At 51.7% G+C, this 451499-nt stretch overlaps 22 protein-coding genes, 3 long non-coding RNA genes and 4 other non-coding genes across 75 annotated transcripts; 13 read left to right on the top strand and 16 right to left on the bottom strand.

Moving 5' to 3' along the window:
• Window positions 1–23029: 23029 nt before the first annotated feature.
• Window positions 23030–25273, bottom strand: LOC136022491 (uncharacterized). 2 transcript variants are annotated; one of them, XR_010616186.1, is made up of 4 exons: window positions 25188–25273; window positions 24999–25088; window positions 23950–24135; window positions 23030–23527 (listed from the first exon to the last, which is right to left on the bottom strand). It is a non-coding gene; the product is annotated as an uncharacterized LOC136022491 (long non-coding RNA). The 2 variants fall into 2 exon arrangements; XR_010616185.1 differs by having other exon boundaries at window positions 24999–25232.
• Window positions 25274–36798: 11525 nt separating this feature from the next.
• LOC136022286 (uncharacterized) lies at window positions 36799–40633 on the bottom strand. Of its 2 annotated transcripts, none has more exons than XM_065695372.1 (4): window positions 40345–40633; window positions 38899–38985; window positions 37646–37786; window positions 36799–37534 (listed from the first exon to the last, which is right to left on the bottom strand). In XM_065695372.1, exons 1-4 carry the CDS (start codon window positions 40613–40615, stop codon window positions 37356–37358), a joined length of 678 nt encoding a protein of 225 aa, XP_065551444.1. In that variant the 5' UTR covers window positions 40616–40633; the 3' UTR covers window positions 36799–37355. The 2 variants fall into 2 exon arrangements, with proteins under 2 accessions (XP_065551444.1, XP_065551445.1); XM_065695373.1 differs by having other exon boundaries at window positions 38899–39648; window positions 40345–40432.
• A 345-nt stretch (window positions 40634–40978) lies between these two features.
• Window positions 40979–41106, top strand: LOC136022611 (U6atac minor spliceosomal RNA). Its single transcript, XR_010616225.1, has one exon. It is a non-coding gene; the product is annotated as a U6atac minor spliceosomal RNA (small nuclear RNA).
• A 1416-nt stretch (window positions 41107–42522) lies between these two features.
• On the bottom strand, window positions 42523–54646 carry WDR5 (WD repeat domain 5). Of its 2 annotated transcripts, none has more exons than XM_065695559.1 (14): window positions 54449–54646; window positions 52736–52919; window positions 51807–51915; window positions 50562–50635; window positions 49570–49659; window positions 48815–48904; window positions 47559–47642; window positions 46925–46980; window positions 46740–46786; window positions 45887–45962; window positions 45425–45458; window positions 44993–45067; window positions 44477–44564; window positions 42523–43585 (listed from the first exon to the last, which is right to left on the bottom strand). In XM_065695559.1, exons 2-14 carry the CDS (start codon window positions 52814–52816, stop codon window positions 43485–43487), a joined length of 1005 nt encoding a protein of 334 aa, XP_065551631.1. In that variant the 5' UTR covers window positions 52817–52919; window positions 54449–54646; the 3' UTR covers window positions 42523–43484. The 2 variants fall into 2 exon arrangements, with proteins under 2 accessions (XP_065551631.1, XP_065551632.1); XM_065695560.1 differs by lacking the exon at window positions 54449–54646 and adding an exon at window positions 53532–53612.
• Window positions 54647–55096: 450 nt separating this feature from the next.
• BRD3 (bromodomain containing 3) lies at window positions 55097–89891 on the top strand. Of its 9 annotated transcripts, none has more exons than XM_065696132.1 (13): window positions 55097–55166; window positions 56392–56531; window positions 70794–71110; window positions 72388–72525; window positions 73490–73637; window positions 75680–75894; window positions 77493–77864; window positions 80003–80131; window positions 80523–80714; window positions 81508–81743; window positions 82259–82551; window positions 84357–84485; window positions 84850–89891. In XM_065696132.1, the coding sequence occupies exons 3-13, from the start codon at window positions 70910–70912 to the stop codon at window positions 84963–84965; spliced, it is 2169 nt and encodes a 722-aa protein (XP_065552204.1). In that variant the 5' UTR covers window positions 55097–55166; window positions 56392–56531; window positions 70794–70909; the 3' UTR covers window positions 84966–89891. The 9 variants fall into 9 exon arrangements, 4 of the variants coding, with proteins under 4 accessions (XP_065552204.1, XP_065552202.1, XP_065552205.1 ...); XR_010616214.1 differs by lacking the exons at window positions 55097–55166; window positions 56392–56531 and adding an exon at window positions 61335–61542 and having other exon boundaries at window positions 84850–88253; window positions 88388–89891; XR_010616215.1 differs by lacking the exons at window positions 55097–55166; window positions 56392–56531 and adding an exon at window positions 61335–61542 and having other exon boundaries at window positions 84850–88257; window positions 88388–89891.
• A 1228-nt stretch (window positions 89892–91119) lies between these two features.
• BRD3OS (BRD3 opposite strand) lies at window positions 91120–94294 on the bottom strand. Its single transcript, XM_065696163.1, has 2 exons — window positions 94237–94294; window positions 91120–93895 (listed from the first exon to the last, which is right to left on the bottom strand). The coding sequence occupies exon 2, from the start codon at window positions 93574–93576 to the stop codon at window positions 93307–93309; it is 270 nt and encodes an 89-aa protein (XP_065552235.1). The 5' UTR covers window positions 93577–93895; window positions 94237–94294; the 3' UTR covers window positions 91120–93306.
• Window positions 94295–99088: 4794 nt separating this feature from the next.
• Window positions 99089–203130, top strand: VAV2 (vav guanine nucleotide exchange factor 2). Of its 3 annotated transcripts, XM_065696128.1 has the most exons (28): window positions 99089–99583; window positions 124341–124457; window positions 159915–159973; window positions 170247–170315; window positions 178633–178735; window positions 179590–179688; window positions 180937–181005; window positions 181632–181732; window positions 184565–184664; window positions 185898–185993; window positions 186501–186569; window positions 189063–189149; window positions 190358–190443; window positions 190694–190826; window positions 191964–192073; window positions 192605–192706; window positions 192810–192898; window positions 193160–193176; window positions 193392–193413; window positions 194522–194649; window positions 194844–194918; window positions 195458–195510; window positions 196243–196359; window positions 196463–196550; window positions 196641–196764; window positions 197523–197609; window positions 199653–199807; window positions 200409–203130. In XM_065696128.1, the coding sequence occupies exons 1-28, from the start codon at window positions 99380–99382 to the stop codon at window positions 200454–200456; spliced, it is 2607 nt and encodes an 868-aa protein (XP_065552200.1). In that variant the 5' UTR covers window positions 99089–99379; the 3' UTR covers window positions 200457–203130. The 3 variants fall into 3 exon arrangements, with proteins under 3 accessions (XP_065552200.1, XP_065552199.1, XP_065552198.1); XM_065696126.1 differs by lacking the exon at window positions 197523–197609 and having other exon boundaries at window positions 99092–99583; XM_065696127.1 differs by lacking the exons at window positions 197523–197609; window positions 199653–199807; window positions 200409–203130 and adding an exon at window positions 198409–199243 and having other exon boundaries at window positions 99090–99583.
• Window positions 203131–205229: 2099 nt separating this feature from the next.
• Window positions 205230–226305, top strand: SARDH (sarcosine dehydrogenase). Of its 6 annotated transcripts, none has more exons than XM_065696114.1 (23): window positions 205230–205443; window positions 205684–205825; window positions 205910–206015; window positions 206621–206936; window positions 207786–207964; window positions 208346–208525; window positions 209112–209235; window positions 209384–209484; window positions 210811–210915; window positions 211335–211464; window positions 212295–212381; window positions 212507–212597; window positions 214272–214413; window positions 215690–215773; window positions 216242–216355; window positions 216884–217022; window positions 217561–217674; window positions 219089–219236; window positions 219578–219671; window positions 223397–223559; window positions 223868–224036; window positions 224418–224553; window positions 225761–226305. In XM_065696114.1, the coding sequence occupies exons 1-23, from the start codon at window positions 205245–205247 to the stop codon at window positions 225884–225886; spliced, it is 3189 nt and encodes a 1062-aa protein (XP_065552186.1). In that variant the 5' UTR covers window positions 205230–205244; the 3' UTR covers window positions 225887–226305. The 6 variants fall into 6 exon arrangements, with proteins under 6 accessions (XP_065552186.1, XP_065552185.1, XP_065552187.1 ...); XM_065696113.1 differs by having other exon boundaries at window positions 205907–206015; XM_065696116.1 differs by having other exon boundaries at window positions 205387–205443; window positions 205806–205825; window positions 205907–206015.
• Window positions 226306–227706: 1401 nt separating this feature from the next.
• Window positions 227707–241618, bottom strand: DBH (dopamine beta-hydroxylase). Its single transcript, XM_065696142.1, has 12 exons — window positions 241192–241618; window positions 238937–239083; window positions 237417–237674; window positions 236018–236194; window positions 235517–235619; window positions 233949–234115; window positions 233215–233358; window positions 233071–233109; window positions 232142–232201; window positions 231488–231615; window positions 230775–230934; window positions 227707–228441 (listed from the first exon to the last, which is right to left on the bottom strand). The coding sequence occupies exons 1-12, from the start codon at window positions 241570–241572 to the stop codon at window positions 228307–228309; spliced, it is 1899 nt and encodes a 632-aa protein (XP_065552214.1). The 5' UTR covers window positions 241573–241618; the 3' UTR covers window positions 227707–228306.
• Window positions 241619–242793: 1175 nt separating this feature from the next.
• Window positions 242794–248502, bottom strand: LOC136022606 (uncharacterized). The gene is made up of 2 exons (XR_010616220.1): window positions 245154–248502; window positions 242794–242957 (listed from the first exon to the last, which is right to left on the bottom strand). It is a non-coding gene; the product is annotated as an uncharacterized LOC136022606 (long non-coding RNA).
• A 1490-nt stretch (window positions 248503–249992) lies between these two features.
• FAM163B (family with sequence similarity 163 member B) lies at window positions 249993–269028 on the top strand. The gene is made up of 3 exons (XM_065696162.1): window positions 249993–250197; window positions 268163–268278; window positions 268409–269028. Exons 2-3 carry the CDS (start codon window positions 268186–268188, stop codon window positions 268796–268798), a joined length of 483 nt encoding a protein of 160 aa, XP_065552234.1. The 5' UTR covers window positions 249993–250197; window positions 268163–268185; the 3' UTR covers window positions 268799–269028.
• Window positions 269029–271588: 2560 nt separating this feature from the next.
• ADAMTSL2 (ADAMTS like 2) lies at window positions 271589–297516 on the bottom strand. 6 transcript variants are annotated; one of them, XM_065696121.1, is made up of 19 exons: window positions 297178–297516; window positions 295667–295778; window positions 294603–294745; window positions 293894–293969; window positions 293384–293486; window positions 291585–291730; window positions 291364–291487; window positions 290370–290450; window positions 289198–289373; window positions 288003–288264; window positions 286876–287254; window positions 282073–282176; window positions 280191–280317; window positions 277772–277985; window positions 276146–276301; window positions 274958–275128; window positions 274655–274831; window positions 273673–273817; window positions 271589–272443 (listed from the first exon to the last, which is right to left on the bottom strand). In XM_065696121.1, exons 2-19 carry the CDS (start codon window positions 295775–295777, stop codon window positions 272325–272327), a joined length of 2814 nt encoding a protein of 937 aa, XP_065552193.1. In that variant the 5' UTR covers window position 295778; window positions 297178–297516; the 3' UTR covers window positions 271589–272324. The 6 variants fall into 6 exon arrangements, with proteins under 6 accessions (XP_065552193.1, XP_065552192.1, XP_065552194.1 ...); XM_065696120.1 differs by having other exon boundaries at window positions 287925–288264; window positions 297178–297515; XM_065696122.1 differs by lacking the exons at window positions 280191–280317; window positions 282073–282176 and having other exon boundaries at window positions 287925–288264; window positions 297178–297515.
• An 8007-nt stretch (window positions 297517–305523) lies between these two features.
• On the top strand, window positions 305524–313168 carry MYMK (myomaker, myoblast fusion factor). Its single transcript, XM_065696155.1, has 5 exons — window positions 305524–305708; window positions 308339–308453; window positions 310827–310975; window positions 311887–312003; window positions 312998–313168. Exons 1-5 carry the CDS (start codon window positions 305574–305576, stop codon window positions 313142–313144), a joined length of 663 nt encoding a protein of 220 aa, XP_065552227.1. The 5' UTR covers window positions 305524–305573; the 3' UTR covers window positions 313145–313168.
• Window positions 313169–334105: 20937 nt separating this feature from the next.
• On the top strand, window positions 334106–338955 carry SLC2A6 (solute carrier family 2 member 6). Its single transcript, XM_065696143.1, has 10 exons — window positions 334106–334299; window positions 334852–335014; window positions 335102–335308; window positions 335815–335914; window positions 336454–336665; window positions 336815–336967; window positions 337301–337409; window positions 337652–337825; window positions 338120–338265; window positions 338348–338955. The coding sequence occupies exons 1-10, from the start codon at window positions 334199–334201 to the stop codon at window positions 338501–338503; spliced, it is 1521 nt and encodes a 506-aa protein (XP_065552215.1). The 5' UTR covers window positions 334106–334198; the 3' UTR covers window positions 338504–338955.
• A 1390-nt stretch (window positions 338956–340345) lies between these two features.
• CACFD1 (calcium channel flower domain containing 1) lies at window positions 340346–349280 on the bottom strand. 4 transcript variants are annotated; one of them, XM_065696158.1, is made up of 5 exons: window positions 349090–349280; window positions 345254–345326; window positions 344788–344913; window positions 344537–344644; window positions 340346–344074 (listed from the first exon to the last, which is right to left on the bottom strand). In XM_065696158.1, exons 1-5 carry the CDS (start codon window positions 349211–349213, stop codon window positions 343981–343983), a joined length of 525 nt encoding a protein of 174 aa, XP_065552230.1. In that variant the 5' UTR covers window positions 349214–349280; the 3' UTR covers window positions 340346–343980. The 4 variants fall into 4 exon arrangements, with proteins under 4 accessions (XP_065552230.1, XP_065552232.1, XP_065552229.1 ...); XM_065696160.1 differs by lacking the exon at window positions 349090–349280 and adding an exon at window positions 347515–348599; XM_065696157.1 differs by lacking the exon at window positions 349090–349280 and adding an exon at window positions 345458–347507.
• A 1405-nt stretch (window positions 349281–350685) lies between these two features.
• Window positions 350686–371078, bottom strand: ADAMTS13 (ADAM metallopeptidase with thrombospondin type 1 motif 13). Of its 11 annotated transcripts, none has more exons than XM_065696101.1 (30): window positions 370818–371078; window positions 370473–370539; window positions 369361–369644; window positions 369024–369165; window positions 368527–368666; window positions 367711–367794; window positions 367507–367631; window positions 366607–366753; window positions 366148–366282; window positions 365447–365597; window positions 364710–364814; window positions 364107–364258; window positions 363928–363991; window positions 363266–363392; window positions 362902–363050; window positions 361488–361608; window positions 360805–360885; window positions 360357–360538; window positions 359792–359927; window positions 358043–358172; window positions 357218–357407; window positions 356392–356509; window positions 355930–356059; window positions 354349–354553; window positions 353575–353875; window positions 353327–353419; window positions 353078–353224; window positions 352442–352618; window positions 351926–352110; window positions 350686–351646 (listed from the first exon to the last, which is right to left on the bottom strand). In XM_065696101.1, exons 1-30 carry the CDS (start codon window positions 370890–370892, stop codon window positions 351488–351490), a joined length of 4302 nt encoding a protein of 1433 aa, XP_065552173.1. In that variant the 5' UTR covers window positions 370893–371078; the 3' UTR covers window positions 350686–351487. The 11 variants fall into 11 exon arrangements, with proteins under 11 accessions (XP_065552173.1, XP_065552175.1, XP_065552174.1 ...); XM_065696103.1 differs by having other exon boundaries at window positions 356392–356506; XM_065696102.1 differs by having other exon boundaries at window positions 368527–368663.
• Window positions 363567–363920, bottom strand: LOC136022607 (uncharacterized). The gene is made up of 2 exons (XR_010616221.1): window positions 363774–363920; window positions 363567–363689 (listed from the first exon to the last, which is right to left on the bottom strand). It is a non-coding gene; the product is annotated as an uncharacterized LOC136022607 (long non-coding RNA).
• A 28-nt stretch (window positions 371079–371106) lies between the features above and the next one.
• REXO4 (REX4 homolog, 3'-5' exonuclease) lies at window positions 371107–376069 on the top strand. 2 transcript variants are annotated; one of them, XM_065696144.1, is made up of 8 exons: window positions 371107–371303; window positions 371547–371902; window positions 372192–372347; window positions 372539–372732; window positions 373172–373260; window positions 373847–373927; window positions 374643–374717; window positions 375277–376069. In XM_065696144.1, the coding sequence occupies exons 1-8, from the start codon at window positions 371151–371153 to the stop codon at window positions 375376–375378; spliced, it is 1206 nt and encodes a 401-aa protein (XP_065552216.1). In that variant the 5' UTR covers window positions 371107–371150; the 3' UTR covers window positions 375379–376069. The 2 variants fall into 2 exon arrangements, with proteins under 2 accessions (XP_065552216.1, XP_065552217.1); XM_065696145.1 differs by lacking the exon at window positions 371107–371303 and adding an exon at window positions 371359–371433.
• Window positions 375685–389579, bottom strand: STKLD1 (serine/threonine kinase like domain containing 1). 7 transcript variants are annotated; one of them, XM_065696134.1, is made up of 19 exons: window positions 389450–389579; window positions 389035–389130; window positions 388510–388557; window positions 387138–387212; window positions 386331–386435; window positions 386051–386121; window positions 385710–385825; window positions 385131–385243; window positions 384873–385033; window positions 384289–384419; window positions 383577–383660; window positions 382285–382401; window positions 381597–381731; window positions 380542–380670; window positions 379393–379521; window positions 378383–378511; window positions 377712–377849; window positions 377310–377389; window positions 375685–375979 (listed from the first exon to the last, which is right to left on the bottom strand). In XM_065696134.1, the coding sequence occupies exons 1-19, from the start codon at window positions 389471–389473 to the stop codon at window positions 375932–375934; spliced, it is 1929 nt and encodes a 642-aa protein (XP_065552206.1). In that variant the 5' UTR covers window positions 389474–389579; the 3' UTR covers window positions 375685–375931. The 7 variants fall into 7 exon arrangements, with proteins under 7 accessions (XP_065552206.1, XP_065552208.1, XP_065552212.1 ...); XM_065696136.1 differs by having other exon boundaries at window positions 380542–380667; XM_065696140.1 differs by having other exon boundaries at window positions 384289–384392.
• Window positions 389580–389624: 45 nt separating this feature from the next.
• SURF4 (surfeit 4) lies at window positions 389625–402979 on the top strand. 2 transcript variants are annotated; one of them, XM_065696149.1, is made up of 6 exons: window positions 389638–389848; window positions 396706–396892; window positions 398014–398090; window positions 398694–398737; window positions 399711–399897; window positions 400147–402979. In XM_065696149.1, the coding sequence occupies exons 1-6, from the start codon at window positions 389801–389803 to the stop codon at window positions 400411–400413; spliced, it is 810 nt and encodes a 269-aa protein (XP_065552221.1). In that variant the 5' UTR covers window positions 389638–389800; the 3' UTR covers window positions 400414–402979. The 2 variants fall into 2 exon arrangements, with proteins under 2 accessions (XP_065552222.1, XP_065552221.1); XM_065696150.1 differs by lacking the exon at window positions 396706–396892 and having other exon boundaries at window positions 389625–389848.
• Window positions 402980–403228: 249 nt separating this feature from the next.
• On the bottom strand, window positions 403229–406132 carry SURF2 (surfeit 2). Its single transcript, XM_065696152.1, has 6 exons — window positions 405996–406132; window positions 405681–405835; window positions 405359–405462; window positions 404754–404945; window positions 404018–404181; window positions 403229–403325 (listed from the first exon to the last, which is right to left on the bottom strand). Exons 1-6 carry the CDS (start codon window positions 406086–406088, stop codon window positions 403242–403244), a joined length of 792 nt encoding a protein of 263 aa, XP_065552224.1. The 5' UTR covers window positions 406089–406132; the 3' UTR covers window positions 403229–403241.
• Window positions 406133–406134: 2 nt separating this feature from the next.
• Window positions 406135–411300, top strand: LOC136022594 (surfeit locus protein 1). Its single transcript, XM_065696147.1, has 9 exons — window positions 406135–406286; window positions 407074–407155; window positions 407267–407394; window positions 407763–407845; window positions 408629–408820; window positions 409120–409192; window positions 409575–409737; window positions 410481–410562; window positions 410803–411300. The coding sequence occupies exons 1-9, from the start codon at window positions 406218–406220 to the stop codon at window positions 410867–410869; spliced, it is 939 nt and encodes a 312-aa protein (XP_065552219.1). The 5' UTR covers window positions 406135–406217; the 3' UTR covers window positions 410870–411300.
• A 703-nt stretch (window positions 411301–412003) lies between these two features.
• On the bottom strand, window positions 412004–416278 carry RPL7A (ribosomal protein L7a). The gene is made up of 8 exons (XM_065696151.1): window positions 416198–416278; window positions 415537–415657; window positions 414946–415095; window positions 413969–414109; window positions 413581–413660; window positions 413114–413244; window positions 412660–412729; window positions 412004–412160 (listed from the first exon to the last, which is right to left on the bottom strand). Exons 1-8 carry the CDS (start codon window positions 416198–416200, stop codon window positions 412056–412058), a joined length of 801 nt encoding a protein of 266 aa, XP_065552223.1. The 5' UTR covers window positions 416201–416278; the 3' UTR covers window positions 412004–412055.
• LOC136022608 (small nucleolar RNA SNORD36) lies at window positions 413321–413393 on the bottom strand. Its single transcript, XR_010616222.1, has one exon. It is a non-coding gene; the product is annotated as a small nucleolar RNA SNORD36 (small nucleolar RNA).
• LOC136022612 (small nucleolar RNA SNORD36) lies at window positions 413822–413898 on the bottom strand. Its single transcript, XR_010616226.1, has one exon. It is a non-coding gene; the product is annotated as a small nucleolar RNA SNORD36 (small nucleolar RNA).
• Window positions 415166–415238, bottom strand: LOC136022613 (small nucleolar RNA SNORD24). Its single transcript, XR_010616227.1, has one exon. It is a non-coding gene; the product is annotated as a small nucleolar RNA SNORD24 (small nucleolar RNA).
• On the top strand, window positions 416276–421791 carry MED22 (mediator complex subunit 22). Its single transcript, XM_065696156.1, has 4 exons — window positions 416276–416436; window positions 416647–416727; window positions 417030–417238; window positions 421259–421791. Exons 1-4 carry the CDS (start codon window positions 416314–416316, stop codon window positions 421455–421457), a joined length of 612 nt encoding a protein of 203 aa, XP_065552228.1. The 5' UTR covers window positions 416276–416313; the 3' UTR covers window positions 421458–421791.
• A 739-nt stretch (window positions 421792–422530) lies between these two features.
• Window positions 422531–425253, top strand: SURF6 (surfeit 6). The gene is made up of 4 exons (XM_065696148.1): window positions 422531–422715; window positions 423134–423349; window positions 423922–424013; window positions 424461–425253. The coding sequence occupies exons 1-4, from the start codon at window positions 422604–422606 to the stop codon at window positions 425127–425129; spliced, it is 1089 nt and encodes a 362-aa protein (XP_065552220.1). The 5' UTR covers window positions 422531–422603; the 3' UTR covers window positions 425130–425253.
• CCDC180 (coiled-coil domain containing 180) lies at window positions 425248–451052 on the top strand. Of its 3 annotated transcripts, none has more exons than XM_065696099.1 (36): window positions 425248–425936; window positions 426778–426860; window positions 427419–427528; window positions 427625–427753; window positions 427920–428030; window positions 429006–429101; window positions 429362–429525; window positions 429612–429731; window positions 430398–430477; window positions 431126–431214; window positions 431709–431831; window positions 432454–432627; window positions 433155–433270; window positions 434084–434210; window positions 434409–434448; window positions 434547–434776; window positions 435372–435589; window positions 436063–436238; window positions 437357–437537; window positions 438013–438159; window positions 438431–438575; window positions 438781–438897; window positions 439299–439397; window positions 439751–439864; window positions 440532–440731; window positions 441442–441503; window positions 442010–442139; window positions 443222–443296; window positions 444212–444278; window positions 444590–444740; window positions 445162–445322; window positions 446087–446224; window positions 447259–447370; window positions 447622–447727; window positions 449227–449365; window positions 449801–451052. In XM_065696099.1, the coding sequence occupies exons 1-36, from the start codon at window positions 425830–425832 to the stop codon at window positions 449930–449932; spliced, it is 4569 nt and encodes a 1522-aa protein (XP_065552171.1). In that variant the 5' UTR covers window positions 425248–425829; the 3' UTR covers window positions 449933–451052. The 3 variants fall into 3 exon arrangements, with proteins under 3 accessions (XP_065552171.1, XP_065552170.1, XP_065552172.1); XM_065696098.1 differs by having other exon boundaries at window positions 442007–442139; XM_065696100.1 differs by lacking the exon at window positions 429006–429101 and having other exon boundaries at window positions 442007–442139.
• Window positions 451053–451499: the final 447 nt, after the last annotated feature.

The raw sequence follows: 451499 nt of genomic DNA, 5'->3' as shown, positions 1-451499 counted from the left end.
CTCCTGCCAGAAACCTAAATCCACCACCAAGACTGCAGGTTCTGGGGCTCTGTGTGCTCAGCAGCAGCAGCAGCAGCCATCGCCGGGGCCGTTTCCAAAGTGTATTCCATCAGCAGTAATGGGTCTTTCCTCATAAGCTGTGTTTTCATAGTAAATCTTCAGTCTTACATTGCGTTACAGAGTTCAGCTGCCGCTAATCCTTAAAAACAATTCATTTCCAACTGCAAAGTGCAATAAAGAAAGGATAATCACTATTAATATTAGTTATTGTTATTGATTTCAGCTTTAAGGAATTGATTTTCAGTCCTGGCTGCATTTATGAGTCTCTTTGCTGAAGATGCATATCCAGGGCCCACCACTGTTTTTAGATCCTTGTCCCAGCTCCTGCTGCAGACCCTGGGGGAAAAAGATGGGGGAGGCAGAAGAGGGAAGATCCTGCGGGTGACGAAGGGCACCTCACCCCTCTCCTGCAGGGGATGCTCGCCTCCCCAGGGCACTGCTGAGCGCCGGGGCTGAGCCCACCCTGACTGCACTGGGCCAAGCAGCGACCTTCCTGCAGCAGCCACGCGCGCTCTCCTGCACCCCAAAGTACCGCAGCTTCCCGCACGTGTGCACACAGAGGAGAAGATGGAGATTAAAAGGGAAAGTATCACAGCTGGGTGCCAGTGAGCCCCTACGACAGCAGAGCGTGTTCCCAGTCCTTCATGTGCTGCCAGTTCAGCTCCAGCCTTGGCTAACAACGCTTGTTTGCTTGTTAAATGTAACACCGGCCCTGGCAACCTGTGGCTGCCCCATCCCTGGCAGTGCTCAAGGCCAGGTTGGACACAGGGGCTTGGAGCAAGCTGCTCCAGTGGAAGGGGTCCCTGCCCGGGGCAGGGGTTGGAGCCGGACGAGCTTTAAGGTCCCTTCAACCCAACCCAGGCCGGGATTCTACAAACGAAGTGTTCCTGGTGCAGGGGAGCTGCAGGCTCATCCCCTGTGCATTCGCAGCATCCCTGTGCCATGTGAACATCCCAGACGGAGGTGCGGGGATGCCGAGCACTGCTCTGGGAGCAGGGGCACAGGGGGGGATGTTTTGTCATTTGTGGTCTAAGCAGACGCTGGGGGAGGGATGCTGAGAGGAAAAGAGAGAAGGGTTTCACTTCCCTGTTTCTAGGGCAAAAGGGGTTGGGTGTTTTGACTCAACTTCTTGCTTCAAAAGCCGGTAGAGTTTTTGTTCAATGCTGAGAACCTCAAAAGCAGAAGGAAGGGGGCTGGGGGTTTAAACCAGCAAAAGGTTTCAGTGGGCTTGCAATGAAAATGTTTTCAGTGTATTGCTTGGGGAGACGGTTTGGAAACGTTTTCAGTTCCAGTCAACCTGCAGCAAACTCCCCCCAGCTGTTTGGAGACGACAGCATCTAAACCCCCCCCATACACAGCTCTGATTTCCCTGAGCTTCGAAAGGTCTCCCTCTAGGTCTGTTATCTACAGTTTGGTGAGGATATGGGAATGAGACTGGGATCGAGAACCTCAGCCAGGATGGGGAAAGAATTAAACAAGTGTTTAACCAAGATCCTTATTTTACAGGGTTTTTATTTATATGCTAGTTTGGATGCAATGGTCTTGAATATTGCTCCACGCTATTACTGTGCTATAAATCCATTGAGCAAAGCACAGCGAGGCATCATAATGTAATATATTTTTATAGTGCCATAAAGTAATTATGCACCAGACAACAAAATCCTACAGAAGTGACATATTTTATGCTTAAATTATAATTGCATTGCAAGTGTCTCTTCCATCCAGTGTTTATAGAGCGCACACAACTGCTGTCAGTCAGCAGTGAACAAAGAGCATCTCCCATTGGGAGCGGGGCTAGGCCAGGAGATGCAGTAGGAAATATCCCCCGAGTCCCGGTGTTTTCAGGCCGTTTCTGACAATCTGCAGCCTCTCAGTAGCTGTTTCTTGGATGGTTTCTCCTGCTGACTGGTTGAGCCCATACATACAGTCCCACCTAGGAAAAGCAATGCAATATAATGTGTCCCAAGAACTGGGGAGGGTGTTTCCCTTTGGTTCAGCCCTCCTGGACATGAGGAATGGGCGAATTACCCAATTCAACATCTGCACCCCTGCAGCCTCAGCTCCAAGGAGATACAACCGCCTCCCTCAACAGCCACCTCCAGCCATCTTCTTCCAGTAACATTTTCCTATGAATCTTGCAATGTTCCGGGGACTATTTCAGTCCAGAAGAGAAAATAACACCCGGAAAGTTGCATTTGGAGCCAAGGGTGCCTGTTCTTTGGTGGGAAGAGCCTGGAGCCATGGAAGCCTCTTTGAAGCTGGAGGGACGGCAGCCCACAGGGGAGGTCTACTCTCCAATGGGATGCAGTGGTTTTTCTTAGTGGATGGTCTCTGGTTTGGGTTAAAGCTGGCCGAGACGCTCAGGGCAGCGATGCAGAGGGGAGTGGTTGATCCAGGGAAGCTGCAGGAGCGGGACAGGCAACGAGGCAGGGATGGTCCCCTGGTTGTCCTCATGCCAGGAGGCCCCTGCGGGAGCCGGCCAGAGGGTGAGCAAGCGGCAGCTCCGCGGTGAGGATGTGCGGGAGCAAATCCAACCTCGGGAGGGCTCGGCATGTGCGGAGCAGCCGTTCCTGGCGGGGATAACGGCTCGAGTCTGCAAGGAAATGGCTTCTGCGGTTTCAGCCTGGCTTTCCTGGAAGGTGCCCAGCTCCCACCTCGCAGCTCGTGGCTCTTCCTGCGTGACTCATGCAGGCTCCGAGGGTGGGTGCTCGCCACCCTTCACCAGTTCACATCTTCCACGTCAACCACAATGGGCAAGGCAGCTGGGGCAGGGGCAGGGGCAGGAGGGAGGATGGGGCTCCAGGGCTGCCGAGCCGGGCTCTGCTCCCTGCATGACACCGGGCCTGCAGAAGCTCCTTTGCTGCTGTGTGCCTCAGTTTCCCCATCCAGGTGGGAGCTGTGCATGAAGGGAAGGAGCACAGGATCAGGCCTGAGACATTAACACTGTGCAAATACTGCCACTCTCAGGAACGGTGTGAAGATACATGAAGTCCCCTTCCAAAGGCAAGAAAACCTACAAAACCCAAGTTATAAATGAGGGTACTTGAAACAAGGTTTTCTGGAGGCTGTGCTCTCTCTATTTCTGTCTCTACCCAACACTCCATCTATCTATCTATCTATCTATCTATCTATCTATCTATCTATCTATCTATCCATCTACCTACCTACCCGTCCACCCACCCACCTCCTGGTTGTGAAATGGCTGCACTCTTCCAGAGCTGACAACCCTTAGAACAAATCCATACAATGACAGTTGGTGTTTTGCTAGAGAAAGGTCACTTAAGCTATTTGTATGACAGAGCCAAAGCCAACTCAATATCCTTCCTGTCTTGACATCCTTTTTCAGTCTAAGCCCTTTCTGGAAGCACACAGAGGAAAAGCACAGAACAATCACTAGAGATACCTGCCTTTACTTCCCCTCCTGTGCCACATCCTTCAGTGTCCCCCCAACCAGGGCTTACACTTGCTGGACTCCATGCTGAAAGAAGAAGAAATGGCTCCTAAATCGTATCTGCACAAGGCTGGGCCAAACAGGGAGCCCCTGCGCTCCATCAGCATCCTTGTGCCTACTCTGGCTCCAAGCTCTTCTGGGGAACTGGGGCTAAGGGCAAGAGCAGTGATGCTGCAGGCTCTGCTGGAGGAGGCAGGAGGAGGAGAGGGCAGGGGTTAAATTCAGGCCTTGGAGAGCCAAACTATTCCAAACATAAGGCGGATGTGGCACTTCCCAGACTCATATAAATCAGAGACACATGCTCCTCCAGTATGGCAGCACATGTGCGTTGTTTGTTTGGAGGACCCACACTGCCTTCTTTTTCCTCTTTCAACTCAATCAAGACTGAAAAGCGTTCTCTCCAGCCCTATATTGCATTATAATGTGGGGTCTGTCCCCCAGGGCTGATAGCACAAAAGCTACCTTCAGTGTTCTGACCAAAGAACTCTGCGGTGCCCTTGTGAAATGAGCTCCAGATCCCCACCAGCCCTGGAGCTTTCTGTCCCTCTGAACCCTGCCAGGAGCAGCCCAACATCAGGAAATGATCCAAGGGGCTGTTCCCTATTAACTGCACTCCAGTCATTGCCCACAGCCTGACCATGTCTTCCTGCACCCCATCCTGAGCCATGGCGATGCTGGATGCGGCACTGGGCATGACGGAGGTGCCTGGGCACGGTGAGGGGCAGCAGGAAGGGACGTGCCAAGCTCCGTGCCTTGGGCTGTTTGCACCAGCCCAGGTCTGCACTGCCCAGGGGTAAAGTCTGGGGCTGCTCTGGCAAGGGGCAAAGGGCACCCGGGGGCTTCCAGCAGCCAAAGCAGGACAGACGCCCAGGGAGGACAGACACGACCGGGGCACAAAGGGGGCTTCGTGCCCTGGCTATGGGCAGCTCCCTGAACAGCTCCGTGGGGCAGCCGTGCCCGGGGCTGCACCAGCCTCCCTCCTGGGTGTCTGCTCCAGGTATTTTGCCAGCAGTCTCTGCCCTGGCTTCACACCATGGTGCAGACCACAGCAAGCCCTAAGTGGGATCTGGGTCCTGGGAAGGTCCTTTCTGCCGTTCCTCCTTCCATCTCTACTGCGAGTTTCGCATTGGTGAGACAGGAAAAGAGCACTGCAGGCAGTGCACTTCTGCAGGGTTTTAGTCTGCTCAGCTGGTTGTAGTCACTTGGCCTCCAAACCTCCAGCACTACAGCAGCACTCCAGGCATGCAGGAATGTGTCAGGAGGACAACATCTGCTGCATCACCCTGGAAGGATGTGTTTCTGACTGGCATCTACAGCAGGACAAGGGCAGAGAGTGAGGATGGGGCCAGCTCTGCTCTGAAGTGGCCTTGTGTCACCCAGGAGAGGCTGTGCCGTGCTGCTGTCCCCACTGGCAGAGCCATCAGCCAGATGTGACTTGTCCACTGATGTGTAAGTGCTTATGCTCAAGCTTTCTTGGTTTTCCTTCCCTCTGGGTGTTCCCAGGCAAGCGGAGCCGATGGTGGGGATGGAAGAGGCAGTTGAGATGCTGGGGATGAACCTGCTGCCTCCTGCACCTGAGTCCTGGGTTCCGTGACTGATTCACCCTGATCTCTGCTATGGGAGCCTGTGACACTGGAGGATGCGGGGATGCTGGGCCACCCAGCGAGGTTGGTACCCAGCAACAGACAAGCGTCTTTCTCCAGTGGAAGTAGAAGGGCACCAAGACAGAAAATGGACCTGGATCCTGCAGCTGATTTCTACCAGGCCCAAAGGGGCAAAGGAAGAGGGAACTGGGCAGCTTCAAGGTGATGGGTGCCAGAAGGCTCCCACTGGACATGTATGGGTAGCAAAAGCTGCTGCAGAGAAGATGCAAAAAGACTTTGCAGCCCTGCCTAGCCTGCTTTCCCTGCTGGATTCAGAGGGAGGGTTTGCTCCCTGTTGGACTCAGGATGACACAAAAGGACCCCCCCGGAGCAACCTCCACTGCATTTCTTGGCTGCGGCGCCCGTGCCCATCCCACAGCTGAAGCCGGGGTTTGGAGCCGCTGGGGCTTGCCCAGCTCAGGGTGGGGGGTTTGAACCCACTCAAAGCATCGGGCTTGGGAGCAGCCGAGGATGGAGGGGGCTGGGGGAGGCAAGAACAGCAAAACACAAACAGCGCCCGGGGGGAAGGAGGGGGCCTCTGCTCCCGTCCCAGGTGCGGCTGCAGGAGGAGGAGGAGGAGGAGGAATGCTTTCCCACCGGGCCCCGGGCCAGGAATGCGCCCACAGCCTGAGCCCGCTGCTACCGTCACCCCACGAGCACCATCCTGCTCCATCCCGGCCGGCTCAGCGCTGCCGCACATCGCAGTGATCCCATCCCAGTGGCTTGAGATGCAGCAGCTTTAGAAGGGGAGAAGCATCGAGGTGAAAGAGGGAGCAGGGTCCCCCCCTGCATCCCCAACCCCCCCGCCCAGCAGTGAAAGCAGCGTCCGACCACGCACCAGAAAACCTGGCAGCAGCATTCCCAACGCTTCCCTCCCACTCCAGACAAACCAGCCTTTATCTCCGGCTAAGTGGGCAAGAGGCGCCTCTTCCGACCATGGCTGTGCCGCAGCATGAGCCGTGCCACGGGCAGGCCCTACAATGGCTCTTTGTGATGGGTGCAGGGGAAGCTGCGAGCCTGGGGAGGCAGAACTGGTTTGGCTTTCAGGCTGAGCAAAGGCCAAAACCCTCCCAGGAGCAGCAATCTTGGGATCTGAGCGTAGGAAAACCCCAGCTCCAGCTGAGCCCCTGGTCTGGATGTGAGGACACAGGAAAAGAGCTGCTCTGAGGGTGCTCCAGACCTCTTGATCCGAAGTCCTGCCAGCGCGGCCATTCGGCTTCCTGCGGGAGCACAAGAACATGCTGTGGGGAAAGACCAACTTCTGCTTAATTTGGAGCAGGAAAAGATCACACTCCTTTAGATGGCTTGGAAGCACATTGATCTGACTGTCATGGTCCTAGGCTGTCGTGCTGTGTCAAAGCAAGATGTTTAGATAAGACTGAAGCAAAGGAAATGCTGACTTTCCCTTCAGGAGAAGAACTTCCAGGATTGGGATTTGCATCCTGGCCTGGGATGACTGCACTGCCTCAGCCTTTGCCATGGGACAGGGACGTTTTCTTCTCTTCTCCAAGCCCTTGTCCTCAAGTCCTAACTCCTGGGGTTCTGGATTTAGCCTTCCCAGAGGGGGCAGGTTTATTTATATCCAGGGATCCAGGAGCACTGTAATTATAATTGAAATGCCCATAGCATCAGGAATCCAGAGAGAGGAGAGGCTGCAGATGAGCACCAAATACTTCAGGAGCCTCGAGGAAATGAGGAGATCTGGCACACGTATTTGGAGCGCCGTGGATCAGCCATGAACACCCTCATTAGTGCTGCTCTGCGTCACACCACCACGATACCAAACCAGAGCTCCCACGGGGAGGCTGCACAGGAGCACCCAAAGGCAGAGCCATCTCCACCCGCTGCTGCCAAAGGCTTTTCCTCCTGTCGGGGCAGCAGCATGGAGCTCGGCAGCCTGAGCTGGCAGGCGCAGCCCGGCTCCGGCTGCCGTTTCCTCTGCAGGGCAGTGTGTGTGGTACCCGCTGCTGTCAGGCTCGCCCAGGAGCAGACGCCTGTGCTGAGGCTGTGCTGTGCGGGAGGCTCCGTGTCCCTCTGTGCGGCGGTGACGAAGCAGGATGTGCGCAGCCATGGCCAGGGCTGGCTCAGGTCAGTGCCAGGCTCCCAGCACCTCGTGATGGAAACCCACAGCAGAGCCCTTCCAGAACAGCCCCGCCTGGGTCAGCATCAGCCCCAAGCTGGGATCCCCCAACCACCCACATCAATACCCATGAAAAAAGGTCCCTCGTCCTCATCTTCCTGGCACGGGCCTGGTCACTGCGATGGCCTCAGGCGTCACTGGTGAAGTGGGATATCTGTTTGCTCTTCCTGACCCTCTCACAGCCCAGAAATGAGATCCAGCTTCAGTCATGGCCCCAGGGCAAAGGTCTGGTCGCAAGACCCAGTGGTCTTCTCAATCCCATGTTCAGATACATGCCCCAATGTGCACTAAATGGTCATGAAGGGCTTAGAGATACTCGGACAGAAACAATGCCCTGGCAATGCCAAGAGCCAGCTTCATGCTGGAATCAGCAGAACCTGCTCCTGTGTGGCTCCTGCCAGGAGAGCGAGCATCCCATCTGCAGAGCCAGGGCCAAGCTGGCCCAAGCCAGGCAGCTCCAGCCCTGTTTTGATCAGAGCAGCAAGGAGGGTTCACATTAAAGCAGAAGATTTCGAAGTGAATAAACGCAGACAAAAGAACGTGCCGCAGGAGCAGCCCGCTGCCCGGGCAGGTGGAATCCGCCCAGGGGGGCAAGGAGCCAAAATGGGGAGAGTTTTATGGTCACTGCTTTAGAAACGGAGGATCCTGGTGATCCTGGTGAAAGCAACCCGGGGTTGTGCGTGTGCTGCTTCCCGTCACAGCAGAAAATACCATGCAGCAAACGAGGGGTTTATTTTAAACCTCACCTCAGCACAGTCATGCTCCTGGTTTATGCCATTGCAGAGACAGCCCTGCTCTTGGAAATGGGTCTGGAGAAGCTTTTCCAGGCACCCAGGAGGATCAGGTCCCCCCACAGGCACGAGCCCTCTCTTTCCAGGGGCAAAGTGCAGCCATGGGGCTGGGGCTGGGCACTGGCTCTGGGATTTGGTTGTGAACTCTACGCATGACTTGTACATGGGGCTCATTCCCTGCTCCCTGCCTGGCTCCTACCTGGCAATGAACGGGATCCATGCACACAGAGACTGCTCAGTCCTCCTCTGGCAGCTTTCCCAATGCAGAGAAAAGGATAAAAAAGGAGAAAACATTCTTTTTAAAGCTGTCTGAAGGGAAGGAGCTGTGCTGAGCTCAGGTTAGACACAGGCTCCAGCCTCCTCCCGCCCCCAGAATCAGCAGAAGGCTCCCACTTTGGTGCTCGGTACAGATGGAGAATTACCCTGCCACGCAAATGCATTCATTCCAGAGACCTCCTTTCACTGCTCCAGACAGCTCCAAGGCTGCCTGCATGGATCTGATGTTGCCTGGATCACAAACCTACCCAGTCAGAGTAAGTCTGTCAGTCCCTGCCCATCCACCCCAGCCCCTCCGGAAGCGCTGTGCCCTCAGGATGCACACCCTGGGATAGGACATGGGCAGGGCCTTTCTCGCTGCACCATTCAGGTGACCCTTTGCAACTACAAGAAGTCAACGTCGATGCTCAAGGCCTTGGAGCTCTACAGATTCACAAGTGCCGGTGCAGAGGCAGATGCTATTTCAAGCTCGGCTACTGTTGGCCCAAGAACTGCAGCTGAATGTTTGGATTTTGATTCAGGCACTCTTGCAACCACCAGTTAAACTTTAAGCAATGTACAGAAATCCTGTTGGCTTCCATGAGACCAAGGGACACATCTGAAGCGAAGCGTGGGGTAAAAGCAGCCTTTCCAAAGGAGGCTAAATGAGTCAACCATTCAGCTAACTGCCATGGAGCAGGATGTGGGCACCTGCCCGAATCCCGACGGGTTTCCACAAAACAGGATGTGAAGATAACGTTGCTTCACCTGGATGAACAACTTGAGGAGGTTTCTGCCCAGCTTGGCCCAGTGTCTTTCCCAAATCATCATGTTTTCCATTAAAGGAGCCATTCAGGAAACGAATGACTGAGCCTTCACAAGCGTTGAAGCCATGTAAATAAGGACGGGTGCCCAGCGGTGCCAGTCGCTCTGTGTCGATGGCCCATCCTGACAGTGATGGAGTGGCTCCTGAGCCCAGGGTGACATCAGGAGAGCCTCGTGATTGTGCTGAGCGCTTCAGAAGTTGAGCTCTCTTTGCTCAAAGCCGTCATTGTCTTGAAAATGAAGTTATGGAGAATCCACCGAGGAAAGCGGTGGGAGCAAACTCCTGCAGCAGGCGAGCCCTGCCAGAGCCGCTGGGCTTGGACCCGCAGAGCCAGCTTCCAGCCTGGCCTGGGAGAGCAGACTCTTTGCTGCTTGATGCCAAGGGAAAATGTTGCCAGCTGCCAGCATTTAAACCAGCAACGCTGCTTCTGAGCACGGAATCAGGCAGGCAAGACTTTGCCATGGGGAGACAGAAGGGGAGGAAGCAGGGCATGGGCTGGGTACAGAAACCCAGCTGTGGCACAGAGCTAGAATATGACAGGGGTGAAGCCAGATGCTACCAAGCAATTGGGACTGTTCGCTTCATGTTACTGCCATCCTTTACCCATTCCTTGTGCTAGGAAAGGGGCAGGAGCTTTTAAATCTGTGCTAATGCTGCTGCTGTGAGTGCCTGATACTGCTCCTGGTCTGACAGCCTGGAGCAGCCTGACCCGTGGTGTGACCGCACACCCCGCGCTCTGCCCTCAATACCTGCCTGCCGCACCGGGGACACGGCTCGGTCTCACCTCGGCCCTGGGGTGAGCTCTGGCTGAGCTACACTGACAGGGAGCACGTCACATCACGGGGTCCGTCGGCATTGATTGCGCCCACATCACACCCTCGCCCTCTCTCTGCCTTCTCCCCGCTCCCCTCGGCACTTGCAGGAGCAGCAGGATGAAGCAGGCGCTGGCAGCCTGCAAGACGTTTCTCTCTGAGCCAGGCAGAAGTGACTTTGATTTTCCATTCTGTTCCCGCAGACTGCGCTTGGGCAGACTCAGAGCGTGAGTGGGTACAGCTAATGGTGAATGTACCAAAAGAGTTGGGAGCTATAGAGTCGTACGTACATATATCAAATGCCTGACTCAAACGAACATCCCGTGTCTGCTCTTTATAAAAACAAGAATGTATACATAGGAAAATGTTAACATCAGGATGTTTCCTACAAAGAGAAAGTTTCATAGCGGTTGGGTTTCGTGGGCGAACGTTGCCTTCATTTCAAAACCTGCCCACAAATGTTTTCTGTCTTAAACACATCAAAAACTTCCCAGCAGAAAGTGACAGAGCGTATCTCTGCAGTCAGAAATGCAATTGCATCACAGGGAGACATATCCAGGCTAGCTTTAAGCTAATTAACTTCAATCCCAATAACAGCACTGCTCCAACAAAGCTCTAAGAGACCCAGGGCATGTAACCTGGTAGGTTCATGATGCCATGCCACAGAGGCTGGGGCCAGGTCCTCGGCTCGTACATGCCAGAGGAAGCACCATTAAATGTAGAGCAACCCCAGCTCCCACCAGGACCTGAGCCCTGGGTGTCAGCCCTTCCGACCTGAGCCCCGTGGTTACAGCAGCAGCTTAGAGCTGCGAGTGCTGGGCTGCAGCCCGGGGCAGGTCGTGGGGTTGCTGTTTGCATCCGCAGCCCCTTTAGCCATCCGCTCTCGTGCTGTGTTATCGCTCTGGCATTCCAGAGCTCTGAGCCCTGGCCTCAAGCAGCCGGAGGAATTTGCTCCCGAAGCACTAATTCCTCCTTGCTCCCCAGAGGAAGCCCATGGGACGGCTCCCGTTGTGCAATGAGGATGGGTTGGTCTCCTGCCAGTCTCCAGATCCGGCCTCTGGCCTTGGTCCCCACAGCTCATCCAGCTCTGCAGCGTGAGCGGGGTGATGGGACCGTCATGGTCCAGCCGTGGAGGCACTGGGACACACTCAGGGTGGAGGAGGCTCAACCTCCTTGCTGCAGGGGTCTGCTGCTGCTTCTGCTGCAGCCACTGCTGGTGGGGATAGGACTGTGGGGCTGGTGGATCCTCCTGGAGAGCTCCAAAGGAGCCAGCCAGCTTTTCCGGAGGCTTTCTGTTGACAGGAGCGTTGTGCTGACAAAACAGCCCGTTTTCCCCAGCCTAACCTCCTCCTTATCAGCCATTTGTCGCAGGAGTGTTGGCTGACACGGGATCGTGGCAGACGCGGGTTATTAAGTTGTTGACAGAAAGCTCATCCACTCTGCGCAGTTATCATCACGGGGAGCATCCACCACGCAGCCTGCTCCTGACAGCCGCTCTCATCAGGCAGATGCCATGTGTCGGAGCCTCCTTGAGACACACACCCCCATTTTCTCTCTTAATGTATTTAAATGTGTTTCCCAGCAGTGGACCAGTTGATTAGTCCTGCAGAGCGATTTATGAGGGGACACGGTGGAAAACAGGCCTGGAAACTCGTCTTACCTGCCCCTCCAGATGGGCGCCTCTCTGCTGGGGAATAGGTACGGAGGTAGGAGGGGGATATGTTTGCGTGAGTGCTGGTGTGACTGCTGCCCTAATGAACAGAGAGAGGAAGGAGGAGCACTGGACCATGCCTTCATGGATGGGGAAAACCCATCAGGACAGACCTTTGCTTGTCAAGACCCCCATCACTTTACTGATTTTGGTATAAGGCTGCACCAAGTGGATGAAAGCCACCCCGGAGGCTGGGATCAGAAAGCTAAAGCATCCTTTGGTGCCTTTTTCCTGAGCCCACTACATTTGCCGCCTCCTGCTCAATGATACCAGGTTTAGTGGACAGGCTTGGACACCTCAACAGCCTAACCTGTCAGAGCAGGGTAGGAAGGAAGGAGGTGGGAAGGACAGAAACGAGCAGGGCAGGAGGAGGATGTTGGTGCAATGTCCTTGTTCCTACTCCTCTCCCCACTGCTCTGCTGTGCAGGCAGCTCCTCAGCTGATCACAAGGAAGCAGCAAGAACACCCCGAGCCCACGCTGCAGCTCTGGAAAACTCCAGGTTTCGCTTTGATGTTTGCCTGAGAGATGAAAAGTTTTAATCAAAGCCAAGAGCACGTAAACCAGCACCCTCTGAAGTACTTGGGCACCCTCTGAAGTAATTGGGCACCCCGGCCTTCTGAGGCGAGTGCGAGTGGGAGCGTTATTGCGGCACAGGGAGTAGAGCGAGTGCAAGCTTTCATCTGACTGCTCGGGCGATGCAGGCTCCAGCACACACATACGAGACCCACCACAAAGTGCCCCGGCCTCTCGCCTGCCTGGGTCCTGCTGCTCTGCTCTTGCCCTGTACTGGCTACATCAGCGCTGCCCGGGGCTGCCAGGGCGTGAGGAGGATCCAGGGGCTCAGGTGATGGTGTGGGGACACTGGAGCACTGCAGTGTTCGTGTCACGTTGGCTCCCAGCACCTCCCACCATGTGCAGTGACACACAACAGCGCGTGCTGCTGGGGCGGGGAGGGTTCTGCCACTGAAAAGGTGCTTTTTCCCGGTCTGCAGAAGCCGATTAACAACTAGAGAGGAAGGAGCATCACATCAAATAGATTTGCAGGCTCTTTTCTAGCCCATCGGGTCTGCAGAGAGCGAGGGAGCTGCTTCTCCTGTGAGCTGGCGGGGGGCAGGATCGTCTTTAAGAATGAAGCGGACATGAGACAAGATGTTCTTGCTCAATGCTGTAAACAACCCTAAAGTGTTTTGAAAGACTCTGTCAATATAAATTACTGACAAACAAGAGGCTGGAATTGCAAAAGAGGAGCCCAGCTGGAGCAGGCTGCGCGCAGAGTGCCTCGCTGCCGTCCGCTCAGACACGCGGAGAGCTGGCACCGCTCTCCTCTGCCCTCACACATTCCTCTCTATTCTTCCCCTCTCACATGGAGGAGATGCACCAAGTGCTCTGTGCGAGATGAGTGCATTAAAGCATCCTCCAGTCCCAGCTCCGGCGGCCTCGTGAGCAGAGGGAATTTACCAGCAGGGCTCTTTGCACAGCCTTTTCCAGCTGCCGGTGTTCCAGGGCAATTCCTGCATGGAAGCATCCCCCGACGTGTGGGTCTGCAGGGTTGGCTCAGCGGTGTCTGGGTCCCTGCTCCATCCCCACAGGCAGCTCATCCCCATCCCCTCAGGGCAGCAGATCACGAAGCTCTCTGCAGTGCAGCTGCTGGGGTGCAGTGGTAGGAGCAGGGTGCTCACACACATCAGTCATGCCTTGGGACAGGTTGGGGCCAAAAATCCCTGGGTTTGGGTGTGTTGACCCTCTCCCAAGGAGATCCATAGAAAAAAAGCCCTTTCAGAGGCTATTGGTGTGGTGAGCTCCCAGCCCAGCACCAGCATCAGCCCTGGTCCCATCAGGGCTCTGGGGGTAAATCCCAGCAGGATTTTAGTTATACCGACAGGAGTTTCATTGTCAACACTTCTCTGGATCTGAGCTTGGATAGTAACAAAGGCTCCAAAGCCACTGCAGCCCCTCAAAGTGTCTGCACCTCCGATGTTTTAACCTAATGAGTATAATGATTACAATGGATGAAACAAATGAAACCCAGAAGCTTCAGCATCCAAAGGCTTCTACCAGTTCCCGATACCACCCATGAGTGGCACGAATCAGGGCTCTGCACTTTTCCTTCTCTGTTTCGAGCACAGATGTCTGAGGACATCCAGGAGGAGCTCTGCCTGGTGCAGAGCCATGGTGGGCACGTGGTGATGGTTTAAAGCCCACTGCAGGTGGGCCCCAAGCTCATTGGAGCAGCTTCACCCTCACTGCAGCTCAGCAGGGCCGGGCGGCAGCGAGCCCGGCACAGAGATAATGTTTTCCTTAGGTATTAGTATGAAATCAGAGCAGGAGGATCCTCAGAGAAAGTTCTGATGGGGAATAATGAGAGTTTCAGGTGGGCTTTTACAATTTAACTAGAACCTGAGAAAATAACGAATTCCAACAACCCTCGCTATGATTAAAGGGTCTCAGTGCTACCCCCCGGAGAGGCACCAGCAGGAAATGCTCTTCAGAAGGATTTAGTGGTTATCTCTGTTTCTGCTTACAACAGGGGAGGCTCCAGGAGAGCCAGCCTGGAGCTCACCGATCCCTGAGGAAGAGCTTACAAACCCTCCTGCTTCAGGCGCAGCATGGACGGGGTGCAGTGGATGGCTCCATGGCAGGGCTGCCCATGGACCAGGGCTCCTGCAGGGCTTTGGGACACAGCCTGAGCCAGCCCAGGGTGCAAACAAGGACTGAAGAGAAGGTCTCCATGTGCACATCACTGCTGCTCATTCAGCTCTGCTGCCCCTTGGGGCTAAGAACACATCACTGAGACATGAAGGGGATCCCAGGGCAGAGCTGGGGTGACCCGGGGATTGAGGACTGGGGGGCAAAGGGGCAACAGAAAGAAACCCCCTTCACTTGCACTGTGGTGCCATCCATGCGCATGGATGCATTGGGCGCAGGGCATTGCCCTGCAGCCGGCCCATGAGGAGCGCTTCGGCTGCTGCCTCTCCCATCCTGCGGGAGCATGAGACGATGGAGGGCTCGCAGGAGCAGAACTAACAAGCCAACAAATCAGGGCGCTGCCATCTCCTCCGCCCCTCTCTGTCTGCTTCAATAACAGGCGGTGGGGGAGGCTCCCGGAGCTGCTGAATGGCTCCATAACCAGGAGCCAAAAACATTCAAAACCACACGTCTAAATTAATTCATCCCAAAGCATCCGCAGACAGCAAAGAGGGGGGGTGGCGAGGGAGGGGGTGGAGGAGAAGGAACAGAAGAAGGAGACACGACTTGGCCTCTCTTCAAGCCCTTTCTAAAAATGCTGAAAGAGTTTGGCAATCCTAATAAAAGCCCTGTGCAGCAGTTGCCCTCATTTCTCCAAGCAACATCGCTGAGACGCAGGCGACAGGACGGCTGTGGCATGTAAAATCAGGGCTGAAGGGGATGAGGAAAGGGTCTGGAGGTGCTGGATGTCAAAATGATGGTGTCAGGATGAAGGGACAGAGCTGGGGTGATGACTCCTGGCCCTGGTCCTCTGCAGCTCACTCCAGGTTTTTGGTCCGTAAGCTGCTCTCCACACACAAGTGCCAGCCCAGCGCCCAGACCATCTTGAGAGCAGAGATGGATGTTAACATCGTCTAAAGGATGTGCACGATGTGAGGCTCTGCAGGGATGAAACTCGGCAGAGCTGCAGCGAGAGGCCCGAGGACAAAGGGAGCGTTGGCATTCCCAGCAAGGCAGCAGCAGGAATGCCAACCACGGAGAATGTTCTCCCGTCCAACAGTGTGAGACCCGCAAGGGAAAAACACCTGAGGTGATGCCAGCTCAGTCCTCCTGGGGCGAGGGCTGGGATTTCAGGCCCAACACCTTATGTATCAGGTTTCCAACACGAAACACCATGTTAATAATGGAGTTCAGAAGCCTCCGCTCCTGGAGGTGCAATCTCAGGTGCTGGCTGCTTTTCCCAGCTCTTGAACGCTGGCATTTCTAGGGCTGTGGTAGACCAGGTACATGCTAGGTTTGAAAGGCCAGCACTGATGATAGCAACACAACATTTAAGGACAGCAGCCCATCAAACCACCGGAACAACGGAGGTCAAAACCGTTTTTGAGTCATCCCATCGAGTCTTAACAGGGCTATATATAAATAATTGTACAGGCTAAAGCTAACGACTGAATGCAAACACTCCCAGTGCTGCAGAACTTGGTGACATTCAGCCAAAAGGTCAGTTTTCTCACGATGGTATTTGCATTCACCATCTACATACATTAGAAGGAAAGCAAAGGAACTGAAAGAGGCAGATGAATGGCCTGGAAATGCTGACAGGTCTCTGGGCTGAATAGGGCCTTGCATTTACTTTCATCCCTTTAACTACTAAAGCTGAGCAACAAAGAACCTCCCGGGGTGTTGAGTCTTTTAATTCCTCTGACCAAGAGCCCCTCAGGGTGAGGACAATGCTCCTCTGGGGCCAGGATCCCCAGTACAGCAGCTGGGACATTGAGGCTGCTATGTAAGACAATGTCCCACTCTCCTGTGGGGCCAGGCTGAAGGGGGCTGGGCTTGCTCACCTTAGGGCAGCTCCAGTGCCTAAAGGGGCTGCAGGAAACCTGGAGAGGGGCTTGGGACAAGGGCCTGTAGGGACAGGCCAAGGGGAATGGCTTGAACCTGCCCGAGGGGAGACTGAGCTGAGCTCTTAGGCAGAAGCTCTTCCCTGTGAGGGTGCTGAGGCGCTGGCACAGGGTGCCCAGAGAAGCTGTGGCTGCCCCATCCCTGGCAGTGCTCAAGGCCAGGTTGGACACAGGGGCTTGGAGCACGCTGCTCCAGTGGAAGGGGTCCCTGCCCGGGGCAGGGGTTGGAGCTGGAGGAGCTTTAAGGTCCCTTCCAGCCCAAACCAGGCTGGGATTCTGGGATTCAATGAAGATGCTGAGGTTTTTGTAGGGACCAGTAGAGAAGGGACTGCTCTATCAGGGCTGCTTTAACTCAAGAGAGGGAAGTTTGGAAGAAGACAAGTGTGAGCTCAAGCTCCGTGAGGGTGTGCAGCACTTTGGGGATGCCCTCATCTCAGTTAAAGATTGCAAAGGGAACTCACAGCCTTCAGGCAGGGGTCCATTGGACCCCATACAACCCCAGGCCAGCCCTCTCCAGCCAGGAAAGGGGAGAAACCAGGCTTTTCTGCCTTCAGAGCTGATGTTTGTTATCTGGGCAGTGAAGAGGTGTTAGGAAATCTCTCTGACTCAGTCTTAAAACTTGCTCAATCAAAATGTCCACTGCAGTGTAGTGCTGCATCCTCCTCTGAGCCCTGCCCCTGCTGCACAGAGAGCACACAGCTCCAAAAGCTTAACCCCAGCTAATTGTAGATGGAGTGTCCTATTAGTCTGCAAGCTTGCATCAGTTAAACCTTGTTTCTCTGGGATATGGGACACAGGAGACACATGTACTGCTGAAGGTAGGCTCAGCCAGAGCATTTCTGAAGCCTGGGGCTTGCTGTATCAAATCATAGCATCATAGAATCATTTAGGTTGGAAAAGACCTTTAAGATCATCGAGTCCGACCGTATTTCTGTAGCTGTGTAACATTTCACTTCATAGCAGTGTAATGCAGTTAAAAAGAACTTAAAGGAAAAACACTGCTGTCCTTAATGCAGTTTCTGCTGATGTCCGAGGCATCTCAGACAGCAGAATGCATCTTTTTAAAGGCTGCAGTGTGCACAAACCTGGTGAACCATGCCCTCAAGGTCTGGTGAAGGATTGAAGCTGGATAACCCTCCTCCTTGCTCCCCACAGCAGGCTGGGCTTCTTGCACGGACTGTTCATGAATGTGAAAGCCCAGTTAGGATTTTGACCCCTACAGATAAATGGCTGAGAAGAAAGCAAAGACCCTCCAGGGCAGCCAGACCTGGAACGGGGCTGGGCTATAGTAAAGGAGACTGATGGTGCGGTCCAGCTTGCTCCTCTCACAGGTACCAGAGGCTCTGAAGCGTCTCCTAATGCATCTTTACGAGAGTGCACGCACAGGGAAGACATCCTGCCCTGGCTTGGGGATGTGTTTGCTCAAAACCCTTGGCCATTAGTAAAGTCTCAGAATAGGAAATGCCTTCAACAAGATTTAGGGGGAAACTGCAGGTTTTTGCTGATCTTATCAGAGGGGAAACAGGAATCAGGCTTTTGGGAAGGGATCCTTCCCAGCCCCAAGGGCTGCCAAGCCAGCCCGTGCTGCACCGAGCGCAGGATGCAGGATGGACGCTGCGGTCAGAAATGGAGCAGGGGTGACCCCTTCTCCCACAGCTCCTCCGGGAGGAGCCGCCCTCTGCCCAGGGTGGCAGATGGAGGGGGATGAAGGGTGGTATTTGGCAGGTTACAAGTGGCAAAGTCCCACGAGTCCCCTTTAAGAGGCTGAGGACCGCCTGTGGATCCAGCCCGTGTCTGGGTTTGTGCTGTCTGAAAATCAATACCGTAAATGCTGGGCTGCTGGAGGGCGTTGTGACACGCTGAGGATGTGGCTGGAGTGTTTTTAAGTTCCTCCTCTGGCAAGAGCTCTGCAAGTGCAAATGGAAATGGCTATTAACCTTTCCCTGGGTTAGTACACACTAGTTCAGCACCCAGGGCGTTCAAGGTAAGCTCAAGGGTCTCGTCTGTAAGGCAATAAAACACAGTCGAAGGCCATGTTCAGATGGATTTGTTTCACTCAAATAGAAAGGAAAAGCAGAAAGAAGAAACCACGAGCATCCCTATGGAACGGGTGAGGGGATGGGGGAACCAAAACAGCATCCAGACAGGGAGCTGAGATTTTACCTCTGCTGTCCTGAGCATCCCTCCCGGTGCTGGTGCTGCTCCAGTGCTGTGGCAGGGACTGCACCCACTGCCACTGCATCACCTGCGGGGCACGCAGCTGACTGCCAGCCACGCTCTAGCAAATGGCTCTGCCATGGGGAAGTGCTATTGACTGAGTAAGAGTGCAGGGAAATGGCCCCGTGTCTGCCAAGGTAACCTCCTTTTTCTAAATGGTTAATCCCAACATTAGAGCTAGTGTGTTAAAGGAGGTTTAGGGCAATTTAATAGCTCATAAAACTTTATGGTCCCAGTTGAAATTGGAGTGATAACTCTGGAGTGTAAAGCTATACTTTGCTAAATGTCTCCCTTAGATTTTTTTTTGTTCTATTTTATTATTGGAAACTTAACATCTGCTACAGCAAACTAAAAGGCACAATTTTCGCTGCTGAGAGACGTGAGCATTCTGCTTCTCTTCATTCTGTTTGTATGTTTATTGCTTAAAACTTTGGCGTCGATATTATCCTTGATTATTAAGATTTCAATCACTTCAAGGAAGGGAGAGGTAAAATGAGCCAAAACGGACCCATGCTCAATTTAACCTGGGAGCAGAATAGAAACCAAGAGGATGATGAATGGTAGAATTCAATATTGCGCGGAGTCTTTTTAAATTGCAATTAATGATATGGGGCCTTGGCCAAATTTTGGCTGTAACAGTGCTATGTAAAGCAACATGCAAATCATCACGAGAAGGGAAACGGGGAGGATGTGAAGGTGTTTGACCTCTAACAGTCCCTGCCTTGGTAGGAGGTGCAGTCGTGCCTCAGTTTACCCAGAGGTCAAGTGCTGGTGACTCGTCCCAAACAGAGACCTGAAAGGCTCATCCCAAAGGTTAAGTGTTGCTGCTGCATGGGGCAGTAAAGCTGGTCCTGGTCAATACCTACATCTTTGGCAGAACATGCTCTTTGTGAGTCCCAGCATGGGGGATTCTCTACAATGCCCAAAGTATTCTTTGTTTCCTCCAACAAGTACGTATTTGCTGTTCTTTCCCAATCCTTTTCAGCATAAATCTCAGTTCACACTACCAGGCCACATATTTAAGGGGAAAAATATGTTTCCAAAAGAGCCGTATGAGAAATGAGCCGGTGACTGATGAAGGCAGAACAGGCAGAGCGTGGGCAGCGACTCACACGGGGAATGAAATGAAAATGCAAGCGAACTGCAGCAAAGGTGCTCAGCAGGGAGAGGGTCAGCAAAGGCCGGCACAGGCTCCTGCACCGCTCATCTGTGCTCCCTGGGGCATAGCAAAGGGGTTTAGGATACATTCAGAGGTTCTTGTGTAGAAGCCAGTTTGTCCAGGTCAGAGAACCAAAGCAGGGCTGACGGGAGCCCAGCAGCCTGGTTTAAGCCTGGCTCTTGGTGCCCCTCGCTCAGCACATCACCCAGTGCTCCATGACCCAGAGTCACCGGTGAGGACCGGGTGCTCCTGTAACAACACTGGGCTAAACTGTTCTTGGCAGGGCTTAATTGGGCTGGACTGGGCTAAAGTGGGCTGGACTGGTCTGAATTGGGCCAAAGTAGGCTTAACTGGGGTAAACGAGGCTGGGCTGGGCTACACTGGACTAAACTGGACTGGACAAGGCTAAACTGTGCTGAACTGGGCTAAACTGGGCTGGAGGGTGCTGAAGTGGGCCAAAGTAGGCTTAACTGGGGTAAACAAGCCTGGGCAGGGCTATACTGGGCTAAATTTGTCTGGACTGGTCTAAATGGACTGTCCTTAAGTGGGCTAAACTGAGCTGGACAGAGCTGGGCTGGACTGGGCTGAGCTGGGCTAATCTGTGCTAAACTGAGCTGGGCTGAGCTGGACTGAGCTAATCTGGGCTAAATTGGGCTAAACTGTTCTTGGCTGGGCTTGGTTGGGCTGGACTGGGCTAAACTGGGCTGGACTGGTCTGAATTGGGCCAAACTAGGCTTAACTGGTCTGAAGTGGGCCAAACTAGGCTTAACTGGGCTAAATGAGGCTGGGCTGGGCTATACTGGGCTGAACAAGCCTAAACTGTGCTGAACTGGGCTAAATTGGGCTGGGCTGAAAAAGGCTACACTGGGCTAGACTGGTCTGAGCAGGGCTAAACTGGGCTGAACTAGGCCAAACTGGGCTAAACTGGGCTGAACTGGTCTAAACGGGGCTGAACTAGTCTAAACTCGGCAGGACTGGGTTAAACTGGCTGAATTGGCTAAACTTGGCTGGGCTAAGATGGACTGGGCTGAGCTAAAATAGGGTGGGTTAGTCTGGGAAGGGCTAAACTGGGATGGACTGAATCCTGTTAAGATGGGCTGAACTGGGCTAAACTAGGCTGAACTGGGCTGGACAGATCCGCGCTTGTGTAAATGGGGCTGGACTGGGATGAATTGGAGTAAATTTGGCTGGGCTGGGCTGAAGTGGGCTAAACTGGACTGAATTGGGCTTAACAGTGCTAAATTAGTCTGGACAGGTTTGAATTGGGCTAAAAAGGGCTAGGCTGGGCCAAACTAGGCCAAACTGGGCAGAACTGGGCTGGGCTAAATTGGTCTGAACAGGGCTAAACTGGCCTGAATTGGGCTAAAGTGGGTTGGGCTGGGCTAAACTGGAATGGACTGTGCTGAAGTTGGCTTCACTGGGCTAAAGTGGGCTAAACAGGCTGGGGTGAGCTGGAATGGGCTGGACAGGGCTAAACTGGGCTGGGCTGAACTGGGGTAAAGGGTCTGAACTGATATAAGCTGGACTGGACTGGTGTGTACTGGGCTAAACTGGGCTGGACTAAGGTAAACTGTCCTGGGCTGAACTGGGCTAAACTGGGCTGGACTAAGATAAACTGGTCCAAGCTGTGCTGGGTTGGGCTAAACTGGACTTAATTGGGCTAAACTGGGCTTAAGTGGGCTGAACTGGTCTAAACTGGGCTGGACTAATCTAAACTGGTCCAAGCTGTGCTGGGTTGGGCTAAACTGGACTTAATTGGGCTAAACCGGGCTTAAGTGGGCTGAACTGGTCTAAACTGGGCTGGACTAAGATAAACTGGTCCAAGCTGTGCTGGGTTGGGCTAAACTGGACTTAATTGGGCTAAACCGGGCTTAAGTGGGCTGAACTGGTCTAAACTGGGCTGGACTAATCTAAACTGGTCCAAGCTGTGCTGGGTTGGGCTAAACTGGACTTAATTGGGCTAAACCGGGCTTAAGTGGGCTGAACTGGTCTAAACTGGGCTGGACTAAGCTAAACTGGTCCAAGCTGTGCTGGGTTGGGCTAAACTGGGCTAAAACGGACTTAATTGGGCTGAACCAGGCTTAAGTGGGCTGAAGTGGGCTAAACTGCACCAAACTGGGCTAAACTGGTCTGAACTGGGCTAAACGGTGCTGTGCTTGGCTGGGCTAAACCGGGTTTTCCCAGATGGCAGGAGAATATTCTCTGAAACTCAGCTTTGCCAGAACAGAATTCCCTTGTTCAGCAATTCCAAAATTAAAGACCCCCATCATCCAAAGCCTGAATTCCATTAAACACAAAATCCTCTCCCGGGAATGCTGCTGCAATGGTTGTGGGACCCGCTGAGAGGAGCGCCCGGCTCTGATGGGTGCGGGTTCACAGCACCCAGGGCACGGGCTCCTTTGGCCGTTGGAGACCGGGACACTGCGCGGCCGGGGGGAGCACGAGTGCCTCCGGCCGGAACATGGGAAGGGGGGCACGGCTCCCGCTGCACGCCGGGACAGCCCCCCCGCCTCGCCGCGACTCCCCCCTCCCGCTGCCGGGCTGCCCCAGAGCCCCTCGGTGCCCCGGTTCCTCGGTTCTCCCCCGTGCCGAGCCGAGCCGAGCCGTGCGGCAAACCTGTCCCTGCCCGTGCAGGGGGGTTGGAACCAGCTGCCCTTAAGGTCCTTTCCAGCCCTGACTGTTCTGTGATTCTAAGCAGCTCCCCCCGCACACCAGTGCTGCCCCAAAGAGCCCGCACTGGGATTTCATGTATTTAATTGCCGCTTGGAGCACAACGGGCCCGTTTTGGCAGGACCTGGCAGGAGCAGGGATGCTGTGCACAGGCTTGAAAGGGCCCGGTCCTCCCTGCCAAGCCCCAGCTCCGGTACGCCCCCGGGCGGGCCGGACGCGGTGCGGGGCTGGGCTCAGTGCGGGACCTGCGAGCCGGAGACCCCCGCGGCTCCTCCGCTTCCCCGGACAAGCTTTCCCAGGCAGGTGATGCAGGCACACAAGGCCCGTTCCGGGTCATTCCCCCCCCAGTTTCCCCCCTGCTCCCTGGGCACGGGCAGCTCTGCTGGTGCTTCCCAGCTACCCGTGGTTCAGCAAATCCGCGGCAGCAGCTGAAGGGTTAAAGAGCCTCTTGTTAAGTTGCCTCCAGGGGTCCCTCCCCAAGCTTCAGTCCTGGCCTCTGCTGAAAGATTTCCGCCTTCCACGAGATGTCATTTAGGCCATTAGGGGATCTTTTGCAGGGAATGATGCCTATCCCTTACATGTGGTCTCCTTAATTAGTAATTAGGATAATGCAATATTGGAAAAGCAAGGCGCAAATTTAATTAGTTGTGTTTTATTAGAGTAACTAAGGAGAAGGTCCCCAGACTGCGCTGCAGGGAGGAGATCGATACTGAACATCTATTTTCACTAGAAAACAATTGCAGCTGATGGGTGCTTGTGGAGCCTGGTGTGCCATGATGGATCCCTGCCCACCAAAGGGAGCGAAGCACCCAGCCTGGCAAAGAAGTGATTGGTATCTCCAGGGTATCTGTGTATTCTCAGTGGGCATTCCAGAGCAGCTAACAGGAGCTGACACATAGCTATAGGGAAATGGCTTCCATTGCTCAATTAACTAATTATCCTTTAAGCTGCTCTGACTCAAATGGGAATGATGGCAGCAGAGCTTGGCTTTTGCATCTATGTTTTGGTTTGGGGAGCTGGGGGGTCTGTTCTGCAAGCAAACCCCTTCCCTCTGCTGTCCTTCTGTCCCCCAGTGTGCACAGGGCACCAACACCGACCCATGCAGCCACGTGTGCACCCCTGCACCGCGTCACCCATGTACCTGCTGTGCTCCATCCACACCAGGGCTCCCCGCACACCTCGCCGGGCCTTGGCCTCCCTGCCTGGGTGAAGTAACACGTTTGTTTGCTCTGCAAGCCCTTCTCATGGAGACACCGGGAGAGACGTTTCCTCCTTGGCAGGGCCGGTGCACACAAACCTGCCTTTGTTTATGTGCTTTCTTCTCACTGCGAAAACCTCCCATCTGGGCACACGTACCCCACGTTGTATCCGTGCCAACGAGTCAATAAGCGCCGTATCTTTGCATGACTTAATAAAGCCACCAGACAGTTTCCAGTCTGCCTTTTCCCACCTCCTCCTCTGTTCCATAATTGCTAGCCAGCCTTCCTGTGTCTCATCAAGGACCGAGAGCAGGGCCCTGCTGTGCTAGGGCCTGTGCAAGTGCACAGCAAGATAAAGGGGCTGCGTGCAGGCACTTGTAGCTCAGGTAGGAAGATAAAGGCTGGAAGAAAAGGGTTATTCTTACCTAGCTTAGGTGAGGGAGAAACAGCATGGTTGCTCAGCAGGGCTCAGAGCAGTGATGGCCACTGCTCCGAGGGTGCCAGGCCAGTGCAGTGGCACAGGCACAGCGAGGGCTGGCAGCACGATGCTGAGCCATGCAAGAGATGAGATTCAAACCACGAGGGGCTGAGCAGTGATGAAGCTTCAAAACCTAGGAACACAAATTGCAAAGATAAAAGGTGACTTCACACCCACTTCTCACCCTGGATGCTTGCACCAGCCCAGCCCAGTTACCACCGGTCCCTGCCAAAGAGGGGCTGCAGCGACTCGAAGGGAGCCAGGCTGTGAACCTGAGGCATGGATTTAATGCTCTCTGGTGCGATTTCGTACATAGAGATCAGTCAGGCCTTGATAAGATCATAGCAGCAGGACAGGAGGAAATTGCAGTCTTGCCCAATGCTTGATCTTACGCTGCTGAACTTGCTGTATCTGGGACATTATAGTCCAGCCTTAATAGCATCGTATTAAGCTGAGACAACGCAGCCCCGTGACCTTGCGATGCTTGATAGCCAAACGGGCTATTTTAATGAAAAATTGGGACTTAAGTAAATGGGCGCCCATCAGCAGAGGCTGTTAACGGGATCTCACTCCCAGCACAGACCAGGCCAGGGGAGGGGGGACCAAGGAAAGGGAACTGGGATGTAATAGCCACAATCATCCCTCGGCGAATTACCTGCCTCCTCTGATTGTGCTCCATGAGGCTTGGGAGAGGCAATCCCAATAAGACCACCATCAATAGGACCCCGGGGCTGGACCAGGGGCTGCTGGGCTCTGCCCTCAGTGTGTGCCTGAATTCCTCCCCCTCCAGAGCTGAACAAGCTTCTGCTGCATCACTTGGATGCTTTAAGGATTACCCACCGCAAGCAGGGACCAGGGTGGACACCCCATCCAGGCACACGCACCGGCTTCCTCCCCCACCAAAGTGAAGCTGTAAATATTGATGGCCACCTCTTCCAGGGCTTTTTAATGCCTTCTGATACTTAGGAACTATTAAGCACACCCATCATTACCAACCTGCGGAGTAAATGCGTCCTAATGGGCCGGGGAGCTGCGCTGGCCTCAACAAATCATTTCTAATGAATAGCACCTGGCACATCCATCACCCTTAAATGCCAAAGCAAATCCATCTGTGTTAGTGCTGAAAAGAGCCAGGCAGAGCTCCCCTCCCTCTGCTCCCAAGGTAGGGGAGGGTTTGGCTTGTACCACGTAAGAGTGACTGTTTCCAATCTCTCCCCATTCCTGCAGCCAGGAGCTTCGCGGCGCGTTTCTCAATAGGCAGCTGCTCCTGCACACAATGGCCAGAGGTCCCTGGCAGCGGCATGAAAGGGTTTAAATAGAAACCAGCGCCGCAGCCTCACACACTCACACACTCACACACACACAATGCTTCCCTGACCCGCTCCCGACCTCAGCCTCCAACCTGGGGTTCACAGCCCCAGCCTTGAACCCAGCTCTGGTTTTTCATGTTTGGCCTCTCTATTTCCTGAGGTCAGGCAGCCCACCGCTCCATTAGCATGAAGCAACTCCGGGCTCATTTGCCAAAACTGACATCCTGGGAAAGTCCTGATGAATTTATGAATTAGAAGCTACGGATGCCAGGAAGGGAATTAAGGACTTATTTATTTATATGTTTTTCTAATTGTTATTTGCAGGAAATCAGCTGGGATGCTGCTGTTTGCTTTTGCAGAAAAGCACCCTCAGCCTTGACCGCGGCGATCGCTGTGTCAGCAGCAGTTCTCTTTTAAAGAGGAAAAAACACATTTTTAGAGGCCTTCTGGGGCTTTTTTGGTTGTTGTTTTGTTGTGTTCCAGAGGAAGGGCCGGAGGACGGGGGCTGGATGTGCGGGAGGACGGGGGCTGCAGGGACAGCATCCCCACGGGGTGAGGTGCTCCCACCTTGAGGAACGCAGAGATTGCAATACCGAAGCAAAGAGGTAGAATTTATATCCCATAAATCACATGTCAAGTGCCTTCAAGGAGAGGTCATTAAACAGATGTATAAGGCAAGAGGCAAAGCCCATCCATTTCGGAAGAGGCTCTCAGTGTCAGCAGCTCTCCAGAAGCCTCGAGAGGCAGGGATCCAACCAGCGCAGCAGCAGCGTTCCCAATAGTCTTATTTGTTTCCTCCTCTGTTTATTTGATTGCATTCTCTTTATCGGAATAACTTCCCAGGCTTTCCCCTGTCTGAGCCGCGCGGGGTGGGGGATGCGGGACGGGGGAGCGGAGGGCAGCACATCAAACAGCTCGGGAGGCACGGAGGGATGGAGTGATGAATGGAGGCCGCCCTGTGATTAATAATCAAACCAAGGGCTTTTACTGGGTGTCATGTGGAAAATGTGGCTTTGGAAACATTTGTCTTCATCCCACAAACAACAAGTGGTGTTTCTCCCCCTTTCTTTGTTCCACAGCCCCCTTTCCTCCCTCCCTCTCCCTCTTCTGGCTTTTCTTGCCCAGATTCACTGATTAAGATCTTTTCCATCCTTTACCTGCTCCAAGTGGCTCCTGTTCTGGTTTGATTTATGCTTTGCTTATCTCAGGCTTCAGTGGAAAAATAATGACCAGATAATAAAGAGCATTAAGTAGCTTTTCAAATGACACAGCCTGTGCTACACAGGGCCGGGTCTGCAGCAGGGAAGCACCAGAGCAAGGGGGATAACGGAGAGACCCCGCTCCCATCGCAGTGTGGTCCAGCAGCCCCTCGCTGCGGGAAGCTGGGGGCATTTTCCAGGGGATGCCTCAGCCCCTCCGGACAGGCCGAGGGTCACAGACTCACTCGGCAGATGGGTGCTGGGATTTTCGCAGGGATTCTGGCTGGTATTGCCGCGACCGTGGGTCCCTCCAGGTGCCCACAGTCCAGGACACCAGCTTCTCCCAAGCAGCATCACCATGATTCCCACCTCCTTGTTCATCTCCTGGACAATCCCTGCCAGTGAAAGAGGAGACCTCCAGCTCCATCCTTCAGCTAACCCAGAGTGCCCAAACCCTGCTGCTTCCTGCAGCCTCCAGTCCTGCTTCTCCCAATGGACCTGCACAGGCTGGAGATGCACAGGGCATCACCCACAGCAGCACAGGTCACACCTGATTTAGGGCTGGGACCTGGAGGTTTCCCGGCTTTACTCCCTGCTGTCTGCAGGGACACACGGCTTCACCGTTCCAGCTTTCCCCAGCCCCTGCACCAGGCTCACCTGGTTAAGGAATTGCCATTAACGCTAGGGTAGGAAGGACCCATTGTTTACTGTGCGATCAGGGAAGAGGGAACGCTTCTGTTGCCAACGAACTATTTTTAATGGTAATGCCGATCCAGCATGGCCAGCGAGGGAGCTGCCGGGCGGGAGCAGCAGCATCCGCAGGACAGGCCGGATGGCAGACTGCAGCCAGAAACCTCACAGGGACAAACCCTGCTCATGGTCCCGCACCCAGCGCGGTGACACCGGCAGCAGCCCCGGACCCCAGTGCACATCATCCCGGAGGATGGGCTGCTCAGCTCGGTTTGAACGGGAGGAGAGGCACGACCCGGGGCAGGACTTGCAGAGCGGTTACTGCAGGGGCGGGGAGGCAGAGGTCCCTTCTGGCTTTAGATGAGCCTAAAAGATGGGCGCCTGAGGGCTGGCTCCTGGCTCCTTCCAGGGAGAAAGGGCTTGCCGGGAAGGGGAGGGACGGCTCCTGCTTCACTCCGCTCGCTGGCAGGGCCCCAGCAGTTTTACACCTCTGGCTGCAGCATCCCCGCACCGCGTGCTCTATAAATACGTGTGCATGACAGCCTGGCACCGCGCGGTCCTGATGTCAGCGGGAAGTTACCTAGCAACCACGGAAAATGTTTGGGAGGCTCTGGCTCCCCGGCGCAGGCCGGAGCGCTTGTGCCGAGCGCAATCCGCGGCGCTGCCGAGGCAGCCGCGATGAGCTCATTTTCCTCATCATTATTTTATGTGAATTGGGCTTTTAGCACTAAAGAGACCACAAAGATTTAATTCAAAACTGTGATTGCTTTATGTTTCCAGGGTATCATTAACACGGCATCTACGCAAATAACCATGGTAACAAACTGGTAATTAGTACATATATGGCACTTATTATTAATACAGAAACAGGACAAGTCCCAAATCAGCGCAGATTACAGTACATTATTACCATAGTAATTACCTGCAGTAACACACACAAATTGAGCTAAATGGCCAATTGAACCAGAGTGAATGGCTTTTTATTCCAGTCCCTAAATAATGTGCATTCTTGGCTGAGTAGTTCAAGGTAAATAAAACTGTTTAAAATTTATTGCCAACTTTTCTTTTTCCTTTGGCAGGGAAGGGCTGGGAATGGCAGGAGGCAAGAACTTTTTTTGCTGTGCACACAGTGTAATTATTGTACAGACTCAGCCGTTCCCGACGCCCATCCAAAGACAAAGAGGGTGAAAGTTATTAGTTTCCGTTTTATTAGGGGGGTTATTGCTGTAATTTCAGCCATGAAGTAATGTCCAACGTATCTAAAAGAGCCGATGCCAAATAACGAAGGGTCCAGACTCAGTCTTTTGGTTTCTGGGTTGGGGTTTTTTTGAGAGAAAGGCAATATCTGCATTGGAGGAGGCTGGAAAAAGGAACTTTTTAAAATGATATATTCATTAAAATAATGGAAAACCAGGAGTTTGGCTTAACCCTTCCGCTGTGGTTTGAGGCATCAGTGTAAGGTTTGAGTCCATGCACCCCAAAGTCAAACCCCAGAAGTCAAATGCCCTGATTGGAGCCGGTGGTGCTGGATGAAAAACGAGCAAGCTCCAAATTGCTCCTTTTTCTCCCCATTTTGCTGGTGCCCCGCGCCTGTCACAGCCCGGAAGGGCTGGAAAGCAGCAGCTCCTTCCAGGGCGCTGAAAGATGCTGAAGGCCCAGGGCCAGGGAGCAGGGGCAGAGCCGGGGGAGCCCAATGGTGCTGCTGGGGGAGCCCTTGCAAGGTGAAAGCCATCGACCACCCCCCGTCGACTAACCCTTCTGAACGGGAATAACACGGAGAGAGAAGCTGCCAGAAGAAATCCCTGCCTGGCCTCTGAGGCTGCAGGAGCGAGCGCTGGGGCTGTGCTCGGGGTGCACACGCATGTGCAAGGCATGTGCAAGGAGTGCATATACATGTGCAAGGCGTGCTCCGCGCACCAGGCAGCAGTCCCGCAGGTGCACGCATCAGCACCTCTTGGGTTTCTTTTCATTTTCCACTTTTGCTTCTTGAAAAGACTCTCCCGGCCCCTCGGATGATGATGAGGATGATGATGGTGATGATGATGAGGATGATGATGGTGATGAGGATGATGATGGTGATGAGGATGATGATGGTGATGAGGATGATGGTATTACCATTCACTCCTCACCTGGTTCTCTCCCACAGGAGGTTTTTCTCTGTGTAGAGCTCCTGGTGCAGCTCTCAGGGTACAGAGGTGGCCCCAGGCCCAGCAGAGGAGGTGTCTCCCATCTCCCAGCACCAGCAAGCAAGAACACAATTGAAATTGCAGTCATTAATGGATTCCGCCCCCCCGCCCCTTTCCTTCTCTTCCCTCCAGACATCACCACTCACCACCAGGAACCCAGACAGCTCCATGCCTTGAGCTGACTGTGCAGAACAGCACAGGACTGGACGTTCATGTTTAGTGATGGAGACAGGCCCTGCACGAGGGCTTTGGCAGCCATGGGGAGCATCTGACACCCAGAGCTGTGTGGGGGAAAAAGGGGAGAACCTTCCCCCCCAGAATCCTGCCTTTTACACGTGCCCGCTGCCAGGCACACTGGGAACCATTGTTCCTTTATCAGGTCCATCTCGTTGTGCTTCGCCTTCCTCAGTTCATAAGAAAATTATTACTTTAGCAGGCGAGCACTTAATTAAGTTTCACTGCATTTGCTTTGGCTCTCACAGCGTGGAAAACCTCCTCCCCCCCCCCGAACGGGGGCTCTGATAAAGCCAAAGTGCCCGCAACTGAGCTCCGGGCAAGCCCCTCCCTGCTCCCCATGCGGGTCCCTTTCCCCTTCCCAATCCAAGCCCCAGCAGCGCCGTGGCCCTGCTCAGCACATGGGAGATGCAGCAGAACTCCTCATCCTCACCCTCACATGGTGCCTCCTGCCCACTCCTCCCTCTGCCCTGACTCACAAACTTGCCACTTCAAATTAACACCCATTATGGCTTATTTCCATCACGCTCTTCCCACGCGCCCGCGGCAGAGCATTACCTGGGTTCAGAACAGGGGCTGAGCCTTGGTTTCATGCTGAGTTTATCCCAGTTTTGTTTCCTGAGGGGTTCACCCGCATCCGAGCTTAAAGGATCATTTTGGAGGGTGGGAGTGCAGCAGGGTGCCCCCGAGGAGCTCTGCTCCTGGATTTAATCCAGTCCATCAGTCCTAAGGAACACAAGGCTGTGCCAGCAGCCATGAGCAGCTCATCCCCGTGAAGGGACTGTGAGGTGCTATGGGGGACGGCTCCTCCTGTGCTGCCCTCTTGGGGTTTCGTTTTCTCTACAGCACTTGGAGAAAAACCCCAAACCAGGACGGGTTTGGTGTCCCCAGCTCCAGCCCGGCTCTGCTGCTGATCCATCACCAGGAGCTGGGACCTTCCCCAGCCCAAGCCCAGGCTCAGGTGCCCCCAGAGAAGCACAATGGCCAGACCTGCCCTAAGGACAGCCTGGGAACCACCATCCCCATCCCCAACCCCCTGTGCCACGGCTGCTGCCTTCCTGCAGCCCCTTCCCAGCTCCAGAGGCCAAACCAGGCACCGCAGGATGCTCGGGAGTACAGGGCTGTGCACAGGTCGGTGCCCCCCGCACCAGCACCCATCCATGTACCCATCCCACCGACCTGGGCTGCAGCATCCCCCTTTGCCTTAAAACCCCCTGAAGGACCCTTCTGTTTGCTCCCTCCCCGCCCGCTCCTGTCCCTGTTTTGTTTTGCAGCAGGCGCTGCTGTTGCCATGCTGCCTCCTTTTGTTGCTATGGATTAATCGTGTTTTTCACTTCTTTTTATGTATGTCCTGAGAACGCGATTGCTTCATCTGCCCGGCAGCGCTGCGGGCCCCACAGCATCTCCCATCCCAGCGCTCACCTCAGCGCAACCCCGCTCCGGGCTGCCCTCGGGGGAAATACCTGGGGGCCGGTGTTGGCCCCAGCCAGCAGCCGGGTGCGCGCAGGGGACGCGCAGCTCCTGCAGCCTGAGCACGGGGCTGGTTTGCACCTAACCCAACCCAGCAGCTCTGAAGCCACCACCAGCGCAGTGGTTACCGAGCCTGGGCGGAGGGGTGGGCTCCAGCGGCCCTCCGTGGAGCCAGAGCCCGCACGGCTGAGGGCTGGCGTGAAGCGCGTTCTCATGTTCCTGTAGCGGGCAGCAGGATTCTGCCTCCAGCTTTTTCCGTCCCTGGAAAATCCTGGTCACTGGCAAGGAGTCCCCAGGGAGCATCTGAGCTGCCTTTTGTCTCCAGCACGTAACATGGGGACGGGGATGAGGGTGTCGGGAAGAGAACAGGAACAAAGTGTTTTCCAGTGATTTTCGGAGGTTGGTTTGAGTCAGAAGACTCAGCACAGGGAGGGCTGAGTTCATGAGGCCTTGTGCTCAGGTCCCACAGACCCGAGGGCTGGTCCATCGTTGCAGCGTTCAGCATCACTGCTCTGAGCAGCCCTGGCCACCCTGCTCCATCACTTGCCACCGGCCACTCCAAGAGCAGGACTGGCCTAAAGAAACCAGCACCAATTAGTGGTTTCATCGTGTTGCACAACTGTGAAAGCAGGAGCGGGGATCAGGAGGGATCCACTGCACACCATGGTACAGCCAGCTTTATCATGTTACAGCAAGCCCTTTATTGTTCCGTGTGTCCGTCCTCCTTACATGAAACGGGAAAATAATCTGCCCTTTTCCAATCCATTATTGAAATCTTCAGGGAATTGACTTTGTCCTGTTATTAGTTTTGCGTTTGGCTCAACCACAGTGGCCACCGAGCCCAAGCACGCTGATGAATGTGGATGTAGGGATCGGTCTCTCCCCTTCTGCAATTAATCTTGCCTCCGTCCTATCGGCTCACCTAATGAGCAATACTAAGGCAAATATCCCCCAGAGCCATGGGCCCGGGTGCACACATCAAAGGGGAGCCGGTGACATCGTGGAGATCACAGAAAACATCAAGTGTGTGCGTCTGGGGGCAGAAAACAGCTTCTCACCCATCCACAGCTGGCGGGGCTTTTAATCACCCAAGGGCCGAGGAACATTCCGACCATAACATCCCGCAGGCTCCCGCCACCAGACAACGCGGCTTTGATTAGCGCAGGAATGTGTCCTTCATGCACTGGAGGTTTCCCACTTGTCCGAGGGTGCCAGGGAATGGAGCCGCCGTGCTCTGCTCTAACCAGGCTGCCCATCGGCACCGCGCGGCTCGTCCCGCTCTGCCTTGCTCACCTCTGCCACCACCAGCGCCCTGTGTCTGCACAAACCAGGCTTGGGTTTTGCTCCATGCAGATAAATCTGGTTTCTCCAATCCCAAAGCTATTGCCACATCTTCCTCACCGCCCTGTGTGTATGAGCACATCATAAACGTGTGATCCTGCGTAACACAGAGGCTTTGGGGCTCTATGCGAGGTTTTCTTGTGCCCTGCTTAAAAGCAGCACTGGGGGAAGGTGATGCTGAGCCATTGCTCCACCAAGTAGCAATTCCCCTGTGTTGTTCCCTCTCCATCATTCCCCCCAAGCAGGTACTGGCACTGGGGTCTGGCGGAGCTCTGGGCTCTGCAGCTCTGCAAAGGGCTCCCTGCTGTCACCAGGCTGGGACGAGCCTGAAGGGGCCAGGAGAGGTGAGACCCCAGAGGTTTGTTCTATTGATTAACCCAGGAGGGGATGAGAGCCTTGAGGTGAATGGGGCCGCGGTCAGGTTTGGGTTGCAGGCTCTTGGGTTTGGGGGGTTTGGTTTTCGCCCTGCCTGGGGGCTGCATCACTTCCCTAATGCTCCTGCCTGCGTCGCTCTTTCAGCCCCGCAGTTGACGCTTGCACCAGAGAGCCCTCCTCCTGCCAGCCCAAGGCAAGACTTGACGTTACCGCCGCTGACAGCTCCCGCTCCTCCGGCGCGTTCCTGCCCCTTCCTCAAAGGAGCGAGAAAACACCGAAGGTTCCCAAGCCCGAGCGCCGCACACGGCCCCGCGCCGGGAGGACGCTCGGGGCGGGGGGGTCCCTGCGGCCGCCGCTCGGGGGGCGCTCGCGGTGTCCGGGGGATCCCCTCCGCCCGGGGGGACGAGGAGAATTCCCCGGGGAATTCTCTTCGGGGGCCTTTGGGGGACGCGCAGCCGGAAGCGGCGCCGCTGGAAACCGCTGCGAGACGCTGAAACAACAGAGTCTGCAGAAAGGCTTCAGGGTGTGCTGCTGGGCTGGATAAACCAGACCGCCGGGAGGGGGGTCACGGGATCCACTGGAGAGCCCCACGGAACACATCCATGGGGCCGGCTGATCTGTGCTGGGGGTGCGGAGCATGGAGGGGACACACGGGGATGAGCTGCGGGATGCACGTGGTGCCCAGCACGGAGGAGAACCTGCTTGAGCGGCTCCATCCTGGCTGGTGCTGAGCAGGGTGATGCTGGTCGGGTGCTGTGGGGCAGAGCCTCCCCCTCCACCGTTTGCTCTTCCGCCAGTGGCTCAGTGGTGCTGGGCGAGCTCCGGGCTGTATGTAGGTCAGGCTCCAGCACTGCCATGAGGCTATTAAACCCAACGAGCATCCCTGCTTCTCGCTCCATTCAATCCCCGATGCCCAGCCCTTGGCAGAGGGCAGCCCTGGCCCTCATCCTAGGGAAGAGCAGCATTTCTATGGGTCTCTGGGCTCATTTGTGAGCGGCTCCCAGAGCGCTGAGGATGCTGTGCCCTGCGCGTCCCCCGGGCAACGCGCTCCCTGTGCGTCCGGGCATGCGGAGAGCTCTGTGCTGGGAGGGGAATGGGCAGCATGACCCAGTTCATGGTCTGTGTCAATGAGGCTGGCACCGCTCCTGCTCTGCTTTGTGAAGCCGATGGGGCTGAAGCAGCCGCCCGGGCAGGGGGTGTCCCCACCAGCCCCACGGCAGCATCACGGGTGTCCCACACATGCTGCTCCTCTGCTTGACCCTCCACAGGAGGGGGGCAGACGAGAGACATCCTAAATCCCACCCTCGGAACCTCTGGACAACGTCCGCTTCCGGAGCCGGGATTGCACAGCGCGCCCGGTGCTGAGTGTGGGGGAGCTGCTTGCTGGTCCTCACTGCCTCTCTGCAGGAGCTGCACAAGGACGTGCCCAGTTCTAACCCCACGTTGTTCCTGGGTAAACGCGGCCCTTTCCCAGCCTGCAGAGTGTCTGAGCCCAGGGAGAGAAACCAGCACAGGGTGCCCGAGCTGTGGCTGCCCCATCCCTGGCAGTGCTCAAGGCCAGGTTGGACACAGGGGCTTGGAGCAAGCTGCTGCAGTGGAAGGGGTCCCTGCCCGGGGCAGGGGTTGGAGCTGGGCTTTAAGGCCCTTTCCAACCCAAACCAGGCTGCTCCATGCAGAGGCTGAAGGGGGATCAGCACCCCCCATCTTCCTGTCGTTGATTCCCCGGGTGTGAGCAGCACTTGTGGCCCGGGTGCTGGCGCCGGCGCGGTGGGCGCGGGGCTGTGCAGCCGGCGGCGCTCGGGCACGCAGGGCGCGGAGCGCGTCTTTGTGGGGGAAGAAAATGGTTCTGCCGCTCGCGAGGGAACGGCTGAGTAAAGGCACGCAAATAACCCCAGAACTGGGTGCGGGAGCGGGGCCAGCTCTGCCTCCTGGGGACCCCGAGGCGTCCCCACCTCCTGCCCTTGCGGACGTTTTGGGGTGTTGCCCCTCTTTGGGGGTGCAGCCACACGAGGTGAGATGCTCTCCGGCAAGAAGAAGGATCTGCGCCTCGCAGCAGCGTTTCTGAGCCCGCGTTGTTCCCCCTCCTGGGTCTGGGCAGGATGTCAGAGCCTGCTCCGAGCTGGAAATGTTTTCAGAGGAGCACTCGTTGGAGACTGCAACAACGGCAACGCTGCGGCTCCCGAGCCTGTCAGGAAAGGGCTTTTAACACAGGGCAGAGAGGGGCGGGGGGTGTTACTTGTGGCTGGTTTCCCCCCCAGAAAACACAGCGCTTGGGAGCCAGCAGCGCGGTGGCTCCGGGTCCGAGCGCCCGGAGGATGCCAGGGAGCAGCTCCGGTAAATGTCAGCTCCTGCGGTTCTGGGCTCGGGGCTCGTTTTAACGCCGTGGGTGGGACTCGCGGTGCCCACATGAAGCTGGGACCGTTTCGGTCTCCGGGGCTTACCCTGAACATCCACACGAATGCTCTGCAAAGTCTCTTTGCTAAAGGAGCAGGAGATCTGATGCTGCAGAGATTTTAACCCCGTGTCCCAGCAAGGAGCCTGGGCGGTGAGTGTGTCCTATCTGATAAAGGGTAATCAGTTCCCCTTCAGGCACCCTTCAATCCTCATCTTCATCGGCCTCCCACACATATCGCTGCCTCTATACATACTTACGCACACGCAAACCGGTGCAAACACTGCTCTCTGTGGTCTTCTCTTAACACAAGACCAACAGGCAAAGAAAAGGGTGCAGAACAACACAATGGGCCCCCCCACCAGAGCCCCTGCAAACAGCCCCCAGCCAGCATCACTTGGAAAGCAGCAGCACCCAGCACCAGTTTGTGCTGGTGTGGGGATGGGCTCCCAGCACAGCCCTCTGGGTCTCCTCTCCCTGCTCCGTGTCTGAAGCCTCCTCAGCAATTTATCCCAGTCGCTGTTTGTTCAGGCGATGTGGATTTAGCTCTCCAGCCTCATGTGCAGTGTGTGTATAGGGAAAGATAGATTGCCGCTACTTTCCAGTATAAATCACATTCCTTACAACACTCCAAAGTAGCATTTTCAACCTCAGGGTGCTAATAGGATCCAGCAGGAGAAAGAAATGTCAGCTAAGTAGCAGGCGCTGTTTGGAGAGTGCAATGGAGCTGATCCACAGCCGCGGGGCAAAAGGAGCAATCCCAGGGCAAAGGTTAAAGAGTTCAGGAGCACTTCAGCCTCCTTAATTGCAACAGGCCCTTACGCAGCGAGAGATGGATGATCCCGGCCGGGAGAGGGGGCAGAGCAGGGCCAGCAGCATCACCCGCGTGGCTGGAACCGCAGCGAGGGGACCACGGCAAGGGGAGTGATGAGGGGACTGTGATGGAGGTGACTGATGGAGGGCACTGCAGCAGCTCCGCACCCCTCGCTTGTGCCCAGGCTGCTGCTGCATGGCGAGCTGGCCCATGCCACACCAGCACCCCCAGCCACCAGCTCTGCCCCCAGACTGGGAGCCCGTCCCCATCCCCAGGCACAAAATGGGGATGTTTGTGGAGCGTGCTGATGCTGTGGGGGTTTTGCTGCCGGAGCTCAGCACTCACCGGGGCGGATGAATAACCTGTAGTGAGAATAACTGCGGCTGCCAAGGAAATGTTTCTTGCTCCCCTGAAAACCCTCAGGCGGGTCTAAGGGGAGCGGGGGGGATTGGCTCGTGTCGCTGTTCTTGTCGTTTCCACAGGATTTGTTTGCTGAGCTCCTTTTATTTTGAATCTTCAGAGTCTGAACTTGTTTTGTACCAGCCCCAAGGAGCTTCTGCTGAGGAGGTGCCTCAGATAATATTTTTGGTAGAGTTTGCCTTGTTTTCTGACACGCACCTGATAAATGTCATCAAAAGCTGATGTTTTGCACAGAAAAGGTCTTTGGTGGTTTTTTTTTTTTTAACTAAAGGAAAAAAACCCAATTTAGAATAAAAATATTTCCTCCGTTTCTCGCCACTGAGGTTTATGCCGTTTCCCTGGTGATAAAAGCACAAGCCTGGCTCTTCAGACATATGCATTTAATTCCCAGCTCTACCACAAACCCCCGCGATGACCTTGAACGAGCCGCTCGGCTCCGATGCGTGCGGGGGGAGATTTCTCTGTTAAATCTCCCTTTGGCCCCTTTGCTTGGGATAACGGCTGGTACAAACGTTCACTGCACACGGGCTGGTCCCCAGCCCATCGCCCACGCACCCCTGCAGGGACCCCCCTGCAGGGGCTGAGCCATGAGGGTGCTCCAGCCCTGCACGCCGAGGCTCCCCAGGGCAGCTCAGGATGGGAAGAGCTGCGCTTGACCTCTCTCCCAGCACCCCATGGGACATGGGCAGAACCCCCCTAGTGCGGGCATCCCCAGCCGCCCGAGCATGGATAAATGTCCCCCATCCTTGCCAGGACACCACCACGGCACCACCGAAACCTTGGCAGGGCACAGCACTCGGCACCGTGCACTGAGCTGAGGGGAGACGGAGGCGTCCTGCCCCCACCCTGCCTGGGTGCCCCCATCCTGCCCGGGTGCCCCCATCCTGCCCAAGTTCCCCAAGGGCTCCCCGCACCCCGGGGCTCAGGACAGGAGCAGGGCAGCGAGGACACAGGGCAGCAGGAGGCCGGCGAGGCCGGGGGCCGCGGGGGAGCCGTTGCAGAGGTCGGTGTCGCAGCAGTGGATGCGCACCCCCGGCAGCTCCTGCTGCTGGCAGTGGCGGGACGTGGCGCAGCCGCTGGTCAGCGGGGTGCCCAGGACCACTGCAAGGCAAGCACAGAGCGGGGCGTCAGGGGCCCACCCAGCCCTGCCCCGGGCCCGTGGCTCCGGGATGCGGTCCCGGCTGGGCCGGGCAGCCCCTGCGCCGCACTCACCGCTCTCCGTCTTAATGCAGAAGCGGTGCTTGAAGCCCTGGTGGGAGTGGGAGCAGGTGATGACCTCCGGGTGGGAGCACCCCTTGTCCACGTTCTTGGTGCCAACGACGATGTTGCAGCCATAGCACTGGAGCCCGGACACTGAGCAAGAAGCACAGCAAACGCAACTGTGTTTTTCCAGGGGGGAAAATACTTGAGCTCCTTCCCAGCTGCTCTCCAACGGCGGCTTCGCAGCGCTCTCTGCCTTGCCGAGTCGCATTAAGCACCGAGCGCAGCCCGGAGCCGCCGGCGCTTGCTTACCCACAGGGCCCCAAAATGGTGAAAGCATCTCCCACTAGAGGTCAGTGCGAAATCAGGGATTAGCGGGGATCGGGGCTGGGATCAAATGGTGCGAACAAGGGCGCTTTGAAACAGGGTTTGCAAAGAGGCTGCAGAACCTCCCAGCCACCAACACCACCGAGCCGGGCTTGGCTGTGCTCGGAAACAGCTTCTGCCCCTTTCACCCGACCCCTCCAGTTCCAGCTGCTCCAGAGGGATGGTTCATGGCTGTGGTTTGGGCTCCCCCCTGAACAAGGTCCTGCTTTTATCGCAGGGTCTGCCAGGGAGGGAAAACAACTCCGAAAGCAAAGGGAGATCCTTGTTTGGAGCAGCCACAGCCCAGTGGTTGGTGACCCCGGGGCAGGGATGTTGGTGTCCCCAGAGCTCTGCACGCTTGTACTGGCGGCAGCTCAGCCCTTTCCTTCAGGTCAGCCCCAGTGTCCGAGAACTGCTTGGCCTGGACCAGAATGGGGATGAAGCCATTCCTCAGCTTGCTTTAAATAAAAAAGCCCTCGAAGGTGATTCATTTACATCGTGCACGGGGTTTAGGGCAAACACAGAACCCGGCCTCGCAGCAACAAAAATCAGGCTGCATGCACTACTGCCCTTACCTGTCCCTGCTCTGGATGTGACCCTGAGCACTTCTCGGCCCAGCCTCGTCTGGTCCTATGGGGTTTTGGGGACGTGGGTGAGCAGGATGGGGAAGGGGAGCCCAGGGGGTCCTTGTCCCATGCCTTTGTTTTGTACAAGACATTATGGAATTCACTCCGTCCTAAACCCACCAACACACACCACACACAGCTACATTGCTGGGGCAGGAATGTCCCTAAATGCATCCCGAGGATAAATCACACCTCAACAACCAACCAGGGGTTCGGGAGGATGCAAACAGCCGTAACTCCAAAGCACGGGGTACCCACCACAGCAGCACTTACCCTCAGGGAGCACAAACACCACGGTCAGCAGAGAGAGGATCCCACAGGCACCTCCGGGCATGTGTCCTGTAAGCATGGGCTCGGTTCCTGGAGTTCCAGCAGGGCTTGGGATGAGCACGGTGCCTGGGGAGCGGTGATGTCCCCTCTGCCTGGTCACACGCTGCTTCCTTCACCCACAAACCCCACAAGGAGGCAGGGAGATGCCGCCGGGATGCGGCTGCTCCCACCCCGTGCCCGGTCTTGCTGCGTCAAAGCTCAATTTCTCCCTTTTCCCCTGGATAAATTCCCCGATTCTTTCGGTCCGTGCTCAGACGTGAGCACGTATGTGCTCCCCTCCGTTATTTCTGTCCTATTTCCTCTGCCCATGATCACTTCCCATTAATACTACTGTGCAGCAGCTCTTGGAGAGAAATTCTCCCTAATCAAGATTTAGCTTTAAATCCACTTGGAAATCCTCTAATTCAGTTGGATTAGGCAGCAGGGGTTCCGGGAGATGCATGGCTTTACTGGCTTTTTCCCCTCCTCTGTTTCCTCCCGGAGCTGCCGCATCTCCAGGCACGGACCCACCGGCTCCCGTGGCACACTGAGCTGCTTGAAGAGGGCAGCAGTAATTTTATTAAAGAGAAGCAGTCAACTAATTCCGCATCCAAGGCTTGAGGTCCTCTGACAAAGCACAGCCCCGGGGACGGCCCTGGCGTTAAAGGGAGAACCTGGAGGGCACGCCAGTGGCCGTGAAAGTCACACAGGCATCTGCATACATGAAAACAGCGCCTTAACGAAGCACCGAGCCGCGATGGCCCCAACCCTGGGGTCAGGACTGACCCACAGCCACGCCGGGCACCCAGAGCCCTGTTGGCTCCTGTGCTGCCATCCCCACAGGCAAAGCCCCAGCTCTCCTGGAGCTAATGGGACTTGGAGGGATAATGCTGACTAATAGGAGAGCGCACCCGAATGCACGGGATTAAAAATTAAAGTGACAAAATAAGCTGCTTATGTGGCGCATCCAGCGACCGCCTTCCAGCAGCACCGCATCCCGGCCCCGGCCCCACGCAGCCCAACGTGCTCGTTGAGGCTTCACCGGGAGGCAGCACAGCCTCGTCCGTGCCCCGAGCAGAGCCCAAGGAACGCGGCTCATCGATTCCCGTCCTCAGCCCACCCGCGGCCCCTCGCTGGCCCCGAGACAACGCGATTATAACCGGTGGTAGCCCAGCAACGCGCGAGAGCCCCGGGCACAGGGGATAAACCGCGGGGGACGGGACTGGCTTTGAGGCCGCAGAAGTCACAGCCCCCAGCGAGGAGGGGAAAGCAAGTTTTAACCCCGTAACGAGCTCAGCGGCTCCCGACCGAAGCACACGCGCGCCCCGGCGTCACTCCCCTGGGCAGCAGAAGGCAAGGAGCCTTAGGAGAGGGGAAGCACCAACCCAGCCCCTTCCGCCACGTGCACACCTGAACCGGGGGCGTTCGCGACGCGTCCCGGAGGCAGTGACGAGCCCGGCGGCGCCGGAAGCCCGACAGGAATCGGCCCTCCTGCCCTGGGACAACGCGGTCCGCAGTGCGCGAGCACCCGCGCTCCCCGGAAACCGCCGGGACGCCCGGAGCGCGGCCGAGCCCCGCTCCGGAGCTCAGCCCCGCGCCCGGCAGCGCCAGCCCCGGCCCCGGCCCCAGCCCCGCGCCGGATGCGGGCCTCGAACCGGGGTCTCCGCCGTCCGGCCGCCATTAGCGAGGCGGAACCAGAAGTGCCCCGCGCCTGCCAGCGCGCCCGCTGATTGGGCTGAGTGCGCGGCGGGCGGGGCTCGGCGCCAACAACGGGCAGCGGCCGAAGCGGATCCACCCTCTGCGCTCTTATTGGCTGAGAGAGATGCATACATTAAGAGAGCACGATGAAAGCGCTCATCTGTGCTTTTTGAGGCATTTTTTAGGGTTTTTATGCTTATTCGGGGACCTAGAGTAAAAACTGTATAACGGGATCAGAAACAGATGTAAACTGAGGAAGAAGAAAACACGGTGCCGTCCCTCACACAATCCTTTATGGCGGAGGGCTGCTGCAGGTTTAAATAGCTTTGGGTGCAGCTTCAACTCTGTGTTGTATGAAAGGAGAGAAGGTTAGCACTCCCCTTGATAAGGATGGAAGAGGCCCTTGTGGCCTATACAACACGCATACGGTTAAGGCACTGCCACCTACTTCGTGGCATCTAACCATGTTTTTTCCATGGGAGAACCCCTAAAGAAACCAGCTCCTTCCACTGATGAGCCCACCGGGCCTCTCCTTTTCCCTCAGCCCGAGGAGGGAAAAGACTCGCTTTCCTCAGCAGCAGCTCCAGCCCCTGCCACCCTGCACCCAACACAAGCAAAGCTACAACCCTCCTAAGGGTGCAGACCCAGCCGCCCATGGCAGGAGCCTTGGTTTCAGCCCTGTGCTTTATAAGATCAGCCAATCCTGGCCCCAACCCACCACTGACACACGAAGCCAGGTGTAATCATGGCTAAGCACCATTCACAGGTGCCAGCAGTACTCCCAGGTGGGATGCTGGGGACTTAACCACAACCTTCACATGCAGCTTTCCAGCCGATCCTTTACATTTGGGCTCTCCAGTCTGGGAGACAAAACATATCCTTGTTCGAGAAACTGCTTGGAGAAACCTGGTCTGGCAGAAGGTGCCTGTGGCAGGGCCTTGGCAAAGCCCCTCAGACACAGTTACAGGGAAGCACAAAACAGATTTGAACCTATGTAAAAATGCTTTGCTGGAGTCAGATACCAGCTTCTCCACACCAGTAAAGCAGCAGCGCCACATCTGCAATCACACAGCTGCATCAGCCCGAGAGAAAAACTGGAGTGGGGAAGAGTCACGAGGAAAAAGATGATTCCAGCAGTGACGCTCGCCAAGGCTGGAGACATGTCCGTCCCTAGGGGTAATGGAAAACCTCAAAGGACAGCGATATCATTACTGGCCCTTTTCACACCAGCTCAATGTGAACTCTATTTTTATACATGTAAAAGCAAAGCCATACATCATGGCTTGCAGTTGATCACCGTCTCCAAGGGTAAAGCAAGGCAGCCCCAGAGCAAGCACCAGAGAGATTTGTACTGCAATTGATTTGCAGCCATCAAGCACACGAGGTCGATGCCAAAACCATGGATTTTTGCTGCCCCAGGAACGCGACATCCCCTTCCAGCAGAACCCTCTGCCTGCGATACAAGCTGTGTCCAACACAGCCAGTTCCTGGATCGTCACCCATTGCCCACACTGATTCCCTTCCCCTTAGCCAACGGGCTCCGTGAGGGTTCATACCAACACTGCGCCTGCCAAGGACAGCTCCTATTGAACCCTTTTGCTTTCTTCTTAGGACAAGAAAGACAGCTTAGGAAAGACAGCTGTCCTTCTTAGGACAGCTCCTATTGAACCCTTTTGCTTTCTTCAGAATTTCTTCAGAAATTCTGACCCAAGTTATGCTCCTGTTTTCTGTCTCCACAGCAGACATCAAACACCACGATGCTGCTGCTCCTTTCTTCCTGTTCCCCTCCTCACTCAATGGAGCTGCTAAGAAGTACTTCCCCTTACAGGCGTTTCTAAGGGAGGCTTCTTCGCTCACAGACATGTCACATTAGTACTCTTACCACCAGCATACACAGAAAATCCCACCTTTTTATTATGGCATATGGCATTTTTCTGGATGTGTAAATACCACACGGGTATGACAAAAAGGGAAAGAAATACCAACGCTGAAACAGATACAGAGTCATGCCATTATCAATACAGCTTCATACGATGGATTTTCAAGATACAAAAGTCTGGGTTGGGGTTTTTTTTTAATTCTTTACATTGAAGTAACTTTACAGTGTTCTGTGAGCTTTAGAACCAGAAGAGGAAACTTAAAATATGCTGAGAACAACTACAAGCAGGAATCATTTTAATGGTTAACAGAACTGTAACTCTGCTCTAGAACAGCATCTATTAAACACACGTAACAAGAGGTAAGCAACTATACAGAAGGGAAGAGGAGATTTCACCACAGGAGTCAAGTCAGGGGCAGAAAGAGGGGGGTCTGGAACTGCATGGTTTTATTTGGTCACAAAGTTTGATCTGAGTGTTTAAAATGAAGCACCCTTAAAGATGCAGTATTTCTATGTAAAACAGGACAGAAACTTCCCAAGAGACTAGAACCTACATTCTGGAAAGGAAAATAAGAAATCGGACATTAAAAAACCCTCCACACATCTCTAGGCTTTGACTTCACTTACTGTGAGAGAGGCGATGGCAGCGCTCCCACGCGGCAGCAGCGCCCAGAGGCACCACCACAGCCATACAGTATCTTTGGGGTGTCCAATACAGGGCGATGTCAGGGTGATCCAGGGCTGCCAAGGACCAGGCAGGGGAAGGAGAACTGCATCTTGTGTGTGTTTTCCACCGCGTTGCCCGGTTCTAGCAAAGAGCTAAGACGTGTTCTTTGGGCCAAGACTAACAGAAACCGCTTTATCAAACACTCTTCGGGTTTCCTGCCAAACTGCATTTAATATTCTCATGTGGGCTTTTAGTATTCTTTCTTTAAAAGCATTTCTCCTGACAGTCTCAGTGATCCCGCAGCATTTAACAGTCACTCTTCCACAGTTTAATTGTTTTGTCGTTTTCTAGCGCCGCCGAGGCAATGATGTTTTCTGTCGGGTGACAAGCTGTTGAGATTACAACATCTAAACAAGGAGAAGAGACACAAATATCACTGTCTGCAGCAGGGAGAGCTGGTGCATAGCAGACATTTCTGAAACCACACCTGCAAACAGCATTGCCGAGTTCCTGGTTCTTTAGAGCACAGTTACAAATGCAATACTTGTAAATATCTGACAACTGCTGCTTCTGTCAGAGGAAATACTTGCCAAAAAGCATAGATAGTCATGGCTGGAAAGTGTTTGATGGATTTCACAGCGTGAGAACTCTCTGGATTCTGGTTCTCGCCTACTTCACAGCCAGCACTCTTAGCATGTTACGTCAGATAGCTAACAAAAACCCAGGTCAGTTTTTTTCCTGTCCATGGAAGATATTCCCACCATCCCATCCAATGCTTAGGCAGCACTGCAGAGCCCTGCCCCAGCCCACTGCTGCCACTGGCCCCACTCAGAGACCAAATCGATGATCCTTCAGACTGAAACTTCCACCAGATAACACCTCAAAACGTGCTCAGCTCTGCCCCCAAGAACACGCAGATGTAGCTATTTACAAACAGCAGGAGCACATCAGTCCTTATCCTTTCAAGAGCTGCAACTTTGGAAGGTGTTAACAGGCAAATCAAAGTCACTAATATTACAAGTCACTTAAATACCCTGCCAGCTCTGAACTCAAGGAAATCTCTTTTGTAAGCTGGTGTCAAAGTTCTCACAGTGAAAGAATAAACACTTGTGATGCCCATAAAAAACCCTTCATAAAAAGGAGCAAACTCCTTGGGCCCAATTAAGCTTCAGCCAGTCAAGAATTTATGGGTTTGACAGTCAAAAGCTAAACATCAGAGAGAAAATGCTCAAGGTGAGCTCTCATTACAAGTGACATGAGGGATATTCCATCAATAAAACCAAAATCCTCTTCCACACCTGTGTGTCCTTGTAATTTCTGTACAATCTCTTTTGTCTGAAGGTTCCAGATATAAACCAGGTTGTCTTCTGAGCCGGACACGATCCACTGGAGAGGGAGAGAAAACACAGTCATTTTCATCTCTCTTCTCATCTTGATCTGCTATTATTCAGTCAGCATTTCACTGCCACCATGTGAAAAGGAACTTCCAACACTACGTGACTGCTCCATGTGGTTCATTCTCTCAGCACCCCCGTCCAGCGCACAAAAGCAGCAGAAAGCTTTGTTCTGCGTGTGCTAGAGCAAGAGGTGCTAAGGTGGTTGGTTCAGTGTTAGGACTAAACCTGCTCCATCACCTCAATGTATGAGCCTATCATCCAGTGGCTCACTGCTAGGACACCCTCTTCCCCGCTGCACTACAGCCCCTGTGAACCAGCACCCACCAAAGGTTTCCACTTCCCAAATTCCTGTTTCAGCTCCAGAGAAAAGCAGTAAGAACTGCACATTGGCAAAGAGCCTCTCCCATAACCACTGACCTTCCCACCAGTGACGGAGAAATTAGCAAATATGCAGTACTTCTCGTTCTTGTGTCCTGTGTAGGTCTTCAGGCACTGGAAGTGAAGAGCCACAGGACATTAGCACAGCTGGGAGGTAGTTTTCTAGTCAAGGACAAACTGTTCTGGCAGAAAAGACTAATACATCTGCTTGTGCTTCCCAGCCTGCCGACTTATCTAGAGGATGCAGGGGGCACCTCTGCCCTACAACACTGAACAGTTGTCAACGGGGGGTGGAAGCCCTAAATTTGTCACATTAGCACAGAGAGAGAGCAGCAGCAACTTATTGCTCATGAAAAAAATACAGAAATAAAGCATTACTTCATGTCTCAGTTAAGCAAAAAAGCACATATGAAACCCAGATTCTCATATAAGCTTAGGGAATTCTATATAGTGAGAGAAGATTGGTTTTACCTTTCCTTTGCTGTAGTCCCAAAGTTTAAGAGTGCTGGAAAACAAGAGAAAACCAAAGATTTTAGTTCTTGGGGTTTGGATTTTCCTCCCATCTGACAATTTCCCAGCAGGAGCAGCAGCAGTTCCACCACAGCAGAGTTCGAGCAGTCTTTTACAGGTTTTATTTTCTGACTCTCAGTGTTACAAAAGAATCATATGATCAACGCAAGGAAAAGCTGAGGTTCTGAAAGGTACAAGGAGGAATGAATGGGTGTTGCAGTCACTAAGTAGTGCCGAGACAACCCACGTCCTGCCTGTGCCATTAGCAGAGCTCAACACTTCACCAGCTGTTCATGTTTGACAGTACATATGGACTTGTATACCATTACTACAATAGCTAAAGAGCAGCAAACTAAAGGTTTACCTGCCACTGAAACACCTCAAAGCCTGTGGGGTTTTTCTGTTTGGTTTTTAAGTACTTACTTGTCCAAGGTTGCAGCTAATATGTATTTGCCATTAGGTGAGAATTTCACAAAAGACACTGGAGGGTTATCATCATCTACAGTGAAAACAAAAGCAACATTAGCTAGCGCACGACTGTACTGTCTCATACAGAACTTCCTCTGACAATGATGTGTTAACTGTCTCACTGACGCAAGCTTTCAGCTTTGCTGACCCCTGCTATTTCAAGAAAAAGAGGTGTAGGAAAGGTGATTCTTTTCATTCATCTAAGAAAAGGGTATTAAGCACTTTCCTCATATTTTAAATACCCCTTTGTAACTGATCTTTCCTTCCCTGCATTAGCAGGTACCAGAGCAAGACCTTTAAAAATCACTGTATTAGAACACACACCACTGATCTGCAGTGCCATTTAACTCGTTTATATAATGCTCTGCAAGACTATGAAGGACTAGGCAACACATGCCCAACTGGTGGTTTCCTTTCATCAGCCATGCTCACAAGACACCTTCATGCACCTCACAACAGTCACAGCCTGTGTCCATCACATCCAACAGCACAGACAACTTTGTGTGGCAGTCTGGAACTGCTGCATGGCAAGCTCTGCACAGCTGAATGATAGAAAGCTTTGGAAAACTTCTATAATTCTATTCTATGATTTATTCACCTATACTACACAACACACCAACTCAAGTTTCAGTTCATGCAAGAGGCTAGTTCCTCTTATTGCAACAGACTGGAAGAAAACAGTATACTATCACAGCAGTAGGAAGACAGTTAAATAGAGCTCAAGGAAGCCACTGTTCACAGCAATGATGCAGAATATTTATGTCACAACACCAAAAATAGAGCACAAACAAGAAATACTCCTACTCACCAATCAGTGTTTTCAAGCACTGGCCTGATGCTGTATCCCAGATTCGACTATTAAAAACACAGTAGAACCATTACTATTGAAGTTTCTGTTCTGATTTTAACATTACAAATACAAGCTCTTTTTAAGAGTCCTTTTTTAAATGCAAAAGGTTTGAACAGTGCCACAGGCAGGAACTAAGCACTTACCAGAGCCCATCATAGCTACTTGACACTATCAGGGATCCATCACGATTAAAATGCACCTGTAATATTACAGAAGGGGAAAAACAGCTTTACCGATGTACATAAAAAGTCAAATGTTTAAGCTGCACTTTAAGTTGCCTTGTATTACTGACTCTGCAGTTCACGTGGACAGAAGGAGAAAGTCTACACAACATACAAAACACAGGCCTGAGTTTAGATGGGCAATATGATCAAATCAGACTCTTTCCCCCCGGTTTGTCTGGCACAATTACAAAGAGGGGTGGATGTTAACTACAGCTGTTTATCCAAGCATTAGGGACTGGAATATGTTTCCTCAGAAGCTAAGGAGAACACATGAACACAGATATGCTCTGATCAGACAGCACTAGGTGTGAACAACACAAAAGCAACAGATGTACAGGTCGTTCTCTGAACCTCAAGTGACCACAAATGTATGCCCCAGCTAGGCTCAGGCACGACTGGCACACCACTATTCCCTGCTCCCCACATTAACACCCAGGACCAAGATCTGTACCAGTCTTACAGAAAACACTGCTCACTCCATTCTCATTGACCGCCAGCTCTCTGCTGAGGAACATAAGCATGTTAGTGCCTTCACTTATCAGAAGATACTTACAGCTGAAACTGGGTCAGAATGAGCAGGTAACGTCTTGAGGCACTTCCCTGTTTTCACATCCCATATCCTCACACTTTCGTCAAACTGAAGATTGAAGAAATGCACAAGGTGGTTTAATGATGCACCTACCTGAGGTATGCGAGATGTTATAGCTTGACTACATGCATGTGCCCTCCTCCAGCTACACTGAGCTGCATCAGAAAGCCTCGGAACCAAGCAGGGCAAAAATAACAGACTGGCACATAGTTTCCTGCACTCTCCCTCTCTGAGCAGGGAACCTGCATCTTGGGGATGGGTTAAAGACATGACTGCGTCCCCAAGCAGACAGCAGTGGCACTGCAGAGCTCAGCTGACTACAAGCTGTGTTTGTGAAGAAAGAATTGAAATGGTAAGGGCTTGTGACTGGTACCCCAGGTCCAAGCCTGGTAATGTGCTACCGTAACTAACATCATTTCATAAGGCCAGCAGCCATTCTAAGACTGTGTCATGTTTGTCCCCTTTCCCTCATTATCAGGCCCTGAAGGTCCTTTGAACCAAGCAGACAAATCAAACGGATTGCTTCGTCCCATCCCTATCAGCATCGAGATTATTCCCCTCCTCACCAGCCCTGAAGGTCCCGGGCATGCAGCCAGCACAGTGATGGCCACCACCCCATCCCAGGACAAGCTGCAGCAGCACACAGAGTGCTGACTGCAGAATCGAGCAGGGACCCTGGCCTACAACTGTTCTGGACAGTGAGACCATGACCCTACAGCAGCCAGGGACACCCCCACCACCACCTGCTGCCTCCAAGGACTGAGTGACTCACATTCTTTTATACTGTTTTCATGTCTAGATTGTGACTGTTATCACAGAATAGGGTTGCTATCACAGAATAGGGTTAGGGTTGGAAAGGACCTTAAGATCATCTAGTTCTATCAATACAGCCAACCAGTTATTAAGATCTGACCTGATCTGCATAGGGCCCAGATGACTGAAGTCATACTTCAGGGTAAGTCAGAATCCAGGTGATTAGAAATTGTAAGTTGCATTATAAGTTCTGTATTATGCCAGCTGTGTGTACTGCATTGATCCCGCTTGTAGAACCCTGTGCCACTCTCATCAGAAACTTCCTGTGCTATACTAATCATACCCTCTGATTTAATGCCATTAGCATTCTGCCACGGATCCCTAAAAGAACCTGTGTGTCCCCCGAGTGAGGGGTAACTGGGGGGTGCAACACTTGCTTGGCACAAAGGGACAAAAGGATCACTTACTGATCCAGACACGATGAGGTTTGACTGAGGGTTGAAGTTGCAGCAGAAAACATAGTTACTGTGCCCTTTCAACGTCTTCAAGCACTTACCCTGAAATAAGATTTAGCAGAGTTAAATATCTTTCAGAGCCAAAAATGCATTCAGATAAGCTGCATTAACATTAACCACTGTGCAGCACACAAAGAAACCAGCTCTAACCCAAGACCTAGATGGGCAGAGGATCAGCTACAGCAAAACAGGAAAGAAAAAACACCCATATTTTTAGAGACTGCAGGCAAGCTGCAAACCCTTTGGGCAACTCAGGAGAACCAAGCAGTTAACACACCTAGTCAAAATACAAGCAAGTTATCAAGTTCTCATTGTCACTGCAGATAAGGAAGAGGGAAAGAAGCAAAACCAAGTGAGGCTACGATAAGAAATTAGAGAGAGGTTTCAGCTGAGATGCTGCTTTCAGAAACAAAGCCTGCGGTTGCATTGGGACCATGAGGCTTAAGTGCTCTCAGAAGGTGAACAGATTCTTCCTGATACCCATAAGCAGCCCCCCCTTTCCAAAAGGAACAACATATCTCGCTCTTCCTCACGGCCCAGGCAACCAGCAGCTCGTTACAAGCTGGAAAGATTGAGTGTCACCCAAACAGGAGGTAGTGCTTAACACTTGACCTTCTCTCATCATAACACATCAAGGCTGTCTCCCAGAACATGAGTGAAGACGCCAGTGCTGGGGAGAAGGAAGATAAGCAGTAATTTGTCCTTACCGAGCTTACATCCCATATTTTGAGCGTTTTATCATCAGAGGCAGACACAAGAAGGTTGGAATCTGATGACCAAGCAACATCGGAGATCCCCTGAAACACAGAAAAACAATTCTGAGCTCTGCTTGTTCACTGACACAGGGAAATGGAAGAGAGACTGCATGTGCTCTGCACAGCTGAATCTTGAAAGAAAATTCAGCACTGAGTTCAGAATTCATTAATCTGACCAGGTTAAGAGCTCCTTGCTGGACACTTGCTCATTTTAAGGTGAGCCATGTACTCCAAAAATACCAATGGCTTGTTCACACAGCTTTACTGTGGCCAACAAAGCCCTTTCCTGGCACTCATAAAGAGTTTGCTATCTAACTAAACTGAAGAAGTGGCTTCTCTTCATGCCAGACCACTTGCTCTTTATCATCTGAGTCCCTAAACGTTGGAGAAGAACAAATTACACCGGCTTTCCTTGAAGTGAATCTTCGTTTTTGCTTACGAAGCTTCAGCATGTAAGAAACTTCAGAAAACAAAGCCATGGGGCTGGGAGTTGTGTTTCTTTAGAACTTTGCAGAATGAGTAAGTGTTGTGTTTATGTAGGCAAACCCACAAGAAAAATTCAATCTCCTTAAAAGGCAAACCATTCTCTCCAGACACAAAGGGAAGATGGAACAGGACACACTGTTACAGTCTAAAGGGGTTTCACCCAAGCATGCACTGCCCCATGCCCGAGGCTGGTGTCCTCAAAAGGCAGGGACACAAGAACAGCAAGGGAACGTGCAGACAGGGACCCCACCAGCAGCCTGCACTTCACCTACACTTCCAGCCTGCCCTGGCTTACTTCAGCAATTCCAGGCTGTCACACAGGCCTGCATAAACAAAGTAGCACAAAACAAGACCGAAGAACAAGCCTTCCACACTTATCAAACTAAGCCAGAATGGAAACTTCCAGGTGAGGAAAAGTAAATTCGTATTCAAGCGCCCAGTAACCTCCTCGTACTCACCAGTTTATGGCCAGATATTGTCTTTTCAAACTTGCCATCATATGCTCCCCAGATTTTAATGAGTTTGTCAGCAGCTGGAAAAGAACACACCAGGTAAGAGATTACCCATGGTGGCCCTTCCAACTGGGAAGAGACATCTTAACTACACGTCTGCAAGCACTGGGCAGTCCTCCCTCCCCAGCAGACCTAAGTGTAGAAGGTGATAGGCAGCTTGTAAAGAACAGCTCCATACACACCACACTGCAGCAGCTGAGATTACATAAACTGCCTGGAATGCACAGAGTCTCCAGCAGCTTCAGTTCCTCTGATGACAATTTGGGTTTCTACTCTTGTTTTAGACTGCCAGCAGTAACAGCAGTGCTGGGCCATAGGAATCCTGAAACACTTCTGCCCAAAGCAAACAAACATAACACCACAAGCTGGGCTGAGTTAATGCCTGCAAAACCCCAAATGTTAACTTGCAAAACACACCAGAGAAAAAGGTTGATATTTGCCAGAGGTAGAGGCTGGAAAATCTGAGTGGGGAGAAGGGGGGCGGTCATGGAGACACTTGAACATTAAAGTGATTTCTCCATGGTAACTGCACTGGACTTATTAAGGCCATCTGCAGTGAAACCAACGACCCAAGTCATTCCCATGTCCAGCAGCCGCTCGAGTGGTCCCACCAGATTGCTCAAGTGGTCCTCACCAACACATTCAGCAATGTTCTTTTCAACTGCCCTTTCCTTATACACAGATCCTCTCTGGATCAGAGAGTCACGCAAACAGGTTTTCCAAGGAAAGCTGTCAAGCAATGTTGATCACAAAAAAACCCTTTAGGAAACACCAAAGCTGATGACAGGAAGAGGACTTGATCCACCACTGAAGAGAACAAGAACTGCAACACTATTTATAATATCCTGCACGTTTCACTGGGTTAATCAAAGGCTGTGACTTACTGACCAGCGCAGGCAGCCAGGACAGAGGTACGTGGCCAGCCTCTGTGCCACGCTGTGTAGCTGAAAAGCTGAGTGGGTCAGGGCTCTCCAATTTGCAACACACAGAAGGTCCAGTGTTCAAAGCCACAGAACATAAAAAGCTTAAAGAGATTATCTCAGAGACTGACAGCTTTGATATTGCTCCTTTGAAGAAAAACCATGACACTGCATCCCTCCTCCACCTGATGGAGGTAACACTGCAGACAGGCAGCTCTCCAAAGCCCATGTTGGCATGTTTTAGACGAGACAAGAAGGAAGCAGTACTTACAGGAGCTGGCAAGCCACTCTCCATTAGGGCTAAACTTCACTGATGAGACTGCCTTGGTGTGTCCTGCTAATGTGAACTTCAGAGCATAGTTTGGTTTTACTGGTGCAGGCTGTAAGAAAAATACATATGAGCAAGTTGAATAAATTCCAAATCTAGTACCCCACTGGGTCAGCTCACAGTGACAGACTGCATGGATGCTCACTCCAACAGAGATGCCAGCATTTACAACTGTGTCATGTCTCCCCCCTGCCTCCAAATTCAAATAACACCAAAACATCCTTGCTGTCTGGGGCCAGCAGTGCCTCCCTGTTGCATGCACAACAACTTGCCCTTGATAGGAATTTCAGCCAAGCCAGTAACAAACAGGGGAGAATAATGCAACAGCCCAGCCATAAAGTGCTTGGTAGATCAAAATACTCCTCTTGCTATTGATCTGTGTACTGCTTTTAAGTGTTTGCAGTTTTCATCCTTACCATGAATTAAATCACAGGCCAATTCCTCCAGACTCCTAAAATCCCCTTTTTTTTCCCTTTTCACCCTTTGCAAAGGCTTCATGGTTAAACAACAACATCTCCTTTGAGCATCTGCAGGCTTCAAAGAATCTGCATAATTCCCCACTTTGCAGCTAGCTCACAGATTCCCTGATTCTCCAGTCACCTCCAGGCATTCCAAGGATACAATCAACCTCTCTTTTTAAGGCTCCAAGTGATCAGGAGGACTTTGTTTGCAACCCCCGCCCAGCCCTGCGGAACAGGCTGCGCTCCATCGCCCTTCCCACGAGACCCTCAGCACGTTTCCAGCTCAGACAACAGCAGAGCCTGGCAGAGATCTTCATCTACGAGAGAACTCGACCAACGCTGGTTCGGCTGCTGAATATGCAGGTGCTGCCATGTGTATTTACACGGATACTGCTGGAGCCCCGCACACACCTTGCTCTGATTGGTTGAGGACGAAGGAGTAGATTGTGTTTTGGTGGATTCTGCATCTGGCTTCTTTTCTTCTGTTGCCATGGTTCTGAAGCTGGCAAATGAGACTTGTGCTTGAAGAGGAGAATGAATGTGCTGCTTCAAAAGGCAGCTCTTGCCACAGACAGAACGGCTCTGAAATGCAAACCTAGAAGAAAAACAGAATATTCTCATTAGCTGTCAAAGAGATTCTCAGCAGCCAGAAAAATGAGAGTATCTAACTGCAGGAAACCAGGATGAAAAAACATAATCTAGATCCTGTTAGGAACACAGCAGGATTGCAGGCCTTCAGACCTACCAAATGTGCAAGACCCAAGCCCAAATCACAGCCTTTTATTGCAAAGCTGTTAGGTGTGGCAGTTTTCACAGCATGGTCCCCAAAACACTTCTAACAAGCATTTAGCACACAGTAAATACAAAGGTTTGTGCAAAAGATGGAAGGAACAGCCCAAGGCCTTTTTTTCATGTTTGTTAAGGTTCAGAATAAAAGATTGACATGGATACAAAACCAGCAGTGGCATTTCCAAAGCTTACGATTCTTTTCACCTCAGAATACGTGTATTTCAGTCTCAAATTTCCCTCTTAAAAGGCCTGGATATCAAGCCATGGCTTGGCTGTCAAACCCTGCCCTTCTCCACCCAAGACTTCTCATACTGAAGCAGCCTCATGCTCACCCCACCAGATCCACAATGTGCAACAAACCCTCACGGTGCTGTGCCCATGTTCAGCAATGGGGGCTGGTGCTGCAGAGGGAACAAACCTCCACTGCAGCTCAGGAACAGGACAGCCTCCAGCTCAAGCTGTCAGGATCTGTCTTCAAAGCGTGCTCGTGATACCCCACCACTGCTGCCCTTCTTTGTGCTGGCAGCAGCAGATTTTGGAGCACTTGCCGCTTCAGCACATACTGGCATTGTAAGCATCTCCCTCCTGGAAGGGAATCCCAGCCTGGTTTGGGCTGGAAGGGACCTTAAAGCTCCTCCAGCTCCAACCCCTGCCCCGGGCAGGGACCCCTTCCACTGGAGCAGCTTGCTCCAAGCCCCTGTGTCCAACCTGGCCTTGAGCACTGCCAGGGATGGGGCAGCCACAGCTTCTCTGGGCACCCTGTGCCAGCGCCTCAGCACCCTCACAGGGAAGAGCTTCTGCCTAAGAGCTCAGCTCAGTCTCCCCTCAGGCAGGTTCAAGCCATTCCCCTTGGCCTGTCCCTACAGGCCCTTGTCCCAAGCCCCTCTCCAGGTTCCCTGCAGCCCCTTCAGGCACTGGAGCTGCTCTCAGGTCTCCCCTTCAGGAGCCTTCTCTTCCCCAGGCTGCCCCAGCCCAGCTCTCCCAGCCTGGCCCCACCGCAGAGCCGCTCCAGCGCTCGCAGCAGCTCCGTGGCCTGCCCGGGCCTGGCTCCAGCAGTGACCGGGCTCACAGAGCGCGGCCCCCGCAGCGCGAACCGGGAGCCCGAGGCACGGGACGCAGCGGGCCCCGGCGCTGCCCCCGCACACGCAGGGCCCCGCGCGGCCGAGCCGGGGGGGGGGTGGGGGGGCCCTGCCCGAACTTCGGGCCCCGCTCCCGCACCCCCCCCCCCGCACCCCGCACACGCGCGCGCCGGGAGCCGGGAAAGGCGGGAGCGCGGCGGCGCGAGGCCGCCCGAGGGGAGCGGCGGTGCCGGAGCGGGCGCGGGCCGGGCCTTACCGGAGAGCGGGCACCGAGCGGGGGCGGCCGGGGCGGGGCCGCCGCCTCCTCCGCGGCGAGGAGGAGCGCGGCCGCGGGAGGGGACGGGGGGCGCGGCAGCGGCTCCAGGGCCCGCGGGCGGGGGAATGCGGGACGGCGCCTGCGCCGTGCGGGCCGCAGGCTGCACAATGCCGCTCTCCCGGGAGGGCTACGGCGCGGCCCGAGGGACACAAAGCAGCGCTTGCGCGCGCGGGAGCGGTCTAAGGGGCGCAGGCCCCGCCCCGCCCTCAGTTTCCCCTCCGCTCGGGGCTGAGCGGCTCCGGGGCTGCTCCGGGCCGCAGCCGGGCTCCTCCCCCCGCCCCCGCCGCGCTGGTGAGGCCCCGCCCCGCCCCGCCCCGCCCCGCCCCGCCCCGCCCCGCCCCGCCCCGCCCCGCTGCCCCGGCTGCGGGTGGCGCTGTGGCGAGCGGGCCAGCGGCTGGCCCGGCCGTGGTGAGGGGAGGGCCTCATCCGGCCTGCGGGGCGGAGCGGCACCGCTGAGCACGGCAGCCCGGTACCGGCAGCCCGGTACCGTAGAGCACGGCAGCCCGGTGCCGCAGAGCACGGCAGCCCGGTGCAGCAGAACACGGGCAGCCCGGCACCGCAGAGCACGGCAGCCCGGTGCCGGCAGCCCGGTACCGCAGAGCACGGCAGCCCGGTGCCGCAGAGCACGGCAGCCCGGTGCAGGGCCCTCGTGTGTCAGGTACACGATCACTCTGCACACCGTGTCAGCTGGGCGCTGCGCTGCTGTGCTTCACATTGCACCGGGCCCGGCCGCAGCAGGGCTGGGCGTCAGGCCCAGGCCAGGCCCGGTGGGAGGGTGGCCCAGAACCAGCGGTACAAACCGTTGTGGAAAGCCCAAGGCTAAGGCAGTAACACACTAACTGCACGAGGCTGATGTGTGTGCCATTTAGCACCGTGTCTGCCTGGGTGAGCGTGTGTGCGAGGCACTGTAGTGTACACGGGCCCTGGCTCAGAGAAGTGTTTGATTCAGTAAGGCCGAGCGGGTGTTAACGTTAAGCATGTGTTGGAGCCCTGTGCTGGAGAGCACTGCTGTTTTCCGAACCGCAGCCCAGCGCCGCACAGGACACGGGGCAGTCTGCTTGCAGGAGGGAGGGAGGAAAAGGAGACACGTGTCATGTGCTACCCCTCTGGCACAGGAGGATCTTGGGGCTCCAGTGGCGGTTGAGAGAGAGAAAAAGGAAGAAACCCGCCCTGTGGTACAGTGAAACCCTTCTGCAGCCTGAAATGTGCAGTGCAGGTGCGGAGAGTTAACACTGCAGTCTGAACCCGGGGAGCTGAAACACAGGGACAAAAGCTGCACTGGGCAGCATTAGGAAACAAACCCAGTTCCTGCTGCTGGTCCCTCTGCTGGGTTTTGGCTCAGTTTTCACTCTTAAATCCTGAACAACCCCTTAGCTCTGAGTTCCTGCATTTTAATTTTTGTAGCAAGCTGAAAGTGTGGTACACTGCACTTGGTGCAGTGCTCGGGCACACTCTAGACTGGGGTTCTGACAGCACAACATTTAACTTGTTGGTTATGAGTCATCTGTGAGGGTCTTTCTTGCTCCCCCCGCACTGCTGCCGCAGCTGGGATCAGCAGGATGTGGTGTCTGTCCAGATTCCCTCCCTGGAAAAGCATGGGGCTTGGCAGGCTTCTCCCTCACAAAATCTTTCATTCCGTTTGGTTCAAAATAGCCTGAACTGGTGACCTGCCAAAATACACTGTGAACGACACCTGTCTGAGGGGGTTTGAGGAAAGCAGCTTCCCGTAATGATGAAAGGGAAAGAAAAGGCTGTGAGTGGCTCAGATGACATGGAATGAGTGCTCTCAGTACTGCTGGGGTCCCTTTGGGTGGCTTTCAGGGTGTCAGGAACAGAGCTGAGGCCATGGGTCCTGCTGTGACTAATGTACGATTTTGTCACAGGTTCCACCGGGGCCCAGCCCTGCAGATACGATCCAGAGGACATCCATGTTTGTAGAAAAGCTCCCATGAACTTCAGCACATGCTGGACCTGCCTTTTAGACCTGACTGCTGCAGACAAGCTGGTGCTTACATTTGCAGTGGTGAGTAATAAGGCACTAAGCTTACAAGCTCTGTAAACCCACGTTTACGTTCCGGCGCAATTGGCAGGCTCAGGACGTTTATGTGCTTGGGCCTCTCAGCAGCCAGGGAAGTGGGAACAGACTCACGGTGTGTTACACACTGCTCAAGGAACAGAGGGAGCAAGAGCGCATGAGAGACCAGCTGCATCTTTTGGACTTTTAAAGAGCAGCTACTCCCTGACATGGAGCTCTTTCTGTGTGGTTGCTAATACACTGCTCTGATTTGTTCTAAATCCCTGATACATCACATACATATGTTTCTTCTGGGATTTAAAAACAAACACTAAACCTTTTCCAGGCTGATATTTCTACGTCCCCCAGTACAGCAGGAACCCTGCTTGCATCACTGCCAACATTTGTTCATTTAAAACTAGGAAATCCTACCCCAGTGGAGCGCAGGTAGGATTTGATTCATTCTGCCCTGGGAGGGATGTGTACAAAACAGCCTGGGCACAAACGGCCTCTGGAGGTTGAAGAGCTTCATTCAAAGCAAGATTATTGAACACTGCTTGTATCGAGCTCCATGTTAGTAAAGACCTGCTAAGAAACAGTCCATGTTTTTGAAGAGAAGGTAGGACTTGACACAGGACTAAAGTCCAGTGATGTGCTGTAGTGCGCCATCCAAAGCAGATTCCCTCCCAATGGAATTTACAGCCAATACGTATATAAAGACTGCGGATTTGAGAGCCCCAGCCTGAATCACACACAGCCTGACTGCCAGACGTGATGACAGCCTCTCCCCACCACTTCAGCTGGAGCAGCAGGTTCTCAGCACTTCTGTGGATCGGGAGCTTCATTCTTGGCTGGTGCAAATGGTTGCAACTCCAGTGAGCAGCCAGTTCAACGTGATTAACTCATACCCCTGAGATAGCTTGAGTAAAATCTGAATATATTTATTACTCCTTGTAATTTAGAAATGACAATGTTTGAAAGTGTTGCTATTTGGTCACAGCATCTCTTTAGCATTCTCTGCAGTCTTTGTAAGAGGGCAGGAGGAAAAGTAAGAAAACACACAGGAATCCATTAGGGCTGTACCCAGCTGAAATCTAGTGTGTTCTGTTAGTTTAAACTGCCAGCTCAGTAGCACACACTAGTCACAAGCTTGCTTACCTGTGCAAACCACTGTTAGCAGCAGGTGCTGGGTCTCTGCATGATACTCACTGTGTAACAAAACCATTTAGATACAGCTAATGTCCAGAAAAACATACTTACTGTGGCCAAAGATATGTGGCCATATTAGTTGGGCAGTTTCTCTTTACTACTCAGATTCTGTGGTCTTGTCCCTCTCTCTCACAATAGCTTAGGCCTTTGCTCTGCTTCCTCCCATACATATCTTAGTCTGCTGTATTCCATCCTCCAGTTCCTCCAAGTAATGCTTCTTGCTACATCCCCATAAAAGGCACTTGTGTATTTGCAGATGAACACTTACGAGATCCTTCAGGTCTTGGATAGCTTGGTTCTTTCCTGTCTTCCCATCAATTACCATAGTGCTGCACCTCTGGGGGCTTGTAGACATCCTGGCTCCTGAATTCCCTGTTTGGGGGCTCTGCTAACCCTTTTCCAGATTAAGAGTGAACACTGAAGAGACAAAGGTCTCACAGGCACTGACAGAGTCACTGATAGATGAGTGGCCTCACCAGCTCTTGTGTCCAGGCTCTCCAACCTACAGAGTACGAGTCAGAGGAGCCGGGTCCCAGTTCTGGCTCTGCCTGTGGTTCTCTGCATCATCGTATTCCCTCTCGGCTTCCTCAGCTGAAAAACAGGAATCATAATATTTCCTTAACCACAAAAGCTGTTGGAGGATTGCTGCATTGTTGTGAATTCCACAGATGAAAGGTACTACAGAAGAACAAACGGCAATTATTGTTTCAAACCCCTGCCCTGGGCCTGTCATCCTCAACTCACTGAATAACACTGACTCAATCGAGGAAATCCTGCCACCACAGTGAAGAAAATTATTAGTAAAGATGACTCTCTGTTGCAATAAGAGCATTTATCCGCTTGTGTTCAACTCCCTTCTGTCTGCCACTGGATGATCGGAGTCGTATAATCCCAGACACAGACTACACACTCTTAAGCAGTCTTCTATTTGGGCACTATTATTTCTTTATCCCAAACATGCTGTTACTGAATAAATTCTCTTCTTGTTATGTGCAATGACATCCACTCTGTTACAGGCTCTCCTGTGAGTCTGCTCATATGTGAGGTCTCTTGGAGCCCACACAAACAGTCAGAATGGCCAAATTCACCTGCGTGAAAGTGCACGGGGCTCACATCAGCCTTCTGCATGCATAGAGACATATGGGGTGTCTGCTGTGTGCCTTGTGGAGGTGGAGGACAGGGTGCACTGCTGACCTGGCATTCATCCCCCTTCAGCAGCCTGCTCCACTTGTAATCCCCAAGTCCAAATCCTCCTTCCAGCAGGGAGCTGTGGTTTGGATGGTGAAACAGGCACTGAAAGGTGAGGAAGAGAATCAGAAGCTTACAGGTAGTACCTCTAGCACTGCTCAGAGACACCAGGCTCCAGGTCAGCTCCCAACAGTCCCCTGGTGTTGATGTGTGTTAAACACTATTGGGTGCAGTCGTGAGGCACTGAGTGTACCCAGTTCTCACAAAACTCACTGGCCCCAGAGACACAGGTATCTCCCTCTTCTGTTCCCATAACTCTGTTTTCAAAAGACTCAGGTCCCACCCTGACACCAAGAGCAGAGAAGCAGAAAGTGTCGGTGTTTAACAGCCCTAAAAACCACTATTTGGCACAGATAAGGCTTTTTCTTGTCAAAGCCTATGGACAAAGCTTCCTAGAAGGACGTATGTACCAGTGTGAATGAAGGGTTAAAAGTAGTGCATTGGCAAAGAATAAACACACTCAGGTGTTAGTTAACAAGGTACTAACTGGGTAACTGGAGGTTCAACATAAGAGGCCACAGAGGCTAATTAAAGAGCTTTGGGTGAATGGAGGAAGCTCCTCTGAGCTTGGGGAAGAAGAAGAGGTAAAAAGCTGTTGCTGTGGTCTTGTGTTTTATGGAAAAGCTAGCACTGATGTATTTCCAGAGCAGGCAAACTGGTGTATCTTGTGTGTAAAACTAACATGACAAAAGAATTTCTGGTTTAAAGATTGCACCTGCCCTTTCCTCAGCCTCAGTGCTTTGAATTAAGCTTGAATCTTTCTGGTTTGACTTCACTGTACCTCCTCTGGAGCTTACTCAAACTGAGCCAGGCTGTGCCTGTTTGGCTGAGCCATTATCCAAACTCACTGCCTTGCATAAAGAAGGCTTTGAGGATCCTTAGAAGATTTTTGCTTTCCTATTCCCTTGGAGGATGCAGCTGGGCTCTTCAGGTGTAGGCTTGCAGATCTGCAGGTAGGTGTATTACTGGTGTGCTGAAAGTTGATAGTAGTGAAATCTCTGGGTGTAGTTTCCCATGTGAATTGTTTTGCCTGCTCAGCCTACTGTATCATGGATGTTACAATTTGGGTTGAAGCTATCTTACACTCACCCAGGTGAGACAAGGAAGAGTGAGGTGTAGCTGGAGACTGCTTTTGGGTTGCAGTTTTGATGCACGTGCCATTGCCAGGTTGCGTTTGGATTTGCAGTGGGACTGTTGAATGGTCAAGTCGAAAAGGTCAGTTTGAGGAGGAGCCCAGGTCACGCACTGACCGGGGGTGTGAGTGCACCCACCTTCAGTGCTGTCTGACAAAGCATATTCTAGCGTGAGCAGGTTCCTGGATTTCAACATGCCTTGAAGCTGGTGTAAAAAAACACTTTTCTTGGGTTTGTTTCTGGCATGTGCACAACCTCAGCTTCATCCTGAGGCAGCCACAAACCTGGTGCAGTGGGGTCTTCTTGAGCATGTCCTGCCTGTGCAGGTCCTGGTGTCTGTATCACACCTCCTGAGAACTTCAGTCCTGTTGGTCACGTTTTAGACAGCTGGAAATAAGGTCTTCTAATAAAACTGCCTTCACCTTATGGCTACACTGAACTGACCTACTGGCATCACAGTGTGGCAGCCTCTGCGGCATCTGTGTCCACAGCCACATCCCAAAACTGCTCCTTACTTCACGGTGGTGCTCAAATGCACTCAAATGGACTCATTTATGTTTCTAATTTTTGTTTCTTCCTTTCTGTGCTGCAGTAATTAAATTGTGTTTTGGATTGCATCAGTTTTGAGCTGCTTTATAAACTTCTGTTTGCATTGTGGATTCGCTGCAGGACACCGGCTGGGTTTGAATGTGCCTGAAGTGCTGTAGGAGAGCTCGTGTTTGTTGATGCTTCCGTGTGTGTACAATTCCTGGTCTGTTACTGTATACATAGGATCAATTGTTGTTGTAAGCCGTTGACAGGAGTGTGAAGCGCACTGACCAGCGCAGGCTACACCCGGTTCTTCATGGACTTTATTTTCGCACTTACTACTCGCGCTGGTGACGCTCTGTTTTTATTGCGGCTCGTAGTAGTTGTTGTGTAATAACCGTGAGCGCGCACCGCCCGGCGCAAACCGCGACCGAACTTCACGATAGAAGCGAGCAGAGCGGGCTGCGCTCTGCCCCTCGGTGCCCCGCACCCCGCCGGGGCTCGGGGTCCCGCACGCTCCCGGCTGCGCTTTGACCGGCTCTCGTCCTGCCCCGAGCCGGGGGGCAGCCGGGGCTCCCCGGCGCCGTGCGCGGGGTCTCACGGCGCGGTCCCCCGGGGCCGGGCCCGGCGGCTCCCCCTCCGCCCGGGGCATCCCCCCTCCCGGTTGTGTCCCCGCCGGCGGAGGGGGGGAGCGGGGCCCTGCGGCTGCTGGGGGTTGTAGTGCCGGGGCCCGCGGGCGCCGCTGCCCCGGCCGGGCCGGGACTACCGCGCCCACACGGCCTTGCGGCCGGCGCATGGGCTCTGGGGCGCTGTAGCGCATCTATTATACTGCCTGGCGAGGATAAAAAGAAGAGCAACTGGAGGGACTATAAGGCAAACGTTGCTGGAGCTGCCGGGGCAAAGTAATCTATTTAATCTTTCCCTTTATTTGTTAGATGCTTGGGTGTGCGCCGCTAGCGCTGGGCCATGGTTTGTGGAGGGAGGGGGGCGGGAAAGCAGCGGGACGAAAGCAAAACCCACTTGGGAAAGGCCAATGCTGATTTTCTTTAATTTCTCCCTCCCCCCCTTCTCTCTTCTTCTGCTCGTTCCTGTTGCGGGAGCCCCGCGCCGCTCCCCGCCGCCCCGCAGCCTTTGTGCGCCGCGACAATGCAACAAAGCGCGGCGGGGCTGGCTGCAGCCTGGCCATTGATTTCCTCCCGGCCCCGCCGCTCCTGCCCACCCTTTTCTTCTTCTTCTGCCGCTTCTTCCCCATCTCCTGCCCCCCCTCCCCTGCTCGCCGAGCGCCCGCAGCCGCCGGGCCGGGCTCCCCCCGCAGCCCCGCGCCCCGCGAGCGGCGGCTCCTTCCTTCTTTCCTATTCTCTGTGTGTGTTTTGCTTCTTCCCCCTCTGTCGCTCGCCTTCCCTCGCCCGCTCTCTCTGCCCGCCATCTTTTGAAGGGGAAAATAGGGGCGAGGGAAAGGAGAGCTGCGGGCGCCCTTAAAAACAAGGAAACAAGAAAGGGAAAAGAGGGGGGAAGCGGAAAGAAGGGGGGGGAGAAAAGCGGGCGGGACCCGGCGGCAGCAGCTCCCCGCTGCCGCGGTGCGCGGTCCCGGCGCCGGGGGCTCCGGCGGCGGCTCCCTGCCGGGCGCGGGGCGCGGAGCGGGGCTCGGCGGCGGCTCCGGCCATTTCCCTTCGGTGGCCGGTGAGCGCGGCCGGGCGTGCGCGGTGTTGTGCGTGCGGAGCGGTGCGGGGCTGCGCGCCTGGAGCGCACCCAACTTCGGGAAATGCGCGGAACCAGGGGCTCGCTGCCTCAGCTGGGTGCGCGTTAGAGGCGTCAAAGGGACCGCAGGTCACGGATTTATATATAGAAGTGTCGCGCTATAAATAATGGTACCGATAATAAAATGTAAAACTTCCAAACTCGTCGTGCTTTCCTCAGTGCGCGCTCGGGCTCCGCTCTCCCCGACGCTGGGCACGGTGTTACCTGCAGCCCGCTTGGTTTCGCTTTCAAACAAAGCTGTAGAGTGTTCGGGTCGCGGAGCTGCGCGGGGTCAGTGCGCGGGGCGCTGCTGCGGGATGTGCTTCCTACAGAACCGGCTTTTGACAGCGTGGAGCGGGCGTTCTGTGCGGTTCGGGCTCGGTGACAGCTCTGCGGTGTGGATGTACCTCTGTGCTGATGCCTTCGGGAGTCAAAAGTTACTAAAATAAACTTCTTTGGATAAACAAATACAATGGCTTCACTAATACTTCGAACTTAAATATATATGTTTACATCTGTCTCTAAGTGCCCGATGCTGGTAAATCTGAGCAGAGCACACCTGCTGTCCCTTGCTGGGGGAACAGAAAAGTGTTTATCTAAATATGCTGGTCAGTGTTTCCAACCTGCTCAGTGTATGTGAGTGTGCTCAGGAGTCGTCTCTAAACTGAACTGGAAGTTTAGGTTTAAAGCTTATGCTCTTGAACTGACATAGTGATAACTCTGATAGTGGAGAGGAGTTGGTGACTGTGGAGGGGTTAGGATTGCAGAACAGGTACACATCAGTCAACACAAACAGAAGCCCCCAACACTGCCTTTAAGCACACCCTGATGTGTGCTGTGCCCCGTCGCAGGTGTGGGCTGCTGCTGTTAGCACAGGAGTTTGGGGTGCTTTTAATGCTACCCCGGGAGGCTTCTGCTGAAACAGGAACTCCTGACCTCGAATTCTTCCTTTTTGGAAAGAATAAATGCTAAAATTGTGCATTCCTTAGGCCCCCACTGGTTAAAAATACTCATGCCTGGATTTGGTGTTTTGAGTAATGAGAGGTTGGGCAGAGGATAAAAGTCTTATTCAACAGCATTAGCTTGTTTGCAGTATTGTCTTTCTCTACCCATGTAGTGCTCCGCACTCGGACAGTACCTGCTGCAGTGAAGGTGTTTCACTGACCTGTGCATGCAGGGTTTAAATGAAGAAGGAACGCATGTGCGGTGTGAAGTGTCTGAGGTGTGTTCTCAAAACTGACTTTGGAGCATTAGTTCCATTGCCTTCAAATACAAACTAGGCTCTGTTGCTTCTGGAATTAAACCTTCTGTCATTTTAAGCACTGAGGGGCTGTCAAAAACTCTTGGTTCTTGTCAGTTTAAAAATACTCTGGAGAAAAGCATAGTGCGGAGTCTGATGTTGCAGGTCAGTAAGCGGCTCCTTGCTGCTTCCAAAGAGGCTCCTTCTGTCACTCTGCTGTGTAGCTGTTGTTTCTCTGCACTGCTGCAACTGCTCTGGGTGCAATGGCTTAAATCACAGTTCTTAATAATCTTGCTAAATGGCTCTTTCCTGATTTAAGAACCGTGTGTTGAGAACTTTATCCTTCAGTCATCTCCTAACCTGGTGGGTTGTCTGACAGCGGTTCTTGGTGCCCACAAACCATGTCTGCAGGCTGGGACCCAGCCTGGCAGCCCGGAGGGTGTCCCTGCCTGGGCTGAGGCAGTCGCACAGGTAGAGCAGCCTGTCCCGCTGCGGGGGGGGCACATCTCTAACTGGGATAAGTTCTGTTCAGTATTTACTGCTTCACCTGGGGCATTGTGCAGTGGGCATCCACCAGACCCCTGCTGCACTCTGAGAGCCTCACTCCTCCTCCCTGGAGTAATTTAGGAGCCTGACCGTTCTTGTTGACAGCACAAACAGCTCGGAGCCCGATCCCTGGGCAGCAGGCAGTGCTGTGGTGAGCTCTCGCCTTTCAAAGGCTTAATTACTTTTACAAAATATATTACTCTGTCAGCTTTGAGCTATCGAGTGCTCTCAGCGCAGAGCTGCACCTTGCTGAATAAATGAACAAGAATCCTTTTGCATCTCGGTGTTGGTGATTGTTTCACTTTAATCCTGGTTGCTCCTTGTTTGCTAATTTGCAGAATTCATTAATCTGCAGTGGGTTTCCCATGGCGTGTTTGAGGGTTTTGTTCTGGGTGTTGCTTTTGTTGTTTTGTTTGAAGTTGCCACATTACCCTCCAGTAACAGCCCAGAACATCACTGTAAGGGGTAGAGCTGTGGGAATTGGGAAGGAGCCCTTGTGCGCTGTGCTGTTCAGTGAGTTGTCGGGACACTCGGGATGTGTGTGTGCATCCCGAGCCTTTCATTGCACAGTGTCTTACTGTGACATTGGTGTGGTTTTGTCAAGCATTGGTGCTTGCTGGAGGTGAACAACTTTTTGGAGCACACTCTTTAACCCACTTGTTGCTGAAGCCAACATTGGGAGGGTTTAAATTCTGGGAGCCTTTGCATGGGCAAGTTGCAGTGCTGTAGCTGTGAACTTGGGGCATGATGTAAACCAGTGTCAGCTCGTCTGTTCCTCCTCCACTTGTAATGCTTTCTGTCCTAAAACCAAGCTGTTCTTTTTCAGAATAGTAACTTTAATCGTTTAAATATGTAAAAATTAAATAGGAGAAGGTGTTGCAGCACAAGTGTGCAAGGGGGGTGCTGATGGAGGACAGCAGTTTCTGTAATGAATCACTGGTGGCTCTGCTCTGTTGAGTGGAATGCTGCTTTTAAGCTAACGTATGGATCTGTGTCTGGTTTTTGAAGTCTGTCTTTTCTGTCCATGTGTTTGAGATGCTGCCCCTGAAGTAACATCTGTAGCACTTGTAAACGGTATTAATAATGCTGATACGTGCCTGTGCAGCAGGGCAGGTGATGTGAGGGGGTTAGCAGTGCAGGCTATTAGGTCACAGAGCAGGAGACAATCCTTTAAGTAGGTAATACATAGGGATTGGATGCTGTTTGCGGGGCTGTGTTTTATGCTTTGGTGCCTGTTTTCATGAAGAGGGGGTAATCTTCCTGTTACACGTAGCCTTTTAGATTCAGTTGAAAGTGGAATTGGGCTGTACCTAAGCTCCTTCCCTACCAGGTGTCAAAGACCTTGGGGTGCTATGGTTTATCTTTCAGGAAGTGCTGCAGTCTGGGCAGAGGGGTAAAGCAGGTTTAGCTTTGCTGTTTCTTCAGATGGCAAATAGCGTTGTACCTGGTAAACAACAGGTGAGGTTGTTCAGAAACCCAGGTTATGGTGTTCGGCCACCTTGTCAGTTCTGCTGTTCTGCAGCTGCCCTTGTGGGTAATTCTTTGCAGGTAGAGCAGGAGCTTGGCCATGCTCTGCCAGCGGGGAAATGCTCGAGCTCCTCTGCTTCTGCTTTTGGTTTTTCTTCACAGTGCTTTCTGTCCAGTAATTTCTTTTGGAAATCAGAGTGCAGAAAAAGAGTAATGGCAAAGCCCGTTGTGGAAAGACTGTGTCATTTGTTCACTATATACATGCAGAACCAAACTGAGTGAGTTTGAGTGTTTTTCTTGCACTGTAAAAGTGCACAGAGCACCATATGCTGATTAAAAAGGGGAAGGGCAGACTCTTTTCCAGAACACAAATGTTTGACTGTGCAGATCACATCCTTTAGAAAGCAGAAAAAGGGCCGTGCGAGGGTGTAGACGTACAATGATCCCATCGGGAGCGCTGGAGCCTGTGCGGGTGTTGCCATGCTCTGCTCAATGGGTGTACCTGGCTGCTGCTCGTGTGCACGTATCCTCTGAAACCTGGGTCCGAGCCAGGGAATGGGGGTTGGTTTGGGATTGGTTCTGGTTTGCTGTAAATAATTGAACTGACACAAGGTTTGCTGACCTGAAACCGGCAGGAGCCGTTCCGGGAGTCCCAGGATGGAGCAGCAGCAGCGTCACTTGGTGTGCAAGTCGTGCTTTGGAGAAGCTGGGCTGGGAAGTAGTAGACAAACAGAGGAACTGGGGGACAGAGCCTGGAGGGAGGTGGGTTCCGGTACTGACCCGAGCTGTGGTTTTTAGCTTTTCTTTTTATGACCATTCCATCTTGCCAACTTGGCCCTCTTTCCTGCCCTGGCATGGAGGACGCCAGTAAAGCGTGACTGCGGTTTAAGCCCAAGTGAGCAAATGGATCTGTAGTTCTGATTGGTCTTGAAGTACAGATTTGAATGCACAGGCAAGGGAGAGCAGAAGTAGAACAGCAGATCCTGTCCGTCTGGGAAGTTTAAAGTGATAATAATGCCAGAAACACTGGGAGGTGGAATAACAAAGGCAGCATCCAGCAGACAGCACTTCTTCCAGGGCCGAGTCTCCAAACTGGCCAGTCTGAAGAAGTTGTGACGGAGTCTGTGGTCTCTTCCTTTGCCCATCAGCAAGGTTTGAATTTGGGATCACCAATTTCCAACCCCCCCCCACACACACCTTGGCCAACTCCCATGTAAACATGGAGATCCCTTTCCTTGACTAGGCTGTGATTTCTTTCTATGGTGGTTTAGGAATGTGATGGAAGAGCTCAGGCTCTCCGTGCTCTTGCACATCTTCTGCTTGTACAATGGAACTTCTCAAGCTAGGACCACGTTCTGCAGCAATCCTGCAGTGAGGGATGTCCATTCAGAGCTGGGCAGCAGTGACTAGATCAGCATCATAGCCATTGTCACTGCAGCAGTGGGATTGTTCTGAACACTCTCCAGCTGCAGATGTCCAGCACTTGATCTCATTTTCTCTCTTCCATACAGACAGCCAGATAAAGGGTTGACCCAGGTAGAGGGACCAGAAAGTGTAAAGAGCTTGAGTTTTTTCTGGCTTTTCCTAAACCTTCCTTAGAAAGAGGTTTATCTGCATTGATCAATTGGTGGTATCTTGTAGGTGATAGTCTGCGGATCCCTCTGTGCTGAGGTGCTGAGCCACAGACTGTGCAGCTCATCAAGAAGGGAAGGTTGCCCAGCACTCTGCAGGATGGGGTTTGAAGTGGTTACTGAGTCACAGAGGACTGAGCTGTGTCTGTGTCGTGGTTTATACCTTACTTCCCATGTGCCTTCAGCCATGTTCCTGACTCCCCTTGGTCCCCTGCTCCCCATCCTGCTCCTGACAATTTGGGACCTTTTATGTATAGTGTGTGGCCATGTGCCAGCACCTTCCCAGGGCTTCCTTTCTGCCTGATGCCCAAGGCTGCAGGGCTTCTGCACAGGGGTGTTTGGGCACTGCAGTAACCCCTGCAAGTGCTAGATATTGCCAAATAAACAAGCAGAGTGTGTTGCAGTGCACTAGATAAGGGAGCGCATGCTCTGAGGCAGGTTCACCTTCTCTGCCATCTCTGGCTGCTCTCTGGCTTCGCCTGATTGTGAGGTGCTGTGGGCTCAGCCAGCTGGGTCACGTGAGGTAACTTCAGTGCATCTCCACCTTTCCCCTCTAGGAAGAAATGGCACGAGCAGCCTCTGCCCAGGCATGTGCTTATCCCAGACACCTTCCTTTCTGGGCCAAATCTCTGCCAAGAAATGATGGCTCAAAGAGCCCAACAGTTCTTTGCCTCCCCCATTGCCATAACGTTGTGACTCTTGTGAGAGGGAGGTCCCTACCCATTCCCTCCATGTGGTTTGCCTCCCCCAGGTGTTGATGTCCAAGTCAGCAGCTGCTCAATGTGCTCTGAAACCTGCTCGTAGATGCTTATTTCCACTGCTACAGCTGAGCGTGTGCTCCCTACAGGTCACCCAGTTAATTTCCGTGGTACTTCTGGAGCCTTTTTGCAGTGCTGTTCACTTCACTTCTGAAATCTCAGCCCAGTCCTTGCTGCAGAGTCAGGTCTCAAAGCTGAGACTCCTCCAGTCAGGGCCCCAGCACAGCGTAAAGCTCTTCCACCGCTCACACTTCCCTCTTCCTGCAGCCTTGTTAACAAAACTGCAATGTAACGGCTGTTACGGTCAAGATTGAGTGGCTTTTAGGTACCCATGAGTTTGAAGGCATGATGTGAGACATCTTAAAGCAGCACAATTCATAGGGAGCCCTGAGTGTCTGTCAGAACTGAAGGCCCTTGAAATTACCAGTTACTGCTGGCTGATCCTGCTGTTTAGGAACCCACAGGCTCCTTCCTGAGGAAGCACCTCCTGGAAGAGCCAAGGAGAGATGGAGGGTGGGAAGCCCATCTGCATAATCTGATGAGCATTAAACTAACCAAGGCAAAAGCCAAGGAACTGACTTAATCTTCTGTGATCTTTTCCCCTCCCTCACGCAGAGGTAAGTTAAGGACACATCTCCCAGGCTCAGGATGTTACTGGGGCTGTGCTCAAAATAACATGTATGAAGAGCAAATCTGTGTGAAACCAACAATTTGGTAGGCAACAAGGGCAGAGCTGCAGTGTGCCACATGGGTACTCACAAGCCAAATTCCCACTTGCTGCAGTGAAGTCAAGTGCAAGTGCTTCATCCCCAAGGCTTGAGGTGGTGACACAGTGCATACAGTGTGTGCATACAGGGCGGTACTGGCTGACAGAGCAACTCATCTGTCCTCAAGTCGTGGTCTCAAACCACAGATCCCTTGAGTCTGAAGAGCTGGCACGGAGCTGGTAGGTAGTGAGAGCTGCCTGAGGTTCAGTCCCTGTCTGGGGCTGTGGAGGGGAAGGAAGGCAGAGCAGGAGGACCTCCTGCGAGGAGCCTGTGCAGGGAGCAGCGCGTGATGCAGCAGTGGGAAGGTGCCTGCTCCAGCCCCACTGGGTCCTGCCTGGCTGCTGGCTCCATCCTGCTGCCACCAAGTGCTGCTCTGTGCGGCTCAGGGCTCACCACCGTGGTGTGAAGCGTGAGTTATGAGCACCAGCTCTGTGAGGTAGGAACAAGGTCTTGCTTTGTGTCTGCAGTGCCAAGTACCAAGGGGCTGTGGTCTCTGCACAGCCCCCATGCGCTACTGTAATGTAAATAATAATGTGGAGATAAAGCTGAGGTCAAGGAACATCTCTTGAACTTGATAATTTTCCCTGATGGGAAGATTTATGTTGCTGTTTCTGGGCTGGAGTTGTGCCAGGCTCTGGTCAGTGTCCAAGTAACTGTACAGTAATACCATACCAATGGGAGCGGAGTAGTTGGGCTCATGTGCTGACTCGAAGCTTGCTACCTTCTGATTCTGCAGTCAGCACGACCCCAGCCTGCCCTGCAGGAGCAGCCCCAGGCTGGGAGCTGCCGTTGAGTGCTGCCAAAGGAAGCACAGCCCGTGGGTGAGCAGCAGCTCCCTGGCACAGCGCACGGCTCCCGGCGCTCCGGAGCTGCCTTGAGGATTGTCTCCAGCGCTGCAGCCAGGTCCTCCCGCCAGCACAGGGAGTTACCTGCGTGCTCGCCCCGCGCCAAGTGTCTGCCCTGACTGACCCCTGTGAGCAGCTCAAGGAAGGAAAACCCCAGATCCTTGCAGGCTCACTGGGTTCTCGAGGCCTCGTTTGGCTGAGGGATTCAGCAGACCCCGCAGCTCTGCTGGATTCCACGCTCAGGGTGCAGGTTAGCGCAGACGGGCAGACTGACGCTCCAGAGAAGCAAGATTTATTTGGGAGTTTGGGTTTTGCTTTTAATTATCCTCCCAGACAGGGTTGATTAAGAAGGGGCAGAAAGGCACAGTCGGAAAGCGGTGTACACTCATCATGTGGGACAGCAAAAGGCTGTACTTGAAACTGTGTTATCAAAACCGCACATGTGCAAGTGATGCATGAGCCAGGGCTCGCTTCGGCAGCCTTCGTTCAGGCTTGTTCAGTACCTGTTCGGTGATGTCCTGGTTCGCAGCTGGGCTCTGTTATAGTTCAAATAATTACTGAGACCAGTGCTACTCCTGTAGATGAAGTGCTTAGCCTAGAACTGTGTGTTTGGATTCTCCCTGCAGTTACAGGCAGTATGTGTAAGCTGCCTGGGTTTGTGTGCGAGTCCACTCAAGTGCCGTGTTGGATGTGACAGGCAGTCGGGATGTCAGGTGGTTGTGCCTCTTGCTTTCCTCATGTCATGCGTCAGGGCTCCCAACTCGGAGACAATGCAGTGAGCTTTACATGGAGTTGCAAGCTGTGGGTTTGCTAGCTTGGATCAGCACATTCATGGGTGTTTGCATTACATTCTAACTGTATTCCTTAACCGTATTCTTCTGCTGCCTCATGTGTTTTCTTTGCACAAAGATGCTCTCTGAGCCAAATAACTGATCCTGTGAAGCTTACTAGTTCTCTGCAGGCTTTGAATTTGGAAATTGCTGCTCTGCTGTGTCTTGGGTCTTGAGCTGTGCCCATCATCAGTATGGTGTGTTACAGGGAACAAAGCAGATGGAGTAAAGAGCCTGAGTTCAAATGCTGTCAACAGCAGAAGTGTCTTAACATGCCTATTTCTAGTGAGTATCCGTACTTACACATTGTCCTCTTCTCTCGCTTGGTCTAGGTTGTATGGTTGGACCCTGGAAATGGGATGTCAGTCCCATTCAGGGAGCATAAAGGAAGAAGGAAGGTTTCCCGGTTGCTGTGGCTGTGACAGCGCGTGAGAGCCAGCGCAGGAAGATGTCTGCGGTCACGGCAGCGGTCCCGGCTCCGCAGGGCCCTGTCAACCCGCCGCCTCCGGAGGTCACTAATCCCAACAAGCCAGGCAGGAAGACCAACCAACTGCAATATATGCAAAACGTGGTGGTGAAGACCTTGTGGAAGCATCAGTTTGCTTGGCCTTTCTACCAACCTGTTGATGCAATTAAATTGAATTTGCCGGTACGTATCTGTCACCTCCTGCTTGGCATCCTGCTCTTGGACAGCTTTCTGCTGGGGAGAGCAGTCTTCTGGTTAGGTTGGATTTGGGCATCACTGAAATGCTCTAAGATTCACTGAATTAGAAGCTCTTTCAGAGCTGAAGAGGTGCAGGTCTCTGAAGGAGAAAACTGCTTCACTTAAATACAGGCACCAGCACCCCTGTGCACCCTCCTGTCAGCTCAGCCCAGCACCCACTGCACACTCACTCTGGCTGCTTAGACTGAAAGGGTTTTGTGGGATTCGGGGAGCGTGTTCTGGGATGTAAGGTCAGGAGAGCTCCAGTTACAAGTTATAATCCCAATGTATGGACTGGACCAGGAGTCTTTTTGACCTGTGTGATGCTGTTGCTGGGTGCTATTTAAAGTGCTAACCAAAAGAGTAAAACACTTCACGCTTGTAGAGCACTTCTCTAAGTCTGTGCTCATTTGTGTCTTCTCTTTTTGGAGTTAGTTTCTCAGTGAGGCATTTTGAGGTGGTTTTAGGGAAGGTTACCAGGAAACAGAGGGGAGTCAGTTGGAAGAACAGTTTTCCATGCGTGACCTGAGTATGCACCAGCCCAGCAGCCGGCAGGTTCACCTCTCCTGCCCTGGCATGCCTTGCCTGGAAATACCAGTGCCTCAAATCACTCTTGAGGGCTGGGCTCAGCGGCCGGTGGCTGTACGTGTGCTGCCTCTCTCTAGCATGAGAAAATGACAGAGCACAGCCTGGGTCACCTCAGGCCAATCACAGCATCTGTGTGTACTTGAGACCAGCCCAGAGAGAAACTGGGTTAACACGTGGAAGCCTTTTAAGTGCTAAAATGCCCTTAAACGAGAGACTGAAACTTAGCACAGTCTGAAGTGACACCATCCACCTCCTAAGGGCGGTCACAGCACAAACAGCTCCCAGGCAGAGCTGCTCAGGGTCTGTATTTTCCTCATGTGTTACTCCTAGTGCCTCCTCCGGCCAGCTGTCCTTCTTAAAGGCAGGTAACAACCAGGTAGCCATTTGTGTGTGTGCTTGAGCATGTACTAGGGGAGACTGGTGCTTCGTAGTCAAGTTCATAATAATGATAGCTTAAAAAGCTACAAGTTAGGAAACAAATGAAAGCAGAGGTGATATTTACAGCTTGCGCAAAACCTTGGGGATGTGTTTTTGGGGAGGAGGGATGAGGAGGAACCTGGGGCTGTAGAGGGAGGCGTGAGCAACACTCCGTGTAGCAGGAGATATAAATAGCATAATTCCTGCTTCTCCAACAGGATTATCACAAGATCATAAAAAACCCCATGGACATGGGGACGATCAAGAAGCGCCTGGAACACAACTACTACTGGAGTGCCAGTGAATGTATGCAGGATTTCAACACCATGTTTACAAACTGTTACATTTACAACAAGGTAAAGAGCCCAGACAAGCCTTTAACTGGGGCACTGCCTGGAAAAGACCCACCTACGATTGTTGGAGTGTGGGTTTTGAGCAGGGCCAGCTCTGCTGTGCATTTTCAAGGGTTTGAAATACCACTAATTGTAAGCACATTACTTGAATGCACAAAGCTGTCTTTGTGCTGTGGCTTTCTTCCCCCAGACCAGTTAAAAGGGCAAACGTGCCTTTTAGTTCTAGGTAGGTTTCTGTTCTGGGGTTATGTAGCAAGTGTTTACTGATTGTATGTTCAGTTAGGAGCTCCTTAAGATGAGCTATGGTTTATGCAGTGCTTTGCAGATGCTCTGCAATGTCAGTGCTATGTGTTACACTGGCTGTCTACCAGTAACTAGTATCTTAGCAGCAGAGAGCAGTTCAGGAAGTGTAACTCTCTTCTCTGCCTATGTCTTGTCTGTACTTGTGCACCTTCAGATGGGTTGCTATTTGGGGTTTGGCTTGCTTGCTGTTTTGTTAGGGTGTTAAAAGCCGCTGCTCTTTGTGTTTGTATTTTCTGCAGTGGTTTGTCATCGCTGACCTATGCTGAGAACAAGCTGAAATAAACATATTCATTAGCTTGAGCCACAGAGTGAGTGTTCACACTGCTGTCCTGGCCTTGCTGGCAGCAGGGGGGACAGCTCATCTGTTCCAGTTTGCAGCCCCACGCTGTGGCACAGGATGCTGGTTGCCTGGCTCCTGCAAGTCCTGATAACTCTCTGGATGCAGCGTTCTTAGAGGCTGTAATTAACTGCATGCTAGGCCAGAATAGAAGAGCACGAGGGCAGCATGCAAGGAGGCAGAGGAGCAGGTCTCTTTATTGTCATAGCTGGGATAACATCATTTATTTGAAGGGCAGTTCCTTGGGGATTTCAAAGCCTGATCTTGAACCTCAGTGCTTCTCCTAAGTGGATGATACAGCATGGGCTTGTGTTCTTCTTTCTGCAGCCCACAGATGACATCGTCCTCATGGCCCAAGCCCTGGAGAAGATCTTCCTGCAGAAAGTTGCTCAGATGCCTCAGGAGGAGGTTGAGTTGTTACCCCCAGTCCCTAAAGGCAAAGGTCGCAAGCCATCAGCGGGCACACAGGGTGCAGGTACTGACCCAGTGCAGTGACATTGACCCTTACAAGCCTGTTGCTGAGGCCTGAGCCACCTTCCAGCTGCCTGGTTTGCAGGTGGGGAAGGGGCATGGAAGGAGCACGTGATCTGATGGTTAAAGCAGTGGTTTACCCAGTCTTCCAGGGCTTGATGTCTTAAAGCCACTCTGCATTTGTCATACAAACACCTTCCCGTCTGTCACCTACCCATCTACACAGAGCTTGTATGCAAAGAATAAACCGAGGCAAGAAGAGGCAAGGTAGTTAAACATGCTGGTCTGCCATAAGTGACAGACTGTGATGTGTATACCTGTATAGACCTGGGTTTATACAGCTCACCCCAGGTCCTGGGAGAAGCCTGACACAGCAGAAAGTCGTACTCCAATCTTGCTCATCCCTGAACCTCGTGTAATGTATTTCTTTTGTGCGCATGATTGCAACATCATAGAATCAAGTTTGATCAGCAGAAGGGAGGGATTTATTAATCCACTGCAAAAGACTGTAGACCATTGCATATCAGTAGGAACTAAGTTTAGTTCAGCTTACCTGGAATTGATTTTAAATGGATTTGGGACTAAACTGTCTGTAAGCACAATAAAACCATTCATACAGGAGTTCGAGTGGGCTGAATTAAACTGTTGTAACTTCTTTTCTGTAAACAAGGTCTGATTGTTGCTCTGGGAAAGTCGAATGTTCGTCTTTACTTTCCCACATCTCAGGTGCCAAACGGAGCTACAACTTCATCCAAGCTCAGAGAAATTTGTCTTTTCAGCATCCGTTGTTAAAAGCTGCTGTAAAACCGTAGAGGAGTATTGCTACTTTGGTTATTAGTTATTACATTTGTCCCCTTTAACTTTACACTAGTGGGCAGTTCTTCAACAGTGCGAGTCTGTCCTCGGTTCAGCAGTAGCAGTTGTTTTTCTCCATCTTAGTAGCTGTTGCACTGCTGTGTTTTTGATCTGCAGCCTGAGAACAGTGCTGATAAAACCGATGTTTTCAGTTCTTTCTAAGTGATGTTTACTTTGACCAAGGACTTTCTGAGTCTCATGCGCTGCCAGGGAGGAGGGGGAGTCGGGAGGAAGCAGAGACAGGACACCTGACACAAACTAGCCAAAGGGGTATTCCATCCCACAGCACGTCATGCCCACTATATAAACTGGGGGCAGTTACCCGGAAGGCCCAGATCGCTGCTCGGGTCGGGCTGGGTGTCGGTCAGTGCGTGGTGAGGAGTTGTATTCTCTTCCCTCGTTATTTCCCTTATCATCATTATTGGTGGTAGCAGTAGTGGTTTTGTGTTATACCTTAGTTACTGTTCTTATCTCAACCCCTGGGAGTTGTGTTCTTTTGATTCTCCTCCCCATCCCTCTGGGAGCGGGGGGGGGAGGAAGAAGGGGGGGAGCGAGCGAACGGCTGCGTGGTTCTGAGTTACCGGCTGGACTTAAACCACGACAAAGTCTAAGGTAAGAGACTTGCCTCACTATCGGGAGGCTTAAGCTCTACTCTCAGCTCTGTTTCTTTGGTTGTATAACTTGTGGCAAATCTGAAGTGGTTTGGCCTTTTGGGTATTTAGGTGGTAATAGGGGAGTGGCTGTTGCCATTTGTCATGTACAGTAAAAACGGCCCCACTCTGAGGCCTGTGTGGGACAGCAGCTGTCCAGAACAGCCATCTCCCTATGGAGTGGGGCTCTCCTTGAGCTCCTGCTGTTCTGCTGAGAGCCGTGAGAGGAATGAAGATTGTCCCAGGGCAGCACACACCCCGTGTGCAAAGCTTGAAGTATTTTGCTTGCATGTGGCTGGCCTAAAGCTCATGGTATGAGGACCTGGGTCAGTGATTTCTTATGTTCTTGTTGACCCCTGGGTAACAGCATCAAGCAAATTGCACAGTGTCCTTTGTGCTCTTCTGGTGACCCTGGCTGGGAGTGTTTTGCCAAGCCTGTTACTGAACAGTCCAGTGGGACCAGGTTCACTTTGTCCTGATGCCTTGCCGGCACTTGTGCCCATCGGTGTGTTGCAGTGTCTTTTCCCTTTGTTGTTGAAAGGAGCTCCGCAAGCTGTGGCCATGTCCTCCGTGTCCCCGCCGGCCCCGTTCCAGAACGTTCCTCCAGCTGCATCTCAGATGCCCGTCATTGCTGCCACCCCTGTGCCAACCATCACCGCTAACGTCCCGCCTGTCACTGCCCCTCCTGCTGCTGCCCCCCCTCCGCCTGCTGCTCCGATAATGCCCGTGGTGCCCCCGACGCCACCAGTGGTCAAGGTAAATGCAGAACTCGACCGCTTTCCCTTCCGAAGGCAATGGCTGCTGAAGCAGGGCTTTATCTCCATCCCCTCGCTGCTGGTGCGTGTGATCCTCCACACTTGAGTCCTTGCCTCCCCAGCCATCATTGTCCCTTTGGGGTGTGCTCAGACAAGTGCTGGCTCTCGAGTCTGAGAGGACTGGGAGAGGTTTGGCCAGTTCTACCTCACCCAGCTGGGGTTATGTTAAGCTGTTGTTGCTCCAGCTCGGTTACAGTCTCTCATCTGACCATAGCCTTGGCCAGGGCTGATGGTCCATGAACCACAGGCACTTAGGAGCTCCCCTTTTTGGCACCATGTAGCCCAAAGCATCTCTTCCCAGTGTAACTGAGGCCCTGATTTTACCAGGACTATTCCTTTAGGGTCTGCAGCTCCAGCACTAGGACTGTTCCTCTCTGCCATAAACCAGTTCAAGATGAGCCTGTCACTCCAGTTGGAGGAGACTGATGTTGCCTGCAGGTTTTGGGTGCATTAGTTCTGTCTTCCTTACTGAGTAATCTTCTGGGAGTTGTTATTGGTGGTTTGCTATTTACTGTGTTAATTTATGGGTAAAGGAGAATGTTGCTCTAAATAATTGGAATTTTCCTTGCAAGCTGTGTATTCCTTTAAGAAGATGAAAACATAGCTCAGAGAAAGCTGGGGTTTTCTAAACTGGGGGATTAACTGCAGCACTACTGGTGTTCTCTAATGTGGGGTTGCATGGACCAGGAGAGCCACAGAATTATTTTGCTCATTTAACCTTTTTGTTTAGGAATTACTAGGGAAATTTAAGTGGGATCTTGCAGCTAAGCTGTACTTCCTGAAGCCTGTCTCATGCTTCAGTTTCTGTCCAAATAACTTGCTTCTGAGAATCAGTTTAATTTTAAAACTCAAGATTGAACCCAGGAGTTCACCAGATACACAAAACTAATCTTGCTGGGACTTACTTTAGATTTCCCTCAGCAACTTTTTCTCCCTTTCTCTCTCCAGAGAAATAAATCCTTCCTAGGAGCACAAGGGGGAGCTGACTGCACAGTCACAGCCTGAATTCCTGTGAATTTGCTTAGGGCAAGATCATTAAATTCTTCTCTTGCCCATAACAAGCAGTGTACCTTAGCACAGCTACTGCATGCGGGGGTGTGAGGGCTCACGGGTCTTTGGTGATTAATATGCTTTGATTCAGAACTTAGAGCCTGATTCTGCTACTGGGGACTTAGACATGTGCTAAAGTTTCTGACACTTACTAAGTCCCGATGCATCAGCTGAGCTGCAGTAATAGACTGGGCGCAAGCCTTTCCCTTGGCAAACAGGAGGTAAGAGTCCTGGGTTTGAATCTCAGCAATACATAGAGCTGACACGTTTTGCATCGTGTTTGGGGTTGGATTAGAGACGTGCAAATGGCTGGTTACTGTGGCTCAGGTGGTGTGTGTCGTAGTCACTGATGTGTGTTGAAGCCCCCGGTCCCATCTATCCCACTGCAGTCACGGTACACTGTTGGAGGGCAGGCAGGTCTTAGATGAGGATGAGCTGGCACAGCCAGAGCTGGACCCACCTCATGCCATGTGTCCGTGTCTCTTTCAGAAGAAGGGCGTGAAGCGGAAAGCAGACACGACCACCCCCACCACCTCGGCCATCACTGCCAGCCGGAGCGAGTCGCCCACAGCCCTTGCAGACCCCAAGCAGGCCAAGATCATCGCGCGCCGGGAGAGCGGTGGCCGGCCCATCAAGCCACCAAAGAAGGACCTTGAGGATGGGGAAGTGCCCCAGCACGCTGGGAAGAAGGGCAAACTCTCTGAGCACCTCAAGTACTGTGACAGCATCCTCAAGGAGATGCTCTCAAAGAAGCACGCAGCCTACGCATGGCCCTTTTACAAGCCTGTCGATGCGGAGGCCTTGGAGTTACATGACTATCATGATATTATCAAACACCCCATGGATCTCAGTACTGTTAAAGTACGTCCACATTTACCACCTCTTTTGCAGGGTGTCACAGCCCTCTGATTGCAGAGGACTGGCTGCTTCTGGGGGAGGGGGAAGGGACATCTTTTTTCTGCCCTGCAAAGCAGACCATATGATGGCATCTCCTCTTTGTGGATAGCCCAGCTGCTTAAACATGTGTCTTTGGGATTGTGTTGCACCCTGAGAAGAAGAGGTGCTGTGTTTCATAGGATTCGATTGATAGTATCCCATTTCCAGAAGCTGCTGCTGCCTGCTTGTTGGCATGTGTGGTCCAGATAGGCTTACACTGAGCAATTCCAACCACAATGTGATGATCACCTGGTACTTGGGGAGGGGAGGAGATAATGTGATGCTTGTGTGGTTCACGCTTGGCTCTTCAAGAGCCTAGCTTAGCGTGGCCCAATACTCAGGGTGTTTTTCCCAGTAGACTGGGAGGTTTTCTGGATCCCTCCTAAATACCCATGGAGCAAAGCCTTGTTTTTGTAGTTCCCATCTTCTGCTTGTGAGCCATTGGAATTGGTGTTGGTGGAGGTGAGACTCTTCCACATGCAGGAGGCGAAGGTATTGCTGCTGGCTTTGGCTAGCGTGCCAGGAGTGTTCTGCTGCCAGCGGAGCCAATGCCCAGGTGACAAAAGGGCAGCTGTGCTTGTGATTCCTTTCATGTTCCTTGGCAAATCCTACATAGAACCTGGAGTGTGTCATGTGCTGATGTACTGCTGCCATTTAGCCATGATGCTGTGCGTGTTCTTACTACAACTGTGATAACTTTAAGAGTATTTTAGTTGCATTATTTAGTGGTGAGAGAATAGCTGTCATAGTCTTTGCACTGAGGATTAGGCCAAGAGTTACCAGTGTCTTGAGTTCTAATTCCTGTTCTCATGCTGTGATCCTGGGCAAGTTTCCCCACAGTTCTGTGCTGTAGTTTTCCCAGTCATAAAATAGAGATGATACTTAACCTACCTCACAGGGCTGTTGTGAGGACAGATATCTGGAGGGCACTAAGTACTACTTATTGTTGGGGTTTGTACAGAAAAGACAATTTCTGAGCTGGCAAAAGCATTGTAAGCAAGCTGGGGAGGAGCTGAGGCCATTTTCCTCCTGAGCTCCTGGTGCAGAATGTGCAGAATCCTTGACTTGCAATGTAGCTTTGTTAAAAGCCTGCAGCAGTTTCCTGGCAGGAGAAGAGGGCAACACAAAGGGTGAGTTTTGCTGCAGGCAAGAAGAGGGAGCCTCAAATACAGTGCTAAAAGCAGGAGAAAGGGCTAGGCTGAATATGGTAGTCTGCGAAGCTGGAGCACTGGTCCCTGGCTCTAATCTTCTGCTGATAGAGGAAGGTTCCAGTGTTTTCTTGGGTAAGTTTTTCTATTTTTCTCTTGCTCTTGAGCGTGGATGAGGAAGGGAGAAGCTCCCCTCAGTTTTGGTACCATAGTGCGCTCAGCATCCTGCTCATTTTGGCTGTGCAGTACTGAAGGCCTGTTAATCCTTGTACATTGCTTTAATTGATGCTGTCAAGGTCTCGCTTTACTTTGGTGTTACTGCTCTTCACCAGCTCGGAGGTCCATCCGCATGGCTTGGATCAGAGGCTGATGGATAACTTCGACTGGTGAGGAGGCCGCCTTCCTGCTCAGAGCAGGGGCACTTAACTCTGATCTGCTCCCTTCCAGGGCTCGCCACCTTCTCAGCTGTTCCCTTTCCATAGCAGTAATTGGTGCTAAGGTTCTACACCTGGTAGTAATAAAGGCATAAAATCACTGAAGGAATGCTCTCTAAACCCCAGTCATTCAGTCCCAAACTGCAAGAGGAATGGGCAAAAGTGAGAGCTGAAAAATACGAGGAAGGAAGAAGGTGCAAATATCTATCTGCTGATGTTTATCCTCGCTACACTGGGAAGTAACATTACGAATGGGCTCCTAAAGGGTGAAGTCTATATCCATTCTTTATCAGCTGGACTTTAAAATCAAGAGTAGCTCTTGCAGTTCAACTGTAAATGCCAACTACTGTTTTCTTAGACAAGTTATTTCTGAGGGTGTTCTGAGCTGTTTCCAAGGTGCACATGTCCTCTGTGCAGTTGTTATAAATGCCTTTTGCTTATGGCTTTTTCTCCCCTTTCCCTTTGGCTTGTTTGTTTGCAGAAAAAGATGGACAGTCGGGAATACCAGGATGCACAAGGGTTTGCAGCAGACATTCGATTAATGTTCTCTAATTGTTACAAGTACAACCCTCCAGACCACGAGGTGGTAGCGATGGCCAGGAAGCTCCAGGTAAAGGTGTTGGTAAATGCATCCTCCAGAGTACATTTAATTCAGTTGCAAGGTATGGATTCAGAGATCCAAGTGTGGATCTGCCCTTAGCACCATAAAGGGTTGGTGATTCCTCCAGCCCTTGGAAAGAGCCATGTTCTCTGCTGCAGAGCTGTTGTGCTCTTCACATGACATTGCCCAACACCATGTTCTGCTCCTAAATTGTCATAATTGCTGCTGTATAAAGTAATGAGGGAATTTTCCTGGGCTTACAGGAGCCATCTGTACATTATTATTGTACAGCAGCTTGTATTGGGCAGTAAGACCCTGACTCTGGTGTGTTTAAAAGGCCAGAGAGGGAGGTCTCTGTGGCTGAGGCTCCTTTTGTCACCAGTTTTCCCCCTTTTTGTAGGACGTCTTCGAGATGAGGTTCGCAAAAATGCCCGATGAGCCTGCAGAGGCCCCCCCTCCGCCTCCCCCGGCAGCACCAGTGGTGAGCAAAAGCACAGAGAGCAGCCACAGCAGCGAGGAGAGCTCTTCCGACTCGGACAGCTCGGACTCAGAGGAGGAACGAGCGACGCGGCTGGCGGAGCTGCAGGAGCAGGTACTGCGGTGGCTGGGCTGGTGTCTGTGCAGCACCAAGGCCATAGCAGGGGGAAGGGGTTAACTGTGCTGCAGCAGAGCACTCTCCCCTGCTGGCAGCCAAAGGGGAAAGGCTCAGCAGTGAGGTAAGTGCATGGTTGATGTGGGGCTTCTGTTCTGTGAGAGCCATTCTCAGCACTGATTCTCTGTGCTTCCTTCTGGGATCCGAAGTGTGAATGAAGGAGTGCACAATACTTGGGATTTAGGAAAAACAGAGAAACCCGTTTTGTATGAGAGCTCAGGCATAAGGAAATCCAATCACAAGCTTCCTGTGGGTATTGTCCCCTGTACCCGGGCTGTAGAAATGAGCTGTTCTGGCGGTTGTGGTTGCAAATACTTAAGGCACCGCCTTTCTTATTACGCAGATACACAGTCCCAGATGCTGCAGTGTTTATGTGTGCTCCCGTAACACAACAGAGCATTAATAAAATAGCTTATCTGGTGTCTCAAAGCAATCTAGTAGGAAAGCCAGGAAGTGAAGCAGGATTCCAGAGGCCAAGTTGTCAGCACTCTAGATGGAGCTATTAAGCTTAATTTTCGTTTGCCCCTATAAACCAAGAATGACGTGTTCATTTGAGTTAGCTTTGTGCACTTGCTCTGCATTCCTAAGAGGCTTTCAAATAGAGCAAAGCCTCCTGAGTTCAGCCACTAGACTGCTCCATCACTGACTTTGGGCTGTACTTACATGAAGGGATGTGGAGGCATCGGTTACCTTGCTGTGAAGTCTGATTGCCTTTGTCACTGCTCTCCTCCAGCTGAAGGCTGTCCATGAGCAGCTGGCTGCATTGTCACAGGCACCAGTGAACAAACCAAAGAAAAAGAAAGAGAAGAAGGAGAAAGAAAAGAAAAAGAAAGATAAAGAGAAGGAAAAAGAAAAGCACAAAGTGAAAGCTGAGGAGGAGAAGAAACCCAAGGTGGCTCAGCCACCAAAGCAAGCCCAACAGAAGAAGGCCCCAGCTAAGAAAGCGAACAGCACAACCACAGCTGGCAGGTAAGTGCCTGCCTTCCACAAGCTGTCCTGAGGGGAACGCCAGGAGCCTCCAGCCCAGTTCCCCTGCTCCTGCTGAGCTCCTGGGGAAGCTCACTTGTCATGGCAGTTAATTTGCTGTTGAATAGTGTCCCCATTCCCAGGCAACCCCAGGGAGTCTTAAAGTTAGAGCTGGCAGTGGAACCCTCATACTTGCACTGTCCTGCTCTCAGTCCCCTCTGATCACTCTAGGATAAGGTTTTGCTTTTTGCCTTTTGCCCAGCCAACGAGAACGTGCCACTTCATGGCTGCCCTGCTGCTACATGGGTTTGTTGTTCATCACAGGGCTCAAGTGTAATGGGGTAGAACAGCTGATCCTGGATTTGTGAACTTCTTCAGAAGTTGTGCTGCTGCTCAAGCTGTCTGGCTGGCAGCTCCAAGCCAAGAGCACTGGGGTGTTTGTCATTAGGAGGGCAGAAAAAAATCAGTTTATTGCTTCTGTATACCCATGAATGTTTCCATGCTTGCCACCCCCTCAGGCAGCCCAAGAAAGGAGGCAAACAGGCATCTGCAACCTACGATTCAGACGAAGAGGAGGAAGGTCTGCCCATGACCTATGATGAGAAACGACAGCTCAGCTTGGACATCAACCGTCTGCCTGGGGAGAAGCTGGGCAGGGTGGTGCACATCATCCAGTCCCGGGAGCCTTCCCTCAGAGACTCCAATCCCGACGAGATAGAAATAGATTTTGAGACATTGAAGCCCACAACTTTACGGGAGCTGGAGCGATATGTGAAGTCTTGTTTACAGAAAAAACAGAGGAAACCATTTTGTAAGTTACCTCCGGGGGCACTTTTCCTCCACCAGCTCTTGGGCTCAGCTCTGGAGACAGGGCATATGCGTTGGGATGCTGTTATCCAGCTGTTGGGTGTGAGCTGACAGGGGTTTGGAGATCTTTTCTCCCAAGAGAAGTACAGAAACTTTCTATTCCTTCCATTCTTTTTTCCCATGGAGTCATGCTGTGGAGACCTGGAGGACTGTTGTGTTCCTCTACAAGACCTGTAATGGGTTTATTACTTACCTAGAATCTAGAAGGTACTATACAGGTTTCAGTCTCATTCTGTTAGGTGTAATGTGCAGACATCTGCAAGGATCAATTTCTCATCCTGAATAGTTCAGCATCTAATTAGGAAGGAAACAAAAAGCATGGTTGGGATCCAAAACACAAGGGAAAAAAAGGCTTGCACAGAGTTACATGGGAAACCTCTGGATTCTGGGTTTAGGTGAGTTGTGTGCTCACCCCAAAACTGTTCTTCCTGCGTGGCCTGATCACAGTATTACCCTCAGTCTCTATCAGATCAGAATTAATGTCAGTGTGCTGCCAAGTGTCCAGTTTGGTGTGGGACAGACCTTTCTCTGTGCCTCATCCACAGAGTGAGTTGTGGTGGCCCCCTGGGAGATTAGCTCCAGCTGAATAGCAATAGGATCACTCACCTGAAGTGGTTCTGGCCCTGTCCATCTGCTTGTTGCTTAAGAAGGAGTTGTCCTGTTAAGAGTATAACACTATAACTACTCACAGCTCTTGCAGAGCACCTCCATTTCTTTATTGCAGGATTTTCAGGTAGGCTTCAGCAAAGCTCAGGCTTTGACCCTTCTTTTTGCTTTTCAATACACTGCTTTTTGTTTTCCTCCTGAGTTGGACTAGCTGGAGAAGAGAGCTTCTAGAGGGGATAGGAACAAGAAGCATCCTTTTGTTTTGGAACCAAAGAATAGAGTGATGCAGATAACTGAGACGTCTGCTCCTCTGCACACGCTGGGCTGGTGTTCCTGGCCCCAGCGAGTTCCTCTGCTGTCTGTCACCATGGTTGGAGTCTGGGGATGCACCCTCTTAGGACTCTGCTTTCCAGGGTTTTTTTTTTTTATCATTGCTTTAGAGCAGCACACAGAAATGTAGGTATTTCCTTGCTGCATCAGGCAAGTTATCTGATCCCTGTCTTGTGCTTCTGACACTGCCCAAAGCTTGTGTTCAGTTACTCCTTCTTTGGAGAAATGTTTGTTCTGCTCAGACATTTGGGTATTGCTGGTACTTCTCACCATTGCCATCCCGAGTGGTGCAGCTGCATTCCTGTTCTCTACCAGCCTTTGCCTCCATTGGTTTTTGTCCTTTTTGTTTTACATCTAAAGTAACACACATCACAGTAGATTCTTGCATGAAGTATCTTAAGTTATAATGGGAAGTGCTTAACTTCTGACAACCTTTAATGGGACACTTTATTTTACAGGGCAGAAAACCCATGTAACAATTCTGTAATTACAAATGTGTAACTATTGACCATTTAACTGGCTGGTAAGTAACCTGGAGCTACAAGGTTATTACATGGGTATTTATATCTTCTAAAATACTTTTTGGAAGATCCCTCTTAGAAAATGCATGTTACAGGATGATGGTGCTTGGATGATCTAGACAACCTCAGTTGTCCTCTGTCTGGGATGTGTAGCTGCAGTGTGGTCACTTGATCTTTAACAGTGTCACTACAAAGTGGCTGCACAGATTTAGATGCCCTGTAAAATAGTGGTGTCCAATCTTTTTCACCTGCAACCACGCAATTTCAGAGCTTGTGCATTCTTCCTCCCCAGCTGCAGGTGGGAAAAAGCAAGCAGCAAAGTCAAAAGAAGAGTTAGCTCAGGAAAAGAAGAAAGAACTAGAAAAACGGTTACAGGATGTCAGTGGGCAGCTAAACAACAACAAGAAGCCTGCAAAGAAAGGTAAAGGCTCTGGCTTTACTGTGCTACCAATGCCTGAACACTTGTGTATGTAATAGACTTCCTCACTGAGGCAGAACTGCTGCTGCCTTGCAGCCTGGGGCTTCTCTCTGTGGCAGTTACTCAGCTGGTCAGTGAGTAACTGCTGGGCACTGAGCGGTTGTGCGGGGGCTGCTTTTGTCCCTGTCCAGGGGGTAGCTCCCTACTGGTAAATGTAAGGCCTCTTGGAGGCAAATTCATCCTCCAGAAGGGAGAAGGCTGTGGGCACAGATCCACAGGCAAAATGAAGTTGTGAACAAAGCCATGGAGGGCGAGGGCTCTATTTCAGCTCCATGCAGGTAACCTCACCTCTGCCTTCCCTCCACAGAGAAATCTGGCTCAGCTCCCCTGGGAGGCCCTTCCCGGCTCAGCAGCAGCAGCTCCTCCGAGTCTGGGAGTAGCAGCTCCAGCGGCTCCAGCTCAGACAGCAGTGATTCGGAATGAGTTACGGACACTTACACCCAGCACCCAAAATGGACATCACCTTCACCGATGCTCTGCAGTGTTCCTTTCCTTAATATACTGCTCTTGCTCCACGGTGGTCAGGTTTTTTTTGTCCCCTCTCTCTTTCTCTGACTTTATTTTTTAATTCAGTGTTATAAAAGGAATCTTCCATTTTTGGGGGGGGCACTCTTAATAGGTCAAAGGTCTTTCCGTGTGTGTGTGTGTGACCAGACTTCATGACAAATAGTTCCCTTTGCATAAAGTCTCTGAAATACATTTTAACTGACGAAGGTTGGTTGAAGTGGAAGAAGCCTGAACTCTCAGGAGGAGATGACTAGAAAGTTCTGTGAGGCTTGCAGCCCCCCTCCTGCCCCTGCCCTCTCCCTACAATGTTCTTTCTTGAGGAGCTGCTGGGCTCACACAAGGGAAAAACAGAACCTCTTTTCCTAAAGAGATCTCTGTACAATGGTACTGTATCTGGGAGGCGTTAGCTTTTCAACTAGGTGGTGTATTTGTTACTAGCACTAGTATTCTTAATCTTGCAGTCTCCAGTGTGATGAGAATGTCAGATTCTATCATCTTTTTACATAAAAACAAAAAGAAACAAAAAAGTCATGTACTCCGGGTTGCTAACATGCTCTTGGGGTTTTCTTAATCTTGGTAGAGACATAGGCACCTCTTCAGGAAGGTATTTAAGCATGAACTTTAAGCACACGAGCAATACAAGTAGTTGCATTTTTTTGGTTTTTTCCACTTGAGGTTTTCCTTTTTCTTGGGGATGTGTTGGGAAGGCGGGAGCAAGGGACGCTCCGGGTTCTTGGAAATGTTATTTTTCACATGCAATAGATGATTTCCAGGAAACGGGCATTCTCTAGGAAAGGGTTCATGTAATTGAAAACAGCTTTTGGCTGACAGTCTTCAGCTGGACCTCGGGGTGATTCCTGCAGTGACCACAGAGTCATGTGCTTGTTACCAGACACAGGCTCAAGAATTGTCTCCATGACAAGCACCTCAGTCTGCGCTTAAAATAAAGGAGCACTTGAGCTCCAGCTGAGGCTGAGCTGGCAGGGAACTGGAGAGGGACATGGTGTGTGCTGGGGCTTGGGGGCTTTGTTCCTCTCCTTGTTTCAGTAGCAAGCTCCGAGGAGGGAACGCTGCGTGTGTTGTGCAGGGCGCAGGTTTCAGGCACTGAAATGCTTACCTCAAGGAAAAGTAAAAAGAGGGGAGGAAGGAAAAAAGAAGAGACATCAGCAATTTTTTGAGTTCTGGCCCGCACTGCTGCAATACAGCCAGTTTTCACTGTCCCTAATTTCATGTATATACAAGTCTTTTATTTATTGAACCATTGGTTGTTTAAAGTGAAATAAATAACAAAAGCAAAGCTGCAGAAGGGCAAACATCGGATGTGATTGGAACCAGATTTAAAAACAAGCAACCAGCAATAAAGCACATAAACATCTGAGGCTTCATGCAAATACATGGGACTTGATACTCACAGGTGCTATGGGCCAGCCTGTGTCTGGTGCTGTCATGTTTGTGTGTCTGGGTTTTGGTTTGTTCAATCTCTTCTTTCTCTTTTTACCCCCCTTTTTGCTGTTTTGTACAGATTTTGGAGCCATACAGGTAGATACAGTTTCTTGATGCGGAGTGCTGTTGTTTTCCCAGTAATGTTCAAGGAATCTTTTCCTTGCTCTTGTTTTATTTTTAATTTCTATTTGTAGAACAGTGGGTTTTTTCTCTTGTAATCCAGCCTTAGGAAAGCACCAGTCCTATAACTGTAATAACTCGTAATGTGAGGGGCAGGAACTTCTTATGAATTCTGAACTTTTTATTGTAAAGACAAAGTGTACAGAGTTCAACAACGTTATGCCTTTCCTTCTCCCAGCACCAGCCCCAACACTGCCTCTCTGCTGCTGGGGTCACAGCCTGTGGCTTGCCAGAGGCCCTGGGGTGCAGAATGCACCAGCTTGTATTTTACATATAGGTGAGTGGGCCTGGAGGCCCCCCAACCCCAGCCCAGGCTTCCCAATGCACCCACAGCCCAGAGATGCTGTGCTGGGATGTGTGGTGTCTGGGTGATGGCCCTTTGCTGGGAAGCGCAGGACCAGACTGTTACTAGCACTGCATGATTTGCACTTCTAACAGCATCCATATCAGCTGCCAGTCACTTACTGCCCATCGGTTGAGGTTTCATTAGCTGGACACTTCACTGTCTTTACCAGTGTCTGTCAGATCAGTGTTCCAGGGTGCTCAGTGTGTGTCTGGCACAGCTGATGTGCCTCTGTCTGTGTCTGACCCATGTCCTGGCAATAACATGTTTGCTGTAGAAAAGAATCCCTGTGTTTTGGCTTGGGCTGAGCGAGAAGCTGTGTTGCTGTGAGGTACCGAGCTCCTCCTGTGAGTCTCTGGCCACCTTTGACTTGTTTTGCAGTCTCCAGGGTGCTTGGCCTGGTAGTAGGAGTCTCTTGAGTCTTTGCAGATGATTTCCCATAGCATTTGTAGTTGGATGAAGGAGGGAATTCTGATTCTTACTGAAATGAATGTTTTTTTCTTTGCCGTTAACAATGGAGTTATTTAGTTCCTGTATTTTAAATTCTGCCCTCAAAAAATCTTCCCCATACCAGATCCTTAGTAATATATCGTCAGGATTTCCTCTGAGGAAACGTACTATCCACCTAATGAAGAGCTTGGGGGTTTTAATGGGTTGGGTTTCATCTGTGTTTCTCCTATTGTCTGAGACTTGCATTAGCAAAACCAACTAGTGTTTTAATTAAGATAATTGCAGCCACTTCAGTACCATGGCAACTTGGATAAACAAGCTCCCAGCTTTCCCTGCTTGAAACCTTTCCTTGAGCGCAGTGCCTGGAGCCGTGCTGCTGCTGTGCTGTGGTGGTCACTTCCGTGGGGAGAACAAAGCCCAGCCGGTGCTGAAGGCAGCACCAGCAGCAATCACCAGCATCACCACCACGCAAAGCCCAAGGACTGGCTCTGCAGAGTGCCACCATCGCTGCTCCAAACTGACTGCACCAGGGACCCATCTTCCTCTGTCCCACCACAATCCGTGAGAAGGTTGGAGCCAAAGGGTTGGGGACCAAGCACAAAGTGATGGAAAGGGCCCCGCAGCGCTGGAGGAGGATCCCATTGTACTTGGCAAACCTGCCCTAGCTTGGGGCTTTGCAAGGAGAACAAGCAATGAGAGCCACTGAGGAGCATGAAGAACAACCTGCGCATCTCAGAAACCTGCTGCAGCTTGAGCTTCCAGTTGGTGGGAAACTGCATGTTTTCATGGCAAGTAAGGTGTTCCTACGGGACGGCAATTCACAGGAGAAATCCATGTTGCCATGACCTTCATTTCAGGAAAGAAGTTGGTGACTCCCCATTTCCAAATGTTCTTACACTCTTTATTTTCGTGTTGTTTGTAGTGCTGGTTCTCTCCTGCCATGTCAGTAGTGGTGCCTCTTGTACCTGCAGAGCAGAGTGTCTCCAGGAAAGAAGAGCTGTTTTCAGTCCATAGTAAGTAGCAGCTGCCCTTAATGAGTTGGAAATTGAAACCATAGAGCATTTATTTAACTGAGCTTGTGTTGCATGACCTGGCAGTGCAGGTGTCAGAGAACTTTAAAATGATCAAACATAAAATGTTTGAAAATAACAGGGTTTTTTTAAAACTTAATAAAGAAAATTGAATTTTTTTATGGTAGAATTTTGCTTGAAGGAGCAAAGTTTAACTTTGTTTTCCAGGGGAAGCTCCACTGAAATTAGTCTGATTTCAGGTATATGCATACACACAAGTAGTTTATTGAAACCTTTTTTTCTGAGAAACTCCAGTTCTGACCAGGCCTGTTATGAACCAGCATCCCTGCACCTTGAAAGCTCTGTAGACTCCATCTGATTACAAGCTCAGCCTGTTTCTCGCTGTTCATCAGCCGCGGGCTCAGGAGGGCAGTGGGAGCTACTCAAGGGATCTGTTGGGTACAGCAGCTTCCTGCGAACCAAATGTCTGTACAAAAGCATTTCCTTTTGTATCGATGTGATTTTAAACTTTCCTACCGACAGGGTTTGTAACTGTGGAGCCGACACTTCAGGACTGTGTAACCTGTGTGTGTGATAGCTGCACGCGTACCCGAGTGAGTCTGCGTGTACATGTACACATTAGTTCCCCTGTGAGGTCTCTTTCCATGTTCTCCATGTGGTAGAAGCAGACTGCAGCCACCTAACCTAGCTCTTCTCTGTTTTGGGGACTTTCGGACCAGTTTTTAGGTTTTTCCTTGTTTTGAAAGGAATGATGTTTTTTACAGTTGGGGTTGGAACCGGGGGAAGGGATCGGGCATGACACAAACCCCACAACCTTTGTTGTAATCCTGGGTTTTAAAGAGACCTGCTCTCGCACGGAGCTGTTCACTGGGGCTGACTGGGTAGGCTCTGTGCTGCTGGGGATGGGTTCATCCCATTGCAGCATCCTCTTGCTTGTGAACAACCAGACGCTTTTTTAAGAACTGGTATTTGCAGCTCTTTGTAACTGTCATTTTTAGAACTAACCAAACCACCAGCACGGGATTGGCACAGGCACTGGGAACTCCCCTGGTCCTGACAGAACCAACGCAGGCAGATCTGTTGGTGTATTTTTTGGGTTTTGTTTTTTTAATATTTAAAAGAATGTTACTTTTCTGTATGATGTGCATGCGAGTTTACCGTAACTCTTTTTCTTAAGCCTTTTTAGTGCCATTTCTAGTATATTCCTGTAAATGTCAGTTACTGAGGAGAAATGAGTCAATGTAAGTAGTTTTAGCTTGTTCATTGCAAATTGCTGGCCTCAAACAACGACAGAGTTTAAAAGGCAGAGTTAGAAAGTAATCTGTGATGTTACTGGTGATCACGGACCCTGGTCCTGGGCATTCGGTTTCTTTTCATAATAAAAGGAGAAATTGTTTTGTGTGTGCAGTTTGATCCTGCGTTTTCCCCTCTCCTCTCCCTTTCCCTTTCCTTGTCTCCTTGTGCTTGCTTCAGCTGCAAACCTGTAGGGCTTTGCTGGAGCAATCAGTGGCATTGCCAGGAGACAGACAGGAGTATAGGAAGAGCCCAAGTGCTGTGAGCCTTGAACTCATGTGGAGTAATTCTTAGGTCCAGCTGTCGGTGCAGTGGCACACAAGTGCTCTAAGTCTACCTTTGTGCTGGTGAGGGGCACACTCTGCTGCTTTAATGCGCCAGGAGAGCCAAGGAAGGACTTTTCCTACAGATTATGTGGAATTGCATCTCGGTGATGGAAGTTCAGCTGAGAAGGAGGAGATGGAAATCCTAACCCAGGTTTATGTCCCAGCGCTGGCAACAGCACCAGCTCCTCCAGCCAGGGCTGGTCAGTGAGCCCAGGGTGATGGGGATGTGGAGGGCACCTCTGGGACAGGGGCACCCAGAGGTGCTGCTCACAGGCATGGCCCAGTCTTGACATTGCTGTGTGGTGGCCAAGTTCTGTTTTGGTCACTTGGGAGGATTCAGGTTGGGTTTGCTGTTGGGTTTCTTTGCATGCCTAATGGTTTATTTAGAAGGTAAGGGTTACAACAGCCAAGTTTACCCGGGGTTAATCTTTCTCTAACCCTGTTCCTGCTCACTGCACTTAAAAGTCACAATTTAAGGTTTTGGCAAACGTTTTGCTTTGCTGTTTGCGTAGCTGTGTTGCGTGGTGGTGTATTAGTGATACCGCACAGGCCACGTTTGTTCAACCTGTCCTCACAGTCACCGTTGCCCCACAGGAGGATGTTTTCTTTGGTATTTACTAGCGAATTGGTGCTAGGTGCATCGGTGGCTCTTGCTACAGCCTTGGAGGAGGTTGAGGACAAGCACAACTTACCCGAGGTTCAGCTCACACTGATGGCAATGGAGATCATTCATTGTGTGACGCTCAGATGTGTCTTTGTCTGGGTCAGGCCCAATGCACCGTGGAGGCTTGGCCAGGCTCTTGGGCTTGAGAACCTGGAGCAGGCTTCTCTGCATGGGCTGCACTTCACGGGTGACTGGAGCGGGAGGGGACCCCCAGCCCCACCTGTACCTGAGGCAGCTCCCGGCTGGGAGCTGCTGCTCTGCTGCCTTTCCCTCTGTGGGTTGTGCCCCTCAGCGTGCCCAAGTGCTGAGCACCCAGGAGAGAACCGGCCACGCGTGATGCTGCATTCAAATCACTTTAATGCTCTCTACCAAAGAGGCTACAACAGTGTTTAAACAAGTGCATCAACACAACAGCACTGCTCACAGCAGCCACTCCACAAACCTGCTGTGACTAATGAGGACACGGATGTGGAAATGAAACGGTCACATTCACAGCGTGAGGGCGAGCAAATCCTATTGCCTGCACTGTCCCATCCAGCCCCAGTCCTGGAGGAACTTATGCACATACCTAGGATTTTCTTGGGTATTCCAGTTAACACTCTTCAAATAACTGAATCTTGGTTTACCAGCTACGTTAACAAAAAGAGCCGGATTAGATCCAAAGTAATCAACTTAATCAATTAAACAGAAAAACAAGTTGTGGGCTTTTTTCTATGAGAAAAGTAAAGGAAATGACTTTGGGCTGTGCTGTTCCTGAGGTTCCAGGGTGCTCCCGCACTGCTGAACCCCCCTCTCCTGCACTCAGGGTCCCTTCACCCACAGCTCCGCGGGGCTCACTCCAGCCCATGGGTGTCAATGGCACCAGGCACTGCTCCACAGAACACCCAGCACCAGGGCCCTGCAGCTCTCCCCATCCCGCTGCTTCCGTGAGCCCCATTGAAAGGGTTTTCCCTGGCTGGAAAATTCCCCAAAGCACTTCCAGCCAGTCGGTGCTGGCGGGATCATGAGGGCTGTGAGAGCACGTGGAGCTCTGGTTTTACGAGCACACGTGTGAGGTACCAACACATGCATAAACAGTGCTCAGAACCCCAAAAGAGCTGCCTCTGGTTTGCAGTGCATCCACGTGCTGTGGGTCAGGGCCGAGCACACCAAACCTCCACCACCTCATGTTGGAACAGGTGAGTTCTGCTCAGCAGCCCCACACGTGCATTGCAGAGATTCTTCTTCCCCTAATAAAAATAAATAAATAAATAAAGTGCTCAAACAAAATGCAGAAGAGGTTTTAGGTAAATGGAACAATGCCTGTGCGCAGCCGCAGGCAGGAAATGACCCAGACTGAAGCCAACCTCCAATACCGATCTGCCTGAAGTGAAGCCTGGGCCCAGTTGCTGCTGGGCTGGGACACGGGGCTATGGGAGGGCGTAAAGGGAGGCTGTGATTAGCCCAGCGTTACCCTTCAGTGCTGAGCCCTGGTGCAGTCAGCGCCGCTCTGGTCTCAATGAGATGTGGGCGCTGGGGTGCGTTTCTCGGTGTGATCTTGCCTTGAGCAAGCTGGGGATTGGGCTCTAAGGGAGGCAGCCTGGAAGCAGTGCTCTTCCCCCAGTGCAGTTGTGCTTTTCCCTCCCGCGCTGCTCCAGCTGACGCGATTTAAACCGACCAAACCTACTGCAGCCCCCGTCAGAACTGAGCCCCCTGAGCCGCTGCGTGCACCAATGCTCAGGGCAGCTGCCGCGGCTGCGCCTGGGGCAGGAGCCCCCGTGTGCCCCTCGCAGCAGATGGGTGCGTTTACAGCCACTTTGTCCCTGCTGCCTCCGGGACCTGTCCCTCCCTCCCAGGTGCCCGCTCGGCGGCTGGTGCCGATCAGGGGCTGGGGAGCTGCGGGAAGGGAGCAGCCCCAGAGTCCTGTCTGACCCCCGGCTGTGCTCCCAGGGAGGGCCCTTTGGATGAGACCGCAGCACAGCTTTTCCTGACGGAGTTCTGGAGGCTCAGATGAAGCTCTCGGCACGTCTTCTCCCTCCTCCCCTCAGTAAATCACCTCGTTCCTGGCTGTATGAGACCACTTCGAGGCTGTGGCTACAGGGAGGCAGCGCACACTGAGCAAGTGATGGCCACGTGGCTGTGCGGATCAACCTTCCTATAATCCTGGCCTCGGTGGAAGCGGATCCGCGCCCGCCTCTCCCGCCAGCCCCTGCAGAGCCCTGGCAATCCGTATGGACCAGCGCTGGAAGTGCTGGCTGGGGACGGCTCCCAGATGACCGCGGGTGCTCCTCACTGTACCCAAGCCACTTACGCCCAGCACATGGTCCAACACGAACCGCGCCAAGATGCCAGGCAGCAGACACGGGCTCGTGAGCTCTGGTTGAGGCCGGGGCTGTTACACGCACCTCCCGACGTGCAGAACGATGCTACAACAGCGACAACAAACACAAACCTCACGCAGTTCCTGGCCTGGGCCCTGTGTCTGCCCTGCGGGTGCTGCAGCCCCATCCCTCCGGGCCGAGCCCAGCCTGGCCGCTCTCCAGAGCGGTCACATAATAGCGCAGAACTTGGACTGCCCCGTGTCCCTGGGCACATCCAGCTTGTTCTTGTCCCGCACCAGGATGGCTTCGTTGCCGTACTGGGAGTACCACATGCTCCGGCTCCGGCTCAGGTACGTGTTGGGGGGTGCCGACTCCAGCTTCTGCTGCTGCTGCTGCCAGATGAGCATGGAGGTGTCCCGGTACCGCAGCCGGGCATAGCCCTCGGACAAGGCTTTCTCCGGCAGCGGCACCCTCCCGTTCATCACCGTGTCAGTCATCTGCTCGGGGACGGCTCCGGAGGGGACAGGTCCCGCCCGGCAGCTCCGGAATACAGCCCGCTGGGTCGGCCGGGGCCACTGCTGCTGCTTCGGGCTCAAGGGGAAGCATCCCCAGGAGCCGCCGGTCGGCGCCGGCGCGGCTCAGGAGACAGAGCAGGGATGCACAAGGGGCGGCCCGGCCCGGCTTAAAGCACGGGGCAGAGCTTCAGAACGCTGCTCCCCGGCGACGCTGCCCGTGGGTCACCTGGCGAAGGGACCGCACGCACGCGAGCCGCTTGGTGTGGGTCTAGGAAGCACCGCGACGGGCCCAGCGGCGGCTCTGCAGGGGAGGGCGCGGGGCCGCGCACGGGGCCGGGCCCCGCGGCTCCGGGTCAGTTCCGCTGCACCGGCGAGCGGAGCCCGGGCCCGCAGGACGGAGCTAAAGGTCAGAGCCGAGAGGTCACGGGCGCCCAGGCCCGGGGAGCCGCGGCCCCACGGGCGGGGGCTTCGCAGGGACGCGGGAGGCGAGGCCGCCCCCGCCCCGCCGCGGAACCGGCCCGGGCCCCCCCGCGCCCCCCGACGGCACCGCCCGGGGGCTCCCGCCGGGGTCACCCCGGGTTCCGGCAGCGGGGCCCTGCCCCGCCCCCCCCCGGCACCACCGCCCCCCCCGCCCGTGCTCACCGCGTCCGCGCGGCCCGGCCCGGCGCAGCCACCGCGGAGGCGCGGCCCGAGCGCATCACGGCGGGAGGAGCCTGCGCGGGGCGGGGCGGGAATGGGGCACCCCGAGGGGGTGCGGCTGCCGCGGGTGCCGCCGCTGCCCCATCGCTGCCCCATCACTGCCCCATCGCTGCCCATCGCTGCCCCATCGCTGCCCATCGCTGCCCCATCGCTGCCCCATCGCTGCCCCATCGCTGCCCATCGCTGCCCCATCGCTGCCCCATCGCTGCCCCATCGCTGCCCATCGCTGCCCCATCGCTGCCCATCGCTGCCCATTGCTGCCCCATCGCTGCCCCATCGCTGCCCATTGCTGCCCCATCGCTGCCCCATCGCTGCCCACTGCTGCCCATCGCTGCCCATTGCTGCCCCATCGCTGCCCCATCGCTGCCCATCGCTGCCCCATCGCTGCCCCATCGCTGCCCATCGCTGCCCCATCGCTGCCCATCGCTGCCCCATCGCTGCCCCATCGCTGCCCATCGCTGCCCCATCGCTGCCCATCGCTGCCCCATCGCTGCCCCATCGCTGCCCATCACTGCCCCATCGCTGCCCCATCGCTGCCCATCGCTGCCCCATCGCTGCCCATCGCTGCCCCATCGCTGCCCCATCGCTGCCCATCGCTGCCCCATCGCTGCCCATCGCTGCCCCATCGCTGCCCCATCGCTGCCCATCGCTGCCCATCGCTGCCCCATCGCTGCCCCATCGCTGCCCATTGCTGCCCCATCGCTGCCCCATCGCTGCCCCATCGCTGCCCCATCGCTGCCCATCGCTGCCCCATCGCTGCCCCATCGCTGCCCATCGCTGCCCCATCGCTGCCCCATTGCTGCCCCATTTCTGCCCATCGCTGCCCCATCGCTGCCCCATCGCTGCCCATCGCTGCCCCATCGCTGCCCCATCGCTGCCCCATCGCTGCCCATCGCTGCCCCATCGCTGCCCCATCGCTGCCCATCGCTGCCCCATCGCTGCCCATCGCTGCCCCATCGCTGCCCCATCGCTGCCCATCGCTGCCCATCACTGCCCATTGCTGCCCCATCGCTGCCCCATCTCCTGGCGGGTCCCTGGAGCAGCAGCCGCTTGTGCTGCAGGGTGCGCGGTTCCTTTGGTCCCCTTCACTTATGTGGCTCTGTGACCACCCCTGCGCAGGGTGATGGGGGTAGGAACACCCTGATGTGAGCTGATACCTGCGCACGACCATCCTGCATGGAAAGGAGCGGGATGGAGCAGCATCTCCGGTACCCCATGAGCCATCGCTCTGGTGCAGGTCCTGGGCCCAGCTGCCATAGAATCATACAATGGTTTGGGCTGGAAAGGACCTTAAGATCATCGAGTTCCAACCCCCTGTCACGGGCTGGGACACCTTCCACTAGAGCAGGCTGCTCAAGGCCATGGTACAGGGTGTTCACAACTTCCTTGGGCAGCCTGTCCCTTCCAGGCACGGTGAGAAACGGGTTTGGAGAGAGCTGTGGGGCTTATTCTTTTTCAGATGGTGCTAAATTTAAGCCCTCAATCGTCTTATCTCCTGTTAGCACAGCACCATCTAATCTCTTGTGAAGGGGCTGATGCACCCATTGCGCCAGAGCTGCTTGAGGTGCTGGTGCTGTCCCACTTGGCCTTCAAGGACACAACCACGATGCAGGGATCCTCTTCCATCGGATAGAAGGCAAACCACGATTCCCTCCCCAGGAGACCCAGACCAAACACGAAGAAGAGGGAAGAAAGCAAAAGGAAGTAAACCTGAGCACGCTGTCGAAGCACTGACTCTCAAGGGCCCCGCCGCTGCCGCCCCATCGCATCCCAGCAGCGCCAGGTGCCGGCCGCACCTTGTGGGAGCTGCAGAACGAAAAGCAAAATCGTTTGGTGGATCCCGACTTCGTTTCCTGGCTCTGGTGAGGCTCTGGCTGCGATGTGAGCGGCTCTGTCGCCATCAGACTCTGGGCACAACAGGAGCAGGCAGCGCATGGGGATGTTGCCAAGATAAGGCCGAGAATGGCAAACCTCTGACAGGCAACAGCCCCCTCTGAGCATCCATCGAGCCCTTTGCTGCGAGCCCCTGCGGCATCGGCAGCGGGACCCTTCTCACAGAGGCCCTGGAAGCAGCAGCAGTGGATCGAGGTGAACCCCAGCGCTGCCCGGCCAATGGTTAGTTCCTCTCCCTCCTCCAAGGAAACCCTGTGTCTGTCTGCTTTGCTTGGGCCTTGCTCTGCTGTAAGATGTGGCAGCGTGTGGGGCTGGGCTGGGTGAAGGTCCCCTCATCTGCTCCTTAGGGCTGTCAAATGCTTTGGGTGGGTTTGGTTTTGACGGGGAAGATGCCGAGGTGCAGGCTGGCGGAGGTGTCCCAGCAGCAGAATGAAGGTGCTGGTGTTTGTGTTGAGCACGCGGGGCCATGCCAACCCCGTGGGGGCCTTTTTCCAATGGAGCTGCGCTCTCAGGCCCTGCCTTTATCCAGGTTAAAACAGGGCGGCAGCAGCGCTGCACCGGTACCAGCACAGAGCCCAGTGCATGCCTCATGCACTGCGCCGTGCCAGGGTGATTTCCCTGCTCCCTCTGAGCCTGGGGCAGGCGAGAAGCCGTGAGCTCTCCTGGCAGGAGCACAGGGCTCTTAGGGGAGGGTCCTTGCAGTGCCTGCTCCAGGGCTCGAGCTGCCTGGGCAGGCAGGCTGCGGGCTCACAGCCGCGGATGGACCAGAGCGAGAACCATTGCGCGCACCGGGTGCCTGCGCGCAGCTGATGGTGAGCACCCCGCAGTGCGTCCCTCGCTGCTGCGGCGAGCTGCGACCTGCACAGGCCTCCTAAAATAGCCTCTGAAAGGAGATCAGGGCCCAAGGGTGATGGAGATGCACGAAGCTGCTGCTGGTGGCAGGGGCTGGGGCAGGATCTGCTCTGAGTCCCGGCTGGGCTGAGCAGGGGCTGGGGCACGCTTGGTCTAACCCAGGAGGTGGCAATGGCAACACACAGACCCTGGCACCGGGCCACGGGGGTTCTGAGCTCCGGCCCTTGTATATGAGGGGTGCTTTCACACGGCTGCTCCCCGGAGTGATGCCAACACAACAGAAAATACCTGTTACTGTGAAAGCTGCCCATGTGCTGTGGTTGCTTTGTGGGGTACAATCACCTCGCACGTGTTTGTGCGCGGAAGTTTTCCTTCTTTCCCTTCCTCCCCTTCTTTCCTTCCTTCCCTTCCCAGTTTTCCCTGTTCCACACTGACTGCGAAGGAGAAGCTGTGCCCTGGGTCTCCAGCAGAGGGTACTGCAGCCCCTGCCTGCGCGGCAGCAGCCTCAGCCCCGCTGTCCGTCATTCCCCGGCTTTCCCTGCCTGTCCGTCGTTCCCCGCGTGGCATTCCCAGCAGTGCCAAGGGCAGCGCCAGCTCCAGGGCGTTTGTGTGCGCTGTGGCTCGCGGGGCAGCGCCGCGTGTGCCGGGCACAGGCTCCCCTCTTTGTGCCGCTTTTCGGTTGTTTGCCCCCTTCCTGCCCTCGGCCCCGCTTCTGCCCCGGCTTTGTGGTTGCTGCAGGGGAGGTGAGATCCCGACTCCCTTCAACACCTCCCGCAGCGGCCGCCTTCGCCCCTGCACCGACTGCTCCTTCCAGGGGCCAAGGGCTGCTCATGGGGCAGCAGAAAGGCCAGGCTGCAGCCGGCAGCTCAGTTACATGCATTCAATCATCTCCTCTTGTCCCTGCCTGCGGACCTGACCCCTCAGGGCAGATTAGTGGAGGGTCACCCAGTTCCCCCGGGCAGCCCCGTGGGTGCTGCTGGAGACCCGGTGGGGACCTGAGGTAAAAGATGTGTGAAGAACTCAAAGATTGAGAAACTTGTTCTGGGAAATCGAATCGCATCCATGGGATACCAAGAACCGGGGCCTGAAGTCCCCCCAGAGTGCACCCGGGGCAGGGGGGTTCTGGTTGTGAGACTGGGGTGTATGGATCTGCTCCTTCTTGGGTCATCCTGCCCCTGGGCATCACATGCACCCGACCGAGGCAGGCTGAGCACATCAGGCTAAAAGGGTCTCGCTCAAACTAACCAGCCTGCGGAGCTGTGCTTGGAATGTTGAACAATTGTTTCTTGTTCTTTGGAGGGATCCTCCTTCCTATGCTGAAACCGAAGGCTCGTGCCAGCAGAGTCGCTCTTTCTTCTTCATCTCCACTTGGCTCCATTTGGAAGAGATTAGCGCAGCGTTTGCTTGACACCCAGGTTAAGAGCTTCCCTTCGTCCCAGCCTCGGCTTCCGGTTTTGCTGATCTGGGAAGCCGGGCTGGAAATTAATCGGCAAACTCTGGGGAGAGGATCTGGGAAGCGGATCTGCAGAGGGGCTGTGCTGCGCGGCCCTCCTGCGGATGGAAATCACCAGTGAGAACCTGAGATCTTTCGGGCGTTTGCTGCTCAGTTCATGGCCGAGAGTTGAGGCCGTTACCAAACTCCCCGCAGCCACTCGGGGCAGTTGTCTTCATGCTTAGAACTCGAGGAATCCGAGCGCGTGTTTGGGTTAAACCTCTCCCTGCAGCGTTTGCAGCCCGAACACGGGGGGGCACTGGGACCGCGCGCCCAGACAAAGCGCGTCCGGTGCGTGCGGGCAGCGGGGTCCCGGCAGCGGCTCCCTTGGGCGGGGAGCGGCGGCGGGAGGGAGCGAGGGGGCACGGAAAGGGGGAAAGGGGGAAAGGGGGGAAATCCCCCCTGGGAGGAGAGCGAGGGCGGCGGGAGCCCCCCCCCCGCCCGGGGCCGGGCTCCCGCAGACAAAGGGGCGGCGGGGCCGGGCGGCTCCTCCCGCCTGCCCGGGGGGGGGGGGGGCAGCGCCGCCGTGCCCGGGGACCCCGCTTTGTTCCAAGGGACGCGGCGCGCGTAGAGCCGGGGGCGGAGGGGCCGCGCGGGGGCAGGGGCTGCCCTCGGCCGGAAAGCTCCGCGCCGCCCCTCTCCCTCCTCCTCCTCCTCCTCCTCTTCCTCCTCCTCCTCCGCAGAGCCCCGGCGCGGAGCGGTGCTTCCTCGGGCGGCGGGCGGCGATGGAGCGGGGCGGTAGCGCGGTGCCGCGGAGCAGAGCAGCCGCCCGCTGCCCCTGAGCGGCGGCCGGAGGAGGAGGAGGAGGAGGAGGAGGAGGAAGGCCGGGGCGCGAGCACGGCGGCGGCCATGGAGGAGTGGCGGCAGTGCGGCCGCTGGCTCATCGACTGCAAAGTTTTGCCCCCCAACCACCGGGTGGTCTGGCCATCGGCCGTGGTCTTCGACCTGGCGCAGGCGCTGCGGGACGGGGTCCTGCTCTGCCAGCTGCTGCACAACCTCTCCCCCGGCTCCATCGACCTCAAGGACATCAACTTCAGGCCCCAGATGTCCCAGGTAGGGGGGAGCGGGGCCCCCAGAGCGCGCCCTGCTCCGGGCGAGGTTTTGCTCCTTGCAGAACTTGGTGAGAGGGGGAATGGGAGCGGGTTTTGGGGGTGCGCGGGACGCCGGCTGCTCCGGGCCCCCCCTGCCCCCCGGGCTCCCCTGGCCGTGCCGGGAGAGGGGGGGAGCCCCCCCCCCGGGGCAGGGGGAACCATCCCCGTTCCGTGCGCAGTCATCGCGGAACAAAAGCAAATACTAGGGCGAAGAGGAGGGGATGACGGGGATGGCTCGGGGCGGGCTAGCGGGGCAGCCGCTGGGCTTTGGGGTGCTGGAGCAGCGCGCGGTGCTGCCTCGAGGCCAGGACTTTGGCCGGGAAGATTAAAAGCAGAATAAGCAAATAAAAAATCTACACCACGACCGAGAAAGAAAATAAAGACCCCCCCCCCCCCCCGACCCCCGCTAACGGGGGTGCTCTGCACCCCGACCCCAGCCCGGCCACGCGGTGCCGGTCTTGCTCCCGTCCTGCCCGCCCGGGCTGGGGCTCCGGTGCCACATCTGCCGTGGGGTAACCGGTAACCCCGGCCCCCGTTCAGCGGCTCGGGCCCCGCTCCCTGCACCGCAGACGGCTTCCAGCCCTTGGGAGCTCCGGGGCTCCCTCCCTGGAGGTGTTCCCCGGTGCCGTTGTTTCGGTGGGAGCGGGCCTGAGCGAACGGGAGAAGACAGGACCGAAGCCCGTTTCGGGTCGTTCGGGGTTTAAGTGCTCGGCTCTTGTTTTTGCAAGGCGAGCGGCGCGGCATTTGCATGGGAATCGGGAAGTGAAATCAATCAGAAACAACTGCAGTGGGGTGCTGTGTCCCCCCTGCCCGCGGCCCCTGATGTGACGGGTGGATGTCAGCTGCTGGCTTTTGGTTTTGAACAGCCACAGGCGTTATTGGTAAAAGCGAAGGGAAATTTCCTGCTAGCAAGGGCATGCGAGACTCCCTTTAACTTTACTAAAGCATTGGGAGATGAATAATGTATATCGTGAACACGAGCTCTGGAGCTGCGCTGTGGCAGCCCCTGCTTCCCCGGCCGGCGCCTTCCCCTTCTCCTGGAGTTGTGTTCCAGGGTGATGGTGGTGTGCAGGTTGGGCCTCCTTGTGCAGCCAGACAGGGCCCTGGGCGCTGCTGCAGGCCGGGACACCCAGTCCTGGGGACCGGGACGTGGGGCTGTGCTTTGGGATTCTGAACGTGGGGATGAGGCTGCTCGTGAGCCAAAGACCCCGATCCTGCATGGCACCAGCGAGCGAAGCCTCAGCCCCGTGGTGAACCCAGCCTGTGGGAGCTGCTGGTGCAGAGTAAATAACAGCACAGCCCCAGAGGCTCTTCCCCGGGTGGAACAATGCCCTGAGATTTCCTCTTGGCTTTCCAGGCTATAAACTGATCAAGCTGTCTTCCGTACAGAGCGATGCTTCCAAATATAAACTGTTGTGCTGGAGCTGGAGGTGTGCGGGGACTGGGGCGTTCCTAGAATGTGCTGGGAATGGCACTGCGCTGCTTTTTTTAGTTGTAAGGAAATACCGTGATCCTCCAAACCTAATTCTGGCTCAGTATTTCCCTGCGGGGAATGCAGAAGGGGTTGAAATGTGGTGCCTGTGATCTAGGGAAGATCCCAGGGGTGATTTGGAGCACGAGGCTCCTGCTGCCCTTGCGCAGGCAAGGGATGCTTGTTGGAGCTGAGTTTGCAGCCCAGCTGCCCTGAATGAAATCACTTTCTACTCACCCCACCTGGGTGCTCCCAGCTTTAGGAGCATTCAGGTGTCGATGGTCAGGACCCCGTGGTTAGAGCGGGCCAGCACAACCTGGGTGAAGCTGAGCTCCGGGATGTGCAAAGCCATTGTCTGATATGTTATGGATGCTTGGCCTCAGCCTGGATGGGACCCAAGTCAGTCTACATTCGAGTTGTTCTACTTGCTCTTATGTGTTTGGTGTTTCTCTGGCTATTCCTGGATTTGGGAATCCGGCTTCTCCCCTGGGGTAGCTAAAGACTGGAGGCATCTTGCCGCTCTTCACCTTGGTGCCTCTGCTGCTCTGGCAGCTTGGGAGCTGTGGGAAGGGCCTGTGAATGGTTTGGTCTCTCCAGGCCAAATTCCAGCAGAAGAGTGTAGGAACCCATCTTTGTCACAGAGCTGTGATGTGTTCAGAAGGGATGTGCAAGACAGAATGCGCCTGGAAACTTCTGAGGTTGTGCCTGATGATAAAGGCACATTCTGCCTGGCTGGGCTGCTCACAGCTCTGCTTGCTGCAGACATTACTGGGGTTTCAGTAATCAGTCAAAATGCCAGGGGGCAAGACACTTGTGCTCGACTTGCAACACCCAGCACTGTTCTGTCATCCACCTTTCTCAGTGAATTAAATGGGGTTGTGCAGGTGTGTAATGAGGAACAGATTTTTGCCTGAGGTGAGCATCATTTCAAAGGCCAGGGGTGAAATCACATCTCTGCAAAGAAATGCTCTAAGATCCAGACACTGAGGTGTGTGTGCTTGTGTGGTTTTAATCCCCTTCCGTGCTGCTTTGTTCTTGCAGCCGGGGAAGGTGTGAGGAAGGTGAGCTGAAGGGAGCTGCACTGGGGGGCTGGAGCATTGGCTCCTGCTCCTGCCATGGGGGAGGCTGCAGGGATGCGCGCTCTGTGCTGCGGAGCGCTGAACCCGTGTCCCGTCCTCCTAAAGCCTTCCCGTGCCCGCTCAGCAGGGAGCCCAGGCTGGCCACACAGCGGGGGTTTATTTATTTGTGCTTATACAAATAAGTAAAGGAGTAAAATCACCTCCGTGGGTCGCAGTTTCGAGTTTGCTTTGCTTTCCTGCTCAGTTTCAAAACGCTGGGTCTGGCGCTCGGCGGAGCCTGGCAGGATGAGGATGGGGTGACCCGAAGCTACCGAACCTCCACAGAGACTAACAAAATCACCAGGAAAAACGTCCTAAAGCTCGGTTCTCTTCTGGCCTCGCGTGCCCTGTGATGAGCCTGGCGCAGGACTTCATTTCTGCTGATCGCTTTGGCTGGAGGGGCTGTTTCTGGAGGGGTGGGATGAGTGCGTTTGCCCTCCGTACTGATTGAGCCTTGTGTCTGTTCCGGTGGTCGGAGCTCGGGGGTGCAGTTCAAGCTGTGTTCCCTGTGCAGAATTTCTCCTCATGTCTGTGCGGAGCTGCCTTGAGAATCCCGCTTCCCCCCCTGTTCCCCAGTATCGAGCTCTAAATCCCAGCGCCGTGGTGCAGCCGCTCTGGCATCCCAAGCTGCATTTACAAGATGGAGATCTCCCAGCTTTGGATTTTCATCGATAATGAGGTTTCGGTTTTAATTTTGTTAACTCTCTGGTCAAATACAGATCAAGTGACTCCTCAGTGGTGTTTCAGCATGATGAGGCATAAAAAGTAAGCGCAGCAGAGCCCTGCGGGTGTGGGTGAGGTTGGTGCTCGGTGTGCGAGTTTTGCTCTGGGGATTGTTGTTATTTTTCAAGTTCTTTTGCATTTGCCTTGGATAAAATCGATCCCTCCTGGCACTGACGTGTGCAGGGAAGTGCAGCCCTGCGATGGGGGCTTCCTGCTTGAGCAGACACCTCGTGGGTGCCGGACACCTTTGCAGGCGGGGCTCACCTCTGAAGAGGAATTACCTCTGACGATGGGAGCCTCTGTGCCCCATCTTCCCACTGCCCCTGTCCTGGCTGCCTGGGCACGCTGTTGTGGTGTTACCTGCCATGGCATTGACATTCCCCCTTACACAGAAGCTCTTCCCTGTGAGGGTGCTGAGGCGCTGGCACAGGGTGCCCAGAGAAGCTGTGGCTCCCCCATCCCTGGCAGTGCTCAAGGCCAGGTTGGACACAGGGGCTTGGAGCAAGCTGCTCCAGTGGAAGGGGTCCCTGCCCGTGGCAGGGGTTGGAGCTGGATGAGCTTTAAGGTCCCTTCCACCCAAACCAGTCTGGGACTCTGGGATTCTATAATGGGACAAGTGGAAATTGTTTTCTATAGCAAAGCAGCTGCACCTTTCTAGGGCTTGGTCACAGGATTTGTTGTGGTAGGAAGACTGCTGTTGGTACTACATCACATTCACCCTTCTTTTAAGGTTAGCCTGGACACTGCTAAGTATCTTCTTTTTTTCCTGCTTCTGAATCTTCTGGATACTTGAAATGAAGCAGCCGTGTATGTAATGTGTGTATCTGTGTGTGCAGACTCTGAGTTAGCAGTAATGGGCAGCTCATTAAGGATTCTTATTTTGAAGCATATTGACATCTCCCTAGAGATAATCCATCTCGGTCTGCAGCGCCTGGAGGTTTTACTGGAGCTCTCGAGACTGCTGAGACACAGCAGATGTAATTGGTGTGATGACTTGGCTGCCCACTGCTCTGTTCTGCTCTTATTAAGGAGCCAAGCAGACAACTGACTGCCTGGGATTGATGGGTGTCCCACCTGCACCAGGCTGAGCTGCTCAGGGAGCCTGGAGAAGGGTCTGGAGGATGGCACTAATTTGATACCAGAGTCCTGTTTATCAATGATGAAGGTGCTTATCATCATGCCCCATCCCTGGCAGTGTTCAAGGCCAGGCTGGATGGGGCTTGGAGCAACCTGCTCTAGTGGAAGGTGTCCTTGCCTGTGGCAGGGGGCTGTAACTGGGTGAGGTTTAAGGTCTCTTCCAACCCAAACCAGTCTGGGATTCCAGGATTCATTTGTTGTCACAAGAGGGTGGTTGTGGCAACTGCTTCCCTAAGCTGCGGGGAGATGAAGGCACGTTGGCCTGTTTGGTATCAGTAATTGTTCACGAGGCTTTGGGATTTTTGACATGCCACTTAAAGGCTTTATAGCTACAGTGCTTGTAATTACTTCCATATGTCATGATAGCAGCTAAATAAGATTCTGTCTTCTCGGGGTAGTGGGTTGTGTGAGCAGGGTCTGTGCAGATACTCTCTGATTTACCCTGCTCAGGTTCTCTGGCTTTTTATTTACTCTCTGCCTCTTGAAATTGGGTTCTGTTCCAAAACAGGCTATAAAAAATGGCCTCATTACATATCCCTGTTTACTGTGTCTCAGTGACTTCCCGTTTGGATGTGCTGAGCTTTACAAAGGGAAAAAAGGTGCTCTGTCTTGTGAGCCCCTTGCAAATAGGAGCTGGTTGCAGGCTTCCTTCCCAGCCCCCTTCCTGCCTCCTGCATGTCAAAGAGCGCCCTAAAACCTGGTGTGAGCTGGAGGCAGTACCGTCTTTTTAGCTGTTTGGCGAAGGTGCAAGTTATAACTGAACCTGCAGCTCCTATGTGTTCTGTTGGGCAGGAGACAGCGGAAGGTGTCGGATGGATCCTGCTGGCTCTGCCAAGAAGCATGAAAAGCAGTGAGAACTTTTTTTCTTTCCCCCTGGAATGATTGATGGGCATTAAATACCTGCATTAAAAACCTACCGGGAACACTCTTGGATGAATAGGTGCCTTTAAAACACAAAGCCAAAAAGCCAGGCAATTTGTTTGCTTTTCAAGTTGGGACCAGTCTTGGAAGCTGCCTTCTATCTCAGCAGCATGTTGATGAGCTGTAAGCAATGCTCAGCTTGTCCCTCCTTCGTGGTGGCCATCCCTGTGCTGGGTGAGGACCTGGGGCTGCAGGAATTGAGGCTGGATGAAGCAGGATGGGAGCTGGGGCTGTGGTTACATCGCGGGGGGGGTGTGTGTTGAAAATCCCCACCTCGCCTCTGCCCATCACCCTGAGTCGCTGCCCATCACCCTGAGTCGTGGCTCTGGGTGTGGGAGCCCCTGGCCAGGCCCCTGGGCTTTTTGCTCTCTCCAGCTCATGTGGAGCCAGAAGGAGCCCGGGTTTGGCCCCAACCAAGTTGCTCCACGCTGACCTCAGGGCAAATTTTTTGGTCGGCTTCTTTGTCCCCTCTTAAAGAGACAGACCTCTTCTGCAGCTTTGTGCCTTCTCCCCTTGACTCCCCCTCTCACCCATGTCCCAGCAGCCCAGGCTGGGCCGGGAGCACCAGGGTCCCATTGATTCAGGGGGGGTTCAGTGAGCTTGGCAGCACCTCTGGGCGTGAAGATTCTCTGATTTTCAAAGCTTGGATCCCCTTCCACAGCAGCTTTTTGTTCTTCTGTCCCTTTCTCCCCTCCCTCACGCTGCCCTTGACATCAGCTTGGACTCTGAGATCCTAGAAGGGTCCTGGGGCTGCTCTCCCAGCAGCCAGCGCAGCTTTTTGAGTCTCCCATCCCACCCAAAGACTTGCTGGTGCCCCCTCAGGGCGACCTGCTCTTGTGCTAACGCAGTGTCCATCCGCCTGCCCAGCTGCCCCTGCAGCATCCCCGATCCGGGGGCTCACAGTGCTGCTTCCATGAGCACTGGCCCCAGGCAAAGCCTGGTCCTGTCCCTGCCCTGAGTCACCCCCAGCTCTGCTGTCAGTGTTAGCCCCGGGGCTCTGATCCGGGGGTATCAGCCCCAGGGCTCTGCTCTTGCCACGTCCCGGGCTGGCTCATCCTGGGGTGACTCGTTTGTCGCCGCTCAGCAGCCTCCTGGGTTCCAGGGCCCCCCCACGATGTGTCCTGCTTGTTTGGAGCTGTGCCCTCCGATGTCCCTTTTGGAGGGGAAGAGCCTTCTTCAGGGCAGCTGTTAATTACAGCCTGCTTTTGACAGCCTCAGGCTCCGTGTCAGTGATGCAGCTTCTCCCACTGTTGTATCTCCCCTTCAGGAAGGAGCCTGGAAAAAGCTCTGTTTCTAATAAAGCAGAGCCTTTCCCCACCCATTCTGTTTGTTTTGGTGGCAGCTCAGGGCTCCACCATGGTACCACTCAATGAGCCACCCCTCGCCCTCCATGCTCGTGCTGGTGGTGAGGCAGGGCTGGGGTCTCCTGCCTGGTGCTGCCTGGTGCAGGGGCTGTGTATGGCAGAACTGCGCTGCTCGAGCTCTTCTCCCCGGGTCTCCTACACCTCGAGCTTATCAGTGACCTTGTGCCTGCGGAGCCTGCTCCCAGGACAGGGGTGTTCGGTTGTGCTGCTGCTCCTGGGGGATCTGACCTGGATCCTGCTCTGGAGTACCTCAGCCTTGCTGAGTCCAGTCCATGTTAATGCTAAGGCTTAGCTGAGGTGCCCTGACCTGAAAGGTTTCCGCAGGGACACATCTATCACAGGTAATTGGATCATCCGAGTCCTCTCCTGGTGTCAGAGGGCGTTCTCGCTCTAGTAACAGGCAGAAGGACTCCACTGTAGAAGGAGATTGGAAAACATGCGGGTGCAGATGGGTCAGGCTGCTGAGCTGTGCGGGGGCTCAAAGCCCTCTTGCTCTGTAACCCCCCCGTTTTCCTCCGCAGAAGTCCCTGAAGAGCAGCAGTTTGTTGGCCATCAAACTCAGCCTGCCTGACAGCTCCCGCAGAACGTGCTTTGGAGCAGCTCCCCTTTTAGGAGCCCTTTCCTTCTGAAGTGCCCAACGCAGCTGTTGTCACCCGGTTGTTGTAACCGGGGTGTGGGGGGCTGCAGCCCTTCCCGTCCCGCACGCAGGGCAGAGGATGCTGCTGCCCATTGTCTCGCTTCCGCCCTCGCCGGTGCTGGGGGAGCTCGAGGTGATGTGAAATCTGTTCTTGTTTCGTAACCCGAGGGCCTGCCCCGTCTGGACAGCAGGGATGGGGCCGGAAGGTCCTCCTTTGCCTCCTTGGAAAGACACCAGCCTGAGTCATATCCTGACTTGCTCTGCTCGTTCGGCTCCTCGCTGGTGTGATCCAGTGAACTCCCTGTCACAGGCTCTGCAGCTTTGCCCGTGGTAGAGACCCAGATCTAAATCAACTTTTGTTTGCAGTGATGCTGCTTGACATCTCAGGCTTGGATGTGCCAGGCTTGCGGGACCTGGGGAGCATTCCCATCCTGTGGGGTGCCCTGTGCACCCTGGTCAGGAGCAGCCTCGGCTCCATGCTCTGCCCCAGGCCGTGCTGATGGGGTGAGCCTGGTTTGGTGCAGGGAGATGCTGCCCTTGGATGGGATGAGAGCAGGGTTGAACATGGGAGGGATTTGCCCTCTGGGGCTTGCATCCCCTGCTTGCAGTGAGCTCCGGGCCATGCCCAGCTCCATCTGGGCAGCTGCTGGCTCTTGCCTGCACTGGAGCCACAGCTCTGCCCACAGGGGTTGGGTTTGACAGACGGGGAGGTTGGAAGGTGCCCATAAAGGAAACTTGCTCTTTCTCTTCAAGCATACACTTTGAAACTGATGGAGGGGAGGAGTAAATTGGCTCTTTTGTAGCAATCGTATCTTTTGTTGTGTTTTATAGTGGTTTAGAGCTAAACGGAACATCTGGTATTTGAAAGGGGCTGAGGAGGGAACAGAGGAGGGTTGTGGATCAAGAAGGGGAGGAGCGGGAGGAGTGATCTGTGTTTACTGCTGCGAACACAGAGCTGTCTGTGAGAGCCGCGAACGCAGGGGCATGACGGAAGTGTTGGGCTGCGTGGAAAACCCACGTCCGCCTGCGCTGGGAGCATCCCGGCAGCGCAGCATCCAATGGAGCCGGTGCAGCATGAGAGCTGTGGGTGGGAAAGCCCTGTGGCAGCGCCTGGCACGGGACCCACCAGTGTGTCCTTGCTGAGGGTGCGTCCCCCGGGCTGCTCTGAGGGAGATGCCTGTGTAAGCTGATGCTGCTTTCTAGGAGAGGCTGTTTGGCTCCTTTGGGTTTTTCAGGCATTTGGAATGTTCACAGCTGAGCTGGGAGCATCCACGTTCCTGCAGGGATACGGGTTTTCCTTAAAGCAGAGCCCTGCCACTGAGAGGTTGGGCTCATGTCTGTGGCAGAACTGGAGTGGGAGGTACAGCTGTATGTGTGCGATGGGAGGTACGTATAAATAAAATGATACGTTTTGAGGGCGTTAAAGACTGCAAATCCCAGGCTGAATGGCCTGTCCCCAGGCCAGGAAACGTGTGCAGCGCCAGGGCAGACGTGTGAGTGCATCCAGAGCCTTTGTGTGCATCGAGAGGCAGGATCTTCCAGGGGAGCCCTGGTGAGCCCCGCGAGCGCAGGCAGCCTGCTGGCGCTGGGCTCCCTCGCGTGGGTGGCTTTTGCCGTGCGAAGCTGCAGGAGGAGCAGTGCGGGTCTTGCACTGGGGTTTGCTGACGGCCCCAGGGAGGTGTCCCTGCGCCTCCTGCCCCCCGCATCCCTGTCCCTGCTCACCCAGCACCTCGCAGCGGGGGTCGTCTCCTGCTTGTGGCACCAGCTGGGGTGCAGGGGAACGCGTTACTGGAGTGCAAAGAGTTTTATGTGAAACCACATTTTTTTACGGGCCTTCTAAAATACCTTAAGAATAACTAGAGCTGGGGTCTGGCTGGATGGGACCCTGCCCTCTGCCCATTCATGTCACAGCGGTGAGGGCTGGGTGCTGGGTTTGGTCTCCACGCGCTGGAAGTTCTCTAACGTGGCAGTTTATTCTCTAGCTCTAACCTTTCTCATGCATCAGCTCAGTTTTGCTTTCTCCAGTGCTGGGGGTGCGATGTTTGTGCCGGTGGAGCAAGGACTGGCTCTGAGATACAGCAAACTTGGTCAGATATCCTGAGCTATTGACAGCAAAACCTGCTCCTTGCACCGTGACCCGTGAGCGGGAGGTGAGGAGCAGCGATGCAGACCCGATGCAGCACACACGGCCATGCAGAGGGTTTGCTCATCCCTTGCCCAAAGGTGTTACCGCCTTTGGTGTGTTGGGGTTGCACGTCCCCAGGCTTTACCCATGTGGAGGGATGCCTCCGCGCTTGTTTTTCTTAGGAGTGACAAAGGTTAGAGGTAAATTTCTCTTGTATTGATGGCTCAGTTATCTCAGGAGGGATAATGAGAAAGCTTTAATGAAACTACAGTATCTGCTGGAGAGCGGGGTTTTAGCCAGGTTGTCACAAAAAGCTCTTTCTAATTAGAGATTTAATTCCAGATTTTTGTCACACCCCCCTTCCCTCTTAATTATATTTGCCAACGTGTTGAACGGCCTTCCTGTCAGAAAAGAGCAATTTATGCAAAGGTCATAAATAGATTCTGGCATTAATTACTCCAGGAGCCACACTGGGCTGCACTAGAGAAATCCACTCCACCGGGAATGCTAAACCTCTCGCAGCTGGGTTTATCTTGTGCGTGTTTGCACACCCACCCCAGCAGAGACGGAACCCCTCAAAAACGGGGTAAAAAAGGTTATTGCGTCCGCATTTGTGCCTGAGGTTTTGAAAGCGGCTGATTTCCCGGAGCCTTTGGAGCAAGCCTGTAAATTGCATCCCACCCTTGGACTCTCCATCTCTGTCCTGCGGTGTCTGGGGGTACTTCTATCTATTGCCAGTGTGTCAGTTCCCCGTGTCCCATCCCCGGTCGCAGTTGGTGCTGTGCCGGAGGAGCAGCTTCTCCGGCTGCAGGAGGGCAGAGCCGGTGCTCCCACAGTGCTGAGCGCCTCCCGCACCAGGTTAATGGGGTTTGTAACCTCTGGGTTTTGGAGCGGCTCGAACATCTGTTCCGAGCGATAATAAAGCAGCGCTGAGGAATTAGCATACAGCTGCTGGGGTGGAGACTGGCTCTGCGGAAGAATAAATGAGTCAACTGATGGAGGATGGAGCCTCGTTGCATTTTCATAGTTCCTGGTGGTTTTGGCAGCGTGGGCAAAATCTGTTCCTTTGCAGCGGGGAAGGATGGTGCTGGGATACGGGACTCTGATGGACATTTAAGACTCGAGCATCCTTTGTTTTATTGTTTCAGCCTTCACCGAAAGCCAAGAGTCCCTCTGCCCGCTTTGGGTTCTCTTTGAATGTTTCTCTGGCATGGTTCAACCTGCCAGATGAGTCCTATTGCCTGGGTGGAGCTGGGCTCGCTGTGGGGCTGATTATTTACTGTCTGCTGGAAGTAGCTCTGCTTTCCTGGATGGGGGATGCTCCAAGTGCAGGATCCAGAGCCAAGCTCCTCATGGTGGGCTCTTATGAGGTGGCTTGGCCATGGTTTTTCAGGCTGCCACTTCTGTGCAGGCCATGATTTGCCTTTTCTCTCAGGCTGAAGTAAAGAGGGCGAGAGCCTCCAGCGAGGGGTCCCTGTGAGCCCAGTGGCAATGTGGTACCCAAACTGGCTGTGATGCCTCAGCCGCTCTGCCATCTCAGCCAGATGCCTACAGCACACCTGGGTTGTTCATTAAGGTGTTTGTGTTGTAACCCAGCTCTTGCTGTGGTCATCAGGGGCTGCAGCTCTGTGCTGGGGTGCATCCCGCACTGGTTCCTTTCCATCCCTCGTCAGTCCCAGGGTCAGGATCCCGCTGTGTCCCAGCCGGGTGGCTCGCCTGCAGCTTGGAGCTGCCGGCAGGGATCAGCAGTGCGGGGAAGTGTTTCTGTGACGTTTCTCTGGTGTTTTTCTGGAAGACCCAGCTCCTGGCATCCTGTGGGGTGAGAAGTTGATTTTTCCTTGAGGGAAGTCAGAGGAGCAGGTGTGGAAGCTGTTGCTTTCAGTACCGTGGGGAGATGCATAAACCCATGGCTGAAGCACTCTCTGATGCCTCATAGACTTGAAAGCGAATTTAAAATACCCAAGTTTTAAAATTGATAAAGCAGGAGGATTCCTGAGGAGCGGGTGGTGATGTCCTGAGTCTGCCTCCTTGTACAGTGATGCAAAAGTAAAACTGAACCCAGCCCACATTCGGCATTGGGCTCCACCAGCAAAGGCTGACTCAGTCAATAGCATTATCTTTTAATGCGTGGAGGAGAATGGTGCTGAGCAGTGTTAAACATCTGTTTCAACTGGGTGTAAATAAAAGGAGTGAGAGGAAAACTTCAGGAGGTGCAAAGCAGCCTCGTAATTCCATGGGGCAGGGAGGAGCTGGACAAGGAGGAGGCCGTGTTCATGGGTTAAACCTGCTGAGCCGGAGCAGAGGGAAGGACTTGTCTCTCCCCTGTAGCCACCAGTTTTTGCCTGTTCTGATCCTGGGGAGGCGAATCCAAGTCCTTTTTCACCGAGCACTGCTCTCGTGCACACGTGGAAGGAGGAACTGCTCAAATCCCCTTTCCGAGTGATTCTTTTCCTATGATTTGGAGTTTTTTGGGAAACTACTTTCTAATAACAGTGCCATGGTGTGAAGATCCTGTGTGATAAAGACAAGGCATCAGGTGGTGTTATCACTCCATAGGAACCTGTTATTTCCCCCAGCAGGACTGTCAGGAGCTGTGTGGAGCAGGAGCAGCTGCTCCTGACAGAGCTCAGGAGGAAACCGGAGACAAAAAGGGGTATTTAACTTGTCTCTGTGCTCAGGGTAACTTAATAACTGCTTGGTTTTGTCTTTGTCACATTAGCAGCCAGCCTTTGTCATGTGTTTGAGTGCTGAAGAATAACCGTGGAGCTTCTCCTCCCTCCACCCACTTGGTGCTTTACTCAAATGGAACAAACGCCGTTTGGCACATTCGGCCATCCCACCCGCAGCCCCTGCACAGAGCCAAATGTGTTCTGGCTCCTTTCTTTGGGGTTTAACGTTTTCAGTGTCCATGAGGCTGAAGATCCATTTCCCATTGGCCCTCCTGGGCTCTTGGACATCCTCACTCTGGGACATGGCAGGGTGATGAGGGCTGATGAAGCTGATGTGCCGCTGGGTCCACGTCCCTGAGCTCTGAGCTCCCTGCCGGGTGTTTTGGCATCGTCGTTTCTGCTGTTCTTTGGGGGAAAACTTTGCAGAACTTTTCTCTGGGTGGCTTAAAAAAGGATAATGAGAATCTTGCATGCGGGACTGAGGTGTTGCCAACACAGCCCTGGGGTTAAGGCAACCATTAAACAAAGGGACAGCTCTGTTACTGCTGTGGGTCTGTGTGTGCTGTGGGCTGCTCCTAGACCTAGTTCTGTAGGAATCTCCTTTAGCAGTGGACAAGAGCATGTGTGTGTGTGTGTGTACATCCCTGGGTGCCCAGGGCCAGGCACCCCAAGGGGTCAGCTCTGTGTGGGGTCTGGGTCTGTCCTGAGCTGGTAGCACACGGGTTGTTTTACGCAGTGATTTGGGGTCTGTGCGTGTGAATGTCTCGGGGGAGCTGCCGCGGGCTGACGTGGGGTGGTCTGCACGTGGGTTTGAGTCAAGTTACAAACCCAAGGTGGACGGGCTTTGTTACTCATCCAGCAGGAAGGGAGGCTGCGCGCTGCCTTGGCTTTCTCATCCCGCTGGGATGCGAGCCCCTTGCCAGATGTCCGTCAGATGGATGTCGGTCCCTCCTTGAGTCCTGGCCAGGGAGCGCTCTCTGTGCTGGAGCATGGTCCAGAAAATGTCTCAGTCTGTTTCTTGAATGCAACCAGAAGCGATGGGTCGTGATGACTTTACATGCAATGTTATTTATGCTCCTTCCCCAAGAGACACTCCGCAGCTGGAAGCCTTTCCTCTGCGGAGCCTGAGGAAGCACTGTTGTGAGTAAGAGCTTTTTGCATTGAAAGCTACACCTTAGAGAGAGATGTTTTATTTCCCTTGGTGTTTATGGCCCTGTAAAATACTGTGTAGCCTTTTCTTTTCCATCTTTGTACAGTCTTGATTGCATTATGCAGAGGAGCAATTTATTCCTAACAGCGCAGCCTGTTATGTGCCACAGCCGCTTTTACAGGAGCCAGACCTGTCTTTGTATTTGCTGTATGACATTTAAAAAGTATCACGCTGGCTTCTAAACAAATGTTTTTAATAACTTCTACTTCGGGCTGCCCAGAACTGAGTGTGCGTCGGTCTGAGAAAAACCGCTGGGCTCGTTCTTGCGCCTTAATTCTGTGCTTAAATATTCTCCATCCGTCTTACCCTGAGTATGCGTTGTTGCAGGCAGTTGCTGAGAAAAGAATTAATTCAAAGCAGAAGAAAGATCATTAAGTAAAAATTACCCTCAGTATGGTGGCACTTAGGACAGGGTTGTTGCCAAAATCGGGGAAATGAAGAGCCTGTGTTTAGCTGCGCGTTGACACTGTCTTAACCATGTCAATAAAGTAACTTTAGTGTGCGGGTCAGTGAGCGTTTTCAGGGCTGCTGCATATCTGCATGTATTGATCCTCTGCGTTAGAAGCTCCGAGTGTTGTCCTTTCGTGTCCAGATCATTTTCAGCCCACTAAAGTGGAGCGGGCGGCTTTGGGAGGGGAGATGCAGCTGAGCCCAGGAAGGACTCAAATGCTGCTTCCCGGCCCCTGCAAACCCCTCCTGCTGAAACACAGCATTAGTGGTCCAGCCCAGCTCTGAGGTCCCTGGGGCCTTATCTCCATGCTCAACTCGTACCAAATTAATTAGACCAGCACAGCAAAAGCAACGCAACCTTCCCTAAAGCTCCCTGCTCTGCAAAGGCAATTACACAGAGTTTATTTTAGATACTCCAATTAGGAGAGCAAGCTTTGCTCATACACACTGGCTGGTGGAACTGTTCCTGTCTGGCTTGTAAATACATCACCATGTTCTTTTGAAAGGGAGGTGCAAGTCCAAGGAAAAGACCCGTGTTTGAGCAGAGCCGTGTTATTGCAGGGGCGGAGAGAGGCAGAGTCACCTCCTGGGCTTTTCTTGTTGTCTACGGCGAGAAATTCCCGTTTGGTTTTCTCTCTTGGGTGAGTGTAAACAGGGATAAACTGTGGAATCACAGGATGGGGAAAAATGCTTAATTGACATCCTAAAGATAAAACATAGGCTTTACTATTAAAAAACCCCAACTAATAGAACAGCATCACAGTAATGCCAATGGCCTCCCCATCCTTCCCCTGATCGAAGTTCATTCTGACTTTTATCTCGCGCATACATTAGATGAGATGGGTAACCTTCAGGTTTCCTGTCTTGGCCTCCCAAGCTTTGTGATACTTACAGTTACTGTTCAGTTAATTAATTTCCTTGCAGCGTGGAAAGGGAGAGGAACCGATACCCTGAATGCAAATCGCAGGAGGCAGCGCGAGCGCTTTAGGTGGTAAGAAAAATGTGTGTTCATGTCTGTGTTCCTGATACACAGAAATGGACTCAGAGCTGGTATGAGAACACCAAGCGGGATTTTGGGACCGACTCTGAAGCCTGTTGAGGACTCATGGGGGGCTTCTTCTGATTCCTAGGAAGTTCTGAGCACATGGTTGTGAGCCCATCACTCTAACTCTTGTTTGAGCAGTTTCCTGTGCATTGCACACGTGTTACATTCCCTCATGGTAGGCTGTTACCTTGCAGACAGTGCTACTCCTGCTCCTGCTTTTGCCCCTGGGTTCCAGCTTCATTTTCTGCAGAAGAAATGTGGAGCTGGAAATCCTGATGAGCCTCAGTTGGACCATGAGAGAAAACAAAAGCCCTCGCTGTTCTCCGGCTCACAGTGTCTGTTCACAGCCTTGCTTCTTCCCAACACTGAAATGCAACAGAGCAGTCCTTATTTAAAACTGAGGAGGGGAAGAAGCCCCGAGCGACTCAGGGTCTGTTCTCTGTCCCCCGCACAAGGAGCCTCCGTACGCTGGCTGGTAGGTCCTGTGATCCATGTGAGTTTTCCTTTGCGTAAAGGGGTTTGTGGTGCAGGTCTGTCTTGCCTACCTCTTTCCACCCGCCTGCTCTTTCCATGGTGGGAGCTTGTGCATGGAGGAGCGATGCAGGGATGGCCCAGAAGCATCCCATGACCCTGTTGCAATTGGAGGTGAAAAAGGCTCTGAGCTGCTCCAAGACCACTCCATCCCTGCAGCGAGGAGCTGGTGTCTGCACAGAGCCCCAGCATGCCAGCATGAGGCTGAGGAGCACCCAGGGACCTGTTAAAAGCACTTTGTGGGCTTAATGTTGCAAAATGCGGCTTGATCTTGTATGCAGGTCTGCATTGGTTGTCTGTGATGTGAAAGTAGTGTTCTGTTTTAATTGGCTCTTCAGGAAGAAGCTGGGGGGAATCTTTCAGCATCATTACCTGGTGCCATTAAGCAGAGTTTTGGGAGGGTTTGTTCCCTGCTCCTCATAGTGCCACCCCAGCCCCTGCAGTGGCGTTTTGGAGCTGTTTTTCACTGAACCCATTGTCAGGCACTGCCCTGATTTTCAGCAGAGCTTTGTGAGTAGATGGCACCTTGGGCAGCAGCCCGGGAGGGTGTGATGGTGTCAGTGTGTGTCAGCAACCATGAGCAGACCATTTCCGTCTTCTGATGCCAGCACCAGCTTACAGCTTCAGGTCCTTCAGCACTGGTCTGGAAGCTGAACTATCATCTCCAGATGTGTCTGGGGCACAAGACTGCGCGAATCTCAGAACAAGAGGCTTGTGCAATTCTTCTAGGCCATTATCTCCCCCGTGGCCAGTTTAAAAGGTGACAGCCACAGCAAATGCAGAGTTACAAGGTTTTCCGTGGCTGGGTTTTTGCTTTGCAGTGATGCTTTCCCTTGGTGCTGCTTCCGTGCAGTGGGATGAATATGTCAGGAGGTTTCTTGGTTCAGCAATTCTGCTTCCTGGCAGGTGACCTGGCGCTTCCTGAAGTGAGGAAAATAGCACATTTTCCAAGAATAGCTGCAATTTCTGAGGCTTTCTGAAAGTGAAGTGAGTCTAATTGGAAGCGGGTCACCCAAAATCATGACTATGTAGGAAAATTGCTGGATGAATAATGCAGTAGCATCCACAGAAGCTTTTGCCAGAGAAGTCTGGGGTGCTGGGAGCTGACATGCAATTGATGTGATGGCAGAGCTGTTGGAGTAAGATTTCTTGGGATGTTTTAAAACAGAAAAGCGCATGGTGCCTGCAGTGAGACTGGAATGAGGATGTGCCTTGAATGGCACCTGCCTGCGGCACAGTCATCTCGGTGATGGTCTGGAGTCAGCGGGTATTTAGAGCTGGGCTCGTATGGGACTCCTGTAAAACTGATGTAAAGGAATTGAACTTAATGTTGGGCTGTTGTTCAGCCCTGTGTTGGGGCAGCTTTGCGAAGCGGTGTTGGATTCAGCTGTGGCAGGCACCTCCCGCAGATCCCACCCCGGGGTTGCTTCCAAAGTCTCGGAGCTTCTCTTCAGTGTTTATGCAGGGCGGCCTGGTTTTAAAGAGGCACAAATAGGCTCTGTGAGTTTCTGGAACCAGCCCGGGTTGCGGGCCCGGAGCCCCCCCGGCTCTGGCCCAGTGCTTGACGTGACAAGGCTGGGTTCCTGACCGGCTGCTTGTTCCCATCCCGCAGGCGCACCGCGGCCGTTCTCATCTCTGGCCCGTTCGTCGCGGTCCCGTTCCCTGCGCCAGCCTGAGGAGCAGGAGAACAGAGAGTGCTCGGAAAGCCCCTGTGAGCGTGTCGTTGCAGTGTAACACTAGATACGGTTACACAATTACTCATTTTCTTTAACAGCAGCTGAATTCTGTGTTGCGATTTGATTGTCATGGTTCACATCAAGTCCTGTCGTAGTGCTTTGGCTCGCCCCGAATGTTTTGCATGCTCTTTGCTGAGAACTCGGTGTGTGGGAAGGTGTCTCGTTTCTTGATCTGCTGGAATCATAATTCCTTTTTTACGTATCCCATCTTTCACCTGTGGCTGTGCTTCGTGAGTGAAGTGTGAGCCCTGGTGAGCAAACGGGAGTTTAGGACTTCCCGTCCACAGTAAAAGCCAAGGCACGGCTTTTTGCTTTTTCCTCCCCCTCCCCTTTCTCAGCCAAGCTCTGCTGCCGGAGCTGCTGCTCCGGGGAGAGGGGGAAAGGCCTGGATTTAATGAAAGTGGAAGGGGACTCTCCATTAAGGGTGCCAGACGTGGGCAGATTGAGCAGTTCCCATGCTTTACGTGGTCTCAGACCTTGTTGCTTATCAAAGCCAAGCCTGGACTTGGTCCGCGTACCGTGGAGGCAGCCCAGATCAGGTGCAGGAGTCAGAGGCTCTAACCCTGACTCTGGGGGAAAGTCGCACAGAAACCCCTTTGCTGTGTCTGCCTGTGGTGCTGATGGCCCTCAGAAGGTCCAGCTCCGTTACTCCTCCGGAGCTCCATGCTGGCAACTGGTGGCTTTCCCCATAGCTCAGGCTGCAAACAGCCTCTGCTCCTGCCCTGCTGTCCCTGTCCTGGCAGCCACGTGGTGCTGGTGCAGGCCAGGACCTGCAGAGGCGGCTGCTGCTGTGCTTGCTGTGGTCAGTGTTGATGCTTTCGGTGCCTGGAGGAGCAGGCACCTTCGTTATTCCTGGGAATGGCTCTGCAGGTGTCTTTGTCTGAGTCATCCTAAGCGGTAAATCTCTGAAGCCGGGGCAGCAGCCTGGTGCGATGCAGGGAACTTGAGGAGGGTTTCCTAAAGCCGCAGCGGTGAGGATTTTGGTGACATAAACCTCAGACCTGCGGCTGGGGTTGGGACCGGTGCTGAACCTGTTGGACCTGCTGGATCCTGGGCTGCCCAGACCTTTGGTGCGGGAGCAGAGACCTTCAGACCCCGTCTGAGAATCTCTGATACAGCGCTCCAGGGCAATCAGAGCACTTCCCTTGATGCCTCCCAGAGCCCTGCAGACGTGGGAGGGCTCCACAGAGGAGGGAAGCGCTGCCCTGGGCTGCAGCTCCGCATTTGCTTTGGGAAACTGCAGCTTCCTTCCGCTCATTTAAAGCCCCTGTGCGCCACGGGATGACCCTTGGATGGACGGAGAGATGGACCTTAACAAGCCCTAATGGACCTCCCGTGCCGTGCTGCCCGGGAGGGCTCGGCAGGGGTTTTAAGCTTTGGGAATGTCATCGCTGCTGTTGGGAGTTTGCCTCAGAGGACGCGAGCGTCTGGGCTCTGCTGTCATTTCTTTCCTCTCCTCCTTGTTTTGCCAGAGGAGTGTATGGAATGGAGGAAATGAGCCTGGCTGTCCTCGGGGGAAGCTGGGTGGTCAGCAGAGCTTTCCTAAGGTAAAACAGGGCATGTTCTGCAGTGCTGGGCTTGGGCTGTGCATTACTGCAGCAGCCCTGGGGATGCTGCTGCTGCCCCAGTACGGGGTCCTCCTGCGAGCAGAGAAAGCACCGGGAGCAGCTGTGTCCTGTGCAGCTTCAGGATGTGCTCCCGTGTGTCACTGAGCTGTTCTGCGCCTGTCACTGACTGGCTTTAATCGTTTGAACCTGTGCCCTGTCTCTTGCTCTTCCCACGTCCTCCTCACGTCTGACACCTCGGAGGTGCTTGCCTCTGGTCCTTGCCTTGTTCCAACGCTTCCTGTCTTGTGTGAAGTCCAGGAGCTCTGGTTAATGTTTGTGCCCGCTCTGACCTGAGCACTGCTGAGAGCTGTTCTGGGGCTGAGCCTTCTTTCTCCAGAGTAACCTGTGAAATTCAAACTCCCTCGGGTTTGAATTGTGTTTATAAGTCTATGTGCGTTCCGGCTTCCAGTTCATGAGGTTAACATTGTTATCTGAGAGACCTCTTTGCTTTGAGAGAGTGAAGAGCAGTTCCTGTAGGGTACCTGGGAGTCTGTGTCTGCTTGAGCCCGGTGAGAGTGATGATGGGGATCAAGGATGCTGCCTGGCTCAGTGTTGTGCCTCTGTTGAGCAGGAGAAGCTCCTGGTGAGCTTTGCAGCTCCTCTGAGCGCTGCCAATGCTTCTCGTAGGGAAGTGCCTTTGCTCACTGCAGGTTTGCTTTGCCTCAGTCCTTCCAGTGAGGAGCAATGGGCATTTGCTAAAATAAATGGTTGTTCTCCCTCAGGTACTCTCCAAAGGCTAAATCCTTGCTTGTGCGTGGGTATGAGGAGATGGAAAAGCTGTGGGGAGGTCAGTGCTCATCAGCATTTCAGGCTCATTAATCCATCTCACCAAGTGGAATTCACCCAGCCCGTGAGCTCTCTGCAGTGGGAATGTCTTTGAAATGGGGGGAAATAATAGCACTAAATTGTTTGAGAAATAATTTCAGTCTCTGCTTCTCAATAGATAAATCTGCTGTCCAAACCCCTGGAATTTAATCTGTCCATCTAAAGTAATGGGTGAGCTGCGACTTGAATCCAAATGTGAAGGGGAAGGCAGGGTTTCTGTGGAGATGTTCTGTATCATTTCTGCGGCTGCTCCTCTGCACGGGGACAATGGGGCGAAACACGAGGAGCAACAAAGCCACGCCAGATGTGGTGCTGCTGGTGGAGGGGGGTAAAAGCTCTGCTTGTGCTTTCGACTCTTATTACTGCTCCCAAAACACCCTGATGTGGAAGCGAGTGAGATTGGGCAGAGCCATTGGAGAGATTGGATAAAGGTCATGATCTGCACGGTTTTAAATGCAGCTGTTGGCTGCAGCCCTGTGATTCCTGCTGCATATTTGGATGCTCTTGGACTTTCCACCTGCTCTTGACTTTGGGGCAAATAAAGGGAGTTTCGATGCCCCTTTGCAGTGTCAGAGTAGCTCAGGGAAGCTTGCTGTGACTTGGGGAAGCATCCTTTGGCTTTCTGAGAGGTTTGCCCCGTTTCCCATTGACTGTTGCAGATGATGTGTTTTCTCAATGAGACCCTCCCTTCCCGCTGCAGAAGCTGTGATAAGCAGATGTTCACAGCTCCCGGCTGGGACTTACTTTGCGCCTGGTGCTTTCAGGCCGCGCCGGCAGCGAGATAAGAGGAAATCTGACATCACGGTCAGGAAGCACTAAAGAAAGTCCCTTTCGTCATTGGCAGCGGGCTGTCGGGGCGGGCAGCGCTGCAGCATTCCTCACATGCTGCAGGACCCATTCCAAGCCCATGCCTTTGGCTGCGGCTCAGCACGTGGCTCAGTGCTGCCCAGGGCTATTGTGTGCGGTCCCTCTCAGCTCAGGCCAACGCTGCCTCCCCCAAAAGCCCTTTCTGAAAAGCTGTGAGCCACCGGGTGATCCGGAATCCTCTGCCTGCCCCATTCTCAGGCTGCCCAGAGAAGCTGTGGCTGCCCCATCCCTGGCAGTGCTCAAGGCCAGGTTGGACACAGGGGCTTGGAGCAAGCTGCTCCAGTGGAAGGGGTCCCTGCCCGTGGCAGGGGTTGGAGCTGGAGGAGCTTTAAGGTCCCTTAACCCAAACCAGGCTGGGGTTCTGTGTTTTGATTTTTCTTTTTCCTACATTTTCTCATATTTTTAAATGTCTCTTGGAGACTCTCAAACCTCACAGCTCTCTCCCTTGTGCCATCCCAATTGCAGGGACCAGGGACTGCTCCGATGCTCACACGAGCATCCTCCAGATCCCACCTCGGGCAGTTTGGTTGCTGAGCAAATGCTGCTGCATTTACCGGCTTTTTGTCCACCCCTTTGCCATCTCAGGGGCTGGAGCACCTCGCCTGTGAAAACAGGCTGAGGAAGTTGGGGCTGTTCAGCCTGGAGGAGAGGAGGCTGCGTGGAGACCTCAGAACAGCTTCCAGTACCTGAAGGGGGGCTATAGGGATGCTGGGGAGGGACTCTTCATCAGGGACTGTAGTGACAGGACAAGGGATAACGGGTTAAAACTGAAACAGGGGAAGTTTAGATTGGATCTAAGGAGGAAATTCTTTCCTGTGAGGGTGGTGAGGCACTGGAATGGGTTGCCCAGGGAGGTTGCGAGTGCTCCATCCCTGGCAGTGTTCAAGGCCAGGTTGGAGGAAGCCTTGGGTGGGATGGTTTAGTGTGAGGTGTCCCTGCCCATGGCAGGGGGTTGGAACTGGATGATCTTGAGGTCCTTTCCAACCCTAGCTGTTCTGCGATTCTATGATCTCCCTCGAGCGAACAGCTGTGCTGGGAGCAGGAAGGTGTGCGCCCTTTGCAGGTCATTCACTTGATGGTGTTACACGGTGTTTAAAAACAAGCAAAGCTGCTCTGAAACTCATCGTGTGCAGGTGCCGGGGCCCTTCTGCCGGCAGCAGGAGCCGGGCTGTGGCCACTGCCTCTGTAGTGTTGGCTTCTCATAACCCTCAGAGGCTCAGGGCAGAACTGACCACGGGCTCCTGTCATCTGTCAGCATGCTTCAAGGTGTTTTGTTTTAGTGGATGAGTTTCTTGCTGCCTGTGGTACAGTCCCATCTCTGACCCCATTGCCTCTTTACTCTGGCTTTAGGAATTCCCTCTCCAATGCACTTGGATGCACTTCGTAGTGCCTGGGGAGCTCTGCCGGTGCCAAGGTCTTGTGCCATGGCTGCTTTCAGAGCCTGCCCAGTGGTACAGTGGGGGATGCTGGTGTCTGTGGGAGATGCTGTGGTCTCTGGGGTCTGCATCCAGAACTGAGCATCCCTGTTGTTGGTGGTGTCTGTCCCTAGAAGTGATGGCTGGTTGATACTGGGGTTGTTTTGGGTGCAGAGGAGGGCGATGGTGGAACTCAGGGTGTGCAGTGCTTGGGCTCCCACTGGCCCTTGCACCAAAGAAGATTGCAGGACTCGGGTCTCACTTGCAGCATATAAATGACACTATTGATTTTGGGCCTGGCAGGTGGTGAATGAGGCCCATGGAGAACATTGATTTCTCTCTCTCCCTTTCTCCTGTGGAGTGTTTGCTTGTCCAGAGGTGTGATTGACTGGTAAATGAAATGGCCTCGGCGCAGCTTATTTTCAGTTGTAGCTAATTTTAACATGGGGCCATTGAGTATCACAGTTAAGCCAACAGTTCATGACCTTCCATCACCAGCAAACCAACCTCGAAACACCTGTGAGCAAAAGCACATGGAGGTATTTGCAGATGGGCAAGAAAGAAATAGCCCAGGAGCAAACTGTGCCACAGACACGCACACGTGGGTCGTACCCACCCTGACGTCTTGTGCATGAGAAGTGGAGCTAGAACCCAACCTGTGGCCATCATCACGTGGTGGCTTTTCCTGTGGGCAATGTGGTGGCCTGGCTCTGCTGCCAGCTCCTTGCTGGTGGAGCAGGACCATGGTGCTGCTGCCTTGGTTTACTGGGGTTTGCATTAGGCCTTTTCAGCAGCTCTGTAAATAGATCAGTGGCTTCTGCATTGGTGCTTGTCCCCTGCCTGCACTTGGCCGTGGTGGACCTGGGGCTTCCGTTGCAAGCAAGGTGTTTGCTTGCTTGGACGTGGGATCTCCGCCATCATTCAGGACCGAGGCAGGGTGAGCTCTGACCTGTGCAGCACTTGATCCACAACCGCACGGTGCGGAGGGTTCAGGCTTCCACACCAGTGGGTGCCTTTCCTTGGCTGAATGTGACCGCTGTGAACGTCCATCCTCCTGAGCGGGTCAGCCCTCATGGGGCGAGCAGGAGGTGGGCAGGGAATGCTGCAGAGACTGGGGAGCGCTGCGAAGGGTGCAGCATCTTGCTGTGTGTAATTGTGGCTGTAGCCGATGTCATTAGCTTTTGAAACTAGGGGCTTAAAGGGATTTAAAATAAGCATGTGCTAGAAATGGGAATCAATGAGGCTGCAGCGCCACGGAGAACGCCCCTGCCGCAAGCCCCGGGTGTGAATTCTTGCAGAGACCAAATGAAGCTATGAAATAACCCGTATCGGTGCGAGCTGTGAAGCGATTGCAAACTAACCGCTCAGTCTCGACAGATGATGTTTACTGCAGTGTTTATGCGAGGTGGAGGAGTGCCCTAGAAAACCAGAACTGGTTCCAGTTTCTGTTTCTGGCACTTGCTTGTCTAAGGAGAAGGCTCTTGTGATGGGAACATCCTGTGCGAGCCGTCAGCCTTCCTGTGCTGTCACTCCGCGGCTCTGTGCAGAGGGGGCTGGCATGGGTGAGAAAAGTGAAAGATTGTGTAGGTGGATGAGCGTGTTGTTAATGAGGTGGTTTTGCTCATCCATCGCCACAAACCTCACATATAATCCCAAACACAGCGATGAGGATGAGCTGCATCGCTGTCAGGTCTGTGAAGATGCGGTGATCCCAAAGACTCTGCTTTGATTCTCTTAATTAAAAGAAAATTAAACTATTTTACTTTATTAAGCTAATAATAATTAAGTCTGCTTAAGTTATTTGACGTTTGTGTTTTTGCGTGGTGCTGGTTTGGTGACAACTTGGGGAGCAGAGGCAGCACCATGGAACCCATGAAACCGCATGGATCAAACCCACCCAATGGCAGCTTGAGTCTTGCGCCTGTTCATCACGGGAGGATGAATTCACCCCTTGCATGGGTTGATTTACTTACAACTCTAACATGTTTATTATGTATTTGTGAGGAATTTGCTGAAAAAAAGGAGTCATTGAAAAGCACAGCAATAAATTGGAGGGGTTTTGTGGAATAGCACGAGGATGCAGAAAGAAGTGCATTAAATTGGCTTGCTCAGCAGAGTCAGTCCATCCTGATGAAGGTGATGCAGCTGCAGAAATGAAGCAGGTTTTTATTCTCCCCTCAGTCCCTTGCAGGCATCACTGCTGGAGCGAGACTGTCTGCAGTGCCCAGACTTCAAAATCCTCACTAACAAATGGCCAATTATTGCATTAGTCAAAGACAGGATTTTCTTGACAGAGAAACATGATGTTGCTCTGCCCATTGACCGAGCAGAACAACGGAGCGTGGTCCCTGAGCAGGGAGATTTCTGCCTCTTCAAATGGGTGAAGATTAGAGATGAGCAAAGCTTTGTGGAGACAGTCCTGGGGATTGCCCTGCTCTTGGGAATGAGATCTGAGTTGGGGCAGGTGTAATGTGTCCCTTCTATAGGGAAGCAAATGGGATCATCCTGGAGATGGTTAGAAGTTCAACACTGGGTTTCTGTACAACATCAGCTGTAATTTATGTTTGGCTCCGACCTTGAAAGGGAAACTCCTGCCTTGAGTTTTCCAGCCCTTCTGCAGCGTTATCTTCTGTGAGACTTGTTTTCCAAGAGGAGGTTTGCTTGGTGCCCAGCTGAGGACACAGGAGTGCTCACAGGCACCGCGAGCCTGACATCTCCAGTGACAGCAGATGAGCTAGTGCCGGGCTCTGCAGTGCGGGTTTCTAAGTGCCTGATCACTTGTCTCGTGTGTGAATTTAGCACAGTAAATCTCAGTTAAGATGTGTGCCTGCCTTGCTCACCTTTCCCCCTCTCTTTTGTTTCCTGCAGTTTCTCTGTTTGAAGAACATCCGAACCTTCCTCAAAGTGTGTCATGACAAATTTGGGTTAAGAAACAGTGATCTGTTTGATCCCTTCGACCTCTTCGACGTACGGGATTTTGGAAAGGTAAGGGTGACTCCTGGGGGTAATGGTTCTGGCACCAGGGGTTCTTTGGGCTTATGCTGCAGGCTTTGGATGAATATATGAATGTTTTGTGGGTTTCTGAGCAGCTTCTGTGCCCTTAACCCATTCACTGGGCAGCTCTTTCCCTGTGCTTGGGGTATTTGCTTATGTAGGGGATGGTGCTGCTGCGTTCTTGGTTAGCGAAGGGAGATGAAGCCCTCAATCTTTCTGCTGTAGATTGCAAAGCAATCTAAAAAGCTCTGGAGTATATGAGGAAATGTCTTTTTTCGAGGGAATCAGAGTATCTGTGCGTTCATAAGAGCTGTTGGAGGAGGAGGTAGCCCTGGGGGCTGCTGCTGCTGTGGGGTTGGAACACCAGGTCCTCCCCACAGCTCCGGCTGCCCCACTGAGTGCCTGGGGCAGAGCCACACCACCTCCTTGCCTGTGAGCTCCCCGTGGGGACGCTGCTGTCAAACCAGTGTTAAGCATCGTCCCAGCCTGGGGTTGAGCCACGTCTGTGCCGTGTGTCACCTGCACGGGAGAGGAGAGAGCAGGGTTTGTGTTTGCTGTAAGGGCTGGTTGGCGCCAAGAGCTGAACCAGCCCCAGCTGAGAGGGAGGAAAACCCTTCCTGATTTTGACAAGTGGCTGCTTGCCCATACCCCGGCTTTTGACACCAACAGCATCGAAGCTGTGCTGTTACTCTGATGGGTACTGCGCTCAGGGAAGCTATTGCGCAGGGCAATCGCTATATTCTTCAATGGAAAAAGTGTTAAAAGATTTATTAAAGCTCTCCATTGTTTTACCTATTTCCAGCTACCAGGCATAAACTGCTGGAAGGCAACTTCTCTTCTGATTATCCAGAGAGTAGAATTGCACTGCTGATGGGGATATATTGTTTGATATTTATTGCCTAATTTATTTCTGGACCATTATCTGGAATGTGCAATTGCAGGGGCTTGTTTTATGAGTTTTTGTGATTTATGAAATACAAGGCGGCTTTTGTTGTTCTGGGAATGTGAATGCACAGAAGGAACCTTTTGGGCTGGGGAAAGAACTGCTGCTAATTAAAATGCTGCTTTATTGTCACATTGTTTCTTGCTTTGTGCTGTTTCAAATTGCCTAAGATGCCTGTTAATAGAGTTAAACACTGCTGGAACGTGTCAGCTGAACACAGTTTGGTTTCCTTTTGGTCTGGTTGGGGACCAGCTATTCTCTCCTCCTTATGGTCTGTGGCTTGGGGAGGGGGGAGGATTTGCCATTCCCTCTTTCCTTGTGGCAGTTTAGGGTTTTAGGAGACTTTGGAAAGAAACTTGTCATAAACTTCCAAGAAATCCAAATGTGCTTTATTGTCTGGATCTTGCTTATTTTCACGTGCATTGTCATCCTCAGGCAGCCTTCTGAGCTGTGGGAGGCGCAGATTCTGTGCACAAAATCCTCGCTGATCTTTTCCCCGTGCAGCTTTTTATCAGCTCACTGGAGGTATCAGCTGTTCAAGGCTGCACCACCCTAAATCCCTCTGGAAGCCTGTCAAAACATCCCCATTGTCTTTGCCACCTTTCATTCCCACATTGTCCTCAGATCTGTGTTCAACAGTGGCAAAGCAAATAAACAGGGAAAAATCTGCTGTCGACCAAAGCGCCTTTCCTTTCTGAGTCACAGTGAGAGCGAAAGGAGTCCCTAATCCACGTTCCCACTGGACAAGCACAGAGTTCACACACACGAACTTCTTCCTGGAGCCATTCATCCCTTGGATCAACAGGGCTTTTCGGTTACAAGGCGCTTAGGCTGTGTGGGATACTTTTCTAAAGACAGCATAGTACCAGTTGACCACTGAATTACATAGAAACCTTGGTGGGGCCGTGTTGGGTGTTTCCTTTCTGGATGCCCCTGAAGTGGTTACTTTCCTTCCCCAAAGCAGAAGGCCAGCGAGGCGGTGGCTGCTGTGGTAGCATCTGGGTTTGCTGCAGTGGGATTACCCAGTAGACAGGCAGGGGCTCGCATTTCTGTGGTGCCAGCCTGTATGTACAGGGCTTGTGCTGTGGAGTCTGCAGGGTCCTTCGGGGTTTCTTCATGTAAGAAAAATGTTGGTGCTTTAAAAGAGGAAGAAAAATCAGATCCGAGCCTCGCCGTGGCCGGCTGCTCTTCCGAGAGGGTTTTCCACAGCTCCTTTTGGCTTCTGAGCCAGCACTTCGGCAAGGAGCAGCTGCTGTGGGACCTAGGGAGCCTCCTCTGGAGGAGCAAGTGTGGCCGGGGGGGCTGCTCGAGTCCAGGAACATGAGGATTTTGTCCCTGGTTTTGCCAGTTCCTTGAGTTTTAAGCTTGGGAGGTGACTTCTTCCTTCCTGCCGCCAGGATCACAGCTGGTGAAAGGGGATCCTGAGCCATCTGGGCTTCTCCGGCCGAAATCCCTGTGGAGCTGAAAAGCTCCATCTCTGCCTCCGTGGGATGTTGGGTAATTGGCAAGTGCGGGCTTCTCCCAGAGAGATGCGTCATGTTCCTGGTAATCCTGGTGCCGCGTTTCCCAGTGCCTCGAGGGAGCCGAGAGGCCACTTCAGATTGCTCACGGCCGCTTTTCTCCCCAATGTCCCGTTGCTCAGCAGTGCCCCTGTGACCAGAGGCATGCTGTGTTTCACGACAGAGGCTTCCAAAAGTGACCTGAGATGCTGACCACCCTATCTCTAGTTGTGCCCCTTTGACACCTTGGAAGACTGTATTGTCATATTGATTAGTGCAAGTTGGCTCTTAATTGTTATTTTTTGTATCTTATCCCTTTAAAATGGCCCAAAAGGCACTGTGTGTAATCACTGCTGGCATCTGCACGAGTGTTCCTCTGTGGCCGTGTCTCGCTGCAGGGCGCAGAAGCAGCGCAGTGTCCGTGCTGCACAGGAGAGAGCCCCTGTTGGCATCACCTTGTCCCTCATTAGGCTCTGGGCTGGCAGAGGGAGCACTGCGGTGCTGGGCTCCGGCTCCCCGGTTCAGCCTGCCTCAGAAGAAGGTGGTGCTCGTGCCCCGCGTGCTGTTTTACTTCATGCACATTTAAGAGCCGTCGTGGTGTAAAGTGTAACTCCTGTTGGACTTGCTAATTTATTGGCACCAACCATAATGAGATAAAATGTACATAAATATGGATTAAACTCTTCATCACTCTGTTAGTCAGCGTGGTGGTAGCGGGGTTCATTAGAGGCAGTTACTCGTTTTCAATTACTTGCAGTAATGTACTTTTTTGAGATATATCGTTCAAATATTCATAAAGCGATGGAGCCCTGTGTCGGCTCCACTGCTCCCTGCGCACGTGTCAGCTCCTGCTCCTCCCTGTGCTCCCGACGGGTTTCATTGTCCTGAGCTTCTTTTGAAGTTCCTGTGCTATTTGGAAAAGCTTTTTTGTGAGGTTGGGGCCTTTCCTGCCCTGACCCATGATACCAAGTGATGCTGTGGCTGCAGCAAGAGCTGCTGTGGTGGTGGGAAAGGGTGGGGATGTGCTGGTACCATTGGAGTTGAAGCGCTGAGTCCTCTCTGTAAAGCATTTGTGTCTTCAGAACGGTCTTCGGTGTAACGGCATCCCCGTCCACCTGGGGGTGGGAGGGTGGTGGGGGAGCATGAAGGGACTCGGCTGCATCATCCCCTGACCCCCTCCCAACGCACACAGCACCCGCTTGCCAGAGAGCCAGAAAATTGGTTTCTGCTCGGTTTGAGGCAGGAGGGTGGGGAGCGTTGTCAGAATTATTCAAGGATTAAGAACTGAGCCGTGGGGGTTTGTGTTTCTGTTTCTCTGCTGAGGACTCCCCTCCCTCCCGCAACTCTGACCTCATGTACACATCAACGTCCTTGCAGCAGTGTTTTAAAGGGTGCTTTGTTAACAGAGTTTGGGCATGTGAAGGGAGAAGCGGGGAGGATAACATGGAATAGTGCGGGTAGCTGAAAATTGCAAGGCTTTCAGATCAGCTGCCTTTAGGTGCTGCACCAAAGCAAGCCCAGTGCCTGCCCTCCTGCAGTGCCCTGCTGGTGCTGGGACCAGTCCTCCTCCTCCCATTCCTGACTTCAGGGTTTTTTTTCCTGACATCTTGTAGCCAAGAACAAGCTAAAAGCAGAGGTTTTCCTGAGTGCATGAAGTGATGGGTCTGGAGGGGAGAGCAGCGCTGGGCAGTGCTGCGCAGCTCTGCAGTGCTGGGATGGGGCTGTGGCTCTGCCTTTGCCTCCTGCTTGTTCACAGATCCCAGGGGACCGGGCGGTCGGACGTTCCCCCCTGGTTGTGTCCCTCCGTGCCAGTGACTCAGATGCTGCTACGTGGTGGTTGGATGCTTGTCCAGGAGATGCTATCGCTGTTTCTAACTGCTGTGTAGCTGCACCGTGCGTGTCTGCAGGTGGGGAGGAGAATTCTCCAAAAGGGTGTGTTTTGTTTTATTCTTTCTCTAACTCCCTGGAGAGCAGTGCAGTAACTGCAGAGAGGATCCTGGGTGTGACTGGAGAGGCCAGGGACATGCTCACCGCCTGCCCTGGCAGCCTGTGGCTGCCCCATCCCTGGCAGTGCTCAAGGCCAGGTTGGACACAGGGGCTTGGAGCAAGCTGCTCCAGTGGAAGGGGTCCCTGCCCGGGGCAGGGGCTGGAGCTGGAGGAGCTTTAAGGTCCCTTCATCCCGAACCGGGCTGGTTCTGTGCTTGTTTTCCCAAGAAGCTGAAGGTTCATGCGCAACTTCGCTGCTGCCCACAGGGTTTTGCCTCGAGCCCTGCCTGAGGGAGCAGCCCCAGCTCCAGGAACTGTATGGGAGCATGGGAAGCAGCCCGTGGGTGCCTGTGCAGGGCCGTCACCCTGCCAGCTGATGATAACTCCCCGGCTGCCTGCAGGAGCTGCGGGTGGTGTTTGGCCCTTCTGTGCTGACTGCTGTTCGCTGGTTGGCGTTGGGTCAGCCGGTGTTTGTCCACCCGGGTTTTAAATGGCTTTGCTGGAATTTTACTGGAGACTTGGATGTTGGGATGGATGCTTCAAATGGCAAAAGCAGGTGGGAACATCATGGGTTGGGTTTATCCCCGTGCCTTGCCATCTTGAGGGATCATTTGAGCTTGGGGGCTGCTTGTCTCACACTTTTAAGTGTTCTGAGCTCTGTATTGCCTGTGACACACCAGTGATGCAGGTTGACCTTTGGTGGTGCTGTCGGACATGGGGTGATGCAGGGACCCTGCTCCCATTCTCCTGCTCCCGGCACCGTGAGCACATCAACTGGGGTTCGTGCAGTGTTGGCCACTGCAGTGTGCCCAGCAGATGCTTTCAGTCGGGATGCTAAAATCATCTACAGGAAACCCTGACTCTGAACTTCCCCAAAACACAAGGCACATGTATTAGAGTTCTGTGGCAAGTGAAGCGAGGACCAGACAGAGCTTTCTGCTGTGTGGGACTGTTACCAGGGTGGTGTTTGCCATGAGGATGTGGTAGGTGCTACCACACCTCTAGTAATGTGTGTTTTTAGGCTCCATGTCTTGGAAATTCCTCCCTGCTGCAATCTGAATATTGCCCTGAAAGGGTCTGGTGGGCTGTGAGTCTCCCCAGCTGCCTGTCACAGTTAACGTCAACAGGGGCACGCTAATGTGCTTTGTGGTCTTCAGGGAGCTGGCAACAACACCACAGCCTTAAACCATGCATAGGCAACAAGCTGCTGCTCACTGCAGCTTGGCTCTCAGCGTGTCCTAAAGCAAACCCCTCTGAGGAACACCCGGGTTCATGAGCACTGGTGGGTGGCTGGGAGCCCCGGTGTCACCTCCTGCCGCAGTGAGGGGGTCCCGCTGGGCTCCCACCGCACTGTGGGAGCAGCAGAGGCTTCTCCTGCTTGTGCTGGGGCTGATGAGGACCTGCATTGAAAGCAGGCACCCGCGGCTGACCGAGGTCTCCGCTTACCAGGGCTGGGTTCTCTCCAGGAAGTGCCCGCTGGCACCGGACCTGCGCCTGTGGCTCCCCTCGGGGCTTTGCCAGGGGCTGCTCCAGGGAGTCCTGGCCTGGGCTCGGTGAGGACCTGCAAGAGGGATGCTGCGCTGGGAGCCGCGCTGGTGCAGAGCGGGGAGGGAGGAGCTGCGGGGTCCTTGGCACATGCACGTGGGACTGCGAGGCTGGGACCTGGTGTCCAGCAGAGCCGATGGGAAGGCCGTGTCCCAGCACGGGGCTCCTGGGCTGGGGCAGGAGCCAGGCACTGGCGCCGGTGGCTCTCTGGTATTCACCGCAGCACCAGTTTGAGCTGTGCTGGAGCAAATTCTCCCTGCTTTTCCCCTTCCTCTCTTCCTGCTTTCCTCTGGCCTGTTTACAGCTGAGCAGCTTCTCGGTGGAGCTGCAAGAGCCAGGAGTGTTCCTTCTGGGAAGCTTGGCATTTTGTTTCCTCCTTGGCTGCTCTCCCCAGTATTTTTCCAAGGGGTCGCATCAGGGGGTTTTATGTTTCAGGTCAAACAAGTGTGGGCAGGATCTCTCATAACTTCCATCGCCTGGATGGGGGAGTTCTGCAGTTGAGCCTTAAACAGCAATGGAAGTGTTGTAATGGGTGAGGAATCCGAGGTATTGATCAGGACGGGATAAATGGTACCCTTAATGTGCATGAAATTGATCATTCTGTACCTTCCTGATTTGTCTGAGCTCTTCTTCCAGTAATTTTAGACAAGATCTGGGAGAAAAGGATTCTTTTTCCCTTGGAAAGCTAAACCACTTGCTGGTCCGTGTCTCCAGAAAGGGGAGGGGGCAGAAGCCAGCCAGGCTGCTCGGGGTGACCCAACAGGTTTTGGCTATCTTTGGAAAGAGCGTGGTTTCCTTTGCTGTGTTGTTGGGCATTGAAGGCTTGGTGATGCACCGAGCATCCTCATGGCTGGAAAATGCCACAGGCGGAGTCAGTCTTTGCGTGTCGTGGTGCCCAGTTAGCACATCTGCCATCACTCGAGCTTAACCATTCAGGATGCATGTGCTTTGGGACGGGAAGGAAGAACCTCCCAGGCAGTATTGCTTAAGGAAGTGTGGGAATAAAAGGAATCTCTTATTTCATGACAAACTCTTCTATTTCTTTGTTAAAACCTTCAGATTTCTCAGCTTCTTGGAACTGCAGCATCTGCTGATGAGAGCATCCCAAGGCCAAACGCTTTGGTTATAAGTGATCATTAACGTTTCTTGAAACAGATTAGCACAGGGGAGTAACCACGGTTTAGCAGAACAGGCAAGAGTGAAACTGTTGGTCTGAAGGTGCTGGCACAGCTGAGCTCTGCCCGCCCCAGTGCTCGGGGTCATGCTTGAAAGGCTTCCAGACCCAGCATTTCTGTTCCTTTCTTCCAGCTCTTGCTCCTTCCCTGGCCCCAGGCCTGGCCGGGTGGGAGATGGGGTGGCTGGGGCTGTGCAGTGGTGGGACGGCAGCGCTTGCCCTCCGTGCTTTGCTGCTGCAGGTCACAAGCCTCAGGGGTGATGCTGCGGCTGGTTTGTTTGGTTCATTTGCACTCTCAGCATTAATGGTGTGTGTGTAAGTGAGACATTCTCCTCCTCGACATCGTTCTCTTCCCACTAATTGCATATTAAAGCATAATCATGGTAGCAAGAAAGCAGCCTTAATGCATCCTGGGTAAAGCTAATGATGTGGACACGCTGAACTCCGCGGCATTTGTCAGGGTTTCCTATTCCCAGCCTCTTGTTTGTGATTTTTAGGAACTTTTGAGCCAGCGTGCTTGCTGTCATTCCTAGCGATGAGTAAGGCTTGTGTGGGAGAGGAGGGTGGGCTCTGATGGAGGCTTCTCCCTGGCTAACAGATGGTGGGGATTTCACAGCCTGTGCCTTTAGCTCTGATAAAGGTGGTCAGTACTTGAGGGCAAATGGAAAGATTCTTCCCCATGCACAGACCTTCTGTGTCGGTGCTGTGAGTGTGCACTGAGATAAATCAGAGCTGGGGATCCCAGGAGGATTTTGGGGGTGACAGCGAGGGTGTTTCCATGGGGCCCTGCTCTCCTCTGGGCATGTGCAAATGACAGAGCAACTGGAGGCTGTGCTGTGATTTAAAAGAAGTGCCTGGAGAGCTGGGTGAGCAGCAAGTCTGGAGCATCACTCTCTGCTTCCCAGCGACGTGCCTGAGCCCCTTGGGCTGCAGCAGCTTCCTGATGGGAAACAGAAACTTGGATTTCAGAGCCAGAGGACTGGGAAGATTGCTGGAAAATGGGATGTCTTTCTTCGATGCTGCAATAGTGCTTCAGTCCCTGTGTGCAGCCGTTCATCAAAAGGACCTCTGTGCTCCGGGATCAGAGCTGAGATCACAGCTCATTGCAGATGTGAATTGCAGTGGCTGAATCCCACTTCCAGCAGATGTGAATAACCATTGTACAGCATCGGTCTGTCTTGAACCCGCACACCCATCCTGCTCCCAGCCTGCCCTTGAAGGAGCTGCTTTTGCACATAGATTTTACTCTAGCAAGGAAAGCTCTGGCTCCTGGGAGTAACACAGCGGAGCTGCCTGCGAGGGCTCTGCGTGTGGGTACACCAGCGTGGGGGACAGCTCATAGAGCCCACCAGGTCCCAGAGCGGCTGCTCCAGGGAGGTGTTAGGGATGGACCCGCCAGCATGCGGGTTGGTTTGGTCTTGTTTTTCAGCTGGGATGCTTCATCCCCTTGTAGTGGGTACTGGACAGGAAGCTAATTTTGGGCATCTTCATCTAATGCAGCAGTTTGGGGTGTTCTGATTTCTGTGGACTTAGATGACAGCCCCTCTGTGGGAATCTGGTTTTTGGGTCTGAGGGCTCAATGGGCTTAGACTTTTATGATGTCTTAGATCATGCACAGGGATTTACCAGTCACTGGCAGAGTCTGGAGCAGAGCTTGAACTGAATGTATTGCCCTGGAAGCAAAAAACCCCTGTTGACCTTGCTGGTATTTTTGAGGGAAGGAAGGAAGTTGGGTCAGGGTCATTGGTCTGTGTTTAATCTAAATATGAAATTGAATTTCACGTGTGCATAGAAAAAGCCACAGTTGGGAAGTGGATAAACTTTTGGGCTGACTCCAGCCTGCAGGGAGCCATGTGAAGGACTCTTGCCTTGAGGCCTCACTTGACTCCGGTGTTTGCTCAGCCCGTTCCCTGCATCAGCCAAGTCCCCGCTTGCTGCCGCCCGCCCTCACCTCGCCTGGTCTCATAATATTGTTCCAGTCACTGGAGTGTGAAGAATTGACTCTTAAAGTGCCTCCTGGCAAATTCCATTTGTGCATTGATGAAATCTCCCCTCGCTGCCGGCTGGCCATTAGCGTCCGGCCCGTCCTTGGATCACAACTTCTCCACCACCCCTCCTGGGCACCCTGGGACACGCTGGTTCTGTTGGTTGGAGATGGAAGGGGGAGCACAAGGAGGGCTCTGAGGCTTGACCCAGGTCCTCCGGGTCCCGCTGGTCTGTTTTCACAGAGCTGCTTCTCCTGATGAGGTTCCAGAGTGGGTTTTTGGGGGTGCACCGGGACAGCCCGGGCTGGCTGCGGTGCAGGGCTTGGGGAACAGGGGCTCTGCTGGTCCTCAGGGAAGGGCTTGGGGGATGAGGCTTTTGGGGAGGCCGAGCTCTGAACCCCCTTGGAGCAGGGATGTTTGTGGTGCTCTTTGCCTGCGTGTGGTCACTCCCTTGTGCCCCCCAATGCCTGTCCCTTGAGGGAAGAGCCACCAGCTCTGCCCAGACCTTCTGCTCCCTGGCTGTGTGCAGGGACTTGCAGCAGGCTCTTGTGCCTGTGCAGTCATCTGTTGATGTTGCAGAGAATCCAAGGGGTATGGATTACGTTGTTTCGTTTGAAAACAGCAGTACCGCAGGAGTGTTTCCAGAGGCTTCTCTTCAAGTGAGCAGGGGGCACTTCAGTGGTGCTCTGGGGTTTTCTGCATTTGTGAGGGGCTGAAACCTTGAAAAGTCAACCTGACATCTCAGTTAACAAGCAAGTGCAGGGCCCCTGGGGCTGAGGCTTTAAGGAAGATGCCAGGGAGCAAGTTTTCTCTATAAACATTAGGGACTGGGCAGCTTTTGACCATCTCCTGATCCCAGAGCACTTGCTGTAGGTGCTCACAGCAGGGGGGATTCCAAACACAAGGGAAGGTTCAGAAAACCTGTCCTGGGCCAGGCTAAGGAGGCTGCCCAGGGACACAGCCGGGATGGGCGGTCTGTGGCCAGGGATGCTCAGCTTTGGCCTTCTCGTTTTCGCAGTGACAGGGACCTTCAAAGCGCCGGGAAGGGGCAGTGCTGGGAGCCCTGGCAGCGGATGAACGGAGCTGCATCGCAGGGCTGGTGGGTGCTGTTGCTGGGCAAAGTGTTCTGACAGTGGGGTTTTGCTGTGCCAGTCCTGGGAGCTCTTGGGTCCTGTGAGGTCGCACCACGAGCTGCAACAGGCGCTTCTGTTTGCACCGTGTGTTACAGGAGTGAGTAACAGCAGAAAACACTGAGCTTCGGGCGCTCTGCTCTTCCCAGGTGCTTCTCTGGCTCTGTCTTGCCACAGAAAGGCTTGTAAAGAGGCAGCAATCGATGAGAATGAGTCGCAGCAAGTTCCTGTCTGTGTAAGCGGTCTGAAGGACAAGCAGATCTGGAGAGTTTTGTGGTTTGGCTTCATCCTATTTCTAGCTCCATTAACTCCATTTTTACTCTATTCTCTTCTGAAACATAAATGAGTAAATGCCATAACTAGGGCACACTTAAGGAAAAATGAAGCATGACTATAAATATGAGTGACCCAACTGAAAGAAAGGTCAGATAAGAGACATTACCCAGTACAGCTTGTTAAGGGTATCAGGGTGTAACTTGGTGTACTGGTTTACCCACGTGTTCAGGAAAGGGGACCCATGGAGAGAGATAAGAGGTGCAAGATATGGAGAGGGGAACTTTCCTGTCCCGAGTGTTCACATTCTGGGCAGTGCAGGACGTGAAGTGGAGGAGGGATTTGATACCAGTGATTACCTGTGGTGTGCTTGGAATTCCGTAAAGGAAACGTTCCCTGTGCTGGGACTCGGGCAGGAGCGGCCCGGCGGCTCCCTGTGGCGCAGCCCTCGTGGCGCTCCTGTTCGGACAGGGCAGGGCTGTTCGCTTTGCTGCTCCTTGGCGTGTGCCGAGCAGACCCGCACCGCAGCGTGCGCAGAGCGGCTCCGTGCGCTTTGGAGCCTGGCCCGGACCCTGCGGCTCAGGGGCTGGGGGCAGGAGCCTGCCCGGTGCTGGCGGGTCCTGGCTGGGGCACGAGTGTGGGGAAGGAGAAGGCCCAGCGCCGTAAGCAGCTCCGGGCCGCTCCTGCTGCGCGGCCGGGAGGGGCTTCCCGCGGGGGCGCTGCCCCAGGCTCTGCTGCGGGTGCTGCCCGCAGCCCTGCGCTGTTTCTGCCTGTCTTTGCCTCTGCTCCCGCACGTTTCCCGGCCCGAGGCTCTCCAGGTTATTCATGCAAGTACAGGAACGCATCCCAGTGCTGTCTGTGGGGCAGATCCCTCTGTAGGGCAGGAAACAAGTGGATGGGGATTTACCTTGGAGGTTAACGGGGCTCTTCTCGTTTTGCTTGTCCTGCCGTGAAAGGCAGTTCCCTGAACCCGAGCTGCTGCTCCACAGTTCTGCACCGTCTGGGGGAGGCGCAGGAACAAACCTGTTCAAGTTCTCCTTTGTGTTTTTGAGGGGCAGTGCTAATTCCCCCGGTGCCCAGGCTTATTTTGCTTCCCCAGTGCCGGTGTTTGAACAGTTTCCTTTCTTCCTTCCCTTGCTCAGGGTGCGGTTTCAGAGCGCTCTCTTCTCCAGGAGGTTTAACCACGTGAAGCCAACAGGGGCTGAACTTCAAAGTGCAGCATGTGAATAAATATTACCCTGGCTTGAGGCTACTATTTATTCTTTTTCTTCTGAAACAAAACAAACTCGTACGTGCCTTCTGCAGACCTGGACTTGATTGTTCTCTTTTTTAACCTCTGTGGCAATGGCAGCACTGTATTTGCACCACTTTGTTCAGATGATGGCTTTCTCTGCCTCTGCCGAGTGTGGGTATGTTTGAATATTGGGGGAAAATACTGTAGCCCAGGCCCAAGTGCTCTGCTTCTGCCTGCCTGGCATCCATGGGTCACCAAGGGGCCAGTCCCGGCTGTGTTGGGAACCCAGACCTGCGCCTTGCAGGATCAGGAGGGTGTTTGCTTCAATGGCTGGGAGCTGAGCATGGGTTTCACCAGGACTGGGTATTTTGCTGTGGGATTTGCTCCCTGTAAGTGCTTACAATCAGCAAGTCCTTGTGTCCCAGGTGCCCAACAGAAGGCATCGGTGTGGGTCCAGACAGCCCATTTTCGTAGGGCTTGACTTGCAGAAGGTGTCGAGTGCTTTTCCACTGCAGACCCATGCAGGCGAGCAACAGGCGCTGCTGTGGTGTCCCTGTCCCATTTGTGTCCTGCCGTCTGGTTCGCCTCTGCTCCGCAGCTCCTCACGGGGAAAGCCTTCATGCACAGGGAATAATACAATGAAAGGATGCCGTCAGATGTTTTATGTATGAGGAGGCGCGGGCTGTCAATAATCCTCTATGTTTTTTAATGCGAACTCTCTCTGCGTTCCTGCTGGTGGCTGATGACACCAATTAATTTTATTGTTTGGAAATAACCCTCTGTGGTGTGTGATTTGCACGGCCTGCGCCTTACGCTTTCTAATGATTTCTCTATTAATTTCACTGCTGCCAATAAGCCGGAGATGCCTTTCAAGTGGAAAGGGAAACATGACCTAGTACCATGGATAAAATATTAGTAAGAGCAAATTAAATCCCGTTAGCAGTGTTGGGACCCCGGCCGCTAAAGGCACATGTGAGCAGAGTGCTGCGCGTGCTGTGTGTGGATGCACAAGGGTGTGGAGCTGGAACTTTATGAACAGCTTTAAAATTGATGTAGAATCGGCATTTTTGTCCCCTCCTTCTCCAGCTGATTGTTCCCCGGTCAAAACAGAGTTGACCCCAGTAAGTTAGATTCCTATGCCTCCCTGCCCGCTGGGAATGCCGCAGCCGGGCTGGCCTTGCTGTAGCAGTGCTCGTGCTTTGCTTCCATCCCTACTTCTTGGTCTGAAGATGGACCTGGTGATTGCTTGTCTGCAGTGCTGCTTTGCTACCCTGATGTCTGCCTTTGTCACCCTGTGTGAGGAGCTCGCTCTGCGCCCTGGGCCAGGGGTGATGCGCAGGTGGGTGCTGCCATTTACTGTCATGATTTTCAGCATCGCCAGCCTTGTGGGTGTCCTCAAGCCTTGCTGTCCGTCCAGCCTGCACCCATCCAGCAGGAGCCCCACAGGCAAGGTATATGTGCAAGATTTCCAGTGTAAACTCGTTAATGACTTGGGTACTTGTCACTGCAAATCCATCACAGCTCCTGAGAGCTAGCAAAGGTCTTTGTGGGGCTGGGAGAGGAGCTGTGGTGTATGGGAGTCACCGCCCAGGCAGGGTGAGGAATAGAGCCTCTTAGTAGTGGCATTACAGAATGTTCAGATAAACCCCAGTCAGCTGCTGCTGCGCACCCACAAACCCATGAGGAACCTCATGGAGAGCAGCTTCACCCCCAGCGAGCTTCACCGGCTGCTCTCAACCTGTCCCTGCACTGGGGGAATGAAACCAGGTTAAAGTCATGATGAGGTCGCTTGAAGTTGTCCTTCTTCAGCCTTTGGAAGGATTCAGCTCTCGTGGTGTGGCTGTCGGCACGCTCGCGGCTGGCGCTGACTCTTCATCCGCTTCCTTCCGAGAGGGAAAACTGTTCCTGTAATGCAAGAAAATATCCCCACATCAATAGTGTGGGAGTGAAGCAAGAAGGGAGGGGAAAAGAAAACAAATCAATGCAGGTTGTGACCAAAATATTTGTGTGAAGATTTATATAAACATGCAAATATTTATTGCGTTAATGTTTCAGTTGCTGTGCTGTGACGTTTTGTGGTTCCTGCATAGAGATCTGGGCTGAAGAGTTGGCAACTGGGGATGTGGACTCCTGGGGCTGAAAGTTCAGTCAGAGATGGGTGTGTGCAGGGAGGGAAGTGCCCAAAACCCCCCCCCAAGCCCCCCAGTGTGCCCAGTGCCCACCTCTGCAGTTGCATCTCCACTGCCAGAGCGAGCTGGGGTATCTTTCCCTCCGTTGCTGTGCTGTGAAGGGAGCATGCCAGCTCTGGTTCATAATTCATGGTTTCCCAGCCTGATGCTGCTGGGAGAACAAGGGGGACATTGAAAGCAGCGGCTGCAGAGGAAGCCGAGCCCTGTCCATGCCCCTGCCCCTGCCCAGGCAGCCCCTCCAGGGAAAACTGCGTCAGACACGGACTGGGGTAAATCCTATTCTAGCACCCGGGTGACAATCTTCCCCATGATGCCTTCTTTCCTTTTCTCTCCCTTATGGGCTCTAATCTTCCAGTGTTATAAGAAGTGAGGGGTAATGGAGCTATTGGCATTTTTAAATATGTATGAACTCAGGAAAGCCAGGGAAATGAGGAGCGACGACCGCAGAAAACAGATGCGAGCTGGTCTCACAGCCGTGGCATTTAACATGCGTGGGGTATTTTTCCTGGTGTCTTAAGTCATTATTCATAGGCAAGGCATGATGTTTCTGTTCTTCTCCCATATAGATTACTATTATTTTTAAGGAGGCGGCTGTATCTGGGCCGCAGCTGTGACGGCCACAGAAAGCTGATCGTGCAGTTCTACCTCTGGCTTGCTGGGGTTTGCTGCTGGCCAAGAAAGATGTTTTCTGCTTCTTGTTGGGGTCAATCTGGGTGGTGACTCAGTCGAATGGGCTCCGTGGGACGCAGGGATGTTTGTGACAGACCTGCACAGATGTATTTTCTGCACGTATGTATTTGCTGTGATGGTCAGGTTCAGCTTCTGGGAGTCGAATGGGTCTGTCCCATCCCTTCATCACCTTTGCCTGGTGGGGCTTTTGCCAAGAAGTGGGGCAGATGCTCCTGATTGCTTCTATTTGCACTTTGATTTGCTGGTAAATGACTCTGGGTTATTCCCAAATTCTGCCATAAACAGCAGATGTGTGGGTTATATTTGCCAGGGACCGGCCCCCTGCATGGACTGCCTCATGCACTCCCAAGAGAGCGAAGCATCTTGCTCACTGTCATAACAGTGCTGGCAGCCAGCGGGTCACATCAGGGCAGAATGGCACCGGCAGCTTGGGGCTGCTCATCTTATGTATTGGTCTATTTATTTATCTGTTTCCCCAAGCAAGCTGTTAACTGAAAACACTCCTAAATTTGGCTGAAGTGCAGCCGATCGTTTTGTCCAAAAAGTGCATTTAGGAGAAGATGGATTTCCTTGTTTTCACAACCTGCTTTTCCTTCAGTGGAAATCGTACCTAACCTGTGGTTAAGGGTTTTCTGAGAGCTGGAACTGCACAGAGGGGAGCAGTGAGAGCCAACCTGGCCGGGGTCACCCTCTCCTTCCCTGGTCTGCCTGTCCCATGGAGCATCCCGGCTGCTCCATAAGGGCTAAACCCCATTGCCTGCAAGACGCCTGTCAGCACAGTGCATCTGACATGAATTTGTCACCACAGTGCATTGAATTAATTTCTCCTGGGGAAGGGAAGCTAGTGAGGGCAGGAGCTTGGGAAAAGAGGAAAATGGGCAGGGATGTGATGGGGTTTGCTGTGAGGGAAGGCAGGATTTGCTGTCAGGGAAGGCTCCCCTTACCCGGAATGTAATGATTTGATGTTCCACCAGCAATGTTGCTGCTGCCCATTTGCGACTGTGCCTGTTGTGGGAACAGGGCTGGCTCTCAACCTGACATTGGATTTACTTGGGTTCTTTGGGCTGTGGCCCATAGCAGACATGGTGGTGATGGGCTTTCATGACCCTGGCTGGGCAGGGATCGATACGGCTCAGTATGGGGTTTCTCTGTGGTTTGTGCTTTTCCAGGAAGACCTGGGGAGAAAAGATGCCATTTAAAGAAAATTACTGCATTGTCTATCAACTGAAAACAAAAGTCTTTTGTGCTGTCAATCATCTGGAGGCTTTATCTTGTCAGTCGCAAGGAGACTGTCTCCTTTTCACTTGACTTTGCATAGACCTGGTTTCTCCTTCATTCAGACAAGCGAGTGTCGGCACAGTAGTTTTTTAATAAAAACATTATAGAAATAAATGTTAATATTTTATCAGTATTTAAACCAGACAGGAAATCGTAATGCAAGTTAATGTGTGTCCTCCCGCCCCACAGCTGAACCTCGGTGATGTATCAGGCTGTCACTTAGCGCTGCAGAGGGAAGCGTCCTCCCCTCCGTACACACACGGGTGTGTTACACGCATCCCTCATGCCTGTGCTGGGATGTTACATGCGTGCTATAGAGCATCACTGTGTGCTCAGGGGTATCGTTCTGCTCGAGCTGGAGGCCTGGTTTAGCTCCAGCAGTTTGCGTCAGTGCTGCGGGAGCCATCAACCCCTCCGTGCTCCTCCAGAGCGATGCGGGGTGCCCTGGGGCGCAGTGAGGCTCCTCTCCACTCCTGTCAGGAGCAGCCCTGCAGAGCAGTGGGGTTGCTGCTCTAAAGGGCTGCATAGGGCTGGTGCTCCAGGTGCCGCGTGGCTGGGTGCGTGCCGGGACCGTGGCCTTGGCTCCCTCGTGGGCTCACTGGGCAAAGGCCTTTTCCTGCCTGCAGCTCTCTCAGGGCACGGCGCGGTGTCAGGAACTGCTGCCATTGTTCTCTGCAGCCGCACTTTTCTCTTTGCAGATGGCTAAATATATAAAGCTGTTGGATATATGAAGCAGTCATATGGAGTTTCCATCTCTCTCTCGGCCCCTCTTTGAGCAGGACACCTAAATATTGCTTTTACTCAGTGCCAAGGCTTTTATGGTGAGGTTTCGTGACTTAGGTGCCTTTGGTTGATGGTTCTTTGCCAAGCCAAGGTGAAATACTTGGCAAACAGGGACCTCTCTTTGTAGCTGGGAAGCACGAATCAACCCTGTTGAGCTTTTAGCTGCAAACTTTGTTCTGCAGCCCGGTTTGGTTTCTGCTGCCCCGACCCTGGGTGCTGTGTTTCCAAAGCAGGAGGGTGAGCACAGGAAGCTCCATCCCCATTGCCTGTGGTAGGAGATGATGAACTTGTGTGTTGCAAGGGCTGCCTCCGGGCTGTGCAGTGTCTCTGGAGAGGGACCAGTGCTGGCGATAACCCACCTCTGTCACTGTGCGTCTGTTTCAGGAAGCCTCTCCCATTCCCAGAGTCTCCGAATTCTCTGCACATCAGTGTTTTATAAATCCCGGGCACCCATCCCCAGGGGTGAGCTGGGGCTGGGAGAGCCGAGATGTGAGGACCCAGAGTGGCTCAGGGTGCCCTGGCTCCTCCATCGCCTCAGTCAGCATCCCCCTCCCTGCCATGGGCACGTCTGCTGCAGGCAGGGACAGATGGGATCCGGCCTTGCCTTTCGTTTCGCTGAATGCAGATCCATCTTAGCCAGGCTTTTCTTAATGGAAGACAAATATGAGTCGCTCCAGTTTTTTCTACATTGGTCTTTTTTGTTTCTTTTCCTTCTGAACCGTAACAAAAGCTTTAGTGCACTGGGACCAGTAATTAGCTTCGCTCTTGTTTTCTGAGTAACTCACCTCTGAAGCACATGTGTGCTGGGAGGCTCCTGGGCGCATATGGGAGAACGGCCTCAGGGCTGAATTAGCATTTCTGCTACATAAATTCAGATTTCTTTTATACATCGAGTGATTTCAATGGTTGGAGGACCACTCTTTATCAGGGGTTGTTTGGGTGCTCGCCCAGGGAGAGGAGCTAGCTGCTGACCCTGCTGACATCCCTCACCTTTCATCCTCGAGCATCCTAAAGCTTCATGTGAACAGTGGATCCCTGCCAAGGAAGTAACCAGAGGGCAGGGGCTGCTCCGGCTCTGCTCAAATGATGCTCGAGGACCAGGAGAGATGCCCTGAGAAGCATGTGAGCTCCCTCAGGTCTGATGAACAAAGAGTCTTGCCTCTCCCCATGGAGTTTAGCCTTCAGGATCAGAAGAGCAGATGGCATGGAAAGCATCTTGCTCCACCACAGCCAGGTCTGCAGCAGAGCTGACAGAACACAGGAACTCATGCGTGATGGGTGCACGCTCATCCTGGGTGGTTTTCGGGTTTTTCCAAGACCTCCTCTCTTGCTCAGTACAAAACCTGGACCTGGGTTGCACCCATCTCCTGCCTCTTCCCAAAGCGAAGGTGGTGGTGAAAGGGATCTTCAAACTCTGACTTGCACAACTGCAGCTGGAGGAGAGTTATCCCTCAGGAAATGACAGTTTGCAATTTGCTCATTGACCCCATGGTGTGCTAATGAGTTGCGTTACGGGTTTGTGTGGCTCTTTGCAGCTCTTCTGTCCATGTAAAAGCCCTTCCTTGCACAGGGCTGGCAATTGTCCCCTCCTGCCTTAGTGAGATCTCTGGGTGGTCTCATCACCTGTGCAGGGGCACAGCTCACCCTCCTCCAGCAGTGATTATCTATTATGATTATTATTATCGTCATTATTTATTATTATTGTTATTATGGAGGAGCAGTCACTAATGAGAAGAGGACTCAGCATCCTCCCTGGCTTTGGAGGAGGGAGCTAAAGCAAACAAAAGGCACAAAGTCAGCTCCTTGCTCAGCCCCTTGGTCTCCTCCACCTCGTCACTAGGATTTGGGGTAGTCACTTTAATCTGCAGTTGGGTTTCTTGGCACTATGAGGATTTTCAGTGACTGTCATTTTCCGTGTTCCTTTCAGGCTGGTTGTTTCAGAACTCATTACCCTTGGCATTTATTTACGGAGGCCGGGAGCAGCTTGCACCGGGGGCACACACTGGAATTTGATTTACAGCGATGGTGTGTGATCTAGAAAATGTCAATTTGTTTCTCTCGAGTCTATAAATTAGTTTTGATTCCAATGAGGTTTTATACTGTACTTATAAATCAGTTCCCAAGGAGCTGCGTGAGTGTGGGAAATTGAAGTAGTCGAGCAGCAGCCCTGTACCGTGGTGTTGCTGATGCAGCTTTATTGTGGTGCTGCTCTTCTGCCTATGGATGCAGGGCTGGGCGAGCGCTGGTGCCAGGGGTTTGTGTGGGATGCACTTGGGCAAGGGGCTTTCGGCTGGGGAGAAGAACCAGCTGCTAAAATGCAATTGTATCCTTAGTACAGGGATTCAGACATGAACAGGACGAAGCTTTTAGGAAGATAAGGGTCTGCAATGGCTTGATTTAAGGAAACAAGCCCCACGCTGGGGTGTTTGGAGATGAGTGGTGCTTCAGCGGTAGAGCAGAACTCAGGATTTGCCTCAGGCTGTGAAGCCACCGATGCTTTTGGAAATTTGGGGTTGTTTGGACCTGCAGCCGCAGCACTGGGAGCGGTCGCATGGTGTGAGCAGCTGATGCTGTGAGTGCTGCTGGGCACTCTCTGGGGCCACTGATGTGCAGAAGTGCTAGAGGGAGGTTTGGAAGTGAGGAAGCGCACCTTTCAGCTGCGGTTTCAGAGGGTTTGATTTGATGCTGTGGAGATGGATGCAGAAATCTCCATGGGCAAACCTTGTCGTAGCTCCTCGCTGCGCGCCTGCTGGGTGCTATTGATTGCAAATGGAGAAGCGGCTGCCAGTGCGTGCAGAAACACTAGGTACTAGAAGGGAAACTTCCCCTTCATCTCCTGCGCTGTGCTGGGAGCCGGGTTGTACCATTCTGGTGATCCTTTAGCTGTTTGGTTCCCCTGCCCAGATGTTGGGTCGGAGCTTAAGGAAGCGTAGGCAGATGGGTGCGCGTCGTGTGGACACGCAGGATCTGCGCCAGGCTGCTGCTGGCGTAAACCGAGTCATTTTTCCCCATGGCCCATCTAAAGGAGCGATGGTTTGAGGTTGTGGCTGAAGCTCTGCGAGGTGGCTGTTGCCCCGTGCCGCGGGGGGTGGTGGCAGGACCCTGTGTCCCCTCGAAGGAAGGGCACGTTTCCAGGCTGCCTCTGCTCTGGCCGGGGCTGGCGCGGCCTCGCACCGCCTGAGCAGCAGGAATTCGCTTTATCTCCTTGGCAGCGGATGAAAAGCCCCGGCCACAGGATGTGTTTGTGCACATTTTGCTGGGGAAGCAAGGGGAGGAGGGAGCCCCGCCATGCTCGGCCTCCTCAAGTGTATTTTCCATGCAATTTTTTCACTCCCAAAGAGTTAAACGGGGTTTGATTCCTCCCTTTCTTCCGTGATGCCCTTGGAGATTTATTCAGCTGTCTCCAACAATAACACCTCCAGGTTCCTCTCCGCGGTGCAAGGCTCAAGTGGTTGGCACAGTGGTGGAGGTTGCATTGCCAAAAGCAAGTGCTCTTCAGTCTCTGCTACCCGCTACCCCACGGACCCGATGGTGCAGTGAATTAACTCGCTCATGTTTTCCCGGTGGGAATCTGGATGAGGGTGCAGGAGAAAATCCCTTTACCAGGCTGCGTCCTGTCCTTGGGCTTTTCTTCCCTCTTTGCCTGGCCCGAGCTGCCCGCTTCAGTGCGGCACGGCCGTGGTTACACTCGCGGCAGAGCCCGCGGTGCCTCGCACCATCCCATGAGCGCTCGGTGGAGTAAATATTACTTCAACACAGGGCTCTGTGTATCAGCCCCACTCCCCTTTGTACAGAGCTGCTCTGTGCCGTGGCTCCCTGCTTTTATACCTGCTGTTTGCTGTAAATACAGCTCAGTTTTTCTTGGCTGTCCTGGGCATGGCTCAGCTCCCTCCCTGCCTTGGGGCTCCCGGCACCATCCACCCATTCCTCCTCTTGGCCAAATTGATCAATGTCTTTGACCGTGAGTTTTTCCATCTGGAGAACGGCACTGGGAGTTCACAGGGGTTTTGTGGGGATTCGTTAATGGCTGTGGCGTGTTTGGAGGGGAGAAGTACCAGGAGCAACAGTGCTGGCTGTGCGGGACCGGGCAGGGACCTGCTGCTGTGCAGAGTGCTCCCAAAGATGTGATTTCCTTCTAGCCCAGAGCAGAGCAGCTCGCTCTGGGCTGGCAGAGGCTGATTTCTGCCTTTGCGAGGGATGCCCACAAAGGTGGGTTTGCTCCTATGGAGGAGCACAGGCGCTCACCCGGCTCTGTGCTGGGGCTCTTCTGCAGCTGTACGCACCTCGCTGTGTGCTCCGGGGCTGCAGAGCCCCACGGCTGCCGCGGCAGCCCGGGTGATGTTCGTACACGTTCCCCATTGCCATGCTCTGCTCCGTCTGTGCTGTTTGCTTCCGTGCTGCATCTTCCCGCTGCCAAGGCCTGAGCTGGGCTGGGAACTTCGTGCTGAGCCCAGCTACTTCTGAGACAGGTAAATCCGCTCTCATTTAGGTCCTATTGTCCGTGTTAAGTGCGGATGGCCCAGCCCTGCAGAGCTGCCTCTATCCTGACACCGTTTTGCTTAGGCCAGTATCCAGGAGGAGGCTATTTATTCCTCTGTTTAAATTTATGTACAGTATAAACCATTGTATCTCAAGCTGTTTATGAAGCAGAGAGCTGCTTCCTCTTCTCATTTCTCATTTTTAATCAATGGTTTCTGCTTACTCACCAAGAGCAAAGCCACAGAGGAATAATTTCTTTTCCTTTTGTCCCTTATTATATTCAACAGCCCAGGTACGGGTATCAAAACCCACCTGGTTGCACATAAAAGCAGTGATTCCCCTGCAGCCTTTGAAGCCATCAGCTGCACCGTTAGTGGGGCAGAGCACAGTGATGGGGCAGCATCAAGGTGTGTTGGTGTTCGTGGCTCTGGTGAGGCTCCGGTGCTGCCTGGCACCCGGCTGCACCAGGGCTGGCACTCAGCAGCCTCAGGTTTGCTTTGGAGTTGAGCTCAGCCCAGCGCTGTGCTGGCAGCAGCAGGACAAGAGGACCGGGATGTGTAAGAGCCCTTTCTGCATCCAGCAGGTGCCATTGCGGGTCCAGTGTCCTCTGACAGGGGGTGAGGCTCACAGGCTGACCTTGTGGAAGCATTGCTCTTATTGCACCGTGGCAGAGAGCAGTCCGAGCAGTGGGAGCGAGGCTGTCAGGACCTGACACAGGGGACAGAGGAGGGTGGCAGCGGCTTTTTGAGCCCGGCGGGTCACTCCTGTTGCTGTGCAGCAAAGGTTCTGCTGGCAGTGCTTCACCGTTGTGGCCAAGAGCTTTTTGCACACTGAGCCTGAAAGCGCAGCTTGCTCTGACCTTGGCGGGTGCTGGTTCACTGGGGGGAATTAAGGTAATTTTGACTGTACCAAATTGATGGTGGGAGGCACCAATCCCTTGCAGTCCCGGCAGGGATGGGGAGATGCGTGCTGGGCAGTGCTCCTGCCTGGAATCACGGTGCTTCCGAGCTTATCCTGCAGCACCCACTGCGCGATGGGTAAATGCAGACTGGAGTGGATCCACTGATAATGCCAGGGCAGAGCAAAGCACCCCAAAACCAGCACTCCAACCCCTGTGCTGCACTGCTGGGTGTGGGAAGCCTGGCTTCAGGGAGGTGGTGTCCATGTATCGGCCTCTGCTCCAGGTTGCTGGTGGTGCAAGCCCTGTGTTTCCTCAAGCCCTGCTCCTTACTGTGTGTCACCTCTTTCGGGGCAGGATGTCCCTTGCGAGCCATGGCTTCTCTGTCTGCCCGGTGTCCAGCACAGCTCCCTGTGGCACAGCACACTTTTGCTTATGGCTTTGAGCTTTCCTATCCAGTGCAAACCCCTCCCTTTGGCATTGGTCATTTGGGGTCACTGCTTTCATAGGGAGGATGTTGGAGGGAAGGATGCGATTCTGCTGCGTTTGCTGGCAAAGTTTCCTGTTGAGTGGAGTTTTTCTTCCTTTGAGCATCCAGGGGCTCAGCCTGTTTCCTGCTCCACAGTCTGGGGGGACCCGGTGCCACGTGGATGTCCCCAGCTGCCCGTGAGCAGCGAAACCGGCTCCACCAGTTAGGATGAATGTTTGACTTAGTCTGGTCTTATTTGGGTTTAATTCATAAGCTGTTCAGGGATGATGAAATCAGCGTATGATTTTCTGCTGTGGCAGTTGTGAATAAGAACAATTCCCATCTCTTCACTCCCTGCGAAAGGAAGAGAAAGTGTCTAATAATAGCTGCGTGAGGAAAGCTGCGCACAATAAAGACATTATGAAAAATATTACACTCACCCATATTGATTTTTGCTTTGTTTGCTGGCTCGTTCCTTTATTACCCTGGCAGAGCCACGAGCAATGTCATCGCAGGCTCTGCTAATGAGCAGCCATCAGATGCTGTCAGTTTGGCTTCAAAATTCCCTTCCACAGTCATCTGAAAACTTGCTTTGCGATGTCTGTCCAGAGCTGTGATGGTTTCTGGGCATTCTGGTCCAGCACAGCGGGACACGGGCTGAGGAGGAGCTGGTCCGGACTCATGGGTGAGCTGTGGCACAGGGACTGTGGGGACAAGGCTGTTCCGGGGCAGCCCGCACTGTCCTCCACACTGTGCCTGTGGCAGGAGGGTGGCTGAGCCCTGTTAAAGGGGATTAAACAGAATCCTTCCCCAGGCTGTGCAGGTCGTCTTTATCCAGTGGCCTTTCCCAAAGCGATTGCTTCCCCCCCATCCCAGGTAAGGAGATGTTTGCAAGCACTTCATTTATTTTAAATCGACCGCACTTCCCAGTAGCAAGGGCTGGCGCTGGCCCCAGGGGCTCTGGGGGGAAGAGATTTGGGCTGTCATGGGGAGGGATGTGCACAGGGTTTGAATACCATTAATTAGAGTTTTGCAGCCCCTTTTCTGTGCCAGGGCAGCAACTCCCTTCGTTAGCAAAGAGATGAACGCTGCCTTCAGACAGCACAGCGCGTCCCTTAAACCTCCCTGCTCCTTGCTGGAGAGCACGTTCTCAGCTGGGGCTGGATTTACATCACCATCATGTATTATTCATCCGAAATAATACATATTCCAACTCTGCAATTGTTCAGGGCAAGGCACAGTCATTTTAAGGGTGTCTCCAACTTATAAATCTTACGGCTCAAAGCATTAACAGATCGTGTGTGCTTGTGGCTGGGGGTACACAAGTAACTGTTCTTCTTAGCAGAGAACATGGGACGCACCCAAAATTAAATGTTCCTCAAACAGCACAGCATTTCACCGCAGTGAAGCTGCTCCGGTGATCAGTGCCTGTCTCTACTTTTAACAGGAGAGAGAAGTGATTTGTTCACGTTGCACCAGTTCTGCTGTAAATATATCTGCTGAAGAGCTGAGAGCCAAACAAGTGAGAGCTTACAGTTAGAGGGTATCTCGTTAGACTTGAGGTCAAGCCACTTGCCTGAAGTGCTGGCTATGCCCAAGTTACAGTCATTAACTAACTGCAGCTTTCCTCATTTCTTAGTGGGATTGTTTCTGACTGGGGGGGGCAGAGGAAGAGAAAAGAAATCAACCTGCCAAAGCCACTGCATTTAATAAAAAATTAAATTCAAGGGTTTAGGAGGAAAGCCGGTGGGTTGGGGACCTTTTCAAGAGGACGAGTGTCAGTTTGTTATAATAATGGATATTGAATTGTTTGTTTAAAAGCCATGCTTTTTGCCACCATGAAATCTTTGTATTCCTAGTAATGTTGCACTTACCCCTAGGTCTAAATCACAGCCTGGAAAGCCCTGTTCTTTCACTGAGTAAATAAGATTTAGCTCCTACGTGCTATGTACCTGTTTCTATGGAAACCAGATTTTAGTGCCAAGCGAGCGGCTTGGATTTTTGCTGCTTGGATCCGGCACCGGCTGCACATGGGCCTGAGTGAGGGCAGCAGCAAACCCCCCTCAGTGTTGGGGGGCTCTGGCAGGCCAGCCCCTATGTAAGGAGGTGCAGCTTGTCGGTGTGATGCTGAACTTGTCAGATCTCCTAAAGGTTGATGACAATGTTCTTTTTTGGCTGAAATGAGCAGCTCTCCGGAGGGGAAGAGGAGGCGCTTTGGGCCCCTGCACAGGGGCGCACAGAGCTGGTGCTCTGTTCAACAACATGTGTGGGATGTGGAGGGGGGAGCTGGGGGAGGCTGCTCCGTGGGATGGATGGGATCCCAGGCGGCATGGACAGGCAAGTGGTGCTCACCTCGGGGCTCCTGTTCAAGTGCAGCTTTAGGAGTGCAGAGTGAGCCAAAAGACTTCCCTTTTGTATTGCAAAAATTATTAAAGCATAATTATGTTCTTAGACTTGGATAATGAAACATCTTCCTCTGCGGGCCTTAGGGCCAAATAGCTGCATTTTTAAAGTTATTTTTAACAGTGCAGTTTTTCACACGTCACAGCTCCTGTTCTCTTCGTATTCAAAGTAGAAAAAGCTGAAGTGTGATGCGATTGTCACTATTAAAATCTCCATCCTGTTTCTGCCACCTTTGGGATTAGATAATGCAGCATGTCTAAGGGTCTGCCTGGGGACAGGGCTGTGGGTAGAAACCATCAGGTGGTTAAACCCGGAATGTCTTTGGCTGTAGCGAAGACCATATCACATCATTGTTTAATGTTTTAGTTGAAACTTAGGGTGGAGGTTGATGTTGTCTTACTCGGTAGCTGGACAGCCCATGGTGCTGGTGCTGGTTGTGGTCTTCCGAAGCCCATTAGGTTATTTCTATAATCCTTTCCATTTCATTCTCACTGCTTTCCAGGCGTTTGTCCTCTCTCTTCTTTGCTGTGGGGATTTGTGTGATGGTTGGAGCAGCTCCTCTGCTTGTGCCGTGTTTGAGAAATCAGAGTTCTCTGTGGTGGAAAGGGGCCGTGGCAGCGCAGCGCGAGCTCGGTGGGTGCACAAACACCACATCAATTTACAGCGCCTCGGTCTGTGCTTGCGCACCAAGACCTTGATGGTAACGAGGGTGATTAATGCACAGCAGTGATGGGTCTGGAGCGGGCCCAAGGTTTAGCGGGAAGGACCGAGGCCTGGGAAGAGTCGTTACTGGCAGCGCTTCCGTGCTGAAAAGCATCAGCTATGGTGTGGGAGCCTCAGCCCGGTGCTCACAGGGAGGAGGATGCTTCCTCGCTGCGTGGTGGGACAGGGCAGTTCCTGCCCTCAGCTAGGAGGGCAGCCGATCGGAAGATGTGAAAGACCTTTCTCCTGGGTGGCGTAGGTGGAAGCTTCTTCCGAGCTGCCGCATTCCCGTTTGGGGGTTTCTGTGGTAAAAGGCATCCTGCCCTTCACCCCGTGTGCCAGCCAGCTCTGTCGGAGGCACACATGGAGCAGAGGTGCCCCTGTGCTGGCCGTGGAGCCCCACTTTTCATCCCCTTCCCTTTAGGCTTTTTCATTTGCGTCATCCATGTGCCTACCCCTTGTCTCTCTGAATGAGCCACCCTGGAGTCCAGTGACCCTCCCAGTGAAAGAGCTCTCAGCCTGTGCCCAGTCCAGACCTTGGTGCTCACTGTGTGGTTAATGACCTGGGCAGAAACCAAGGCCTGGATCCAGAGGTTTTCTCTTATTTCTGTCTCAGGCCATCTTAGTGGAGAAAAAAATCTTCCCTTTCTATCCACCTATTCCTTATTGGAACTGCCAAAGAGTTGTCTTCAGTGACTCTCTAGTGAAAGGATGTCTGCCAAAGTGAGCCCCAGAGAGCTGAGCTGCTTTACAGGGAGATGTTTGGACTTGTTTCTGTGCCAGCTTTTTAGTACAGTTTAATATAGTTCTGGTCCCTCCTTCGGCATAGTTGTTCCCCATCAGGGCGTACCGTTTCCACTCGGATGTCTTACCACCAGGCTTCTTTACATTGGGTTTGGGCTTGAGGAGAACGGCATACGGAGCAGCAGAGAGCTCAGTGCAAATTCAGGTGACGAGCAGGCGGAGCCGCCCCAGCTGCGCGCTCACAGCTTGCGCTCAGTTATTTATTCCCAATGTTGCTTATTTTCCCCTCGTGCTGGGGTGAGGCGCCCGTCCCAGCCCGCTCGCGCGGCCGGTGCTGCGCCGGAGCTCACGCTGCGGTTCTTGAACAGATCAGTCCCCTGGCACTCGCTTTTGCTCATTGCTGACCACTCGGGCCACTGGAATCCCATTGACAGCCAGCGAGGGACAGTTCGCTTCGACGTTTCTCTTGCGTACTTTCAGAGCAGGGAGCACGCATACACAGACACCCGTTGTCTAACGGGCTCTTCCCTTCCCTTGCTCAGACATGGGATTCTGCTCCCGTAAAGCCACACGTGCGGATGTTAAGTTGATAAATAAGTCAAGCGTCATTATCCAGGCACCCTGCACAATGTGTTTCAGAAGTGTGTAGTGTGGAATCCAACGCAGTGCGCGTGGATAAGCGCTTTTGTGGAGATTGTACTCCTAAGGGGAATGCCATTTTGACAAGAATGTATTTTCCCTCTTTCCTCTCGCAGCCTGTCTTGCTCTGTCTGGATGCTTTGGTGGAAGCCTCGTGTAAGTACGGTTCATTTTGATGTGGAATTATTCAAACCTTTCAGATCCATCCCTGTGGACCGGTTCGCTCTGCGGGCTGATGAAGTGATACCGGTGCAGCTCAGTGCAGAGGACCTGACGTGAAATGAAAGGTTTTCTTTTGCGAGGGTTGGTCTGAGCTGGTTATCTTTTGGTGGTGCTATCAAATGCTCTTTTCTGCAGTCCAGGCACATCATCTACATCTGGGCAAAACATGTCATGGAAAAGAAATGCGTTGAACAAAGAACATCCTTTAAAGCAGATGGGGAAAAGTCATTAAAACTCAATTTTCAGGGGCATTTTGGGGTGTTTTTGTCTAAAAATGGAAAATGTTTTGTTTGAATGTTTGTGGATTTAAATGAAAAACTGCCTTTTTAATTTCTTCATTGGATAAACCCAACATTCCTGGTGGGATCCGTCGCAGCACAAAGCTGTCTCCTCTTTTCGCTGCCCCACTCCTGAGTTTTCTGCAGCCTGGATTTTCATGGCGCTGGGCTTGTGGCCATGTCTGAGCCCCACTGAGACCCTGAGCAGGGTCTCGCTCTGACCTGGGTGGTTTCTGAGTTTCGTGCTATGTGCGATGCCATGTGCAGTGCAACCTCAGCTGCTTTCCTTCTTAGCTGTGGTGAAGTCAGTAAGACTTCAGCCTCCAGGTTAAATGTGCTCTCGGTGCCCCTACTCCATAAGGAAATGTCAAGAGAGCTGGCTAAGAGCAAATATTAGTTTCCTGTTCCATTCCTTACTACAAGTAAATACTTGTCAGGCAGTTCCAGGAGCTTCGCTGGGCAGAAAACAGCCCATTTTATTGCAGTCTATCTGTTCTGGACAGGAGCTCCAGGGAGGAGTTTCCTGTGAAGCTCTGCTCCTCGCCTGCTTGTACCTAACAACAGCGGTTATTTCTGTAATGGTTGCTCTGAGCTCATCTTCAGATTTGCATGAGTGGCCTTCGGGATGCAGTTCTAGGTGTCAGCTTTTATTTATGATGCTGTCCAGAGCTCTGCGGCCCTGCCTTTCGGGGGCCAGTCATTCCTGTTCCTTTCCTGCTGGCTTTTCCCCCATTTTAGCCCATTGGTAAATGCCCACTGTGGGGCCGGGGCCTCGCCATTCCCTCATTGTCAGGGGCTCACATCCATCTCTGCAGAATGGATGACCTCTGTCAGGGACGTACGGCCGCAACCTGAGCCCTTGGCACGGGCTGCGCTGAAGGGAGCCTCTGAACGCAGAGATTGAGCCCTTTATCTTTCCCTCCCCCTGCAACCCACAGTGACCACAGTGCCACCCGGCTGCTCTTTGCCCCTGATGTCTGGCTAAAGGGCTGGAAGAAAGAGCGCAGAGTGGCTGGATCCCTTTCTGTGGATGCATGTGTGCTCATGGGTGTGTGTTTTTGGCATCTCTTTCCTGTGCCGGGGATGGAGCTCGCTCTTTCCAGCCAGCGCGATTTTAGCGCTGCACGTTGGAATTCCTCGAAGCTCCCGGTTTCTGTGTGTTCCGCACTTGCTCAATCTGTTCCTATTAATTTTTAAACACATTTTAGCAGCAGATAAGCTGCTGGTGACGCTTTTGGCGTCACACGGTATCCGTGAGGAGCTGATGTTACTCCCATCACCGCACACTGAATGGGGTTGTGCCGGGGCATCGGGACCGTGTTCCCTTGGGTTGTGAATGCTCTGCAAGGTGCTTCCCGTCCTGCTCCAGTGGAGCCAGGGCTCCCCTTTGCTTTTCCTGCTGTTTGAAACCACCCTGGTACGTGCTGCAGGTCCTGAGAGTGAAGCTGAGCTCATGGTGGAGCATCCAGCTGGGAAATCTGAATGAGCATCTTCGACAAAGCTATTTACGTTCCTTAAATCATTGACTGAAAGGCTCATGCCTGACTCTTGTCATTTTTTTCTTGGAGGCAGCCAAGACCTGGCCTACGATATTTTTTTGTATTGTACTTTTTCACAGCTCTATGGATTTGTTAGGTCTGGAGGGACCCTTAGGTCATCTTGTCTCACCCTCTGTACCGTAGTGACCGCTGAAACCCATCCAGCTTCCCTTCTGCCCTGTAAGCTGTGAGCTGCGACCTTGCGCACCCCGCGAAGGGGGCCGGTGTTTGGGTATCTTTCACTGCAGTTCCTTCACGCACCGGTTCGCAGCGTGCTGTGAGTGATGCGTGTTTCAGTCACCCACACAGCAGTAAATGTGCTGTCTGCAGAGGCAGAGCAGACACTAAATTTAACATAGTCAAATCAAAGCACTGTGTGGGTATATTTATCCACCGTTACTGTGTGTGAGGAAGGGAGGTAGTTTCTGGCTGTCGGAGTCTCTGGAAGCTGCTTTGTGGATTGCTTCTCCATCAGCGCCAGGCTCCTTTCTGCAGGTGTAAAGAGATTAATTGGCATAACGGAATTAAGCCTCGGAAAAAACGTGGCTGTGAGCGTCAGAGGTCGTGCTCTGATGGCACAGCCGGTGCCATCCCCTGGGGAGTACAGGAACCGGTCTGGGAGGGGGCTCTGCGTGCCAAGTCTTGTTTGAAAGTCTCTGCTGAGGCTTCAAGTCAGTCAGGGCTTTGGGGAAGTCGGTGCTCGCTATTTTGGGAGCCATCCTTTGAGTAACAAAGCGGCAGGAGCTGAGGGTGTTTCTGCAGTCAAAATATTAGCGGTGGAAACCCCTTTTTTCCTTGTGAAATGTGACGTAGCTGCTTTCCGTGTCTGCAGGGCGGCCCAGAGGTGACCACGACCTGCGCGCGGCTCGAGCCAGGGTCAGGCAGCAGAGGGCTTGGACACATCCCTCCAATTTAGGTGTGCAAGAGAGGGAGATCGAGGGTGGAAACAGGCAGGCACCTGTGTGTGTGTGAGGGATTTCTCCTTGGCTGGGGAGCATCTAAAGCTTCAGCCAGAGCAACCTGCACTTGCAAAGTGTCCCTAAGCCTCTTTGTGGTCTCCATATGCTTTTCTCTGACCGCCCGGCTCCGTTTCAGGGCACAGTGGAAATGGGGACTTAAAGGTATGGCAAAATCTGGAGTATTTTTTGCTTACATCCAAGGCCTTGATCAAAAAGGATTAAACTTAATACGGACTTAAGCCAGTTTCTGGGAAGCAGGTCTGGAGAGCCGTGTTGTGCAGCCGACGAGCTCTCTGTTCCATCTGTTTCGACAAATCCCATCAATACGGGGGAAGGGGGCTCCTCTCCTGCAGCCTCCTGCACTTCTGCAGTCCCCTTGGCTGGAATCCCCGCGGTTCCCAGAGGCAGAGGTGACTGTGCTCGCCTGGCTTGCAGCTTTCTGATTGCAAGCCCCATCCAAAGAAAAGCTCAGGTGTGAGGACTGCTCACGGGGCCACCACGTGCTGTTGGTGTGCTGAGGGCAGAGCCTGTGCCTGCCCCATCTGCAGTCACAAATCGCATGTGCCGCCCGGTCTGGAGGCCTGGGGGTTTCTTTTGCTCTTCATGGGTTTAGGGGCAAACCAGGACACTGCTCCATGTAGTTTCAGGCTCTGAAACCACCTTCGCCCTCCACCCCCCTGAAGTGTGTGTGCAGAGATGGCAGCTCGAGGCCTCTGCCCACTGTTATTGGTGCTGTGCAGAGCTCCTGATGAGAAGCAGGTATTAGTCTGGGCTTGGGTAGTTTGTTTTTTCAAGCAGGCAGTGAGTTTGTTTGAGAGTTTTGTAGATGCAGGCAGATGCCATCAGCAATAAACAGCGCTGGAGGAAACAGCAGAGCAGTAACCTTAATCGTTTGCTTTTTGTTTTGCTGTAGTTTATTTTCCATTGTGTAATTCCTAAAGGAAAGTGCTCCTGGTAAGGGAGAAGAAAAGTGCTGGGTTTCCGGAGGTGCTGGTGTTGGGGATGGTTTTGTTTGGTTTATCCCATCTCTTCCCTCAGCCAGGATTCTTGCAGGGACCGGTGAATGGGAGGAGAACCAGGTCCAGACTTGATTCTCTCCCCTTTTTCTTTCTTTTTGCCATGTGGAGCAGAGCTTGGTGCCTTTTTAAATCAGAGTCTCCACAAGACCTCTGCAGCTCAGCCCCTAAAATCAGAGGCGAGGCCCTTGTGCTCTGTGTCTGGTTCTGCTGGTTCCCAGCACGGATCCCATCTCATGCCCAGATGGTGGCTGGATTTAGCTCGTGTCTGAACATACAAGGCAAGCTGGAAGGTCGGGAATGCGAAGGGCATCCCTCACCTTTCACAGTGAAACCACTCAAAATTTCCCACTAATCCTTTGCAGGTCGACTGTAGAGCAAATCTGGCTGCGCATCGCCTGCACTGCTGCCTTTATAGCTCTGTTTGTGGCATCTTACTGTCAGCAGGATGTTATTTATAGCTTTCAGGGTAATGTTTTCAAGCTGAATGCAGTTTTCTTGGAGGAAATTGCATTGAGAAATGGGCGAAGAAGTAATAACAGCAATAATCTGCATTAAGCCCCCGTTGTTTAAGCCCGCAGCCCTCCTCCTCTCGGTAGACAAATGCCCAGATAAAGGTAGCTTTCCCAAGCAGCACGTTCCAGGGGCTTTGCCAGCCCTCTCGCCTGCCAGTGCTGAGTGGGTGCTCCCCCAGGACATTGCTGCATGAGGATGGGGCCGGGAGAGCCCGCGGTGCTCCCCACTGAGTGACCTGGCGCTCACCCATGAGGTGGTTTCAGTCCTTGAAGCCTTTGCGAGTGTTGGTTCAAGGGACGGGCACATCTGGAAGCTCTTACTCCCGGGGTGCTCCAGGAGCACTTCCAGGATGCAGCAGCTTCGGTTCTACTGGATTCCCAGGTAGCTTTGAGAGCGGAAGCCCAAAGACCTGCGCTGATGAAATGATCAGCACAGACCTGAAGAGAACTGGTGCCCCACAGCAAGAAATCTTTTTTCTTTGGTTATGCCGTCCGCCTTGGGAATCAGACTCCGCGTTTCCAGGTGGCCCTAGGAGAAAGGGGAGGAGTAAATAACCGGTGAGCTTCAACTCCACTCGGTGTCCTGCCTGCGTTCATGGTGTTAATGTGTCCTTGTACTGCAGCAGGAACGAAAAGCCTCGGATGAGATCAGGAACCCCCGGTGCCAGCGGCTGCGGGCGGGTGCGAAACGATGCAGGGAGCCGGGAGTGGCAGGAAATGGGATTGGGTTTCTGTGCAAATAAGAGGCTGCTTTGCAGGGAAAAGGAGACACAGTTTAGCAAACACGCAAGGATTGACTTACTTTTAAGAATGTGCTTTAATCCTGTTGAAATTGAGAGGATTACTTCTCCTTGAATGCATGCTTAAGAACTTCCCTGGCTGGGGCTGGAGCTGGAAGAGGAGCTGGGGTTGCACTTGGCTTTTCTTGCTCTTGGCTACTGCCTTAGCGGGAGGAGTTGTTGGAAGAACGCTCCCTGATGCCGGGACAGTTGCTGTCCAGCCGTGCTTTCGGAGATGCCAAGCTCAGGGAGGCTCCTTGTATCCAAGCCTCAAAATGGGTCACTTTGCTCTTGCACCTGAGCACTGCTCTGGGAGCTGGAGCATAGGGAAGCAAGTAGGGAAGAGCATCGGTGTGTGCTGCCTCGTCGCTGGAACCAGGTCCAAGGCTTTGATGTACTGGGATGTTCAGTGCTTGGGGCTCTTCATGCAAGAACAAAGCAGCAGCAGCTGGCATGGGGAGCAGAGTGCTTTTCTCTCAGACTTCCCTGGAAGTCAAAACCTGCGGTATAACCGTCTGATTCATAAACTGATTTTTTACTTCAGAAGTCTAATAATAGATCGCAGAAGAGCCTCAGTCAGTCAGCCTAGGACTTCCCTGGGACTGCTTTAAGCCCTGTGGGAGCAGGAGCAGGGGTGCCAGCGGCTCTCCAGCCTCTGCACCCTGTTTGGGCTCAGCCTGTGCAGGTACCGCTCGTGGGCAGCAATGCTCCGCAACGCTCCGTGCCATGGCTCTGCCTTGACAAGCCCTGGAGCCTTCATTGGGTGCTTATGAACTGAGTCCCAGCTCCTCTCCCTGACTGGGGAGAATTTTAGTGGTGGGAGACTGCAGCACAGAGGTTTAATAACGTGCCTGGAGCGGTGTTTAAAGTTGCTGACAGTCCGGGGGGTGAGACCTGATTTCTTCGACTCCTGGCTCTGTTTTAACTTGCTTTTTCCTGTTGCTGTTCCTGTCATTTCTAAAGGCAAAGCCAACCTTGTTTGAAAACGCAGACTGAAACAACGGTGTGGCCCTCAGCACCAGGAGGGATGTGGTTTGCAGGTAGGGCTTCCTCAGCCCCTTTGGGTTGCTCATTGAAACATGACATAACAGAAGCCACATCTTTGCTTGATGCTCTTCAAAGCCAGGGCACACGAGAGACAGTCTCACATGAGAGATGGGGTGTGAGAAGGACTCAGAGAGCCAGGTTTGCTTAACACCTCCCATGGAGGTGGCAGCGTCACTGGGAGCTTTGCGCCAGGAGAGCTGCTTTTTTGTTAGATTGCAGTAAAATGAACTTCACTGCGTTTCCATTTGTGGCTCTGAATTCCTGCTTGGGAGGGCTTCCTGTTCCTCCTCTAGCTGCACAGTAATTATGGTCTGTGATCAGTGACTCCAGGGCATCCCTGTAAGACCAGGCGTGCCTGGGTGATGGTCTGGTAGCTCTCCAAAACATGCTCATGACAGCAGTAGCAAAAGTAATGCTTTGTCTAATTAAAGAAATCCTTCATCCCCATCCTCTGCTAAGCACGCAGTATCAGAGGCAACATCTCAAAGATGTGGAAGAATGCTTTGGTGAAGCCCTCTTGCAAGAAGCATTGCACAGGGGCTATAGAGCATCCCAGGTGCAAGGAAAATTCCCTCTTGCACTGAAGCTCCTTTCTGTGCTGAACTCCCCTTAGAGACATCTTATACCAGGGGGAAACTTGGCCAAGTTTTGACATTCAGTCTCCTGTGCCGTGTTGAATAATTCAGCATCTCTGTTCTCCGTGTGAAAGTCAACCCCAAATACCAACCTGTGGCAGTTCCTTTGTTGCTGCCCCAGCAGCAGCTGGAGCTCACGGTAAAGGAGCAGGAAAATTAGAGTGAGGAAGGTCGGGAGAGGCGGAGAAGACGGGGTTTGGCCCAGGAGCTGCTGCAGCGGGAGCTGCTCAGTCCCGAGGAGCTGTGTGTGTCCATTCCTCAAACAAGCCTGTGCTTGTGTGGCTCTGGCAGTGGGAAGGATTTGCATGAGGATCCCTGGTGCAGCTCTGATGCTCTGGGGTAATAACGTGGGATGGAGAAAAGCTTCAAGTACCAGCGGCCGCCCCAGGGATGAAGTCGGGCCCTGGGGGCTCCTGCTCCCCTGGGTGCTGCATGCGGAGGTGCTTCAGCGTCCCCCAGCATGGGCCCCTAAAGAAGGCAGTGCTGATGGGTGCCGCTGGGCTGGGCTGGGCTGGGTGCAGGGCAGCCCCAGGCAGCAGCACCCCCCATGGTGCTCAGGTGCCTGGAGGAGGGCTGGGCCCTGGGCAGCCCAGGCCGCTCCGGAAGCCCTTTATCCGTGTCCTGGATCCAGACATCTCTGTTTGTGCCAGTGGGTGGGAAACCAGTCCACAAAGAATAGGTTTGGTTTTGCAGTGTAGCTTTGCAATGATGAATTTGTGCAAGAGCAGAACAGGTCTGTGGGGCGCTGAACCCATTCCTTGTGGTTGAGAACTGAAAAATCATCATTGGAAATTCTGTGAAGCAATTAAAGCTTCCACCAGGAACTGGAGCTTTCAGGGAGAGGCGGTGTCTTGCAGTTCCTGCTTGAGATGCTGATGGAAATACTTTGTTGTGGATCCACTTCTGGCTGCTCTGCACCAGGGAAGGGCGACGGTCGGTGCTCACCTCTGACAAGCTGATGATGTATCTGTACTGAAACGCAAGAAGTCAAAACCCTTCATGCCTGGCACGTGGCCTCAATCAGGTCATTTTGTGTGGGAGAGACGAAAGGAGCTATAAACCTTTTGTAATAAAACACAGACGTAAGAGGGGTTTTCAGTGGTTCTCTGTGTCGCATAAAACCTGCTGGAGCGGGTCTGGATGTGTTGTGTGAGTGGTGGGAAAGGTTTCCTCGGATAGCGCTGTCGAATGGGTAGTTTTGTAAACCAAGGGTTAAATGTTTTTTAGGCTCATTAATAGAACCAGAAGCAGTGTTTGCGCTCAGTGGCCCCCAAGCCCTGGTGGCATTGTCCTGTGACACCGGTGGGGCACTGGGGCTCACCCATTTCAGTGGGTGCTCAGGCTGTGGTACCTCGAGTTCCCACCAAACCTTCCTCTGTCATCAGTAAGCACATCAGCATCTTTTTCTCTCTCCAGGTGATCTCTGCAGTGTCCAGACTCTCCTTCCACAGTATTGCTCAAACCAAAGGAATTAGGTAAGATCCTTTCCAACCTGATGCTTTAAATGGTGTTTTTGTCTCTTGCTATCCGTATTTCTAGTAGTTAATCACATCAGCCTCTTTAGAAGCTACATATATTCGGGTTAAACAGACATTAAGGATGCCTTTGGGGTGTAACTGAGTACATGCAAAAGCACCTTGCAGGCTGCTCAGGGATAGCTTACAAAGAAAGTAAGTGTCACGAGTTTGTGTGATGTGCCTGCTGGGGGGCAGCAGGTGGGTTTAGTGGGGTCCCGGGAACGCCAGCAGCACCCTTCGCCCTGCCCATGGAGCTCTGGTGTCACCCCACTGTCCCCGCCTTATTCAGGTGGCCTTTCTGTCGCTGGCTACTGGGAAATGTCTTCCTGGCCTTGACAAAGACACATCGGTGCTGTGCGGGCAGAGGGGGGTAAGGAGTGACCCAGCCCCGGTGCCCCAGGTGGGCTGCCCGGCTGTGGGGCTGCTCCTGCTCTGGTCGTGGAAGGAGCAGTGGGGAAGGAATTGAAACCAGCAGACAGCCCTGTTAAGCAGAGCTGTTACCGTGGTCTTTGTTCAATTCCCTGCAAGATCGGTTTGCGATGGGTTTTCTTGTTACTGTGTGTTTCCATTATTAATCTGGCACCATCTCATTACGACCACAGACACAACTGGGACGAGTTCTCAGCCTCAGGTACCTTTCCTCCTTTTCTGGGGGGTTGTTTCTTTTCCTCAGCTGTAGAACACATTCGCTTTGCCCTGCGGAACGTGTCTGGCTGTTGTGGCAGGGTGTTTCGTGGCACTGGTCTCCGGCTGTGTCCCAGGGTCAGCACAGCCGCAGCCACGCTGTGGGGATGCTGTGGATGGGCCCCCCTCACATCTCGCCCTGCTGCCCGTGCCCACCACCCCGCGCCGCCATTTCCACTGTCTGAACTTGTTTTCACTGCCTGAACTGCACTGATATTGCTGGAGGGAAACAGCTTTTCACGTGTAAAACAAACTCGGAGCCTTCCCATCTGTTAAACACAGATCTGACAGATCCCACCAGGACCTGGGGGGGAGATCCGGGGGTTAAGGTTTGAGGAATAAAGGCGTGCTGTAAGTTAAGGACTATTTATTATTAAGGGTAGCCCCGAGCGATGCAGTGATTATTATTTTAAGAGAAAGGAACATCCAAGGCTCTGGGAGGCGGGGGGCGAGGGGGAACCCACACACAGGCTGCAGTGCCTCTGCCAGGGCTGGGTTTAAGCCTCAGGGCATCACTGGAAGAGGCTCTGCTGTGTCAGCCTTGGCAGAGCCCTTCCGGACGGGGTGTCCTGGTGTCCAGCAGAGGGTGAAGGAGCAGGCTGTGCCCTAGGAAGGCTTTGGCTGAATCCCTGTTGCTTCTGCTGAGGTCTCCTGCTGTCAGGGCTGGCCGTAGTTGGGATGCAGGGCAGGGAGGCTTTGCTGTCCTTGTGGTTATGTGGCTTTTGCTTCTTCATTTTACAATCAGCATGTACAGTTCCCACTAAAATCCCTTATCTTGGAAGCCTTTGGCACCGTAATTACCCAAGAATAGCACAGAGCTTAGTGGGTCTTTGCTTCTAACCCTGTTTTCCTGCGCATTAACCCAGCTCCTCCCCGCAGCCAGCACTGCAAGAACAGGAAACGCTGCTGCTCCTTTAGCTGGAAAATCCCCTCCGGGTGTGCCCGCTCCCATCACCACTGCCCCTGAGCACGCAGAGCCCTCACCTTGTCCATCCCTGCCTGTTCTTCTCTCTTGATTAGGTGATTTCTTGCCACGCCACCAGAAAAGCCTCAAAGACAGAAACTGATCTCAGATGAGTTAATCTAATCTGTGGGAACCAGCAGCAGCTCCGGCTCCCCGAAGGGGCTGCTGACATCGGCCACCACTGCCTCTCAGCTCACTGAGGTCCCCACTGATGCTGCGGGTCCCTGACCTTCCCTCCCGCTATGGGCACGCTGCCATTGAAATAAATGGAAATGGCTCGTTGGCTTAGGCATGGTGCTCAGGACCATGGTAAATGGAGCGCAGCAGGGATGGCGCGTGAACGTGCCTCTGCTCCATCCCCTATTTTGAGGTCTAAGAATCAGGATCACGCAAATTGAGAATGAAATAAATCCCTGAGCCTATTACTTGCCCTTAAATAAATTTCATGGCAGGTAAAGTAGAAAAACAGGAATCAATCTTGTATGGTATTCAGTGACGGAAAAAAATACCCTTTCTGGCTTAATGATTCCTGGATACGTGAACCTTGTCAGAGAAGCCCTGTTTCACAGAGCAAATCAGGTAGCTATCAGGATAGCTGTGGTGAGATGACAGAGTGTTTCTTCCAAGAAGCAAGGTACAAGCAGCAAAACATGGCAGGAAACGATCTCTGATGCGATGCTGTGTTTGCAGCACGCTGCTGAGGCTGTGCTTGATCCGGTGCAGTTGTTGCAGCTCCTCTGTCCTCCCCTGCTCTGTTCTAGGCGTGATGCAGGTTTCAGCAGTTGCAGGCATCAGTGTCCTGCTGCAGCGCGGGACATCGCTGGCTCTCCCCGAGCAGGGAATGGTCCCTTATGGTAGCAAAACACGTTTCTCTCTTGCACAAGGCTGTGTGAAGAGCACAGACGGCGTTTCCCGCTAACCGAAGCAGCGTGTAGTTGCCAGGACCACCACCACCACCACACTGGGTTATTTTTGGGTAGTGCCCCATGTAACAGACCCTTGGTGTTAGGAGGCTTATTGGTGCCTCCTAGAAAAAGACACGTTTTTGTCTCTTCAAGGCACTTGGAAGAAAGTTGGTTCTGTGCGCACAGGCACGCAGAAGGGAAGGTGATGCACGGAAGGGAAGAGGTGTGGAAGGGAGAGCAGGATCTTTGTTCTGCCTCAGGTGCCCTACGTGGCCCTGGGCAAATCCCTTGGTTTTGGGCGTGTGTCTCAGAAATGGGGAGGGGAGAAAAGCCTTTGTTCACCTGGCTTGTGGGACTGGAGACCTGCTGCAACTTGGGCACAGGCAGCCTTGGCAGCACTGCCCTTGATCTTGTTTGGGAGCACGGGTCCTGCAGGAATGTGCTAATTCTCTTTTCCTGGAGTTTTCGTTGTTGTCTCACAGGGCTGCTCTGTGTGGGGACAAAGAAAAGATCCTCCTTGTGTAGCGCTGCCCATTGCTTCAGGAGAGGGGGATATGTTTAATTGCTGTTGCTTCTCATCCTTTCCTGCTCTGTCTGGAGGACTGAGCGCTCCCAGGGAGAAGTTACCACCGTGTTCCTTGCCCGTCGTGGCTGTCACTGAATGAGAGCCTTTATTTTACAGCCAGGACACGGGCAGCTCCCACCACAGACCCCGCTCGTGTGCTGCTAAGCCCTTACCCTGCTCCTCGTGGGGCACTAAATGCTCCACGGTGGTGGGAGGATTTTGTAGCAGGCAGGAGCAGCGGGGTCTCACTGGGGTATTGTGCAAAGGCTCTCCCGTGCTCTGGAGCGCGAGTTCTCGCTCTTTCCAGGTTCTCTCCAGTGAACTCTCTCTCTGGAGCACAATGGGGCTTCTTGTTGCGGGGCCCAGTAAACCGGGATTTGTTTTTCCTTTAGGCTTTCTTTCCCCCCTTTCCACTTCCCTGCTGCAGCCCTGCCTGTTCCTGCTGCCCATGGCACGTCCCGGTGTCCGCTGGGCTCCGGCCGTTGTCCACCTTGTGCTTGTGAGCTCTGTGTGCTCAGTGTGAGCTGTGAGTGGGGGTACACGTGTGTTTTCATCTCCCCAAGATAGCTGTTTTTCCTGGAAGCCAAGTTTTGCAAGAGAGGCAGGAGGTTAAGGAATATTGGCTCGTGCTGCCTGCATGCATTTTTAATGTGTGCACAGTGAAACCATCTGAAAACGGGAAGGAGCTGGAGTGTTCAAAGGCCTTTCGTTGAGGCCCTTAATCTGAGTAAATCCTTTCTATATGAAGTGAACCTCTCAGTGACTTCAGAAGGCCCCGCAGTTAATAAAAGAGATGTAAAAGCATTTGCAAACGGGGAGCTGGGGTGAGCGCTGTTTGTCACAGGGAGGTTTCCGTCTCTGGGAGCAGTGGCCACGCTTTGGTTGGGCGGTGGAGGGAAGGAGAAGGTGCTGGTTGTGTTTTCTGCATCCTGGGAACCAAGGCAGGATGCCCTTGGGTCTGTGGCTGGCTGAGCGTCTTGGCAGAGCAAGTGACATTAGTTTCCCCTCAGGGCAAATGCAGTGAGCATAGCACACTGCCCTGAGCAGAGGCTTACCTGGCATTCAAACAGATACAGAAATACAAGCCAAGATGCTGGTTCTTGGGTGCTATGGGAGTTACGGGACCTCTTCTCCTGTGAGATTGGTTTTATGAGGACTGTTTTACTCATTGCCAATATGTTCTCTGTAATTGTACCCTGCCCATTGGTTTTTTACTGCCATGGTATATTCATTGTGCGTGCTTTTAGCATTGCTCTAAAATGTGTGGAGAAGGCTGTGGAAGGAATCCGTGCCTGGAAACACCTATGGTTGCTGTGCAGAGCTCTCCTGTGCTCCAGGGAGTCGGGAACTGGGACCAGTCCTGGGACTGAGCGGCACGGATCCATGGAGGTCCAGCCACAGACCTCGTGAGCCAGGGGCTGAGTGGAGATGGTTTCTAGCGACATGGACAAACCTCCTTCAGGAGTGACCGTAGGGACTCCTCCCTTGTCACTGAGCAGGATCCTTGGCGAAAAGCAGTTCCTTTTCAGCTAAAAACGTTTTTAACACATTTATTTTGGCAAGTATGTATCCTCACAGGCTTGCTCCTCAGAGGGCCTGAAAAATATCATTGACATGTTTTCCTGCGCGGCTGCTTTGTAGGCTTGGGGGATGCTGAGGTCACCCCGTAAGCATCTGCTAATAAAAGCAAAGGCAGTTTCTCTCGCCCCCTCCTCACCAGCCGCTTTGCATATTGAAGATAAAGTTCCAGTGTGCTCAGCTTTGCTCCACAGTCACGCGTGGGGCTCGCTGGGTTTTGGGGTGTGCCTGCCTCGTGGCTGCTCATCCGCTTCCTTTGCTGAGCAGGGGCAGTGCATGGGCTGACACCAGGGGTGCTGGAAAGGTCTCTCTGAAATGCAGCTCTTGTCCCAAATGAGGGTAAAGGGCTTGAGGCTCGGCTGGTCCCAAACTGGGGTCTCCAGGACAGGGGGACAGGGAACACATGGGCTGTGCCTGGCGAGAGGCACACTCGGATGCTCTGGGACAAACCACGTCCCTTTGCACCACTCCGGAGAGCAGGAAGTGCAGTCTTCTATTCCCTACGGACCACAGAAGGTGCTGCTCAGCAGAGGTGTTCAGATCTGGTTTGCGTTGCACAGTAGGGACCCCTCTTGGCCAGGACACACTGGTGCTGGTTTCGTGCAGAGAGCAGTGTGGGTGCTGCTCTGGAAGCCACAGGGATGGGTGTTTAGGTAGTTACCTGTTTTCATTGGCATGTTTCTTTGGACTGCAGGGGCTCGGGTACAGCAGAGAAACTGCTCCTCGGCCTGCTGAAAGATTTCCTTGTGCTGCTCTGCCACAAGTTAAAACTGGGGGTTTCAAGGCTTTTGTTTTAGCAGCATTTTCCAAAGTGAGGCAGTCGCAGAGCCCTGTGGGGATGTTGCTAAAGTTCATGGGGAGCATCCCAGCTCTGTCCATCCCGGCTGTGAGTTATCCCTGTGCTCCCCAGTGAGCAGTGCCGCCTGCCCAGAGTCTTCTTTAACCTGGGTCAAGTTGTTTCCTAGTGACTGGTTGTGCTGTTACCCCAGAGGGTTTGGGGTTGGGATTTTTCCCGCTTTCTTCTTGAGAAAGTTGTTTCTGGATTCCCCTTTTGGTTTTACCCATCTGTTATCATCAACGTGGAGCTGAAGTGTGGAGAAAATCATTCCGCTTTCTTGAGCAAAGCACAGGGACATGAGGATTCTTTAAAGATGCGATAATGTGGTGAAACATAAATTTATACGAGCTGTTATTTTCTTGTCTCGTAGTCTCCAGAAATGCTCTGTTCAGATTCGAGCTAAAGATAAAGCAGGGCATGCTGCTAACCCTTGGGCACTGCAGTGCACTGTGCTGAGCGCTGCGAGTACTCCCCTGCAGAATCATCATCTCTGCTATCTGATGATGCAGCTTGCTGCTTCCCCACTGAATTTCCATCAGAATTAATCTTGTGAGAATTTTTGCAAGTTCCAGACCACAAATAAAAGCAAATCATAATTTTTCAGAGGACTTGTCTAAAATTTGGCACAGCATGAGGCGCTCCTTTCCAGAGATGAGTAATGTAACACAATAGTATGATCTTAATTAAATTCAGCAGCTTTTGGTGTGCTCCAATGTGTCTTGTTCTGCAGGGAAAGAATTGATTCCAATCTGCTTTATAAAAATGGCTCTTGGGCATTAATCTCCTGGTTTTCATCCATCTTGCAGCACTTGAACCAAAATTGTTCCCTGACTCTGTTCCCACTTCACAGATGGGAATCAAAACTCAGAGGTCGAGAGTGGGACTGGAGAAGCAGCTCCAGGTCACCTCTTTGCTTGTCCCTGGTCAGCTCGATCAGTAGCAGTCCCCTCCTGCTACATCAGTAAATTAAAGGCTGCTTTAATCTGCCTGATCCCACCAAAGCTGCTGCTGAACGAGCGCGCTTTCAGCCGAGTGTAAGCATCTGGCAGAACCCCCATGGTTTTCTTTGGACAGCTCCTGAGGGTACCGCAGTGTTCCCCGGTAATCGCGGCCTGTAGATGCCATGCTATGGAAACATTTATCTGCCAGATCCTGAGCCAGGAAGACTTGGTGCAGCCCCGTCCATCCCAGCAGAGCTTCGGAAGCTCCTTTGCACCAGCCTGAGGCTCTGGTCCTTTCCATCGCAGAAGGGGCAGCAGATGGGAGCAGCTCATGTTTCCTGGGTCTCATGGTCTCTGCCTGCTTTTTAAAGCACTCAGATGTGATTGCTGGGCTTAGGACCGTAGCAGGAGATGATTCTGCTGGTGTTAGAGGCTGGAGTCCTGCTCCCGGTAGGGGTTGAACCGAATCCTTCACCCTTCTGCGGTGTTTGCACAAGTCATGAAAGCCTGCTCACAGATCTGCCTGACAGAGCATCTCCACTGCCAGCAGCCCCTGGTAGGAGCAGCTCCATGGGATGGGGGCCAGCAAGTGGGACATTCCCACCCTGCCTGCTTCTCGCCAGCCTTTCTGTTCCCAGGGCTGGTGTTTGACCCCAGGAAATCAGCATGAAGACAGGGAAAAGAGAAAATAAATGATGCCAGATCCTCCCTGCTCGGTCTCGTATTGGATTTGAGGCTAAGATGCTGCTGTACAGTTACCAGACTGAAGCTGACCCACCCCTGACCCTCTGTGTTCTCCGTGACGGTACCGCAGAGGTGAAGAGCTGCCTTCAGTTGCTAGGACAAGGCACCCAGATGCTGAAATATGTTCATAAATTAGTAAGTCTTCCTGCTGCTGCTGTTGAAGTGCAGCCTACCTGGCTCTTGCCATTAAATAATTCAGAGGAGAGTGCATCCAGGCTGTGCATCACACAGTGCCTTCACCCGCACGGAGGGTCATGGGGCTGGCTGATGAGGATACGGCATGGGCAACTCAAGTGACCACCAAGAGCAAGGCAGGGGTTCTGCATTAGGTGCCAGTGGAATAGTGATTGATCATCCCTGTGTGCTGTACCGTGGCTGTGGACTGCTCCTGCCTTTCCTTGTCAGGGCGTGTTGCATTGCAGGGCACTGTGTGCTGCGTGTGTGCACGTCTCCAGCACACAGAGTAGCCTAAATGTTTTGTGAGATCAAGGGGGTGCTTTGCATCGTGTGTCGAGAGTGATCGTCTGCTCTAAGTCGTGTCCTCAAGAGGAGAAGCTCGCTCTAAACTCCAGAACAAATTACTTGGGCTTTTCTTCTCTTCTAGGCACTAGCACAAACACATCAGATCGACCCTGCTTTCGTTCTCCTCTTTGATCTCTGGGAGCGATGCTGCTGGATGCTGTGGGGTTTGTCTGCTCTGGGAGGTTTATTATCTCTGAGAGCCTCTTCCGGGGGTGTTTGATGTTTCTGGGGCTTTCGCTCTTCCTCATGAGTGGGATCAGGCTTCTGCAGAGCCGCTGGTGCTGCAGGCAGCGGGGGGAGGCATGAGCACAGCACACCCCGGCTTTCTCCAAACACCATCCTTCAGCTCCAGGTTTTAGATGGTCCATTTGGTAACCCTCTCCTTGGGTGACTTCCCTTCTAATTGCATTCTGTGCATCCTTATTTAGCCATTAGCTGCTATTGCAGAGATACAGGTTATTAATTCCTCCCCTGCCCTGACTTTCACTCCGGTGCTTTCCTGATGGTCAAGGTGAAGCTGGGGGCTGATGGAGCTGCTGTCCCCATGAAACTCATTAGAAAGTATTTTTCTCTCTTTGCTGTCTCCCTGTCTGACTTGGGAAGGTTTATCACAGGAACTGATTACACCTCAAGCCCAGATTTATGGTTGGAAATATGTGCTTGTGATTTTAATATTCTTTGTGGCTCTTTCTGGCACGGTGAGCAAAGAGAAGGAAATAGAGATTAAGAGCAGAAGGTGCATGTAAAAGAAAGGAGGTCGTGCCTGGCGTTGGGTTGTGTCTTTCGTTCTTTTAGCAAGTGCTGTTCCAGCAGCGGTCGCCCCCGCTGCCTCCTGTCTCACCGGAGAAATGCTGGGGCTGAGCTCCGAGGCTGGTTCCAGTGATGGGGTCTGGCACTGCAGGAAAAGCTGGTGGCGTTTTTGTCTGTGCCTCACATGGCTCTTGCGTTTGTCACTGATCCCCAGGGACAGAAGGGGAGGGGAAGCACAGGTTTGGTAGCAGTCCTGGGTGCCTCCAGCCTCTCACTGCACCTTTGTGCTTTGCAGCTTCTCTCCAGAGTGGGCATCCCCCCAGCCACAAATGCATGGGCAGCTTTGTGCCAGATTTGGGGTGTTGGAACAATTGTCCAATGGCACTGGCCTTGCCATGAGACTGTGAGAGCCAGCACAGCCCCATCTGCTCTTCGACCCATCGCTGTCCTCCCCCTGCGTTGGTGCGTTGCACGTGGGCATAGTTCAAGGCTCCATGGGCAGCCGGGATAGCTGCTGCAGCATGAAATCACCTTGCCCTGGGGCTGGGGTCACTTTTCCCTCCTGGGCTCACCACCTGGTTGTGGTTTTAACTCACTGCAGGTTTGGGCACTATTTCAAACACTTGGTCTGAAGCTGCTCCTTAAAGGAAGGGTGAAGTAAAGCCGAGGGGGGCAGGCAGATTCATACTGGGGACAGGATCCAAAAGTAGCACATTTGGGGGTAGCCAGGCCGTGGGTTGAATCCTTCAGGAGAGGCAACGTGTTGTGGAACAGGGAGGGTGGAGGGAAGAGGAGGAAGTTGCTCTTGGGGCAGTTAAAAGTTCGCGCATCCAGGTTTGCTCCCCATGGCATCGGCATCCCAGGGACACCTCTCTGCCTCAGGCTGCAGCCGCATTCCCTGGCTCCAGCTGGAGTGGGGCTCGCCCGACCGCAGGAGCCCGGCACAGCCGCAAGGTGCATCCAGCCCTGCAGAGCCGCAGCCCGCGTGGCCCCGCGCCAGCAATAATAGTTTGGGTTTAATTAAAGCACTATTTTTCATCTCCTTCATACATTATTTGGTTATTACTTCGGAACGAGCCAAGGAATTCTTGTATTCCCCTCACTCCCTCCCTTTCTCTTTAATGTGCTTTCTCCCCCCTTCCTTTTGCCCTTTTGGTCTCTTTTCCCTCATCCCCCACATTTTAACTTTTTTTGGCTATCATTAAGTTGTTAGGACAAGGAAGCCCAGGGTTTGTTCAGGACTCATTCATCCTGGTGGGACTGGCTGCTGGCAGGGGTGGGAGACGCTGGTGGGAAGCAGCTCAGAGTGCCCTGGCTGGGCAGGCAGGAGCTCGCAGGTAGAGCGGCTCCGTCACAGGGGACAGGAGGGTGCTTCCCTTGCTCAGCCAGTCCAGCAGAGACTTGGATGAGATTTGTGCAGAGTCCTTTGTGCAGCCCCAGCACAATGGGAGCGGCAGCTCAGACCCGGCTCTCTGAGGTGCTGTTAAATGGTGCAGTGCTCAGCTGGTGCCCTGCAGTGAACCAGCCTCTCCTGGCTTTTTGTCCTCCCGTGCCAGCGCTGCCCACCGAGAGCAGTGGGGATGGGCCTGTCCTGGCTAATGCCTCCATAGGAAAAAATGTATTTGTAAGGAATGTTTTGTTCCAAAACGCCCTCTGCCCAGCGGGGTCCTTGGGCTGGGGCTGTGGGGACCGGCTGCATGGGGACACACCAATAACGCTGTTGTTTCTCTCCTTCCCCAGACCCTTCCCCTCGGAGGAGACCACGGAAAACGATGACGATGTGTATCGGAGCTTGGAGGAGCTGGCAGAGTAAGTGGCCTCACCTTGTCATGGGGGGACATGGAAAGGGAAAAGTTCCATTGTGGATCCAGCAAAGTGGGATGAAAGGTGCCAGCGCGGCTGGGAGAGCCGTGTCGGCTGCCTTGATCACCATACCAGGCGATGTTGTGCTCTCGCAGTAGTCCGTCTATTCCCATGCAGAGCCCTGGGAGGCATCACTTGTAATAGGGTTGAGTGTGGGGGGGGCTCATTAGGAGACTTGGGTTGCTGAGCGCATGGGGAGCTCCTCTGCCTGCTAAACCCATTGTCCGCTGCAAGACCCCGGGCTGGGATCCATCCTCCGGGCTGGCTGAAGCCGAGCTCCTCGCTGGGTCCAGGAGGGTACCCATTGCTGGCTCAGTGCTGGACCCCCCCATGGCATTCTGGGGCTGTGCAGGTGCTGGCACAAGGGTCTGCATCCCCTGCGCGTGATTTCAGACCACGCCAGCCGGAATCACAGGGGACACAGACCAGCGATTGTCCCGCCTGTCCCTGGTGCTTGGGGGGCTGTGGGGCGATGCTGCTGCGGTTTCTGTGTCTGTTTGTCTGGGTCTCGGTGTTCTGCTGCCCGTGGTGATGATATACCAGGCTTTCAAAAGCAGCCTTGAACTACAGCAATACACGGTGAAACGCAGGCGCTATTGGCGTTCGATGGCAGCTTTCCCACCAGCCAGCGTTTTACTCACAAGGTGCACTGTGTTTCATCTGGAGGGAAGGTCTGCCTGGGTGGATGTGTGGCTTTATACAGTTAAATATTATTGTTCCACAACATAAATAATAAGGCTCCTTAATCCAATGAGTTCCTTATGGCTTCAGTTATTGCAAATGTAAATCATAAATTACCAGGCGAGGGAAGGGAGTACCCTGGAAGCCCCCTCCCCGTCTGCTCCGGCAGCTACACTTTAATAACATTTTAACTCATAAAGGGATCCTTTCAAGAACATTTTTCTCTCCCTCTCGTAAAGTTCTCAAAATCCCTTTAATATTGGGTTTTAAATTCCCGATTCTCACACGTGGATGTGCTTTTAGTTGGAGAAGGGTTTGCGTGTGAACTCGCGCCCAGCACTGCTGGCTCCTGCAGGGGGTCCAGGTGAAGCTTCCCAGACTGTTCCTTGGACCTTTGCTTGTGGCTGTGAGTTGGTTCCTCTCTGAGGGGGTCTGGGATGTCCAAGTCCTGCACTTGGATGGCTTCAAGGTTTATTCCTTATCGATCGCTCTGCTTTGTCCCACCTTGTCTCCAGTTTCTAACTTTCTCTTTCCCCCCATTCTTTGCAAAATCCTCTCCTTTACATCTGCAGTAAGGAGCCCTGGGGGAAGGCTCCTGTAAATCATGGGGGTGTTGCAGTAATTCCTTCATCCAAGTCTGTGCTCCTGGTGCAGCCAGGTTGTGCATGGAAAAGCAGGCCATGGAGCGGAAACGTGGTTCACCCCTAAGTGTAGAAACCTCGAGAGCCCCTTGGCACAAGTGCTGGCATCCCACTGCCTGCAGACCCACCAGCAAGAGTCCCCCTTTCTCCTTTGACAAGGAGCATCTCTCTGTGCTTGACAAGGAAAGTTTCACTGGAAGCTTGCTGGTCACAATGGTGCGTGCTGGGCACCGCTGCTGGGCGCTGGCAGACGTGGGACCACATCAGAAAAGCTCTTTCTTCGCTGCTGCCAATCTCCAAACGGCTGAACAAAGGCATCATTCACGAGCTAGGCATGATTCAGTCCATCCAGCATCTTTGCATTTAATATTGCTGATGAGCCAGCAGCCTTGGGAAGATCCAAGTGCACCCAAAATGCCTCATTGGAGGCAAGGAAGTGATTTTCACAAGAAGCAGTGAAGCTCCGCAGTGCATGAAAGGAAGTGACCGACCTGGACGCAGCAGTCCTCCTTGTGGAGGAGAGACCCCTCCAGCTCTGGGTGTTTGTTCCACGCTAACGTGGTGCATCAGTGCAGCTGAGTGATTGCTCTTTTCCTCTGGATCATTTCCACAGGATGAATGGTTCTGTTCATAAAACCACTGTAAAAGGTGCTGCTGCGAGTGCCCAGCCTTCTGTCCCTTGTGGGCCGAGGAGGGATGATCCCAGAGGACTCGGCACCTCCAGGAGAGATGAGCGTCCCAAAGGGAGCTCTCTCTGGGCGTTGTGCTGCTGGGATAAGCTCAGGTTGAATATTGAGCTGGCTCTAACAAGGCATTTTGGGGGCTGGCAAAAGCGGGTGTTTTGGAGAGCATCAGAACTCCTCATTCCAACCCCAGCCGGAGCGCTCTGCTGTTCACCGCCAGTGTCACAGGGGTTACACCGGGCTGCGTGCAGCTCCGGGCGCTGGGTCAGCCGCCCGCCGGCCGGGGCACAGAGCTGCCTAGAAGCAGCTGTTCATTAAAAACCCCAGCGAAGCCCCAGCGCAGAAGCCAGGAGGGCAGCTGGTGCCGGGGGGGGCTCGGCACAGGGGTGTCAGCGGAGCTCGGCAGTTCTCTGTTTCCATGTCCCCAGCGTGCTGGCCCCTCGGTTTGCTGCGCGGGCAGATGGCAGGGCCGGGGCAGATGGCAGGGCCGGGGCAGGTGGCAGGGCCGGGGCAGGTGGCAGGGCCGGGGCAGATGGCAGGGCTGGGGCAGGTGGCAGGGCCGGGGCAGATGGCAGGGCTGGGGCAGGTGGCAGGGCTGGGGCAGATGGCAGGGCTGGGGCAGGTGGCAGGGCCGGGGCAGATGGCAGGGCTGGGGCAGGTGGCAGGGCCGGGGCAGATGGCAGGGCTGGGGCAGGTGGCAAGGGCGGCCTCTGCGAGCGGAGCCTCCTCCATGCTGGGGGAGCGGGAAGGGGCCGTGTCCCCTCCGCTGCCTGCTCTGTCCCAGCGAGCCCTGACCCCAGCGCAGCAGCCGGGCCGGGGCAGCTGGTGGGAGCTGGCCCCTGCAGTCAGTGACCCTGGTGCTTGTGCTGGGGATGCTGCCGCAGGTCTGCAGCAATGGGAGCTGCTGCTTCCCACGTGGCTGCTGAGCATCCTCCCCACCGACCGCTTGCCATCTCTGGTGGCTGTTTCAGCTGCCCCAAACCACTCTGGTGCTCCTGAAGTTACACCTCACCTGTAAGTTAGATTTGCTCTGCTGCCACTTAATCTTTCTCCAGTTATTTTCTCTCATTAAGCTGGTGAGAGCCTTTGATTCTGGTCCTCTTCACAGCACCGGAATGTCTTCTATCAGGAACCTTCTGCAGTTCATGGCACTGTCCCTCTGTGCTGGCACAAAGGCCAGCAGGTTCGGTGGGTTACACCCACCACGTGGGGTGGGTTTTGGGTTGTTTGGTAGCTGTTTGAGGCGTTCAGGCAGGTCGAATTGCTATGAATAGTTTGACATGAAAATTTGCACGATTTCTATCTTTTTTTTTATCCCTTTGGAAGGGAGTTGGTTTGAGGGGAGAAGTTGTGGTGTTGTAAAAAGGGCAAAGGCAGTTTTGAACAGAAACTCCCCACCAAACACTGCACTGGAGCCAAGAGCTTCATCCCACAGGTCGGTGTTCCCAGGTCTTGTTCTGAGCTGCATCTCACTGGAGATTTGTCCCCAGTGGAAGCACTGGGGATAGTGAGGTGTTCCCAGACCTTTCACCATAGAGAAGGGGAGTTGCAGGAGGTCTGCCCGGCCTCAGTTCCTCAAGCGATGCAGCTCAGTGGGGCACAGACTCTGCCACCAACCTGTCTTCTGCCACGAGCTTCCTGCTGAAGGTTCTCCTTTCACTGCTGTCACCAGCGCTGCCTCCTTGCGTCTTCCAAGACAGCGATGTGCTCAGCAGAATCTCTCTAGCGCGTTAGAGAAGTACTGAGTAGAGGAGCCAAGGTGAGATAAGTTACCCTCCACTTTCCTCCTGATTTTTGTAGTGTTGGGAAAGCCGTACTTGCCAGCCAGTTAAATGAATGGCTCTGTGGGACTCAGCACTCGAGCCTTTGCACTTGTAAATGTGTCTTTTCTTCTTTGCCACCAGTAAAGGTTTTTATATGTGCTGCTACTGCCATTGCTGGGATCATGCTAGCTGATGTGACCGGGTGAGGCTCATTCTTGGGATTATAATGTTCCACTTTGAATGGGGAACGTAAGACCTCAGTAAAATAGATGGCAAAAGGCTTCTCCTGCTGTTTCCAGACACGTGTCTCCATCCAAGTACAATCTGGCTAATTAAAACCCTGCAAGATCTCGAGTCCAAGGGCTGCACACCTTGCACTCCCTCGCCCTGAAGCGCAAGCCTGCCAGATGTGCTGCAGATACAGGACTCTGCTTGTCCCTGTCTGACAGGGACCCTGAATGAGCGGTTGGTTGGATGAACTCTGTTTATAGCTGTAGGTGCAGAGTAAGAATGAGCAAGTGGAGGATTACTGGGGTGAACTGGAGCCTGGCAGCTGTCCTGGGGAACCTGCACGTTCCTTTCCAGCCCGGACCTGGCAGGGCTCTGAGGGCTTCTGGCTCCGAACCTCAGCCACAGGGCTGGAAATCTGCAGTTGTGTTTGGGTTGTCTTATTTTAGCTCCTCTCCCTCCTCCTCCTCTGACCTCTGCTCGTGGTGGTTCTGGTGGTTCAGAGCGAGAGCAGTGGTGTGCTGGGTTTGCCCTGAGGCCTCGCTTGGGCTCATCCTCGAATTCTGGAGCCTGGTACAAACTCATCAAATTCCCAGAACAGCTTTAATGGATTAAGAGGTTCTCCAGTGGCCCTCAAGACCCTCAGAGCTTCCCTGCTTAGCTTCCTCATCCATGCTGGTTCGCAGCAGTGGGAGCAGTGCCTTCACCCAGGGCAGTGAGGTTCTTCCTCAAACCAACTCAATTTTGGCTTCCTATCTGGGGGAATGGCACCGGGAGGTACTGGGATCATGGAGGGACCCTGCCCTTCCCCAGCTCCCTCTTTCTGTATCCCTGTTTGTCCCTCACTCTGAGGCAGCAGCTTGGCACCAGTCCCTCTGCTAAGGGAGCTGCTCCTTGGCATGGCTGCTGCCTGCTTGGGCATGTACTGAGCAGGCATGGCCAGGGAGGAGGAGCTCAGCCAAAAGCGTTGGTTTTGCCTGAAATTGCCTCAGGTATGAAAAGCTTTCCTGGCAAGGCAAGATGCTGTCAGCCTGAAGCTGGCTACATCCATCCCAATAGCAGTAATTGCAAATGCTGGCATGAATTCTGAAGGGTGGGTAAAATCCCTTCCTAAACCCAGAGCTGTCGATGTATCTCCTAATCCAGGCAGTAGATCGTAGGCTCTGATACCCATGGGTAACTCGCAGGCTCTGCTGCTTTTATTGGAGGAGTAAATTGCTTTTCTTTGTGAAGAACAAGGTGAAGAGATGGCTTTCCTTGCTCAAGTTGTTCAGTCTAGGCGTGACATGCTTGGGATGTTGAATTTATTGCCTCCCACAGCAGGGGTCTGTGCTGAACATGGAAAATACCTGCCTTGCTCTCCTTTCCTGTACGGCATTTAACACTGGTGTGTTCTTAGGTTGTCACTGGCTAAAATCATCCCAATGCCTGTTCTCTTTTAATGATGGGGAGGGGTGTGTGTATTTTCAACCGTGGCAGACAAAGTACAGAGACTGACGCAGATCAACATGAGCAAAGCAGCAGCATCAGCCGCTGTGCACACCAGGAGAGGCTCATCTGCACATTTTACTGCTCTCCATAAAAGCAGCACCTCCGGTGTTCCTCAGAGGTGTGCTGGGCACGGGTTTAATAAATAAGGGTCTGCTGGACAAAGGTGGTGTTGTTCTACTAGCACCATGGCTATCGGGTTTGAGCATCTCTGGTGCCTCTCCCCTAAGCTCTGAAGTGGAGGTGTCTTTCTAGATGGCCCTGGAACCAAGGGGGTTGTTCCTAATTTTTGCCTGGTGCCAGAAATTGGAGATGGGAAGTGCTTGTACCTGGTGTGGATGGGCAGAAGTGATGAAACAGTGGGGCTGAGCCCCTTCGATAGAGCAATGAAAGTGGCGAAGTGCTGTCAGGATGTGGCTCCACGTGGTGGGTGCAGTATCTGTCATACGGCTCTTGGCAGCTCTGCGGGCAAATCTGCTCTTGTCTCTTGGTGGGCATTCCTGCCCCTTTCCTGGTGGCCCAGAGGAGCTCTGGGTAGGGCCAGGCTGGGGGTGGTCCATGGGACCCTGTCCTTCTCCAGGCAGCCTGAGGTTTAGCAAAACCCTGCCAGCATTTCACGCTGCCTGCTGGGTTCCTCACAGTGATGTCCTGGTCTGTGCCCAGCCACGGACCAGAGCTGGTGGCTCCTTGGTGATGGAGGAGAGGAGGCCCCTCTGCAGCACCAGGCTGGGGTCTGAGGATTGGACGTGGCACCTGGTTGTGCTTGTGTGGGGAGAGGATGCTCAGGATGCAGGGCTCCGGGGTCATCTCAAGATGCTCTGTTCTGCTTTGCGCATGGCCCATGCCAGCCATTGAGCGGCATTAGGGCTCAGCTCCAGCAGCAGCATCCCACAGCTCTCCCCGCAGTCATGTCACACCAGCCGGTCTCCTGCCCGCAACATCAACCCAACCATACGTTCCCTGATGGCCCTCGGGCCCCAGGAGTGATGCATGGAGAGACAGGCAGCAATCCGAGAGGTGCGGGCGGGATCATTCATCAGGATCTGGGAGTTACTCAGTCTGGGTGAGGAGTGAGAGAATATAAATATTGGTACAGATAATGCAGGTGACGGCGACACTTGGAAGGGGAAGATGTATCACCAGCTATTAGTAGGCATTATTACAGCAGCTGCGATGCATCATTCAGGGAGAATGGGATGGATACATCATGCCACTGTATTTATTTAAAATCTCCAAATTTTTATTAAATAAATCTGTTTATAAAAATAGAAAGAACTGTATTTAGAAAGAAATAAAGCCCAGTTTTGCAAGCAGATGTACTCTGCTGCTCTGTGCTATGTCGTATAGAGATGCCGAGTGTTACAGTTTGAGTGCAGTTCTACACGTAAATATATTTGTCTGTAATTAATACCCATGTTGAATGAGACAGCTCATAAAACACCGAGCTCTGTTTGATATTCCAGCGTTTCATGCTGTGCTGATCCCATGGGGCTGACTTCAGTGGGAGCCGTTAGCAATCAACACCTGTGGATCTGAGAGCTAAAATTACTGCTCTTAATTGCTATTTACTATGGGTTGAATTTTCAGAAGTGTTCTAAGACTTGGGAGTCCCTGGCAGGGCTGCGAAAGCTCAGATGGCAGCTCAGTACCTCACAGCATCAGCTTTAAACACAAATCGAGCTCTAGTGAAGCCTTTCAAGCAGGTGCTTGCAGGGGCATCTCCAAAGTGATGTGGCTGATTTTGAGCGCGTGACTTTTGCTGCTTAATTTATCTTTGTTGTAAGGACTATCACTGGCCTCTGCTCAGAACTGGGGCTGAGCATCACCACGCTGAGCATCACCACGCTGAGCACCAGCCAAGCTCACCTTACGGTGACCAGGAGAGTGTTCCCCTCCTCTGGGTAACATCATTGCAGGGATTGTGCTTTATGATACTCGGTGTATCCCCAGAGAAGCTGGATCTGGAGCTTTTAAACCTGGCCTGGAGGGAAGTGGGGCTGTGACTGGTCCGGGTGTAGCTGTGGGTCCTGCACAGCCTTGTCACGCTCCCCCTCAGCGAGGCAGGGCTGGGATGCTTCTACCTGTGCGTGGAGTCATCAGGTGATTATTTAGTGATTACTGCTTTGAATGGACATGGGCTCCTTCACCAGTGTGCAGCCCCCACTGGGGGAAGGGAGCGAAGTTTTTTGCATGAAGGAGGTCTTTTTTGTTAGAAGGAAGCATGATCAGACCAAGAATGAGGCAGCGCTTTAATGTGCCAACATCCAACCCACTGAAGTGTATTCTCTAAGTGTAATGTAGGTAAAGCCACTGGCACAGCAGCTGCTCCCTGTCCTGAAGAGGAGGCAGGAGATGAGCAGGAGGCTGTGGGCAGCTCCGGGGGCTGGTGGATCTGGCCCTGGTGGCTGCAGCAGCTCGATGGTCCTGCTGGGTGCTCTATGGGACGAGCACAAACTCTGCAGGAGCAGAGCTGGAGGATGATGCTGGAGCAGCATCGCCACATGCTCGGCGTGGGGCTCAGAGCAGTGTCCTGGCTGCCGCCCCTGCCCGTGCCTTTCTCCTTTGCCATCCTCCGGTGAGCAGGAAGAGATGGGCAGTGGGTACTGATCTGGGAAAACAGAGTCTCCTGATGCAGAGGCTGTGGGCTGAGCACATCAGCGCTGTGGGCTCTTTTGTATTGTTGCGATTGTCCTCCTTGTGCCAGGGCAGCCTCTGGTTGGCCTGGGGCAGAGGCAGTGACCCTGGCAGTACGGGCAAATCACTCCCCTTCTCGTTGCAGTGAACATGACCTGGGGGAGGATATTTACGACTGCGTCCCCTGCGAGGATGAAGGCGATGATATCTATGAAGATATCATCAGAGTGGAAGTTCAGCAGCCCATGGTAACAATTTATCTGCATTTTCAAAGCTGCACCTTGATGGGAGGGGAAGTGGGAGGGTTCAATTAAATAAATAACCATCCACCCATGACAAGTGATGCTGCAGGGGAGTGGATGCTCTGAATCCTGAAACTGAGCTCCCTCGCAAGCAGTAAAAGTGAGCTCAGGTGGGATGGGACCAGCCCAGAAGGGCTTCTATGAGGGGCACCAGGGGCCGGCCGGTGTCCCACAGCCGGGCAGTGCAGGGCTCGGGTCAGTGACTGGCAGTTTACCCCTGTCCCCTCCTCAGTGTTGTCCGTTATCCTGCACAGTGCTGCACAGCGATGGAGCCGATGGCTCCGACTCCCTTCCTCCCCTTCCCTGAGCAAGAAAGTCTGTTTTAAATAGAAGCACCCCCATGTCTGGCCCAGTGTTGGGATTGTAAGGATTTGTTGCAGTTACGTGTGTGTCATGCTAATTCAGTTCTTGTATTTCTGCATGCTTCAGATCAGATACATGCAGGTAAGATGCATTGATTGAAATACTGGTTTCCATCCAGCACATAGGTCTGAACTAGGGGTTGTCAGGGGGTGTACAGAGGGTCCCCGTTCCTGCACAAGAGCATTGAAACCCCACTGCCGAATCATGTTGGGTGTGTTGAAATGTATTGGATAGTACAGACAGGATCCTTCCTATTTTTTCTGGATAAAAATGGTTTTCTCTAATGTAAAGCAGTAACAGAGCTCTGCTGACTTCCCAGTTTGCTGGGAAGACTTATGAGTTTGCTCTCACTGAAGGCTGACTGGAGCTCTGTGCTGCATGAGAAGGTGGCTGGACCACTCTTGAGATCATGATGTGTTGGTTTTCCTTTTTCCTAGAAAATGGGAATGACAGAAGATGACAAAAGAAATTGCTGTTTGCTAGAAATCCAAGAAACTGAGGCCAAATACTACAAAACACTTGAAGATATAGAAAAGGTAAGAACTGAGGCATCTCCTCTGCGCCATCACCTTCCCATCATCGCTGGGTCTCACATTAATCTTGCTGTACTGGTTGTCGCAGTGAGAGCTGGCAGATACTGGGGCAGGATCGATGTGTTCACATGTAAAACTGGAGAGGAAGGAGATCCAGAAAACCCATCCTGAGGGGCACAAGTGCGCAGCCCGTAACTGCAGGAGCCAACCAGTGTTTCTCAGAAGTGCTGATTTCTCACTGGAACCAATTGGATTAAAAGTAGCATTTTTGCTGCTTAAATTCACAGGGGTTTATGGGGTTTCATAAATTATTGTTATGTCTCTCAAATCAAAGTAAGAGCGAGCACCTCAGCACGGCAGCGGGGTGGTGGGCATGGCTGGAGCCTGGGGTGGTTTTTGCTCTGAGGAAAGCAGCAGGAATGAAGAACAATAGTGCAAATCCAGCGCCATTTCCAATCGCCCCAAGACGCTTTTGGTTCCTCCCCTTTTGCAATTATTTGCCTCTGTCTGCTGCAAGTTCCTGTGAAAAATGATAGAATGTGAGGGAAGCCGGCACGATGGAATGGCATTTCCCGTTTTCCATGAGAACGTCCCAATGTACGTGTCATTCACATAAGTAACCCTTGTTCCTCGGAAACAGCCAGAGCCCTCCTGGTTCACCCCAAAGGAAGAGTTAAATTACAGTTTTCATATCCATTCGAGAAGTTCGTAAAGGCCTAGTGGGTTCTGATGGTGGGCTATGGGTAGAGGGTCCTGTCTCTGGTTCGTCGCATGAGGGATGGTTTTGTAGTTACAAGTCATGGGGACGTTTCTGTTAATATGTATTTGTTCAGAAAGGCATTTCCAAAGCAATCACATTGTCGGTGCCTTCCCAAGGGCAGAATTCTGGTGAGATAATCAAAGAGCTGAACTATTCCTGACGGCAGTGAGGGAAGGGTCTGTGTGTGTGCGGTCCCCTCCCGGGTCAGTGGGACAGCGGCTGTGCCCACCCATGGGTGGGGGTCCTGTACCTCCCCATGCCTGGAAGTGCCGCGGGGAGCTCAGGGGGCTCCTGGCCCTGATGGGGTCCCTGGCACAGCCTGGGCTGGACAAGCACGTGGTCGTTCGTCTGCCTTTGCAAGTGCTCAAATTGGGTAAAACCCGGCTTCTCCCTGCCAGGTGACTGCAGCCGGTAAAGCAGTACCTTTGCACAACCCCCCCTTGTTCTCGCCTCTCCAGTATTTCAGTCCCTTTTCCATTTACCTCTTGCAGAACTATATGAACCCACTGCGGCTGGTACTGACTCCCCAAGACATGGAAGCTATCTTTATCAATTTGGAGGTAACGGCACAGGCATTGTGGCTTAAATCTGTGCTCCTTTCACGGCAGCTCAGACCTTTTCCTGCTTAAGAGGAGGTGGACAGATTTCATGTGAGATTTGTGCATTCACCTGTAGAGGTTCAATCCTCCCTGTGCTGCGGAGCTTGAACAGTTTAGGAGATATTCTTTAACACTCAATTTTAGAGTTGGGGATTATATGAACTCATGTAAGAAAACAATTTTATACGGGGAATGTTCCAGGGCTGGGGCTGTGCATTTCAGCTGTTCTTAGTGGTGGTTGGGGCACACTGGGATGAAGGGATTTATTTCCATGCTGGGGGCTTGGTCAGAGCCTGCCCATCTCCTCTGCTGCCTCCAGGCCTGCAAAAGGGACTTTAATACACATGGAAATCCGGGGGCATTTATCACTGACTAACCTCCTGGTGGAATTACACCCTTGTACTCCCGGCCATCTAGGGCTGCATCTCACTAGAACAACTTACTCTAAAAACAGCTAAGAAAAGGGAAAAAGGAAAAAAAGAAGAGGAAATGCCTGTCTGATTAGGCAGTGAACGTGTGCTTCTTCAGGCTGTTTGTGCCCACTCGCTTTGGATGTGTTTAAAGTATTGATTGTTTCTTTGTTTTAGGACCTAATTAAAGTGCACTTCAGTTTCCTGAGAGCCATCGATGTCTCTATGATGTCTGGAGGAAGCAGCCTGGCAAAAGTGTTTCTGGAATTCAAAGAGAGGTAAAGGAGCCCTGGTCTCCAGGCAGCTCCAGTTTTAACAGAGCTGGGATAATAACTGCAGGGCGCGTCTCTGAGCTTCGGGCAGAAATGCAGGTCACAGCAGACCAGGCTTGTGTCCTCCACAGCTGAATGCTCTCGAGTGGCTGGAACATCGCTTGGTGCTGACACTTCAGCAGCCAAATCCAGCCACAAACACGTCAGGTTGGGACTTCTCTCTGACCACCCTGGCTGATGCATGGGGCTCCTGTGGGTGCTTGTTCCTGCACGCCTGTGTCCATGCCTGAACGTTGCTGGGCTCAAAGCATCCCGCATGAGACTGGCTCGTTGCAGGCTGAGCACAGAATGTGTTTATAGGGATGTAATGATGAGAACATCATGGGTACGGTGAGCTGGAATGGAGTAAAACCTCACTTGTCTCCATGGGTTTAGCATAGTCTCCTCCCGCAAGCAGCAGTGGGGCTTTGAGGGGCTGTGGTGTGGTGGGATGAGTCCTTGCTCTGGTGAGATCAGAGTGATGGCTCATGCCCAAACACTGTGGGTTTGGCACCACTCTTGTCGTGCACCTATAGCATGATGTGTAAACGTAGAAGTTGCTTTCGCAAACATAATAGATTCTGTGTTTTGGCAGCTGAAGGCAGGAGTACCCCAGAACGCGAAGATAAGGTTAATAAAAGCCTTTAATATCCTTAATAGTAATCAAAGGCCTGAATCATCATGGATTCTTGCCAGGGTGTTATTTCACTGTGATTAAACCAGTGTCTAGACACAGAAATGCCATTCAGAAGTCAATAACTGCAGAAATACCATCTGCATTAATAACACACCGTAAGGTCAGATATTCCATCATTCCCAGAGACAGCCCCTTGTTAAAAAGGAAATGTTCTCTGAGTTAAACTAAAAGAAAAAAGAAAAAAAACTCCAAAGAAGAATGCAAATAATGTAAAATTTGGGGTCAAAGCCACCAAAACCGGGCTCTTGGGCATGAAGAGTTCAGAGCAACCTGATCTAAATAGGCAGGGTCTTCTCCTATGTCAGGAAAGTCCTTGATCCCACATTACAGTGGGGAAATGGGGGTGCAGGAGGAGGAGGTGAGCTCCCCTGGGGAGACAGCATTGCCCCACCAAGAAGGGAACGTGGGCCTCCGGAGTGCCCACTTGGTTCCTGTATGCAGGACCTTCCCCCATCAAATGTATCTGTGACAAATAGCTCTCGCTTCCCTACGCACCCTCAGAGACATCCCGGCACAATGATGTATTGCTCCTCTGCTTTGCAGGTTGGGTTTCGGTGGGGTTTTTTGCAGGGAATAGTTTATAAATCTCTTTCTCTGAAAGCCAGAGGCTTGAATTTGTGCTCCTGAAGCCTCTTTGAAATTCTCTGAGTGCTGGCAAGGTAGATACGATTGTGCATGTTCAGAAGTTGTCAGGGGGAAGAGGCAGAAGAGTAATCTGTATTGGCTGCTGCTTCGCCGGGGACTGCGGCTCCCATAAATCTCCCCATTCAGTTCCCTGCCAGGGTCTGAGAGTCCCGTGTTTATGGAGCGACACCGGGTCAGGTGCTCCCAGATTGTCTCCACCGAGAGACGAGGCCCTAAAATAATGGATGAGTTGCAGCGTGTAATGGAATATATGTGTCTTATCAGCAGCAATGCAGTTAACAGCAAGGAAGGGGGGAAAACCCAAACCTGTCATGCAGGATTAATGAGAGAAGTGGAGGAAAATGGGGGAATCCACAGTAAAACTGCTCTGGTTTTGTCAGTGTTTAGATTTATGGCTCTGGGTGTCCGTACAGAGCCTCACTGTGTTTCCAAAGGCTGTGACAATCTTCTTCCGTATTACCCAGTCACTTGATCTCTAGGTCCCTGCGGCCCATCCTGCAAGGGATGTGCCCTTGGGTTTTAAGGGGATCTGAAGCCTCTCGTTCTCTGAAGAGGTGCAGTAATCATCCATTGTCCATCCGGGGCACGTCTCATGGATCAGGAGTTTCTTGCCGCCTTCTTCCCTACTTGGTGAAATTACCCTGAAACCCTTGGGGAGAGGGACACTCATCAGCCATGGTGGTGCCGATCGCTTTCTGTGCTGTGGGCAGCTGTGACTCGGGAAATGACGGCTCTTGGGGAGATGAATGTATGGGCTTGAGCGAGATCATTCGGAAATGCTCTCGGGAAATGGGTTTTTGTCTTTGTTCGATGCTGCAGCACGTCCCGGCTCTGCCTTCGCGAGTCGTGGTGCTAATACAGCACAGCCGGAACGCCGGAGCAGGGGTTGTGGCAGTGGTGGAGTCGTGAGAACAAGCTGACTGGCAGCCGAGGTTGGGCTGCAGGGTTCAGCACCCACCCCTGCTGCTCTAGACCCTCGCTGGGGTGGGAGAGGCAAGCACTGGTGGCGATGCAGCTTGGGCATGGGTCGGCCCCAGCTCTTTGTTTGCATATTAGAGCTGTCATACCTGGGGTGCAGGTACTGCTTTGTAACTGCTCTAGGGAAGGTCTTTCATTGTGGAGATGGGGTTCCACTGGTTCTTGTGGTGCTCTGAGAAGAAGTGGTTAAATACATCGCACTGGGGAGTGGAGGGATGAGGCATCGAACCTCCAAAAACGGGCTCCTCTGGCCACTCGTGCGAGCTGAATCACCCCCACGGGCTGCAGCCCTGGAAACTTCAAACGATTTTAATGTTAAAAAGCCATGCAGTAAAAAAGTGTTAATACTTTGCTAAGCAGTTATATGGGAATAGCTGTTTGCCTTGTCCTTTCGCTGTGTGTAAGCATATATATCTTTTATAACAGGTTATAACTGCCAGCAAGTGTTTCCGATTAACTCGGTGATTTCCCCTCTCCAGGCTGCTGATTTACGGCAGGTACTGCAGCCACATGGAGTACGCCCAGAACACACTCAACCACCTCCTGGCCAACAGGGAGGACGTCAGGCAGAAGGTGGAGGTGAGTGGCAGTGGGTGAGGGCTGCCCACCCCAGGACTTGCTGGAGAGCAGTGTATTGGGAATGGTTTAGCCAGAGAGGGGAGGGATGTGGGATGAGCCTGTGCTGCCCAGAGAGGGAGCGAAGCTGGGGGTTGTCTCGTCCTGATCCCCTGCTTGCCCCTCATCTGCCCACCAGACACGCTCCCTGTCCTTATCCCCGAATTTATCCGGGTTAAACCAATCCAGGTGACTGCTGGAGAGGGACTGGCTGTGGACGAGTTCCTCTTTTGAGTCATGCGGGGAGACCCAAAGGTACTGAGTGTCGCCAGCCAGGAGCTGTGTGGCTTCCCAAGGTCACACACGGTGTCAGGGACAGTCCCCATGTCCCCAAGCGAACACCCAGGGTGCTCCCGGTCCTCCTACCCAATGTAAAGGCTTAGTGTAAATAGGGTCTGATCCAGATATTCAGTAAATCAAAGGAGCCCCAGAAGGGATGTTTTGTTTGAGCTGCTGTTTTTACCCAGCTTTAATTCCTGCCTTGGTCTTGATGCTAATCTGAGTTTGCTGGGCTGTCTGTACATGTTATGTTGCTTTCTGCAAACGCTCTTTGATTTTGCTGTGCAGAAGCAGCAGCCCAGCTCAGGGCTAAAACTGGGTTTAATCATTTTTTAAAGCCTGTTCTCTGGATCTCACATCACGCCAGTGGTTGTAGCACCCACTTGCTCCTGGGCTTCTCCTTCCCCTCCCTCATCTTCTGGGGGTACACAGGGGTTCTCAGCCATTGTAGCCAAGTCACTTATCTAAATGGGTCTGGGTGAAGGGACCAGTCACAAAACTTCCTGCAATCACATTTGCTCATCTCAATGACTTGATGCTTATCAGCGAAGCCACAGCGACCGTCTGTGCTTGCTGCCAGTGCCTCGCAAAGGAAACACATTAGTTCAGCCCATCCAAGAGGTGAGTTCAGCTAAGGCACCTCCTCTGACATTTCCCGAGGTCTGAGAGCATCCGTGGGCTCCCCTCATGAGCAGTCTCTCATTAAGCTGGAGTAGCTCTGTTCAGTGGGAACGTCTGCATTTTAGAGTCCAGCCCCTGTGTTCTGTTCCCTGATAACCCCTCTGTGTGCACACAGGGACCATAAGCCGTGGGCTGGGTAACAGAAGCAAAACAGCCACAGGGCATGGGGTGGGGGGGGTTCATGGGGACCTGTTTCCCCCAGCTGCCTCACTGCTGAGGTATTGATTTCTTTCATAGGAATGCACACTAAAGGTCCAGGATGGGAAGTTTAAATTGCAAGATCTGCTGGTGGTTCCAATGCAAAGAGTTTTGAAATACCATCTCCTGTTAAAAGTAAGTGTTTCGGCGTCAGTGCTGCTCTCCAGCTGCCATCCTCTGCTCTGGCATCGTTCAGCTTTTACAGTGGAGAGTGAATCGTTGCCAAATGCAGAATGGGTTGTTGGGTTTTTTCCCCCTTCAAATGAAATAATTACTAGAGCTACTTAACATGACATAATATTTGTGCCGTCTCCTAAAGTATGGTGACCTAGCCTAATTCTGCACTTGTTAGCTACGAGAGGCAGTTAATGAATATAAAATAAGCTTGCATATAATCTGATTATGTGTGAAATTCCTCCCGTCAGCTCTGTGTAACAGCTCTCCCGAGCACCAGCCGCTTGGCATGTTCGCTGTGCTCTGGCCACAGCTGCCTGCCTGGCATCCCACTGCCACCCCTGGCGTTTCACTGCCACCCCAGCATCCCTGCCACCCCCCAGCGGCTCATGGGCACAGGCAGCCTGTGGCATTTCCAGCACTTCAAAACTCTTTCTATCCACTTTTATACTCACTGTATTTTTGCAGGAGCTGCTCAGCCATTCATCAGACCGGCCGGAGAAGCAGCAGCTGAAGGAGGCTCTTGAGGCAATGCAGGTACAGGAGGGTGAGAGCAGAGAGTGGGGGTCTCGAGGTACAGCAGAGCATGGGACCCCCCTGCTTCTGCACAACAGAGCCTGAGATGGAAAGCCCAGCCAGCAGCCTGGGGGCGGGCAGCATCTCCTCCTCCTGGCCGTGATTGCCATTTGATGCGATTGCAGCAGATCTGTAGTCAGCTCTGTTATCTTCCTCCTTCAGCAGCTGGGGACGCTGGTATTTGTTGACAAGTTAAGACTTTTCACTAATTGCTATTGTGTGTAAAGGGGCTGTGCCAGATTCTTGTTTTTGCTGGGAGGGATCTGGAGGAAGTCCAGATGGATCAGCAAGTCAGGGGGATTGCAGCAATGGAGCCTGTGCCTGTGTGGAGCACGGGCCGTGCGCTGTCAGCCAGCGCTGCTGGAGAACCCTTTCATCCAGGTTTATTCTTCTTTTTTTATTAAGGGAAGTTGCTCTTTCCACGGACGGAAACTGCGCCAAATTCTGCTTTGTTTGAGGGTTTGTTTTCTTGAGCTTTTTAGCCAAAACCCCCAAGGCTGCAGGGAAACCACCAGCAGCAACAAGGAAAATCATCCAAATGTTTTCTGACTCGGGGGCATCCCCCCTGCACGGCGGGGTCAGCACAGCCCGAGGCTGATCCATCGCTCCGGGTTCTCTCTCTGGAGCGCATCGCAGGGTCCGTCCCCGGCTCGCTCCATGCTCCCGGGTCACTGTTTTCTCAGGTTGTGTAAGGACACCGCTTCTCCTCACACTTACATAAGCTGGGTGACCTTTCCAGCCATCCCCCCCGCGCCGGGAGCCCACAGCCCATATGTAGGTCACTTTACAGTTCAGGTTGTTGGAAGGACGCTGCGTTCGCAGCCGCTGCCGCCCCGCACATCGCCATGGCCTCGGACACGCAGCCTGGTGGCAGTTAAACCCCGCTGCTGGCTCATGGCACAGCACCACCGATGCGCTGCTGATCAATAACCTCGATCCACACCGGCTGCACTGCAGACAGTGGGTTCCACAGGAGGCTGCCTGGAGCCAGCAGTGAGGTTTCTCTTTCCTCACCCCATGGCAGAGCTGGTGCCGTTTGGGCTGCTCTGTGCTTGGCGGGCCATAGGGAGCTGTGCAGTTTGGTTCCAATTGATCTGCAAACCGAGGCTTAGCTTACAAGTAATGTTCTTCTTCAGGAACCCAGAACTTCTGTCTGCCGTGCTGGCAGGCGCAGGCGCTGCTGCGTCTGGGCGAGAGCCGAGCAGGGGGTGATTGGAATTACCTTTCCCAAAGGGATTCACCCAGCTTTTGCTTTGCCTCAGTGGTTGTTTGCACAAGGCATGGGCAGGGTTTGCACCAAAAACCTGCATGTGGGGATGTCTGGTGCAGGTACCAGCCCTCCACATGAGTACACAGAACCGAGCCCATGTGGTGGTCAGGGCGCTGTGGGTTCCTGGCTTGATCCCATAGTCCAGGCTTGCACGTTGCTGTTTGAAGTCGTGGTTGATCCTGGGGTTGTTCCCCCTTGGTGTAGGAGATGGCCTGTTCAGCAGGAGGGAGTGGAGCTCAGTGCTCCAGCATGATGGAGGATGCTGCTTCATAAGCCTTTGGTTTTGACATGCTTCATAACCATCCCTGCTGCTGGCGCGGGGGGTACGCTGTGATGTTATAGGTATTGTCACGTAGATTTGAGATTATCACCTGTGATTAACTCTTCTCACGCTGGGAAGCTGAGGAAGGTCTGACCCGGAGGGGATCTCTTAAAAACACTTGTGCTCAGATTTAATCCAAGTTGACAAGAGCCATTGTTGAGGACAAGGGGGCAGGGAGCAGATAAGAAGCAAACAGCCACAGAAAATGTGCTCTGAAGGGGTAAGAAGTTGTTTTTGTGGAGGAGATGAGGTTCCTGCTCTTTGAGGGGTTAAAATCTGGGTAAGCAGGGATTATTTCAGGGCAGAACAAGCTCCATGAACTGTCTCCTAGTTTACAACGCTGCCTCTGTGTGATGGGAGGTGTTGGAGTCCTGGAGGTGCTGGAGCTGGGGATGCTCCCACAGGGTATCCCGGTACGAGCCGGGGCAGAGCCAGGTCAAGTGCTGTTCACAGCTAACGTGCAGTCAGGTGTCCAGAGCGGTTGTTTCATAGACACGGGTGTTTTGGCAGCAGAGACGCTCCCAGCTTTTGTATCCAGGGGGATGATGAGGATTACGGTGATGGGAGCTGGGAGCTGGGAGGGAAGGGAAGGATGCTCGCTCGTCCCTCGCCCCCTACAAGCCGTGGGTCGGGTTTGCTGCGCTGGGTTTGGGCATTGCCCTCTTCTGGGACAGGATAAAAACTGCAGCTCCTGCCTGAGCAGCGTGGGCACAACCAGCCCGTGCCCAGCGTGTCCCGTCTGCAGCTGGAATCCTGCTCCCACTCCTGCAGCACGGCTTTGGGAGCCGGATCCTGTGTGTTCCACTTTGGTGAGGTGCTCTCCATCTGGAAGGTTAAAACCAATATCCACTTTGCTTTTAAGGACTTGGCCATGTACATAAATGAAGTAAAGAGAGACAAAGAGACGCTAAAGAAAATAAGTGAATTTCAGAGCTCTATAGAAAATCTGGTAAGTTGGAAACCCTCTTGCACCCAACAGTAATTTTATTACTATTAGCATGCTTTTGCTATGCACTTACTGCTGAATCTGATGAGCTACCCAAGTACCGGGTATTTTAAGGAGAATCTTGTCCTCCAGACTCCAGAGGTGTCAGGCACTTGGTCCCATTCCTGTGCATCATCTGACCCTGTGCAACCCATCACTTGCTTCAGCCCTGAGCAAGCCCTTTAACGTAGCACCCAGTGTAGAGCTCCGAGCTTACGAGCTTGCTCCCACACCGGGGAGGTGGGACCTGCTCAGCCACGGGCGCAGCAGCTCCACTGTCGCACTTGATGCTGGGATCATGCAAAGTGGGCGCTGGCACCTGAGGTGCTTCACACCCTGCCCCGGGGCTCCACAGAGGGGTGCTGGGTTTGGGGGCTTTGAGCTTTGACTTCATTTGGAAACAGGGAACTTTTGATTGGTGGTTATTTAACAGACAGACAAAATCCTTAATTTTCAAGAGGAACCTGCAAAAATTCCCCAGTGGGATACAGGCTGCTGCGGCTCACAGGCTGCGATTGAAGCAGTCATGATAACCCTGATCTGTGCGAACAGACACCATGCTCCATACAACAGGAATGTACTGGGGACATGAAGCAGCCCCTTCTGCTCCTTGCAGCAGCCCCTGGGCAGGTTGGACATCAGGAGATGGGGTGTCAGCAAAACCCCCACACATCCTGCTCCCCGTTTCCTTTTGCTGCCCCAGGCAGGACGTTGCAGAGCGGTTGGTGGTGTGTGCGCGGAGCCCACACGGCCGGACCCTGCGGTAACTGCAGTACACACGCAGCTGGGTGCGGGAGCTGCTTTCCTGGGCAGTGTGATGCTTCACGGTGTCTGTGTTTTCCTGTAAGAACTGTGCAAGGGGACTGAGTCCTGTGGCTCCATGGCCGGGCTGCACCGAGCTTTCTGGATGCCAAACCTTGCAGAAGAGCTTTGACTGCTGAGCCTTGCCCTGGGGTGCTGGTGCTGGAGCTCCAGGGACCTCCCATGGTCCTGTTCCCATGCACAGGCTCCCCTTGGTGAGAGCGGTGCTGTTCCCAGGCGCTTCAGCAGCAGGAGGAGGGGCTGGTGGGGGTGCCCCAGCACCCCGTGCCCTCGGGCAGGTTTGGGTTTGCACCCTTCCAAGGCATCGTCTCGGCTGGCTGTGGGTCTCAGCCCTGCTTTGCTTTCTGCAGCAAGTGAAGCTGGAGGAGTTCGGGAGGCCAAAGATCGATGGCGAGCTGAAGGTCCGCTCCATAGTCAACCACACCAAGCAGGACAGGTGAGTGACAGCAGCGCCCGGTTTTTCCAACCTCGATGTGCCTTCGTCCGGCCGATCCCCCTGTGCTCATGTATTCAGTGACTGCCTGGAGCTGCCCTGGCAGAAGCCACCATCAGTGTGAAACTGCAGCAGGGCTGAGCACTGAGCTGCGCTGGCTGGGGAGCTCTGCAGAGCTTTCCAAGCACCTCTCCTTGAGTGAGAACTTCAGGGAGGTGTTTGAGTTGCTGCTTTATCTGCTTGCTTTGGGCAGGTATTTATTTTTATTTGATAAAGTGGTGATCGTCTGCAAAAGGAAAGGATACAACTATGAGCTGAAAGAAATTATTGAGCTGCTCTTCCACAAGATGACTGATGACCCCATGAATAACAAGGACATTAAGAAGGTAGGTGGACCAGGAATTAGCTCTGCTGGAGAGCATTTTGGAGCTGTTTCAGCCATGCTTGGGTACTACATTCCCATTTGCCTTTTAAAATGGAAACAGAGCTTGCAAAAAAGCTGGAAAATAAATTCTCAGCTTTCAGGGCAGCCTTACAGAGCATTGGGAAATGTTTATTAATGTGGGGCTGGGCTTGATCCTTGACCTCCATCCTTGCGAAACAGCCCTGAAGAGGCTGGGATGGTTGAGTCCCACAGGAGGCTGCTCCCTGCTTCCTGGCCTTCCAGCAGCGATGGTCCAGCAGGGAGCAACCCGCAGATGGGATGGAGAGGAGGCAGGGCAGGGAGGGAAGGTCCGTCCCATCCGGATGCTCTCTCTCCCATGAGTCGCGGGGTTGAAGGGGCCTGGAAAGGCAGCGTGAGCATTGCCAACCAGGCTGCCAAAATCAGCACTGGGAGCGTGGTTGCCACTGGAGGAGCATCATTTTGCCAGTGGTTTGAGGCTTAGTCTGCAGCCATGAAGGAAAGCCTCCCAGCTCTTGGCTTAGCAGTGCCCCATTGGCTTAATCCACTTACATGCGATGGGAAGAGGTGTGGTACAGATGGGCTAAATAACATTTGGATAAGAACAGCCAATTTTGCGACTTGGATGCTAAAGAAATGCTGCTAGCTTTGTTTTAATGACATGTATTTCCACTTTGCTTTCCTATGCTTTCTAGTCTCATGGAAAAATGGTAAGCAAAGCACACAACCTTCTCTTGTGTTTTCCTGTGCAGTGGTATAAGTAGACAGGCAGAGCATATGTGCAGTGGGCAGGTCAGATCTGCCTCCTGGGCTGTCGGTTGCTGTCAGGGAGAGAGATGATGGCTGGGGAGGATCCACTGGAGCAGAAAAATCTGGGTTTGCTCATCTGCCACCATAAAATCCAATTTAGCCCTAGTGCACAGTGCAAAGCATCGTTAGCTGTGATGTGTTAGGGAAACAGAGCATTTCTTCTCCCTTCCCCACTGTTACCTGTGCAAAGGTTCAGCAGCCCATCAGAAGCAGGGACAGGCACTGGGAGCAGTTGTTTAATGCATGAATAGAAGTGTGGTGCATTTTGCTGCTCAGGTGTGGGAGCCCAGCGGTCTCTTTTCTCTCGCAGTGGTCATACGGCTTCTACCTAATCCACCTCCAGGGGAAGCAGGGCTTCCAGTTCTTCTGCAAGACGGAGGAAATGAAGAGGAAGTGGATGGAGCAGTTTGAAATGGCAATGTGAGCATGAGTGGCTGCTCTAGCTAAGCATGGAAGAACAGTGTCTTGGACCAGCAGGTCACTGGAGATGCAGGTCCAGCAGCAAAGCTGGTGATGGGGAAGCTCATGTGAGCTCCCTGGATTGTTCCCTGTACAAAGAGAGCTCAGGTCCAGCATGAAACCATTTATCCTGAGGGTCTGCACCAAAGCGTGTGGGGGCATCTCTGAAATGAGCCCTTGCCATAGTGTCAGGCCATGTGAGAAGCCGAGGCTGGAGGAAAGCAGGAGGAGGAGCACAGGGAGGCTGCTGCTGGGGGGGACCCGTCCTGAGCAGGGATGGGGCTGGGTCATGGCAAATCCATGAGTGCTGTCCCGGGGAAGGCTGATGGGCACAATCCTCTCCCGCCACGGTCGAGCCCTTTCACACTTGATTTCACCTCTGCCCCTGTGCTTTCCAAACTTGGACTGAAATGCAAACAGAGCTGCTGTGGCAGGTCTTGGGTGCAGCATTGCTGGGGCAAGAGGTCAGTAACCCCTGGTCCTTTCATTTAGGTCCAATATAAAGCCAGAGAAAGCCAATGCAAACCACCATAACTTCCAGATGTACACATTCGAGAAGACCACCAACTGCAAAGCCTGCAGGATGTTCCTGAGGTGAGCAGCATCCTGCAGCTTGTCTGCATCTGCATTAAAACACTGACAGAAAATCCCAAAGCCGAGGCTGAATGAGGGCTTTCTGGCTTCTTGTGTTGCACAGAGGAACCTTCTACCAGGGCTATCTTTGCCCCAGGTGTGGAGCAGGTGCTCATAAGGAGTGCTTGGAGATAATTCCTCCCTGCAAAATCGGTGAGTGATTGCCCTTTTGGGGAGGTTTTGGGTGCAGGGAGGAAGAAACAAAATCACAGAACTTTGTGCAATGTCCCTGTCCAGCTCCAGCCCCTCCCTTGGTCTTGCCCACCCCATGCAGGGCGATGCCTCTGCTTTGTGCTTCCTCCATCATGTTCAAGCACTGACACTGGTTTGTTGATACCCACAACATCAAGAGAAACAGATAATGGGGTTTGCTGCCTATTATGTTCACCACTTATTTCCCCATTTCTCTTGCAGGTTCTTCAGCAGACCAGGTACGTTGCTGGTTGCCCTTTTCCCACTTCCCACTGCGCTGGGCACAGCCTGTATCCCTGCCCAGTCCCAGTGCAGGCAGCTTTTGGGAAAAGCCAGGGAGATACCAGGGAGGTTTCAGGAGAGGGTTTCTCATCCCAGGGGCTTTGGGTGGGTGCTTATGGAGAGAGCTGATGCAGCTGTGTCCTCATGGAGACTTTTTCCTCTCTCTTTGCAGGATTCACTGGGTGCTGGACCTGGTAAGGGCTTTACTGTACTGCAGGAGGGAGGTAGAGACGGTGTGGACCGTGGCCGCGGGCATCCCTAACATCGGGCACGTGGGAGGGGAAAGCTTCTTCCAAAACCAGAAAGGAGCTTGAGGTGCTGCAGGAGGGCCCTGCGCAAAGACGCGGCTCCTCCCGGGGCTCAGCCCCCGGTGCTCCTGGGTTGTGCCCCTGCCCTGCGCTGCTGTGCAAGCAAAGCCTCTGCTCCTCCCGCAGTGACCGAGGAGAGCTGGCGCAGTGCCCTCTGTCAGGTCTCCCTCCAAAGCAGACCGGCCCGTCCTGGCAGGGGACTTGTTGATGGTGGGGAGCATCTTCCCGGCGTGTCCGGTGCGCTGTGGGGATGCGCAGCTCCGGGCACTGCCCGCAGCGGGGCCGTTAATCCTGATGGTTACTGCAGTGCTTTTTGATTTTCCTTTGCCTGAAGCTATCCTGGCCAGTGCTGGGCCTGCCCTGCCCATGTCCTGGCGTGGAGGAGAGGGAACAGTCTGTTTCTGTGCTTTCAAGCCAAGCCTGGCAGAGAGAAACCTGAATCAAATCGGGGGCTAAACCAAAAGCAAGCAGAGGGAGCAGGGCAGGGAGAGGCCGCGGCGGGGAAGCGTTTTGCAGACAAACACTGTTTGAGTGCAGCTGGGGAGCTCGCTCCGTGTGCGGTTGCTCCCGGGACGACTGGACTTTGGCTGCGAGCTGCAGGGGCGGCTGCGTCCCGGGTCCAACCATTCAGTGGGAGCCGAGTGTTGGCTGGTCCCGTCTGCAGGCGCCGAACCCGCGGGCTTGGGGCCAGCCAGCATTGCCCAACGAGAGCCGCTCCTCCACGGCGGGTTCAGTCCTGGGCCTGGTTCTGTCCTTCGTGGGTTTACTTTTGCTGGGGGAGCTCAGTCTGAGCTCAGTGTAACTGCAGGAGCAAAGACCTCGAGCTGGGCACTGTTCCTCTCTGCTTTCACACTTTCTGCCCCGAATCCTGCCCCGTGGTGCTGGCAGATTTGTGGTTCAGAGGGTAAGGGGCAGCACCCCTCAGGAGCCGTGGTTTTGAGTTGTTTCTCACTGACAAGGGCTGGGTGATGAGACCGTTCTGCTTCTCTCCCAGGTCCTAAAATAGTGGCGGTGCAGAACTACCACGGGACCCCCGCCCCCCAGGGGAAACCCGTGCTGACGTTTCAGGTTGGGGACGTGATCGAGCTGCTGAGGGGGGACCCCGACGCGCCCTGGTGGGAGGTGAGAGCCATCCCCTTTGCGAGTTCCCAGCAGTTTGGAACCAGTGACCTGCGCATTGTCCCGGAGCGCAGGGATGTGCCGGGGTTCAGAGCCGGGGCTGCTGCGAGGCACCTCGGAGCCTGTCCCCATCACTGCATGGCAAAGCCATTGCTCCTGCTTGCACACCCCAGTCTGATGCCCACTTGGCTTTGCAGGGGCGGCTGCTGCAGACGAAGAAGTCGGGATATTTCCCCAGCTCGTCAGTAAAGCCGTGCCCCGTTGATGCCCGGGTGAGTGCCGAGGGGGAGATGGAGCCGGGAGCACCAGGGGCTGTCATGGGAGGTGCTGCTCTGGTGATGCCTGTCATTCCTCTCAGCCTTCTGCTTGAGAGCTTGGTCTTTCCATTGGGCTTTTACCGGGGCCAAACTAGCAAGGGATGGATCCATCATCCCATGGTTGCAAATGCCTGGTCAGGTTGGTCTCAGCGTCGTTCCCAAGGCTGGGGTTGGAGTGACCAGATCCAGGCTCCATTCCTCCCCTTTGGGACTGTCTCAGAGAGTACTCGAGATCAGTCACATACAGGAAACCTGCACTGGTTTCATCGCTGTGTTCTGTATTGCTGTCAGCCGTTCCCCACTTAAGAAATGCTCATGTAAATGAAAAATGCAGCATGCTCACCACAGCTCAGCTGCAACACTGCCCTCCGCTGCTGAAGCCAGTAACGCAGAAGCTTGGCAGATGAAAACCCTCCCATGGCGAGGAGCATCTCGAACATGAGCCACAGCCTGGTGAGGCTCCGGCTCGTCAGTCATCAGTGTTCTCTTCACAGCCTCCCAACAGCCGGCCGCCCTCGCGTGAGATCGACTACACGGCATACCCATGGTGAGTGGCCCAGCCTGCGCTGGGCAGCGTGCGGACACGAGCTCCTCTGGCCATAAACGTGCATTGACCTCGCGTTTTAATGGTCCCTTTGTCGGGAATCCACTCTGACAACGAGTTAGGAATGCGGGCCAGCCTTGCTTCGCATTCCACACCGGGCAGCTGCTGCAGGGGCATTTGGGTGTTGAAACCTGGCGAGGCCTCGGCCATCAGTGGGGATTTCTTCCCCGCTGGCGAGGGGCAGAGGCAGAAGGAGAGGCGCTGGTTTCTCTTCCCTCTTCCGGTGTTTTCTGTGCCCAGAAAAACATCTGGGGAGGAAAGAAGCAATTCCTGCCTTGGCGGGAGAGGCTGCACTTGGCTTCCCTGCTTCTCCTTCCCTCCAGCTCCAGCCAGGTTTGCAGATTCAGGAGTCTGAATCATCCCCGTTCTCCAGCTCTTGCTAAGGCCTCATTTACCTGGGGACTGATTCCCAATCAGTGGGATTTTCTAGGTGTAAGCTCCAGGGGAAGAGGTTGCGCTCTGTGTCACTCGCCCTCCCTGTTCAGTGCCTGAGCTGCTCACTGTATATCTCGGGGCACTTTCTTCTCCTGAAGTTTTGGATGAGACCTGTTTCTCTCTTTGCCTTCTCAACCTTCCTGGCCTTAAAAACCCATGCATCTTTTTATGTCAAATATGCCTCTTAGAGATGTGTTAATTTTTAGTTCATTAAATGCATTAGTTACGCTCTGGGCTCAGGTTTGCAGGGAACATGGAGCGGCAGCAGACGGACAACCTGCTCAAGTCCCACGTCAGCGGCACCTACCTGATCCGGGAGCGGCCGGCTGAGGCCGAGCGCTTTGCCATCAGCATTAAGTGAGGAATACTTCATTGAGTTACTCGGTCTTGCTCGTGGAGGGTGAGATGGGGCTGGGGCATGCAGCTGTGTTTTCTTGAGTGCCTTTGCTGCCATTCGCAGGTTCAACGAGGAGGTGAAGCACATCAAGGTGGTGGAGAAGGACAACTGGATTCACATCACGGAAGCTAAGAAGTTTGAAAGCTTGCTGGTAGGCTGCTGTAGCCTCTTTAGCATGCGCACGGTCCCTGCAAGTCGTTCAGAGGGCTGACAGACAGCATGTGCCTCTCACCCTTCCCAGGAGCTGGTCGAGTACTACCAGAGCCATTCACTGAAGGAGAGCTTCAAGCAGCTGGACACGACGCTGAAATACCCCTATAAATCCCGGGAGCGCTCTACCTCCAGGACCTTCACCCGCTCTCCAGGTAAAACCCTCAGCAAGGGGGGAGCGCTGTCTGACAAAGGGATTTGCAGCTTTGCTGGGGGGCTTGAGCCCCCCGGTTTGCAGCCAAGTCTCCTGCTCGGCTGGTGGCACTTCCAGGCCGGGTCTCAGGGCAGGTGGTGGGGCCGGGAGGGTCTGGCCGAGCTGGGGCTGCCTGGCTCTGCTGCTCCAAGCCGAGCAGGGGCGCGATGCTCTGACAGCGGCATGTGGAGCGTCCTACCTGCCCATGTAAGCTTTTGTGCACGTGTTCCAGTGTGACTTGTGATGGTTTGAATCCCAGTAGGACTCCTTTAATGGAGATGATGGGAGCAATGGAAAGTCTGTGAGAAAGAAAAAAAAAACCAAAAAAACAGAAGAACTGGAAAGCAAAATGTGCATCAGTGCAAAATGTTCCGTTTGTCTGAAAGCCTGAGTGCAGGAATAGCTGCTCTGTGGGGAAATGCATTTAAAAAACCTTTCTCCGTGGTTATTGTAAAAAGAAAACCAAGGACAGATGGTTTTTAAAGTTGTTTAAATATCCATTCACATAAATACAACCCCAGGATGACTTCTGAGCCCCAAACTGGCCATGGGGCTGTGGCCGGACCAGCTGCTGCTGCCCGAGCTCCCCGCGCAGGTCCTGCATGCTCTGCACCATGTTCCTCCGTTGGCTTTTAAAGCATTGTGCACTATAATACCATTTTAAATTTCCTTTTTAATGCGTGTTCTGCCTCTTTCTGTTTCTCTTTAACCTCGTTGCAGCCTCCTGCGCTTCCTACAACTTTTCTTTTCTCAGTCCTCAGGGCCTCAACTTTTCTTCTCAGAGCTCCTCCAGTCCCTTCTGGTCAGGTACCGGTGCCTCTCCCCGCCGGAGAGACCCTGCCGCCCTCCCCAGGCTGCAGCAGCCCCAGCTTGAAAGCCATCGCCAGCGGGACCTGTGGGTCCCTGCTGTCTCTCCATCACCCACAGGCAGTTCAGGGGGCCCCTGTGCTGCCCTGGGGCACAGCCTGGAAATAAGTTAATTAACCATGACTTGGCTGGAAGCAAAATGCTGGCCCCTCTCTCTAGAATCCAGGCAGGGAGAAGATGGAGTTATTGCTGTTTGAGAAAGGGGGCTAAATTAACAAAAACATGAACCTAACACACTGGGATCTCATGATGTACTTCAAGCTCGACCTGCTTATCCCATGTGTTTCACGAAACGAGCATTGGCATCACAACATCTTCCAGACCATTTTCCTTGCTGTACAAGGAAAACATCCCAGTGTCCGGCAGCTCTTGAGCTCTGGTGTCTGAGGCTGCTCAGGAGCCCCTTGCTGAGGACATGGGGGGGAGCCTGCCCTGTGAATGTGCTCTGAGGTCAGGCTCCCTGCAGAGAGCGCAGTGGTGCTCTGGCCTTTGAACCCCATTGATTACATGTGTTGCAGACTGGTGACAATCCTCCCTGTTTGGCAGGATCAGAGCAAAATCGTGCCAGTTCATTTCCTCCCATCTAAGCTTTTACTTTTCAGTTTTTTCTTAAGCCTGGACAGGGAAAACCATTGGCAAAGCCACGTGTGCTTTCTTTGGTGCAGTGTTGGGAAGAGTGCTGAGCTTTTCAAGGTTCTGGAGCATAATTCTGGGAATTTGTGATCTTTCCACTGCATAGAAGGTGTTGCAGAAAGTCCCTTCTGCAGCAGTGGCCTCTGAGCAAGCTCCTGATGAAAGAGTTCAAAGCTGCCATGGTGCTCGCTCCGTTCTCCGGGCTGCCTGGTGAGGACAGACGAGCCCCCCAGTGATTGCACGTGTGTCTGGACCATCTCCATCGCCATCCTCATCTCCTTCCATCCCAAGAGCTGAAAACCTGGGCAAAGCTTTTCCTCAGACTTAGTTCAACCTTGGTTTGCAAACGTTCAAAGTGGAAATTAATCCTCAAATGAATTCTCAAAGGCCCCAGCACAAAAGGGGGGAAAGGGGGGTTGCATCGAGGCACCGCATCCGCTCGGGGGGGCTTTTGCAAACCTCAGAGGTGCATTTTTCTCTTCCTCTGCCCACCCCATCTCTCCCAGCATCACCCTCCAACCCTCCTTCCCCTGCCCGGACACTGGGGCAGGGATGCTGACCATTGTCTCTGACCTTCCCCTCTCGCTGCTGCTTCTTCTTGTGCCTTCCCCCAGTATTCCCTGCCCAAAGTGATGGAGATCCATGGTGCTGGGCCGTGCCAGTGCTGGCAGAGGCTGGTTCCTGGGGTCCCTCATGGGGACACGCTCCTCATCACAGTGGGGTCAGCGTCAGGGTTTGCAGGGGGCTTTTGTGCCTTTTGGTTTGAAATAGGACCAAGTTTCCAAGGGCCTTGGCAGGGACCAGGAGCGGGGACGATGCCAGGTTAGCAGCTTGTTCCTTTTCATGGCAAAACCTACAGGTTTTGCTCAGCATCTCCTGGAGAATCCAATCCCAGCAACTCAGTTTTTTAAATAAAAGTTGGTTTGTGAAATCCTTGACAAGGTTGTCCCATCAGCTGCTTGTGGAACAGGATTTTCCCATTTCATTGTTAATGATTGCATATTGCTATGGAATCTTTTCCCACTTCCTCACAAAAGCACCCCTCACCACAGCAATCCCCACCAAACCCCTCCTGGACTCTCCTGATCAGCAGAAAGGGGCTCCCCAAGCCCACAGAGCTGTTTAAAGTCCAGCAGGAATCCACTCTAACCCCAACTGCCCCAGTCAGCGTGGGACTGGGTAATTTGGATGAGGCCGGCCCGACCATCCGGGCTGCTCCAGGTCGTGGCGCTGCAATGGGAGCCATTGCCATGGTGGAAAACCCAGGTTGAACCTCACGGAGCTTTCCCTAGGCTTTGGCTGGTCCCGCGTGCGGGGCAGCTCCCAGCTCCCTCTGTTTGTCCCCCGCAGTGTTCACCCCACGCGTCATAGGGACGGCAGTGGCACGGTACAACTTCGCAGCGCGGGACATGCGGGAGCTGTCGCTGCGGGAGGGTGACGTGGTGAAGATCTACAGCAGGATCGGCGGGGACCAGGGATGGTGGAAGGGGGAAACCAATGGAAGAGTGAGTGCATCCAGACCGTGTCCTGTCCCGTTCCTGCCGTGCATGGTCCTCCCCATTCTCAGCCTGCCCAGCCAGACTGTGGGACACCAGAGGGCAGGGGGACGTGTCCCATTCCCTCTTGCTCTTTCCCAGCTCAGGTGACAGTGGGCTGTCATCTCAGGAGAGCCACCACGGTCCTGCCCAGTGACACACATGGAGGTGGACAGGAGCAGGCAGGTGACATCCGAGTCTGCACTTCCTTGAACCTTCATGCAGTGGCTCTGCTGGTGAAGGGCTCAGCATCCTAGGGAAACAGCAGGAGATGGCTTGACCTGGTGTCCCTCGGGGTTTGCAGCCCTGGGGACAGATTCTTCATGCCCTGATCCCTTATGTGTTGCAGAGAAGCCATGTGCCCAGGCAATGTATAGTTGTTACCTCTGTCCCAGATTAGGGTAATGGCTGCACCGTCATCACCACCGTGCATCGGGATGTGGGCGCATCCAGCACTGCGCTAATGGCTCCCTGGGAACAGCACGTGGTGGCAGGGGAATAGTCCCAGCAGCAGGACAGGAGGTCCCTCGGGCTCCCCAGGCCCCTGCTCACCTCTCCGCTTCCCCGGCAGGTTGGCTGGTTTCCCTCCACGTACGTGGAAGAGGAGGGCGTGCAGTGACTGCGGGATGTCGGATGGATGTCGCCAGCGCCTGGAGTGAGCTGCTGCAGCCCGTGCACACTTGTCCCAGTGCCGTGGCTCCCATGGGACACGGCTGGATGCCTCCCGGGACTGCTCCCGCAGACTTTAGCTGTTCCTCTGTACAGTGTGCGCGGCCACCGGCCCCGCTCCTCCTACGTGTATAGAAGATTGATGGTCTGTTGGATAACATTGGAGTAGCAGCTGCTGAAGAGTACCGGGAAAGCCGTGCTCCCCTGCATGGACAGAGCTGAGAGACTCTGTGCAGTGCCCACCAGAGGATGGGGTCCAAACCCTTGTCAGTAAAGGTGTTTAAATGCCACCATGGTGATGGTGGTGGGAGAGTGAGGTTGAAAGTTTGCACCTGGGCTGGTGCCTGGTTGCACCAAGGTGGGAATTTGGGGGTTTCCATGGTGAGGGAGCAGCTCAGCCCTGAGGAGGCGATGTGGACCCACACATACTCTGCTTGGGGGGCTCCCCGCTCGGGGTTTCAGCAGCACTGTGTTGCTGCCGGGCAAGGGGCAGAGCGGGGACACCCTGCCCGGGAGCAGGGAAGGGCTGTTGCTTGTGTCAGAAGGATGCCACCCATGCAACCAGGAACGCGTTCTGACCATCAGATGTAGGCTGGAAATGGATGTCGAGGTCAGACAGGAGAGGGAAGAGCCGCTTTGACACCCCCAGCCTGTTTTTGTTACAACTACCATCGGTCCCACCAGCCTTGCTGCGGGCAGTGGGGACAGCCAGGGGTGCAAACTGTCCCACTGGTGAGCAGGAGGTCTCGGCACATTGCAGACTGAAGATCTGCTCTGGCGCACAGGGTTTTGAGGACCACCAGGTACACACACAGGAGTGGACGGGAGTGTGCGTCCATGGGTCTGTCCATCACTTGTTCCCAGCTTGGTTCTGCTGTGGGCAGGCCCCCCCTGAGCCAGGCTGGTTCTTGTTGGAGCTGTGACGTGTCCCACCTTGCTGAGCTCAGAGGGACAAACCCACTTGATAAGGGCTAAGGGATCAACTGATTGCTCTCGCAGAGTTGTGAAAGCATCTCTTCTTCTCCAGCTGCGTGCAGTTTGGGGGGCTGTGAGCATTGCTTCTCCCTTCCACAGGCTGTTACTGCTGCTGCTGTCAATTAGAGGTCCCTCTATCTTGGCATTGCTGCTCTGTCCTGAGCACTGTCCATCCGAGCCTGTTCTTTCCAAAGTGCAGCTCCCAGGGTTGGTAGGCAGAGCTGCCGGGTGGAAATCCCAGCCATCCTCTTCTGTCGGGAACTGGTTTTGTCTCCAGCTCCAGAACTTACTTCCAAAATGCAAATATGAACAAATATGTCTGTAGGAGTGTGACAGGGAACAACTTTTTTCTATCCAGTGTCTGAGCCCCAGGGATGTCTTCCAGCCTCTCTGGGTGGCATTTTGAGCTGGTGGTTCCATGCCCTGATGCTGTTCCCTGTCACTAATGGTGGTCCTGCCATAGGGCAGCTCTTGGCACCACACTGGTTCAGGTCTGGGAGATGCCAGTGTTGGGTGGGTGAATGGTCCTGATGCCCTCAGTCCCTGGCATGGTGGGTACCATGGCTGCATCCAAAGCCTTGCCACAAATGGAGCAGCAAGGGATAATAAATGGAAGAGTCTGGGGCTCTCGAGGTAGAGATAGTAACTTGGAAATTAAGTGTTGTTGCTCAGTGACAAGCCCAGAGCAGCACCAGTTTGGTGCCCATTCACCCTGGAGCCCCGTGTGTGCCCCAGTTCTGGGTGCTGCAGGGCCTGGCTGGGGCAGATGCACGCTAGGGTCTTGCTCTGTGAGGTGATGGGGATGCAGATGGGACTCGGGGCTTCCCCAAGCTGCTGTTTGGTGTTAACCTCTCCCAGCTCAGCTTGGGGTGCACTCAGGAGGAGCAGCCAGGTGGGAGCTGGCGATGCCCTGCTCCTCCTGTGCAAAGCAAAGGGCCCTTCTCCATTCTTGTAGCTGTGCTGAAGCCAAGGGTGTATTTAAGTTGGATGGGATGCACGCACACACACACAAGACAAATGATGGCTCGTGTTATGCCTCAGATCCTTAAGCCTTACACAGCCCTCCTGTTCAACGTGGCCGGTTCTGTAAGGGCATCCCCCTGGACGAGCACATGCCCCATCAGGGGGACCTTGGAGCCCCAGAGGGGTCCCCAACCTCAGCCGCTGCCCGTGCTCCCCTCCCAGCCCCTTCCCTATGGAGAGCTCCCTCCAGTGTTTACTGTTGTAAGAAACTTGTTAAAAAGGTTGTTTTGTTTGTAAGTAATTATTCAGCCGTTTGCCACAATATATATCTGTGAATAAGAAAGGGAAATGGTTTTTTATGATGGCGAGAAAATTGTATATATTTTAGTTCATCGCAGGTCATTCAAAATCGCAATGGGATACGTTGGAAAATAATATGTAAATTCCTTGGGTCTTTGCACTGCACTAAGTGGGGTAGGGTGGAGGGGATTTAAAGATAAAACCGTTTGTTTATGGAATAGTTTATAGCTGGGAATTTGGACATCATTTGGAATAGCTTGTAATGCTGGAATAGAAACTTTAGCTGCTACTTAGAAACCCTTTTGCATGTGGTTTTTCCAGACCTTTTTTAGTTACCATACATCAAGTAAATTCCACAACGAAAAAATAAAGTGTAATTTTGCTGATAGGGCTTTTCCCAGCCATGGCTTTTACCGTGCTGGAGCCTCGGGCTCGCGGGGGGGTTCTTGTCACTGAAGCCCGCATGGCCGTGCCGGAGCCGAAGGCACAGCGTGGCCGGTCTATGGGAGATGTGTGCTCCGGGGATGGATCCTGCTGCGAACCGTAAGTGTTTGTACCCTGAAGCCTGTCGGGTTCCCTTCGTCCCTGGGACAGCTGCCTGGTACAGTTGTCCCAGGCTCCTGCTGGCAGTGTTCCGGGGGCTCCTCTCCCTCCTGAGCTGAACCCACTGCGGGGGGAGAGGAGCATTTTCCATGGCTTTCAGTCACTCCCAAGTCTCCTATTCCAGAATCTCCCCAGCCCTGCACAAAACATCGTTTCCAGAGCAGGGAAAGAAATTGCACTTCTAAAATGGCTGAGGCTGTGCTGGAGGTTTCACCCCAGAGCAGCGCACGAGGTGCTGCTGTGAGCTGTCAGGTCGTTTCATTATCCGTGTGCATTTTTCCTGCTCTTGGAGTGCCCAGAGCTTGGTCTTTCTTGGTTCAGCTTTCACGGGGTCAGCTGGAAGGTGCTGTAGCAATGAGCTGAGGTGTACTCAGAGAAGCAGGACATGAGCTGGGCACCAGCTTTTGGATGATGATTTGGAAAGATGCTGCTCAGCCAGTTAGCCTTGGTCAAGGTGATGACCCTTGCCCGGATAAACGCTGTTCAGTCTGAGGGGAGCTCCCCAACATGCACCATGTGTGAAACACCAGGGTTTGGTACCTGGGTGCTCTCCTTGGGTGGTGATCATTGGGTCCTGCATGGGTCGGGATCATCATCAGGCACCCATGGCACCGCAGCTGCAGCACTGGAGCCTGGAACCGACCGACGGCTGCAGAAGCAGGTAAATGCAGTGACCTGCTTCCATGCAGGGTCCTGCTCTGGGGCATCCCTGCCACCACAGGGCCTGGCTGCTGGCAGCGGGTGACGTGTAACCCTGAGGGGGTGCTTGCAGCCTGGGCCGGTGGCTGCCTCCACAGCCGGCTTTGCTGGCTCCATGCCTGAGCCTCCCTGTGGGGCTGCACCAGTGCCGGGTCTGATGCCTCGTGGATAAATGGGACATTTATTCATGGAGCACAGCCACAGCCAGGCGCCGGAGCAGCGCTCCCAGGGGTGTTAACGGGAGGATGGCTCTCCAGCCTCAGGCAGCACAGCTGGCTCCAGCCGCGCGCAGCCCCTGCCCCAAGAGGGGATGCGCCAGGCACGGGTTTCTTTCTCTACTCTGTTATCCCCAGCAATGGCAGCTGCTGACATAACCTCCCCATCAGCTGGGCTCACCGGGCTCTGCCCTGCTCTGAGCAAACTGGTAACGCTTTCCCAAGCAGAAATGCAGACTGTGGTGCAGGGCTTAGTGCGATGGGACACTGATGGCTCAAGCCTGAGGCTGGTCCCATGGTGATGAGCATGCCTGGCTGGCGCGTTCCTGCATTACCCATAACACTTTCTGTGACCTGGAAAACTGCAGCTGGCGCATACAGACCACTGTGCTCCTTCATTTCGGAATTAAGCTAAGAATTATAGTGCAAAGACTGAACTGGGGTAGGTTCCCTCTACATCGGTCTGACCATCAAGGACAATAACGACCTTGTTCGTGCTCTGGAGCTGCACCAGTGCCCCAGGGACCACAGTCGGTACCGCTTTCTGCAGTGTCTGTCCTAATTTTGGGGCTGCTGAATGCCTGCTCAGGCTTGTACTGTTTTAGGTCTGTTTTGACCCAAAGGTCATATTTATAATTAGTGCATGCTGATGAAATGGTTCTGGCCTGCCAAACAGAAACACCCCCCTGCAAACAGGAGGTTAGATTTGTTTGCATCTCTGTGGTTTATTTTGTGCAGTTAGTGCATGGAGAAGTCTGGAAGTACTGGGGCTCTTGCTTTAAAACTTAGACACTGATTTTATCTTTGGGAGGAAGAGAAATGCTGCTGGAGATAAAGGCTAACGCTGGCACAAGGAACCCCTCCACTGCTGCTCAAACCCTTCCCAAGCTGGGGGGATCTGGATGCAGGCTGGGTATCCCAGAACAGGGGCTCGCGGTTGTGGGGAGCAGTGAGGGCCGTTCTCGGGGGCGCGGTGCTGTTGAATGCTGGGATTCCCCCAAGCACCATCCCTTGGCTGCCGGGGGCTCCCCGGGCCAGGGGCCCTCGATGCTGCTGGGACCCGGTGCTCAGCCCCCGCCCCTCAACTGCCGGCTCCACCCCGGCCCCTGCATCCCGAGACACCAGAGTCCTCCGGAGCCGCGTTTGCAGCGTGTCCTGCCCGAACAGGCCCTGATTCCAGGGGTGAGTCCTGGGCTGGAGGAACAACAGACCTGCAGGCTGGGAGGGCTAAATGAAACGTTTGTTTTCCTGCCCACCCTAAATTACATGGTTTTGGTGTTCCCACCCTCACGTTGAGCTCCCGGGGCTGCCTCAGCAAATGTGTGAATTGAGTTTAGTTCTGCTCTGACAACATAGCTGTTGGGAACGCCGTCAGAGGGTCAGATGGTGCTTTTCTTGCCGTGTTTGCTTTCTGGCATCCAGCTGACGGGTCCCACTGGCCCTGGCAGGGCTGTTTGTTCCCTGCTGGGCACGGAGCCGGGCAGAAAAGTGCTGGTTTCTGCCCTGTTTTGAATTTCTCTCTGACTTCATCCTTTGTTGAGAAGCAGCAGAGCCACAAGAAAGGGTAAGAGGAACGTAAGCCCCGGCTTCCCGGCCGCCTGGGCTGGCTCTGCTCGCCTCCGGTGCTGGTTAATGTTTCTTGCAGCAGGGGCCGAAGGGGCAGCTGCGCACGGAAGAGGAGGAGGAGAGCATCGGAGGAAGGCAGAAGCAGGGGCGCCGAAGCAGGGAGAGCCGGCCCGGAGCGCGCCTCGCTGGTGAGTGGGGTGGTGGGAAGAGCCGCGGGGTGTCCGAGCGGCCGCTGCGGTGTCGCGGGAGCTCCAAGCTGGAGCTCACAGCTCCACACGGACAGCGGCGGGTTCGGAGGCCGCCTGCAGCGAGCAGCGTCTCGGTGGGGCGAGCTCAGGGGGCCCCCGCGCATGGTCTGAGCGAGAGGGCTGGTGCTGGGCTGTGAGATCCCCTCTGCACCCCGAGAGAAACCCCGAGGCACGTCCGCGGGGACTGGGGTGCCTGCGGGCAGGATCCGACCCCGTCCCCCGCCAGCAGCTTGTTGCACCGCCCTCGTTTGACGGGGACCACAATGTGCGTTCGCTGTGGTCACACAGCTCCTGAATGCAGGGGGGGAAGAAGCAGCTCCTGCAGGCGTGAGCGAGCGCGGGCGTTGCCGTGCCCTGAGCATTTCCCAGTCCCTTTTTAAGTGGGGCCCCTCTGCAGGGTGTTTGGAGCTGCCCACGTGTGCCACCGGGATCCCGTTTCCCTGCTGGAGCGGGGTCCCGGGGCCGAGCCCCGGGGTTCGCTCCGTGGCTGGGAGCTGCTGGGCCCCTGGCGCAGCCCCAGCGGTGCCACCGAGGTGTCTTTGCAGGACATGCGGTGCCTGAGCGGTGCCTGGCGGGCGGCCGCCCCCCGCCTGCCCGCCCCGTGGAGGAGCCCCCGCTGCCGCGGCAGCGCCGCCGGTCCCGCCGCCAGGAAGAGCGTCCCGTACGAGAAGACGCTGCGGGAGGCCGGCTCCGGGAGCGGGGAGCCCAGCCGGCCCCCGCCGCGCTCCGCCGAGGTGGTGGTGGTCGGGGGGGGCAGCCTGGGCTGTCAGACCACCTACCACCTGGCCAAGCAGGGTGTCACCAGCGTGGTGCTGCTGGAGCGGGACCGCCTGACCTCGGGCACCACCTGGCACACGGCCGGTGAGGTGGGGGGCACGGCGGGGTTCAGCGGGCACGGGGATGCTTCGGGATGTGCACGGAGTGTGTCTGTGGCACGGGGTGGCTCTGGAGGTGCGGGAGGAGCTTTCACTGGGGTGAATTTCAGGGTTTCTGGGTTTTCATTTGACGCAATTTTTTCTTCAGAAAACGTCTCTTTTCCCTGAAGTTTTTTATGGCCGTAGGGAAAAGGAAAAAGGTCATTCCCAGGCGTTCTTTAATTCAACAAGCCAATTGGCTTTTGGAGGTTTTGTCCTTTTGGGGGTCGTCTGCTCCATAAAACCCTTTTTTCCCATTAATTTAATCCCAGACCGGTTTGGGTTGGTTTGGGTTGGAAGAGACCTTTAAACTCATCCAGCTCCAACCCCTGCCCCGGGCAGGGACCCCTTCCACTGGAGCAGCTTGCTCCAAGCCCCTGTGTCCAACCTGGCCTTGAGCACTGCCAGGGATGGGGCAGCCACAGCTGCTCTGGGCACCCTGTGCCAGCGCCTCAGCACCCTCACAGGGAAGAGCTTCTGCCTAAGAGCTCAGCTCAGTCTCCCCTCAGGCAGGTTCAAGCCATTCCCCTTGGCCTGTCCCTACAGGCCCTTGTCCCAAGCCCCTCTCCGGGTTTCCTGGAGCCCCTTCAGGCACCGGAGCTGCCCTGAGGTCTCCCTGAGCCTCCTCCCGCGGCATAGATCAATGATGTGCAGCGCTCCGACGTCGCCACGAGGTGGAGCGAGAGCCCCGTCAGGGCGAGCGGTTCCCCGGGGGGGGGGGGGGGGTCGTCCCTTCGCATCCCGCCGGGTGACGGAGGTGTCGGGGCCGCGGTCCCGCCCGTGTCCGTGTCCCCAGGTCTGCTGTGGCAGCTGCGCCCCAGCGACGTAGAAGTGGAGCTGCTGGCGCACACGCGGGACGTGGTCAGCCGGGAGCTGCCGGCGGAGACGGGGCTGCACACGGGCTGGGTGCAGAACGGGGGCCTCTTCATCGCCTCCAACAAACAGCGCCTTGATGAGTACAAGAGGCTCATGTCGGTAGGGAGTAGCCCCTCGGTGTGTCCCCCAGCCGGGTGGGGTCCTGGGCCAGCCTCCTGGCTCTGTGAGGCTGCTTGAAAGAAGCGAAATGCTGGCAAATAGGCAAAATTAAATCCAGCCGTGGATTTTTACCCCTTCAGATAGTGGCAGCATCATTTCTCCAGCTGCGCAGTCAGCTTGCATTGAATGCGGGACCATATTCCCTGAAATCTGTGCAGGCCATCCCATGTTGGATTTAGGGCTTCCCTCGGGCAGCAACTGTCTCGTCTGGGAGATAAACACATCCTAGGGAGTCTCTTCCTCCGGCAGCAAGGGACGAGCAAAGGTTGTGGCTTTGTGTGGCTGCCTGCTTGAGCTCCTGGTTTTCTGTCCGGTTGGCAGCTGGGGAAGGTGTACGGAGTTGAGTCCTACGTCCTGACCCCATCGCAGACCAAGGACCTGTACCCGCTGATGAACATCGAGGACCTGTACGGCACGCTCTATGTCCCCAAGGATGGCACCATGGATCCCGCTGGTACCTGCTCGACTCTTGCCAGAGCAGCAGCTGCCAGAGGCGCTACGGTAGTTCCTAATTAGCAATTGATGCCTGTTGACCCTAGGAGGAGATGTTATCCTCTGCCTTCCCCATCTCCCTCTTTCCCACTGGAGCAGAGCTGCTCCTGCTGCATCAGGTCTTTGCCCAAGATGGGTGTTGTCCTGTGCGGCTTTGGTGGCTGTTTGGGTCACAGTGGCAAAGCTGGCAGGAACTGTAAGATCCAGGGGAAATATAGGATGAAAAGAACCTTTAGGAGCAAGGTGAGGCAGTGCCCAGGGCAGGCTCCTTTAGAGAGCAGAGGTTTTAGGGTCAGGTAGCGCAATCTACTCCTTAAGGCAGGGACTGCCAGCCTGTCCTTGGTGTGTCGCTTTGCTCATGCGGAGGTAAATAAACAGCACCCTCTGCAAGTGCTGGGGCACAGAGCAGCGGTTTAAGTCTGCAGCTGGGGAGCGGTATGTTGGTCAGCACTAACAGCAATAGCTGTTGGAAAGGGCCTTCGCCAGACCACTGCTCAGATTCACCTTTCCAGCCCTGGGGGCTGGGTGTCAGGTGAGCTGTGTCCTGCAGCCCTTGCGATGCTGCCGCGACTCTGCTGCCCTTCCTCTGCCCCAGATCATCGAGAACTGCCCGGTCACCGGCATCCAGGTCAGAGCTGACGATTTCGGGGTGAGGAGGGTGCACGCGGTGGAGACGGCGCACGGCACCATCCAGACCCCCTGCGTGGTGAACTGCGCAGGTACGGGGCGCTCAGCGGGGGGGACGGGGACTGCAGGGCAGGGGGGGCTCTGCGTCCAGGGGTTCTGCCCCAGGCCCTGTTCCCCCGGCTGTGACCCGCAGCTCCCACGGGGAGCCCAGGGGTGCTCAGCACCGGCTGCTCCCTGCAGGGGTCTGGGCACCAGCGCTGGGCCGGCTGGCGGGGGTGCACGTGCCGCTGGTGGGGATGCATCACGCCTACGTGGTGACCGAGCGCATCGAGGGCATTCAGGTGAGTCCCACACACTGCAGGTGCCTGCTGTGCTCCGGGGCACAGCGCTGGCTGCTGCCCCTTGCATGCAGTGGGGCCAGGCGGGGATGACCCCCAGGGATCCCAAAACCTGTGGACACCCCCTGAAGTCCTGCCTGCAGCACAGGTTGGGCTCTGGCCCCAGGGGAGTGCACACCCAGCAGCTTCTGCTCCTAGCAGGACCATTGCGCTGCCCTTAGGAGAGTCACGTTTAGTATTTAACAGCGTTATGATGAGCAGGATAATTGCCTCTTTTCTTTTTCAATCTCAGTAGAATTGTTCTCAGGTCCCTGGTGTGTTTGCTATCTGATGGCAGCATTCATAAAGATGCCAAACCCTCTCTGAATGAGCCACAGTCCCTGGCACGCAGAGGTGAAATTCTCTGTGCATTTCGAAGCTGTCCCAAGAAGTCTGTTGCTGTTCTTTGGCTATGAAGAATTGTTCATGAGCCAAAGGATGCTTCATTCACTCAGGCACCAGGGCTTTAAGGGTGACGTTCAGTTCCCATCCTGCTGCCACAGCCTGTGTCTGACTTTTCTGTCCAAGATGCCTCATTGTACAAAGTGATGGTGCCCATGGTGACATTTGCACCCAGTCGCTTCCTGTGACAGACATGGTGAGAAGGACTTTGCAGAGAAGAGGCTGCATATTGCAGACCCCAGCACCTCCTGCTCAATCCACTTAGTCCCATTTGTCAACATGACTCACAGCAGGCCTTACACCAGTACTTCCACACTATCCGAGTGCTTCTCTATCCATTATTCACAAGAACAAATCCCTGATTCTTTGCGCACTGCTGCCCTCGTGTTTGCTGCTGCAGCCTCTGCAGAGCTGGGGGCAGAGCAGTGATGCTTCCCCGCTGGGATCAACCAAAGGGGCTCCCGCTCCCCCTGAGCATTCCCAGTGCTGTGGGTGCCATGGAGGAGCAGCTGCTGCCCTGTGCCGGGACTGCATCACAGTTCCTGCCTGCAGTGCTGTGGTTCAGCAGCTTCTGACGAGGCAGGATTTGTGCAAGACCTGGCTTGAGCTCGGGTGCCTGGGTAAGCCGCTTTGCCCGTGGCTTGGCCGGGTTTTGACCTGGGTGCCTTCTTCCTGGGACAATGCGGGCATCCAGATATCAGGACTGAGGGAACCTCCGCAGAGCCACCGCTGCTCCCATCCTTGGCATGTCATGGCCACAGGTCCGGACCCTCTGCCCCAGCCCCCAGCGCGTCCCGCTCAGCCCCACTGGGTGCAGTGGGTGATGCTGTGGTCTCCCTGCGGCTCTCGGCCCCTCTCACCCCTCTGCTCCCCCTCCCTGTTTCTCAGAACATGCCGAACGTTCGCGATCACGACGCCTCGGTCTATCTCCGTCTCCAAGGCGATGCCCTGTCTGTGGGTGGATATGAGTCAAACCCCATCTTCTGGGAGGAGGTGAGCGGTGCCGGGAGGTTTTCCGGGGGAGCGAGGCAGGTTTCCAGGGAACCCACCTCGGAGAGTGTGCGCAGGCGTGCGTGCCTCAGCCCCGGCGCCTGCGGTGCCAGGCGTGGGAGAGCATCTCCCTTTTGGGTCTGTGGTGGCAGAGATACGAGATGCAGAGGCAACAGGGACGAGATGCAAAGGCTGGGCTGGGGAGATGTAGAGGCCACTGTTTGGTCCCTGCCCTGCTGCATCATCCCTTATCCCTAACCTTAACCTTTGGCTTGTCCGGGCTGTTCACAAAACCCCAAAGAAACCAGAGCCTGCAAAGCAGCCTCGATTTCCTACAGTCTCCAAGGCTGGCAGAGACAAGAGGCTCTTAGGCCATCAGCTGTGCGCTAGTTTGTGTCCTGACTCCTGTTTCCCATCTTCAGGTATCTGAAAAATTTGCTTTTGGCCTCTTTGACCTGGACTGGGATGTTTTCATGAAACACATTGAAGGTGCCATCAACAGGGTTCCAGTGCTGGAGAAAACGGGCATTAAATCCACTGTCTGTGGGCCAGGTAATGGAGCTGCAGTGGCGTCAGGGTGGCTGCATTGCTCCAAGGATCCTGCTGGAGGCAAAGGGGGAACTTCATAACCTGGGGAGAAGACAACTGAACACAGAGAAAGTGCCTGTGGCCTGGCTGCAATGGTGTCATCTCCAAGGGGTGGCATCAAGATGGGAACATTCTTTCCACTCTGCTCTTGCCTTCTGAGCACAGCAGTCCTGGGAAACTGCTGGGCATTGCTGGGAGGGAGGTGCCTTCCCTCCGTCCTTTCACATGGATGGATGAACCCCTGTAAAACAGGGAGGAGGATTGCACACCTCTTCCCTGTCCCTCCTGGCTGGGATTTGCATAGGGATCATGGTTGAAAACCCTGTAGGGAGCAGCAGCTGCAGCATGAGACGTAGTTAGTGCAGGGGCCTTGGGCAGCATCTGCAGCCATCTCTCAGCTGAATAAAGTAGCTCAGATTCATGGAACTTCCCAGCAGAAATCAGTGAAGGTGACAGACAGTCATCATCATGAAATACAGCCCAGCTGCTGACAAGGCAACAAACAGGTCGGTGCAGCCCCCTTCACTGGGGAGCTGGGAGGTATAAAGAGGCTGCTTCAGCCACTGCAGTACCTCACGCACTTCTAGCTGGGGCTTCATTCTGCTGCACAGGTTTTTAGTCTTAACCCTGTCATCAAGGTGCTCTCCTCACAGTGCTGGTGTGCAGTGAGTGGGGGGCATGGCTACCCTGAGCGCTCGCCTTGCAGGGACAGGTGATGCAGTGCTGCAGGGGAGCTGCTGTTTGTTTGGGTGTCCCCAGAGCGCCTGTCCTGACACATCCCCTCTGTCTTGCAGAGTCGTTCACAGCTGACCACAAGCCGCTCATGGGGGAAGCCCCAGAAGTCCGAGGGTTCTTCCTTGGCTGTGGCTTCAACAGCGCTGGTGAGAGAGAGTTTGAGGGATCGCACTTCGGGCATCCCTGTGGGCATCATATTCCTGGCAGAGCCTGGTACCCGCAGCTGAGTTTGGCCTCCTGGCCTCAGCTTGGTCCTTGCTTCTTCCCCCAGGGATGATGCTGGGAGGTGGCTGCGGGCGGGAGCTGGCTCACTGGATCATCCATGGGCGGCCGGAGAAGGACATGTACGGCTACGACATCAGGCAGGTCACCCCAGCTGCCCCAGGTCCCACGTGCTCCATCGCTCATGTCCCTCGTCCTTGGGCGGTCCTTGGGGATGGGTGTCGAGGCTGGATGCTGGCGTTAGGAGTGGGTGTCTGGGCAGCATCTGTGCTGCAGCCTGTGTCCTCCGAGGAGCTGGAATCAATTATGCTCAATGGCTTTAATGAATTTACACGTGGGGTTTATCTCATTTGCCTCATTCCGCTTCTATGCAAACAGCTTCCATCAGACATGAGGAGATTGCAGTGATGGGAAAGGACAGGGTAATTACATTGGGGTTTTGTTGTCGTTCAATTAGCACGGTGCCTAATCCTCTAAGTTAATAATCGGGGGTGATGATTTCAACAGGAGAAAGATTAGCTCCCCCCCCGCCCAGCACAACAGAGCTTTGGCTGTACAGATGTTGGCTCTGTAATTGCTTTTGACTTGCTTGATTATACTTGATTGGGTTTGGGCTTTCTTACAGGGCTGCTAGAGACAGCAACCACCTTGTCAGGGACAAAGCCTTTAAAATCATATTGCCTGCGTGGCAAAGCTGGTAAACACCCCATTGACTCGGACTGGGAGGAGAGGGGAGTCAGTGCTGGAGCCCACTGAAATCAGCAGGAGATGCCAGCCCTTGTGTCTGGATTAGCCAAGCATCCCCATATCCCATCTGCCCCATCATCAGGCTGGTGTCAGTCCCGGTTTTCCTTTTGGTGACGATTACTAAGCTCCTCTTTAAATAACTCCCTTTTCTGCACATTTAAATATTTATCCTCTCAAAACACCCGCTTGTAAATATTTCATCTGGCAGCTGCTGCTCCTCTTGTCGCTGTCAGCAGCTCAGCTCATCGGGGAAGGGGCTGGGGCTGACGGGGCAGATGGGATCCGGGGATGCTCTGGTCATGGCTTTGGAAGCATCACTCATGCTGCCACAGCGCTCTCCTTGGTGCCTCTGCTCTGCACCCAAGCAGAGGGGGAGGCTGAAAGTGCTGTTTTAAAAGGTCCTAGAGATGACTTCTGTCTCGCCTTGGCCAGCTCCAGCCTCCCTTTCTCCAGCCCTGGGAAAGGTGCCACTGGTGCCTGGGGCTGCTCTCCATGAGTTATAGGTTTCTGGTAATAACAGCCTGAGTGTGTGCTGAGCTGGCACATTCTTTCAGGGAGCTTTTCTGTTTGAAAGATGAAAATATGTCAAAACAGATTTAAAATGCTTTGGGTTTTATTTATATTTCAACCTGAGGAGAATTGGATGAAAAACGTAAGGAAAGTCCAAGGCTCTTTCTCTGGTCAGGGCTGGGTTTAAACCTGGCTCTGTGTGAGCTGCTCTCTGGGGCCAGCCCCATGCTGAAGTGGAGCAGAGCTAACATCAGGTTTCCTCCTTTCTTGTTTCCCATGCCCCGGCAGGGCTGGTTTCTGCTCCCGATTGCTCTGGGGTTGATGTGCCTGGAGCAGGGCTGGGGAGCCCAGTGGGGCCCGGGCCCGAGGGGCAGCGCTGCGGCATGGCCGGCACCAAGCCCCCGCGGTTCCTCTGCTCTCCCAGCCATGACCAGGGCTCAGGAACTGCTGCTTTACACCGCAGCAGCTCCGTCCACATCCGGGCCTGGCCAAGAGGGCCATGCTGAGGAGGCAGCCTGCGAGCTGCTGGGCTCATCCGGACCTCTCCCTGCCTCCAGGAGGTTTCACCACTCCCTCACCAACAACAACCGCTGGATCCGGGAGCGGAGCCACGAGTCCTATGCCAAGAACTACTCCATCGTCTTCCCCCATGACGAGCCGCTGGCGGGGCGCAACGTGAGAAAGGACCCACTGCACGAGGTAGGACACGGACCCCAACCCGGGCTGCTGTGCAAGCAGTGATGGGAGACCCTGCAGTATAAAAGAGGCGGCCAGGAGAGGCTGCAGCCGTATCGCTGGGGCTTATTCCATTCACTGCCTGCCTGGCGTGAGGGCTGTGGGGTGCTGGGTGCTCCCCACTCCGTGCGGAGCCAGGCTGGGCCATGAGGAGGGCTGCGGGAAGCGGGGAGCAGCTGTGCCTCTGCGGGGACCCTTTGCTGGCACCCCTGAGTCTGGGCTGGTTTTGCTCCCTGGAGCTGCCAGCCAGGGCTGGCTCCTGCTCTGGCTCCTCCGGCCGCTTCCTGGCACTCGCCTCTGTAGGTGAACGCTTTCGAGATGCAGCACTTGAGATAAAACCTCCGGTTTCCAGTGTTCTCCTGCACGGGCAGTGCTGCAGCTGCGCAGTCCAGAGCCCCCCAAGCACCCAGCACTCCCGAGGTGCTCGGGGTGGCCCGGGGCTGGTGCCTTGTCCCACATCCCCTGGCAAGGAACAGCCACTTTCCTCAAGCCCATTCCTGCTTGTCGCCAGTTCACACCACACTGCTCCCCTCGTGATGGAGAGCAGAGGCTCCAGCGGTAGAGCAGACGTCCCTCCTGCCAGCCCCCGGTGTTTGCTTGACAGCTCAGTTGTTTTCTGACACTGAGGATGCAATTTATTTCATAATAGCCTGTCTAATAAGCGATGCCCATTTGACTGACAGCCTGGTATTTATACATGCAGCTCCAGAACATGTGCTGTGTTTTATAAATAGGCACTGAATCACTTCTGAAACGTCCAACAAAATCTATTCTTTTCTGAACAGAGGCACCAAACAAAAATATCTTAATGGATCCCTAATTAATTGCATGCAGAGAGATTTTCCTGAGGGCACAGAGGAGGGGTGAGAAGGTTGATGTATAAATCTTCAGTGTTACTGTATAATTACTCTTGTAAACGTTGGGGAGAGTCTTCCGCTCTGGATTTAGCATCTCGGTCAGTAATGCCTGCACCGTGCCCTCTGGTTTGCTGCACGGCTGAGCCCGATCCTGGCTGTCGAGGCAAACACTTTCCTGGGGACAAAAACCCCAGGCAATTCGCAGGCAGTTTGGGTTTGCCACTGTTTTGAAAGGCAAACTGCAGAGCCGATTGTGGCTGCTGATAGCCAAAGCCAAGGGGTCTCCAGTCAGGTGTTGGGGAGGGCAGCCCGGGCCGCTCAGAGAGCAGGGGTAAGGCTTCTTTTAACCGTTTGTTCCCATTTCTCTGGCTTTGCTTTTGCAGGAGCTGCTGCGGCAGGGCTGCGTTTTCCAGGAGCGACATGGATGGGAGAGGCCTGGCTGGTTCAGCCCCGGGGGCGCAGCCCCGGTGAGCACAGCGTGCAGTTCAGGGTGCTCATGGCACACGTTTTTGGGGGTATTTGTGGCCTGTGTTCAACCTGGAGGGTGCTGGCTGTTCATGGCATGTGTGCGCAGGGTGTGTGATACGCTGCCAGCAGTGCCGTGTCCCCAGAACGGGTCCAGAAAAGCTCTTGGGCTTTAATTCAGTGTAACAGCAGTGAGAGGGAGATCCGTGTGTGCACAGTGTGTGTGTCCGCCTGTTCCTCCGCAACAGGCAGCATCCGCCTGCAGCACCCACAGAGGACAGGCACTGATCCCACTTCTATGTATTGAGAAGAGTAGTGGGCAGGGATGCCGGGGAGGGGACCCTTCGTCTTGGGCAGGTGCAGCATGGGGCCCATTCCTCTCCTGGCATAGGGTGCATGTGATCTGAGCAGCCCCTTGGCTTCAGCCTCACATCATCTTCCTCACTGCCCCCATCCTTCCTTTCCCCCAGGTCCTGGATTACGACTACTACGGCGCGTACGGCCGGGAGCGCCATAAGGACTACACCTACAACCGGCTGCTGGGGGACGAGTACACCTTCGACTTCCCCCCCCACCATGACATTGTAAGTGCAGTGAGGAAGGCCCCTACAGCCAAAACCGCTGGGCGCATCTGGAGCCGGGGTTTAGGGGCAGCAGAACCCCTGCCCCAGCGCTGCCTCAGGGGGAGCTGGTGAGGCTCAGGGGGAGGGAAGCGGCAAGCTTTGCCCAAAACGGGGGAAAATGTTCCAAAAAGATTGAGAGAATCGCATGGCCTCTGCTTGGAAACTTCAGCGGAGAGGCCATGGGAATTCCACTGCTGCTTTCTTAACAAATTACAGCTAGCTCTGGGGAGAAAACCCTATGTGATAAAGTTTAACTTATTGCTGATAACTGTCACTGTGTAAGTGAGGTAAGGAGTGGGATCTTTGCATACAGGATGGCCTCTCTGGCTTGCTCCATTTAAAACCTGGTTTTCCAGGCGTGTTTTGGAGCTGCACAGCCTTTGAAGGCACTGGGCGAGTGCCTGGTCTTAACGTGCATCTTTTAATGTGCATCTCCTCTCGTGGAGTGAGGACGTGGCTCAGCTGCAGCAGCGTTTGCTCTAACTGCAGATCAAGACCGAATGCTTAACGTGCAGAACCGCCCTGGCGCTCTTCGACATGTCTTACTTCGGGAAATTCTACCTCGTTGGTCCTGAAGCAACAAAAGCGGCAAACTGGCTGTTCACTGCTGATGTGAGCAAAGCACCAGGTACGGGCTCTGCCCCGGGAGGTCACATCCTCCCCCAAACCAACCCAGACGGGCTTTTCTTCCAAATGCTGTATTGCAGAGGGCATGGAAGCGTGTGGAAGCGACTGCTTTCCCCGCGTTCACCAGAGGTGGGATTCTGCTCTCATTTACACAGGGGCAACGTGCTCTGAGCCGGGGGGTGAAGGGTGGGGGGTGTCTGTCCCTCTGGCTCCAGCTGTGGCTCACAGCTGGAGATGTGGTGCATGGAGTAAATCAAGTACAACCCTCCGCAGCTGTGGTTTGCACAGGGAGAAGCTGTCCCCATCTCTGGGGCTGGGCAGCAGCTTATGGCGTTTCTAAGGATGTAGCTTCAGCTCCTCATGCAAGCCCCAGGGGGAAAGGGCATCGCTCTTCTCCCCCTCCTGGTGCTGGGACATTCAGGGTCGGTCAGGGCACACCCATGAGTGGCAGCCGATGTCAGGATGAGCACAACCCTTCCTCTCCCCGTGGCTCTGTTCCGGGGCTGGCTGATGGCGGCGGTGCCGGTCTCTTCGCGCAGGCTCTACCGTGTACACCTGCATGCTGAACCAGCGCGGCGGCGTGGAGAGCGACCTGACCGTCAGCCGCATCAGCCCCGGGGCCCCGGCCTCGCCCCTGGCCCCCGCCTTCGAAGGTAAAAGCCCTGAGCAGGGGGATGCTGGCTGCCGGTGTGTGTCTGCACCGCTGTGGGGTCGCTGCCTGGCGTTACGCGCCTGCAGCTTGGCTCCCAGCCTTCCACAGAGACCTCTCCAGTCCCAGCAGCCACGGTGGCAGGCTTGGTCCAGCATCAGCTCCATCCCTGCCACTCTTGGGGTGATCACATTTACCTAATGGCAGCCGCCTGCTTCTCCCACCTCTGCCTCTTGGTCCCTGTAACCAGATTATCCCCCTTGCCCCCAGGGCCCTGCTCTGCTCATCGGTGTTATTGGGTTTGTCCAGCCCTGGCTGGCAGCTCTGACCTCTCCCCATGTCCTTATCAGCTGCAATAAAGAGGAATTGAAGCAGAGCAGAGCAGCCAGCCCAGAGGGCAGAAATGGCATTAGGCAGCAGCAGCAGAGGAGGAGGGTGTTGAGCTCGGCTGCAGCAGCCACAAGAGCGGTTCTCACTCGGGTGGCTGCAGAGCCCTGTCCCCATGCACTGGCACCTTCTGATTTGCTGCTTGGAAGGGTCCAGCCCAGCAGCGGGTGCAGCCCCAGGGCTGGGGCGGTGCAGGGGTGACCTCAGTGTCTTCACCCTGGGGCGGTCGGGTACTGGTGAGCAATTCCCTCCCCGTGAGAGAATCCCGCATTGCTCTTGTCTGGGCGCCGGCGGGGCAGAGGGTGGTGGAAGCGGATGGCAGAGCTGCAGGTCTGTCGGGCGATGGAGGAGTTTAATTGCAGCAAAGTCTATTTTTCCAATTACAGTGGGTGGCGGCACTTGCTGTCGTTGTGACAGGCTATCAGAGAGAAATTCTGTAGTGGCAGGAGAGACAGAGGGAAGATTGATTCCATAGTAATCAGCTCTCAGACTCCATCCCTGGGGATTTTTCCACCCAGGATTACTGATGAGATGAAAGTCCTCATACACAGAGCAGCCCCTGCACTGGTTATGGCCCCATCGCTGCTGCCCTCCCTGCTCCCACAGGCATTTCCCAGCTCCCTCCACGCTTTGGCTTCCACTCTGTACTGGGACAAAAGAACGGATGCTTTTGCTGTTGGTTTCAAGGGACAAAGAATTTTTTCTCTTCCCGTGCTGCTCACGCGCGCAGAGGCACCTCCAGGGCTCAGACAGCATCTTTCACCTTTTCTTCTTCCAGGTTTTAATGGCCACTTGCTTTTCACTGTGCTGAGTCCCACAAAAGGCAGCATGGACGTTAGCAGAGCCCAAAGCCCTCTGCCCCAGCACTATTTAACGCCCCTTTCATGGCAGTCCCCTGGGCTGTGCAAGTGAGAGGGGCTCAGGGATGCGGCTCAGCCTCTGGAGAGCAAAACCAGCCCTGAGCTGAGCTGGGCATCACCTCCAGCCCCACGTTCTCGAGCCTGAAAGGCTGCCGGGGGGGTGTCTTCCAGGGGACGGCTACTACCTGGCTATCGGCGGGGCTGTGGCTCAGCACAACTGGTCGCACATCACTGCTGTGCTGCAGGACATGAAGCTGCAGTGCAAGCTCCTCGACTGCTCAGAGGAGCTGGGCATGATGAGCATCCAGGGCCCCCTGAGGTGAGGAGTGTTGTGGGACCTTCCTTGTACCCTGACCGTGGAGAGTGGGAGGGATGGATGGAAGGATGCAGGGATAGATGGAGGGATGTCTCAGATGGAGGTTCCTGTGTCAGGCAGGGGTGGGTGTGATGCAGGCGATGCTCTGACTGGAGCAGCACTCCATTTGCTGGGGAATTGGCATTTCTTTTGAGGCTCTTGCAGCATGATGTCACCCACGTCAGCTCTGCTCTGGGGGGAGACCTTTGTCTTGCCAACAAGACAAGAAAGCACATTTAGTGACAGCCCTCACAGTGGGCTGGGAGCTGCGTCCGTCACCGCGGCTGTTTGCTGTTTCCCCACAGCCGCGTTGTCCTCCAGGAAGTGCTGGACACCGACCTCAGCAACGAGGCTTTTCCCTTCTCCACGCACAAGCTCGTCACGGCCGCAGGGTGCACGGTAGGATGGGGATGGCCCTTGAGCTGCCCAGGAGCTCTGTTCACTGGTGCCTACCGCCAGCCTGAGCATCCTGCTGGGGAGCTGCTGCCTCCACGGGGCTCAGTGGGCAGCCAGCAGGTTTTGTTGGGTTTTTTGGTTGGAAAAGGCCAAAAGCCATGGTGGGAGCAGGGTTTTCCCCCAGTTACCTGCCTGGTGCCTCCTGCTCCCCCAGCCACCCCGTGGTGTCAGAGCCCAGGCTCAGCTTGGGGAAGGGACGTGGTGACGTACGGCTTTGCGGTGATGTTGGAGGGACAAGAGACGCCTCTCACAGACCAGGGGTCAGCTCTGGTGATAGAGAAATTTCTCTGACACTCTAGAAACTTTCTTCATAAAAGCACAGGGGCGATGTGAAGTGAAGCACGTCAAGTACTGGCAGCGAGGGCTGGGCAGCCTGTGGAGCTGCTGTATTTGATCACAGGAGAAGTCTGACAGCCTTAAGCTTCCTGTGCAAGCACAGATCATCCTGCATTTGCCCAGACTTCAGGCTCACGTCAGTGGTTATGCAAGAAAAGCACAGAAATGCTAATGCTACACGCTGACACCTCGGGCTAAGCTCCTCGGAGCCGGAGCAAGAGGATGGAAGCTCTTTGGGGTGATGGTGGAAAGCAGCACCGCTGTCAGCTCGTGAGCCTGGGAAGAGTCAAGGAAGGGGGTGATGCTGCTCGCTCCTGTCCCTCTACCAAGGTTTCGTGATTTGTGAGTAGGAGCCCAGTGAGGGTTTAGAGTGGTTTAACTGAGATACTTTTGCCCAAGTCACATTAATCCTCCAAACCATCCCCATCAGTGCGCCCTGTGCTCCAGGTGCCAAAACCCCACAGTGTGACCAGAGTCACCCAATCCACTGCTGCAGGTTGTCGCATTGCATTTCAGCCTCCACCAGTGAGCTGTAACCCTCCCCACGTCCTCCCCATCATGCCTGTGGCAAGCTGGTAACATCCCATAATAACCTCCCGCTTCCCTGGGAAAGGTGCATTAAGTGTTCCCTTTTCCGGAGTTTGATCAGTTTATTTGCATTTCACTTGAAGTTTATACAACATAATCCAGCTGGAACTCGCTGTAGACATCTTGTGGGTGCTTTGGAATGTAAATGCCCCGATTCAGGAGAGCAGCCCGAGGGGTGTGTGAGGGCTCTGGACGCCGGGGTCCCTGCCTGCTGCTGGGCCACCCTTCGGGAGCAGCCCCCGCAGCACGGTGAGCCCAGGAGAATCCACCCCACGCCGACACCAGAGGGTTCTCAGGACAGTGAGCTGGCGCCTTCCTGACGTTACTGCTTTCCGGAGGCATTAAACTGAGCCCAGCATCTTTAAAAAGTTATCACTGAGATTTTCATGCATTAACTCAGTAGTGGAACAAAATCAGCTGGAGTGAAAGGAGAGCTCCAGCAGGGCTAATGACTCTGGAAATTACCGACTGGTTTGTGAGTTTATATATAGCGACTCTCATTGTATTGAGCAGCAGCGAAAGGTCTCCCTTTGAATTTCACTGCTGGATACAGGGTGAAGTTCAGGTTTTCATTTTCTAGATACTTAAAATGCTTTTGAATTGCTGCTCAAAAGCCCAGGAATTGATGCTATTGCATAGCTCGGCTTGAAATCTAACAGAAAAACCTGTTCCCAGGGGAACTCAGCGGGAGGCCGGCAGGAGCCACTGAGCCCAGCCCTCAACATCCCCCTTGGCCTTTGTGGTGGGATGCGCATTCCTGCCTGGAGTGCACACAGGGGGCACCCCGGCCCAGCCTGGCAAAGTTAATCATTGGCACCCCAGTTTTCCCAAGGATTCCCGTTTTGTCTGGAGCCCTGCTGCGCCTTGCCGTTCCCAATGGGATGCTCGGAGCAGAGTGGGTTGAGGCAGCTTCTCCCAGGAGTAACTTGCTCCTGAAAGTGAAGTGCACTTCAGGCAGAGCCCTGGCTGTGCGCCGCAGGCAGGGTCAGTGAGCCAGGGAGGAGCCTGTCAATCCCAGAGCATCTCCCACCGGGATGAGGATGGCAGCTGGCTGCAGCGGCTTCAGCGCTGGCTGCTCCCTAATCCGATGACACCTCTGTGTGGAGTGAAAAGCTTCTCCCCGCCCCTTGTGCCTGTGCACCTCGCAAAGCGATTGCCAGCCTTTGTGCGTGCTGTGGGGACCGAAGGGTGGCTCACAGCTTGTAAGGAGGCCCAGAGTAAATTCCCCATCCCTGTGGCGTTCCTTCCTCCTCTCCACTTCCACTGTAAAGGTTGAGGCGTCTTAAAACCTGCCCTAAATTCTGCTTGAGGACGTTATTTCTGCAGCACTGGTAAAGCCTGTGGGTGCTGGAGAAGGCAAGGATGGGTTTGGGTTGTCAGCCAGTGCCTGTGGCCAGCCTCACAACAGAGAACCTGGGCAGCCCTTTGGTACTTCCCGTGCCTGTCACTGCCTGTTGTTGTTTGTACCTGGGGTTAGAGAGCAGAGGTGACACCAGCTCCGGGCTGCAGTAAGAGCTCAGCAAAGGGCAAGATGCAGGCTCTGTCCTGGAGACACCCGGAGCCAGTGTGGGCTGGACAGAACCAGCCTGGAAGTCTATTCCCAGATGGAAACTGCTTTGGTAGGTCTGCAGATCACAGTCTAGTGTGAAGCTTGAGTTACTCTCTCTCCCAAAGTGAGGTATGCATTTGCAGTTGATGTGCATCCGAAGGGATGATCCACAGGGGTGGAGAAATCCAAAGGAATGCAGCAGAGGGAAACACAGCTCAGATTCAAAGGCTATCTCCAGGGAAGGTGCCTGAGCTGGGGCGGCCCCAGCTGGCCTGGAAAGCTTTGGAAATGCAGAGTGTTTCAGTAGGGACAACAGGAGGGTGCAGTCAAGCGTGGTGAGAAGGCGGATGAGCACAGGCAGGGCAATCTGAGCATGGCCCAGAGGTCTGCAGGCAGGCAGGCAGGCAGGCAGACATGTCTCCCTGGACGAGGCTTCCCCCGAGAAGCACCAAGTCCCCTGTTCTGATCTGCTCATTCCTCTTCAGAGCTCCCTGCTTGTTTGGAGCTGATTTGGCAGCAGAGAAACAACACTTTGGGACACAGCCTCCACTGGGGGACCCTGAGCATCCCCCCAGCGTGAGTGGTGCGCAGTGGGAGTGCAGGGCCTTTGGGTGTTCTGCTCTGAGAACACCACCCCAAGTGGGGTCATCCCCAGAGGACAGCAGCCATGAAGTACCCCACAGCAGGACAGTCCTGCTGGGGATTGGCTTCCCCCTCTGATGGGCTGATCTGGGGAGATGCAGGGCTGGGGGTGCACACAGGCTTTCTTCTGGTGTTGATGGATCAGTAGAGGGAGACAAAACCTGGCTGGAGCTGGAGCATCACAACTAATCCCAATCTGGGTGGAGATGGAGCATCACAGCTAATCCCAGCCCAGGTGGAAATAGAGCACCACAGCTAACCCCAGCCCTCTGGCTCTGGCAGCCCTGGGATCAGTAGCTGGAGGATGCTGAACACAGCCACCTCCACCCGCAGGCCATCCCTGCTGGTTACTGGGAAGAGTTGGGTTTGAGGTGCCAAGTTCAGGCAGTCAGAGATGAGAAACTCAGGGAGAGCAGGGAAAGGCCATCCCGCAGAGCAGGGTGCTCCTGGACAAGCCAGTGTTCCTCTGCGGTGGCAGCATGTGGCTTGGCAGCCTCTCCGTGCTGCACAGCCCGGCTCCATTGCAGCAGCGTTGACCTCTTGCCCTTCGCAGGTCCGTGCCATGAGGCTGTCGTTCGTCGGGGAGCTGGGCTGGGAGCTGCACGTGCCCCGGGCAGACTGCGTGAAGGTTTACCAGGCGGTGATGCAGGCGGGTGCCCGGCATGGCATTGCCAACGCCGGCTACAGGGCCATCGACAGCCTCAGCATCGAGAAAGGTTTCTTGGTTTCCTTGCAGCAGCACTCACTGCTTTGCCTCTGGCCGGGGACCAGATGGGCTTTTCCCAGCTTCAAGGATGGGTTGGTGTGAGACCAGAGCTCTGGTAGCTACTGGCAGGGATGCTGCTGGTCCCAGAGCTGCTTGCTGAGACTTCACCAGTATGGGCTCCTCTTGAGGGTGCTTTGTCCAAGGCCAAGTGAATTGAGGGCCACAGGGATGTCCAAGAGGCAGGGTCTCTGATGCTGCTCACCCTGGGCTTGCTGCCATGGCAAGGAGAGGCTGTGGACCCATGCTTGCTCTCTGCAGGGTACAGGCACTGGCATGCAGACCTGCGCCCTGACGATACCCCGCTGGAAGCAGGCTTAGCCTTCACCTGCAAGCTCAAGTCCAGCATCCCCTTCCTGGGCCGGGAGGCTGTGGAGGCTCAGAAAGCCAATGGCATCTTCCGCCGGCTTGTCTGCTTCACCACCGAGGAGTGAGTACCGCTGGGTGCCCCAGGATGAGCACCTTCAGCTGTCCCCGTTCACCCTGCGCCCGGGCACACACGTGGAGCTCCGCTGCAGGCTGGCTCAGCTGCTTTCCACGCTCTAATTCTGTCTCTAATTTAAATCCCACCGCAAATTCCCTGCCGGATGTTTAATGGGAGCTGGAAGCAGTGTGACAGGGAGTGGGTTTATCTTGTTTCACCCACATCAACAGGAGGTTTTGCAAGTCGGGCTGGGATCAGCACAGGGAGGTTCATGAACCTGCGAGCATTGGGAGCCCTGGCACACGGGGTCCGGACTCCCCAGATCCCTCTGCCCCATGGGGTCCCGACGTGGGGTCTGCTGACGGCAGCTCTGTGCTCTCCTTGCAGGAAGGTGCCGATGTTTGGCCTGGAGGCGGTCTGGCGGAACGGGGAGGTGGTCGGCCACATCCGGCGGGCGGACTTTGGGTTTGCCATTGACAGAACCATCGCCTACGGCTACATCCGTGACCCGGCGGGGGGCCCGGTGAGTGCAGACCCCAGGAGGACGTAGCACTGGTTTGGATTTGAGGCCACCTGCACAAGCCCATCGGATGCCAAGCAATGCTGCGGCTCGGTGGCAGGGTCGGTCTCCAGCTCAAGTGCTGCTCAGTTAATTGTAGCCAAGTAACTGCAGAGGTGAATTAACTTAGGCCATACAGAGCAGTGGCCAATAGGCGCGCAGCAGGCTCTTAATTAACCCTGGCTCTCCTGGCTAGTAAATCAGATGCCGTCACTGAGCAGCATGCTGCACGCAGAGGCCAGGGAACTCGTGTGGGGACAGAAGGCTGCGTATGACGTCCCCGGAGACCCTTCCTGTTGCAGACCAAGAGCAGTGCATGTGCTTGTGCTTTCATCCTGTTGCCTTGGTTTTCAATCTGGCATCGCTGGAAGATCCCCAAGTCAAGTGGTTTTGTGTTCCAGTTGCCCCCTCAGACCCTGAAGGGATCTTTTCTCCTTATGGTGAATGTTGTGACCTAAATGTTCCTTCCCTTTCCCACTCTCACTCTCCCGGCCATACCCACCTCCCCCTCCTTGCAGCCCCCAGCACGGCTGCTCAGCACCTTGCCGTGCTGCTTGTAGGCCCATTAGTATCCTTCCCAAGGATGTGGCCCTTCAGTGACCAGGTGTGATCTCCCTGGCTCTGGGGACAGGGCTCCATGATGGGACGTGTCTGCAGCATCGGGGTAGAGGGTCACAGGAGCACAAGAGGTACAGGGGGTGAAGCAGGGAGGAGGGAAACAAACATTCTGTGAGGATGAAGTGCTGGCAGTTTCCAGCACTGGGTGACCCCATGGGCTCAGCTCTCACCCGTCACATCAAGTGGTGACATCCTGGCTGCCACCACAGCCCCTCCTGCAGCCAGGGCTGTGTGGGGTGTAAGGGTGGCCCCTCTGGCAGTGAGCTCCCGCAGCCTGGCTCTAAGTGCGCTTTGTACCAGGTGCCAATGAGCAAATACACAGAAAACCCCAAAACAGCTTCTTGAAAAACAAACTAGTGCATTGGTTTTAATTGGTTTTAGCTGAGTGCTTTTAACAACCCATTTCCCTCCTCCTTGTGCGCCCTCCTGGGGCAGCAGAGCTGGGTTTCTGTGGGAGCTGGCGCAGTGGTGGAGCCGGGATGCTGCCGGGGACGGGTGCCCACGGGGGTCTCACGGCGCCTCTTGGGGTGTTCTCCATGGCTCGGCCTTGCAGGTCTCACTGGATTTCGTGCGGAGCGGCAGCTACGAGCTGGAGCGGATGGGGGTGCCCTACCCTGCACAGGCACACACCAGGTCCCCGTTCGACCCGGACAACCAGCGAGTGAAGGGCATCTACTGAGCGCAGGGCCGGCGAGCGGGGCTGCGGCTGCCGTGGGAGAGGAAGGTGCCATTGGAAGCTGCCAGCTGAATTCCCGGCCCCTGTTGCCCCGGGTGGGTACAGCGTCTGCTGGGAGAGCCGGGGAATCGCCTGCAGCAAACTCATCAACCAAAATTAGGTCAAATGATGGGGAGGATGAGGAAGAGATGCCAAAAAGTCCTAAGATGATGTTGCTCTGTTTCCTAAATGAAGCAGTACCACTAAAGCAATAATTCTTTTCCTTGGGTTAAGTGGCCTGAAAACAATGTTTTGCTCGACTGCAGCTGAAGTGGTTTCAATTTTTGACTTTGCTGGAAACTCTTTCCCTCAAAATGTAGTTTCACGCTGTCTGGAAATGGATTTTTTAAGCTAACTGCTGTTAATACAGCTGTAGCCTCCAACGCTGTCGTCCCGCTGGTCCCATCCTGCCTCAGTCCCTGCTCCAGAAGTGTCACCTGCCCTGGCTGCGCCCGGGGGACCCGGAGCTGGGATGGGAGCACTCGGGGGTTGTGGAGGGCAGGGGCAGGAGGCCCAGCACGCTCACACGGTGGGTGCTGCGCCTGCTGCAGGGGTGCTCCGCACTGTGAGGCTGCTGGCTTTACCCGGGGGGTTCCAGGCGTGTTTTTCCCATCTCCACAAGCAGAGGTTTGTCTCCATCCCGGTCACAGCTGCAGCTTCAGGTCCTGCTCTGGCAAAATGCTCCATTGTGGCTCCAAAGCTCAGGATGAGTTTAAGCACCAAGCTCTGCCGCTTCCAGTGGTAATCAGGACCTTCAGGAAGGAGCCTGGGGTGTGGAACATGCCGTGCCCGCCTCGGTTTTGGTGGTCGTGCCCCAGCACTGTCTTGGCGTGCGCTGGCTGTGCTGGAGGGTCCATCTGCAGCTCTGAACGATGCCCTCCTGTGGGAGCAAAGGCGGGTCCTGTTACTCAGCTGTGGGGATGGGGCCGTGTTGGTGCCCGGGAGCCGCTGGGTTTGGGATGAGCAGAGCGCAGTGATGCTGTGCAGCCCTTGGACTGGGGAGAGGCTCTGGTGCTGTGCCCCAGAGAGTGAAAGGCAGTCCGAGGGCAAGTGCTGTTGGAATCTGGGTCCTTGGGCTCTGCTGAAGCTTTTACCTACCTGAAGCAATAATCAGGCTGCATGCTTTTCACTTTATTTCCCTTGACTGGGTTTGCTTGGTTTATAGCCTCTTTAGAGCTGATTTCAGTCTCTCAGCTTCATGCAACAAGCGCCATGGGCGAGAGCTGGAACTCTCAAATGCTTTGGTTTTACTGGGAACTTTGAAAAACGACTTTGAGGTGAATTCTTCTCTGAACAGGAGGTGATTGCACCCCCTGATCCTGCCCTGGGGAGAGCAGAGGAGGTGGCCCCTGTCCTGACCGTTTGTCCTGGGTATAAATGAGGGACCGAGCACACTGCCTCCCTGCCCGGGGTCCACTGCGTGCCTGCCAGGACCAGGGTTTGCTTCAGGTTTTCGCCCATGTTCTGAGCCAAGATCTCCTTTATCCCAAGGTGGCCGGGAGGGGAGGGCTCGGCTGCTGCCTGCCCTGGATCACCACGTCCCAGTGCAGCAAGGAGCAGGCGCCCAGCCAGGACCAGCGGGCTCCGTGCAGCACCAGTGGCCTTTCCTCAGCTTCTCCCAAGCATTTTCCCCTTCGAGCTCAACAGCAAAGCGCAATTTCTAATTTATTTTTTTACAGTTGCGTGTTTAATGGGGTCCTGCAGAAAGGTTTGTCACCCCCCCCCCCCCGCTGTGCCCCTCCTCCCCATCCCTCCTCCTCCCTAACCCCGCCACAGAGGTGTCATTTGTTCCCAGCCATTGGCATCTGGTGGCATCAAGACAAATAATCCCCAGCGTGGGGGAGCGGGAGGAGAAGCGTGGCGGGGAGCTTGGTCCCTGCAGCGGGGGGGCGAGCGCCGGGGGTTGTCACAGCATCCCCCCCTCCATCCTCCTGCCCCTGCTCCAGGTGCCAGTGTGGGAGGGTGCCCCTGGAGCCACCCTGGGCTAGACGGGGCCGTGAGGCGCTGGGAAGGCCTGCGTGCTGCTCCCACACAGCTCTGTGCTCTGTGCCTCAGTTTCTCTGCAGGAAAACAAGCTTCTCCCTGCTCCCCAGGGCCGTGCTTGGTTCGGCACAATAGCAAACCTCCACGTTATTATTCTGGGGGTGGAAAGCAGCATTACTCAGAGCCAGGATTGCTAATAACACACTAAATATAGCGCCTTCCATCTCCAGAGTACATTCTGAACTCGAGCTCATGAGCCCTAACCCCCTCCCGAGGCAGGGGCCAGGGCAGCAGGCAGCACTCCTGTGTGGGCAGGGATCCGGGAGAGCAGCAGGACAACGTTCCCGTGGATGCTTCTGCCTGGAGGCGCTTCCCGTGGAATGGAAGGAGCAGACCTCGCGTCAGTCCCTCCCGAGCTCGCCCAGGTCCAGCGGGATGGGGGCCGCAGGCCGAGGTGCCGGGGAGGGCGGGCAGTGCGGGACCGGCTCCCGCAGCCTCTCGGTGACGATGGGAAGCGGCTGCTTCTCCCACTCGCCCTGCAAGAGAGTTCAGCGCCATGAGAGCGAGCCGGGGCTCTGGTGCTTGGAGTCCGTATTTCTCCCTGTGTGTAAAAACGATCTTTGACACTTCAAGGGTTCCTCACCCAAACCGGGATGTTTTCTTATGAGATGTTACTGATTTATCCGTATTGTAGAAGCACCTACACCTCCCCTTAGCAGGTCAGGCGTCTGCAGTGCACCACGTTGTGCGAACCCACCACGCTTGGGGAGCTTGCACCCCAGGAAGCGTTACCCACCAAATCAGATGGAGGCAACTCAAGCCACGGAGTGGCACCGAGCCTCGGCTCAGCCCTGAAGAGCGCTGTCTCCCAGGTGCCGGCAGGAAGGCTGCTTGAAGGTGACACTTGCACCATGCATGCTCATGGGCAGCCACTGAAGAGCAGGAGGATGCAGCAGCCTGGCAAGGTGCCGCAGGGTTGTCCCAGCCATCAGGGCTCAAGGTGACCACAGCTGGGACAAATGCCCTGCTCTGTGTGTGCATGGGGGCATCTTGCCCTGGCGATGCTCCCCGCAAGGAGCAATCTGCCAGGCTCAGACAGTGCCAAGAGCTGAGCACCCGGGCAGGATCCATCCCAGATGTTGTGTGTTGGTGCAGGTTGGTGGCTGGTCGAGGGGCTGGGAGGGCGCCGCGGGCTCAGGCTGCGCTCTGGTTCGGTGATGCCACGGTTTGGCTTTGCCGCAGTGTGAGCAGGAGGGGGGGTTCCGCATGGGGAGTGAGAGCCATGAGTCACAGCAAGAGGGAAGCTGCATTTGTGTTCAGACGAAATGTCTCGTTTCATGGCAAGTGAAACGGGCAAACCCTTGGAAAGGTGGAGGGTGGTGGGCTCATGGGGGTGACCGGAGAGGGGACATCACTGCAGGGGACCATGGGCTGGAGAAACAACTGTTTTCCTGCACCCTTTTTGCTTAAAAGAGCAGTTGATGGTGTTCAGGGTGCGCCTGCTGCAGTTCTGGGCCCCAGCCTGAGCCTGCCATCTGCCCTGCCAATGCATCCAAACCCTGTGCTCACCCCTTGCCGGCCCTTGGGGTAGGTCAGAGGCATTTAGAGTGTCTTTATAGTTGCTTTCAGTGCTTTTGAGTGGGAATTTGAATGTAGAGAGTACGGAGAGTTCACTGCAAGCCCTTGTAGGTGCAGGAGACTTGGGGACAGCAAAGTCCCTGCAGCCACTCACAAGCGTTACCCTGAGGTTTTGCTCAGTAATTAACAGCACTCAATCCTTCCAGAAATCTCCTCAGATTTGGGATCGCTGAACTGCGAAAACACGAGCTTAATTAGAGCTGGTGCTTTTCTCTTGGCAGAAGCAGTGTGGAATAAATGAGATGTCTTAAACTGGGGCTGGCTCTGAACACACCGGCAGAGCAGGAGGGGCAGCTCGGCTCCTTCGCCCTCGCTGCGATGCTCCTGACCCAATTTGTGTTGGCATCAGCTCTGCTCCTTACAAGGCGCTTCCCAGCCACCCCCCCTCAGCCTCTGAAGTCAGGAGACGTGTCTGGGCCATAATTAAGAGGCTTAACTCATAATTCTGCTGCTGCACGAAACTTCTGCACCTTGTCTTTCCCTGCAGCAGAGCTCTGCATGGCCAAGAGGTGCCTGGTCTCCAGCACCTGGGTTCTGGGAAAGGGTTCCAAGGAACTGGAAAGGTTTCTGCCCCTTCAAATCAGACTTTGCCAAAGGGGATTTATCGGGGCAGAAAGCTGATGATCTGACACAATCTGCACCTCATCCTCCAGTGCTGCGGTGGATAGCACTGGCTGCAGAAATAGCATATCACGTAAGTTCATTACACCGATGAATGGTGTTGAGAGCTGACGGTGATAGTGACCAGCAGTGGTTTAAAATGCTCACCACCATCACTGTCATGGCCTGGTGGGCCTGGTTTTCATTTAAAGATCCCACAGCCCTTTATCCTTCAGGTTCTGCATGGTCGCTGCGTTCGGAGGCTGCACAGACGCTGTGAGTAATGTGCTCGCTCTGCTGGGACCCGATGTGCTTTGCCAGAACCCTAAAACCCACCTCGCGCTTCTCCTTGGTTCTGGAGCCAGCCCTGCTGAAACGCTCAGCAGCCTCCAAACCGCCGCAGGCAAGGGCAGCTCTGACTGAGCCTGGCTGGGCACAGCCATGGTGGCTCCGGCCAGGTTCTTCTAAGCACCAGTGCCGGGCTCGCTGTCCCGCTGCCGCCAGTGTTCCCTGAGCAGCTCCAGCTCCCTGCCCTGAGCCGCTGGGATCAGCCTTGTCCTGAGCTTTTAAAAGCTGCCTTTTGCCTGGGCTGGGAGTTGCTCTGTGGGACTGGCTGTAACACTGTACATACCGGGAACCGGACAGCAGAGGATTTGTTGCAGTGCATTGAGATCGGAGCGAAGCTGTAGAGGGATTTCAGCACATCCCTGTTGAACGTGTTCCAGGGGACGGAGTAAAACTGCTGTGGGACAGAGACCTGCGGACACGTGCACACCTCCTCATCGTTAAACCTGAAGGTAGGAGAAATGAGACGCTGAGAGGCAGCAGCGCTGTCCCCTGTCAGCACTGGATGTGTCAAGTTCTCCCTGCTTAAAGCTCAGCCTGGAACAGCTCCAAAGTTGGTGCTGGGAGCAAGGAGAGCCCAGCACAGCCGGCAGCTCCATGGGGAGATCTGGGACTGCCTGTGGGCAGGACACCCAGTGCGAGGGCAGCATCTCGCACCTCGCACTGTGGGTGAGTGAGCTGCAGCCTGCTCTCCTGGCAGGGATGCTTGGAGTCTGCCTTGGGTTACAACAAGTACTTGGCACGCGCTGACACTTGCTGGGAAGTCTCTTCCTGGGAATGCTCTCCCTTCCTGGCTGTTCTCCCCTTAAATCCCTGCGTTTGGCTGCCCGTGCTGGGGCTGGGGAGGGCAGGGCTGTGCCCCAGCTCCTGAGCCTGCACTGCCCGAGTGCCCCCCATGCTCACTGTGCACCCAGCGCCTCAGAGCCTGTGCTGAGCTTTTTCCCAGTGTCACAAGCCAAGGGTGCTGCCGTGTCCATCTCCCCTGAGCGCAGCCGGTACCTGTTGACGAGGTTGAAGTACCGGTGCAGGTAGCCCGGATCCACAGCACTTTTGCAGAGCTCCAGCTGGGTCCGGGGGTAGTAGTGCACGTAGTTCACACACATCTCCTCCAGGATGCCGAACCCTCCCTGTGCACAAACACCAGGGTCCGGCTCTGCCCTGCTGGGGCACAGAGCTCACATCCATGTACACACACACCTATAGATGCATCCCTTCGTGTGCAGGGTGGGCAGTGCTCTGCTCATCTGCCTTTTATGCAAGGACAGACTTTGAGGCTAGATTGTGTGTTTTACAGTAAAATGCAGATTTCCTATAATCCCTCTGCTATATTTAGCTTTGTGTCTGTTAATGGTACCTCTGACAGGCGCTTATTTCACTGGCTATGTAAGAAAATAACATGAACTGTCAAAAAATGCCACTTCTCTTTAATTACAATTAATCCCCAGTGGAAGAGCGTGTGATGGGAATTAGTGACACATGCTGCTTCTCAAGTAGCTCCTTGGCATCCTGCTGCAGGCAGCAGAGCGCTGTGGGCTCACTCCTTTACCACCCTCCCCCTGGGTTCTGGCTGTGATTCAGCCTGGGCTCACGCGGGTCCCGTTTGGTGGGTGTCCCCAGCCCTGGGGTGCAGCACAGGCCAGACCCTGCACTCACCACAGTGGCTCGGCTCCGGTCCTCCGTGTTGTATGTGCAGGTCGTGATGAGCTCGTCACCCTGCGGGGTTCGGAGACACGTGTGGGTGTCAGAGCGCGGCGTTTCCTGTCTCTGATCAGGGGATCAGGGAGCTCGGAGCACGGCAGCTCTCTGCTCCCTGCAGCGGAGCAGCCCCGGGGCAGCCTGCTCCCTCCAGCGCCGCTGCAGTGCCGCGGGAGCGCCGGCTGCATCCCCCAGGAGATTCCCTTGGGCAGCATCCCGGGGATGGCTCCCACTTTCCTCGCATTTTAAGAGTCTTTGCGGGGCTGAAGCACCAAAGCCGTTTGCTTCAGCAGTATTTTGAACTGCCAAACCTGCACCCTACTTGATGGCACAACTGCCTCCATGGCACAGTGCTGGAGCCCGCAGGGACACCCTGGGGCACAGCCTGGGTATGGTTTCAATGGGTGCTGTGGCTTTTGAGCAGGTCTTGGAGCACAATGGCTCCTGTAGGTACCCTTCACGCTGCAGCCAGCTCCTTTCTCACCCACACAGCCCCGGGGCATGCCCAGCCTCTGTTTTACCACCCTTTCCCACCACATTTTCTGCCAAAGCTCTTCTTCCACAGGGAAGGAGATGGCACCTCCAGTGCATGCATGGGTTGCCCTCACACCCTGAGGAGCCTCCCTCTGCTAGAGGCAGCCCACCTAAATGAGGTGCTTCATTTAGCTCCCAGCACTGCTCGTTTGCCCACACATCGGTTTTGTGCCATATGAGATGGGCCCCAGTGTCCCCAGGGCATCCACACAGGGGTGGGAGATGTGACTGGGGGCACAGGGATCCTGTCCTCCAGCAGCGCCCCGGGAAGGGGATGAGGTGATGTGAAGGGGGGCTTGGGCTGCGGGGTCATGGGAAGCCCTTTGCACTGTCTGGGTTTTGGAGCTACTTACTGGAAAAACGGGAACCACCTCCTTCAGCATGCGGATATCCTGGAGGGAAGGAAGGGGCTGCGTCAGGGCAAGGCGGTGGCTCTGTGCACAGGGCACCCACGGGTGATGCCCAGTGGGACCCCCCCACCCCTGCAGACCCCATACCTGGAAGTGGGGGCTGTAGTGATCGTCTGAGTTCACGACCTGCCTCTCCCTCCCGTCCCGCAACAGCACCGTCACCACTTTTCTTCCTGCCAGGTGAGTGTGGAGCTGGGAGGCGAAGATGCGGATGCCGGCAGCAGGCAGAGCCTGTGGGAAAGACGCCTCAAGCCCCTGTCCCTGACCCCATCCCTCACCCATCTCCGCTCCGGAGCATCCCCTTGTTGTGTGCTCGTGACCGGCCACCCCCACACTGGCTCCCACTCGGGGGTTTGGGATGGCACAAATGATCCCTTTTGGGTAGGCCCTACAAAAATGACCTACTAAAGCTTCCCTGAGAGGAAGGAAAGCGCTTTGAAACCGTCTTTGAGAGAGCTCTTGGTGAGCTCCTTGGAAGCAGATGCCAATGTTCCCATCACCATGGGGGAAAGCACCACTGGGGCACAGCCAGCTTGGCAGTAAGTTTTATGGGAATGGTACCCTGGGGAGTGGAGCAGATGGCTCCCCAGGAGAGCTGCTTTGAGGGGGCTCAGCGCATCCCAACCAGCTGCTCACTGTTTGTTCTACATGGCAGATTTTTCTTTCCAGTGCTACCTCAGAGTAAGGGGCTCAGGGACTTGAAAACTGGGAATAGGGAGCCCAGAGCTTTGTGCCGTATCCCTGCCACCTGGGACCTGGGAAAAGGCATTTGCCACCTCTCTTCTCCAAGGCAGAGCAGGGCAGAGAGGGTGGGGACTCACCAGCTGGGTGCACTTGTCGGTGCAATAGCCTGTGAGGACGAAGGCGTCCTCGCCCGGGGGAATGGCCATCACCGGCGTGTAGACCAAGCCCAGCTCCATGATGCCGGCATCGTGGCGGCGCAGGGTGGCCGTGTAATAGAGGCGGATCCCTGAGGAGTCGCGGCGACCTGCAGGTGAGAGGACGAGGCTGCTGGCGGAGATGGGCACCGGCCTCTCGCGCAGCTCCTCCGTGAGTGCAGTTTTATGTCCTAGGTATTTTCAAGCAAGTCTCTATTGAGTGGCCCCAGGCACGTGCCTGGTCCCCTGGAAAGGTCACCAACCCGAGACTGAATTTCTCCCAAGAGAGTAAGGTAAGGAGGGCCTTTGGAGAGCCCGGGGCAGAAGGGCAGATCACAGCATGCTTTGGAGAACTCCCTCAGAAATATGGCTCATTGCATCTTCTTAACTGATGCATCCAAAAAGCTAAGGCCATGCTGCTATTTACTGGGGGCCTGGCAGGAGGGGGCATCCCTGTGGAGCAAGTACTCCTTGCATTTGGAAAGCTTCTGGTCCCCCCTGCATTTGGGTTTGCTCCATTTAACCTCTCCTCAGGAGCTGGTGGGAGCTGGAGAAGACCCTGTGCCCATGATGTGCCTTGGCAGATGTGGACCGTGGGGAGGGTGGAGGCAGCAGCGAGCTCTGCTGAGATGCAAAGCCAGGCTCTGGCTCCCATTTGCTACCCAGCTTTGTGAACAAAGGGAAAGAACAGGATCAGTGGGTCAGGAGGGGCCAGACCAGCTCTGAACTCCCTGTCTCTGGGCTGGAGCCACCCAGGGATAAGAATAACTGGGGAAACACTATTGGTCAACATGCAAAAGCAGAATAATTATGAAAGATGCGAGCTCTGTATTTATAGAAGTGTTTCTTCTTGAGTTGCTGAATGTGCTGTGATTGATCTACAGTACATATGCTCTGGTCTCCTAAAAATACACTTGGGTAGTTAAGAAGCGACTTGGGTTTATGTTAATGAAGAAACTGAGTTGTTTGTAATCCTTTTTTTTTTCCCCAAATGTGTCTCCTGACGATGCTATGAAGCAGGAGCACCAGCGAAACAACATCTCTGCTCCCCCATCCCAGGCAGGCTGCTGCTGTCTCTCTGGTGACTGGCTCTGAGCTCAGCCCCCCCCACCCCCCCGCCTTGCACAGACCCTGGAGGGGCACCCTGTGAGGCTCAGCTCGGCACTGGTGTTTCTTTGGATCGCAGCCCTTCAGGAGCACCGTGCAGGGCAGGTTTCTGCCCCTGGGGATCAGCCAGGCTCCCTTCCCCAAGCATCCCTCCAGCTGCTAGGCAGGCAGGAGGATGCAGGCAACCTGCATTGAGAATGGCTTTGCTGAGACCCCAAAGGCAGCAGCTTGGTGGGGATCTAATACATTCCTCCTGCTAGGACTGGTCTGGGCTATCAGGTCTCCAGAAAGTTGGCTATCATTTTGGCCAGGTTTCTCCTGTGTGGAATGTGGAGCCTCCCCAGCAGGGCGGCATTCCCTGGCTTTACCTTCCACTCACCGGGCATCACCCATCGCACACTCACCTTTAAATATCAGGGGATTGTGGTAGTGAACCTCAAGGCGCAAGTATCTGGAGGAGCCTGGGCCACCAAAGGCAATACCTGCTTCTTCGGGGTAGTAGAAAGGCTGGAAGCAGAGGGAGGGTGTTGGGAGATGTGGGATGGCTTTCCTGGGGAAAGGGCTGAAAAGGGAAATGTCTGTGCATAATCCTGACCCCCACTGTGGGCTGAGGGACATTACTTTTGCTCTTGGTTGTGCTTGCAGAGCTGGCCTTGCTTCCAAAGGCTTCACGCGTGCCAACATGCACATGCAATGGCATAGCTACTGAGCAGGGGCATCACACCGACCTGTGGCGGGTGGGCTGGGGTGAGGTGGAAACTCGGACACATCCATGGGGAGGATGGGGAGATCAGGCAGGGCTGCCCCCAAAGGGGCAACCAGCATGGGGCAACCCCAAGCTGAAGCAGGAAGGGTGGGGAGGCAGCAGGAATGCACCCATGGTGCTGGTCCCGTCTCGCACCCACCTGCGCTCCCATGGCCCATGCCGCAAGCACGTGCCTGCAGTAGTTGAGCCGTTCAGGCTTCATCTTGGAGTCACAGGGCCCGTTGTAGTGGGGGAAGCTGTCGTACTCGGCAGCACACTGGAAGACTTCCATGTGGTGGACCAAGGCCTCGTTGCCCGCCGTGATCACTGGCTCATACTGCAAAGCAGCACCCAAGGAGGATGCATTAAGACCATTTGCTAGAGCCCATCCCCGGTGGCTGCTGCCTGTGCAGGCTCCACCAGAAGCCCAAGGCAGGGATGCTGCTGCCCATTACTGAATGGGGACAATTTCTGTTGTGAGATGGGGAGGGAAGGTTGTGCTGGGCATGAGCCACCAATGGCCAAGAGCTCTTGACTGGGTCTGGGATCACCCCAGAGTCCACCACAACCCATAGAGACACATCGCATCCGTTCTCCAGTGACAGATGCACCTGATCAGCAGATCTTCGTCTGCTTTGTGATGGCCGAGTCCTTTGCCAGTTTTCGGAGCTGGGGTGACCCTGGGGACATTGCAGTGTCCTGCAGAGGGTCCTCGCCCCCTTGCAGTACCTGTGCCTGCAGCTGCTGGGGTTTGATTATAGCCAGCAGCTGCCTGGGGCACAGAGGGGGATTTGGGGTAGAAAGAGACTTCAAACAAGCCCAGGGAAGGGCTCTGGCTAAAAGCACCAGCTGCAGGCATGGTCTGCAGCAGCGGGAAGGGAGCAGGAGTTACGCACTTTTTACTTACACACAGATGATTCATTTCACACCATCTGTTGCAGAGAAAATCCTCCTCCCCAGTTTTCCTTTGCAGCATCGTCTCTACCCTGTAAATGGCTACGCACTCGCTTCGGTCAGGTTCTCCCTCTCCTACTGTGTGCTTTGGCCCTGGGTGAACAAGGGCACCCCCAAGCCTGGACAGGGTGACCAATGCTATCGATGCTCTGCCAGCAGCCTGAGATGGACCTCAGACCAAACTCACCCTGCCCTTCCCTGGGCCCAGGCTGCCTGCGTGGCTCCCTGTGTGCCACGATCCTGCCTGCATGGGTCCCTGTGTGCCATGGTCCTGCTATGAGTCTGCCCTGACAGCTACAGCTCTGCCTCCTGCAGGGATCAGCTTTGTAAGGGAGCTGTGTTGAGCCTGCTCTGGTACTTGCTCACTGTGCTGGGTGAAAAGTCACCAACCTGTCACCCATTCTGGGTTCTCTAGGAGATGTAAGGATGCTATTGGTTGATGGGATGGCTCTGGGAAATGGTTTGATACCGTGCTGGGAACACGTCTGGGTCTGAAAGCTTCCCTGTGAAAGGGTGGGGAAGGGGGGAACTTCGCAGTGTAGCTGAATGTGAACACGGTGGCTGATCTGGACCAGGGAAGGCAACCCCCTTCTCCTGCCTCTTACCATGATAATGTGGTGCTTGGGGAAGCCATGTGGGAGCTCTGCCATGTAACACCAGTAGGTTGTCTCCTGGCTGGGAATGACAATGTCAGGGGCTGTTATCTCCATGGTCTTCATGTCACTGGGCAGCTTGGGGATGGTGATGTTGGGCTTTAGCAGCTGCACCCTCTGCAGTCCCCTGTGGATGGCAGAGATGTTGATGGCTTGGAGGGAATGGACCGGTTTCTCCAGGATCCCATAGATGAGGTGCACGGTGCCATCCTGAGGAGAGAGCAAAGTGTACCAGGCAGTTTTCCATGCAGGCTCATGAACTGCATGGACTATCAGCACGAGCACTGGTGTCAAGAATCCAGGAATGTGCCTCTTGATGCATTTTGACACATGACCGCAGCAGTTCACTTTGCTGTCCTAAGACTGTAGATTACAGGGCATTCCTTTGGCTGACATGATCACAGAGGGTTTCCTACCAGCTGGGAGAGTCTGAAGTTTCCCTTGGGTGGCATCAGTAAAGGGAACATCTCCTTTCTGCTCCGTCAGAGCCCCTGAGCTGGAGGCTGGGACAGCCACGCCAGGGCTCATCCCACCTGGCAGCCCCAGCCTCGCCCCCAGGCAGTGACCAGGGGAGGAACAGCAGAAACAAAACTTCCCCCTCAAACCCTCCCTTTCTCCAGCTTCTGTTGGGGGTCCCACGAGAAGCTCTGCTGAAAGCCTACTGCAAGCAAGGAAGTTGCTGCTGGATCTGGTGAGCTCTGGACAGGAGATCAGAAAGAAAGGAAAAAGAGCACAACTTTTCCTTAAAGGACCAGAAAGCAGAGACCTGCAAGTCTTTTCCCAGTTCACACAGCAGGTTTTTCCCTTCCAGGCTCTCTGTTTTGGCAGGCGGTAGACGTTTCTCACCACACGACAAGCTTCTGAAAACCAGCAACAGAAAGTTGAGGGTGCTCTGTGCCCACGCTGGCTTTAAAATATCCTGCCCACCAAAGGCTTTTGTCTGCAATGAGCCTTGCACCGATTCCTGCCTGCACCTGGGTCCATGGCTGAGACCCTGAAGCTCTTAGACATCTCCGCTGGGAAGGTTTTTCCATATCCCATCTCACAGGTGAGTGGTGAATGCAGACCCCGAGCCACACACAAGTGCACAGCAGCAGCTCTGCTTACCTCCAGCTCCTGCCATACCCCTCTTTGCCTCCCATTGAACACCACCAACACCTTTTTGTAACACTCCAAACAGTTGGCTTCAGACTGCAAACCAGAGTGATGCAGGAGGGTATTTATATAGACCTAACACATGCTTAACAGGAGGGGTTGATGCAAATGAGCTAAAATCTACACTTTATAGAGGTTTATAAGGGGTTGTAAATAGATCCTGCCAAACATTACTCATGTCCCAGGACTGACATCTGTAGCATGCTTCCCTTCTGCCCGAGACAGCACAAACACCTGATGCTGTCCCCGAAACAAAGCACTGGTCAGGTACAACCATGCAGGTTGGGTTCCGAGCTCTGCCCAGGGTGTTGCCGTACCTCTATGAGATAGTCCTTGGGGTCACAGGTGCTGAAGGCTCTTCTGAAGAGGAGGTAGAGCCCCTCAGGAGCCCTCCAGGCCCCGAGGAGCTGGTAGTCCTGCTGCGAGTCCATGTGGAGCCGCCCCTGGGCATCACTCCAGGCATCCTGTGGGAAGAAGAGCACGCGCTCAGTGGGAACCAGGCGCTGACCACCGGCGGCACGGCACCGTGAGTCCTCCTGCTCCCCCTCCGCGTCCCAGGGTGAAGGGAGCCTGTGTTCCGGTTGCCCCCAGCCCTGGTCCAGCAGCCCATGGCCCCTGCCCTGTGAAAGAGGTGACCCAGCAGTGACAGCCTGCAGAAAGCCCTTCCCAAGTTAAGATGCACCTGGGGGAAAGCCCTGGGGGACACGGGGAGGTGTTACACTGGTCTGTGCCAGGGTTTGAGTGTCCTTGGCTGGGAAGGGACCTGCAGGGTTGATGTGCTCTGCGAGACCCCTGCCACGAAGTGCTCTCAGTTCAAACTCAGGCCCCTGCTGGGCTGCAGTGTCACCCTAGCAACTGCCACCTCAAAATCCTTCATTAGTTGTGGCCAGACGCTCCCGGCAGCCCAGCATGGCCTCCCCAGAACTGCTCGCTGGTGCCGATGGTGACAGCCTCAAGGAGAAGCAGAGCAGTAGGTTACTCCTGTGCTCACGGATTTGAAGGTTTGGAATATGAAATCATGCAATAATTTGGATTTGGACACTGCTGTTGTTCCATTCTTTTGCATCACTCATTGATATCTCTGGTTTACACAGAGAAAGCACCTAGGAAGTACCTCACTGTATGTACGCAAGTGGGACCGGTTCTCTTATCTTGGGGAAAAAGCAGAAGAAAAAAAGAATAAAGCATCTTGGCTCCATTTCAGCCAGAAGTGTAGAGTGATATTTCGAGAACATATTGTCCTTAGAGGGGGAGAGTGAAATCAGCTACATGAAGCTAGCATGACATTTGTCTTCAGAGGAATATGGTGTGCAAATTGATCTCATAGTCCAGGGGTGGTTAAGCAAATTCAGATCTTTTTAAAAGCTGACATACTTGTCCAGAAGAAAGGCTGTTTGGAGAGAGAAAACCAGGACTGGAAAGACTTACAGACACCTCCTTGCAGGCTGCTGATACTGTTCACCAACCTAAAGAGAAAGCCCAAATGCTGCCCATTGCTTAATGCAGTGGTGTTTGTTGTTCAATGAGCACATGAAAGAAGATTAAAAATTATCCTTTACATTTTTTTAACATGATTCTGTGAAATACTGTAGTGTTTGAGCCACCACACATCCAGAATGCTGGTAATTAGGAAAACAGTACAGATAATAAGCCCTTCTTTTCATCCTTTCATTATGCTGCAGCTCACACTGCGGCTGATGGTGAAAGAATGTGTTTTATGGTTAATTTGAAGTAAGCAGAGAGGTAAAATTTAACTCACTGGAAAGCCTTACATGCGGAAAAATGTGAACTGCTTTCTGCAGCCAGGCGAGGTTGCAATGAATCCTTATGTGGTGCTCTGGGGACAGGGAGCTGCTGGAGAGCAGGGGTTGAGCCTGCCACTGCCACCCCAGTGGGAAGACAAAGCAAACGCAACCCTGGACAAGCCACCAGTGCCAGGGAGGACGGGGGCTGCAGCAGCACTGTCACATCGAACAGCAAAATGAGCCGTGTGTCCCCAGGCTGCACCAGGCGTTTGCATGGTGCCCAGAGGTGTTTGCACGTGGGGTTCCTGGTAACGCTGCTGCAGGCACTGGAGCGGTTTTCCATGTCCTGCCCATCCCTGCGGCTGTGGCAGGAGCAGTCTCTGACTGGTGACTCCTGCACTGGCTCGGTGTCACTAATGGGAGCTGTGGTTAGCTTTTACTGTGACTGACTACAGCCCACGAGCGAACCAGGGTGTTGATGGACCCTGTGTGCCTGTGTGAGCTGGTCTGCACAGCCACCGGTGGCTCTTCGACCTAAGCACAGCAAAGACACCCAGGCTCTGGCTCCGCTCTGCCTTGCTGACGTGTTGCTGTATTTATTCTTTCTCCTCAGATTTAAGATCCTATGCCAAGCCCATAGTGCAGACCTTACCTGTGGGTCCCTCTGGCATAGAAACATCCAGCCCCTTCGGGACCCCTTCCACCCAAGCAGCAGCAGTGGTCCAGCATGTGCCGTGCCCTGGACCAGCCCTGCTTCCCAACCACAAGCCAGATTCACCTGCAGGGAGGCAGCCCCAAAGCAGTTGTGCAAACACACAGCGACTCACCCCAAAGTAGGAGTTGTGCCCATCGCTCCAGAGCACGGCCAGGTCCGCGTTCTCAAACTCGCCCCTGTCCGACATTCCGAAGAGGAGCCCGAACTGCAGGTCCCTGACTAGGAGCTGGAAATGCACGGCTTGCGTGGGATAGCTGACATTCCAGGAGAGCTCCAGCAGCCCCTGGGGATCCAGGGGCACCTTGTAGGGAAAATCACTGCCACGGGGTGCCGAGCCCTGCAGGGCCACCACCAAGATGACCAGGAACACCGCGATCATGGTGAAGTACATGGATGCCACTTCCCGCAGCTTGAAGCTGGGACAGGAGCAGGGCTTGCTCCCGGAGGTCTGCATGCTGGGCAGGACGGCACCCGCGAGCCCGGCTTTGCCCATTTATGTGCTGGCCCTCCTGGGCAAGCCGGGTAAGTGAGAGACCTTAATTGCATTTGGTTGTTGGGAAATTGGACTGTTCTATTGACCCCCCACCTCCTGGCCAAACAGTTGTCATTTGCTGCTTCCCCTTAATTGGCTCTAATTGCACATGGACATTATCAATAGCAATTGAATTTGACTGGGCTGATGTTATTCACTCTTAAATCTTCCTTAGTGGCTGGAAAGGGCTGTTTACTCGCAGGCTGCTCTCGCTGAGCCCTGCGTGGACATCTCTGCCCTGCCTGTGCTGCCTCCTGCCCAGCTCCGCAGCCGGCCCTGCCTGCGCTCTGCAGGGCGAGAGCTCTGGGATAGCCCCAGGAGCATCCCAGCCACAGATCCCAGCCTGGGATCACTTATCTCTGGAAAGGTGGAGGGGAGGGGAGTCAGACCCCACCACAATACCCCATGGGGCTGTATTGCCTCCGGAGGGCTCCTCAGGGACTCAGTTTGCTTTCCCAGCTGGAAACATGACAGTTTTGGTTAGTAACTGTCGCTGGCACTGAGTTCTGCCCCACTCAGCCTCCTGCCCCGGCAGCTCCCGGCTGCTCCTCTCCCGTCTCCTCACCACAGGGCTTTGCCGTGCTCAGATTTCACCCCTCAGAGCACCTGGGAGAAACAAGGGCTCAGCAGTGTTGCGCCGGGCAGCTCCTTAGGGTGTGCTTCTCCTCTCAGATTACTCTAGGATGGGACAAGGAGAGAGTATCTGCCCTGCGCTGATTACTTAGACAATTATCCCACGATGTTGAGTGTCTCAGGAACAGGAAGGCAAATGGGAGATGCTGCAGGCTTTGAGATTCGCTCTTCTGCTTTCTAACGATGTAATTAGCAAAAGGAACCCTGATCGCACGCAGGACCTTGTCTGAGCTCCCAGGCATCAAGCAATATTGACAGTGTTTGGAATATTTTCCCTGCAGAGCTAAGTGCCAGAGAAAACACCCATTTCCCTCAAACTCCCCTCAAGGTCCAACCTACCTGCACCTTCGGAGAGGTTAAATATCTGTTATTGCTTTGCTTCTGCAGCAGATGGGGCTTGGGCAGTTTAAAGGCACCTTTTGTCTCTCCCCCTTCCCCCTTCTCGTTTGTTTAAGGGCTGATGTATTCTCTTTTGGTTATTGGCCTTTCTACGCTAATTGGAATGGCAGTGAAGTGCCTCTAGCTCCTTGATGCACACACTCGCCTTGCTTTAGTCTCTGAGTTTGTGGTCTTGTTTTATTAATGCCGCTCACGTGACAAGTGATGCTCTCGGATGCCTTCTATGCGGAGTCCCCTCCAGTCCCCTCTGCGTCTTGGGTTTCACTTGTGGTCCTTGCAGCAATGTCACGGGGGCAGATCCACGTTTCCCAGCCCTGTGCAATGAGGGGAAATAGATCCAGCTCAGTGCCCGGGTGTTTTAATGAATCATCAGTGAGTGCATCTCCATGTTAATTTCGATGAGGTTTTACTGTCCTAAGACACAACCATTACTCAGGAATGCAGCAATTGATCCGGAGTGTCTCTCCTTGTCAAGTGACCCACTGGGAAGAGGTTTTGGTCTGTCATTAGCTTTATCAGGCAAAAGGCCAAAGCAGAGAGAACTGGGAGCTGCACTCTCCCCGGTGAGCACGTCCCTCACTCCATTCACTGCCCCACGGGTGCAGTGACCCCAGCACACAGCCCAGCCCCACACCAGCCCTCATGCTGCTGTGTCACCTCTAAGAGCCCATGTCCGGGTAGCGCAATGCGCAGGAGGTCATTAGAGCTGCTGGGAAGGCTCCTGGGACCACGTTCACAACTGAACCCGCTGTGCCCTGGGCTCGCAGCGAGGAGCTGGGTCTGCACCTCTGCTCGTCTCCTGAGCGAGGAGGCAGCGTCCCCCTCTCTTCCTGAGGCTCCGGGGCTCATCCCTGGACGTGCTGTGCTCCAGGATCCTGGTGTGAAGGTGTCAGATGGAGGTGCCTTGTCCTGCAGCCGTGCCTGCTCAGGCAGGCGTCCGCCTGAGCTACAAACCCCCGAGAACAGATTTTTGCCTTGTCGCATTCTGACCTCCAAGCACGGATTCACCCACTTCGCTCTTGGCTTTGTTTCCTTGTTGTAAAGGGAAAGAAGCTGAGCTGCCAGCATGGCAGGAAGGCAAGTGATCCTCACTGGGTGATGGGGGGGGGCCTTTGTTAATGTGTTCTGCCTCCGTCTATTAGAGATGGAAGCCCAGGGTGCTGGCATGGGTGAGTGGAGCTCCTGTGCGTTCCTGTACAGAAGGGATTTGCAGCGGAACAGCATAACATGGGCAGGTCAGCTTGAAAACAGCTGAACTTTGCAGATAAGCAGTGGGAATTTATTTAAAGAGAAAAAAATTATGTATATCTCTGTCCCCCCTTCAGTTTCTCCCCAGTCAGTGCCCACAGATCTGGGTGTGGAGCAAGGATCCGGCTTTCCACTCATTGCTCCTAGTGTTTAAGACTTCAATGAGATGTAGACATGCCAGTTCCCTGACGCTGGCTGCCCAGGGCTGGTGCAGAGCTGCATCCCACTGCTGGGGCAGCACCGGGGAGGCTGTGGGATGGGAGACATGGGTCCGGCCCCTCTCCTTTTCCCTAGCTAATCCAGCATGGCTGGAGGTAGCACAGGAGCATCCTGTGCTGGAGACAGACTCAGATGTCCTGCACAACCCTAGAGCCTGCCAAAAACCCCACAGAAAAGAGCTAAAGGTGCAGTAATGCACAAGGAATACCTGGCACATGCTGCGAGCCCTGGGGAAGGGCTGTTTCTAGTGGGCAGTGGTCACTGAGTCCTCAGGCACATGAACCCCAGCACCGGTGCTAACCCCCTTCGTGTGTTGCTGGCCCCATGCTCTGCAGAGCTGCACATCCAGACGCTCCTGGTGACGTGCTGAAACTGCCGTGGCCTTTCGCTGCCACAGGACCCTGGGTGCAAAGCCAGCCCTAAAAGGAGATGAGTCGTGGTTTCCAGAGCCCAGGAGCAGCAGTGCCTGGTGTATGCACAGGGAGCTCGGGAAGCAGCTGCCTCCCTCAGCAGGAGGTGAAGGCTGCCTGCCTGGAACAGACACTGACTTACAGGTAAGTGGGTTTAAACACAGCTGACGCACCAAATTAGAGATTGAAGCAGGCAGCACCCCTCTGAGCTATAATCCATTGCCTTGCTAACATAAATGGAAATTCAATTTGGGTGAGGGCAGGGAGGGAAGGAAGGGAAGGGATGCTGCCGTCTGCCATGCAGCTCTCCTGCCCCAGGGCTCTGCTGTTCGAAGCCCTCGTCCGCAGCCAGCCAGCGCCAGGATCGAATCTGCCTCAGCACTGATGATGTTAGGCAGTGTCTGGCTCAGGCTGGACCTGACATGATGTGAGGAGGGGGAAGAGAGGGCTGGCTTGTAGAGGAGATGCTCACGTGGACAGGCAGTTGTGCAGAGCCCCCTGCCCTGATGAGTGCTCTGTGCAATTTCCCTGGCCAGATCCACCCTTCATCCCAGAGCTGTAGAGGCTGGACCAGCCCCGTGGCTCACAGGAATTGTTTGATAACATCCCAGGGGCAGGAGAATTGTTCATTACCCTTTTAAAAGGATCACTTTTGCTGAGTCTTGTTCCCATCAGAAATCAGAAGCGGTCTGCAGGCTGCTCTTTGGCTTCTTTGTGCACCAAGAGGGTGAAAACCTGACTTTCCATTTGCCCAACAGAGGCACGGGCAAATATTTAATGTCTCTGTGTCACCTGCACCTTGGGCCACAGTGCAAATGGTTGGGGTGGCTGTGCCTAGCACCTTGTCATGGTGAGCTGGGGATGGAAGAGCAGGAGAAAGGCCAAAGTTATTGATAGGAGAGCACCATTGCCAGGCCGCTTGCACTGGGCTGCTCACACAGCTCAGCAGCCCAGAGAAACTCCCTCCCTGGTGCTGCCGAAGCTGAGCCACCTAATGCAATGTAGTCGCCTGTGCATGCTATATTAGGGTTACCATGGATATGGTGCCACAAACACAGGGCTGTGGCTTTGTTATATAAACAGGAGAGGTTGCCACAAATACCCGAAATATCTGAGAAGGACAGGAAGAGACAGCACCGCTCCCCGGTGTGTTTGTGAAGGGGTGTCTGATCCAGCGGAGAGCGCCGGTGGGAGAGATCTGCCTTAGCTGGAGCAGTGGAGCACAGCGGAGCGGTGGTCTGGGACTCAACAGCCCTGGGGACTCCTCCAGTCTCTAGCAGGGTCTGTCTGAAACGCTCCATGTCCTGCCCTGCCCATCTTGAGCGCTGGATCCCGCAGCACACACTGAGAAGTGCAGCGTTCTGCATGCTCAAGTTCGTCCCAGCTGAGCAGATCTTGGCCCTACCCCATTGCTGCCATATGCAAAGAGATCCTGATGCCCACAGCCGCTGGGGTCCAGGACTGGGAATGGTGGTACAGACCTACAGTCATCAGCTCTCCCAAAACTGGCCATATGTGACCCTGCTCAGCCAGACCATCCAACTGATCCTGTACCATTTCAGGTATAGAAAGTCCCTTGTACAGTTCAAGGAATCATGAAATTTGAAGAAAAAGCTGCTCTAGGAATGGAGGTGGGATGTAAGGGAAATAGAGACATCAGAGTGGCTAAAATTGTATTGTACTCCCACTCCCCTGCCAATAAAACCACCATAAATAAAGTGGCTTTGCAATAACCATCTCCACGCACTGTAACACAGATCCACATGTCCCTGCAGAAGATGCTCCAAGCAGGATAAACTCGAGTCATGTTCTGCAAGAGGGGCATGACAAGCTTGCTCCAGTCCTATTATGGCAATGACTCTTCTCTTCCCAGCAGGTGCTACCCCCAAGCTCCCAGTCTCCATGAGTAGCTTCCTCCTCCCATCCTCCATGCTCACCAGCGGGTGACATTCCCAGCCCACGTCTGTTTCAGTTCCTCCCTGGCCTTCCAGACGCCCTTCTCCATGGATGACCATCTATCGCTTGTTTTCTCTCCTATTGCTCTCCCTGTGAGTCCAAGCAGACATCTTCCCATGCTTTGCTATCTGACATGTGGTGGAGAATACCAAGCTCAGTAAGGAAAGATCCGCTGTGTCACTTAAACCCACACCAAATCCATTTCTCACTCTTCAGATGCCGGGCAGCCTGCTTTGCCCTCCCACATGACCTGCTGTCCCTCATTTTGCAGGACCCCTCTTGCTTTTGTGGAAGTGACCTCTTGTGTCCCCAGAGCCATGGGGAAGAGTTCTTCAATTTGGTAGGAAACAACAGCAGAAGGAGCTGGAACGCGCTGCGGGCATGGGTCCAGGGCAGGGCTGGCTGCCATGTGAGTGCTCAGCGGGTGGGTTGGTGCTGAGTCCTTCTGCATAGGGCTCTGCTCTTTGATGACAGCCTTTCTTGTTGCTTTTCCTCGAGCCATTGCTTTCTGGCAGTAAGCTGCTTCCTGAAGATTACACAGCAAGCCAGGATCAGCATCAAGAGGAGCTGATCCAGGAGGAGACATGGGGCCAAAAGAGCCTGAGGAGTTTGAAGATGCAGCTTTATCAGCTTAGCAAAAGGGTTGATGCAGTGAATGACAAAGGCTGCAGGCTCTGCAAGCTTGAAGTTTGTAATAGACAAGTAAAGCAGAAGGTCGAATAAAGGGTCAAAATAGTGGATAAATGCGATTTCCTTCGGAAAACTCAACATGACTTCCTTACAGGGAGTGCTTGCTCTGCAAGTCTCCTGACAGCCTTAAAGGGACCAATAAGCTGAGGGGGAAAGTGTTTCCAGGAGATGCAGTCTCTTTGGCTCTCCCAGACTGTCACAGAAGGCTCTGCATGCCCCCACCATGGCCCAGATGCCCATGGAAGGATTCTTCCCCCAGCTCCTCCCGAGCCGCTTCAGTCCGGCAGTCCCCTGGAGTTCCTGCCTTTGCGGTGAGGACTTAGTAAAGGGGCCTGAGGGAGTCTGTGATGAGCATCCTTAAACTCCCCCCTGCCTCTCTAAGCCCTCCCTGAGCGCTCCACAGGATCACATTCTGGTTGTCACGTCCGACGCAGAGGCTTGAGCTGACGGGATGTGCCGGGGGAGCCATTCCCCAGTGCAGCCTCGGGGCACCTCTGCCCACGCTGAGGTGGGGCTGGTGCCAGCCGGCAGACTGGGCGCGCGGTGCCAGTCGTGGGCCGCGGTGTGAACGCTGTGAGCGTGGAGCACGCTGGCTTGTGGCACTGGGCGATCCGTCTGTTCGGGTTAAAGCCCTTCCTCAAGAAGCAGGCTCTCCCTGTGGCTGATTTGTTCATTCTTTCAAGCAGATACATCCCTTGCCACTCTGAAGTTGTTGCCTTCAAGGACAGAAATCTCAGAGCAGCACTTGGCAGCCCTGGCCCCAGGGCACCTTCAGCTCCGAACCAGCCTGAAGCGGAGCAGCAAGCCACAGGGACCCGTGAGTGCGGGAGGGACATGGAGCAAGGTCACGGTAACTGATCTTCACAGAACTGCTCTTGGAGTAAGTAGAGCGCATGCCAGAGTCCAGAAAACAAGCCCTATGCTTGTACCAGGCAGCCCAAGCATTCGCAAAGTCCTTGTTCTAACGTTGTTTTTCCTTGCTTCTGTCCTGGGCTCAGATGAGTGCAGAATTGCTTTGACATCCTCACTGGGACGCGAGGAGGCTGTTTATTGCAGTGCATGAGCCTAGGCATAGGAACTGGAATGAATGGCCCAAGCAAAGAACCTCCATCGGTCATATTTCTGAGCAGAGATACAGTGATAAATTGCCAGACAATGACATTTGACCCATAGAAGTAATAAAAAGCTAAAACTGTTTTTTTCCTGGCATAGTTTTGCAATATCTTTTTCACATAGTCCAAGCAACCTTGAAGGAAACTGAACTGGAGCCATGACGTAGCCAGCTCAGTACTAACTGGTGCAGTCTGTAACAATTAAACAATAATAGTCTTAAGTAGACTCTCTAAAGATAAACTGCATTTTGCCCCCTTGCTTTCATTTCTTGTCATTAGGCTGCATGACTTGCCTTTCAGATCTCTGCACAGGCATTTGAACTGCATGCAAAGTGTGCTGAAATTACTGGCAGTAATTAGTTTATTTAGGGAGCAATTAATTAAATGCAACTGTTTCCCTCGCTATAGATTAAAAGAGTGCTATAAGCGATACTATCTTAAAAAGAGCAGATGTGCTATAAAAGGACCAAAGACTAATTATTCTCATCAGTCAACAAGGACAGAACAAGTATCGATGGGCTAAAACTGCCAAAGAGAAAAATTAAGTTAGCTCATAGGGATAACTCTGGGACAGGAAGTGCGAGTCAGGGAACAAACACTGCGGGACAAGAGTCATGCGTCCCCACAGCCAGAGGCACTCCAGGCTGGACATGCTTGTCCTCCCTGTGCCGTCACTGGAGGGCTGGCCAGGGCAGCGGCCTGCAGAAGGGTCCCTGTGGCCCGAGGAGGTTGATGTCTTGCAGATGACGTGGGTGACAGCAGCCAAGGCTGATGGCAGCGTGTGCAATTGGCCCTACAGAAACCCCAAGCGTCCCCCATGCCCGGGGAGCGAAGACACTGCTTTGCTCAGGGCGGCTGCTGTGCTCAGGGATGCAGCGAGAGAGCTGGGGCAGGTTTTGCTTCCCTGTCACAGCAGCCTGAGGACGGGGACAACTTCCCTGCATGGCTGGGGCAGGCTGTTCGGTGCCAGTGCCTCTGCAGGTTTCCAACTTGCTAAGGGGTGACGCCAGCTCCAGCTGCCGGGGTTGGTCCCAAGTTCTGCAGTTACCAAGCACTGGCTTTTTCAGCTCTGGGACGTGACCCAAAGGACTCGTGTCTTGTGAATCACCACTGCGAGTGCCCAGCATGCCCTGTACAGTAACGGTGACTTCGGAGGAAGCTGTGGATGAGTGCTTCTGCGGTAGCTGAGGTTGCGCTGGAACAGACACAGGTTTGGGAAGAGGAGATCTCAGTGGTGGTTTGTACTGAAACCAGAGAGCAAGACCCTCAACACAGCTCCCGAGAAACGTGTACGGGACAAAGTCACAGCGCACGTAAAGCGTCCCACGACGCTTGTGGGGCTAAACGGGGAATGCTGTGGGGTTTTCCTTGGTTTTCTCCTATTTTTTCCCCGTGGGAGGTGGGGTGGTTTCCCTGTGCTGGGGATGAAAGCTCCCTCGGCCAAACGGAGGTGTTCGCAGCTCTGTGGGGGGGAATCCCCCGGTTCCATGAAGTGCTCCCCAGCCCCACGGGGGTGACCCGGCTCCACGGGGGGGTCACCCGGCTCCTCTCCGCTCTTCCCCCCGCGGTGACCCCGCGGTCGGGCTCGCATCCCGGCATCCCTGGTGGGGGTGCGGGGCTCGCGGGGGCCGCTCCGCGCCTGCCGCCGTCATTGGCGGCCCCGGCGGCGCTGGGGCGCGGGGCGGGGAGGGGGGAGCTCCCCCGCGGAGCCGCGGCTGCGGGCCCGGCCATGTGCCGAGCGCAGCTGCTGCCGGCTCCGCTCCGCGCCGCAGCCCGGCCGCGTCCGCGCCGCGCGGGTTCGTGTCCGTAATTTCCTAATCGCTTCCGACTGTTTCTGGCTGGCGCTGGCGCTCTCCGGGGAGAGGCTTCGGGAGCCGCGGTCCTCACCTGCGAGATCCGGCACAATTCCCCCGCTGAAGGTAAGCGAGGGAGAAAGGGCAGCGGCGCGGGGGCTCCGGCACCGCGCAGGCACAGGCGCCGCCGGTCCCCGGGCTCCTTGCTCCCGGCTCTCGCCGCACCGGGGTCCTTTGCGGCGCTTCTGCCCTGTTTACCTCTCTCCCACCACCCCTCGGCGCATCCCGAGCCGCCGCTCGGCAGCGGCGGGAGGGCTGCTCCGCGGGAACCGGCGGAACCCGCGGGGATGCCGGCGAGGGGGAAAGCAGGGACAGCCCCGGCTGCGAGAGCTGGGGCTGGGAAGGGATTTGGAGCGGGGTCAGAGCGAGCAGGGGATGGAGAACTGCACAGCATCTGCTCCCCGACAGCCGGTCTCAGGGAGACTGGGCAATTCCCCCTGCCTTAGACAAGGATGAAAAATACCAGGGTGCTCCAGCCTTGGTTTTCCCTCGTCCTACAGCATCTTCAGTTTCCAAGCCATGCCTACGAAGGAGGTCATGAAAGCCTCTCTCACGGATGGGGTAGGAAAGCTGTCCCCATCCCCTGGCTTGCCTGAGTTACATCCTTCTCTGCCCCAGGGACGGCTTATCCTTTGCACCGCCAGCATGGGGCTGAAAGCGAACATTCTTGATAGCCTGTTTGGGCATCTCACCATTTGTTTCTGTCTTGTGTCCTGGCTCCAAAGGACATTGGAACCCCCCATTCCATCCAGAGGGGTTTGTAGAGACCATCCCAGCCCCAGGTTAGGCATCAAACCACCCAGCTCTCTCACACACAGTGAAGCAGTGGTAATGGAGAGGACTCCAGGTTGAATGTGAGGAAGGCAACAGCACAATTATCTGTGGGCTGGGTTTTATCACTATTTCATTAATGCAGCAGCTGTCCAGGTCTGTGCTTTCCAAGGCTCATGGATGTTGTTCAGGACACTGAAGGTAGTCTGCGGGCTCGGGGGGAGGCTGTGGGGGGGAGAGAGAAATCCCCCAGGGAAGATGGCTTTTCATTTCCTCGTATCGCCTGGTTTCAGACAGGATTATTTATATTTGACATAACAGATCACCAAACCTGGAAGGCAGTGGGGGTGTGCTCATACTCATTAAGGTAGACAGTTTTCTGACAGAATAAATTAAAGGTAAGAGAAGACTGCACTTTGAGGTTCAACAGATTGTCTCCTAGCCTAAAATGAGCAGTGAAATCAGCATAAGACCTAGGAGGTAAAATCATGAGCTTCAGTCTTTCGTGACGGATGTCTGTCATTTTAGGAACCCTGGTGGATATCCCAGTGTTTAGAGTGCAGACAGTGCTCCTGGGTGACCTCGACTGAGCAAACAAACCCAATGTGATGGGGTTTTGGTCACTGGGTTTGTCTTCACCGAGTAAGCATCGAAATTGCAATACCCCTAAGGGAAAACAGTTTGCACAAATTGTGTGCGACCCTGTGGGTGCCTGAGCTGCCCCCCACACCTGTATTTAGGCTCCTGCCTCTTGCAATAGTGTGTGAACAATGGAAGGTTGTTTGCAGTCTTTCGAGGTTGGTTTTTGTCTTGTCTGAACTGAGCAGGAAGATGTGTTATGGCTGTCAGGTGGTGAAACGAGACTTCAAACACCTTAAAGACTGTGCAGCTGTAATTAGAAGTGAGCCGTGAGCCTCCTTCCTCTGCGTGTCAGGATTTCTGTGCAGGATGATGACAGGAATGGTGCTGGTGCTCAGTAGATACAAAATCCCCTGCAAAGTGACTGATGTTGATTTATCATCCCTCGGTACATTGGTTCTCGCTTAGGAAGGATAGGGGGATGTGAGGTTAAAGGAAGGAAATAGCAGTAAAAATACAGCTAGCTCTTAAATACCTGTGCCTACCTGAGCACGAGTTGCAGGACGTTGCCAGCCCCATGGTTACTGGATGGCTCTCCACTGTGTTTCAGTCTGTTTTCCAGCAAAGCCTGGATCCTTCTCTCACGTCTCCTGATCCTTTTCCGTTGCAACTGCAGCAGTCCCTAACCCCTCATGTAGGTGACACGAGTCAAGACTGAAGGTTTGGTCTCATGGGCTTTGCAATCTAAGGAGACCATGTTCAGAAGTGACCAAGTGACAGCAGACCCTTTTGCTGTCAGTGGCATGTTGACCCAACTTTATCTAAAGGCATTCCCATGTCTAAAGCTGATTGACACCCACAGACCCTGCAGCCGTACCTGAACACTCCCTTAGAAGCCTTTCAAAGTTCTTCTGGGCACCAGATTCAAAGAGACAAAGGAGTTTAATTCCCTCAAGCATTTAATGCAGCGCAGAGAGCTCAGCTGCATTCTCGCAGGCTGAAGAAGTCTGTGCCCCGATCTTTGGGCACATCAGGGGACATCCTCAGTGCCCAGTACATGGGTCAGTGAGGGTTTTGCCTAACTCAGACCTTTCCATGTGGCTGTGCAGTGTCTGGCTGCATTAGTGCTGGTGTAAGAAATGGAGATGACTTGGTACCTTCTTGCTCGCTGTGTTCTTGTACCTGGCTGTCATGTTGTCATGGATATGGATAAGGACGTGGCCAGTGAAGAGGTGCTTGTTGCTGGCAGGCCTCCTGCAGCCACAGCTTGTGATGCAGCTTATAACATCGAAGAAGTGCAGGGAAGGGATGGGCAGAGGTGGCAGGTGTTGGGGCTGAGCTTGCCACTTGTTCTCATTCTAATTTACACTTCTTCCCATGACGTTGTCTCCTTCTGTCCTTGTGATCTGATTTATTACAGTAGGCAGAGTTTGTTCACCCTTGGCCTGAGAAAAAGGCACATCTCCTAGCCCCACAGATTGCAGAGGGATGACAAATAGATTGGGTGATGGATTCTGACCCTCTTCAGACCTTTCAGATCTCAGCTGAGGCCAACCTGGACAAGGCTGGGACCTCAGGAACCTGTGATTCCCACGAGAACAGCCCTGAACGGAGGTCAGCTGGAAAGGCTGAAGAATAAAATTGAGAGTCATAATAACATTTTGAACCTCCTTGGACACTTCTGTCCCTGGAAAGCTTAATAACAGCCATGACCCATTAACAGCAGTTCAGGACACCAGAGGGAGGCCCTGGCTCCCATGGACCGTGCGGTTCTCAAGATGCCTGTGTCAGAGGCAGCTCAAAAGGGGGGACAGGAGCCGAGCTGCTTTAGGCCGAAGTCACACACCAGCGATTGTGCCCTGTCCTACGTGGCCCAGAGTGCAGATTTCTCAGTGCGGTTGGAGGGCAGTGGTGTGAGCTGCAGCCTGGGACGCTGCTGCTGGGCATCTCCCTGGTGCTCTTCTGGGCAGGCCACAGAGTGGAGACAAGCGATGAGCCAGGGGCTGGAGCAGTTCTGTTCACCCACTTCGGGCAGAGATTTATCGTGCCCATTGAAATAAGCACCTGTGTTGGGTCAGAGCTGGTGTTTGTCTTCATGCAGAATAAATGGCACTGAGACATCTTCCCCCAGTCTGCCTGGCCATGAGGCAGCTCAGCCTCTCCTCTGTGCCTCCAGTGCTTCTCTCCCCACCGCTGACCTGCAGGACATGTGCCACAGGCAGCAGCTCTCACTCAGCACAGCAGCAGGGGAGCTCTGCCCGATGCAGTGCAGGAGCCGCTGGAGGGGCTGAGGTGGAGGCACAGGCAGCTCTGCCACCCTGGGACCATCTCTGAGCTTTGGTCAAAGAGACAGAAACTTGTCACATTCTCCCTACAACACCATCTGACATCAGCCAAGCAATTTGCCTGTGGTGTGTTTCCAGAAATAGTCAGGCCTATGGTAGACACGGTTGACATCTGGATGCATTACTGTTGCATTCAGAAACATGCAGTAAACAAGACAGGGTCTATTGTTTAAAGGTCATTTCAAAAGACTCCTGGCAAGTTGTCTGGCTGTGCAATGGGTAAAGCCTTAATGGCACTGTGCTAATTGCCTTTTTCTAAAGGATGTTTTAGAGGAAAGCTAGCAGAAACCTAAAAGCAAGTCTCAGCCCACCCTTGCCAGGCCAGCGACCTGATCCAACCTGAAAACAGGAGGAGATTTTCTTTTTACTTCAGTACTGGGCGGATGAAGCCAGGGAAATGTGTGCCTGGCTGTGGGGAGCACAGGCGGGGGACGTAGAGGGGACCACCAGCAGTTCAAAAGTGAAAACCAGCCTGAGATCAGCATAATAGGGCAGCAGGGCTCACATCAGCAGGGAGGGCGAGAGAAGGAGTCCTCCCTAGGGCTCTGAAAAGAAAAGGAGTATGAGCAATGGATAGAGCAGGTGGTGCTGAGCACCTGAGCAGAGGGCGGGCAGCTCTGCAGGGAGAGGGAGGCTGCAGCACTCGAGGCCGCTGTAGGCGACACTCTGCAGCCCACACCTTTATTCATCGTGGCCCAGCCCAGCCAGCAGCCCCTTTACACACGAGGGAAAGGAGGGCAAGTGAATTTTCGTCAGAAGCTGAGTGCCAGCATCATCCCCTTCCCTCGCTCAGGTGCCGGATGCTGCTCACACGTGGCAGGAGGGAAGTGACGTGACTTCGCTGTCACTCACACTGGCTTTGCATCTGCACCCACTCCTGGCAGAATGAGCTCCCAGCTCTTACTTCGGCCCCAGGCAAACACAGTCGGTTCTCACCACTGGGTTCATGCCCTCAGAGGGCCATGATGGGGAGGAAAGCGAGTCACTGGTTTTGTCTGCTTGAGGTGGGGGAGATCAGAGGGTGCCCGTGGAGTCCTGGAGCCAACCGGAGCGCTCTGCCCGCAACAGGACTGGCTCCAGCTCTCCTGTGCCTCACCCAGTGCTGCCGTGAGGCTGTGTCAGCGCTGCGGAGCGCCCCGGCAGTAGGTGCCAGCTCAGGGATGCTCAGGGGTGTTCAGCAGGGCTCAGGGATGCTCAGGACATGCACAGCCCAGCCTGCCTTCTCCCTCCTGTTCGTTTGCCAGTGCTCCTGCCCTGCCCTCCCGTGGGTCAGCCACTGCTCCTGTTTTGCAGCACAGTCCTCTTCTTCCTTCCTTTGCGAGATACCCATTACAGAAAGCGTAGGTGCTGCAATAACCAGCGGAAGCTGCAGCCTGCAGAATCGGCTTGGGTGAAAAAGCTTGCAGGTCTTTTTTTTTCAAATTGCTGCCAAACTCCAGCTTAGGCTTCTCAAGGCTGCCCTGGTTGGCCTCTCTTGGGCAGGGGATAAAGGAGATGATCTTCTTGTGGGGCAGGGGATGAAGTCCTCCATGCTGCCAGCTTTAGGTATGGCTTTGAGGCCACACTGTGGTTTTTCTCCTGGTACAAGTTCATCAAAGGGTCTGAGCGGCAGAAGCTCATAAGCTTATTATATTGGGGGCATTGCAAGCAGTGGGCATGCCCCACAGCTGGGATTTCCTCCCTTTCTGCTGGAGGGAGCTCTTAGCAAACTGGGAGAAGTCCTTTGAGGTTTCACTTTTTCCTGTGTGGAGCAGTCCCTTGTCCCTCAGCTGCCTGGAAACCTAGGCTGGACCATGTGAACAAAAGTGGCCTTGTGTAGCACTGCCTGTTCTGCCCATACCTGCGGAGCTGGCATCAGTCAAAGCCAGGCTGTCTCTTTACTCACAGAGAGGTTTGGGCTGTTTGAGATCAAAGGGGAAAGCACACCAGCATTAGTGACGGGAAAGCGGCTGCCTGGGGGAAGGTGAATACCCGGGTTGCGGGGTGATCCAGCTGCTTGGAAACCCTCTGGGGACCACTGCAGCCTCCTGATGGATCCAGAAGTCATTGTCCCCCCGACCTCTCTCCAGCTCAGGTCACTTCAATTGAAGTGGATCAAAATGTTTTGAGGTTCAGACTCGCAAACCGGCCCCAGTCACAACAGGGAGATGTCAGACTTTGCTGCAAAAGCTGGTGCATGGGCTCCACGGATGCCGGTGCTTTGTGGTGAAGCAGGAATGTGCCGGGAGACAGGGAGTTCACAGGCAAGTGTCAGATGAGTCCCCAGCAGCTGTGTTACAGCCTGCAAGTCACAGCACTGCTAAATCATCCCCCCGTGTTTCCTGTGAGAACTTGCCTACAAAGAGCTTTGCTCATTGTTATTCCCAATATTCCACCTTCTTTTCTCCAGATTGTTTGTTCTTTTCCCTAGAAATCAGTTCAGTATTTCTGAGGTGATGGGCAGGGACAGTGCAAACCCATTGCCGAGCTGCTGCCCTGGAACCTGCGTTCGCTTCCCCATTTAAGCAGTGATATTGCTTGGGCTTTACCATGCAGTTTACATCTGTATTCTCTTTGCTTTTGGTGTGGATTTGTTTTAAGACCTGTTGTGGATCGTCTTGCTTGAGCTCTGGCAAACCATTAAGTCTCTCCTTTATGAGTTGCCTGCCCCCATAGCTGGATTACAGCCTGTGCAGTGCTGGGAGGTTCTCCCTGACGGGCCTGCCTGCATTACCCTGCAGGCATCAGGGCTTGTTCTTCCTGCTGGTTTCCCACCCTGGAATGAACAGAACCACACCATGCAGGTTGTCACTCTTTAGCTGCACAATGTACGTGAGTTACATAGTGAGACATGGTGCCTTTTGTGTCAATTTGAGTTAAACTCCCGCCTGGGAAGAAAATGCAGTGTGGAGGCTGCCAGAGGCTTGCTTTTGAGCAAGGGCCACAGTGCCCCAGCCGAGGAAATGCACAGCCTTGTTGTTAGGGATCTCTCTGTCTCCTCTGCGAGCCAGTGCAAGCAGGGATTTACAGGGATGCAATTCATAAGGCTCTCATGTGGAAGGAAAAGGAGGTGTCTTGGTTTGATTGGTGTTGCCTGCTGGGTAGCTAAGCCCTGGGAAGATTAGTGGTGGGATCTGGGGAAAATAGCCGTGCTGTGAGAGTGGGAGCGGAGTTGGGAGGGAAGGATAATACATGTTGATATGGGTTTGCTATTAGGAGAATTCTGTGGTTTTATTGTTATATTACACAAAGGAGGGGCTGGGATAGTAATTCTGGATCATGAGTGGGATGCTCTGACTGTGCTGCGCAGGGTAAGTTTGGTGGTATCCCTCCAGCCAGGGCTCGATGTGATATCCCATGGGCAGGAGTCACCCCTGAAAGACAAGCATAATATGTGTGCAATTAATATTAGACAGTCCCAGCTTGCTGCTTGTGATCCACAGCAGTACGGCTTTACTGTCTTCTCAAGAGTTATTCCTGATTCTCACAGGAGCTCGTGGGAGCAGATTCAGCCCACAGAAAGTGGGGTTTTCTTGGTTGCACATATTTTCCCTTGTGTTTCTGCCATCACATCTTTGTTTTTGTTGTATTTTTAAACAAAACAGCATAGGTTATAGAAAACACAAGACTGTGATACCAGTTTCTGAGAAACCAAGCACTGATCTTACTTGCTTTCTGGGTACCTTTGTAAATCATGTGTTATGTTGTTGAATGTTAGGATTGACAGACAAAAGGTTGGTCTTTAAAACACTGTCTGACTTGATTGGTGGTGAATATAAAGCATGAATTTTGCTGGGCTGTGGCAGTGCTGTTGACCTTAGAGGATTAGAGTTGCCCAGGCTCAGAGATGCTGGCATGTTCTTGCTATAGCCAGGGCTTGGATCTTGCTCAAAAAGGGAATACTTCCGAACATGAACACAGATGAGAACACTTGCAGGAACCTGAAAAGACGTGCTTTGTTTGGTAGGAATGCTGACATTGCCTGTAACCTGCACATCACAACCTAGTGCAGTTTCACCATATCCTAATTCAACCCACCAGAAGCACCCCGTGCTCGCAGCAGGAGCTGCCAGGCCCTTTGCTGTCAGGCCCAGGAGCAGAGGCAGCCAGGCTGCAGGGTGTTTTATTAAACAGGCCAGTGCTTTAGGCAGCAGTGAATATATTCCCAGTTCCCAGAGGAGACCTGTGGTCTCTCCAACCTTGAGAGGCGCATCTCCTGCAGGCAGAGCTCTAGCACAAGTCGGGCACCTGGTTTTTGATGGGCTCTGGTCTGCCAAAGGGCACTCGCAGGCTCAGGGCACATTTGCAGGTCTGGGTAAGACTAAAACTTCAGGTTTCTGTATGGTTTGCCATTGAGGTGGGCTGTTAACAAAGCGCTCCTTGTGGCGCTACAGCATCAGCATCTGATGTCTGGGGGTGATGTCCAGAGAGCTCAGAACATCAGCATAGGTTCAGTGAAAGGTTTTGATGCTTTGGTTATGAGCTCCCAGTTCATCACAACTACAGGGTTAGCTCTGTGGCAAAAAGCAGTATTTAACAGTACAACATACCCAATTCCCAGTGCGTTCAAGCAAGCACATCCAGGAAAAGTGAGCTCACAGTGCAAGTAGAGAATGGTGAAATTCAGCTGGGATTCATAGGGTGGAGCGGGGAAGTGCTGGTGTGTGAGTCTCCTCTTGCTTTCCAGGACAGATGGAGCCATTTCTGCATGACCGGGGGTTTAGTGATTTGATATTGCTGGCTGCAGGGAGCACATCGCATCCCACTGCAAGAAGAGTTGCTCTTGGTTCCCTGCTCTGTCCACGCTCCAGCAAGGCCAAGGAAGGGCTCAGATGCTCAGGGGTGATTCACACACTGGTCTGAGGCTTGGCTTTCAAAGAGGAGACACTTGATGTTTTCTAGTCCTATGAGTGCTGCAAGTCAGGCATCATTTAAGCAAGGAAGGCAGAAACTGCAGCCTGCTGGGGAAGCTGCAGGCACTGATCTGCCGCCGACACAAGGAGCTGGGGAGAGCAGAGCCTGACATGTCTGGCAGTGGTGGGAGCTCCTGCCGCCAGTCCTGGTGCCACTGGGTGCCAGTGGGAGCACTGCTCTGCCTCCTGGGGCTGGCAAGAAGGGAGCGTGCGGGAGCAAGAGCCACCGCATCGCTCCCAAGGGCCTCTCGCACAGGAAGGAGTCATTTCAAAGACAGGGCTTGCATCGTCCTGGTGCCGATGCTGGGCAGGAAGACCCATTATGTGTGTTTTGATTTCTGAGAGATGCTGCCCTGGGAACAGTCAAGATTTCAAACATCTGATCCCAGCAGCTCTGTTAAACCCAAGTGCTTTTGAGTAGAACAACTTGTGTGGTGTTTCTGATTCTTTATTAGCCTTACGATGGTCTTCAGCTGAGCAGTATAAATTACTCTTTGTTTTCTTCTTTTTTGCACATCATTTTGTTGTTGTAGGTTTGTTTTTTTCCTCCTAGTTTGATCTTTCATTCTCTCATCTCCCAGGAGAAGCTGTAACAGAATTAAGGTGCAGAAAAAGGATAATTTACTGGAACTGGCTCAGTGTAAGTTGCTAAGATTCTGAAAATTACCCTCCCAGACAGTCTGTACAAATTCCCCTGATGCAGCAATGATAAATCCTTCCTAAAAAGGATAACATAAGGAGATTTTACTGCCTGCAGGGAAACTCCTGGTCACAAGCAATGAGGAAGCCCTTTGCTTTCTTGTTCATGACCAGAGTGGTTTGCAAATGCATGTGTCCTTCTGCGTGAGTCGCGGTGCTGGCCTAAGTGTGTGTTTTTTGTACGAGGCATGGATAAGAAGCAAGGCAAACCCCAGGTCCCCAGGTCCTATGGGCAGTGACTCCATTGGCAGCAGCACAGGTTCACTGCTTGTGCTGGCTCCTGTCTCTCTGAAGTCCAACCCTGGGAGCATCATGTGGGCAGTAGTTTAAATGAAGTGATTTTGGCCCCTGACCACATCAAGGGGCATGCAGGTGTGCGCCTCACTCACTGTGCAGACAAGGGGGGGCTGTGAGGGCTCCTTCCCTCCTTTCCTGCAAATGCAGCCCGTGCCCCATCCAAGCGATGGGGCAGGCAGGGCAGGGAGCACAGCACTAGTGGCAGTCTCACATCCTGGTCCTTAACATTTAGCTGTTATTTCTAGAATCACTGAGCTTTCTCTCTCCTCACTTCTTTATTCATGCACCATGCTGCCTTGTATGGCTGAAGTGGGAAAAACACTCTGCTTGCTTCTCATTACATGGGTTGAACCTGAGTCTTTGCCAGAGGGATGTAAAGCTGTAGCTATGGAAACTATGGAAGCTCCCTTCCCCTTTTTGTGATGTTTTTTCTTGAGGCAGCATCATGCATCCCCGCTGGTGCCGGCTGGAGCTGCTGGTGCTGGGTGGTTGTGGAGGCAGCTCTCAGGAGTCACCCGGTTCACACAGGGTGCAGGGACTCTGTCACGAGGGCAGAGGAGCTCATGAGGAATAGGCAGGTTGCATGGAGAGGCAGAGCCCCAGGGCAGCTCAGGAAACAGCACGTGTCAGAGGGGTGCTGGTCCCCCTCCTGCACCTTAGTGTGGTGGGATGGAAGGAGGTCCCTGGAGCTGTCGGGTTGCTGCACTTCATGAGCATCAAGGAGATGGTGCTCCCATCTCAGGAAATCCTGAGCAATGAGAGTGAGTTGTGCAGCTGCAAGGATTTCAATCTGCTGAAGCTCTTCTCATCCTGAGGAGCTGTGTTTATACCTCTTGGAAATGCAGAGCTGCTGGATTTACTGCTTACTCCCAGCCCCTGGCTGATGGATCATCTGCATCTCAAGACATCTACAGGAACCACCAGGTCAGATCTGGGACTCATCCTTCCCAGCCTCTGATGTAAGGGGTGGAGGAAGAGTGGAACTGACCCCAGCTCGCTGCTTATCTGGTGCTGGCCTGATATCTGATAAATTTCAAGCAACGGCGCTTCAAAAGCAGAGCCTTAACCAGCCCAGGGCTCGGTATCCCTGTCTGTAAAATGGGCATTGGCATGGCAATGCTTTCCCTCTTGGCGGGGTATTGCTTCGTTTGCCAGAGCCAGAGGGGAGCTGGGGCCCGAGGCCCAGGGCTGAGCTGGGCTTTAGCTGAGATACTGCACAAAGGCTGGTGCACAGCGGGCTGCTGCTCCTGGTGCTGTGCAGGCTGCTGCGCGGCTTTGTGGCTGCCTGGGCCAGAGGCTAAAAGGCACGGACACAAGCTTCGAAGCACGTAGTGTTTCTAATAGCACAGGACCGAATCCCAGCGGGGCTGGCTCAGTCCGTCCCCCGCAGGCCAGTCGCTGCAGTGTCTCCCGTAGGAATGGGGCTCCGTGCAGGCGCTGCTGCATGGCCGGAGCCTGCAGATCTTGAGCTAAAGCAGCCGCTGCTGGGGAGGCCACCAAGAGGGCGGCCGCGTCTGTTGCTTTGCGTGGCCATCAGAGGGTACCCGGAGCCTGCACAGTGTCCCTGGCCCCTGAGACTTGTCCCAGGACCACAGTGATCGGGAGTGCCAGACTCACCGCAGCGGGGGCCGGGAGGCAGCTCCAGTGCCCAGCCAGGGCTGGAATCTGCCAGGAGCTCCGCTGGTGACTCTGGATCTCTCCTCATCCTCGTGCCCCACCAGCCGGGGCTGAGCCGTGACACCCTGCCCTCCAGGTGTCTGCTGAGAGACGGGACAGCAGGAAAGCTGCTGTGAGCTGCTGGGGTAAGGCACCAGGTGCCTCAGGGCTCCTCTGGCTGTGCTGGGCTCCTGGGGCAGCAGCGGCTGGTTTTCAGCCTGAAGAGTTTTTAAAATCCAGGTGAATGGAGCAATTTTGGAAAGAGTTGCTCTTTCAGGAGAACAAATTCCTTTTTTCCGCCTTCAGTGCATCGTTTCAGCAGCATTTTGTAACAGTTAAGGCTTTTTGATCTTTCTGTGGGCGCTTCAGCAGACGGTGCCTTGCTGGGGGCTGTGCTGAGCTCTCCCGAGGGATGCTGATGGAGAGGGAGTGATGCCTGCTTGGTGAATTGGGCAGGAAAATGTACTGATCAGGAGTCAGAGTTGTTGTTAGCTCTCAGTAAGCTAACCCCAGCTTTTCAGGTTGGCCAGGGGACATTTCCAGTCCCTGGGATGGGCTGATGGGTGCTCCCCATGCTGACTTATTTCCCACTCTGCAGTGATTGCAGTAGCTTATCTCAAGCTGCTAATACCAAACCCTGCTCTCTCTGATGCTGCGATCTCAGGCTGGCTAACCCGTAATTCAGAAGGTGATTAAGTGATGCAGAGCCTTTCTTTTTTCTTTTCTGGGTTGTTTTGTTTTATTTTGAAGGAGTTTAGGCCGCTTATGTGTGTTTGGGATTATGGCCTGCTTGCCAGCTAATGGATGGAAATAATTCCTGGTACTTAAGCAGAATGTGAAGCAGAAAGGTGGGACTGGGGAGGTTAAAACCGTCTGGTGTGGTTTGACAGCAACTCTCAAATCCTGACAGCCCCTGCGGCAGTTCACTGTGTGCGGGTTCGACCTGAGGTGAGTCCATCACATCTGGAGCAGCTCCTTCCTTGTGCCTGGGTTTAGGGCTTACCCCTCCTGGGCAGATGACAGTGCAGGCTGGTGTTTGGTGATGTACTGCTGGGCAGCACCAAATCACTAGCATCCCTGTTGATGCTTTTTAGGATGTAACTGTATGGTTTTACAGCGAGTCAGAAGAGCAGAGCAGGGTGAGCATACTCTGCCTTATTCCAGGTGATGCGGAACTGTCCACCGACACCTCCTCTAGTACCTCTGCGGCAAGATAGCAGCACCTTCAGGTGGCCCCAGGGGCACTGGAAGGGGAAGCACTGTCCGGGTAAATGAGCATTTTCCCCATCCCTCCCCAGCAGCACTGCTGCACTCTGTTCAGCATCTGAAGTCATTGAAATTCACGCCCGCAGTTGTGCCTGAGAAGCCTCAATGCCACTTTGATGAGCTGTGCAAATATTATTTTTCATTAGGCATGATTTGGTTGTATTAAATGACATTATTGCCTCGTCACTGCAGAGCACAGACACCCTCTCGCGTGCTGCTGGGGCCAGCATCCTCTAGATTGATGCTCTTTGAAAGCAGCCTGCTCAAGTGTGCTCACTAAGAGCTAATCTCTGCTTCAAAAACTAATAATGGCAATTGGTGGGAGGGGATCCTTAATTGTCCCAAGAAACTTCTGCTTTTTTTAAGCTTCAGGAAAACCCAAACCTGCGAGTGGCAGTGGCTGTGTGATGTATCTCCCGAATAGCCTGGGCCTCCTTTGCTGGGTTTCATTGCTGATGAACTGCTCTGGCAGTGCCACCACTGGCAGGGACACCTGCAGGGGTATGTGCGCGGTGTGTCCTCACCAGCTGGAAGGGGCTGATACAACTTACCAGAAAAGCAGTGGCTTGCCTAGGAGGTTTTGGGCTGCCGTGTGATATTTAACTGAACAGTTTGGATTATAAAATTATGTGTTTTAATGATATATAATAATTATATCGGATGATAATAACAGACAAATGGAGCAGGTCACTGTGACATTTGAGCATTCGCATTCCCCATTGCAGCCCAGGCATCACACTGCTCTGAGAGCACAGGGCAGCTTTCTGGCTGTAAGGGCTGAGCTGAGAATGGGCAGAGGAGTAGTTTCTGGCTGGAGTTTATCATGGGATGTGATTGATGCAAATACAGGGGTTACAGCCCTGTATCAGCCTGATGTGCGTCTTGCACTGGTCTGATGTACCTGCAGGCTTAACTCTCACTGCCAGGGCTCTAACCCCAGCACGAGGGCTCGCTGAGCCAGTGCCCAGAGAGAGCCCAGCTCTCGGCACCTTTCCCTGGTCCCCAGCACAGCCTCCCCAAGCTCCTGCCTGGAGGCGGCCAGGATCCTGTTCTGCAGAGCTCAGCAGTACGCTAGCAATGTCCTGTCTGCTGAATAATTTATCAGGCAGTGTGTACAGATTGCCTTTGAAATGTGCTGCTCCTGCTCTGGACATCAGCAGGAGCAAACACCTATTTTCTGGGTAGGGAAAGCCCCTACTGAGTGCAGGAGCTGTCTGGAAAGGACCAGTGTCCAAAAAGAGATGGGACGAGCACAGGCCCGGTGAGTACAGATAGGACAGAGCTGCTGGGATCCCCAAGGCATGTTCAGCACCCAGGAGGCCCAGTCTCCTATGGATGAACTTAGGAAATTGTGAGTAGCCTTCCCCAAACAGGGCACAGCAGGGAGGGAAGGGCAGTATGTCCATAGGATGCTCAAAAGAAACTTGGAGTACAGAGTGCCTGGAGATACAGCAGGTTCCACACAGGAAGTACTTGTGCTGAGATGGGGAAGGATTGATGAGACAGGTCTCATCTTGTCCTTGTCTTGAGGGGTGATAAGACGCTCTTGTTGAAGTGATGGGTCCGCAGGCACAGAGCCTCCCCTGCCCTTCCCCAGCCCCCCCATCAGTCCTGGCTGTTCAATTCCCTGCTGTTTACAGAGCATCAGCCCCCAGGCCAGGAGTGCTGCTGTCAGGAGGAAGAGGGAGAAAGCAAACAAAAGTGATGCAGGCCTTCTGCTCCAAGTGGTTCTCATATGGAAAGCCACCTCCCGTGCCTGCGTTTCTGGCAGCTGCCCTCTCTGCTGGCTCCAGCAGTGCGATGTCTTCGCTGGCACGCAGCCGATGGCGCCTAGCACCAGCTCTCATTCATTGACTGGGTAAGATTACAGGAACAGGGTAAATGCAGAAATAAGGCTGCATTTGCCACCAAACTGGTTTTGGATCCTAGTTTGTTTGCTTCTTTCCTACCTCCCAAGCTGCTGGCTGCTGGTGGGAAGGGGCTTTTCCTTCACACTGGTGCTCTCTTGGGTTTACCCTTGGGCAGAGCTGTGGCACTTCTGTGGTGGCACCAGAGGGGAAACAGGGAAGTGTGAGCCAGGCTCACACAGAAACTTTGCAGCATCAAGTGCTCACATCCAGCCTGCTCTGCCCTTGCCAGCTTATTATAGTGTGTTTTCTTGTCACTCTGTGCTGCCTGCACCCAGCTCTAGGCAGAAAGCTGCAGCAGCAGCTTGGGGAAGTGGCATCTCAGACATCGAGCATCACTCGTGTGCTCTCCCATTTCCCCGGCTTTTTGCTGAACTTTCTTCTGAAGTGGGACTTGGTCAAAAGTGTTGACATCATGAGTCATCGTGCATGGATGAGCTGGGAAATGGCCACATTGCCCACCAAGGGCAAGACCCACAGGGGTCGTGACTTTGGATGATTTCTCATCCCCCTTTTCCTCTCTGCATTATCAAGTGCTGTCCTGTGCCGTCCCATTCTCTGTTGCTCCTGAGAAGCTTTCTCCAGCCCCCTGGGTTGGGTTGTAGCATGTTAGGAAGGTCCAACAGTCCCTCATAGCCATGCCCAAGTGAAGGGGAGAGCGGAAACTAATGCAGTCCTGGCTCCTAGTGAACAGTGAATGTCTTCAGCCATGCAGGGACATGCAGGGAATGTCAGCAAGGAAAAAGGCTGCCAGTCTGGGACTGGAGCTGGTGTGAGCTCTGCTTGCGTCTCCTCCAGGCTGCAAGGAATAGGAAAGCCCATTTTCTTGCCCTCTGGGGTGTCCCAGCCCCTGCAGGGCAGCAGGGATGGTGCTGCTGTAGCTGCAGCAGTAGAAGCCCTGGCAAAAGCAGGCAGGTGATACAAGGGTTGTGTCTAAAGCCAAACAGCTCACCCAGGAGCAACCTGAAGCAGCCGTGCACTGGTGTTGGACCTGTCCTTTGTGCACTGGGAAATTAAAGCAGGCTGGGGTGCTGGGGAAGGAGGAAGCGTTGCACCCAAGCTCCTGTGTGCCCCGGCCAGTGCAGCAGCTCCCGGTAACCCCAAGAAGCACCATCCTGTCACCCTGCAGCGCTGGGACCACTTTCCTACAGCAAAGGGTTCCGGGGCTGGCAGCAATCAGCCTGTGCGGAGTTAACATCCCCCCACAGCCCCTTCCCTGCCGTCTGGCAGTGATGGAGAATGTGCTGGGGGCTGGATTCGGATGGGGCAGACGGGCTGGGGGCGTTCACTCATCTTCGGTAGCAGGAGGGCTCCTAATGTTACTGAGGGGGAGGAAGAAGCCAACCGGCCGTCTGGTGGGACCGCATCTCTCAGTGCCTGCATTCCTCATACCAGGGCTCCTGCATACTTTCTCCAAGACCACAGCGGATCTGCAAAGCACTTCCTTCTACCAGGATATTTATTACCAAATATATGAATCTGGGAGCCTGTGGAGCGTGAAATTAGGAACAAATGTAAAAAGGAGGTCTAGACAGGAATTGTTCTGCTTATGGGCCTCCACATGCTCTGCTTTCCTCGCCCTTTGCATGCTGAAGAGTTTAATGCTTCCAGGTACACAGCATTAATCAGACAAGTATGTTATGAGGGGATAAAAGAGCAAAATGCCTTGCTCTGTATGGAGCAGCGGCTGCGGTGCCACGTCCCCTGGCTGCAGCTGGACAGAAACAGGGAGCACTGGCTCTGCGCAGCCCTTGCTTGTCCCCCGGGCGAGGGAGCCGGGGCACGAGGTGCTGGGCAGTGATGGAGCGCACAAGAGACTGCAAGCCTGAGTTTGGCCTCCCCAGGGCCAGGTCCTGCGCCTGCCCTGCACTGCCCTGCCCTGGGCTCCGTGGCCACACTGTGATTGCGAACGGGAGCAGCCCACGGACGGGCATTTCCAGCTGGCTCTGCTGGGCCGGTGCATGTGCCCACAGTACCCGAGGGCTGCAGCCTTCATCCCTCTTTGAACAGGAATCAAAGTTTCCAAACAGGCAGTGCCCTGCTTTACAAACCCCCTGACTGCATTCCCCCCATGAGCCACCTCAGAGCATTTTGCCTGAGGAATGGGGCAGGATTTGGCCAGCACTTGCCCTGTGGCTGTGCTGCTCAAAGGCATTCAGACATCCTCATAAATTACCTTCCCTCCTGCAGCGCTGCTCAGCAGCAACATAAAATGTGATACTGCTTTATCCATTCAGCACTTGCCCAACTTTAGCAGGACATTAAGCGCCTGAAAATATGCCACAGATTTATTTTCTTTGGAAGCGAGTTAAATCTTTGACAGATACGGTTGCTTTTCCTCGGGTGCTGAGGTAATTTGGGTCTGGGATGACTGTTTTTTGTTTTAACCCGATAGCATGAGCTGGAGGCCAGCTTTGCTAAAGCACTTGTAGGGTAGGTGGTCAGGTTATGATTTTTCTCCTAATTTGTTGCTTCTCCTGCTCCCAGCCCAATGTTTGTGGCACCGAAGTGCTGCCAGAGCTTTAGCTGTGGAGGGATGCTGGTGTTAGTGCTGCTGTGTGCATCGCTGCAGGTGTGTGCAGGCAGGTCTCCCCAGCGGCTCCCCAAGCACCCTTCCTGTAGCAAAGAGCTTGGTCTTATTCTGTGTGGAGGGAAGGAAATTCAAGTTCTACGAGTCCTTGGGACAGGGATGCTCAGAGCAAGACCTGTGCTGGCACTGCAGGGCTCATGCACAGCGTCTGCCCTCTGGGGGAGACCAGCAGTGTCAGAAGCAGGGACCTTCCACCACTACCACTCTGTCAGCATGTGGATTCCTCTAAGGGACACTCCAAGGAGAGAAGGGTGCCGGTGGTACCCTAAAACACAAATATGGGGTGAGCTGAACCATAGTGTCTCGGTGATGCCCAGCACACTGTGTCCCAGATGCACATTTTGCTGTGGTGGGGTTGAACAGCTTGCCTGGGGCTGTCAGAAACATCATCCCGAGGTGTCCCACAGCCCCCCCAACACCGTGGCTTGGCCATGCTGAAGGCGAGGAGCTTGGTGCCTCCTGCAGCCAGCAGACACATCCCGGGAGGGGAGAGGCCTGTCCCTGCTGTCATTAAAGGCTCACTTAGCAGCTCCAGTTATTCCAAATTAAAATACCACATTGTTTTCATGGGGAAAATGGATTATAGGCTCAGAGAAAAATGTGTACAGCTCAGAAATCCTTACAGCAAAGCTTCTCCCATTGCTGAAGCTCACTGCCACCAGGCAGGAGCCGAGGGGGTGCCCTGTGTGCTGCTGGTGCTGGACTGAAGGTTTTATTTCCCCTGAGTCCTGCATGCGGAATAGCCTGATGTGACCCCAGACCTTCCGCTCACTCAATTCCTCACCCACTACATGAACCGGTTTTTATCCCCCTGCACCCCTAAGGTGGCATTTAGTGGGGATGGGGACTCCCTGATGGCTTTCACAGGCGCCCAGTGCCAGGATCTGACTTGATCCTGTCCATCACCTCCCACAGAGCCCTCCTGGTGGCCCTGAGCTGAGGGTTTGGGGAGCTGCATCCCAGTGCATCGCCCAGTGCCGGGCTCACCCTAACACACACACACACACACCCCCGCGCTCACTTTTGCAGGCTGTTAATGGAGAAGAGTGCGGATGACAGCCGGGACCGTGGTCATCACAGGTGGAATATTAGCGACTGTCATTTTGCTTTGCATCATCGCTGTTCTCTGCTACTGTAGGCTCCAGGTAAGGCTGGGGGACATATCCCCAGGGCTGCGGTGCTCCGGGGCTGGCACGCAGGGTCGTGCCCCGCAGTGGCCGGGTGGGAGGTTGGGGCGCAGCTGAGCCGCAGCCTCACGGGGCTGTCCCGTTTCAGTACTACTGCTGCAAGAAGGATGAGTCCGAGGAGGATGAGGAGGAGCCCGACTTCGCCGTGCACTCCCACATGCCGCCGCTCCACTGCAACCGCAACATAGTGCTGACCAACGGCCCTTCCCTCTACGCCTCATCCCCCTTCAGCAAGAAGCCGGCTCCGAGCCTCCCCGGCTGCCCCGGCTGCGGCCCCTACGAGCCCCCCACCTTCCTGCTGCAGGAGCCCCCCGAGGAGCTGCACAACGGCGGTGACCGCGTGAGCTACACATCTGTGAGCCAGGAGGACCTGGAGCTGCCGGTGAGCGTGGCCAACCTGCAGGCGCTCAACCCCAACCGGCTCTCGGCCATGCGTGAGGCCTTCTCCCGCAGCCGCAGCATCAGCACGGATGTGTGAGGAGCTGCTGCCTGCCGGCCCACAGCAGCACAGCCCCATCGCCACAGCAGCACAGCCCCATCGCCACAGCAGCACAGCCCCATCGCCACAGCAGCACAGCCCCATCGCCACAGCAGCACAGCCCCATCGCCACAGCAGCACAGCCCCATCGCCACAGCAGCACAGCCCCATCGCCACAGCAGCACAGCGCCCATCGCCACAGCAGCACAGCCCCATCGCCACAGCAGCACAGCGCCCATCGCCACAGCAGCACAGCCCCGTCGCCACAGCAGCACAGCGCCCATCGCCACAGCAGCACAGCCCCGTCGCCACAGCAGCACAGCCCCATCGCCACAGCAGCACAGCCCCATCGCCACAGCAGCACAGCCCCATCGCCACAGCAGCACAGCCCCGTCGCCACAGCAGCACAGCCCCATCGCCACAGCAGCACAGCCCCATCGCCACAGCAGCAGAGCAATTCATGGGAGAGTTTTGAAAAAGAAAGAAAATGGGAAAGAATTACTGTGTTTCTGCACTGTGTAGGCAGAGCCATGCTAAATGGTGGTACGGAAGGGTAGCAAGAAACCAAACCCAGTAGGGGAGCACGGGGAAGGACCATTGCAGCTGGGACACAAGGTTCTTTAGTGCTGTGTTGCATCTTTTTTCCTTTTATAAAGAGGATTTTGATATCGTGCATCCTTTAATAAACGCTCCCCCTCGCTGTTTGGCTGGCGTGCCAAGCGCTCACCAGCACGCGATGGGACACGCGGCTGGCTGCAAAATGGCTCATGCTGCGACTCAGCAGGCGCCTGCTGCCGGGCCGTGGGGACACTCTGCAGCCGACAGCGCGTGGCTCTAGTGCACATACACACTTATACACACACACATACACACCCCCCCCACATCCCATTGCAAAGCAGGGATCCTACTGCCCACTCCCCTGCCTCCCCTCCTGCACTGCTCCATAGTGCAGTCCTGCGTGTGTGTGTGCACAGCCCTGCCCCATGCCCAGCTCATCTCACACTCACGCTGGTTGTGGATTCCCAGGTGTGAGTTGCAGTCCCCTCAGGGTTATGATGGCCACTGGGAGCACAGCACTGCCCCTGGAGCCCCTGGGGCAGCCCCACGGCTCCCCAGTGAAGCTGGGCTGGGGAGGGTAGTTTGCAAACCCACTGCGTTACCTGGATATGGGAATAGCACATGGTGCAATTTCGGATGCAGGAATACACCCACAGCTGGCCTCTCCGAATAATCAGCATCCCTGCTCCAAATAATGAATCCCACATGTGACTTGTGACTGAGCTCTGAGCAAGCAAGACCATGACCATGTATGTGCCCACTCTCCTGCATGCACAAGTTTATATGCATTTGTAGGGTTTTTTTTAAACAAAAAAAGCCATGACACTTTCTGTCCATCCAGGAATGTGTTAAAACACTTCCAATTCAGGCAAAGACCCTATTTTGAATCTTTCCCCCAGCCCCTCCCCACGGCTGGGCAGCCCTGCCCAGAGCCACCAGAGAGGAGCCATGTCCCCTGCACTGATTGTGCAGTGTGGGGATGCTCCTGCTCTGGCTCCTCCTGTCTGCCTGGATTCCCCACTCCAGCCTCATGCCGCTGCCTGTTTGTCTGACCGACCACCCTCTTTCTCCTGGATCGTGCATTGTTCAGGTTAAAAGCACCGCGCTGGACCTGGGGATGGTGGTGGAGACCGGACTGGATGCAAAAGGACACTGACGGCCTCGGCTGTGCTCTGCACCAGCTCCTTTTTAATGATGCGATGGGAAGGAGAAGCTGCAGCTTCAGCCCCATCAGCTCCCGCGCCCCGTACGCACCCAGCTGGACCTTTTAACCACGAGGGTTTTTAATTCCACAGCCAATCTTTTGAAGTACGGGTCAGTCTTTGCAGATGAGCATCTTTGACTTTCTCGGGGGGGGGGTCTGTTGGGGGTGGGAGGGGGCTGGGTTTGGTTTCATATGTGTTTGATATTCCGGGCTTGGTCTGTGCAGTGCCACCTCTGGGAGCACGAAGCCTCTGCTCTGGGGGTTGGTGCTGCTGGGCCCTGCTCCTGTGTACAGTGCTCACCGGGTTTCCATGCATCGAGCCCTCCTCTTGGCCTTTCTCGTGACTGTACTTCCCTCACCAGCCTTCCTTCCTTCTTTCCTTCCTTGCTTTCTTCCTTTGTTCCTTGCTTATTTTCTCTGTAGCTTGGAAACTGAGCAGAGGGTTGGTTGGCTTTCACTAACCTTTACCTGGTGATCTGTTGTACAGGGAATCGGGGGGGGTGGGGGGGAGAGAAGAAAAAAAAAGGGAATAAATGACTTTGTCCTGGGATTTGGGGCTGCCCTTTCTGTCCCTGCATCTTCAAATATGGGGGGCTATTGGCAAAGCTTCCACATAGGCGCAGGCATTTCCCTGATGGAGGTAACCACAGTGCACACACTGGTACAGGGGATGCTGAAGAGACTCCAGCTCGGCCTCGAGTCACCCCTGCAGACACACAGGGCAAGGAAAGGCTTTTCCTTGCCGACACAGCATCAGGCCTCTTTATTTGCGGACTCCTGAGAAGCCTCAGGGTCGCAGCTCCTAAAGCTGCACACATAACCCCAGAGAGCCCCTAACCCAGAGCAATGGTCCCATAGTTGCCCACTGCTGGGACCTTTCCTTGCATCCCTGTCCAAACAGCCATGATTCTCCTGACTTAGACTATTCGGGACTATGAATGAGCAAGTTCATAGCCCAAACTCCAGTGTTCCCAAGTACACAAGGCAAACACCCACTACAAACTGGAGAATAAAACAAGATACCACCATAAATATGACAACTTTATTAAAATATACATATGAGTACAAATTAATGATTATATGGATAAAGTTCACTGTCTGTAAACAAATATATTAAAAAAGAGCACGTCTTTTTTGTGATATAAAGTGCAGTTATGTTTCCATATTATATACAATATGTCAGCATTATGGGGAGGGTTGGAAGGACTATGGAACTAACATTTGATTATAAGATAAAATTCTCTGAAAAAGTATACACCTACATATTACAGAAGAAGGGCTTGGGCTGGAGCTTATTTAGCAAACAACAATCAGCTTCCACCACATTAATGCAGCTAACGAGAGTGCAGGGCTCACGATAAATTAGGAGAGAGGCACTGACCCACTTGGTGAAGGGAAACTTGGACGCCACAGAGTTCACCCCTTCCCCTTGTCAACCCCAAACTTGCACAGAGGAAAGAAATCAAAGGATAAGACCTTGCGAAACACGTGCATGTGTCTGCAGTTCGGGGGAATCAAATATACACGACTTTATGTACAGCTCTGATAAAGGGGGGTACCAATGTACAGAGGTAACAGCTTTGCAACCAAACCATGCCAGCACCGGTCCTTACACAGGAGAGGGACAAGGAGAGTAGTTCTGCATCAATGGGAAAGACAAATAGTCCAAAAGCCTCCTCGACACCAGCCTGTGGGGTGTGTTCTGCTTACTGAACGGAACAGGGAGCCCTTGCTGGGGGAAGCGCAGCCCGGTGCTGCCGGGCACTAGGAGTGGGGTGTGCGGCAGGAGCGGCAGCAGGCTTTGCTGTAGTACCAGTGGCTGCAGAGGTTGACTTTGATGGCCAAAGCACAGTTGGTTCCCGCCTGGTCCTGGCAGCTGTCGTCTGGGGGACAGAAGGCAAAAGGCACCGATATGGAAGAGAAAATAGACCATTGTGAGCTCATGAGCACAATTCCCTCCTCTACACAGCCTGCCCTAAGCACCAGGGGCTGTGTAAGGAGTCATCCTGGCCGTGACTGCCACCTCCCTGCCCTGGTATCTGGCAGAGCATCAACTGAAAGACACCATGGAGCTTGTCCATAAATGCCATTGTCAACCTACGCAAAGGCAGGAGAAGGCTGACCCACCCCACTACGCCTAGCCTGGCTTGGGGAGCCTCATTTCGTCCCAGCCCTGAGGCTAAAGCTCTCCCCTGTGCAACAGAGCTGCCCAGGCATTGCTGGAGCCACCAAGGCAGCCTGGCAGGGAGCTGCCTCAAGCCAAGGACCTGGCAGGGCATGGGGTAACCCCAACGTACTTGCACCTTCTGCACCAAAGAGGCAATTTGAGAAAGGGAATGGTAATCCAGCTGTATCACAGCAGGGGTTAGGGGTGAGCGAGCTGCTGGAGACAGGGAGGAGGCCAGAGACTGCTTCAACACTCTCCCACCTCCCTTCAGAGCAATATTTTGCTTCAAATCCATAGGATTTATGGTTATATATATATTGCTTAAAGTCCATAGGATGCATGAAACATGAAGGCAGCTTGCTACACAGGGGCCACAAGGCACCTCACAGGCACCATGCCATATCCCTGACCCCATGAAGCGGACAGCACCCAGGAGGGCCAGAGCCAAGCCCAAAGCTAACCCCAAACCTCTCTCCCATTTTCATGCTTTTCTCCCAAACCATCCTTATTCCTGAATCCTATTAAAGGATTAGAACCGTGTGTTCACTAAACATCACAGGGAGTTTGAGCCAGCAGACGACTCACATAATGAAATAGTTACAAATCCTGCAGGACATTTGAAGACCAAAAATCGTTAAAATTACAGCACAGATGAAAGTTCCCAGACATTAGCTGGAATCACACAGAAACAGCACTGAGTCAGTGCTCCAAAGCTCCCATTTATCCTAAGGCCATCTCATGCTTCTTTTGAACTCTCCCCTTCATTTAACAAAGTTACCTCCAGAAAGAGCCAGTGCACAGTGCCCCATTGCTTGGGCACAGAGCGAGAGGCCCCGGGATGATGATCAAATTGGTGGTCAGTAGGAGCTGATGCTGGCCAATGCTGCTTAGGGGGAAATCAGTGGAAATCGAGGCTGGGGGTGCTCTGCTGGCAGTGGGGCTCACCTGGGGGCTCCGTGGGGCAGGGCTGCAGATCACAGGTCTGCTTGCCCACTGGCTTCACCAGCGGGTCACAGCCCCGGACGATGTCCTTCCCTTGGTAGCACTTCACATCCCGCATCCTCACACCGATGCCACAGGTTTTTGTGCACTGGAGAAAAGAGAAAGGGGCTGAGGCAAGGCCTCAGGACTGTGCGGACCTGTGCTAAGCCAGAACCTGCTAAACGAGTGTGCTCGCAGGAGATGTCAGGGCAGGGAGCTGAACTCTTCCCTTGGCTGAAAGCTATGTCTCAGTCCAGCGCCACTGGCCCCTCGCTCCATCTTTGCTGCCTGCAGCACCTTCTCCCTAGGGATACATGAATGTGCTCCCATCCCCTGGCACTGCAACCTTCTCTCCTCCCGCTGCTCTTTGCAAACAGACACGAATGAGCTGGCCCAGTCCATACACTGCTCCGTGGCACCAGGGTGGCTGCAAACACCTCCAGATCCCCCTCCGGCACCCTGTGTTTGCAGAGCTGCGCCTGGGCTGGTGCCCACTGCCCCTCGGGCACCCAAGTTTGCTTTGGGTGATCACAGGCTGCAATGATGGTTTGCGAGACTAAACAAAACACGATGCCCAGAGCCTCAGAAAGAGGAAGGCTACATTAGAGAGGGCTTGCGGGGACCCAGCTACAGCCCTTCACAGCAAGTAAAAAGCCAGAGCTGACCCTAAACACCTCCTCTCATTCCTCTTCTGCTGGAGCACAGCCAATCACAATTGCACCAGAGCTGCCAGTGCAGCAGAAGCATCCCCCTGGGTGCTCCCCTGAGGGCTGTGCTCTGCAGAGATTCGCTGAGCTGCTTCGGGTATTTGCAGGCAGTGTGACCCTAGGTATGAGGGGATGGGGCACCACGCACTCTGAGCAAGTGCACCTTGAAGAAGGAGCATTTCTCCCCCACCTCCCTCCCCCAGATGCCCTGAGCTGCCCTCTGCTCTCTCCCAACTCACCTCCGACCAGGGGGTCGTGTACCACTTAAAGCACGGCCGCTCGAAGCATGTCGTCTCCTCCACAGGCTTTTTGGCCACATCGCAGTCAGCGGTGCTGCGGGTCTTGATCTTGCCATTGATGATCTCCAGGCAGAGCACGATCCTCTTCTTCACACCCCGGCCGCACGTGGTGTTGCACTGTCAGACGCAAGCAGGGCCTGCTGAAACCTGTGCCCCGGACCCACCGCAGGGCATCCCCCCTCTATCACCCCCCAGAACCAAGCCCCTGCTCCAGCCACCCCAGCCCGGGAGCGCTGCACTTACCCGCTCCCAGTCCTGTGCCAGCCAGTGTGAGGGGCAGTTCTTGTCCCCGCAGGGGTGGATGGCCAGCGGCTTTGTCTCCAGGTTGCACTGCGACTCCGGCACCACGCGCCCATCGCTGGTCTTGCAGTACACGTGCCGGATCATCCTGCCCTGCCCGCAGCCGCCGCTGCACTGAAACCACACCAGGCATGGCGGCACTCAGCAGCGGCAGTGAAGCTCCATCCCCATCCCCACAACAGGGCAGAGATGCGTCCACAAGGTTCAGCCACATTCCCATCCCCACCTTCCCGAAATCATGGGGGCATTATTTGGGTTCAATTTAAAATAGCTGCAGGGAAGCACAGCACATCCTTTCCCGGGCAGCCCCACCACAGTCAGCATACCCCACGGTCCCATCGTGCCCGTGATGAGTGAAACTCAGCACCTCCCAGGCCAGGCAGGCAGGGAAACCATGAGCAGAGAACCCCGAGGGGGTCTCAGAGAGGTCAAGGCAAGTGGCTACAAATATCCCCCTGCACTGCACCGGGGCAGGCAGTGCCAGGCTGAGCACCGGTGGAGGCCACGGGAGCCCCATGGTGTTCCACAGCGCTGCCGCTGCCATAGAAACTGCTTATTTTTAGCTGACACTAATGCATCAAAACCTGGGTAAAAATAGCTTGGGATGGAGGGGGTCTCTGTAGCAGAACTGTGCAGGCAGGGAAAAGAGCAGGAGGGAGAAAAAAAAAACAGGAAAAGGCTCATTTTCTGGGCATGGAGCATCAGCATTGTCATGGTACGCTGTGCAGCAGAGACAAGAGGACTTTGACACCCACTGAGGTCCTCAGACAGGTCTTCTGCGGTTTAACACCTCCTGCACCCTGTCCCCCACAAGGGATGAGCTCCAGGAGGACCTACTGGGAAGTGGTGGGACCCACGGGGGTGCTGGATCACCCCCAGTGCCATGGGCAGAGCCGAGGCGGTCAGTCAGGGTGACAGCGCTGGTGGGCAAGTCCTGGTAGGGGTGACATGGGCACCAGAAGAACCAAACTGGAATTACTTGGAGACCGGCTGTGGGTGCAGGCTGCCTGCAGGCTCATCACAGCTGGAGCTGCCAGGGATAACGAGCCCAACCCAAACCTCCCAGCACCAGAGACACAAGCAAGCGTGCACACGGGGCCAGTGGCAGTGATGGCCACCCCGGGGTCTCACCGGTCCCCAGTCGGAGACGGTCCACTGCCGGTCGCAGGGCGGCCCCGTGCAGTTCTTCTCAGCCAGGGGCCGGGTGCTGGCATCGCACAGCTTCTCGTCCTCCGAGCAGCGGATGTCCCGCGTCACCACGCTCCGCTCCCCGCACCGCGCCGAGCACTGCCAGGAGGGAACGGGACGGCATCAGCAGGGCCCCACCACGGCAGGGACCGGGAGCCACTGCGTGGGTTTGGGCTTTGTTTGTGGTTTTACGTTGTGAACATGCATTCTAAAAGCACGCGCTGACAACTCTCGGTAACTGTCCCTAGCAAAGTCACCCCTCTTCCCCCAAACCCCTCGGCAGCTTCAGCTCAAGGTGCAGGAGGGCTGCACCCTGCCCAAGGCACCAAAACCACCTGGTCAGAGCTAGAAGATTTCAGCTGTCACTCACAGCCAGGGTGAGCTCTCCCCTAGCTCCTGCCCAGAGCAGCCCGCTCCTTCCCCCCTCTGTGGAGAGTGTTTTCCCCAGACTGCACAACCGAGGTTTTTGTGCTGCGGATGAATCTGGCTCCGCGCAGCCCAGTGACATTATTTAGAACTGGATTTGAGTTACTACAGTCTCACATACACACATTTGCTTCGTGCATAACATAAAGCAGGGAAGTGTCACAGCGCAGCGCGCAGACACGCCGCTCGATATGTTAATCCTCAGGTCCTGGAAATATGCTGGCTTTTTTTTTTAATGCCTATTTCCCCAGCCAATTTGGCACCCGGCTTCAGATGGGATCCAAATGAGATTAGCTTTGCTGCTGGCGAAGTACAAACTGCTCCAGGACTGTCTCGAGTGCTCACTCCCTGACACTGGCTGGAGGAGAACACAGATTTCTGCAGAACACTGGTTCCTGCTCACAAAGCCCGGGGCACAGCTACACCCGCTGCACTCGCTGTGAGCCACGCTGCACTCCCCTCCCTGCACCATGGGCCGTGGCAGTCAGGGGCTTGCTCCCAGGTCACCCCGGCTTGGAGACCGGCCCCAGCTCCCCAGGGAAGAGGCATGGATTCGGTTGTTTCCATTGGTTTACATTGCAAGTGACATGCCAGAGCACTGACCGCGCCTGGAGATGAACGCAGGGACACAAACCCTTTCACGGGCTTTCCCAAGCGAAACAACAAGCTGAAACAGGAGCAGTGCTGCACCGCCCCAAACCAGCTTCCAACTGTTCAGGGATCTGCTTAAGGCACAGTAGGAAAAGGTTCAATTCTCCACAAGCCACAGGGAAATGGCAGGCGAGGAAGGGAAGTTTATAGGAACCTAATTCACGTGTGAGGTGGGATCTCCCCTGGTCAAAGAGGCTGCCAAGGAAGTAGAGATGGGAGGACTTGAGCAGCGGGCTCCTGCCCTGTCTCAGTGGGCAATGCTAGTACCTCATATGCAGTCAGAGGCCTCACGAGTGGCCTCCTCCCGCTGGAGAGGACTCAGGGCTTCATTTTAGGGAAAAAGATTTCCTGATGCACATTGGTCCACGGCAGCCAGCGTCCTGAGGGGCAGAGCCTCCGCTGGCCACCGAGGAGCCCAAATCAGGAAAGGAGCGGAGCAGCGCAGGCACGTGCTCAGCCCAGCGCTGCCAGGCCAGCCCCGCACGGACCTACCTCGGACCACTCGGACATCTCCCACTGCGGCCCGCAGGCCGGGTTCCTGCAGACCTTGCGCTCATCCGGCCGCGCGATGTCAGCGGACTCGCAGAGGTCGCTGTAGACGGAGCTGTCGAATCCCGGAGAGATCATCTTCCAGCAGCGGACGATGCGGAACTGGTATCCCTCCCCGCAAGTGCGGGAGCACTCGCTCCAGCTGCTCGTCTCCCACCTGTGGGGGCAAGAAAGGCTGGACCACAGCCAGAGCATCCCACGGGAAGCCCTGCCTGCTCCCGGCTGGAGGGAGATAGCTGCAGTAGCAATGAGCTGTAGTCAGGCTGCCAGTGTGCAAGAGGTTTTCCCATGGGATGGGATCTGTTATCATAGAAATATCTCAGAATCCCAGCCTGGTTTGGCTTGACGGGACCTTGAAGCTCCTCCCGCTCCAAGCCCCTGCCACAGGCAGGGACCCCTTCCACTGGAGCAGCTTGCTCCAAGCCCCTGTGTCCAACCTGGCCTTGAGCACTGCCAGGGATGGAAGTGTTTGTTGGTGGTTTCACCCAGCAGACCTGAGCTCACGCTCATAGGGGCGGATGCTAAAACCAGAGAGGAAGGAGACAGCAGCACAGTGGGGCACGGACTGGTACCCTCGCTGCCCGGTGCCTGTTACCGCAGGCTGCACGCTCCCCAGCCGAAACCCTGTGTGTGCAGCACGTTTCTTTGCCATACTTATGGCCCATGTTTGCCCTTTCCTTTTCGCCTGATCCGCTGAAATACAATGAGGATACGACCATCTATCACCTTGAAAATCCCAGCAATAATGTCACACAAAGCTGTCTGAGCCCTGGTTGGAGAGAAATTCATGCACCACCGTCAGTCTAATTCTGCTAATGTCATGATGCAATGGGCTGCAAGAGCTGAGATCTGCTCTGAGACGCTATCAGCCCCGTACTGTCCCCTGCCACAACTGTCCTGATGTTACAAGAGGGAAACAGCTTGTAAACCAAGGGGAAAGACATAAAAAGTCAAGATTTTTACAGTACAGTAACATTACAGCAATTCTCAATTAAAGAATAGGCTGAAGATGTAAAAATTTAACTGGCTCAGAATTCACAGCCCCTCTGGACTCGGGGCCACCGCTGCTGCCACCGAGCAGGACAGACACGTCCCCACTGCACGCACAGGGCTCTGGGCACAAGCAGCAGCCACAAGGAGATGTCACACATTTAGAGGTGCCACCTAAATTCAGAAGGGAGATGAAACCAAAGCCCATCCAGATGAGGCAAAAGTCTCCCAGGTCGTTCTGCTGGGAAAGCACTGGCAGGCTGTGAAGCAGCCCGCCTGCCCAATGAATGTGCTTCACTGCCGCGGCTGCTCCCGGCAGCTCCTCGCTTTACCCACCACCAAGCTGCCATCACCAGTGATCACAGAGCAGCTCTTCCCTCTTACAGTGCAAGCCCATGGAGCAGAAACAGCACAACCATAAGGAGCAGCCTTATAAAACACCAGTGGGATAATCCAAGCATGAAAAGAGCCCTAATGCTTGTGCTAGAAAATTACAGAGTTAATGCAAGTGGAGGTTAAGGTCCTCATGGTGTCTACAGGGCTGCCAGCAGCTGCACCATCCACCTCCTAACACTTTTCTTGCCTCAGTGGCAGCCTGCCCTGGCTTTCAGCAAGATCATAACTCCTAAGGGCATGTGCTTTCCTTTCCACTCCTCCCTCACAATTACCTGAGGCAAAAGTGAGCCCTCTCCAGGTGCCATGCCTGGTCCCTGGAATCACTGTAGTCTTGCTTTGCAGTGTTCACAAGTGACACCATTTCAGGGCATGCACCAGGCAGCTTTACTTCTCCCCGTGCCCTGAACAGTCTGACACCACCGCAGTCATCCTTGATTCAGCAGACATTGGTCTGTCCTATGTACAGTTGCAGATGCTGCGAACCTCCCAACAAGCACAGCCCATGTTACAGACCAGCAGCAGGGCTGCTTTTCAGGTAAAGAGCCACATCAGCAGGGAAACATTCTGCAGGACTTCCAGCAAAGGTTCTCCTCTGCACCAGCTCTTGCCCTGATACAAGCAAACCTCAGCGATGTTTAGGATGCTGAAAGGCACAGTTTGCAAGCCCAGCCCCTCCACCCAATGCGCACACGTGCTCCTCCAGGCACTGACCAGGCAGGATGCTGCCCAGTGTTAGAAGCCAAACTTGCTGGGAATCCACGTGCAAACTCTGCCAGGACTTATGGAAGTTTTAATCCGGCAGCTTGAGCTAAAGCACTCAGGATGGAAGCAGCCCGGGGGGAGCCCAGGCAGATGCAGTGGGGTGCTAGAGGCCATCCCTGCTGCCCCACCACCAAAGCCACACCGACCCCCTCCCAAATACATCCATGGCAGAGGAAACACAGAGCCCCCCAGGAGCGCCCTGTTGAGGCGGTACCTTGGCTGGCACTCTCTCCCAGCACAGAACTCATGGATGGGCTCGGGACGGGTCATGGCATCACAGTATGTATCATCCACTTCGATCCCATCATAGCGAACACACATCGCATATGTGGACATCACTCCTAGTTTCAAAGAGAATACACACACACAACAGAGGACGCTTGGTGATTCTGACATCCAAACTTTTTTTTTCTTTTCTTTTTCTTTTGAGCTGCATTTTCCAAAACTTCCTCCCATCAGCAAGCCAGGCTTTCCGGCCAGTGGGATGGATAATGCTGGGAGGGGAGGACCGCTACGGTCACCCAGCCAACATGGGCAGTGCGGTTGAGCTTGGCCGCTTCTGCAGGCAGGCACGGCCGCCCCTGCCAGGGCTTGCCACCAAGATCAATACATGACTAACTCGGTTTTATAGGGAACACTCGGGGCAACGCGTCTGCTGGGCAGCTCCCACCCTGCCGGGCTCCAGGGTGGAGGAGATAGCAAGCACTCCCCAGCCCGCTCCATGCACCTGCTCTCTATGTGCAGTACACCCCGCTTGCACCAGGGTGCTCCCCAGGGGCACCCAGCACTGTGGGCCAGGACAGGGCTCTGCAAGGAGGCACCTCCTGCTCCCCCAGAAGGCAGCCAGTGTCGTCAGACCAAGACCTTTTCCCCCGCAGCCTGCCGTGCCAGAGTAAATGTTGTGAAGTCCATTCTGGGACCTGGCTGGGGACCAGGAGGCTGCTCTGGCTACAGGTAAGAATTGCAGCTCTCGGGAACATCTGGTTTACATGAAACTAAAAAAAGATCTACAGCTCTTGACATGGTATTGCTTCTCTGTGATATGTCATTAAGAAAGGGCAATGAGAAAGAAGAAATTTAAGTAAAACCTCTCTCTGCTAGCTGCAAAACCAGGGCGGCCTGGCCTGGACAAGGGGGAAATTTGTTCAGAGGGGATCAAAGAAGTCAAAAATGTCGCAGACACGTGGCTGATGGGATCCTGGGGACGGTTTGGAAAGCTCCTGCTGCCGGCACACTGGGGGCATGCGTCTGTCTGCTGGGCAAGAATAAAGGCTTGAAAAATAAAACCCTTACAATTGTTCTTTTAAGAGATGTCCTTCAATTGCAACCCCCTCTCTCCCACTTTTTCCTACTTTCCAGTTCCAGGAGCACAGCAAATCCGGATTATTTCAGGGACTGCGCCACTGGGGAGCAGTGCATGACCCCCACATTTGCTTCATCACAAGTGGGGGGCTTAGCAAGGGGTAAAGGAGGAGAGAGATAAGGTGGCTTGAAGGTTTCAGGGGCAAAAAGGGGGAATTTATGCAAAAAGAATACGGGCCCAGATCTGACATCCTGGCGTCTACACGGCTGTTCCAGATTTATACCCTCGCAGCCGAGACCAGGCTCCAGGGTAGGAGGAGTGGGAGAAATGAAACAAAAATCAAAAAGCCAAACACTAGTTTGTGTCCTGACAGAGCTGAACAGTCTTCAGAACTTCACCATGCGCGGAAGCAGCGGAGGGTTTCAAACCCTGCTGAAGGTTCAAAAAGGGGAGGAAATAAAAAACTGAGGTAACACGATGGGACTCAGCAGGGGTTTGGGGATCCTGCTGAGCCCCAGGGCATCCCCGCCGGGCTGGGAAGTGAAGACAGCACTGGGAGCCCACCCAGGGGAGGGTGTTGTGCAGGGTGATGGACAAGCCAGGCACCAGCACCCGGCCCCCGCAGTCTTTGCACCCAGGCGGAGCAGATTTGGGGTTATGCCAAACCAGCTCCAGAGACTGCGAGATCCCCTACACAGCACCAGATCCTTCCCATCCCTAACAGACAGAAAAGTGACTCACACACCAGGTGATTTCAGCAGTTGTGCAGAATTTGGCTGCTTCTTATAACTACCTGTGGTGCATGTAGAGCTGCAGGGTTCATGGGAGGAAAGCTTCCACCTGTACATGTCAGCAGCACTCACACCTTGGCCCTTTCTTAACAACTTCAATCTGTTTCTAGCGATAAGCAAACAAAAGAAAAACAAAACAAAACAAAACAAAACAAGGCATTTACAAGGCGAGCGGTAATAGGCCACATCAGACACACACATCTGCCAGCAGCTGCAGTCCGGTCGGGTTCGGGTTTGGGAGGGGATTTACTGTGTTTGGCGGTTGGGTTCGGTTTTTCTGAGTTTTGGGGGTTTGTTTGTTTGTTTGAATTGGTTTGGTTTGGTTCACAACATACCTGTCCTGAGCCCCAAGTAGAATCCCCAGCCCGGTTAGAGGCAGAGCTTCCACTGTCTAGAAATAGAGAGAATGGGATAAAAATACCCACAAGTAGAAACAGTTCAGAATTTAACAAAGTTTGCATTTTCTGCTCAAATACACCTGGCCCTGGGCATACAGTGACTAAAGGTGCAGTATCTCCTCCCCTGCGGCTGTGGGGCCGGGCATGCCTGCTGCTGCTCAAATCTCAGCAGCTCACTCCTTCTGAAAACCAACATGTGGCACAGGAGTTTCTAAGCTTGCTTCTCAAAGCACACTTTGCTTTTAAACACCAAGGCATGCCATTTGCCTACCCACTGCTTTTGCCAGTCTTGTTTTGGTTTGGTTTATTTTGGGTAGGCAATTTGCATCTCTCATGTCCATGCTGCGCTCAAACACATAACGCCATTGAGAAAGGAGTAACAGAGTCAGCCGGGTGTACGAAAAAGCATTTGTCAAACCAAGAATAACAGCTTATCCCAGTTCAGTGCATCCTACGTGCTGTGAGGTTTAACGCACCAGGGATACTGCACCTTTACAAAAGGAGGCTTCAATTCTGTTCTCATACCTTTGTTCAAACCCTTGAGATGGCTACACTGAAATAGCGTACAAGGTTGTATCCTGACATCCAGTTGTCTCTGGCCTGGCAAGATATGCAGCTTGTAAGATTTCTAGGCAGCAGAAGCTCTGAAATTGCCTTATTTAATTGTTCGTAAGAAAACGTTCAGGTCCAGTCTATCAAATCAACCTTTAAAAGGACACTGTGGAGAATCCAGACGTTTCCTTTCAGACCCACCCGCCTTTCACCACCAGCACTGAGCCTCCAGAAGGATTAAAAACAACAATCTCATTTTCCCCTGTTGATTTTGTCTCTGTCGGTTTGGCAAATGGTTGCTTCCTGCTTTTAAAACGGAACCGAAATGAATATGATTCTTCTTTGTGGAAAAATAACGACTTCAGCTCACTATAAATAGTGTTTTATCTTCCCAAACCAGCTCTGCCTGGGGACCCACATCAGCCCCTGCTCCCAGCTCAGCCCCATGTGCTGCCTCCTGCCACCCAGCCAGGAGAGGGCTCACAAGATGACAGTTTTCAGTAAGATCCATCAAAACACAACAGCTGCTTTTTATACTTCAATTTGCTCAGAAAAAGCAGTATTACCTAGATCCTCCAGTCTAGGGCCACCAATTCCTTGTGGCTGGGACTCTCTCTCCCTTCAAAGGAGAAAATAATCTTCAAAATAAGATTTATGCCATAGCTGAGTACAGAAGATCTGTAACAGCATCCCTTTAATGTATGTGATGCTAACTAAAGAACTGCTTCCATGGATAATGAGGCTGTAGGGACAAGTTCTTTCCAGATAACTCAGACATTTGGTCACAGGGCAGTGTGTCGATCACTTATCACTTCAAGCAAAGACAAAACTGTCATTTTGTTCTCCTCTAAATGCTACAGCAGTACACTGTCCCACAAAGCTGCTGGGCTTTTTGCTTTTCTTTCTCCTCTTTATTATAAGCTTTATGATGAAGACAAGTGTTTTCTTCCCTGCCTGCACTTGGCTTCTGCTTTTCAAGCACGCAACAGCACCAGAAGTCATCACCATCCCATGACCCTAGCTGTGGTCTGGGCTGCAGAAGAAGACTCTTTTCAAGTGCACGTAAACACCACAGGGCAGCAGCCAGAGCCCCTGGGCTCACAGTTCTGGGCTTTATTTCAGTTTTTATTTTGAAGCAAAGGAGGAAACTCTTGGCTCCTGCTGTAGGATCAGCCCTGGCTGCACACTGTACCAGCAGCACGGGGTAAAGGACAAAGGGTACCCAGATCTGCCCTGGAATGCCATGGAAAGGGTTTAACTGCTCCAGGAGAGGAAAAACAGCACTGCATCCCTACCACAGCACAAGAGCCACCCACCTGCCATTGCCCAGGGAGGTTTGTTCCCAAAGAGGAATTATCCCACACTGGTGCAACGTGCTCCTACACTCCATCCACACTAAGAATTACAATTGTTTGCCAAGAAGATGCCCACCTCTAATCAACACTACCCCACATGGATGGGCTGGTTGGATACAGCATGTAAAGAGATGATCTTCCTGTACATCTTCACTGACATGAAATGAAAGTGAGCAAAAAGCCACCACCCATCCCAAGCTGAGCCTGGGAAGAATTTAGGAGATCTCAAGTCCATGCTCCTGCCCAGACCTAGGCTGACCCCAGTAACAGACTAGGTCCCACAAGGCCTTGCACAGTCCAGTCTTGCTGAGCTCTAAGGATGGGGATCCTCCACCCAGGGCAAAATGTTTGCCCTTTTGCCCCATCACCATTCCCTTCAGCACGGCTTCCGGCCATCCCTGAAGCTCCCCCCTCCTCCTGGAGGAACAATCCCCAACACTCTTCATCTGCCTCCAGCATCCTGCCCCAGACATGCCAAACCCAAACCTGCCTCCTATCGGCAGCAGGGGCTTTATGCTGCTGTGCCAGCTGCCAGCCCCAGCTGGGCCTGGACACAGCATTCTGGCTAGCGCAAAGCATCTTTGTACGTTAATGTTTATATCTGGAAAGTTCATATTTTATTCTAGAGAGAGTGGTGGGAGGAGGAAGTGCTGTAGAACAAAATCTAGGGAAGAACTGGGGCGGGGGTTGGAGAAGAGAGCAGTGCTGGGTATCATGCCTGAAGGGTTTTAACCCCCTGCGCCATGTCTTCAACAGATGGGCAGCCAGGGGTAGTGCAGGAGGTTTTTAGCACCACAAAAAACTACTAGAACCTCTGACAGTCTTTTGTGACTGCTCTTTAACAGCCAAGCTGCTCTGACACTTGGAGCACGTAAAGGTTACTGTATTCCTAGGAGGAGGAGGAAGGCACTAGCCCCATTTAACAGCTACTGGGAGAGAGGTTTGGGGTACAGGGGGCCAGTCGAGAAAGCATGCTGCTGAGCTCCAAGGGGCAGGGGACCTCCTCCCTCACCCCATTGCAGAGGAAAGCAGCAAGGTGACAGCACTGCCCTTATGTGTCAGAGGGTTAATGCAATGCTTGCATTGGCAGCTGAAGGCAAGGTTTCCACACCAAGCCACAAGATGAGATGACAGACTCAAGCCTTTGGCAATGGTTTAATGTGCTTACACTTAAGAAGCTTCTTGATACATTTGCCTACATGGACATTTTCTTTAGCATAAGTGCCTTTAGCATAATCTAGTATAAGCTCTGGGTAGATACAGCTAACTACAACTTGAGAGCACCTGCTCAGGGCTTTACACTTTATCTTCTAGAGCTCAGCATAACAACCCAGGTTTCATTGGTGGTGACTGGGAGACAGAAGAGGCAAGGCAGCATAGCCAGGAGGAGAGCCACAGGGGAGGAGTGGGTGCCATGGGGGTGCACAGTGGGACCCAAACCCACAGCTGTGGGTCTGTGACCTGGGTGACTCCCAAGGCCTCAGTGGCAGCTCAAGCTCTCTGGGGAGTGCACTAATACTTACCTACACACAGAGCATTAATGCTATGCTGCAGCAATGGTCCCACCTCAGCCCTGTGTGCCTACACTGGGGATGAGCTCCCACGGGCTGGGACTAAAATCTGGTCCCCAGACAGCATCAAGGCACCTTCGTAAGATGCTAGACACAGACTGGACAAGCAGTAACCTGAGACTCCTTTTCACCCAACCCATCCCTGCCTGGACAAACTCTGCTACTACAGCTAGATTAATTCTTTATTGCTTCCCACTGCATTTCATAACGTTACTAGTCCAAACCAGCTGTTAAAATGAATGCCAAGTGACAATCCTAGTATCAGTCAATGAACTGCCACTGGAGAGCTTTTGATAGTCTTGTCAAAGCCATGACTAATGGCACTGCTTCTGCTTCTGTCACAGCAGCAAACCTGGGCTAGTTCTGCAGGCCCTACCAAGGAGCTCCTCGTGTCCCACTCTGCCTCTCCAGCAGCAGGTTAAACAGGCAGGGTCATGCCTGGGACCGTGTTCCTGCCAACACAACTGAGGAGAATGAGTGGCAGTCAACAGGATGGGTAAAAAGGGGCCAAGACCATCTTCTGCTGCATCAGAACTCAGAAGGAAGGGCCTGGGGAATCAGAGCAGCACATCAAGAGAGGCAAAAGGCAGAGGCTTCCTTGTAGTCATGGTTCTGATAACAAGCTATGACAGGCAGACAGCAATGCATAAGCTGACAGCCATCAGCATGGACTTGCCAACATACCCACTAAGGAGTGCAGCAAGTATTCCTCTTGTTTAATGCTCTCTTGACTTTCTGCTCCCAAACCCCTGGCCCTTCCTTCCAAATTAATCACCAACCGAAAGTATTCACACACAACATTCTACCCCCACTTACCTTTGGCTTCCAAAGCAGACAGAAAGCACGCAGTCGGGTCTGCAGTGAGTATAGGGCTGAGGCAAGAACAGCAATAAATAGGATTTACTGGAATTAAAGGACATATCTCCTACCTTGCTTTGTGAGTTCTGTTCCCTTGAGGGCTGCTCATGGTGACAGTGGCATTTGAAAACGGTGTCTCTGCAGAGGTGTTGACAGTTTTGCCATTGCTCAGTTCCATGTAAGTGCTGTTAATGGTGTAGGTCACACCACCAGTGTCCTCATAGTCAACATAAAGGCTGTCAATTTGTGACCCCACAGAGTTTATTGGGTCTCCCTGGGCAAAAATGCTGTTCACGGTCATGTTGAGCATCAGCTCCTTAGAGTCCGAGGTCTTGTCCTGCAGCTTGTCTGTGATGGCATTCTCCAAAATGAATTCCCTGGAGGTGAACCTGGGGTCGAAGTCTCTGTCGCCATGGTCTGTCTGGTAAGTAGAGCTGGTTACGTTTGAATCTAGATTGGAGCCAACAGGGGGAAAACAACAGTGACAACCACAAAATGCATTCAGGCTGGGAGGCGAAAGCAGCCTGGAGCAGCAGGGACATGGCAGAGCCTGAGCAGCCCAGGGGGACAGAGGCAGGAGCTGGATTCCTGGGGAGGAGAAAACTGATGGCATTGTGCCCCTTTGAGAAGGGGGTGCAGCTCCGTGGGTCTTATCCTGCTATCACATGGCCAGAAAAGAGCTCAGCACCTGCCAGCACTGCCCCAAGCAACAGCAGAGGTCAGAAAGGAAGATGCCATTCTGGCCCCAGAGCCCACGCAGCCATGCTGGGAAAGCGCTCAAGGCAGTTTGGTGGTGGGGTGCCCAAGGGACTGGAGCAGGAAGGAGGCTGCTGGGGACAGCAGATGTGACAGGGAGCTTTGTGCACCCAGGGTTCCCCCCTGTCCTTGGCATGAGGCAAAGCACAGCAGGGCAGCAGCGGGGAGACCTGACCCATGGCCGCCCCCCACCCACCAGAAACCAGAACCTGAAGGGCAAAGAGGATTTATGAGCAGAGATGTTCTAAAGAACTTCCCAAGGTTTCCAAAAAATGAACCAGCAGAATCACCAGAGGCAGAAACCGAGCATTTCTCAACAAGAGCTCCAAGAAACGCAACACTGAGGCCCAAGTCTCCTCCTTACCTTGGGATTGTTTGCCCTTCAGTTTTGGCTCACAGTCAATTGATTCTGCTCTTTCATAGACCTCATTGGTTTCCTGACCTTTGCTCAAGTTCAAATCTTCCTCCATGTCCTGACTTCCAAACACCTGGTTCTCCAAGTCTATCCTTTCCCTGGAGATTTTCCCAAAATAGGTTGCATTGTGCTGGATAAAACCCAATGGCACATCTCCATCGAACTCTCTGCTTTCCTCGCTGTCTGACTCAGAGAAGGTGTAGTAGATGGGCTGCAGATTTGAGTGTGGCTTCCTCAGGAGGGTGTATTCAAATGTGATGGATGGATTCTTGCCATTTTGATTCCAGACCTAGCAAACAAATGATTAGCGGATGCAGTGAGTATATGGCATGCAAAGCTTGTGATTCATCTTGGACTTGACAGTTGGTGAGAATCTACTTTGCTTTTCCAATCTGCTTTCCATCATATTTTTGCCAAGAAAGGCTGGACCAGACAACCCTTGGGGTCCCCTCCCAACCTGGTATTCTAGGCCTCTGTGATTCATGCTGCCAGCTTCTCACAGCTGGAGCCCAGCACCATTTTCCAAGAGTTATTTGGCAGCACTGCCTCAGGGATTAGCCCCAGCACGGGGATCAGGAGCCACAGGTCACGCTTCCTCCTCTGAGCAGAGAGCCACTTGAGAAGTCACTGACCATCACCTGCAAACGCATTTCTGTGGCTATTGGGGATGGGGACTCGCAGATGATGCACTAACAACCTCGTACTGGTTTTACGCTTTATAAGCACCCAAGCATCTCTCCTTTCCTGTTCCAGGGGAGCCTGGAGCTACATGGAGATGGCGCTGCCCGGAAGAAAATTAAGTGACTTTTCTTTGTATGCCTGACTTTAGATGGGCTGCTTTCAACAGAGCTGGGGCTTAAGTTTTGTGCATTAGTCTAAGCTGTCTGGCCCCATTTCTTATTTTTACTTTTCCTGCCAGGTAACTTGGATAAAAATGCCAAGGAAGAGAAATCCTCCAGCTGTGCCTGAGGCATCTTCACACTGCAGAGAGGGGAGTTACCAAGCCCACATTCATTACTCACAGCCCTGCCTGCATCCAAGAGCACTGATGCAAATAAAATAAGAACCAGGCACAGTCCTCACTCCCACTCCCCTCCTCAAGCTGCCCAGGGAGCTGTGAATCCATGGCAGGAGTCTGCCCCATGCCCACCCCTTTCCCAATCCAAAGATTTTCCCTTCCCCATCACCCTCAGCATTGCGAACTTGAAAAGTCAAAGCTCACCATTATATTTAACCCTTGATTTGTCGGTCCTTGCGCAACAATATATTCTATGCCAGTCTCATAAACATCCATGGGCCTGCGGTACTTAAACACTGTGCCTGCAATGTTGAAGTTCTTCGGACTGTCAACTTTGTAGTTCCCATTGAAGAAATAGTACCCAGCTTCATCAGCCACAGCTTCCAACAAGAGAGGAAAAAGAAAATAAATCAGTGCCATCACAAGGCAAGAGGAATGCAATAGTGCCACTTGTTCACTCACAGGATAAAAAACAGAGTGTCACAGTAATAAAACAAGTGTTTCTCCCATATTACAATGCATTTGTCACTTATTTCCAACACATACCATGTGATTATATGCCCTGCATCCGAGCCATGCATCCCCCTACATTGCAAGCTCCTGAGTATATGGCTTACACTAGCCCGTGGCTCCTCTCACCCTTTTGGCACTAGCACAGCATGAACATTGAATAATCACAGCTCTGCAGACAGCAAGACTGTCAGATGGCCAACAGCAGGAGCTGCCTCCTTGGGAGCACTGAGCCGATGCCACCAGACCCAGCAGTGACCCAAGAGAGATCATCCACAACTAGCCCAGGGACTGTACTACATCCTCATGCTCCATTCAAGTCTCCCTCTCCCTGTACATGGCCACATGAGGCTGCAGAGCACAATGGCTTCTGCCAAGCGAGCAACTGTGCTTCTCCTGGGCAGCTCCAGATTTTCCCCACACTCCTGAGCAGCTCCACCATCTCCATTGCGAGGTGGATGTTGCGGCCACCAACACTTCAGAAAGGCAACACACAGGTCGCATCTCTGTGGTGCTGTTGTCATGTGGCCATTGCACATTCCCCAAGCAGAAGATCAAGATCACAAGAGAGGTGAAGTCACTTGGCACCAGCGATCCAGCACCAGTGTGTTTGTCACACCACACTGAAGTAGCAATAATATTGGCCAACAGTTTCTGCATTAAAGCAACCAGAGTGGTGATACATACAGACCAGGTGCTCAGGCTAAAGGAAGGAGAAATGCACTGGCTTAGACAACGTGCTTGTGATTTACACCGACATGGATTTAGCTCATGTCTGTAATAAAACTACATTCTGCCTCACATTGGAAAAAGCATTAGCTAGTATAGGCACACATGCTAGGGAAGTACCAAGAGGTTATACACACCCAGAACATCTGCAGACTTTTTCCGCTCTACTATCTGGATATCCCTTGCTCCAGCAGGAATGTGCGTTACCAGAGAATAGCCTATGGGAAACTACAGATTAATGAAAGGAACTTTGTAACAGATACTCTGAACAACACACTCTGAAGTCAATACTGCAACTATCGAGCACATGGGCCTTCATCTACAATTATTTTTGTTAAGTGGTGGATTAAAAAATTAGTATTGATAATTTAGGCTGCAAACAGAACCTCAGCAATAGCAGAGAAGTGTGTGAACTACATGTCCTGGCTTACAGTGGAAAAACACAAGCAAGGAAGGGACAGGACGCAATCCTTACATGCACGGGTATCACATTTATCTAAACTGCTGCAAGGATCTATACCTGAAGACTGCTTTGTTGCTAGTGAAGCAGTCCTGTGGTTCAGTATTGAAGGCTGCGCTAGCCAGTCTGCCCAAAACCCCAGCAAGAGATTACAACTCCAAGGCCCCTTAGCACTAGGTAAGTGATGGGACAAGTCCTCCTAAGGCCACTGAAGTTTCTACAGCTGGCTCCATCTTCCCTCCGAGAGCACTGATCATTATTCCCAAGTCAGACTGCAGTATTTAGGACAAGCAGGTTCTGTTGCTTACATCTCACTAATTTTGGAAATCCTGGTCTTTCAAAACATCCCTGCTTCCTGTTAGGGCAAGTTATTTCTTTCTAGTCTTACTGGGTCATGAGAAAGACTAAAATAGGCACCAGCCTCTTGCATAACCCTTTTCACCATTCAGCATCAGAGACCTCAGGCTTCTACAAGCACCAAGCAGAGTTACTGGTTTTCTTCAAGGAAGGCTTTCCCTGCCCAAATTACAAGTGGCATTAACACACGTAGAACACGTGGGAAGAGCTGAAGCAGGCAGTTGGCAAGAGCTGGAAGCAATTTACAAAGAGATAAGTTGATTTTAAAAAATAGCCCTGATTCAAATAAAGCAAAAGGTCCCCAACAGCCTTACCCAGATGAGCATTTCCTTTCCGGTAACTGCCGGTGACGTGAGTGCAGCTGCTCCCATCTCCTTGGCAAACTCCACATTTATCCAAGGTGTGGGTGGAAAAGAGAATGCCATCGCATCCAATCGGCTACAACCGCACAGAGCATTGAGGGTCAGGCAAATGTTGCACCCATTGTAGCTTTCTGAATGCTACTAACAATATTTTTGCTATAATGTTTAACAACCTCACATTTTCCAGACACGCAAACCCCTCGGAAATCAGTGTATTTGCAGGATGTTCCATCCCGAGCCTGAACCATTAACTGTCTCTGACCATCCACAGTGGTGCAATGGAGGTCACAGGGCTTGCTAGAAATGTGAACATAGTCATCTAAGGGGAAAGGATATAAAGATACATTCAAAACAAGAGAAACACAAAAACGTTCATCCTACCAATGTCAGTGAATCGCTGCCAAACTAAACAGCAGCAGCAAAGCTACACAGCAGCCAGCAATCAGAAGCCACCATCTCTTGTGTTCCATGCTGGACACGAGATAGCACTTCTGACAGTGTGGCAGCCCACTGCTGCAAGCCTCTGCACAGCCAGGCAGTCCTCCTGAGCAGATGCCCCTCCTGATGCTAGAGGTACCACTAACATCAGCCCAGGGAGGCACTGAAGCATCAGCTGCCACTGTTCTGTGCAAGGACTTGCAGCAGTGATATATGTACACATCACACAAAAGCATATGCATGCTCACATATCAGCATCTAATAAACAAGTTAAATTAACATAAACATTTAAATACATATACAAGTAAGACTATAGTCAAACCCGTAACAGCTTAAAACATAAGAACTTTTCCATAAACATTCACCCAAGCTGGACTTCAGTCACCCTTTGCTTTCTGCAGGCAACTGGCTGGCTGCATCCATTGGCAATATCCACAGGAAGCAAATGACATTCATATATGCATCGGAAGCCCAGCACTAAGTGTTGAACTCCAGCTAGTGAGCAGCATATACCCACTGGCCTGCAGGCCCAAGCAAGACAGCATCAGTGTCAAAACCTTATTCTGCAAATCCCCCAGGAGCCACGTGAACGCCTGCTAAAACACAAAACAATTCACTGTAACTGGTCTGGTGAATCATCTCAAAGAGCAAGTGTGTTTAAAGAAACTGTCACCTTGCCACAGGAAAGGGACAGAGCAGCCAAGTAGCTATAGCTAACCAGGCTGCCACGAGCCAAGTCCTACCACGCTGACCCTGCCAAAAACGGCTGGCGAGACAGGGGCTTGTTTCACATAGAAGGAGGCAACAAGGAATTTAACGAAGCATAATTTTGTTCTTAGGTATCTACAGAAACCCCCAAAATAAGCAAGTCACATTAGATCCCATCTCTATTTTAGACACCCAAATAGCACTGCTAATCTGAAGAACCAGCACTTGGGAGCTGCCTCCTTGGGAGTGGGACCCAGGGCTCCCAACACCTCTAAAAATTGGCCCTAATTTTTTTAGTGCTCAACTTAGATGGGAGTTTTGTGCCTAAAAATTAAACAGGGATCTCATTCTGACCCCCAAGAGCTTTCTGCAGCTCTGTGCTGCTCACCCGGGTGACCAAGCCAACTGACTGCATCTCAGTGACATCTGGCAGAGCACATGAAGGGTGTGGAGTGAGTAAGTGCCACCAAAACACAACACAGCCAGCAATGGCCCCAGTTCTAAGGGCACTCGTTGGGGTGAGCCAGACTCTCCCTGCCAGCGCAGCCCATCACCCCACACTCCCACATCCTCCTTCAGCCTTTCAGCTCTCTGGTCCTCAAGGGATGTGACCTACACAGGCTACAGCCACAAATTCATGTTGCCATTTTATTTTTAAGCTACGCTGCAGCTGCAAAATGCGCCTTTGAGCTTGGGAGACAGTTGATTGTGTCTCTGAAAAATCACTTTAAAACAGCAGAGGAGGAGCCTTCCTGCAGGCTATAGCATCATAACTATCAAAATATTTGGCTAAGCATTATGAAACACACAAAGAATGTCTTGTTACCAGGATATAAAGGTTTCCATTGATATGTTCTGCCATTATACACATGGGAGTTAAATGATGAACACTGCTCCTCTCGAAAGCTCCTTCCGTTTGCAGGGCACTCCTAGAATGGGATACGTTAATATCCTGATGAAAACAAAGTGCGGGAAAGGTTTCTGGCACATCTTAACTGGCTGCAAGGAGTGTTTCCATTGCCTGCTCCATCCAGAGCCACATCATCCTCCTCCTCCTCCTGCAGGGACAGCCAGGGGAAGCCCTCATGGGAGATCATACAAGAGCCACCTACTGGGTTTTATGGCCCCCCATGCCCACAAAAGGCCCAAAGCCCTGACACAGTGGTGACAGGCACCAAAGAACAGAAGTCCAGTTGCTTGGAGAGGCAACATGGTGACTGCTACAGGATAAATGGCGTCCCCTCTCTGAGGGGCCCAGAAATGCCATTGCACAAAGCAAGCATAACTTTCCACATTCTGTATTGAGTGTTCCCAGTGAGAAAAAGGATATCCTTACTTGTACTTTGCAGAGCTGGTATCTTTTGGATGTTCCAGTGCAGGTTTTATTAGCCAGCCCACTCACTGACTTTCTTCTGAATAAAGAAATGGCAGTTAGAACGGGATCAGAAACCCTTCTTTCCCCTCATTTGAATATACCTGTCCCTGCTTCTGCAAGATCAGTCTCCAGGCAGCAGAACCACCCAGGGATCTTTTACAATTCCACAGAAGTTGATAGAAAAGGTCTCTTTGGCTTTGTTACCTGCAGCATCCACTATTCATATTACAGTATCCTAGGAGGGATCATGGGGATGATGGCGAGGGGACAAGATTTGCAAAGTGCCTTCTGGCAACCACACAGCCCAGAGAGGGCAGAGCCACACACAGAGCAGCCAGAATCAGCAGGTCCCCAGTCAGCTCTGCACCAGTGTCCTCACTGTTGTACCCAGAAGCCTTGGGAGCGGGCTTATTCCACATCTGCTGCCCACCTGCACTAATCCCCACATGAGAAGCTTCAGGGCCAGCACAGGAATAGCTCAGCTGGCCCTTCTGGCAGGAATGCCCAGAGCACAGCACCCTCACAGCAGGGTGCTCAGGGCCATGCCTTCTGCATGAGCAGCATTTGCCAGACAGCACCTTCTCACCAGTGCTCATCTACCGAGCAACGACCTCCGGGATGAAGCTACCCCGAGCAAACTGCAGCCCCCACCCCGCAGCTGGGGCCGTACCTCTGCCGCAGGCAGTGCCGCTCCTGGGACTTGACGCCCCCCCCACAGGTCCTGGTGCACGCCGTCCACTTGGTCCACTCGCCCCACCAGTACGCGGTGACGTCTGCCCCTTCCTCCAGGCTGTTGGAGGTCTGCGCCAGGTCCTGCTTGGAGCATCAGGAAGGTGGCGAGAGCAGCAGCAGTCAGCACCCGCACCACTTGGGTGGAATGAGGGCATCCCCCGTCCAGCCCACCCTGAGCAACCGGGCATTTCCCTCTGCATCTGAGGTCAAGTTTGAGATTTCCGTCTTGCAAGGAACCCTGCATTCTTCCAATTGTGTTTTCATTACAAATTGGAATGAAATGGCAATATTTGGGATTCCTCAGGAAAGGAAATGTTTATTGTTTCTCTCAGTTGGCAAAACCAAGCTCACAAACAACCCTGAACCCTCCAAGTCTTTCGGTGCTCCCTAACTCTTGCTCCACAGCAAATTCAGGGAGCTGAAGAGCCACTTGCAGCCAAAACCTTCACTGAAAGCTTCAGCAAACCCTTCAAATCCACTCTGGAGCAGGAGACCATGCCAGTGGATGCTAGCAGGCCAAAGAAGCCCCTGTGCTCTCTTCGCAAGGACAGGTTCACCACTTCAGGAAGGTCCTTGACACCCCCCTCCCTCAGCCACTGTGGGCAGCAGCATCACCACGCAGAGGGGAAGGAGCTGCTCCACCAGCAGTGCCACCACCACACGCCTGCACTCAACAAGGTGTTGGCATCCCCTTGCCAGGGCACAGAACCTCTGGGGGAGTCCCAGCTATTCCTTACTGTGGGAGGAGGGACCGAAGAAGCAGTGCTCATCCAAGAGGGAGCATGGCCTTACAGAGCCCTAGAAATGGCCTATGCATGCTCTTAGCTACAGAAGGTACAACTTAGGTTAAGCCGACACCAAAGAGCTAAGCCAAGTCATACATCCTCCCACATGCTGGAGACCTGATGCACGCACAAACCAGCCCTGCAGGTCCTGGGGGTTACCCATCCCAGACACACCATTTTAAAACCCAGAGACCTCCCAGCAAGGCAATGTGCTTACCTGAGCTATCACAAAGGCAACGTTGCCCACAAAGAGAAGGGCCAGAGCGCCTTTCAGCTGGGATCGCGTGCTGAGGGAGATGCTGCTCCACCTCCACTTAGATATCTTCATCCTGGAAAGCAACCAACCACCACACTAAGCAGAGCTCTCATCCAGCCCCAGAGCCTGTCAAGAGCAGGAGAGTTACACAGCACACATCCTCTTCAGCATTCCCAGTCAGCTAAATGACACCCCCGCACTGGCTGCAGGGGCTTGATCCTGAAGTTATATTTAATCAGTAGAAGCATTAACACGGTACAAAGTCCAAATCCCACCTCAGCTGCCATCTTCCAAACCACAACTTCACACTGGTTCCCAGTGGCTGCACCTGATCCCACCAGTGTGAGCTGGAGCTCTAAGCATGTCTTAAGAAGGGAGCACGTCTTAGAAGCAAGTACTGCATAAGAGGCAGCAAGTACCAAGATGTGTCCCTGGATCTATAGCAGCAGTGCATCTTAATATCCCATTTACAGACCTGTTCCTACAACAGCAAGATGAAAGACTTCCTAAACAAATACACTCAATTAACAGCCGATGTTTTTCCTTTTTTCATTTGTTCACTCCAATTCCTATCTATTCCCAGGGAAGAAGCCTGTTCTTCTAGAAGAGAAACCACCTGCAATTAAAGAGCAGAAATGAAGTATCCCAAGTGCCAGCCTTTCATCTCTTTCTCCATCTGCCTCATGAAAGAGTAACCCAGAATAGCATTTTCTGAAATAAAACTCAGCTCAAAGCCACAGTATGTTTTATTGCAAACCTCACTGCAAGAGCCAGAAAGGAGCAGGTTTCAGGAAATCAAGCTTCCAGGCAATCAAAGCAGCTCATGTCTGCAAGTCAAAAATAAAAGCGCTCTCCCCTAAACTTATTCCCCTTGAAAAGTCACTAGGCAGAATCTTTGGGAAGTAGGGAGGTGCAAGAGGTGCTGCAGACCTGCAAACGTAAAGAGCTTCTTTCCTAGCCCTTTTTCTTCTCGTAAGGGCTTTCATGGCAGCTTGGAAAAGCAGATTGCCGGCGATGCCAGCACGGCTGTGGTACAGCGCTTACAGACATCGCCAGAGGGCCGCCAGGTCCCACCTCGCCTTCGCGGCCGCCCTGGGAAGGGGGTCCAGCACAGAACCACAGAACCGGCGAGGCTGGAAAAGCCCTTCGCATGCGAGACGCCCTTCCAAGCGGCGGATGCACTGATTGATGGGAGCGCGGCGCGCTTGGCCGGGGATCCCGGGACAGGTGGCTGCGACTTGCCTCACACTTGGTTCTCATTAAGGCTCCCAGACACGTCTGACTCGGAGCCAGCAACGGAGCTCGCTCCCAGCTTATCCTCGGCCGGTGAGCGCTGCGTGCTTGAATGCGAGAACTGAGGGAGGGGGAGGGCTGTGGCCGGCGGCATCGCGGGGCAGGGGCAGCCCCGCCGCAGGCTGCCGACGGGCCGGGCGGGCGATGCGGGGAGCCGGGGCGGGCGGCGCGGGCCGTACCTGGAGGCGGCGGGGCCGAGCGGGGCGATGCTCCGGGGCCGGGCGGTGCTGGCGGTGGATCGGAGCAGCGGCGGCGGCGGCCCCAGCCGCTCCCTCTCCGACTTCAAAGGGCAGCCAGAAGCGCCGGGGCTTCCAGCGAGGAGGAGCCGCCGCAGTGGCTCCCCCCAGCCCGCGCCGGCCGCTCTTATAGCGGCAGCCGGGGCGGGGGGGAGCGGGCGGAATTCACACCTCTCGGCCCGGGATGCCCCCACCCCGGTTAACCCCTCGCCTCCCCCGGCGCCGGCCCGCGGCCGCCAGCCGGTTTCCTGCGGCGAGGCCGGGGGGCAGAGACGGGGGCAGCCCGCACCAGCCCGCACGCATGCGTCCGCCGCACCCGGGAGATGCGCTGCCCCCAGGCGGGGGGACGGTTCCTGCAGCCCCCAGCCCCGGCGGAGCGAGGGGCGCGGAGCGCTGCGGGCTCCGCTGCTGGAGCGCGGGAGGGCTGCGCTGGGGCTGCCGGGGTTTCAGTTGCGCTTTCTGCTGAGTAATAAACCAGGTTCCCCGCGCTCTGCTCTTGATGTCATTTGCTCAGGCTCGGCGTCAGGCATGCGGCTTCAGACAGCTTCCTGGCACGTAGGAGGACGGTGGTCGTCAGAAAACGGGCTTGGTGCTCGTCAAGAGCCTTTTGGATGAGAACAGTCCCCTGGCTCAGTGGCAGACGTGTACATGTTGTGTCTGATCTACGTGTGTGTCGGAGAGAAATGCCTATGCATGAGGAAGGACACACACAGTTCATAACCTATATATGACATATGTGGGCCGTTCTCTGCAGTCTTGACATGTAAAACGTGGTTAATGAGACACCTCACCCATGTGGTGACCACCCTCCCGTGCACTCCTTGGCACATCCCCCCTGCACACACGGCAGTGTCATTCCAGCAGCTTTGAGCAGCCCACCTGAACTATTTCCTTTATTGCTTCAGCTCAAGCCTCTCTCCTTCCCCTCTAGACCTGCTCCACGTAGGGCAAAACCAGTGCTCCCAGCACCCCGGCACTGGTTCTGCCCCCAAGGTGGTCGCTGCAGCCGATTGTGGTTATTGCTACTGGCTGCGCCCAGCCCTTGGTGGCAACGTTCAACCTCTTCACCATCTGCCATGGGCCAGTCGCTCCCATCTGCAGGGCCTCGGGGTAAGCTCCCACCCCACCACGGGGCACAGAGCCCTGCACAGCTCCCAGCGCCTGGTGCACCGCTGCGGGTCCGTGGTGGTGTTCGTTCGGAACCAGGGCTGCTGCGTGAAGCTGAGCAGAGAATCCATCCCAGAAAAGTTATGGGAAATGAAGTCTCCTTTTCTGTTTGGCTAAATGTCTGCCAGCCTGTTCTAATTTACCCAGCCAGGTTGATTTGCAACTTTCAGTTTTCCATTGGTTGGCTGTGACCAGGACACTGGGAAAATTTAGCACTTGAGTTCACCCAACTTCTGCGTTTCAAAATATCCCAGCCTGAGACACGCAGGAGAAAACCCTTTCCGTTTTGGAACGGCCAGGAGGGAAAAGTCTGAACACGAGAGGTTTTAGAAGCATCAAAATATTTCACATTGAAAAAGCCAGAGCAGCCCCAGCAGCCCCCCACTCTCCCCCCAGGGCCCCCCAAGGCCGGGGGGTTGGCAGGAGCTTGCACCCCAGCAGACCCCATCCCAGGGTGGCCCTGTCCTGCCGCAGGGATTCCCCAGGGCTGGGGAGCTCCGGGGCTGGGGGGGCTGTCCCTGTGGCAGCAGGCGAGACGCGGTCGGTCGGTCTCTGCCTTTACCAAAGTTCACCAAAGCCAAAGGATTTTTTGAGTTTTTTTATGAAGCAGTTGAGATGACTCAGCGGTTTCTGACGCAATCCCTGTTTCATCGGAAAATTCCTAACCAGCTCCTAGTGGCAACTGATTGCTCCCATAAATCACGCAGTGTTATCCCTGGCTGCAGCAGAGCAGCATACGCAGCCTCAGCCCATCCTCATGAAATCAGCAGGAGCGATGCCATTGCCTCAGTGGGAGCAGAAACATCCCCAAAAACAAAAGGCACCAGAGAGCAGCTCAAAAACACGAGCCTCTGTCCAGCTCCATGTTGGCCAAACCCCACGGCTCCAGCGTGGGGCTGGACCGGTCCCTGCTCCCAACACCCCGAAACCCCCGGGGCCAGGGCTGTCCCCAAAGCCCCACTGCTGCTGCCAGAGCTGCCGGCAGGTTCGGCATCAATCACTGGCGGCCGGGCTCAGACAACAGTGGTTTTTATCTCCCAGTTTTTGGCATAAGCGTCAGAAATTATTTGCAGATGTTATTTACTGCTCTTGGGATTGGAATAAATCGAGACAAGATGCACCTGCATGGACAGAGAGGCTTTCCCACCGAGGGCTCGGATCAGACTTTCCCAGGGAAATTCAGGATTCAGGCGAGGGTCCCTGAGCCAGACCTGCTCCCACGTCCCGCGCTCTGGCCAGGCAGCCCAGCGCGCCCAGCGCTGTGCATTCACCTCCCAGCACCTCCCAGGGTGGCTCAGAGCCCCCTGCGCAATGCCCGGCCCCACAGCGGCGTGGGGCTGGTGGGCTCCTGCCCCCAGGGACGCACAGCAGCCGTGCAGCAGTCAGCTGCCAGGCTTTCCATCCCAAACCAGTGCCGTGCACCATTTAGAGAGCAAATAAAAGCAGAGACAGACACTCAAAATAACCTCCTCCAGCCGGGGGAATGTCGCCGGCAACTGGCTGCTGGTTTGGCCAGAGAAGTGCCTGCAGAGGAAAGGAGTTTCCTTGGCTGACATGAGTTCAGCAAAGGACTGGGCTGGGCACTGTTGCCGCTCAGCAGGAGCCAGGGCTGCTCTCTGTGCTCTGCAGGATCGGGCCCTCTCTCCTCTCGGGAGGGGCGAGGGGACCCCTTTGCTGTGGGCGAGGGGCGTCCATCCTTGACCTGGGAAAGAGACTGATGTTGAGCTCTGATCCACAGGACGGTGACTGTCTCACTGTGCTCCCCATCATGGGACATCTTCGCCATCCTGACCCAAGCAGCAGCCTCTGACCCACCAGAGCTGACGCCCAGCACCACCAAGCCCCAGGAGTGTCCCTGGAGCAGGTCCTGCTCTCAGTGACCCATGGGCTCGGGTGTTCCAGCACTGCTTTCCCAGCAAAATCAGCCCTTTCCTGGCTTGGGCCTGGTGCTGGCACGGCAGAGAGAATGGCTCTGCTGTAGCCAGCCCCACTGAAACACCCGCTCAAGTCCAGGCGAGCCACGCTGGAGCAGGAGCAGGAGCGTGGTCTGGAGCCTGTTGGCCCAGGACCCCCCAGCAGCTTTGCCTTTGCTCAGGGCCAGAGAACTAACTGCTTTTCTTCTTCTGGAAGACTTCTGACAGAAACGACCCGTTTGTTCGACACTTCTGCACAGCCACGGGCACTGTTTCCAGGCGAGCCCGGTGCTTCTTGGGCAAATTCAAGCCACACATGGAGCAGACGAGGTCCCTGCATGGCCAGAACATTGCCGGGGGGGTGGAAATGTGGCAGAGCTGAAAAAAAAAGCCCTGGCAGCCAGCCCTACCTTCTTCTTGAGAGCTGTGGCTGTGGCCTACGGCTGCATAACTGAGACAGGCAAGAGGAGACCAAAACCAGTGTCCTGTAGAGACAGTCCAGTCCCTTGCAGAGTGACCTGCGGCGCAGTGTTGGGCAAGCACTTCGTCTCTGCGTGCCTGCCTGGAATGTGGATGGGATGATTTATGTCTGCCAGCGTGAGAGCTGCTTCCACGGAGACTTGCAAAATGTTGAGTCTAAACCGACAAAGCCAAAGCCCCCAGACTGCTCTTGCCACCAGGCTCCTGCTCAAAAACATCTCTGGGCAGTTTGAAAGCCCCAAGTGAGCACAGTATCCCCAGGTATGGTCCCAACTGTAGAGTTTCAATGGCTTTAAAAGCCCCTTTTTTTTCTGTGCAAACTTGAATTTTACCTGTCCCCAAGGAGTCAGCATCCCTGCAAGAACTTGGAGGAGCTTCAGACGAGCCGAGCTTGGGTCACAGTTTTAGCTATACAAAGATTAAAAACCCCAAAAGTACAAAGCCTTTTCTTGTAATGGAATGAGTCTTGCAGGGAAGCTGTGCTGAGGGACATCAGCTATGCGGCATTGCCAACCACAGGCATTCAAAAGTCATGAGTCAGACTCCCCAAAAACCCAAGACCTGTTTTGTTCTCTTCTGGGTTTTGAGCCTGGAAGCATCACAGCTTCAAGCTTTTCTCTTCAGAAAATGACGTTTTTGAACACTGGGGTGGGAGCTCTGAGACCCTCACATCATCCCTGCGCTCCAGGAGTTGTGCCTGTAAAAAGCCCATTAAACACCATGAAACGGGCAATAAACCCCGGTGCTGCCTCCTGGGATTAGGCCACCCAGGACACAGCAATGGGTAGAAGCAGTGACGAGAAAAGACATGTTGTTACCGTTAGTGGTGACATGCTTGTTCTGGGCCATGACAGGGCAGAGGAGAAGGGGATGGTGGAAAAAAAAAAGCCCTAAGGAAAAAAAAAAGCGGGGATACCTGCGAGGAATATGCGGGATAGGTTTATTCAACAGCAAAAGGGGAAATTTTAAGGGCAAATACTCAGTAAAGCTGCTAAAATGGGGCCAGGCCTTATGGAGCATAGATATCTTAAGTGGCAATTTATTCCACTAATAAAAAAAGAAGGATGCAGGTGCTTTGGCAGGGCTGCGATCGGGCCTGGTGAGCGCTGTGGCAGATCAGAACTGAGTGTGCAGCGCGAGGGGCTCAGGCACAGCTGGTGGCTCTGCCTTTGCTGGGCTCTTTTTCCCGGGTGTTCGGATCCCAGCTATCCGGAAGGCGCTACCCGCAGCGGTGACCTGTGCAACAGCTCTGGCCACAGGCTGCAGGGGGTGGTGAGAAGTGTTTTGCCCAGGTGCTGCAGCCATGCCTCCTCCAGCTGGGCAGGGAAGGGATTGTGCCCATGGGCTGCTTCACACTTGTACCAGGTTCTTTCACACCAGGAGGTTTCCTGATCAAATTCCCAGGGCAGAGCAGCAAGAAGACAAACAGCCTCTGCCAGCTGGATGGTGCGGTGCTCATTACATTGCCCAGGGCTCCTCGGGGTTGACTGTGCTGCTCCAGGGCCATGGCTCTTGCACATCATCCTGGCCAGGCCATCATCCAGCTTTTCACCACCGTTCCTAAGACCAGAGTGTACAAGTCACAGTGTTGTGGAGATGAAAAGTTGGACTCTGAAGTAACGGAAGTGGTTAACAATGCTCTGCAGTAAGCACTGAGCTGGCGCAGCCATCCGTGCGTACCTGCTCACATTGAACTTGTATTGCAGCACCACAAGTTGCAGCCCGTATAGAAGCTGCAACCTTGACCCTTCATTTTAGTGCCATTATCACCATTATTTCAAACCTGTCAGTAACTGGGGGCACACAATGGAGCAGGTTTCAATTCTGATGCAGTCAACACCCCACTCAAATGAAAGATCATCCTATGCTTAGCCCAAGAAGAATATACTCTCAGTACTCACAATAGGCACAGACTCCTCATCCTCTGTTCCAATATATACTACTTTCAAACTATCACCTTAATATTAAAAATAAAGCAAAGCTATCTATGTCTCTCTCTTTGCTGCAATGTCTGAGTTGAAAGGGTAGGCATGCTTACAGAAAATCACAGTTAATGTTACCCTGGAAGGATCCAGGACAGCATACCAGAACCTGGTTTTGGCACCTGGGAACAAGTTTTCAGCCATATGTATCACCGTTGCTGCATGCACTCTGGTCCACACAAAATTAGCCCTGTGGAATGTAGGTGTAAGATTTGCTTTCCAGAAGTACTTAAATGCACGAGCTAAAATTTGCTCTTTCTACGTTTCCTACCTGTTTAGGAGAGTGGGAGCAAAGTCCCGGCCCTTTGTTCCTGGGCTCCTCCCTGGGAAGGTCTGCAAAGCCCACGTCTCCCACTGCCGCTCATTCGCAGCCTGAACAAAGACCCTTTAAGCAGCAGCTCCCAACAGGAGCTCGCCACCTGCCTGCCCCTTGCCTTGCACTTCACTTTGGGGTCTCTCTTTTAACAATGGCTGGAACACGTGTGCAAAGCGGTGGGATTTTTTCCCCTCAGTGCCTGCAGCACTGGCTGCAAACCAAACACCAGCGCCGGGTGTGCAGCTGGGGGAGAAGAGAGAAAAAACAAACCCCACACAACCTGCGGAAAGTTTGCTCGCTCCTGACAGCTCCAACACTCCTGCTCGGGGGAGCGCTCGCCATAGTTGATGCTGCGTTCAGCAGTCAGCTGGGATTTCCTTTCCAATGGGCTCCAGCTGGATTCTGGGCACAGGATGGGGATGAGGGGAATGCATTTAACAGCGGCGTGATCGTGTTCTCACCTCGTGCCTTTCGGCTCATGGCACAACCACCAGCCTTGCAAGGCCTTGCAGGTAGGTGGCTTGTCGCACCACCGCACAGCTTCGTAAATGGTCCCACAAGGGTGTGGGTGGCTCCTTCGCACCCAGATAGAATCATAGAATCATAGAATAGTTAGGGTTGGAAAGGACCTCAAGACCATCCAGTTCCAACCCCCCTGCCATGGGCAGGGACACCTCACACTAAACCATCCCACATGCGGAAGCCTGTGCTCAACAGCAGGTTCTGAGCTGTGTCCTCACCTCTCTGACACCAGCCTCACGGCCACAGAAGCAAGGTGGATGTGTTTTCCCTAGCCAGGAACCCAGAGCAGTTCATGCAACCAGCCAGCCCCACCAGGACAAGCACTGCTGTGCCATGGCCCCAGCACCTTCCTTGGTCCGAGTAGCTCATGCAAGAATAACAGGGAATAAAGGATACGTCTGAGAATGTGGCACAGGAAAGGAACAGGTACTTTGGGGCACACTGGCTCTCGGTTCTGATTTCCGCCCAGGGCTGGATGCCTGGGGAGAAGCAGGTATTCATGTGCTGGCCTGCAGGGATTAATTTGCACAGTAAACAGGGACACCAGTTTTTCACTATTTATTGGTAGAAAGGTGAAATTTTGCAGGGGTTTGTGATAAGTTTATGCCTTGTCCATGCAGGAGGGCAGCCGGAGACATGGTGCGGGCAGCATCCCACAGAAGGATCCCTGCAGCCAGACAGGGAATGTGGATGATTCCTGCAGTATCAGCTAAAAACAGGAGCCATAGCCACTCATCTCTGCTGAGCCCCGAGCAAGGCTCTCAGCACAGCCCTCTCAGGTCAGTGTTTTAATGCTGTCATGCCGTTCTCACTGCACACACAACACCCCATTGCTCCCCCTCCCGGAGCCCTTTCCAACCTGGCGTGGTTTAAAGAGCATTCTTTGCTGTGTGCATCCTTTTTCCCAGCGAGCCCATCCTGTCGGCCTCAGGAATGGTGGCTCATACCACAGCTCGCACCCTCCCCCCAAATCCACAGCCACGAGGGCGGTTGCTCAAGTGCAGCATTCCTGGTCCCTGCGTCCTGGGAACAGCTGTACCGAAGAGATGCCGAGAATCCATGCGAGGCTCCAAGGAAAAGATATTAACAGGGGAGCAGCAGTGGTATCATAAAAAGTCATAACAAAAGAGAGAAGCCACTGAATGGATTAACAGCCCCAGCGCTGGTTGGCTTTTGGTCTCCTTCCCTCCAGCTTTTCTGCTCAAATTCCTCCAGCCCAGAGAAGCTCAGCCACCGAATCTCAGACAGAGAAACTTCACTGCGCTTAACTCCACCAAGTGCACAGGAGGTCACATAGGCAAGTAGCTGGTGTTATAGACCCTGCATCAACGGGCTCCCCATGCCTGTGCTCTGCTAGAGCAGGCCCACCTGCTCCAGGTATGTCCTTGTGAGGAAATAAAAGGCAGATTTGGAGCTTGGTGTGTGTTTCTCAGGTACGGCAGAGGTAGCAGGACACATCCCAGTGTTTCAGAATTGCCTGGTACCTACCATGTACCAGTTCTTCCTTACTTCATGCCAGCGTGGCACAGAGGATGCTTTTTCTCTGCAGGGCTGCTCCAGTGGCACTGACCCAGGCTCAGCACAGGGGCAGTAGGATGCAGATGTGGGGTGTCCCCATGGGGAGCAAGCAAACCCTCAGTCCTCACCCACCCTGCACCAGCTCTGACGCTCAGCACAAGGCGCGCAAGGATGACATTCCCCCGGCTCCTTTAGGAGCACTGGTGCAATACTGGGGGCACAGAGCATCTGCTGCAGGAGCTGCCGGCTGTGCCAGGAATGTCGCTGCTGGGGAGAGCCGGGAGCAGAGGGGCGGCCGCAGCGGCAGCTGCTGCCTGCCCGAGCCCTCCCGCACCCAGGACATTTAAACTTTAAAGCACGCTCCACACGGCTCTTCCCTGCACTGCCCCTGTCCAGCGCGCAGAGATCGGGTCCCGGGAGCCGGCAGCGCACAAGGCACCCATGGGCTCACTGGTGGCCAAGCTCCTTCTGCCCACCATCAGCACCTTGGTCTTCCTCCCCACCATCAGCATCGCAGCCAAGCGGCGCTTCCACATGGAAGCCATGGTCTACTTCTTCACCATGTTCTTCGTGGCGGTAAGAGGCACTCAAACCCTCCATGCGTGTTGCACCCCCCCAAGATGCCCCCGGCACTGGTCTCCATGGGGAGGGGTACCTGGATCTCAGCCAACAGCAGCAAGCGTGACCCCCAGAATATCCATTTTCGGTTATTTCCCACCGTGTGCAGTGCTGACACTAACTCTTCAGTTTAGGATGTCCTAAGGGGTGGCCTTACATAGATTTAATGGTGGTTTATGGTTGTGAGGTTAGGGAGAGAGTCTGGGTGCAAAGAGACTTGATTGATTTACAGTGTTTTGGAGCTGGTTTTTCTCTTTGTTTTACAACTGGTCAGTGGCCATGCTGAATTTGGGGTTTAAATTGTATCCAGAGTCTCTTTCTGTGCTTCTGTCGGTTTAGCCAAAAGCACGTAGTCGAATTATGGATTTTGCAATTGCTGACTGGTGGTGGGAGCAATGCTGGAGTCAGGGGAGTTTCTGCTCTGTGAAAGGAAAGACTAAAACTTGCTGAGCTATCAAGAAAGATTATTGTTAACCCTCCACCCCAGCAGAGCAGTTAGGGGCCATGTGCTTCACCAGGCTCGGGATCACCCTCCTTCCTCGCCTGGGAATAATGAGTGGAGAAAGTCAGTTGTCTTATACAAAGTAATTCATATTCCTGCTCTTGGAAGTGAGCTGCCCTGCAGTCTGTGTTCCTGCTAAGTGCCTCTGCACACACACGGGCTGAGCACCTAAAGCAGCATCCCAGTAGGAAAAATCTCCTATTTAACCCCCTGGCAGTGCTCTGCTAAAGAATATGAAGGAAATAGCCCAGCAACCCAACCAATACTGCATTTAGCTCTTTTCCCCACCTGTCTCAAGGCATCTCCATGAGGGCTGTCACATCCCTTGCACAGGGACAAAGAAACTGAGGCAGGGATTAGATAAAGGACCTTCCTGGTGTGAAAAACTCTTCCACATTAGCAGGGCTCTGAGCAAGGCCAGTCTTTTAGTCCTAAGGATCCACCATTTAATCCTGCAATTAAAACACAATGCAGGTGGGGAAATTCTGCCAGTTCCATCAAAACTACAGGACTAGTTAATAAAACCGTCCCATCTGACCCCCCCAGCTCCCCAGGGAAGGCAGACATCTACGATTTCATTTGCACTGGTTTTGTGTCTGCTTCACCTCTTCAAGAAGTCAGTAGGAAAATTGGCATGGGTTTCAATGGGAGGTGGAATAGATCCTCAGCAAAGGGCCTGAAGAGGTAGAATATCTGTGTGTGGGGAAGGGAAGGAAGTATAGGGAAGGGAAGGGAGAGGAGGGAAAGGGAGGTGAGGGGAGGGAAGGGAAGGGAGCGGACAGTATGGTCGGGGGTGGAGGGTAGGAAGGGCAGCAGCTGCTGCTGTTGCCTTTCTTGTAGCATCCCAGTCCTCCTCCCCCAGGAGACCTCATCAGAGCAGTGAAAGCAGATGTCCATAGCAGACAAGTGCTGCGATGCCAGCCAGAAACACGCTCTTTGTCTTCTACCGTTTCTTCCCTGTCTCCAGACTCCCCGAGCCCAATCTCAGACAGAGAAAAGAGTTACAGCTGTGGTGCAATCTTTTCTAGAAACTGCAGCGAGCCAAAGGATTTGCAGCTATTCCCATTATAAATAATATCAGCATCCCTGCTGGGCCATGGCAGCGGGGATTGTTCCAAGGGCATCCTGCCAAGCAGTGAAGGGACTTCTTCAGAAACAGCAGAACACACTGGGGCTACCACTCGCAGACCTGCAGGGCTGAATGCTCAGAGGAAAAGGCGAGCGCCAGGCAAACACTGGGAGCATTCCTCTGGTTGCACTGGAAAATTTCTCTTGGCTCGGTTTGCATTTGTGTTGCATGACAATGGACTTTTTGCAAATAACCCGATCAGTGAGCTAATGGGCAGCAGCCAGGGGCTTTTGAGAGACTACACTAATGGGTGAATTCCCCACTCAGACTCTGGCCATGCAAACCCCATCTCGCTGGCCAGTGACCTGGCATCCACACACATTTCATCAAGACACTCATTTTGAATTGTTTTACAAGAACCTTTTGCAATTAGAACCACAACCCCAGAGTCCTCCTTCTGCTGGAGAGGACATCCCTGCGCTGCCTGGGGCTTGGCTCGATGCAGCTTGGTCACAGAACCATAGGATCATAGAATCACTGAACCCTTTATGTTGGAAAAGACCTTTGAAGTCACTCAAGATGATCTGCTCCATAACTTTCCCCTCCACCGAGGTCAGGCTGACAGCCTGTCGCTCCCCAGATCCTACTTCCAGCTCTTCTTTATAGGTGGGCATCCCATTTGCTAACTTCCAGTCAACTGGGGCCTCCCCAGGCCATTAGATTGCAAATTCTGGCACAGATCTAGAGGCCAGCAAAAGCTCATCCACAAATAACGTAGACTAAGGGAGAAGAATTCTCATTCTCAGGAAATGTGTGACATTATCTCTCAAATGTATTCATTACTGCGCATCAGTAACCCTAGAGTATTTGAGACTGCATTGCTGTGGCTGGCCATCCTCTCAAGAGCCATGCAGAGGCTGTTTCAGACCAGTTGGTAAGAGCTTTTACCTCACTGCTCAGTGGGTAAACAACTAGTTTGCTAATCCTTGATTCTTCTTTTTCTTTTCTTTACCCTAGATTTACCATGCATGTGATGGCCCCGGCTTATCAGTGCTGTGCTTCATGCGCTACGATATCCTGGAGTACTTCAGCATCTATGGGACAGCTCTGTCCATCTGGGTGTCCCTCATGGGTGAGCACTGGTCTCTCATCGTTCCACCGGTGTTTGCAGGCTGGGCAAGATTGGTCAGCATCACTGGTGGGATGGTTAGTGGGTTCAGCCCCCAGAAACCCTAATGCCTTTGAGCTCCCATCTGCAAGACTTAGCTCTGAGACTGTCTTTTATGGCAGTCAGCCCATGCTATGGTTTAATCCATTTTTATATCACTTATGACTTGGAAAGCTGTTGCACTCAGTGGGGTCCAGGCATACACGAAAACTGTCCTGAGTGGTGGCTGGGGAAGTTTCTCTCTTGGATAAACAGAGCTGTGGCACCCGCATTTGTGTTAGTCGGGTGCTCCCCTGCCCTCACCAGCTCTTCTGCATGTCCTTACAACAGTAGAATTCTGTATTTCAAATTGGCAAGTCACACATGAAGCCTTGTGCTTTAGCTCGAAGCAGGACAGTACTATGCGATGACTTGGTCTGAAACCTCATCTGTCAGAGAATCTCCCATTTCTCCTTTTTCCCCATGCTGAGCCCATCAGCTTGTCCTGTCCTGACTTGGGTGACATTAAGACATGCAGAATCTACCATTTCTCTTGGTAACATGCAAATCAAAGTAGTTTAGTCAAAACAAATATATCTTCCTAGTCTATCAAAGGCCTAGTCTGGGTTGATGGGAAATACTAGATCTGCTTAGAAAAAACAGAAATGTATTTCACTTCCTTTTTATTAAAATTCCTGACCCTTGCCCTATTCCTCAGTTTTCCTTTTCCCACATTCCCTTCCCTCTTTTTTCTCATTTTGTCCCTCATTTGCCACTGAGACAAGGTATAACACATTTTAAAAAGGAAAAAAGTGCACTACTAAAGAAGGATGAAAAATTCAAACCGATTATTTGAAGGTCATGAGTATTTCTGACAGGAGAAGAGAGCAGGGTAAGGGGAAAGATGCAGAGCACTCAACAACAAAGGCTTTGCTCAATAGAGCTAGACCTTCTCCAGCAGCTGCACACCCAGTTCCCGCTCCAGCCAGACAGGGTCCCCAGCCCTCCCAGTGCTGAACTGGGGTCACCACACTGATGTGCAGCCCCAAACCACCCCCAAGACTCTCCCCTCTTCTCCTCTTGATTCCAGGAATGGTGCAGGACCTGCAGCCAGGATGGGGGGCTCCTGCAGCCCCTGTATCCAGCATGAGCCACGGGGCAGCATCCCCTCCACTGGCCACAGACCCATCCCTCCTCCCTTCACTGCCAAGCAGTGCAGAGAGCATTAGCCCCCTTCTAGGATATGCAACAGGACAACTCTTACATGCAAGGAGAACTGAGTGGGGAAAATATTAACCTTAGAAATGGCTCTGTTCCCCCAGCTGCAAGTCCCAGGGTGGGCTCCCAAACTGTCCATGGCACTCCAGTGTTCTCTCTGCTCAGCTAGAAAAGGCAATGAGGAAAACTATCTCTGAAGTGTCAGGGTAGGTCAGAGCTGATCCAGACACTTTGGCTCCTTGCAGCACAATTCAATTTGATTGCTTCATTACTGCATTCAAAAACCTTGCAAAAAATACAAATCCTGGACTCCAGTGTTTAAAATATTGACCCGCAGGGAAACAACAGAAATTAAAATACGGACATTATCCCTTAGCCAAACTCCCTATAAAACCATGATCCAAGGACATGGAAGGTGTGGTGACTGAAGCCCATGGAAGCCTCTTGCTGTGGCTTGTAAAGCCCAACTGCACATGTGTGGACGCAGACCCTTGGGCACGCTTCCCGGAATGCAAATCCAGGACAGCCATAACACAGCTGTGCGAGCTGGAAAAGCATGGAGCCCACTGGGATCCATTACTTTTATCAGTTATTACCCCATTCTGTGCTAAACAAAAGCCTCTAATAATTCACTCGCACTGGTGACTTCCAGCTCGGAACCTCAGGCAGGTGCTGGCGGGGCCGGGCAGCCCAGTCCCATCACTCAGTGAGCACCGTCCTACCACAGCAGTGTGGTGGAAGCTGCTTAGGGCTGAGCCAGCAGCTTTGAGAGGGCTGGAGATGCAGGACGAATCCAAGAGCTGATGGAGAGCTCACTGGGTGCAAATGTGTTTGCAATCACCTCTGACTTCTGGGTTGAGGCAGGGAAGGGGAAAGGTAGGAAATCTCCTTTAGCTCCCACACACAACACTGAATGTAAGACCCCTAAAATGAGCTCCTAGACCCACCACTCAGATGTCTCAGGGTGGTTTGCTTTGCCCCGTGTGCCTCGGTTTCCCCATCAGGGAGGCAAAAGAAGGGCAAACCAGACCTGGATGCTGAGGGTCCCCAGAGCAGGCAGGACAGAGCCCAGTAAGGCTTTAGGGGAGCAGCCAAGGATGAGTGGGTGAGCTGATACTCCCTGTGCTCGGTGCCATGCAGCCCTGGCAGAGTTTGATGAACCGAAGAGATCGACCTTCGTCATGTTTGGTGTCCTCACCATCGCCGTGAGGATCTACCACGACCGCTGGGGCTACGGCGTCTACTCAGGACCCATCGGCACGGCCGTCCTGGTGATAACCGTGAAATGGGTATGTAGGGAAGGGCTCAGGCCATCACAGTCATTAAACAGCACTTCTTCAACCTGAGCAGAAAGCAGGCAGACAGCAAGCAGCCCCTCTGGTAAACGCCATTCGATCGGTCTGAGCAATCTGCCACATCTCCTGTCCCTGCGTTTCTAATCAGCAGGAACACATTTATGGAGTTTTTACAGCTACTCAGAGGCAGAGGGGTCTGGTAAACTGCCCCGGAGCCAGTGGAGGATGTGCATAAAACACAGTGATAAAGTGGGAAGGAATCTGCCTGTAGCCTGCCTGCACAGGGCTGGGACAGCGGGGCACTGCGCTGCAGCCTGTGCCCTGCGCACAGCAGATTCTGCAGACCCAGGTGGGAGCACACTGGTGGAGCCACTGGGAGCAGAGGACAAGAAGGATCCAGTGATGGGATAAAAACCACAGGAAGATGCTGCCAAGCATCACAGAAATACAGTGCTGCAAGTCTCAGCTTTCTGCGTCACTAAGCCCTGTCCAACTGCTCAGCCAGCAGCTAAAAGCACATGGCCATGATGAGGAGGGGATGGGCAAGGAGGGGACCAAGGCAGGAGACTACCCTGCATCCCCCAGCTGGCAGATACTGCGCTGGAACCCACTCTCCCAGAGACTGGGTTTGTGAGGGCACACACTCCCTGGGCTGGTTTTGGGACTCAATATTAAGAAAAGAACATTACAATCACGAATGAGGCAGGATGACCCATTGCAACACACGGGTCCTCCTGCACATCACAGGCAGAGGTGCTTCCCTTGTGCAGGCAGACCTCACAGCCAAGGGAAGCTGCTCTGTGGGTCTTGCCTGGTTTTATTTCAGCATTCATGGGATCTTTCACATGCAGAGCAGCAGCTAAATCTGGGTCAATACCCTTGATGTGCTCTCTCTTTCCTTCCAGCTACAAAAGATGAAAGAGAAGAAAGGGCTCTATCCAGACAAGAGCATCTACACCCAGCAGATCGGCCCTGGCTTCTGTTTTGGGGCATTAGCACTGATGCTGAGGTTCTTCTTTGAGGTACCTGTTTGCACACTCAAACTGACTTTACAAGGTGTAAAGGACATTACCAAGATAGGAGACCTATCCCCTTTGCATGCAGGGCTGCCTCTAGCCTTGGGCAAAACCCAGCTTAGGTGTGGGTCTCCAGGGTTAGCAGCAGGGATGAGAGTCCCTCCTTTCTTGCCCCCATCCCAACCCCTGGCCCATTAATTGTGGTGTGGGCAAGGGCAGACATGCAGCAACTGAGATGCAGGGTGATGCTCCCTCTTCCCTCCTGTTAAGTGAGTCACAAGGACATGGACCATGCTTTCTTTATCCATATGTAGTCCTCAAAACAGCTATCAAACACGAGTGGTGTTTTTTGGACACTAGGCATGGGTGACTTAAGGACAGCGCGCAGAGCCACGGCAGGGCTGGATACTGCCCAGGCATGGCCGGATCGAAAGCTGGCTCACACCAAAGAGGAAACGATCCCAGGGGCACTCGGTCCGTGTTTACAAGCTCTTGCTCCTGCCGCTGGCCAGGCGCCCGCCCGGCACGGAAGGGTTTGTCCATGCCGTGGGGACGGCGATAGCCCCCGACACGGCTCCGGTCCCGCCTGAGCGCAGCCCCGCCAGAGCGGCCGCGCCGTGCGTCGGGAGCCACCGTGCACAGCCCCGCAGCATCCCCGGGGGCACTGTTCAAAGCATTCGGTAATTGCACGCTCTAGCAGAACATAAAACCGTCACTTACAGAAGCCGCCTCCCCCCGCGCCGCAGCCTCACCGCGCAGCCTGTGCGGGGTAATGAAACACTTCATTCAACGGCTGGGAAACGTGCAAATTAGAATGTGCTAAATCCACTTTGCTGTTTTGTTTTAAAGGCTGCACATCCTTGCTTCTCTGACAGAGACAGAGGCAGAAGGCTCAGGAATTTGTTTTTATTCCTTTCCTTTCAGCTACTTGTAGAATCCTGATGTTTTGCACCTAACGCAAACACCCCGGCAGGTCTCACTAACGCTCTCCCCATTGTAGGAGTGGGATTACACCTACGTGCACAGCTTCTACCACTGCTCCCTGGCCATGGCCTTCGTGCTGCTGCTGCCTAAGGAGAACAAAAAGGCTGGGACCGGTGGGACCCCTGCCAGGCTCGACTGCTCCACACTCTGCTGCTGTGTCTGAGGTGCCCAGCCAAGCAGGGCACCGGCTCTTCTGCTCCTGAGGCCACGGAGGGGCACAGCCAAATGCCCACTGCATTTTCCTCTGGGACATGGGCATCTTTTCCCACCAGATCTGTGCACGCCCTGGGATTTTCTTCTCTGGAAAGTCTCCACCTTTCCACAATCAGCCCTAGCAGATGGTGGACTTCCAGATGGCCACACACCCATACTTCTCCCTGCTGGAGAAGCACTTGTCCGGGCTGGTGACCTTGTCCCTGTCCCAGGAGACCCAGGCATTCCCAGGCTGTCACCGCCCAGGCTGTCCCTTGCGCTGGCCCAGGAGGACCTGAATTGTCCCCTTGGTGCAGGCCTGCCCACCCCGAGTGCTCAAGGTTTCGTTTGCAATGCCCACTTAACAGAACCTGTATTTTTGTGAGATGTTTAATGTTTTATTTATGCGTTCTCTTGATGTAAATAATACAAACTAACAAAGACCGCAAGTGTGTGATGCCAGCATTTCTTAAGCAGCACAAGACCCTTCCCAGCTTAGCTCCGCACAGTCTGACGCTGATGCCAGCCCCAGTACAGAGCTCAGGGCATGCACACCCCCTCCCCTGCCCACAGCCCGGCGGGTGCTGCAGCACTGGGCACGCTGCGCTCGCAGCCTGGCCCGGCTGCAGGTGCCTCCTTAGCATGGGAAGTGCACGGAAAATAGAAGCAGAGAAAAGAAGCTCCTGCTGGGGGTGGGAGGGGGAAGGAGCTGTGAGCCTATAACATCTCCTCTAACAGACTATTTACTATAGCAGAAGTGTATGATTTATTTAGACTGCCTGGGAAAAATGCCAAGACTGTATGTCATGGACAATTAGAGCAGTATTGATATACAGTGATGTCCACAGAAAGCCCACATTAAGCCTGGGTTCCTCTGGAAGAGAAATCCATCCCAGTCATTCATCAGAGCAACTTCCTGCGACAGGGCAACAGCCAAAACCAAATGGGCTTCCAACAAAAATATAAATGAATTATGAACCCTGAGCATCCAAGAGCCACTGGCAGGCGGTGGCACAGCTGATGCAGCTGCATGCAGAGGCAGTGCTAGCAAAGGGTTTTCAAAGGGCTCACCAACACCTAAACCAGCACAGCACATGGGGTCTTTTTCAGCATCCAGCCCTGAGGATGTTTTGCAAAATGTGCTTTCCCACTGTTTGCACACGGCTGCAAAACCTTCCCATGAGAGGACAGCTCAGGGCATCCCCACAACATGGTCCCAAGTGCTGCAACTCCTGATTCAGAGCCAAGCACAAGCAGCACCTCAGCAGCATGTGCGGGAGCTGGTCCAAGGGTGCGCAGCCGCTTCCTGCAGCCAGGGCCACACTGAGCACCCCAAGCGCGTGTTTGGGTGCAAACACTCAGCGCTGACCCTCCCCAGGACCCAGACCAGCCATGCCCACAGCCTCCATCCCCCTGCACAGCCATAGCCACTCACGGCAGCCACGGGACAGGGGCACCCTCACCTCCCAGCTCATTTGGTGGCTGTTGGGTCCTTCCCGGGCTGCGGGGACATGCACAGCCCTGCAGCAAGCCATGGGCAGCGTGGGCATGGGGAGAGCCTTGTGCGGGTGAAGCGCTGAGAGGAGAGGCACTGGGTAACTGCAACACTTTACCGTGGCCGAGCAGGAGGGAAAACAGTTTGTCAAACCCCATGCAAACAAGGAGGACACGTCAGCTGAGGCCCAGCTGAGTAAATGAAAGGTCCTGCGCCCACCTGCCATGTATTCAGGTGTTACACCATAAAAACCACCCCAAGAGTATATTGCACACAGCAAAATCACAGCCAAGGTTGCCTTTTCCCCCTCTTGCTGCCACTGCCCCAGGGCACTGCTCTGACTGTGCACACTGTCCATCCCTTTGCACCCTGTGCAGCAGGATCAGCACCACCCCTGGGGCCAAAGTGCAGCCAGGCACCTCTGCAGGGTCCCGGCCGGTGGCAGCGCCAGCACCCAGCGGTGCACAGCCGGAATTCGCTATCACCCGGGCAGGATATCCCCTGCAATACAAATGCAGGGAAATATTCTAAACATTTTCAGCAACTTAGACAAAACAGTCTTACAACCTTTTAGCGCTGCAGAGAGCTTTGCCTGTAGGAGCTCTTGAGCCCCTGCCAAAAATTCTTGCTGTTTTCATAAGAGTAGGTGTTTTTGTCTAAGGTGCAGTCTGAGTGCTGTGACCTTTGTCATGTCTGCTACTGAAATTTCCTGCTTCTCTGTTATTCTCTTCTTTGGTAAGATGATATGAAACCCAAAACTTTTATTGCCCCTTTTAAAGTGTCTTTATAGCTCCCCGTCTACTTCATATACTGTCTTATTCTCAAATGCTGGGATATTACTTACGGGATCTGGGCTTGATGCTGCAAAAGGCATTTGGGTTTCATGAAGCTCAAACCGCCTGCATTTTTTTAAGATCAGTCGAAGGGGGGAAGAAAAAAGTAAAGCAAAAAGGAAAGAAGGAATGAGAGGGGAGGGACTGGGCTTTCCGCTCCGGAGTCATCAGCATCTGCTGCCAGCGCAGCGGCAGAGAGCAGCGCCAAGGGCGGGCAGGAGCTGCCAGCATCCCCCTTGCTCTGCAGTGCCTCCCCAGGCACAAAACCCCATTTGCTCTGTGCCTGGGCGAGCATGGGGTGCCTGCTGTCCCCGTGGGGATGGCACTGCTCAGCTTCTCTTCCCGCACCTCCATCCCCTGGTAGCTCTGCCCAAGAGCCCGCAGCTCGGATGAGGCCGAACACGGCAGCAAGGGCCGAATCTGGTGTGCAGTGGCCGCAGGACGGGACATCTGTCCCGGAGCTGGCACTGGGAGAGGCCGGTCCTGTCCGGGGAATCCAAGCCCCCCATCAGCCTCCGTGTCGGAACAGACCGCGTGGAGGACGCGTGTTCCAAGGCAAGGGCTGAAGCCGGGCGCCAGTGCCAAGGCTCTGTGCCCCCATCCCCCTCCATCACAGGGCCACCCGGGACCCCACTCACCTCCGCACGCTCCCCAGGGTCCCCAGAAGGGCGGGGGAGATGGGGGGAGACAGGGCAGATGACCCAGCCTGCGGAGGGGTGGGAGCTGGACTGCAGCGACGGTGGAAGTGTCTCCTCCAGGGACACACGTCCCCCCGTGCTCACCTACAGCAGGGCCAGGACACGAAGGGAATTAGGACCTACTCTTGCCCAAGGGGAGGCTTCCAGAGATGTCTAGTCAGGCTTGGTGCCAGCTAATCTTCCAGGCAAACTGTATCCAGATCCCTTTGGCTGCAGAAAGTGAAAATCTAGCCAGACCAAAACATAAAAGCCTGGTTTCTGCTGCCAGCTCTACGGGGCACTCCAGAAAACGTCTTATCACCATGTGATTTTGAAAGACTGCTTCAGGTTTTGTTCCAGACGCTGCTCTTCCCTCCTCACCCTCTCACCACCGTTCCTCCATGCATGTTCAGGTTGTGAGCCAGCCCAGCCAGGTTAACTCACAGACCCTGGGGCCAAGGTTTTCCTTCTAATCATTTTTATGCCCTTTAGGCCACTTCAGAAAGTCCTGCTGCTCCATCCTGAGGCACATGCAGCTCATTGAGAGCAGCGATGGACAACCTGAGGAGATGCATCCCCCAGGACTAACAGAGACGTCCTGCCTGCTCCCTGGCAGGGAAAGGAACCTGATTCTGCTGGAAATTTGAGTGGTGATCTCTTGTGCAGGGAGGAGCAAGAGCAATGTGGGGATCCTCAGGGAGAGGCCTTACACTGGGGTCCTCCATCACCCTCTGGTTCTGATAGGCAGGAGGTGTCTATGCCCTGTAACAAGGATAAAACGGGCCTGCAGGGGCAAAGGGGAGCCACTACCAATGTCCTAAACAGACCAAAGACATTGGTGCATAGCACAGATGTACTGTGAGACACCAGTCCCATTGTCAGCCTGGAAAAAAGGGGAGATGGAGCAACTGAAGCCCCTATCCGGGACCACTTCGTATCTCTCAGCTTTGCTCCAACTATCGCAGCCCCAACACACGTCTTTTTTGGGCGCTCAGAGAAGGTATCCTGCACTTCAGAGGAGGCAGGGGGCACCCGGGAGGAGCAGGGGGGGATTTCCCATGGCTGGCGCTGTTGCGCGGTAACCACCTTCGGCAGCAGCACAGGATGGAGACAGAGCAGAGGCAACAAAGCGATCAGAGTGGTTCCTCCTGTGTGGGTGCAAGGCAGCCCAACCCGGCACCAACAAGAGAAACCACCACGGGCGCACCAGGGTCTGGCTTAAAGCGATGCCCCGCGGCCCCCCGACGGCTCCCTCCTCCGCCTCCCGCTCAGCCTTTCAGCAAGGCTCCCACCAGAGCCTCCTTCCCCGCCCCGGGCGCTCCCGAGGCGCGCAGCCGGGCTGAGCCCCTGCCGGTGCCCGCTCCCCGCAGCCGCGGGCGACGGCCTCGCCGCCGGCGCTGAGCATCTGGGCTCCAGCGGGGCCGCGCTCGCAGCTGCAGCCCCGCGCCGGGGCCAGGGTCGTGTCTCCATCCGCCCCCCTCCTCCGGCGGAGCCGTCCCCGCGAGCCGGGTCCAAGGGGTTTGGTTTAGGCCGGTCTCCCAGAAACTCTGTCATCACGCGGTGCATCACGCACGCTCCCGGATCCACATTACACAGAGGATGGCCCCGGTCCAGCGCCTCTTAAAGTCGGTGGAAAAACCCTCCCTTGCTACGATGGGAGCTGTCTCGGGCCGTGTATCCGACAGATACCACGGAGCGGGAGAAGTTGTTGTAATCTGGGAATATCTTGTGGCCCTGGAGCTTCTTCTGGAGTGGGACAGGGCAGCGTGTCTGCAGAGCGGGTGCTGCTGAAACCAGCTCCCAACCCTGCAGCAGCCTTTCACTGAGCATTTAAGGAACCACTGTTACCTGATCCATGTGCTCCGAGTGCAAGGGAACCGCTCAGGTTTCCAACTGCACACATCATCTGATGCTCATAAAACAAGCTGATGTGTCTGGGAAGGCCAAAGAAACATTATTTCAGTGGGGAAATAATACTTTAAAAAACACTCTCATGAACAGACAGAGCTGGTGGCTGCTCTCCCCTGCCTAGCGGTGGTTTTTCAGCAAAGCTAATGTTCTCTGATAAAACTCACAATCTCCTTATAAAGGCAGGATCTGCTTTGCCTGTAAAAGGGAAACTTTGGGGAAATTTTACATGCCTCTCTCTTCTCTATGTCTTTATTTGCATTTTCATTTTCACAGTAGTTGAGCTAATCTGAATGGAGCAGGAGCGAGGGTCCAGGTTATAACCAAAGTATCGGGTAGCACCTTCACATCTGGAAGGGATTTTGACACAAGTTCTCCCAGACTGTTACAGACAGTTTAAAAGTAAAATCTGATAAATAGCAAATGTTTAACAAGTCAATAGGAAGCTGCATTCACTAGAACATGTGGCTATAACCCGTCTAGTGCTGCCGCATTGCCAAGGCTCTTTAAACACATACACACACATACCTGCAGCACGTGGTGAGGGTTTGCCGTGCCTCTGCCTGGTCCTGGTCTCAGTTACAGAGGGAAGGATTAAAGACAGATGTGTCTTGGTATGTCCAGACATGTCCAACAGCCCTCTTCAAAGCCTGAGCCTCCCTGCTTTGGTGGTAAGGGGTTTGCTTCTCCTTCCCAACCTAAACTGCTTCCCTTTCATCTTCTTTGTGCCCCCAGCCGCATGTTCAAGGTGGGAAGACACTAGGAAGAGCTGAATAACTCAGGAAAGCGCCGCAGAGCTCATCCCCACAAGCCCACCGGTGCACAGGGTACCACTGCCCCTGTCACAGGGTCTGTGAGGGTTGCACTGGCCGTGAGGACCTGCTCGGGTCACTGCATGGAAGTCAGAGTATGCGAAGTCTCATCCCAATTCTGCATAGCCTGGGGTCCATCAGGGCTGCGACCCATGAGCATCTGCACCTTTGGACATGGTCTGCCAGCCCCAAGAGCCTCAACCCCAGGCAGAGGCCGCTGCTGCCCTGGCAATGCCTTCCCTCTAAGGTGCCGCCACAAGCAAAACATCCCAACACAAAAGCTCTTGCACTGTCGCAACTCGGCCTGGTCTGGGGAGGCTTCAGACCAACAAACAGCAACTACCCAAAATGTGGAAAGAGGCATGAAAATAGAGAGAATTATGCAAGGAGAATTATGGAAAACCACCAGAAACCCTCTGGGATGCCTGCCTATATTTAAAAATGATGTGTCCAGCCAAGTCCCACTCATTTGGAGCTGGGTTCATGTTTTGGATTAGTTTTAAGGCAGTTCCTGAAGCATCTCACTCAAGCAAGAGAGAATTTTTGCCTCTTAGGCCAAAGTGACCTTCTAAAAAATCTCACTTGCCGTTTTTCAGCCTCTCACTCATCTAAAGCCCTCGTCACCAGCTAGATGTGGGCACTGGTACTTACCAGCCCCACAGCCATGGAGCATCCCGGGGCAGGGCTGGGGCTGGAAATGAGGATGGGGGACCTGGAGAGGCATTTCTCTGTGAGTATGAACCCTCCCTCCCCTTCTCCTGGGAGCATCACTCAGCCAAGTACTGAGAGCAGAAGTCACCCCTCCTGGATACCTGAGCCTCTCCAGGCACCACACCATGGGCTGCTTGAAAGTTTTCCACAGAAAGTCAGATCTATCTTTAATTTTGCAACCAAAATACTGTGTGGATGCGTGCACGTGCTCTCCAGACCGGTGCCTTTGAGAAAGGGAAAAGTCAATTACAAATATTGCCCCCAAAACTGTGCCTGCTCCATTGCACATCAGTTTGCTGCTCAACTCTTTGCTCAGAGCCACCCTAGAAGGAGCCACCTTAAGAGATGCCCCAGTTGCTCAGCGTCTGTGGGGAGGATGAGTTCAAGCTCTCAGCCACAACAGTGGCAGAGGCTTTGGCCAGAAACATGAGAGTGGTCACCCCCAGCCCCACCACCCAGCCCACCTCACCCCGACATCCGCAGCATCCCAATCACCCTGGAATCCAAAGCATGTCGTCCATGGCAAGGCCCTCAGATGCTTCCCATTTAGTTTGCAAAATGCTCAGCCACTGACTCACGCAGTGCCTGGTTGCTGCAGGCCCTTCAGCTGCCCTCACCTCAGCACCATGGCAGGATCGTGCCCACCGCCATGGGGGTGTTTGGCAAAACAAAGGGATCTTTTGATCCTTCCTTTGCAGCTCTCTCAGCATACTCAGGGTGTCAGGCAGCTGGGAGCTGCTCGGGATGCTTGAGCTTGTGGGAGTGTAACAGGTAGGGCCAAATAATTTCCTTCCCTCTCACCTCATGCCCTAAATATCCAGGGGCGATACCAAGCGATAGCAGTGACCAGAAATTGTCCCCCTTTAGCTGGAAAAGAAATAAATCACAAGATCTCACTGCTCGACAGCTCCAAAGGTGCCAGACGCAGCATGAGATGCTGCTGCATCCTTCCTGCAGTGGCTTTGGTACATTAGCATCCAACCCCTGGGGAACGAAGACACACAGAGACAGCCACAAAAAGGAGACAGATATTTGGGGTTTCAGCTAAGCAATTTTCTTCCAAACAGCAAGAAAAGTTGAGCTTGGATTTGGCTGGATTTGGCAGATGAAGTTTTTGGGCAGCTCCATGGTTTTATTTAAACTAGTTTGACCAGCCATCCCATAGCCTCATCCCACGAGGGGAACGCAGAGACTCAAGGTGCCTCTTGTGCAATAGATGCTGCTCTCTACCCAGGCAGATCTGGGATAGTGCTCAGAGTCTTGCTCCATCTCTGTCCAGGCTAAAGGAAAGACCACACACAAACGATTTCAAGATGCCAGCAGCTGTGCACAAAGCATTTGGTTTACATTAATTATGTCTGGACAAAAAGAAAAAAGGGGTGAGGGGGATAAGGAGAGCAAGCCGCGACGACAGGAGGGATGGAGGGAGGCTTCTGCCTCGTCCTGATAAGATCTGCTCAGATCCAAGTGCAGATTGCAGCACATGCTGCATGTCTTAACACCTCCTGCCCTGAACGGCTTCTGCCACCCAGAGCAGCGCGGTCCCGCAGACGCCAGCGAGCACAAGGCACAAAGGCAGCCTCTAACACTCTGGAAGACCGCAGCGGGACCCTTTCCTCCAGGCTTTGCTGCCCACTCTGCTTCCCAATTTCTCCTTTTCTGAGCAGAAATGGTCCCAAGAAAGACTGGGAAAAGTAAAGCAAATGCTGCTGCTGCTGCAGGGGGAGAGATGCTGGTGGGTACCAGGAAGGGAAGAAGCAGAGTGTGAGTAAATAAAATGGGAAGGAGGCAAAGAGTAGGCAGAGCCATTAGAAACTCAAAAATGCCCTTTGTTTCCCAGTGAAGCCCACCACTGTCTGCTCTGTGGATCTCCACAAAGCAAAGCCCCACCACGGCAGGTCCACGATGCCACATCAAGTGTGGTTCCCACCTTGGACCATGCACAGGGCTACACCAGCATAACCCCACTAGCCCAGCTCAGGGTCACCAGCATGCAGAGAGGGAGACATCCAGCCCCGAGCCCCCATGAGCAAATACCATCCTGCAGAGGCTGGGGTGAGTGACTACAATAAGCTGCCTATGAGCTGCTATGCACCCGTAGCAGCTGCACTGCTTCTATGTCCTGCACATCTCCTGCATGCTGCTCATCTCCCCGGGCCTCTCCCAGGCTCTGCATGCCCATGAGCACTCTAGCAGCCTCTGACCAAGGGCTCTGCTTCACCAGGAGATGCAAAAGTCCTGAACACTTTCCTGTCTCCCAGAGGCCACTGAGCAGCAGCCCAGCCACGTCCTACTCCAAAACAGGCAATGGGTACTGCCAGGTTTCGGGCTCACCAGGCGGTGAGGGTCGTGCCACCACATCTCCTGTAGCCGGCTGGAACCCTGCAGCAGTGGCTGCACCCTCCCAGCCCAGCCACAACCGGCCCCTCCCTGGGCAGCCTCGCTCCATCTTCAGCTGCAGCAGCACCGTCTCCACTCGGCAGCTCAGGGGGCCCAGCCTGCACACGCCAGAAGCTGGACTGACCCATGTCAGAGGTGATTAATTTATCAGGCTTTTGGCACCCACCACTCCCCGCCAGAAAAACAATATCCCAGATTCCAGGCCCTCCCACCCGGCAGATGTGTCTGCAGCGAGGGCAACCATTCCAGCCCGTCTCACAGAAGCTGCCACAGGGATGGGACACCCGGGAGCAAAACCCAGGAGCTTCGTGCCAGGGACCCAGCCTCTTGCCCTGCTGGGGTGCCCATGCTGATGAGCCACCAAGAACCAGGATGGAGCGGGGGCCAGGATGCCACCCCACTGAGCCCTCAGATCTCGGGGAGGAGCAGCACTGCACTGTCTTGGTGCTCAGCACCATGGAGCTGCTGGGCATCAGCGAGCATGTCTGAGTTTTAGCCAAGCAGGCACTGATTACAACCTAATTAATTGTCATTTGTATCATCAGGGAAACACACCAGGCCTTTAAGTGACAGATTGACAAAGTTACCATCATAACAGAGGGGACCAGAGGGTACGGATGGGGTGCAGCATCACTGCCAATGCTAGCTGAGCCCTGCAGCTCACCCTCCTTGCCTCCATCAGCGGTTTAAAGCAAGAAACCAAACGGGCAGTGCTATCATTCAGAGGCCACCGAGCACTTGGACATGGAGGAGAGATTTTTCTTCCTCTCCCCATGCCCCGCAGACTCCCCCCAGAATTTGGAGGAGGGTTGGGAGCCCATCAAAGCATGCGACCACTCATCATCCCCTCTGCCTCCAAGCACGGGAAGAGCTGCTGCCTGGCTGAGGGCTGAGCTCACCCTGACGTCAGGGTGAGGGGTGGAGGTTGGACATAGGCAAACAGCCTCTCATTTATCCCAAAAGGTCACAAACGCCTTGGAAGAGACCGGAGCTGGATCCCCACGGTCCGGAGGAGGCCAGCGTCTCCTCGAAGGAGAGGTTTCACAATTCATCTCATTTGCTCGCTGTAGCATTTTCATCACGGTAGTTCAACTTATGCAATTACATAAAAAACATCTAATGAAATCTCGGTGACACAAAACATGAACGTTTATATTGGCCTCCCCGTGCCGCAGAGTTGATCTTGGCTGGGGCGTCCAGACAGACATTCTGCATTCTTCAGAGATTAAGCACTGAAACACTCTGGAGAAACCCAGCTGCCCGCTCCCCCTGCAGCCGCGCTGCTAATTCCAACCACATGCTCGCCGGCCAGGAAGGGGAACACGGACCTTATGCACACACACGGGTACCCCGCACACCGCTGCCCGCATCCCCCTCGCCATGAGTCCTCATGGGTCTCCATAACTGGAACACATGCACAGCGAGTCTGGTGGATACAGCAGTAGTTATAAACAAGGTACTGCATCAAGGAAAGAGGAATGATGGGCAACCTCCAGCTGGGCCTGAAACCCCCAACCCCAACCCTGTGGTGGCAATGCCACTACTGCCCACGTTGCACATCGCTGGGTTGTCAGCCTGTGAGAATTCAGCCCCCAGACAAAAGCAGTGAGCCAAGGAGGCTCTGGGCAATGAAACCCGCATCCTGGCTTGCTTCCCACCTCTCCTCTTTTAAAAAATCCTTCTGTCTCTCATTAAAAATCAAGCTGATCTTTAAAAAAAGGAAAAGGAAAGGGAGGACGAGGCATGGAAGGAAGGGACTTTGTCCTCAATAGTGCACAAGGAGCCATGTAAGGAACCACAGTGATTTCAGAGGTGCGGATGGGATGGGGATGAGGGCAGAGGACACCCCATCCGATGCTGCCCACATCACCTATCATGCATGAGCGTGCCCCGAGCTGCCCAGACCTGCACCCAGGTACCCCTGGGTGATGCTGCTTGTGGGTGGCTGCAGCTCTGACTAGCACATTCCATCACACAGTCCTGCTCCCTCCGCGCCATGCCCGTGTTTTAAGACCCAGGGCAGTGACTCCACTGCAGAGCCCTATCCTAAGTACCCACTGCAGCTTAAGAAATGCAGCTCATCCTGCAAAAGCATCCATGGACAACCAGGCTGTCTGGAAGGGCACCCGTCACACCAGGCACCATCCTGCTGGCACCACCAAAGCAAAAATCACTGCAGCAGTGTTTGCATCACCCTGGCATGTGGCTGGCTGCAAACCCTGCACAAGGCCTCACTGCCATTGCCGGGTGAAGAGGGGCAAATCCTGGCTGTTGCTGCTCACACAACCAGCAGTTTCTCCAAACACAGCTCGGTTCAGGGATGGGGAGCTCCTGGGGCCAGACGCAGCCACCAGGCTCCTGCCCCGTGCTGCTGGCTGCAGCTGGAGCTCTTGAAAAGGCCCAGATTGCCCCTGCTGCAAGGACAGGGGGGCTGAAGTGCGAAACGTGCCACCCCTGTCCCCCGCCAGCGCACTTGGTTTAAGGGCAGAACATTTCTGATATACTACAAACCGTCAGCAAAACAAGATGTTAGGGCTGTAACTGCTGCTGGCACCGATCCTGCTGGGGCGTGGGAGGGATCCAGCAATAACAAAGAGGGGTCAGCGAGCAGCAACCCCTCTTCTGGGCTGCAGCTGGGCTTCAGCCCTGCAGGCACACAATCAGCTGCCCGCAAGGGATGTCTGCACCCACTCGGGCTTTATCACCTTGTGCGGGGGAAGAAGGAAAGGCAGGAGGGGGAGAGAGAGAAGGGGAGAGAGGAAAAATAGCCCCTATTGCACTTCCATCAAGGAAGCATCCAGCTGTCCAAAAACTTAATGTCATATTTTAGCAAGAAAAACAGCTGTTGTGGTACTTTAAGGCCCAGCATATTTTGGCCAGGGCTGCATGTTGTGGATATTGGCTGAGTCAAGGTTAGCTGTTAAAAGGCAGAAATTCTAGACCCGTATGAAGAAACATCGTGTTCCTTTATATTCAGATAATATTTACTCCCAGGCCTGTTTTGATTAGTTTTTGTCTCCCTCCTGGAGGGGTCCTGGCCCCAGGACTGTGACTGCCCTTGGCATCACCACTCCACAGGCAGGGCACGGCTGCCTGGGGGCACTGGAAGCAATGGGAAAAGCACGTGAGGCTTCGCCTGCACTTGAATTTGATGCCTGCGCTCTGGTTTTCAGCACGGCTTTGAGCACAGGCAGGGGCAGCGCCCGCTGCCTGGGGGGAGGCGACGGGTCCATCCCAGCAGCGCAGGACTAAGGGGGGCTGATCGCTTCCCCACAGTGCCCCAGGCGGGAAGGGGGCCCACGAGGCACCCGCTTGTCTCATGACACAGCACCCACAAAATGGCCTTTTGCTGTTCAGACTGGACGCTTATCCCCAAGGAATAAAGATGCCAACTCATCTGTGCCATCAGCCCCACACCCTGGCACAGTATGGGCAGCTCTACCCTGGCTAAGGTACCAGCGCACCTACAAAACTCCCAGTGTTAACCACACAGAAACCAGGTGCAGTTTTCACACAGTGTTTTGCAGCGTTACCTTTGCTTTGTTACAGCAGATCCGTGCTCTTCAAGTCATGGCCCATCTAAACGCCCGCATGTAAAGCCTGTCCCCAGACCAGCTGAGCCTGCACTCGGGACGTCTCGTCCCCTCCGAAAGGTCTTTGTGTGATGGCTGCTGCCAGCTCCCACCTGCGCTGCGCCCCGGGGGCAAACGGAGCTCATGGGGAGAGAAAGGGCAGAAACCCCAGCAGTGGCCGCAGCAGCGCTGGGCCCCAGCCTGCGCCCAGCCGTGTCCCCGGGCTGGATGCGACGCAGCTTCGCGCGGAGCTGGTTTGCGGAGCAGGACAGGAGCAGAAACCATTGCTCTGCGCTCGGCCGTGCCCATGCTCCGGAGTGCCCAGCGCTGGTGCCACCTTCAGGGCCCATCACGGAGCCTCCCCAGGCCCCGCGCAGGTCTCCGGGCTCAGACACCTGGGGGGGGGGAAAGGGAAAAAGGCGGGGAGGGGGGAAGAAAAAGTCCAAGGTGGAACCACAATGTTTATAAAATGGGTCACTGAATTATACATAAAAATATTTTCCTTGAGGATGCAATTACTTCCTGGACTTGTTATTCCACAGATGCTCAAGTTCGCCTCGAGCAACTCCAATAAATGCTTTACAGTCTGCTAGATCAACAGTAGCAGCGCTGGAGCGGATTGAGCAGCGCTGTTTCAAATTTGTCAGAAAACCACACAGTGTTTTCTTGCGCACGTTTCAGAAACCCAAACAGAACGATTCCCAGCCGTCGTGCTCCCTTTCCTTACGCTTTTAATGGGTTTCGCATGAGCTGCTCCAGGCGCAGGCAGAGCCCCAGGGCTCAGGACACCCAGGGAAGTGCTCCCCAAAGGGCAGGTAGCCCCTGGGAGGGGACAGGAGCCGAGCAGGGGGAGCAGCTCCCACCCATGGACCCTGCTCCCTCTCACTCCCAGCTCGTCCCGAGCCATCCTCCCTGCGGGCCGGGACTGCTTGGGCTGGGGCACACGCGGCTCCTGGGGCCCGGAGGAGCTGCAGCAAAGCTGAGAGAAGGGGCAGGAGCCGAGCAGTGCCTGGATGGTTCCCAGCGTGGGCACAGGCTGGCTCCAGCTCTTCCCCCGGACACCTCTTCAGGTTCTTTCCCTCCTCTCCAGTCACCAATGCTCACAAAACCCAGAGAAACTCAAGGCCATAGAGATGCCCAAAGAGGTTTTTTTAAACACGGACGGGGCTTGGCCCAAAGGCCCCTGAATAAACTCCTGGTCCACCTGGTGCATCCTGAGCTTCAAAACCCTCAAAGCTTCTTTCGCTACAGACCAACTGAAAGCATTTCGTGTCCATTTCAGTGACCTTGAATGGGAAAGCAATCAGGGCTGAGGCGTTGGGGGACACCCCGGGATCACGGAGCAGAGGGCTGTTATGCCAAATTCAGGTCTCTGCTTTCACTCCAAATTTCATCCGTGAGATCCTCTGTCAGCAGATAAACAGGTTAAAAGGTGCCTGCAAAAAAAATGGGCTTAAAAAAAGCTCCTTATTCTCCAGCTTTGAGGACACAGTTGCCTCCCATTCCCCTTATGTGGGAATCCCAGCTTATCTTTGCCTTTTTGTAGGCCACTGCAGCAATTCTGCTCCTCTCCTGCTCTTCTTTGCCAGCAGCTGGAGATTGATGGCAGCTGGAAACCACCCTGCCCATGGTGCTGCAGCTGAGACACAGCCTTTTCCCCATCCCTTACCCCATAGGGAGTCAGCAATGGCTGGCTTGTGGCAGACAATGCACAGCATAGAAGTCCCAAGGAACCAGCAAAGGCAGCCCAAAGGTTGCAGTCCCCAAACTCCCGGCAAGGAAAAACATTCATAAGCAATCCCCACCCCACCACCAGTGGAAGATGCTTTGAGAAAGGGAAGCTGCAGTGTTTCCCCCTGCCCTGGCAGGATGGGATGCCCCGTGCATCCTTGCATCCCACCCTCTCAGGATGGGGACAGGGACAAGTCCCGCACACATGGCTGCATGACCAGCACAGTGCTGCCCACCTTGGAGGTTAAACCAAGGGCCCTGCTGGGAACGCACTGGCGTTTTTATTTGGAATTAGCACATCTCGATTTTTAATTCAACCACCCCGAAAGGAAACACAAAATAAAACGAGCAGCAGAGGTGGGGAGGGAGGCGGCAGCACCGGCCTGAATTAGCCACAGGAAAATGGGAACATTCCTGCACTGGCTCCCGACCCGTGGACAGAACAAGTCTGGAGGTGGCAATGCAGGCACTGGCAAACACACTCGTCCATGGGTCCCGATGCCACAGCAGAGCACAACCCCAGGGAAACTGCTGTGGGGAAGAGCGTGAGCCCCACACCCTGCTCCTGGGCAAGACCTCCAAGTACTTCCAAATGCAATGAGCATTTTTCTCCCCAAGGCAAAGCAGCTGAGAAACACCAGGCAGAAGGTGACCATACTCTGTGGGGTTTCACTGTGGCTGGGTGCCAGCCAGCCCCAGGTCCCCACGCCAGCAGTGCCCAGAATGGAGAGGTCAGATCCTGCCTCCAGATGTGGGAGTCACTGCGATGTGGGGAGCACACACCCGCACCCCGTGCCAGCCCTTACTACAAACAAGCATCAACTCGGTTGTCCCCCAACTCCTGGGGTCCCACAGGCTCATTGCAGACCCCAGCACCCCCCTGCAGGCCCCCAGCAGCCCTCACAGCACCCACCCAAACTGCAGCCCAGACTGTCTGTAGCTCCAGTGCAGTCCATAGGGCTGGCCTGTGCCCCGCTACCCGCAGGCTGCCCCAGCCCTCCTGATTTTGCCATTTGCGGGCGCAGGAGGCAGCGTGCCGCGCTCGAGCGGCTCCAATCTGGTCCTCATTAGGAGGGCAGACAGCCCAGCGAGCAAGTCTGGGCCCTAATCTCCTTTCCAGTTGGTGTCCGTCAGCAGATGTACAACAAGTGGTGGGATATGTGAGCGGGCATGCGCGTGCGACAGAGCCAGCCGGGGGGGATAAATGCCTCGGCTTGGGCCAAGGCTCTGCTGGTCGCTCACAGTGCACCGGCGAGGCGGCCAGCACCGCTCTGCTCGGCCAGCACAATGCCTTGCTTTACCAAGGTCTTTCTTGGAAGAAGCAGTGATGAAGTTAACAGCCTGCGAGCCACAATTGGCTCACATTGAATCAAGGAAATTATGCTTTGTTTTGCCCTTTGAAAAAATAAAAATCATATTAAACAGGAAAAAAACCTCAGAGAACCAGGGAAGGAGCAGGAGCAGCTCTCAGGAATCTGTGTCCCGGGCATAAAGAAATCCGGTCCTTGCCACCAAAGAAACAGCAGCTTCACTTCAAAATACCCCGCAGAAACACCCACGGGCAAGAGAAGGGGGAGTCAAAAGACCCCAAGCTGGGGCACCACAAGAGGCGCCGCCCCCAGGCCCATCCCTGCACTCACGGACGCGCTAAAACCAAAAAGAATCTTCAAAAAATTGTTACTGAAAGCTCATTTATTCATTTTGCCGCTTCTCAACCAACCCAGGGTGGCAAAAACCTTGTTGGTGCCTGTCCTGGCACAGTGCCTTAACACGCCCCTGGACACAGGGAACACTTCGGGTAGGAAACATCCCCCTGCTTGTTCTTTAAATTCCTTTCAGCCCCCGTCTTCATCCTGGGGGCGATGGCAGCACCGGCCTCCCAGGGCTGCAGATCACCCAAGTCATCCCTAAGAGGGGCAAAGTCAAGCCCAGGGAGCTCCCGCAGCCAGGCTGGGCTCGGTTGTCTGCTCACCCATCCCACATGCAACCGGTGCTGCGGCTCCACAGCACCTGACCCCTTCCCAGCTCAGCACGGGGAGCCACCAGGGCTTGTCCGCACTGGAGGCGGCCACATCCCAGCTCATCCTACTGGATTTTGTGGAAAACCAGGGCTGGCCTGTCCAAAAGCACAGCATCCATGGGCGTGCTCAGCCCCTGCTCTCGTGCTGCATCACTGCACAGGTGACTCTGCACGAAGTTCAATCGCATCACTGAGCGAGGCATGACACGGATCCATGGGGTACAAGGACCACCAGCGGACCCGCTCGGAGCTCCGCTGGCTGCATCCCTCCCTCTCTCAGGAGCCACCACAGCCCTGGGGAAATCGAGGCTCCAGAAGAGCATGGCCCTGCACTGCCCTGGCACTTCTCATACACCGCCCCAGGCCAGCAACCACCCGAAAGCTGCAACAGCAAATGCAGCAAGGGACAAAGCCACCACATTGCACAGGAAGGGCTGGAAACCTGCAATCTGCCTGTTGCATCCACAGCCTCAGTTTCACTTTTGCCTGTGGGCACTGGAAGTTGCCAGCTGCAAGATTTCACGTGACCCAAAATAAAAGAGGAAAACCCACCCCTGCTGTGGTAAATCCGAAGCTGAAGATCACACCCACATCTTCCAGCTTATCTGGGTTAGCCAGATCAGAAAAGGAACACCGAAACCCCTCGCTCTAAGCATGGGGGGGTGAACAAGTGTTTCATTTGCATGGCAAACGGGAAACCCCCCAAGTTCAACCCCTTTCCAAGTTAAAAGGAACAAAAAATTGCCTCAATGGGAAATTCTAATTTTGCTTGAAATGTCGTTTCCAAACGGTACATGAGAAATCACGCTCCGACCCAACGCTGCTGACAGGCAAATGCTTATCCCCACAGAATTTCCACATAAACCCATCCCTTTTGCCGGTAGGTCTGGACACCAGAAGCAGAGGGGGAAGGCAGCAGAGGGGAGCCAGGAGGCACAAGGACAGGCAGCCCTGCCTGACAGGTCAGAGCCCCAGGCAGCTGCGAGCCCCTCAAAGACGGCTGCAAACACGGCGGGGCTCCGTGGGGCTCCTTTGGAGGGAAGGTGCAGGCTTTCCCAACACATTCACAGCGAGTATCAAGTACTTTTTAAAACTACTTTTACCGTTTTTTCCAGTACATGAAACCAACACAAGCCTCTGCTCCCAAGCCCCGCAGCACTTCATCATTCAGGGCCGCCCTCTCACCTGGGTCAGAGCGGATCCTGTCTGACATACATTTCTCAGCCTATTAGGCAGAGTTATTCTTTTGCTCTGTGTTTTGGTACTTACAAAGCCATTACCATCTCTTCCATGCATATCCATCATCAGGCCTTCAAACTCCAGAAAGTCCAAAAAGCTATTTTCCACTCACCATGCAGCCTGCCAGGCTCTGTTCTTCTACTCTGTGTCCCTTCATCCATCGAAAGACATTTCAGCAAGTCCCGAGTCCAACAAAATAAACAGATGGCAGCCTGAAAAGGTGGTGATGTTCTTCTGCGAGGGGGAGCGGGGCAAGGGATGCAGCAGGGAAGAGCCGACTTCTGCCTGGCTGGGGAAGCTGAGCTGAAGTGGGGGTGCCGCTGCCCACCGGGGGCCGGGCTGCGAGGGCCCATTTCACAGAGCTGTGGGGGTGCTCCCACCCTGGTGCCAGCGCACCAAGCACCCACCCTCCGGGCACATGCCCCCAGCACCCTGCAGCCAGCAGCCTCCCCACACACAGCTCTGGAAACCCGGCACATGCTGCTCACCCACGTTCTGCATGGGGATGGTTCCCACCGCACCTCTGCACGGCCCCAGTGCTCCCCGCAAGGACCACACGCTCCCCAAAGCCACCCACAGGCCAGCACTCACGAAAACGCCCACTCTGCTGCGGCGACCAGGACATGGGTGATGCAACCGCCCCAGCCAAGGGCAAACCAGCTGCAGCGCTGCCCTGAGCCCAGTGCAGGCCCTGGACATCATTGCATCCTGGCCCAGCAATCACCAGTTCAGACTTACAGGGAAGATGTATGAAAGGATGTGGCCAGATGAGCGATAGAGACGAATTGCCTTGAGGAATGACCGATTTCTCACTTACAAGAGGAATAGAGATTTATTTATGAATTTAGTTGGTTAAGTTGCCAAGAGGCTTTGATGCACTTTATTTCCTTGCATTTGTTCATGATCTATTGCACAGCTGCCAGAGAGGGAGGAAGGTCCTATTGAGCTGGAGCAATGCATCACTGTGGCTGAGGCAGCCAACAGCTCTCAGCAAAACCAGACTGCCCTTTAGTTGGCCACAGGTTGGTTTGTTGCTTTCCCGAAACGGGCACCCCATTCCTCCCAGCTCCCTCTCGAGGGCCTAGAACCCTGCCACTTGCTGCCGAGGTGGGGAATGGGCAGGAGCCTCTTCCCTGTGCCTATGGCCAAGCACAGCCCACCAGAGGCTCTGCTGATGTGGAGTCTTCTTTCACCTTACCCAGCCTTTGTGTGTTTTGGTAGGACCTACAGCAAGTAAGGAGAGTCCCCAGGGAGATACAGAGGAGGGGCAGGTTGGTGGATGCTTTATTCCTTCCTGAGACTGCACTAGAAAGAAACCACAGAGGGCAGAAAGAGGATGTGAACCCCTAAAGCGAGTGCTGGAACACTGGGTGCCCTGAGGGACCCCACTTCTGAGGGCCCCCCATCCCTTCAGGGGACACTGTTCCCTGCACACAGGGAAGGCTCCCCTGTGCTTCCCACATTACAGGTGCTTGGAGGCTTGTCAACAAGAACAAAGTAATTTCCTGCTTCAAGTCATCGACAAATCTACACAGGAACCAGATAACCGGCGCGACTCAGGATGATCCGGCTCAGCCCTCCTCTCCAACACACTTTTCCCCCCAGGTATAATGGGGGGGAAGTTTGGGTTGAGGGCTCATCTCTGCCTCATGTCCAAGGGACTCCAGGTTTGGGAGAGATGCACACCCTTCCATGAGGTCAGCAAGAAGGGAACACAGCAGCCACAGGCACCCTTAGCGATATCTCCCTGCTCTCTCCCGAAAGCCTCCCACAAAGAGGGCTATGGAGGGAAAAAACTTGGTGATTGAACTATCACGTAAACACAGCAAAACCAGCCAACGCACATTTACAGGCTTGACTCCTCAGTAAATAGCTGCTTTGAAGCATGAGAACTAAATCAGAGGCAGGCAATAGCCCCTTTGGGGCAGGAGGCCGCACTCGGGGCTCCTACCCTGTTGCATGCAGATAGCCATTTCAAAGTCGTCTGCTCTGAGCTGTCCTCTCCCTGTCCACGTCCCAGCCTGCACAGTCAGTCAGCACTCTGCACCGCCGATCCCCTGCACCCCATCAGTACACATCACTGCTCCCTGCTGCAGCTTTTGCCTCTGCAGACAGGAAGCTCCCAGGCCTTATCTCTGAGAGAGGCAAACATCCATCGGATACACAGGCAACAGAACAACACACCCAGAAGCCTTTCTATAACTCAGCCCGAAGCACACCAGACCAGCGATTCAGGTTTCACACCTTTGCTCTAAGCAATTCGCCCCCAGGACATACAAACCTCTGCAAGAAGCATGAGCCCAGAGCTGGCCTGACCCTGCACCGGGCAGCACCCTCAGCGCCACCAGAGTCCCAAAAAGCAACAGCCAAGCAGCTCCACAATGGAGAAGGCCAGAGATAACAAAACAGCAAGCCCAGAACTTCCCCCTTGCTTAGAGCAAAAACAAGGCTCAGAAAGGAAAATAAGGGCAACCCTTACCTTGCAGCAGCCACAGCTCCAGAAACCACATTTCCAAGTAAGCACCACCATGCCCAGCACCTGCGGCTTTTTATCAGCCAGAGCAGCCCCAGCAGCTCCGTCCTGCAGCCCTCCACCCCCCACACCCCCTGCTGCACCACTCTGCTTTTGGGCTCCTTGCAGTGAAATCACAGCCCCAAGCGCCTGAGTCAGCAGCAAATCCCCACCATCGATCAGACACTAAATGTAGCACTTGGTGGTTGCAGAAGAGGAACCAGACTGCTTGCAGGGAAGAGATCCCGGCTGACACCAAAGCATCACTGGACTCCCATGCAGGCTTGGGGGTGCAGAAACCCTGCACATGGTGCCAAAAGCACCAGGGACTAAGATGAATGATGGAAATAAGAGGAGCACTACAGTAAAGGCATCTTTTGCTAATTTAAGTGCAACCCCAGTAGGTGCATTCCCCCTTCCTACAGGGTGAGTTTAGACCTTGCAGCCCCCTGGAACCTGCAGATGCCCCAGCACAAAGCTGTCTGCAGAGCCCTACAGGGTTGGGGAATTAGGGTGAGGGGGCAAAGGCACTGGTGGGCAGCCCAGGGCTGCCAGGAGAGATGCCACTCTCCCTTTTTCCATCTTCATCAGCACTCTTCATCCCATTCACCTGCTCCCTCCATGTTCACCTCCCTCTCATTTCCTCTCCTTCCTTTTCCTCATCTCTGGTCTGTGTTGAAAACCTTTCCCCAGGCTCAGAGAGATGCAATTTACCCTCGTAAAAAGAAGCAGTGTTTGGTCAGTCTAACTGCTAGTGATTCCCCTAGGGCAGAGAAGTGGCCTCAGCAAAGGAAATGGTCCTGCGAGGACTGTCCCTCTAAGTGCCACTGCAGCAATGGGCATTTGTGTCGATGTGAACCGGCAGGAACAGGCGCTGGCTGGGAGCGAGGTGCAGGCTGCAGGGCACCATCACTCTCCCGTGGCTCGCTGTCGAGTGGGGTTCCGGCCCCCCCGCTTTCCTCCCCAGCAGCAGCCCACGAGGGTGCGAGCCCACGAGGCAGGGATTTCTGCGATTAGGCAACGCCGCCTCTGCCCTGGCGCCTGCTGCTGCTTCTTCCTCCCCACCCGCAGCCCCGCGCACCCACACGGTGACAGGCACCGGGCACGGCACTGCCATGGAGCCGAGCGCACTCGAGCCCCTCATCCGAAGGACGGGCTCCTCGTACTGGACCTTTCCCGAGAACGCTGGCAGGAGAATCGACAGGGAATACCTGCAGTAAGGGCCGGGCTGGGCCGTGGGGCTGCCTGCGGGGTGGGCTGTGCCCCCCATCCCGAGAGCACTGGGCTGGGGGGAGCTGGTGGAAAAGCTGCTTCATGCTGCTGTTATTGATGAGTTGCCTTGAGATAGGGTCTCATCCTGCCTGGGGTGTGCAGTGCTGGATGAGCCTGTCTGAGAGCTGTGGCTGCGCGTGCTTTTGGGCCATCCGACTCTCATGGGGACTTGTTCCCGATGGGGGTCTTGAAAAGAGCCCCCTCCCTGCTGCACTGGGACGAGCCGGCTGCTGCCTGGCTCCAGCTTCTGCTTTTCTCGGTCTACTGAACCCTCTGAAAGCTGCCTGGTGCAGAGCAGAACATCGGCAGTGCGCAGGGTACGGGCTCTTGCTCCCCACTCGCAGGAGCCCCCAGCCTGGTGCTGCGCAGGACCATTTCCCAGGAAACCACACGGGTGTCACGAGAGTCTCGGCCAAGGCTGGGGAAGCTGCAAGGCAGAGTTAAACTCTGGTGGGTGCGATAAGGGCACCCGTCCTTCCTGCTGTCCCTCCCTCAGGAGCCTCCACAACAAGCGTCTCTACCTGGCTGTGTTTGCCGCTGTTCTGGGGAACTTCAGCTTCGGCTTTGCCCTGGTTTACCCCTCACCTGTCATCCCTGCCCTGGAGGCTCACCCCAGCCCCGCGCTGAGGCTGGACCAGAACACAGCATCCTGGTTCGGGGTAAGGAGTGGGGCTGTCCCTGCTACGGAGGGAGGCAAAGCCGGGGGAGCCCAGACCCACCGGGCCCCCTCTCTGTGTTCCCCGCAGTCAGTGTTCATGCTGGGGGCGGCGGCAGGGGGGCTCAGCACCATGCTCCTCAACGACCGCCTGGGCCGCAAACTGAGCATCATGTTCTCGGCACTGCCCTCCGCCGCGGGGTACGCGCTGATGGCGGCCGCCCAGGGAACCGGGATGCTGCTGCTGGGCCGCGTGCTCACAGGCTACGCCGGCGGCGTGACGTCCGCCTCCATCCCGGTAACGTGCCACCGGAGGGAGCTTGCCGGGGGGGCACGGCAGGAGGCGGGGCTGCAGCTGAGCCGGGGACATCCCGCTGCCTCCTGAAGGCAGGAGCAGATGCGCTGGGAAGTCCCAAGCTGCTGGACTTTCTTTGCCTGCAGAAGAGGGAAGGCAAGTCCTCAGCTCCTCCTAGCAGCGGTTCCCTCAGCATCTACCAAACGTTGAGCTGATGTCCCACGCAGAGGGGAAGGCGAGCGTTGAGCAACCCTGCGGCACGACTTCCCAGTAAAGGGAGTCCGAGCGTGCTGCTGGAGCGCTTCTCCCATGCTGGGAGAGGGAGGAAACTGGCGGTGCCTGCAAGGCTCCTGGTGCTGGACGGGCCAGGTTCCCACCCCTAGAGGCCAGCTTCCAGCAATTTGGGTTCCCCTCGGCCGCAGTGGACCACTGCGAGGTGACGGAGTTCAGGCTTTGGTGGCGACAGCCATGTTTTGGAGCTCTGTTAAGCGGGTGTTGTCCTGCTCCAGGTGTACATCTCGGAGATCTCCCATCCCGGGGTCAGAGGCACGCTGGGCGCTTGTCCTCAGATGATGGCAGTGCTGGGCTCCCTCGTCCTGTATGCGCTGGGCAAGTATCTCAGTGTTCAGAGGGCAGGAAACCCTCCATGGGACCTTGGGGGAGGGGAGTTCAGTTTAAACTTTGCCAGCAAGTTGATTAATTCCTTTCTCTCACAGCCACCAACCCAGGTGCGCAAAGGGGGCCTGGACAGGATCACCCCTGTGTGACTTGCACTGGGGGGGGGTGTGTGTGTGCCCAGAGGGACAAACCCATAACCTGCATGGACCCGTGGCCATTACCACACCTACAGACCCAGGTCCTGCCAAGGTTTTGCCTGGGCTGAAAAGCAGCGTAGGATGAACTGTGTGTACACCTCCTGCGAGCATGTGCCCTGGTTGCTGCAGGATCTTGCTGGATATCTAAGATTCAGGGAGCTTGCTGGAATTTCCCTGTATCGTCAGCTGAAAATGCTTCTTTTCTAGGAGAAAAATATGTGCAATAACCCAATGTTTTCCCCCGCTGGATTAATTAAATTGTGGGATTGCCTAGGTGGAGGCACCAGGACACCCTTCCCCATGTGCCTTCTCCTGACTGTGCTGCTCCGGCAGGGCTGGTGCTGGACTGGCGCTCGCTGGCTGTCACTGGGGAGGTGCCCGTGCTTGCGATGAGCGTCCTGCTCTGCTTCATGCCCAACTCGCCCCGGTTCCTGCTCTCCCAGGGGAAGGAGGATGAGGCGTTGGGGTCGCTGTGCTGGCTGCGGGGCAAGGACACGGACTACACACGGGAGTATGAGCAAATCAAGGACAGCGTGAGGAAGCAGGTGAGGATGTTCACCTCCAGCATGGGGGGGATGTTACCTGGAAGCCACACAATCCAACCTCCTTTAAGCAAGTCCTGAGCCATCTTCTGGGAGCCACGGTGGTGCCCAGAGGGAGTCACACTTTGGTTTCCTGGCTTTGTCCCTTCCAGAGCCAGCGTGTTTCCTGTGCTGAGATCAAGGACCCCTTCCTTTACAAGCCCATCCTGATCGCAGGGGGGATGAGGTTCCTGCAGCAGCTCTCGGGTGTCACTTGCATCCTTGTGTACCTGCAGTCAATATTCAAGAAGACTTCCGTCATTCTGGTGAGCCCTGGGGCTGGGCTCGTGCTCCCACTGCCCTGACTTCAGCGCCAGCTGCCCAATGCTCCAAGTCCCCTGCAGCCCCACAACCCCAACTTTGGAGCATTTTTTAAAGCACTTGGTTAGCAGCAGTAGCCAGTGAGGATGCGTGAGGCTGGGGAGCTGGACTGGCCCCACTGCTTCCCCACTCTTCTCTGAGCTTCAGATTTTCTGGTCTCTTACTATAGGAGAACAGCTTTGACAAAGTCATCACCCAGAGTCAAGGCAACACATGTAGGAACCTGCTCTTTCCCCAGCTCCCCCACCTCAGCTTCCCCACTTCTTTTGCCATTGCAGAAACCAGAGTATGATGCAGCTCTTGTTGGCTTGGTACGTCTGTTCTCAGTGGCAATCGCTGCTGTGTCAATGGATAAAGCTGGGAGGAAGATTCTTCTTTTTGTATCAGGTACGTCTCGTGTACTGTTGTGCAAGAGAAGCTCTTACTGAAGGACTTGCAGGAGCTCTGCAAACATGCAGGAGTGGAAACTCCTCCTATGCTCAGCCATACAAAACTGGGGCAGGGAGTGGGGAGGTCTCTTTCCTTTGGTGGTGACTCAGCTCCTAAGCAGAGGCGTTCCCAGATCAGTCATTGGCATAGAGGGGATCACTCACCCATCAGTCCCACTGTGCTGTTGCATCTCTCCACAGCTGGTGTCATGTTGGTCTCAAACCTGACCATGGGGCTGTACATCCACTTTGTGCCAGCTTCTCAGAATGGCACCATTGCCAACAAGACCCTCATGAGCTCTGCCAACCCTTTTGCTGAGCCGACAAACTACATCACCCTCATCCCCCTTCTGGCAACCATGTTCTTCATAATGGGTAGGTACAGAGAGTGAGAGAGCCTAGGACTCACAGGCTGAGTGCCAGGCTGGTGGGACTCCTCTTACCCAGTCAGGGTGATATGGAGCAAAGAGATTGGGCTCGGAGATGGAAGGGAGGCAGTTATCCCTGGAAGACCAAGAGAGACAGCATCTGAAGTCAGAGGGCTGACAGAGCATGAATGGGCAGGAATAAAGACTGATGGGCCCCAGGGCAGGATTGCACAAGGCTCTTCAGCACCCCTCAGCAGGCTTCAAATCTTCAACAACCTCCCTTTACCCCTCCTCCCTGCAGGTTATGCCATGGGCTGGGGCCCCATTACTTGGCTGCTCATGTCGGAGATCCTCCCTCTGAAAGCCCGTGGGGTGGCCTCAGGCCTCTGTGTTGTCGTGAGCTGGTTGACAGCCTTTGCCCTGACCCAGTCCTTCCTCTTGGCCGTGGTGGGTATTGCCCTGAGAGGGGGTTCTGCAGCCCCTCCTGACACCTTATGCACCAGCTCACATCTTCTGTCCCACTTTCTAGAACACCTTTGGCCTCGAGGTGCCATTCCTGTTCTTCGCTGTCATCTGTGCCGGGAACATCTTATTCACAGGCTGCTGCGTTCCAGAAACCAAAGGCAGGTCCCTGGAACAGATCGAGGCCTTCTTCAGGACTGGCCGGAGGTCGTTCATGAGGTAGGAACTGCCATGTGCCAACTGTGCCAAGCTACCAGTCCAGTCCACATGCTCAAGGGCGGCAAAGAAAACTGTTACACTGATGGAGGTAGAGGCTGGAGCTTTCCGTGAAGGCAATAGGAGAAGAATGGGCAGCAATGATCATCTCGCTTTGGATGTAGAAGTTGCCAGCTGGAACTTTACCTTCTCTTCCTATTATTCAACACTACCTGTTGCACTCTGGGCAACAGGTCAACCCAAGGTATGGGACCAGGTAACCAGCACCGGGCTAGAGATAAAGATGTCCTGGGAAATCAAACGTGTGCTGTGGACAAAAAAACCGCGGAAGTGCTTTGTGCAGCAGCCACCAAAGCAGCCCGAGAGCCCGAGGGTTTGGCTGGAACACAGTTAGCAGCTGTAGCTGTTCTGGCAAAAGTTCATCATGTAGCTGCAAGAATAAAATGGTTTTGCCTCCAACTGTGCGATGTTGCCTTGATTTGCAAAGAAGGGAGCTGCAGGTGGGTGGGATGGGAGAGGCAGATGAGGACTGTGACAAGGGAACCACAACAGCCTGCAGCTTCCCAGATGACTCTCTTGTACTTAAGGACTGTGGAAGAGGCAGAGACAGATATTTTGTATTAAAAGCTGCCACGTTTTATTGCTCTAAAAACACGCATTACACTAGGAGCCTAAAAACAAGACCAAATACAGTTCACAAAGAAAGATCCAAGACAAAACAAAGAACAGGAACAGACACACATTCAGCTGTAGTGCAAGTGATTCACTGTAGGAAAGACATGGTGGGTTCGGACAATACTTTGTACTGGGGTGGGTGCTTCCCACCACAGGGTTTTACTCATCCATAAAGAAAGGTGAATGTGCCTCCATCACAGTTGTGTGTGAAGCCTCCACCTCTATCACTTTAAGATTTCAACTGCATAGTTAGTAGCAAATTGTCTTAACCCTTTTTCCTGTGTGTCCTGCAGGACTAAGGACATAATAATTTATTTAGAGCCTAACCCCAGGTAAAACACAGCTGCAGGAGGTGGTTATGGAAGGAACAAATGGCCTTGGTGAATATCACATACAACTTCTCCCAAAAGGGCAGAACAAAGGCTGAACTAGGAGATGATTTGCCCAAGCATTTGTCCAACCTCCTGAAATGCACTTGGCACCCAGAGAGTTGGTGGAGATGCTTGTGTCCTCCCACTCCCAGAACATTCAGCCCACTGTGTCAAGGAAGCACAGGGTAACAGCATGTATTTGACCCAGATCTCAAGATATACTAGCTACTATTTAGAAGCCCTACAGCAGATGACAGAAATCCCTGAAGATATGCTTTATCAGAGCATTGATTTAAAGCAGCCTAGGAGAGAGGAACAGATGGGCCAACATCAAACCCACAAAGAAAATTCAGCATTAGACCCAACCTTTGCTGCTGAGACCGGTTTCCAGAAAGTTCAGTCCTGGCTGGAATATGTTTCTAACCATGGTCTGGTTATGAGAGGTCTGAAGAGCCTCTGCTTTCCACTGACCTTCTGAAGATCAGGATCTATGGTAGCCCTGTGCTGAAGTGTCCTCTTGCTCACACTGCTATGGACCAGGTCTTGATATCTTCACTTCAATGAAACCCTTCCCTGAAGACAGTGGATGTTTTTTTCCCTAAGTTAAAAAAATGACAAAGATTAATTGAGCTTCCCAGGGCTTGGCCTAAGGAGGAAGTGCCCAAATATGAAATGAGGTTGGACTCTTCATGTTCTGTGAGAACCTCATCGGAGAAGTATTTTCTGAGTGACTCCTTTCTTCAGTATAGAAAGTCTGAGCAGTTTTGCTACGGTTTTTAGGGTCTGAGAAATCACAGTGGCTCTTTCCAGAGGTAGAATAGTCTTTTTATTCACTGCACACACAGAGAATCAATTTGTGTTACAAAATCAGCTCCTGCCCAGAGCAGTGAGGTCCTGGTACGCAGCAGAAGGTGAGCTTCTACTCTTCAGGCCCAACAGACAGCCCCAGGGAATAGTGGAGTTAACATGCACGAGTGCTGTCAACTTCATGACTGAATGGGACATGGAAGAGTTGCAGCTGTATAAATGTACCCGGGTAAGAAGTGCACAGCTCATGGTGAACGGTGTAACAGTCCACTGCCAAGTGCACATGTGCTGCCAGTGTCTTTCCACACTTGGTATCAACAACTCACTATGGTCAATGCATCACCCGCTCTTGAGTTCTCAAGTAACAAAACTTCTGCCCCATCATACCCCAGAGGCCTTTCCAAGACTTGGCAAGCAGAAACTCTTCCATAGAGACCCTGTGGACTAGCCACCCATTAGCCTGGATGCCATCAGCAAGGATTGGGTTGAGCCTGTAAAATCTATCTCTAGAGCAGGCTTTTAACTTCATTTATCCTTACACAGCTCCAAGCACCCCAATGGTGCCTCTAAACAAAATTAATAACCACCATGCACTGTGAATAGGCATATAACTACTGCGATGCTACTACTCTAAAGGTCCTTTCTATCTCCACAAAAAATGTGCTGTCCACACAGAGGTCAGACGATCCACTAACTGTCACAACAACTCTTCAGTTCTCAAAAGCCCTCCAAGTGACCTGGAGCAGCACCTGCCTGCAACAGGGACTGCTGCTGGTCTGCCGCATGAGGACAATCAGATGAAGCCAGCAAGGGTCCTACAAACTCTGCTGTTCATCGCAACAGATGGAGACGAGGCTGCAAATGTTTCTCTATCACCTCTGCTTTGCTTTTCACCTCCTGTCACTAAAGCTACTGTGGAACTACTCACAGAGCAAAGCAGTCACTACCAAAGACATGCTCTTAGCTACATGCATCAGTATGCAACATTCCTCTACTAAGCACTACTTAAGTCCCCAAACCCCCCTGATGTAACAGCAGATGTCCTGTTTGCTAGGCAGGACTCAGCACTCAAACCAGCCGGTAAAGGTTCTGCACAGGGACACCTCTGGCTCCAAGAGCAGGGAGGCTGCTACCACTAAGGTACCCCATGGGCTGCCGTGTATTCCCCCTGCAGCACCCCACTGCTGCAGGCAGCATGACCCAGGCAGGAGGCTGTGTTCCCTGACAGTGTATATGTATTGCGTGCAGCAGCAGGGATCAGCCCAGAACTTGGGGCTCTGAAATGGCACAGCTTTCATTGAAACAAGCTGCATCTACCCTAGCGGTGCCTACTCTGCATCCCAGACAAGCTGGTGCCAGAACTATGGTTCAGAGGCTGGCGGGAAAGGGGCTTAGCACAAAGTGGTTACCCAGCATCCAGCCGCAGGGGTCCACATGTGTAAATAAACCCAAGCCATGTTCCTGACTGGTGTAAATCCTCACACCTCCCTGAACTCCAAGGAAGTAACAAGAGCTATCATTAGCTGGCAGCTTAGCCCGGCAATCTCCAGGGACAGCTTTGCTCCCGCTGCAATGCACAGGCTACTTCCATACTCAGCCACCTCTCCAGGCCCTGCCGGGGATGTGCCAGTGTCCCCCTGATGTGAACACACACCATACCTAGAGGAAGGACATGTAATATGGATACTTTTCAACACGACACTGCTCTGAAGCTGCAGAGTGGTTGGTGGACAGACCCATCCAACAGACAGCAGTCAGCCTCCAATAGCATTTCCTTGATCACAGCACAACCCCACTGCTATCCCAGGGATTCCAATGGGACCACAGAGTACTCGTGGCAGAGGGAGCTCTGCTCCCAGGGCAGAGGATGAAGAACAGGCTGCAGTCTCCACCGCCACTGCTCACCATAGCTGCTACCTGCCACGGCTGTCAAGCGAGAATCAACCTCCAGCCCAGCAGTTACTGCCCAGTGTTCCTCCCTTCTCTCTCCCAGGAGAGGGGGAAACCAAACTCTGTCAAGCCAGTGGCCCAGAAGCAAACAAAGGGGCCAAAAGACAACACACTTTTCAGAAATGTGAGAAATGCTCCGAAGGCTGAAATAGGATTCTACAGTTACAGCATCCCAGCCACAGCCCTGGCTCAGAGGGTTCAGAGATCCCCCGCAGCGGGATGAGACAGTCCTTTGAAGGACAGGAAACAGAGCACTCCTTCCTCCCAGGTCCAAAGAAAATGAACCTCAGCAAAATACTTAAATAAACAGAACTAAATTATTCCCCCTTTTCCTAATTACAACAAAAAGCAATCACGTGAAAAAAAAAAAACCCTGCACAGAAGAAACCGTAACAAGAAGAGGGGGATCTGAGCTTTGTGAGCAGTTTGTTCTGCATGTTACAAAGCAAACAGAAAACAGGATGTGAAAAGCACTGATGGAGCCTGGAATAAAGAAGCAAGACATCCCAGCTATCTAAACTGAAATGGTGCAGACTTTGTGCTTGCAAAGGAAGGGTATGCTACCTTCCCATACAAAACCAGCACATGATTGATACAGAAAGAACATGAGCCCAAAGCAAAGACAATACCAAACAGAAGCAAAAAGCAGGTCCCTTGTGGGGAAGGATGGGTCACAGGAGCAGGAGAAGAGAGTGAGAGATAATGGAGCAGAGTCCCAGGCTCACAAGAGAAGGATGCTCCTTAACACCGACAGAAAACCCCTCTTGGCTCAAGCAGTCATACCCTTTCCCAGCTGAGGTAAAACAAACCTTATTTACCTTCTTCCACAGGAAAAGAGTGAAGCTTAAGAAAAGCACCCTTATTAAGACAAAGTAATTAATTGGTGTAATTCAAGTAAATTGCAATATGTGCCTGCAACTCTACGTAGAGGAAGCAGGGACTGCACTTTGTAGGTACCAGGATCTGCCCTAGCAACTCTGGCAGCTCCTCTGCAGAGATGGTTCTGGTCTTTGCATGGTTTTTTGCTGAATGTCCTTTCCCATGCCTGCCCTAACTGGACCATACTCAGTGGAAGAAGACCAAGCTTAAGCATCACCGTGCATTGCCAAACCCTGGGTTCATGTGTTATACCTGGGAAGGGCCACACCAGCGAGTGCATGCAGTGGCAGGTCACCCCTGCCATGAGGCCAGCAGCTCCCTGACTTCCATGAGACCAGTGCAGGCAAGGAGTTGGTATGTCAGCTCTGTCCCTCCCCACCCCATGCAGAGAGCAGCTTCAAAAGGAGCTCTGCATCTTCCGCTTGCTTGTAGGCATCACTCCAAAGAAAGGCTACCTGTTCAAGCTGGTAACAGCACTCAAAAGCCAACGCCTCTGCAGAAAAGAAGAAACACCACCACCACCACCACCACCCCAAAAGACAAACAACAAACCACAAAAACCTAAAGAATAGGGGACTGTGAGATATCTGGCTGAGGAGGAGAAAGGGGCCAACACACTGAAGTCTAGATGCTGGTATGAGAAGAGGGCACAGCTTGCCCCAGCCCCTGAGATTTCCAGTCACTGCAGTGTCCAGGAAAATCATTGTGTAGCAGAGAGGGGAGTGGACAGAGGAAAAGGCAGTGGATTTCCACAGCTTCACCATCTCAGTGTCCAGGAGAGGTAACCCTGAGCTCATGTGCTTCAGAGACCCTGTCCCTCCAGGGTCCCTGTGAGCTTCTCTTCATCCATCTGCTTCTGCTGCTGGTGGATCCGAGCGTAGGAAATAGCATCTCCCCTGCAGAGAGAAGGAACAGTGGGTCTCTGTGCTCCAGGTGCCCACCACGTACACAGGTGCACAGGTACAGCACCCACCAGGCAGGTCTCACAACTGGAGCCTGGATCTCTCTGTGCTGAGGGATGCTGGGAGTGAAATGAGACTTGCTGGCCCTCTCCAATCCCACCAAAGTGGGTCACTGCCCCCAGAGCTGGGCCCATCCACCCAACCGCTGCACAAAGACAGCTGGGACCCACAGGGCAAGCCAGACTGAGCTTCCAAGGAAAGGTTCAGAGCTTCAGCAAACCCTAGGGCCTTCCTCGCCAGGCCTTGGAGATGATGGCAGGGAAATGTTCTCTGGCACCATTTACACCTGAAAGCATGGTTAGTACAAGAGGAAAGCATAGCCTTAGCAAGGCAGATGGGGTGAGGGCTGGAGGTCCACCTTCCCCTCCCCTCCACAAGCAGACAGTGCTCTCTTACTTCTTGCCGAGCGCCGACAGGCCATAAAGCACCCCAGTGGCAAACGCAATAGCATTTCCAAAGAGCGTGGTGAGTGTCAGGCTGAGCATGACAGGGAACACAGCCATCCTGCAAGACAGAGCAGCCCTCAAAGCCAGGCTCCACACCCCGCAGGATGTAGGGATGCTCATGCATTCTGGCATCCCATAGGCATCCCAAGGTGGTTCCCGGGATGACTTCAGCACCACAACGCACCCCAGGAGCATCCTCACCCGCAGTAGAAAGCAGCTTTCTGCCAGGGCCGCAGCTTGTCTGCCCTTGCAGAGACGGCGTTTGCAAACTCGATAAACTGGCAGCAGAAGGGGGCTTCACACAGGAACAGGATGAAGGCGTTGAGCCTCCAGACAGAGCAAACCAGAGTTAATCCTGCCCACATGGCCCAGAAGAGGGTCAACAGTGCCCCCACCCCCAAAGACCAGCCACTGCCAGCAGAAGGGAATGGCAGGGCTGGACTGCTCTGCGCTCTCCCCACACTTTGATAATTCCCAAACCGTTCAGCCCCAGACATACTCTGGATAAGGGTATCCCAGTGTTTACCTAAAAAGGGGTAAAGAAAGCAAAAGAACTCATGCCCACTGCCCCAGCAGACACCTCTGCCCCAGCAGACACCTCTGCCCCTTGCTCCATTAACGAACCAACCTCCGCCCCGGTGGAAAAGAAAAAAGCAACTCTGCTCACATCATCCACACGCCAGCCGCGATGTTCAGTGGGTTGATGGTGACACAGTTCCAGAGACCAGCGAAGGCACAGGCTGGAAAGCAAAGCGGTTTCAGTGACTAAAAAGACCAACCCTGTGTGCCCACGGGGACAGCGAGGCCAGAGCCAGCAGGCAGGGCTGGCTGCTCCTCCCAGCTTTGCCCACCCCAGACCTTGCAAACACACCAGCGTGATGCTGCTCTCCTGCATCTGGGCATGTTTTGCAAAGCAGGCGCTGCTCAGAAGAGCCCTTGCCTTGGCTGGCACCTCCAGGCACTGTACAGACCAGCACAGCAGGCTGGGTGAAAAAGTCTGATGGCCTGAACAGGAGCCCAGGATGCAGGGGAGAGGTTTTCATCCTGGCTTCTCCAGCCAGGTATCCTTTTGCTTCAAGTGCTGGATCTTTTAGCACAACACTTGCACAACTTTTTCACTTGCGGAGAACAGAGCATTCGCTTTTGCATGGAGTCACATACACAGCACCTTGGGTTTTATTTGCTGAGGAATTACTGCTTTGTGCTGGAAAGAACCAGTAGGTCCCAGCAGGCACCCATCTTCAAGCAGCACAGGGGAAGTTCAGCAAAAACATGACTTGCAGCACCAAGGCACAAAGACAATAAATACAGCAGAGGTGAACCCAGCCTCTGCCACACGCTGCCACTGCTGCACAACTCCACTAGAGATGGGCAGAAAAGAGCCAAGTTTGTGTCCACTAATATAAATGGAAGTGGATAAAGCAGAGCCCAAAGTATACCCCACACTCCCGGCTCTGTCATGCAAGTTGAGGAGCGAGGCAGCAGGGCCCGTGCCAAAGCTGCTCGTTCCTTCCTGCCTCATGAAACTTGCAGAGCATCCCCAGCACTCGATACGCCTGTTCCCTGCTCTGACAACAGCAGGTCCTGCTGCTCACCGGGAACCCAGCCTGGGCAGGAGGCAGCAGCGCATGGCTGGGGCCACAGTGACCACCCTGCGCAACTCCAGCTACATTCCATAACCCTTAAATGCTGCTTGCAGACCATCAGCAGCACAATGGAGAGCAGCAGAGGCTATCTAAAGAATGAGACCAGCCTGGGTTTGGGTATTTCAGATGGCTGCTTCTGTTTTGCTAAGGGGATCCCTGAGCAGAGCTGCTGTGGGCAGTCCTGCCCCTCAAAAGCCTGGCTCAAGTTTGCAAGGTTTCTTTTCAGCAGTCACTGCTGAATCCTCAAAGTTCCCTTAACATAGATAAGTTCCTTATTTATCAGACTGGAAAACAGAACCACAGGGCTGCGACAGGAGCGATCTAAGGTCACCCCACAGGTAAGTGATCTCCTGGTTTTAGGAAGCAACCAGACAAAGGTATTTTTAAACAGCGGCCAACAGCCGCTGGTAACGGTTTGGTGACCTTTGGCCTTTTCTGTGGAGCAGTGAGTCCCACAGCAGCCTTGCACATCTTTGTCCCACCAGGACGGGGTTGGCTCCTGCCTCAGTAGCCAAAAGGGGATGGAGCTGCCAAGCCAGAGACAAAGCCTCGCAATGGATTTCAAATCCAGATAACTCTCAATGGCACGTAAGCTACAGGAGACAGACAGTTCTGCCATTTGTTCGGCTGCTGACCCATCTCAAATCCCTGAGGAAGCACAGATAACTGGGAGCTAAAATAGAGAAAGAAGAATGCTACCCCCCCCTCACACAAAGGCTCTATTCATTTCAAGCAGCTGGTCACTGTCCTCATCACAATCCTATTTTTGCTCCTAGAGCATTTCACAAAAGCCACAGACTCTCCTTGTCCTATTACAAACAGGAACACAAGGGACTTCGCCAAGGTCTCCAAGCCAGCATGTGCAAGAGCCAAGAACAGATCCTGAACCTTGTTTGTCTTGCTCCTGCTCTGGCCCTTGGACCCTTCTGGCTTAAGCAAGTTGTGTGCTGCAGGTGTTTGCATGTGGTAGACATCTCCCAGTCTCAACTCTGCTAGCAAAGTTTCTCTTCCTTTCTATAGGGAATTTTTCCTTCTGTAATAAATAATCCAGCCCTGGAGCAGGACCATGATCCAGTTGCTTAAAACCCTTCTAAATGGGTTCTGTTCTTTCATAGCAAGCTCTGAAAACAGCAGCAAACACCAGCCTTGCTGTTTTATTAGTCACCCTTTTTCCAAACCGTCCACCTTCAATGAGGTGAGGCTGGACAAGGAGCGTTTTGAAGAGAGTCATTACTTGCACAGGGGGTTGGAGGGTTGTCTCTTTCCAAAGTTCCCCATTTACCTGCTTGTAAGAGGAAATAATGCTGCCTCATTCTGTGCCTGACAAACCTCATGAAGGGAGACTGTCAGGGCTAAAGTGCAAACTGTCTGTCTGCCCAGATCATCAGTACTCCTATTGAGAGCCTGGCTCTTCTTTGACTCTACCAATGTCTTGCTAAAGCTGAACCCAGGACACCTAACCATGCAAAACCCTTAGCTTCCCTTTAAAAGCAAATCACGAGTTCTCAGGGATGTGAACAAAAGGTTGGGAAAACAATCCAAGTATAATCCAGCTGCTTTGAAACATGCAGACCGAGAAAAAAAGCCTTCAAAGACTGACACTTGTAAGGCACTTGTGTGCTGCTCCAGCACGAGGCGGGCAACGCCACCAACGCGACCCGACGGCATCCTCCATCCACACGCATTCCCTCAGCTCTGCATGGGCCAGAGACACCCAGAAAGCGCCGAGGCCGCGGCTGAAGCCCCAGGCCGTTGCACTAAACCCGCGCTGGGCCCTGCACTCCAGACGTGTCCCAGCTGGGCTCCTGGCCGCCAGCCGGGGCCGCGAGTGCGGGCCCCCGGCAGGGCACGGCAGGGCCGGCGCGTCCCACCCCGCAAGAGCAGCCCTACCAAATCCTTCCACACCTCCGGGATTTCAGCACCTCAGACATGAAACAGCGAGAGCAGCGCGAGCTTCCCCAGCCTCGCGCAAGGGCTGGACCAAGCCTGCCCAACTCCCCGGCAGGCTACCGGGTCCAGTGCAAAACTGCCCAGGGCTTGCGCAGTCAAGTCCTGAGGCAAGAGGCAGGGGCAGGGAAGAAGGGGGATCAGGCAAAACTCTATGGCTAAGGGAATAAATCAGGGCTGTCTGCGCTGGCTGGGAAACATTCTCAAAGTCGTAGACCTGAAGCAGAAGAAATTCTCCATCCTGCGCTCTGCAGGAGATCAGACTAAGTGGTCATAACAGTCCCTCCTGCTTTTAAGAGCCATTAATCTCTCCCCAGAACGCAGCAAACCAGCGCTACAGGACAGGCTGATCTCTGGCAAAGCCGCAAAGACTCTTTCCCTGGGAAAGTTTTTTTCAGCAGGTAATTCCAAGCGCAGCCAACTCACTTCACTGTCTGCTGTCTCCCTTCTTCTCTGTGTCCAACATTAAGCCCCTTAAAAACACACAACACAAACCAAGTCCATTTTTCACCGTCAAAAAAGCAAACACAGCCGGGCCATCAGCAACCTACAGCAGGAGCAGCAGGAGCCACGCTCCGACATTCCGGGCAGGAAAGCAAGCCGCAGGAACACGCACGCACCCACCAGCCGCACGGAACGAACCCAGTTCAGGGGCCGCTCCCCCAGCCCTGCCCGGCTCTGCCTGCGCAGAGCGCCAGGGCTCGGCTGCTGCTCCCGCCGGGGCCCGCGCAGGCCCTGGCGGGTCCGCAGCTCCCCGGACACCCGTGCCAGGGCCCGGGCTCCGCCGCCCCGGCGCGCACGAACCCAGCCCAGCCCCGCAGAGCCCCGCGGGCGCGGACACAACCCCGTGACCCCAGAAGGCCGCCTCACGGCGCAAGCGTGACCCTCGCCCGGGGCCGGGGATACTTACAGAGGCCCCCGGCGACCCCCGCCATCCTGCAGAGCCACCTGTACCACCAGGTCATGCCGTCGGCGGCGCAGGGAGCCCCTGCCTCAGCGGCTGCTGCCGGCACCCGCTCCTCCGGAGCGCTCATCGCACCCCGCGCCCGGCGGGTCAGGGGCAGCCCTCCCCGACCCCGCAGCGCAGGACGCCCCCCCCCGGGCCCTCTCCAGCCAGCCCCTAGCGCCAGCCCCTGCCCCGCTGCGCCTCTCCCCGCGCCCCCGTGCAGGGCCTGGCCCCGCGGCCCCCCGGGGCTGACAATGGAGGGTCTCTGCCTGCAGCAGCGATGCCAGCGGCCCGGGAGCTGCCTCCACGTCCGCTGCGTGTTGCATTGTGGGTCCCCCCCTCCAGCAGGCAGGGCCCTGATGTCACTTCATTGTAAAGGCTTGTGGGCAGAGCCCGTCGTGTGCGTGCTCATCCGCGGCCACGGACCCACAGCAGGGCCTGGGCCCCACTTTGTCCTGGGTCCCACCTGGACGCTGTTATCCAGGCCCGTAGCACCTCCGCAGGAGGAAGGGAAACATTCTGCCCTGAAGACAAGAGGTTAACATTCCCCTCAATCTGAAGGGAATCAGACTTTATCCCTAGAAAATGGGAGTAGTACTCGGCAAGCAAGAGATGTCCCAGTAGGCAACCTGTTGGTATCCAAACACACAGTGCAGGAAAACAGCCTGAATTCTCCTAAATTATAAAAACAGCTGCATTTTTTGCAAATGAATGTTGGACATACAGCCAGTAACCAGAGCCCACCTCTGCAGAGCAGGGATTCTGCAGAACTGATCTGGAACAATAAATAGCAATGAGACTTGGGATCCCGAGCAGAGATGGAAGACAGATCCCATCTGCTAAAAGGTTACAAAAAAAGGATTAAGAAAAGGATGTATTTTCATTAACATCTCCTGTTAGGCAGGAAATGAAGGCCCAGTGCCTGCATCACCCACGCACGGCAGCGGGATAGCTGATATATCCAGCTCCTCAAGGATCTCGCTTCAAGAATCTAGCTGTTCCAGGGAACAGAATGTAAAATCTGGAGGCTGGCAAGCAAAAAACTCCAGGCGTAACCAGCAAAAACACAACTATTAACAAGACAGAAGAAAGGTTTTGCAGTTGTAAAAAGATGTCAGAGAATTCAACGGAAAGCAGGCAGACGCAGTGTTAGAACTGCCCAGGCAGAATCATTTACTGCATCCAGCACAAAGAACAAGGGCAGATGTGTCCATCAGGCCTGAGGTGATGAAAATACCCTTTAAGCTGTGTACTGTGGTTTTGAGGAGGGTGAGAGATTTGGACCAAAGCATGGTCCACTGTTCAAGAACATTAAATAAGATCAACCTAAAAATGTACTTAAATCAAATGAGTATTTGTCACTACTCTAAAATACTTCTTCCTGCTACAACTTGTATCACACAGTCTCAACCATCTCTCATTGCACAGTTCCTGTGAGATGAAGATACAAGCAGATTTTACTATATAGTATACTATACGTATACTATATACTATATGCATAGTATACCGTAGCACAGCTACTGTCCTTACCCGAGTAATGTTTTGGCACCAAACCCATCATTAAGAGACAGAATTCTTTTATTTTCCCATTGAAATGTACTGGTATCACTATCAGATACATAGTAGTAGAACCACAGAAGTGGTGGCTGGGGAGCGACCACTGATTGTCATTTAGTCCTCCCATACAAAGCCAACTGTCAGCAGGGCCTGACCAGGTCAGCAGCGTCTGAACCACGTCTTGCCAACTCCTGAAAACTTTTCAGCTTTCAGAGTGACCTGTCCTAGTGCTGTGCTCCCCCCTCCTGGGCAAAGAAACTCTCTTGCCTTCACATGGCTCTAGTCTTCTTGCGCTAGCAGTTCATCCTCACACACATCTCTGCCTTTATAACATTCCTGAATTTCAAGAGGTCTCAATTTTAAGGGGCATTTAAATTGCAGGAGAGTGAACTTCACAACTAAACCATAATCACAGCTACTTGTATAGAGGTTTGTAATGGGACACTAAGCCACCACGAAATTAAATTACTATCCTAAAAGGTCACAGCATGTTACAGAAGCAGGACCCCAAGACTTCAGTGTCCAAGTCACTGACTGCAGACATGTAAACTCCACTAATACCAACAAATATGGACAGAAAATCCATATGAGGACTAGTTGCTAAATATTTGGTAGTTACATGTCCTTTGCATAAGCTTTGTAATTATTAACCGAGATCCCAAAGGAGCCAGAAGGTATTATTGTTCTTAATTAATGGGGAAGCAGTTGCAAAAAGATTAAAAGATTCATGTGACCTCAAACAGTGAACAGGCAGCAGCGACTAACTGGACCATGGCCTTTCCCAGTGCAGTGGCCCTGGACCCTTTTATTTTGGCTCAATAGCATAATATTCAGCCCAGAAATTGATTTGATGATCCCTAACATTTTCATGGAATTCAATTTCAGCTTGGCTTCCTGCTGATTGCCAGAAGAACTGTTGTTTCCCATGGAACACCATCGTCTTCATGGTGCTAACATCACGGACCTGCATAAATGAAGACCAAACCATTATAGCAGCAGCCTACAAGTGAAGTACCAAAAAAATACTGGAGGGCTTGCAAACTGGTCACTCAGGAGGAAAAGCTGCCCTAAACAAAGGTTAGAAGAAATACTGCAGACATCAGTAACATTCACATTTATGTGTGTGTAAGAGATCAGTCTGACACTTTAGGATTTATGATTGAACTTCGCATCTGGATGGAAAACTCTATTGAGGACATGGATCCATTCAAATCACATCATCCCCTTTAGGCTTCTGACTCACCAAGATGTAATTAAAATGTGTTTGGTTGCTCTCATTGCCCAGGTCAACGTATAGGGCGCGGATAGCTATGCGATGCTGAGGAGCCATGTTGATGAAGGTCCGACACACGACTTCTTGCCTTTGATCAGGCAATTGCACAGGATTCAGTATCTCACCTTGGGGACCAAACAGTTGCTTATCACAGTCTGAGAGAGGGAAAGGGAGCAGAGAATAAAATTTAGAGGAGTTACCAGCATCTCCAAGAAAGAAATACTTTAAATTAAACACGGGCAGAAAAGTTTCTCTATGGATTTTTATCTGGGAACCTCCAAGCACCAGCAAACACCTGCAGGGAGCTTGCTTTTAAAATGGAGGGGTAGTCCACAATATTAATTCCAACACTCCTTAAGAAGGGGCTTATTAGCTGCTAAAAATGAAGCATGGGTTCCACAGATTTCCATAAGCAACCATGATCTGTGGAACTCTATGGGCTTTGTTGTGGGTGCCTTAGCAGCAGCAAGGCTTTCAGTAAGGTACCTTGGTAATATTTTTTAGTTGCAGTTCTGCTGTTGTACTGAAGAATGACCCCGTTTCCTGGCAGCAAAACACGCTGTTTCACGATCAGTGTATTCGTTCTGGAATTTATCAGTGATAAAGTAAGCTTCCTGCAGCCCGTCCGCCACATCATTCGCCCAGAGAACAGCACTACCTCACCTGAAATGGATGAGCACAGGGACTAGAAATGCTTTTCCTTTAAGCAAAAGGTCACAACCTGTCTTATATAGGTCTGGAACCAAGGACTTTCTGCATCTTGTCCGTATCTTATCAACACTTGTCATTAAAACAGTCCAGTTAACTAATTAACTGTACTGATTCCAGCAAGAGGGTATATTGCAGAGACAGTTTATAACAGGCCAAAAGCAAGTAGCTTCTTTAACCCCATAAACTCCTTTCATCTCATATCCATCAAGACGACAGGCAAGAAACCAGTACACATGGGGAGGACAGGCAACATCTTCACTTAGTCCCATTTGCCAATGACTTGGTGGGACAGAAAAGCTTGTAAAATGGTTTCAGAGATTATACAGGCTCCAAGGCAGCAAAAGCACATGAGCAGAAGAGGTGCAGGTTTCCCAAAGGACCAGGCTAGTCCCCAGCACGCCCAGGCAGTACCTGCACTGCAGTTGAGGGAGCTCTCCAAGACGTGTACTGTTATCTCCTCTGTAAGAGGACGTCCAATGGCCACAGTGCAGTCACTGCTCTCTACACCCGTCATGTTGATGATCCCACTGGCATTAAGAAAGAGCTTTCCACAGACACCTATACGGCAGAAACAGATGAGAAACACATCCAGAAGAAAATACAGCTGCTGAAAAAGAGCCATCATTCCCTTCAAGCTGCAATGAACAGACAAGTGCACACCTTCTGGGTAAAGCACAGGAAGAGTCAGCTGGTGCCCCAAGGAGTCCCATGTCAGAAGAGTTTTGGGAAGCCCATGGGAGGAAGTCATTGCTCCTAGCTCAGATAACACAGACAGCTTATGGCATGCTGGAAGGAACAGCATGTTGCTCCTTCTAGGTAGAATTTCCTCCCACTCTCCTGTCCCTGTACGGCAGTAGGGTCACCACAACCTGGCTGCATGCAGCAAGCACCTATCTCTACCTCCTCACCTCCATGGGTCTTAGTTTGTTCCCGTGGCACAGCAGATGGAAGAAGGTCCAGGTCCTTGTATCTTGCCTCCTTGGCAGCCACAGCTGTGGTCAGATGTGTGGCTGGTGTCACTGTCTGTAGTTGTGCTCCATGGGACCCAGTCTCCACCACCGGCTCAGGACAGGGCCCTGTGGAACAGCCACGTACCACAATGGCCTTGGGGAAGTGCCTGCAGAAGATGGGCTTCACGTGCTTATGGGTTCGCAGGTTGAGGCAGAAATCCTGCCGTGTCTGAATGCCATTCCCACATGAAGTTGAACACTGCAAAGGAAGAAGCCCACAGGCCTTTATAAATGTGTTTCAGTTGGTATTTATACATAAATGCATTTATTGGCTCAGGCACGACTGGGGGGGAGTGGGGAAGGAAGCTGATCACTGATGCTGTTTTGTCTCTTGCTCTTTCAGTGCCCTAGTTTCATCAGCTGTAAGATGGTCCACCTCCCAGGGGATTTTCCAAACTAGATCTTTGAATTGCAGAACCACTTCCTAAAAAGTCTGAAAATACCTGCATTCCAGAAGAAAACATACCAAGGACCGTTTTCAAACTGCAGCCAAAACCTTATCTGAGAAAGGTGGGAAGCAGACCCTACAACTGCTAAACACGGGGCCAGTGGAAAGGATGGAAAACATCCCTAGAAACAGTTTAGCATTTGTTTGGGAAGTAAGTATACGAGGCAGAAGTGGTATTTGTCCCCTGCACGCTTTAGGGAAGTGAACTGAACAGGAGCCCATACCTCTGACCACTCACTGAAGCTCCATTCATACGAGCACATTCGGATGACACAGGGGACGCTGGCAAGAGGCTTCTCTGCCACAGGACACAAACGCTCCTCCAGCAAAACCTCCTTGCCCTGGTCAATCTGCACACAGGTGACCAGCTGAACAGCTAAGCCAAGCCCACAGCTGGAGGAACAGGGCCCAGCTGGGGTTACCTTCCATCTGACAGAGGACACGGAGGGTGAGTTAGTGATGAATTCCCCATCTTCTACTGTCTCTTGCTGTAGAAAATGCACTGCAACCCCCTCCTCCTTCCCTCTTTTGCTCCTCAGCAGCTTTCTTCACCCCCCCATCCCAGACACTCTGCTGTCTATGAAGGCAGCCTCCGAAACATGGCTGGGCAGCCCAGAGCAGGTTTGGAGCTGGACCCAGATGGAGGGCGCTCACATTTTGCAAGAAGCCCATGGACTCAAAATACACATCGAGTCTTATTCTCTGTCCATTACAGTCTTCCCCAGGGTGACATACACAGGCTTAACTGCAAAAACAACCTTATCTCTGTCCAAAACACACACTACTGAGCAGTCAGATCAGAAACCAACCCAGGGTATTTCACTCTGGGAGTGGCATCCTGTATTGCACATAAAAATTAGCTCAGATGCCAGTGGTTTTCCAGTTCCACAGCAGAGGGGCTGAGCAAGCTCTGCCCCATTTGTCAACCCTGAGTCATAGCCTAGATCACAATATACATAATCAAAGACAACCACTTCTCTCCATTTCATGCCCTTGTGGCTCATGTGGCCATTTTGACTTTGAAGGACACAGCTCCAAATTACATGGCTCCTGCTCCTCTGGGCAAGGCAAACCATCACCCTGGGTGTCTACCAAAATCTTTTCTGCCTTCTCCCCAGTCTCTCTTACATGGTAGAGGACTTAGTGCATCAGATCTTACACAGCATGAGCCCATTTTGTAACGCCATCTGGGAATAACGCAGCCATCAGTGATACCTCCAGCTGCCACCCATCTTCACCGGTTTTAAAATCCAACTAGCTTATGGAAGTAAAACTTGAACTCTGTTAACACACACATACACACTGGTTCGTGTCTGAGAGATCAGCAGTCACCCCACTGACTGCAGTTTGCAATACCACACATCCTGAGGAAAGTGCAAACAATTTCCTTCGATTCTCAAAGCAGTGATTCCAGATTCTTCAAACATCTAATCCTAGCTATTTTCCTTGATGCTATGTAGAAACTACAGCTGGCGAATGTGTCAAACCACCACCTTTTGCAGTTATGGATTAGTTCCTACTTCCCTAGGGTAATAAGGGATCAAGAGGTTTTCAGCTTTAACCCAGACTCAAACTCCAAAGATTTCACTTGGTTCTGCCTGAGAATGTACCAGCCCACAAAAGACTATCAGTTGCTGAGTTTGGTTCAGTGTTACTGTTTCTGCAGCTGGCTGTGCTTTCAAAGCAGGGGGAGAGGAAGATAACATCCTCAGAGTAGTTTAACTCTTCCTTTACTGTGTATCTGGAGATACAGAGAGGAAGGAATGTCCTCTCACTGGTCTGTTATCCCCTGGTAACTGTTTTACCTGGGTGGGCAGGGACTGAGATCACAGACTTCCATCCTGCTTTCCGGCTTTGGCACTGGATGACAGTTTTCTTCTTTGGTTTCTTCTTTGGTGTCGAAAGCTACACACACATACTGTAGTCGAGTCCTACCTAGAACGGGAAGTGATCTTACTGCATGGTATGCATGCAAGGGTTGCATCTGCATGTACAAAACAAGCACACTCTGCCCAAGCTCCAGGCATGCTTACTGCACTCATCCCCCCCAACTTTGAAGCACAGCAGCAGCCAGCCAGCCCCCTTAAACTATTCCCTGTTTGAGCCAGCCCCCCTTGCCTCTTCCAGACTGAAAAAAAACCCAAACTGTAAGTTACATATGCTCTTAAAACTGTAGAGGAGAAAAGACCAGGTCCCTGAGGTTCCTAGGCATTGAGCTCATGACTACAGGTAACTAACATTTCCCTGCAGCACTGAAAAGATCTCACCTCTACCGCAGGAGACGGAACACTCTCCAGCTAGAGGGCTCCAGACATACACAGTCTGATTTTCCAGTTGGATATGCCCAAGTGACTCCAAAGTTTGAAGTAAGTGTGCATCTTCCTCCTCAAAACAAAGCAAAAGGACCCAGACTGACACTGGCACCTGCCTTCCACACCAGTCCTGATCTAACAAAGCTGGAAGATACCTCCAGATCAAGCCTACAACATATTTCCTATCACTGAAGAAAGAGGAACATTTAAGCACTTTCTCAATTTCTGCAGAACATATAAGGATCAGCAATAGCTAAGGACATCCAACAGCCACGACCCCTCCTAACTCACACTACCTGAAGAGAGACACCTGAGACTGGAGAGGCCTAAAGCAGTATCTTCCCCATCTGTAAATGCAATCCCAGCAGTGGCTCCCCAGTATGGACTTGGACCAGTGATCCTGTAGTGAGAAGCCCTCTTTCTTCCCTGCTAGCAATCCTCCCTACCATGTCAGAACCTGTTTGCCAATGAGGTATTTCCTAGTTGACCAGGGGTTGTTTCTGTTTCTGGTTTTGCTGGACTCTGAGAAGAAAAATGAAGAAGGAACAGCTGACTTAAACAAACCGCCAGTATGAACTGATGAGTTCAGAAGCATAAATTAAGAGGGACAGATATGTCTAGAGTGACAGGATGAACCTTAACTAGGCAGACCAACCTTGGTTTAAACCACCCTCCCAGACTCCAGTAGTAAGGTGGTGGCTCTTAACTGGTAGCCTCCTGTGGATCACAAATGCAAAGCTACCAGTGAGACTCCTGAAATAAGCCAAGCCAGTAAACTCACTTTGTCCCAGCCTAAAGGGCAGACATTAACCACACACGGCACAATGGAGAGGGGTTTTTCTTCTGCTGGGCACAAGCTGTCATCCACAACAGTTTCCAATCCACCACGAAACTGAACACAGGTCAGATTTTGCTGGGCAACTCCAGTTCCACAGGCAGCAGAGCATTCACCTATCTGAGACATCTTCCACCTAAATGGGAAGTAATTGTATCACCTGATTTCTCTTCTGATCATGAAGGTTTATTACTCTCGCCGCTGATTACAGAAGTGGCCCATACAGAGTATTGAGCTTCTCTATTTCAACAGCCTTGCCCAGATGTGACTGAGAAGACAACTACTAGAAATTTAAGTCCTTGCACTAACAGCTCTCTAGGACTAAAAGCACCTAAATAGAGTTCACAGTGTAATCACTTTATGTTAAAAACTAAAATGTGTGAGATTAGTGTCTGGGCAGGTGTGGCTCTCAGTCCTCTTTCCAGTCTAAAGGACACAAAACTCACCTGCAGGGTAAGATCAAATCTTTGTTGGCATGAACTTGGAAAGGATGTGAGCAAACATCAAAGCATTTTCATTAGCAGATTACTGTAAAATATTGGAAGGACAATCTCCCCTTGATTCAGCTGACATCTCCTCATGGAACCAGGAGAGGCAAAGTGGTTTGGGATCTGCTACACCATTATAACTGGGAAGAAATTACTTCATACTTCTTTTTTTTTTTTTTTTTTTAACACCTTGCACAATGCAAATGAGACTGCAGGGCCTGGGTTAGTGGGCACTGAAAGGACAAGCTAAGGAGGAATTTAGCTGAGCTTCCAAGACACCAACCTGTATAGGCATGGCTCCATGGCACAGGGCTTGTGCTCTGGAAGGGGCCGCATGAGCTCCAGACACCACTGCTCCTCTGTGATTTCATTCTTTGTCTGGTCAAAGCACACATGATCCACAGGCTGCATCCCTTGGACACAAAAGGAAAAGGAAAGGAAGTTATAAACAAATTGAACAGTTTACCCCCTTATGCTAGGGAGATGCAGTAATTTCACTTTACTCAAATCATCTGTACAAAAATGGTGTATTTGGGAATACACTTTCCATAAACACACAAACCCCTGCTTTCTGACAGAACTTTTTCTCAAGACTTTCCAAAATGAACACCCAAAAGATGAGAAGTTTGATGGATAATCTGCTGCCAAAACAGAAACGTTGCTCTAAACTGGCCATTTGCAAGAACATCAATCCCAATTTCATCCAAGTAACTTCCAATGATCTTGAAGTCTGACTGATGAGGGGCAGCTTGCTGACAATAAGCTCTAGCAGTCAGCCATCTGTAAATGACATTCTGTAGAACTAATCATGTAATATCATTCAGAGCTGTGCCAATGTCCTCAGTAATCAATAGCCAAACCTAGACTAGAAGTACTGCAAGAAAAGCTGCCGACTTGCAGTGCCTGTGGCATGCAAGAAACAATATTCATAAACTACAGGTATAGACAAGATTTCTAACAAAATTGAAGCTAAGAGGTAAAGCAAGTGAAAATCCAAATTCAAATTACAAGCAGAGCTGGAAAGAGTGAATGAGCTAACCACTCAGAGACAGGCATTCCTGAACCTCAGAAAGCATGACCCTAAGATGCAATGCCAAAAATCAATCAGCAGTGTTATCTTTTCGCTACCCTCATTTTCAAGTAATGTCACTTTCAGCTCCCAGGATGCAATTTCAGCTTGAATTCTCAACTTTGTGTTATTTTAAGTCCCAGCTTTCTCATTTTTTTGTTTGTGACTGCATTAACTTGGAGGCCCTAAAGCGTTTTGAGTTCTTTACTTCAAGGCTTCAGCAATCAGTTCAACCGGGAAATGTGCCGGAGAAAAGCTCTCCAGATATAACTAGCCCTATAGGTTGACTTCCAGAAGTATTCATTACTGTATTTTCTTAATCTTTATCATAAAAGTCCTGAGAGGCTTGCCAGTGTCACATGCATTAGCTGATAAACAAGACATCAGACCATCTACCAGAGTGATCTGTTACAATCTGTGTTACGATTTCTTCAGGGAGACAGAAAGGATTAGCCATGGCACACAAACAGAATTCTAAGAAGGAAGTTTCATAATTAGCTCTGAGGCTTTAGGTAGATACTAGATACCACTCTGGTCTCAGGCTCTTGATGTTCAGCCAACTTCAAACTACAGCCTCCAAAAGCTTTGAAAAATCTGAGAAAATTATTTAGTCTCTGAATAAAAAGTTTGGTTAAAACCTATTTAAAAACCTTCATCCTGATCAAACATTTGCACTATCGTTTTGATGATTCAGCTCATTTGCTGATTTGCTAATTCAATTCAAAAGCTGCACCACTCTTTTCTTTGGTTCAGTTTAACACTGGCAACCACAGCCCACTTTCAACAATTTGCTTTTAAATTCAGTTTAGTTGTTTAATAAGTTCTAACCAAGTATCTATTGCTGATGCCACATTTCTTTCAGAGCCCAGGAAAGCCCACGGAGTAAAGGTCTTGGCTTATTGGTAGGCACCCAACAAGCAGCCCGCCCACATCTCTGTACAAAATAGAGTACTGCTGCCTCACCTTCCCCACAGGTTACTGAACATGGACCCTGCTGAGGAATCCATATATACATCAGATTCTCTCTTGGGACAAAGTAGCTGAAGGTGATGTCTGGGTTGGTGGCATTGCCATATTCCTTTCCATACCTTCGATAGACCTGGTGAAGAAAAAGTTCATGGTCAATGCACAAATCAACTCAGACTCGTTTCTTCAGATGGAGATAACAGAAGCTAATCCCCCTTTTTTCCATCCAACCCTGAGCCTCCACGCTATGACTCTCAGTTCTCGTCAGAAGCAGTCAGAGCCTCACCCTGTGATTTCTGTGCACAGGGCACAGACTACACCAAGCAAGATGTTTAACTCAGTGTCCTTTTCCTCACACCTCCATCCCCCAGACCTGCAGAAAGCCAGCAGGCAGACAACCCTCAACTTTTCCCAAGAGCAACACCATCACTCCTAGTGAACAGCATCTCCACTGGCCTTAGACACCTAGAACCTACTAAATCTGGATTCTACACTGCAGCAGAGCTACAAAACCGCACTCAGTTCTGACTGGCCCCTTTCCAACACTGCAATTTTAACTTACCTGTATCTCGATATCTTCCTGTATTGGACCGTCCACATGGACTTCCTCCAGACTTGGCAGGTTGTCCTTAGTGAGAAAAACTTTGTATTTGATCTGGTTATCCTCCAGAACTGATGGATAGGTGACATTCAGTGAGATTTTGCCTTTGCCAGCAACCACATACTCTCCTTTAACCTTCACAGCTAGAATAGCAAAAGCAGCAGTGAAGAGATATGATACGATCACCAGGATCCCCACGTGCTGGCAGCTACAGACTGCCCATTTGTTAGAAACCAGTTGGATCCAAGTGGGGCATCCCAAAGAGCAGGGCTTCTATCATTTCCCACTGGAGAACATCCCACAAACAAACTGCATCATCCAGAATTTTCCTCCCAGATTCAATTTTCTTGGTTTTCAAGCTTGTTTTAGTCCTGCCTGCAGATCCTCTTTTCTTTTTCATTCAACTCACCCAAATGTGTAAAGAGGGGTCTCCGATTGGTAACACGGACCAAGGTGGTATTATACGGCAGAGACAGAAATGTAACATACTCTGGAAGGATGGAGAGGAAAAAGATACAGTCACCTTCCATTACTGTACCTTTGTTAAGAAGGCTGGGGATTACAGATCAATCCCTTTTCACCTTACTGGCACATTATCCATTGGAGAACAAGCCTTACAGGCAGCAACAAAGCTGAACTGCAGACAGGGGTTATGTAGCTAAATTCACAGCGATGGCAAATCCAGCAAATTCTGTATCCTGTTCTCATCTTTATTTTGTTCTTTTTATGTTCTCGGCTGATATCTGTATGTCATATTGCAAGGGCCAGATCACTTCCCAAATGAACGTTTAACATCTCAGGAAGCACCTGACACAGCCCCCAGCTCCCAGTAATTTGCTGGACTTCCCAAATGGCTACAGTTCTGATCCATGTCCGGAAAAAGTCACACTGCCTACACAACAGCTCCCTGCTACAGATCTTAGCTGCCTTCTCTGTTGACTACCCAAACTCCACCACCATATACTCCACAAAATAACATCAAGCAGAAGCAGGAACAAGAAGTCACAAAGATTAGGAACACTGAATATGCATGCAAATATGCAGCATATAAACAGCACCATAATTCTGAGCTTGTGAGTGAGGACTACACACCTTTAGCTTTTCCTTCTGTGTAAGATCCACTCACTTCAGTGCAAGTGGTATTATCACCCCCACAGACCTTGCAAGAGTCCATTGTCTTTCCAGAGTCCATCTTGCCATCACACCCAAATGCCTGAGCAAAGAGGACAGTCTGTCAAGACTTGCCTATTCTGAGAAGAAAACAAGTGAATTAAAGCAACGTTGCCTGAACTCCTGAAACTGCCTAACTGCCTTTTTCATTTGTAATTCAAATTCAGGATGACAACATAGACAAAGATGCATTTATACCTAGATCTATCACTGGACAGCAGTACACAAAGCCAGGGATTGGAAAGTCTTAGCTGACAGCATATCAAGTCTCATAATTGTGTGACATTTTCTTTCCCATAAGAAGCAGCTCAGAAGGATTTCTCCTGTGAGCTAGAACAAAGACTCTGCACTCCCTCTCTCTTCTTTAGCTCCCCGAAACCCAAATCCAAATCTAGCTCACATCCTTCAGCCTGGCCTTCAATCCCATGGAGCTCAGAAAAGAGATTCTATCCCCATTCCAACGAACAAGCCTGATTTACACAAAGCTACAGCAAAATCTCAGCAGGCTTAGCAGCAAAATATGTGCAGCTGCTGAATTTATGCTAGAGGCACTGATCCCAGGCTTTGGATGCTGCCATAACATACGCATTTATCACCATTACAAATAGAACAGCAGAAATCAGACCACATAATGCCTACACCCTCTGCTGTTCACTAGGTGGAACTGCATTGCAAAACATTGGGAGCACCAGGATCATGATAAAAACCTAGGAGTTTAGAAGTGTACTCTGGGAATGTAAACAAACGCCAAAAAACATGTAATTGGGTCAGCACTGAGCAGTTACTAAACTGCAGCCAGCACAGGGGAGTTATATTCAAGTTTATCATGAAAGAATGCCTTTCCTCACAGCAAATCCAGAAAGAAGTTCTACTTCAGTTTTGATTAGTGATACTGCAACAATCACTTCGTCAACTTGTGATTCTCAGGTTGTACTCCTCACTTTGGCTCTGACACAGTACATTCAAATCATGGAACTTCCCTCCAACAGAGTCAACATTTTATAAGGATATTTATACCACACAAACTGAACAGCCAATTCGGTCTCCTCAACCAGCGCATAAACCAATTGCCTCTTGGCTTAGGAAAGAACAGCCTTATGTAGTTATTGCATAAATTAGAAGAATGTCTTATCTAGAGGTCATTGGCATTGGATGCATAGACAGAGTAGTAGATTTCCAACCCTAACCATTCTATGATTTGCTGGACTCCATCCACTAAGCTTAGAACAAAACTCTTTGTTGTTTGGGGGACAGTTTTTTCCCGTTCTCCTAGTAAACTGCCTCCTTTGGTGCCGATTACATGCCAGAGGTTCACCTGGATTCCCCAGGCACTTACTCTGCAGCTTCCCATTACGCACAGATTGAAAGCCCAGTGGTCCTTGGAGTCATCCTGCTCACATCTGGTTCCATCTATGAAACTGTCTCCACGGCTTACCATGAATTCGTTCCCAACAGCCCTGCACATGTGTTTGCATAACATGTCCCCTGGAGGAGGCAGACAGAAGAAGGAGTTTCTCATTCAGAAGGGCAGGCGGCTGACCATCAAGCAACAGGAAGAAGACAAAACCATCTGACAGGAAGAGTACCCAGTTTTCATGCGAAAACTAAATCGGTGAAATGGCCTTCTGACTTCAAAGTACACACAGCTTCACGAGCACTCCGCTTCACAAAGGAGCCACATTTTTTCTGTCTTTCCTTACCTTTGGCAAAGCCAACAGCAGAAGTCCAGGCATAAAAGGATGGTGCTTCTACAGCGAGATACAGTGGCTTTAAATTTGTTGCCGCACACTGTTCAGCCATAAAGTCTTGCTGGGTCATCAAACAGGCCTACATCCCAGACAGAACGGTACAGGTCACAGCAGAAAGTTACTGAGCACAGAATCCCAAGCAGCATTTTACCCACTAGCTAAAGGTGGAAAGAAGTGTAAGTAAAACACCAGAACAACTGCAAATAAAGACAACCACTTTAAAGGGAGGGTGTGGGATATGCAGAGAACTGTCTTTGGAAGCTGGCATCTATTTATTTTTCATAAATGGCAAAGATAAGAAAGACAGGAACAATGTAAGAATGTCCCTCTGAAGAAAACTGTCACGTGCGTCACTATTTTCCCAGTGTCTGTCCTGCTATGAGGGTACAGAGAAAATGTTTCATTACACACAAACAGTGCTATTAAATAATACTATCTTCAGGCACAGTGGAACAAATACCTCTCCTGTTGTCAGATGGATGGAGGCTGTATGACAGACCTTTAGTCCTCTTCCCAGAGCAGTCAGCTGTGAGAAGTAGTCCCAAACCATGCAGCTCTCAAACAGTTAAATGGAATTAAGAAAAACTCTCGGAAGATGTGATGAGCTCCATTACCTGAGTATTGCACATCTCCACTTGAATGCTGGCACCATGGCATTCCTGCCCTCCAAAAGCAGGCCTGGAAATAAATGGAAGAACTTCTCAACAGAGGCAGGTTTGTCCCAAGCAAAAACGATCTCAGACCCTAGGGTCCTGAATTAGCCAAAAGGCACTGCAAACTCCCCATCTCTGACCTGGGGTTGTTACAGAACCGTTGCCTTATCGCAACTCCACCTCCACAGCTGCGGGAGCAGGAGGACAAGGGGCTCCAGCCAGACCACTGCCCATGGACTACAGCCGTAGGGTTCAGTTCTTCCAGCGAGCTGCACTGTCCCTTGGAGCACCACTAAGGCCAAGAATACACAAAACTGGCAGCAGCACCATAGTGAACCCAGCAGGGCTGGGATCTCAAGGGTGGCACATCATCTGGCAGGCCAGACTAAAAGAGAATCCCAAAATGAAAGAGGCACCTTCTCACAAGAGGCTAGAGGAATCCCATTCCTAATTATGGTCTAACAAGAGGTTGGGGCTAAAACAAAGAGCTGACAAGTCATTTCAAGTAGAAAGCAAAGCCTTGGAGGACAATTCAGTTACCAGGCTACAGAACTGTAAAACAACTCCAGAGCTACCAGGTGGAATCACCATGATCAGCCGGTACCAGTTTATGACTGGCGTGTCTGGCCTTAGCTACTGCCCAGAGTGCAGTGAGTGCAATGCACCTTCCAGCCACCAAAAACGTCTTGCTGTCTGGGGAGCTCCATAGCATCACAGCCACTTCTGATCAACAGCCTCCTTACCTTATTGATTCCACACTCCGTACCATCCAAGAGAGGCACAAGAAGCCGAGTACAGCTGGATTTGTCTGCTGGTTGTACGTGGCATGAGAGAACTTCACATATGTCCTGATGTGACAAGAAAATCAGCAAGTTCAGGAAGACATCAACACAACAGTCCCAAAAGCTGCTCCATTTAAATGCTGCATGTCCTGGGTGTTTGCTTTCCCCACAGCTACCCAGCAATGCAAGCAAGTTCCCACATTTCTCCTGCTATTGGGCAAAAGTTGTGGGCATGACAAGACCATCACTGCCAGCTGTAATGCTGAAGCAATTGAAGTTTCACCCACCTTAGTGCTTCCTCATTAACAAGACATGCCCAGATGGCAGCTATGACCATGCTGCATCTCCCAGACATGGAGACTAGAGTAAAGGAAGGAAGCTGAAAAAATCCAGCACACGCGAGCTCCCTAAGACAGGGCCCTGGGTAGGTGCGCCGATCACCAGCCCAGCCAGGCCCCTTTTTGGACAGAAGGCTCTGGGTACTGTGCAGACTTTAAAGGAGACTTATATGGACAAAGGAGGTGATGGAGAGAAGTATTTTAAAAGCCTTTGAAGGTTCGTTCTTTGCCAAGAAACCTGTGGCAGGAAAGCATCTTCCATCCTTTATAACAAAAATGTCCCCAGCTCCCTTTTCCCAGATCTTAGCTCCAGATCATTTCCCTGCTGCCCCTAGCAACACAGACAAACTTTCTACCTACAACATTGCTGTCAGCAAAGGTGCATGCTGTGGCAACAGTCCCAAAGGCTATTTTACATTGCTCATCTGCTCCATAGTACAAGCCAGGCTTCCATCCAGGGATGCTGCCGTCCGTGTCCGGCAGGTCATTTAAGCAGTTTGTTTGGCCTGTACTGATAGAAATATAACAAATGTCACTTTCCCAGCTGTGGGCAGCAAGGACAATGACATGTTTGCAAACTTGTGCTGAGCTTCATTCTGGGAGTTGGCTGTTGCTTTGCCAGACAACACATGCTTCCTGTGGGCTGTGATGGATTTAGTTGCAGCAGCTGCCTGGAGATGCTCACAGTTCCCTGCTGCTGAAGTTATAACAGAAACCCATTCCTACCCTTCATGCAGCCAGCTCGCAGCCCATAATGCTTCTTTCAACCAAACGCTCTCACATTTGAAATAAAACTTCCAGGCTGAGCTAGCGTCTGAGAGTCCAACACAGCCCAGGCATGTTAGTGACTAACCAAAATAATTTCCATCTACTTGAAGCAGAAACCAGGTTTAACCCCAGCGACAGACACAAGTGCTAAGAAACAAACAAACCCCCAGCTTTTCAACGTTCTTCATTTTCCAAGTGTTTTATTTTGTCCCTCGACTCCCCCTGCTCTCTCCCAAGATCCCAGACCAGGAACCGCTCCCAGGTGGGCACACAGAACTCGACCATTCCCTTACCTGACAAGGGCCAGGAACTCTTCTCGACTGCACTGAGACCAGGAGAGGTCGATGCTGTTGTGGTTTCCTGCTGAACCCATGATGTAACCGCTGCTGCTGCATGGATTCCCCTCACCATCGTGGGGGATTCCAAGACTGTAACAGAAGCAGCACAGTGCCCTGAGAAGAAGCCCAAGGGCTGAGCTCCCTTACAGCCTCTCTTCTCTAAGCAAGGACAGAGCTCCCTCTGCAGCCTTTCCTTCTACTGTCATCACAAAGGTTTTTTCTCCTCTGCAGCTTTCAATTGTCACAGAGCATGCAGGAATGCAAGAAATGCAAGGAATTCTTTCCGAAAGTTTTGAATACTCTGGGAAGTCCCCTGTAATGCCAAGAGATCTTCCTTCTTCAGAATCCCTTAAATTGGGGAATGTTTTTACTTCAACAAAACACACTGCACTGCTCTGGGGCTTTCCTACTGACCTGTGCCCAATCTCATGGGCTATAGTGACTCCAAGGTCAAAGCCAGTGTCCTGGGTAATAACACAACTCCAGGAGGAGGAGCAGACTCCACCTAACTGAGTCACTCCACGCAGCTCCTTGTTCCCATCAGGTAACTCCAAGTCAAACCTAAAGTAAGGAAGACGGATACAAAGGAAAGAGCAAAGAACCGCTGCAGCTACTGAAGTCAGGTCTCGACACTCAGCTGAATTTATTTGGACTTTCCTGATCTAACTTTGCCAGCCAGCTAACATTTCTTTTGATGCATGGAGCTCCCAGTGGCAAGATGGTAGCAGCGTGCCAGATGGTCCCACAAGTGCACACTGTTCACATTTGTGGTGATTCTACATTAAAAAATCCTGACATCCCTGACAAGCAGAACAGACTGAAATGACCTAATCCCATTTGCAAAAGACAGAGCAGTGTCATCATCCCTTTGAAGAAAGAGCATCAAAACAAAGCCATTACACTCAAGAGAAGTTTGCCTTCAACAAATTTAGCTGAGGCAATTTACAGCAAAGTGCCTGAAAGTCAGACAAAATGTCCGAATCAGAGTAGCACTAGGAATCTTCTATGGAAAAACTTCCAGTCACTGTTTGACTTTCCTGCATGCAAAAAGCTGCAGTGAGTTTGGCTCTGCTGCTCAAGTCTGGCTGGTCAGCGCTTGGGGAATATTCCAGTTCCTTCAGAAACTGAAGAAACAGCATCTCTGTCTAACTGCATTACACTAAGGGTGGGAGAATCAATCCCAAACAGGACATTTCCAAAGGTTCTGTGATGGCCAGCTGCGGAAGAGCCGGTGCAAATCACTGTCATTTGCTAAGGGCTGGATGCCACCAGCCCTGTTTCGAGTCCCCTCCCAGGGCAGGGGAGCTTTGTTACCTGGTGACGTAGAGGACAAGGTCAGCATGCTGGGGGTCAGAGTCATTCTGGGGGTTGACCTTCTTGCTCCACTCACAAACGCTGATCAGCGAGGAGGTGATATTTGTTGTGATGTTTACCTCTGCCTAGAGTGAAGGCACATGTTTGCACATTTCATTATGTGCAGCTTTTAGCAACCACTTGAGCACAGTCCTCCCTACTTACCTCTGGCTCTCTCAAAACAAGCATTTGTATAAGATGAACCCTGAAACGAGCTCCCAGTGAGGCATCTCTCAGCAGCTCTGCCCCCTGATAAGAGACAGAAAGGATTCAATAAAGGGGGCAGCTCGATGACTCCCACTACCTGTTCCCAATGACAGGTTGCATTCACTACAAAGGTAACACACCAGGTAACTATAAGGGGCAACTATAAAATCATCAGGAAGTACAACATTCAAATATGCACTATAAATGTAAAGAAATCTGTTAACAGATGGGAACTGCTGTTAGATTTGTCAGACACTCTGAAGCAGAGAGAAGAATCTCCATGGAAAAGAGTTTCATAGGGTGAGTGAATGCTAAAGACTTTTTTGCAATACACACAAACAAAATGCACAAAAGATTAAGACATTTAGAGAAATTCTGTAATAGAAATAAAATGCTGAAATGTGAAATACACGATTAATTCAGTGGATCTGGTTCAATTTCAGTGAAAGCATCAGGGACTGGATCAAGGCTCTGGTGATAAAATTTGCTATTTTACAACAATATTAGTAATGAAATCAAGGACTACGTTTTCTATGTGGGTTTCAAGGCTACAACCCCGACGCTTCTAACATTCACTTTTACTCAAGCAGCTCCTTGTACAAGGGAAAGTTTGCCATGCAGTGCCAAGGGGAGCAGAGAGGAACTCCCGGCACCTGAGCAGTGCTCTGTACTAGGAGCACATAACCACCAATACCTCTGAAAGTGCACTCAAAGAGGTCTACCTGCTTGTGAGCTCTCACCCTGGGACAGCAATCCAAACAGAAATGTACTCACAATGTTTAGGTTGGCAAGAATATACCGCTCCGTGTCCTCTTTGTGGTACAAGTAAACATCCGGACCTGCTATGACCATCAGCTCCAGATGTTTGACAGTTCCCTCAGCCCTCTTCTGCAGGCGAGAGGGAAACCACCCTGCTGAACAGTACAAAGGGACACAGGGAGTTTAAAATGCAAGACAACATAAAAGGTGCTGCAGATCCATTCCCTTTTCCTGAAAGACTAAAATAACCAAGCTGGGAGACCACTCCTCCAGTTGCCTGCTCAGGTTTCCCACCTCTGTTGATTTCTTTCACCTGCTAGCAAACTTCTACTATCAGAGTAACAAATACCTAAATGGAAACACACCAGTTACACCTCTGTGAGGTAAGAAACATATTCAAGTATACTGTTTGTAGACACCATTTTTAACTCAGAACTCATGCAAGCAACCCCACTACCAGGAGACAGCTTTTCCAAGCAGAACAAGCAAGGCTTCCTTTCCATGTGCATTACCTCTTGCTGTATTTGCCTCTCTTGCAGCACTTCTGAAGACAATGTGAGGTTTGGAGAAGCCAAGGTCCTTTAGCAGGGCCACATCTTTGCTTCTGACAGGCCTGATATGAATCTTTTCCTCATCTGCAATGACAACTCCTTGCTAAAGGAGATGAAATTCCATCTGAGTTATTCCAAAGCCATTTACTACCAGTGGAGAACCATGTGCCATATCCTTCCTGTTTCTCCTTCATAATGCTTAGATTTATGAAATGGATAGTTCACACGTTTGGGGCATCAAGCTGCAAAGCTACAAGGGCTGTAAAAGCTTGCAAGAGGAAGTTCAGTGCATACTCACCAGCTGCCCTTCACAGTAAGTGACTCTACACTTCATCCCAGGGGGTTGCAGTAGATTTCCACCTGCAAAGCAGTTGCCTGGGAATCGCTTCAGTAAGCTAAAGGAAGAGTTCACCACCTGATTGCTCACAAAGGAAGAGGAATGGAGGGCATGGTCCTCCAGAAATTCAAAGGCATAGAGCTCTCCCCAGGCCTCAATGGAGCAATGCTGAATGCAACAGGACTTCAGCCCAATCTGCCCTTGTTTACAAGGGCAAGTTGGCTCAGCAACAACAAACTCAGGTACTGAAAGAAATGAAACAAGACCAGAACAAAGGGAAAGGTTATGAGAAAAAACAATACAAAACAAATGTAATGATCTATCTCCGTAAGAAAAAAATACTCCCCAAATGACAGCCGTGGCCTTTTGGGCTCATCGTGTCAATAACCAAAGAACTTCTACACTTTCATGTATTCAAAAGTGAAGTTAATCTGACTGGGAACAGACAAGCTCTGGAACGGCTCCTGATTTATCAGTGCTCTTGCTCTCTCGATAAGGAGAGCAGCTCATTTAACAAAGGCTGAGATGCTTTTATGTCCTCACATGTTAAGTATTAGTGAGTGAGAATTACCATAGTTCAGACAGAGACACAGTGAGATGAACATGGGCTGAACTCACAAGCAGACAATCCCCTTTCCTTTAAGGATTTGAGAGTTCAAAATGTATCTTTATTCTGAACTATCGTCAATCCAAAGCCAGAGTACTAGTTTCTCCATGTGCTAGTTGGTTGGGTTTTTTAAAACAAACAAGTGCATTTAAAGCTATTTTTAGTCCTCCCATTCAGAAGACCTGGATCTGTTCATCTCGTAGAAAAATACCAATAGAGAGGACGAGAACTGCAGCAGAAACATGCACAAAGTTTTACCGTATCTCCTCCAGCAGACTTTAAATACTGACCCAGTTCTTCAACCGCTTTCACACTGAAACAGGAATCGCCTGAGTGACAAGGCTCAGAAGTGCTAAATGCTTGTCGGATCACAGTTCCTTAATGAGTGCTCTTAGTGTTATCATAGAGGATTAGAAACGAACCGACAGATGTGTTCTAAAATCAAGAAGGAAGGAGCCCCGCATACCATCGGACGCAGAGCTGGTTCCAAAGTACGAGAAAACATCTTCTGCGTCCAAAGCGCCGAGAAATTTCTGCAAGAACAACAATTTATTGGGTTTCGAAGTAACTGGACACGAGACTGCCGTTAACTGAACCCAGCCTGGAAAGCACACAGCGAGCGACTCAACGAGCACGGACGCCAAGTGCTCGGGGCTCTATTTCGCGCGAAGCACGGGCCGCACGACGCCCATGCAGAGGAAGCAGCCCCCCCTGCTCCGTTACCGACTCTGGCGGCTTCTGGCTCAGACCGCGTCGCGGTTTCTGTTTTGCCCAGAGACACAAGCGGGTCCCTGCACACGGCCGGACTCACCTCTCGGGCCGGCGCGGGCCAACAGAGCCCCCAGGGCAGCAGCAGGAGCGCCCGCAGGGCCCAGCCGCCGCTCATGCCGGAGGAGCCGCGCGCGGCGCCGGCCCGGGCCGGAGGGGCTGAGCTCGGCCCCGCGGCGTCACGTGGGGCGGGAGGGCAGAGCGCAGGGCGCGGGCGAACAGGGCCAGGGCCGGGGCCGGGCACAAGGGGCGCCCGCGGGGCTCGGGCCCGCGCCGCCGGGGCTGTGCGCAGCCGCTCCACGCCGGCCGCGGGCACCGGGCGCACGCGCGGGGCAGGCCTCGCAGCCCGGCGTTGGCGGCCGGGCCGGTGCCGCCCATGGCGAACCGGGCCCGCGGGGGCAGCGGCAGGAGCAGGGCCCGGCGGGGCCGCGGGGCAGCGCAGGCGCGGGCAGGCACGGACGCGGCGGTGGCGGCGGGGCCGCCCCGCAGCCCCCGGGAGTTCTCCTCCAACTGGAAGGCGCTGCAGGAGGTGAGGGGCCGGGGGGGGGGGAGGCCCCGGGGCCGCGCTGCCAGCGCCTGAGCGCGCTTCCGCCGCGTGCCTGGTGGGGGGGGCGGCGTGAGCGGGGGCCGGCGGAGCGGAGTGGCAGGAGCCGGTCGAGGTTGGACCGGGGGCCCTTGGGGCCCCTTCCCGCCCGGGAGCGATGGCGGGGGCGGAAGCAGCGGGGCCGGTACTTCTGTTTCGGGGTTATTTTGTTCTGTTCTGTCGTTGTAGCTACTGAGGCGAAAGGCAAAGAGCTCCGGGGCCCTCGCTGCGTGTCAGGCATACACCGAAAAGACACAGCCGCTCACAGCAGGAAACAGCCAAGAAGCCCCGGTTACCCATGGCAACGGGAATGCGGTAAAGGTCAGATCCTCAAGTAAAATGGACAGTGGTTCTGGTAAATACAGTTCTCCTTCGGCTAAGGCAAAACCCAAGGGGGTTGCAGTGGTTAAGAATATGAATGGAACCAGAAGCAATCGAAAAGACTGCAAAGATAAAACAAACAATGGTGATGTTTCAAAGGAGAAAGATGATATAAAACATAAGAGGAGGAAAGCTGAAGAACACGCGGAGCAGCAAGTCAGAGAGTGAGTACTTCAGGCATCGTACGTTTACGTGAACATTTATTTTGGGAGGTGTACGTAAGGAGCAGAGGAGTACACTCAAACCAGCTGCACACAAAGACCAAGCTTTGTGGCAGCATGCCTCTTATTTCTCCCTACCCTGCAAGTACAGCAAGGAACGTGCATAGGTGCCAGTACTTAACTAGTTGTCTCAGAGCCAATTTCTTGATTTTAAAATAAATGCTTTTTCTACACTATAAAGATGAAAGAGTGCTTTAAAACTGCCAAATGCAATTAAATCTGTACTTACCAGGGCTGAAATCTGGTTTGACGACGTCGATCCAAAGGATATCGAAGCAGCAATAGGATGTGAAGCAGCAAAAATTGCACGAAGAAATCTGGGGCTTGAAGCAGGTCAATGCAGTCAGTCTGTGAAGCAGGTGCTGGTTAAGGAAGATGCTTTTGAAGGGTGAGTGGCATTCCCCAGGAAGGATAGCAGCAGAGCCATTGGGAGCATCTTCTTGTAAGCGTGATTATCGGGTGCACAGCATAAGCTGACAAAATGCTGAGTTTCCTGCTCCTGTCCACACAGGAGCCTCACGAATGCTGCTCTGTGGGCCCTGTGACACAGGCATCACTGAGCTGCTGTTTATCTTTTAGGCTGACACGAGCTGTGGCCATGGACTGCGAGATGGTGGGAGCAGGACCCAAGGGAGAGGACAGTATCGTGGCTCGCGTGTCCATCGTCAACCAGTTTGGAAAGTGTGTTTATGACAAGTATGTCAAGCCTACGGAAGAGGTGACCGATTACAGAACTGCTGTCAGCGGCATCCGCCCACAGAATATAAATACAGGTAGAGTGTTATTTTCCCCAGAAAAGGTTTGTTAAGGAGGGAAAATTTAACAGGCTGTCACAGAAGCATTGGTGGCTGAGCCTGGAAAAGTTTTAGACTTATGTTGGGAAATGGAATACAAACTGCAGCCTGAATGCCAAGAAAAGATGTGGGAAGAAGTACTTTTTACAGAGTGGTCACTAATGCCCTGGCAGAAATGTACATGTGGGTAATGATATGGGAAAAATAGGAAGTTTATTTATGTCTAGTGCTATGCTCTTTATGGAATTCTCTGTGCTGTTCTAACAAGGAGAGGATTTAGTGTGCTGTGCCAATTTGTGTAACTACAGTCCCAAGGATACAATTGCTTTCACAGAAAAGAGACAGCTTTTTAGTTTTATAACTTACTCATCTGTCTCCTGCATCTAACAGAAAGTGTTTCCTTTTGTGGTATTTTTAGGTGAAGACTTTAAAACAGTTCAGAAGGAGGTCGCTGACATCTTGAACGGAAGGATTTTAGTTGGCCATGCTTTGCAGAATGATCTAAAGGTACACGGCTGCACATCTTGTATTTTTAGGAAAAGGCTGCAATAATTTTTAGATTAATTTTCTAGTACAACATTCTGGATCAGATGAACACACCTGAACTTCTAGAAACTACAGCTTTATTACTGCTATCTTGGTTTCTTGTCATTTCATACTGCAACAGTTACAGCCCTAGTCACTTGTCCATTAGGGTTCTTCAGCTTTCAAACTGCTTGATGGTGCTGCTAGCACTTCTCTGCCTACTAAAGAGGCAGAAAAGCAGCAGAATGATGAAAAATCTGCATGCTTTGCTTAGTACCCAAAACTTAGCAGTCTGGTTGGTGTCACCAGAGACAGGTACCTTACATCATGCTGTACCAGCACTGCTGAGGTAGTCTCTACAGGTGGTCCCTTCAGATTAATTTCTGTTTCTCATACTAAGTAGAACTGTGGTTCTTTGAATCCAGCCAGGGTCTGGATGATCTGGGTCTTGTCCATTCACGGTTTTGAACCCTCTCATATAATGGATGGAATGAAGCAGCAGGAAGCTGTACGTTCAGCTCTGTTAAAGTTTCATGCAGCAGCACACTGTAAATGTAATTTCTTCTAGGTCCTGTTTCTTGATCATCCTCAGAAGAAGATACGTGACACACAAAGATACAAACCTTTCAGACAAAGAGTCGGAATCAAGGTGAGAGACTGAAGGGGAGATGCCGCTCAACTCAGTTAACTGACTCACGAGCTGCCATCTTCCAGTGCTAGCTCACCCCTGCACTTGCCTCTGCCTGACGCCATTTCTTCTTTCCTACCTGAAACAGAGATGCCTGCTTTTTGTCAATTGAAATACTAATCTAGTTGTATCCTTTCTTAGTGTTTGCAATACATCAATAAGTAACTTTGGTTCAGTACAAACATTACGAGTAATACCTGTGCATAAAACTCAGTGACTTTCCCATTCTTTAGCACTTGCATGGTCTTCATAATGCTTTTCTGGATAGCAAAATAAAATGGTCGAGTTCTACTTACAGTAAGGCTTATGCCATCTTCTTAATGGTACCATTTCCATAAGGATATTAAAACCAAAAGGCTTCAAGTTGCTGTTTCAGCTGTAGGAGTAAAGTGTCAGGTTATGGGGAAATACTTCAATTTTCACAGCCACATACTCGGGTTTCCTTTTTCACAACAAAGCACCCCAAACATAGATCCAAGGGTTACAGCAATACACAACATCCTCTCAGTAGCATACACATAAATCTCAATTCATTATTTGTGACAGGTCACCAGTAGAAGCTGAGAGGTGCCATATTTTGAGGCTTATGCAAATGAGTATTTTTATATACATACACACACATCTCTATATGCATTTTAAGTAGTGCAGGACATGATTCTGTCTTTTCTGTCTCCAGAATGGGAGGCCATCACTGAAGCTGCTCTGTGAGAAACTGCTAAATGTTCAAGTGCAGACATCGGAGCACTGCTCGGTACGTAACTCCTCTTAACATACATTTTTGGGTAGATCAAGAAGGTACTACACATTAGCTCTAGGATCTGGGTTCAGTACAGAATACTGTGGGTTCATTCTAGCCTCTCGGTCAAAGTTAACAAGCTATGCTTAGACACCGGCATGCAGCAGAACTGTCATCTAGCTTGTTTAGCACTACAAGTCTCATGCCACTTGGATTATTATCTTCATAAACTGCCTTTGCACAAGTCAACCATATTTTGTGTAAATGTTATTAATTCTTGTTATTTTAAGATCCCCAGGGGAAAAAAGCAATTCCCAAGTATTGACTTGCTTCCCTTGAAAGCAGAATTCTGCACAGTTGTACTGCGGCAGGTTGGATAAAATAGCGAGAGCCTACTACTGAATCACAGCCATGACTTCCTTTCTTTCAGTGGGCAGGAAGGCATAAGAAAAGAATAGACTGAAACAGGAGTTTCATCATTAAAATGATGAGTTAGCTGCTTATTAATAATAATGTTCCTAACCCATATCAGCTATGTTTTATTAAGCCTCCTGTTTGTTCTGTTCCTTTTTAGGTTCAGGATGCACAAGCAGCAATGAGACTGTACACCTTAGAGAAAAAGAAATGGGAAGCTGCCATTAAGAACAAGTCTAACAACAAAAATTGTAAAACTTGAATGATTCTACCCCTGTGTTTTTATCTGCAGCTTTTGCTGGTTTCGTGTCACTTTCCACAGCAAATTTAGAAATAACTCGGAACTGACGGCAGCAACTTCAAAAACAAAAAAATCAAGAGACAGTACTTCCTAACCTGCTATGTTAATGCTGTCAGCCAAGACTACTGCTGGCACCCCCTTTCTGATGCCTACCGCTGTGTTTCAACAATAGCTGTAACCAGTACCTGCATTTGTGAAGTACTTCATGAGTGAAATCTCTGAATAAGTTGAAGTATTTTAAACTACAACAGATGAAACTGTCATTGCTTTGCTGAAATTCCCAAGACCAGAGTCTTTATTTAAAATACCTCACAGTCTACAAAGTAGCGTGAATTCTTAATTATTGCTGCTAGTCTCATAGCTGTGGTACTTAAATCAACAAGATCTGTAACTGTTTATGTATTATTAATAGCCTTATTTTAATCCTTCTGGTGAGAAAAATCTGTAAAGATCTCTGTGGAGCTTTTGTCTCTGCTGAAGAAGCACAAGTCTTGTTCTTATGCAAAAATTTCTTTCACTTCTGCAGTCTCGAAAGTGTTGCATCCACAAGGGTCATTATCTCCTGGAGAGGAATGAGAGTTGCCTAGGATTACCTTGTTGCTTCACTTATTTTTATACTCATTAATAAAAAGTGTTAACATAGGTCTTTAAAGTGGCTGCTGTTTTAAACATGTGGGGTCCAACTCTACAAAATCCAAAGCAACTGTAATTACCAGAGTGAAGACTAATGCTATGATTTAAATTATCTAAATGGATACTGGAAGGTAACAAGGAATGGGCTTCAGAGATTTAGCAGTTGCATCTCACACACTGTACTGCCAGAACAAGAGTGTTGTGGCCTTGTCTGTCTTTGCTGTCACCAGAGGACGTGGGGAGCAACAAGTGAGGTTTACAGCAGAGGAGGGAACCTGCTTGCTTCCGTGATTTTTCCCCCCCTACACTAACAGCTGCAGTGTTCATTAAAGTGGTGCAGACAATGCCTGCAGGAGACAGCAGAGAACCAGTTTGTGTGTAACTGGCTAATTATGAAGCAGGCTAAATGCATAACCAAAAAGTGCAAAGTTATAAGACTAGCCAGTTTCACTGGCTCGATGAACAAACATCCAGTTTCTGCTTTCCTGACAGCAAGCCATAGCAAGGGAAGTGTTAGTGTAACATTAAATAGCTTGAATAACTTTGCTGTTTCTGGTGTGTTCCACTTTCAGCCGAGATAATGTTCTTCCTAGTATCTGGTGCAGTGCTGTGCTAGACTGAGAATGATGCTGATAACACACCAATGGTTCAGTTCTTGCTCAGTAGCACTTACCCTGATCAGGGACTTTTCAGTCTCATGCTCTGCCAGTGAGGAGGGGCACAAGAAGCCGGGAGGGAGCAGAGACAGGACACCCGACCTGAACTAGCCAAAGGGGTATTCCATACCCCAGCATCTCCCATCCCATCCAGGGGGCAGCAGCTGTGTGGTACTTAGTTACAGGCTGTGGTTAAACCACAGCATGCAATTTCAACAGTTACACGAAATTTCAAATAGTCATACTGAAAAAAGCAAGTTAAATCTTCAGGCAAACAGTCAGAAGGTATTTTGGGGTTGGTTTGTTTTTAAGGATGCTACTTGCAAAACAAAAGCAATTGGCTGTAATATACTTACGCTTTATTCCTGTAAGCTTTCCTGATTTAGTATGAAGAATGTAGTAAAGCAATGCAGTATAGCATAAAGAAAACCTCCAACTACTTGTTTTCAGTAGTTAGATATATTCATACAAATGTACCCTTCACCCCATTACACCTATCTCTAAAATTCTGCACTATGGAATTCCAGCTACTTGAAAATTACAAAATCCATAACCAGAAATAATATACTAAGCATCCACTCTATCTCCATGACTTCTACATACCATGCTAGATGGAAACTGGCATTTTATTTCGAACAGTAGTTCTTCCATTTTCTGGGACAGCATATCCAGCACAATATCCTCTGTAATGTAGATGAACAGGGTCATTTATGGCTGCTAGCACAACTGCCAATAGTTTCAGTAGGAACTAAAGAACAGCAGAGAGAGGACAGATCTACACAGAGAAGGCGACAGAAGTTGCAACATTACAGCAGAGTGGCATTTATTATTCAAGAGCAAGGGGGATGAACTTCCAGTTGGAATTCATCCTCTCTCTTAGATACAGAGCAAGTCTTTCCTGTGAGCAACAAAGATGTCCCTCAGCAGCTGCTGCTCCGGGCTTTTTTACTGCCTTTTGGGGGGTAGGGAACAGGAAGAGACATGACAAACACCACCCCATCTCACCATACTGAATCATCTCATTAATCAGTATACAGATATTTTCGACTGCTTCCGGATCATTGAAGTGAAGGCAGTAGGCATCTTTGATCAGGTTTATTCCACTGCCTTTTGAATCCATTATAAGTCTCAAAGCTGCTGTTTCTGAAAGGGAGACAAACACTGCTGGCCTACTCGGTAGCAGCAGGCTGCATCGCCTGCTTTCCAGTCCCCCTGTTCCAGCTAGCACATGTGTGATATTTTTCCAGAAAGTCATGCCCTTTATTTTCAGTCTTCCTAAAAGCTATTCTGAAGCATATTTGGGAACAAGTAGCAGACCACATAGGCAGCTGACACCATCATGCAATGGCAAAGTGGTATTTTAGCATTTACTGTTTTCATATTCATTCAGTTCTACCATTTTATACAGTTGAAGCAATTTCATCTTAAGTAAAAAAACACTCAAGTTACTAATAGACCAGCTTGTGCTGATCCTATACTCATACGTGCATGCTGGGTCCATGGGAAGAAAAAAAATCCCCCCCCCCCCCGTTTCACTATTTCCTCTTCTAGCCCTGCAAGAAAAGGTTAACTCAGGACAGCAGCTGTCAGTCCCAATCCCACCATGAACTCTTGATCTGTATGAAACATCCACTTTGAGCTAATGTGCCATTAGTAAAAGAATTGCTGAACACTACCAGATAGCCTTAGAAGGCTTGCTAGTGCCAGGCAGGCATTCTTCACCAGCACTGGTCTTCCTGGGTTCATCCTGAGCGCATCCAGCAGAAGTGCTGTTGTGGGCTCATACTCGTTTTCAGTTAAGCAACCTGAGGAACAAAGACAAACACACAAACCCCCAAAACTTCAACAGGCCAAAAGCCTTTACACTGATCAGCATTTCAGCTTCTGCCTCCTTTTTCTGAAGTGATTTTTTTAATACGCAATAAAAGTTACAAAGAAAGCATGTGAAAGCCTGTACTGCAGTAAAAAAAAAGGTCTTTCCATGAGTTCATCCAGAGGTGTAGGAGAAACTTCTGATACATCGTCTATATCAAGATTCCCTTTCATTATCCAAGCCAAAAGGAGTAAGGAGAGTCCTGAACAGTCAGCCTGTTCTGCTGGTGAGTACCAGAAACAAGATCGCTTAGGGTGTTTTACTTGGCTCTTCCTCGTGGAAAAATGGCATAAGCACAGGGCAGTATATCCTGCATGAGGAAGAAATAAGACAGTAGTGCTGAAGGATGCATTCCTTAGTGCACATGATCATGAAGGATGCATTTTATTGGTTTTTTTACCTGAAACATTATTCCAAATTTACAAAGCAAATGGCATAAAAAGAAGTCTCCCAGCCCATGCTGCACAACATTAACGCTGTCAAAGGCGTAACACAAATGGGATCCTTGGTCTTAAGAGACAGGCCAGAGACCGCTCTGTACAACATGGGTTGTGGTAGCTGCCCATCACTACAGTAACCACTAGCAGCATCAGTTACACGATTGCTACAGCTCATCAAAAATAACTTCATCAGGGAGCGTCAGAGAGCGAGCTCAGGGAAGACTGGTTAGGAGAGGATGCAAGTTCCTAACTCTGCTGCCACCTGCAGAGCCTGCTGGGGTCAAGCAGCCTGTATGTCAAAGATCACCGCTGACAAACAGGCAAGTTTGGCACACCAGCCTTTTCTAGGAACGAGGAGACTGAGAAAACACACCTTGGAGTGACAATGCCCATAGAGCTGAGCAAGCAGACTCTGCAATGGCTCCATTCTGGATGTGCTCTTGAAGGACCTCAAAGACAACAGGGACAGCACTTGCCAGCAATGCTCGGTCTATGTTAGCCTCTGAATTACCAGAACAAAAAGGAAAAGCACATGTCAAATTATATCAGTAAAATCTTAATGCATGATGGTATTGGAGTAATGAGACATTATCTTAGGATGGACAACAGCAGAGGTAAGGCATATAAAGATGTATAAAAACCAAATCAAATTTTAGAGGACTAATAAACAGTAATGTTGATTGCAGAAAGCTGAACTTCTCCAGCAACTAGTTTTCTTTGCCATTGAAATTCTACATGGGGATCACAGCAAGAAATCGCCAAAAATAGCCATCTTTCTGACAGAATATGGTCTGCAGGATGGATATTTGGCTAGTCACATGAATCAAATGGGTGGTTTGCTGCACTGAGGGAATCCTGTGCTTTCAGCCTTCCTGAATGAGTAGAACCCCACACACCCATAAAAACGCATGTCACAGGAACAAATCCCCTAAAATACTCCCAGTGTGCTCTCATAAGAAGGGGTCAGTTCAAGCAATGACTTGTGGCTCTTCAGCTCTGTGGGGTGATGCTGGTTTAGTTCTGAGGCAATGGGAAGAGTACACTTGCCACCTTGCTAAGCACATTTCTTTTGGAAAAGCAAGTCTCTAGGAGATGTTCAACTCAACATTTAGCCCAGTGCTGCCAAGATAAGCGTGACGCAAAGCAATAAGATGTTATTAATTCCGAATGCTAGTCACAAGATAGCTAATCTGATATGCTGTTTGCACTGCACAGAGCAAAACTGTGTGTACCTTGCCATTTCTGATAGCCTGTTCATAAGCTGTATCTTGGCCCAAACAGTAAAAATTTGACTTTGACACCTTATCACAAAAAAACTTGCTAAAAAGTCTGAATTAGTATTTCATTTTCTCTCATTTAACTCTGGATCACCTGAAGTTATTCTAGTAGTGCTGAGGAGACATCTCTCTAGAATGGGAGAAAGGAATAAAATCCAGTCCCAGCAACAGTAATGTCTGAATTCAGGTACAATACCTGCTGCCTATCGTCAGCCTAGGCACAACACTTGCTGTGTTCTACTCACCACTCACAGCCAAGCTCCAGAGAACCCCACAGCAAGGGAGGCAGATGTTTTCATTATGAATAAAATTTCTTAAAATTGACAGAAGGTCTGGAATTACTCCAAGTTCCCACAGATTCCCTGCAATTACTTCTGGGGAAAAAAAAGGAAAAAAAAAAAACAACAGGAAAATAAATTCTATAGAATCTGGTTATTTTTGTCCCACTCACTGTCCTCACAACAGAGAGCACTCACTGTATTTAAACAGTGATAACAAACCAGCAACATGATACCATCGACCAGACAAAAAGCAAGAGAACAGACCAAAGGTCTTTAACAAGATGCACTTAAGCACAGTGCTCAGCACAAGTGACCCTTTCAAATGGATGTTTGGCCATTTTTTTCCTTGTAGATCTCAAATTTACAGAGCAGAAAAGGACTCCGAGGGTATAAACTGCTATTTTTCAAGTGTTTGCAATTTAGCAATTCAAGTTGCCTCAGCTTTAGAATTCAGGAACACTCTAGAAGCAGTTGAGTCTTAGGTAAGTTTACTTGTACATGACACTTTTTATGTTTTGTTTTGTGGTTTTTTTTTTAAATAAGATTAACCTCTTGCTGCTAAATTCTTCTGTAAGCATTTAGAAAAGCAGTCTCTGATGACTGTTGAACTGACACTCAAGACAGGTAAAACATACTGTAAGTATTTAACAGCTAAAATCTCAGGAGAAAAACAAGGAACAATTAGGCAGAAGGGTTTCAATTCACCATGGCACAGTCAAAAATAGAATCCAGGTTCTATGACCCCATTCTCCCAAGCACTACTATATGCACAGTCTGTCCTGGTTTCCAAAACAAGATGAAACACAGAACTGCATGTATTAGAGTGTTCCTGTAAGTACCTGAAGCCTCAGCAGTGTATTTTGTACTTTCTAGAGTGTTATCTTACCAATATTACCACTATCAAACCAATACCTACAGACATCCACATCTCTCAGTGATTTCACAAGTTCTGTATTATATCTTAGATTACAAAAGCAGAAACACAAGAATATTCCCCAAAAATGAACCAGGTCACCCACCGTTGGCTGAAAGCATCATCAATAACGTGTAGACCAATGAAAGTAACTCTTCACTTTCAGAGTGTTTTCTCACTGTGTCTAACAGAGAGCTGATCGAATTCTCATCCAGGACCATCATCACATCCAGTTCTAGAGCTGTCAGAAGTAAACATTTGAAGAGAACAAAGCCTGAGCCCCCTGCTGTCAGTGCAAGTAAAACATTCAGTTAACAGCGTTTCTTAACATAACATATCCCAAAGTTAATTTCTATTTTTCTTTTTCTGAAACACAAGTCTTACTATTTTCAAGCTTGTATCATTATCAGGTGTTATTCAGGTAAATTGCCCAGAAAGTGACAGCAGGGACTACACAAGAGACCAAACCACAGTTTTATGGCATGAAATTCAAACACCAGGACACTGAGAGTCTCTTATTTACACACTCTAGTAACACTCCACATAACATGAAAAGAAACTTGGTAGCCTAAGATCAGTAACCTGCATTTAAAATTAACATTAACATAGAAATCATGTATGCCAGTCCTGAATCAAGTCCATGAGAATCCACAATCTTACAGCTAATTTCTCTGTTACTTTTCATTTATCACCTAAATTCATTACTGAACCCATTTAAAACCTTATATGCTACATCTAACTTACAAGATACAGGCTGTATTACTCAGCATAAGTTGGAAGTCTTATAACTGTACCTGGATTAAGAATTTCAAGCAATAAACTGCAACCGTCTACTTGTAACTTGAGAGAATCTACATGAGTCTTCATGGCAAAAGTGATCAATTCTGTGACCATTAGCAGATAGGGAAAAGCTGTGGGGAAGAGTTGAGACAACATTCAGTTTCAGAGCTTCAAACACTAAGTGGATATCTATACTCCCAAACACAACAGTTCCAGTTTCAAGTAAATTTAAGTCCCTTTTTTTACATGAAGGCACTGTAATACCGCAGAAGAACAAAATCCGAGAGAACAAAATGCTAGTACAGGTGGAACAGCACAGAGCGAATTTTGTAATCTCCATGGGAAATGTCTCTTTAACAGAGGCAGCTCCAAGGCTATGTAAACTAAATGCAGCCAGCATGTTGTTGGTAAGTCACACTGGCCTGGTTCACTGCTCATGTAGTGAGCTGTGGGGTAGAATACTGTGCATGAGCCCAAGCCCATGCTTTCCAGAATCTGTGGCTAAAAGTATTTCACTAGGTCTCCTAGTTCTAGGAAGACACCGAACTTTTGGAACAGCTAATACAACTATTCACTGTATCCACAAATACATGATAAAGTGTTGAATTAAAAGTGGACTACATTTTGAGCACCTTCAAAGATGTGAGCAGTCATGGTAAGTCACAGAGCAGAAGTGACAAACAAGCCAATCAGGTGTGTGCACAGCCTTGTATTTGCTGTCAACAGGATTGAATGAGAATCACAAAGATCCGTTTGTTTGGTTATTTATAACCAAACCCTGCTGTACTACTGAGTAAAGATTTCTTCAGTAACAGAATTGAAGACATGGGTAACTCAAAAAAAGTAAATCACTTTTTCCCTATCGATTAGATACGAACTCCTCTGTGTTTAAACCTGATAAGCTAATGCTAGCATTGAAATGCTATCAAATGACAGCACATTAAATAACTGAGGTAACATGGTGCTTTGAAAATACTAACCTTGATCTGAAAGAGTAATCTGAAAAATGTACAGATGCCAGAAGAAAGTATAGTCTTCACTCACACTGCTTTGTTAAACACACAGGAATTGGACACGTGTAGCTTTCTTTTGCTCTATCACTCTTTTAGCCCTAGGCATTACCCTCAAGTTGCCCAACACTGATATGAATTCTCTTCCTTAAATGTCTGTTTGCCAATTCAATGAGTTGCCAATTAAAATATCACTAAGGTTTTTTTCAGTGCCTATTTTTCTCACAAGGTGAAGAACTTCTCCTGTGCAACAAAAGCAGTTACAAAACAAGTTCATTAATAAAATAGTGACTTACCACTTTTATCTCTTATGAAGCTGGCGAGGTGCTGAATGGCTTTCACCTGTACTAATTCTATATGCCAGAAAGCCTGCATGATTTCTACATAAACCAAGAGAATTCCTTTAACCATTAGATACAAACACTTAGAGAAAGCACCCAAATTTTCTTTATTTTGTGCAAGATGTGAATTCATATAAATGAAAAAAAAACGTAATTTGTTATTGTTGAAGAAAAGAAAAGCTTTTCCCCTAATTCAAACACTTAAATACTGCAAAATGTTACGATCCACCTGCATAATCTGTGAATTTGGCATTATACACTTTGGGGACCTGTTAGAATATTAAATCAGAGCAGGAATGGGGGGTCTAAATGCATTATTCCAATAGCCTCTTCAGATTAAGAAAATAACTTCCTTATTTAGAAGGAATGGAGCAGATTCTTTGTTGGCACAATTTGGCAAACATTGTTAGAATGCAGACAAAGTAAGTGGGCCTCACCGGTTTTCTGAGGAATGATCTGACTCCATTTACTGGTGCAGTAGGTATGGCTGGTAATCTCACAAGGTTATAGAAAGCTTGTGTAAAATCCTTCCTCCAAATAGCATCCCACTTTTTTTCAAGTAAAATTAATGTCCAACAATTAATTTTCAGATAAAACACATGCTGACTGGAAAACACACAGGTTTAATTCCTATGAAAATCACTATCAGTTTCATTTTCCTTATTACCTAGGACATTTTCAATTCCTCCCTCAAGGAGCACATCTACAATTTTGGGAGGCAAAGATGTTTTCAGTTTTACCGAAGGTGCACCAGCAACAATCAGGTAGTCCCTAATAAACGGAACATCAGTGAGATCTCTAGATTTACAAGAGACAAAAGCAGAACCAGTAAGTTAGAAATGGTAAGTTACAAAGAAAATCTGTAGGCTTTGTTTCATTTTGATATAAAAACTTAGTATTTCTCTCAAGACTAGATTATTTTTGACAGAACTTAACCAATTTACTACAAAACAGCTAAAGAAAGCATTTACACTAAGCAAGCCATGCTTAGGCTTCAAGTTAATGGCTTGTAAAACTGTGTACAACATGATTTTATGAAATAACTCTATCAGAATGCCCACTTCTGAACAATCACCAAGCCACTGACTTTTCTGATAACTCAGTTTGTCATGGCAGTATGATCAGCACCCTTGACTCGAGTTCTTTCAAACAGCAGCTAACATTCTCATCTTTGTGAAGGCAGGTGAGGCTTAGGACCAAAAAAACCCAACAAACTCCCACCCAAATGAAAGGCAAGAATCCAGAACTCACTCTGCTGTGGGTCTCATGCTGGGCTGAATCTGTAGCATCATAAATAAAACCGGAAATAAAGTCAAAGAGCTGTTATCTCCATTCTGCATTATTGTCTGAACTCCCTCAAGACGGCTTGTATCCTGTCTAATACCCTGCAGTAACGAAGTTATCTCTTCTGCCTGTGAAGAGTGTGGTATCAGAAGAGCTTTCACACACTTGCTTACAGATATCCTAGTAGGCTCATGTTTTAATCTACAATGAAGCATTATTACATACATTCAGAATAAAGCAGGTCATCATGTCAAGTAGAATACAACCTAGAGACCAGATGTCAGATTTCTCAGTAAAAATAAAATCAAATGTCTCTGGAGCCATCCAAGACTTGCTATCTGTTGAAACACAAGTTACGCAGTAATGTTGCTAACATTGTACTATATACAGTTTCTGTTTGCACATGCATGAACTGCAGACAATTGTTTCATGTAAAAAAATAATTCAGGTATATTCTGCAGAGATTAGACACTTTTTACTGGTGATACATCACAAGAGACTAAAACACTGTAACTACTAAGCAATTTTCTAAGATGTTACTGCATATGTGCCAAGCTAAAAAGGATTCAAACCATGTTTTGCAAAGGTCTGAGACTCAGACATACCAATAACTTTCAGTTGTGAACAGGCAACTGCAGGCAACTGCTGTGAGTATCCTATTCACACTTTAGAAGACAAATAGTGTAATGGAGAAAAGGAGGAGGGAAGATTAGTTCTTCTTTGGCCAATTTTTCTCAGGGCTAAAGAATATCCACCCTAACCAAATCTTTTAAAGTAAAAAAAAAGAGTAAAACAAATAACTACTTTCTTCCACTCTTATTTTCCATTTCATCTCATCTGTCATAAGTGTTTCTGTACTGAAGTCGCTAAGCATGAAGGATGCTTCACCAGTCACAAGTATGTTTGACGGCTTGAGATTTCTGCAACACAAAGATTTTCTGTCAGCGTGTAAAACTGGAGTCTAATGATACACAACTACATGTTCCCTGTATCTTTACACATCTGGATATGAAGACCAGAATTTCTAGCTCCTACTCCCCCTTTTGGAATAGTAAAAGTCACTGCCTCTGAGCAGCTGTGCTGAACCAACAGTCATCACAAAGAGCAGTGACCTATCAGACACAGAGAACAAGATTTCTACTCACCTGTGGAAAATATTTTGTTTGTGTATATAAAACAACGCATCCACCATCTGTCCCAGGAACTTCAGAATCACCTATTGAGGGGAATATGCATGAAAGCATAAAAAATAGGATAACTTACAGATACCTTTTGGTAGACAGCTTCTAAAGCAGCCTTCAGCATAAAACACTGTGCTTTGAAGGTTTTAGGGAGGACTTTGAGAAAGAGGGAATAGAAAGGGAGAAATATAAAAGCAATGAAACTCTTGTCAGTTCAACCAGATGCTTTTTCTGTGCTTTTTACCATGTCTGTTATTTTTTCCAACTTCTGCCTTTTTTCCTTGATGACAGATGAAAGATCTCCTTGGCCCGAGTGCTGCATTACCAGATAAAGGAACAGACATGACATCTGTAAAAAACATCACACCAATTTTGTCCAATTGTTTGCATGGAATCCCATATACAGTAAGAAAGATAAAACCAAGCACTTGGCCAGACTGGTGAGTGTGCTGCTCACCAATACCAAGGGGTGTTCCGAGATGAGTAATCTCTCGCAGAGAAGACAATATTTACTCTTTTATTAAAAATATACCATGTGTGTTGTTTTGGGGGATTTTGGGGGGTGTTTTGTTTTTTGTTTATTAGCTTTTTAATGCAAAAAAAAAAAAAAAAAAAAAGAAAATCATCAAGCATCTTATCCGAAGCCATGTGGGACAATTCAAGCCAAATACACATCCATAAAATCTATACAAAGTTTGCCTGAGCACTCAATAAATTCTGCAAGTAAATGAGTCAGGGCTTTCAGCTTCCCATAGTCTCCTATAAAAGGGTCTTCATGCAGGCATGAAAATCAGTAAGGCACACTGGCTCGTATCAGAAACTGAGGCAGCGTGCAGTACTGCATGTGAGCGACTCCAATCTGTGTATCTGCACAGCTTTTCAGCATGTCTACTCAGGAGTTAAAGCAGGCTCATTTCAGATCAAATAACCTCTTATTTATTCTTTTTTTATAGCATCTCACACCAACAACCCTAGATTTAAACCTGCAAAAATGCAGACATGCTTACAATGTTAATCCTGTGTTCCAGTGTAACCAATCCTTCATTCTCACCTTATTATCCCAAGTCACAAACGATTCCTTGTAAGTACAGATGTTTGAGTGATGAAGTTTTAGCAAATTCATTGCCTGCACAGAATAAAAAAAAAATAAAAATTACAGAGAGAGCTTTCTATAGCTACACAGTCCTTCCCATTAACAGGACCTTAAACAATATCCTAAGCCAGTTCCTGACTTGTTTGCGTCGCATGCCTACTTAAATTCTTTCAGTGTGCAAGCTCTGTTATCTATTTGCATCTGCCAGTGCCAAGTTAAGGAAAATATTTCATTAAGATTCTACTCAATATAATGCTGCAACAGCCTTGTGTGATTCAAGGATATAAACTGATCCTTAGGGAGATGATATGTGAACCACCCTCCCTTCTTCAGTTCCTAAACCTGAAAACACATATTAGAATATGAAAGCCAAGATTCTTTTTCTAGCACAGCCTTTATTTCCAGTAACCCCTATGCAAGATTGACACTGGTGAGATGCTTATCTACCTCCTTGAAGCTGTTTTCACTGTAAGGATTCTAACAATTACCAATTACTTCAGCAAGTTTGCTGATGATGTGAAAGGTAAGAATTCACCTTACTCTCCTATAGTTGTGTTTGTGGCTGTGCAGACACAACAGAAGAACTCTAAAAGCCATGCTCCCAGCTGGCATAACTGTATTTATTTCAATAGACACATACACCAACAGAAAAAATTGGACCAAAATATCAGTAATGCCTTTGTACATAAAGAGATCACCTCTTGAGCAAGATGAAGCATCTGTACAGATGTGTATTCTCACTCATTTATAACCGCAGATGTCATGCATGCTGGACATTGTGAGACTAATCCATCATCTGCTACTGCACATGTTTTAAAATACCAAAATCTGTTTCAATAATAATATTTCTAGTGTTGCTTCTTACTCAAGGCATTGAAACAAGTTTAAAAAAAAAATATAACAAAAGAAGAAAACCAGTTAAATCATTCACATCAAAAAATGTCCAGCTCTCAGAAAAGAACACATCATGAAGCATATTAACTAGAAATTGAGTTATTAGTAAAACCATAAACAGACCAAGATTATCCTTAAACTTAAAGGCCAAATCAATGAGCTTTGCTCTTTGTCTTCAGCACAAAACAAATACAAACTTTGAAAAAGGACTATCCTCTTAGAACAGCTGTCCATTTGAATCTACATATTCAAACAGAAGAGAATTAATACAAAATACTGACCTAAGCCCAAGCAGAGAGCAGGGAGAACACCCCTCAGGTAGTCCTACCTGATTTACATCTTGACTATTTACTTAGTTAACCCTTACAGATAAAAGACTTTGGTCTGTTAAAGTCTTTGGTCTTTCCAATAAAGTACTAAAGAAAAATTGCACTGCTACCTCCTTCAAGGCCTCATTTGCTTGCTTTTCTTTAATGCACTGCACCTGCAACAAACAAAAGACAAGGATGAGATTATAACATAGAGACAGGCACACTTTAAGCCTGAGCAATCTTGTCAAGAGTACTAGAACTGCAAGTTTTGCATGAATTGGCATAAATTTTCAGTGAGAGCTCCAGTCTCTAATGTTTAGGGCAGTCTCCTTGGGAGATGGCCAGAAACAGTTTCAAATGAGTCCAGAACAGTTTTACCCAGTCCTTTCTTGTACTGCCAAAGTAGCAGCAAGCTAACGTGAAAACACACCAGGTGGACGCAAACAGGCTGCTCCCCTTTCCCACTTCTAACCTCAATGTTCTAGTAAACTGATCTGAACCAGTCAATTTCCAAAACAGCAGCACAGTAAGATGTAAGCCTACTCTTACCCAGGGGTCCAGCAACCTGCGTGTCTGTTACTATCAGAGGGGCCACAGAGATTAGCAAATGTGCCAACGGACTCCCGTTTTCCTAGCGACCACCTTCTCACCTGCTTTATTATGTATTTCTTCTCCACACCCTTTTCCATTTTCAATTCAGCTACCAGCATCGTGCCCAGTGCCCCAGGCTGGAGCCGCTCCAGCACCTGCGGGGCACAGGAAACACTCGTGCACTTGGTCAGTTACAAGCCGTGAAACAACCAAAGCAAAAAGTCCCTTCACGACGCTTTCCCAGCAGGCACCCTTCGTGCACCACCCTGGCAGGGTGACAGGCTCCCGCATCCGCATCCCATCCTCGGGCGGCACACAGGCTTCCCCTTCCCTCTGCAAGGCAAAGCAGACAAGCGTACCCACACCTCTGCCCCTAGGCCACAGGCCGCTCTCCAGGGCCACCTCCTCCCCCAGGGCCCCCCACCGCCCCCTTCTTGACGGACGAGGCCTGGCCCCGCAGGCAGCACCTCGTACTTCTCCATGGCGGGACCGGGGCATGCGGGGCAGGCTGCTGCTGGGGGAGGCCCCCCGCGACACAACCGCCCGGCCGACAAAGCACCCCCAACGGCGCTGCCCTCCGCGCGGGGCTGCCCCTTTAAGGCGTGGCGCGGGGAGGTGGAGGGGCGGGGCAGCCCCACCCTCCCCTGGCCACGCCCCTCCCCTCTTGCGCCGGCGCTGCCTCCCGCGCGGCGCCTTTAAGGGCTGGCCTACGTGGCAGCGCAGCGATCGGTGCGCGGCCCGGGGCTCCTCCGCCACGCTCCGCCCGCCGCCGTCTCCGAGAGCCGGGCCCAGGCGCGCAGAGCCGTCGCCCCCCCGCCCGCCGCCATGGGCCAGAACGACATCATGAGCACCGCCGAGGATTTCGCGGACCAGGTGCGCGCCCGCCCGCCTGCCTCCCTCCTCCGCTGGCTGGGCGGCCTTTGTGTGCTGGGCCGCTTCCTGGGGCACTGGGGCTGGCGGGGAGGGGAGGCCGCCGGCCCGGGGACTCAGCTGGGCCGCGGGAGGGCAGCCGCAATGGCGGCGTCCCGGAGCGGGGTCGCCACCTTGGGGCCTGCGGGCTCTCTCGGTCACGTCGCCCCGAGGGAAGGCTGGGGCCCGGCTTCCCGCCGGAGAGGGAGTGGCCGGTGCAGGCCCGGCGCCTGGGTCCCTGTGGGGGTGCCGGCCCCTGTGCTCATGCGGGCCTTGCGACTGCTCCTCGGGCTGTGCACGGCGAAGCGGGCAAGTTCCCCTTGGGAACTGGGCTCCTTCCTGGGAGCGGAAGGAGAGCAGGGTCCGAGCCGCTCTTGTCCTGGGGCAGCCGTCCCGGCTGGCAAATGGGGCTTAAAGGGGTGTGGGAAATGAGGGCGAGGTGATGAGGACAGGAAAGTGTAAATCTGAGCCCCGACGGGTACCTGAAAACCCAGACCGGAAGATGTTTGCCAGCACTCCGGTGCTGTGCTTGGATAAAAGGGGTAAAACGAGAGCAAGCCAGTTGGTGCTGCCTGGTAATTCTCTTTGTATCTATTTCAGTGAAGGTTCTTACAGATTTCTCTGTTAAATAGACTTTTCTTATCTCTTATATGTAAGAGTAGAAACATTTTGAGCATAAGTAGTTGATCTGCTGGTGATGCTTTTAGAAAGATCTTCACTGTCATTGTGATTCATCTAATTGAAAATGAGAGGCAGCATCTTATCATATTTAACAGGTTCTCTGGAAAACCTGATTCTGCCTGGTTCTACAGCTCTGACTATTGAAGTTGTGTGGTGCAACATAACATGTCACAGCTCTGAGGGGCTGTGCTGCCTCTGTGTCTTTAACCGAGTTTCACTGGGAAAACCTGTTCCATGCTTCCTCCCCACCCCCAGATGGAAGTTTCAGAGACAGAGCTTCGTATGTTGCATGGAGTATCCATTTTAGAGGGTGTCTGCATCATTTTGGTCATCCTCTGTTTACCTTCTCCTCTCACTCCCTTTACAGAAGTAAACTATCACTATTGTGTTCAAACTACTTGCCAAAATTTAGGACTCTTGTCCTGACCTTTTCATAAGGCTTCTCTATTTACTCCTGTGTGACTATTTCTAGATGTCCTTAACACCCCTTTATTCATACTAATGAAAGCTCTTTTATCCAGCTAAAATGCTGTTTGCTTCCTCCTGAAATGAGTTTTAAATGGCACATTATTTGTGCTTGGCCTCATCCTACATAAAGATGAGTTTTTAGCTGCAGAATTCGGAGTGTTTGCCTACAGTTACCCATCAGGTGATAAAACATTTTTTTTATGCTTTCCAAGTAACTAGCCCCTTTGATAATTCTGCCTTCAGATAGCTGCCTAGTAGCTCAATCGTGTGCTTTCCGTATGTGTATTATGCTAAAACTCAGTATCACACCAGTGTAGGAGTGATTTACTAAGTGATAACCTTTGGTATATATTGCAAAGTTAACACTTGGCTTATGGAAACTGTTAGTTCATATTAGATTAAAAAAAATACTTGGAATATTTGGACTGCAATTGTGTTGAAGCTCTTCTTGATGGAGGTGGAGGTAGTCGAGCTGGACAGTGTCTATTCTGGGAGCTCAGGGCATTCTCAGTGTATCCTGGATTTCTCCATTGCCTGTACCTAGTGTTCAAGAATAACGAGTCTTAAATTTCTGTAATATAAAAGACCTGTGGCAAAAAGTTAACAGCTACTTCCATGGTTTATCAGCATGTCCTGAATGTCTCTTACAAGTGCAATAATAATCCATTCCTTAAATTGAAACACTAAAGCTTAACTTTTCTCAGATACTGTAATTCCTATTTGAATTAGCAAATTATGCCCTAAATGCCAAGATATTCAGTAGTAACAAGTAATCCAAAGCTGAGCTAGTGCAGTGAAGACACGGTTTTACAAGGCAGCTAGGCTTTTCTGACAGCTAGCTGTCAGGGAAAGGTGCTGTCCTGCTTCTCCCATGGATGTGGCCCCCTTTTCTCTCACACCAGTACTTTTCTGTCACTGGACTGGAGAGCTGAACTGGCAGGGAAGAAAGAGATCATTTTTTCTTTTGGTTCGATTGTATCATTGTTTAGATAAGTGAGCACCAGTGCTTGTGGTGGGATCACTTGTGATGAGAACTAGCTGTGAGCTTAGCTTGGCTAAAGCATGAGTTTGTAGCCCACAGGTGCACAGTATGGCTGGTGACCTGTGCTCTGAGCTGTTGGTGGTTTCCAAGGCCTGCAGCAGAGGCCTTGCTTGGGGCTGGGCCTGTTGAATTCAGGGAAGGCAACTTGTTAGATACTGGGGAGGGTGGGCAAAGCTATTAAAGGCTCTTGAAACCTGGGTGAGCCACAGTGCAAGGAAATCACAATCTTGGTTCAAAATGATGCCCAACTACAGGCTTCGTGGTCTGATTTCTTTTTCAGCACTACAGCACGAGCCCAGTCTTAATTTCTGAGTATTTAAATTATTCGATTAATAAGCCCTTTTTTAGTGATTCCTGTTTAAAATATTGCATGCTAAGCATTTCAGTGCAGTTGCCGTGTACTGCTGACATTATTGTACTGAAAAATAGCTGTATCTGGGCCCTGTGCTGATTGTTTAGGGTTCGAGAGCTGGTTGTCTCTCCTCTGTAATCCTTGTAAGAGGGAGCAGATCTCAGGAACTTTTTCTAGTGTCTGTACTAATCTTTAGGAATGTGGGTGCCTGGTATTTCTGCTGTTACAAAAAAAATATGGACAGAAGTGCAAGGAGACTATAGAGTCACTGCTGCAATGAAAGGGCTGCAAGGGGCACCCAGACTCTGGGGGTTTCATTTAGTTTTCCAAAATAAATGCTGATGCATGTTGTTCAGCTAAAGCCAACATCTCTGTATCCTATTTTGCAGAACATGGAAGGGAGAATAAAACATTTAATGTTAGTCTGAACTTTTCTGTGTTTTATATTAAAAAATGAATTTGGAAATGTTCTCTGTAACTTAGTGATGTCAGTACATCAATCCTTTAGCATTATAAGCCACATACCCGGTTCTGGTTAGGCTAGAAAATAATCTCCCTATGAAGAATGATAGCAAATTCCAATATACAGAAAAATCGTATTTTAACATTTGATTACTAAATAGCTTTTTGAAAAATGGAATTGGTATAAGGCACATTTTAGGAGTGAAAAGCATTATTACAAGAAATCGTCCTGCAATTAAAAATTTAAGATTTATGACAATGTTCTAGTGTGTCACTAGATTCCTGCCTTTTGAAGTAAGTAGGAAAGCCTCTGTTTCTAGCTTTCCCAAGGAACTTGCATATATTGATCAACTCGGCGTGGTGGGTGCTGTTGTCCTTCTGGTGCTTAGGTGGGAGTTCTTTCAGTGGATGTACACAGGTTGGTGAAAGAAGTTATTTGTTCTTTTTTCTCTGCCAGAGGATTGAGCATCCTGTTCTATGAAGGATCACAGGCTGCTGGAAGTATCTGTCCTCCTGGAACAAAGGAAACCCTTAAATGAATGTCATTTAGATATTTGCAATATGCCTTTATGGGAAGCTCTAAGCTAATAATGCTGTGCAGCACATGAGGGCTTTCTGGGTACATCAGCAGGCTGCTCTGCTCATCACCATGATGAGCACTTCCCTGATGTAAGAACACACACCTCCTAGCTATATACTGGTCTTAAAGTACCTGTAGTTATGCTATGGTATATGCACTTTGAACAGCACAGACTAGAGTTTTAACAAATTTGATACTGCTGGAGGTAGAGTATAGTTTAGAAAGTATCATAAAGAGTCAAAACAGAATGATTTTATTACCTCTGTTTGCACAGGGCCTTTTCATTGTTTTGAATATTTTTAAGCCTCCTTTTGAAAAATCCTGGATCCTCTTGTGCATCTCTGCTTGTTGAGAGGAACATTGAACTCTCTGCCCCTCTGAGCTGTTAGAGGGGAAAGTGGCAAGGCAGACCCCTCTAGTGTATGCTAGTGACTTGGCTGCCAACATAGAACCAGCTGGTCTTCAAAATAGTTCTGCTTCAGCGTGTTGTTGTCTCTTCTGTATTGTCTCTTGGAAGGAGGCAGTGTGTGCTAAGAACAGGTGATGCAAAACCCACAGTGGAATAAGCTATCCTATTACTTGATGTCATGAGTTTAACACTGCAACCTCCATCAATGTCAACAGTTTTGCTTTGGTTTACAGGTATTGTGCTTAGTGGTGTGCATGCTTCATGTCCCACATCTTAGCTGGATGTTTATCAACTGCAGTTAACCACATTTCACATACATGCTGCTTTTATCTGTGTGAATTTTAAAGGAAGTAGGAAGTGGTCTAAAGTTACAGCATTTGAGCCACAGTGATGTGCAGAGCAGAAAAACGGGGTGTCTGGTACTATTAGTTCAGTCCCACTTCTGGAGATCTCCTGTTTTTTAGAAGTTATCCTGTCCTTAGTTAAACTACTTGGGTGATTTATACCCAAACCCTCTAATTGCAGAATCACTTGGTGTTTGTTGTGTTCTCTTCCTTTAGTCATCACATAACTGTTCTCTTGCTTTCTCTCTGGATGTCCATGGCTAGTTGTTATTTTAGCCTTGTTTTTTTTTTTTTGTTCATACGGTCTGTTTCTGAAGCCGATTTACTTCAGGCTTGCTGTGGTACAGGGGCCATCAACTTGTGTGTAGCTAAGTAAATGCAGCTACATGGGTTATGGGTGTCCAGCGATGATAAGGCTGCTCCTTTACACTTGGAGAACAGGTAAATGTTAAATGCCTTCTTGCTTCCTTCACCTGGATTGTTGGCAGTTACCCTTTCAGGAAAGGGGGAGATCAGCTTACATGACCCATTTCAAAATAACAAAGATGAGGCCTGGAGGCAGATATCCTCTTTTAAGGTTTCTGCTTTGTTCTGCCTCTCCACAGCAGGTCTCTTTCCTTACAGATGCCTTCCACTTTCATTTATTTATTTTTTTTTTCCTAGACCAAAGTTGCTTGTTCTGGGTCTTGACACAGCAGAGTTACTGCACAAACCACTTCTGGGTTTGTACTGGTTCCAAAATAACTTTGTCCTTAGTATTCCATAGCAAGTTTCCCCAAATGCACAGTGAAATCCAGGAGAGAAGCAAGCTGTAAGCCAAGCTGTGCATCTCATGCAGTGACAAAGATCACAAATTTTCTTCTGACTCATTCATCCAACTGTTGACATGGCTTAAAAAAGCCTGAAGTGGCAGCCCTGAATCAGAGTACAGCTGCACTTAAAACGTACTCCGTTGACTTGACTCTTGACCCTTAGACTCTGGCTACATGCAGTACAACTGCTGTAGTTTGTTCCCATAGTCACTGTTTAATTAAGTGTGATTGGTGGGGTTTTTTTCTTGTGATAATTTTTAGTTAAACAGTAAGCAAAGCTTGACATTTGCATAAGCTTTAGAGCAGCCTTTGGTAATTACTAGTTACTTTGGCAAGGATAAACTTTCAGCAGTGGCTTTAGTCTCCTTGCTCCATGCTCCCATATATACTGAAAGCATGCAGCACTGCCAGAGCTGTAAAGATTTTGCCCAGGAAGAAACCAGTCAGCTCTCTTGTCTAACCTGAGGTCCATGGGGATACTGAATTACAAAAGAAAAGGCTTGTGTGCCTTCTCAGTCCATTCTTCATAGCACAGTTCAGTGCTGTCTAGAAGATGCCTATACACACATGGGTTCCCTCACCCCTTTTCATGCTTGAAGTATTCCAATATTGTATAAACAACATGATTCGATGTGCCTTACAACACATGGAACTTCATGTGGGGTAATGGGGTTTTGTTAAACAGCAGTTCCTCCTTATCCTAGTGTGGGCCTCCCTGCGGATTCTGGAAGCTAGATCTACATGAAGCCTCCTGGCATGGGCATTTACTTTCATGAGTATTAACCTGCTCAAACTGCTTCTGTCATCTGGAGGCAAAAACCTGCTGTTTAATCTTGTAGTTAGTTTTAGATTATGTTCACATTTGTTTCTTACTAGATTTCACTTGCTCAGACAGGAGTATAGGCTGGCTCCAGATACATCCTCTGAGAGATGTGGCTAAGCTGAACCTGTGTGTGGAAGAGGCCAGCCAGGTGCTGGCTTGCACCAAGTGACAATGCAAATCCAAGTGCTGTTTCTTAATGGATGTAGAAACTGTATACTTCGAGGAGAGAGGGTGCAGTTACATGCAATGGCCACACTGATCTGGTTGCTGCTGCTGGTACACAAGTGCGCATGCTTTGCACCGTTGCTTTTCTGAGCTGCTAGGAAGAACTGGCTTGGCAGAAAGCTTATTAATGTTTTTCAGTTTGTACCAAGTGGGTCTCCTGTCAGCCTGACTCCCCCAGTCGGTTTGTTACAAGGTGTTGAGTGCCTGATCATGTAGGACTGTCCTTTCAGCTCCTGGCTGGCTGATAGTTGAAATGTAACAGGAAACCCTGAGACAGAAGCTAAAACCAGGGTCAGCTTTTGGCTAGTAAGAGCTTCATCAAGCACAGTTCCACTTATGTAGGAAGGTGTTGCTGGATTCTGGTTTTCTCCAGGTCCTTGTCCCAAATGTTCTTGGGGTGGCATGTGACAACAGGTTTCCCCCTGCTGCTTCCAGCTGTTCTCAAACTGAAGTGGAGAAGAATTTCATTAAATCAAGTCCCAAGTATGTGTTTCTTTCCAGATGTTGATGATTTAAGTGCATGAGAACTGCCGACCTCAGAGTCTGCAGAGTGCATGGATCTGTTATGGCTTGAGTATCATCTTGCCTTGGTCCCCTGCTAACAATGCTGTCTGCCCGTGCAGTTCCTGAGGGTGACGAAGCAATACCTGCCCCACGTGGCCCACCTGTGCCTGATCAGCACTTTCCTGGAGGATGGCATCCGCATGTGGTTCCAGTGGAGCGAACAGAGGGATTACATTGATGGCACATGGAACTGTGGCTATTTCCTGGCCTCCATCTTTGTGTTCATAAATCTCTTTGGACAGCTAAGTAAGTGGCTCTAAGGCTGTTAAGGTGGATGCCAGAGCACTCCGGTGTGTCTGCCACCCTGGCTTGTGTAACCAGTGTGAATCATGTAAGCATGGGATGCTTCACTGACTTCTTAATAGCCACTGAAAGCTTAGAACTGATAGTACCACATGGGCTGAATGAAAAGAACTCAATTGACCTGTTTCAGTCTTTCCTGGAAGTGATCTTGGAGAATTTCTTCTGACACTACCTCTGAGTCAGATGCCAAGAATCCATTAGGACAATCTGTTTTCAATTCTGTACGTGCCTCTCTAAACACATACACCCCCTGAATTTTCTAAATTAAATACTCTTATTTCTTAAACAGGGCAGTGTTAAGACTTTCCTGGTGTCCTGATTGAAGGGGTATTAATCTCAGTGGCAGTCTTGTCCTGCAGGTGGTGTGCTTAAGCCTGAGGGGGACTTGTGTTGGAGATTTTTCAAAGCCCAGGATTAAAAATAAGCCCGGAAGCAGAGCTCCTGTTGAGCGTGCTGGTGGGCCTGGAGAAACGGAGAGAAGTCAGATCCTTTGCTGTTCATGTTGTGTCCCTTGATTGCTCTGGCAATTTCTTGTCTCGTGTTTGGGTTTAAATTATTTTAACCTCGTATTTTTGTGTAACAAATCAGCTTAATTGAATGCAGTTACCAGTCCTCATGTCAAAGTAGCAAAGGCTGTCAGTGCTTTGTGATAAAGACTTGAGGAAGGCTATAAATCAAAAGCTTTAAAGGAAGACGTACAGCATGTTTGCCCTAACACCTCTTTCACCAAAAAATAAAATCCATAGTTAGTTGAGTTCCTTTTTAATTTCTTGTAATGCTTCAACACCAATGGCTGCTGTACAGTGCTGTGTTGGGGGCTGCATTCAGCATGTGCTTACCCTTTGTAAAATAGAAGATGCTTCCGGATTTAGAATACATTTTAAAATGCGCTAAGACTTCTAGGTTCTCAAACTGATTTGTGCCAGTAAAATTTCCTGCTTGATGTTCTTTGTGGCTCAGTGGAAAGCGACCAGTGTCTGCTCAGATCAGAACAAGTTAGCATTCCTGCAGCATCTTTTCCTGTGCAAGCCAGAATGTAACTGTGTTCAATTTCCCCAACTCAGGCGGCTGCATCCTGGTGCTGAGTAGGAACTTTGTGCAATATGCCTGCTTTGGACTGTTTGGAATTATAGCATTACAGGTAGGAGGCTTGTCTTCAGCCCTTCTAAATTTTATCTTTCAAATCTTGCTTTGCCCCAGTACTACCAACGTGTTTAAATACAACTCGCAGCTCTGGAATTCTTCTCCACCCTGGCCTAATGCCAGTCCTCAATGGCACAGAACTGTTTTGCTGCTTCTGATGTGCCCAATAGATCCTGAGCTGTAATTCAGTTGGCTGGAGACATTGATTCAATACTTGACCAATTTAGCAGAAGTAACTTGCACTTTACCTGTATGTCAGTAAAGTGCCAGATGTGGAACTTGCAGTTGCTTTGGCCTTCAGCACACAGCTATTATAAAAGATCCTAGCTAGTAGTAGCATCCTTTCTATTGAAAACCAGTGAATTGGGGTGCAGGGGGTGTGGGGGGTGTGCGGCTACAGCACAAGTCAGTCGTGGCTTCTGTTCCCTGGTTTACACTGGCTGACTGGACCACAGATGTAACCTACCTTGTTTCCTTCAGTGTAACATACTTGTAACTGACTTCTGCTATGGATAGCACAGGCTTGAGACTGTAACATAAATTCATAATGTCAGTGCAGTTTATATGGTGTTTTAACCTGGCTTTTTTTCCCTTTGCCTAGACTATTGCATACAGCATTCTATGGGACCTGAAGTTCTTGATGAGGTATGCCTACTTCTTAGAGTTTATCAGAACAGAATCAAAACTGTCCTCTGTCCCTGACAGAGCAAATGATCTCTGTACATGGTGTTTACTAGAAATACACCACTAGAAGTATTTTCAAATTGTGCATTTATGTTAAACAAGAAATGTCAGCACTTAAAAAATCAGTAGAGTCTGTGTTAAGCCATAGAGCACTATTGTAGAAGGCAAAAGACTAATCCTAGCCCTCTAGGATCTAAGTGCTTCTGCAACTAACCTTCTTGCTGAGCACTCGCAAGCAGCTGTCTAGACTGGATCAGTGAGCTGCTGTTATTTCCTAAATGGCTAAAATAGCAACTGTGCTTATGCATGACTGAAGCCATTTTCTGGGATAGCTAAAGCATATAGATGCTAGAATGGTTTCTGGGATTTTAAAGCTCTAGCACCTTCTTGAAGTATAAGACAAGGCCTTTAAACATGAGCTTTCTTGCCAATCCTGAGTAATGGCTGACTGTTGCCTTTTCACCCCTCTCCTTTGAGAATGGGGGTAGGGGGCAGCACAAGAACTATACTCTGGGCTTACTACAACCCGTAAGCTGTGTACCTGGGTAATTTTTAGCAGGACTGCTATTCTGTTTTCTCAAAGCAGCCTCTGAACTACTTTGGCATATGTGATTAAACCTGAGGTCCAGAATAACTTCAATACAACTAAAGTCATGCTATGACAGATGCTAAGCAATTGTGCCTGAGCTGAGGGCGCTGGACTTCCCTGGCAGGCTTTACGTGTCTGCACAGGCTTGGGGAAATCCTTGGGTGCAATACTGCTGTGTCATCTGTGAAGCCTAATGCAGGCACAGTGCATGGGAGGAGTAGGTCACTCCTCCCCAGCATGCAGATTCTTACTGAGTTTAAATTGTCAAATAAAACTTTAAGTCACTAGAGTAGTGCAAAGTATAAACTGCCTTTGGGTTTTCTTTTTCCCCCTGTCTTCCTGTAGGAACCTGGCCCTTGGGGGAGGTTTGCTGCTGCTGTTGGCCGAGTCACGCTCAGAGGGGAAAAGCATGTTTGCTGGTGTCCCCACCATGCGGGAAAGCTCCCCAAAGCAGTACATGCAGCTGGGGGGCCGTGTGCTGCTGGTCCTCATGTTCATGACACTGCTACATTTTGATATGAACTTCTTTTCTGTAAGTATCCGAGTATAAAAGTATGAGTTAAGGAACTAGAATATAGTACCAACTCCCTGATCAGCTGCAGCACCTGCTCAGTGCTTATGATTTAAGTCTATTTTTTAGTAGAATTAATATGTAGAGAAAGTTACTAGATCATCTGTGGCACAACAGCCTGTTCTGTTGAACTTGTCCATGCTCTGTTCTGATGCTTGTCTGTCTATTTAAGAGCCATATGTAAGCTTGTGGGGTTTTCTTTGTTTGCAGATTCTGCAGAACATTGTGGGCACAGCCCTGATTATCTTGGTGGCAATTGGCTTCAAGACTAAGCTGGCTGCCTTGACTCTAGTCATCTGGCTGTTTGGCATCAATATCTACTTCAATGCCTTCTGGACCGTCCCACCCTACAAGCCCATGCATGACTTCCTCAAATACGATTTCTTCCAGACCATGTCTGTCATTGGAGGCCTCCTCCTTGTGGTTGCACTGGGTCCTGGTGGAGTCTCCATGGATGAGAAGAAAAAAGAGTGGTAACAGGAATAGCAACACTTCTTGGGACATAACATATTAAGTCCAGAACTGATTCTTTATGGATTCAACAAAAACTGCCAGCATTTTACACGTACATGCCCCCTTCTTATTAAAGGCACAGATAATTTGATTTACAGTGGCACCAGTAATGTAATAGACAAAATCCTATTTCTTCAAGAAAAGTTGCCTAGGCTTATTCTAACTTCCTAGATTTGGAACTAACCCAAGGAACCTGCATTTTGCTGATGCTTCAGTGAGTTGCAGTAGAACAGTAGTTTGCTGTCTTTAATGTCAGCAGTGTTTTGAAATTTGAAGTACTGTGAGCAGATACGGCTGTATCATTGTGTACTGTTGGGTTCTAGCTATAACTAAAAAAGTGGCTCCCGTTTCTCACCTTCATTAAAACTGTCTTGTGCATGAGGAGTTCCCTTGCTGATCATAGCATTTCTTATCAATGTGGAAAGCAGCATCAAGAAAAAACACTGTTATTCTGCTGCGTAGAGGCCTGTAATTCCATTTCGTTTAACAGGGGAAGTATTTCCTACCCCCAGATGGAAGGCAAAAGGAAAAACCCTGAAAGTAGTTGTAGCCCCTCTAGGTAAGAAAAGGGAGGGGGTCTTCTAACATGTCCCTGTTCCCCTCTCAAGAGGAACAAGGGATAATCCTTTATTGCTAATCAGGAGTCCTGTTTTGCTAATCAGTTCAAGGAGCGGAGGGGGCGATACTCCTGAAGAGACAGAATGTCACATTCTGTGAAAACTGTGTGCCAAAAGAACTGTATTCAGCATTCTTTCCCCAAAGTTTCCTCCTGCATTCCCAAGAAGGGAGCCAAGTTGTGCTGCAGGTTCCATAACAGAAGCTCCTTTCTGCTATTAACCAGCTTCCATCCACGTATGCCCCAAATTCCTATCTGAATTGTAGGTTATTGGTAAAAGTGTCTTGAAAACTGCAGAACTCCCCCTTTTCGCTGCACTCGGTAGGGGTGAGATGGGAGCAGTCTATCTTTTCATCTGTAGGGTTTGCTTCTCTGGCTCACTTCTGTCAGTCCTGGCTGCACCAGTCCCTGTGACAGCAAGGGTCCAGTCAAGGACAGCCCTTTCTCTGCTCCATGGTGGCTCATCCCAAGCTGTGCAGGGAGGACACCCCACATCAGCTCTGTGCTGCCAGAGCCCCAATTCTCGGCTCTGAATCCAACGGTTATAGCTGAAGAATGCAAATTCAAACCCATGCAGCGAATAAGCAGGTGGGGATATAACTTGTGTGTTCAGAGGGAGGAACTCCTCAGTACAGTGTGGGGGGAAGGCCCCATTTCCACCTTTCAGTGCCACAATCACTGTGCCATGAACATGCTTAGTGCTGCTCAGAGGAGGCATTTTGTCCTCTGCCAGTCAGCTAGGTAAGCCTGTTTCACTAGATCATGAAAGAGTTCTAGAAAGCATGAGCCCTACCAACTTGCTAATATTACATTGATACCTTGCACTGTTGTCTCCCGTGAGAAAGCTGCTCAACTGTTTGTTCAAGGAGTAATTCAGCTGAATGTCTCCAGCAGGAGCTATTTACCAGGGTCTCCTGGTAAGGGCACTAACCTGGACAGTTCAGCTTAATGGTTGCTTTTTAGGAGAGAAAACTAGTCTGAAAGAACTGATGCCAAATAGAAGAGCACTGATGAATGCTAAACCAATGATTTCATCATCTTGAAGGGAGAATGGCCAGTGTAGTAGTAAGATGTGCTGCTGCTGAAGGAATCAGTTGGGGGGTGGGTGGGAGGGGAAGCCAGCAGTTATGGTTGGGTCATATAGAAAGTTTTCTTCTTGAAAGGTTTTGCAAGAGAAGTTTTTTTACCTCAAGTGTTCACTGTGCCCATCTCTTCATAGCAAAACTAGTCTTTCCAGTTACAGATAAGCAGCACGGGTGCTTTTGCTCAGTTTCACTGCAGCTCTTGTAATGGTTTTAGACTACATCAAGGCAGCCAATCTCAGATACTTTAACTGCCAGTGGTGTTCATAGTATTTATAAATGGAACGATAGAAACTACTCCTGTAAGTAGCCCTTAAGTTGGCTTTCTCAACTTGTGTCCTGTCTAAGGAGCTGGATGACAACCTGGTCTGAAATGCTGACTGACCAGTTTCCTCTGTGAAAATTGAGTCCCTATTCTGGCAGAAGACCCCAGGAAAGGAACTGATATTGTCCCTTGCAGCAGAAATATTTTGGTACTAAAGGGGCATGGTCAGGAGGAGGGCATTAAAGGTATTTCCAGGCAGCACAATATGCAGAGTTACTGTGAGTCCTGATGCAGAAGATTCTGGTTTCCTACCTATGCTGCTGTATTTGTGCATCTCCCAAAAATCCCATGACCTCTCCCCATGGCTGAGAAGCTCTCACAAGCAGGATATCAGCTGTCAATTGGCTCTGCAAAGTGTTCTGGAATTCATTCTGAATATATTTTTGCTTTCTATGTGGAAAAAAAAAGTATAAATTCTCATTTTTATGCTGTATTTTGTACCTTAGTTGTGTTTGAAAATGTTTTGATTTTTGGAAACAATCAAAATAAAACAATGGCATCTTTGTATCCACCTGGCGTGTGTGAGTGGTGACGCTCCCCAGGCAGGCCGCTGGTTACTGCTCCTGTGCCACCTATTGACAATCCTCTTCATGAGGAAGAGTCCCCTGCTCTGGGCTGCCTGCATGTGGCAGTGCTTCTCCCTGGGGGCAGCCTGAAGCTCTTAAATACCAATTGATTCTACCCCACTGCTCCCCTCCTCAGCTCTAACAGGTAACAGCACCCACTGGAATTGTTACACAACAGGCTTCAGACCACTGTAGTTATCAGTTTATTTGCCATTCACTGCTTTCTTCAAGTTCTTGGGTTTTCGATGATGACTCTTGAATTTCTTCTTTAAAGGGCCTGACTGTTTCTGTAGAGAAAAATAAGTTAATCAGCTGATTTCCAAACCCCCAAGACAGCTGAAACAGAAACCGAGTGCTTTCCTTCACCAAGTGACAGAGCAGAAAAGATCTTTCCCTGCCCGTACCCTGCAAGTTTGCATCCCTTCCTCTGACAGATCTCTGGTTTCATTAGATACACTGTGTAGCGATGAACCCAAATTTCCCCCAGCCTCAACTCTCTGGTTTGACATAAATGATCTAGCCCCTTCCTCGGGGTCTGCCTTGGAGAGTTAAGGGTTTGTCCACCTTTGTGTAGGGAATATCTGTCTCCTTCCCAATCTGAGAAAGAATTCTTGCAAGGCAAGACCTGGCCAGATCCTCAAGAGGCAGAAAAAGGGCTTAGAAGGACCCTGTGCCTTCAAAGGGTTTGTGTTCGTGTGTGTGAGGGACATGCTTCAGTCTCCCTCTTAGGCCAGTGTGCAGCAGGATCCTGTCAATGGCCTCTTTGTACAGGCAGGAACAATGCTAGTGACCACAGACAGGGTAAATTGCTGGTGGCAGCTCACAACTCAGGACACAGCCAGGGGCTGGCACATGGGGAAAAGCCATTCTGAGTAGCTCTGCACCTTCTGCTGGTTCTCAGACAGGAACAGATCAAACACGTACGGGATGGGATCCCAGCTCAAGGCTCCCCTACTGCTGCATGCGGCGCAACTCCCACCTTTCCCCGTTTGTTGCTGGCTCTGCTGGCATCTGTTTTTCCACCATCCTCTCTGTTCATGTCACCATTCTGCTTGGTCCCATCATCCTCGCTGTCTGTTGCAAAGTCATCACTGCCCTCTGTGGTTTGTGGAGCCGTTGGGCTTTTTCTTGGGAAGAGTGCAGCTAAAATACAAATACTTAGCATCAGCCCCCTGTGACACAGGCTTCCCCCCGACTTCACTCTGAGACATCTTGAAAAGCAATTTCCAAAGCTGCTTCCAGTCGCTGAGCTCGTATGTGTCACCGCTGAAATTCCTGGGAAATAAACACGCTGGTTTATGAGGAGTGTGCTGCGCTCTCACGCGCCCCACTCCGGGGACTGCTCAGCACAGGCCGTTCTGGGGCGTCATCCCTGTCCCTCCCACAGCCCGGCAACACCCACAGGTGTAAGCAGCACGCCCTGACCAGCTTCTGTGAGACTCAAGGATTTGTTAGGAAATGAGGAAAGCAGAGATAGCTAAAGCAGTAAATCCCAGCGGATCCTGGATACCTCCCCTAACACCTTATGTGATCCAGCTCTGGTTATTACTTAGTGGTAACTGCAGTTTCTCATCTGGTGGTGGTAAGCTTTACTGAAACCCAAGAACTCCATGCCTCTGGCATGTGAGCAACGAAGAACAGTATAAAGAAGCTGGGAGAAAATCCCTTCAAAAAACTCCCTTCAGGACACAGATGATAGTGATGTTCTCACTCACATGGGTACAGGTCACTCATGCTGTCATCTGTCTCCTCTCCATCCTCATCGCTGGACTGTGGCTCCCAGAATTCCTCTTTTCTGTAAGGCTGCCTGCTCCTGTTCATTTGGTCATCAGAGTGCTGCATCCGCCGCTGCTTCTGTCGCAGGCACGTCGGGATGTACTCCACTCCTTCCTTCTGGCACTCCTCATCTAAGAGAGCAGCTCTGAGGAAGGCCACCCTACCACCTCAGGCCTTTTCATTCCCACCTCCTAGCTTGTGCTAAATGCATCTCAAAAGTAAGTCAACCTCCAACTCTAATATACATTCATGTAACCTACAGCGATGCTAAGGACCATAAAAGAGGGGAAAGACGTTTACACTGAGCCTGTGCTGGAGGAGTGAACTGCCCTCTCCAGTAAGGATGTTCCATGGTATTTGCTAGAGGCCAATTGCTTCCTACATCTGGGATCTTCCTCCATAGCTGAGGAGCACACACAGCAACAGCAGCGCACTACTGTCAACCTAAAGAAAACTGACCGACTCCCTTCACGTACATCTGCTGGAATCTCAGAAGTTCAGAGAAAAAACCTCCTCTGCTTGTATCTTTAGAAAAGCCACTTACATGTTTTTAGGGCCTTCTGGTAGCGCCTCCCCTGGACATGAGCCAGCACTTGCTCTGGGTACTTGTTGATGTGCCTTAGAGTCAGCTTGCAGAACAGCTGGTGTCTGACAAAGGCAGAAACAAAGAGCCAGCAACAGTTTAAGTTTGCTACTGCATAGTAACTTTTCACTTACAAGGACTGCGCTCACAGCTGATAAACATTTTATAAAGCCTTTTCCAGTCTCCCAAACCCCACAGACTCAAGAACCTTTGTAAAACTCTACCGCTGCATGTCTGACACGGAACAAAGCGTTAAGCCTGCCACACGGGGAAGAATACGTACAGGTTCTTTGTGCTGGGCACTATATGGGGCTCAAACATGCTGTAGTCGAACTCCCCGGCTGTCTTTACCAGCCGCTGATACTTCTTGCCGTTAGTGTAAGCCTGCAGGTCCGAGAGCCGGCACAGCATCTCGTGTCCCGTCAGCCTGCACCGCACCTGAAGGACACGTCTGGTCAAGGAAGCGCGGGGGGATGCCGAGAGCTGGGGCGCCCCCCGCCCCCACACCGGGACAAAGCCCCCGGGCCCGCCGCCCCCCCGGCCCGCTCCAGGGACGCGGCCCCGGCCTCCCCGTGCAAACCCCTCCGAGCAGCCGCACCCGGCCCGGCGGCACGAGGCAGAGCAGCGGATGCTGCCGCAGGAAGCGCCGCTCCGCCTCGGGCACCGCAGGCGCCGCCGCACGCTCCGCCATGCCGGAGCAGCGCTCCCGACTTCCGGTGCCGGAACCATAGAGAGGGGCGGTCAGAGCGGAGCCTGCGCGCGCTGGGGCCTTCGGGGCCGGAGGCTCGGGGGCGCCGCGGGGAGCGGTGGCGGTGTTGCCATGGCGACGGGGAGGCTGCTGCTGCTGCTGCGCGCGGGGCCGCGGGTGCTGCGGGAGCGCCGAGGGCGGGTGAGGGCCGGGGCCTGGGCCGGGGGGAGCGGGGTTGGGGCGGGGAGAGCGGGGATGAGGCCGGGGGGAGCCGGAGCAGGGCAGGGCAGGGCCGGGCGAGGCCCGAGGGGAGCGGGGCCTGGGGCTGGGCCGGGGGGAGCGGGAGCAGGGCCGGGCCGGGGGAAGCGGGGCTGGGCCGGGCGAGGCCCGAGGGGAGCGGGGCCGGGCCGAGCCGGATGAGGCCCCCGTCTCGTCCGTGCCCCGTCCCCTGCGGTGCTCGGCGCTACAGCAGCGCGCGGCAGAGCTCGCCCGGCCGCTGCCCTGCCGTTGCCGAGGTCTGGCTGCGGCGGTCGGTGCCCCCCTCGGCTGGAGAGGGCCCCGGTTTCACCGCGCGGAACCGGCGGCAGGAGGGCTGCAAATGTGCCCCTGTCCGCTGCGGCGGGGCCGGAGGGCAGGGGCCGCGCGGGCCGTTACTGCAAAGCCGAGTTAGGCCGGTGCGGATGTGTGCCGGCGGCGGGGGGGAGGGGAGCGCTCCTGTGCTGTGCTGTGGGGGCTCCGTCGTGCTGTGCTGTGGCCGGCTCCATCGTGCTGTGCTGTGGTCGGCTCTATCAATGCAATTTGATTTATATAAATAAGCATATTTTATTACAACCTCACCAATAGTGTTTCGCAGGCAGGCAGTTGCTCAGGTGAAACTTAAATCCACAGGTAAACAAAATTTCATGCCCCATTGAGCAAATAATAGATATAAATTCTACAAAGCAGAGACATAACAAAGGATCTTTCTTGTCTTTCATATTTCACGTAGATATCACACTGCTTGATCAGAAGAACCTTTTTTGGATATCCCCTAACTAAAGCAGGTTCTGGTCTGGTCCAGCAGACTAAAGGTAAGGTATGGGTTTCTGTTCTGTTTCAGCCTCACACCAAGAGGTGACATTTCTTGCAGGAATTTGGCATCTCTTCTGTACAAATCCTGATCCTCATTCTCTTTTCCTCAGGTGTTTTTTTGAGGTTCTGCAGACCACAAAGTTCTACAACAGCTGCTGATGCGCCTGGAGAAGATACCTTACTCAAATGGGGTCTTCTCCTGGTCCCTCTGACCACATTCTGTCTCGGCACATGGCAGGTACCAATAAATATTCAGATTTTCAAGAGACAAGCACTGCAGGGCTGTCAGCTTGTTCCATCTCTGGCTGTTTAATCTAGTTCAAATCTTGTAGGGGAAAGATTTGCTGTTAATTTAAATTTCTGTTATCCAAGTGTCCATTTGAACATCTTTAAAGTAGAAATAGAAATTCTTATTTTTTACACTTTTACGTCAGTGTAAATATTTCCTCAAATTCAAGTCAGTAGCCTCTATTTTCATATCTCCGATTCCCCTGCTTTAGGCAAAGTCTCACAAGAAATTTGTGGCAAAGGTTTTCAGGCTGACTGGGGTTACTGCACTGCTCTGTTCCAGCCTGAGGAGTTACTTTTCTGTTTGTGTACTTTCAGGTTCAGCGACGAAAGTGGAAACTAGATTTGATTGCACAACTGGCATCAAGAATTACATCAGAGCCCATCCCTCTGACATTAGAGTATGGAAGCTGTCACTGTCTGCAGAGCACTGACAGTGTGCTGGGGATAGTAGAAGTGGTCTCTGCACTAATGAGCTTATTCTAAATTAAACTGCATTAAAATGAAGGAATCCAACGGGAATCGGGATGTGTGAGCAAATTAGAAAGATATCCTGTTACTTATTTATAGTAAAAGAATAAGTGAATGCTTCCCTGTGGGATACTGCAAATGCAAGTAAAAAGCATGAATGTCTGTTCAGGAGAACATGGTACGTATTTTGTACCGTATGTAACCCTCCTGGAGAAGGAGGGCTTGGTAGTTGGTATCTGTGATGTCCCAAGGGAATTATTCCTGCCACAGGAAGTCTTGGATAGCTGGCCCTGTCCCAAGCATGGGGCAGTTGTGTCAGATATGAGAGAAATTCTTAAGGTCACTTGAGCATATGGCACAACTGCAAAAGAGTTGAGTTGTTCTGTGTCATGGTCTCAGACAGGAGAGCAATGCTCCCTGTTGGCTGGACATATGTGCAGTGTATCCACCTGCTGATCAGCTGCATGTGGGTTACAGGTACCATGGAAAAGGACTGCGTTCTGCTTGCTCATGAGCACCTCTATTTGATCCACTGGGACAGTAATAAATGTTAAGTCAGATGGCTATTCCATGAGGTGTTTGTCTTTTGTTTCTATTTGTCAGCTGTCTCTAGAGTGAACTATTCGGGAAAAGGAGAATCCCACAGTAAAATCCCCTAATTTGATTTGACTGTCGCAGCCATGATTTTATTTTCATCATCTTTTTCCATGCAGCCCCATGGAATTGAAGGAGTTGGAGTACAGACCCGTAAAGGTCCGGGGCCATTTTGACCACTCCAAGGAGCTCTATATTTTGCCACGGTCACTTGTGGAACCTGAGCAAGAAGCCAAAGCAGCCACGCGGCTCATGTCCCACCCGGAGAATGGCGCAAATGTCGTTACTCCTTTCTACTGCACAGACCTGGGGTAAGTTAGTGGAAGTCTTGGTTCATGAGAGCAACCAGTTTCTGTTGTGACAAGCTGAATCGTAGGGGCTGGGTTTATAGAAATAGCTCCCTCTCCCTTAAACAGCATCTCTCAGTCTGTTTGGTCACTAAGGCTTGATTTGAAATCGTATTTAAATTCCCCTATAATGTGCACTCAGATGACAAAAACGTGGCACTAAACATACGGGTTCCTTCTTTCTTTCATACTTTGTTCTAGGCAGCAGCAGCAGGAATGAATTTCCTTCCACTCATGAGCCGTATTTCTTTATGTAATTCTAGGGTCACAATTTTAGTCAACCGAGGATTTGTGCCCAGAAAGAAATTGAAACCGGAGACCAGGCTGAAGGGACAGGTAAGAGGGACACAGGGACCAGGCCTGTTACTCTCTGCACCCTGGTTACACAGGGGCACTACAGAAAAATCAAGGAAGGCAGCAGCCACTTTCAGTGTCATTGGGGTTTACTTATGGTGGTCATTGTGCTTTTCAAAGAAGGCAGACCTCTTCTTCCCACCTTTGTGTTATGTAAATGTGTTTTACAAACACTTCTACAGACAAAAGGAGCTTGATCTGCTTTTTTTCCCTGCTGTGTTACAGCAGGGCATCACTGCAGGGCACAACTACTTTATAACCAGACCCTGCGAGTGCCAGGACTTGGTATGCTAGAAAATGAAATAAATCTTGCAAGATTCCTTTTTTTTTCTTTTTTTTTTTCCCTTTGCATTCCACATTTCAGATTGAAGATGAAATTGATCTCACTGGGGTGGTGAGATTATCAGAAACCCGAAAACCTTTTGTGCCTGAAAACAACATTGAGAAAAACCGCTGGCACTACCGGGACCTGCAGGCTATGGCAGAGGTGACGGGTGCTGAGCCCATCTTTCTCGACGCTGACTTCAGTAAGTCCCAGGAAAACCCAACCACGCATCCAGTCTCCATCAGTCTCACTCCCTTTCTGCTGTTATTTCCCCTAAACACTTGGAAAGGTGGACTCATGGAATGATTTAGGTTGGAAAAGACCTTTAAAATCAAGCCCAGCAAGGTACTGCATTTTTGTCTGTGTACTCTGCTAGGTCTGCTATTTTTAAGGTTTTAGAGGCCTACAAAAAAACTTGGAGACTTTTTACAAGGGCAGGTAGTGACAGAACAAGGGGAATGGCTTTAACCTGACAGACAGGAGACTGAGATGAGCTCTTAGGCAGAAGCTCTTTCCTGTGAGGGTGCTGAGGCGCTGGCACAGGGTGCCCAGAGAAGCTGTGGCTGCCCCATCCCTGGCAGTGTTCAAGGCCAGGTTGGACACAGGGGCTTGGAGCAACCTGCTCTAGTGGAAGGTGTCCCTATCCATGGCAGGGGGCTGGAACTGGATGAGCTCCAAGGTCTTTTCCAACACAAACCATTCTACGCTGGGCAGCCAGCACTGGGGAATGGCAGCATGCTCAGCAGAGGTGCAGGTGGTGGTCAATGCTTTGAGCACAACCAGCCCCTTGCCGCCTACCCTACAGCTCTGGCTTTGCTGCTGATTTGGGAATACCATAACCTGAGGAAGAGGATCAGTGTCCATCTAACTTAATGCCTTCACATCCTGCAGCAAGGAGAGTCCTGCATGGTGCAGATACAGGTTTAACTCCTATTGTACTTGCAGGAAGCACAGTTCCTGGAGGGCCCATTGGAGGCCAGACACGAGTGAGCCTGAGAAACGAGCACATGCAGTACATCATCACCTGGTAAGTTACCCAGGCAGCATGGGGCTCACCTTCCACAAGTTTCTTTTGCATGTAAAGCTCTGCCTGGCATTCTGGCTCCTGCATCAGTGCAACCACATGAGCTCTTAAGCTGTAATAGTCTGAAGGCTTAACCTAAGTAACATCCTCAAGGTGATTTGAAATAATGATGTGTTTTGCACTGCAGCAGACTTAGGAAGGTCCAGCTCATCTGGAAAAGGTAAATGCAGTTTTCTTTCATAGGTATGGCTTATGTGCTGCAACTGCATTCCTGTGGTACAGAAAATTTGTACAGAAGATACCTCTATGAGGTGAAGAGCAAGTCTCTTCTGTACTGCAGTCAAGAGCAGACTTTTTTGGAAGACAGCAGCCCGATCAGTCCTGAGGAACTGCAGCACACAGTTTTAGGGCAACGTGCAGTGAAGGTACACAGCTATCAAGCTGCAAATAGACTCTTAAGTAACAGATGCAGACTCCAAGCTCCTACCAGCATTATTTAACTGCAGCTTGGAAGCACTGAACTTGAAATTTTAAGTGTCAGTTGAGACTTCCAGGGAAGCTGGCTTACTCATTAACCTTAAGGATACGTTTCTTTTGTGGCTGGTGGTAAGCTACAACATTTTAACATCTCCACAGCTCTACCTTCCAAAAGATGGAAAGGTTTCTTCACACTGAGTAGTCATTCCTGAAGTCAAGAGTGGTTCATAACAGTTGCATCAGAATAAACAAAGATGGATTTCATGTGCTTGCCTTGTGACTTCCATTGGATGCAAGATGCACAGTGACCAACAGCTATTGTAGATGCTCAAATCAAGGTGAGTGAGGCAGCCTGGTGCTTTGCAAAAGCATGCTGAGGGCTGCTGAAAACAAGAAGCAGCTTCCACACCTATAGCCTTGTAAAACATGGCAGCCTCCCACAATACCAAGAGACCAAGTCAGCAGCAAGCTGACACAAGCAAGAGCACAAGGTGGTCTAGATTTCCCCCTGCTTTCAGCCTGACTTCCCTGGCCATTCCTGCTGTGGCAGAGGCATGAGACACCTCCCCATACGAGGTGTCTATCTGGTTAGTCTGCTAAAATGAAGTATCACCCTTTATCACCCATAGTGTAACCCAGTCGTAAGTACTAATGGAGATGTCCTGGAGCAATTTTCAATTGAGACACACTTGCATATGCAAACTAGGCTTAAAGCCAGAAGCAGCCCAGCACATTCAACTGTATGGTCACAGAATACATGCAGCAAAGCTGCTGTAAATGAACTGTGTGTTAACACGAATCATTACAGAGGACTAGTAGTTAAGAGCAGTTGTTCCAAGTACCTGCTCCATACTGCTGTTTGTGTGGCCCTATGCAATCATTTGATGAAGACAAACAGAGGTAAGGCAAAGCCACTGTGCTATTACCCACTGCCTGGAGCACTGCCATTAACAGAGGCCACCAAAACTGAGTGTTTATTCTTTTTATGTACAGAAAACCTGTAGCCATCCAGTACATCTTTAACCCAGCTTAGTAGCCAGTTCTTTAGCCTTTGCTTTTTCAAGCTTAGCAATGCGAGCCACCGATTTTGGACCCAAGACGTTACCACCCCAGTGACGCCGGATCTGCAAAGAAGCAAGAACAAGTTAGGTACCTCATACCACCTCTTACTGCACCATTCAGTCAACCTGCTCAATTCCACTCCTTTTTCCACAAATGGAAGAGCTCCCTCAACTAGGAAGTCTTATACATTTCAGTGAACTGAATTTCTGGGCAGCACAGAGATACTAGAGTTTAAAAGTCTTTCCCGAGAATGGTGCTGGATTCAGCCATCCTGTAATTTCTGGACTTGGGATGGAGTCAAGCCCAGCAGAAGCTGCTGCCCTCACTACAATCCTAGCCCTGTGATAGCTCTGTTGACTTCTAACTTGGTGACAGTATTCATGTTTACCCTGCTCTGAGGCAAAGAATCTGCACACATCATAAGCAAATCTTGGTACAACACACCAAACAGGCTTTAAGTTGATGTCACTGTGTCTGAAATAATCTGCATTTCACTAGGAAGCTTTTAGGATGTTAACAGTGTAAGACGAAAGAGAAGGCTAGCAGCACAGAGAATCTTACCTCATCATATCTGTCATTGTAATTGGTCTTGACAGCCTCCACCAGCTTTGCAAGGGCTCCCTTGTCCTCCCTGTTGGTGACAATTTTAATTCCTTTAGAGCCTCAATTTAATATTTTCCATAAATCATTTGCCTCAGCATTTAAAGCTCATAGTAGCAGTGTGGTTTTTCAGGTTAAGCATCATCTGCAAAGGTTTAACCACTCCACCTAGCAATACTTCAGGAATCTGCACTAACCATTCATTTTGGTAAACCAAAATAATCTGTATTTTCAAGGTCCAGTAATGTTCTTCAGACAACAGCACATATGTATTAGATGTTACAGAGGTAACAGTTTAGGTTTACTATTTCATACTAGACAGACACAAGTTTGCTATCCGCTTGCCCTACAGCCTGTGCCTACGGACAGTCTGCTTTCAACCACAAAGAATCACTTCAGATCACAGAACACTTACGGGTTAACTTGGGTGAAAGCAATAGAGGTACACGTTTTCCTGTGGACCAGTCGCCCCAGTCTAGCTTTGCCCTTGATGATGCAGTATGGCACTCCCATCTTGCGACACAGGGCTGGCAAGAAGACCACCAGCTAAAAAGAAAAGGAGCATGCTGTAGAACTGAAGAAGAACATCTGCCTGTCCTTTGGATCAGCCTGGGCTGTGGCAATTGCTCAGGGTTAAAAAGCTCGTTTTGCTCTTCACTATTAATTCAGGTGAAGAAATTCACACATCACTGCAAGAGCCAAGCCTCATTGTAATATCAGGACAACTACAAACATGCATACACATTCCAGTGATGGTATATATGTTTTTATGCACTCCCTTTTCACACAGTAGGTTTGTTCTAAAATGCATTTTCACCCCAAGTCCAGTTCTGACCTCAGCCTGGGTTACATGCGTAGCTTGTACTAGGTGAGTACACATACCTCAATGGGGTCTACATCGTGGGCAATAACTACAAGCTGAGCCTTCTTGTTCTCCACCAGAGTTGTGACACTGTTAATACCTGAAAAACAAGTTACAGGTAAGCTTTGATTTCACTCAGTCCATTTTTCAGAGCTTTCATGTGAGCCTCACAGAACCAGCTCAGACCCCATAGCATATTCATTACAAAAGTTATGAGAACTTTCCACATCCACTCAGAAGATATTCCATGGACAATCTGCTAAAGCTCAGGGTTAAAAAGCTCGTCTATTTTGCTCTTCACTTTGAGATCAGGTGAAGAAATTCATACATCATTGCAATAGCTTGTCCAGTCCTGCCTGGCTGAAGCAGAGACTCTTTTCAGAGTCTCAAGTCCATGTACAAAGTTACCTGCTCGGAGAACTGGTGGCCGCTTAGTTGGAGCATCTCCCTTTCCTGCAGCTTTCTGCTCAGCACGAGCCAGCAGCCTCTGCTTCTTCTCTTGCTTGTTTTCTGGCCTATATTTGTGTGCCAGCTTCAGAAGCTGCGTAGCTGGAAGAGAACATCCACTGGTCAGCTGCACAGCCTGAAAAGCTAAGCATCACTTTTTAAAATACTGAAGTGCATCCATGATCTTGATAGTTGTCATCAAGTGTATTTAGACAGCAAAAGGTCAGCATCGTCTGCACAGTCCAAGAGTGGAGAACCTCCAGAGCACCTATTTACCTCTACATGCACCTCTGCTGGCAATGAGCTCCTTCCTTCACCCTTCGGATAAGGAAATGCCTGCGGACCCCCTCAGCAATTACAGTTAAATGAGGTGCACTTTCTCCTTTAAAGCAAGCAACTTCTATTACAACATCTATGAAGAAACTGCTCTACATAGGTCAAAAATTTCTTGCATAGACACTAGTACCTGGAAAAAAATATTTACTTCAGAAGTAAATAGTTCACACAACACACTGAAGCCCTGTTTCAGTGTCGGCCTGCAAGATGCCAGCATTCCCCCAAGGCCTGTACACCCACACATTGCTCAAACTACATGTTTATTCAGATGAAGACAGGCAGGTGGTTCTGCAGCAAGCTAGAAGAATGGCCTCCGATGGAAACATGCAGCTGAGATAAGCCTTGGTTTGGATCCTTAAGTGGGAGCTTCGGTATTTTCTATTTCCCTTTTCATGGTACACAGCAGCCATCAAGACTTAAGCCAGCAAATTCAGACAGCAGCTTGGTATGACATCACCCCTATCACTATTAAAGCCTCCCTAAAATGCTTCCAAAGATTCTCCCCAGCTTACCTTAGTTACGTCTTATTTCGGTTTTTCCTCCTCTGAAGCACATCCCATCAACGACCCAGGTCAAGACAACTGCACATGGCACATCCTTACCTGTCTGGCGGTCCAAAGCCTGAGTGAACTGGTTAATGGCAGGAGGCACCTTCAAGCGCTTGTAAAGGATGGACCTCTGGCGCTGCAGCCTGATGTAGCGCGGCCATTTCACAAAACGTGTGAGGTCCCGCTTTGGCTGGATATCCTGTCCTGGAAACACAGACCCTTTAATGCACAGCTGTTCCACAGCCATAGAGCAACAGCATGGAACAGGCACGAGTGCATCAGAGATCTTGGTGGTGATATGTCAGCACTATCATTCAGATAGCAAATATTCTTTCACATCATCTGCACACCGTACAAAGATGGCACTACCGAAGTTTGAACTGAATTACCATACCACATGCAAAACGGAAAGATTAATCCCAAGAGAACCATGGAATGAATCCAGGCAGTACAGGAAACAGCACATGGGCCATAACCACCCATCACATAACTGCCCTAATGAAGGGCAGCAGTTAACTGCAGGCAGCAAAGTACGTGCCTTTATCATTGTCTCCACTACACAGCTTTATTACAGTACATGCCTGTTTACAATTGCATCTATTAACAAAACCCCCCGTTGAGAGAGTAGCCCAAACACTCACTTACCAATGCCAAAGTTCTTGGGCCTCTTCTCAAAGAGGGGATTGACAACTTTTTTGGCCTCCTGCTTCTTGACTACAGCAGGGGCTGGTGCCACCTTCTTGCCCTTTGCCTTCTTTCCTTTCGGCTGCAAGAAACAAACACATCCTTTCTTCTTCTGCTTCCAGTACCTGCGCACTCCAGAGCTTTCAGTCCCCCGGAAACGCACTTCTCCAGCCCAGCCGCCTCCAGCCCAGCCCTATTCTTCCAGGGAGAGCAAACCTCTCCCTTTGGCTTCAGGTTTACGAGCTTCCCTGCGGGAGCCACCGTCTAAACCCGCGTGCTGATGCCCTCGGCCGCGCAGCCGCTGGCGTTCCGCAGCGCTGCGCTCCCCGAAACGGCCACCGCGAGCTCCTGCCCGGCGAGCCCGGGATCGGCCGCCCACGGCGAGGAACGATGCGGCCCGAGCCGGGAGAAGTCCCGAGCCCGGGCGCTCCGCCGCAGGCGAGGAGGCCCAAATCGGGCCTTCCCCGGCCCAGCCCCGCGTACCGCAAGCCGGGCACGAGCACCGCTCCACCCCCCTCGCCACGCTACCGAGCACCCGCGCGGTCCTCCCCGCCGGGCCGCGGCGCAGCGACGGCGGCGGATGGCGGCGGATGAGCCCTGCCCTGCTCCCCCGGCCGCTCACCATCTTCGGCTGCGAGAGAGAAAGGGCGCCCGCGGCCTGCCGGGAAATATCTACGGGGCGCGACGTCTCGCGAGAGGACGGAGGCACGCGGGGCGGGGCGGGGCGGGGCGTCCGCCATGTCGCAGGCGCGCGCGCTGCCGCAGAGCAAGGAGACGCTGCTGCAGTCGTACAACAAACGGCTCCGCGATGACGTCAAGTCCATCCTGGACAACTTCACCGAGATCATCAAGACGGCCAAGGTGCGCCGGGCCCGGCGGGGCCGTTCCCCCGGCTGCTGCGGGCCTCCCGCCTTGCCGGAGGGCGGCCGGGCCGCGCTGCCGGGCGGGCAGAGCCGCGGAGGAGGGGTGGTGGGGGCGCGGGAGGCGCGGCCGCAGGGGTGGAGCGGCGCCCGGTGATCGGGGCCCGCGTTTCCCGCACGTAAAGGCGGCTGAGTGCGCGTTTCTCTTTAGATCGAAGATGAAACTCAAGTCTCTCGAGCGACCCAGGGTGAGCAAGATAACTACGAGATGCACGTCAGAGCTGCCAACATCGTGAGTAGCGCTCTGCTGTTCGGAGCAGGGGGCAGGTGCTGTTGGCTGCGTTGCCGCACCTAGGGCAGCCATTATAACCCTCACAGGGACTGCTGCTTGCAAAGTATCCTGGTCGTTGGAGTGGCTGGGGAAGGCAGGGTAGCTCGGCTTGTCAGCTGCAGGCTTCTGTCAGAGTCCTCATGGAATGCGGGATTTTTTACTTTATTCGAAGCTTGGGCTGAAGGAGCAGCCTAGGAGATCTTGGTTTAGAATTGGAGCAAAGCTCTGTTTTGATACTCTGTGATTTTTCTTTCTGCTACAAGGTCCGAGCCGGTGAGTCCCTGATGAAACTTGTGTCTGACTTGAAGCAATTTTTGATCCTCAATGATTTCCCCTCTGTGAATGAAGCTATCAACCAGCGCAACCAGCAGCTGAGAAGCTTGCAGGAGGAATGTGACAAGAAATTGATTGCACTGCGGGATGAGATCTCCATTGACCTGTATGAACTAGAAGAAGAATATTACTCTTCCAGGTACAAATAGGGCAGTGGACTTCTGCCTCACGATTCCGTGGGGTGGTTAGTCCAGACAAACAAGTAGTCCTTAAAGTACAGGTCTTGAGAATGTTCCCAGCAAAGCTCTACTTCTGTTTTTAATTAGGTCAAACTGTTTCTCTGCAACTAAACTGACTTTTCCTTGTGGATACCCTACAGGGTATGAATATCATAGGAAAGGAGGTGTTCACAGTATCCAGCTCTAGGTCCCTGCTTTATTTGGCTAGATTTGACAGATAATCTGCTTAGGCTTCCTTTGTAATCATTGTAAAAGGAGATGAGTTTCCTTGGAAGTATAGACTTCTGTCTGAGTATCCCTCGGAAGGAGCCTCTGTCTCTAGAGATGCTGGGTTGCTGAGCTGGGTCCTAATGTTAGATGAGATCACCACATCCTCACATGGTGAGTGCTTTCACAAGTGACCTGGTCACACAGTGTGCCTTTTCCCCTATAGTCGCCGGCCTTCTGGAGTCCTCTGGGGCTGAGCGCTTGAAATGAACATAAGAGACTTGCTCGATTTCATTGAATAATGAAGCATTGTGATAGGATTTTCTACAGAATAACAAATTGTTACTGATTTGTGGGATTTTTTTATGTTTTAAAAATACTCTTACTTAGAAAACAGGCTTTAGAAGATTTAGACACACTATCTTTTTATTTTTTCTTCTGTCATGCACTCTAGCACTTCTAGTTGATGACACAGTAAATGAAGAGTGGGAGAAAGCAACTGAGAGCCTGATTAATTTGGCTGTACTGTCCAAGCTAAGCGAAGTCAGTGCAATAGTGCCATGACTTCCAAACAAAGACTTAGCTTTTAAAAACCTTACTTAAAATTTTAATGCCCAGGATTTCTATTTTTGCCTTTCCCTTCCTAAAAATGCTGAATGCCTGTAAGCCCAGCTAAGGTGGCTAAACCTTAATTGCTCAATATTTTTGGAAGTTTGGCCATTGGTTTTGAGTAATGTATGTATTTTAAGAGTAAAAAGATGTTGATCTGACATAGATTAGGAACTGCTATGACATTGGAAGAGAACTAGAGGTAGATGTTTACAGTTGTTTTTCAAACTTTGGTCATTCTTGGGTGGAGGGGCAGCAAGAGATCCTGGAAACAGCACAGCAATGAAGAGTGACAGTCGCAAACCCACGCGCCAGCCCAGGCTCTGATGGATCAGGGGTACATTCCCTGCACAGGCTGTATCACACAACAGTGTGACATGCTGTGGCTGATAGTGCCTCACGTGTGCCGGATGTCACAACGCTGTCCCCAGACTGCCACTGCTGTGTGTCATTAGCTTTGACTTTTGGCTTAGGGGGTTGTGGCCATGCTGGCGTGGTCTGTTCACCTGCCTGGCACCAGGTGCCATGTAAAGTGACCCTTCGTAACAGAACTGTTGTCTAAGAACAAATGTTGGCATACACCAAATGGATTTGCATTTGTGTTCTGTCTTGTAAGAGTGGTCAGGAGGTGAGGAAACTCAGCAGCTCTGCAGAGCTGTGATCTGAAACCTGTTATCATGTAGCACTTAGTCATTTGCTTTTAGCACTTACTCCTTTCCTGTGCTCTCTCCTGTCTTTTTCTGCACCAAAGAAATTGTGTGTGTGTGAATATAGAAATAGTAATTTATTTAAAGTCCTTTTATAATTGGGATATTAAGATATTTTTAATGAAACTTTAATGTCTAATGTGGAGAAAAAGAGTTTCTGTTATGTCACATAGTCGTAGAGTGATAATCATGTTTAAATGGCTGTAGTAGCTGGTTTGCCCACAGACACACGTTCTCTGTGGTCCTGGGAGCCCAGCTGCGATTGCCTCTTTGCACCATCTGTTACTTCTTCATGGGTCCTGAGTCCATAGGATCTCCTTAAGAGGCATGCAGTCCCATGAGGCCCAGCCATGGGTTCCACACAGGCATCCTGCCAGCCTTTCTCCCATGCGCCAGTGCCCCTGGAGGTCACTGGTTTATTTTACGTTGTTCCTCCAGGGAGGCTGCAGCAAAGCAAGCTCCCTGCAGCCACACACCTCGGAGAGCAGCCCCAGGCTGCAGAGCTTTGTTCTCTGTGCTCTGTTCCTGACCACTGTGACAAGCCTGTGGAAGGGAGTGTCTCCTGTCCAGGTCTGTCACTGTCATTGTGCTAAAGGGGCTTAGGAGGCATGCCCTTGCCATAGTGAGCACCTAACAGGATGTGTTGCGGTTGTACGGCCAGGTTTCACTGCTAGGCTTGTATTGCATACATGAGGGTTTTGATGAGGAGACCTGAAAGGAGGTCTTTGAAACTTAAAGATTGTTCTGAAGGAATCTTTGCTTTCAGTTCCTGTGCTCAGGCAGTTTCCTAAAGATGCTTTTCAGCAGTTTCTCTGCGCCTAGAGCTGGCTGCATGCCTCAAGGCGGGTAGCAAAGTCCTTTCCATGCACTGAGAAAACCTCAGTCAAAGGACAGAGAAGCAGTGGGCTACAGTGAGCAGTAGCTGCTTGTTGACCTTAACTTTTGAGGAGCATAAGGTGACAGGTGAAGCTCAGACTTTTGGAACTGTTCTCTTTCAAGTAGCAGGACAAGTGGTTGTGCTTCTGACGGAGCTAAAATGTTGTTAGTAACTCCCCTGCCCATATGGGGTGGATGCTGTGACTGGGTTCTCCCTGTAAAGCCTGGCCTGAGGTCTAAGGCTGACAGAAGAGGAGTTATAGTTCTGGTCGGGTCCTGAAGGTCTTTGCTAGATGAACCCAGCTGCACTGTGTGTTGGGGGCTATAGGGAACGGTGATCTTCTAAGGGACTTTACAAAGGCTCCAGGTACAAAACCTGCATCCACTGCCTTCTCACTTCTACTGCAAACCCGGTGGACGATGCTGCCAGAAAAGAGCTCAGAGTTAGATGCTTGCAACTCATGCTTTGTGTGCTTATTCCCCAAAGCGGTAACTCCAAGCCCAGTTTGCCTTCTCTCATCTTCAACCCCAAACCTGCATTTATGTTCCATTGCTCCCATCTCTGGGACCATGGAGTCTGTCTTGGGTGTGGGGTTAGATCTCAGCATGTTTCATGCTTGTGCAATTTGAAGTGTCTCATATTTCTACACTTAAAATATTTCCTGAAGCATCTATTCAAGTCCATACATTAAAAATGTAAATAAAGGTGCAACAACAAAATCACTTGACCCACTGGGTTTGTTTTACTCTGAACACCAGATGCTTTCCGCTCTAGCACTCATTTTGTCTTGGGTGTCTCCTATTTGTGCGGTTTCTTCCATAATTTTCCTTTATAGTTTTGGCCTTTCCACCTTGTCTTTTTTCTCAGAGCACAGACCAGAGTTAGCCAGTTCTGTACAAAACATCCCTTCCCACAGTGCTGGCTCACCCAGCTCCACAGTCTGCAGTGGGCAAACCCAGCAGCTGCTTTTAGCAGTGCTGTTGGCTCAGGTTCTGCTAAATAGGAGCCTTCAGTACCTTGTGGGCTGGGCAGCTTCAAGAGAAGACCCAGACCTACTGCAGAGCTTTTCTGAAGAGATGTGCATCAGTTCCTTCTGTGTCATGACAGGCGCAGGCCCTAAGCCAGTAGTGCTAGGGGTGTTTTCTGTACTGAAATTTAGAGCAGGATGTGGTAGGTTGTGATCTAATTCGAAGTAAAATAATGATGGTGAGGTCCTTGCCTCACTCAGATCAGTAGCAGGATTCCTATGGGGTGCCAGAACTTCAGTCCATACGTTTTCAGGGACTTGGAGCATCTAGACTGGAGTTGAGCTCTGTTTCAGTTTGTAGCAATGATTCTGTCTCTGGAGTTCCCCTGACCTCACCAGACCCATCAGGTTCAAGACCAGCCCTGAGCAGGTGTTCTAGGGAAGGCGGGTGTCACAAGGCTTGTGAGGAATTCCTGAGCCCGGGCCTGGCATCTAGGAGCCATGTTTAGCGATTTTCTTAACGCTTCACTTCTGTCTTGCTCTCCCCTGCCCTCCCCCCCCCCCCCCTTACTGCACTGCTGTCTCTCCTTACTGGGTTGTTTGTTCTGTAAAGCTACAGTCTGTGTGACAGCAACGACCTCCCGCTGTGCGAAGCCTACTGGAGACAAGACTTTGCCACGCTGTCCCCTGAGAGCCTCTCCATGCCTCTCTCGGCGGCTGTAGCAGAGCCGAGCGCGGCCGCCGCGCAGAGCTCCGCCCCAGCGCCCCCCTCCGGCCACGGGCACGGCGCAGGCCCCGCCGAGCACTCCTGAGGAGCATCCTCTGCCGCTGAGCGCGTTCCTCCAGCGCGCTGTGCTGCTGGAAGTCTTCCACCTGCTGAACTGAGGAGCGTCGCCCATGGCCAGGAGAAGGCACTGGAGCTGTGTCTGCAGGTAGGTTTCTGCTCCCTGGACAGCTACGGTGCCTTCTCCACCGCAGGACATTGCCAAGAGTGTTCCTCTCCCATAAGAGATTGTTCTAACACGTTAGAGTCAGGTTTGCTTTTACATGATTACGTTATGTGTTATTACATGTTGTGTTCATTTGATATGCCATTTGTGTCTGTGTGGATCTCAGTAAATAAACACTGGAGTGTTGGGAGTTGAATTTTTTGGGGATAAACCTGAGCCAAACCAGGAGGCAATGAATGTTTTGGAGTATTCACCCTGTTTCACAAGGTTACGGACATCCTGCTGCTTTAAAACTCTCAGGATGGCATCCGTCAACCTCTGTTCTGCTGCACAGGACAGTAAGGACTTTGCAGTATTTCTTACACAGTAGGCTTCAGTGTCCAACTTGCTCACAGCCATCTCGGAAGAGGCTCTCAGGAGGCCCTTACCGAGGACCAGTGTACAACACCTTTGAAGAGCAAAGGGCACGTAGGAATGGGGCAGGTCCTGGTGAGGCCACCGGCAGGAGCAATGGCAGGCTCTGGTTGCTCTGGTTCCTTTCTCAGTGTTAACACAGAAAGTTTCTGTTAACGCTGTGTGACCTACCTGAAAGCTGGTGTTGGTGTGCCCGGTGGTGTGTCTAACTGGGCAGTGGGGCCTGCAGAGCAGGGTGGTTTCCTCCCAGCTCAGCAGCCTCCCCCTCGTGCTGGGCCGAGCCCGCGGAGCCCGGCTCCTTGCGCCTGCAGCGCTGCTCCGGGGGCCGCGTTCCCGAGCGTGTGCGGTTTGGTTTTCCTTCGTTCCGTTTGTTTTTGTGATCAATGAAGCCGCTCTGTATCCTCCGCCTCGGCCTGCCCTAACCGGCGCCCTGCGGTGCTGAGCGGGCGCCGCCGGTACCGCTGCGAGCGCTGTCCCCCGGCCAATCCGGGCGCGCCGCCGGTTCGCTGTCGTCACTTCCTGCCCGGTGCGGGCTGAGGTCACGTGCTGCCGGCTGCGCGGCCGGCGGGGGTGCTGAGGGGCCGTCGCGCCGCCATGCGCCCCGCGGCCGCAGGGCCGAGCCTGGCCGCGCAGGACTCGTACTTGCAGGGCCTGGCCAGGAGGGTCCGCACGCAGATGGCGCCGGAGTCGCGGAAGAGGAAATTCGGTAACGGAGCCGCAGCGGTTCATGCCCTGACGCTCCGGGCCAGTGCGTGGGGCCTGGCTCCTGACAGCCCCCCCTCTCTCCGCCGGTGCTTGGCCCAGGGGAGGCTGTTGTGCCGGTTTGCAAGGAACAAACCCCATAGCTTGTGCTGCACCACGGGGCTCCTGAGCACCCTGCGGTGACACCCAGGGGAAGCAGTGGTCTCCGCTCACCTTATACATATGGCGATTGGATGGGGGGAACTGGGACTTTACTGAAGTGTACAAGCATGCTATTGGGCTATTTAAATAAACCCTGTAATATGTAATTTTAAAGGTTTAGATATGCCATTGAAATACTGGAACTTTAGTGTTCAGTAATATCTTGATGTTGTGAAGTGGGAGTGTCGTGCTGGTTTGCGTGATTTGGTTTTGCCTTCTAGTGCCTCAGCCAGGGCAGTCTGAGGATGCTGGCAGGCAGATCAAGAAAAAGAAGAGAAAGAAACCCAGGAAGCAAGCTGAGAGGGTGAACACGCCTTCAGTGAAACAGACGGTCCCTAATGCGAGCAAACCTGCTCCAGGACAGAGGGCAACCCCTCAGGCCAGCAAAGCATCTCCAGACAGTGCTGCACAGAGCAGAAGTGAGAGCTTGGTCACAGGTGAGAATGCCAGCATTGCCATGGTCAGGTTAAAGTGTCCTGAGTTGAGGTGGCTGCTTTTCTGTCGCTTCACACACGTGTAATTCAGAAAGCCTTTAAAAAGTTCATCTGAATCAAAAACATCTTTGCTTATTCCGTGTGCCCTCAAAGCTGTTGTGCACATACAGAAATTGAGTGGCTCTTTGGAAAATGTGTTTAACCTGAGCTGCACTTTTAGTGTATCTAGTAAGTCTCTGCTGCAGTCTCTGCCGTGCCAGCTCAGCTTTCCATTTACAGCCTAAAAAGCCTGGTCACCAAGAAAACGTATCGTTAGTGTTTTAATTTCCACCAGCCAGGTACTTGTCTTCTGGCAGCCACAGAGCATGCCAGGCTGTGTCCAAATGACAATATGGGTAGAAAAGAGGGAATTAATTCTAAAGAAACCAATGAAATAGAAACTTTTGGCTTGCTTAGATTTTCTGTTCTGTTCACAGCATCTGCAGAGTTCTCAGAGCTTTTTCCATAGCCACAGAAAGTTCCGCTGAGTTAGTGCTGTCATTTAAGTATTTCTGTTTTCTTCCTGTTGTTTTCAGGGAGCAAAAGTGACCTGGATTCCCCTTCCTTTTCTGCAATAAACCTCTTGCGTCAGAGACTACATGAGAAGATTAAAAAAGCTTCTGGACTAGTATGAGAATTCTTTAACATGTATCCATACATGTGTTAATGCAATAGGCATTCTCCCTGGCCTTCCGGGGGTGTGGGGACAAAACTCAGGGTTTGGGCTCTCTCCATCCCCACAGGAAGTGCCAGGGGGCGTTGCTGGGAGACCATCACGTGTTCTGTGGTACCTGAGAAGGGCCAGAGCCTGGCCAAAGGGACAGTGCCCCCAGTAATCTGTAGTAAGAAGAGCACTAAGAACCTGAAAGGGATTGTAGCTGTAGGGTGTTGAGAGAGTAAGGGGTTTGAAACATCTTTACTGTGTTCACTGTCTCTGAACGCTGAGCCTGTGACTCCTTGTCACAAGTCACATATTTCTTGTGAGAGATTTGAAATTGGGAACTTGAGGACATCCCACTTTTAATTCTGATTTATCCCTGTAAGGCTCCTGATTCATGTCCATCCTCCTTCTTAGGATGATGCCAAAGAATTGCCCCCTGCAGTCCTGGAGAAGAGGCAGCGAAGGAAGTATGAGAGAGAGAGAAAGAAGCGCCGAAGAAAGGAGCTGATGATGAAGGCAAAAACAGAGAAGAAAGAAACTGAGGAGGTACCAGTAGAGCCAGAAAGCAAAAAGGAGAGCAAAGCTGAAATCGTCTTCAACAGGGTTGAAGTCCATGAGGAGAATGAGCTGAGCAAGATCCAGAAAAAGAAAGAGAAGAGGAAAGCAGTGAAAGGCAAAATCACTCCTCTGACAGGCAAAAACTACAAGCAGCTGCTGAGCAGGCTGGAGACCAGGAAGAATAAGCTGGAGAAACTCAAGGATAAGGACGAGAAGAAAGCTCAGGAGCTAGAGAACAAGATGAAGTGGACAAATGTTCTCTACAAGGCGGAGGGTGTGAAGATTCGTGACGATGAGGAGCGCCTGAAAGAAGCCCTGAAGCGTAAGGAGAAGCGTAAAGTGCAGCATCAGAGGCAGTGGGAGAAGCGTACAGAAAAAGTGGTGGAAAAGATGCAGCAGCGGCAGGAAAAGCGTCGCAAGAACATTCAGAAGAAGAAGAAGGACAGGATAGAGAAGAAGAAAGCCAGGGCCCGGAAGAAAGGCCGAGTTCTGCCAGAGGACTTGAAAAAAGCTGGCTTGAATTGAGCGCGGGGCTCTGTCAGGTGGGGGGTAACAGGACACGGTCTGTCTGTGTGCCTGCAGCTGCGGGCCAAGCGGGCAGTGCCCGGGGAAACCCGGCGGTTTTGTAATAAACTTTGTAATAAGCCCGCCCGTTGTGTCCTTGGCCCTTAAATTTCCTGTCCCCTTCTGGTTGATTCATCATCATCATCATCATCATCATTGTCCCAGCGGGTGGTGCCTCTCCGGCGCAGGCGCGGTGCTGGAGGCGGCGCGGAGCCCTAGTGCCGTGGTTGCCCTCGGGGGGGCGGGACGCCCCGAGGACCCGCCCCCCGCGCTGCCATGGCGACGAGGATGCCGCCGCGTTGCCGTGGCGCCGCGCGGCGCGGCTGTTGGGTTGAGGCTTGGCGGCGGCCGGGCCCCCTCGGCGCACGAGGGGCCTTCCCCTCCAGTCCAGGGCCCTCGGACACCGGGAGTCATCGCGTACCTTCACCTGCGGCAGCTGCAGTGGAAGCCATGTAGTTGCCAAGTAGCCTTCAAACCCTTTGTCCTGCAGGTTCTAAACCTCATTTCTTCTGGGAACAGGCCTGGAAGTTGGCTGCGGGGGCTGCGTGCCAACGGTGGGAGATGTGTGCCGCGTTCCAGGCAGGGAAGTTACTTAGTATGCTCTTCGGATAAAGTAAGGAACGAGGCTAGGTTTCCTGTGAAGAGGAAGGCTCGCTTGGCTATGGGTTCAGAAATTCCTACTGATGCCAGGTTGCGACAGCGTTACCAGCAGCAGGGTGCAGAAAGAACAGCCTACAGTGCCTCCACACAGGAGCCACCGTCGTACAGGTAGAGAGCAGGAGCTTAAAACCCCACTTATGTCTTGATGAGTACAGGTATGGAGACCAAGATTTGCACTGGGACTTAGACATGCCTGAATTCTTGGTCACAGCACTAATAACTTGTAACAGACTGTCTCCTTGCCAGATGTAAATGGAGTATAGTGAGCTGCTGCCTGTCGAAGTGCTCATTAACGTGCTAATTTTGCAATGGCACACATACTGTATGGCTTTTCTTTTAAAAATAAATTGTATGTCTTTTTTATTCAAAGTCTGAATTTTATTTTTAATCTAAACCACACCTGGTCTGATATGTATTTTTTAACTCTGTTTTAGACTATGTTAATGGTTTACATGATGATTATGTAATGATTATGTAATAAGCAAATAAGTAGATCAGTGTGTCCATGCTTTTCGCCCTAATCCTTCTGCTGAATAATGACGCCTTTATCCTCACTTCCTCTGAGGAGAAACACAGTACCCCAGCAGATGGGAAGAGCAGTGGGCAGATAAAGGCTACTTCCACATTTCTCGCTAAAATCTTACTAAACAGTTTGTAGATCTTTATACCTGTTAGAGATAGTATGTATGTCTTTGTAGTTTGCATGTATAAAAATCTAGCATTTATTGCTTTTATGCCATCACAGGAGTTTGGAGCTTGTGATCAACACAGGCTAATTCCTCAGTTCAGTTCATCTCAGAAGAAGGAACTTCGACTCTTTGAATCATATTTTTTGAAATTAGAATTATGCTCATGTTCACTTAAATGTTACGTTTTGCCAATTGAATATTTTACCACTGCAAGTACTGTATTTAGTACAAATCAAAGCTTTATTCTCTTTCTGTTTCAGAGAAGCTACAATATTTCAAAAGGGTTGCAGAAGTGTCAGTCTAAATGCAGCTGAGGAAGTCAGATCCCTTCCTCATTTTATTGGTAAAATATATTTCTTTTAATCATAGAATCATAGAATCACCCAAGTTGGAAAAGACCTTTAAGATCATCATATCCAACCATTACCCCAGGACTGCCAAAACCACCACTAAGCCATGTCACTGAGGGAAATGTCAGATATTTTAATTTGCCTTCTTGGGAACATATAATCATTTCAGCTGAACAAGGTATAAAATCAAACTTGGAAATGACCTGACATCTTCATGTGGATCAGGGTTTCCTAGAACCACATCTAGCCTGGCCTTGAATGTCTCCTGGGTTGGTGCAGTTTATCAGTAATACCTGAACTTAGTTCATAGTTTCCATGCTTTTATTGTTCTGAAAATTACAAATTAATAAAATCAAAGGAATTTTTGATATATGCTTTGCTATTTTTAACCTACATTTGCATAGATTTCCTTCTAGTGGAAAGCTGTCATGCACTGTAACAGCTGCAGAAACTACAGAGCTCAGAGCGTGGATTTAGGGATTCATTGTGCATGCATTACATTTTCTGCAGCAACAGTTCCAAGCTACATCATCCTCATTTCTTCTTGGCAGTTCCTGAGGAAATGAGGAGTAATATCTTGGAACGCCTGTCAGAACACCGGCAAGGCCGTCACGATGAAGCACTAACCTCAATGTATCATGAGCTTGCCTGCATTGCCAGGGTAAGACTGGGTTTTGTAATTCAGATAGTCTTAAGCCCTATGCTAAAGTCAAGGCCTAATGCTGAAAAGATTGCACTGACTTCCTTACCTTTTTAGGAGATGGAGCCCTTTGTTTTGGAGCCTGGAAAATTCCTTCTGACAAAACTGATGGAATCCGATAGAAAAATTGAACATCTGTTTAAAAAGATTGAGTTTGCTACTACTTTGGGAGGTTTCTCAATTGAAGTAAGGCAACTTATGCCATTGTCTCCTCCTCACTTCTTTGTACCTGGTCTGCGTAACAGCTTCTTATGCCTTGCTGTAGTTTTAAGATATATATAAATGCCTTTTTTTTCTTTTTTTTTTCTGATATTTCATTTTCGGTGAGAGTGAAAATAAATCCTTCTTGCAGGGTTTGGAAGAACTGTGGAGTATCATCCGCCAGGAATCCTTAACCAGAAGGAAGTGGATTAAGGAAATGGATGAATCGCTAAAAAAGGTTGAAAGAAGTCGAGCTGATCAAGTGAGCTGTGATCTTCATAGCTGTTAATTCAGCATAAGATGTTTTTTTGCTTCTGGTGCTGGGTGTAGTGCAGAGAGTAGTTTGTTTCCACAGGAGCCAAAGACATCTGCCAGGGGTTCTGTTGCATAGGCAGTTACTGTCTTTTCACTGGTAGATTCTCTCATACCCACATAATCAGAAAATACTTCTTTACCAGTTGCAAGGTGTTTGCTTCATTCACAATTACCTGTATTAAAGATGCAAGGGACATGTGAGCTGCTTTTATTTTTCTGCAGAGTTATTTAGGTCAAACTGTAGCAGGTCTGAGGTTATTTTGTTGGGAAGCACCTACTCTGCGGCTGGGAACTGCCCAAGCTACTTGGAGTCTGGGCAGGCTGGGTATCAGTAATAGATGTGCTACGCTTCTGCAGGCTTCAGCGTGACCTGTAAGTCATTTGAGATCACAGGAAATGTTAGGATAAATAAACAAACAAATAGTCCATAAGGAAGTCCTTGTTGCTTTGTCCTTGCAGGCAAACAAAAGCTATCTGTTATACTCATGTCAGTTTGTCCTTTCTTTGTAATGCAGACACTGTGAATAGGTCCGATAATTTTTCTGTTTGATTAGTTATAAAAAATACCAGAGATGACCATGTTTGCTTAAATCCACCAAGCACGGGTGGATTCGCTGCAGGTATTTGAAAGGAAGTTGGTTTGATTTTTAAATTAAAATTGCAGCCTGTCTGCAGAGCACTCACTCATCACAGCTATTAAAGAGAAATTGGTTGAGTAGTAACAAAATGGAATGTTACTATTTATATGAGTGATTTTAAAAAATCAGTATTTAAGATTTGAAGTATTTTAAGATTCTCTTCTCAATCTGATTTTACTGTAATGGAAAAAAAATGGTTTGTTCATAGCATTGCTTAACTTTGGAAAGTGACGTTGGAGTTACACAGGTTTTATTTTGCTGTTCTTCATTCTTTTATTGCACAGATAACAGCTGTACTGAGGAAGTATACTGTGATACTGGAAAACATTTCCTTCTGCTTGTCGGCTGATGTTTACAGGCTGATAAACAATGAGGCCATGGTAAATCTTTCATCCTGAGAGGCTGGTTTACCTGTGAGATGTAGCAATCAATATTCCCAGAGTGTCTTCTTTTCGAACTGAAGTTCATTATTTCTAGTTACCTATCCCTGCCTGTAGGAAAGCTTTTTATTTTGCAGGATATTCTTTATGATTTGTATCATTTGTATTTCCCACTCATTTTACACAGAACATGCTCTTCTTCTTTTTTTTTTTAATATTTTATGCTGCTTTTATTCCTGTTTTGAATTTTTACTGCACAGCTCATTAACAGAGCACTGTTGGCTAACCAGAGGGCAACTGCCAAGCTGTTCTTTAATCTAATGAAATCAGAGCTGAAGAAGGAATTATTCCATCATTTGAAATGGCAAGACAGAGTCAAGGACTGGAAGATCATCCAAAAGAACTGTATAGTTCACAGTTTCAGGTCAGATACGTTTTGATGTATGAATAAGACACAGTGACAAGTGTCCCAAACAGATACTTACTTCAGTGTATTCTTCAATCCTACAGAGAATTTATGGCAAATGAAGACATACAGAATCCCCCATCTGTGAAAAAAGAAATGGAAAATATGATAACAGATCAGATTTTACTTGGTGAAAGGAGACTGGAGTTTTTGCAGCACCTAGGGTATGACAAAAGAGAACAGGAACAAAGGAAAATATAATTCCTTCTAGAGTTAATGAAGGTTTTGATAGCAAAATGCCGCTTGCTCTCTTTCAGTGTGTGATTGTACAATGTAGCAGTAAGGCAGTGCCAGGACTTCATTTGTAAAGCTATGTTTAATGGAAAAAAAAGCACTCTTGGTTTTGAGTGCACCAGTTACACTAAACGGGGGGGGGGGGGGGGGTCGAGGGCTAGAAATGCAGGAATATGAAAGTAAATATTCCTAACCTTTGAGACATGTTAGAAAGGGAGAGACAAGTATAGGTGGATTGTATAAACTAGTGATCTTGTCAAGGCATTATTGCTGGGGGGAAGTTTAATTTGCATAATAAATTAAGAAAGAGGTCTTTATGGAAATCTAACACTGCTACCTTTGCATGTCCATCCTGACCAGAAGATGGTTTGGGTGCAATGCGTTACGATATTTTACTGTTTTTCTTTTAAAATGTATGTAGCAGCAAGATAGATTACAGTTAGTTCCCTGTTGGTGAACAGTGGTCTTGGTGAACAGCAGTAATTTTATTTTCATTGTGTCCCTTGAGATATCCCATATAATCCCATAATTGTATTCCTTAATAGCCAACCGGATTCTATTTGAAGATATCTGACACTTGTTTCATATTTCAATAGTGATTTGTTGCCTCCAACACACACAAAAGCTGAGATAAGTGAGTGGTACAGATCTTTGGTGAATTTAAACAAAAGTATAGGTAAGTTGGGAAATCATAAAAACAGTCTGGAATTCAAGCAATTCCAGGCAATCCTGAGTCAGTTGCTTTGAAGTATTTGTTTGCTATGTTTGTTCCATGGGTTTCCATGTATCTTCTAAGTTGCTTTGAGCTGGCAATAGTACCCAAATAAACTGTCCATTGCCTCGTGTCCCTTTTGCCAGCACAAACATTTTTTCATGGTGAGATCCGGCAGGAGCTTGACTTGGTTAGAATTAATCTGGGGGAAATAGAAAGTTGATCTTAATGCAGATCAGTTCCCAATAATACAAAAATACTCCTCTTGGAGAATGAGAGGGGAAGTATTTGGAATGCTTCCTTCCTCCAAGTCCTATAGTGTACCTTTCTTCTGTGTGTCTACCTTCTCCTGAACACATCCTGTCTTAATGTTTGTAGCCTCTATAGCAGCAAAGAAGTTGCTAGTGATTGTAAATAACTCACTACCTTTAAACATAATAATTAAAAGATTTGTATTAAAATACCTTATTGGTTGATAATATTACGTAAGTGTGAAGACACTACTGGGATATGTTACCTGTGCTGAGACTCAGTAGAGGCCATCATTTCACACTGCATTGTGAAATACAGAAATCTTTACACTGTTCTTCCCTCTTCTTCCATGTCCTTAAGATACCTACAACTTGCAGTGTATGCGGAAAATACGCATCCAGTACGGGAGAGTCCAGCAAACGTGTTTGGCAGCAGTGCAGCTACACAAGGTTAGTATCAGCTTTGCAAGTTCTTGGAAGGATTGCTGGTAACAGTGTACAACAGGTTGTGACATTAATACATGTTTGAGTATCCACCAAACATGAGACAACAAGTGAAATTACTTTTTAACCTGTCTTATGTTAGAAAGGTTACTGTCCATTTTGTTTCACAGTATCATATGATATTTGTACTTGAGATGTGTAAAAGCAGTAAAAAATGCCAGGAGTGAAAGGAGTACTGTGCCACTTTTAGGTGGAGGACCCAGGGTCACAGCCCCCAGTCACTGTGCTGAATCTCTCTTTTGTTGGGAAAGAAATTACACCTCTCTGCCTTAGTTTCTACCTTTGGGTCCAAACGGAATTGTACTGTTTACTGACAGAATATGAGATTGGGGGGGGTGAGTGTGTGGAAAGAAACACCAAGTTTAGCCATGCTCTCTAAAAGCCACACAGTATTTGTTACATTATGTATATGTCAATAACTTAGCATTCTTTTTCTTTAGAATAACTTGTTGAATCTAAACATTTGCACAAAAGAAGAGGCTGAAGAAACTGTGAATTCTGACTTTCTTCCGTTGACTGAGAAACTAGAAAATCGCTTTGAAGAACAGCTGGAGCATATGGATGTATGCTTATTACATTTGGTTTTCTTACTCTCTGTTCTCCCTGCGCTACTGCCTGAAATGCTGCATGCATCTTAGGCTGCTGCTGTCATATCAGACAGAGGTCTAGAATGTGACTCAACACCTGCCCCACAAATAAAAACAGTTTGGTATGATTCAAGCAAAAGAGTTCCTAATTGTTTGGTTTATATTTATAATAGGTTATCATGGATTAATTAGGTATAGCACATCCTGCCTGGAGGCATGGAATAGATATAAGTGATATCCCAAATTTCTTTCAATCCTGTCCTTTAGGATTCCATACATGAAAATGGCTAGGCAGTTGTTCCTAAAATGATTGATAGACAGATGCTTCAGGACATGTGCTGAACTTGGTGATTCTGTGCTTTACAGTACCAGAATAAGAAATAGGAGTTTTAGTATCTCAGTTTCTAGAATAAAAGTCCACATTCTTCCTTGGTTTACTTGGACTATTTTTAAGTCTCCAAATAGAAGAGGTCATGTTGAATATTGATAGCATGCTGCCAGACAGCCTTCGAACATGTCATATGTCTCCTTACTCATTCATTTCACCTTACAGCGAACAGCTTAATAGTAACTGGTTCACTTTAATGTCTTTCTTTAGAGAGACTTTGAGGAGCTGGCTAAACAGCATGAGCAGAATTGTGAAGACTTGTACAGCTATTTTCAGGAGGCCATGGGTCTCTGGGATGTTCATCAGCTCAAACTGTCCCAGCGGGAAGATGAACTTCAGAAGAAATTAGATGAATGCAGACGGGAACATGATAACTTAACTCAGGTATAAACATAAACCCAAAGACGCAGTATGATGTAAAGAGAGGACTTCTTAATGCAGAGAACCCTCTGGAATTCAAAATACCTTCTATAAAATTTACAACATTATCTTTGACATAATACTGGGATTTCTACAGAGTAGTTTCATTGAGTCAGGTAAATTTTTTGCTGCTTGATTCACACTTAATGTATAGTCATATTTTATTCTTGACATGGCAAAGGTGATAAAGATTATGTTTTATGTATTGAGTGGCTGTAAGTTTCTATTACTTGTAAGATCTTGTACAGTTGTAGGGTCTTGTTTGTGTGTCAAATTCTCGAATTATAGGTCTGACATTCAACTTGGGGCGGCAATGTCAGAGATGTTCATTATCTATGAAAGATCTTCAGAGTATATGAGTTTTTCTAAGGTAGCTTTCCTTCTTGGTGTAGAATATATGTACCTAATTAAATTATTTGAATCCTAAATAGTGATGAAGCATTTTAGTAATTACAAATCCTTTTTACTGGCTTCTTCTTATGTGGTTCTAGATGCTGGAAGCTAATCTGGATATAATTTTGGATAAAATGAGAAGAGAAAGCTCTGAAGAAAATCTGAAGAAACATTTGGAGAATGCATTTTGTTCTTTAGATGACATTAGAGCTAGGTATGAGTTTTGTAGGTGCAGACTTAAAAAGTAAGCACGTTTAAATGTTGCTTGTGTTACTTAGGTCTTGCTTATGCTGTAGTGTGAAAGTGTGAAAGGCACTGCTTGCTACTTCACCTAAGAATGTAAAACAAAATCATTTCTATATTGAATGAAGTTAAGGCAAAATACACCCATGTGTTAGAAGTGAGACTGATAGAAGTTTTAAGATATACCGGACCAGTATTATTATGTGGTACCATGTCATCCCTGCCAGAGGGCTGATGGTTTATTCAGAAGACTAAAGTAGTGGTTCAGATTCTTGAATCACATGCATCAAAAGGAAGTCAGTGCCCTCACCTGTGCTCACAGATTTGATCCCTTTCAAAGTCACAAGGACTAGAAGTCACTTTAAAAATCATGTCAAAACAGCAGATGCCTCTCTCCTTGCTGATGATCTTAGCCTAAGGTCTGAGGATTAAATAACCAGAGAGGAAGCAGTTATGTTTTCACACCCAGATGGTCTTTTGTATCTGTTAGATTGGAGACATATTAGAAGGGTGATACGCACCTGCGAGGCAGATACTCTCACATGCACACACCTCCACTGCACCCATGTTTAGAGCTGTTGGTTCAATGCTCTTTGTGTTCTTTAGGAAAATTTTAACACTCCAAGGTACTGTACCTTTTTAGGTGAGTGAAAATAATGATAGAGTACAAGGTTTAGCCTAAAAGGTTCATGAGATTGGTCAAAAAGTTAGACATTGTAACCGTATTTCATTTTATTTCTATACATACTCAAGTCTATTAAAACAGTGACCTTAAATTTGACAGGTATGAGACCTTCAACCAAGTTCTAATGGATAAAGTAATGGCTTACCCAGAAGCTATTTTTCAGGAATTGATTTCTTATAGTATATCCATCAGCCAATATTTTAATGTGAAAGAAATCTTCAAACAGGTATAAAGAAAACAAACTTCTGGTTTAAAATCTTACTGGTGTATGAATTTTTCACTTTGGGGAAAATTTACATGAGCTTTAAAATTTAGATTATAGAAACTGAAGCATTTTTTGAGTGTAGGCCTGAAGTGGGTTTGGGTTAAGCAATTCTTTTTTTTTTAAATTGTGTGTGGGTTTTTGTTGTTGTTTTGCTTTTAGAACTTTCAACAAGAGACAGACCCCACACTTCAAGGTCAAGGTAATACCTCAATGGTGCAAACAGGTAATTTTGCTTGCTTGTTTTCAATCTGTATTTCTTTGGATTGTGACCAGTAAAACTCTGCTTTAACTGGAAAGAACTAGTTAAGGCTTCAGAAGCTGAATGCCTGGTGGAGCAGCAAGCTGAGAGCAGTGTGCGAGATAATGAAGGAGAGGAAAAGCCAAACAGTTGTCAACAGGAAAATGAAGAAACACACACAGCTGCGAAGGAGGAGATTTTTGCCCAGGAAACTGAAAAAAAAGAGAAAAATGAAGATGAGGAGAGTATTCTTCATGAAAGTGAGGAAACTGAGCATGCAGAGCAGGGGGTAAGCTTTACATGGGTAAATGAACAAGAGAATAAATTGAAAGTGAAATAAGTCTTGCACAAAATAGTGATGAATAAGAAGTATTATTATTATTATTATTATTATTATTATTTTAATGGTGTAAGTCTAAATTCCTTAAAGTAGATTAGATTTAATTTATTGTTTTAGTTTCTTTCTAGAGTATCAGGGCTTTAGATCCTTTTTATGGGCAAATGGAATGTATAGAACAGTTTACAATGCACTTTTGTACTGCTTTTACCCTTGAAACAAAACTTTTGCATAGATTTTTTTGGAAATATCTTTCTTTCTTTCTTTCATCTTAGTATTCTTAACCCAGGGTGACTGATTTAAGCTGTATTTGTACCTAAGTATTAGTTTTTCAGGTGTTTAGTTATGTGAATTTATCACCATAACAAAATCATTTTAAAACTTTGGTGACTCTACCTAAGACACTTGCAAACATCTGCTCTCGGTACAAAGGTTGTCCAAATTGAGAATGTTATTCTTAATATCCTTAGAATTCTTACATTAGCTTGTGCACTGTTGATTCTATGCCTTTAAAGGTAACAGATGATGATTTCCGGTTGTTTCCTAGGTTATGTTCAACAGCAGCAAGGCAGAAAGCTCTGAAATTGCCATTGAGATTTTTTCCACTTCTAGTGGCAATTCTTACACGGTTCTTAGAGTTGAAGAGGCAGGAAAGACTGGCATCCCAGAGACTTATTTTACAAAATACGAACAAAAAGAATCCCTTCCTGTGTACCTGAAATACATACTTATTGAAGAAACAGTGTTTGTAGAGCTGAAAAAACGGTCAGTAGAAAACAGTTTTCTGTTCGTTGTTTACCTTTAGGTAATAGACAAATTTCACCTGTTTGGAAGAGACATTAAAGATGCAAAAATAATCTAATGATTTTGATGTTATTCCTCTTCTTAAACTGATAAAAATAAGAGAAAATTTGTATATTGGTTTTCATCCATGACTCTCAAAGTACATCAGTATTTACCTTTTACAGACCATTCATATTTTACAGAATATTATTTAGTGAGAAAACTTGTTACAGAAAAGCAAGTAGTTTGCCCAAATTCCCTGCAGAACCATGGAGGTAAAATGCTTGGTACTCAGTAGCATACAGCTAGCTCAAAAACTGTACCAGTATTGTGCAAATGGTAGTGAAAACACATCTCCCTATAGTCAGAATTTAAATTCTTAGAATTAATATATTTATTAAATTCTTATTTACTACTTACTCTTTCTTACTGTAATATTTCTGTTTCAATCACAGTATTCGCCTCTGCTTTTTTGAACACTTGGAGAAATGGTTTGCAGAGTCGTTGTCCAACTCCTGTGTCTTTGTGGGTGCCAAGAAAGAGGAGCTGAATTCAGAACTTCAGCTGCGTCTTCACTTGCACCAACAGAAGCAGGAGAACATAGAGACAAATATCTACAATGTTAGAGCAGGTATCCACTTGTTTTTACTCTGGGCATTCCATGTCTTTATTTAGAGAGGAACATAAGTGGACCGAGATCTGTTTCAGCATCAGTTGACTCAGTAGTAGAGGACAATAGGAAGCAGTGCAGTGCCTACTAATTCCTAGTATAATATGTTACTCATATTTAAAAAAATATGTTTCTGTCCTGTAGCTCATGCTGGCTCAGCTGCTATATTGTGCTTGGAAAAGAGCCAGCAGTGTCTTGATCAATAGCTTGATTGTAAAAGATGTAAGAAATGAACATTCAGTTTTTATTGTCAATATCTGTGAGGCCTCGTTCTCCTGGAAGTTATTTAACAAGAGTTTGTAATGTACAAAAAATAATTTTCAGAGTGTTGCAGAAAAAGAATTGCAAATCTTGGGAGAGCCAAATTGCCCGGGCCTGGCTGCTGCCCCCCGAGGGGCATGGCTCAGCTCTGTGAGCAGCACTAAGGAGCTGCAGACTGGCCACTAACCACAGCTCTTTTCTGCATGAGAAGTGTCAAGTTTTTCTCCGGGGTGGTGTGGGGGTGTGGGGGAAATGATTTAAGACTGGTTTGGTGGCCCTGAACATCTAAACTGTAAACTTCTTTTTTGGGAGAACAGGCATGTAATTTGTCAATGCCACTTTTTCCTGCAAAGAGGATAGGTGCCTTTCTGTCAGTTTTCTTCAGAGTGATTGGATTTGATTTACCTGCCCATCAGTCCACAATGGAGACCAAAAAGGTTTTTGTTTGTTTGGTTCCTTTCCACAAAAATGGAGAGAGGTATATTCTCCATTAAAAAGAAAATCCCTTTCTTTGGTTACAAGACTGAGAACAGAGATAATGGAATGTAAGGAGTGACCAAAACTAAAAGAAAAAAGAGGGCTTAGAGCAAATAAATGACATTTGTGATTTGAGTGGATTAGGAGCTGCCAGGGATACATGTCGAAGTCAGTAAAATCGAGGAAACCGAATTGGGTGTATTTTATTTGTACATTTTAGCCACTCTGAGATCTGTCTCAGTCTATTCACAGCTGCTTCTACTAATAGGTTGGCTGATGGTTGTGATGGTCACAGTAAACATGGAATAATGACTGTATTGTAACATTTTTTTTCTTGTCAGTGGAACTGTTGCTTCACAAAGAGCGTCTGGAATGCCACTGCACAGGGGTGAGGGAGGCTCTGGAAAAGGAGAGAGCTGAATTTCTCAGATTTTGCGAGCAGCAAGATAACATCTGCAAAAACTTAGAATCACATCTCCGTGATATGGAGTCTGTTTTCCTCAGTGCTCCTATGACTGAGAAGTAAGTGTGCCACAGGTGTTGCTGGTGTGAATTTCCATAGTCAAATACTCCTCACTGCTGTCTGCACCATTCCCGGTTTGTGCTCTGAGGCTGGTTTGCATGTTGTTACTCTTCAGTAAAAAGTCTGCTTTAGGAAATAAAAAAAAAAAAAAAAAAAAAGGAAAATTTTTCTTTTCTTTCTCTCTCCCTGAAGAAATTCAACCCAGAACTGAATGGATGGCAACTATTCTCATGCATTTTCAAAGCCCTGGCAGTCTTAAAGTAGAAAAGATGTTTCATCAGTTTACATTTTATCTGGTTTATTGAACCTGCACAGTAATATGAATTGACTAATTGGTTTTGAAGGATGCTTTTTGACAGCACCAACTGCTTGCTGATCTCTTCAACATGTCCATCCAGACAGTCACAATTCAGTGGGTTGCTTTCAGAATACTAAAACATTCTTGAGTTCTGAGATTTGTTCATGTCTCTATAGGTTAGTTTCTTTCAGCAACAATCTGCACTCAGAGCTACATAATCATCTGGAAATGATCCAGGTTTCCCTGAGGAGTTACCGGAACTATACAGAGGAAGCTTTTGGAAAATTAAGAAATTCAAATGTGGATTTTCTTAAAACTTGCAGGTATAGAGATTCCATTACTGTTGTTTGTAAATAGTTACTATTTCTAGGCATCTGTGTTTGCTGCATAGGCAGAACAGCAAGATTCAAGTTTATTTTGTTATTCATCTAATTTGCTATTTAAAGAAGCAATGTATTTTGGTAAGCCACTATTATTATACTGTTTTCATTACATTTGTGTTGTTATCTATGTTTTAGGGCTACTTAGCTGAAATAGCCTTTGAGAAAAGGAAGACTCCTGGCCAATTGTTTTTACTTTGCTGATTGTTTTCAGATTATTTTTGGAGGGAGGTAACTTTTCTCCTGAGGAGGTGAAGTCCTTCAGCAAGCGTCTTCAGGAAGAGAGTGAGCATATTGATGCTTTTGAAGGTTTAATCAAGACAGATATGGAGAAAATGGAATCGAGCTGCCTGGACCAGGTGTACCGTTTCCTTCCTTCAAATGATACATTAGATTGGCATATTTGATGTGATTTATAACCAGCCCACCCCTAGATTAGAACTGTAAGACTGCTATGCATGGCAATTACATGATGGAAAAAAATAGAAATGCCTAGTTCTATTATCAGAGTTTTAAAAAGTGAAAATTAATTACTTCTGTCTCTTGTTTCTGTCATTCTTAAAGGCTACTGAACTTATCAACCAGTCTGAAATGAAATTTCGTTATCTCTTTATGAGTCGAGTCTTTATGGAGAAGATCCAACAATTTTTGACAAATCTACGAGTGCGAATCAAGTCAGAGGTATAAACAGAAACGTCAGAACTTTGTTCAAATGAATTATAATAATTTCCCTTGTATTACATTGAAGGCATTTTTGGCTGAATTCAGAGTGGACAAACATTAAGTGACTTTTTATATTAATTCAAAACCTGTTTTCTAGGTCATTATAACCTTAAAACTATGTTTTTACTGGTGCTGTAGAACACTATGTGATCTTGCAGCATGTTGAATATATACATCTGAATAGAGCAGCATCTTTTTGTGTGGTGCAGTAAAGAACATGAAGTGTTGCTTTTCTTCATTGTTTTCAGCTTCTCCTCTGAGTACCAGTGCTTGAGTGTTTTTACCAGTTAGTCTCAAAGTGGAGCCTTGAAAATCCCTTGAATGGGATTTTGCTTCACTAGTATCTGTTTCTGTTTTAGGTAGCAAATTCCAATTTGCAGGCAGTGACATTAAACTCTTATCTGGAGAAGCTCTGTCAGAAGATAGATACTTGTGCCCATCCTACTGCAGATACTGAAGTAAGTTCTAATTGGCATGAAATAGTATTTAATTTGACATGGTTTTAATGTGATTCACGGTGCATGTTTGTATAATGTATAAACTAGTATTTTTGAGGTAGGCTTATGTTTACACACGTTTGGGGGTGGGCAGAAAGTGTACTTAACCTCTGAATTTTTGCTCAGGAAGGTCTTGTACCTGTTTTCCTGTTTGCCAAACATAAACCGCAGCCTCTATACAATCTCATAGCTTCCATGTATGTGTAAATGGAATGGTGAAAAAATCACATGATTTTGTATGCAAGAGTCAGCATATTTGGAAAGGCTGAAACAGCTAGCTTAGCAACTACCATCTGTAATATCATCTCTTTCAGGCCTTGACTTCAGAAGAGTTGTATGATTTTGCCAAAGTAGTGTTGAAAGAACTGAAAAAGAGGAGCCAGTATCTCGACTGCTTGCTAGTAAAAGCAATGAGCCTGGATGAGAATGTAAGATAGAATTTAAGTTCTCTATTTTACTTAATATTGAGTTTTTATCTGTATGTTTCACAGGTTTTTAAGAATCCATGCTTTGCCTTTTCAAATGAAGAAAGATCCTGCATTATGGCAAACTGTCCAAGACTTTGTAACATTAGATCAGCTTCTTTAAGAGGATGAGTAAATCAGTCACCACTGAGTTCACTAAATGTTAAAGATGTACAGTTCTTCACAATTATTTTCAAAATGTAGCACTATTCATAGATACGTATTTCATGGGTTTCTTTAAATAAACAAAAAAATAAAAATAAAATCTGTCCTGAAGAGATCTTTTTTACAAAGTGGTTGTTTTTTTGTTTTGTTTTTTTTTTGCTTTGGTTAGGTTTTAACTTCCTTGTATGGAAAGTATATAATTTGTAGTCTACGAAGGATCATTGTTCTAAAGATACGTACTTAAATACTGCTTATGATAATTGTGGGAATCTGCTCTTAACTACTTATAAGTGTCTCAGAGTTGCATAGCTCTAACAACTTTACTACTGGAACTATAAAAATCTTTCTTTCAGCCTGTGAAGCAAAACAATGTGTTTGGAAGATCTGCTTTAGTAATCAGTAACTACATGTAATGCTTTCACTGCCTAGTACAGTCAACAGGGTTTCATTTTTCCTCACGTTTCAGGAAGACTTTACCCCTCTTGCAACAGATGTTACATTACAAGATCCAATTGCTGTTGCCACTCGAACAGAATATCTCGAAGATGAGAACAAAGTGATGGTGATGGGGCTGGATCCTGTCAAATTTCCTTTGTTAAATCCAAGCAGAATGGGAAAGCCTGCAGTTGATGATTTAGCAATAAGCGTTATCAAAAATTTACTTGAGTAAGTACTTGTTTGCCTAAAGGTGTTTTTCTGTGCCTGTCTGTATTTATATTTCCTTTGCTACATACACCTCCTCTCTTCATGAGGCTCACCATAAAACTACAAGGGGTTTCCCTACAGTATTTCTAAAAGTTGTATTCCAGAAGTATATAAAGGTTTTCCTGAATTAATATTCTGTGGTTTACCTTTATATATAAAGAACTATTGAATATATTTTTCCTAGTTAATATTACTACATACTTCCTGGTAGCTGAGACTGCTTTCTTTGTAAGAGCAAGATTTCTAATAGCCAAAAATACCCCATTGTGAGTAATGTAGTTTATAGCACTGTGATAAATTTTGGGTATTAAATTTTTGTCTTCCAGAGCCTTATTTTTAATAGATAATTGCATGCTGCATACTTGAAAGAACATTCAAAGTGTGAAATGAACAGTATGACAAGTGTGTGATTTGCAAATACATATTTTAATGCATTTTTGCTTGCAGAAATTATGAAATTCCAGCTAGACAATTAGTCCCATGAAAGTACTTAATTTTTACACTGTCAGCTGTAAAAGTAATCCTATCTGCTAAATATTATCTCAGAAATTTAACTGCACTTAGCACATGGTGGGGATAGAGAACTTCCATAGTTCTCTATATGATGTATAATTTAGTATATAACATAGCATACGGTATTCAGTAGCTCATTAGCTCTTTTTTTGTTTCAGAATTCAGCCATACAGAAGATCTTTGGGCCTAAATCAGGATCACTCACTTTCATCAGGAGCAGGTGTGTCAGAATTTCTTTCACTATATTACATTAATCTGAATTGGGATTCCTAGCATGTCACCGAGGTAACCCCAACTGCCCCCTGCCAAAGTTTTCCATTTTGTCATCTCTCCTCTCCTCTCCTGAGCTTGATTCCTCCAGCCGCTTCCAGAGATACACTCACTCTCTTCCACATTCTAAATTCCCATCACAGCCAAGATCATGAATGTAGCCCTCTCGTTTTCCTTATTGCCTACCTTAATGCTGTTTCAAGCCTCCTCCCATCTACCACATACTTTCTATGATGTTCCCACACCCCAGTGCACAACCTTTATTGCTATTGGCACTGCTGGGCTACTTTAGTTCTGTCTGCCAGAAATTATTGTTCCTATAACTGACTCCTTAATGTTGTAACAAAACAGTATAGAAATGAGAACACAAACTATACAACGATAGAACAAAACAAAACAATCTTCAACTGGCGTTTATGCAATGTTCTTAATCTTTCCTTGTTAAATATAAAGCAGTTCTTCCCACATCGAAGAAGAGTTCTTGCTTTAATGTATCTGATGAAGATCCTCAGAAATCTACCTCTTGCAGCTCTGCAGCTCTGACCACCAGGAAGACGTCTCTTAGAAAACCGATACGAACAGGAAGGTAAGATCCCCTGAAAGGAGGAATTCCACTTATAATATTCATATGCAGAAATTCAGCTAAACTTTGTCCACTGCCTATTCTTTGAAAAATTATTAATGCTTATTTGTATTTACCTTCTTTCCATCTGTGCTTATCATTTGGGATCTCTTCCCTGTTTATGTCCTCATGATCAGCTCTGCATTCTTTTTTTCAGGTTTTGGCTGGAAAAACATTCTTCTTTTTCCCCTGCATCTGCTGCTGTTTGGTTTTTTTTTAAGTTGTCAAAATACAGACTAACCCCCCTCTTAAATAAATATGGTTTAGTTTTCAGGTCTGGTGTCTAAATAGTATGTCTTCAGCTTAGTCTGTAGGTAAATGAAATGAGCTACTGTAACAGAATAGAACCACAGAATCATAGAATAGTTAGGGTTGGAAAGGACCTTAAGATCACCTAGTTCCAACCGCAATATCATGGGCAGGGACACCTCACACTAAACCATGTTACCCGAGACTCCATTTAAACTGGCTTTGAACACTGCCAGGGATGAAGCATGCACAACTTCCTTGTGCAACCCATTCCAGTGCCTCACCACCCTCACAGTAAAGAGCTTCTTCCTTATATCTAACCTAAACTTCCCCTCTTTAAGTTTGAACCTATTACTCCTGGTCCTATCACTACAGTCCCTAATGAAGAGTCCCTCCCCAGCATCCTTGTAGACCCCCTTCAGATACTGGAAGCTGCTATGAGGTCTCCATGCAGCCTTCTCTTCTCCAGGCTGAACAGCCCCAACTTCCTCAGCCTGTCTTCATACGGGAGGTGCTCCAGTCCCCTGATCATCCTCGTGACCTCCTCTGAACTCATTCAAACAGTTCCATATCTTTTTTATGTTGAAATGGAGCAACAGAAGAGTTTGAAGAGCCACTGAGGAGAGAATCCTTTTTTCCCATTAAAAACTTATTTTCACATAACACTAGTTTTAGGGTTACATTTTCCTGAAATTTTCTTCAGTTTCATGTCCATCATATGACCAACCTGCTCAAATAACCAGCCAGAGAGGGAAAATACTTGTGGATAGCTTCAAATTAATGTTTTGCCTCCCTAGAATACAGAAGTACACCAGACCAGTTCTCAGTGACAAGGAATTCCAGATATTTGAAGAGAAGCCTCCAGAATCTGAGTAAGTTATGTGTATTTTCAGAAATAGAAGTTGATCTGCAAAAAAACCCCCTACCTATGTATTTATTTATAATTGTGAACCGTAGAGTTCACCACTGAATTTTGAGATATTTAACCTTGATATTTATGGGTTGAAGTGTTTACAGAACAGTTCCTTTTTGCAGCATAATAATAGTGAATCCATGGTCATCCATTTTATTCTGTTTAGTGTCTGGAATGGGTAGCCTCATTGGAGCTCATTTTGTACATTTACAAAGAATGGGCTGGAAAATGTAGAACAGTCTGTCTTTCAGTTATTTTCACCTCGAAGATGATTTATAAATATTATGCACTACATTCTTGTGCTCAATATACATTTATATGGATAATCAGGGAACAAACTGTTTGGAAGGTGATTTTTAAACAGTTCTATTCTCCTCTAAGAAAATGTAAATTTTTTATATGTAGAATTGAGATATTTCATATGCACTACACAAAACTATTAAAATTGATGCCTAAGGTGTTTAAGTGCTTGGGAATTTTATTCCACATTGTGCTTCAAAATACTTCCAGTAAACAGCTAGACCCACCTTCAGATGTTTGTGGTTTATCTCAAATGGCCAAGCTCCTAAGGTGAGGTTTCAGGACAGGATGCCCCCATGGCTGCTTTGTTACATGGAGTTTTCTCTCGTGTTTCCAATAGCTCCTCAGCTCTGGTACTTCTCCAGAGGATCTGCACTGATGGGGTGAAGGTTCTGGGGCATTCTGAACATTTGTTTGTGTATGCTCTGAAAAATGTATTAAAATAAACCAAAACAGTATATTAGAAAAACAGTCAATACTGCCTGTGTGGTCACTTTACAGAATGACTGTATTTTACGTTTGGTGGGGTTTATCTATTTATTTATTTAGTATTATTTATTTCATTTATTTTCAGTACTTTTAAGAGGATTATTATGAATATTCTCTGGACAGGTAACAACAGCTTGCTCTGCCTTGCTGAGGTAAGAAAACCCAAGGTCTTCTCCCTAAGATGTCAGCTGAATCATTTGGCTTTTTGCAGTGTCTGTATGGCTGTCCAGAACTTCTTCATTCAGTGCATTTAATTTTTAAATAATATTTGGCACAGTGTATTTCTAAACACAGTTTTCTTCATAAGCATTAACTAAACATTTCAGAATCAGAGGAAGAAAACCGGTCTCAGGTAAGAGGGTGATTGATAGCCTTATGTATCCCTGTTTCTATTATATGCCTAGATGTGACTTGTTTGAATGTGTTATCAACAACTTTGCTGGTTTATCTTTACCTCCTGAAGGAATTTTACCAAAAAGGGAAGCCTCAAGTCACAAAAATCACACTGCCCGAAGGCCTGCCAGAGACATTTGAACATTGTGCAGAAGTGCTCAGACAGAATCTTTTGTCATACCAAAGTCAGACAGATGATTACTACAATTCCTGTCTTATAGGTAAACTCATTCAATAAAGACTTTTAGTTTCTTGTGTATGTAATTTTTCAGTTATGAAAACTGGAAATTGCAGTGGTTGAGATTTATGTAGCTTTCTTAATCCATCACACTCAGTGAGAAAAGTCCAGTTGATTTTACTGGAAGTTGGGCCAATATTCTCTTTTCTATACCATTGGCTACAGAAGGTGTGGCAGAAGGGCACTTGGCTGAGTTAAAAGATCTGTACAAGGTCACATCTTTTAACAAGTGCATGTTTCTCAAAACACTGGACCTAGAAAAAGGAATGGCAGGGACAGAATCTCTGTCAGAGAAAATTCCAGGTTGTTTGACCCTTGCAGCATACATGGAACTTGGCTGACTGTTTTTTCTCTGTGCAATTAAGACTCCTGTGTCACATAAATATCTTATCTTTTCCAAAAAGAATTTCAGGATCAGTTGAAGTTGTTTGAGAAGGAGCTCTCTTACGTCTCCCTGTTGGCGGTTCATAGCCTTTTCAAAGAACATGAGCAGAAGCTCAGCTATTCCACTGGTCAGGTTCGTCTCCTCTTCAGTAAACAGCTGGAAGACTGGGAGAACCTGAAGGTATGTGTCATGAACATCCGGTAATGCTTCCAGTGGAAGCAATGCTAAGTGCATCATAATTATAAAAATATTGTTTTATTAATCTCATTGTTTGTTTAATGACTCACTGCTGAGCTGGCCACACGTCTGGTTTTTGTGTTTGCAGTTAGTCTGTGTAGTCCTACTGGAAGCTTTGGATTTCCCTTAACTCAGCCTTTTTTCTCACTGCTTCCAGCACAGGACTGGCTCTTTACAATCTTGTGCAGCTCTGCCTGTCATTTGACACTTAGATTGTGAACTCTTTAAGGGCTGCGAGACTGTGGTATGGCTACACAGCTCATACTGCATGGGTGCACTTCTGTGTAAGTACTACGGCATATGGATGGGTAATGAAATATCATTGATTACAAGTTTTCAAAAGAGACGTATATTTGTCCAGTAATATCAGACCTGATAATAGAATCATAATGAAGATCACACAGGAAATGTTACAGAGCTGCATCCTGAGATTTAAATTCAGAAAAAATACAAATATAACCCATTGTGTTTACCACTTGATAGGAGAGATTATTATTAGTTGAAAACAAACCCCAATGTGAGATCAAAGGCGTGCTGTTCTCCAGCAGACAGGCAATTTGGTATATACTGCGTTAGACAGCCACAAAACACACTACATTTTCTTTGTCTTTCTGCATACCTTTATATAGAATGTGTGGGTTTACTTCCTTATTATGACTCAAGTGCGCATTCTTTACTGAAGGCATTTTTTATGTTTTTACTTAAAGGCTGCATACAAGAATCAGTTACGTCCCTCCCTAGGACACCCAGGCAACTTGCTGCAGCTGGATGCTTTGTGTCAAGAGGAACAAAAAAGGCAAAAAGAGCAAGCTGATGGTATTCATCTCAACATGCAGATGCTGCAGGTAATTGTATAGCCATTGCTCAGCATGAACTTACATGTTGCATTTGGAAAAGAGGGTACACCTTGAATACATTTTTCCTTCCCATCAAAAGTAAACTGGAAAATGTTTTCAGTTTTAGGCAATCCAGTTCATATATCTTGTAACTTAAAAGTTATGCATTATAAGCATTAGATCAATATAAACATAAATGCATATGCACATGTACACATGTTTTATTGTGGAACTAACTGGTCTTTTGTATCATTCATTGAACATACTGAGGAAGAGACGACTTAGATCTATATGGTAAGAATAAAGATAAATGTCTAAATTGGGAGCAAGAGTGACGTCCTCTGGTTAGTTATATTACTTGCAGACAACATATGTCTGGAAGGTTTTCTTCTGTATGCATTTCATTAGTGCAAATAATTGACTTTTTTCTACACAAGAGTAAGAACTGGAATAAGAAGATATTTACAGGAGAGTTTTGGGAATCAAAACACTTTTTCTGCTCCATACTCTAGCATTACTGAGTATCAGTTCCTTGGCATTAATGTTTTTAGTTTAGGCCACTGACTTAAAACGCTATAGTGTCTGCAGAGTATATATATATTTAATTCTGAAGTAGTATCCCCTTCTCCTCTTAGCTCTGCGAACACACACAAAACCACACATTCCCTGTTTTAGAATAATACCTTGGCGGAACATTAGCACCCAAAGTACACGAATTCCAGCATGACCTTTGCTTTGGGCAGGAGGATGCATTTACAAACAGCTGGTTTTAGCAGGTTGAGGTTCTTAACCCAAATATACAACTAATGGGCACCTAACACAGAACTCTGTAGGTTTTTGTACTTTAGGTAATCAGGTAGTGTTAAGAACACTGCAGAGAGGCACTTTTAGACTCTTATGTGCAACTTAGAGCCTTCTGTGTGTTATCTGCAGCTGCTGCAAAACATTAAGGTTGGACGCTTGTGTAGTTCCTTTGGAGATAAACTAATAGGAGATCAAATTATCACAGGAATTCCTCTCCCTTTTGTCCAATGTCACAACAGGACTGTGCTGCTGAGTGTGCTCAGAACTTTGTTTCTGCACTAGCTGCCTTCACTGAAAAGCTGCTTCTGGAATTAGACGAAAGTGTCACTGCTGATGATGTACAAGTACCAAGTAAGTAAAGAAGAGATTTCTTGATCAGGCTTCTGCTTCCTTCTCAAAGATTGCACAGACTTTCCCTGGGAAGAGGAGGCTTTTATGTGCTATAGTACTTTAAATAGGTAGATTAACACGATAAAACATGCAAAGCTATTTCTTGAAAGTGAAGAGAACTAGCTGCATATATTAACTTCAAAACAATGGTATTACTGCTGTTGTTTTGTTGCTGCCGAGTATATCTCCTGTTATCTCCTGTTATCTCCCAGAAATTGAAACACCAAGAGAGAAAGCATCCACTCTAATGCACCATAAACAAGCTGGATTTCCTCTAGAAATCTGTGAAGTTAAACAGATAACTGAACGTGGGAGCAGGTAACATCTGAAGCTGCCAAGTGCTGTTCTATGTAATTTCTCTTCTCTAAACTCATATCAGGCACTGTACTCATAGTTTTTTTTTCTGCACTTGTTGAAACTGCTGAATACTATGCTCATAACTAATGATGTCATTTAACCAGTTAAGGTCAATTTAGGTAGGCAGTGATTTGAAAGAAGGAATAGCAATGGTTAAAAATAAAAGTGAATTAAGTATTGTATTGTAAAGCAATACAATTTCAATATTATTACTATCATAGAACCATAGAATGTTTTGGTTTGGAAGGGACCTTAAAACTCATCCAGTTCCAATTCCCTGCCACAGGCTGGGATGCTTCCCACTAGACCAGGTTGCTCCAAGTGCTGTCCAGCCTGACCTTGAACAATGCCGGAGATGGAGCAATCACAACTATCTTGCACACCCTGTGCCAGTGCCTCATGACTCTCACAGTAAAGAATTTCTTCCTTATATCTAACCTAAATCTGCCCTTTTTCAGTTTGAACCCATCATCCGTTGTCCTATCACTACAGTCCCTGATAAAGAGTCCCTCCTCAGCATCCCTGTAGACCCCTTCAGATACTGGAAGCTGCTATGAGGTCTCCATGCAGCCTTCTCTTCTCCAGGCTGAACAGCCCCAACTTTCTCAGCCTGTCTTCATACGGGACGTGCTCCAGCCCCAATCATCCTCGAGGCCTCCTCTGGACTTGCTCCAACAGCTCCATGTCCTTCTTATGTTGAGGACACCAGAGGTGCATACAGTGCTGCAAGTGGGGTCCCATGAGAGCAAAGTAGAGGGGCAGGATCACCTCCTTCGACCTGCTGGTCACACTCCTCTTGATGCAGTTCAGCACACAGGTCTTTTCTGGGCTTGAGCGCATGCTGAAGCAGTTCATACTCAGTTTCTCATCAGCCAACACCTCCAAGTCCTTCTGCTCAGGCTGCTCTGAATCACTTCTCTGCCCAGCCTGTAGCTGTGCCTGGGATTGCCGTGACCCAGGTACAGGACCTTGCATTTCACTTTTTTGAACTTCATGAGGTTGGCATGGGCCACGCCTCAAATGTGTCCAGGTCCCTCTGGATCCTGTCCGTTCCCTCCAGTGTATCAACTGAACCACACAGCTTGGTGTCATCAGCAAACTTGCTGAAGAAACCTCAATCCCACTGTCCATGTCACTGACAAAGATGTTGAACAGGACCGGCCCCAAACCCTACCCCTCTGCTAGCCACTATTTATCAATTCAGCACTTTCAGATCTATGAACATACCATGTATTTGCACTCAGAAGAGATGAATTGTATTTACTTTGCAGAGACCCTGGAGTTCTAAAAGAAAAGGTGCTTGTACTAAATAAGGTAGTTTTTAGGATAAACCTTTTGTGGAGATTAAAAAATAATTAATCTTTTGCACTTTAAATGCAAGTAACATGAATTAGTATAATCTGCTCTCTTTTCTAACTTGTTCTCTCTCATACAGTGTTTGCTTCTTTTGGTTTTTAAAGGACTTGGCCAGGAATACCCATGACTACTCTTGCAGACAACGCAGATCATGTTCTTTGCAGGGAAACTGCATCAGTTACAACAGCTAAGACTACACTGGGCCATGTAGCAACAGTAGAAGCAAGAGATGCTGTATATAAGGTTGGTCTGTGGGAAGCGACTGTGACTTAGGAAGTTTGGGCAAGAGCCAGAGCATGTTCTTTGTTTGAGATGCATGCTTTCCTCTTCATTCTCTAGGGAAGGCTGCTTTTTAATCCTAGGGGATAACAGAAGTGAGGTGAAGATCTTGCGTATATGAATATTTAAATTGCTGATCTTGATTGAAGATATCAGCAATTTAAATATTCCTGGTAACTGCTGATATTGCTGATAATTTAGTTTCAGAACTCTTTAAAAGGGACACAGAGGGAAAGCAGTGAATAATTCATTGTCCATATAGTTCTACTGCCAAAGGCAGAAAATAAGGGGCTTTTATGCAGTCTTCTGACACAGTGAATCAGGACATAGATTTAGGTAAAATAAAATTATATTTCTTCACCATAAGGACAATTTTGTCCTTTGTTGTTGTTCATACAGAAATACAAAAGTAAACTTGAGCAGCAGTTTGCCCAGATCAAGGAAGAAAGTACAGCTCAGCTGCGGGCAATTCAGCATTGGGAAGACTGGTGGAAACGATCCATCCACAAGATAAAGCAACTCTATAGATGAGATCAGTCAAGTCTTACTGATGTCCTTCTGGTCATTGTTGGTTGTAAACTGACAAGTTTGTACTAATGTCCGTGTTTAGTCCATCAGAATCTGTTTTCCTGTTGCACTGAACCAGTGCAGTGGTGAAAGGAGCTATATCTTGCCTCTTGAAAGAAACAAATCTGACAAATGTGTTGTAAATGAAATGTAGACTCTGCACCACTTCCCAGTCAGATCTCAACCAGAGTAAAGTTAACTCATTGTGGGGCTAGCTGTAATTTGAGAATCTAAAAAAAGCTAGAAGCCCAAGCAGTGGATTTATACTGAAGTTCATATTTAAGTGTCAGGCATGACTGAATTTGTCTGTGTCATGGGGGAGCCTGAGGTTATAATAGTCAAAGGCAGCCTCTTTAATAATGGAATCCAGCAAGAAAACATTTTCTTCAGCACAGGTGAAGCCTTTCCCATGAGTATCCTCTCTTTCTTCACCTTCTTAATGACACAGCTCACTGCCTGAGTTTTAGAAATTTGAAATACAGGTTTAGAAATTTTAAACAGTTGAAGAATATTTTCCATGCAGTGGTCTACAGGTGAGATACTTACCTGCGATCTGGAATGCTTTCCAAAGCAGGGCTTGAAGATAAAGCACCGCTTTGTTCTAGGAGGTCAAGCAAGTTTATTTAGGAGTAACGAAGCTACCTTCAACCATATCACTTTTAGAAAACTCTCTGAACAAATTAGAGGAACTTGAGTAACTATTAAAAATGCTTTAGCTGGTCTTTGTGTTTATTGAGACTTTGTCATTAATTGCAACCACATCTCTTTCGTGTTTGTTTGCATTTGTCGTGAACCCCAGAGTTGTAAATCAGTTGTGGACAAATATGGTAAATGTCAGTGAGATGGTTTTAGAAGCAAGGAGACATTCTGAATGCATCTGGCTCCTGTGTTCTTCCAGATTTGTAACACAGAAAATGAAGCAAAGGGGGAATGCATCAGCTGTGCTCCTAATGATGCAGTATTTCAAAATGTGTCTATTACATTTCCTGAGGGATTAGCTATTTACTCTGTACAGACACCTGGAAGTAAACTGTGCTTATTAAAATAGCTGAAACTACATTAAAATAACCAGAATGCCAATGTATTTTTTTTAATTGTGTTATTTTTACTATTGAATTTGAGGAGAACTTTTATTCTCCTTTCTTTTATCTGTTCATTATCCACCATCCTTCCCCATCACCCAAGTTCTGTGCTGTCAGCCTCTGTACACCATGGGGGTAAGTGCATGAGGATGATCAGGTGCAGAAAACGAGACTCCCCAGCAGAGCATCTGCAGAGTGGTTCTGTCTTATGTTTTCACTTATGCTTTGGGGGAAAATTCTGAGAGGATGCTACTGAAATTGGAAATCTGGGAGGCGCCGCAGGCACCACAGAGACAGCATCAAATTGAGGCTTGATGTTTTAGGAAAATAAATAGCCTCAAAATTGAGTAGAATTCCATAAAGTCAAGTACAAGGTTTTATATGCCATAAATCTGGCTAGGAGAGAAAATGTGTGGGTTAGATTTGGCCACAGGCTGAATGTCATCACC

Source organism: Lathamus discolor, chromosome 15 (genome assembly GCF_037157495.1).
Source record: "Lathamus discolor isolate bLatDis1 chromosome 15, bLatDis1.hap1, whole genome shotgun sequence".
NCBI classification, from domain to species: domain Eukaryota; kingdom Metazoa; phylum Chordata; class Aves; order Psittaciformes; family Psittacidae; genus Lathamus; species Lathamus discolor.
Note: the sequence above shows the minus strand (reverse complement) of the source record. Positions and strands in the feature narration are given on the sequence as shown.

Bases quoted from the DNA above. Each gene is read 5' to 3' on its own strand.
- FAM163B (XM_065696162.1), top strand. From the start codon at position 268,186: ATGACAGCCGGGACCGTGGTCATCACAGGTGGAATATTAGCGACTGTC. The intron at 268,279-268,408 runs GTAAGGCTGGGG...GTCCCGTTTCAG, and splicing joins TCTGCTACTGTAGGCTCCAG to TACTACTGCTGCAAGAAGGA.
- VAV2 (XM_065696128.1), top strand. From the start codon at position 99,380: ATGGAGGAGTGGCGGCAGTGCGGCCGCTGGCTCATCGACTGCAAAGTT. The intron at 190,444-190,693 runs GTGAGTGACAGC...TGCTTTGGGCAG, and splicing joins AACCACACCAAGCAGGACAG to GTATTTATTTTTATTTGATA. The intron at 196,765-197,522 runs GTAAAACCCTCA...ACCTCGTTGCAG, and splicing joins GACCTTCACCCGCTCTCCAG to CCTCCTGCGCTTCCTACAAC.
- REXO4 (XM_065696144.1), top strand. From the start codon at position 371,151: ATGGCGAACCGGGCCCGCGGGGGCAGCGGCAGGAGCAGGGCCCGGCGG. The intron at 371,304-371,546 runs GTGAGGGGCCGG...CTGTCGTTGTAG, and splicing joins ACTGGAAGGCGCTGCAGGAG to CTACTGAGGCGAAAGGCAAA. The intron at 372,733-373,171 runs GTAGAGTGTTAT...TGGTATTTTTAG, and splicing joins CCCACAGAATATAAATACAG to GTGAAGACTTTAAAACAGTT.
- CCDC180 (XM_065696098.1), top strand. From the start codon at position 425,830: ATGGGTTCAGAAATTCCTACTGATGCCAGGTTGCGACAGCGTTACCAG. The intron at 432,628-433,154 runs GTATAAACATAA...ATGTGGTTCTAG, and splicing joins AACATGATAACTTAACTCAG to ATGCTGGAAGCTAATCTGGA. The intron at 439,398-439,750 runs GTAAGTTCTAAT...CATCTCTTTCAG, and splicing joins ATCCTACTGCAGATACTGAA to GCCTTGACTTCAGAAGAGTT.
- DBH (XM_065696142.1), bottom strand. From the start codon at position 241,572: ATGGGCAAAGCCGGGCTCGCGGGTGCCGTCCTGCCCAGCATGCAGACC. The intron at 237,675-238,936 runs GTACGGCAACAC...CTCTCTCCTCAG, and splicing joins CCAAGGACTATCTCATAGAG to GATGGCACCGTGCACCTCAT. The intron at 232,202-233,070 runs GTAAGTAGCTCC...CGAACCCCGCAG, and splicing joins AGGTGGTTCCCGTTTTTCCA to GGTGACGAGCTCATCACGAC.
- SLC2A6 (XM_065696143.1), top strand. From the start codon at position 334,199: ATGGAGCCGAGCGCACTCGAGCCCCTCATCCGAAGGACGGGCTCCTCG. The intron at 336,666-336,814 runs GTGAGGATGTTC...TGTCCCTTCCAG, and splicing joins AGGACAGCGTGAGGAAGCAG to AGCCAGCGTGTTTCCTGTGC. The intron at 337,826-338,119 runs GTAGGTACAGAG...TCCTCCCTGCAG, and splicing joins AACCATGTTCTTCATAATGG to GTTATGCCATGGGCTGGGGC.
- SARDH (XM_065696113.1), top strand. From the start codon at position 205,245: ATGCTGGGATTCCCCCAAGCACCATCCCTTGGCTGCCGGGGGCTCCCC. The intron at 209,485-210,810 runs GTGAGTCCCACA...CCTGTTTCTCAG, and splicing joins AGCGCATCGAGGGCATTCAG to AACATGCCGAACGTTCGCGA. The intron at 219,672-223,396 runs GTAGGATGGGGA...TGCCCTTCGCAG, and splicing joins TCACGGCCGCAGGGTGCACG to GTCCGTGCCATGAGGCTGTC.
- ADAMTSL2 (XM_065696120.1), bottom strand. From the start codon at position 295,777: ATGAAGATATCTAAGTGGAGGTGGAGCAGCATCTCCCTCAGCACGCGA. The intron at 287,255-287,924 runs GTAAGGAGGAGA...GCTCCAATCTAG, and splicing joins GAAGGGCAAACAATCCCAAG to ATTCAAACGTAACCAGCTCT. The intron at 277,986-280,190 runs GTACCGCCTCAA...TTGCCCCCACAG, and splicing joins GGGAGAGAGTGCCAGCCAAG to GTGGGAGACGAGCAGCTGGA.
- SURF2 (XM_065696152.1), bottom strand. From the start codon at position 406,088: ATGGCGGAGCGTGCGGCGGCGCCTGCGGTGCCCGAGGCGGAGCGGCGC. The intron at 405,836-405,995 runs GTGCGGCTGCTC...CGTGTCCTTCAG, and splicing joins GCCTCGTGCCGCCGGGCCGG to GTGCGGTGCAGGCTGACGGG. The intron at 405,463-405,680 runs GTACGTATTCTT...TGCCTTTGTCAG, and splicing joins GTGCCCAGCACAAAGAACCT to ACACCAGCTGTTCTGCAAGC.
- MYMK (XM_065696155.1), top strand. From the start codon at position 305,574: ATGGGCTCACTGGTGGCCAAGCTCCTTCTGCCCACCATCAGCACCTTG. The intron at 305,709-308,338 runs GTAAGAGGCACT...TCTTTACCCTAG, and splicing joins TCACCATGTTCTTCGTGGCG to ATTTACCATGCATGTGATGG. The intron at 310,976-311,886 runs GTATGTAGGGAA...CTTTCCTTCCAG, and splicing joins TGGTGATAACCGTGAAATGG to CTACAAAAGATGAAAGAGAA.
- ADAMTS13 (XM_065696101.1), bottom strand. From the start codon at position 370,892: ATGAGCGGCGGCTGGGCCCTGCGGGCGCTCCTGCTGCTGCCCTGGGGG. The intron at 359,928-360,356 runs GTAAGTTAAAAT...TTTCTTCACCAG, and splicing joins AGGAAGATATCGAGATACAG to GTCTATCGAAGGTATGGAAA. The intron at 353,420-353,574 runs GTGAGGAGGTAG...TATCTGAGCTAG, and splicing joins ACAAACTAAGACCCATGGAG to GAGCAATGACTTCCTCCCAT.
- WDR5 (XM_065695559.1), bottom strand. From the start codon at position 52,816: ATGGCAACAGAAGAAAAGAAGCCAGATGCAGAATCCACCAAAACACAA. The intron at 49,660-50,561 runs GTGAGTACGAGG...TCTGTGTTTCAG, and splicing joins CAATATCTGGCCATAAACTG to GGGATCTCCGATGTTGCTTG. The intron at 46,981-47,558 runs GTAAGTATCTTC...GTAATATTACAG, and splicing joins ATTCTGACCCAGTTTCAGCT to GTGCATTTTAATCGTGATGG.
- MED22 (XM_065696156.1), top strand. From the start codon at position 416,314: ATGTCGCAGGCGCGCGCGCTGCCGCAGAGCAAGGAGACGCTGCTGCAG. The intron at 416,437-416,646 runs GTGCGCCGGGCC...GTTTCTCTTTAG, and splicing joins AGATCATCAAGACGGCCAAG to ATCGAAGATGAAACTCAAGT. The intron at 416,728-417,029 runs GTGAGTAGCGCT...TTCTGCTACAAG, and splicing joins ACGTCAGAGCTGCCAACATC to GTCCGAGCCGGTGAGTCCCT.
- BRD3 (XM_065696132.1), top strand. From the start codon at position 70,910: ATGTCTGCGGTCACGGCAGCGGTCCCGGCTCCGCAGGGCCCTGTCAAC. The intron at 80,132-80,522 runs GTAAAGGTGTTG...CCCTTTTTGTAG, and splicing joins CGATGGCCAGGAAGCTCCAG to GACGTCTTCGAGATGAGGTT. The intron at 82,552-84,356 runs GTAAGTTACCTC...CTTCCTCCCCAG, and splicing joins AAAACAGAGGAAACCATTTT to CTGCAGGTGGGAAAAAGCAA.
- SURF4 (XM_065696149.1), top strand. From the start codon at position 389,801: ATGGGCCAGAACGACATCATGAGCACCGCCGAGGATTTCGCGGACCAG. The intron at 389,849-396,705 runs GTGCGCGCCCGC...CTGCCCGTGCAG, and splicing joins CCGAGGATTTCGCGGACCAG to TTCCTGAGGGTGACGAAGCA. The intron at 398,738-399,710 runs GTATGCCTACTT...GTCTTCCTGTAG, and splicing joins GACCTGAAGTTCTTGATGAG to GAACCTGGCCCTTGGGGGAG.
- LOC136022286 (XM_065695372.1), bottom strand. From the start codon at position 40,615: ATGGCGGCCGGACGGCGGAGACCCCGGTTCGAGGCCCGCATCCGGCGC. The intron at 38,986-40,344 runs GTGTGCACGTGG...CTGGAACTCCAG, and splicing joins CGCGAACGCCCCCGGTTCAG to GAACCGAGCCCATGCTTACA. The intron at 37,535-37,645 runs GTGAGTGCGGCG...CTTGCCTTGCAG, and splicing joins CTGCATTAAGACGGAGAGCG to TGGTCCTGGGCACCCCGCTG.
- RPL7A (XM_065696151.1), bottom strand. The intron at 415,096-415,536 runs GTAAGTGAGTGT...CTGTGTTTCCAG, and splicing joins GCCCAAGAACTTTGGCATTG to GACAGGATATCCAGCCAAAG. The intron at 413,245-413,580 runs GTATGTGTACTC...TTTTCTTTTTAG, and splicing joins ACGATGTAGACCCCATTGAG to CTGGTGGTCTTCTTGCCAGC.
- STKLD1 (XM_065696134.1), bottom strand. From the start codon at position 389,473: ATGCCCCGGTCCCGCCATGGAGAA. The intron at 377,850-378,382 runs GTAGTGTTCAGC...TCTCCCTTTCAG, and splicing joins AAGCCTTCTAAGGCTATCTG to AAACAGCAGCTTTGAGACTT. The intron at 375,980-377,309 runs GTATGTAGAAGT...ATTCCTCTCCAG, and splicing joins GCCAGTTTCCATCTAGCATG to GAGATAATGACCCTTGTGGA.
- LOC136022594 (XM_065696147.1), top strand. From the start codon at position 406,218: ATGGCGACGGGGAGGCTGCTGCTGCTGCTGCGCGCGGGGCCGCGGGTG. The intron at 407,395-407,762 runs GTACCAATAAAT...GTGTACTTTCAG, and splicing joins TCTGTCTCGGCACATGGCAG to GTTCAGCGACGAAAGTGGAA. The intron at 408,821-409,119 runs GTAAGTTAGTGG...ATGTAATTCTAG, and splicing joins TTCTACTGCACAGACCTGGG to GGTCACAATTTTAGTCAACC.
- BRD3OS (XM_065696163.1), bottom strand. From the start codon at position 93,576: ATGACTGACACGGTGATGAACGGGAGGGTGCCGCTGCCGGAGAAAGCC.
- SURF6 (XM_065696148.1), top strand. From the start codon at position 422,604: ATGCGCCCCGCGGCCGCAGGGCCGAGCCTGGCCGCGCAGGACTCGTAC. The intron at 422,716-423,133 runs GTAACGGAGCCG...TTTGCCTTCTAG, and splicing joins GTCGCGGAAGAGGAAATTCG to TGCCTCAGCCAGGGCAGTCT. The intron at 423,350-423,921 runs GTGAGAATGCCA...TGTTGTTTTCAG, and splicing joins AAGTGAGAGCTTGGTCACAG to GGAGCAAAAGTGACCTGGAT.
- CACFD1 (XM_065696157.1), bottom strand. From the start codon at position 345,629: ATGAAAACCTCTCCCCTGCATCCTGGGCTCCTGTTCAGGCCATCAGAC. The intron at 345,327-345,457 runs GTGTGTTTGCAA...TTTGCTTTCCAG, and splicing joins AGGAGAGCAGCATCACGCTG to CCTGTGCCTTCGCTGGTCTC. The intron at 344,914-345,253 runs GTGAGCAGAGTT...CTCTGTCTGGAG, and splicing joins GCGGCTGGCGTGTGGATGAT to GCTCAACGCCTTCATCCTGT.